Here is a 576716-nt window from a genome sequence, read left to right as displayed (position 1 = left end):
TATTCTTTGGTCATTGGAACGATAGTATTTCTGGGAATTTTGATGGAACAAATCTAAATAAATTTGAAAAACGAGTCCTAATGCCATTGGGATGTTCTCTCTTTGCAAATAGAAACAAACTCAATGTTGCTTCTATTAGGCCTTCTGATAGACTCTCTAGACCTTTCCAGTCACTGATGTCCTTCAAGATGTCTCCCGTAGGCAACCGGGATGCCATGCCTCCTTCCTATATTATTAATCATAGCCCCAACTCTGTTTCCTTCTGTTTACAAAGGGATGGTTCTCAGCCAATAGGTACATTCGAGGGTTGTAACAACATTGTGAATCTAACCAGTGAGGGCAGACCTTAGTATGTAGGAGACCCTGTTTACTTTGTTTGTAGTAATGCAGTTTATCCTTGGTTACTTGGGTATCTTGTTACCATGGATGTATGTGGCCAAATCTCTGAATTCTCAAGAGCTCGTCGAAGGCGGGATGAGAATGGTGATACTCCTTCACACGTCATGGGTGATGTAGCAAAATCCTATGTGCCATTTTGGGGACAGATAATGAACTCTGAGGATATCTGAAGACTAGCAAGGGTACTTGTGAAAACCATCAATAGAACCACTGATATGCTGTACAACATGACGCTAGAGCAAAAGGCCATTAGATTAGTGGCCCTCCAAAATAGGATGGTGTTAGACATCATCCTAGCTGAGCGTGGTGGGGTATGTAAATTGGTGGGATCTGCATGCTGTGTTTTCGTACCTGACTGCTCCCCTACCATATTGAAGGCAATACAAAATCTACATACCTTGAGTACGGAAGTACATGTCCCCGAGGGAAACTGGGATCTTAGTGCTTGGTTATGGGACTTACTATGCTCTTTGCAGTCCTAATGATAGTTCTTGGTGTTCTATTGTTTTGTTGTTGTTGTGTACAATGTCTTCCTGCCATATGTTCGATGTTAGGAGGATGTTGTGCACAAACAATAGGTACACTGGGAACAAAAGTATATGCGCCCAAGAAAACTGCCAATGCTTTTATAATGAAGGATACTACTATCAAGGAACTCATGGTAATTGATATTTCTCAAGAATGTGATTCAGGATGTATGGACATTGAGACGTGGGGTTTTGAGTAAAGCGAATGCTTGAGTAATGCTCTTGGCTTAGGCTAAAAGAAGGGTTTGTTAAACTGTATTCCTATAATACTGCCATGTTATGAATATTGGCTTAAGCCCATTCGCGTTGCACGGAAAACTGCATCTGAAATGTTTCGATTTTTGATCACCTTCGCCACCATTTTAAGAATCATCCGGCATTTTGATTTCAACTCGTGTTTTGTGTTCTAAAATGGTGGACTGTGTTTTCAACTTGCAGCCGAGCCAAACGACCTTTGAGTTGTGTCAACATTTAGGCTACCTGAGAGCAGACTGTTTGTTCTATACAAATAAACCTTGTGACTCGAATGAACTGCAATCCAAGTGTTGTCTGTGTTCACAAGCCTCATCCTCATATAAACAACGAGACAATGTAGAACAAACTGAGACCGTGTGTTTTTGCTGAACTGCATTGTAGCGATTCTTGAAACAAGGCTTACTATGGATCAGAGAACCAATGTCATCATTGTAACTTCATGGACATGCAAACTTGTTAAATCCATTGTACAATATTGTAATATTTGTTATCTGAACTGGGCACAAACCCTAGCATGTAATTTATTAGTTTGGAGAGGCGCTGGACAATGTTTGGAAAATTGTAAAAAACAACTGTCCGCATTAAGATGTCCAGCACTCTCACCACTCACTGTGTCTGCTGGTACACACTGTGAGGTGTTGGGAGCCAAATAGCTATCTGTTTGCTTTGAATTCTGTACAGAAATAAAAGATACATGTATCTTTTCGACCCGTGATTGGCGTATTTCATTTTGTGGTACTAAGCCTCGATATTTCTTTGGTTTTTCACATGATGATATTGAGTTTTCTTGACAAACTCATCCTGAATATACTGGCACCAGTTACTTACTGTCTTCTTCAATGTTAATGTTCAGAGCAGATTTTACTCCAAGTTAATGTAGAATCGTTAAGAGTTCTCTAGAATTTTATTTGGCAGCCATGAGTCTATCTGTATAATTGCCCTGCTTAGCTACAGAAATGATCTTCTTTTTATCCATATTTTACTTTCCGTCTCCTAACTCCTCCAGAAAACATCTTTGTTGCATTGGCCTGTGGCTCGTGCTCTCTTATTCCTCATTTTTTTTGTACAGTTGTATTGAAATATTTGTTAAGCGCTCTGGACAAAAGTGCCAATCAAGCATCTGCAAATGAAATAAAAATAATTATATTTGCATTCATAATCATGCAATCAAAATGTTAAAACAAACAGTATTCTGTAATGTTTTTAGAATGTTTTTTGTTATAGGATTATCAGAACTTAATAAGGACTTAACACGTTTTCATTCACTGAATTGGACTCTTCCTTCGGGATATAACAATACAATATTTCCTGTTGGCAAACAATGAAAAGAAAATGAAAATGTCTAATTCTCAATAAACTTTTACAATATCTAATATTGAAGTGTAGGATACCTGATAACTTTAAACTCCGGTATAAGTGCTGTCCTTTTCTAAAGTCTCTGGAAAATAAGGCCTGTAGGAGGTCAACAAATATTTGATCATTGTACGAGGACTAGATAACATGACAACAATACAGCAAACTATAAAAAGGTTGTAGCCTCAATCCATCAATCGCTTCCTGTAAGTGCTTTTCTCATGGAGGGCTATAGCAACAAAAAGTGTCAAATAACTGTGTATCAGACAGGATATAGTACACTGAGTAAGCGTTTAAGAACCTCCAAAGGTTTGCCAATGCTCAGGCACAGTTTTTACAGCATTAACTGTTTTCTTGAGCTTCCGAAAAATGTAAACATTTACATAGTTGCTTTTATAAACAGAGCATTAGCCACAGGCCATGAGCTGTGAGATGGGAAGTTTCCAGATGTACCAAATATGACGATCAGTCAGTCTTACAAGATGATATAGTGTTGTTTGAAATCACCTTACATCCATTTTAGAATATAACATTGTTGGGTTGTTCTTTAATCAGCCCAGTTATTATTGGCATGGGCACATAGTGCCATATGCTTCATGCAATTTCCATATGTTACCACTTTTGCAAATACACTTTGTGCTTTCTTCTATCCATGGTGGAACATTGAACCAAGGATCCATTACTAGCTAGAAGCGTTTTCGAAGTTCAGGATGAGAATATAATGCATTGGATTTCTAACTTCCAAGTATAGTACAACAGTATCACAAGGTCCACATTTCAACCATGTGTTATCAATTGCCAACAGTAACATTCACTGAAATGTGGTCCATCAAATTGATGCTGGATAATCTCCTTTAACTAAACCTGATGCCTGAACTTTGTTTCCAACTGTTTTTTACTCATTTTTAAAATTTGCTGAGTCCTGCTTGGTTTTAGGATTCTGCAAGGCGCCACGGGACTCGCCATGGAAACCACTCCGGCCAGCGAGACTTGACAGCAAGAAGAAGGATCTGGTCACTCAGCGAATTTAACCCAGTGCCAACAACGATTCTGATGGCCCAAAAGAAAAATAGCCAACCTTCTCAGGAGTGGGACCCACAATTCAGATGCAAAATAAGTGATGGATATGGCCAGGGTGGTACTGGGGCATAGAATTTTCTCAGGCATCAATGAAGAAGTGGCCCACAGTTGCTAATGGCATTTCATTCAGTTTATGACAAACTGTTTTAGTAGTACCCAAGGGAGAGGTTTTTGATAAAATGTGATGCAAATTGTGCATTTTTTTTCAAACTTTATTTGAAAAAACAGGCCCACACTAGGATTTTGTGTTTTCGTTTGGGCATTGCGCTATAGACCAGTCCGAGTCTGGATATGACTCAAGGCCAATGGATGACCCAGCACAAGGCATGCACTGCGAGCTCAACAGGCAAACAGGCAAAGGGCATTTCTTTGATTTACCGTGGAACATGGATTGCCATAAAGCTTTTCTTCTGCTCAAGGCTGTGTTGTGTTCAGCACCAGTTTTGGGCACACCAAATTACAACAAGACCTTTGTGTTGTATGTGCATGAATGTGATGGATGTGATTTGGCTATTTTAACACAGGAGCATGGAGGGAAGAATAGACTGTGCGGTTATTTTTTCTCCACACTTGACCCTTTTGCATGCGCTTTGCCGAGATGTTTGAGAGCTGTTGCTGCTGCCACTGCATCTGTAAAACAAACTGAGGGTATGGTTCTGGGTCACTCCTTAACCGTGATGCTACCTCACTCTGTAGATGTTCTATTAAACAGAATGCAAATGCAACATCTCACATCAGCACGATTAACAAGATACGAGCTGATTCTATTTGCACAGCATATCAAAATTAGAGATGGTGAGTAAACAATCTGGCCGACCTATTGCCTCTTCCGCAAGAAATTGCTTGCAGTGACAAGATGTCACATAACTGCCTCTATACCACAGAACAAGAGACTAAAGGCAGAATTGACTTAAGTGATACACCGCTAAAAGATCCACAAGGGGAGCTGTTTTGTGATGGCTACTGCTTCAAACTTCCAGATGGTACATCCACTGCTGCTTCCACAATCACTACATTAAGCACTATTGTGGAAACCAAAAGAATTCCGCATAACTCTGCGCAGGTCACAGAGATCATTGCATTGACTCGAGCTTGTGAACTTTCCAAAGGGCTTAGTGTGAATATATTTACAAACATTCAGTATGTCTTTGGGGTGGTTCACAACTTCGGTAGATTATGGACAGAGACAGGTTTCTTGACCTCACATGGAACTAAGATACAACATGGCACTTTGATAGTTTGGCTTCTTTCAGCACGTGCGCTTCCTACTCAGTTAGCCATAATGAAGTGCGCAGAACAGAAGAAAGTAACAGATGATGTGGGGAGAGGAAACGCTTTTGCTGACAGAACAGCCAAACAGACTGCCACCGATTTGCATTCCAAAATGTATATAACAAAAGAGGTCAATAACACTTGTGTGATAGACGTAGGAATTGGGTGCATAAGACATTCAGGCTGATGCACCTTCAGAAGAGTTTAAGCAATGAGCTGAGGGTTTAGCAAGTTTAGACGATGAAGGTTGTTGGGTAGATAATGGTAAGCAAAAATTGATGCTACCCGATGCTTATGTCACTGCTATGGTTACGATGGCTCATGGTCCAACTCATATATGTTCTAAAAAGATTTGTAAACTGTTAGAACCTGTCTAGGTGAATGTAAATATCTCGAAAACTGCTGAGCATTTGGTTCAAAATTCCAAGGTATGCTTACAGCATAATGTGGGGAAGGGCACATCCACACCGAGTGGTAGTTTTGCCCCCCCCCTCTGTGCCTTTTGAGGTTATTCACTACGCTTTCATTGAAATGGAGTGTTGTCAGAATTACAAATATGTTCTGGTAGTTATTTGTGCTTTCAGCAAATGGGTCAAAGCTTTCCCTTGCCACAGCAATGACAATGGAGAAAACCATGCTGAAGGAATATTTTCCTAGGTTTGGTTTGCCAAGGGTCATTTGGTCGGACAATGGTCCACATTTTATCGCTGCTGTTATCCTGTAAGTATGCGCAGGATAACAGATCGATAAACTGTTCCATTCGGCCAGACACGCTCAGAGTGCCGGACTTGTAGAGTGCCACAATGGTATATTGAAGAATAAATTGGCTAAAATGTGTGCAAGTAGCAATTCGAAATGGCCAGAAGCCTTACCGATAGCTCTATTGTCCATGAGGACTACCGCACAAATGAAGACTAGGCTCTCTCCCTATGAGATAATCATGGTGAGACCAGCCAATATTTGGAATGTACCTAAACCTAAAAGATGTAGAGCATTTGCTCATTTCTGAGTACTGTTACCAGTTAACTCAAAACTTGTATTTGATTTATCAACAAGTGCGAGAAGCCCTCCCAGTAAAATACAAGGGGCCAAGTCCTCGACTCCGACCTGGCATCTAAGTGCTCGTTAAATCGTTTCAAAGAGCCTCCTGTCTCGCACCTTGCTGGAAAGGACCATTTCAAGTCCTCCTTGCCACACAGACCACTGTATGAGTAGAACGGAAACGACACTGGATCAACGCAATGCACCTCAAGAAGATACCTTTTCCTCAGCCCCACGACAAAGGGGAAGAGAAGGAGATTGTTCACTCGGTTCCTCATCACAAGTCTGTTCTAACCGACACCAAGGGTGTCCCGGAAATCCTTCCTGAGCCCGTGGGACCTAGGGAGACAGCCGCTTTGCCTTCAAGTTCTTCTCCAGATCTCTCTTCACCAGTGAGCAATCTTGCTTCTACTTCATCACTTCCTTCAGGAAGCGAAAACACTATGTTCGCAGAGCACACCGTACCTGGAGTCTTGAGGTACGATCTGCATCTGAGGCACCAAACTTACAGCACATCATTGGCTTTGCCCACAAGGAATCATCGTTGAGCCATTCCCTTGTCACTCTTTCACTGAAAAATAAATAAGAGGCAGGGACCGGCAAAGTTACCTTCAAGGCCACGTGGTCAGGAGCCACCTACGGATGAACTAAAAGAGCCTAACGGAGAGGCTTCAAAACGGACTCTGATAAACAATGTCCTTTCCTAAATCTGCTTGTGCAGAACAAGCTATTGGTCTTGTGGCTGACAAAGAATCTGTGCATCAGATATCATGGTCCTTGAGGACCCATTGTTTTTTAATCACAGTACTGGTCCGTTTAATAATTGTATTTGTGCTTGGGTTCTGGTACTTGGAAGGGGTGCGTCCACTTGAGACTTTGTCACCCACTGAAATTATCTCCCACTGTGTCTCCACCTTTCATGCATCTGCACACTCTTCCTTCTCATGACTCCCAACATTGACAGGGCTATCACAATAACACCCTTTTAATGATCATGAATGCGACCCATGCAATTCTAAACAGAACAAATTGCTGGGTGTGTTCACACTTGCCACAACACGGGGAAAAGGGACTGGGCTGGTATATTCATCCTCTTCCTTTAACTACTGCATGCTACGCCTCGCTTATGGCACTATTCTTTGGTCATTGGAACGATAGTATTTCTGGGAATTTTGATGGAACAAATCTAAATAAATTTGAAAAACGAGTCCTAATGCCATTGGGATGTTCTCTCTTTGCAAATAGAAACAAACTCAATGTTGCTTCTATTAGGCCTTCTGATAGACTCTCTAGACCTTTCCAGTCACTGATGTCCTTCAAGATGTCTCCCGTAGGCAACCGGGATGCCATGCCTCCTTCCTATATTATTAATCATAGCCCCAACTCTGTTTCCTTCTGTTTACAAAGGGATGGTTCTCAGCCAATAGGTACATTCGAGGGTTGTAACAACATTGTGAATCTAACCAGTGAGGGCAGACCTTAGTATGTAGGAGACCCTGTTTACTTTGTTTGTAGTAATGCAGTTTATCCTTGGTTACTTGGGTATCTTGTTACCATGGATGTATGTGGCCAAATCTCTGAATTCTCAAGAGCTCGTCGAAGGCGGGATGAGAATGGTGATACTCCTTCACACGTCATGGGTGATGTAGCAAAATCCTATGTGCCATTTTGGGGACAGATAATGAACTCTGAGGATATCTGAAGACTAGCAAGGGTACTTGTGAAAACCATCAATAGAACCACTGATATGCTGTACAACATGACGCTAGAGCAAAAGGCCATTAGATTAGTGGCCCTCCAAAATAGGATGGTGTTAGACATCATCCTAGCTGAGCGTGGTGGGGTATGTAAATTGGTGGGATCTGCATGCTGTGTTTTCGTACCTGACTGCTCCCCTACCATATTGAAGGCAATACAAAATCTACATACCTTGAGTACGGAAGTACATGTCCCCGAGGGAAACTGGGATCTTAGTGCTTGGTTATGGGACTTACTATGCTCTTTGCAGTCCTAATGATAGTTCTTGGTGTTCTATTGTTTTGTTGTTGTTGTGTACAATGTCTTCCTGCCATATGTTCGATGTTAGGAGGATGTTGTGCACAAACAATAGGTACACTGGGAACAAAAGTATATGCGCCCAAGAAAACTGCCAATGCTTTTATAATGAAGGATACTACTATCAAGGAACTCATGGTAATTGATATTTCTCAAGAATGTGATTCAGGATGTATGGACATTGAGACGTGGGGTTTTGAGTAAAGCGAATGCTTGAGTAATGCTCTTGGCTTAGGCTAAAAGAAGGGTTTGTTAAACTGTATTCGTATAATACTGCCATGTTATGAATATTGGCTTAAGCCCATTCGCGTTGCACGGAAAACTGCATCTGAAATGTTTCGATTTTTGATCACCTTCGCCACCATTTTAAGAATCATCCGGCATTTTGATTTCAACTCGTGTTTTGTGTTCTAAAATGGTGGACTGTGTTTTCAACTTGCAGCCGAGCCAAACGACCTTTGAGTTGTGTCAACATTTAGGCTACCTGAGAGCAGACTGTTTGTTCTATACAAATAAACCTTGTGACTCGAATGAACTGCAATCCAAGTGTTGTCTGTGTTCACAAGCCTCATCCTCATATAAACAACGAGACAATGTAGAACAAACTGAGACCGTGTGTTTTTGCTGAACTGCATTGTAGCGATTCTTGAAACAAGGCTTACTATGGATCAGAGAACCAATGTCATCATTGTAACTTCATGGACATGCAAACTTGTTAAATCCATTGTACAATATTGTAATATTTGTTATCTGAACTGGGCACAAACCCTAGCATGTAATTTATTAGTTTGGAGAGGCGCTGGACAATGTTTGGAAAATTGTAGAAAACAACTGTCCGCATTAAGATGTCCAGCACTCTCACCACTCACTGTGTCTGCTGGTACACACTGTGAGGTGTTGGGAGCCAAATAGCTATCTGTTTGCTTTGAATTCTGTACAGAAATAAAAGATACATGTATCTTTTCGACCCGTGATTGGCGTATTTCATTTTGTGGTACTAAGCCTCGATATTTCTTTGGTTTTTCACATGATGATATTGAGTTTTCTTGACAAACTCATCCTGAATATACTGGCACCAGTTACTTACTGTCTTCTTCAATGTTAATGTTCAGAGCAGATTTTACTCCAAGTTAATGTAGAATCGTTAAGAGTTCTCTAGAATTTTATTTGGCAGCCATGAGTCTATCTGTATAATTGCCCTGCTTAGCTACAGAAATGATCTTCTTTTTATCCATATTTTACTTTCCGTCTCCTAACTCCTCCAGAAAACATCTTTGTTGCATTGGCCTGTGGCTCGTGCTCTCTTATTCCTCATTTTTTTTGTACAGTTGTATTGAAATATTTGTTAAGCGCTCTGGACAAAAGTGCCAATCAAGCATCTGCAAATGAAATAAAAATAATTATATTTGCATTCATAATCATGCAATCAAAATGTTAAAACAAACAGTATTCTGTAATGTTTTTAGAATGTTTTTTGTTATAGGATTATCAGAACTTAATAAGGACTTAACACGTTTTCATTCACTGAATTGGACTCTTCCTTCGGGATATAACAATACAATATTTCCTGTTGGCAAACAATGAAAAGAAAATGAAAATGTCTAATTCTCAATAAACTTTTACAATATCTAATATTGAAGTGTAGGATACCTGATAACTTTAAACTCCGGTATAAGTGCTGTCCTTTTCTAAAGTCTCTGGAAAATAAGGCCTGTAGGAGGTCAACAAATATTTGATCATTGTACGAGGACTAGATAACATGACAACAATACAGCAAACTATAAAAAGGTTGTAGCCTCAATCCATCAATCGCTTCCTGTAAGTGCTTTTCTCATGGAGGGCTATAGCAACAAAAAGTGTCAAATAACTGTGTATCAGACAGGATATAGTACACTGAGTAAGCGTTTAAGAACCTCCAAAGGTTTGCCAATGCTCAGGCACAGTTTTTACAGCATTAACTGTTTTCTTGAGCTTCCGAAAAATGTAAACATTTACATAGTTGCTTTTATAAACAGAGCATTAGCCACAGGCCATGAGCTGTGAGATGGGAAGTTTCCAGATGTACCAAATATGACGATCAGTCAGTCTTACAAGATGATATAGTGTTGTTTGAAATCACCTTACATCCATTTTAGAATATAACATTGTTGGGTTGTTCTTTAATCAGCCCAGTTATTATTGGCATGGGCACATAGTGCCATATGCTTCATGCAATTTCCATATGTTACCACTTTTGCAAATACACTTTGTGCTTTCTTCTATCCATGGTGGAACATTGAACCAAGGATCCATTACTAGCTAGAAGCGTTTTCGAAGTTCAGGATGAGAATATAATGCATTGGATTTCTAACTTCCAAGTATAGTACAACAGTATCACAAGGTCCACATTTCAACCATGTGTTATCAATTGCCAACAGTAACATTCACTGAAATGTGGTCCATCAAATTGATGCTGGATAATCTCCTTTAACTAAACCTGATGCCTGAACTTTGTTTCCAACTGTTTTTTACTCATTTTTAAAATTTGCTGAGTCCTGCTTGGTTTTAGGATTCTGCAAGGCGCCACGGGACTCGCCATGGAAACCACTCCGGCCAGCGAGACTTGACAGCAAGAAGAAGGATCTGGTCACTCAGCGAATTTAACCCAGTGCCAACAACGATTCTGATGGCCCAAAAGAAAAATAGCCAACCTTCTCAGGAGTGGGACCCACAATTCAGATGCAAAATAAGTGATGGATATGGCCAGGGTGGTACTGGGGCATAGAATTTTCTCAGGCATCAATGAAGAAGTGGCCCACAGTTGCTAATGGCATTTCATTCAGTTTATGACAAACTGTTTTAGTAGTACCCAAGGGAGAGGTTTTTGATAAAATGTGATGCAAATTGTGCATTTTTTTTCAAACTTTATTTGAAAAAACTGGCCCACACTAGGATTTTGTGTTTTCGTTTGGGCATTGCGCTATAGACCAGTCCGAGTCTGGATATGACTCAAGGCCAATGGATGACCCAGCACAAGGCATGCACTGCGAGCTCAACAGGCAAACAGTGTCAGCATGACAGAAAAAACAGTCCTTGCTAAGAACAATGGTGGGGATGACCCAGGATAGCCCAGAAAAACATATGGGATGCGGGTACCAAAACTCTTACATGTAATGCAGGTTCCAGCACAGCGGCTGGAGACTGAGGTGGTAAACATGAGCAGCAGCAATAAAACAGCTCAGTTAACAAACCCAGGATAGAAGGCCCAGAACTAGCAGACAAGTAGTACCAGTAAGAGGATGAGGAAGACCCAGGAAAGTCATTCATCAGCTGAAAACCAGGACATAAGCTTAGCCTAGGAACCAGGGTCCAGGCTGTATGGCCAAGCGTGTTCCTAAAATTGCAGCAGCCGCTCAAACAACAATACATCCTGCATAGGATAAGTAAGCCTGCTCGCCTTCCACAAATTGGAAGAACTGATTGTAGGAATAGGTTTCGATTATATCAGTGGTATGAAACATATGGTTCGCGATATGTGCTGGGTTACAACTCTCATCAGCCCTAGACAGCATAGTCAATAGTGAGGGGTCATACGATTCATACTCCAAAACATGTGGAGATCAGCAGGTTCCAAACCACCGCCTTTGCTTTAACCCATACTGACAGGGACTGGCCTAAGCAAGCCCACCAATCACACAAATGGATTTAAAACAAAGGTTTTGGCAGGCAGCGAATCAGGACCACCCCCACAGGAAGTGCAATGGCCTGCCTAGGGCTAGGAAATGGTCTAGACCAGCTCAAACCACTATAGAGGGTTGGTGGCTAACAATGAACCCACATAAACAAAAAGCTCATTTTGTGCCTGCCTTGTGGTTTACCAGAACCAAAATAATTCCCTAAAACAAAATGGCTGAGGGTAGGACTTAAAAGAAACATTAGTATCCAAATGGCTACCATAAAAATACATTGGGCTTCTAAAGTAGCAAATCTGCTTGCACCCCTGGTGAAGCTAGACCTACGTTTTAGTTGCCACCAGCATACTCCTTTAAACCACTGTTGGGTGGTAAATTCATCCTAGTGCCAAACTGGGAACTTAGAAAGTACCCCTGTCCTAGGCGCCCTATTGGCTAGCATAGGACGATAAACTAAAAAAGAGAGATAGTAGCAGGGGGAACTCAGCAGCATGTGGGGGTCTATCTGACACCCAGAATAGATCAGAAAACCTAAAAACCAAAGGAGAGAACATTAAGAAGTGTAGGGATGCCATAAAATGGGACTTGTCACTCTTTCACTGAAAAATAAATAAGAGGCAGGGACCGGCAAAGTTACCTTCAAGGCCACGTGGTCAGGAGCCACCTACGGATGAACTAAAAGAGCCTAACGGAGAGGCTTCTAAACGGACTCTGATAAACAATGTCCTTTCCTAAATCTGCTTGTGCAGAACAAGCTATTGGTCTTGTGGCTGACAAAGAATCTGTGCATCAGAGATCATGGTCCTTGAGGACCCATTGTTTTTTAATCACAGTACTGGTCCGTTTAATAATTGTATTTGTGCTTGGGTTCTGGTACTTGGAAGGGGTGCGTCCACTTGAGACTTTGTCACCCACTGAAATTATCTCCCACTGTGTCTCCACCTTTCATGCATCTGCACACTCTTCCTTCTCATGACTCCCAACATTGACAGGGCTATCACAATAACACCCTTTTAATGATCATGAATGCGACCCATGCAATTCTAAACAGAACAAATTGCTGGGTGTGTTCACACTTGCCACAACACGGGGAAAAGGGACTGGGCTGGTATATTCATCCTCTTCCTTTAACTACTGCATGCTACGCCTCGCTTATGGCACTATTCTTTGGTCATTGGAACAATAGTATTTCTGGGAATTTTGATGGAACAAATCTAAATAAATTTGAAAAACGAGTCCTAATGCCATTGGGATGTTCTCTCTTTGCAAATAGAAACAAACTCAATGTTGCTTCTATTAGGCCTTCTGATAGACTCTCTAGACCTTTCCAGTCACTGATGTCCTTCAAGATGTCTCCCGTAGGCAACCGGTATGCCATGCCTCCTTCCTATATTATTAATCATAGCCCCAACTCTGTTTCCTTCTGTATACAAAGGGATGGTTCTCAGCCAATAGGTACATTCGAGGGTTGTAACAACATTGTGAATCTAACCAGTGAGGGCAGACCTTAGTATGTAGGAGACCCTGTTTACTTTGTTTGTAGTAATGCAGCTTATCCTTGGTTACTTGGGTATCTTGTTACCATGGATGTATGTGGCCAAATCTCTGAATTCTCAAGAGCTCGTCGAAGGCAGGATGAGAATGGTGATACTCCTTCACACGTCATGGGTGATGTAGCAAAATCCTATGTGCCATTTTGGGGACAGATAATGAACTCTGAGGATATCTGAAGACTAGCAAGGGTACTTGTGAAAACCATCAATAGAACCACTGATATGGTGTACAACATGACGCTAGAGCAAAAGGCCATTAGATTAGTGGCCCTCCAAAATAGGATGGTGTTAGACATCATCCTAGCTGAGCGTGGTGGGGTATGTAAATTGGTGGGATCTGCATGCTGTGTTTTCGTACCTGACTGCTCCCCTACCATATTGAAGGCAATACAAAATCTACATACCTTGAGTACGGAAGTACATGTCCCCGAGGGAAACTGGGATCTTAGTGCTTGGTTATGGGACTTACTATGCTCTTTGCAGTCCTAATGATAGTTCTTGGTGTTCTATTGTTTTGTTGTTGTTGTGTACAATGTCTTCCTGCCATATGTTCGATGTTAGGAGGATGTTGTGCACAAACGATAGGTACACTGGGAACAAAAGTATATGCGCCCAAGAAAACTGCCAATGCTTTTATAATGAAGGATACTACTATCAAGGAACTCATGGTAATTGATATTTCTCAAGAATGTGATTCAGGATGTATGGACATTGAGACGTGGGGTTTTGAGTAAAGCGAATGCTTGAGTAATGCTCTTGGCTTAGGCTAAAAGAAGGGTTTGTTAAACTGTATTCGTATAATACTGCCATGTTATGAATATTGGCTTAAGCCCATTCGCGTTGCACGGAAAACTGCATCTGAAATGTTTCGATTTTTGATCACCTTCGCCACCATTTTAAGAATCATCCGGCATTTTGATTTCAACTCGTGTTTTGTGTTCTAAAATGGTGGACTGTGTTTTCAACTTGCAGCCGAGCCAAACGACCTTTGAGTTGTGTCAACATTTAGGCTACCTGAGAGCAGACTGTTTGTTCTATACAAATAAACCTTGTGACTCGAATGAACTGCAATCCAAGTGTTGTCTGTGTTCACAAGCCTCATCCTCATATAAACAACGAGACAATGTAGAACAAACTGAGACCGTGTGTTTTTGCTGAACTGCATTGTAGCGATTCTTGAAACAAGGCTTACTATGGATCAGAGAACCAATGTCATCATTGTAACTTCATGGACATGCAAACTTGTTAAATCCATTGTACAATATTGTAATATTTGTTATCTGAACTGGGCACAAACCCTAGCATGTAATTTATTAGTTTGGAGAGGCGCTGGACAATGTTTGGAAAATTGTAGAAAACAACTGTCCGCATTAAGATGTCCAGCACTCTCACCACTCACTGTGTCTGCTGGTACACACTGTGAGGTGTTGGGAGCCAAATAGCTATCTGTTTGCTTTGAATTCTGTACAGAAATAAAAGATACATGTATCTTTTCGACCCGTGATTGGCGTATTTCATTTTGTGGTACTAAGCCTCGATATTTCTTTGGTTTTTCACATGATGATATTGAGTTTTCTTGACAAACTCATCCTGAATATACTGGCACCAGTTACTTACTGTCTTCTTCAATGTTAATGTTCAGAGCAGATTTTACTCCAAGTTAATGTAGAATCGTTAAGAGTTCTCTAGAATTTTATTTGGCAGCCATGAGTCTATCTGTATAATTGCCCTGCTTAGCTACAAAAATGATCTTCTTTTTATCCATATTTTACTTTCCGTCTCCTAACTCCTCCAGAAAACATCTTTGTTGCATTGGCCTGTGGCTCGTGCTCTCTTATTCCTCATTTCTTTTGTACAGTTGTATTGAAATATTTGTTAAGCGCTCTGGACAAAAGTGCCAATCAAGCATCTCCAAATGAAATAAAAATAATTATATTTGCATTCATAATCATGCAATCAAAATGTTAAAACAAACAGTATTCTGTAATGTTTTTAGAATGTTTTTTGTTATAGGATTATCAGAACTTAATAAGGACTTAACACGTTTTCATTCACTGAATTGGACTCTTCCTTCGGGATATAACAATACAATATTTCCTGTTGGCAAACAATGAAAAGAAAATGAAAATGTCTAATTCTCAATAAACTTTTACAATATCTAATATTGAAGTGTAGGATACCTGATAACTTTAAACTCCGGTATAAGTGCTGTCCTTTTCTAAAGTCTCTGGAAAATAAGGCCTGTAGGAGGTCAACAAATATTTGATCATTGTACGAGGACTAGATAACATGACAACAATACAGCAAACTATAAAAAGGTTGTAGCCTCAATCCATCAATCGCTTCCTGTAAGTGCTTTTCTCATGGAGGGCTATAGCAACAAAAAGTGTCAAATAACTGTGTATCAGACAGGATATAGTACACTGAGTAAGCGTTTAAGAACCCCCAAAGGTTTGCCAATACTCAGGCACAGTTTTTACAGCATTAACTGTTTTCTTGAGCTTCCGAAAAATGTAAACATTTACATAGTTGCTTTTATAAACAGAGCATTAGCCACAGGCCATGAGCTGTGAGATGGGAAGTTTCCAGATGTACCAAATATGACGATCAGTCAGTCTTACAAGATGATATAGTGTTGTTTGAAATCACCTTACATCCATTTTAGAGTATAACATTGTTGGGTTGTTCTTTAATCAGCCCAGTTATTATTGGCATGGGTACATAGTGCCATATGCTTCATGCAATTTCCATATGTTACCACTTTTGCAAATACACTTTGTGCTTTCTTCTATCCATGGTGGAACATTGAACCAAGGATCCGTTACTAGCTAGAAGCGTTTTCGAAGTTCAGGATGAGAATATAATGCATTGGATTTCTAACTTCCAAGTATAGTACAACAGTATCACAAGGTCCACATTTCAACCATGTGTTATCAATTGCCAACAGTAACATTCACTGAAATGTGGTCCATCAAATTGATGCTGGATAATCTCCTTTAACTAAACCTGATGCCTGAACTTTGTTTCCAACTGTTTTTTACTCATTTTTAAAATTTGCTGAGTCCTGCTTGGTTTTAGGATTCTGTGAGGCGCCACGGGACTCGACATGGAAACCACTCCGGCCAGCGAGACTTGACAGCAAGAAGAAGGATCTGGTCACTCAGCGAATTTAACCCAGTGCCAACAACGATTCTGATGGCCCAAAAGAAAAATAGCCAACCTTCTCAGGAGTGGGACCCACAATTCAGATGCAAAATAAGTGATGGATATGGCCAGGGTGGTACTGGGGCATAGAATTGTCTCAGGCATCAATGAAGAAGTGGCCCACAGTTGCTAATGGCATTTCATTCAGTTTATGACAAACTGTTTTAGTAGTACCCAAGGGAGAGGTTTTTGATAAAATGTGATGCAAATTGTGCATTTTTTTTCAAACTTTATTTGAAAAAACTGGCCCACACTAGGATTTTGTGTTTTCGTTTGGGCATTGCGATATAGACCAGTCCGAGTCTGGATATGACTCAAGGCCAATGGATGACCCAGCACAAGGCATGCACTGCGAGCTCAACAGGCAAACAGTGTCAGCATGACAGAAAAAACAGTCCTTGCTAAGAACAATGGTGGGGATGACCCAGGATAGCCCAGAAAAACATATGGGATGCGGGTACCAAAACTCTTACATGTAATGCAGGTTCCAGCACAGCGGCTGGAGACTGAGGTGGTAAACATGAGCAGCAGCAATAAAACAGCTCAGTTAACAAACCCAGGATAGAAGGCCCAGAACTAGCAGACAAGTAGTACCAGTAAGAGGATGAGGAAGACCCAGGAAAGTCATTCATCAGCTGAAAACCAGGACATAAGCTTAGCCTAGGAACCAGGGTCCAGGCTGTATGGCCAAGCGTGTTCCTAAAATTGCAGCAGCCGCTCAAACAACAATACATCCTGCATAGGATAGGTAAGCCTGCTCGCCTTCTACAAATTGGAAGAACTGATTGTAGGAATAGGTTTCGATTATATCAGTGGTATGAAACATATGGTTCGCGATATGTGCTGGGTTACAACTCTCATCAGCCCTAGACAGCATAGTCAATAGTGAGGGGTCATACGATTCATACTCCAAAACATGTGGAGATCAGCAGGTTCCAAACCACCGCCTTTGCTTTAACCCATACTGACAGGGACTGGCCTAAGCAAGCCCACCAATCACACAAATGGATTTAAAACAAAGGTTTTGGCGGGCAGCGAATCAGGACCACCCCCACAGGAAGTGCAATGGCCTGCCTAGGGCTAGGAAATGGTCTAGACCAGCTCAAACCACTATAGAGGGTTGGTGGCTAACAATGAACCCACATAAACAAAAAGCTCATTTTGTGCCTGCCTTGTGGTTTACCAGAACCAAAATAATTCCCTAAAACAAAATGGCTGAGGGTAGGACTTAAAAGAAACATTAGTATCCAAATGGCTACCATAAAAATACATTGGGCTTCTAAAGTAGCAAATCTGCTTGCACCCCTGGTGAAGCTAGACCTACGTTTTAGTTGCCACCAGCATACTCCTTTAAACCACTGTTGGGTGGTAAATTCATCCTAGTGCCAAACTGGGAACTTAGAAAGTACCCCTGTCCTAGGCGCCCTATTGGCTAGCATAGGACGATAAACTAAAAAAGAGAGATAGTAGCAGGGGGAACTCAGCAGCATGTGGGGGTCTATCTGACACCCAGAATAGATCAGAAAACCTAAAAACCAAAGGAGAGAACATTAAGAAGTGTAGGGATGCCATCAAATGGGACTGTGCAACCCCCCCAAAATATAATTCTACCAAAACACATTTTTTAAGGGTTGATGTGAGCGAGTATCAATTTACATACCCACCACATATGAGGTTTACAACAGATCGTGTTAGTCCTGGAAAAGAAGGAAGTGCTAAGGGTCTGATCACAAGTTGGGCAGTCGCCTTTAAATGCGACAGTAACGTTGTTATCGCCACATTTAAGTGTCCATCCAATCTCGAGTCTGGTGTGTTTATCCACAGTTCAGAGCTAGGGGTAAACATGCTGGATAAGTTCCAATTTTTGGCGCAATTACCGCTGGCCATATTACAGCACAGTAATAGCACTGAAAATTAGCCATTGGTCCAATGGAGAATGGGGACTATCAGTTAGCGCCTAACCCATGATCCAACGGTAATACGGCCGTACGGGTGGGCGCTATCTCTAATCAAGTTGGGAAGTATCCCAGCCGGGATACCTCCCAGCTCTTGATCAGGCTCTATTTGTGAATTTAATTTGTTACGATTGGGAATAGGGTGTCAGAGTCACCTGTTGCATTCTCAAGCAACAGGGTGAAATTCCCTGCATTTTTGTACTGCATTATGAAAAGATATAATTGTATTGTCAGATGCAATTATTTGTTTATGATTGCTCTGATGATGACCTTATGATTGAATGATGAAAGGTATATACATTTAAAGGGAAGGACTTTGTGAGGGGATTTGATTTGGGGTTTACAGAAGAAGGGAATGTATGGTAGGTTTAACTTAAATTAAAGGTCACTAAAGTGGCATAGAAGGACAAAGAGATATGGTTAGGTTTAAGTTAGGCCTAAGAGAAGAAGGGTAAGGCAGAGAAGAAAAGCATGAAACAAAAGGAGAATGGGCTAAGAGTTCATATACATTGAAGGAGGAGGGAAGCATAGAGGAAAAAGTTGGGATGAGGTATACCTTCATTCTAACAAAGTGTGAAAGAAGAAAATAGCTTACAATACAGTTTTTTAAAAAGTCTACGTAATTTCTGAGACAGAAAACTGCACATTTACCAAAAGATTATGGTAAGGGCTGGATTCCCTTTTTGTGCACATTTATTTACGGCCAGAGCCTTGAGGGCGCACAAAAAACAAGACGAGACAAACAACAGGTGCCAGGCAGTAGGCCTGGCGGTCTGTAATCAGAGAAGAAGGGCGGCCGGAGAGCTAACCCTAGGGGGCGTTGAACAGGAGGATCTTCATCTTACTTTTAAATTCACTTGTCGTTTTTATTTTCCTTAGATCAAGAGGGAGCGTATTCCAGATAGCAGGGCCTTGGGCATCCAACCCGGCTCCTTCAAATTTAGTATTTATTTAAATGTAGCATTTATTCTCTGGTGGCAGACCATTGGCTTTGAAGAGCATCTTTATTATAGCAATAACTACCTTCTTGTAAGGTGGACATGGCTGGTAATGGCCCAGCAGCCTGAGTCAAGTACACCCAAGAAATGGCGCTTGAACCACTCAGAGGTTTTTGGCCTGGGATGCTAGTATTTCTTAAGGAAAAATACCCTGCTTATTTTGTGTGCCTGATTTCCCTTAAGAAGAAATACAAATTTAAAGGATAAGTCTGCAATGTAGAAAAAAGACATTGGGCCTCATTACAAGTGATATTACCAGCTATGAACTGACGGTAAATCTGCCACCTTTCTGCCAAATTTCAGTGGAATTACCGTGGCAGAATTACAGCTGCAATAATTCCTCCAAAAATCCTGCATGGAGTCCTATGGTCTCCAATTAATGGGGACTAACACCACCTACGAGCACTTGTAATCTGGCAGTAATAACGGACCAAAGGGCAGAAAAGGTAATACAGTTTTGAGGTATCTCAGCAGCTTTAGCACCGAGATACCACAAAGCCTATAATGAGGCCATTTGTCCCTTTTCTATATCAAGGAGAATGACTTTCCATTCAAGGAAGTGCAGCTACAGCAATGGGCCCAGGAGTGAGAGGGGATGGGTGAGAGGAGTGGAGGAGGGGGAAGCGTGGGCAGGGGGGAAAGGAGGCAGTTTGGACCCAGGGTAATGGCAGAAAAATAGCTGACCCCAGGGAGAGGACATGTGATATGGGACATTGGCAGTGCTTCCGGATGTGCAGTGCTCTACAGGTGGTAGGATTCTTCAAATGTTCTCAGCACCTGTCTGTCAATGCCACGTGTATCCCCATCTCCAGGAAACTGACCTAAGAGGGGTGTGTTGAGCAGAGAAGGAGAGCACTTTCAGGGGAATACATCAATACATAGCAGAGAAAGGACTGAAGGTGGTTGGGGGTTCAGTTGGTCTAGAAAAGCATCAGCCTGGCAAAGCAATGCCCACTGACAACTTGGAAGCTGATCATGGTAAACAGAACGGTATGAGAGGGGGGACACATGCTGGTTACTGCTAGTGAGGACAGAAATCTCGCCTGCCACCTGGGCCTGCCTCTATTCCACCGCCCCCTACCCCTAGGGGACGGTTGAGATGACAGACAGGACACATTCCGCCAACGGAAAATCTGTCTTAACATTGCACTAGAAAATGTATTGTTGAGCCCAAGCAGGCATCTGTCCAGAAGTGAGGATGACGTTCACTATGTTTCTGAATATCTGCTTTTAAACAAACAACACAGGGTTAAAGGACCTCTCCGGCCAAATGGGTGACCACGAATGGTCAGAGCAAGCACAAAGCAAGTTTACTTCAGTGGACAGTGCAGAGAAGGTGCGAGTCATGTGGCAACATCATGCACATTACCCTTATCAACTGTAGTGCAACACCTAGGGCCCTAGGTTAAACGACTACCATTCCACCTAATGGTTGAACATTCCAAAGAGGGAGATGGTGCAAATTAATCCATGGGAAAATTACATCACCATACCTTTTATAGAATGGCACAAATTGTTTTACTGCAGCATGACAAAGATGGGGGTTACTTTTCCAAACGAGACCTCATTTATACCAATGCTACAACGATCAGGGAACATTATTTAAATATATTTACAAAACTATTACAGACCAGAACATCACACTTGCAACCCTCTACAGCAGCATGTATAGAGAGTGGGACTCGGGAAACTAACTAAGCCATCTGCGTCTGGTTGAGGACCGACTTGCCTTGACCGAATGGAGTAACTGAAGTTACTTCCCTCAGGCTCACTCACTGGTCTACTATTGGCTCTGTAGTCTCACTGTAGTTTGCTCTCCTTGCGGGTGGCACCACTTGCATGTGGCATCTTACAGCAACCATGCCCTGTGTCCTTTGTTTGCGAAGCTGCGCTAAGTTACCCTCCCCACCTTATAGGTCATGTGATTGACAAGCTCTCTGGATGACATGATAACTTGGGGTGCAGTGACCCAGGGTTGTAATTTCACCAAAATGCCAGGGGTAGCGGAAGCGACATCACACGACCCTTAACCTCTGATGACATAACAGGAAGGGATGTAATTTGACACACCTCAAAGTGACATCACGGGAAGCAATGGAATATGACCTTTCACCCCTTGACAAAACAAGAATTGGCATCACATAGTATTGTTCCTAAGTACACTACGAAAAGTATGGTTACGGTATCACTGTATTGTGATATACATTTCTTACAAGAATAGATCACCATATGTATCATTAATATCAGTGTGTATATGCTCATATTACCAAATTACTGGGCCTGCAAGCAGACGTCTAAGGCCTAATGATGTGTTATTATATAGCACTTACGCTTAAGCATTTAATATAGAACAAATATAAATACAAAATTACCAAACCTGTGTTGGTACTCTGACTCAACCTGAGCAGGATGAAAGGTTGAATTGGCAGGATTTGAACCTGCAACCTGCAGATTGCAAACACATCACAGCAGCAAGAGCTTACCCACCGAGCTATCTTACCAGCTATAAGTATCCAGCTACAGTAAAATTAGCAATTGCATGTCTGAATGTTCTCAAAGTCCGAAAGCAAATTACACTCAATAGTGGATACCATTAAACTGGTAACTGAGATTTAACAGCAGGGCAGTTCATCTGCAGGTCTGGTAAAAAGTTGGCCACATTTCAACCTGAGTGAATCTACTTTTCATCTTCAAAATTTGCCAAAATACATACCATTGGCAGGGTTCATGAGTGCATTAAAGAATTTAGAGTAGCACAGAGAAACCAGCGCAATCACACAGCATACCGTACTCTGTACACTCGTTAACTCATACATGCAAACAAACATCCTGAACAGCATACCATGGAGATATGAAAGATAGACATATTACAACAAAGCATTCATTATGGCACAATGAAATCAAGGGTAAATTTATGTGCTATGGTCCAACATTTCTACACTGCACACAAGCTTTTGTGCACAAGGATTTTGTCAAGGGACCGAGGACACTGAGATGGAATTTCTTGTGATGATTGCAACAGAGAAAACGGCAGAAAAAAAAATGCTGTAACTGCAACTTGCAAAAAGCAAAATACATAGTCCGAGATGGATGCTTTTTGTACTCTACATGATTTTTGGAAGTTTTTTGTCTGCTTTTTGAATTTGAGGTGTTTAAGAACAGACTAAATCAGTGACTCACCCCCTGAAGTGTGCCTGAAATAAACCATGTATTAATCTAGCAATTATTGTATTCAATTCCAGAAAGACAAATTATTAGTTATTCCTTTTCTTTCTTATTTAGGGCCGCTGATCAAAACTTCTGGAACCCCCTGTTTTTTTAAGGTCCTGAACAAGAAAGAAGGCCATTTCAGAAAACAAAGAGCCATATGGCGCTGGCCAAAGCCCAGGAGCATCAATTTAAAAAAAAAAGAAAACAAAAAACATTTTTGTTTTAGGGGTAGCAAGGGAGACCACGGGGTTGCAAGGGTGACCTCAGGGGTTGCAGGTGCGACCCCTGGTGACTCCCAAATGAAGTCCCTGCAGTGACCCAGTGAGGCCTCTGATGCTCTCCTCGAAGTAGCATTCAAAGACTCGCTGACTGCAATCAATGCACACACATCTGGTCAGACTGGAGGGAATCAGTAAACAATAGGAAAAGCACCCAAACCTGGTAACTTCCCAAATAATACCGACGGGTGGGCAGTATGATTACTACTCTACATGAAGAAAAGCCTTTGATAGTGGTAAGCCTAGCCAAGCCAATTTCCAAGCAAAGTGAGCTTTGGAACTATGGTTATGAATAAGAGCGCGCATTGAAAAGCGCAAATGGAGACATCTTTAATGACATCATTGCAAACATTGCAATCATTCTGATTCTGGGATACCTCAGGTAAGGCTGCCAGGCCTTTGAATCGTGTATCTTATCATTTTGCATTTATTTCTGGAAAAGAGACTTTACGTTTATTTCCTTTTAGGCTCCGGTTCATAACACCGGGCAGTGGCGGTTCAATGGACGCCATAATATTTTAACTTGCACGATTATTATTTTAATTATTTATTTTAGTTTATTTTGCTTTCCTTGTACATCCTTAGTGCGGAGGGTGCCTGACCTCATTCGCCAGGCATAGTTGTGCTTGGCAGTGCAGTCTCTCGATTCAGACTTGCGCGCACTTATTGCTGCAGTGTTTCTTTACTGCTTACTCGCAGCGTCACAGGATTGGCCTCAGTAATCCAATGTTCCTATTTAAAGAGACCCAGGCCGCAAGCGTAGTGGAAGAGCACAGCGGGAATGCACTTGTTGCGCCGAAGTTGCACCCAAGTTAGGCCTGCCTGTGCTCGTCCATGCGCAGAACGGGCCATCGGCTAACCATATCGCTGATAACACCATTAGGAAATGGCCCTGTGAGGACCTTTTGTTTTTTAGTTCCTCAAGACACGTTCTCCCCCACTGTCCCAACACTATCCCCCACCCCCAAGTCACACCAAATACTACTGATATTTTAAAATGCCTCCTAGTCAACGTATGCTCCCTGGTCTCTCATGCAGCTTTTTGCCATGATATGGTCACAGAGAAACCTGCAAACCTGAGTGTACAGTTGTCTGATCTTTTGATCATTGAAGACTTGAACATCAAAGTCAATCTTCCAGTCACGTTGGCAGTCACTCCGTTTTTTGACACCATGCATGACATGAGTTTTGTGCAACTGGTCAACCGCCCCACCCATTCACTTGGAAACACCTTGGATTCAGTTTTTTCTGCTAAATCACGGGCCACTGTGTTCCCCTCCTTCCTGGTCCTCTGGTCTGACCACCAGGTCCCATTCCTTACTACCACCCAGCTTCCCTGCATTACTCCTGACCTGAGGAAACTACTTCTGAGTAGTTGGAACAGGGTAACTAAGGAAGACATAATCACTAATATCCAGGTAAAATGTAACACTGCCCATGAGGTGGATTTTTCCTTCCTGACCCAGGTATTTACCTTAGTGGACGATTCTTTAGCTAAGCAAACACTGCAGAGGGTCGTGGCTCATCCCACTGAATCCTGGTATAACATTAACCTGAAAGGGTTATGCTTAAAAAAACATCAGGAAGAGCGCAAATGGTAGCGGTCTTATCTAGAGACAAACAAGGCCAGTTTGGCACAAAGTTCTAAAATCTACGACCAGGTGATTCACCTCGCTGAAGTCACTGTTTTCTACTCAAAAATGTTGAAAGCGTCCTGAACCAGACTAAAGAACTATTTGCCCTGGTATGCTCGCTTTCCACAAAAACAGACACACGGGCTGGTGTGATTCCCACCCAGTCCCTCTGTGATGCCTTATCTGACTTTTTCGTAAATAAAGTCAAGGATATACGAAATTAAATTCATCTGACTAGCCAGAATACGTATTTATCCAAACAGCTGACTCCCTCCGTGCCTTCTGCTGAGCTGTGGTCTACTTTTCCTTCTTTCTCCCCGGGTACAATACCAGGACCTACCCAGCAGCTTGAATCTGAATCCCCTTTAGATGTGAGTCCCTTAGGGATCATTCAGGATATTATGCCACAAGTTGCCCCCATGGATCCCTCAGGCAGTTAATCTTTCTTGCACACAAGTACTTCTTCTGGTAGAAATAAAACAGTCCCTTGCTATCCCATTCCTAAGAAACCTTTGCTTGACCCTGCTATCCTTGCTAACTTTTACCCTAATTCTTTCCTCCCATTCTTTATTGGAATCTCTAATCTCTCCTTTGCTTACCTCTTTTCTGGAACACTCTTAATTTCTTGGCCCCTTCCAATCTGGCTTACGTCCGAGGAATGGAGACTGTATTTATCTCAGTACTGGATATTCCTACTCTGCTGGCGGACCAGGGTGGGATGGGGGCCCAGATCCTTTTGGACCTATCAGTGGTTTTTGACACATTAGACCACACTGTGATGCTGAAGCGCCTCACCCTGGCCGGCTGCTTAGGCCAGGTCCACTCCTGGTTCACATCCTTCTTGACCAACAGAAGCCAGTCGCTTCCTCCTGTGCTCAGCTTTCCTGTGGGGTTCCTCAGGGATCCGGCTTGTCTCCTTCTCTATTTAACATCCATATTCAGCCTCTTGCTCATCCACTCCCACAGCTTCTGCTGTTACTCCTATGCTGATGACAAATCATAGTCCAGCTATGTTTGGCCCAGCTGGATACAGCATCTCAGCTTTGGGGTTGTCTGACGGTAGTGGGGCGGTGGATGGGCAGCATTGACTGACGCTGAATGGGGACAAGATAAAGGTACTAGTGGTTAACCCCCTCACTCTGGCATTCTCTCTTCTCTCCCAGCCTGGTCTTCAGCTTATTGGCCCTCTAAACTCGGCCCTTGTCCATCACCTGTATCTGAGGTCAGGAAATTAGGTTTCAAACTCTTGTCATCTCGGTCCACAGCAGCTCAGGTTAGAGCTTTGCAAAGCTGGCTACTTACAGTTAAGAGCTCTTCGAAAGGTTCCACCGTTTCTTCGTATCCATCTGCGCCCTCTCGTGGTGGCCTCTCTTACTCTCAACTGCCTGGATTATTGCAACTCCTTATTTCTCACCCAACCATTATACTTATTCCACTGGTTGCAATTACTCCAGAGCCTGGCAGCTCGTATTGCCACTCACTCTGTATGGCTCCCATATCTCACCTGTACTTCGTACGCTTCATTGGTTGCCGGTCCAACAGCAGGTCTCTTTTAAATCCCTCTGTATTGTCCACCGGGCCTTCTATGGCCTGCGGGCAGAATATGTACAGGAAGAATGCCAGCCATACATCCAAATGCACTAACTGCACTCGCAGAACCCACATCTTCTCCCAGGTCCTCGTTTCCACCTGAATAAGACTGGGGGATCTTTTCGGGCCATAGAAGGTAATCTGCTCTTCTGGTGTGCTCAGAAAATACATCTGTTTTAAGCTTCCCTCCACCTCTGTCCATATCCCTCAGCACCAAGATTCCTCCGGCGGACACACGCCTTATAAAAACTAAAATCAATCAATCAATCAATCATGGCACACCTGCTCGTATTTTCTTTTGTCATGAAATATGTATTTTAGACTGATTTCTAGGTGCACAACCACATGGTAAAGGTCAACCACAGTGTCAGGATCTGTTCTCGCATGGGTCCTCTCCTGCCCGGCCTACTTTGGCAACCTATGTGGTCACTTAGGTACCAAGATGCTGTCCCTGTGCAAACCCAACCTTCCCCTATGGTCAGACAAGTTTCCCCACTGTTGTTACCAGTTGCCTAACAACTGCCCTAAGACCCTCTAGTACACTAAAGATGGCTGCCAAGTATCCCCTTACAGATTAGGAACGCTCTTCTAGTGTTTTCCAAGATGGCCACCATGGGACGTACTGACCTTCCATCCACACTCCATGCTTTGCAATAAAGCCGCTCTGGAAACACAGCAGCGGTGTCTCACAACTGCCTAGACTCCTGAGAATTCATGGCTCTCTATTACGTCTCCGAATTTGAGGATTAGCAAGTAAGTTGGGAAGGGAGCAGTTTCTTCAAATCCGTAGAAGAATAATGACTAAGCCCTGCATGTGTATTCAGGAACGCATCGGCTGTACTTATTGACTGCCAGGCTCGGTGAGGACATTTGGTCGTAGGGTTTAGAGTCAGTATTGAACCAATGACTAAACCATGCGTGGATAGAAGAGAATGCATGGGCTGTACTGTACTCAGCAGTTATTTAAAGGCAAGTCGTGGATAAAATGTCATTCCAAGAGGAGATGAAGATACACTGATAACAAATTTGCCTGGTTCACAATATATTGTTTTAAAAAAGGAGATGATTCCGTTTTGCATGGTTATCTTGGATGACTCAGGACACAGCGTCAAAACTGGGATTAGGCTTTACTTCAGAAGAGACTGGTTCGTACGCAAAGTGGTGGCATATTTTGGATGAGAGGCAGTTGGATAGAGTGAGCTGGATCTATCTGGAAGGGAAAAATCTGTACCAAGAAAGAAAAGGCAAGCACATATGCCATGGTGAAGGTGTTAATAATGCATATAGTAATGCTGCCGATAGAGTACTCTTAGGTGCTTATTGCAAAAGTAGTGTTTTGTGATGGTGAGTTACACCCTATCTACTTTTGTCATGCCTGTGGGATACCTACTTGGACAACTGCTTTGATGTTCTCTTGCTGTGCAGTACTTGATGCCACCTTTGCAATCTCAGCCAACAGCCAATGGCATCTTTGTGTGTGCTCCGATAACCTAAATCCCGGTGACGCACCTTAAAAACATGTATTATTTTGATCTTTAGCTATTCCCAACATATTGCATGCCTCTAGTCCTTCTCTCACATGACATGACCTCACTAAATGGGATTTGCTGTACTCACACAAAACTCTCACCCAAAATAGATTAAAAACACATCTGCATGGTTACATTAAGCTCCCTCTTAGGCTACCCCTTTACCTTTGACCCACTGAAGCACCTCATAGCAAATTATTATTATAAGTGTGTTTCGAATGAAGCATCACTTACATTTTTAAGAAATGATTACTTCGACCCACCCATGTCAACTACAACCATCTTTTTGTAAAATAAAAATTGATGTGGTCGCTTTAAGTTTGAATTATCTGGCAGCACAAACAAGAACAAACCCCTCTGCTGATGATGCAATGTCACAGTGCATTTATGCAATCATGTGTTGTCATGGAAATGCAGAAGGCTCTTCATTCTGCAATACATATCAACTAATTTTCAGGCTGCCCTCGGCCACCTCCTCTCCCTCTCTTACCTCTGATTGCTTAACTGCCATTCAAGATTGGTGTGCCACCAATGATCTTTGTCTGAATGCCAGCAAGACGGAGATCCTCCTGATCGGCACACCTTCTCCATTCGTTCCCATCTCTCTCTGGCCGTTCTCGCTTGGCCCTCCTCCCATCCCCATATGCGAGTCTAAGAACCTTGGGGTCATCTTTGACTCCACACTTTCCTTCTCCGCCCACATCTCTGAGGTTTCTAAAAAGTCAAACTTCCTACTGCACCTCCTCGGAGGTACTCTTCCTTTCCTCTCCTTCCCCTAGAATCTCACTGTCTCCCAATGTTACGCTCACCTGGACCCCACAGGGGTGTCGATCGGACCCAGACAGCTGCGGTCTCCTTCAACATGATGCTTAGTGCAGAGATGGCTGTCTGGACTGGCCCGCCTAGTCTTGTCTGCTGGACCCGAAGAAGTATTTTCCTGCAAGTGGAGACAGGGATTAACCACCTGTGGCTTTTAGTGATGGCCTCCCAACTGTTCTCGCTCTCCCCCACTAAACACCTCCGATAACCCCTTAGTAACCTCACCTTATGTTCGTAAAAGATGAGCTCTCCATCCTGCGTGTCTTGCAGGGGCGCGTAGATACCAGTTACTTCACTGGTTTGAAGGCGTTGGGAGAGTTCGGGTAAGTATTGACTCTGAAGTCCCTGGCGGGATTGGTAAGTATCAAGTTCAAAGAGTTCAATGTGCCCGATGTTCACTATTGTCCCCTTCCTTAAGTTGCAACTGAGTTCGTGAGAAGAAGGTCTCGTAGCTGCTGCTGGCGCTCAGGTAAGAGTCTGTGTTACCCAACGCTGTCCGGTAACTATGCATGCTTTAACGTGTTGTTTTTCTCCCTCTTTACACATGCGGCATATGAAAATGTGGAGAGTTATGGAATAATACGGCCGGCGGTAAATCAGGTAAGTCTATGGTGGTAAGAGGTTGTGTTTGTTGATTCCCTTGGCTCACCTTGTTTTTTCTTGTGTCCCCTAGGTGCCGGATTACGGCGAAGAAATGATGGAGACAGTGCCGGATCGAAAGATGCTGTGAGAACTGGTGAGTATGGCGCCGTGCTGGAGCTGGTGAAGCGACATGTGCAGGACTGATGTACTTTCCAGGTCCGGAAAAGAAATGGTTCCGGAATTAGGTGAGGAATTTGAAATAAGTTTGTTTTCTAACCTTGTCCTTTTCTTCTTCTTTATTCTAGGAGCTACGGATTCAAGGCGGGCGTGGCAGAAGACTGGATGCTGGCTGCAGGCACGCGGGCGTGGCAGAAGACTGGATGCTGGCTGCAGGCACGGTGAGCGTCACGCTGCTGGATGCAGAATAACGCGAAGCATGTGCTGCTGTTTGGGTGTGGTTTAAATAGCCTCCAAAGTAGTTCCAGGTAAGACGTTCCCTAGAGCCACGCCCGAGTAAAAAATAATCCCTGTAACAAAATAGTCCCATCCAGGCCTCATGTAGGCTTGGACTCTTTTGCAGCATGGTCTGCATCAGGTAAGTAAAATCTATGAGCCTGGTGCCTATGGCGCCAGGACTGATTTCTATGATGAGCCTGGCGCCTAAGGCGCCAGGACTGAACCCAGACAGCCCCTAGCCGGGGCTGCTGAAGTTTAAACAAATGTCTGGATGCCTGCTCCCGGAGCTGAGGGCCTTGGTCCTGATGCCTGGGGGTAGGCATCATGACAGCACTTCCCCCCCAAGGCCCCTCCTAAAGTTGTTCTTCCCCCTGGCCCCGGTTTGTCTGGGAAGTTCCGATGGAATCTTTTCACCAACCAAGGTGCATGAACGTGGTCGCTAGGCTCCCATGATCTTTCTTGTGGTCCGTACCCCTTCCAATCGATCAAATAAAAATGTTTTGATTTAATCATCTTGGAGTCCAGGATATTTTTTATCTCGAATTCAGGTTCTCCATCCATCAAGATGGGGTCAGGTGGTTTGGTTAATCTTGTCCCTGGCTGAACTGGTTTTAGAAGTGAAACATGAAAGACAGGATGAATTTGCATATTAGAGTGTAATTCCAATTTTACGGCCACCCGGTTGATAATGGCCTTAATGGTTTAAGGTCCCAAATATCTAGGATTAAAAGTCAGAGTTCCCTTCAGAGGTATATGTTTTGTAGCCAGCTAAATTTGAACACCAATCTGGTATTGTGGAGTTTCACTTCTATGTTGATCAGCATTTTTCTTGTATTTCTCTTTTGCTTGTTTCAAATGTTCTGTGGCTTCCTTAAAGGTTTGTGTAATAGTAGAGTGCAAATGACTAACTGCGGGCATTTCTAAGTGCTGAGGCAAATCGAGTTCTGAGGTTCGAGGGTGATGTCCATACATGGTATAAAAAGGGCTTTGTCCGGTTCCTGAATGTACAGAGTTATTGTATGCGTACTCGGAAATCCATAAAATATCTTTGCAATTGCTTTCGGTCTGGTGTAGCATGCAGCGTAGGTACTGTTCAAGGGTCTGATTGGTCCTTTCCGTCTGACCATCAGTCTGGGGATGGTGACTTGTTGATAGCCTCACGTCGATTTGTGCCAGTTGACAACATTTCTTCCAAAAATGCGAGATAAATTGACTACCTCGGTCAGAAACCAATACGGAAGGGTATCTGTGTAATCGAACAATGTTTTCGAGGAACTCCTTGGCCAGAATCGAAGCACAAGGTAACCCCTTTAAAGGAATAATGTGAGCCATCTTGGAAAAAGATCCACAATAACTAGGATGGTGTTCAATCCATTACATGGAGGTAGATCTGTAATAAAGTTTAAAGACAAGGTGTGCCATGGTGTAGGTGGGATATCCAAAGGTTGTAAAAGACCAGTGGGTTTTTTCTTCTGGCTTTTGTTTTGGGCGCAAATGCCACAAGACATCACAAATGACTTTACATCTTTTCGCCAAGTGGGCCACCAGAACTGTCTCTTAATTGTCGTTTCAGTTTTTGCGATACCTCGGTGCCCTTCCATCAGGGTGTCATGGTAATTGGAGATGACTAGTTCTTGTATTTCCTTGTGTGGTAGAAATAGTCGTCCTTGATAGTAAGGTAGGTCATTGACGACTGAGTAGGTTGGGCCTTTCTTTACCCAGTCCTGCAGGGTTGCTGGATTGAAAAGTTGTTGGATTTTTGAATGAATATCTTCTAGTGTCTGTAGAGTAGTTATGCCAAGAATTCTTTGCTCGGGAATTATGGGCACTGGTTCCGGGTTTGCATATGCTTCTCCCATCCCTATTCGGGATAAGGCATCTGCTTTGCCATTTTTGCAGCCTGGTCGATAAGTGATCACGAAATTGAATTCGGCAAAGAACAATGCCCATCGAAGTTGTTGCGATGATTGGGCTTTGGCTGTTTTTAAATACTGCAGGTTCTGGTGATCGGTGATTATGGTAATAGTATGCCTGGCACCAAGAAGATAGTGCCGCCAAACCTTAAAGGCGGATTTGATGTCTAATATCTCTTTATCGGTAACCGCATAGTTTAACTCAGGTGCTGAGAACTTTCTGGACCAAAACGCTACTGGGTGAAGTTGACCGGTTTCAGGATCCTTCTGGCACAGGACAGCTCCCATGGCTAAACTGGATGCATCAGTTTCTACTATGTATGGAAGCTCAGGGCGTGGATGCTTTAAAACAGGTGCTGATGTGAATTTCGCTTTCAGCACTTGGAAGGCCTTTTCAGCCTCTTCGGTCCACAAGAAGCGTTTGTTTTTTCGCAAAAGTGCTGTGATGAGGTGTACAGCATGGGAGAAGTCCGGAATTAATCTGCGGTAGACATTAGCAAATCCGAGCATGCTTTGTACCCCTTTGACTGAACTGGGTGATGGCCACTTGAGAATTGCATCCACCTTTCGAGAGTCCATTCGGACTCCTTTTGGAGTCAGGATAAATCCAAGAAATTCCACTTCCGTAGCATGAAAAACAAATTTTTCCAATTTTGCATATAACTTGTGCTGGCGTAGTTTCTCAAGGACTGCACGCACATGCTTAACATGGTCTGATTCTGAGGAGGAGTACAGTAGAATATCATCTATGTATACGACGACAGACGTCAATGAGTTCAGGAAGGACATTGTTCCTAAAATACTGGAAGGTTTCTGGTGCATTGCACAACCCGAAGGGCATCACCTGATATTCGAATAATCCGTACTTGGTGCGAAAGGCAGTCTTCCATTCGTCGCCTTTCTTGACACGTACCAGATGATATGCCCCTCGGAGATCTAACTTAGTGTAGATACAAGCATCCTTTACTTGGTCTAGTAATTCGGGGATCAGAGGCAATGGGTATCGGTTTTTTACCGTAATCTGATTTAATGTGCAGTAATCTATGCACGTTCTAAGGTCACCTTCCTTTTTTGGCACGAAGAATAAAGCTGAAGATGCAGGAGACTTGGAAGGGCGCATAAAGCCATTAGCAAGGTATTGGTCCAAGTATTGCTGTAGGTGACGATTTTCAGGTTCCGTGAGGGCGTAGATTCTACTGCATGGGGGTTGTGCACCGGGTAGGAGGTCGATTTGACAATCGTATGATCTGTGAGGAGGTAATGTATTGGCCTGTTGTTTTTGAAAAACATCCTGAAATTCTTGGTATTCCTGAGGTAACTGCACGATTGGGTTAACGACTGTAGCCAGGCCTTTGTTCAAAGTTTTCTCTGGGTAACAGGTGTGTGCACAATCCGGGAAGGTTATTCTCTTCTCTCGCCAATCTATACAAGGATTATGTGTTTCCAACCATGGCATCCCCAGTATTATCTGGAACTGTGGGGCTTTGATTAGAGAAAACACAATAGTCTCTCAATGCCCATCTTGACTCAACAGTGTAATCTCTGTAGTGGAATGAGTTACAGGCCCCGAGACAATCTCAGTTCCATCAACTGTGGTGATGACATCCGAAGTGGTCTTTTTGCAAAGAGGTAGATTCATCCTTGAGACCAATTTGTGGTCCATATAGTTTCTTACGGACCCGCTATCTATGTATGCCCTTACTGCGTGCATACGTGATGGCTGCCTGGGATCAAGTAGGACGATTGGGATGATCAGATGCAAGGTCTGAGTGTCCTTCTTTAAGCTCGGCAAGCGGACCTCTACGCTTTTCGGGCGTGGTCGTTTTCCGAATCAGGCTCTATGTGGCTTTTATCAGCAACTCCTACCACCTTCTTGGGTGGTTTTGTAGGGCAATCCCGTAGAAAATGTCCTGAGGTTCCACAGTACAGACACAACTACATCTGTCGTCTTCTTTCTCTTTCCTTTTGATTTAAGGATCCTTTAACCCCCCTGATCTGCATAGGTTCAGATGCATCTGTTCCTTTGGGGGCAACCTTGGGTTTAACCAATACCCGGTTCTCGAACTTAGCTCAATCAGTCTTTCGGTTCTGAAGTCGGTGGTCTAGCTGGACCCCTAAGTCTATAAATTCTGTGCAATCCTGAGGTGGGTTCACAACTTGAGCCAAGACATCTTTGAGTTCTCCCCGAAGTCCACGATGAAACAATGTAATTCGTTTTTCCTCCGGCCACCCGGTTTCCACCACCAACCTATTGAAGGTTGCCATATATGTTAGCAGATCCTGGTTACCTTGTCGTAAGGATAAAAGTTCGTGGTCCAGGGCTTGACTCTGTGAGTGTCTGGCGAATAGTTTTTCCATGCTCCTTTGAAAACCCTGAAAATCCCGGAGAAGAGGATTCTCCTGGTTGACTAATGGAATGGACCAATCTGCTGCGCTGCCACTAAGATATGACAATACAAAGGCTACTTTGGCTTGGTCATTTGGAAAGGCTCCCGGTCTGCATAAAAAGTGCAAGCGGCATTGGTTCATTAACACGGCAAACCTTTTGGGGTCCCCAGCAAAGCGTTCGGGTGGGGCCAACGGAATATTTCCTGGTAAAACCACTTGCACAGGATTGCTTGATGAAATGGGGGTTGGGTTTTCCCCATATCCAGGTAGGGGCATTTGCCCAGCTTGGTTTTGCAGTAGTTGCCTGGCCAGATCATCCGTGGGCTCGTTTGAGACAATCAGTTCTCTCCTGAGGGCATTAGTCTCTTGGCGAGCGGCATGTACTTCCGCCCTAAATTCCCCCAATAATTGGGCCAGTTGGTCGGTTTCCGAGGTTTCCATAACACCCGGGTGGGTATTTGTAGAGAGGCTTCGCGTTCTGTTACGCTCACTTGGACCCCACAGGGGTGTCGATCGGACCTGGACAGCTGCGGTCTCCTTCATCGTGATGCGTAGTGCAGAGATGGCTGTCTGGACTGGCCTGCCTAGTCTTGTCTGCTGGACCCGAAGAAGTATTTTCCTGCAACTGGAGACAGGGATTAACCACCTGTGGGTTTTAGTGATGGCCCCCCAACTGTTCTCGCTCTCCCCCACTAATCACCTCCGATATCCCCTTAGTAACCTCACCTTATGTTCGTAAAAGATGAGCTCTCCATCCTGCGTGTCTTGCAGGGGCGCATAGATACCAGTTACTTCACTGGTTTGAAGGCGTTGGGAGAGTTCCGGTAAGTATTGACTCTGAAGTCCCTGGTGGGATTGGTAAGTATCAAGTTCAAAGAGTTCAATGTGCCTGATGTTCACTCTTGTCCCCTTCCTTCCTTAAGTTGCAACTGAGTTCGTGAGAAGAAGGTCTCGTAGCTGCTGCTGGCGCTCAGGTAAGAGTCTGTCTTACCCAACGCTGTCCGGTAACTATTGCATGCGTTAACGTGTTGTTTTTCTCCCTCTTTACAGATGCGGCATATGAAAATGTGGAGAGTTATGGAATAATACCGCCGGTGGTAAATCAGGTAAGTCTATGGTGGTAAGAGGTTGTGTTTGTTGATTTCCTTGGCTCACCTTGTTTTTTCTTGTGTCCCCATTTGCCGGATTACGGCGAAGAAATGATGGAGATAGTGCCGGATCGAAAGATGCTGTGAGAACTGGTGAGTGTGGCGCCGTGCTGGAGCTGGTGAAGCGACGCGTGCAGGACTGATGTACTTTCCAGGTCCGGAGATGAAATGGTTCCGGAATTAGGTGAGGAATTTGAAATAAGTTTGTTTTCTAACCTTGTCCTTTTCTTCTTCTTTATTCTAGGAGCTCCGGATTCGAGGTGGGGGTGGCAGAAGACTGGATGCTGGCTGCAGGCATGCGGGCGTGGCAGCAGACTGGATGCTGGCTGCAGGCACGGTGAGCGACACGCTGCTGGATGCAGAATAACGCAAAGCATGTGCTGCTGTTCGGGTGTGGTTTAAATAGCCTCCAAAGTAGTTCCAGGTAAGAAGTTCCCTAGAGCCACGCCCGAGTAAAAAATAGTCCCTGTAACAAATTAGTCCCTTCCAGGCCTCATGTAGGCTTGGACTCTTTTGCAGCATGGTCTGCATCACGTAAGTCAAGTCTATGAGCCTGGCGCCTAAGGTGCCAGGACTGAACCCAGACAGCCCCTAGCCGGGGCTGCTGAGGTTTAAACAAATGTCTGGATGCCTGCTCCCGGAGCTGAGGGCCATGGTCCTGATGCCTGGGGGTAGTCATCATGACACCCAAGCTCTGGTTCTCTCTAGGTTGGACTATTGTAACAGCCTCTTTCTAAATCTACCTGCCTCTACTCTTCGCCCTCTGCAACTAATCCAGAACAGGACTGCAAGACTTGTCCTTGGCCTCAAGCCCTGTGATCGTATCTCTCTAGCTCTGAAATCTCTCCACTGGCTCCCAGTGGATGCAAAGATTACATTTAAAACCCTTTGCATTGTCCACAAGGCTTTCTGGGTCCTGGGTCCAAAATACCTTCAGCTATCCCTCTGCAAATACCTTCCCTCTCGAGCTCTTCGCTCCTCTACCTCTAACTCCCACAGGGTCAGTCGTTTATCAAAGAAACAAGCTGTGGGTCGATCTCTGTCTTTGCCTGGGGCCTTCGTCTGGAACAGCCTCCCTGCCACTCTAAAACGTGAGGAGAACCATCTCCAGTTCCGGAAGCACCTCAAGACCTTCCTCTTTGCATGTGCCTTTGCTCTCCCTCTCCCCTGCTGATCTGCTCTCTCTTGGCACTGTGCACCTGGCCACCCTCTGTCCCCTGGGTCCAGGTACCGGCCGTCCCTTGCACTGGGGACTGTATCTGTACCTAGACAGTCCCCCAGAACCCCATTTTCTTCTTTTTATGCACTTATCAGACTTACTTAGTTCTGCTGCCGTAAACACAGCACTTGCCACTTGCTGGCTGCACTACCCCTGTTTTTTGCTCCATTATCTATTTATTTATATGTATTATTATTTATCTATTCTCCTCTGCTCCGCACTTTACACTCTCCCCCTTCCATGCACTTTTCCACTTTCCCTTTTCCATGCACTTGCACGTTCTCAATGTCACTGGGCCTAGTAAGGTCGTTGTTTTGTTCCCCCCGTTCCCCTCCCTTGCCTTGTCGCTCTCGGAAACACTTGTGTACGAGCGCAATGCAAATCAAATATCATATCATATCATAACACAGCTTTTTTCCATTTGTGTTTTATTATCCAAACTTTTTGTTCATTGCTTTATGCTAATTTGTAGCTTTACCAAATAACTTTCTACATCTTGGTGAAACTACAACACACTGGAATATTTTGTACATCAGACAGTATAACATTATTTCTGTTACAGATTTAGCATGTTGTTTGTCAGAGGAATTCATGTACGCATCAATAGACATCTGTCATAACAATTTTGAACAATGAAAAGGTGTTCTGCTGTCGTGTCCGCATTTATATTAATATCTCGGTGCTAATCTGTTTTTTTACACCTGTATTCGACAGAGCATTATTAACTTCAGTAGTGTGAAAGCGTATGTTACACAATTGCTCCACATATCCCTCGCAACTACGTTTGCAAGCGGTTTGATTACCTTTGCTACATCATTTATAATACATTTTTGCAATACTTGTTTTAACTATAATTTTTACACTGTTGCATGTTTTAGCAATACTTGTTCAACCCATTCTCTGCTGTTGCCTGTCAGCAACATTTCAGCTTTTATCTACTGATCCCATTTCAAATTTACAATGGCCGGTCATCATGGATTTATCTTTGGACCTGAGTACACAAATGAAGAAATGGAAGCAAGTCAAAAGTCAAGAAAAGTGGAGCAAGGCAGTGAAAGTGAGGACACATTTCCAAATCTGAAACCTAGTCGAATGGAAGATTTCTCCACTTGATGTCAATGCCATCATTTGTGACTGATGCCCACATTTACTGAATGCATCTGTTGCCAATAGAATGACAGTTTTAGGGCCAATCTATTAAAAAAAAGATCCCCCTCAACAGTGCATTTCACAGGAGAAGGAATTTCAGGCAGCGTATCTAACCTGTTTGGTAAAAGAATTCAACACCACATTTTCAATACTAATCGCTAGACACATGGCTACTTAAATATTCAATTGCATTCCTTTATCATCTTGCTATTCTTCAACTCGCCCCTATTTTTATAAAGCATGACTTAAAGCTGAAACGTGTAAAGTAGGTAGATCAAAGTGAAAAAGATAATCAGGTGGCAAATGCACGAGGTTTATGGGCCAGGAATCATTTTCAATTAGTGGCTATGCTGTACTCAGACAAAAACACTGTGTACAAAAAAGATAAAAGCTGTGCCAATATGTTCCACCACTTTTCTATTCTACTGCTAAAGCAGTCAGTTATACACAGGATGTATGTGTGATTATCTGGTTGAAGTTTCAAAAACAAACACCAAAGTCTCAGTCTTTCATTTCACACTTGGTGTAGTAATCCATTAACAATGTATATCTGGTAGTGACACATTTGGCAAGCTACCTTCCCTCTTCTTTAGCTTTGCTAAACCACAGTGTACTTGTAGTGGCTTTCCAAAGCTTTAGGAGTGGTCACAGATCATGTATGTACACAGCATCAAGCGTGATTTGTACTTGACATTGGTGCAGAGTTCAAACACTGAGACACTGGATATGCCTCTAGCAAAGTGGTCCCCAAAATGTGGAACTATACCCACACCCCACCACCTACCTAGTGTGGGACTGTTAATGTCCATGGTGTGTACTGTGTGGCAGGGCTGGGAGGAGGATTATGCAAAGCAGAAGGAAAATACATACAAACACATCATTACACTGTATACGCCGTCTGGAATTTTGGGTATGCGTGTTGGAGGGCAGAACAGTTGTATGCACCAAAACACAACTTATCAAAAAGTAAAATGGCACTATTTCTTTAAAAAAACTACACAGAAATGTAATGGTAAGCAACGAATATAAGTAAGCAAGATTTTGGAGGCTTCGCATCATGCTGTGCACTATAACTGATCGACCCATATGCATGCAAGTACAGTAGCCGACCCTAACCCTCCCTGGATAAGAAGTTGGAAAACACCACTTTCAAGTGTTGGCAATAAATTGCTGTAGGATTTTATTGGTACAGATATGGTTATGAACAATAACAATAATCTCATATCACAATAATAATATCATACTTTTGGGCATCGGGTCCAGTGGTAACCGCCCCCCGGCCCGTGCTGCCTTCTTGTCCCATGACTTGTTGTGGTCACCAGAAAGTGTCCTGTTTGTCTCTTCCTTGTTTTTCTCCCTTCTTTTGTAGGGTGGGAGGGTTATGTGGAAAAGAAAGAAAAGTGTGGAAGACACTGAGTGAACAGCGAACCTCCTGACTGTTTGGGTCCCAGTTCAGGGTCCACAAACAGTTTGTGTTTCTCTGTGAGCTGGTCAGCACTTTTTATAAGACCCAGGGTTCCCCCTGGGTCTTTGATGTGTGTCTGTGGGGGCTGAGGCCCAGCCCACAGGCCAGCTGTAGCCGACTGTCTGGGCCCCCCGGGGGGGAGGGGCAGGTAATTGTGTCCTGCCTGCCTGACTGGTGGCTTCCTCTAGGTGCTTAGCACTCTGTTGTTTTGTGGAAGGGTGAGGTGATTGTTCACACCTCACCCTTCCCTTGTTTTGTAGTGGGAGAGACTGCGTGTCTCTGTGGTAAGTGGAGGAGAGTGGCAGGCTTTGAGGGAAGGGGCGCTGCCCCTCTCCTGGCCCTTGCTGGATGGTACCAGCAGTTATCCTGCCTCGCTTTGGGAGGCCTGCAGCATTGCCCATAACTGCTGGACCCGTATGCATGCAAGTACAGTAGCCGACCCTAACCCTCCCTGGATAAGAAGTTGGAACACACCACTTTCAAGTGTTGGCAATACATTTCTGTAGGATTTTATTGGTACAGATATGGTTATGAACAATAACAATAATCTCATATCACAATAATAATATCATACTTTTGCGCACCGGGTCCAGTGGTAACCCCCCCCGGCCCGTGCTGCCTTCTTGTCCCACGACTTGTTGTGGTCACCAGAAAGTGTCCTGTTTGTCTCTTCCTTGTTTTTCTCCCTTCTTTTGTAGGGTGGGAGGGTTATGTGGAAAAGAAAGAAAAGTGTGGAAGACACTGAGTGAACAGCAAACCTCCTGACTGTTTGGGTCCCAGTTCAGGGTCCACAAACAGTTTGTGTTTCTCTGTGAGCTGGTCAGCACTTTTTATAAGACCCAGGGTTGCCCCTGGGTCTTTGATGTGTGTCTGTGGGGGCTGAGGCCCAGCCCACAGGCCGGCTTTAGCCAACTGTCTGGGCCCCCCACCGGGGGGGAGGGGCAGGTCACTGTGTCCTGCCTGCCTGACTGGTGGCTTCCTCTAGGTGCTTAGCACTCTGTTGTTTTGAGGAAGGGTGAGGTGATTGTTCACACTTCACCCTTCCCTTGTTTTGTAGTGGGAGAGACTGCGTGTCTCTGTGGTAAGTGGAGGAGAGTGGCAGGCTTTGAGGGAAAGGGGGTTGCCCCTCTCCTGGGCCTTGCTGGATGGTACCAGCAGTTACCCTGCCTCACTTTGGCATAAAGAGAAAACCCAAGACAGCAGGACCACCTTGGCACGACACCTGTACCAGTACAAAGCCGAAATCCGGAAAGCAAAAAAGACCCACTACAACTCACGAATCCTAAACTGCAAAAACCCATGCAAAGAACTTCACAAAATTATCTCCGAATTCACCAAACCGGCATGTAACACAACCACCCCGACCGCGTCACAATCACTATGTGACTCACTCTCCCTCCACTTCTACTCCACGGCCATTGAAAGGACAAAAACTCTGACCACCAAACAGGCTCTCTTACAACCACCAGGCAATCCTCAGCCCGTACCGGCCAGCCCACCAACTGCGACCACTACGCAACCAACTTTCGAATCCTTCAGTCCAATATCACCAGAACAATTTCTCAAACTCCTATCCGACCGCAAACCATCTGGATCACCACTGGACCTTTGCCCAGCCATAACCCTTAAAGAAATCTTTGCCTCCACCTGCGCAGGAGAACACGCAAGATCTATCATAAACGCCTCCCTTTCTTCCGGTATCTTTCCAGATGCATTCAAATTAGTGCACGTCAAACCTCTGATTAAAAAACCCACACTCGACCCTCTCGAGCCAAAAAACTACCGCCCGATCTCTAACACCAGGTTCCTTGCCAAACTCATTGACCGAACAGCCTACTCCCAACAAAATGCCTTTGTTGAAGCCAACAATCTCCTAGATCCCGCCCAATCAGGATTCAGATCTTGCCACGGAACTGAAACCACCCTAACCTCGATCTGGGATGACCTAAAAATGACTGCTGACTCTGCAGGATGCGCCGCACTAATCCTTCTCGACCTGTCAGCCGCCTTTGACACGATCAATCACTCAATACTCCTTGACCGCCTCCACTCCCTAGGAATCCGTGGAACCGCCCTTAAATGGATAGCCTCATTCCTCAAAGACAGGCACCAAATAACGACACTCTCCAACTTTACATCACAAGCCCGACCAGTTGACACGAGTCCCACAAGGAGCATGTCTATCCGCCCTCCTGTTCAATCTCTACCTGATCACCCTCCCACCAATAATTCGTGCTCACAACATCCTGTGTTACAATTACGCAGATGACACTCAACTAATTCTAAAGTTCCTGAACACGAAACCCAACTCCCAACCTGACCTGACCTCTTGCCTCCTTAACATCGAACGCTGGATGACCCAAAGCCACCTCCTGTTAAACCCCTCCAAAACAGAAATCATGGTCTGCGGCGACTCAGATTTTCTTCCGCACCCACTACCCTGGCCACCCGCCATGGGCAACTCACCGACCCCCTCTAACAAAGTAAAAAATCTTGGGTGCACCCTGGACTCCGACCTAACACTCTCGCGCCAAGTCAACAATGTCTCAAAGTCCTGCCACTACCACCTCAAAAACCTTAGGCGCATCTTTCCTTATCTCTCATTCCCTAACAGAGTCGCCGCGGTCCAATCAATCGTCATATCCCGACTGGACTATGGTAACCCCCTGTACCTCGGAATTCATGCCTACCAACTGAATAAACTACAAAGAGCACAAAACGCAGCAGCCAAAGTGCTTCTTGCGCTCGGTCCAAGGGACCACGTATCCCCAGCCCTTAAGACACTGCACTGGCTTCCGGTAGCCCGTAGGGTGGCTTTCAAAACCCTATGCCTCACCCATCGAGCTCTACATAAAACTGGACCCCATTATCTTCAAAAAGCTAATACCTTATCACCCTACCCGCACCCTTAGATCAAGCTCAGCCAGCCTCCTAGTAATTCCTAAAACAAACTCAGTCAGGTTAGGCGGAGCATCATTCTCAGCCCTGGCCCCAACCCTGTGGAACTCGCTCCCACCCCACATCCGCCTAACTCAGGACTTAACGGCCTTCCGCAAACTACTGAAAACCTGGCTCTTTCCCTAAAACCAACCAGCCCCAAACCAGCATCATCACAATAACACCGACCTAACAAACCACCAAAAAGTAACCGAACCAGATTGTAACCTACATTGACAAACAGATCTAAAACGAATAAAGTAGATCTAAACAGGGAAATGATTAAATAGAAAAAGAATCACTGAATAATGGAAAGAAGAGAGCGTGGAGAGCGGATGAACAAGGAGAGCGGGTGAGCATAGAGGGCACGACCGAATGAGTGGAAAGAACAAATGAGTATGGATGAGTATGGATGAATGTGAGGATAAATGCTGTTGGCACATGAGCCTGGAGAACGTGCAGAGCGCAAGATCGTGCAGAGCGGAAGAGCGCTGAGAACAGAGGCACATATAGAGCGGAGAAATGTGGGGAGCAACCAAGTGGGGGGAGAGACTGAGTGTGGGGAGCGTATGAGTGTATGGAACATATGAGTATGGGGAGTTATGAGTGTGAGTAGCGGATGAGTCTGGAGAGCCGATGGGTCTGGAGAGCCGATGGGTCTGGAGAGCCGATGGGTCTGGAGAGCGGATGAGTCTGGAGAGCGGATGAGTCTGGAGAGCGGATGAGTCTGCAAAGCGCATGTGTCTGGAGAGCGGATGAGTCTAGAGAGCAAATGATTGTAGAGCGCATGAGCACGTGGATTCAGATGAGTGTCGAGAGTGGATGAGTGTCGAGAGCTGATGAATGAAGAGGGCGGAAGTATATGGAGGATGAGAGGGCGGAGGAGAGAATAGCTGAGTGTGGGGAATGGCTGAGTGTGGGGAATGGCTGAGTGTGGGGAATGGCTGAGTGTGGGGAATGGCTGAGTGTGGGGAATGGCTGAGTGTGGGGAATGGCTGAGTGTGGCAATGGCTGAGTGTGGCAATGGCTGAGTGTGGGGAATAGCTGAGTGTGGGGAGCAGAGCGTACGAGTACGCAGAGCAGAAAAATATGTGGAACAGACGAACACGTAAATCAGAGCAAATGAATAGGTAGAACGGCTGAACTAATGGATCGGACGAGCACGATGAGGAGAGCGGTGTACATAGAACGGACGAGTATGTAGAGCGGACAAATATGTGGAACTGATGAGTAGGTGGAACAAATGAGTGTATGGAATGGATGAGTCTATGGTGCCGATAAATATCTGGAATGGTGCCGACAAGTGTGTGGAGCGGGTCAATACGTAGAACGGATAAATTTGCAGAACAGATGTGTATGTGTCTGTGTGTGGAGCGGACGAATGGGTGAAACGGACAAATGGGTGGAACGGACGAATGGGAAGAACGGACGAGTAAGTGGAGCGGACGAATACATGGAGCAGATCAATACGTTGAGCGGATGAATTCATAGAACGGATGAACGAGTGGAGCGGACGAATGTATGAAACCAAATACGTAGAGCGGTCGAGTAATATGAACGCATAGGCAGACTGGAGTGCATGCGCGGGGAGGACAGGAGTGCATGCATATGGAATACATGAGAGCATGCATGAAGCACACTGAAAATGAGGGATAGACTAGAGCACGCAAGACGAACTATGAACGCGCGAGTGTGTTCCTGATCGCATAAATTGCGTGACGTACATAATATGCATTGGTATGCGGGAACATTTGAATGAACATTTACCATACCACACGCCACGCCTACTCTCCTCTTTACACCACCACTCAAATAGAACACAGGGATACTATGACACCATTCGGTATAACTGTTCTCATATCAACATCTCACGCTCACTCCCCATCACTCTAAGTAACCACCGCTGGTTTAACACCCCCAGCCAGGCGTTTCTCCTCAGGCCTAACGCAGCCACTCTCGAGCTGGATAAATTCCGCCAGAGCGTACACATTCTCCTGACCTCTCAACCACCACACCTACCGCTATGAAGCAGCTACCACATTAACCCCGCACCAGCTGCACACATGCTTTGTGCGCACACGCACCTTTTGACTCTCTTCACCCTCTCTACTGACTCGAACCTCGGTTCCCAAGGGCGTTCAACCTACCAGCGCCTTCAGACCATACCAATGGTATATAAGGCGCTATATAAATGCAAAATAACAATAACAATAACAATAACTTTGGGAGGCCCTGCAGCATTGCCCAGGATCAATGTGTGGTTTGTCGCAAGCTTCTCTTGACAATCACCATGGAACATCATGTAAACATTTTGCATTTATCCAAAACATGATTAACGTGGCTGAGAAAACAAGGCACTTTAAAGAAGGTTTAAAATGTTACACATGGCAAGACTTCCATTGGTCATACCATACCACGATGACAGTCAATTTCAATTAAATAAAACAATCCCTAATTAAATAGATGGCCCTCCTCTGAGTTCCCTCAATTTTACTCTGATGTTTCTGGTGCTGTTGTTTCTGCCACTGTCTAGACAAAGAAGATAATTTGCCTGTGCTCTTTTTCTGTTATCGGCTAGTGCTTGTTGTTGTCACAGTATTGGACTCAAAATTGAAAATCGCCCAGGGTGCTCCACCTAGATGAAGACATTTCTCCCTAGACGGTTCTACATCCCTTCAGGCACCATGCAAGCGTGATGTGGTAATGTCATTATTTACTAGCATTGTGGTTTTGTTTCTGTTTGCTTTTTAAAGTTATAAAGTTTTCAGAGTCATTCCTCAATCTGCTAGACCACATCACTATACTATACTAAAGACACTGACCTTACAGCCTCTGCCTACATGTTTGATAACTGTATCAACAGACCACTCAACTAAAGAGAACTTGCTTCCTTAATTAAGCAGTATGTCCCTCCGGTGCAGTACATGTTTTAGAAGAGGGCCTGATAGTCCTCTCTTCACTGTAAACTGTATGTGTGACAAGGATGCAAGTTTCAATGGCAGGCCACTCTCTGTCCGCCCACACTCCAAGATATCTTCACACATGGTGTGTGTTGCTGGTCAAAATACACAGACTAAGGAAACATACCATACACACTAACGGTTTCCTCGTTACATCAAGAAATCACTGCAAACACTAAACAGCACTAGCAGATTGAATGCAACAATGCATTTAATGTGGTGTTGTGCATGTCTTAGAAGTTGGCACAACAGTCCTTTTGTCACAGCGTGTTTACTTCTTAAAGGCATTCAATGGGGGTCATTCCGAGCATGGAGGTAAGGTAAAAACCATGCCGGTAATGATTTACCAGCATGGTTTACCGCTCCATGCTATTCTGACCCCTCAGAACGCTAATTACGGCACCGTAAACTACAATGCCGTAATTATCGGTCTTGGGTCTTGCGCGTGGCCGACCATGCCAAAATTAGCGGCATGGCGTAAACGGGAGCTGATCGCAAGTGAGGAGCACACGTAAATAACGGCCTCCCCAATTCCGTAAAGTACCTTACTTGCATGGAGTACATACAGGCATCTCAGAGAAGGAGTAAAAACCCTGAGCAGTGGTTCCCAGAGCCACAGGTGCACACATTCATCACAGATGGAGGCTATGAAGTCTGCCACAGCAGAAAAGGAACACACCCACACACCACCCCCCCCTCCCACACCAAGATGACACCAATAGAACCAGAAAGGCCACAACCACAAAAACTTCTGCAACAACACCAGCCCCCCCCCTCTGAGTAGACACAGGGGTAGAAGGAGGGGGAGACAGGCCCTGCATGCAGCACCAGTGCAGCCTCTGTCACCACACCAGCAGCCCCCATGCACACGCAGCATGTCCGGCCACTCAAGGAAAACCCTTAGCAGATAGACACCCCTGACCACCTTGACTGTGACACCGTCACCACCATATTTCGCCAGAGACACAAAGAGATAAGCGAGCAGCATACAAATATACAGTGCTAACCTGGCACAAGTGACGGTGTTGCCTGTGCCCCACACCCATGCCACAGGCACCTACCAGCACACAGTGGCATGGGTGGCAGCGTCCATTAGACGGCCTCATAAACAAGTGCTGTTACACCTCCCCAAGCACACAAGGGCCTACCAATCCCCAACATGGACCACCCAGGATATTCACAACAGTAAAGCTGGACCTCATGCAAATGGAGGCATGCCAAATGACAATGGTGCCCCTGACAGCACCCACGGGTCGTATGTGGACCAGCATGTCATGCAGGCGGCGGATAGCAACTGCAAACAATACCACTCCCCCTACGTGCAGATGGAATGCAACGCAACCAAGAACCGCACACATGGGTGGGCCCGACACCAAAGAACTACACATGACTCAAAGGGCCAGCAGTTCACCACGCTACCGTGCCACATGGTCCAACATGCAGGATGACGTGCCTGGCTGGCTGTTGAGTCATCTGACTGTGTCATGCAAGTGCATTGGTGCCATGAGGTGGGTGCCTGCATGAACCAACTGGGTCGAAATGATGAAGCCATTGTACGGTGTTCACCCCAACAACAAACCTGCCACAGAACCAGTGCAACGGTACATACGAACAGATTCCCACTTTGATGGAATAAGGCACCCACAATGCAATACATGTCCACCATCTGACAAGGGCTAATAACACTACACTTGCACCACTCATTGGCGGCCACCACAACCGTAAGCACATATCGGAAGACACACTGCATATGCACAATGTGGCAGCCCCCAGCATGGCACCACATCGGAGACCCATCCCTGGGAGTGGATTGAACAGAGGGCAGCAGGGATATCACACCACGTCACTGCCATGGCACACCCATAGGAGTGTTGGGATTCACCATAGTATGTATTTGAGCTGGATGATGACCATGATCCATGGACTACAGCCATCACACCCAAATACGAAACTACACAGTACACAGCACCACATGGATCTAACATCAGGACAACAGCATGCAACAACGAAACATGTACCACGAGATGTCCATGCCATCGTTCACAGACCATCTTGAAGACGCAACCCCCTACAGCATTCCATTGTATTGGACACATATTGTGTCCATGATCGTGCGGAATGCATCCATGGACATGTGCATATGGCCATCAATGAAACCCTGCCATGACAGCCAAGTACTGTTCTCGACCATGACAGTCCAAACGCTCACCTTATTTGGCTAGACATGCAGCTGTTGGTGGCTGTCCCTTGACAACATGGTACATGACCCCTGTCAGTAACCTCCTGAACAGGCCCAGGGAGCACTCAAACAATGGCCATACCCGTGCATGCGTGTAGATGAAGCAGTCACCTGGCTTGCGTAAAGCACATATGAGTTGGCGAAGCAGGACTGGTGGGTGACCCATCCACTGATATCTGGTGTCCAATAAGCCCATGTAATATGTGTAGCTGAACAAAAAGTGCATCCCTAGATTAGCGTCTATCACCCCATACATGGTACTGTTACGACCACATGACGATGCGGTGAAGGTGGAGGGGAAAGTGGCAAGAAAGCATCATGGAGGCAGTGCACTTGAGGGACATGTAATGCGTCAAACTAACAGTGGACAAGATGTCCAGGACACAAGTCAGCAGAGGGTGGCATGACATGGGCACACATGGCACTGGACGTGTGTATACTTGTACATCATGCACTGGCAGACGTCAATAAACACATGCTCTATGATGAATGTCCACAACGGTTGAACTTTGCGACACCAATAGTGTATTGTGAAAAAAAAGATTTAGTGAAAACATCATCAGCAGCCCCCCCCCAAACTCAACAACAAACCATCACCCCCCTCTCCCCAACTCCACAGCAGTGGTCCCATGTAGGACATGAAGCCCACATGTGGCAGAAATGCCTATTGTTTCTTGCTCTCCTTGCCCGCGGGAGGCATATCCCTGCGACGCATGGAACGCCGAGTGCGTCTCTCTGGGCTGCCTTGTGTGGCCTCACTGGATGCGGCCGTGTCCGCCTGCTCTGGCTGGGTATTGGAAGGGCCTGCCTCAAGGGCATTCGCTATGCGGCCAAGGATATGACAGAGACGGGTCGTGCTGTCTGTCAGAGTGTCACACAACCGGTTGGTGCAGTTGGTGAGGGACTGCCGCATTTCTCTAACTCCATCATGCCATTGAACCGTGGCCTGGCGGTTGTCCTCCATGAATTCTGCAATGAGGTCTGCCAACTGATTCACTCGACGCATGCCAAATGATGGGAAACCATCGGCGAAACCACTTGCCCCAGCATGCTCGGGAGAGGGCTGTACAGGTGGACTGGAAGATCATCCTCATACCCCTGCGGGTCGAGTTGAGGACTGTGGACAGGTGTAGGTGCATCCCCACAGTCACTGCATGAGGCCAGGGGTACAATGCAGGGCCCCGGGGTGTGCACTGTGTTTTGGCCCTCCTCCTCAGACGCCCCACAGATGGGTGACAGGCTGTCCACACACTCATCAGGGCCGGTAGCAGCAGCCTCCCCAGAGATGCTCGACTGTGCCGAGTTAGGGGTTGGCATAGTGGCTGGCGCCGATGCTGGGATGGATTGTGGTTCGACAGCATCCAGTGGCCTTTCCAGAGCCGGCGGGGGGGCGGTTCTTTTAGGTGCTGGCATTCGCCTGACCCTGCCACTACCCATGGAGGTGCTTGCCTGGCTTGATTGGGGCTCTGCGCTGTCATGGTCAGTGCCTGTGGGGGTAGAAGAGAGGGACAACATGAGTGAATGTGCGATGTCCTATTTGCATACATGGCTGCATACACATTTTGGTCAATTAAGGTTTGTGGCATTTTGGGGGTAGCTATGGCAGTGGTACATGTGCATGGTTATGTCATGTATGCATGTTTGGGAGTGACTCATCGTGGCCTGGTTATGTGCAGTTTGGCTAGTAAAATGCCGAGCCGGCTGCACAGTGTGCATGATGGGCTGTGCAAGTTAATGCACTATGGTTGATGTGCGTTATGTACTCGCACTTGGACCTTCATTGCGTGGCACTTGCCTCAGCATTAGTTGGATGGGGAGATGCGTTGGATGGGGGGAGGGCAACACGAGAGGGTGCCTTCGATGGCCCTTGGGTCAGTTTGAATCATGCAATGGACATTGCCAGTGTACGCTGTGGACACTCACCTCCTTCGGCAGAAGTCGTTACCCCGCACTCCATGTTCCCCACGCCCTCGATAGATTCTGTGCAAATGAGAGCTGCACAGCTCTCCTCCCACGGCTCCAGTTGGACAGGGGTACTTGGTCCGCCTCCCGTCTGCATGGCCTGACTGCGGTTGCTGGAGAGGAGGCCCCGCACCCGCAGGTCATCCCACCGCTTGTGGCAGTCCCTGGGGGTGCGGGGGGTGTTGCCTACGGCGCTCACCCTCTGTGCAAGTTCGGCCCAGATGTTCTTCTTGCGGAGGATGGACTCCCTATACATGTCGTTGCTGAAAACGACATTGGCATGCTCAGCCAGGAAGTCAACCATGGCCTGGAGTTCCTTGGGGTAGAATCTCCTCTTACGGATGCGATCCGCAGCCTTCTTTGGTGCTTTGGGCATGTTGTGAGTTGTCTGGTCCTGTTCCCGACTTTAGTTAGCTCACAAGGGTGCTGGCGGATGAGGCTGGCAATGGATTGTGTTTTTAAAGATGGCCGCCGCTCTCCTTCCCGTTCCTGTGTGATGACGTAATTTCTAGTTCCTTTTTTTAGCGGTGGCCGTAATTTACGGTCTCCATAAATTACGGTCACCGTTATGTACTGACGTTACAGCTTCCAAGGCGGTGTTGTTATTTACGTGTCGCAGCATGCCGGCAGGGGTTTTTCGGGTCGTTTTGCAGCAGGACGCTCAGTTATTTTCCGGCATGGCGAAAAGCGCGTGTCCGCGAGCTCGGAATGGGCCGCAATTAGCGGTCTGATGCCAGCCCGTTGTTGTACTTTCCGCCATGCCGGAAAGTACCGGTACTTACCTCCTAGCTCGGAAAGAGGGCCAATGACATTCAAATACCTGCAAATAACAAGGGTGGTTCTGGTTGACTCTCTGCCAGACATTAGTCCTGGTTACAAGAGCCTTACCCAGAGTCTTTAGCTCATATCTTTCACAGAGGAGAAATATCCCAACCAACCACTCAAATTACACAAAAATAAGGAAACAAAACATCCTGGCCCCACCTAGAGGTTAACTGACTACAACAAGTATCAATTTAAAACACTAAACAATAGGACCAGCTGATTACATTCTGCAGGAGGTTTAGAAGATGACGCAGCAGTCCTCATCGCACAGTCAATTTACTTATCACCACAAACTTTGTTCAGCAAGAAAATACCATAAAAGCAACAAAATGCAAACATATACATCTGATTAAAAAACTGTGGCATGAAAGACAATATGATAGCAGACAAATATTTATTATTCAGCATCAATTATACTAAATTGGATTGATTTTAAGAAGTTTATAAACGCAATTAAGAAACGTTTAGGTGGATAGGGCCACAAGTCTATTCTTAACAACAGGGAGTACTTTCATATCAAATGACTGTTGTATAAATAGCATTGCTTTCATTGGTATTACAAACTTTCTTGAAAATGAACAGGGGTTTTAGATATTTAACTCTCAATGCCTTATAACCATTGCACAAAAGCAAAATGTTAACTGTTGTTTCGGACACATATCCACAAACTGGACACGAAGAGGCATTCCCCATTCCCCAACAGTTAGTCAAAGTGGCAACACTAAGAATATTGAGTCTCAGCTTTAGAAAAATTGCTTGTGCTATGGGGGGTCTGGCCACATGTAGGTATGTTTCTAGGCCTAATTCAGTTGTGCACACTAAGGGGCTGATTCATGGAAATATGTGCGCCGAAAAACGGGCTTTGTGCGCCATTCTGCCCGCAAATCCCTGTTTCACAAATGGGGATTTGCGAGCAGAATGGAGCACAAAGCCCATTTTTTGGCGCACATAATTCCATGAATAAGCCTCTAAATATTCAGTACCCATGTCAAGTAAATTACATGCGTCAAACTATTTCCTCAGAGCATAATCCACAGCAATCTTTTTTACATTTACCTAATGTGTTTTGTTAATGGTATGTGGACCTGTCCACAAAGATTCAGACTCAAATGTGAACAGGGTCGATTTTACATGGCAAAACCAAGGCAACGCTCTCCCTCACCCCTGGCCCATTACGTGAATAAGTGCTTCTCTATATTTGATTTGCGACAGTGTGCACCAAATCCTCAACCTAGACAAAACTGGTCTAAGACTAGCACCTATTGAAATCGGTTGAAGGCCCAGCGCCATATTGAGTGTTGCATTTGAGGCAACCAGGTGGAAGGGCAGGTAGTGTCTCCAAAAAAGAATGCTTGATAAAGCTAAGCCTCGCCAGGCCAACATTACCCCAGATTTCAGCACCATAAAGGGAGTCAGCACCTGCTTGAGTCCTATATAAAGTTACTGCTGGTGATACTGCCCCTCTCACGTGGATTTAAAGAACTTCAAGGTTGCTCCACTATGTTTAATAAGGGCAAGACAAGCCTTGTTGACTTAGGTGGACCAAAGGCCATTCTTGAATAATCTTACACTAATGTAATCATAAAATGTTACCTGTTTCAAAACACAGTTAAGTATGCTAACTGTGAGTTTGGAGATTATAGAAAATCTGGATCTAAACACCAGTGCCTTGGTCTTCCGAATATTTACTTCAAAATACAACTCCTTAAATATATCCAAAAAGGTGTTCAAGGGCGCCCTTAATCCCATCCACGAGGTAGAAAGTAGCACCGCGTTGTTCACGAAGAATAATCACGGGACTGATTCCTTGCCCAATCTTAGCTGATCCAAGCAATTTACACAAAGTTCTTCAATGACCTCATCAAGGTACACAGAGATAAGGAGGGGGCAAGGACACAGTCTTGCCACATCCCTTTCCCTACCAAAAAGGGTTTGATGGTACCACCCCCCAGGTCCCAACGCATAGTTGCCATATTTAATGTATACAACTGCTGGATGATAGTAAGCAGGTCATTAGGGACCCCTCTTTTTAACAACACCTGCCACAAAATACTTTGGGGATCCCCATCAAAAGCCATTTTGAGGTCTATGAAGATGGAATATAGTTTTAACCACCTAAAAATGACGTATTTTGTACTATGACTTGCAGTCTGAAACACTGATCGATTGTAATCCTATCCCCCTGGAATCCCGCCTGCAAGGAGTCAATAATATCACTGGTGCCTGCTCATGTCGGTAAGTGCTTCAAGATAACCTTTGCTAAATTTTACTTGCACTATCCAATAGGAATATGGGCCTATAATTTCCTGGGTCGTCCCTTCTGCCTTTTTTTATAAATGGGAGTGATAACAACATTCCTCCAGCAAGGAAGGACATTTTTTGGGCAGACAAGCACATTAAACAACTGCCATAAGATAGGACCCCATGCCACTGTTCCATCCTTGTGCAGGTCTATTGAGATATAGTCTGTGCCGGGGGCCTTCCTACTCCATTGTGACTGTCTCACATCCTTGACATCCCTCAAATTGACCGCAAAGCTGGGGTCAACAACTGGCCCCCTAGCCCCTTCCCCTTCAAGGGCAAAATAGCATCAGTTAGGTGCAGAATCACCTGGATCATCACCATAGAGCTGCATAAAATTGCATTCGCTGGATGGTGAAGCACTTGCATAAGATGGGCACGATGATCTCTGGGCTTCGAGATAAGGATATTGTTGCTTTGGGATATAAGAGCTGCAATGAGATAGAGAAATGGGTTAGAACTCTAACTTCAAAAATTGGCACAGGCAGTCAAACTCCACTGCTGGCATGTAGTAAACCCCAACAGGTATTTGATGTGGCTATACGTGATGCCAAGAGAGAAATTCGTAGAGTTACGCATGGCCCATAGACAGGGGCTTCCTTCTCCCGCACTCGCCTCACGCATAAGGTGTGATAAGAAAAATGATGGCTCACGAGATGGAGGCTATCCATTGTCAACTAACATTGGCAGAACATGATAGTGGCGCTTCGAAGTGAGAACACTTGGAAGATTTGGGGTATGTTGGCGGAGGCCAAGAGAGACCATAAGAAACAAATGCTTAATCCTATACAGGAATTGGAATGGTTGGGGCATGTTAAAAGATATAGTGGTAGTATTGTTGCCTCCCCCGGAATACATGATCCGGGGGGGCCCTTGACCTTTGACGAAGTTGCCATTCGAGTTGTAATCTTGAAGCTCAATAATTCAAAGGCCCCCGGTCCAAATGGCTTGACCAATGCGCTTTAAAACAGAACTCCAGTGGTCCGGCATATTAAAAATTCTATTTGTCAAAGTATGTGTGGCACAAAGTATCCGAGTATCTTGGCTGCAGTCTGTCCTTTTCCCGGTATATAAAAAAGAAGATTGTTTATTATCGGAGAATTACAGGCTGCTGTCATTATTAGATGTGACAGGGATCCCTCCTGAAGGCGCTTCAAACATGGGTGGAGGAGTCCCAAGTGCCGCAATTTATGCAGACGAGATTCCGCCCAGACTGTTTCATGTCACACAACCTAAGGGTCTTGGACATCCTGATAGGGGGGACGTTGGAGCCTGGTGGGCCCCGCTATACATTACCTTTGTCGATTTCAGATCAGCATTCAATGGGGTCAACCGTGAGAAACTGTGGGGTAAAATGTTATCCTGGGGGTGCCCCAAATGGCTTGACAATGTGTTAAAAGGCTTACATTTGAATACTCAAACTCGTCTTTGTTTGAATGAAGAGGAAGGTGTCTGCCCCGATTATGATTCTTAAAGTGATGAAGCAGGCTGCATGATTGTGCCACTGCTTTACAAAGTATACATGTCCGATCTCCTGGTTTTACACCAGGTATTGGTTTCTGCCCTAAAAGAGGTGGAAGGACCACCCACTGTAGGCTCTATGCCGATGACCTGGTTACGCTAAACTACACCTACAGCGGAGCCAAAACCATGGTTGATATTCTGGTCAAATACGCAGTGGAAAATGAGTTGAGAATAAACATGGGGAAGACAAAGATCTTGGTGGTTTCCTCTAAAAAAAATTGTGTGAAGTGCCCCAGTTCTATTACTAGCCTCGGGAAGGTGGACCATGTTGCATCAAACCCATACTTAGGCTTAGAGATGTGTGGTCGTGGAGCATATGCGTATATAGTGGCCGCTATGAAAGCCAAGGCTCTATACATGACCCATCTGATTGGTAATTTTGCAAGAAACACTGCTGGATTTTTTTATGGACAGAGTTATTACCTTATACAGCCAGTGTCTCTGCCCCATGGTCCTGTATGGTTTGGACGCTCTGGCCATGGGGGATTTACACTGGCTCAATTTAGTTGAGGGTTCTTTCTGTATGCAAATTTTAAGGCTGAGTTCCTTAGCTACAATTGAATTCCTTCAGCTTGAGTTGGGGCTGGTGTCGCTTAGGGGCCAGTTGCTTATCAGACGGGGACCACTACACTTGAAAATGTATACGAATCCAACATGTAAACTACTCCTGCTGCTATGGACAGAGGAGAATTTGTTTCATGGCCGCAGGGTAGAGGGATTTGAAATGCCAACTGCTAACCTATATAAGATCATTTCTTCAACCTCAGAGATATTTGAGACAGTGCACAAATCCATCAGTGCATCGATTTTGTCTCAGGCTGCGTATAAATCAACTGCCCCTATATGTTTTTCTTGGTGCGCATTTTGGGATCCCACTGAAAGATAGGTGCTGCCACATTTATAACATTCCCGGAAAATTGGAGATGGCAAAACATCTTTTTGTGCAGCTCTGGGCTCTGAATATATCACCATTCGGAGTGATATGGTACACTGCTATGAGTCTATAAGGGATGACACATTCTGTAATTACTGCCTTAACACTGAGACTGAACATGTACACATTGCATTTGTATGGGAGGGAAGGTCACCATGGCCCCCCTCCCCTCCATTCTCTCCAGGAGTTCAGACTATGACTTGTCCAGCAGCCACCCGTGTGCCTATGGCCAGTGATGCAGGAGGACTGCTGACTGACACATGTGGCTGCAATGCTCTCTCATCTGTTAGGATGGTGCCAGACTCCATTTTGTGAAACACTCAGACTCCATTGTGAACATAATAATGTAGGCCTCACTGGCACAAGCAGTCTGCAGGGCTGCAGCTCTCCCCTCCTGACCACGCACAGCTAGCCTGACGCTTCCCTCGCCCTCTTCCCCTGGTGGCTCTGTTGCAGGCCTAATATCACGGGAGAGTAGGCGCGAACAAGCTACATTACAAACACTGTATCTTTCACCTTCTGCAGTCCATCATTGACCTGCAGATGAGCGGGCTGAAGCTGGGGTTTGGAAAAATCAAGCTAGCTCCATAAAACGTGTCTTGTCCTCTTGCAGACCCCACATTCATGACATATGCTGTGGATAACCCCCAACCCTGTTCCCTGTTTGAAGTGCCAGACATGAATGCCAAGCCTGTGTGCCACCCGGTTTAACCCATGCAGCTAAGCCATCTGAAGGGACAATAAAAGTGCTTCGAGTCCATGAGATTGATTGTACATATTGAAATAAGATGGCCCTCAACCATCCCAGATCCCACACAAAACAATGAAGTGTATCATCAAGTCTTTCAGTACTAATCAAGGATTACTGTTGCTGCACAACACACAAAGTAATGTATGATATCAATATATATACACAATGATGTCCTAAAAATGTACGATTTCAAATGTATTCAATTAAGTATTACAAAATGTATGGTTTTTAATGAAATGGGTGCCGACTGTATAATAGAGTGTCCTTTGTAGCATCTGTTTACCCTCTGAGAAATGAGTTATGCACGTCATATTGTAAGCAGAACGTTGCAGACATTTCAATGTACCAATGCACACACTAACCTATCCTACCTCATTTTGAATGTAAGCTCCATGTGTGCCCCTCACAACGTAGGGAATGTACGGCCCAACATGCTACTGGACTGTTTCTCCCCTCCCCCCCTCAGATACCACCGCGTGCACAGCCCCTACCTACCCTCCCCCTCTGGCCGGGCCAGGATTCAAAGCCTCAGCCCTGTGAATGTTGTGATGCTACAAATACAACATCTCACACGTTTCATTGAGCCTGCACCAAGCATGCACCCTCCCCTCAGCCCCCGTAACTCACGATGCTACCATGAATCTGCCTGGCACCCCCGGACTCTGGTTAATGAAATATGGGCAGTAAGCGCCACATCTAAATCATAATGCTTTTTGAAGTAAGAGTGCATGCCCCTCCTGAAGTGTACCACTTCAGCTCACCCCTGACCCCCTGTGTGGCAATATATTCTTCTCACACAAACAAACAATAAATAATTGTCTTAGGAGATCTAACAGAATGATTGGTGAATGTGACACCATCATCCTATGAGTAATTTTGCTACTTGGACCCATGTGTTCTCACTTTTATTGTTCAGGTCAAACGTTTAAGAGTATGTATCTCATGTGTTAACTTAGATAGATGACGGTCAAAGTATGTGCGGCCACAATGGCACTGTTATGTAGCATAAATTGTAACAGCTCGGACTTCCTCGGACCCAGCGCTCCACCCAGATGAGCCCAGCTGACCCGAGCACCCCGCACTGGCACCCCGTGGATCTCTGCCAATCATGGACACCGCCCCTATACAATACTTAGTGTCCAGTCTTCGCCACCCAATCCCCACGACTATGTGCCCCCTATAGCTTACCTCACCAATGACATTAATTTGTAATAAATATTAATGTCTTTTTCTTGTCTGGCAGAGCGCTCTCAGAGTTTGCAGAGTTCTCTGCTTGCCCTATATTGGTTTAGATAAACGTTTACCTTTTTACTTCACCCGCACTTGGTCTTGGTCTCATTCCAATTTGGGGGGATGTCCATTATTGACTCTCACTGGGGAGTTTTAAATGCCTTTTGGGGAACGCTCACTTTCAAGTGGTGACCCCGAGGGCGTGATTTGTCCTTTAGTTCCTTTTGGCATGAGACGTCCCCGGCCACAGCGGAGACCACGGCGTGCCCCCTCAAGAGAGCTGCTCGCCTACGGCAACTGGTACGCTTAGATGTGCGCACACAGTAGGGCGATAGGGTTCGGGTCCCACTTCACTAAACCCATAGTACCGCTCGCCGGGGGTGGCCATTTAGCGTGGGGCAGCGCCTGGACAGACCGGGTCCAGAGGGTCTCGAATCAAGATGGACACGTAAGTATCAAATGCAAGCGACATTAAAAGGAGTTGGATGTAGAACGTAGTATACAAGGTCAATTGAGTTAAAGGGGCTCTTGGGCGTATAATAGATGCTATCTTATTCTTTTTTCTTTCTCTGCATATGGCCATTAGGATGAGTTAAGGAGATTACAAGGTGTAAAGGGAAGACGGGAACCTAGCTCTGCAAGGGCGTAGTAGGCGATGCAGCATAGTGCTATCTTGACTAGTACTGGGAATAAGTGGAAAATAGAAGAAATCATTGGGAGTCTTGCATAAAGGGAAGCCTCAGTGTACAACTTAGAAACACTCTATTTTTATTATTTTCTGATCTACGGGAAGATATTCAGATGGCCTAAGGGATAAGGGGTGTAAAGTGCTGGGGTAACAGAGATCCTTATTAATAAGAGCATTGAGAGAAGACAGGGAGGGTATGTGTTATGTGTTGTATGTGAACTGTCTATTGGTCAATGTCATGTACTGAATTTGTCATGTCTTTTGTGATCACTGCATTCTGATAATGGCTAAAATAACTCACTGATGTCCTATGAATAAGTGGTCATTGTAAGTGTGACACCTTTTTAAAACTCAGTGCATAAGGTGTTTAGAAGTGGTATATCAACGACAAAATACTGGTATAGTTAGTATTGTAACTACATAACACACACACCAGCCAGAGGTAGAAGGGGGGACGAGAACTTAACATGGGTGCGGAAACACCACTGGCCCATATTTGTCAGAATTTACCAGGTTATGCAGAGAGGATAACTAAGTACCATGATCAGTGGATCACGGAATTAAAAGGAGAAGGGCTACATCAGGTATGGCCCCAGGGAGGATCATTTGACAAAAATGTCTTGGATATGGTGGCTACTTGCCTATTTGTAAAATATAAAGGAAAATAATTGCAGAATAGACGAGAGATATTAGACCTAATGGAGAATATTTGCAGAGGTACCTCCAATAAAAAGGAAAGAGCAAATAAAGGAACAGGTTGCATCTTCCCTGGCAATCGAGACTAAAGGAAAGGAGGACAAAGAAAAGGAAGGGCCAGGAGAGGTTGTACGAATATACCCGCTCTTAAACAAACCAGTGCCAGCTGAGGGATACAGTGATCCAATGTATGTGTCAAAACCCACCTCCCCTACCACACCACAACCACAGCACCCCCGCCATATGAGTGCCCAAGAGCGAGTGGATAGTTGAGTAGCCCGGCAATAGATATCGGAAAGTTCACAGAAGATTTAGACTCAAGGTTATCGTTAGCCTGGAGTGAACTGTCCAGACTAAGGGATATATGTGAACAGAGTGGATCAGGTACTTCCAGGGTCGATCAGACACAGAGATCACGGACACCCGACAGATCCATAGAGGAAGGGTGGAAGAAGGGGGAGATACTGTTTCGAATAAATGATGAACCAACAAGGATAATAGAGCTAGAGCAACACACGCCTGAGGGGGGAAACAATGGGAGAGGGTATGGCATCGGGAGGAGCGGAAGAATTGTGGTGTGATATAGAGGAGGAGGAGTAAGAAGGAAGGAGAATAGGGATCGCAGCAGGGAGAGTACCAGTGAGACTAGACGAAATACCTCTGGAGCGGGCAATGGAAGAAGAATGGAATGGGAGGCTAAGAAACAGAGTGGGGAGGATGGCCGTGTTGGGAAAAGGAGGGACAAAGGTGAGTACAGGGAAGGGAACAAAAGGAAGGTTGCAGCTGCCCCTGATACATCGGGGAGGAGGGAGGCCAAATTATATACCCTGGGCACAGATGGATAATGACCAATTTGTTGAAATTACTGCCCCCACTGTCAGGAGGTGCAAGTAAATGGATATATGCATTCGAAAAAAACACTGCAGGGCTTCCTTTGGCAGTAGGTGATGTAAGTTTGCTGGTGTCTGCATTGGGTGATCAAGCTGATCGGGTTTGGCCAAAAGCAGGCTTCCCAGGAATAACATTAGATTGTGACCGACATAATGGTGCTTCTTTTAAAACAGTAAGATCAAGAATATGGGATGCATTGAGGGACGCATTCCCAGACACACCAGACTTACTACAGTCAGTAATGCAATGCACAATGGATGATGAGGAAGATGCAATGGCTTTCATTTTACGGTTGCAGGAGATGTGGAGAGCGGAGACGGGCACGGCCTAGGATCAGTAAACCTCCCTGTTTTACTTTATAATAAAGAGAGGGCTCCCGAAGGAAGTTCAGAAAATGCTAGATAAAATAGCTAGGATTGAAGCCAAAGGCTGGCCTGAGATACAAAGCATCATAGTACACCATTGCAAAAGGATCAAAGAAAGGGAGAAGGAGATATCACAGAGAAGATTGGCAGATGAGGAAAACTTAATTCAGACTAAACTAGTGAAGGTCACAGCAGCTGTTGCCGCACTCCCCACAGACAGGGACAGAGAGGAGGAGGAAGGGTCAGCAGTAGTACAAGCAAGAATGGCAGCCAATTGGGAAGGAAATGGACAGGAGCAGTGGAATGGTGAGGAGCAATACTGAGGGCCACAGTGGCAAGTGAGGAGCAGCTGTGGAGGAAGAGGTGGGTACAGAGGGCAAAGAGGGGGTGGTCCAGAGTATGGAGGGTATGGTGGGTACTGAGGACCAGGTCCAAGGGAAGGACAAAGGAATTGTTGGAATTGTGGGAGGTGTGGACATTTTTCAAGGGAGTGTAGAAGCAGACCCATGAATAATTATCAAGATGAACAGCAGTATGGCCACCCCCACCAAGGGAGCCCATATGGGCTGCCAATGCGAGGTGGAGGGAGAGAAGAACAGCAGGATCAGAGATACACAGATGAGCACAGAGCACAGCCGCGTAATGTTCAACAACACCCAAAATACCGCGAACACATGACACATGTACAAGGTAACCCTTTTGTCACAACGGCAAATGGTGCACCTACACCCTTTGGTGGAGTGGCAGTGGTATCAGGGAATGTTTTTGACAATGAGGGAACAACAAGGCAATCAGCATAGGACAGCCCACAGAGAGCACTTGCGTGTCCAGTGCTATCAACGACCCTCGATAAAGCAGAGGCACCATTGGTTGGGGCGGAGATAGGGAAGAAATTCATTTTTATGGTAGACTCGGGAGCCGAAAAATCATGCCTACTAGAAGGCAGGTTTCCGTTATCTCATCGTAAATTGGAAACACAAGGGTTCTCTGGGGCGGTGGTCGAAGTCCTTACACAGAAGATTTGGATGTAACAGTAGGAGGAAAGACAGTACGAGCACCTTTGCTGGACTATGAAGAATCACCAATTAACTTGCTGGGGAGGGACCTCCTCAGCAAGCTCAATATGACTATATCATTCACTGAAAGAGGGATAGTAAGCTCGATCCCGGGGATCTGCCCATTGCGAGTGATGTTGGTAGTACACACACGAGCCACAGTATCGGAGGTAAGCCGCATTCCAGTTGACCCAGACATGTTCATCCAGGGGCTAAAAACACTAGCACGATCATCCATAGACTACAAACCCTTTAAAACAATGCCTTGCGAGCTGCTATTGGCGTACCAAAAAAACTACACATATCGCATATTAGGTGCCAAAATAATTGGCTCTCCACTCTCAATAAAATCCACCTAAAATCGGCATCCTTGGTTCACAAAGCCTTGCATAATGCCGCTCCTAGCTATCTTACGGATAAATTCACTAAAAGATGCTCTACTTGACCAACAAGAACCTCCAATGTCAATAGCCTCACCATACCGAGATTCAGATTGTCCAAGGCCGGAGGAAGCAGCTTCCAGGTACAAGCAGCCCAACTCTGGAACTCACTGCCACCTACCTTACGTGAAGACCAGCCATTTCTGAAATTTAGATCGAATTATATCAATCTCCCGAAAGCCTCCGACATCTAGTTAACCTGCACCCACACAGTTCCTAAACCCCTAGTGCAGATTTGCTACTCACCACAAGCTTCCATGCCAGACCCCACCAGGATAGCACGCTTCTCCTCTTGCACCCCCCCGCTTAGTGTTAGTCAGCTTGCCAGGGTCTATCTACGCCAGTTCATCCTGCCCCTAGTTGACCCTATGGTCTATGTATACTTAGCCTGGCTGTAGCCGGCCATTACACTACCCCTCTCCGCACTCCATTGCACTACAGCATTACTCACACTCAGTCAGCTTGCCTTATGTAATTTTTGTGACTCGGTCAACTCATATCTTTTATATAATTGTATAGACATGCATATCCTTGTACATTATTTCTAACGTGTATATAACTCTATATTTATCTTCGTCACTGTACATTACCTGTAACCTGCAACCTAAGTCTTGCATTTTCTGTACTGCTGCGCCCGGTTATCTCTGGGACTGGTGCGATTACTAGTGATTAAAACAAACAAACAAAAAACAAACAAACAAGCGGTCACTGAGATGAAACACCAAGAGTGGAGAGTACCCGCAGAGTTTGTTTTCCGCCCTGTGGCACGCCCAGAAATAATGCCAGGAACAGTGATGTCCTTAGATTTGCATGCAGTACAGGTGTCAGCGCAAAGAATAGCAGTTATAGGAATGGACATACATGGGTGTCAGTGGCAAACAGCATTGTGTATTAATGCTACATTGCACTGCGAGATTTGTCCGATGAGGACCTTTTTACTGATTCAGACAACGATGGGGAGATAGTGATGGAGATTGCAATCCCCTGCGATATCATGATACAAACAAGGCAGGTGCCAGTACAGCTAATGGCAGTGGTAGGGGCGCCACCTTCCTTTTTTGATGATGACATACAATTGGTGCCACAAGAATTGTGGACCACAGGCCCCTACGATGTAGGATTGTTGTGCAAAGTGGCACCAGTAAAAATAAAACTCAAACCTGGGGTATTGTTGCCCAGGGTAAAGCAATACCCCCTTTCCCGAGAAGCAGAAGAAGGGATAAAAGTAACAATATATGCTCTGTTAGTGCAAGGAATAATAGTGCCTTCAAATTCACCATGTAATAATTGCATCTACCCCATCAAGAAAGCAAAGGGCGGGGCGTGGAGGATGATCCAGGACCTACGCCCCCTTAATGAAATCATACAAAAAGAATTTCCTTTGGTGCCAAATACTGCATCAATTTTATGTAGTATACCAAAAGATGCATCATACTTTACAGTGGTAGACTTGAAGAACGCATTCTTCTCAGTACCACTGGACCCTGAGTCACAATATTTGACAGCATTCACCCTGGGCGGGAAAAGATATGAGCGTTGTAGATTACCTCAGGGATACTGCGAGAGCCCAAGTATATTCAACAGAATTTTACATGAAGATCTAGGGAATATTATCACAAAAAGCACGATCATTCAATATATGGATGATCTCCTGATTTGCGGGAAAGATGAAGATGAGTGCAGGAAAGCTTCTATTACACTTTAGACATTATTGGCCCACAAAGGTTACATGGTGGACAAGGAGAAATTACAATACTGTCAGGAAGAAGTGTTATATCTGGGTCAGTTGATATCAAAGGATGGTAAAAGAATCATACCAGACAGACCGGCTGCAGTACGCGTTGTAAATGAGCCAAAAACGGTGAAAGAAATGCAGAAATTTCTCAGCATATGCAATTACTGGTTATCAGAATATTCAGGATACACAAAACCATTACTGCAGGGACTCAAAGAAGCACAAAGAGAAAGCACAGAAATACAATGGACAGCAGAAATACAGGATGCATTCAGCACATTAAAATAACTGATCTCAACAGCACCAGTGCTCGCGAATCCAGATTATGAGCGTGAGTTCTACTTATTTTCACATTGTAATGGGACACTCATGACAGCAGTGCTAACACAAAAAACATCTTTGGGTCACAAGCCTCTGGCGTACTATAGTGGCATGCTAGGTGCAGTAATGCAAGGACACTTCGCTTGCGAGCAGTCTCTCACAGTCGCAGGGTTCGCAATTGAGAAAAGTGCAGCAATTGTGATGGGGTGTTCTGTGCCACTGTTTGAGGAACATTCACTATTCGCAACATTAGAAAGATCAAAGAGCACAGTGACAACACAAAGAGCCACAGCCTACGAGATTATCCTATCCAGCGCTAACATACACATAGTGAGGTGTAAAATGGTTATCCCTGCAACATTTATCACAGAAGCGTGCACAGTGGAAGTCATGCAAACACACAATTGTGCTACATATAGAAGAGAAGATGCAGAAACACCCACAGCAAGCGAAAATGCACTATCTGAAGGAGAAATATATGTTATAGATGGGTCAGCATCAATAAATTCAGAGACAGGTGAGAAACATGTGGGAGTGGCTCTGGTACGACTAGAGGAAGGTGAATATGAAGAACTCGTCCAACAAAGATTACCTGCCCACAACTCAGCAACAGAGTTAGTAGCACTCATAGAAGTACTACATGCAGCAAAGGAATGTGCAGTAACAATCTATACTGACTCTGCATACATGACAACAACTGTACATGGGGGATTGGCTAGATGGGGAGAAGAGGATTCCACAGAGCAGACAGATCCCAGTGCAGCACGCTGAGCTACTAAAAGAGTTGATAGAGGCGCTAAAGGAACCTACAGTTGTGGCCATAGTGAAATGCCAGGCCCATACAAACAAAAATGACGTCATCTCTTTAGGAAAAACGGCAGCGGACGCTGCCGTGAAAGAAGCATCATATTAAGCCGAGGGAAAAACAGGTGAGTACATATTACAGAAACATGTGGAAGAAGATCACCCTGATGGGTATAATTCAATGCCCATTTCTCAGATATTAGAATTACAACAAGGGGCGGCTGTTGATGAAAAGGAGTTGTGGGAAAAAAGAGGGTGTAGCCAGTCATCCACGATCTCCTTTGCATCAAAACAATACAGGTAAAGTAGTAATGCCCCATAAGTTGCTAGAAATAGCGTTCCAACAGCTCCACTTGCCAGTTCACAATGCCAAACAACACATTGCCACAGAGATACAAGAACATTGGTTTGCACCAGGGCTGCAGGAGCAAATATCAAAAATGGCCAAGGAATCTACAACATGTCAGATATATAATTCAGGAATGACACTCAGAACACTGCGAGGAACATTGCCCAAACCAACCGGCCCATTTAGAGAGCTGCATATTGATTATGCCGACATGGGAGAAACATGCAATGGGTCACCCTACATGGTAGTGGTGGTTTGCCTGTTTTCAAGGTGGGTGGAGGCAGGGCCATGGGCCCATCCGGATGCAAAGTGCGCTGCAAAGTCCCTAGTGCAGGAAGTTTTCCTGCGCTGAGGAATCTGTGACATAATATGTTCAGATAATGGGACACATTTTGTCAATGATCTGTTCAAATAACAGCAATGCTGGGAATAACACATAAACTGTGCACTATTTATCACCCGCAATCGAATGGCGTGGTTGAGAAGATAAATGGCCTCCTGAAAGGGAGGTTGTCGAAATTGTGTTTCACGCTAAAAAAGAATTGGGTGTACTGCTTACCACTGGCCTTGTTCGGACTGAGAAATCAACCCAGCCAGGACCACCATTTGTCATCCTATGAAATTGTCACAGGAAGACGCATGCATACAGCCCACTCCCCACTCTGCAGACACTCAGATGCTCACAGAAGTGTGACAATACTAGGGGAAGAATTTAATGAATACTTGACTAAGCTCACAAAAGCGGTCTGTATGATCGCCAGGCAGCTAGCACCCACACAAGAAGCAACAAGGGACACAATAACACCAGTGGCAGACAGTCCAACAGGTCAGCTAATGCCAGGGGAGATGGTGATTGATTGATTGATTGATATTTTATTTCTATCGCGCTCGTACACAAGTGTTTCAGAGAGCGACAAGGCAAGGGAGGGGAACAAGAGATGCCCCATTGGAAAACAAAAAAAGAGAAAAAATCATTCCACTCCAATTCCTGGTTCACAGAGGAACTCCAGAATCTGTGCAAAGACAAACGCCAGGCCCTCAAAAACTGGCAGTGTAACCATTGTGATGCCACAAAAGGTAACTTCAAATCCATAGCCAAAAAATACAAAGACGCCATCTTCATTGCGAAATCTGAAGCCTACAACCACCACATCGCCACTGCCAACTCCCACTCTAAAGAACTCTTCAGCATCTTTAAAGAATTAACCATACCACCCACTTGCCCTGATGAGATCGTCAAAGACGAGGCATGGTGCACAGGCATACAATCAGCCATGCTTGCAATAATAAACCTCCTCCAGAACAAGATATCCCTAAACTTCAATACTTTACCTAAGCAAAGCACACACGCACAGACAAAACTAATTGTAAAAACAAGCAACACGCCCAAATTTGCATTCACCGAAATCTCTGAAGCCGAGGTCATTGACATCCTAAGACACCTCAGACCATCACAATGTAAGGGTGATGTATGCCCCCCTAAAATCATAAAAGACTGCGCAGAACCGCTCGCCCCTCTTCTCACGGCACTCATCAATGCATCTTTCAAAATGGGCATAGTCCCAGACAGGCTTAAAGAGGCCTGGGTGCGCCCTCTCTTAAAAAAATGACACTAGACCCTGCTAACCCCAACAACTACCGGCCTATAACTGCAGTTCCTTTCCTCCTGAAAATACTTGACAAGGCCGCCCACAAACAGATTCAACTTTACCTTGAATCGAACGCGATCCTAGGAAAAAGACAATCTGGGTTGCGCAAGGGACACAGAACTGAAACCGCCCTTCTAGACCTAAAAAAACAAATCACCAACATCCTAGACAAAGGCAAGCCTGTTCTCCTCCTTCTCCTTGACCTTTCAGCTGCGTTTGATCTGGTAGATTACACCACACTTACCAGTCACCTGACGCAGGCTGCACACTTCTCTAAGGACGCAGCATCCTGGGTAACCTCATTCCTAGAAGGCAGAGCTATGAACATATTCTCTAACATAGCTCATGCAGCACCCTCCATCATCCACTGTGGTGTCCCTCAAGGCTCTTCTACTGCCCCCACGCTCTATAATCTTTTTACCAAACCTCTCTTTGATAAACTAGACGCACTAGGGATCACTTACACAAATTACGCCGACGACACGCAGGTTCTCCTTCCCCTGACGGGGAATTATCATCAAGACCCCACTACCTTACAGCAAGTTTACTCCACCATACAAGCATGGATGGCTACTAACGGCCTCTGCTTGAATGGGGACAAGACCGAAATACTAATTCTAGGCCAGAAATCTACACTCCCCAACCTCAACCCGCTGTACCTCAACTTCAACATAGTTAACTGTATCATCCAAGTTTTACCTACAGTAAAAACACTGGGGGTTCACATAGACACTACCTTATCCATGGACAAACAAGTCCGCGCCATAGTCTCGGCCTCTGAACTGAGTACTAAACTCATTAATTCAATAAAACCATTCCTAACTAAGGATAACTGCCTCTCCATCGCCAGAGCAACCAAAGGAGCCAAACTAGGTTACTGTAATGCGCTCCTAGCTGGCACCTCCAAAAAAAACTTATCTAGGCTCCAAACAACTCAAAACAATGCTCTTAGAACAGCCCTCAGCATACCGAAAAGAGATCACATCACACAAGCCAGGAAGACAGCTCACTGGCTCCCAGTCAAGGACTGTATCTCCTTCAAAATTCTCACTACCACGCATAAATGCATCAACCTAGCAGCACCCTCTTACCTATCTGACACAGTATGTAGAACTCAATCCACTAGACCGATCAGAGCACAATACACTAATCAACTAACTATACCGCGCATCAACAGATCTAAAGCAGGAGGTATAGGCTTCCCCTTCCTCGCACCTAAGCTTTGAAACTCCCTGCCCACTGACCTCAGAGATGAAACATCTCTCTTCCCCTTCCGCAAAAAACTCAAAACCGCCCTCTTCAACTAACATTGTTCACCTGGTTCTCCTACTGCTCAATGAATGTATGTTACTAAATAAGAATATCGTCCTATGTAACTCCGACGGACATGAACTGTATGTAACTAAGTATAAGCAACACTGTAACAAGCGCCACGATGCCTTCGGTCTGCTGTACGCTCAACAAATGTGAATAAATAAATAAATAAATAAATAAATAAATAAATAAATAAATAAAACAGGGGAGAACAAAACAGCAATCTTACTAGGCCCAGTGACATTGAGAACTCGCAAGTGCATGGGAGAGGGGTGGGGGGGAAGTGCATGCAAGGAGGGAGAAGTGGAAAGTGCGAAGCAGAGGAGAAACAGATAAATAACAATAAGTAAATAATAAAGGCAACAAACAGCGGTAATGCAGCCAGCAAATTGCAAGTGCTAGGTTTAAGGCAGCAGACAGGGTAGGTCTGATAAGTGCAGGAAGAAAAAGTGGGGGCTGTATGGGTACAGATACAGACCCCATTGCAAGGGGTGGCCCGGAGGCAGTGCAGGAGGGTGGCAGGATGAGCAGGTACCTGGGCCCGGAGGACAGAGGGTGGCCAGGTGCACAGTGCCAAGAGAGAACAGATCAGCAGGAGAGAGGGGGAGCGAAGGCAGAAGAAAATAGGAAGGTCTTGAGGTGCTTCCGGAACCGGAGATGGTTCTCCTCAAGTTTTAGAGTGGCAGGGAGGCTGTTCCAGAGGGAGGCCCCAGCCGAAGACAGAGATCTACCCCCAGCTTGTTTCTTTGGAAAACGACTGACCCTGAGGGATTTAGAGGAAGAGGAGTGAAGAGCTCGAGAGGGGAGGTATTTGCGGAGGGATAGCTGAAGGTATTTTGGACCCAGGCCCCAGAAATCCTTGTGGACAATGCAGAGGGTTTTGAATTTAATCCTTGCATCCACTGGGAGCCAGTGGAGAGATTTCAGAGCTGGAGAGATACGATCCCAGGGCTTGAGGCCAAGGACAAGACTCGCAGTCCTGTTCTGGATTAGTTGCAGAGGGCGGAGAGTAGAGGCAGGTAGATTTAGAAAGAGGCAGTTACAATAGTCCAAGCTAGAGAGAACCAGAGCTTGGGATACAATGAGCTTCTGGGGGAAGGAGAGGAAAGGCAGAGTACCTCTGAGGAGGTGCAGTCGGAAATTTGACTTTTTAGAGACCCCAGAGATGTGGCCGGAAAAGGAAAGGGTGGAGTCAAAGATGACCCCGAGGTTCTTAGCCTCACAGGTGGGGGTAGGAGGAGGGCCAAGGGAGGCCAGCCAGAGAGTGAGGGGAAAGGATGGTGAAGGTGTGCCAATGAGGAGGATGGTGTAAGTGAGAAGTTTCGTACGTCGGCGGAACTCTCCAAGATTTCATGGCCCATATGAAGTGGTGAATTGCACACCCACTGCCGTAAAGGTGAAGCAGCTGAGATATTCCGCAGTCAATCATTGACCTGCAGATGACCGGGCTGAAGCCGAGCTTTGAAAAAACAAGCTACCTCCATAAAACTTGTCTTGTCCTCTTGCAGACCCCAAATTCATGGCATATGCGGTGGATAACCCCCAACCCTGTTCCCTGTTTGAAGTGCCAGACATGAATGCTCAGCCTGTGTGCCACCCTGTTTCACCCATGCAGCTAAGCCATCCGAAGAGACAATATATTTGCTTCGAGTCCATGAGATTGATTGTACATATTGAAATAAGATGGCCCTCACCCATCCCAGATCCCACACGAAACAATGAAGTGTATGATCACGTCTTTCAGTACTAATCAAGGATTGCTGTTGCTGCACAACACACAACGTAATGTTTGATATCAATATATATACACAATGATGTCCTAAAAATGTACGATTTCAAATGAATTCAATTAAGTATTACAAAATGTATGGTTTTTAATCAAATGGGTGCCAACTGTATAATAGAGTGTCCTTTGTAGCATCTGTTTACCCTCTGAGCATTGAGTTATGCACATCATATTGTAAGCAGAATGTTGCAGACTTTTCTCCTGTACCAATGCACACACTAACCTATTTCTACCTCATGTTGAATTAAGCTCTATGTGTGCCCCTCACAACGTAGCGAATGTGCAGCCCAACATACTACTGGACCGTTTCTCCCCTCACCCCCCTCAGATACCACCACGTGCACAGCCCCCACCTACCCTCCCCCTCTGGCCGGGCCAGGATTTGATGCCTCAGCCCTGTGAATGATGTGATGCTACAAATACAACCTCTCACCCCTTTTGTTGAGCCTGCACCAAGCATGCACCCTCCCCTCAGCCCCCGTAATTCACGATGCTACCATGAATCTGCCTGGTAACCCCAGACTCTGGTTAATGAAATATGGACAGTAAGCCCCACATCTTAATCATAATGCTTTTTGAAGTAAGAGTGCATGCCCCTCCTGAAGTGTACCACCCCAGCTCACCCCTGACCCCCTGTGTGGCAATATATTCTTCTCACACAAACAAACAATACATAATTCTCTTAGGAGATCTAATAAATGTTTGCTACTTGGACCCATGTGTTCTCACTTTTATTGTTCAGGTCAAACGTTTAAGAGTATGTATCTCATGTGTTAACTTAGATAGATGACGGTCAAGTATGTGTGGCCACAAGGGCACTGTTATGTAGCATAAATTGTTACAGCTCAGACTTCCTCTGACCCAGCGCTCCACCCAGATGAGCCCAGCTGACCAGAGCACCCCGCAATGGCACTACGCGGATCTCTGCCAATCATTGAGCACCGCCCCTATACAATACTTAGTGTCCAGTCTTCCCCACCCAATCCCCACAACTACGTGCCCCCTATAGCTTACCTCACTGATGATGTTATTTTGTAATAAATATGAATGTCTTTCTATTTTCCGGCAGAGCACTCTGCTTGCCCTATATTGGTTTAGATAAACTTTTACCTTTTTACTTCACCTGCACTTGGTCCAATGTTTTATATTTATAAATGTGTATAACATGTAAAATAGAATTTTACTAATACTTAACATGATTGGTTTAATATGATTGATTTTAGCTGATTTTAGCTGATCGCTTTTAAAAGACACACAGATTTAGTTACTAATGCTGTGAGATTTTAAATGTAGTATTATGATCAACTGGGCATGGGTAAATTTAACACAAAGTCTGATGTTAGACATGTGTATGAATGTATGCGTTAAGGTCCGCAAAGTTTATGATTTCCCTTAGGCGTCTGCCATTTTGTTTTATATATAAATTGGGAAGTCTAATATGTAATTTTGTAAAAGTTCTTCTGCAACTGAATATAAATAAATAAATAATAATGCTAATAATAATGCTAATAATAATGCTAATAATAATAACATTATTAATAATAATAATAATAAAAATAATAACATATGTCCTCCAGGCTGTTGGGGTGATGCTATAAGTCAATTCCCTCCTTTAACACCGTTGTCACTGATCAGTTTCCAAAAACACTGCATATCTCCTTGGTCTGCGGCCTGTTGTAGAACAGCCCATCTTAACCTAACTAAAGCCTCCTTTTTCGATTTAATGAGCAGTTTATAGGCACCCCTTTTTCCACGCACAGTAGTTGGGTCGACATTGGGTACTGCTCTCAAACGTTCCATGAGCTCTAATTTCGCTAACCTACATTCTAAGTCAAACCATACTTACCTTTTAATATTATTTTTCTTTATGCTAACCATGGGACACGTTAAAAGTGATACGCAGGTATTCACCACTTTTTTAAATTCGACGTGGATTGCATTGTTCCCTAGATCCACTAAGGACAAGACTTACAGGCTTGCTAGACCAGTTGCATAAAATGTTGGTTTAAACGAGGGAGTAAGAAACTTGGCCCATTTAATGTTGTGTTTTACATGGGCTGTGACATCAATTGCCACTGGCATTGTGCTACCTGTTTCCAGGCTTTTAAGTTCAATAGGAGTTTTAAAGATGAATTGGTCTGTGATCGCTTTCAAAGCGTGCAAGGACTTCACAATGGACAATCAACTCCCAGTGTTTGACCAGTAGCAGAACAAAATATACTATAGATGTTTCCAAAGTAAGTGTTCTTCGCTGGTGTCCCAGCCCCACTTAATGGTTGCACAAACACACCAACAGACCTCTCTAAACACTAAACAAAAACACTAATTGATTGAATTCAGCAGAAATGTCCACCATGCTGTGGACTACCAGGGTGTGGTTCAGTTCTTTGAAGTAGGCACACCCTTCCTTTGCTCAGCATGTTCTCTTGATCATTTTACGTGACTTTTTGATGCCATTGAACATCTGGGTCCATCTGTTTAAATAGCTTTAAAGATATTCCACAATCAGCCCAGTTTACAGCTGACGTCATCTTTTTGGATCATGTGTCTGGCATCTAGAAGTCCATCCAGTAAAAATCAAAAGCCAAAGCACTGCCCATCTGATCTCCGTCCATATTTGTCATATATACTCACAGAGAAATAGGTATAAAACAGGGTTTGACTCAAAACCGCCATCCGTACTGAAGAATCCTTTGGGCACACACTGCTAGCCATGCCAGGAATTTCCCACAACACCAAGCACCAAAGGTAAGCTAGTGTTTTAATACTTTATTTATGTGTTAAAGATGATCCCATGGACTTATTTTCTTCCTCTTTGTCTTTTAAGTACATGGAAAAAAAAAGACTTCTTTGAAGTGTGTTTCAATGTGGATTCGAATTTTTTTAAATGTTTATTTGATATTTGCAATAGCGTTTCAAGATTTGGACCATTTTTATATCTGGAGATTTTCGTTTGTTCAATTGCATTCTGTAGTCAAAGGTACACACGTTCTATCATTTCAGAAATGTTTCTTATTAAAATGCCAAAACAATGAACACCAAGAAGCATGAGAAGGCACTACACATTTCACAAAAGATATTCAGCTGATCTAGCAACAGTTATTCAAAAGTGGCATGCAATCAAATGACATAGATATAGATATATTAGCCAATGATGTCTTGGGAGACGTAGGTAGAAAATGATTGCAACTTTTCAGAGTGGAAATGTACGATCATCCCAGACTAACCAGGAGATTACTTGCAACAGCTATACCTACAATCTTTCCCCATCAACGTGGGTCAGTGAATATGATAAAGACTTGTGACGTAAAGCCATAAGTGTTGCACTTTTGCACGTGTATTTCCACTTTGCCTCTTGGCCGATTGCATTTCATGACCGATGGATGAAACATAGCCGACCATTTCTGTTTCTGTTCCCTCCAAAGGATTACATTCAAAGCATGCAGACCAGCCATGGTTGCTTTGTGCATTAGAGTGAATTATTTAGGTGAGTTATATTTGACAGAGGAAATAGCACTGATATATCTCTGTGTAGTGTCATGATCCAGTGGAAAGTATGGCCCTATTACCGTTGCTCATGTCATAACTGTATCTTTGTTCTCTTAGCTCATTTAAAGTCTGTCCCACAGGAAGAGACCTGGATGGGCAGTGATTTCACAGCACCATCCGACACAACTCATGGAGCGCAAGTATGCCACTCTGGGGCTCCTTGTGCATTACGGAGGTCCATCTCAGGTATTACAAATGAGAGCAGGCATGTCAGTAATATATTTCTGGGTAGTGTTGAGGTTGTATGGAAAATATTGACCCATCAAATTTGCTTGTGTCAAAAATGTGCCTTTGACTCATGGCTGAATCTGTTCCTTTTCAACAGGAGAAAAGCAGGAAATCCAGTACTTTCACCGCAAAACCGACACATTGCAGGGAACGCAGGTATGCCACTCACGGTTGCTGTGTGCATTAGGTAGAACAGTCTTTTGTCTTACTATTAATAACATTTATTTACGTATAATCTGCCTGTGTATTGTCCAGCTTCTGCGCAGTGCATTTCCTCATTCAATTGGCTCTGTGATTAACAGTTGCTTTGCCACATGGCTCACTTAATTTCTTGTATTCAAGAAAATAAGTCTTTGGCCAGTGCTGTTGAGTTAACCTCCAACAAATGGCACACAAGGCATATATGTCAGCCATATTTGTTTTGTATATTACTGTTAATTCTTCTAGTGATTTGCAATTGAGAGCAAGGAAATTGCTAATGTTCGCCTTGGTAGTGTGTAGTCCTCATCAAAAGTATTGCCCCATCACATTTGGTCTTGTTTTAACTGTGTCTTTTCTCATAGCACCTTTATTTTCTTTGTCAAAGGAGGAGACTGAGGTGTCAAGTGCGTTTACAGCACCCTCAGACACATCTCATGGAGCATAAGTATGCTACTCTGGGTCACTTTGTACATTAGGGAGGTCCATGTCTGGGGTTACAATTGAGAGCATGAATGTCAATAATATCGGTTAGTGTAGTGTCTAGGCAGAGTTGGAATGTATTGGCCCATCACATTTTCTTGTGTGCCTTTTCCACATGGCTCATTTATTTTCTGGAAAAGATAGGTTCGAAAAGTGCTTAACTATTGCCCTCCAACACCTTGCACTCAATGCTTGTATGTGGATCATTGTTGCTTTGTTATTAGTGATAATATTTTTAGTGGCTTACAATGGCATGTCACTAATATTTGTGAGGTTAGTGTATGCCTAGGAGACGGTGTGACCACATCACGTTTGCTGTGTCATAACTGTGCCTTTTGCTCTTGGTCCATATCATTTCTTCGCATTGGGATAAGACCAGGATGGAGAATACTTTAACCCAAGCACGGCTAAACAAACTAGACCCCCGTTACGCGTCCTTCAACATAGACGGTAACCTAATCACAGTAGCCAAAGAAATTAAAACCCTTGGGGTTTATCTAGACTCTACTCTCTCACTCAAAAGACGAACGCAACCTGAACAAACTACAGGTGCTTCAAAATAATGCCATCAGAGCCGCCCTCAGTATCCCACGAAACGGCCACATCTCCAGCATCAGACAAGATGCTCACTGGCTCCCGGTACGAGACAGAATCACTCTCAGATCCCTCATCATCGTCCATAAATGCCGCTCCAATGATGCACCAAAATACCTGGCAGACAAGTTCCACAATCACACCTCAACTAGACCAACTAGAACGCCATACTCACATTGCCTTTCCGTTCCTAAATTCTCCCTAAAAAAAGCAGGTGGCGCCAGCTTCCCGGTCCTGGCCGCCAAACTATGGAACGCTTTGCCACCAAACCTTAGAGCAGAACCCTCATTTTGGACTTTTAGAGCCAAAACAAAAACATGGCTTTCCAACAAAAACGCTGCTTAATGTACTTCCTCTCCGCATGTCTCTGTTGACCACCTGTAACCCGGTCTGCTACACCTATTGTTGTTTTATCACAGTCTGTATTGTATATTTTTACCATGTTGTAACTGTTTCTAAGTCTCCGGCGCCCAGTTACCCCAGGGTTCGGCGCGCGGTACAAATAAATAAACTAAACTAAACTAAACAGCATTTTCGAACACATAGCATGAATCACGGCTATGTCAATCATCATGCCATTGGTGTGCCATTGCCACATGACTCATTTGATGGTGTGAGGGGTCAGAAATGCGAGGCAGACAACTTGATTAAGGTTTTTCACAAGTAGCCATTTTATTAACTGAAAAGCTTGTGATAAACGCCTTGCTATCCCTAACCTAAAGAGGGTATACACGCCTATTCAACTAAGACTAAAGGAAAGCACTCTCACAAACGGAATCTGTCCCCAACAATTATACATACATCAAACTCATAAAGGTATAATATTGCAATTCAGCTTTACCAAAATAACAGTTATGCTTAAACATAAACCGTATAACCAGATATCCCTGTAACCAGGGTCGAATCCCCTTCCCCAGGTTCAGCAGGAATTTCCAACTTAAAGTTCAAAATAAGAATGTTCCTTTTTACGGGCAGGTTCTGTTTTGAATACAACCACCAAATGAAAAGTCGTTATCTTCGTATTGATAGTTAACGTCTTAATATCAATTCTTCTCCTTGAAAACCAAACACTTCCACAATTCTTCTTCATCAACAACAAAATTTTGTCAGGATGATTCTGTCAAAGTTCATCAAACACATTAGTGGTCTTGCCACTTTCTTTCAATCACAACCTTCAACCACAATACATACAGTACTTCAATGTCTTCTTCCTGGTCTATTAACTTCTTGCCAGGATACCACCAATAATCCCATTCCTGGTGTACTTGTCTGCTATGATAAAAACTCCTACCTCTGCTATAGGTACTCCGTGGTGAGGTTTGTTTCACACTTTTAGCAAGGTCTTTGACTTTTTAAAAACATTGAGACTCACAACTTCCTCTGTGAGGACAAAATTCACATTTGTATTGTTTATTACACTGATTCATTTGCAGATGCAACAAAGCCTCTCCTTGTTGATACCCTTCACAAGTAGGGCTTCCCTCCTGCCACTTCTGATTTCCTACTTTCACATTAAGTAACGATCGACAAGGTTTCTTCATGCTTGTCCTTCCTTTGTCTTAGGCAATGCTTGTCATTGTCTTGCTTAACTATTGCCTCTTCTTTACGCTTGTCATAAGGGATACAATATTTCTGCAACATTGTCTATCTTTACTTTGCCACTATTGTTTAAAGTCTTTCTGAAGTATTGCCCCCCTCTTTACTTTGACAATGCAGGTTATAGTTTTCCTTCAGTATTGACACCTTTTTCCTTTGCCAATGCAGGTTTCTATCTTGGTTCAATAGTGTCCTCTTTCTGTTCTGGCAATACTCCTGGTTTTGGCAATAATAATTGTAACCTTTCTTTTCTTGTCCTCTCTCAAAGTTGTTATAATGCCATTTCGACTTTCTTACATTAGTTCGGTATTCAAAATAATGCTTAGCAGCCAGCGGTCAACTACAGAGCATTCCAGGATGACCTAATAAAGCTAAACTCACCGGTTTCTTCATACACGTCCACTCGATCTGCTTCTTCTAATGCTTCCTGAATGACTAACTGCTTCAGTAGCATTCCCTGGCCCGTGCAGATCAGGAAAGGTGCCTCCTTTGCTCCTCGTGCACTCCGGTGCTCACCAGCCACTGGGACAAGCTACGAAATAAGGAGAACCTCTCTCTCCATGGGCAAAACCTGTAGGAACACTGCTTCCCTCTGAGTGGCCTCTGCACTTCAGCTTTTCAATATGGAAGACCCTCTCAAGACTAACATCTGCTTCAAAGACAGCGTCGATTCCTGCATCTTGGTGCTTCCGCTGCTGCAAATGTGACTGGAAACTTCTTCCACTGCTCCACCTTCTAGTTCCAATGGCCTGCACCTGAAGGGGCTTTAAATATTCAAAAGTCCTGCTCAAGTGTAGGTAATTAGAACCACTAGGCTGCATACTGTAGTTTTGTACCTCTGAGTCCCTCTTCTTCATCACAGTACTTAGGACATTGTTGGGACTTGAAGTCTCCAATTTTCTCTTTGATTTTTACAACAAAGGCCTCAATTTTACAACAGGCCATCAAAGCTGTAGGATCGCTAGGGAAGTTATTTAGAGGGTTCTCCCAGTTTTCCCGTTGTGAGCCCCCCACGCCCCATGTGATCCACCCACAGAACACCACCCCCAGGTTTAGAGTCAGGAAGTGTCTGCCTTTCTCTGGCCACATGAGAAGGGTCCCAGAGCAGGGTATTTGGGATAATCACCCCTCATTAATCACAATGTCCTGTTCCCAGGAGAAGACTGTCACAGCCATTTTTTTCACAGGACCATCCCACATCTCTGCCACTTTGGGTTGATATGTGCATTCATGAGAATGTTCTCTTTGATGAAACCCGAACTGTGTTTAGTTTGAATTTGTAATAGTTCTAGACACTGTCTACAATAACTGAGGAAACCACATCTAAATACTGTGGGGTTCATGTTCATCAGGGGCGTAAAGTAAAAACATGTGTAAAAGCCTGGCGTAAGCCTTTTATGCATGTTTGTCATGTCCTGCCCCATTTTAAATCATTTGTATGGTGGAGAGGAGAGGGGGAATACAACTTGCATTTCCACCAACTTCCTTCCTCTATGCCATACAAATGCTCCAGCATTTGTGCCAGCATGGATTTTCATGCTGGCGCATATGCTGGAGATCCCTATGGGGTCAGCCTGCATTATGCATTTACAATTAAACCCTGCTCGAGAATATCGGGCAGGATTTCATTGAAATTGTGAGTGCTGCGTGCCTTAAGAGCATGACAAGTGGCCCTCACAATTAAAAGTAAACTCTGCCTGGCAAGTGAGCATGGCAGGCAGCATTTACTCACTTTGCTTTGAGGAGTGCAAAAGTGCAGGTCAAAAGACGATGTACGCATGTGTATAACATAACAACACATAACCCTTCCCCTCTGTCGAGTTATGATTTTGACAACAGATCTTTTGAGCCTGTTCTGTGTAGATGCACACAAAGTCATAGCAAGTCATTTACTGTTGGTAGTTGTCTAATTTTAATTTTTCTATTTTAATTGTTGCAGCCTGAGACACAGACGGAAGTTGAGTTGCACCAAAAAAACAAGTGTGAATACTAAGGAAACTGCACTGGAGCATTTTTTTATCACACCATGCAGGAAACATGCTCTTTTCGACGTGCTCACATTGCAGACTTACTTGTTTAGATTATTTTAAAGTATATCTACTAAGCTTAAAACAATTGTTAATCAGAAATGTACATTTGATTTTCCAATGTAAACAACTCCAGTTACAATTTTGAATTGTATTAATTTCAAATAGAGTCCTAGGAAAGGAAGGATGGGAAAATGCAGATGACCCAACACACAACTAATGCAGGCTGTCAAACAGTGATTTGGGAAGAATTGATGTTGCAGCAAACCAAAATCCAAACCATCACAAAATGTATTCATGAAGGATGCCTATGTTCAGTGGCCTGCATTCAAGTTAATACCAGTGCAGAGCCATTGTAGGTGATGAACGGCCATTGCTGCCCCTCAATGTATCCTCCTGAGCTGCCATCATCTACACAAGAAGTAACCAAATTTAAAGCTGAGGAATATCTTTCACAATCTACACCTTCAAAGTCAGATTTGCATGTTGCAGAGGATGATTTCCCAATATCACTGATTACATCACATGCACCAGAATTATACTTTCTGAAGCTTCAGACATTATAGATAATAAAGAACTTGACCCAGATTGCACTATATCTAGTGTAGAAGAAATGGATTGACGCTGAACAAAGTGAGTTGCCAGATAAAGGGTTACTCTGGGAACCTAAATGCATTGTGTTTGAGGGCTGGCTGCTGGATATTATTAAGTCGTTGACATGCATAACAGTATCTCACAGTACTACTTGTGGCAAAACATTGATTTATTTAAAAAAAAAATATGACACTAAACTTGCAAATTCAAGGTACTTGTGAGGATGAACACTACAGCCTTTCTTGGTCCACTCAACCACTTCTTAGGAATGTTGCAGCGGGACTTCTGCTAAGTTATTGAACACCTTTGCTTAGCAAATCGACATTTCCAAAAATCTTGATTTTTTAAATCTTTTTTTGGACTACAGTTTATGTCAAAGAACTCCTACTTCAGATATCAGAAAAGATATCAGAGAAAATACCTCTTCTCTGCAAGAGGTGAGGCATGGTGACAAATGAAGCTAGAATTGGACACTGTTCTCACAGGGAAAAGCTTTGGTTGGCAGGTGCTTCTCAGTGTGTCAGCCTTGGATTTAGTGCAAAGTATTGAACTTATCATTTCCAGGAGTTGCACACTAAAAAATATAAGCTATGTTATGGCCCAGATTACAAAATGCACTTCCTCTACTACGACAGAGCAAATTGGGTTTATACAATGTAATGAACTTCTTCAATCCAGAGGAAAGAAGTCCAACTGATAGCTAGCAACAGTCACGTGAGCATATCCAAAGATATGACTGAGAGGGATCCAGCGATACAGCTTCAATTTGACATTGGCCTTGTTTCAAAGCGTGTGGCCAACAAAATAAATGTTGCAGTTGTGGACATCTAATAAAATGTTCACAGCCAATAGGTAACTGCCTCGGGTGGAGTTCTTACAATTGTGAGCAATCAGAATTTGTACTGGTCAGAAAGTTGCAAACACATCTGCACCATACCACCAACAAACAAACATTCATGGGAAGAAAACACATACTATCCTCCCTGCATACATCTGCCACTGCGAGAGGAAGGAGTATGTTGATTGTATGTAACATGGGAATGATCAGAACTTTTGAATTCTTCATAGACGTTTTCCATAGAGGAGATTTAAAAGTGTTCCATACCATCTGTATCAAATATAGTCCCAAAAGGTTGCATTGCAGCATCAATGGCATGAAGGTGAGGACTGTAGTAATATATATAGCGCTTTATAAGAATATATAGCGCTTTACTAAATGTGATGGCATTTTCTTTATATATGGCATTTTTTTGTGTTGCCAGCAGTAATGTGGCACAAACATATAGTCATTTTTGTGTTGCCAATATAACATGTGAATATGTTGTTGGTGGCATGCAAGGAATAGAATGCATAATGCAGCAAAAGCCCAATGTGAAACTGCAGAGAGTAAAGTGCACCATTTTTATTTCTTCTCTTGAATACATCATACATAGAAGACCACATTATTTATATAACTGACTAACTTTAATTAACATTTCCTAAACACTAATTCTAACTCCTTAACATTATAATGTATTCTCATGTTTGAAATGAGGTGAAAATACATATATTGGAATTTGTTTTTTAAATGTGCAGTGGCATTTTTTTTCTTTTTCTCTTTCTGTGTTAGTGCAGAAAGCAGAGAGGAATGCAACAGGAAACCAAAGAGATACAGTTATTATGCTATGAAGCTCTCATTGTTTGGCACATGAGGGTGGTAACAGAACACATTTTCTGCTGACATGATTTGAAGAAAGTGTCTGAAGATGTGCCACATCAAATGTGGGAATGCTCTGAGCTTTTCTAATGGGAAAACTTACAGAGAGAAAGTAGTTTGTGTTGTCAGGGCTCTGAAGACAGAAGTGCCTGGTGTCACTGAGCGCTGGCTTGAGAATTTCTCCCCGCACATTCCAGACACCCAAGATTACAGAAGTAGTTTGTGCCGATTGTGCCTGCCTTTCTGAGGCGAGCAAAGCAAGGTCTTGTGGGAGAACTTCAAATAAATACTTCTGGTAAGCAGATAAGTTTAAGTGAGGTCACTGTCTACGGTCGTATGGATGACTGAATTAGAATGTCGTGTAGGCAGGATAGCAAAGGAAATCCCCTGCATTTTACTTCATCATGTTTAGAATTTTAAAAAGTAACTCATGTTTTTAAAAGGCTTGCTTGCTCTGTTTTTTTTCTTATGTTACAGATGATGGTGTAATGTTCATGGTAAGAACGGATAATTGTGAATTGTATTTGCACATAATATAATCAGAATATAAAAATGAATTGTTTAGTGTCATTTTTGCATTTGGGACTTTATATAAGGACACAGGGGAGATTCATTCTCTTTGGTAATACATTTGTCAATTTGCCCATGCAGATATAATAACAAACAGAATAAGCAGTGATAAACTGGTGTGTGCGGGTGTGCCCTCCTTGCATGTTGTTGGAGCGAATCTAATATAATATATAGATTGCTGGAGGTCCGTGGGTCAGCAATGCCTACAGGCGCATAGATCGCTGGTGAAGATAAGCCTGTGATACCGGCCACAAACTTTGGGTGGCGCTCTATATAAAATTGTTGGGTTTCATTGTATGCATATGTCCAAGGCTCTCTATATATCACTCAGAGTTATTCTAATAGAAAGGAAGGTTTTGTTTTATGATGGGGTCATAATATAGGGAAGAAAACTATACTCACCACTAAATACCGCAAACAACTTACCACCACAAAATACCGCAAATAATTTATATTACTAGATTCTCCAATATAATATAACAAGGGATGGTCACTAGAATGATATGAGGCCAAACCCAATCTAAATGCAAGGATAATTTACCACCAAACTACTGCTCATATTTTGGTGGTAAGAAAATACCACCAAACCCCAAATTTACATGAAATATCTTACATATATGGTGTGTTGGACGGGAAAGTGGCTGTAGAGCACCTACTGGGTGTGGCAAGCGTGCCTCACACTACCATACTTGCGTTAGAGTGAACCCATTTCATGATAGCAGGGTGACACTAAAAGTGAATTTCAGAATGCCTCAAATTGAGGCCACATTCTCAGAGCTAGTGCAATATCTGGAGGCAAAGCTATATGCACATGGGACATGGTAATCAAATAATGCCACAGAATGGCATGACCGCATATATGGTGAAGTACAAAAAGAACCATTAGACAGTTTCTTTGAAGAAGGCAGCATAATTCAGGTCTATCTTTTGAGACTATTAAATGCAGCTGATAAACATGCAGAGAAAGATTGTCTGATGCGGCTATGTGCCAAGACATGGTTTATACTAATGCAAATGCATTAGTCCCTGCAAATGCAAGAAAATGATACCAAGCTGATTAGTAGGGTAAGAGCTGATCTGGATGGAGCTAATGAACAAGAGGAAAAGTTAAGAGCAGAACTGGAGGTATGTCAAAGGGACATGCAGTCAAAATGTCAAGGCCTCGACACTCAATTGTCTCAAAGAAAGAAACTGTTTGAGGATAGTGAGCAAGAATTGAAACACTTGAAAGCATTGGTAGATCATATTAGACAAGATGAAGATTAAGTTGTTTTGGAAATGTAGGTTTTACAAAAAGAACATTTTGAGAAAGAAAGTGATCTTCAAAATGCCGAACAGGAAATAGTTAAAATGTTTCAAGAAAGAGACAAGAGAGACAAAGAATTAAATGAATACCAAATGCAAATGAGCGATATGCAAGAGGTAATTAATAAAATGAGTGATTAAAACAACTATTTGCGTAAGGAGGCAGCTAGGCTCCTTAAAAAGTGCAAGGATTTGGAACAGCAAATATGCATTTCCAGGTCCCAGGATAGACGACAGGGCACCACATCCAATGGAGTTGAGGTGAATTCTATTTCTACACAGAGAACTAGTGCCCTAGTGGCTGGGCCAGTGAACGAACTTGTTTGCAGTGCTCTTGGGAGATTTTATGCACCCATTGGGGGCCGCCACCAATCCCATACACCTGAAACCAGGGTTGAATCACAAAGTACTGCAATTCCATGCATAGCAACAAGTAGCCCCATAAAAAGAACGAAATCAATCAAGGCTCTGATCAAACCATTTAAAAAAGGAGGAGAGTGCTGTATAGAGGACCACTTAGAAGCGGTGCATGATATATTTAAAGCCCTCCAGATACCTAAGGAGCAATACAGGCAATACTTTCACTTAACTTTGGATGCTCCCACAGCCAGTATCATTACAGGGTTAAATGAACAGCAGAACATGACATGGGCAGAGTTTGAAAAAGAGATTAGACGTCATTTTTCTCCTTTCCAATCATTACAAGAGGCAAAAAAGGTTGCTTACACGATTACGACTGGGCCTAACACGTCACCTCGCAAATTTTGGCAATACTTAAAAAGAGCTTTTTCTTGCTTTGATGTATCTTTTGACCCCAATTCCACTGAGTTTAAAACTGCCTACTTCTATGGGCTACAGAAAGACATCATATCACAGTTAGTCCGTGAATTTGACCGTGACAGTCCCTTGAATGGATTGTACACCAAAGTACCAAATTATATGAGGTGCTATATTGTCAGGGTAGAGAGAATGATAAAATGAAAGACACTAGACCAAAATATAAAGAACCCTCAGCAACGGTGATGGAGATCAGATCAGCCAAAATGTCTCTTGAGTCAGTTCAAAGTCCAGGTAAAAATAATTTGACACCTGAACAAAGGGGTAATCAACAGAAGTTGTCACTCCCTGCACCGATGTTTCAATCACATGATCCTAGTCATAGGGAGAGCTACATTAGCCCTAAGTAATTAGGAGACAGGCCCCGAGCAGGATATCGGCCTGATATGTCAGGTATGAACAATAAGCAGAGACAAAGCCAGGATCAAAGAAATAATGGTACCTACCAGGCATTGGGGACACAAAGTAGATTTGATCCTAACACCATGATATATGGTAATCAGAATAGACCCTGATACGTGGATCGATTTTCTGAAAATGGAAATCAGCATAGGGGACAATACTCACAAAATGAGAGACAGGACATGAGGCAGAATATGAATTATGCCCCACGTCAATACAAGGAATCACCACCACCAGGGGACTACAACCAAAGGATGGGTGCACCTCGCTCCCCTCCACATATGAATCAAGAGTTCAGAAACAACCCCAATAGAAATCATTCTCCTGAGAGATATCAGAATAGATTCAATCAGGGGGAAAACAACCAATATCGATCTAGGCCGCAGAGAGAAGATTCTAGAGAAATGGAAGGATTGCAGTGTCTCGAGGCCCAAGTGAAAATGTTGACTGAACAAATAGGAAAACTATGTACGGTTCAAAAACAGTAATCAAATGAGGAGGCAGAAGGCCATAGCAATGACCGGGTGGTTTCCGATAATAAGTGACCAAAAATTAATGATACCTGCAATGCTAAAAAGACAGATTGCCCTGATTTAGTTTTGCACAATGACTATGAGGTGCTCAATGATTTAAAAAGGAAAATGCCGACAAATGAACATGTGACAGAATTTGCAAATACACCTAAAAAAAAAGTTCGGTTTGACCTAGAGTTAAATCAAACGGAGATTTGTACAAATGAAAAAGGAAAACCTGAAATCTCAAAAGAACAAAGGGACAGATTTAAGAACGATAACTCATGCATGGGTAATACAATTGAACATGGAGTAAGTGGGGATGATAGAACGCTTTCCCTAGACAATCAAAACACTAACCAAATACAGGCAGAAAGAATAAATACTCAGAAGGAGGGTACAGATCAATCACCTGAAGAGTTCTTTGAGCCACATATTTTTGAGGAAGTTGAAAAGATTGGTATTATGCCAAATATCCATAAATGCCTAGAATTAGAAAATGACAAATCACCAAGTAATGTTTCTACGCATATTCAGTTGGAGGATTGTAGTGTGAACTCTGATGATCACCGGATGGAAGGGCGAACAGTGGCCACACTCCAAAGGACATGTGAATATGGAGAAATGAGTAAGATTTCTCATACAGAAACGGACAGAAAGGAGGGAAAAGTGTCCTTCCATTTACCATTGTGCTTAGCCAAAAGTGAAAAAGGTCTGAGAAAGGTGAGTCCTGAAATCAGTAAGAATTCACACTTTTTGTGTGTGTTAGAGGAAGTTGAAGACAAGTATTATGCTCCCATTACTGTGGAAGAGAAATGCAATACATTTGCGATGATTGATACCGGCGCACAGGCCACAATTATGTCCAAAGAATTGGTAAAAAGTATCAATGAAGGGAGAGCACCACAGAATCGGATCACAATGCGGCAGAGTGAAGGCCCAGTGCATAATTTTAACGGTGAGGAGGTGCCTATTATAGATATTACCGAAGTTGACATAAAGATAGGAAAACACAGAATGAAACAACAGGAAGTATTGATCACATCTATTTGTGAAATTCCATTTCTGATGGGGACAGACTGCCTGAAAAGATAGTCGCCTCTCATAGAAGGGGTGAATGGAGTACTGTGGTCCTTAACCAAAAAACCATTAAGATCTAAGAAAATAAAATCACAAAACAGCAGTATAAATGAATGCCACACTGTTGCCAAAACAAATGATGCAATGGAGGTATACCTCCAGAATAGCTGTGTACCTAGCGTCACTGTCATTTTGATGTGTCAGGATAAAATGCAAAGTGAAAAATAAAAAAAACAATCTGTGCAGATTTATTTGGATCCTAGGAAGAAATGGCAAACTGAAATAGATGAGCACACATTGGGCTTCTATTTAAAAGAGAAGAAATGCAAACAGAATACTATTCCTAAAACAGACACAGAAAAACACATTACCACTCTTGCTGAAATAGACATGAAAGATGAGCAACCATGGGTTCACATTGGTATAAAAGACCATTCTAAGGTGATAAAAGCTAGAACAGGAAAGGAGCTTTATTATTGAGAAATTACTGCAGAAAATAATAGAGAGGGAGGAGAGCCCAAAATTTAGAATTAAAAACCAATATGTCTCTGGTTTGGACAATCCAGACTTTGAAAACCGAATTACAGGAAGATGCATGCTGAAGATGAATATTGGGCAGAAAACCATCTACCATAATGTGTGGATAGTGAGTGGAACACAAAATGATGTTTTACATGGGCAATGATATCATGCACAGAATGTGTATGGTGTTAGAATTCCTTAATCAAAAAATATCGTCCCGGCTAGGGGGGCCTGCACCTGAATTTGAAGACAAAAGAAAGGCTTATCATTGCGCACAACTGGTCCCATATGCAATTGAATTACAGGTGAGGAAGGATACTACTATTCCTGCATTCACCAAGCAGGTTGCAATAACGCTGAAGTGCAAGAATGGACAGCAAATGAAAGATTCTGATGCATTTGTGTGCTTAAATGAGTCTATGAAGCAACAAGGCCTGGATTATGAATACACCCCATTGATAGATGTTGGAGAAGGATCTGTCAAAATCATGGTGAATAATAAAGGACATCAGGATATTCATTTAGAGGAAAATTCTTCATTAGGAATGGCCATACAAAAATCCCATTATACTGCAGATTTCAATAACATGGTAATTGGAAATATTCCTGAGAGATATGTAGATGCACAGGCCGTGTTGCCAGAATACATGGATTCTCAGCCCAAAGGGATCTTTAAAATTCAATCTGTGTACCCTTATGATTCAAATGAGACAGTGTGCTGTCACCAAGAGAATTGTATAGTATTTGACTTAAATGAAAATGAAATAGAAAATCAGCACATTCAAATGGAGGCTGATATGCCAAAATATTTAAAAGTAGCAGCTTTACAGAAAGACACAGCCACACAGTTGGAAGAAAGCACAGAGATTCCTCCACTGGAGGATTTCCCAGAATTCCCAAAAATGGTAGAGGAGCAGATTTTATTAGCAGATGCATGTGATAGCGACGAGGATAAAAATGAATTGAGGAAAATATTTATGGAATTTAAAGATGTTTTTGCTAAAGATGCATATCATTGCGGCCTATCTAATTTACATGTTGCCACATTACAGGAGGGGTGTGGTAGAAATCCAGTATTTGTGCATCAATATAGATTACCACTGGCATGTTTAGAATAATTGGCAGAAATGATTAAAAACCTGAGTCCCAGGGAATTATTAGGCCCATTCATAGTACATCCAACACTCCTATTTTGGGTGTGTTAAAGCCAAATGGTCAATGGCGGCTGTGTGCAGACTTGAGAGAGTTAAATAAAAGAGTGCCAGTGTCCAGATGGCCACTGCCATTCATTGATCAAGGCCTTGCTCAGGTATTTACTACATTAGGTCTCACATCTGGAGATTGGTGTGGAGGGAAATGATAAAGCAGATAATTTGGCCAAAATTGGGGCTGTGATGGGAGAGTTGCTACCTATTGAACATTTAATTGGTGAAATACAGATTGATGCAGTTACACGCTCTATGGCTCCAAAAGAGGTAGAACAACCAGTAGTGCAATGGAGTTATGATACACCAGATCAGGACCTGATTAAGGCACAAAAAGATGATCCAATTTTGGGAATCTATTATAATCATTTGATAAACTCTGATCAAAATCTTGTAACTGAGAATGATTGGTCAGGAAAAGAAGAGTTGAGGGTATTGTTAAAGAATAAAAAACGAATTAGACTACAGGATGGACTCATGATTAGGGAATCCATAACAGGCCAAATACAGTGGGTGGTACCCCTTTCATTCTGAGGGCTAATGCTACACCATGCACATGATGCAATAACTGCAGGACACAAAGGTTCACAAAAAACATTAGAGATACTGAAGGATTATGCTTACTGGCCACATATGTCCCAAGATGTAGAATTATATACTAGGGGATGTCTAGTATGTGCCCAATTTAAACCCACTTCACCAATGCATAGAGCCCCACTGATGAAAAGAGGCTTATCCCTTCCATGGTCAGATTGGCAAATAGACTACGTATGGCCTATAAGAAGGTCGAGTAGGGGGAACCGTTATATTTTGAGCGTGGTTTGTTTGATGTCAAAATGGATAGAGTGTATTCTTGCACCAGATTGTAGTGCGCAAACCGCAGCTACATTACTGGTAAATCATATATTTTCAAGATTTCGGTTACCACAAAGAATAGAATCAGATAGAGGAAGTCATTTTACAAGCGCTTTAATGAGTAAGGTGTGGCAGATACCGGGGGTGAAAAGAAAACTGCATATTGCATACAGACCCGCCTCTTCTGGGAATATTGAACGTTGCAACAGGTCTGTTGTGGAGATATTAAAGAAGTTTGTAGCAGAGGCAGGTTCCAGCTGGGATTTACGTTTACCCCTGATTTGATGGTAATCAGATCAACTCCTGCCAAAACAACAGGTATCAGTCCTCATGAGGTGTTAACAGGAAGGAAAATGGTACTTCCACAACATTTATTATACAGGACACATGAACAGACGCTTGTAAGCACATCTACAGTTCACGAATATGTGGAAGAACTGAGGAAGCATTTACAACATGCATTTGCTTTTGTGCAGCACAATTTGGAAAGTGCTGCTGACAGTGCAAATTCATATTATGATAGAAAGACATCCGTGAAAGAGTATAATGTAGGGGATCAGGTATATAAATTTCATTTTGGAAAAGGTAATCAGAAAAATTCTAAATTTCTGGCGGCCTGGCAAGGGCCTTTTCAAATTGTAGATAAGGTGACTTCAGTGGTGTACAAAATATTGAAGACAGAGCAGTTTGTTCATGTTAACCAAATTAAGCCCTGTCATCCCAAACATGAAGTCAAGAGACTTGAGCAAGTAGAAACAGCTTAAGTATCCTGCAGACATGGAAGGGAAGACACAGTGACTGTGTTCATAGTACCCCACATCATAAAAAAATTATACATAGTTATGGTATTATTAGAAATAAAAGTAGATGAAGATACCATATATGGTAAACATTGACAAAAGGGGGCTGAAACAGATTGAAGTATTTTAATACAATGTTGAAATATATTTAATGTATAATGATGTTTGTGTATATGTTTGTTTTTCTCTAACATGTGCTTAGTTTCAGAAACCAGAAGAAAAAGGGTGATATATATATTTATTTTTTTTGGTAAAAAGGGTGAAGTTGGTATTGTTCTATGTACTTAATTTGCCTCTTTTCTATTTGATTTAGAACGACTAATATACATTTTGGGTTGGAGGTCGCAGGACTGGAGGACACGAGAGATGATGGAGTCATGGAGTCCACGGGATGAAGATCAAGTAATGCCTCCGGACCGAAATATGGAGGTGAAGACAAAGTAAACGGGATGCCAAAAGAGACGACTTTGCTGGAAAACCATCCAGAGTGCCAGAATGAAAAAATTGCACTGAATGAACCAAATGATAAAAGCCAATGATCAGGACATCTTGACTCTGCGGCGTTCTGAGTGGAGAAGTTTATCCCCAATGTGACTGGAAGGATGGGCGATGGAGTATCACAACTTAATTATTTTATTTTATTATTTTAATTAATTTTGTTAGTTCTTTGTTTTATTTATTTGTTTTATTTTATTATTTTATTATTGACTTCAATTGTTGATTTTACAATTGAACAAAGACAATTGAATATATGAACACTTCAGTTGGAAAGAAATGTGTACAATATTGTATAAGAACTTATGGACTCATTTGAGATGATTTTTGATTTTATGGTGATTGAGCAGTGATTTATTATGAAAAATGTCAATGTTCATTTTATTGAGTTACTATGATGGAAAGAAAAGAGGAGCACAATTTGGGTTTCCTCCAATTGTGGATTTGAGTATTGCCAAATTGTGAGAAAAGGAGGGGATATGTAGTAATATATATAGTGTTTTATAAGAATATATAGCGCTTTACTAAATGTGATGCCATTTTTTTTATATATGGCATTTTATTTTGTGTTGCCAGCAGTAATGTGGCACACACATATAGTCATTTTTCTGTTGCCAATATAACATGTGAATATGTTGTTGGTGGCATGTCAGGTATAGAGTTCATAATGCAGCAAAAGCCCAATGTGAAACTGCAGAGAGTAAAGTGGACCACAGAAGACTCATTATTTATATAACTGACTAACTTTAATTAACATTTACTAAACACTAACTCTAACTCCTTAAAGGCATGGTCTAGTAAAAATGTTTATTGTCCCTACCGGTCGGCCATGTTTTTTTAAGCCTAAGTGGCTCGATTTTAGAAAACTTTCCTATGCACCTTACCCGAGTTTTCGTCCATTAAACGCACGCGAAAACAAACACCAGGGAGCCGCCATTTTCTGATAATCCTATCTTTTCCCCCATTGCCCTGGCTGACCTGCTTTTGCGGCACTAAATCAAATCCTCTCCCCAGAGCCTGTCATCAGCAGACTCGTACCGCCCATTTCCCAACGCCAAAGCACGTCTTGTGTCAACATTCGCTGCACTTCAGCTAATGACGTGTCGCCATGGAAATGGCAGGACGCCTCTTTCCTCAATAAGTATAAACAGACCGTTTCACAACACACAGCAGCAGATTTTCGATTCCATTCCTCTCTCTGTGTTACTTTGAGTATTCTGTGACTCGTTTCAGTGCTCTGGTCAGCTGCCTTCGCCGCTTGTAGCCCGTGTGAACAGATACCAGTACCACCGCTATAAATTATTTTAGTTTTTTTAACACACAATGGCTACAATAATGCCCTACATGTACGAGCCCGAGTATACCGAGGAGGAACTACTGGAAAGGGAAGCACGCAAAAACGATGGGGATTCGGACGGCAGTTGGCAGGACGAATCAACAGATGAAGAACCTGGGCCTAGTCGAATGGACGGCGTCTCCACCTGGTGCACATGCAATCGGTGCGAGCTAATGCCAACTGAGGACGAGAACTGCTGCTGCCGAGAAAACTCGGGATGCATTGCCTACATTTCGGAAGGCGAGCCACGACCGCAATGCATCACCGAGCTGCCAGACTTCAGGGCAGCCTGCCTCACACGGGCCGTGTTGAGAATAATGATGGTGCTTATGCACGAACTTCGCGCAACTGTTCATCCTCGTAATCAGAGTAACGAGTAGGTATACTCTGCTTGTCATGCCACTCCTATTTCATGTTCTTCTACTATATCCAAAATTACATCTACATGTCATTGTAACGCATGTAAGTCGTTCAATAGTGTGCATTGTCTAGATAGCATTTGTCCGTGCAGAATGCCATTAGTTACAAGAATTGTCATTGACAACAAACGTTTATTAAACTTATCTTGGTCATTTAAAAACAGTTTGTTTCATTCCTTTTCACAGGTGGTACAGGCTGGTGGCCTATCGTTCCTTTACATGGTGGTTTCACGGGAGGCTTGGCCACCGCGTTCGAAGAGTGATACCCGCCTGTGCCGTTCGTGCCATTAGAGAAACGTTCCCGAGTGACAGCGGTCAGTACAGGGGATTTTCTCTCGCTGTGCTGCAACCTGACCTCTATAATCTTTAAAGTATTTTTGTGTCATGAAAATAAGATACAAAATAAAACACCACATATATTTTAACAACGGTTGTTTCAATTTTTTAAATGAATCAAGTGTGTCTCCATTCAAGGATGGATGTCAGACATCTTTGCTCTGAATGGGTGAAGGTCTCGTCGCTGTGAAGCAGGGTGGTCACTATCTATCTAAGCTAACATAACATATTCTCGATAATGCATGCACTAAATAACACTTGTTCAAAGTCTTTCAGTAGGTTATGTCTCTATAAAAGTCACACATATATCTATACTAACAATTACCATTGGATTATACAGGCCTTAGGGTCTTGACCACTATAATACACCGGTTGAAGTGTGGGTCTGTGCTCACAAGAATCTCCGGTATGTGGCATTTGTTATTTATAAGCAACGATATACTATCATTGATATAAAGGCGATATACTATATATTGATATAAAGGCGGTTCGCGCCAGTGGATGCGCGCTGGCATGGGGGGCTGTCAGGGGCGCGAAAGGCCAAGGTGCCAAACTACATGTACACTTCAAAAGGTATCCCACGCCAAGGGGCCATCGGTCACATGGCCTCCTCAGACCCCGTGTCTCCAGCCAGGCCTCCCCTTCAAGCAGGCCGCCCCCCTGCAATCCACATAAGTGTGTCCCCATTCAGCAGTCTTCCTGTGCCTTATCTGCACGCCCCAGGCCCATCCATCCCACCCCCCTCTATCAAAGGCGGTTCGCACCCGGGGATGAGTGCTGGCATGGGGGGCTGTGATGGGCGCAAACGGCCAAGGTGCCAAACAGCATGTACACTTCAAAAGGTATCCCACGCCTAGGGGCCATTGCTCACATGGCCTCCTCAGACCCTGTGTCTCCAGCCAGGCCTCCCCTTCAAGCAGGCCGCCCCCCTGCAATCTACATAAGTCTGTCTCCATTCAGCAGTCTTCCTGTGCCTTATCTGCACGCCCCAGGCCCATCCATCCCACCCACCCTCTATCAAAGGTGGTGCGCGCCAGTGGATGCGTGCTGGCATGGGGGGCTGTCAGGGGCGCGAAAGGCCAAGGTGCCAAACTACATGTACACTTCAAAAGGTATCCCACGCCAAGGGGCCATCGGTCACATGGCCTCCTCAGACCCCGTGTCTCCAGCCAGGCCTCCCCTTCAAGCAGGCCGCCCCCCTGCAATCCACATAAGTGTGTCTCCATTCAGCAGTCTTCCTGTGCCTTATCTGCACGCCCCAGGCCCATCCATCCCACCCACCCTCTATCACAGGCGGTTCGCACCCGGGGATGAGCGCTGGCATGGGGGGCTGTGACGGGCGCAAACGGCCAAGGTGCCAAACAGCATGTACACTTCAAAAGGTATCCCACGCCCAGGGGCCATCACTCACATGGCCTCCTCAGACCCCGTGTCTCCAGCCAGGCCTCCCCTTCAAGCAGGCCGCCCCCCTAAGACCACGACATACATACGTCATTCATTCACAAACACACCCCTGTTTCTAATACTTTATAAACCACTTGATATGTCTCATGAGAACATCTTTGTGCTTTGCAAGTCAACTCCTGAACGTGTTACCTGGCAACCACTGAGATCTACGCTAATCTGCTCGTCGTCGTGCTATCCGTGAACTTGTGTGACCGCTTAGAGCAAACCCATCAGTGTGCTACCTTTGGCCACCCACCTATTCTCCTGCAACATACTGCTCTGCTTGCTGAATCCAACTGTTTGTTGGTCAAGGTAAGGCCATGTGTCCTAGTCATATTTCGCAGATTTTTAAATTTCTATCTATTTGCGAGTAGAGTACACAATAGTGCTATGTTCATTGGTCTCATTGCTATTGACTTGAGTTTCCATTGCTATGCTATCAATAGATCTATTTATTTTCATCTGTGTCTATTGTCATCGAATTGCATCCTTCGGGGGTCCAGTCTATAATGTAAGCATGTTTCCTTCTCGTGCAAGACAGAACATACAAGGGACGAGTCACATGTTCAGATTTTAGACACATCATTTATACATTTCTGCAACTTATGCAAATACTAAGCCGCACATAATGAACTGGTATAGTTCCTGCGACTAAAACAAACCTTGCATTGATCATTGTATGATTCATTTACTTTTGTATCAAATCTTTATTCTTGAAGATTGTATTATAATGTCGATATTTACTTTTCAGATTTATCAACAATGCCTGCCTGTTCGATTAGCGGTTGCCCTTCGAAGACCCATGCGAAATCTGAAGGCACTACAATGTATGTATTCCCGAAACCTGTTGATCGAATAAGAGAATGGGTCAGACATTGCGGATATCCACTGGATGAGCTGGAAAGTAGAGTCCAACAAGTCTTACAGGACAAGAGGGGTGATCGATACCGCATCTGCAGCCGGCACTTTTCCTTGGACATGTACACAACATCTTGGGTAACAAAGAAGAATAAACGGCGAACGACACGGAAATTGCTCGAAAACGCTATTCCCACTCTATTCGTCCACATTCCGCCACCGGTGAGTCAAGTGTCCGGATTTAGCTTTAGGCCTTGAGGTAGTGTGTAGGTAGCCGAACGGATTAATTGATATTGTAGGTGTTCTATCCCTTGTAATTATTTCGATATTGATATGAGTGTATATTTTTTTGAATAATGACATTTATCAATATATTCTTTTTCCATTCCATAACCCACAAACGCAATGTATATATATGGGAACAAGGAACTGTGCTGTATTGAGCATTTTTCAAGTATTCTGTCCCCTTACATGGCTATTTTTAATATTGGCATTTCATTATCAATCATTAATTTACCTTTACAACTTCTTGACTATCCCATGAATCTGAAGCAAGAACATTCTACATCCTTGACGTGGTCGCAGTTATCAACCACTTCTAGCGCGTACCAGGTAATCTTACTAGGCTAATCCGCTACAGACTTGTTTTATGCATGTCAAGTAATAGTTTTATTTTATCGTGTAATTATTTTACCGAATGTTTGGTTAGTGCTTTCCAATTGATATACACCTTAGTTATCGTCCACTGGTGTTTGTTTTCAGTTATAATTAGTGTTATCCATACTAATGCAAGTACTGTCGTTCAGGGAGATGCTGAAGCGTCTGCCACATCTACAACATTTCTAGATGTTCTTCACCAGCAGGAGGTATGGATACTGACAGCTCCATCGAGCGTCATCAGAGCTGGAATTCTTGTTGTTTGATTGTTCTACACAATGTTTCATTCGTGGTTAGCCCTTGATATGTACCTGTGCTGTCGACCCCAGGTGTGTGTTATGTTTTCACTATTGTAATCCTCACTAATGCAAGTACTATGTTTCAGGCAGTTGATGGAGCATCAACCCCTGCACTTGATGCAGAGCCTGACATTCAAGTAATTCCAGGGGAAGTGGAAGCGGGACCATGCGTATACGAATTGGCGCAACAGCTTTCGAAGTGCGCACTACATTTGCAACATCCATATTCTTCAGCAACACGAGGTATGGATAATGACAGCTCCATCATGCGTGATCATATAACGTGATTCCATTTGCTATACTTTCTTCCCTATTAACGCAAGTGCTGTGTTTCAGGGAAACGACGAAGCTTCCACCACAATCACAACATCCAATTTAGATGATGGAGAAATAAGTCGAAGAAATGTGATCATATTTAGATTTTCCTTGATTCTTTTGGACAATGCATCATTTGCGGTTATCTCTTTATATGTACCTGTGCGTTCAACCCCAAGTGTGTGTTATGTTTCCAATATTGAAAACCATACTAATCCAAGTACTGTGTTTCAGGGAGATGACGGAGCTTCCACCACAATCACAACATCTCATTTAGATGATGCAGATGTAAAGGAATCGGAGAAATAAGTCGATGAAATGTGATCATATTTAGATTTTCCTTGATTCTTTTGGACAATGCATCATTTGTGGTTTTCTCTTTATATGTACCTGTGCCATCGACCACAAGTGTGTGTTGTGTTTCCAATATTGAAAAGCATACTAATGCAAGTACTGTGTTTCAGGGAGATGCGGATGCCTCCTCTCCAATGCAACCATTCATGGCAGTCCATGCAGAGCCAGAGGTATGGATACTGACAGTTCCATCAAAATAGATCATCACTGGTCGAATACTTGTCGTTTGATTGTTGCACACAATGTTTAAATCTTGTTTGGCTATTGAGATGTACCTGTGTGTTCGTCCTCACGTGTGTTTTATGCTAACAATATTTTGATACATAGTAATGAAAGTACTATGTTTCAGGGAGACGATGGAGCCTCATTCCGTGCTGTCTACGCGGATACAGAAAATATAGTCTTTGCAGCGCAAGAGGAAGGGAGGACATGCGGAAACGAATCGGAGCTACAGCATGCAGATGTTGAAGGTCGAGTCAAAAAAGTTGCAAAGAAAAAAAAAAAGGAAAAGGTTAGTTACAAACAGTTCATAACTTTAAAAAAATGTTTGTGCTGGGGACTATTTTATGTTTTTTTCCAGTCAATTCTACTACACTCCATTTTGTGTTTAAACTGAACATCCCTTTTCCAATCTCTCCTCCAGTTACCCGTGGGTGTCAGAACTATACATACACAGACAGTGAAGCGAATGAGAGATGTGGCTTGCCAGACCGTGTACACTATGGAGGAACTATTAATTGAGGCGAGGCGTGTTCAGGCTCGAGATGCTCATGTCCAATGGCCAGAACATGAATTAACTGTGTTTGGAGACTACAGCAAAGTTGCATTGGACCATAGCTACAGTGCGACCGCACCACCACAAGAAGATGTTATTGAATGTATTGAAGATAGCTCTGAAGTAGTATATGCCGATCAATTCACACAATCTACACCCGCCAAAGATTTGCCACCAAAAAACCTGTCGACATTGTTGTGTTCTCCCATCAGTGTTGAAGTAATAGATGTTGAAATGACAGAGAATGAACCAGCCGCAGCATCCATAGACGCATCAGAATTTGATATCAGCGATATTACTTTCCAATGTGTTGAAATCTCCACAACGTCACAGGCCGAAACAAAGTTGACGCAGGATGCCAGTCTAATGAAAGAGAGCAAATACATTGTATTCGACAGTTGTTTGATGGAAATTATAAGTATGCTGAAATGTGTGCATTCCATTAGAGGGAAAGTATGTGGGAAGCCATTGATTAATGTGACTCGTCAAATAAAAGGCAGTAACGTCAAAATAAATGCCACCTGTAGATTAAATCATAGGTTCTCATGGTCTGCACAACCGATGCTGGGGAAACTGCCAGCAGGCAATCTACTGTGTGCAGCTGCATCACTTTTTAGTGGCTCCAGTTTTAGAAAGTTAGAGGCTTTCTTTCAGTTTGTGGGACTCCATTTCATTTCTAAAGCGCTGTACTACATATACCAACGTGATTATCTGTTTCCGGCCATTAGTGATGCTTGGAAAATTGAACAATTGTCTCTAGCAAGTACATTCGAAGGCAAACGATTCAGGCTAGCCGGCGATGGACAGTGCGACAGTCCTGGATTTTCTGCCAAATACTGCACCTACCACTTTCAGGACATGGATAGTAAGAAAATTGTGAGTTTGGTGGTCATGCAGGTAACACAATGTACATCGTCAGTGGCCATGGAGAAACTAGGATTTATAAAATCAGTGGAATATCTACAATCAAGGGGAATGCACATCGACCTCATAGACACGGATAGACACGTTTCAATTGCCAAGACAATGAGAGAGCAGTTCCCACATATTAAACATCAATTTGACGTATGGAATCTTGCTAAATCAATCAATAAGAAAATCTCGGCTGCAGGGAAAAAAAAAGGTTTTGAAAGTATTTTGCAGTGGTCACATTCTATCACCAACCATCTTTGGTGGAGCTCAAAAACTTGTGGAAGGTCAGTGGAAATACTACTTGAAAAATGGCGGTCACTGATGCACCACTGTACCAACGTTCATCGCTGGACAGAAAATTAACATTTCCACCAATGTGAACATGGCCCTTTGTCCCCAGAGGAGGCACGGAAGAAGAAGTGTTTGATTCCATCTTCACCGACACACAAAGCCATTGAGAAGATTGTTTTCGACAAAACTCTATCAAGAGATTTGAGAGGACTGACAGAATTCTGTCACACAGGAGATTTGGAGGTGTTCCACAATATGTGCCTAAAGTACAGGCCAAAGCACTTGCATTTTAGCTTTCGGGGCATGAAACATCGCACTCTACTAGCGGTCTTGGCCCATAACAGCAATGTTGGACGTGAACAATCTAGGACTAGGGGTAAAGTAAGGATGCCTCACTCCACTAAGGTGTTTTCAAAACGAAGTAAGCAATGGGTGATCAAACCAGTCTATGATGAAATGCAGTTCGACTTTGTGAAAGGCCTTATTGTTGCTGTGTTAGAGAAGCACAGATATGGAATTTTGGACGTTTCTGTGCAGAGCAGTGATCCATTGCCACCGAACATTGCGACTGTGCCATGCCCACCCGAAGCACAGCTGATTGTGAAGTACAAATTCCAGTTTAAATAATTGCAATACGATTGTCTTTTTGTAAATAAATGTTATTGTACAGTGTACCTGTAAACCTAACCCCTACCTTCACCATCATGGGTGGCGAACAAGCTGGGTGTCATCTTTGAATTTTCTATATTCACCTCATATATGTGTATGTATATATTTTTCTCATGTCTCATCTCATGTAAATGTAAATGCTGCGCACTGTTAACGGAGGGGAGGCTTGCGTATTGCAAATAATAAAACAAACAAACAAACAATAAATCTCACTTTTAACTCAACTCCTGTGGAACTTTATACTTTCCCTGACCTTCCGCCAAAAATTAAATGTCTCAATTTGGGCTGCAAAGCTCGCAGACAACGGGGACAAAATTGGGGCACTTAGAACGCGCCAGCCAAGCGGGCCGTGGCATTTGGGAGAGAAGCCAGTTCGCATTTGCACATTGAGGCGCACTACATAGACGGATTCTAAACTTCAAGTTCTCACAGATGCCTATACTACGTGATGTTGCAAATAAAGAATGCGAAGGACAGCGCCCAGATGAGGCCCACTAGTCGCACTGGAAGTATAAGGGTCTATTGTTTTTTGACCTTGAGACAGGGACCATGCCGAAAGAACTACATTTGAAGGGGGTTTGCAATAACGTAAGAGACGATAAGGCAGAAAATTCAGAAACTAGACCGAGTTTCATTTTAGTTCAGTATACGAAAAATCGTTGTCAAGAGCATGGTCCGTTTTACAGACTGCATTACGAAGAGACACAATGGAAATTTCAAATATAATGTAAGTAAATCTTTACACGCTTTTATACCGGAATGAATATTTAATGAATGGATGCATGAATAAATGAATGAATGAAGAGCTAGGAAAAGCAAGTAAAACGTGTTCGTAGTGGGCACATGGGCATGCAGGTCCACTGGTCTCACCGCTCTCAGTCCTTGGCCCAGCCACTTTTCCCTGCACTGCCTACCTGCACTACGGAACTGTCTCTGTATCCTTCAGCCCCTTCTCCCGGCATTTACCTTGCACTTGCTACCAGCTGGCCCTATTATTTAATTTGTATTCAACTAACCATGTACAGCCCTTCCCCATGCGCGATCAGAAAGACACCTGGCCTAGTAGGATCGTTGTCTGTCTGCCCTTGTTCCCCACCTGCCTCGTCATGCCTAGAAACACTTGAATATAGGCGCGCTACAAATATATCATACATCATATATCATATATCATACAAATATATCATATCATTCCTCACGCATGTAGACTAACTGTCGTTTATCATTGTGTGTTGGCCTCGATTTATTTTGTTACTTTTCGCATTGATTTTAGAGCCGAACATACTCCATTGAACTATCCTTGCAAGCAAATAGTTTCTGATCGGCTGTAATAAATAAAATAAGTAATATTAATGAAGATCGGCTGGCGAGACTAATTATAATTTTTTTTTTTTTCATAACAGGTATTTGCTCCCCTTCTGCTACTGCCATCGGTTTGAGACACCAGCAGATGGCTTTTACAGTAGACACCTGCAGCTTCGTGTGAACAACTGGAGCACACTAACAATTTTATGGGACGATCGCCAAGGGCCCACATGCCCTTACGCTGTACTAGTGGCTAGAAGCAACATATCAACCTTTACGATGGACTAGTGCCTAGTTGATGGAACAGCCTTGCGGTTCACCGTGCTTCCAAAGTGCTTCTTTTAACGAAAAGCAACAACCTGTGTACCATGGCGGATACAGATAAAATAAAATAAATGGCTTTCGGAGTTCACATGGCAATTGCTGAATATTCTCTAAACATTTAATGTAAAATAAATGTACTTTACCAAATGTACCGTGTTGCTGTTTGATTTTAAAGTACAGTTTCATATTCCGAATTGTGGCGCGCTGTGTTGTGAGATGGTCTGTGTTGGTTTCCGGGTTCTGTGTGGAGTCGCGTAGAAGACGACTGGGCGCGTTTGCCTACGCAGCACAGTAACGTCATGGAGAGAGGCGGGGAATATGTATGTTTTGATAATGTCAGGCTCAGGGGCGGGGGAATTGATTTAGTGCCGCAAAAGCAGGTCAGCCAGGGCGATGGGGGAAAAGATAGGATTATCAGAAAATGGCGGCTCCCTGGTGCTTGTTTTCGCGTGCGTTTAATGGACGAAAACTCGGGTAAGGTCCATAGGAAAGTTTTCTAAAATCGAGCCACGTATGCTTAAAAAAACATGGCCGACCCGTAGGGATAATAAAAAATTTTACTAGACCATGCCTTTAACATTATAATGTAGTCTCATGTTCAAAATGAGGTGAAAGTACATATTTTGGAATTTGTTTTTTAAATGTGCACTGGCACTTTTTTTTCTCTTTCTGTGTTAGTGCAGAAAGCAGAGAGGAAGGCAACAGGAAACCAAAGAGATACCGTTATTATGCTCTGAAGCTTTCACTGTTTGGAACATGAGGGTGGTAACAGAACACATTTTCTGATAATATAATTGGAAAAAAAGTGTCTGCAGATTTGCCACGCCAAATGTGGGAAGGCTCTGAGTTTTTCTAATGGGAAAACTTACAGAGAGAAAGTAGTTTGTGTTGTCTGGGCTCTGAAGACAGAAGTACCTGGTGTCACTGAGCGCTGGCTTGAGAATTTCTCGCCACGCATTCCTGACACCCAAGATTACAAAAGTAGTTTGTGCCGACTGGGTCTGTCTTTCTGAGGCGAGCAAAGCAAGGTCATGTGGGAGAACTTCAAACAAATACTTCTGGTAAGCAGATAAGTTTAAGTGAGGTCACTGTGTACGGTCGTATACATGACTGAATTAGAATGTCGTGTAGGCAGGATAGCAAAGGAAAGCCCCTGCATTTTACTTTGTCATGTTTAGAATGTTAAAAAGTAACTCATGTTTTTAAAAGGCTTGCTTGCTCTGTTTTTTTTTTCTTGTGTTACAGATGATGGTGTAATGTTCCTGGTAAGAACGGATAATTGTGAATTGTATTTGCACATAATATAATCAGAATATAAAAACGAATTGTTTAGTGTTATTTTTGCATTTGGGACTTTATATGAGGACACAGGGGAGATTCATTCTCTTTGTTAATACATCTATCAATTTGCCCATGCAGGTAGAATAACAACCCAGAACAAGCAGTGATAAACTGGTGTGTGCGGGTGTGCCCTCCTTGCATGTTGTTGGAGAGAATCTAATATAATTTATAGATTGCTGGAGGTCCATGAGTCAGCAATGCTTACGGGCGCATAGATCGCTGGTGTAGATAAGCCAGTGATAGCTGCCACAAACATTAGCTGGCGCTCTATATAACATTGTTGGGTTTCATTGTATTCATAGGTCGAAGGCTCTCTATATATCACTTAGAGGTATTCTAATAGAAAGGAAGGTTTTGTTTTATGATGGGGTCATAATATAGGGAAGAAAACTATGCTCACCAGTAAATACCGCAAACAACATACCACCCCAAAATACCACAAATAATATATATTACTAAATTCTCCAATATAATATAACAAGGGATGCTCACTGCAATGATATGAGGCCAAACCCAATCTAAATGCAAGGATAATTTACCACCAAACTACCGCTCATATTTTGACGGTAAGAAAAATACAGCCAAACCCGAAAATGTACACAAAATATCCTACAGGACTTGATTAGCAATGTGGACACACAGAATGAAAGCAAGATTAGGCAACAAGCAAGAATTGGCAGTGGCACAATTGGGTAACCAAGCCAACGTTTGAACAAATGAAATGTGAGTTCATGTTCGATTTTTTGATAATTCTCATGGCAATGGAGTGCCAAGGACTTAAAACAAAATGTTGGCCATATGCAGAAGCATTGCACCAAAACATGGCACAAATAGAAAGGCCTTCAAAATCTGCCATTGTTGCCCAAATTAGTAGCTGATTTAAATGAACATGTCGTGCAGTCTTCTTTATGTTTTTGACTATATTGTGGTGTCCATTAAAGGCATATTTCATTATCAATTACTCCAATGTGAAATGTGTTTTGTGTAAAAATTAGGTTTGTTCATTCAATAAAAAATGTATCTTTGGCCAACATAGTTCCCTTTTTAATGATAAGTGAATGTGAATGTCTTGTAGCAGACCGCTCTCCTGGTGAACCGCAGTACTGTCTTCAGTGATTAGTGCTCTTGTCCAAAAATGCTATTTTGTGCTCAGATTCTCTCAAATGTTTGGATCATAACCATTTACAGTAGCAGTTTGTTAAAACTGCATTGAATTCATTGGGCCTCATTACGAGTCCGGCGGTAACCGAGGCGGTAAAACCATCTGGTTACCACCAGACACGTATTACCATTCCGCCTCCGTGACTCCCGGAATTACCGGGGCATTACAACCCCAGTGTCCCGGGAATTCCGGAGATAGAATGGTGTTAATCCCCATTCCCATTGAGTCCCATAGGACTCAATGGGGATGGGGATCATGGAAACACTGGCACCATCTCGTAAAGCGGGTTTGACGCCTCCGCCTGCAGGAGTTGTGATCACCCGGTATGGAAACAACGGTGGCGGCGGGTTTACCGCCACCGTTGTTTCCATACCGGGCGAGTTATAATGAGGCACATTGTGTGAATGAAAAATTGGTATATGCACTATGGACACGCCTCGAGAGGGTCTGCTATATCTTTGCCTGTTTCAAAGCAGTGAGTGCCACACATTTATTTGACAAAATGTAGCACATGTCAAGATTAATTTCAAGGCACTGCTCAGGCTGGCTATCAGGTTTAATACTGCAGCACAACCAGTACATTTCGATCGTATCCATTTAACCTGTATTGTGTTCCACAGTATTATTGCTATCTTCTAGACATTCACTTTGTTAATATGAGAACCCACACAACACACATGAGGGGAGATTTTCTGAAATATAAACTGTGTACCAATGTTGTATACTGTGTGAATTATTGAGGTGGGATGCGATTTTTCTAGGCACAGGGAATTGCTAATTACAGTACTAAGTCATCAGTTGAACTTGTAAGGGTCAATCCACAGGCCAAAAAGCCAGAATCTTGCTTATTTGTACACATATCCATTTAAAATCCTATTTGGAAAACTATTGAATTCATGTCAAATATTTCTACTTGACCCAATCAGACACAATATTGGTAGGAGCAATTTTACAGCACACATTTATTGGGACACGAAAAAACCTGGATTACTTGACCGAAAGCAAAGTACATGATTTCTGTAAGCATTCACTGAGGCGGTGCAGTACATGGCCTCATTGAAAAAGATTTCCACGCACCTCTTTGGTTCAATGTCCAACACACCAGCAACACATAAAAAATCATAGTAACATGACATGGGTTTATTGCAGGGGGAGTTTTGTTACTCATTTGTATTGAACAATGAAATCGCAATACACAACATGGAACCTTATGAGTTTCATATTTATATAGCTTTCCAAACAGAAACATTTCAAATGTACTATGTGTTCTCTGAATCCCTCAGTGGTGAACAGCAGAAGTTGAAATTTGTGGTTGCGAGGAAGATGTGATCTTGGAGGAAAATGGGAGTTCCTCATATCACTGGTGTCTTGGTAAACGAAAGCTGCTGGGGAGTTTACAACGTTTTGATAACACATAAGTCATGTTGCAATTAGTGAGATCCACAATGTTCCCTTTTTAGGCACAGGTGTGTGAGAAAGCAAAAAAGGTTGATTGCAATGAATTACTGATATTCTTGAGAGCCAGCAGTGGCAGGGAGAAACTGCATAAAAAGGGCTTGATAAATGTGGTTTAAGTAGAGAAATGTCATTTCGTGTATGAATTCATAGCGCGGTCAGGGGGATTTTTTAAACTAAAGTTAGGTATACAAAGAATATGTTATAAAAACAGTTCATTATTCACTGCATAGCTATCATCCACTTAAATGTGTGCACCCTAGAACCAGTCCTGGTATTTACTACTGAAAGCTGGGCCCTATCATTTTGTTTTTTTTACATTAAGTGTTGGTGTACAAGTACTAGAATGGAATGGGAAAACCGGGACCGTCTTGAGGTTGACACAGGAACACTTATACTGCTAGTACATAAAGACCAGGGATGTATGTGTTTTGTTAAGCGGGGGCTGGGCAAGATGTTGTGTTATTGTCTTTGACAGACACTGCCTAAAGATTAGCGTGTGCCACAGTCTTCGTCCATTGCCTCACCAGTTCTTGCGACACTATTGGGAGACATTCCTTCTTAATTGCCAAATGCTGCTATTGATGACAATGGAACCTCAAATGTCTGTGTACCCCAATACATGATCTGCTCTTTTTAGCGGCCATCGATAGTAAAAAAGGTTGGCTAGAATTTCACACTGTGCTGTCAAAGTTGCAGTTGCAAAGAAGGAAATGTCTCTTCTTCCCTTGAATTTGCGGATAACAGAAACTTGATCTTGCTTCAAAAAGACATGAATCGTACCACCATGACTGACACATGGAACATTAAAGGACTTTAACTGATTCTGGGACATTGCCACAAAACACACCAAAGACTTTTTTTAGTCGAGCTGTGACCTGTGACACCAGGTGGCACGCCCCTCGGGATTCAAAGGACTGCAGGAAGCCGCGCAGTGGTGAAGCCTGTGCAAGTCAGAAGCCATGGTTGTTTAGCGCCACTTGGCTCCATTGTGGACCCATGGAGCGGTGACCAGTGACACCAGGAGGCACACCCTCAGGATTCAAAGGGCAGCGGGAAGCCGCTCAGGAGCGAAGAGCGCACAAGCCAAAGAGCGTGGCTGTTTACCACTGCTTGGCTCCGTTGTGGACCTGAGGAGCCTCTGGCACCAAAAGACACCCCATCAGGATTCAAAGTGCCGCAGGAACCGGGCAGCAGCAAAGCCCACACAGGGCAAAGGGTGCAGCTGTTTAGCACCGCTTGGCCTCGTTTTGGAACCGTGGAGGAGCTGTGACCTGTGAAAACAAGAGGCACGCCCCTCAGGATTCAAAGGGCAGCAGGAAGCTGTGCAGTGGTGTGCCCATGCAAGGCAAAGGGCATGGCTGTTTACTGCCGCTTGGCTGTTTGACGATGCAAGCTACCCACAGTAACCCAGTGCTTCATTTGGCTCCTACACAATAAACCATGACGCAGAACATAGGAGTTTGTCTTCTTTCTCTGCACCCCACTATCAGTGTGACTTACTGTGACTTACTGGGCTTGGCAAAGGGCCTTTGGTAATCCGAATCTGCGACCACACTTAACTATATATCTCTACTCGGTGTCCACTTGTTTACTCGCTAATTTGTTGCTTTTAGTGAAAGCCGCGCCGGGTTAGTGCGAAGCGGTTTTGATCTATTATACACAAGTGTCTGGTATCACTAGGAACAACTGAGCTTTGCGATCTTATTGGAAAAATGGCAACGAACAAGGGGAACCGTGATAGGAAGGGGGGAGACGGACTAAAGCAGCCATTCAAGCAGGCGAGTGTGCCTAGAGGTAATCCCCTCAAAACTCATGCTTGAATTAAATAAATAATAGGGTATCACTACATTTATCCCACCCAAAAATATCGCCGTATATATGGTCGTTTGGAACGGCCATAGGCAATATTTTTGGGGGGGATAATTTGGTTTTTTTTTTGGAGCAAATATGGCAATATTTTTGCGGGGATATTAACATATGGAACCAATAATAGTTTGCTGAGACGAACTTAATAGCGTGCTGTAATTTTATATTTTGCATTTACTTTTGGCAAGTTTTCGAATGTGTTATTGCCTTTTAGCTGCCTGCAATTGCATTTTCTAGTGCTTTCCTGGACTGTGTTTGCATATATTTTTAACAAGTTTTTGATCGTGGAATTATCGTCGGACGTCTTGTGCACTGTTTTTTTATTTTCTGCTGTACCCATCTTAATGAGTTGTGATTGTGGTATCTCTTGATGGTTTCAGCACCTGCACTGTTTTGTGCTAATTTGCATTGCTCTCTATCTCCTCATGTTTTATGCATTTGCACTTTTTAGTGTTTATTTTCACTGTCCTTTGTTTGCTACTTTTCAAAATTGGTGCTAGTTATTTTAAGAGTCCACATGACCAAGATCAGGGTGATGAATGTCTTGCTAACTGAGATAAAAGATCTCCTTCTCGAGATAGATGGTGGTAAAAGGGATCAAAGAAGAGGATTACAAAATCCATTTGTGTGGTAGAGGAGATTCCAGGTGGGATTGATATAGGCCCCACAGGAATAGTGGTAGTGGCAGAGGAGGCAGGGGTCTAGTAGAGAGGTGGAAGTCTCCAGCACTCCCACATTAACCACTAGAGAGAAGAGCAAGTGAAATCACAATGAGCAATCAGATATGAAAGAAATAGAGAAAGTAGCCGGACCCAGCGGAGGGAAAAGTTACAACATTTCAGCAAATGTGCCAGGGTGAAAGGGCCCAATTACTAATAGTGTTTTCGAACTGCGCATTGCAGCTGGGGAAGATCGGGAGAGAGGTCCTAATGAAACAGCAGAAAAAGCGCATGCAGGTATTCCCAGAAAGCCAACCTCAAACAGATTTGCCGTCCTAGGAGGAAATAATGAAGGTAACACAGACAACTGTGCTACTCACTTGGAAAAGGATCTGGGCAGGGAGACCTAGTAATTATGCAATACACAACAAGAACCCAGTGTGGTTGAAAAGCGTGGAAGGTTTTCTTCCCACAGGTTTCAATTGCCATCACAGGGATAATAATCAAGAAATATTAGAAGAATTTAAAAAAAACGTACAGATTTATTAGGTACCCTTCTTAAGCTTGTGATACAGTTAAATGACCATAGATCCCCTGACACTGTTCTTCAGAACATAGATTCCCATCTAAAGGATTTTAGAATTAAGACAGACAACCACAGCAATCAATGGAGTCAACAGATGTCAGCTGCCCAAAGGAGTAATAATAGAACCAACCACCAGATCAAATGCACAAAGAGATATGAGTCGAGTTACCTAGGAGGCCAATTGTGCAAAATAAAAATAAAAACACATTGGAGTAAGGCTATAACAGAGGCCATAAATAATCATGCAAATACAAATCCACCAAGGAGACATGGGAGATAACATCATAATATGGGGTTCAAGACTTACAAAGATGTATATGGTATAGAGAGTCCCTATAAGGAGAATGGGGCCACCCTAGGGGTAAGAATTTCAGTGTGATGCATAATGTACCTAGCCTTGATCCTAGTTGTTTTGAGAACAATGAATCGTTAGTTAATAAATGTATCCATTGGATTCAGCACGTGAAAGGGTGCCTTTCGGTGATCAGAGAAGACATTGAGTATTTTGTTTGGAGGTGAATGCCGAATGGAGCAGGCAATTATATTGCGATCTTTTTGAAGAACAGGGGGTTGGTGGAGAGGCTCTTAGCTATAGACTATAGGGCGTATCCACTGCAGGGCTCAAGGATCACTCTTAGATCTTATATCTCACTCCCTATTAACAATGATAAAGTAAACGTATCTAATGGATCCACTGCGAATGCACCAGATGCAGTCCCAATAGTTACACATTTTAAGAGAGCTGAAATGGGACCATCATGCAATTTAGGGGGTAATGATGATAGAAGTAAGGAGGTACTTGATGATGTATATTGACCATTACCAAAGGGTGCAAAGGGAACGGATAGACCCCCCCCTCCTTAGTACTAAAATGGTTTTATGGAACATTTCTGGGGTGCATAAACATTTGGTGGATAATACCTGGTGTTGTTTTATTCAGGGGAATAGGTTATTCTGCATGCAAGAAACATGGGCTATGGAGCAAGTTGATTTGCAGTAATAATAGACCTTTAAGGTACCAGCTTGGAAGGGCCGCCAGTGAGGGAGGCCTAGTCGTGGACTCCTAACTTGGGTAGACGCTGATCTTAACTGGGTCATAGGGATATGTGAAACAGACTCTCCTGACCTTCAGCAGTTGGTTATACATACACCAACAGGCCCTTTGTGTTTTCTGTTTAACATCTACAATATGCCAAACTGTAAAAACAAGGAAATATCGAGGCTGAGTACCACACATTGAAATACACCAAACACAGGCTATAAAGATTCACAGATCTTTATTCTACTGTACAGTTTACAAAGAAACATAGAAACAGATAGCTAGCTGGCTCTCAACACCCCGCAATGAGTACCAGCCCATCAAAGAGAGGAGAGAGAGTGCTGGACATCTGTACATTCATGTTTTTTATACATTTCAACAATATTGTCCAGCCCCTCTATATGTTAATAATCTGTGGTCTAGAGTTTGTGCTTAATTCACATACAGCTTATACAATAATATGCATATGGATTACATGAGTTTGTATTTCCACGGTGATACAATGACAACGTATGCTCTCAAATCCTACAACAAGCATCTTTTACAACTATGTTACAATTGAGTTCGGCCTGTGTCCATGCTTGGCGTTTACTCTGCATTGTCCCAGACGTGTATTCGTGGATTAGTCTTGCGAGCACAATGTTGGGACAACAGTTTGTGCTCAGTACAAGGACTCATTACCTAGTCCAAACAGTCGGCTCTTGGTCAGCCTAAACATTAACAGAACTCAAAGGTCAATAGGAATGGTTGCGAGTTGAAAACACAGTCCACCATTTTAGAACAGAGAATATACAAACATAAATGAAAATGGCGGATGGTTCTAAAATGGCGGCAAAGTCGATCCAAAATCGGAACATTGCAATGCGGTTTTCTTCACAGAGCGACTAGGCTTAGGCCAATATAAATCAAAAGGAGGCATAATATTATTTCCCGTTTAACAAAACAGCAACACTAATCCAAAGGTTTTAGATTCAATGCAGGGATGTGTTGGCAACTGGTCTCTTCAAGATCCTAAAAGAACACATATTATAGTGGCTGGTGATTTTAACCTCCAATTTGGGAAGAGCAAGATATTGCATGGGATATACCACTTTTAGTAGCTGAATATCCGACCACACTACACAGTCAGGCAATAGATACAGCCCGTAAGGTGTTTGAATTAGAATTAAGGGCATGTAAAGGATGTTTTATCTTAGATCAGCCAGCGAAATAATACCTTTAATGGAAATACTAGCTAATCCCGGATAGATTTTATTTTAAACCTAGCTCATGATAGGGGAATTTCAAAGAGTTTTTAGGTAGCCGATCGCTACGAAAGTGCCCATAAACCACTTTCTCTTACATTTAGGAATATTGATGGACAAGAAGAGAGTCCTCATTGTAGCAGCTGGACCACAGCTATACCCCTATCTGGACAATCTTGGTGCTCAATAAATTGTTTCTGCGTAAAGGTGAATAATAGTGTTCCGGACATTTACCAGGCAGGTATTGGACATATAGAAATGCTATGAGGAGATAACTGCCCAGATCAGCTAGTGGCCCAAGAGTTTGAGACACTCACTGGGCCCTCATCAGGACGTATACATTTTCAAAAGGGTGTTACTCCACAACCCCTTTCTCACTATACAAATTCCTGTAGGATAAAAATCGAAACATTTGTGAGGCTAGGACAGAAAGCACAAAATATAGTGCCTTATAATGCCTATCCATGTTAACACACTAACGTTAGTTTGAAAATGTATATTTCCTGATGAAGGCCCATTGAACCATTTGAAGAAAGGGTTTGGATGACTGCATCCATCACAAGGGCCAAAACACAGAGTGTCAACTATATTTCGAAAGTGACCAAGTTTATAGAGTCATCATCCTTCTTTTGTTGATATTTATTGTAGTCAAGTACACTAAATATAGGGAGTCCTACTTAAGCAATATGCCCCAACCGGCGGTGGCATTACTGAGTCAGGTAATGCCCTCGCCGCAAGGGGCATATACCTATTAGTACCCTGGCCCGCAAGATCTGCGAGACCGGGGTACTAAAATCTTTTTTTTTCTGTCCCGAAACACTGCTGCGTTTCGGAAAAGATATTAAAAAAAAAAAATTACTGAGAAAATGGCTGCAGGGAAGGGAAAACAGAGTCCGTTTTCCCTTTCAATGGTAGCCATTGGGAGCGGACACGCTGGGAACACTTCTGTTCCCAGAACGTCCGCTCACAAAAAAATAAAGAGAAGAAGGTAAGTGGGGTTGGAAGGGCAGAAGGGGAAAAGAAAAAAACAGAAAAAAATTTACCTGGGTCCCCGGCGGGGCACAATGTAAGACTCCAGCCGTGTGGAGACTCAGAGCGGGGATGGCCCCACTCCGAGTCTCCACACGGCTGGAGGCTGCCATTGTCCCCCACCGGGGACAAATCAGGCTGAAAGTAAGTGGGGTTCGGAGGGCGGGGAGGGGTAGGAGGGAGGACGAAAAAAATCGGAATCCCTGGCAGGGGACGAAGACGGCCTCCAGCCTTGTGGAGGCTCGGAGTGGGGATGGCCCGCTTTAAGCCTCCTCATTGGTTGAGGGGCTGTCACGCCCCGGCGGGGGACGAAGGCATGGAATCCGAGGGATTCCCAGCCGGGTAATGCCCTGGCGAGGGCCAATCAGAATGGTTCTTTCATTCTGATTCTCCCTCGCCGGGTACTAATTCTGTATATAGCATCATTGTCTCACCATACATGTGGATTTTAACCAGTAAACCAGTGTTATTCAGATGTATATCCACTTTAGTAGAGACACCCTCATTGTCCTATGCAAAATAGACTTGACCAATGTTTTGTGGTGTTGATCATGTAACAGTTTTTTGCTCTTGATTTTGGGCTCCTTTTTAATAACCCCTAATCACTATTGTTTATAGATCGTGGTATGTCTACACAATGTCGATGGGTTTTTATCTTTATGTATTAAGATACAAGCAGAATTAAATACAATTCTGATTGATGATATGACACGAGTGCTTGGATGTATGCATTTACAATGAATGTGTGCATTTCTGTTCCCCGTCCATGTTGTGAATAAAACAGTGCAATAAAGGGAGGGGTAGCCGGTTTCTACCTCTTTATTCTTAGTTATCGTTTCCCCGTCTGTGTAGAAACTGCCCCCCCGTCCCCCGAAGAAAAAAAAGTGGTGAGGATCCTTTGTGGAATATTACCAGGGGAGTTAGATCCACTGCTATTTTCTGCATACATCAATGATGTCATCAATGAAATATCAGTGAATAGCCTGGATTCACCTAGACTGGGCCAAGACAGTATACCTGCCTCGTTCTTAGCTGATGATTCTGTATTATTGGCAACAACTCCAGTGGGGCATAGGAAAACCTTAGAACGTTGTAGTAGTACATTTAAAACCATGGGGCTAGAGATTAATGTAGGCACAACTAAGGTGATCATCTTTCACCCCAAACATTCTAAAAAACACATTAGTGATAATGGGAAAATGCTGGAACAAGTATCAATGTATGATTATCTGGGTACTTGCTGGGGTACCCAGCGTTGCCCGTGTCTTGATCGAGTGGTGTCTGATGTACCCTGGGATGTTGCTTGTGTCCTTAAGTCAGCAAGTCTTGCTTCAGTTTGCTCTGGCATCTCATTTGCCCTGGAGAAAGTTGCTCTTGTCCTCTGGTTGGCAAGTTGTGCTGCTGTTTGTTGATGTGTTTCAGAAGCTCTTAATATTGATGTTTGCTTTGCATCAGATGGATCTTTTCCAAGTGATGTTCGTTTTATGTGCAGAATGTTTAAGTCACTCAATGGCTTCAGCACATTTGAGAACATTTCCAAGAAAGCTTGATTGATTGTGCTCCCCGCTCATGAATGAACTTAAGTAAACTGTAACCTTGCCATTTCCCAAATTTGGAGTGGCGTCATAAACAAATGTTTATTTTTTATTTTTTTTATTCCCTTTAAAATGCTTTAATAAACACTTTGGAACTGTATACAGTAGTAATACATTTCAAAGGAATAACCAACACATTGTAACATTTAGCTTCAGACACTTTTCCAAATGTTGCCTCCTTCTAGTACATACTTTAGTGAATTGGGGTGAGGATCAGTAAATTATGGTGTTTAGAGAGTGATTTTTTTGCATCCAAACATAGTCTACATTCTTGCCCCAGACAAAAAAGGAATCCTTGCAAAATCTGGTAGACATGGGTTCAACAGTGTGGATTTTTATAGCCGGACAAACATACCACACACATACATACATTCAGCTTTATATATTAGATTACATTTGCAGAAAATGTCCACTGGGCTGCACAAATTGATAAAACAAATATTACTCTGGTGAGGAATAGTGGGGCTGTGAGGAAATGTGTGCAAAAACATTGTGGTGGGGCCTTAACACCAGCTATAGAGATATATATAATCCAGTCCAAATCTTCAGCATTGTATGGGGCAGATATTTGCGGGGTACTCAAAAGCTCAGGTTTTAGCTAGAACTGAAAAAAAATATATATATATATATATATATATATATATTTAACTGCTCTGGCTCCCCCAAAGCTGCCCTAATGCTTTGCTGAACATGGAAATCAATATTAGACCCATTGTGGAAGAGATAGAAATCAGGCCTGTGTTATATTGGTTTCGGCTTTGGTCTGCTACATATTTGACCAAGTACAAGGAATCCTTCAACACTTAATGGCACTGGAAAGGGTACTCAATACCATGACTGCAGCATATTAAGATTTTATTGGTGTATCTTGGTCTTGGCTCCTATTGATATGATCCGTTATCTATTAATGTAGAATTTAAGATCATAGTGAAAGATGCAGCTGTGATTTTGTCACATACTAGGATGGAGGCCTCTTCTTTAGACTTATCAGCGGGGCCTTCATATCTCTTTGAGAATGTGGGAATCACGAAATTAGCACCCCTACAACTGCCACTTTGTGATGAATCTATCCTGGAGCCAGGCCACCTTTTTTTTCACTTGTCATTGTAAAGCTGCTCCTTTAGCAGCACTGAATTGGCCATTGCTTCCCCTTTGCAGTAAAAGCATTTAAAAATGGCTACCACATCCTTGTGAGGAGAGAACATCAGACTGTGAGGTTGCTGCCTCTTTTATTGGTCAGCCCTTCATATTTCACCCAATCCAGAGCACTTGAGGGGGATGCCGGCACACACCACAAACGCCCACCCATTAAAGCTCCTGTCTGTGCCTGAATCCCCCCCACTCCTGCACAAGAAGCAAGACAGCAACAATGTGTTTTATAACATAGAGCGAGCACCTTTGGAAGCTGCAGGAGCAGCATTCCCCCTCCTAACTGAAGGTAAGTACTGATGGGCTTTTGGGAATCTCATTCCAAAAATCTGGAACAATGTTTTAAAAATACGCGAATTGTGAAACAAGCCCCGCTACACCTACCACTTTTGTGATGAATCCCTCCTGGAGGCCTGCCACCTTTTTATTCACTCATTGGAACATGTCATTGTAAAGGTGCTTCTTTAGGAACACTGAATTGGCAATTTCTTCCCCTACAGCAAAATCATTTAAAAATGGCTGCCACCTCCTCATGGGGAGAGAACAGGAGACTGTGAGTTTGCTGCCTCTGATTGGACAGCCCTTTGCTATTTCACCCAATCCAGAGCACTGTAGGCGGTAGCCGGCCCACACAACAAAGGCCCACCCAGTAAGGCTTCTGTCTGTGGCTGAACGCCCCCTCCCCCCACTGCAGGACAAGAATCAAGACAGCAAAAATGTGAGCTATAACATAGAGTGAGCACCCTTGGAAGCTACAGGAGCAGTGTTTCATCTCCACACTGAAGGTAAGCCCTGATAGGCTTTTGGGAAGCTCATTCTGAAAATCCAGACAAATTCTTTGAAAATGTGCAAAGCATGAAACGAGCACCCCTACACCTGCCACTTTGTGATTAATCCATTCTGGAGCCCTGACACCTTTTTATTCACTTTTTGAAACATGTCATTGTAAAGGTGCTTCTTTAGCAGCACTGAATTGACCATTGCTTCGCCTTTGCAGTAAGGCCATTTAAAAGAACATCAGACTGTGAGGTTGCTGCCTCTTTCATTGCTTTACTTTACTTTACTTTACTTTACTTTACTTTACTTTACTTTACTTTACTTTATTAATTTATATTGCTCACCACTGACCCAGAGGCTTAAAGGAGCTAACAGGGAACACAGACTAAGACAATACATAGAGGTATACCGTCAATTAGGCAAGACATTAGCGATGATAAAGAGAGCAGAGACAGGAGATAAAAAGAGATATAGCTATACAGGTATGTCTTTAATTTCTTCCTGAAAGCAAATGCAGACATTTCCCCTGTAAGGTTTGCAGGAATTGTGTTCCACACAGAGGGGGCTGCCGCAAAGAAAGCGCCTTTCTTCACTTGAGACAATCTGCAAGCCAGGATTTTTAATTGCATGGTGTTGTTTGATCTCAAATTGTGTGAATTAGATTTCACTTCCAGGACTTCTTTCAAATAGACTGGTGCTATGCTTTTCAGGCATTTATGAGTGATAAGATGAAGTCAAAAAGTGATTCTGGCTTTAATGGGAGCCAGTGTAGGCCCCTTCTCGCATCAGAAAAATGGTCCTTTCTGTTGAGATCCTTTATAATTCTAACAGAGTTGTTATGCAAAACTTGTAGCCGATTAACTTGTGTTATGGGTAAGCCCACTAGCAAGCTACTCAATAATTAAGTCTGGGTCCAATTAGGGTCCTGGCAAGTACCTCTCTATTTTTTTCTGGAGATATAAGGATGAACATATGCCAGTAGCTTGCTATAATATGAAGCAGATGAAACCAGGCTACTGACCTGTGCTTTCATGTCCAGGTTATGGTCAAAATAGCCCCCAAGGATCTTTACCTTATCTTTTCTTTGGTCTCATAGCCATCAATTTGGAATTGAGCATATTCCCTCTCCATCTTATAGGTTTTAGTTATTACATCTACCAGCATCAACTCAATTTTGCTTGTGTTGAGTGCAAGCCCATTACTGCACATCGAGCATTGAATCAAGGCATATATCCAATTCATTGTAATCTCATCCTCCGAAGAGTTGCCAGAGAGGGGGACAACACATTGTGTGCTGTCGGCATAGTTAGCAAACTCAATTTTGTTTTCTTCCAGGAAATTAAAGAATGGGATGGTAAAAATATTATAGAATACTGGAGACAGGCAAGCGCCTTGTTCAACCCCCTGCATGAGTTCCATAGGTGTTGCATCCGCAACTTTACTGCTTACCCGGCATTGACGATTGCTGAGGAAAGACTCATCCCAACATGCTGCCGACCTTGAGAACCTTGCCACCTTCTCTAACCTGGTGACCATCAAAGCATGGTCCACCTGATCGAAGGGGCCAGAAAGGTCCAGAAGCATGAATATGACCATCTGTCCAATGTCCATATAACGCAAAAATCTGGACTTAAGATCCAGCAGTGCTGCCTCTGTGCCGTGGCTTTCTCTAAACCCCGACTGCCATTTGTTCTTAATATTGAAAATCTTGAGCAGATATGGAGAGTTGGATATAGGATGATAGTTAAGTAGCTTTAATGGACATAGGCCAGTTTTTTTAATAGGGATGTGATGCTCTTAATGGTATTAGGAACTCAACCTTCTCTAAATGAAGCATTAAGAAATTAACACAGAGCGGGATAAGTATCGGAGAGCAGGTTTTGATGACCAGGGCGGGACAGACATCCCCTTTCCAATTAGTGGGTGTAAGTTTTTCCAGTATTAGTGTTAGTTCGGATTCACTCACTGAGTTAAAAGAGAGCTATTCCTCAGGTTTCCATATTCTACTGATGAGGCTCACAATTCTAGTGTCAATAGGAGTTATCACCTTCTTGGTGGTTTCAATCTTGTTTTTAATACTGTTTAGTTTATCGAACATGGCGTCTTAAATTGAGATACACCAATCAGCGTTTTTAACGACATCACTTATATTATCTTGGTTGGGATGTTCCAGTTCCTTCAAAATTTTAAAAAGCTCTCTCGGTTGAGAATGAGCTTTAGTAATCCGATCATTCAGGCGGGTTCTTTTGGCCTGGATGATGGCTGCCTTATACATTTTTGCTATTATTTTTATAAGACCCCATAAGTGATTTTTTCCATTTATACAATGGCCCTCATTACAACACCGGCGCTAAACCAGGGCGCTATTAGCACCATGGTTGATGCCGGTGTTGTAACATGTCCGCCATGGTGAAATGGGGAAATACCACCCCATTCCAAGGTTGGTGGGGCGGTATTTCCCCATTTCACCATGGCCCTTCCCCATTCCCATTTTTGCCCCATAGGGCTCAATGGGAATGGGGAAGGCGGCAATTACGGTACTGCAAATTGCGATACCGTAATTGCCTACGAGGTCTCTTTGCGGGTCCCTACTTTAACGGCTGGTCCAGACCAGCCATTCAGGTCGCGTCCCGCAAAGGGACCTCGTAGTAAGGCGCTAAGTGGTTAACGGCGCTGCAGCCTTTTACGGCACCGTTAACCACTTAGAGCCTGGGTCGTAATGAGGCCCAATGTTTTAATTGCAACTCCGGGATGAACCACAGATTATTCTCCCTCTGGATAGCTTTCTTCTCTCTTAAGGGATTGGGCAGCCCTTTGCTATTTCACCCAATCCAGAGCACCAGAGGAGGCAGCCAGCCCACACCACAAAGGCCCACCCAGTAAGGCTCCGGTCTGTACCTGTCCATGGCTGATGGATCTGCAAGCTCGAGGGAATGGTCTGCTCCACATCTCCTTGAAAATCAGTAGGAAGAACTTCCACAGGTAAGACCTCCTTGCCTAATCCTGCCTCCATCATTTAATACAAACCTAAACATGCCCTGCTGTGTGGACTTCAGTATACTCCCCCTCAGGATGTCGCAGTCCACATGAGGTCTCCCTGGCAGTCAGCCCCCATCTGTAGGCACAAGCCGGTCTCGGGCTTATGAGAATGACCAAGACATACACCTGGACTTTACTCCAGTTCCACCCATTGTCCTATATTAAAAGCAAATCTGAGATGCCTGTTAGGCCCAGCCTGGCCAGAGAACACTGCACCCACTGTGCACCATTTGAAATTTGCATTGTTTTGTGCCCCTTTGGATTAACTGCAGCAAGAAGTGCCCCCTATTGAATTGCATTGTGCTGTGCCCCGTGATGAACTGCATTTTGCTGTGCCCCTTTGGATCAACTGCATCTAGAAGTACCCCCTGTTGAATTGCATTCTGCTGTGACCCCTGATGAACTGCATTTTGTTGTTCCCCTTCGGATCAACTGCATCTAGAAGTGCCCCCTGTTGAATAGCATTTTACTGTGCCCCCTGATGAACTGCACGTTGTTGTGCCCCCTTGATGAACTGCATTTAGAAGTGCCCTATAGATGTACTTCATTTTAGAAGTGCCCCTCTGGATCAACTGCATTTGGTGTGCCCCCTTGACTAGATGCTGAACTTAGATGTGTGCCATTGATCAATTGCATTCAGAAGTGTCTCCTTAACTAATTGCAGCCACATGTGTTCCGACGATGAACTTTAAACTTAGTTGTGTACCCTTGATCAACTGCAGCTAAACTGGCATCCAAAACTTCTTACTACACATAGCTATCCATCCAGTTGCACTTAAAAGTCACACCCAGTTGCCATCTCAGGCTACTGCCTAATTGCACCAACACATAACTAGGCCTAGACTTACCCTTGCCTTAAACAACCAAGGCATGGACAACCTGAAGCCAACAACGTGCCTCACTATCCATCCTTAATAGGGCACTCGCAACCTCAAACATACATTCACCTAGAAAATGTCAATCAACCTCCCAGACTCTCACATTATCCCACTAACATGTTTCCTGCCCTATGCACGCCAACCTAACTCCTCAACTTTCCCTTTGGCCATGGAATGTAAGCACTATCCTTGTCCCTGCCACCCTAGCCCCTGGTCCCTCAGCTCATGATATTCAAATTCACGCCTAGCCCTAGTCAACCCTGCCCATTGGTCACATGGAATTCTAGACTAATGTCTTGACTAGCTACAGGCCAGCAACATCTGATAACAACATCCCCATCAATCACCTGGAGGAATGCACACCTCAACTCAAGAGCCACCTTACCCACCACCATGAGATCACATCAACTACCTTTGCCAGTCACCCATCTCAACTCGAAGGACACCACCAATGATTTAACTGCAACTAGATGCAACCTATATAATACTACACATGACTCGATGCTACCAATGATCTGAACACCAATCCAGTGCCCACACTACTTCTCTGCCAAAACCCACCACCCGGTTTCAACATCGACCTCAAGCACATCGATCCCACTAGCTCTGGTGCACCCTTCAAGCAGAGAGGTCAATCTAGGTCCAACAGACAGCACCAACGTGGAAGCAGCCATGCTCAAGGGCACACTCATTAAGTACGGTCACTCCTGGCACATGCTCTAGATATTGCAGACCTTATCAACACGAACAATCTACACTTCCTAGCCATCACCGAAACATGGCTCCATGCAGCAGCTCACCCAGCACTCTCCCTTGCCATCCCTGAAAGCTACACTATCTTCAGGACAGATAGACAATTCTCCAAAGGAGGAGGAGTAGCACTAATTGCTAACAGCCAACTCCTCATAAGGGAAATCCCTAACCAATCATTCCATTCAGGTACACTTCTATCTATCATAATGTCCTTAACCTCCTCGGTCACCAAGACCCTCCACCTTAATTATTGACCCCCGGGTCCAGTGCTTTCCTTCGAGGAAGATGTTGACACAACTCCTTTCAGTGCACACTAAGCCATGCTCACAAATCATACAGCTGGGAGATTTAAATCTGGGACTCAACAACCCTAACGATGACAATGTCCTCATCCTTGCCAATATTATTGGAGTGTTAGGCTTCTCACACTGTATTATTAACACCACACATATCAATGGTCGAACCCTCAACTGGCTGGCAGACCTTAACTGCAACACTAACATCCTCTCCAATATCCCATGTCCTTGGTCTGACCATCGCGTAATCTCCTTCACCATCCCGAAGAACTTCTCTGTAGATACCTCCCCTCCCCAAGCACCAGCCACCCTGTCTAGAAATATGTGAAACATCGCAGCAGAGAAACTACTATTTTTGATGCACCCCATTACTGAATACCCAGACAACACTGTCAATGACCCTTCCATCATGGTAGAGGTATATAATCAAACTCTCCCAGATGCCATTAACAAAGTAGTACCACTGAGCATGCACAAAGCCAAACCACTAGCCCACCCAAAGTCCTGGTACACCGGAAACCTCAAAACTATGCGCAGCACCCAGAGAACAGCTGAGACCAACTGGAAGAAATACCCTACTGAATCCACCAAAGAAAGCTTTACTGTCGCCTCCAAACTATAGACAGGCCATCCTCCAAACCAAAAAGCACCACATATAACAAGAGAATTACCAATGCGAACTCCGGCACTAAGGAGCTCTTCACCATTCTACGACAACTCAAATCGGCAGTGCCACCACAAAAATTGTGTCTTAAACACACTGGGCCTCATTACGAGTTTGGAGGTAGCCATGCCATTTTTAGCGGCATGGCTACCCCCAAACTCGGGTCCGGGTCCCACAAAAGGGGATTTACCGGGCCATTCCGACCTTGGAGGTGCTCGGTAATTCCCTTTCGCGGACCCAGACCCGGTACGTCCCTATTTCCATTTGAGCCCCCATAGGGCTCAATGGGAATGGGGAGGATGAAACAAAGGTCCCTGTTAATGACAGGCCCATTGTTAGCATCCTGGACTGCTAGCAGGTCCCGCTCTGCATGTCTGGTCTGGGCAGGTGTCCAGAGCGGGACTGCTGCAGACCTTGTTATGTGGCAGCCCGGAATGAGCGGTGCCGCTCCCTTACCGGCACCGTTCATTCTGCATCGGCCAGCCTCGTAATGAGGCCCACTGTCTGGTGGACAGATATACAAAAAGCCCTCCTTGACAAAGTCACCCTACTACAATACAAAACCGAATTAAAAAAGAATAACTTAACACCATGCCAAACCCAGCAGATTCCTATACATACACTCCAGAACTCCATTACAGAATTTGAATTCGCCCCAGTCTCAACAACAGAAGTCTTGAAAATGATCACAAGCCTCAAACCTTCCAGGTGTCAAAGTGACATCTGCCCGCCCTCGCTCATTAAAGACTGCACTGCCAAACCCTAATCAATGCCTCTTTTGAAACGAGTACTGTCCCAACTCACAACTCACCACAAATATGCGTGGGTCCTCCCTTTACTGAAGAAACCTACCTTACACCCTAAAATCCCTACCAACTTCTGCCCCATAACAACAGTACCTTTCCTCCTCAAAATATTGGCCAGTACAGCTGATCTGCAAATCCACAACCATCTGGAAGTCAACAACCTCCTAAGCCTTTATGAATCAGGCTTCCATCAAGGGAATGGCACTGAATCAGCCCTCATGGATCTAAAAATGCAAATGGACGAGATCAAAGATAACAGCAATTTAGCACTCCTCCTCCTGTTAGATCTCTCAGCAGCCTTTGATTTAGTCAACCATAATATACTCTGCAAACACCTCTCCTCGGCGGCCCACTTTTCATCCAAAGCCATTCAGTGTATACAGTTCTTCCTAACCAACATAACTATGAGGGTCTTCTCACCTACTGGAGCAGCATTGCCAGCCCCAGTCACCTTTGGAATTCCTCATGGATCCTGCATCTCCCTTACGCTCTACAATATTTTCACCAAACCACCTATTCGACCTTCTTGATGACCTACACTAACTATGCAGACGATACCCAAATCCTCATACCTCATACCCATTACAGGCACATATGATTCAAAATCACTAAACAAATCTTACCAAACCATCCAGGCTTGGATGGCTCAACATGGCCCAAGACGGCCTTTGTTTAAATGATGAAAAAAGAGAATTACTTCTTATAGCCTCACAAAATCATCTAAACAAACTATGCGACTCCTTCAAATCCTTCGCCATTGATGGCATTACCATCAATGTCTCCAAGGAAGTAAAAACCTTGGACATTTACCTTGATTCAGCTCTCACATTAACCAGACAAGTCAACACCACAGCATCTGCAGCAGTTTACATTTCAAAGCTCATCAATGCCTGTAGACCTTTCTTGTCATCAGACAGCTGTATTACATTGGCTAGAGCTCTTGTCTTATCCAGACTAGACTATTACAACGCCCTCTATGCAGGTACTAACAACCGCAACATAAAAAAAACTCAGGTGATTCTAAACAATGCTCTAAGACCAGCCCTTAATATCCCAAAAAATTAACACATTACCATGGTGAGATGGAATGCCCTCTGTTTGCCGTTCCACGATCGAATCCTATTCAAAACCCTCTCCTTGACACACAAATGTCTGTCCAACTCAGCTCCTAAGCACTTGTCCAACAAATTCGCCAAAAACCCATCCAACAGACCCACGCGCTCAGCCCCTTCACATTTACTCACTACACCCAGATTCAAATTACAGAAAGCAGCGGGCATCAGCTTCCCAGTGGTAGCTGCCAAACGCTGGAACGCTCTACCCTCATCACTAAGATCTGAAACTTTCTTTTGGTCCTTCCATAAAAGCCTGAAAACCGGGCTTTTCACGCAAGAACGGCTAAAGTAATGCTCGCTCACAATTCCGCCGGAATATCTATTCTCCTAGAACCGTTTAACCGTACACACTACTCTGAACAGAACTGTTAACTATACCTTACTTCGCATGTATGTATGCACTTTCTTTTTACTGTATTTTAAAAGAAAACAGCGCCTAGATGCCTCAAGGTTAGGTGTGCTTTATGAGTGTCAAATAAATAAGTAAGCTGGATTTTGGATGGAGTCAGGGAATATCTGGATAATGCCTTGCCACCTTATGCACGTGAACTTTACTTGAAGTTTAGAATGGGTATCTTGAGCAAGGCTCAGATTATGCACTCATGGAATCGGTCAAATAACAGCAATTGCCCTGTATGTGGAGAGGAGGAAGAGACGTTGAACCATTTTATGTTTTTGTGTGAGTCGTTCAGAGATTTTAGGGCAATATAGTTTAAGCCACTTCTCAATTTTCAGACCAAGCAATGACCATATGCAAATCAAGTAAAGATCCTAAGTAGTGTATTATGTGGTGAAATACATTCAAAGTGCGTGGTTGAGAAGATGCTTTTTGATAAAGCAAACAACACAGAATTAGAGGCTATTGTGATGTAAGGAGCCCTCGCTTTATTTCTATTTTATTGTCTTTTCAATGTGAATAGTGTTCATAACTTGATTTAGATTATTCTTTGTTAAATGTTTGTAAGATATTAATATATTATGTCAATTAAAGGTATTTTTGACTGACTAATGTTACTTTTTGCTGAAATGCGGTTGCTAAATCGATCATACTCACACGTTGATATGTTTTTTAATTGTGCATAACGGTCACTGTCTGGACTGCTTTTTAATAACAGTAGTGTACTTCTACAATGACATGTTAAAACAAATCCTTCAATCACATTACTGTGTCAATTGATTCAATTATTTTAGAAATTATATTTTTGAAAGCAGGATTCAGAGATGAACAGAGAAAGGCAATGTTGATGTACATTACTTGGCAGAGCATCTTTCACAGTTGCATGGCGACATGGGATGGCAAAAAAAAGTTTAGAGAGCGTTCTTCTCTGGTGACTGCTGCCATCACTAGCAGGAGCATTTGCTCTGATGTGTGCCACTGGAGAAGAAAATGTAAGCGCGCCCATGTGTGACTGTCCTTTAGCACAAGATGGCCACAGTGAACTCGGGTGGATCGCAGTGATAAGTGCATTGAAATATAAGGCTTCATGGAAAACACACTTCTATTACATTTCCATGATGTGTGGAGCAGGTGTTCTGATGATTCATGGCCAAAAAGTATGGTGAGTGTCCATTCTTTTAAGAATTCGAACCTATCATGATAATTTATTGAAGAAATGGTGCAGTATGTTGATGCTTTCCTTGGGTGCTGAAAGGCTTAAACTCACAGTACAAGGTGGATTGAGAGGTTATGTTTTAAGGGAGGTCAGATTGGTGGAGCTGACGCTGATGCTGACATGCTGACATGCTGACTCCATGCATGTGCCATGGTGATGTCATCTCATATGGCCATCCACCGTGAGCACGAAGTGAAATAAAGAAGCAAGAACCGATGTGCGTCCTGGTTAGTGTCACTTGTTGACTGCTGTTGCGAGCCAATAATTGCGAAAGGTGCAATGAGAGGGGTCAGAGAGATGATGAGATGCCTTCTGCCTCTTCCAGATCACTGAAAAGAAAGAGAAAAAGCTGCCACTTGCCCGAGAAAAGATGACAGGGAGCAGAAATTCCTGCATGATTTACCAGGGGCAGGATCGGACCAGGCATCTCTCCAGGAACAAAATAATACTCCAGGAGTAGACAACAATTTAGTGACTACAATTCCCAGAAGAGGGCAGCATTGAGTATCCACATAGGCCTAGATTGGCTGAGAGGAGTCACATTTATGAAATGCCCACCTCCCAAGTGTCTAACCTACAGCTAGGGATTCAGAAGGGATTCGCCTTGACTCTCAAGGAGGAAAAGAAAGAGAAGGGGATGGCTGGATGGAACCAGGGGAAGAAATGGAGAAGGAGTATAAAAGAGAAAACCCTGATCTACTGTCAGTGGCCGAGCCGGGGGGTGGAAAGGGGGCAGAGCCCCCCCTGTGTCTCCCATGGTGCCCACTGCACCTCCCAGGCTCCCGCTGGTGACCTATTATCCCCGCCTGGCACCAAAAACTGCCTCTGCCACTGTCTGCTGTCACATTCATATTGATATTGATATTTTATTTCTATCACGTTCGTACACAAGTGTTTCAGAGCGCGACCAGGCAAGGGAGGGAAACAGGGGAGAACAAAACAACGATCTTACTAGGCCCAGTGACATTGAGAATGGCAAGTGCGTGGGAGAGGGAGAGGGGAAAAGTGCATGGAGGCAGTAGAAGGAGAGGGGACAAGTGCATGTAAGAGGGGGAGAAGTGGCAAGTGTGCTGCAAATGAGAAGCAGATATATAATAGATAAATAAATAAGGCAAAAACCAGTGGTCGTGCAGGCTGCAAGTGGCAAGTGCTGGGTTTAAGGCAGCAGACAGGGTATGTCCGATAAGTGCAGGAAGAAAAGAGAGGGGGTCTGTATGGGTACAGATGAGCGGGGTCATCTTAATTTTCCTTATCGAATCGGAGAAGAGGTAGAAGATTCTTTAAAATGCTTTTATTCAGCCATCACTAGGAACCTACCTGTGTTAAAATCTGTTCAGAAAGCAATTGTCATGAAGGTCAAGATCCAGAGACGGTGCTACTTTTCAAGTTTCTCAGAACAGGGTTCAAACCCCAGCCTGATGGAGAATGCACACATGGAATCCATGATACCTAATTTGACTGCCAAGGTATTGATGGCTGCTGTGACAGGACCATGGATATGACCCTGTCAGGGGCCAACAGGGATAGGCGGACTATCAAGGTACAGCCAGAGGCAGTCGTACCCCAAGGTTGAATTGGGGTAGTTGTGAGGGAACCTAGTCCAAGACTCCCCAGAGTGCATGAATATGTCCAGGGATATTGAGAATACTGTCCCACCCTCAATGCCTTTCAGCCTCTGTCCTGGCCACGTCTCTTTTTCTTCCTTTTCAGAAAACACAAGGACCTGTGACCATCTAATCCCTGTGCAGTCTGACAGGAATAGCAGAGTCAAGGCAACAAGACAAAACAGCAGGAGATCAGAATCACCACTCCCAGAATGCACCTAGATGCCACCTAGAAACACTGTCACAGAGCAAGGGGAATGCATTCGTGACAATGAATGGAATGGACTGAACACCCAGCACACCAACCCAAACAAACCCGAGGGGAATAGCAGGGGAATAGCAAAAGGACTGGGAATGGAAAGTGACTGCAGAGAACAGAGGTGTGGGGGTCAGAAATCCCTCCCAACTCCAGTTAGAAGCAAAACTCACCAAAGCTTGGAAAGAAGCCCTGGAAAAATGACTTGTCTGAGCACATGGCTGCCTGTTAAAGAATGGAGATTTAAATGGGAGAAGGCCAGAAGCTTTCTTATAGACTTCTAGGTGAATTCCCCGCCTGCAGACGAATAGCTCAGCTAGCAGTTGGCTAAGGGGAACACCTGACATAAAGGGCCAGCATGAGCCAGGAGGAACTCCACAAAAGGGTAGGCTGGTCTATAAAAAGCTATAAGGTGTAGAGTAGGATGGCAGGTGTTCGGGTGAGGTCAGGAACAGAGGAGGAGGACCAAGACACCAGGGAGGAGGGGTACCAGGTGGAGAAGCATTGCAAGGAGACTGTTGTATGGGGTGTGAGAGAGTGAAGGTAAGGTATTGAGTCTTAGAGGGTGTGGTATCATTTGAGTTGATTGAGCAAGTGTGAGATTTACTGGAGGAAGCATAGAGAGAGGGGGAGTTCAATGAAGTGTGAGACAGGGTGTGTGTGTGTGTGTGTGTGTGTGTGTGTGTGTGTGTGTGTGTGTGTGTGTGTGTGTGTGTGTGTGTGTGTGTGTGTGTGTGTGTGTGTGTGTGTGTGTGTGTGTGTGTGTGTGTGTGTGTGTGTGTGTGTGTGTGTGTGTGTGTGTGTGTGTGTGTGTGTGTGTGTGTGTGTGTGTGTGTGTGTGTGTGTGTGTGTGTGTGTGTGTGTGTGTGTGTGTGTGTGTGTGTGTGTGTATCTGTGTGTCTGTGCAAGAGCGATGCATGGATGGGCTTTTCAGAGCATGGCCACGTCATGAAAGTTACTTATAGTAACAATGGTGCCGTATATTGTTTGTGCAACATCATCAAAGTCCTGTATTGGGAATTCTGGTATATATTGTGGCTGAGGCTTCATACATGTGATTTACAGTGACCCATTTGTACATAGATTGTGGCTGCACTTTCATGATAGTGATTCACAGTGCCCATACAGGAAGAGATTATGGACATTGCCTTGAGAAAGCGATTTACATTGATCATACTGCCATAGATTGTAGCCACAGCTTCTTTAAAGGGATTCACACTGAAAAAGTAGAATACATAATTTGCGCAGTTCATGAAAGTTGCCTAAAGTAACGATGCTGGCATTTTTGTGGACCCAGTCATAATTAAAATGTTGTACTGTTGGTCGTATGGCATCTACTCCTAGATCTGTGCGTTATGCTACCATGCAGCAGTGCAGCAGCATTACATGTGAATTGCGCATGCGTGATTGTCCAAGTCGGGTGGTGAGTCTGTGGCACAGCCTGCACTTCTTCGAGAGGGGGCTTCCTCAGCAGGGCTTGCATAGGAGTCGCTGTGTTTTGTTACTGCTGTCTTGCATATACACGACCTGATTTGTGGAATTTTGTGCAGAGATCCCGCAAACCCGGTGCGCCGAGAACGACTCTGCACAAACCTGTACGCAGACTTTTTTGTGCAAGCTCTGCGTATCCATGGAATTGTTTGTGCGAAGTAACCGTATACGCAAGTCACGGCTGACACACCCTCAACGCGCCCCCATGCATAGCAAAAACAGCCAGAAAAAGTTATCTTTGCGTTCTCCATGGGCACGAATACATGCACCATGAAAACAGAGTGTGGGGTCCCGCGCAAGCAGGCCTACATCTTGGGGACCCTGCGTGGGGTTCCTCGTAACTGTTACCAGCACCTTGACAACATGCGCATTATTTTTCGTAACTCGGGTAAAACTCAGTAAATCTGCATTTGAACCCCCATAAACTGTCCCTGCACCTCACTACACTGCATACCTGCACCCCTAACTCTGGTCGAAAGACCCGCTGAGTACATGCACCCCGAAATCCATCACCAATCATACCTCTGTGCAGTGAATCCTATGCGCAAGTGTCTATATGCATGCCTTTAGGTGGCAGATCTAATGATCTTCTCCTCTTCTTTCTGTCTCCCTCTACCCTGCTAACCTAGTTCTCTGTTCTTACCCTCTCTCCCTCCTATTCCTTCAGCATGCTGACTGGCCACCTGGTGTACCTCAGAGTCTCAATGGGCCCCGGCACCCCGGCCAGTCCACTCTGGCACTTGCCTCAAGCCCCTACACCCCACCCACACTCAATGGGTTCATAGTGACTGTTTCGACAGTCAAAGTTTTGAATGCCAAAAGTTCCGACATAAAAGTGTTTAAAAAAAGTTTCACTTTTTTTTATGGGGGGTCCCCCCCAATGCTCTAAATACTTATTTTACAATACGAAATTAAAATAAACCCTGTAATATAAAAAAATATATTCAAAACTTTTTTTTTTGAAACTATTGTTTCGAAACTTTGACTGGACAGCCACTCAATGCACTGAGAAATTAACCCAAGAGTGTGGCTCTCTCTGCACTTACCAATAACACGGAAGGAGGTAAAAGGGAAGAAAAGCCTGTAATAGACCACCCTCAAAAGGTCAACAACCTTTAGTACTATACATTAGGGTCCAACAGGCATCTTGTTTATGTTCCACATCGGTAACCTTGGGTCAACAAAGTGATTGAAGAAAAGAAATCTGCCCTTTTATCATTAAATCAACAGGCAATTTCTAGAAAAATATATAAATTTTATTGATAAGCACAAAGGTCAATCATAAAAATATATACAGGGACAATGCATACATTGAAGAACAAAGCAGTACATCTGTACAGATTGTACTGGCATTAAGTAATTCGAAGAAGAGGAACAATATAATTTACTTATGTTCAAATTGACCTCCCATGTTCTTCAATTTCAACAGCAATAAAACAAGAAAGAGACATCAGTGCAACGCCATAGAAAAAACAGTCAGTCTCAGGGTGTGTAGGGCAGGGCAAGGTAACTGTCCCCCAGGTTTGAGGTATTCAGCACATAAAGTGTCTTCGTGCAAGTGCAATTACACAATGGTTTTAGCAAAGTTTAACAGGATTTTCTCAAACAGTATAACATTCTCATTCAACATATCTCATACACACCCTTCTCAACATACATTCATCCAACATGTTTCTTTCCATCAACCACACAATCAAAAAAAAGGGGGGGCATAAAAAAATGAAGGGAAATTCGTCAGGGAACTGTTGCGTCTATGTCTATAATTTTGTGCACTGTATAATGCTCAAGGCGCTGTAATAGATAAAACACAAGAACCCACACGTCAATTGGGTCTCTCACAACTCAGTCCTATAATGGCGTATATATATAGTATACATCCACAGCAAACAACTTTGTTGAATCCACTTGTTACCATCAATTAGATGGTTCGGGAAGCCCAGCAAACTAATCCCCAACGGGGGTGACTCCAAGGGCGGTAAATGCATTGGGCATAGACATCCTTGCTATGGGATATTAACCCACCAGAGGGCACATTTCCTGGTACACCTCGTTCATTCTTCCGAGGGAGGATTCTCATTCGTAGTGGGTGGGAATTCCCAACACACGAGATCCAACGGAGAACGGGAAGCCCTGGTGCATGTGACTGTTCCTACACCGTGCTCGCTGCTGCACAACTTCATGCAGTTAATCTCCTTCCCGTGTGGTGCCATCTTCCGGGCAGGGACATGGACGTGGCTGAATATGCTCTGCACTTACCCCAGTCTCAACGGACCGGGTGCACTTGATCCTCCCCTCCCTGTGTCCCTCTGTGCACTTGCTCGATCCTTACGCACCATGCCTGATGATCGTCTGTCTGTTTCTCCCTTGTCTTCATCCCTCATTGCAATGTTAAAATTGCAGAATCGCCATCAGGCCTTTTTGCTATATCCCATACTGTTAAATGTATTTCTTACGCACTTACTCTGCCTGTGCAGACTATTAACGTCTCTGATTTTCAAGGGCTCTGAGCGACTGTTGTTTTTACCCCATGTTCCCACCCTCATTGAGCGCTTTTAGACACTTTCCTGTGTATCAGCGCTATTTAAATAAACAATACCATACCATGAGAGATTTGTGTGGCCATTTCCCTGCCGAGAGGTTGCGCGGGTGGGTCGATGAATACGTGTCGTTCAGCGTATTTGTGGGAATACGATGCTGCATGCGGGCCGTCCCTCATAACGCCCACTTCCTAGCCCTCTGCGCAAGCCATGCCCACGCCCTCTGTGGTGTCTCGTACAAGGCACTTGGCTGCTCACAGAGACATGCAGGGCCAGCGCCAACTCCACACAAGTCCCTGGAAAGTACTGCGCAGTCGATTCCATGAATCGACAAACAGGATTTTGCACGCAGCTTGGCATGCAAATTCTCTATTTCCTCCGCAAAATAATTCCTTGAATCGGGCAAACAGAGTAGAGCCTTCACCTGTAATGTAGTCCAAAGGTCTTGGGCCCGGGTTGAGGCAGTAAAATCTGGGGAGCTTGTTTGGACGCATCATGTCCAGAGTAAATCCTTGCAGCACGACATAGTGAACTGCACGAGAATGCTGACTATGTTATTGTATCACTTCAGAAAAGTGTTGGATGCAAATCTTTATTTTGATCGAAACATCAGTCGTTTATTTTTCGATTGCGGATTAAGGATTAACCAATTACAAACCACCAAGCGCAGAAATATTGACAAGCAGCTGCAAATGAAAGCAGCATCTGACAAGGACGTCGAAAGATGCGTGCGACTGTGCGCATTTTCCTCAGAGCTCCCTACCGTGGTGACCAAGGAGTGGACACAAAGGGTGAAGAGCAGGCGCGGCATTATGGCTCCTTGATGGACTCGGCGGGAGACCGGAATGAAAAGAGATGAAACCAATCCCTTAATAACATTTTGCTGCTTGTCTGTCAAAAAAGACAGGAACCAGTCAAGTGTAATTTCTTTTTATTAAAGCGTTCTGCATTCTGTTTATTGCCTTGAATTACAAGCAGGTACAGATTCGCAGCGTGTAGCATCACTCAATTCCTTCATGTAAATCAATGAATAATTCTAAGCCCAAGTAATGAAGGCTTGATGCAAAGAAGGGCTCAACTTTGGATTCAGATGCCATCTTTACAGCTCTCCTAATATTTTTGTCATCGCTGCAGATGTGCCCACCGTCGGCACTCTTTACGAAGCGTCTGATATTATTTTGCAAATTTGGCACATTTTTAAAGTTGTCAAACCCAGTCTCAAATCAGAAAGTTTTTTTTTGCGAGATCGAAAATATGCAAAAATGCCTGTGCACCTGTTTTTGTCGCTGTATTATATACTTGCATTTAGAAATGCATCTTTATTTGTTTATTTATTGTTTGCTTGTGATGCCATTATACAATAAGATAATACTGTTTCAAAGCGCCCACAGGTCAAGGGCGGGAGCAGGGGTGGGATGTACACTGCAATACATAAAAACACAACATTAAGAGCAGAGGGGGGAAAAGGAAAAAAAGGACGAACCTACTGTGCCTTGTGAGTATTACGAACGTGCAAGTGCAGCAAGGAAGAGGGCAGGGGATAAGTGCTGGGGAGTCTGAGCTCGTGGGCGAGCCACAGATGAAGTGCCCGGGTTGCAGCGTGGAACACGGCCAGGAGCTGCGAGCGGTGTAAGTGTGTGTCTCCAGGCAGAGTGTGTAAGTGCATGTGCAGTGGATAGACAGAAGCTGGGACAATTGGGCAGTGAGGTCAAGGCCCCGAGGATGCATAAAGACCCAGAACACCAATCACAGCAACTGTTGGATTAGCAGAGGAGAGAAGAAGGGAAGAAGGAGGTAAAGGGGAGAGTCTTAATGAGCATCCAGAATTTAAGAAGATCCTGCTCACGGTGCAGAGGGGGGAGGGGCTGTTCCATAGGAGGGAGCCAGTTTAGGAAAGCACACTACTTTGCACCCCACACAGAAGCATATATAGTATTCCTAAACAATCTCATAAGAGCAGGATAGAATCAGCTTTAAAAATGTGTTAATACATTCATTAAATTTCTCGAACTTCATCAGCCATGGTCACAAGAACAACATATGAGCTTAATTCAGTTAAAAAACAGGTTGGTTCATGGATCACTCATTCTTAATATTCTTCATTAATAAATGTATTTTGTATTTGTTTGTATTTGTTTATTATTTATATCGCGCACCGAACCCTGAGGTAACCGGGCGCAGGAAAGGCTTAGTTACATACATGGAGAGGAACAGATACAAGAAAACAGTCTGGAGACCTGGTTACAGAGGGTCTCTCGTACATGCAATGACAATAGCGAGAAAACATTGTGTAAGACCTGGCGGTTACAGTTAGGTCTAACAGTCGACATTTGTGCAAAAACATGAGCGCAGGTGCATTAGGTATATATAGGATTGAGAGAGGGTGAAGAAATCGCCTGAGGGTATTCAGGGGAATGATTTGGTGCTGAGCCATTTTTTTAATCCAGATTTGAATTTCGGGAAGGAGGGCTCTTGTCTGTATGTAGGGGGAATGCAGTTCCAGAGTTTGGCTGCTTGGACTGGCAAACTGGCGCCACCTGCAGTTATTAGGTTGAACCTAGGTACTGTGAGGAGATGAGAATGGGCAGATCTGGTGGTGCGAGAGGGAAGGTGCTTGTTAAATTTGTCAGACAGGTATTTAGGGGCTGTATTGGCGAGGCACTTGTGTGTGATTACCAGTGTGCGGAGCATGATTCTATCTCGAACTGATAGCTAATTGGAATTGCGTCTATATAACGAGATGTGGCTAGCTCTGGGTAAGTTAAGTGCTGCTCTCAAGGAGTTGTTTTGGAGGACCTGAAGCCTATTTAGATTGAGTTCAGAGCAGCCTAGAAAGAGAGTCTTACAGTAGTCAATTTTTGAGAGAGCTAGTGCTCTGGCTAATGTAAGGCAGCTATTAGAGGACAGGTATGATTTGCAGCTGTAGATAAGCTTATTGGTGTAGGTTGTGGAGGACGCCACAAAGCTGACTTGTTTCTTTAGGGATAGTTTTTAATCAAGGTAGACTCCTAAAGTTTTTATTTCTTTAGAGACCTTGATTGTGTTGCCGCCAATACTGAAGGATGTTCACCTATGATCGAGCTTGTTCAGACGTGCCTGAGTGCCGAGAATTAGGAGCTCCGTCTTATCGTCATTGAGGCAAATGCTTTCGGAAGCCATCCAAGTCTGGATTTCTAGGTAGACGTTGTTCAATAATTTAGAGTCTTGGTCATAGCAACCAGAGAGTGGGATAAGGACTTGGGTGTCATCTGCGTAATTGGTGTAATTGACACCCAAGTTGTCCAGTCAATCGAAGAGGAGCTATGTAAAAATGTTGTAGAGTGTGGTTGACACACAAGAGCCTTGAGGATGGGGCTGGGGTCTGCTGAGGCTAAAGGGGAAAAAACACTCATGGTCCGATTGGAAAGAAAGGAGTTGATCCAGTCAGAAGCATTGGTAGAGAAGGCTGCAGCAGTGGTGAGGTGGCTGGTTAAGATTCGGTGGTCAACGAGGTCGAAGGCCTCTGACAGGTCTAGGAGCAGGAGGATCGCTAGCTTGCCTTTGTCATTCGCCTCGTCTATCTGAATTTTTAGGTCTAAAAGGGCGGTCTCTATTCTGTGTCTTGATCTGAATCCAGACTGTGGGAGGCATAAGAGGTTGTTGTCTTCTAAGTGCTTCTGAATATGCAGATAAGCGACTCTGTCAAGGATTTTTAGAAGGAAACGGACAGTCGTAATGGGTCTAAAGTTAGTTGGAATGTTGGGATCAAGATTTGTTTTTTTTTGGAGCGGCATAACCCAGGATTCCTTGATATTGTTAGGGACTTGGTTGAATTTGAATGAGGAATTTATCAAAGTGGTGATGAATGGGACTAGGTCTTTGGCTCCTTCCATAATGATGGAGGCAGGACAGACGTCACCCTGACAATGGGAGGGTTTCAGCGTTTTGATGATGTCTTCCACTTCCTTCGGGGTTACTTGGAAGAATGTGAAAGGTGTGCATTGCGGATGAGTATTCGCAGACTCTGGTTTAGGGCAGTGGCAGATTGAGAGGCTGATTTTTTTGGATTCGATCTTACTTTGTAGTAGGGTGATTTTGTCGGCTAATCTTTGTTGAATTTTTGTGCACCAGGCAGCATCCTTGGTACAATCCTGGGATGGAGGTGCTGGGGATCAAGCTCCTTTAGGATACTAAAGAGCTCTTTGGTACTTGATTTGGCATTGTGGATTCTGGTATTATAAGCTTCTTTTTTGGTGGCTAAAATAGCCGCTTTACAGGTTGCAGCGACTGAGGTGAATGTAGTTTTGTTCTGGCTGGTGGTTGATTTGCACCAGAAAGATTTTGCTGTCCTTTTGGAGTTTCTTAAGATTTTTAATTCAGGAGTAAATCACTTGTTGAGATGGGCAGTGGGTTTAGCTTTTCTTAGTTTGAGGGGTGCAGTGATGTCTAACGCTGATTTCAGTGTGGCATTGTATATATCGACCAGCTTGTTCGAGTCAAGGTCTTTAAACTTGGATGTGTCAAGGATATTGTTGATGAGTGGGTGAATACTATTGGTTGAGATGTTGCAGCAGTTTCTGGAAAGTGTGGGTGGGGCACAAGAAGTGTTAGTAGTGATGTTTCCTTGGATGGAGAAATAGATGAAGTGATGGTCTGACCAGTCCACTGGATCATTTTGGAGAATCGTGACGCATCAGTTAAGGTCAGGCACCCAATCCAAAATTCGACCTTTGGAAAGAGTGGGTTTGGTGACTCTGTGTTTAAAGCCAAATTGGGTGATGGAGTTTTCCACGGCTAGTACTTGTGGATAGTTAGGGTCTTGAAACCCTAGGTTTAGGTCTCCCAGGAGGATGGTTTGGGATCCAAGTTTGGTGTTGGAGGATAAAAGGTTGGTGATGTCTTCGTCAAAGGAGGAGGTCGGCCCGCATGGCGATAAATGAGATGCATGAGTAGGGTTTGGGTGGGTGAGATTGCTAGTTTTGCTGATAGGAGTTCTGCAGAAGGAAGACTGGCTAGGGTGGTGGCTCTGAGACCTAGATGGGTTTTAGAAATAAAATCCACTCCACCTCCTTTGCCTAGGTTTCTGTCAGTTCTGATGATGGTTAATCCTTCTGGCAAAGCTAGTGAGAGAGCTTGGCCTGCCAGCGGGGTGGAGCCATGTTTCAGTGATGACCAGGATGTCTAGGTTGTTGGCTACAATAAGGTCAGAGATCTCAGTGGCGTGGGCAACTAGTGACCAAGCATTGATGAGTGACCCTGTGATTGTAGAGGGCAGAGGACTGGGTGCGGGTTTTCCTAAACTTGGGTTAGCTAGGTGTAGTGGGGTGGTGGATAGTGGGAGGGGGTTGGCAGCTGGATTTTAGGCGATATAGGGGGAGGGGGTGGTTGGTGACCTTTGGGTACTGTTGCTACGCAGGTGGATAGGTTGTGTTTATAGTGTGTGGGCTGGATGTCTTGACTGCTCAATCTTAGTGTTATTTTATGGTTAATAAAGCGAGAGCCCAGTCTCATGTTTCTGATGTGGATAGGCAGTGGGATAAGTGGCGCGGGTGCAGTTGCGAAGCACTGTATCCATTCAATGGGGCTGAGAGGTGAGCTGGTTGCAGGTCTCGAGGGGGGATCAACTGATGGCCAGCTGTTGTTGGCCAGGAATGGTGGTAGGAAGTTGGTTGGGGAGATGGTGTGGTCTAACGATAGAAGGGAGGCCATTGCGAGTGTGACACTGTGGAATGAGGCCATGATTCTAGGAGGGATTGGCCCTAGGTTAATACAGTGGTGCAATGGGTAGATTGTATCAAGCAAATGATGTAGCAGATAGGCGTTGTGGTCAATAAACACTTGGAAAGGGGCACTGCAGGGCGGGTATCTCAGAACTAGGATTAGTTAACAATGTCTGATACTGTGCGACCGGTAGGTGTTACGAGATCGATGTGAGCATGAGTCGGGCAGACTTGCGGTGTGGGAGGTCTAGAAGCTAGTGCTTGGATGCCAGTAGGATTTACCACATGAGGGCAGTGGACAGGCTAGCTATGCGGCACAATGATGGCGGGCTGAGGTTAAGCATCGGCGGTGCAAGCGACGCCAATACTGAAGCATACTTGACGGGTTAGATCAGATACAAAATTTGGAAACAGAATGAGCAGGCAAGCGGAGCAAATAGAAGTGCCGGCTTGGTAGGTTAGGTCAAACACAAATTCAGGAACACTGCGGGCCGGGCAAGCGACACAAGTAGTGGTGCCGGTTTTGTGAAAAAGATTAAAAACAGTTCCTCAAACAAAGCGGACGGGGCAAATGATGCGAGTGGTAAAGCAGGCTTTGTAAAACAGATCAAATACAGTTCTGCAAACAATGCGGGCGGGGCGAACGATGCAAATAATAAAGCGGGCTTCGTAAAACAGATGAAATACAGTTTCGCAAGCAATTCGGGCAGGTAAACGGAGCGAGTAGTAAGGCCTGGCACGGGTACAGTGATCACTACAATGAATGAAGCAAGAAGGTTGGTGGATCTGCGGATTTATCAGGCTGATTTAGTCACCCTGATGAAAGCTCTGCAATATAGGAGCAGGTGTAAGGTGTGGCAGTGCAGTGGAAGCGGTAATGGGCTACACAACGAGGTGGGGCCCAGAGTAAGAGAGTAGGCGCTGGAATCACGTGGGTCATTCAACTGGGGTAGTGGCAGTAGGGTAATGTTAGCATTGAACAATATCCCCTGATGTGAGATCAAGCATTGCTAGCAGTATGCAAGGGAGGCTGCTTTACAGGTATGAGCATTAGTTAAGTGCAAGGTAGGCATATGCTGTTGACCACCTGGGGGCATCAATGATGGGTTGGGTTATTTAGGTCCTGTTTATGCGGGCAGGTAATGCTCGGAACTTCAGCACTATGTGCCCTATGCAGAGAAAGGCAGTTGCGGGAGCCTGCGCTGTACATGCATGGGCAGAACTGTTGCTGGAGACTGCCGTGTGCCTAGTAGGCAGTGGCAGGATTAATCACAGAGGATAGGCGCTAGTGACATACTGTAGCGGCTGTTAAACTTCGAAAAGCTAGTAGGTGACGTTTCAGACAAACAGTGGAAGCGTCATATACAGACATCAGCAAGGCAAACAGTACAGCGGTGCATCTACTTATAGAATAGGGAGTAAAAATGCAAGTTGGTGCTGAGGGGTGTCACCTTCCGAATATGGGCAGTGCGGCCTTAGTTGGCAAGCAGGGAGGTCAACGGTAGGTACATATGATGGCTCTGTACTCACAGTGTTTGGTCTGTAGAATGGCGGCTGTCGGCGAGCATCATGGACAGGCACAGACAGGCCTGGCCCTTATACTGGCCCTTATAGCGCAGTCCTTATAGCACAGTCCTTATAGTATGGTCCTTATAGCGTGGTCCTTATAGCACAGTCCTTATAGCGAGGTCATTATAGTGCGGTCCTTGCAACAAAGGTCCGGTGTGGTACCTTCAGAGATTTGAAGCACAGTGTTCGTTGATGGCACATTCTGGCGGTGATCCTGTGCTCCTGGGCCTGTAGGTCGAGGGAGAGGGGGGGCTCCTGCCCTCCGCACGCAGGTAGAAGTGAAGACTGAGACGAAGGGCACAGACAGGCCTGGCCCTTATAGTGCGGTCCTTGCAGCAAAGGTCCGCTGCCGGCTCGCGCCTTCCGGTCGAGCTGGCTGTGTGTTCTAGGAGACTGTGGCCAATCAGGTGGCTGTTTGCCTCGATGTTGATTGGGTTACTTAGCAACCAGCCGATAACACGGGAGTGGCCATCTTAGATATGCACAGTGATTCTCGTCGGAGAAGTGAAGAAATGGCCACAAATATGGCTAAGAGGATCTGGAACACAATGGGGGCTACACGGTTGGTGTCTCAGGTGTGGTACCTCCAAAGATTTGAAGCACAGTGTTCGTCAATGGCGAATTCTGGCAGTGATCCCCTGCTCCTGTACACATGTAAACTAATGATAACACCGATTTACATAACTGATGAAACCCAGTCATTTAAAACAAACGTTTCATATTGAAAACAAATCATTTTATATAAACGTAGATTTTAATTTAGCCCTCCATCCCTTTGCTTCCTTAAGGAACATTGGCACAGCGCACATAACAGGAAATTAAGCAAGCACCTACTTATACCGTAGCAGCAGTAAAAACGACTCTTTTGTATATCCTTATTTGTAAGATAGCGTTTTGACAAAAAAAACTCTGTAGAAAGCGCATAGGAGAGCAGAGCAATCCTGAGAAAGGGTGCCCTTCAATGTTACAGGGTAAAGTTTGAGGGAACAAAATCCAGTTCTAGTGGGAAGGGCACCAACTGGAAGGGGAGTGTCCTCTGATGTAATACCAATCCAGTATATTGATAAGGAGAGACCAGACTTGTAGCAGACAATCTAGGCAATACATAGATAAGCAAAGGTGCAGAGGAGATACCAGTGGTCAGCAGTGTCAAAAGCCACAGAGAGGTCAGGAAGGATTAGAATAGAGGAGAGTTTGGAGAGGTGGGCAGCGGTGGGAACGTTGGAGACATGGCAAAGAGCTGTTTCTGTGGAGTTGCAGCTATGAAGCCAAACTGGAAGCAGTCATTGAACCTGTAAGATTTGTTATATGGCATGATTTGAAGGAAGACCACAGCTTCAATTATCTGGGAATAGCGAGGGAGAAGAGAGACAGGGCAGTAGTTGGCAAGGTTGTGAGAATCAACCATAGATTTCTTGAGAAGTGGAAGCGCAGTGACTACTTTGCAGCAGGTTGGTAAGATCCCAGAAGGGAGGGAGGGATTGAAGATAGAGGAGTGGTGGTAATTGACACCAATTTGTTCCGTCTTTAGTCAAGCCAAAGGGATGGGCACTTTCACCGAAAATAAGGACATTGGATTTCCTTGATGTATACCTGATTCCAGAGGGATATCTCAGACAGAACCATCTCCAAGTCCATGCCAAATATTGCTTGCGGTTCAGCATGCACATTTCTTTTAAACCTCACTTCTCAAACTCTAATTGTGATAAAAAAATAACCACTTTCATATTTGGCTACTACTTCAGCTGGCCTAGTCTGAAGATCTGAGATGTCCTTCCATAAATTGAAGTAAACATCCCAAAAAGGAAACAACTACCGACATAATTTTTCTGAATTTGGCATAACAGAACTTGATATTTATGTATGCCACCTATATCAGGCAGGAGTGCATCACCCAGACCGACCCCAGCCTTATCACAGTCATCATGGGTGCAAGAACCACAGCCATGGGACTCACAATCAGTGACCTTCTACTCTATTTAATAACAATTGTTCCATGTTACTCAAATTGTGCATCAATGTTTAAGACTGGAATACACGTAGCCTCATAGGGAAGTCTTTGAGGTCCCTTCATGCTCCCACCAAACCTGAAATGTAATTCATTCAGAGCCATTTTGATGTTCAGTGCACTTGCCGCCCCATTGCCATTCAAGTTAAAGTATGGCACAATACATTTCCAGATTTCACATGTCTTGTGACTATATTCAGGACTTTACTGCTAACGCACAATTCTATATATACACCCTCTACTTCTCTTCCTATTTTTATTTGATTGATTAACTCTTCTAAGATTTTTTTTTTTTAGTTAATATATATATTTATTTTAAATAGTGCTTCACGACATTCTTTCTTTGGTGAGCTATTACCAGGTTACCAGTGTACATCAAGCATCCACCCTCATTGTTAAGAGACTACAGGGATCGCTATATTTTTAGACAAAAAAAAGGTCCCTGTACAACGTTGATTCTTAATGGGTATCACACATTTCCCTTTTTAGTGTACCATCTGATCACCCACAGCAGTCTTGTTTATTTCATTTAGTTGACAACAATTGGTGAACATTCTAATAGAGTTCATACAAAGTATTCATAAATAAAGGCTAGTGATAAAAACAAATCTAGATAAACAGAAACTCTTTTCGGTTCATTTATACTCTCATGTATAAAACTAAATATTACTGGTGGCGATGTCAATGGAAGTTTGATATGAAAGAAGGTGTTATTGTCAGTTTGGTGTTACATCTAATTATGAATCTTGGCACTGTGAGTCATTCCGGAATACGCGACTGCCGACTGATCCAGCACTGATTCAGCACTGCAGCGTTCCACTCTTCCCACCAGCGAGCCATCCACCTTCGTGGATACCCATCCGTATTCAATACGCCTGCCTTATTCAATAGGCCACCCATAGGAATGGCCACACCAAGGACCCGGAAATCCTTCCAGTGTACTTAGACATTGCTACTCTCCGAGCCACTGCGCTCCCCAGATCCGACCGCTTAGGATACTTCTACCCTATCTCGTCCTGATGAAGGCCACACCACCCGAGCTCATTTAGCTCACTCTTTGGCCGAAACACTGTCGTGTTGACCTATTGTATTGTTTGTGTTGTTGTTGTTGAACCCTACTTTGTTTTGAAGCATTAGTGCTGCTCATTATTATCCTCTAGTCTCCTTCCCAAGGATACTTTAGAGGATGTAGAAGCACTCAAATGATGCTACAAATATTTAACATTTGTTTTATGAAAACTGGGTAATATACCATGAAAAGGCACAAAAATTGGAGAATCTTTTGTCTCGCTCAGTAAAGTGTACCTAAAACACTCACTGCTAATAAATCAAATCCAAATTGCAGTGCACCGAATTGTCCTGTCAAATAATTGTGAGAAACTATTTGCACTAGTTTGTGTCCACCCCGTGAAGGTGAGACCCCCCCAGGAGTTTGTTCATTCCTCTTTCAGCAGTGAGGTTCTCATGACCTTGCTCAATCTTGTTCTATATACGTTACTACCCGCCTGGGCAGAGCAAGGTATTAACCAAGTGCCCTTTTTTGATAATAGAAGCTAATTCCAACACAGTTTCCTGTTAATGGAATGTAATGCTTTATTAGTCCTACAGTCAAATCTCTCCAACCACCCAGGCAGATTAAGTAGAGAAATACGTCAATCTGCCTGGGTTATCCCATGAAAGTGGCGGCGAAGCATGCCAGACTGCTGGCATCATAGGAATACAGTGCACTGTGGGTTATACTAGCCATTCTATGGGCTTTATTGCGGCTTCACTCAGACCCTTAACATGGGCAGTGGGCAGTTACTGATACTGAGTTACTGAGCCTGTAGCCGCGATTAACAACACCATTATCACTAGCAAATATAAGACACAGGAGCTACTGGCTTTTGAAAAGGGAAAAAAGAACTCATTCCTGTCAGCCGAAGTCTGTTTTCATTGTTAGTTGTAACCAAAACTGAAAAGGAACCTCCTCTGACACGACCAGGTTCTCTAAATTGTGTTTCTTTCTTTCACATTTTAAAAGAATGCAGCACTCGAGTCTTATACAACTCCAGTGTGCCAATGGTTCTAAAAGTGCACAGATTGTTCAACGAGATCACTAAGTGAACAATCAAAGGGTTATAATTAAGCCTTATAGACCCAACAAAAGGGCCACATTGGGAGTTATGGGCCCTGAAGATTGAGTTAAAGGCTGTAGCAAAGTAAGCGCATGGGTCCATAATGCCCTGTACATCCTTAGTGGAGGTCTAGAAAGATATTATGACCCCTGTCAGGAGGGGTTTAGGAAGTTTAAATAAAGGAGACATTCTGCCTGTTGTGATTTGTGGTAGCTGACTGATTCCCTTTTTTCCAAATGAACATGCAGAAACATGCTGAGGGAAGAGGCAAGGTGAGGCCCGACATTGAAATGGAGTCGCATTCTGGGAGACACAGTTAAGGCCGAGCTGCATTTCCCCTGAGAAGATTGTCTGTAGTACCTTGGGGGCAGAGCCATCCACCCGGGTTTTGTATAACAGGAGCAACCAGGGTTTGAGGTAAGGAGCAGGGCAGGGGGTGGATTTGGCCCAGGTGAGGAGGGGAGCGCTGCCAAACAGAGAGCCCTGCCCATGGCTGACAACCTGTAAGACCAGGGCCCCCTCATTGGCTAATTTCCAGGCTGTATATCAGATTTCAGAGCCATATCGCTTCTTATAGCCCCGAAAAAGGCCAAAGGGGAAGTGCCACATCACTCCCCCAGATATACACAATCGAATTGTTCCTATAGGACAATCCTTTTTTCTCAAGAAAAAAAAGAAGGCAGATATTTTATATAATGATTTTCTTTATCTAAAACTTGAAAATATCTTACATTAAACATAATGCTATGCAGTACAGAATACGTATGCCCACTTTACTTCATACAGTCTCTTCATAGACAATTAGTTAGAGATGTATCGTACAAATGGTTCAATTAGTACAAAAGTGTGAAACATAACCAATAAGAAAGGATAGCAAAATGTGAAATTAATTAATGTATAGTAAATATATATCCAGAGTTGTAAGTTCATTTACACAAAATGTCAGGTCAGTACTGCAGGATCAATGGATCATCCTGCTTTACTAGTGAACCCTGTGCATCAGCTGAGGGTCCTGCCTGGAAAAAGAAGATTCCTGGGCCGACAACACCCGGGACACTGCCTGCAAGTGTGGAAGCACCTGGAGTACTGTGATTGGCCTCCAGTGGGACATATGAACGGCTGAAGGGTCGGTTGCAATATTTGTTTTCTTCGTCACATCCTGCTTTCCCAGAGGACCATGTGCACCATTTTAGGGTCCTGGCAGATCTAAGATGTTTTCGAACAGGCAGTTTTCATCGACGCCTGGTTTCCAGAGCCCAGCTTTGCTGCAGGGAGACATCATTTTCTCTGAGTGACCTCTTTCTTTCCCTCTTCTAACGAGGAAGATACCCCACATCCTCCAGACTCCTGGCCTGTTCCCCGCATATAAAAGATACATACACACATCACAAACATACATACACATATACCCACACATCCCTCTCTACCTCCAAACCTCCATCTTGCCTGTTCTGTGAAGGGGGTCTGTCAGGGAAATGTTACGATTAAAGTGGCAGGAATGGTCCTGCTTGCCAAATGAAGCTCCCTGAGCATACAATAAACAGGACTCTGCCTGCCATTGTGGAATCATCTGTAGCACTGTGATGATGGCAAGAGGAACATGTGACATAATGCCTTGCTTGTTCAGTCTCCCCTGGGCATCCATCCCAGGTGTCTGCAGCCAAAGGCTAAAACCAGAAAAGGGCAGCTCTCTGTTTCGGCCTGTTGGGGCCGCAAAGGGCCTAGGGCCGGAATCCCTGCTCAAGCCGGGACATCATTGAGCTCACCTTTTACTTGGCTTCTCCTCCAGTTTCTTCCACTCATTGACTATCTATTCACTGTGGAGCTACTGAGGACCAAGGAACATTGCTGTTTTGGGCCTGTTAACTGTCTAATAATTACATATTGTTCCATTATAGCTGAATTCAGAACTTACACCTTCTTCTCCTTGGCCAAACATCCACCCTTCACTTTCCGCTCACCCCTCTACCCTCTCTCTCTTGGGCTGCACATTTCTTCATCGTCTTCACTCGTCTATTTCTTCTACTCTTCATCATGCATCTCGACTTAGTCCTCACTCACTCTTCTCCTTCCCTTCTCTCATAGCCCTCATCCCTAACTTGATGTAACTTCTGCATCACTCTCCATCCTCATCTTCTTCCTTTTCCCCTGCACACCTCACATAAAATGCTCCTGTGCTCCCAGTATCTCGAAGATCATCAATCCCTTTGCCTACCAAGCAACACTGGCTGCTCTCCTACAAAAGGTTGCTTGCTACCCAAACCTCTGCACTGGACTCTGTCCAATCCTCCTAGTTCACAAACTAAATCTCCTCTCTTTACAATGACCTCTATAAACAACCAAGTCAATATTCAATACCTCGCTCCCTTTCTGCTAATGAATTTGCTCACCACTTTCCCCATAAAACATCTAAAATTCATGACACTGCCACAGCCCTCCTCTCTTTTCCTTTCCAACACTCTTTCTGTCCTCTGCATCTCCCCATCTAAGATACTCTTAACTACTTCTTCCCAACTTCTCCTATTGAATTAGCACCCATCCTTAGTAGTGCTAACCCATCTTGCACTCCTATTGACCCTTTTGCTCCCGAAATGGTCAAATAATTAGTCTCAATCAATTGCCCTCATCTCTTTGAGCTTTTTTACTCTCTCTCCCATGGGCTGTTCCCTGTCTCCTTCAAATCTGCAAATGGTTTACGCATATTGAAGAAACCTTCTGCTGACCCAAATGTCCAGGCAAACTATTGTCCAGTTTCTCGCCTTCACCCTTATTCAAAAGTCCTTGAGCAGGTGTTCTTTGACCAGATCACTAAGTACCTTATGTTAAATGGCATAGGAGATCCACTTTAATTTGGCTTCCATAGTACACCTTCCACTGAGAGTGCAGTCATTCAAGTCTCCAACTTTTTCTCTAGTGCTCATAACATCAAACTCTCTTATACACTTATTATTTTAGATGTATCTACCACTTTCGACACTGTCAACCACTCCTCTGTCCTCCTCACTCTCCAGGAACATGGGTTTCGCAAATATGCTCTTGGCCTGAATGCCTCCTCCCTGGAAGCCCCCTCCTATAAAATCTCTTGTATCGTACAAACCTATGACCCCAACCCTCACCCTGTCAGCTTCTGTTGACCTCTGCTCTTCACCCTTTATGAAGCTGCTTTAAGAAGCCTTATCTGATCTGTTGGCATTTTAGTATCACCTTTTTGCTGAAGACACTGAAATATCTTTTGCCTTTCCCTCTTTCACCCCAGCCGCTTTGGAATGAATTACAAACTGTCTTACTGTCTTACTGCAATTCATCACTGAATGGCTCTCCACTGCCTCATGCTGAACTCTTTAAAAACAGAAGCCATCTTTCTCTTGACCTCCAATGCCGCCCCTACATTCCACTCCCCTATCTTCTTCCCACCTGAACTTCTTGCTCCCTAAACCAAGGCTCACAATCTTGCAGTCCTCATTTATATTTACCTATGAATGTAATAATTCATCATGACCAATGCATCTGCTGCTCATAGTAACATTCCAAAAATGTGTCCTTCTCTTTCTAACCACTTTACAAAAACTCTAATCTCCACTCTCATGCTCAGCAAACTTCACTACTACTCAAACATACTCCTTGGCTTTCCTCTCTACTTTTCTACCTCTAGACAAAGTACTCACTTTAATACCCGCATTCTCCACAACCTACCCAAATCCACCCCCACTTCTATGTACCAACAATATGCTGGTTGGCTCTCGACACACAACTTCTGTCTTTTCAGGTTCCATCTCCTGGTCTATGAAGCTACCAATGGTCTTGATCCTCAGCACACATGTGATTGCATCTCACTTTACTCACCATCTCTTTCCTTTTGATCCTCCTCTGCACTCCACATCGCCATCCCATACCCTACCTGTGCCTCCTTTCGCTTCCGCTCTTTTTCCCTTTTCAATCCACTGGAACGAACTGCCCAACTGTGGATCGCGTCAAAGCTTGGCTTAAACTTCAACTGCTTGTGAAAGAGGGAGCTCCACCTAACCTCTCCCTCAACCTCTCTCTCTACCGGACCCCACCAACACCTCCATTGATGCATAATAACGTCATTTTGTATATTTAAATAGTACTCCTTTTTAGTTTGAAACACTTCCCCCCTTAGGTTAATGTTATCTTTGTAAGTCACCTGTTGTTATTTATTTGTTTCCTGTTGTTTTATTTTGTCCCTGGTATATGTCCCACTTTTTTCACACCCTCATATACTGGCACACAACTTGTTGTCATCTTTGTGCTATTATGGCATTAAGCACCGGTTCCAAGGATTGGAACAGTGGTTAATGGCCCGTAAACCAAGTTATCGGGCCGAGCAAAAAAAGGGTGGATAACAAGGGCTAAGGGCCGTTAACCCCTGTTCCAGTCCTGTTGCCCCAGTCTCCTGCTGCTCTTCTGATGACTTTTTTTCTTTTCTGTCTGCCCGCTAGTGAACGTTTATGATGGCTGTTTTCTTCTTGCCATTTACATCCTCCTTTTTATTCACTGTTATACAAAAATGTTTTTTGTCTTGCACGTCTCATCAATTTGCAAGACTTTTATATTGACTGCTTGAATGGATCATATTGACTTTTTTCTGTTTCTATGGTTGCTTTTGTTTTGTTCTTTTTCTTCTTTTTTCTTTACAGAAACGGGGTTTTCCACAATATCTTTATTGTACCATCTCATTCATTTTTTACAGCGCTTAGGATTAATCGCTTTAGATACAAACATGCCAGACAGATGGGAATAAAGAGAGTAAAATGGGGCCCTTCCATTATTGGTAACATTCTCTGATACATTAGAAGGTTACTCCTTAGGCGAGAATTATGTATTCAAGATAATGAAAACTCTGACTGACAAAATCGTGACCAACTTCATATTGTTAAGTTGATGACAGTCGTCAGGTAGGTATCTTGTTTTGCCCAGGGTGCAGTAATCAGACACCACTGCATTGCCTATCAAAAATAATTGAACCATTCACACATGGCATTCCAGTTGCTGGCTTTCCCTTTATGGGTCCAACCACCTCAAGGCCTTTTCCATCATGAGAAACAAATAACATTGTGGGAAGATACCAGCACACCCAAGGCCCTGTTTTGCGGCTCAAGCTATGACGGTAGTACTTAAGACATTCGTATTATTCTGACCCCTGTGTGAGGAACCAGGAATGAGATGCAGGAACAGAGACAACAGAGGACTCATGCTATTGGTTAAAGACATTTATTAAACAATAAAGGGGTTGGGAAATGCCTTGTTGTCGCTAATCTATGAGGTATTTCCCTACCTCAACCAAAAGTAAGGGTCTGTCCTGGGTCAAGATGTCCAAAGCAAAACATGTCCTGTGTCTGAAATCCTATCCTAACCCTCACATCGAAAACTAAATTTAAAGTGCTAAGAGAATTGTCTCTGGCTTGAAAAATGCACAACTTTTCAAGTTCAACGAAAAGATATAATCCAACACAAGTTCCAAAGAGATAATGTTGGCAGTTTTTGGGAATGGCTCCCTTCCCTGGAATTCTCTTCACGAAAACAAAAGCTCCAAAGAATAACCCAGCTCCTTAAGGCCCAAGAGGATGCCTCTCTCCTCTTGGTGTTGCAATCCACTCCATGGGAAATAACTCCCTTCCCAAGCATTTTTCACAAACACTGTACTTCAAAACCCCAAGGGCATGACTCTACCTCCTGATTCTCTTTTTAAAGTAACACAATGTGGGTGCGAGTCCCAGCCTCGCAAGACTCCTGGTATACTCTCCTGCCAGACTCTCTTATGTAGCTACTTTACACAATTTGGGTGTGAATCCCAGAATGGCCAAACACCTGGTATACTCTCCTGCAAGGTTCTCTCTTAATTCCTGTATTTCTTGCATTCACACAGTTCCAAAATTCAGTATTGTTTTCACAAAAACACAGGGTCTCAAACCCAATTTTATTTACTTCCTTTTTGAAATGATCAAACACCTGGTATACTCCCCTGCTAGGTTCTATGTTTATTAGTGTATTTCTCATATTCACATAGTTTCAAAATGTTATATTGTTTTCACCAAAATGGCAGGTTTCAAACCCACTTTCATTCACTTTCTTCCTTAAATGTCCCGGTGACCCAACCTCCTTGCTATGTCTCACTCAACAATTGCACCTGGCACTTCCTGGTACTTGGTGGAGCTGCCAAAGTGCCCCAGTGACCCAGATTCCCTTACCAGGGCTCAGCGGCTTTCTCTGGCATTCTTCAGACCTCACACAGAAAACTCACATGGTGCCCCGGCATCTCGCCTCCACCTCACCGGTTGAACTGCTTTGTCTAGTGGGTTCCACGTCCTTCGTGGCTTCCAACTCACTCCTGAGTCCTTCTCTGTGTTTAGGCAGTGTAGGTACTTCTTTCGGTTCCCGCGGTCACCAGGAAGGTTCCTCTTCTCTTCCTGATGTGATCCCAGCATGGAGAAACAGCTCCTGCAGTTCTTCTTCTCCCGCTGTCCTGTCTCCCCGTTCGTCTGTGGGCTTCTCAGGCAGGTTTCACCAGCAGTAACTAGACGGTTGCAACTCCCCATTACCTTCAACTATTCATCTTTAAACTCCACTTCCAGGAAGGGAGTTGCTTAGAGCCAATCGTCTTCCTCCAAACACTAGACTGCTCCTTATGATTCAGCTGAGTATTTGGCATTACTCGGCCCCTCTCTGTGATGCTGCAAATGCATCAGAGGGAGAGGGCCTCCGTATCCTTGTCCTTTACTGCCTTTTATCATTTGTTCTGTCGTGTTTTCCATGCAGGGATTCATGTGGGACTCCTGGTGGTGCAGCTCTCTCTTTTGGTTTGGTGCACAGACCCATGGGATACCCTAATGGCACCAATGGGTGGGGGTACAACCCTGTGCCCCTAGTGAATGTTTTTGGGCACCTGTGTGTGGCCCACAGATCAGGGTATGGGCTGGTGGTAGTTCCATGCTGAATTTGACAGGTGCTCTGAGTATCCTCCATTTTGGGATACCCAGGCCCTGCCATTGGAATCAGTTGATTCCTGATAGGAAACAAGATGGCCCCTGTGGCCTCTTGCTTTATATTGCCTGTTACCTTGTTTTCCCAAAGTCCTGGGAAGCCCTGACTCTGTCCCTTCCCCCTGAATGGCTGTTGGGTGGAAGTTCCATATGTGGGGTTGTTGCAAAGTCCAGGCCAGACTGGCTGGAGCCTTACCAGTGACTGTATGTTGTGGGTTAACCCTGTGGGTGGGTCCTGGGTGAATGGAGTGTGTGACGAATATCCATTCTGTGTTGTGGATGTCTAGTATCTGGTGTTTGACACAATGAGCTGCCCGAAACTGGTATGAATGCAGTGTGGAGTGTTGAATGGCTGGGTACTTGTCCCAATACGCATACATTGTTGTGTGTCACGACCCTCAGCCCTGATCCCCACTGGCAAGCCCGTTGACCAGGTGGAATCAGAGCTCGGATCGCTGATAAGGCCTGGCATCCACTTCTCAGGCCCTCTTGGGGCCAGGCTCATAAGAAAGGAAAGACATCTGCTTGAGGAACTACTTTATTTAGGCTTTCAGCCAACATGGAGACATCCACATAGCTTGATTCCTAGAACCAAGCTATGCGGTCTAGTGTTTTGGGTGTGGTGGCCTAGGGACTACTTTACCTGGACTACTTTACAGTGGCTATTTAAACCACACCTGAACAAGACAACAAGCTTCGCGTTACTTTGCTTCTAGCAACGTGATGCTCACCATGTCCAGCTTTCTCACAAGCCTGGCGAATTTCAGACCTGCAGAAAAACCAAGAACATCGTTAGCAGCAGAATCTTACCTGCAGTCATCATCCTTCACTGCTCGCAGCTCCTGGGCAGCTCTGTTGGAGGAGTTCACCGCCCGGATCGAAGGACCTGAGAAAAGGAGAAAGACATCATTAAAGGAGGTAGTGGAGACATTACAACCACAAAGCGCTTAAAGACTTACCTGGTTGGTTGCTTTTCAGCCGGCGCTAGAAACACACTGCAACCTACGAAAAAGAGAAAAGCACAGGTCAGTGAGGACAAAACATCGATGCGCTACGCAAAGTGCCTCCTTACCGCATCATAGCGCTATAGCGTGGCATCATCTATCGGTGACAACCAGCCTACCCAGTTCTCCAAGCGGACACTCTGTGCTCCTAGTGAGATAAAAAAGAGACATTTAGAACAGAGAAAAGGCATGTAAGAATAACAACGCCATCAATCGCAATAAGACTGCCTGAAAGACACTACAAGGGCCGCAGTCAGTGAAGTAACTGGACTGCCCGCGCCCACAAAAGACAACGCTCCAAATGCCCAGAGAGCAGGACGGAGAGCCCACCGATTCCGACAACCAGGTGAGAAGAGAACCTGGAGGGGCTGGAAACACAAGGTAGGTGGCGGAAAACTTACCTTGGTCGCCCAGTCTTAATATAGTCTTCATTTCCAGGCGGAATCCCATCAACACTGAGAACCACACCAGGGAATCATTGAGAAGGGAACCAATGACCAACTGGCTGGGTGGCGTCCCTGTGGATACCAGGTGAGCGTAACATTGTGAGTGTCTGGAGAGAACTGAATGGCCTGAATGCACTATGCACATGATTGGATGCCTACCTGCATGAATGCCCTTCTGACCGATTGGTTGCCTGAGTGTGACCCATCAGAATGAATGGGAGATCAACTAGTATATCTGGGGGCTTCTCACTGCTAGAATTTGTGTTCAGAAGCTGAAGAGAAACTGGAGTTGAAACTGAAGCTTAACCTTGAAGCCCTGCTGGAGGAGAAGTCTTGCTGTTGCTCTACTTCATCAATCTGAAAGCTGCTGTGTCTCCAAGGACTGACCCAGAGAGGACCTGGTAAGGCGTCCTCTTCCCGAGCTACGAGGGACCATCGTGCACCAGCTGATCTTTGCCAAAGCTCCCTTGTAGACAGACCTACGACAGGCTGTCGACCGGAGACGGGGACTGCTGCGGAATCCCAAAGAGAAGCGCCCGAACTGTTGTCCACCACCGTCGACGACCGCCGTCACCAACCGGAGCCGCCATGCTCCTGTTGCCTAAGAACCTTTGATTCACGGATGCGCTCGTCCACACCGCAGCCCGCCTTATCCCACCAGAGAAGGCCAGGCCATCGACTCACTGAGCATCTGCCGGTGGGTTTCCTGCCACCCAAAGACCACAGAGACGCCGACGACTCGACACCCTTGCTGGGCCACAGTTCTTCAAACTCTTTGCGGTCCACAACTATCGACATCGAGGTGCCCTGCATGCCTCTTTCTTGCAGGACGTTTACGCTTCCCCGTCAACGAGCACTGCTAGGAATGAAGCTGCCACTTCACCGCCGTAGTTCACTGTGTTCATTGCTGGACGTTCAACGACCCGTGGCTCCTGCCTTAAAGGGTGTGCACTCAAGAAGGGCCGTTGATTTCCCGACGAGGACCTCTACAACACCAGGTACTTTGGGGTTGCTGAACTATTGGAAAGATTCTTGTGAACAATATATGGACTGGGCTTGTGATATATCTTTATTCTACAGGTTGCCCAGGTGGGGGGATCTCCATACAGAACTGTGTCTAATGGTAGAGGCCAGTATTCTGCCTATTGTTCTCATCATCTTGCTTTCCTCCTATATCTATTGTTGATTTCCTTTATGAACTGATTTGTGTGACATTTAACCATACAGTTGATGCACTTTAATGAGATCTAATAGTAATAGTGGTACCACGTAGAACTGTATATTTGCCATTGTAGATAACCGCGCACAAAGTGAGTTATTGCGATATTGTACATAACCTTGAACATTAATTATATAAAGACTGTGTTTTAACTAATACAGTGTGTGGACATTCCTTTGTGGGTGCTTGGGGACTACACTGTACTTAAGAACCAGCCTGCATCATGTCCTGAGAAGCTAGGCCTTGATTGCTCAACCATTGCTATCACAATAGAGAATCTTGGCTGGGGTCCTCTGTGCCTCTCCTCTACCATATAGAGAGCAGAGGTACAGACATCCTGTCATGATCTCTGCTTCCAAAAGGTCAGGGTTTTCCCAACTCCCTTGGAAGCAGATCCATAACCCAGGTTCCGAGTGCCAACCAGTCCCAATTGGGACCTTTTGGACCCAGTCCTGGCGCCAGTGGCACCAGGCTCATAAATATGCCCAGTCCCAGCGCTGGAAGCGCCGGGCTCATAATGCTTGGGTGGACTTACCTGCAGCAGACCATGCTGCTTACTTGCCTGCCAGTTGAGCCTCTGATCCTCTTCTGTTTGGAACTACTTTTCCTGTTGGGTGGGGCAGGAGCCACTCCCTAGATTCAGAACACTGGAACTCTTCTGGAAAGCAGGAACTCTTTTCTTACCTAGGCGTGGCTGTGGAAGGAGACACCTAAGCACTACAGGAGGCTATTTAAACCACACCCGATGGATGAATCTTGCTTTGCGTTATTCTGCATCCTCTGCAGCAGAACGCTCATCGTGTCTTCTGCATCTGATCCTGGGCCTAAGGAAAAAGGCTTACCATCCTGAATCCAGTCTTCAGCAACACCTATAAAGACAAGAAAGAACAGGTTAGCATTACGGTCTTCAGTGACAGCTCTTCACTTACCTGGTCCATCGGCTGTCACCAACGCCTCGCGCTGCATTCCGGCATCTGAAAGACAAAGGCTTACCTACTCTTCGTGCGCTCCGGAGGTCTTCACACTGCATTCCGGCAACTGAAAGACAAAAGCTTACCAACTCTTTGCACGCTCTGGAGGCCTTCGGCGCTGCATCCCGCATCTGAAAGACAAAACAAGGTGCGTTTAAAGACATTGGGGAACTTTAATACTCACGTGCCATTACTCCTTTCCACATCTAACCCAGTGGGTATTCCGGCACCCTGCAGCCGCTCCGAACTTGTACCTGCAAAATAAAAAGACAGTTAGAGCGCATCGTGAAGCAGGCAACAAGCGCTTACTTACGTGCTTCCAGGCGCTTCTATTCATCACACGGGCTCCATCTTCAACTCACTTCAGCCCGTCATCCGCCATCGCCGGAACCCTGCAAAACAAGAGACATCATTACTAAAGACTTTAAAGACATTAGAATTACTCGAAACTTACCGTTCGTGCAGTAAACGACGGACAGCAGTCCTCTGAAGTCAAGAGGCCTGCTCCCCTTATCCAGTGAAGAAACTAGTTACAGCACCCTGCCCCGAGGCAGATGGAGAGCACGGCGTTCACTTACCTAAGGTGAGAGCGTTAACCTTTGGGGTTCTACAGGAGAAGAGAAAGGGAAGAAGAGAGAGACATTCAATAACCCAGTTCCTTAATCCCATATTTTCTATCTGCAGACATCTTACCCTTCGAGTCAGACATACAGTGCACAGAGGTCCAGCCCAAAGAGCCAGCCGTGTGTTACACATCACCTTTGAAGATACGGTATACGCTCAGTCAAGACCGGCGCCTCTACGGGAATCAGGTGAGCGTTACACATCCCCCTCCGGTCTTTACACTCTCCCTCGTCTCAGTCTTTACCATTATGTTGGTTACAGAATATTGAGGGACACTATCAGCAGGCTTTAAGGGTTGGTGAAGGGTGCAATCACAGTATTCCATTAAGGCATGTGAAATGAAAGGGGTATACCTAAAAGAGATAGGGGGATACCATGTCTCATCTGATGATGCCGAGCTTTCCTCCTGAGGGTCACCTCCCCCCATGTGATCCGCCCTGAAATAGCCACCCCTAGGGCTACGATCAGATAGCGGCTGCTGTCGAATGGCCACATGAGGAGAGGTTACCTCCGGGAAAGGAGTGATAACATCATCAGATTCATCACACACCGGTCCCATAATGCTGTTGGTTCTTTAGGCATCTATTGGGAAACGGGACAGAAGATCTACATTTCCCTGATCGCCTCCTTTTTGATGTTCTACTGTGAAGCAAAAGGGCTTCACATCTAGGAGCCAGCGAATAATTCGCACATTGGTGTCTTTACAAAAGCTAATCCAAGTTAAAGGAGAATGATCGGGGACTAGCCTAAACTTTCTGCATGTGAGGTAGTACTTTAAGTATGAAAGTACTGCCCGTTGTATGGCTAAGGCTTCAAGCTCAATTCTTTTCCCTTTTCCGGATGTTCGATGCCATTATGATTTTAGGAAAGAACAATCCCTAACCCAACATGGGAGGAGTCTGTTTGTAAGATAAATTCTTTGTTAAAATTAGTCTCCTTTAATACTGGCTCAATGCAAAAAACGTGTTACAGTTTGTCAACACAGTGCTGGTCTTCCCGAGTGCATTTTTCCTTTTCCTTTTGTGGTTCTGCATTTTTAAGCTTATCAGTGAGGCAATAGGTAATAGAGGAATAATTGGGAATGTATTGTCTATAATACCCAACCAACCCTAGAAAAACTCTCAAATCTTCCTTTTTTTTAGTACCAGAGTCTCTTGCACAGCCTTCACCTTTTCACTTTTGAGTTGAACAAGTCAATTTCCCACAAAGAAACCGAGATACTTGACTGCTGACAGTGGTAAGTGAACTTTTTCCGGGTTTGCGGCGTGGCCGTCTTTTCTCAGGGCTCTCATGACTAAAAAGAGATGGTGCATATATTCGTCCCACATCCTACTACGAATGATTATATCATAAAGATGACCCCACAAAAAGAGGAATATGGCCGCAAGACTTGGTCCATTAACCTTTGAAATTTGTGTGTTGTCCTATGAAGGCCAAAGGGGTGGAGAAGGTTGTTTTCTCCTTTTCCTACGTGTTAACGGGGACTTGCCAGTAAACGTTTGTCAGATCAATTGTGGAGAGGAAAACAGCGACTCTCAATTGATCCATCAGATCGTCTATTCTTGGCATAGGATAACTGTTGAATTGGGATACCACGTTCACCTTCCTGAAATCAATACAGAATCTCCACGATTGATCTGGCTTGGCAACAAGTACTATTGGGGAGGACCAAGGACTCTGGGATGGTTCAACAATGTCAGAGTTCAACATCTTCCCCACTTCCACCCTAACTATCCCTTGTCTTGCATCAGGTATCCAATATAGTTTTACAAAGGTAGCGGGCGCCCCTCTCTCGCAAGAACAGACATGATAACCTGTTCAGTGGTTATTAACCACTTGAGAGTTCGCAGCCACTGCTTTTACTCACTGTGCCTTTCACAGATGGGAAATATCCATTTGCATATCAGTCTTTGTCCTGCCCAGGGGCAGTCCAGCACCGAAATACAATGGCAATTCCAATCTGAACGAGAGTACCACCAGCAACCCCATACACATGTTTCACCCTTGTTGGGGATCATCAGTGAGGTGAAGCTGATGCCTCTCTAAGCACAGTGAGAGGGAGACCACGTCTGGTTGCCCCCAGGAGACCTAGGGTTACCAATCCCAGGTTCCTTAACAAATAGTTTTACAAAGGTAGCGGGCGCCCCTCTCTCGCAAGAACAGACATGATAACCTGTTCAGTGGTTATTAACCACTTGAGAGTTCGCAGCCACTGCTTTTACTCACTGTGCCTTTCACAGATGGGAAATATCCATTTGCATATCAGTCTTTGTCCTGCCCAGGGGCAGTCCAGCACCGAAATACAATGGCAATTCCAATCTGAACGAGAGTACCACCAGCAACCCCATACACATGTTTCACCCTTGTTGGGGATCATCAGTGAGGTGAAGCTGATGCCTCTCTAAGCACAGTGAGAGGGAGACCACGTCTGGTTGCCCCCAGGAGACCTAGGGTTACCAATCCCAGGTTCCTTAACAAATAGTTTTACAAAGGTAGCGGGCGCCCCTCTCTCGCAAGAACAGACATGATAACCTGTTCAGTGGTTATTAACCACTTGAGAGTTCGCAGCCACTGCTTTTACTCACTGTGCCTTTCACAGATGGGAAATATCCATTTGCATATCAGTCTTTGTCCTGCCCAGGGGCAGTCCAGCACCGAAATACAATGGCAATTCCAATCTGAACGAGAGTACCACCAGCAACCCCATACACATGTTTCACCCTTGTTGGGGATCATCAGTGAGGTGAAGCTGATGCCTCTCTAAGCACAGTGAGAGGGAGACCACGTCTGGTTGCCCCCAGGAGACCTAGGGTTACCAATCCCAGGTTCCTTAACAAATAGTTTTACAAAGGTAGCGGGCGCCCCTCTCTCGCAAGAACAGACATGATAACCTGTTCAGTGGTTATTAACCACTTGAGAGTTCGCAGCCACTGCTTTTACTCACTGTGCCTTTCACAGATGGGAAATATCCATTTGCATATCAGTCTTTGTCCTGCCCAGGGGCAGTCCAGCACCAAAATACAATGGCAATTCCAATCTGAACGAGAGTACCACCAGCAACCCCATACACATGTTTCACCCTTGTTGGGGATCATCAGTGAGGTGAAGCTGATGCCTCTCTAAGCACAGTGAGAGGGAGACCACGTCTGGTTGCCCCCAGGAGACCTAGGGTTACCAATCCCAGGTTCCTTAACAAATAGTTTTACAAAGGTAGCGGGCGCCCCTCTCTCGCAAGAACAGACATGATAACCTGTTCAGTGGTTATTAACCACTTGAGAGTTCGCAGCCACTGCTTTTACTCACTGTGCCTTTCACAGATGGGAAATATCCATTTGGAACCTGGGATTGGTAACCCTAGGTCTCCTGGGGGCAACCAGACGTGGTCTCCCTCTCACTGTGCTTAGAGAGGCATCAGCTTCACCTCACTGATGATCCCCAACAAGGGTGAAACACGTGTATGGGGTTGCTGGTGGTACTCTCGTTCAGGGGGGAATTGCCATTGCATTTCGGTGCTGGACTGCCCCTGGGCAGGACAAAGACTGATATGCAAATGGATATTTCCCATCTGTGAAAGGCATAGTGAGTAAAAGCAGTGGCTGCGAACTCTCAAGTGGTTAATAACCACTGAACAGGTTATCAAGCCTTGTTCTTTCGAGAGAGGGGCGCCCGCTACCTTTGTAAACTATTTTCAAGGAACCTGGGATTGGTAACCCTAGGTCTCCTGGGGGCAACCAGACGTGGTCTCCCTCTCACTGTGCTTAGAGAGGCATCAGCTTCACCTCACTGATGATCCCCAACAAGGGTGAAACACGTGTATGGGGTTGCTGGTGGTACTCTCGTTCAGGGGGGAATTGCCATTGCATTTCGGTGCTGGACTGCCCCTGGGCAGGACAAAGACTGATATGCAAATGGATATTTCCCATCTGTGAAAGGCATAGTGAGTAAAAGCAGTGGCTGCGAACTCTCAAGTGGTTAATAACCACTGAACAGGTTATCAAGCCTTGTTCTTTCGAGAGAGGGGCGCCCGCTACCTTTGTAAACTATTTTCAAGGAACCTGGGATTGGTAACCCTAGGTCTCCTGGGGGCAACCAGACGTGGTCTCCCTCTCACTGTGCTTAGAGAGGCATCAGCTTCACCTCACTGATGATCCCCAACAAGGGTGAAACACGTGTATGGGGTTGCTGGTGGTACTCTCGTTCAGGGGGGAATTGCCATTGCATTTCGGTGCTGGACTGCCCCTGGGCAGGACAAAGACTGATATGCAAATGGATATTTCCCATCTGTGAAAGGCATAGTGAGTAAAAGCAGTGGCTGCGAACTCTCAAGTGGTTAATAACCACTGAACAGGTTATCAAGCCTTGTTCTTTCGAGAGAGGGGCGCCCGCTACCTTTGTAAACAGGTATCCAATATAGTTTTAAATGGAAAAACTTCCCTGGTGGTGTACAGATGTAGTGGAAAAACCCATTTCACTCGACCTAGTTAATTTTTAAAGACATCTGGAAACTGTTCCAATAAGTCTTGTAGAGATTGTCTCTGATTCTGGAATAGATGGGAAGGAATCAAAGTGCCTTTCTCTGACTCCTCTCGTAAGAGACTAGTCGTGTCTACGGGGTCCTCTCTCCATTCCTTAAGGAGGTTTATGTGATAGATATGATAGATATGAGTTTTGATTCGCTGGGAGATCTGATAGTTGTATGGCCCTGTTTGTTAAATTACCTCATATGGTCTGTGCCATTCAGACAACATCTCCTCAGATGTTGGCAGAAGAACAAGAACTTTCTGCACAATAGTAAAAAACCTAAGTCGTTTTTTTTGTCATACGAGCTCTTTTGGATTTCTTGGGCTTTAGCCAGGTGGGCTTGCACTATCGCTATTACAGTGGCCATGTGTTCTTTAAATCGTTGGGTCATTTGTGAGTGTGATAAAAGGACTTCCCCCTCTTATCCCAGGTCTCCCTTAACATGTCAAGGACATCCTATGACACCCTACCAAACAGTAATTCAAATGGTGCAAACCCATGCTTCCCTTCCCAGTACTGTCAGGAATACCCAGAGGAAGGCTCTCCATTATCCTATACGTAAGGTCAAAAAGTCCCCACAACGCCAATACCATCGCAAAGCTTCAGCATCCACGTTACCATGGAGTCTTTGGCTGCCACTCCAAAACAACACTATCCATGGGGGAGGAGTCGCGCGCTCGTACGGACACCCGTTAAAACACTTCCGGTTGACCGCACTCGCCGCTTCTGATTGTTTCAATCTTAGCGCTATCTGGTTTGCTCCAACTCTTGTTCTTGTTTTGTCCTTTGTCCTTGGCTTGTGTTCCTCTGATCTGCCCTACCTTGCTCCCCCTCCTTTCCCAATCCTCCTAGTATCCTCGATCCTTCATTGAAAGCCTCCTGCGAATTGCCGACTCGGAACGCTACCTTACCTGCATCTGCCCGCTGATTTGGATACTTCACTGCTCACACGCTGCCGACTCAGAACGCAACCTTACCTGCATCTGCCCGCTGATTTGGATACTTCAGTGCTCACACGCTGCCGACTCGGAATGCTATCTTACCTGCTACTGCCTGCCGAATCTGTACTTCGCTGTTCGCACGTTACCAACTCGGAACACCATCTGGACTTGCCCCGCCTCTCGAATTGGTTACCTCTGTGTCCGCACATCAATGACTCAGACTTCGTTTCTACACTGCAACCGAAAAATCCCGCAACTGGTCATACGGTTGTCAAGCTTTCTGATACAGAACCTGGAGAGAGGCTGCATTGCCCAATACCGTGCACCCGGACTGGAGACTTCCACTTGGCGCTTAGTTCGAGAGACGTCCTCGTTTTGGCGGGACAGGTACGGATTAGAGACTGCCTATTTTACCGTTTAGTCATCCTCGTGCCATCGGGTATAGGGTAGATTGGGTATTGCACAGCTCCTCCATAACGTCTCATCAGAGAGCTGCTGTTAAGTGTCCAAACCCATTCAGTTAAAGTCCTTTGATGTATAGTCATGTTCTTTCCTAGCTAGTTCTAGTCCATACGTTGATTGTATTTTGTTCTTACTCTTGTGAAGTTGCATCTGTGAAATTAAGGAACCACCTTTTGGCTCCTGCTTATCGGCTGCTGCAGCGACCCTGTCTTTCGGCTGACTGCTACCTTTGTAGTTATCCTTTTGGAATACAAAGGGAGACATTGGCAGGGAGAATTCTACGGCTACATGACTTTGGATTGGCAAACCTGATAGAATCAGAAGCCTTATAATAACCGAGAGATGGATGTCAATGACACACTGGTTAATCTTATGCAGCTCATGGCAGAGTTGCGAACCGATATGACGGCTACGCATACTGCCACCCAAGACAGCATTGATGAGTTAGAGGCCCGGCCTTCGTCTAGTCCAGCCACCCCCCCTCCTGCGACTCCCTCTGGGTCAACCGGCGCGACCTCCTCAGGCTCAGCTCAGCCTTCATTGGTCATGGCCTTGCCTCATCCTTTGGCGCCTCCGGAAAGGAGGGCTAAAGCCCAAGAAATCCAAAAGAGCTCCTATGACAAAAAAAAACGACTTAGGTTTTTTACTATTGTGCAGAAAGTTCTTGTTCTTCTGCCAACATCTGAGGAGATGTTGTCTGAATGGCACAGACCATATGAGGTAATTTAACAAACAGGGCCATACAACTATCAGATCTCCCAGCGAATCAAAACTCATATCTATCATATCTATCACATAAACCTCCTTAAGGAATGGAGAGAGGACCCCGTAGACACGACTAGTCTCTTACGAGAGGGATGCCAAGTTCTACCACACCTTCTTGAATCAGTGCCGCCTGCACTTTCTGTGTAGGGCATCTGCCTTTCCCGATTAAGCCACCATGGCGGCCTTTGTCCTGTCCCATTTGGCGGGTAACGCTGCCACATGGGCAAATCCCTTACTAGAAGCCGGTAGCCCTCTGCTATTCGATTGCGATGCCTTGTTGGAAGCAATGGGACGTGTTTTTGATACCCGTTATCGAACTCAAGCTACCAAGTTAGAATTATTGGGGATTAAACAAGGTGATTGATCTCTTTTGTCATATATAGCTTAGTTCAACCAGTTGATAGCTGAAACGGCCTGGCCAGAGGATAAGAAGTCCTCTCTGTTTTATAGAGGACTCTCAGAGAATCTGAAGGATGTTCTAGCCACGGTTCTGGTGGTACTGACAGATTTTCATGAACTATTGGATTTGGTTCTCCAAATAGATGCCTGACGGGAGGAAAGGAAGGGCGAAAAGAGGGAATCAATGCCTGTCTTGGTAACCACCCCCCACGGTCTCGTCTAACGCACCCGAGCCCATGCAAATCGGAGCCATTAAGGGCCCATTAACGCCTAGTGAAAGAGAGAGGAGGCGACTGCATAACCTCTGTTTCTATTGTGGGTCTCCGGACCACCTCCTCAAGGCTTGCCCTGAGAAACCCAAGAAATAGGGAAACGCCATGACTCAGTAGTAGATTGGGTTCCTCTACTGAGTCCAACATACCTAGAGCCCCTCGGCGTTTCTCCAGTCACGGTTACGGCAGTCTTTCAACCAGTTTCTGGCAAGACTTGGATTGGGGAGCCCATTCTGGATTCTGGAGCTACTGGAAATTACATAGACCTTTCTTACGCTCACGAGAAAAGGGTTGTGTTCAATGCTAAGAGTACCCCGGAAATGGTTAGTGCGGTGGATGGCTCATCGCTTTTGTCAGGGTTGGTTACCGAACAAACCGAACCGCTTTCCATGACGACAGATACGGGCCATACTGAAATCATTGTTTTTGACGTCATTGCTGCACCCCAGTTTAAGCTCATTCTGGGTTTGCCATGGCTAAAGAAACATAATCCAAGTGTCGATTGGGCCAAGAGTACTGTGTTGTTCCCATCAGAGTACTGCACAAAACATTGTTACTCCAACCGCACGCCTGAGGCGACTCCATGTCAAGCCCTTCTTGGGATCACACCAACGGTGGGAGTGGTGGAGACTACGACATTGCCCTCAGTGTACGCCTCGTACCAAGATGTTTTCAATGCCAGGAGTGCCGATGCGTTGCCACCTCATCGCCCATATGACTGCCCGATAGACCTAATTCCGGGTGCTAAGATACCTAATGGCAGGGTGTATTCTTTAACTACCAAAGAGGATGCCATCTTGAAGGAATATATCGACAAAGCTCTTCATATGGGTTTCATTCGCCCTTCTCGGTCCCCGGCGGCATCACCCATTTTCTTTGTTCCAAAAAAGGAAGGGGACCTCCGCCCCTGTATTGACTATCGGGAACTGAACGCAGTCACGATACGAAACCAATATCCTATACCTTTGATCACTATGCTCTTGGATCAGTTAGGCTCGGCCAAGATCTTCACGAAATTGGAACTAAGGGGTGCCTATAATCTCATCAGGATGCGTCCAGGGGATGAGTGGAAGACGGCTTTCAAGACAAAATACAGTCTCTATGAGTATTGTGTCATGCCGTTCGGCCTTTGTAATGCCCCTGCCACATTTCAGCATTTTATCAACGATGTATTTCGAGATGTTTTGGATACATATGTGGTGGTCTACCCAGACGATATCCTCATATATTCCCCATCCTATGAGACCCATGTTGATCACGTCTCCTCTGTCCTTCAACGACTCAGGGAAAATCATTTGTACGCCAAATTAGAGAAATGCGTATTCCATGTGACATCTGTTGAATTCTTGGGGTACAACATTACGGACAAAGGAATACAAATGAACAATGCTAAAGTCAAGGCAGTCCTAGAATGGCCAACACCCTCAAACCTGAAACAACTTCAATCCTTTTTGGGTTTCACCAATTACTACAGACGGCTCATTCAAGCCTTTTCTAGTATTGTGGCACCTCTCACCACGCTCACCAGTTCAAAGTCTCGTTTTTCTTGGAATCCAATGGCCCAGGCAGCCTTTGAACATCTCAAATCCTCATTCACAACCGCCCCTGTGTTGATGCACCCGAGCCCTGACCTCCCGTTTATGGTGGAGGCAGATGCCTCTGATGTGGCTATTGGTGCTAAATTATCACAGGAGTACAAGAAGAGCGGGGAGTTACATCCAGTAGCTTTCCATTCTAGAAAACTCACGGCCTATGAAACCAACTATACCATTACGGAAAAGGAGCTTCTGGCCATTCGGGATGCATTCCTAGTATGGCGCCATCACCTATTGGGAACCACAATTCTGGTCCGTGTTTACACCGACCATCGAAATTTATTGGCCTTGCAGTCGGTGAAGTGCACCACCGCCAGACATGCTCGCTGGCACGAGTTTTTTTCCATGTTCCACTTTCAGGTAGCATACCGACCGGGTTCTCGGCACTTCAAAGCCGATGCTCTTTCCAGGATGCATAGTGCTTCACCACCCTCTCTGAACGACCCAGCCATTCTGCTTCTTTCACAGGTGGTCTGTGCATGAGGAATACAAAACCCTCTACGCTCTGTCCTTATCAAGTGGGCGAAGGAGAACACCACCACGATTCAGGACCTGAGTCTGACTTTGTCTCAGGGTATTCCGTATCACAATGGTTTAGTTTACCTACCCGATTCAGGAATGCGATCTGCAGCCAGGCACTGGTGTCATGACACCAAGTTCACCGCTCATCCTGGTGGTAGGAAAACATTAGAGCTCTTGCGTTGTTGGTCATGGTGGCCACAAATGTCCAAAGATGTCTTGGAATTTGTAGCCTCTTGTGCCATCTGTGCTCAGTGCAAGGTTCCCTCGGCCAAACCTGTTGGCTTTTTGCAACCCCTACCTTTACCCAGTGAACCATGCTTAATGATATCCATGGATTTCATAGTTGATTTACCCTGCATCCATGGACACGATACTATATGGGTGGTAGTAGATTACTTTTCCAAGTTAGCGCTTTTTGTCCCATGTAAAGGACTTCCGACGGCTCCAGCACTAGCTAAGCTCTTCCTACACCATGTACTCAGGCATTATGGTTTACCTCACATTATCATCTCTGATCGTGGATCGCAATTCACTTCCCGTTTTTGGTGCGCTCTGACTGCCTCCCTGGGTAAACAAGACCGTTTTTCCACCGCTTACCATACCCAGACGGATGGGCAAACAGAGAGGGTAAACACCAAACTGGAACAATATCTGCGATGTCTTACGATACAGTATCAGGAGTCCTGGTTCTCTCTCCTAGGCATGGCAGAGTTTGCGTATAACAATTAAGTCCACACTTCAACCGGGACCTCGCCATTCTATGCTATGTACGGACGGCACAAACGCATGCTTCCATTGCAACCACTGTCCTCACCATTTAACCCAGCTTTTACTGCTTGTGTAAGAGATCTGATCAAGATTCGGGACGGGGTGTCTGCGCAACTCCAAAAGGCCAAGTTGCAACATAAAGTCCATGCAGACATTCATAGGGCCTCGGCACCCGCGTACCATGTAGGTTCCAAGGTCTGGTTGGCCACTCGGAATCTACACATACCAGGCCGCAGATTCCTCGTACCACGCTTTGTTGGACCTTACCGGGTGTCTGCCGTCATTAATCATGTCACTGTACGTTTGGAGTTGCCTGCGGATTGGCGCATTCATCCGGTTTTCCATGTTTCCTTACTGAAGCCATGCCTGCCTACCACAAGGTTGCCTTGTCGCCCTTTACCTGTCAACGTGGAGGGTTCGGAGGAATATGAGGTATCACGCATTGTGGACACTAAGGTTCGTTATCGGAACCGTTTATATCTGGTGGACTGGAAAGGGTACGGGCCGGAGGACAGAACCTGGGAGCCAGCTGGGAACGTCCATGCCCCACTACTTCTTGCTGCCTTTTGGGTGGCGAGGCGGAAGCCTTCTTTGAGGTGGGGAACTGTCAGGAATACCCCGAGGAAGGCTCTCCATTATCCTACACGTAAGGTCAAAAAGTCCCCACAACGCCAATACCATCGCAAAGCTTCAGCATCCACGTTACCATGGCGTCTTTGGCTGCCGCTCCACAAACAACACTATTGCTCATACGGCCACCCGTTAAAACACTTCAGGGGGACCGCACTCGCCGCTTCTGATTGTTTCAATCTTAGCGCTAGCTGGTTTTCTCCAACTCTTGTTCTTGTTTTGTCCTTTGTCCTTGGCCCGTGTTCCTCTGATCTGCCCTACCTTGCTCCCCATCCTTTCCCAATCCTCCTAGTATCCTCGATCCTTCATTGAAAGCCTCCTGCAAATTGCCGACTCGGAACGCTACCTTACCTACATCTGCCCGCTGATTTGGATACTTCAGGGCTCACACGCTGCTGACTCGGAACGCTACCGTACCTGCATCTGCCCGCTGATTTGGATACTTCACTGCTCACAGGCTGCCGACTCGGAATGCTATCTTACCTGCTACTGCCTTCCGAATCTGTACTTTGCTGTTCGCACGTTACCAACTCAGAACACCATCTGGACTTGCCCCGCCTCTCGAATTGGTAACCTCTGTGTCCGCACATCAATGACTCAGACTTCGTTTCTACACTGCAACCGGAAAATCCCACAACTGGTCATACGGTTGTCAAGCTTTCTGATACAGAACCTGGAGAGAGTCTGCATTGCCCAATACTGTGCGCCCAGACTAGAGACTTCCACTTGGTGCTTAGTTCGTGAGGCGTCCTTGTTTCGGCGGGACAGGTACAGACTAGAGACTGCCCATTTTACCATTAGGCGTCCTCGTGCCATCGGGTATAGGGTAGATTGGGTATTGCAGAGCTCCTCCATAACGTCTCATCGGAGAGGTGTTGGTAAGTGTCCAAAACCATTCAGTTAATGTCCTTTGATGTATAGTCATGTTCTATCCTAGCTAGTTCTAGTCCATACGTTGATTGTATCTGTGAAATTGTGTCTGAAGCCCGGCTCCTGAGTTCCATTCGGGGGGTCTTCATCTGTCATCCATCGGGTGTCCGAGAAACATCTGTCATGCATCGGGTGTCCAAGGAACCACCTTTCGGCTCCTGCTTATCGGCTGCTGCAGCGACCCTGTCTTTCGGCTGACTGCTACCTTTGTAGTTATCCTTTTGAAATACAAAGGGAGACGTTGGCAGGGAGAATTCTACGGCTACACGACGAGAGTTTCCTGACTTCGGATTGGCAAACCTGATAAGTACTCACCGGTTTTCTCTGGGGTTCTCTGGTGGAAGTGCACCGGTATACCGCCTCTGCTTCTCAGGTTTACCGGTTCCGTCTAGTGGCTTTCAAATCCTTTGTGGGTCCCGCCTCTCTCCTGAGCCCTTTTCCGTGTTCGGGTGCCATAGGCACTGCTTTGCAGTTTGTGTGGACACCAAGTTGTGTCTTCTTCTCTTCCTACGGTGATCCCAGCATGGCAAACCAGCTCCTGCATTCCTTCTTCTCTCGCCGTCTCCTCGCTCGTCTGTAGGCGTTTCAGGCATGCTTCCCCGGCAGTAACTAGTCAGTTGCAACTCGCCGTTACTGTTAGGCAGAAACCTGTGCAGTTCCCTCTAGGACCACTGCAAAAAGTTTAAGTCTACAGGAGTTAGCAGTAAACCCAATTGGTAGCAGTCTGTACCACCCAGATTTACCTGGTAGCTGTGGCTGAGCAGTCAGACTTCTCTCAAGATGAGTTAGGCCGTATTTGGAGTATACAGGATAGGGCAATTTACACAGTAGAACAAGCAGACACTGATCAGAGCTTGGGTGTAAAGATATGTAATTATTTATTTAAAAACACATCTATGGAAAACACACTGGCACTAATGTGGCAAACAACTTCAATCACAGTTACTATAAGTATATATCAATCCCATAACAATATTTCGACAAGTCTAGGTTCAACGGCACCACTTTTTTGCAGACAGAGGTGAATGCTTTAACCTAGATGGCACTCTAGTATTCGTTAGAAAGGGAGAGAAAAAGGCAGGGTATGAAACCAACTCAGTACCAACACTTTTACGAAACAAATGTAAGGCGAGCAAGGCAGGGTTGACTGTAAATTACAAAGTTCAGAGGCCAGGCCCACTCGAAGAGAGGCAAGGCGATATGTTCCAAAAGTATCACAGTGGAAATGCACTTCAAGTCTTTGTAGCACAATGTCACAGAAAGGTTGGACCAGTTTAGAACAAACGTTTAAGAAAGTCTGGAGGCGACCCAATGGAAAGGTAAGGATTTAAGACACCTCATGCTAACCGTTTCAAGGGAAGCCAGGCGGACACAGTACCTTGAAAGTGAAGTGAGGAGACAGCTCCAGCGGGGGCAGTTGTTCCTGGTGGTGGATGCAAGTCAGGGCTTTGCCAGAAGATGAGGGGATCTCGTCGTCGAGGAAAGTTGAAGATCGTAGAACCACCAGGGAAGAGACCAGCCGCGGAGTGCTCAGTCACAAGGCACCACCTTTTGGTCGCGGTACAGTGGCCAGTGGCTATCCGGTTGCCGGGGTGCTCAGCACGGGCAATTCGACCACTAGACGTCCTGGAAGTGAAGAAAAAGCAAGGGACTGGTTGTTCCCACCAGTCAGGGGAAGAAGACTCTCCAGCCGGGAGATCTCCTCTGTCGTTGGGAAGTGGTGAGTCGGTTCAGCAGGGCTCCACCGGAGGTGTCGTCGTTGCAGGTCGGCTCAGCTCGTCCGATTCTTAGGTCCTGTGGCGACTTCTCAAGATCCAGTCCCAAAAGCCCTGCTTTTATGCAGAAAACCCCCATTCATTCAGCCTAGCTGTCAATCAAACACGCTAAAAGGTGAGCGGGGCGGCTCACCAATCGGGCCAATCACACAAGAGTGTGACTTGAGTTGGCAAGGCAACTCAGTCCAGGGTGCCTCAACCCCCTCCCACACCCCCTGTGGTACCCAGGCAGAATGGCACCACTCTGGAGGGCTTCTGTGCAGAAGCCCGCCAAAAGTGGAACAAAGGGCACAACCTTTGGTTCGGAGTTTACAGAGGCGAACACATACGCCATTTTAAAAACCGAGTTCTGGCAGAAAATACCAACCGGTGGATTTATTTAAGACAAATAAACTGGCGGTATGTTAGAGACTAATGTGAAAAAGTATTAGCCTCCAACAATGGGAAGAATCCCATAGGAATATATTTGCGGTCGAATATAAAAAGTAGTATCCACTGCCACCAGCCAAAACTCGACGAGGGGGACGGGACAGTGCCCCCTCGAACAACAGACCCAGGGGTAATCGAATGACCCCTACCAGTATGTCCACAATAGGATGGTTTGTACTAGTTCTGTTAGTAAATTTAGGTCTAGTAAAGCCAATGGTGACTTTACATGCCCTGGGAGACAGTAGTCAGTCCCAGGGTATGGAGTCTATGGTGGGGATCCTCTAGGACACCCCAGTGTTACGGCACGGAGGTTGCGGTGTAACACACATAGCAAAACACATGAGGCCCTATGGAGTAAAAGACCCCATAGCCCATAGAACACATTGACATTCAAAGAAATCAACCACAATCATGTCCAAGAGTGGGAGAAAAAGAGTCTCACTCTTGGCAGGATGAAAAAAACAAACTCCAGAAATCCAGCAAAGCTGCTGGGGGACTCACTAGGTTAGGAAATTCAGCCTAAACAGAGAATTCTCCCTAACAGTTACCATCAGCTGTTCCATCTTTAAACACTCACTTCCAGGAAGGGAGATTCTTGGAACCAATCGACTTCCTCCAGACACCAAACTGCTCCTTCCGATTCTGCTGAGTGTTCAGCATTACTCGGCCCCTCTTCCTTATCTCAGTCTTTACCATCTGTTGGATACAGAAAGTAAAGGGATTCATCACACCTCTCTAAATGATTCCCCAAGAGATTAGAAGAGTATAAAAGCTCCCAGGGGAAATTATATTCCTATCATGAGCTACACAAAGTTCCTAACCAATCAATCAAAAGAATGTCTCTACATGCTTGAACTACTCTAGCCCCCAGGGAACAGAAACGTGTGTGCATTATATTTCCAGGGACTCCAAAATGAATATGCTTGTAAGAAAGGCAAATAGTTCAGCACAATATGGGAAAGCATTATGTTAGTCTCCCAAAGGTTGGAGCTGTGATACATTATAGTTGAGTAAAAATGTAATGCCCTGTGCATTAAGTTAATAATGATATTGAAGGTGGAACACACATTTTATATATGAACAAATGGAATGATCATGGTTGTTTTATCTTTGTATTTAATACACTGATGTGCTTTTTACGAGTGGTTATTGTGTATATGTGACAGTGATTATAGTAGTGCGAAATTTGGAAAGTACTTCTTGTGTGCCATTAGGGCGTACACCGTCTCATTTGTGACAACGACTAGGGAAATCGAAAACAGCACAGACCTTCGACATAGCTCTCAACTCACCCGCTTTTGGCGGGTGTTACCCGCCTTGCAAAGGGCTGACTCACCCGCCCGGCCTCCTGCACGCCCATTCATTCCAATGGGCGTCTCACCCGCCAGAAACAAAATCGGGTGATTTCACCCGCCTTTGCAAGACAATTGGTTGAGAGCTATGCCTTCGATCATGCTTCCACCACCAACCGACACTTCACACTTTGTGTTGTTGAGTTTTTATGCATGCATGCATTACAGATGAGCAAGGATATACATTTTCACACACGTAGCAGATACTCTTTCAGGATTTCTATTTGTCCTTAAGTTTCTCAGGAAGCCATTCAACGATCTTGAAGACAAAAGGAAGAGCGGTTATTAGTCCATACATTAATCTTCAGTTAGAAATCGAAATATTCTGCTCTGCCCTCGGCACTAGTCATTTTAAAAACCACTCAAATTTCTCCTCACGTCCCCCCCATTTTCTCTCAAAGAGCAGCCTACAGCCACGAGTTCTGCCGGAAGCTGGTAGAAACCTCTTGCTTGCCTCCTATCGATTTGCCGCCATTCTCTCTTTTCTTTGCTCCTCTTGTGAACTTTTATTTTCTTTCTCTTGAAAGAAGTACAGCCCTACTGTGCGTCCCCTTTCTCTATACACACAAGCAAGTTGGATAGCTCTGCTTGTGCTGACTTTCCGGCCAGAGGTGTCCCTTGCTGTGACAGCTCAGTGCAGCGTCCTGGAACAGTGCGGGTGGCCTGCAGGGCTTGTGGCCTTTTCCGCTTGACCCAGGTAAAAAGGAAGTTCTTGTCTCGAACTGGCGGCAAATTATTATTTTTTGTTGATGTGCTTTTGTCACCTCCACCTCCTCGATATTTCTTAGTAAGAACGTACAATGCACTCGGTGGCGTCTGCTGTTCACACATTGTGCTGTGCTCTCCTTTAGCACAGGAGTGGGAGATACGCTGGAAAAGGGAACACGTGCATACAGCCCGCCTGCTGATGTGTTTGGACCTTTGCAGCGCTTCACCCTGGACTCCGCAACGCTCTCCCTTGGCAGAATGAATAGGTAAACGTCTGTTTCTAATTCCTTTCTAAGCATTGCAATTCTTTTCCCTGCTTATCGGCATGGACTAGCAAACACACCAGGAGCAGAGACCAGGAAACATGTATGGGGATTATGAAAGATAGCTTGCACATGTACATGAATGCATAGGTTTAGTGTTGTGTTTCTGCCACCGCCTTCACGTCTCATGAATTATCAGTTTTCGTAATGCCCGCTTCTGGCAATATATTCAGAATGTTTGCTCACAGTGAATTCTTTGGATAGTGTTCTTGTTCTCATTCTGGGTATGGTTGTATGTGTTTATAGGGCACAAACCTAGGTGACAAGCAGGAGAGTCCTTCTGTTCTTTCTAAAGCACACATGTTATTGTCAGTTAGCCTCTGGGAGGGGACGTTTTCAGGGCTCTGGCCGAATACATGTGCTTGGAATGCTTTACCTTCTTGTGCTGACGCACATCCAGATCACGGATGTTCCTGATAGCTCCATATTTTCTCCCGGGGATCTCCTAGACCTTGCGGAACTCCAAACACACTCAATCTAGCCCTAATGAACATGCCTACATCCCCACATCACGCACTTGCCTCTTTGCAATCCTTACCCATGCACGCCACAACTAAGGGCCTCCTTGGCACACCCTGCCCACCAACAGCCTCCCATCCCCATGGCTGCCATTGAAAGGGAGAAGGGACTAGGAGTAGTTCCCTTATCCCATTTCATTCAGTGGCCACTTTAAAACTGGACCGTTTCACAATTTAAAAGAAAACTCACTTGGCACCCTGGAAGCATATCAGGTTACTGATAACTATGCCCCCCATGGTTCAGGCCTTTTCCACAAAGTAATGACTCTGGGATCCGCATTAAGCAGCTCACTTTTCTCAGGTCTCTAAAATAGGCCCTCAGCCAATATCCTTGGCTCACACTCAAAATGCCATCTCTGTTCTCTGGTATAGAACTCATTTGAAACATCATCACTAGAGCAGCAACCTGAAAAGCATCATACAACCAGCTGTGTTTTTACGTGTGAAGGTGAAGAGGAGTGTGTGCAGTTCAATTTCTCAGTCTAACGAACAGCAATGAAGCACAGAACATGTAATATTTATTGTTACTAATTCCATGTACATTACATTAACATTACAAGTTACATGTGTGTGCTCAGTTTCCTTTTAGATTGCGCAACTCCATGTGCTAATAGCCTTATATACCACCAGACATGTCATTATCGCTTGGGATAGTGAGACTTCCCTAACTTACAAACCTCAGCTGCGCCTCAAGCAATAACTTGGGGCGATTCCATAGCCTGTGATGATGAACCCTGCATTGGTATAGAAAGTGCAATTGGAGCAGTTTGCTACATCAAAAAGCAGAAGCAAATTAACATCTAGCACAGAGGGCCTATAGGGCATAAGGCCCCACATGTTGCCCATTACAAATAAATGCATATAGACACTAGGTTCTCCCTTTCCTCTGCTAAGTCACAAAGCACTTAATGGGGTTGTGGGAATGAAGCACAAAGAAGCCTATGAAAAGTGTATACTACTTCCTGTAGCATTAGCACCTCCCCTTTCCTTCCAGTTACTTCCCTTTCGTGTGTCAGTACCAAATTGGATACACATTTTCTCGAGAAAGCTTTCACGAGTAGCCAAGAGACAGTAAAATAGTTGCACTGTTGACTCATTATTGGTCCTGCAAGCTGGCTCATTTTTCCCCACTGCTTGGTAAAGAAGCTCTTGCAGCCAGCATAGCGCTACTCGTTGATGATTGCCGAGACTTCTGGTATGGACCTAAGGTGCGAGAAGGACCATCAGGTGTGACTCAGAACTCTTTGGCCCTATTTCACCGTCAATACTTACTTGCGAGTATCCAACTTCCAAAAGATATTACTTGTTATGGTATGGAAGAGGATTTGTAAAGCGCAACTCAACTCCTCAGAGGAGGCATCGAGGTGCTTACAACATCAACAATGACACCAGCTGGCTAACCACGGTGAGGCCAGTGATCAGGCCCCTATCTTGGGAATAACAATTTCTTCAGATTGCGTCGAAACTCCATGTATGCAGGGCAGGCAATCGTTCCATAGCTTAGGAGCAAGAAAGCCAGAAGATGTACTGCCCCATCACTGATATTTGATCTTCGGCCCTGTGATGGGCGCCCCCGTGCCAGAACCATGCCTGGAGACGAAGAGGGAGTGGTGCCGCGGCAGTAGGCGGCTGCACGCAGGTGATCTGGGTGGCGATCTCCCAGCCGGGACTGTGCCCCGGAGACGGGGCTGGGCGGGCCAGTGCTCAGAGCTGAGTGGTACGCTGATGCTGCTTCATTCAGGATCCTCAGAAAACCCCATGCATCTTTATTTTGCCAGACCTACAATCCTCACAATCTCCTGTGTCCTGATCAGGCGAGCAGACAATATCACTGGGGGAGAAAAGGTTCCTACAAATGAGCCCCTAAGAGGAGAGAAATTTAGGGGCTTCTGATATCCGACAGCCACTCTCTGGAGGAAGAGGATACTTGCCTGTATCGGAATTGCAATGGGTGCATATACTGCATGCTAAAAGGACTGCGTGGAGAGGAGGGATTCTCCAGGTACCTGATGAATCATTTTGGGACATACTGTTACTTTGTGCAGAGGGAAGAAGATCCTCACCTTATCTCTGGCCACTGGTCCTCCTGAGATCAGCTCCAACATGAAGAAGAGAGACAAACAGCACCAAAAGCTCCTCTTTGAGGTTGAGGCAATAAGAAAAAAACAAAGTTTGGTTGCGGCTCTGACGCCGGAGCCTGAAGGGGAAATGGCGACCACACATGTGGGTGCAGACGCCTTCAGTGACATAAAGGACATAATGGGACAGCTCAGAGCTGGTGTGAGGACAAGATGGATGCTCTTACTTAGAAGGTTGACCTCTTGCAAATGGGGATAGACAAACATGGCACCAGATTCGAAGACAGTGAAAACAGAATTTCCGAAATGGAAGACACAACCTCATCCACCGCCTCCAAAATGAATGCAGTTGAAGCCACCCAGAAAATGGTGGTGACCAAGAATGAGGACTTGGAAAACCAAGCTCGGACGAATAATGTGTGAGAATGGTTGGGGTTAGGGAAAATCAACTGCCGGGGTCAATGGACAATTTAATTGAAAATATGTTTAAGGAACTGTTTGATCAAAATGAACTGTCACTGTTATTCATCATGGAACGATCCCACCAGGTTCCAACATCTAGACCAATTTGTGGTGCCCAGCCAAAGTCCTTCATTGCAAAATCCTGAACTACCATGACTGCAACACCATACTGTGCTTATGTAGGCTGAGAGATGCCTTGACTTATGATGGTGAATGCATCCACATCTTCCCAGATTTTCTGCGGCAGTACAGACCACATGAAAGTCATTCTTTGGAGTCAAGCATATGCTTTGAGAGAAAAACATCAAATATGTAAAGCTATTTCCTGCTAAACAGCATGTGTTGTATGAGGGCAACATCCACTTCTTTCAGACCCCTGAGCCAGCTGGAGTGTTTGCTGAAAAGGTACAACCTCAAAGAACCAAGTGTCTCGACTGGTCTGGGAGGTGGCAACACCTGAGACATACCAGGGGGATGGACATATTGCTAGGTCCTAGAGTCAATAATTGGTTCAAACAAGTGACCAATGTCACAAGTTATGGCAGGATATAGTTATGATGAAGATGGTTATTAACTGTTATCCTGAATGTAGTGGTTTGTTCTCTGGCCAATCGAGTGACCCCTTGGCGTGGTCCGCAACAGATAATTCTGTAGTGGGAGTTTTATGTTTCTCTATAGTTTTTCAAAGTTGAGCAAGGGAGACAGTCCATAGCGATGAAGCACAGCCAATGGCTATGGGATTTACATGTGATAACGGGGTGGGTTGAGTAGGAGGTGAATGAAAGGGAACTGTACACAGTTAAAAGGAGTTTATGGAAGTCCACATGGTCACCCATAGAAGAAGAGAGGGCCAAGATAAGGACTAAGCAGTAATTAAATTAGCAATATGGAACATCAGGGGAGCAATCAGCCGCATAAGGCCAGCCAACTGTTGTTATATATAAGAAGGCACAACGTCAATATAGCATTAATTCAAGAAACGCATTTGACCAATAGTACAAAATCAGGGTTTGTGGGTCAGTGGGGTTGTGCCAGATATTACTCATCCAGTTACTCTTACACACGATTTTAGCAATCTTGATACACATCTCTCTTCGATTCAGACTCAGAGAAGTGATAAAACACACTGACCAGGGGAGACCACCAGGGGGCGCAGATGTGATGGTTGCCTAAGCCACCGTCTCCCTCTTCAGGCCCGCAAAATGCTATACTTTCGGACAGTGCAAGGAAAGCTTAAAGCAGCAAAATCAGCAGAAAAGTGAAATAAAGCGATTTGGCAACCGCACAAGCGAAACCCGGTGGAAAAGATTGTGGGGAAAGGCAGATATCAGCCTTTTACCAGGAGCCCCCAAGCGTGTAGAGGGCCCGGACTCAAAGAAGGGGAAAAATGGCGGCCGCCATCTGAACTACGCGCCGTGCGCGTTAGAGGAGAGTTTGCGCCGGAAGGAATTGGATTATCAGCAGCGACCTGTGCCCGGCATACAAAGGGCATCCCGGGCCCCCGGCGAGGCGCTACAGTGACGAAGATGCCGTCTGCGGGGTGCATCTGTCAGCCGTCGCACCCAGCTCGCCGGCGGACGTTAAGGGACCAGACAGGCAGTGGACGGAGCGGGCGGCCCGGTGGGGTTAAGCAGCAGCCCTGTGCGAGTGTTCCGCTCCCGCCCCACACCCCCCCTCTGCCGGAGCCCGTTCCTCGGCCCCCTCGTTGCCGACACTATACTATGCTCCCTCCAGGAGCGAGCCGCGAGCGGGGGCCTTACCCCCCCTCACCTCAGCATACGCGAGAGCTCTCCTGCTACACAGCTCCTGTCCCCGCGGCAGGCAAGCCCCCGCGGGCATCAAGACACGGCCATCTGACGTCAGGGGAGGCGCTGCTGCCCCCCCCCCCTAGCAGGCCTCACGCCGCGGTCAAGCCTGGTCTGAGACTCTCTTTCCGCAGCTCTCTTTATGAATATTCAGCTCCTGCCATACACGGGGACAAGAGGCTTACAGCCCTCCAAGCGGCAACTCACGCCCCTCTCCCCATTCCAGGCATCTCACCTCAGCAGCAATAGCTCTTTACCGCTGCCCCCCCTTTCAAGCACAAGGGGCACAATACAGCCATATCCAGGGTCCTGGACTTGCAGTGAGCACTGGGATCAGTCCAACGGGCTGGTTTCAGGCCTGGTAGCTCGATGCGGCTCCCACACCACGGGACCCTTTGTGCAAGTAGCACTGCGGAGGCCCACTACCACCAACAGAGCCTTGTGGCTGTCCCCAGGACCACCAACGGCCCTCCACAAACTAAGCACCCCTACACAACGCCAGGGAAGCTGCGCAGCAGAGCATTAGACCTACTTGAGAGGCGCCTGGGGGGGAGGCGAGGAGACTCGGAGCGTACTAAGGCGAACAAACAAGCAGAGGGCCACAAAGTCCGGGGCAGTTAACCGCTGAGCCGCGAAAGGCACTAACCGAAGAATTGAGCACAGCAATGCGACCAAGGGAGAGAGCCCCCCTTCACCCAGCTATCCCCTCCCACAGCTACAGACACCCAGGGGCTCCATTGGTGATAAGGCTGGATCCACAGACTCTGGCGACCCTGAGGAGGTTTAGACGCATTGACACAATCATGGAAGCAGAGGAAGCCCAAAGCACTTCGGATATCCCTGGCAACGGCTGCGACAGTGCGACTAAGTCCGACATCCGCCTGCTGCTCGGAGAAATTAGATCAATGAAAAACCACCTCACCGAAACAGTATCTGATCTACAAACGAAAGTGGCCAAAGTGGAAGACCGCTTGGAAGCGGTTGAGAACAACCAACAATCTGGAGACATCGTGACTATGCAATACGAAGCTAGACTTTTAGACCTTGAGCGGAAGGAACGAGACATGGAATCAAAGGTGGACGACCTCGAAAATCGGGAGCGACGATCCAACATCCGCATAATCGGACTGGAGGAGGAGCGAGGAGACCACAGTCAAGCCTGGAGAGCAAAGTAAAGTCCCTAATTCTGTCTCTCTACGATGAAACAAACCCCCCGAAGCTCGAGTTCGACAGAGTGCACAGGGCGGGTGGCTCAATGAGAGGCCCTCGCTCGGTCCTAGTTAAATGTCATTACTATCCGCACAGGCAGGACATCCTACAAAAAGCAAGAATAAAAGACACGATTGAATTCCGTGGCTCGAAAGTGAAGCTATACCAGGATCTCTCGGCGATGACCCTGGCAAAGAGGAGAGGGTTCCGTCCCCTCACCATCTGGCCCCAAGAAAAGGGCGTGAGGTACCGATGGGGCCACCCATTCTCTCTCATATTTGAGTACAACAGCGAGGAGTATAGGTTCACCTCAGTGGAAGAAGCGGAGCAAGCTCGCCGCCATCTACAGGGCCCAGCCAAGGACTCAGAAGCGGAGGGCCAAAGGGAACCAAAGGGCCCGTGCCGAGAACTAGCCGATAAACCCCCAAGAAGAGGTCGTGCGCAACAAAAATGGAAATATAAACGATTGAATACTCCTTGAACTGCTCACATTGTACCTCCTGAGCGCGCTATGTTATTGTGCTCTAACTCCTGCTGAAATGGCTATCGCAATGTTCCGCTGAAGTTTTGTTTTTGATAATTGTTTGTCCGGGTTGTAACCCACGGGTTGAGTTAAGTTCGTGGGGCTCACTATACCCTAGTCCACTCTTGTGGACGCACTGTTTTTTCTTGCACAATGGTTAAGGTCATAATTAGGGCTTGAAGAGGGGTCCTCTCAGAGTGGCCCTTTCTGAACGAGAGCGTCTCTTTTCTTTTTTCTTTCCGTTTTTCCCAGTGAAAATGCACCTAGCAGTACTCCACACAAGGGAGGGGCTAGGGGGCGGGAGGGTCCACTTATCCATTCAGGACACCAAGTTCACAGCACATATAGAATCTACTCACACACAGGAAGAAACATGGCAATTGTTTTTTAACCTTATCACAGGACAAAGGGGTCAGGCAAGCGATGGTACAGAGAACGCTACCTTTACTTCAGAATATGGCTAGCTCTGATGGCATAGTCGTTGGCTCCCTCAACATTAAGGGCTTGAACTCACCGCAAAAGAGGTCAATGTTAGCGAGAGAGTTTGTACAATCCAAACTAGATGTCCTCATCATACAGGAATCAAAATATATTAAGGGCAAAAAGAGAAGGATCTTCGGGAAGGACATAGGGGACACAATCTGGGCATCCGGCCCGCAGAAGAAGGGGGGCGTGGGTATTCTATTATGTAAATCCCTGGGAATGCAGGTGAACCATATACATAGGGACATGCTTGGGAGATATGTTGCGCTCAAGGGTGAACTAATAATGCGTCCCATCACACTGTGTGCTGCCTATGCCCCCAACCAAGGGAAGTCGAGTTTCATTGAACCCCTATTTGATTTCATTGAAAAATGGAGGGAGGGCACACTGATTTGCGGGGGAGATTTTAATGTGGTTATAGAATGAGAATGCGATTGGCACTCAGCACGACAAAACGCCTTACCACCAAGCACACTCCAAGGCGACAGATTCTCGAATCAATTTAGGGAACACCACTTGATAGATACCTGGCGTGTAACTCACCCAGGAGAAAAATCTTTTACCTTTTTTTCACCACCACATCACTCTTTCTCCAGAATTGACTACCTGCTACTGGTAGCTGAAAATGAGAGTGATATCCTGGGAACAACCATCAAATAGTAGCTTGGTCAGATCACGACCTATGCACCTTAGAATTAGACCTGGGACATCTCTCTACCCCGGACTGCCGGTGGCGGTGTAATGACCTGCTATGCAGGGACCCAATTTTTAAGGAAACCCTTTCCGAGGCCATCACAGAATATTTTCAAATTAATGACACAGATGGTATGCCGCTGAACACAATCTGGGAAGCGGGGAAGGCCACTATAAGGGGCATCCTAATGTCAGAAGGAGCAGCCAAAAAAGGCTCCGGCTGTTCAAAGAGAGGGAACTGAAAGGTGACATTGCTCTCTTGGAACGCACCCTTAGGGAGCACTCCGTAAGCGACAATGACACCATAATGAAAATTAGGAAAATGAGAGAAGAACTAGAAGACATATGGAATGGCAAGGCCCTCACTCAACTTAAATACCTCAAACAGAAGTTCTTCGAAAAAGGAGACAAAGCACACACCATGCTAGCAAATAGACTCCGTAAACAGAGGGCGGACAGAGCAGTCTACAAAGTCAATGACAAACTGGGCGAGCCACTCATAAATCCCCAAGACATAGTAAATCGCTTCTCCGATTTGTACTCGGAACTATACACGGCCGAGACCAGTGGCACCCGCCTCGATACTGAGGAATACTTAACCGGCCTGCCATGCCCCCCTATCGCTGAAGAACACCTAGAAATGCCCCAATCACTGCGACAGAGGTGCAGGGAGCAATTTCAGCTCTTAAGGCAGGCTCAGCTACGGGGCAGGATGGATTCACGCCAGCCTTTTACAAAAGAAACTCTAACACACTCGCCCCATTCCTCGCCAAACTATTCACTTCTATCTTAGAATCTGGACAAGCTTCCGACTCCTTCACCGAATCCATCATTATTGTAATCCCCAAAGAAGGTAAAGACCCCACAGAATGCGCATCATACCGGCCAATCTCCCTAATAAACGGAGATGCTAAAATCTACTCCAGCATATTAGCCACCCGCCTCGCTCAGGTTCTTCCGCAACAAGTCCACACTGACCAAGTAGGGTATGTAAGAGGCCGGCAAGGGGCAGACAACGTTAGAAAAACCCTAGACCTCATGGCAACACTTCGAGAAGCGGGTGAAGACCCCTTCTTATTGTCAGTGGACGCCGAGAAGGCTTTTGATCGGGTAGAGTGGCCTTTTTTGAGGGCTGTCCTGGAGTGGGTGGGGTTGGGAGCTGCGTGGATACAGGGGGCGGAAGCATTATATCATTCTGCCCATGCAAAGGTTTCAATTAATGGTGTCTTACCGTTTCCTCAACCTTACTCGAGGTACGAGGCAAGGTTGCCCACTCTCCCCTCTTATTTTTGCACTGGTTGTTGAACCCTTCGCCCAGGCCATTCAGTCAAACCCAAGGATTAGAGAGATCCCGCGGGGGGCAGGGAGTACAAGCTGGCAATGTTCGCCGATGACATTCTCTTATACCTGACCGAGCCTTCTAACTCCATCCCCGCTTTTTTCCAGGAGCTGTCACGAGACGGGACCCTTTCGGGCTTCCGGGTCAACCTACAGAAAACCATAGCCGTCCCCTTAAAAGACAACACCGATCTGGCACTACGTTTAAAGTCTAACTGGAACTTCAAGGTGCAAACTGACTGAGTCTGTTACTTAGGGGTCAATATAACAGTCTCCCTGCCTGACCTCTTTGAAGCCAACTCCACTCCACTGTGGGTAGCTATCCAAAACGACATCTCTAGATGGCGCAAACTTCCCATGTCATAGGCGGCGCGCTACACTGCCATCAAAATGAATGTTGTCTCACGATTCCTATTTTTATTCCAATCTCTCCCGGTTTTGATCCCAGAGTCCTTCCTAGCAGAGGTGCAGTGCATACTATTGAGATTTCTATGGGCCGACAAAAGAGCAAGGATCCCATACTCCACACTGATCCAACCCAAAGAAGAGGGAGGTATGAGTTTCCCAGACCTAGGGGAATATTACAGAGCAGCACAACTTTGTGTACTCCCGGACCACCTGTAGAAAACCCCTGAAAAACAATGGGTGGCAATAGAAAACGACATTTTCGCTCCGGTCACCCTGGGAGAGTAGTTATGGGTCCCGATGTCAGCCATGACACAGAGGATTAAAAAACACCCCATTCTTAAGGTTTTGTGGTCTCTGTGGCACCCATCCCGGGCCATGCAGGGTATCACAACTTGGCCCTCACCCCTGAGTTGCATTTGGTCCCCACCCATTCAAAACTCGTTGAGTGCTATCCAGTAATCCCAGTCATGGTACGAGGCAGGTCTTAGCCGGGCGGGACAGTTGTGGAACAATGAAGTGTTTACTACCAGAGAGAAACTGCAGGCTGACCTACAGGGAATGGATGTCTCCCCATTGTCCTTTCTCCAGTTGAGAAGCGCCCTGCATGATGCTAGGTGGGGCAACTCCCTAAAGCGCTCCTTGACACCGTTTGAGCAAATCTTGAGTTCTCCCTAGGCGTCGAGAGGCCTCGTATCGAAGATGTACAAATCATTAATAACAAGGGGACATTGTCATCGCCCACCGTCAGAGGTGAAATGGGAAGCTGACTTAGCCATAGAAGCCCAAACGGAGGTATGGAAGGGTATATATAGAGCAGTATGGTCATCATCGGTCTCCATGCAATACCAGATGCACAACGTACGACTACTGATGAGATGGCATTACACACCCCTTAGATTATCCAAAATGTTCCCTTGGACATCTCCCTACTGCTGGAGGGGGTGCGGTGAACAATGCGATTACTGGCATCAATGGTGGGGATGTGATAAGGTTCAGGTATATTGGCGGGAAGTGCTGGGCTGGATCCGAGGAATAGATGGGGTCCACAGGGACCCAACGCCCATACTGGTTTTGTTCGGAGTGGAATCAGAAGTAGATGAAACATATGAATCACTATTGTATCTGCCGCACAACCTCTTACTAGCAGCTACAGTGTGCCTAACCATTAAATGGAAATCAATAGCACTACCCTCAAAGAGGGATTGGTTAATAAAAGCTCACGCTATATACGAGATGGAAAGCCTTACGGCAGCTGTTAATGAATCGCGCAGAAATATTGAAATTATATGGTTGCCCTTCCTAGAATATTACACCATGTACTGGGAGTCCACAGACTAATTAGACTTATTTACCATCCTGGCCAACCAGTGGAGCTGGGGGCAGTGCCCCATGCTACCAGTCAATTGTTTACCCCAGGCTCTGTACTGTTTTTCTTTGTGTGGTAACTTGCAGAGCAAAAGCAACACGGTAATGCCAATTGTCGATTCGCACTCCAATCCTGAGTCTTGTCCAAAGAGAATGTGATGAGTAGAAAGGGGGGAGGTTGGGGAGGGATGGGTATCAAAAGCGCAAGACTTGAGTTTAACACTGCTTCACACTTCTTTCTTCTTTATAGTTGCTATATGATTGTTTTATGAACATATTACGAAGGAATACTGTGAATGTAACAAGTATTGAAAATGTCTTGTGGTTAAAATTGTTAATAAAAACACATTTTAAAAAAAAAAGACACTGACGGGAGGTTTCTGAAGGATCAGAGGGTCTATAGAGGATAACCCACGTATGCTAGTCAAATGTTAGAGACCTAATACTGATACACCAGAATTTTGCAATTGGGTGGTAGACCTGTCGGTAACAGAGGACTCCATGATTTATTATGATTATGTCGGGGGAGACATTAATATGGTTTTTCACACCCTTGAGGGACAGGTCAGCCACCAGGATTAAACAACTATGTGAATTATATGACTTGGTAGATATATGTTGGGCACAACACCCAGAAAGCTGGGATTACACATTGCACTCATAGGTACACAATACTGCTTAACTTATTGACTATATATTAGTCATCTAAGCTGCAGCACAAAATATTGAGTGTTGTGATATACTCTGTCGTAAGCTATCAGATCACTCGTCGTTGTAGGCTGAAATGTATCTACCAGGGTTGCACCAAACCGGGGCAGGGTGGCAATTTACTGTTGAAGTCTTACAAGACGGGGCATTAACAAAAAATGTCAGGGTGAAATGGACCTCTTTTTCTCCCAAAGCACAGGGTCGGTTGAGTCACATGGCACATTGTGGGAAGCCTTTAAGCGTTATGTGAGAGGAGTGTGCATCTCAGCTGAGTACAATTCGAGCAGACCTAAAGGCTAGTGAACAAAAACTCAGGTAACTGGGGGAAGACTACAATAGTAGAGAGGACAGGGGAACTCTGGCCATGATACAACAGAAGGTTGAGAAATTTAGAGAGCCCGCAGCTAGAGAAGTGAAATATCTAGGCAGGAAGCATCGGGTCCAGCAGTATGGAGAGGGCCAGAAACCTGGTACACTGCTGGCTAAATTACTTAAATCGAGGAGAAAAAGAGAATACATTGAAACTATTAAGGACCAGGCCAGCACCCATGAGTATAAAACAGATGATATTGCCAAGACCTTTGTGAAGTTCTATACTCCACCCAAATCTACAGGTCCTTGCCCAAAATACAGCAATATCTAGACAATGTTGAATTATTCTGGCTGAATCAATAAGTGAGAGAGTATCTCAATAGGGAGATAACAATAGAGGAAATAATTCAGACCATCAAGTGCCTGCGAGGTTCCTTTGCATTTGGAAATATGCTGGCCCCGCATTTGGAAACACGCTGGCCCTGCATTTGGAAATACGCTGGCCCCGCATTTGTTGTGGGTGTACCAGGAGGACATTGAGCCTTGTCCCCACCTACTGCACTGAGGGACGCCACAATCACCCTGTTACTCAAACTGGGCAAGGATTCTAAGTGATGTAACTGCTATTGACCCATTTCAGTTATTAATGTGGACAATAATATGTATGCAAAGATACTAGCACATAGGTTACTACCATGTATGTGAAACTGTGTAGTATCAGATCAATCAGGGGTCATGCAGGGCTCAAATACGTCCCACTGTTTGCAAAAGAAAGCATTTGATTCAATTGAATTGCCAATTTTATTTGCTGTGTTGCATAAGTTACATTTGGGTGCACGGTTCAATTCAATGGTATCTGTCCTGTACAACCTGCCAATGTCCACCATCAACATAAACGGGCAATTTATACAATCGTTTGCTCTGGAAAGGGGCACAAGACATGATGCCCCTTTCACCAATGTTATTCACAATAGCTATTGAGCCACTGACGGTCCTGTTTAGAGAGCACCATATGCACAAAGTTACACAACTCTACAATCACAGACTCATTGGCCCTCATAACGACCCTGGCGTGAAGGGGTTAACGGCGCCGTAAAAGGATGCGGTGCCGTTAACCCCTAATGCCTTACTACGAGGTCCCTCTGCGGCTCCCGACCTTAATGGCTGGTCTGGACCAGCCGTTAAGCTAGGGACCCGCAAAGGGACCTTGAAGGTAATTACGGTACCGCAATTTGCGGTACCGTAATTACTGCCTTCCCCTTTCCCATTGAGCCCTGTGGGGCAAAAATGGGAATGGGGAAGGGCCAATGGTAAAATGGGAATTAGCTCCCCGCCAACCTTGGAATGGGGTTGTAATGAGGGCCATTATATCTCTATACGTGGTCGATATGATGCTATTCGTTAAAAACCTGCAGGAGAACCTGGTGCCAGTAGTTCAACAGGTAGCGAGATTAGGCTACCATTCTGGTCTGCTTATACATCTCGTGAAATCTGTGATATTTCCCCTAACTAATGGAACTCTGAGATATCCAGATAAATGTGGTTTCAGGTGGGAAGTATATGGCACTAGATACATGGGGATAGAAATTAGCAGAGACCCCAAACTGCTATTTAGGGAACATTTCGGGAGAGCCATAGATAAACTTAAAACACAAGTACAGATGTGCAGGGGATTGCCATTATCATTGGCAGGTAGGATCACCCTGATTAAGATGATTATACTTCTGTGGTTCCTGTATCTATTTTTGAATATCTCTCTGAGTTTACTAAAGCGCTTCTTCTCACACCTCAAATGCATTTAGCAGAACACATTTGGGCGGGTAAACAGGCTAGAGTGAGCTGAGACAAGTTATCTGCACCCCTCAATAAATGTGGCCTTACTCTCTCAGATCATAAGGAATACTAATTGACGTCATAAACCCATTATCTATCATTCTGGTACGCGAGTAGGCCGGACAGCCCGCATGTGCAGATAGAGCAATAGCAGCGCCGGTGCTACTATGTTCGGTCTCTGGGGCGAATGGGAGAATACATTGATAAATGTAGCAGCCTGCAACTGGTCAGCTTGGATGTAACTGGAATAGAATGAACACTAGAGAAAACGTACACCAACCTGGTAAATAAACTGGGATTCACTTCATTCGGGGGCCTCTTTCCACATGGGATTTTCATGTCACTGGATGACTTCAAGGGGAAGGGTGAACATCATCATTGGAAATATATTCATGTACTGTAGATTAAGGAACACACTGAAGGACAGGTTTACGTCATTTCCAGATGAGCCCCCAACATGTGCGCTGTTACACGTTGCCCAGGGCGATGGACGCCTGGTCTCTTGGCTATATGGGAAGATCCTTCAGCCAGTCCTGGACAGCGGATACCCTCGAGACAAAAATGGGAAAGTAGCATGGGTCGGGATTTGCAAGATGGGGAATGGGCATGCTCAACTGGCCAAACCAAAGCGGTTTTGCTGAACACCAGATATAAATTAATTAATTTAAACTCTATTCATCAGACCTGCTACACAGATCCCACTTGCGTACTTCACATGAATGTGCAGGATGTAGATCGGGGCATGCTGATTTTTTTCACCTGTCATGGTTGTGTCCTATGATAGTGGATTTTTGGGTGGGGTATTCTCTTCTATGAGTCGCATGATTGGTGAAAACCTATCGACAACACTTGAAATGGCCATGCCGGGACTCACTCGGTCCATTCCCCGAGGCGTTCAGAAATTGGCTGGTTTCATGCTGGTCCTAGCCCCAAGAAGCGTGGAGATGGCATGGTGGAAAGCCCCCACCCCTAGAATTAAACAATGTCTAAAAGACAATGCTTACTGCAATGACATGAAAGTTGCAAATGTGCGTACGTTACCGGCCAATGCGTAACCTACTAACATATGAGGCCCATATCAAGGTTGCATGCTGAATACCCGTTGCACTGTTGTGGGTTAATTCCCACACTTGAATATTCCTGTACGTATACTTACGGACAATGGGCTTCATTACATGTTTGGCGGTCCGCAAATAAAGGTGCTGATAGCAATGTACCGGCACCCTTTACGGACTGTCAAACTACGAGTCTGCAGGCGGGGGGCCGGAACTCCAGGCAGGCCTGACCTGCCGGGAGTTCAGGCCCCTACCGGCAGTGTTTTCACTGAAGCAACGGCACCATTAGCAACAGTGCCGGTGTTTCAGCACCCCATTCCCGTGGGACTCCATCGGAGTGGGGATTTATCGTTCTGCCGCCTGCCATGATATCCCGGTGGTGGAAACGGTGTTGTGGGGTCAGCGGTAGACCGCCACTTACCGGCAGGTTCTACCGCTAACCCCATAATCAGGCCCAATGTTTGAATGTTCTGGAATATTATATTACTGCACCGTGATGTGGGTTGCTGACTCTCTCACTTGTCTGTTGTAATGAGTTGGTATAATAAAAAGTTAAATACAAATTAAACGTTTTAAAAACACCCTGGAACACAGTAAAAGCAACACCAGGCATGAGTTTGAATCACATTACAGCTCATCAGATGAGTATAACTACATGCAGACATAAGGTGGACACACAGTTCCAGTGGCACCACAACGCTTCGCAGCACGGGGCGATATACACATTCTCCAGAACTAGCGTAGGAACTCTTAAATTCATTACCATTTTAAATGGAAAGCAGCCCAAATAAACTGCATCTATCCTTCCATTCTGTCATAGGTATTTTCACACTATCATACCAAGGTTATTTTCTTCGCTTGACCCTGTCCTCTTTGATTGTGTTCTGGTGTGTTCATTCTGTCAGTCGGCTTTCGTTTCTGACTGCATTTCTGACTAAGCTCTGGCACTCTGGCTCTTCAGTTTCCATTGCTACTTCCACCTCCACACTGGTCCTCCATTCTTCTCCTGAATAGAGCAGAGCACTGTTTCACACAGGTTCTTTGCTCGTCATGGTCATGTACAGCGTGGCACCTGCCTCCCATTTGATGCATGAGTACATGTATTGCCATCAAATGATATCACTATGTAGCATTAACTTAGAGTTATATGTCAACGTGTTGTGTGATTTACTGGGAATCAGAACCATGTTAACTACTTCTGGCAACACAGTACATATATTGCGATCTATTTAAAATAAACATAATTCTCTTTAGTGCCCAGCACAATATTGTTTTTTTTCATTCATCCCATCAAATGTGGGCTTAGCTCTCTGTTAGAAAAAGAAAATCTCTCTGGCTCTGCCTGCCAGAGAATGTCAATAAGCAAAATAGCTGAAGTCTTTGAAATCTTTTAGGTCTGGGTCAAGCTTTTTACCGTGTTCCCAATAATCCCTTAAGCAAAGCCTGCCAATGTTGGCTGCAAAAACTGGAGTTGTGCACTTTGACTTGGTTATTATTAGCGTGTCATCGAAAAAGAGTGTCGTTATTTTATTGGTAGGTAATTCACTTTTGCTCTCTGATTATACAGATGTAAGAGATCCAAGTTTACATTGGCTTCTGATATTTCCAAGGAGAGCTTTAAATATCAGGATTCCATCTGATCCACATACGACACGGCCAATGGATTTACCCCGGGTAGTTATCAACCCACAGGAGAGTCGGGTTGGATGTCGTGGGGAGGGAAGGTTGCACAATAACCGTAAAAACTTGGAGAAACCTTTGAGCTAAAATAAATCATTTTTGGACCAGATTTACTTTTTAAACTGACAAGGCACTCAGCTGGTACCTACCGTGTGTGGTCATGAAGAAAGCAATCCAGCCTATATTCCTCAGTACCTCTGGTACCTCAATGTCCAAAGAGCCACCAGTGTATAATCATGGTCTGTCATACATCTACAAGCCTTCTCCAAGACAGCCAAGATCTACGGACGTTCATTAAGATTCCATTGGGCTCTTGGTTTGTTTTACTTTTTCAGAACATTTATTTGTTGTCTTTGCTGCCCTCACAGAAGGCATAATATAATACTTATTTATTTACTTGATTTATTTGTTCTGCACCCATACAAGAGTGTAAAGGATGAGATTGCAGATGTACGTCAGCTGGACAAGGGAGAGGAGGAAAAGAAATTAGAAGCAAGCTGGAATATCAGGAGTTCCTCAAGAGTTTGTGAACATGTGTGACTTTACGGACCTTCGAAATGTTGACAGGTTATCTTCTGCGTAAAGATGGCCAGGTGTTACAATTGTAAGAGCTTAAGAGTGGAACTGTTTGAGTAGGGAGGTTAATCAAAGCATGGGTGGTGTAACATTGACAATCACGAGTCTACATTTTCAACACTCCCCAGTGGCGGAGCCAAGGGGAGCCAAAAGGGCGGATTGCCCCTTTGGCTCCACCCTTGCACCCGCTGTGCCTCCCTCGTAGCTCCCGCAGCGCGTTCCACTCGGAGCGCTGCCGTCCAAAATGCATTTTAAAATAAAATAAACTGGGTCCACCGTCCAACGTGTGCAGTGTGCTGCAACCCTGCTGCGGGCGAGACATGCCTTGCCGGGGTTGGTGCCAGTGACGGGCCAGGCTGGCAAGCTGATTCCGTCCATTTTGGTACAGTTACTGTGGCGTTGGCCCTTTAAGGGTGCGCACGCGATGGGGTGACGTTCACTCCGTTGCGTGCGCAGTTAAATAAACGGGGCATGTCCGGTAACATCACAACCACCGGGGAGCCCACACGAGAAAGATCGCTGTCTCCGTGTCTCTGTATCACGGGGGGTGTGGGGCTCACGGACGGCGGAGTCCGGACACCGCCAACAGTGGCGACGAGTGCCGGGATCACTCCCTGGAACAGGCGGAGACATTTGCTCGTAGCGTAGATGATCCTACGTGAGCGCTTCAGCGAATTCTGACCGCGGAGAGGGGAGAGACGCACGCGGCCGGCGGCCATTTTGATGAATAGGCCTAGGATACTCACGGCTTCATAACGAAGCGCCGGTGAGCCATCCGGACATAATTTTTGGACATTCCAGCGGCGGACAGCCACTGGAAACAGCATGTGTCAATTTTAAAATGAATCATTGACATTTTCACTGTTTTTCACCGAGTAGATGGGTGAGACTCCATTGGAAGCCTGCTGAATGCACTCGGGGTCTCCCCCCCTGCTCAATTTTTGGACGCTTCATTGTCCTGCCTGCTGGCTGGAGCGGTACATCCACGAGGGGCGCATCTGGAGAGAGGCAGAATTTAGACCGTATCAGGAGGCTGCCTGCTGGTGGTGAGTTGCGGCCCCATTAATCATATCATCTGGGGTGCCTGTGCGCTATCCACCATGAGTCAAGCTGCTGCTGCTGCTGCTGCTGCTGCTCCTGCTGCTCAGCCTCCGCCCGCCCTCCCCCTGAAACCACCTGGGTCCCTACAGCCAATGCCTGAGTTTGATATCACGGGCACTCCATCAAGCCTGGGACAGAGGTGGAAGATGTGGATGGATAGACTCGAGATGTACTTCAGGGCCACGATGGAGACGAGCGACGACAGTAAGCTGGCCACTCTCGCGTACTCTGCTGGCCCGGCAGTGCATGAGATTTTTCTGTCCCTGCAGCCAGCGGATGGGTCGTTTGCGGCGGCAAAGGATGCACTCCATAATCATTTTCTGCCAATGGCCAATGCAGATTATGAATGTTTTCTCATGGGGACGGCTCTACAGAAGGATGACGAAACTCTAGATGTGTTCTACGGGCGGCTGCGGAGACTGGCGGCGCCATGTGCGTGGAACGACCCTGAAGTCATGATTCGCAATCAACTCATTCAGGGGTGCGCCTCTGGGAAACTGCGGGGCCAGATATTGCGTGAGCCGGGTATCACCCTTCCCCGCATCTTAGAACTGGGAAGATGCCACGAAGTGTCTGAACTGCGGGTGACCAGAATGGAAGCTAGTGCCCGCCCAGGAAAGGTGGAGGAAGTCTGCGCGGTCGGAAGAGGCCGTGGAGCGAGCGCCCCATGAACACCCAGGGCCCAGGCCTGCCTGGGACAATCCTCCTCGTGCCCAAAGTGTGGGTACGACCTCCCGCACCCGGCTGAATGCCCTGTGACTGGGGTGAAGTGTGGTAGGTGCGGAGGCGTGGACCATTTCGCCAGGATGTGCCGATCTGCAGCTCCTAAGGTAGTGCCTAGGGGGCCTGTTCGAGCCGGTTTCTTCCGACCTCAAAGGGCGTCCAACGTTGCTCAAGTGGACCAGGGTGACGAAGGGGCCCCTCAGGAGGGGGAGGAGGAGGAAGAGGATGATGAAAACATTTTCTTTGTGTCCAGTGTGAGCATGCTGAAATCCCGCTCCAAGAGGCAGCCCAGATGCAATGTGCTGGTCAATGGGGACTCTATACCAATGTTAGTAGACACCGGTGCGTCCGTGAATGTAATGGCCAGACAGCACTATGACACCATGCAGAGCCCGCCCACGCTGACCGTGCCAAGGGCACGCATTTTTGCTTTCGGCGGCGACCAGCCCATTCCCTTGGACGGCGTGTTCGTGGCCGAAGTTCAATATGGCGACTCACATATACGGGCCAGGTTCTATGTCACGCCGGTGAGCGACAACACACTGCTGTGCTGTGCTGCAGCCGAAGCTCTGGGAATTGTAACATTCGCCTATTCAGTGTACCTAGATGACATTCAGGTGCTCCTGGCCAAACACAGCTCCCTGTTCGAAGGCATTGGACAGTTGGTGGGTGAGCCGGTCCGGCTCCACATCGATGAGTCGATCTAACCAGTGGCGCTGAAGCACCGGCGAGTTCCTTTTCATCTCAGGGATCTGGTGGATCGAGAGCTGGACAATCTCGTAGGGCTGGACATTATTGAAAAGGTTGAAGGCCCCACCCCATGGGTGTCTCCCATTGTCATCGCACGCAAGCCCAAACAGCTCGACACGGTGAGGATCTGCGTGGACATGCGACTCCCCAATAAGGCCATAAAGAGGGAACGGCACTTGACCCCTACCATCGATGATATTATAGCGGAACTGCAAGGGGCGAGGTTCTTTTCCAAACTGGATCTGAGAGCATGCTATCACCAGTTGGTCCTGCACCCCGAGTCCCGCTACATCACAACGTTTACCACTCATTGAGGTCTTTACCGATATAAGAGTTTTGGGGTGTCTTACGCGGCAGAGGTGTTCCAAAACATCATAAGAGGAGCACTGGCTGATCTGGATGGAGTCCTTAACATCAGCGTCGACATCCTGGTGTATGCCAGGTCAGAGACGGAGCATCTGGCATGCCTGGCCAAGACCTTTGAGCGCCTTCGCTCGCTGGGACTCACCCTGCACAAGGACAAGTGCGAGTTCCTGAAACAACGATCGAGTTTTTTGGATTCATATTTAAGGCGGATGGGGTGTCGCCGGACCCCCGCAAAGTGAGGGACATAAAGGAGGCGCGTCCGCCAGAAAATGTTGCGGAGGTGAGGAGCTTTTTGGGCATGGTCACTTACTGTGGCCGTTTCACCAGGGCCACCAAGGGGCGCCCAAAACAAAAGCTCGCCTCCGCCAGAAGGTGTGGTTCCCGGAGCTCGAGCGGAAGGTGGAAGCATTTGTGGCATCTTGCGTATGGTGCCAGGCTGCGGCACCGGCCCAGCGGGAACCGTCCATTGAAACAATGCCAAGAGAGACTAGGCCATGGGAAGTAGTGCACGCAGACTCCGGGTCCACATCGAGAGGCACTCACTTCCTAGTTGTGGTGGACGAGTGGTCTCGATACCCGGAGGTCGAGTTCATAGAGTCTGTCGCATTTGAGAACGTGGTGGTGGCGCTGGAGAAGATTTTTGCCACCCATGGCCTGCCCTCTGTGCTGTGCTCCGACAACGGGGCACCATTCCAAGGCGAGAGTTTTGCTGAGCTCATGAAGGAGTATGGCATTCAGCACCGGCGGGTAACCCCACTTTGGCCCCGGGCCAACGGTGAAGCAGAGCGCATGATGCGCACCCTTAACAAAGTCTTCAGGATTGCCCACGGAAAAGGCGAGTGCTTGCAGAGGGCACTGTATGTCTTCCTGCGGGGATATCGGACCACACCCCACTCCTCAACGGGTGTAGCACCGGCGGAGGCTCTCTTCCAAAGATGCCCGAGAGACGTCATACCGGAGCTGGGGACAGGGACCCCGCCGTCATTGACAATGAACAGGTCGAGGAGGACAGACGAACAAGGACGCAGATGGAAAACATCCGGAGAGGCCTGAGACCCCCACACATCGCGCTGAGGGATGAGGTGCTGGTGAGGAATCGCCACCCACAAGGCAAGTTATCCCTCACGTATGAACCCGCCCCCCTGGATGTCGTGGCGGTGAAGGGCTCTATGGTGACAGCCTCTGATGGGACGTCGTCCGTGACTAGTAATGCCTCCTTCTTCAGGAGAATCGGCGACCCGAGAGTGGACAGCCCGGACAACTGAGAGGGTGAGGATGCCTTGGATGAAGGTGGGGGTGAAAGCCCCGCCGTGGACTCTCCTGCTCGGGGCAGACCAGGTCAAGAGACACCGGCCAGATACGTTGGCAGGAGGTACCCCCTGAGAACAGGGCGTGGGAAACCTGCCCGTCTAACAGACTATATAACGGACTGAGCTGGGGAGGCTGACCTGGGGACAATGGTCAGGCCGTGACAGGCACCCTCAGGGATCCAGGGTGGCTGTTAATAAATGGGGGTTTTGGTGTGTGCATAGTTGCGTGCTTTATAAATGTGTGATAGTTAGTCCCTCCTGTTTCCAATTTGTTGTTATGGAAAAGGAGGAGTGTGGCGTTGGCCCTTTAAGGGCGTGCACACGACGGGGTGATGTTCACTCCGTCGCGTGCGCAGTTAAATAAACGGGGCGTGTCTTCTGACATCACAACCACCGGGGAGCCCACACAAGAAAGATCGCAGTCTCCGTGTCTCTGTATCACGGGGGGTGGGGGGCTCACGGACGGCGGAGTTCGGACACCGCCAACAGTTACTAGATTGGTGCCACCGCAGCCGGGTGCTGAAAATCGCACTCTAAGCCCAGTAGTGCAGGCACAGACTATCTGGAGACTGCCGTTAGCTCACTGGTGCCCTGACAACAAGAGGCAGGCAACAAGCTGTGGGCCTGCAGTATGGGGGCAATTATCTGCCCAAAAACAAGCTGCGGCCTGGTTACGGTGCGTGCTGTGCAGCGTGTGCACGCAGCCAGTTACCCAAGGCCACAGCAGCATCATCAACACCTCAGTTATTCCTGCTGCAGGCCTGCCCGGCGCACATGCCCGCCGCAACTCGTGCCACTGCTGCGACCAGTCCAGTGAGACAATCGACGACAAGTTGGGGAAGATCATGCGTGCTTTGCATGACTGACACAAACAGGTGAGGTCATAAACCCCACTCCTCTAGCTCATGGATGGGTTTGCCCCCGAGTTATCTGTGGCCGCACAGCTTTTCGGTGATTGGAAGCATGGTAAAACAACTCAGAGGGCTAATGCTCCTGCTGAAAATCACCTTCCCTCCCACCCCTTCACCGCTTGATTTCTAGGTGGAAAGACTGAATGCTGTTGCGTTGAACGTTTTGTATTTTAGTTCAAGGAGCACGGCTGTTATTTACAAAAACAGGTTATTATCACCCCCTCAATCTGCAAGCCTGCAAGGAAGGGGAGTCCGGAATTTTAATGGCGGACCCCATTGAATATTATGGCGATACCTTTTTTATGGCGATGACATTTTCATGGAAGGGTGATGCCATTGAAGTATACGGGAGGTGTGTGGTTTGCTGAAGGGTGATACTGAATCCAAATAGGGCTAGGCTGGGTAGCTCGCTCCCAGAGTGGTATGCACCATTATTTGAGACCTAGAACGTCGATACATTGAGGCAAGGGTAGAGCAGAGCTGCTCTCAGACTATTTGGGTTTAGACGTGGTGTCTAGCATTTCAGCGTAATCAGATTTTAGCATCCTGTGATCCAAAATATACTTTTTTGCTCTAGGATAGTTAAACTGTCGGTGACCTCCGGCGCCCACTGTACTTTGCCCTCAGAGTCTCTTGGCCTTCGTGATGAGATGGCTGTTGGCGCCTGAATTTGAACTGGCCGGTGTTTGCACAGGTACTGATACACTGCACTGTATAGGTGCTTCTACAGCCTCCACAACCTTCCTCCTCCCACTGTGTCCCAGGCAGCTTGACACTCGACTCGAGCAGGCAAAGGCCGCGGAGGACAGCTGATCAGCTGCCAGCATTACTTCTCCTGATGTCATCGCTCTCCCGCTCTGAGACAAAGTTAGGGCACAGAACCGACTCCACAGGCTGGCAGCTGCCCTCTGCATGATGCTGACCTGTGAAATTAATGGTGCAACAACATTGCTTTCATTTTTCTCACTACATCACTTCTCCTGCAAGCTCCTGCAATCGGCACCTACTTGAGAGTAATGCGCTCGACAAGAAAGATGCAGTGCCTGGCACTGCAATCTCACACCACCCCCCACTCCCTCCCACCCTCCCACACCCTCTCACACCCTCTCTCTCACACATCAGCCCCGACAGAGCCTGGTCCTGCTAAGAGACAGGCAGTGAGTCCTAGTCATTTTCAGAACAATTGTGTTTTCAACCTGTTTCCTACCTCCCCATTTTCAGTCTTTATAGAGGTAATGTTGATGAGTAATACATGTGGGCTGTATCCTTCCCAGCCTTCGATTCTTTGAGTCCCACCAGTAGTTAACTCTGATTGCTTATCCGTGCATTCCCAGGATCCATTTTAAGCCTGGAGTTGGGCTCATCGCTGCCTAAAGAGGTGAGCTAAGAGGACTTTAATGAGGCATTCTCCTCCTCACACTTGCATCACATGTTTTGCTTTTCAATAAGCGCCACAGGTACGCAATGAGGGTTCAATCGCGGAGGTGTAGCGCCTGTACCCGCCAAAATGCCAGGGGTAGCGGAAGTGACATCACAATGCCACGCTCCCACGAGTGACATCACAAGAAGTGATGCCATTTGAGCCTGCCCCCATGTGACATCAACGGAAGTGATGTCATTTGCCCACGCCCCCAAGTGACATAACAGGAAGTGGCATCATAAAGCATTATCCCTCAGTACACTAAGAAAAATATGGTTACGATATCACTGTATTGTGACATTTCATACAAGAATGGATCATCATATGTAGCAGTGTGTCAAGGCCCATGCTGCCATGGGAAGTGTATGAACCCAAATCCCCTCTTTATGTGGATCTGCCAGTTATTTCAACAGGACTACAGAGAGAAATCACATATTCTGTGGGGAAAGGGGCGGGTAAACGGGTATAGGGATAGGGGAAAGCCAGTATAAAAGGGGAAAGGGAGAATATTTCACCAGAGAACATGTATTCTTCTAGTCGATGGCATCCACAGTCTTCAATGATTTTGGCACTTACCCCATTTTCTTCTGATTCGACAAGTTACCTTCAGTGTTGTGTTGTACTTATGTATTATGGTGCGGTTCCGTAACAACGACACGCATGCTTTACAGATGCCTCACAGTTCTGATGGTAAGGTCGGCATTGAAGGTAAACGGGGAGCACACAGAGAGATGGGGATAAACATGCAACCCTGACAACCAAATCAGCATGGGGTATTGTTAGAGCCCCATGCTGTACAGTAGAGAGATTCCGAAATAGGGTGCAATTACACAGAGGGGGAGTACGCATTTTGAAAATTCTTTGCTACACAAATACCTAAAGGCCAGTGCTGTGCCAACAATCTTCAGTGGAAATAGCTTCGGCAGGTACGGGCTAGGAGTCCTGCCACAGCCGCCCGCCGCCAAAGACGAGTGGTGAGCATGAGCAGCAGCACACACCTCAACATGGGCCTGCAGTGAAGCTGCATGGCCAGTCAGTTGGTATACGCACCGCAGCATTGCAACTCGGCAAGCATAGCTGCCCCGTCCCCCAACCCAGCAGCACTCACCTCCGACCTCAGACAGCCACTCACTTACCTACCGTGTTTTAGCACTTTCATGCCGAGGACAGCAGGGGACAGGACTCAGAAGCGCCGCGCCGGGAGAAACCACACGTGCTGCTGCTCTCACACTGCTTGGTAGCTAGCTGTGGCCACGCCCCCTCCTCTGATTGGAGTAATGCCAGAGGTCACAAGAGATTGACAGACGTCACTGCCCAATCAGCAGCAGTCGCTCTTGGCGACCCCTTAATGAGGTCCCTGGTACCCACTTGGGCACTGTGAACGAGAGATGCATGGCAGCATTTCTTTTTGACTTCTGGAAATAAACACAGTCGCGTCCAGTGACGCTTGGCCTGCCTTACATGAGTGACAGTGGCATGTCTGCGGCCTAGTGCTGCTGGACTCAGAGAGGCACAGAACCGCAGTGAATGCTCCTCATGTCCGATACACTAGCAGTGCACCCCTACCTGGAGGCTTTCCTGTGCTGTGGCGTAGCTCCAACCTCCAGTCTTCTTATAGACCAGTCAGAGACGGCCGCACATTGTATCACGTTCTTTGTATTCTCATTTTAGCACAGCAGGCAGTGTATGAGCCCTAGCAGTGCATAGCTGGCTTGGCCCCAGGAGCAGCAGCAATAGCTTCCCTTATTGTGGCACACGTTTAGATTTTGCAGTGCACAGCCCTTAGCGAGGCTAAAGTGTGAAGCCGAATTGCTATGGGGTCACTAAGAATCAAGAAGTCAGCGGCGCAGCACTGTAATGTGTGGATTTCAAACACTTACATTTGCAGATTAACTCTGGTTGAGAAAATGACTGCTTTTTATTTTTAGGGTCAGATTTTGAAAGCATTTTCTTTGTGTGAGATGGTGAGTGTGAGATAAACCGAGTAAGGTAGTACATTGCACCGTGAGATCTTCATCGGGGAGAAAGGGCGAATCCCTTCAGGAGTACGTTTATCTGACAAGTGCATTACATCTTTACACATCGTACAGAACACAAGCTTAACTTGTTTTCAGAAGTGCATAAGAAGGACTGTTATGAAAGACATAGGAGTGTGGGCATTACAAATGTTTTTGAAAATCCAGTTTTAAAGAACAGGGATATTTGCAATCATTGTCAAATACATTCCCCACATACATTTGCACAGGTTGTGGGAGTATTTACCAATTATATGTTTCATTTCTGCATATAAGACATTAGTTTGTCCAGTCTTTATTTACAATTAGCTTAATATAATAGTTGTGTAAATTGCACTTGTAAATCCTTAACTTCGTGAATCAGACACTTACAATTTTACTTCCTTACAGTTATTTATTTTAACATTTGTGTAACGCCCAGACCCAAAGGTATCACTGCATTTGAACAGGGTAGTAACAGAGTACAAACTTTACAGATTATTTAGCCAAGATATTAACTTGTAATGTGACTGCAGTATTGGTTTATCACCCTGTAAATTATAGTTTTGTTATTTTATAATTGTATAGTGCCTGCTGCCATTGTTATGGCTTAAAAACACTTAGATAGATGAAAGCCCTTCGGAAGACTGTAGTATGTGCAAACGTGAAAATAAAAAGAGCATAACATTGATTGCATGCGAATAGTCCTTAGAATTTGGTGACTATTCAATTACTAGCAGTCATAGATGACTAGTTTAAAACATTTTTAAAATCATGCAGCACACTGTGTTCAGGTGCAGTTATGACTGCTATGTCAGGGGCTATGTTACACACGGACCAAACTTTTCCTTGGACTCAGCTGTAATTCTAGGGGTATATATTGTGTAGAAAACCCTGCGAGTTTTGCCTTGACTATTAAGCATCCCAATTAGCAGTTTGCAGAGAGTGAAGGGGAAAAATAATGCTGAAACATACAAATTATAGCAATTTTAATTTATAATTGAACACCAAACAAATGCTGCAACATACAGACATAATGCACGAAAAAGTATGCCTCCCTATCAACAGTTCCTAGTTATGCCTGCAAAAAGTAAGGCAATGGCATTGACCCAACTGACCCTCTCGGATCCGACCAATGCAGTGCCCCCAGAGGAGCACTACGTCCCCCCTGATGTCCAAACCTGGCTCCGCCCCTCCATTGTTACCAGTTGAAGCATGGGAAACGAGGACTTCCTTACAAGCTCCTTGATGGAGGATGGAATGGGAGGGACAAGATTACACGTAGCCATGATAATGCCTGCAGAATATTTTTTAATCACTGAGGCAATGTAATGCATACCACAAATGCTGAAAACATCCATTCAATGCACACACGTATGTGATAACAGCTGCACTGCAGGCAGCAGCACTGAAAGACATAAGCACATTTACACCTTCAAGAATGGTGCTGCAGGATAACCTGTGGCACCCCCTTCTGTGGTGTGGTATCATATGAACAGTACTGGCTCTTGTGACATCATCAAACAGATAACGGCTTGAAATTCACGATAAAGGAAGTGAACATCGTAATATCTTCTCTCGCTCAAATGATTGATTTCATTTTTACACTGAATACTTATTGGGAACAAACGTAACCCATTCTATGCATTTTCTGTCTCGTCATCTTGGAAACAGAAAATACATTTGCCCACTTCTCATCCCTAATATCAGTAAATTAACATGGCATTTCATTGTGTATCCCCCGAAATACTACCAAATTCAACTTGTGTTGTCCTCCTTTTTCCATTTATAAACATTATATAATGTAGGCATTAGAATCCACCCTGCTCTACCATTATAAAAAGACAAAAGGACTAGCAATACGAATACATCAGCAAATTCTATCAAATTTTGCAATCCTGTAGTTTTGAGAAATGTTACTTAAGTCCTTAAGTCAATGTAGTCATTCCCAAGAGGTCATTAAATGTGAGAGATCTGAAGAGCTCCAGTCATGTATTAATGTTTCTAGTTAGGTGCCTAAAACATTTGAAACTCTATTACCACATCCAACTCTTCCTTGACTCACTTAAGAATTTAAACGTAGCTTAAATCTCTTTTGCCTATGTTTAGGATTCCTTATCTTCCCTCAGTGAATGTAGTGTATGTTTGAGCTCCAAACAACAAATGTTGCCTTTTTGCCTCCCTTTAGTGGTTTAAAGCCTGAGATATGGATGTGGTGATTTTCCTGAGTCCCCCACCTCAGTAATTTGAATATGGGGCTCTGTGAGAACTGGTTCAGGCTTTGAAAATACCAGAGGCATGTTTTGCTGAGAATATGACTGCCCAAAGAGGTAGACTAGTGATGAAAGACACTACGTTCTGTGTATAGTAGCATTTTTAAAGGTCCATTAGCTATGTATTAGTGAAAAGGGAATGTGCTGCTGTTTATCTGTTAAAGAATGCAGACCTTTCATTAAAAAAAAACATGTCATAAAAACTCACAGTGAGTTCACAGTGTAAAAGTATATTTTGCATGAATACCGCCTGATAGCAAACGATTGACCTAAGCAAATTTACACCGCACTATAAATTGCATTGAATGAACCTGAAACAGGCTGACTGTGCCCCTATTTTGAGTTATCCGCCATTTTGATCGCCTCTTGCTTTCTGTCCCATTTTTAGAATTTTGTTTTTGGCTCCAGCAGAGCAAAATGAACTTTGTACTGTTTCCATGATGTCAACATAGATGAGAATGTTGAAGCTGCTAATGTGGATTGTTTGTCCTACACTGAGAAACCTTGGAGTTAAACAAAAGTCGTACTAATCAGTAATTTAGATACCATCTGTTCCAATAGTTCCTTCTCCGTTCAAACAGCAAAGTAGAATGATAAATAGTTGAACGTGCTCTTCTTGCAGTAATCTTTGTTTTCGCTCCTTGAAACTAAGCTCACTTTAAACTCAAGAACAAATGATAGACAAATATAAGCAAGCAAAATAAGGAATGTTACCTTTGTGTCTTATATTTGGAAAACATGTGAAATGTTTAAGGGAAAACAACAAACTATTCAAAGATGTTTAAGCATGACTTAGTTATGTGGATAGGCCATGAACCCTAGGTAAATGTATTACAAGAAGTGGGGCTGGACGATGTGTCCGGGATTGGGGAAAACTTGTAAAAATACTGGTGTTTTTGAAATGTCCAGCACTCTCTCATCTCACGGTGACTGCTTGCACCCATTGCGGGGTGTTGAGAGCCAGACAGCTGCCTGTTAATAAATGTACATTATACTTTGACCTTGTGACTGGCGTATTTCTATTATGTGGTATTAAACCTCGATATTCTTTAATCTTTCAACAGACGCCTAGCAAGAGCGCAGTAATTCTGGATCTCTTTATTTATTTTCATATCTGTAAAGTGATATATGCCATGAGTAACATCAGAACGTGTTTGCAAGATGGCAGGAAAACAAATAAATGGTTAGAGGAAGGAAAGTTTAGTTTGGAAAGAGCCACACGTTGAACTCCTTTCTGAATTTGAGGTGGGATTGTTTAATTCAGAGAATGGCCACGAAGGTGTTCCACCGTTTGGCGCTTACAGATGCAGAGTCTTGGAATTGGTTGAATGTGCTGGAAGCCTCCTCCAGATAGGAGTGCCCATCCCACAATTATATGAGGAAAGCAAACAATGATCAGTATAATCCAGACTAAGAACAGTGGGCCTTTTTGAACAGTCCAATAGGTGTTCTAGAAGCTATTCATAGAGAAAATGAAGGTCAACATAACAATGGACCTTTGACCCCCAGGCATCCGGTAAGAAGCCAGAATAGAATATAGTGTCAGGCCAAAGACTCCTCATCATGAGTTTGGCGGTAACCTGTAAATGCAGCAGTAATGCTATTACCGCCACATTTAAGGGTCTGCCAAATCATGGGGGCAAATCAGCAGCGATTTCATCAATTTTTGGCACTATTACTGCTGCGCTAATACAGCCGGCGGTAGCAGCACGAAAATTCCCCATTGGGTCGAATGGGGAATGGGGAATTCCCGTATGGGCCCAATGGGGAATGGGGACTTACCATTCTGCCAAACCCGTGATCCGGCGCTAATAGCGCCAGGGGGGTTGGCAGTAACGCTAATAGCCTCGGCGGTAATACCGCCGGGGAAACCACCCAACTCGTGATGAGGCCTGTGTCTAAATGGGGTGGTATCACTCACCCATGAATACTTTATGCTGTGGTGTTCTTTAATGCCATGGGGGGAGGGAAGTGAGGACGTGATAACAATATGATTGATCACATGCAACATGTTATAACACAGTTTACATGCATGCAAGCACTCCAACAAATAGGGGCACTATGAAGTGTAATGACTCTTCCACTCTCGGGCGAGAGAAGACTACGCAATACTAGCTCCAGAAATTTAAGTTTGCAAAGTGTGTTTACACCAGGGTATAATTCAGGAGCCTCCTTTGAAAGATCCCTCAGCCCGATCTCTCCTGACACCTTCTCAGGTTCATCAACAACTTGAAACTTGAAGCAGATGTCATGCGGATGATGCAATCCTTGATCTCCTTTGGAGTTCATCAAGGTGGTCAAGGTGCCCAGCAGAGTTAAGGTTCTGGTTTCAGGCAGTTGGCCACCCCCAGTGGTTTGTGAACTGGAGATAAGGGGAGATCTGCTTGATAACGTTTCTGTCTAGCCAAAGTAGGATCAGGGTTTCTTTAGCATGCATGTAACAGATGAATCCCAAGGTGCAAAAGATGCTGGCACTTGGTCAGAGGCAGTAGCTGAAGTTTTCTGATGATAACGCTCAGACATATGGGATGCCAAAGGTGACAAGAACAGGAGCAGAGAGGAATAAGAATCGCAAGATATTTTGCTTTCTGAGGTGTGGGAGAGAGGCAGGCAAATGCAATGCAGTGACCTGGAGATTAGTCACTGACTGAATACCTACCACCTGAATCAGTTGGAAGTCAGTTTCAAAGGCTGCTGCTAAATCCAGGAGTATCCAGGAGTATCCAGGAGTATCGGGCATGGATGCCTTATGCTCTGAAGTTATTCACAGATACACCTGCAAAGGGCGAAGGGCGAATAATTGATTGTTTTTCATGAGCCTGAAATCAGCCTGGTGGGAGCTAACTAACTATGACATTGTTCTTCATGCATGAATGCAGAAAGCTGCAGACGGCCCTCTCAAGCATGGTAGAGAAATGCCAGTTAGCAGTAGCCATGCAATTAGAGGGATCAATGTGATACTTGTCATATTTCTTCAAAAAGATGGAATTACACCCAAGAAGCGTGAATATCAAGGTTCAGTGTGCAGTCAGAGCTAGCAGACTTCCAATATTCTGGCAGGACATCTATCAATGGGTGATGCAGAGCCTTTGCATTTGGTAAAACGTGATTCAAATTCAGAGTGAGTCAGTGGAAGAAACAAAAGAAAAAGGGACGCTGCATAGTCCTATAAGCTTCCATGCAACTTGGGGCACTACCTGCCATAGCTGGTACATTTTGTCTGGAGCAATTCAGTCAAGCAGTAGGAACCTGTGATTGGATGAAGAGTGCAGGGTCATCACAGAGAGTATGGGTAGTGGAGTGGGTTTTATCAAAGGCCATTGGTTTCAGAGTTAGAAAAGCACCTGGATGAGGTCTGCCTGAGGTTTCTTGGCATTTTAGTTACTTTTGTGTGGCAGACTGCAGAGCTGTAAAATCATAGGTAGTTTAGGTATATGGTTGTCGTGGGGCGGAGGGATGTATTGCAGCACCTCTCGAGTGCAATGTATTTTCTCCATACATCTGTAAGAAAAAGATTGAATCATTTTATTGAAAGGAAGTTGTGACTTGGACTTTTGGTCTTGGTTGGGGAAAGGTAATGAAAAGCAGAGGTCAGTCAGGAATGGAGAGACTACATTGAAGCAGGCTGAATGCTTTCATTGGAGGGAGGATCTGCTTCCCGGAGAGGGTTGGATAGAGTTTAAAGGCTGTTTCCATGGAGTGAATTTGAATGAAGGCAGCTTGAATGGAATTTTGGAGGTAATCTGGTGGACAGGAGTGTGAAAGGGATTGGGGTTTATCAGACCAGGCAATAGTTAGAGGTTTGGCAACAGTAATCATGCATTCTTGTGCGAATATGCGGTCATAGGTGTGGCAAAGATGATCTGAGTGCTGGGCAAGATGTTGGTCTAATCTACGAGATTCCTTGCTGAGTTTCACACTGTGATAGGTGGTGATATGAGGTTGGCTCCACCATGCATGCATGTCACTATGACTTATATTTTTGTCAGTGAAAGATGATGGTTTGCTGTGAGGTCTTCTAGGCAATTAGAGAGGCGAAGGTGAGATTGGGCTTCAGAGCGGATGTTGTAGCAATCATTGTTGTTGAGGTGGTACTGACAAATTGGTGAATTGAATGCCAGCTCAATTGTTTGTCATCTCTTGATGGCAAAAGTATCCGATAATAAAAAAGACGAGGTGAATACCATTGTGTTTGACAGAAAAGGGCCATTTTCCCCCAGCAGGTAAACAACATAGCTATACTTCAATTTGATAGACTATTGGGGGGCTTCTTTGTCTGATCCACAGAAATGCACAAAGCGGTTTCATTGGTTACCTAGAGGGCACTTATGTTACATTTTCCAGGGCATTGTATGATATGAAATAGTCTAAAAAATTGTGAAGGCTCATCAAGTTGACCAGAGAATATTGATACTTACACAGAATTTCTTCATGTAAAGTAGAGTTATTGACTTATTTCTCAATTTAATTTGATTGAACACATCTAGGGGGCATTATTGAGGCAATATATGCTTTGCTAGCAGGCTCACCCTGCTGGTAATTGCCTCCAAGACTGTGGTAATGGGTGCAAACTATCGGCCCACTATCAGCAGGAATACAGCCTGCCAGTGCCAGATGTATCAACATTAGCACACTGGGGCTACCAACATGTGGCGCTAATGACACATTTGTGAGAGGAAAATGGGCTGCGGGGAGCGAACCAACCATTTTTAATGTAAATAGAAGACTATGTTTAACATGGCTGCCGTGATAATGGAAGTGGGAGCCTCTCTTGCAGTGTCATGGTGTCTAAATGTGGGAATGGAGAGGCAGGGGCTGAGATGAGGCAGAGGTGGTAGCCCCTGGTGAGCAAGTGCTAATGAGGGCTTAGTTGGATGCGAGAGACAGGCAATCGCAAACAAGAGCAGTCTTCAGAAATAGGTGTCGGGTTTCAGGATTTTGTGGCTCACCGACATTTGGATCTTAGGTGCTGCAGCAGCATTACAGACATCTGGACGGCTTCTGGTGACCTATACTCGGTCTTCTGACTGGACAACAGACGCTTAATAAGGCTGGACACTCAGTACATCTACTTCATATTTTGGTAGCTGGAAACCCAAAAGCAGATGTTCCTCTGCACAACTGGGATCTTCTTGGTTGGGAAAAAGTGGTCAGCTGTCATGGCAAGGATGTCCGTTGAAGGATTCTCAAGAGATTTGAAACGTTTGAAGCTCCAGGTGTCAAGCAGAACTATGCAAGGACAACCCCTCTTCAGGGTAGTAGACAGCAATCTGGCTTCCAGCGGTCACAAAAAACACTCTGGATCCTGGGCGACACTACTGGACTTATTCAACTCAAAATGTCGAATCACTCCTCTTCTGGATTCACAATGACCCATTATCCCGATGGCAGGCACACAGGACTGGCTTCCAGGGTACTTTTGATGAAGAGTAGCAGGTGCACAATGGTCCCTCATAGCTCGGGAGGAGGTCTTCTATCCAGGTTCACTCTTGGATCAGTCCTTGCGAGAACATAGCAGCTTTCAGATTACATGAAGAAAAATGCAACAGCAGACTTCTTCCTCCAGCTGTGCTCCAGGGAACAGCTTCTTCTTGCTTCTCTTTGACTTCAGCTTCAGAACAAATTGGTGAGTGAGAGGGCCCCTGATATACACATTTGATCCCCATTCACTCAGGATGAGCCAGGCTCAGCAGCCTATCATTCTCGGTTGCATTCATGCAGGCAGCCAATCAGGCTCAGGAGGAAAGGCATTCAGGCCATTCACTCCACCCAGACACCCATAACACAGAATGTGGATTGGAGTAAGCACCCAGCCTTTCAGAACACTACACTGCAGTCACTCCAGTTTCAGTCAGAGCTGGCTCAGGCATTGTGTCATACATACCAAAACCAGACACCCACAACACAGAATGTGAGTTCACTTCAAACTCCATTCATTCAGGTTCCACCCCAAGGGTGTACCCACAACACACCTCCCCTGGGAAGGCTCCAGTCAGTCTGACAGAAGGCAGCCCCAGAGCATATATGGTATTTCCACCCTACAGCCATTCAGGAGGAAAGGGACAGGGGCAGGGCTTCCAATTACTTTGGGAAACAAGGTAAAAGGCAGTAGAAACCAAAAGGCTAGAGTGACCATCTTGCCTTTGTTCAGGAATCCTTTGATTCCTATGGCAGGGGCTGGGTGCCCAAAATGGAGGACACTCAGAGCCACTGCCAAGTCAGCATGTAGCTGCTACCAGCCATTACCCTGCACTGTGGGCAACACACAGGTGCCCAAAACCAAGCACAAGGGGCACAAGGGTGTACCCCAACACAGGGGTGCCATAAGAGTACCCCATTTGTGTTGTTCCCCAAAAGGAAAACATGAAGAGCTGCACTGCCAGAGGTCCAGGCCGGACCTCATTGGCAGTAAACATAGAGAAAACACACACAGAGAAGTGGTAGGACATGGAATAGGAGGCCCTGTCCCTCCAATAGGCATTTATAGCATCACAGCTGATCACCCCACTTTTGGACTAGGTTCACCTCCACATTCAAGCACCTTTTGATTTTCACTAATGGCATCTTCCAGGTCCTGTTTACTGGTTATGTTGACCATTTGACGTATACCCAGCTCATTCCATGAAACATCCTGCCATCCTGCAATCTGAGCATTTTGAGTTTCTTGACAAATAGAGGCTCATGTTCCTAAAATGAGTAGTTTGGCAGCTTAGATCTGTTACGTTGCGCAAAAATGTAACCGGCTTACCATCACCAAATATGCACCATTTGCACTGCGGGATGGAAATATAAAGGACAAAAGGCAGCATACAAGCGTGTATGCTGCTTTTTGCCCTTCGCATTGGCACTCTGCAAAGTGAGTAAATGCTGCCTGGCATGCTGAGGTGTCAGACAGCATTTACCTTTCATTATGTGCGCCGCTTGCCATGGTTGCATGGCGAGCAGTGCTCACAATTACACCCTTCCTGACATGTGTTAGGCAGGGTTTGATTGTAGTTGTACACGCTCCCTGCCAATGTGATCATGGCAGGGAGCATGTAGAATGGATCCCAATGGAGCCCTCCTGCTTAATGCTGGTGCATAAAGCAGCAGGACCCCATAGGGATCTCCAGCATTTGCACTTGCATGTAAATCTATGCCAGTGCAGATGTTGGAGCCTTTGTATGGTGGAGAGGAAGGTAGAGGCGGAAGATCAAGTTGCCTTCCACCCCTCCTCTCCGCCATACAAATGATTGAAAATGAGCCGTGGCGTCAAACAAGGCGTTAAAACTTCACACTGGCTTAAACACCTTGCATTCACATTGCGGCCCAATGGAAAATGATCCCCACAATATATTCTGCTTCATATTATCCCTTTCGTTGGGGGACTGATATTGGGGTTCACTCAAATGACAAATTAACCTTACCTCACAAGTGGTTGTTTTTCAACAATCCCTGCTTCCCAGTGCTAAAAATGGTCTCAGAGGTCATCCTTCTGCTCATGAATGTGGTGTTTCTCTTTGTTCTCCTTACGAATGTGGGCAGGTCAGTATTGGCCAGTTTCTATTTGGCATGCACAGGAACTGTGGAGGTAATGCTGTGGCCATGGAGGAGGAAAACCTAGGCGCAACCAATTGATGAGTGTAGAGTTATTTTGTAGTTGGACAGAAACTTGTAAATCTCCACTTCAAGTCCCTGATAATGCATTCCTGGTTGTCTTTTTGAGAGTCCTCAAACCCCTCAGCATCTCCTATTGACCGAGGAAAGAACAAGTGCTCCATTTCACTATTTCGAAAAGGATGTTATACAATTTCAAGCCTAAAAGTAGAAGACATTCCAGTTATTTAAAAGACAAAATATGTTCATACTTAAACGTTTCAAAGCATTTATTTATTTATTTGCATTTATGAAGCCCTTTCCATAAACTATTATTCTGTGGAATTAAATGGTAATTCATATTATGATAGTATGTGACAATCAAAAGCATAAGTTTGCAAGGTGAGATTCCAGAGAAGTGCATAAGGAAGCATAAGAGGGGATTCGAGCAGAAACAGGTAAACCAGGGAAAGAAAGAACGAAATAGAAAATAGAATGATCCACCATGTCCAAAGCCACAGACAGTGCCAACAGAAGAAGAAGAGAGCAGTGCTTTCAATGACAGGAAAAGTGACAAAATGAGTAACATTCAGAAGAGCCGTTTGTGTTGAGTGGGCAGGGTAGAAGCCATATTAAAAAGAAGTTGGCGTTGTATTCAAATGAAGAGCTTTTACTACCTTGCCAATTTGTTTTAGATGTAATTAGTTTATCAAGGGCTTCTCTCCAGTACCTAAGAATGGACGGCAGCTCCACTTTTGCCCCATTATGTGTAGCATACAGAGTGGAGTACTAGTTAACCAATTCTGCCACATTCTCTTGCTCCATACGCACCAAGAAATCATCATTTTTCCTAATCATCGTTATCAACACTTTATTCGTTTTAACATGTAGTTGTATGGCAATTAGAGTCCCCATTATGATAGAACTTAACGCAACGACAGTTCAGTTTAATGCAATTCTCGCAAGCAAAGTAGTAAGTACACATCTTCTGTCCAAAGGAAAGCTTTCCTTTGGATGGGAGTTGTATACTTACCACTTTGCTTGCGAGAATTGCATTGAGCTGAACCGTCATCGCTTTAAGTTCTATCATAATGGTCAAAGATAGAGCAGCCTTATGTTTGGACTCCAAGGCAGAAAACCGCGTTCTCAAGATCATATGCCTCAACGTCTCCTAGCCTGTGCCGTTAATGTAATGAATTTCCCCCTCAACAATGTTTTTAGTGTATCCCAATTAGTGAAATATCAGGTGCCTTCTGCTTTAGTAATTTCAAAATAATGATGGTGCTCTCAGTTTCTTTTCCGATTGTCAGCTCTCTCAATAGATTATAATTATGATTTGTAATTGTTCTTTTATTTCGAAAATAATTTTTCGTCTTATTCCCCTACTCCTGCTCTTGCCCTCCATGATTGTCCGTGCCCAACTCTGGGTATGTATACCCGTTTGTTTAAATATCTATTTCGTATATACTGTTTATCAATTTTATATACATTTCTTTGATTCTTTTCTATTACACAATATTTGTGGCATCACTAGTGTTTTGAAGTTGATATTTCATTTGACACCAACAACTGTACATGATCCCATGCATCTTATTCTTGACAAATGATGGAATTGTTGTATCTGTATCAATAACAGCGTTGAGAACGGCCTAATGGTCGAAACACGTGTCGGCTGTCCTGAAGAATAAATCACCTCACACATACCCATGGCTTCATTTATATATGTTGTTATGGACTGTGCAATACAATTTTAAGTATTGTTTACTGTAATTTAGGTCTATTTGCGCAGTTTAGGTACACTCCTCCACTTTTCTGTTTGAGGTAAGGACATGAGTTCCATTTTTTCCACAGGGATGACGGTTAGGGACTTTGACTCTGGCACATACTGTGCATGAAAAGACATGTTCCTTAACATCAATGATCAATGTGGGCCAAAGAAGGACAAAAAGAAGGTCTTGTATAGTACCAAGATTATACAGATTATTTTTCTCCAGTTCTTGATTGTATGGAGACATTTACATATCCAAACGTAGCTTGGCAAGCAATGAAGAAACATGGGCTATGGCACGAGAAGGGGGTATTACGTATTCTGGGTTTTCTACGAGTTCAGGCTCAGAATATTGATGAGATAGTGCATCTGCAACCACGTTGTTTGTTCCTGGAATATAGCTGATCCAAAAATTGTATTAGATGAAAGAATATGCCCAATGGGCCTGTCGCCTCTTAGCATTCCATCTTTTGTAATAACTTAAGGTTGCGATGGTCTGTTTGTACTTCCACTTTTGACAGGGCTCCCAGTAGTAGGTGTCTCCATTCCAGGAATGCTTGCTTCATAGCTAAGAGTTTCTTCTCAAGAACTGAGTAGTTCCATTCATAAAAGGTTAACTTGCAAGACAAGTAATCCAGTAGGTGCGCTTCTACTTTGCCTCGTTAAAGAAGGACTGAACTGACAGCATCGTTCTCAACGATAAAGGGTCTTCTGGTATCAGGATGACGGAGGATGGGAGCAGAAACAAAAATCTGTTCAAAGAGTCAAATGCCAGTTGAGCATGTGTAGTCCAAACAAAGATTTTCTTACCCTATAGGGTATCCATAATTGGGCCTGCAATGGATGAACACTGTGGAATACATTTTCGTTAGAAGTTAGACAGTCCCAGAAAATTGCGGGCTTCCTTTAAGCATTGAGGTGTAGGCCAAGCAGTGATTGCAGATATCTTCCTTGGGTTCATCAAAACCCCCTCCTGGGATACAACATATCTCTGATTTGGTTAGCAGTTGTTGTTCCCGTAGCCTTCAATAGACTTCCTGTGCATTTTCTGTTTTTTTCCGTTGCGTTAGACGAATGTAGCAGTATATCAACACGATAGACAATCATGTTGTGGTAGAGGAGATCACCAAAAATGCGGTGCATGTATCTCTGAAATACAGCATGGGCATATGTCAGGTCAAAGGACATTACTCACAAGTAAGAAAACCAGTCTACCATTTGTCACAATTGCATATGCGGATCACATCACGTTTGGTAAAGACATTGGATCTCTGCAAGGCCTCTAAGATGTCAGGGATTAGAGGTAGGGGAGACTTAACCTTGATCTTTGACCATGCTGTTGTTTAGGCCTGTGTAGTCCAAGCAGGAGTGGAGCTCAATAATATCTTCCTTGGGGACAAAAAGAGCTGCCATCTCAGGGTATTATATTCTGGGATGAGCCCATTCTTTAGGTTAAGATTAAGTATTTCTTCAGCACCTTTTTATCCATCTGCAAAAGGATAAAAATACAACCAAAAGAAACTACGGCTTGAGATTTGAGACTATAGTTCAATGGTACAGTCATAAGGACGGTGAGAGGAAGACTTGATATTTCTTGGGCATGAACTTCAATTGTGAGACCAGAGCAACAGACAAAGATTCTTGCAGCAGGTTCCAGAAATCTTCAGCTGGTCTCACCTCCAATAGACAGTGAGCAACAAAATACTCAAATACACAGATCCCAAGAACAACATGTCGGCTGCCCTATTGATATAGGGATTATGGGTTGTAACCAGGGTACATCCAAAGTAACTGGGAAATTAGCTGTACGGATATGATCAAAGGGTTCCATGTGATTACATCGCCTGCTTTTACATCGCCAGGCTTTTAAATGTGCACATTCCATCGAATGTGCTCATCGTTTTTTTTTTGTTTTTTTGGAGGCGGGGGTTCCCTCCAAGCCCCCACCCGCACTTATTTTTTACTATTCACCACCCACCCAAACCCTTATTTGCCCTTTCCTACCCCCCCTAAAGAATTCGATGAGCACATGCATGTTTAAAAGCCTGGCGATGTAAAAGCAGGCGATGAAACGACGTTGTACCGATCAAAGGTAATGATTTCGACATGTTCATCAATCCTCAGCTTCAATGTGCGGTGCTTTCAGTAACCGGTTCGGAAATTAAGGGGGTCCATCCATACCTTCTATCGGTACTTGTACAGTCTTATTCATCCTAGGAATGACATGCAATTGGGCCCATGCACTTTCCATGAAATGCCCAGCTGCTCCAGAATCAATTTAGGCAGGAACTAAGCCAATTTCTTTGGAATCCCAGTACAAGTGGGTGTCTTTCACCGATAATGTAGTCTGGAAAAAGGCTTCCCCTTAAGATTTTCCAGGAGCATTGATTATTTGGAAAGGTCTTGAAACTCCACAAGCACAGTACCCACGATGACAGGGGAGTGGCTTTTCCTAATCTTCTTTTTGGTCCTAGAGGGCATTCATGGACCAGGTGTCCTGTGGCTCCACAGTCATAGACAAACCCAATGATCGACGCTGAATCCCCTCTTCCAGTGATAAAGGGACCCTCGCTGCTCCCAGTTGCATAGGTTCAGGAAAGTCATCTTTGCCACTGATCAATACATGTGGTCTAAGAGGAGAATTGGAGGACATTGGTTTAGAATGCCTTTTCTTAAGTCAACATTACAAAAGGTGGAAATCTAATGGTTGATCTTGCAAGGATGCTGCGCATCAACCAACACTTCTCTGAGTTCCTCTCATGGCCCATGATGCAAAAGCGTCAATCAGACCTCATGTGGTCAATTCATTTCCTCGGCTAGTTGTTTGAAGCTGGTGATGTAATCCAAAAGGAATGAGGTACCCTGTTGACAATCAAGAAGATGTTACACGGCAGATTAAGTCAAGTTGGGTCTTCCAAACATAACCCTCATAGCAGTCAAAAAGACATCATATTGGTCTAGCAGGGGACTAGCGGTTGTCACCAAGGAAGTAGCACAAGCCACGGTGCTTCCATACTAATAAAAAAAAAAACACTTTAGCCCTGTCGGTACCAAAGAACAAAGGCATACATGGAATTTCCCACTGGAGAGCTCCCCCAGAGTCTCTCGCGCAGTAATCATCTGTCTCAATAGTATGTTCTCCTGTCTAAGAGCTTGTACCTCAGCTGTACCTCAGCTGTGAGATTCTGAACGGCTCCCATGACCTGATCTTACTCGGCACTCACTGCTGGGACTTCAAGTTGATTACGTTGGTGCCTTATTCTGTCAATGGTGGGACTAACTCGGCTTCGCTGGCGCTTGGATTTGGAGAAGATTGGTCGGCCATCTGAGGAAGCCTTCTGAGTAAGCCACGCTGTCCTCTAATGAGTCAGACAGGTGACCCCAAAAGACAAAGAACAGAACCCCACCAACTGAGAGCATCAAGAGCTTAAAATGTAGCATGGAAACGAGCAAGAATTCTGAATTGAAGAAGGATCCAACCATCGGCAAATGCAGAAGGAGGCAGTACAGAGCCCAAAGAATTCAGGAAGAGGAATTTCAAAAGCACAAATAAAGGGAGGAGGGCCCAATGGAGAATCGAAGACAGAGAGGAATGGGGCAAGGAAGGAGTAAGACTAAGGAAGGAATTCTAGAAAACACATTAAGAATATCCAATAACAGGATTTATGCAATAATGTGCATCGCTGTCTTCTTCTGACAGTGTAAAGTAGCCATCAGTTATTGTGAAAACTGACGTACTAGAAAGCAAAGCAACGTTCCGTCAGTTCAGGCGCCATCTTGGAAGGGTCTCCCATGACCCAACATCCATGCCATCTGGTGGTACTTGCGGCTCTGTAGAAAACGTCATAGGAACAGTACGAGCCACAACATCAGCGGACGTAAAAGCTGAAGCAATTAATGCACCTAGATAAATATTTGTTTGACATATCAACATCCTAGCAACATAGATCATTGGTTCAGCAACGTTTCAAGTTGTCCCTTTATTATTACAGAACTCTGCCCCATCCATACCCTGCAAGCTTACCAACAGTACAACATCCCAACAATCCCCCATATCCCACAATTCTGTAACCTCTTTATCCCTCTTAAATCAGGTCTGAGTTCTGTTGGTTCTGTCAGCATGATCCATGTTCCCCATTTTGCTTCCACACTACCCACCAACAACCAACACCTGCCCACTTCCCACTGTACACCAAACCTCAGCTCAACTGACATCTGACATGTATCATCATTCTGTCATTATCCTTTTCCCACCCAAGACTACATCTTCCAAGGACAGATGACAGTTTCAGTTCGCTCTCAGCTTTCACAAAAAAGTCTTGGTTTTGACCAATTATTCTGGAATGCTATGTTCGTCTCCTTCCCGCCAGCAGCATCTCCCACCACCATCACCAGCCCCCACCCCCGCCCTCTTATGGGTCTCCTTCTTGATCTGAGCCAGGCTCCAAGATGGTGACACCCTCTTCCACACTGGTTAGCATAACAGTTTAATTTTGATGCATGAATTGCAAACCAAGTGGGAAGGTCCAGCAATATTTTCCTTGTCTCATTCTCAATGTCTCAGTAAGCTTTCTCATTTTCCTTCTCCGGGCTATTGTCTATAGCACAAGATCCTGATAAATCTGAATTTCACTATCTAAGACGGATATTCCTCTCTTACATCTGGCCGATCCCATGTTTTGTTTTCTTTGACTATGAAGCTTCACCGAGATATTGCAAGGCCATTCCCGTCACAGTATTTTCTAGTAGGCCTACTCTGTGTGCTGTATCTATGCCATAGACTGCGTCCACAGAGTCACCCAATGGAGACACAAACTTGCAAAAACCCTTTAATGGCAGCACCCTCAGACACTCCTTTCAGCGTTTGGATTAAAATGTTTGCCCTGCTTGACCAATTTTTGAAGTCGTCAGATTTAGCGTGGAGCACTTCTGCTGTTTCCCGTAGGTCTCCTAACACTCCTTTCATTTGCTTATATGAATTTTGAAGGGTAGCAGAAATCTGCTTCACAATCTCCTTTGCGTTCTCTTGTATGGCCTTTGTTTGATGACTTTTAGCAGTATCGTTTAGTCTTTTAAAATGTCTTTGAGAACATTTGGAAGCCCTAAGAGTCCCGGTGATCTTTTGTTAGCAATGTTAGCGATTCCTCCATGTCTCTACCTCATGGAGGAGCCTCTGACAAAGTCAAACCCGACAGAGCAGGGAACTGATTCTTCGACTGACTTAGTGTGTTTTATGACACTGACTCAAAATACTTTGATATGCCTTGCCCCACCTCTTATTCTGTTTCTTGGAAGACATTCAGGGAGATCTCCCTGCCTTAAGTGTTACACCTGCAGCACGGCTTCCCCCATACAGAAGCCTGATGCTCCAGCTAGTTTTGCAGTTGTTTATTCATTAGTATTAGTGGAATCTGGGTGCAGGTATACACTGCTTTTCTAATTATCATTTTCCCCTTCTAGGTGGATCAGACAGTATTGCTGGATGAGCACCTAGGCTAATGCTGCAGGCTAATGCTTCTGAGTCTGCTGCAGGTCATCTATGCTCTGTGGACCATTGCATTTCTCACTCACCTTTTCTTTGACGAATGAAGCGTATCAGTCCTTTTGCTGTTGGTTCCTAAACACAATGGCGATCTCCCCTGTTCCACTTTTGCTCTTGTTGCCATTTAGGAAGATAATTTCAAGACACGGGTTTAAAATCCGGGTTGTCTCACTTCATTTGTGTATCTGCCATTTGAAAAGCTCCAGCTGCAGGGCATGATGCCAGGCTTCCAAGGCCGCAGGACTCCACTGCTTTCTACATCTGCAATGTTGCATCTGTCTGGCATCACCAGTGCCACGGACCCGTTGTTGTGAGCTGATTACATATTATATTCTGAGGATCGATGGGCAGTGAAGGACAGACCAGTTCCTGATCTCAGAATTGCATGTCAAGTTCTGCCCCCATCTTGGACATTAACCCAACAGTAGGATACTTAACACTGAGTCGCAGTGTTATAAGGCACAAGGTGAATGTAAGATAGAGCTGGAATCAAGATAGAGAGATAGTTTAAAGTAGACAGCATGCTCAAGACGTTTACAGAGGAAGAAGGAAGACGCAAAGGACGCTCATTAGATTTTTTAAGAACTGGAAGAATGATAGCATTCTTAAAGGAAAGATATCATTGGTGAGACAAGGGATAAAGGCATATGCCAGATAGATAAGACAATTAGGATATACTGTTTAAATGAGGGCAGATGGAAGGGGGTTCAGTGTGGCTGTAACAGCACAGGACTGAATAAGACTTCAGAATGAGGAGTAAAGAAGATGACTGAGAGGAAGACAAAGAGGGAAACGAGGCTGGAGAGTCAGGAATAAATGTAGAGATCAGATCATCAACATGAGGGGGAAAGTGAGAGGTAAAGCCAAAGAGCAAAAGTAGGGATCTCAGATTTCGGTTACTAGGTAAGAAGCAAGGAGATTAAGGCAGAAATAGCGGCAATCATGAGGCGAAAGAGAAAATCTGAAGAGAGGGAAGTGCAGCTAGATCTGAGGGGGAGTGTGACTTCGTCCAGCACTGCTCTAATTTGCATAAAGAGTTACAGGTGAACTCCTATAAGCAACAGGTTATCCAAGGGTTGAGGAGGCTTATAGGAAGAAACCAAGGAAGAGAGAGAGTAAATTGCTTTCATGACAAAATAAATCAATGTAAATTGATGGGTAAAAAAGAGCTTGAATTCCTCTACACTCTTGTATTCAAGCCTGAGAATAAACAAGAAGGCAAAGTATCAGGTGGCACTGAAAAAAGTTCAAAACATACCAGAGGGTGTGGAGGGATGGGCTGCGTGAGACGTTGAAAGAAAATACAAATATTATCTTGTTTAAAATATTTCTGACACTGCAAACTGGAAGCCGTAACCACTGTGAAATTTATATAGGTCTTTGACATCCTGACATCATTTCTTGGAGGATCATTTAGATTGTGTTTGGATCAATACATATCCACCAAGAGCTTAACTAAAGCAGTGGCCGCAGCAATGCTGTTCAGGTGTGCTTGGTGCCTAGTCTGTTCAACTATGACTGCACATTTGATTATATTCCATGACTCCATATATTCTATCAGTCACAAACACATTTGCCATTTCAGGCAATCGAATCTCAACGCTTGAACTTTCGAAAATATGGAAGAATAGTCGAAAAACATCAGTAGAGGAAAGCCACCCTAAATCTTCCTGGTCCAGTATACTCACATTGGGGTGCAGACACAACCATGCATTCACCACCACTATTCATGTGAATATGAGGCAAGTGTTGACAATGTTATTCACCATTTTGTCTCTCACTGAAAAGCTAAACTTTGTATGAAGCATTGACTTGCTGTTTCCTGATCCCTGGTGCCCCCCACATTACAGATGAGCCACTTTGCCCCTTAAGGGAAGGGCCCAATGAGCCAGTTCCCCCTTTGCATCCGTTTATTAGGGGCCATGATCTCACCTCATACACACTGGGACCATATAGAAGCATTGAGGTTGTATCAGAGACCTCCATTGGCCAGACTAAAGTGTTTGCACACTAGCCTGAGGACACTCGTCCTGTTGGTTCACAGCTAACATACCTGCAGTTACAGTGCTTTTGGATTTGGCATCTCAGTGATCATCCTTGCATGGACCTCATGTGTTTCTTTTGTTAGGTGGTTTTCCTATGGTGCCTTCAGTGGAAGTCTGTAGGGTTGTACATAAAGCATATGACAAAGTGCACTTTCCACTTCTTGATCATCTCTAATGAGTGCGGTGCAAAGCCCGGGACTTAATTTGGCAACTTTTGAGACATGCTCATAGATGTACGGTGCTTAATGCCTCACAAACATACAATTGCCTGTTTTTCAGTGTGTGATTACCTCTTTTCAGTGCATGTCAGTTGCCATCTGGATTTACGCGATGTCCTGATCCTACCTTGTTCTTCAGTCTGGGCCATTAATGATCTCTGGCAGCCATGACCTCTGTCTCCCACAATTTCGGTCCAATAGATGCGAAATGAGGCCACTGTTGTGTTCTCATGTAGTGCTGGTTACAACTACAAAAAGGTTGACTGGTCCTTCTCAAATCATATTCAAAGTGTTGATGTTGGTTACGTTTCAAACAGATCTGTCAGGTTTGCCAGACTGAAATTGAACCAGATTCAGTAGCTGACACTTTTGAGAAAGTGTCTCTGCTTGGACATGGGCAGAGGTGGTACAACCACCTTCTGTGGCTCACTTTATTCAGGTTTGTCGTTATTCTCTTGAAAGGAACTCCAACTGGTTCTTGAGTATTGCATTTCTTTGGAGAATAAGCCAACAGCAAGTGAGTATTTGGAGTGATGCTCTTACTAGCCAAAGAAATTGTTTTTTTGTTGTTGAAGTTCCCCAGTATAACATTGCTGACCATTCTGACCAGCATCCCCTGTTATTGTTCTGAAATATTTCTGTATCAGGCACTACTCCAAAATTGAGCAGTTTGTTCCTCCAAATGACAACATGTATTAAGAAGGGTATTATTGACCTTGCTTATTTTCTCAGTTTAACATGATGGTGTCTGGATTTTAGTTCAAGATATGGGACAAGGCCAGTATCCTGTCCAGGAGGGGATGGGAGGGGAGGGCTAAGCAGAGTCAGTCCTACCCCTGAGGAAAATGGTGGCAATAGAGAGGGCCCCAATTCTTGTTCGCCATTACTATGCCTGAATGCTAGTGTGCACTTGCCATGCCTCTAGTATCAGTTGCTAGACAGTATTTCTCTTCTATTACAGAGACCTGGAGGGATGAGCTGATTCTTGTAACCTGTGGCAGAGACCCAGCAGAACCAGCAGAAAATACATCACCCACCATGTGGAGTCTCCAGTGGTACCAAGTGACTGCAGAGTACGGAAGAACCATCAGAGAGCTGCTCGGTGCAAGAGAGAGAGAGACAGAGGAGCGAACCACAAGCCTGCGCAACATCCCCGAAAGCAACGCTCTCCCACTAGGAAGTGCCAGGGGAGGACCGCTGTTGGAAATCGAACCACTAAAACACCAGTGACAATTGCAACAACTTGCCAACGACATCATGGAGCCAGATCCCTAAAAACTGAACAATATCATTCAACTCTGTATTGTGCCATTACATCGCAAACAGCTGCAGAGCCAGAGGGCTGGGCTGAAGCCCCTTTTGACAGCTTAAATGGACACATACGCTTCCTGAGACGTGAAAAGATATTCAGGTTGGATGGGAAAAGAGCAATAAACAGGAGACAGGAAGGGAGATTAGGGAAGACAGGAAGCAGGAAATTGTGTACCGTTTGAGGACAGCAGTGGAGGTGGACCAAAAAACCAGCAGGAGGGAGGAAGGAGCAGCAAATCGATGAAGAGAGTGTTGGAAAAGGTGAAGTATTGGTTCAGGAGTGTAAGTGGTTCTGCAGTGTGAACATGCGTGAATGTGAGACAAGTATGTAGTGAGGATAGAGTAAGAAGTGATTGTTAGAAAACTGGCGCTGGGTGAAAGTAGGGATTATGAGTAGTTTTAGAGTGAGGAGAGTAGTAGTGGTTGGAGGGGAGTTGTAGTGGCTGGAGGAGAGCATTAGTGGCTTAAGGGAGGTGGTAGTGGTTGGAGGAGAGTGTTAGTAATAGTTGGAGGAGAGTAGTATCATTGAAAAGAGTAATAGTTGAGTTGTAGTGGTAGTAGTTCTGGAGAAGTGGTAGTGGAAAGGGGAAGGAGAAGGAGTTAGGAGAGGGGAACGTCAAATGGTGGAGGCAGGAGACAGGAGACAGAAGGAGTGAAACATCATAGGGAAAGTAGACCAAGGGGAAGAAGAGAAGGGAGAAGGAGCAAGTAGAGGAGAAGGGAAAGGTGAAATTGAATTTGATTGGTACCGAATATTCCTACATTGGAAGTGCAGGCACTGTTCCCAATACAAAAACGAACACATGCTAAGAGTTTGGAAAGTTATCGGGTCTCTGAGGGAGCCTTTGAACCTGCAATTTGGGAAACAGCCCTCTAGCTAAGGTTTTTCCCTCGCCTCAAACCTGTCTCTGTTCCTAACTTCCTCTGCCTCCACTCTAGAACTTCACCCATTATTGTCACATACTGAGCACAGCTAGCAGTACCACCTGCGTACCGCCTGCCTGCTTGTACAAATATCCAATGTTCATAGTCCTTAATCTATGTATGTCTACTTATATATTGTCCCTGTTGTCTGTTCCATTTACTCTCTTCCACAACCTGGTCAGAATGTGCCTCAAACTTCCCCCATCGTAGGAAGCTCACTGCTTCCCTTCAAATCTGATTTCTTATCTATTGCATGTTCTTTTGTGATTAATATTATTATAAGGGTATTTATTGAGCACAGACCTAACTTTGCGAAACAAGGGGCGCTGCTGTTGATTGCTCTTCCTGTATATAAATTAATTAATAAATACTAACTAGGGGTTCTGGGTGCCAGTGCTAGGATGGGAAATCCAGGGGAGACCCAAAATGTTTTCGGTACTATCTGTGACAGATAGGAGAAAAAGTACCAGTCAACTCAGCAATCAAGTTGCTGATAATAGGTGTCATGCTTGGTGGAGCAGATGCATGTGTACCTACATGTAAACCTTCTTAACTGCTTGGATTGGCTTTAAGCGAAAGTACAATGGAAGAACCCCATTTAGTAGGGCCATTCATCCTGCTAGCACCTCTTGCACATTTGCTTGCATGTGGAATGTTGCTGTTTGTAACATCCGATTTTGGGCTGTATCTTCCTGCACTTGTGTAACTTGTTGCACTTCCCTTTCAAGCAAGAACATCACTATTATTAAGTCATCTAGGCCTGACGCATGGAGAATGAAAGTGCATGTGAAACCTGCTTTGGTCACCAATACCCTTTCACACATGCTATGAATAAAACTGCATAGCTTCTGGATATGCCCGATGTTTTGGTGGCAACTGCATCCATGGCCTGCCCCGTAGCAGTAACCCATGTGTCACCTAACTCATAATGTCTGTACATTTCCCTGAACTTAACCAGTAGTATTCTTGGTTACCTTAGGATGTGCCTCATCATGTTGATCACCTCATGCGCTTGATTTACAATTACCAAGATGTCATTCTCCACGATTCCAGTTTTCTAGATATTGGGAAAGTTATCACTCATGCTTGGTACAAGACCATGAACCATGTTTTTAACTGACTGGCACAAACAAGCTGAAGTGTTCAAAGCCAGGGCTCATTTGTCAGTGGAAAATCAGCACCAACATTTGTTTGCTGTGGCTTCATGCTAGTCATCATTGTTGCCAGTGTTGAAAAGGCATTTAAATAGTAGCTGTACCTCATCACCAAACTGGTGCAACACAACAGATGGCTATGCATTGTGTTCAACTTCCTGGATTATCAAAAAGTAATTGTTCAGCCTATAAACCCGCTGAACCCAATTTGGGTTTCATTCGGATGCTATCACATGCTGTGCTTGTAGGGTAGTTAGAGTTCCATGTCTACCATCACTGTATTGATCACCAATGCATCTACATATCTGCATACATGCCCACATGACAGTGCATCACTTTTGGATGCAGGCTTCCTCATCGGCACACCTGCTCTCTCCTTTCCTGTCACTCTGGCCAGCCTCTCTTGGCCCTCTTCCTTCTCCCACCTGCAAGGCTATAAACCTTAGGTTCATTTTTTCGACTCCACACTTTCCTTCTCTCCTCACATCTCTGATGTCTCTAAGATGTCACACTACCAACCAGCTACACCTCCTCAGAGGTATTCTTCCTTTTCTCTCCTTCTCTCAGAAGCTCACTGTCTCCGGAGCTCTGGTTCTCGCTAGGCTGGACAACTGCAACAGCCTCTCTCTAAATCTGCCTGCCTCTAATCTCCGCCCTCTGCAACTCATCCAAAACAGGACTGTGAGACTTGTCCTTGGCCTCAAGCCCAGGGATCGTATCTCTCCAGAACTGAAATCTCTGCACTGTCTCCCAGTGACAGCAAGGATTAAGTTCAAACCCCTCTGCATTGTCCACAAGGCCTTCTGGGGCCTGGGGCCTTAATAGCTTCAACTCTCTCTTCCTAAATATCTTCCTTCCCGAGCTCTTCGCTCATCCGCCTCCAACTCCCTCAGAGTTAGTCGCTTCTCCAAGCAGCGAGTTGGTGGTAGATCTCTTTCTACTGTGGCGCCTCCCTCTCGAACAGCCTCCCTGCCTCTCAGAAACTTGAGGAGAACCATTTCCGGGTCCGTATTGCACCTCAAGACCTTCCTCTTTGCTTCTGCTTTCTCTCCTCCTCTCCCTTGCTGATCTCCTGGCTGAATCTGAAACTGCACTGGTTACCTGGCTACCCTCTGATCTCGGGCCCAGGTCCCCTCACCACCAGTTGCACACATTCACTGCCCCCTGACAACCCTTGCACTCAGGTACTGTTTCTGTATCCCTACAGCCCTTGCTAGCACTTCACACCTGATGTCTGCACTTACCCTTGCACTTGCCACCAGCTGGCCGCACTTCTATTTATTATTTATTTAGTTTACTGTTATCCTATATACTGCACTGCCCCCGCCCCTTTCCCCCTGCACTTTTCCCCTTCGCCCCTCCCCTTCACTTGCACAATCTCAATGTCACCTGGTCTAGTAGGATCGCTGTCTTTGTCTTCCCTCTGTTTCCCATCCCTTTTCTTGTCACGCCTTGAAACACTTGTGTATAGCGGCCTTATAAATGCCATATCATATCATTTATATTGTGTAACTGAGGTGATTGCGAAACCAGGTAATCACAAATCACAGCAATGGTCTCCTCAAACTGTGGATTTCCTTCTTGTTTCCCAACATCCATACATTTGGTGCCATTTCATTTTCTCTCCATTAATAGATACTGGGCCTCATTACGACCCTGGCGGAAATCGTGGCGCCAAATGCACCATGGAGCACGGCGGAAAGCTGCCGATAGCGCCATGGTGGTTGGCGTATTTACCGCCCCATTCCGACCTTGGCGGGGCGGTAAATCCCTATTCCCCATTTTACCCTTCCCCATTCCCATTTTTGCCCCATAGGGTATAATGGGAGTGGGGAAGGCGTTAATTACGCCACCGTAAAATACGGTGGCGTAATTAACAACAAGGTCCCGTAGCGCCATGGATTTCTCCGCCCGGAAAAACCAGGCGGAAAACGCTCCATGGCGCTACGGGAACTCGTAGTAGGGCGGACGGGTCCGCCGCGAATACCGCTGGCGTAAACCCACTCCGCCAGGGTCGTAATGAGGCCCACTGTCATCATGCATGTTCTATGTATGGGGCCTGGGCCATGTCAGTTGCTGTTTTTCTAAAAGGATAATATGGAGTGCAAAGAAATTACAGGAAACAAATCTTGCTATAAGAACTTCCTGTTCTGGACTTCCACCCAAATTGTGCGGGTAATTCCCTTATTATCAGAATAGAATGAAATACTGTCACTGTCTATGTGTGCGTGTGTGTGAATGTGTAAAATGTGTTCATTTGTGAAGTGTTTTACAGAATAATGCAGAGTCTAGTAGTCCTCTAGGGGTGTAAGTAATGAGTGGGTTCGCGTGTTTCCGGCATGTGCCTTTAGGAATTTGCAGCCCTCTGAAGGCCTCTCCCCTTTAAGCGCCACAGTGTATTCTGTGAAACACAACCCTATTGTGCAACGATGTAGAATGATATACTGAGTGAGACAGGGTGTATGCATGGGGATGTTCATTGAGAGGTACAACGCAGGCCATTTTAAAAGCTGTGGAGTGCAAACGTAAAATGTAAAAGCAAAGCATTATCCTTTTATGGCTTAATTCTAACTTACAGATCATTATCCTGCCACTTGGAGTTAGAGAAGCAGCACGAAACAGAAGTAACAATTCCGCTGTGCATTCCTACTCCCACTTCAAAGGGCACATGCACTTATGTCCGCATAAGGTTTTCATGGAATCCAGCTGTTTATAGCACATGCTAAAAGGGGGTGGGTTCCAGGCGAATCTATTATATATGCCGCCTGCAAAGCATACTTTGCAGGCGGCATTGACATTTCTGCAAGTAAAATTAAAGACTAAAGGTTATTTTGCCTGTTTTTACTCTTTCAGCTGCAACTTCATTTTGTAAAAGTTTAAACTGCATGCAGCTGACCAATGGCACTTTAGTGCTAACATTAATTGTCTGCACTGGCACCCGGTGTCCGCGAGGATCAATATCAAGTCCCTCTGCAACATCCATAAGGCTTTCTGGGGCCTGGGACCATGCTATCTCCAACTTTACCTCCCTAAATACTTCCCGGCTAGAGCTCGCCACTCTTCTAACTCCACCTCCCTGTGAAACGCTTGTAGAGGAGCAGCTGTATACATCTGCAGGAGACACCGCTGCCTACCTCCCCTGTATTGGAGACATGAGACCGTGCAATACCTAACACCAGCTATCGTACCAATACCACAGCTAGTAATTGGTAGGAGATACCCATTGAGACAACCCTATCGAATGTACCCCCGATCTGATGACAAGCTGCAGGAGTAACTCCCCGAAGAAATATGATTAAGAGCTAAGCACATGAACTGATGACATCATAAGAAAGTGTGCACAACGTCCCGAGATACTGTCTAAAGATAAAGTATAGACCCTAAAGGATGAATGATGAAGTAAGGAATCGAGTGAACTATCAACGTGGAAAAGAAGTAGATTGCTCGTTAACCAAAGTGCTGCAGAAAACAAAAGTTCAATTAATATACAGATGCTGAAATGCAAGGTAGATCAAGTCATCATAGAGGCTAGCTATGAGTAGTAAATAGAATGCAGGAGAAGCCGCCATTTTACAGAAACATGACATTGGTATCATTAATTAAATAAGTCAGAAACCCATTGAAACAACCCTATTGAATGCATCCCCGAAGTGATGACAACCTGCAGGAGAAACTCCCAGAAGGAATATGAGAAAGAGCTAAGCACATGAACTAATGACATCATAAGAAAGTGTGCACAACGTCCCAAGATACTGACTAAAGATAAAGTATAGACCCTAAAGGATGAATGATGAAGTAAGTAAGTAACGCAAGGTAGATCAAGTCATCATAGAGGCTAGCTATGAGTAGTAAATAGAATGCAGGTCGAAGCCGCCATTGTACAGAAACTGGACATTGGTATCATTAATTAAATAATCCAGAAACCATGAAGGGGGAATGGAAAAGCTGTGTAGCAGCACAATAGCAGACTCATGGTGCTGCGTGGTTGAGGCTGTCTGGCCTGAAGTCAAGATTGTAGAAATCGAGGTCAGCTATTTACTCTGAAGAAGAACGAGTGTGCAGAGGATGAATCTTCTCACGGTAAGGTGCAAGAAAGAACACAAGGGATGCCAAGTTTGAATTCATTTAGAGCATTTAAAAGCTGTGAAACAGACCAGATCGTGGTCTCCAGTCACGTGAGCAAAGGATGGAAATAGGGCTTGAACTTGGAGCTCCAGACACGATAGTGAGTGCCCTCCCTCCTGTGCATTCCCAAAGATTAGAATACTCTACAAGGCCAAGTAGAAAGAAAATGTCAGGACTGAATGCATGGGAGATGAGAGATGCTGGGCTAATTGGGTGGTGAGGTAGCGTCATGTCCTATCTCCCTGCACCTGGAACAAGCATGCCAACCAATTGTATTAGTCCATATAACGAAGGGCCTTATAGCTTGTAAGGCCAATGAGAAACTATGTACCTAGTGTTTCTGAAATGACATGTTTAAAGAGGTAGGCATACGTTGTCCACCTGATAAAGGACAGCCAATAACAATCTTTGCTCCTATATTAGTGTATATCTAGATGTTTCCCTTAACCAATCCCGACCCTTGATAGGTTTTTCACTATTGCCACGCAGTATGACGTCACTCTGATACATTATTAAGTATAGAATTGTATTTTTTGTGGATATCATGGAGAGACTGAGCGTACATCCATTGCTGTTCGTTGTAACCTCCCTGTTTAAGATGATTGTTAATGAAACAGTAACTTGCCGTCTTCTTGAGTTTGTCCGGTTATTTGGATTCAGAATTATTCTGGTGTAATCCCAACCATTACATATGCATGTTCCAAAGGGCCAAAGGCTCACGCTTCTCCAAGCAGAGAGTAAGGGGCAGGTCTCTCTCCTTGGCTGGTGCCTTTCTTTGTAACAACCTTCCTGCCACTCTCAGACTTTAGTCAGAGCTCATACTTGAGTCAGACCTCCTAAAGGTCTGAAAACATCTAAAAACTCTGCTTTTTAACCCCTTCCCTGTTAATCACCCCACTGCTGCTGAGACTGGAGGCCTGGCCCTTCATGATTCACACAGGTTACAAGATCTTCTACCCAGTTGACACCAGCACCCTACCCCTTCTCAGCACTGCCCTTGCAGGCCCCTGACTGGCAGCTGTGCATCCCACCCATGGGATTCCTCCGCCCTAGCACTTAGCCAGTGGCCTCCTCCCTTGGCTCCCCTTGCACTTCCCTGCGGGCTCCCACCAGCACTAGTCCTTACCCTGATCCCTCCCACGCCCCCTCCTTTCCCTATACACCACACTTGTCCTCACTGCACGTGCAAGTACAAATGTCACAAGGCCTAGTACGACCACGATTGTATATTTACTGCTATTGCCTTTTTCCCAGTGTTTTTTACTCCCCTGTTCCCTCCCCCACTTTGCCTTGTGGTGCCTCAAAAAAACTATTCTGTTGTATAGGTACCTAACAAATGCTCAATAAATAAATAAATGGTTGCCTGCATTCAATTGACACTTATAATAAAATGACTCCCACTCTGTATTCTCAGACAAGTATCCTGTATGGGGGGCTCTGTGATTACTATATTCTTATTATGGCAGATTGTGTTCTGTGTTTGGGAGTAAAGCAGTATGAAGGAGATAGAACATCCTCAACCTTTTCATAAATAGTTTACCCATAGATATTATGAAGCAATTAACTTTCTTGGAAAAGTCCCTGATAAAGTATGTTATGATATGCTATGATAGGTTATTTATAAAGTACAATCTATGCATATATAAAACGCTTAGGTATGTTTCCGTACTCAGCTGATGCAATTTAACAGTACTAGGTTGCCGTCTGCTGTCTAAATAGCAAAGTATACCCACTTCAACAACAGCTAACAGTTCAACATACAGATACAATTTATCAGTGTTAGGTTGCCCTCTGCTGTTCAAATGGCAAAAGAGCACCCACTTCAATAACAGCTACCATTTCAACAAACAGAATAAGCATGGTGCTACGCAGTCATCTTCACTTCCTACTATCGCACACATTCGGAAGTTACTTCTTTCCACCCCCACTTCTCTTCACACAGGGCACGGCAGTTCCAGTGTCAATGAACAGTTAATTACTGGCTCAACGTTTCAGTCTCTAAAGAGTCAAACACTGTAATACGAATGCCTCCACACAAGCTAAAACTGAAAGTAGGTGCTGTAATTATACTAATACGCAATCTTATGCCATGACAGGGACTCTGCAGTGGAACAAGGTTGACAATTAGGCATCTACAAAGACACATCATAGAGGCCTGTTTGATAGATGGAACTTACATACTGTTCTTATACCATGATTACTTCTCATTCCGTCTGATACGCTTAGCCTTTTCAATTACCATTAATAAGTCACAGGGACCTGCGCTCCCTTCCTGATATGATATGACATGATATGGCATTTATAGCGTGCCTGTACACAAGTGTTTCTAGGCGCTATCAGTGGTAATTCTGATATTTAAGAAGGGGGGACAGAAGTGACCATATGAATTTCCAACCGATATTGACCTTTAAGATATGCTAGAACAGCATATGTTATTCTGGGAACAACAAGTACATTAATAATCTTCAATAAACAAAGTAAGTTATCTTTTAAATGTATTCTATTTGTTCGTACTCTACCTGACTAGTTTTGCTCCCATCTGAATGTTCAAATAAGACATGCAGCCTGCAGTATTTCTGATTAATTTGTTTTCTCTTCTGCAGCATATCTATACTGGTTTTCACTGATGAAGGAAGCATACGAGATACACATACTTGTTGTCCCACTTTTGTTCACAGGTTGTAATAACTGGACACACTTGCTTTCAGCAATCATCATGTTCTTAATTAGCAGTGCTAAATCTGCTGGAGTATTTGCCAGGGATGAGCTAGGGCCTTATTTCTGAACTCTGGCACTTACTGTCTCAGACGCAGTTCAATTTTGATGTGGTGTTTTCGCAACTATACTTTCACTGTCAGTCATTTGAAATTACACAGCAAGAAATAACAGTTGGTCTGGAAACATACCTTTGGCTGGCTAATTTTTACTACTAGTTAAACACCTGAAAGAACAACGCTGAGCCCGAAAGTGGCAACACTTTGTGCTCCTGCTGGCCACACGTGCATGCTGCTTCAGTCCGCCTGCATGCCATTTGTGCAGTTCTGCTACTGTAGTTACCGGAAGCACTACTACAGCAGGGTGGGTGTCTCAAATGTGTGATGCGGACAGCAGTCAGGCAGCTGAGGGGTGATGCTCAGCTAACTAGTTCTGTTGCCAAACATGAATGCGCATGTATATGTGCCAGGGTCAGTGGTATGCTTGGCATTTGACACATATAGCTCTGGTTCACCTCTGCAAGCACAGGCACTCTGCAGGCCCTTGCAGGGCTTGCCATTGGTGTTGCTAGGTCTGGAAAAGATCTGGGGCTACGCTAATGTCGGGACTGTCGGGACTCGGGCTAGCTAGTCTTTTGGTTGTAGCCCCTGAAATCCTACCTGGGGATAAAATCAAACGACCGGGGGCTATAGCCCCACAAGCCCCCTCTTGAAAGCCCAATGCCCATTGTTCTTTTTATGCACAGCCAGCATGGGGTCAACCTCACTGAGTCTTAAGCACATTCTGGTAAACTAATGGAATTAAGCAACAGCGTTGCCAATCACGTTACTTTGGGGCAACTAATACAGAGACGACAACAACAGGACAGTCACCAGCCAGCACCACCATCATAGAGGAAAGGTCTGATAAAAGCCCACTGTGTTGGAGTGCTGTGCAAAGTGCCAACCTATTTTAGAAGATCTTGCTGCAGTGTTTGACAAGAAGGTTCATCAATTCGGCAGTGAATATGACATAATTTGCTTAACACTTTACTATGGGAGAATAGAACTGTCACTCTATTGTCTGTGATTACATGGACATTGATAACGAGTATGATGTGTATGAAGAGCCAAATATGAGTTGTCTCATTTCCTAACACAGCTAGTATGTCATTTGGATCTATGTGATTATTGCGACCCCTAGAGGTCTGATGCCTGAAATGCAGACTTTTTTTCAACCCTTTCCCAACATCCATGACCCCCCACACCCTTCCATACTTGTATTATATCCCATACCCCTCCCATATATATTTGGTGTAAAGGGCGTCGGGGGGAGAAAAAAAACGGAATTTTCGGCAGTCGGAATTCTGGAGGAGACATTTTGGTTTATTTCCTGTTGTTTTATGTCATTGGCCCTCATCACGACCCTGGTGTTAAGGGATTACTGGTACCGGTAAGGGTACCGGTACCGGTAATCCCTTAACGCCTGATTACGAGGTCCCTTTGCACGTCCCTACCTTAAAGGCTGGTACAGACCCGCCGTTAAGGTAAGGGCCCGCAAAGGGACCTTGAAGGTGATTACGGTACCGCATTTTGCCTTCCCTATTCCCATTGAGCCCTATGGGGCAAAAATGGGAATGGGGAAGTGCCAATGGTAAAAATGGGCAATTACCGCCCCACCAACCTTGGAATGGGGCGGTAATTCCCCATGTCACCATGGCGGATCCGGTAAATTACCGGCGTTAACCATGGCGCTAATATCGCCATTGGTTAACGCTAGGGTCGTAATGAGGGCCATTGACTGGTATTTGTAACTTGCTTGTTGATTGGTATTTGCAAATTGCACATCTCTCATGGCTAGTCTATGGTTAGTCTATATATCACCCTAATGGCCTGGAGGGCAGTGGCAGCAATGGGTACTAAGCTGCTTCCCTGATATGATGCAGGTGTGCAACAAAATATGTATGACCTGCCACTTTTTCTTCAAATGAATCACTGTGATCCAGTCCACATTGCATTTGATAGGAGTAATGATTGTCTGGGAAATGCGGCCTGTGTGATAACCAAGCTGTTTTAACAAATGTATTCCCAGCTTGAAAATAAATAGCCATTTCCATATAGTAAAATGTGCAAATAATTGTGCAGAAAGTTAGTGCTGTGGGAGTGGTAGAATTAAGCTAAGAGGGAGAAAGAAGTCGTGAGGAGTTGATAATGGAAAGTCAATGCGTTTCTCATTTTCCTGGAGTAATTTTTGGATCTGGACGGAATGACGAGAACATTTCAGTTTCAAGTCAGACGGAGTTCTAGACTTCATCTTTTTGTGGGGAACCTGTCAGGTTTTAGAACTGTCTTTGAGCCTTTCTCTGAGAATCTTATTGGTCAGGAACCAGAAAACTCAGCGGGGATAGCCTGGGTAATTGGAAAGGACTTGAATCTGGTAAATGCATCTTTAATATGAATGGTAAAAAAGAAATGTGTATATATTTTTCAAATGGGCATAAGTTAGCACACCACAAATGCCTACTGGTCCACAATTGCTGAAAGTCACTTGTTAAAGACATTTGTCCCATTTGCATCATTGGCAATCATTTTCTTGGAATGAATACTGAACTCCTTTCCTATTACAGTCACTACTTACAAGTATCATGGTGCGGAATGAACGTGCCAGTAATTCCGTTTACCTGCATGTTTCCTCAATTATTTAGAGGTAAAATGGAGGAATTACCTATAGCAATTTACTGGGGGTAACTCCTCCAGTTCGCCTCTAAACTCAGAATGTAGAGGCGCAATTAAAACTGATGGTAAACCCTTTACCACCAAAAGAATGTACCACACTGCTAAACTTGTAATGAGGTACACTTGTTTCTATTAGTAAGGATGATGTGCAGGATGTTAAAAAATATAGTCAGTGAAGATACCTTCAGGGCTTTTACATCTGTTTTACAACAATTATTTCATTGTTAATAGTTTTAAAAGGGGTTGAGACAATAAAGTTATGGACTTTTTTTTAAAATAGAATGCTAACTAGGGAAGGATATTATTTTCACCCAATTACTACCAGCCCCTTGTCTGGAATACAATAATGTGAACACTCCATAGGCAAAAGAGGACTGTTTCGTCGGATGTCCTGAGCAAAATCAAAGGGTTACTAAGATGGACAAAGACCTCCTCACATTCAGTCTGAACTGTTTCAATTATGGCCTCTTGAATGAAAGAGTTTGTGCAGAAAGTGGGAATAGATGGCAGCACATCATCAACCATTCCATTAGGAATGTGCCCAAACTCATCTGATCTTGCAAACTATGGGTAACATTTTTTATTTTGTTGATTGACCATATTTTCTTGTATTGTTGACTCAAATTGCAATCCCTCCCTCCTCTCCGCCGCACAAATGCTTGAAAATGGGGCGTGCCGTAAATGAAAGACGTTAAAGCCTTATTCAAGGCTTGTAAGCCTTTCATTCACATTACGCCCCCCCCTCCCCAGAACATGAACTCCAGGGTGTGTTTGAATTGTGACTCTACGATATTATATGTCCTTGGGAACAGAATTATTTAATGTTGTAAATGGCATGCACTAGAGGTACTGTAACTTAATCAATGCACATATTATTTAAGATCCTACTAATTGTGCCATATTTTGTGTTCAATACTTTACATAAATCTTGACAGGTGTGTTCTTTTTTTAGAGATTGACTGGAGTGGAGCTTTCCATACATTCAAGAATTCAGGTTGTTGTCTTAAACAGATTAGTTTCAGGTTAGTAGTGCGCATTGAACCTCAATATAGTCACATGTTGTAAAAGTACATGGGAATGAAGATACCTTAATGGAACTCTTCACTCTTTAGACACAGAAGCAATGCACACTTTGGGGCAATCATTTATGGGAGAGGACGTGCAGAAGGTTTTATGTGAGATGGCCACAGGTGAATCCCCACAGGATCAGGGCTGGCCGTTAGAATGTTATCAATTCTGTGAAACATTGATATTACCTCTTTTAACGAAATTCTATTATGAGGCAGATAAAAAGGTCATGTTAGTGAAGGAGTTTAATAGTGGTCCTTCACAAACCAGGGAGGGACAAAACAAAAAAGAAACATTCAACCTATTTTGCTCCTAATTGTAGATAAAACAATCTTGCTACAGTCCTAGCCAATCGATTGCACCCACACCTTTCAACATGAATTGACCCCTCAAAGGTAGACGATCTGCCCAAGAGAATGGCCAGAGATAGCATGATAGGTATTCTACCTTTGCTGTTGGGGTTTCAGGCTCACCCACTCTATCCCTTTCATTGGATGCTGAAAAGGTTTTTGATATGGTGCAGTGGGGGTACATATTTAGAACCTTATCACATATTTAGAAGCTTATCACGTTCTGGCCTAGCAGAAGGCTTCATTCATAAACATTGCCAAATTACTTTAATTGTACCTTTGTCCAGAGTTTGCTGTAATGGATACATTTCTGATGCTATAGACATAAATAGGGAAACCAAACAGGCCTGCCCCCTATTGCAATTGCTGTTAATTTTGGCGCTAACATTTCTCTCTGTAGCCATATATCAAAATTCAATGGGTAGTATTACAAGGTGGGGAGATGAAACTAAAATGATATGCTGATATTTTCTTGACATTCACTGACCCAGAAAGGTCAGTACAGCTTTGATGCAGACATTTGATTTTTCCCACTTTAATATGTAAAAGTAATTGGCACAGGTGTGAAGCTACACCAATTTCACGCATCATAACTAAATCAGATAGACACCATTATACTTTCAAGTGAACGCGTAGAGGCATGAAATACTTAGGATTTCAACTGAATCCATGCCTGTACAATATTGTTATGGATAATCTCTACCCCTTATAGAATGATATTGTTGCCGACATTGAACATTGGAAAGGAGTGAACTTGTTTTATTGTAAGAGGATTTAAACAGTAAAAATGACAAGTATGCCCAACTCAAATCACGTGTTTAGCATGTTCCTGCTAAAACTTTAATATCTTGGCTGTTGTTGGTATTTGCAAAGATTTAGAATTTTGGTCAAACATTTACGCCATAATGTTTCATATAAATATGTAATGGAAAAAGCGGGGACTCAATGATGTTTTATGGGTGTGAGACAAGATAATGGAGTCCTTGAAACCAACACAAAAAACTGCTTTCATCACATCATCATGTATCTTGCTACAACTAAAGGTTATCCTAGGTGTAGCGTCATCTGATTTGTTTCTGAAATGTTACATTTGAGCAGGCTAGGCAGACAGTTGTCACCAAAGGGGTAAATAAATAAGGGATACATATGGAATCGAAGGCAGTAACAGAGCAGTAGAAAATAGAGATCTTTGCATTAACTAGAGTATAATTAATTCAACACAATAGTCACCTCGTTGTTGAGAACATTTAATGGAAAGTCTTTCAAGTCTTTGGAGGACTCGGTGCGTTGCTTTAGATACCTAGAATAGCATGGAAATAGAAGAAGGTAAGGGCTGTGGATCTTAAGGACTATTTACATCTAGGAAATGTAATATCTATACTCAGGAACTGTATGGCAGGATTAAGCAATAAAGCACTCTCCGCGGGCTGAATTGGTTGTAAATGCCCACTTTCCAAGATAATAAGCCAGAGCAAAGTGAGGGCTCTTACATGAGTCATTACCAGCCGATATGACCAGCTGAACATGGAAACAAAAAAAAAACTACAAATTGCAAGGCTGCCATGGAAACGACTGATGAAGCTCCAACCGGTGCCTCATATCCAATGCCATGGCTCTGGGCAACTGGAAGTGGCGGCAGCCGTTGTCGGCTTGCACAGAGATGAGATAAATGAAGAGCCATGGGGAAGCGAGTCCTGCAGTTCATTGGCCAGAGAGGGGAAGGTGACAAAATGGATAGCCAGTCAAATTGGCACCGGGCATAAGGTTTGGAACGCATGGCCTGGATCAGTACAGAAAGCCTGCTTTTTGTTCATCGTGATTGGCTGCCCCCAAACTCTCAACTGCGAAAGGGATTTAAAGAAGAGATACTATGTAGAAAAACATTATAAAACCAGTCATAGCCTGGACATTGCAGGATGGAATTAATAGAGAGGATTGGAAATAAAATCGAATCCTTAAAATCGGGAGCTATGGAGTGTGTTCGACAACAATACCGATACCATTACAAATAGAAGTGGTAACAAATCCAAGAGGTGGCATTTCAGTTTCGAAGAATACCCTCGAGATTGGTCTCAACCGCGTCCATTAGAGACTTGAGAATGTTTGTAAAGTACTGCCTTTTCAGAACGGCATGTATATAGTACACATGAAGAATAGTATAACAGGACGTTGGAAAAAGACAGTATTTAATTTTAGTATAAGAACCATAAAGAAATATGTGTCTTAATAAAAACCAGGTTGTGTGAGCAGATGACGTCATGCCACTTACAGAGTAATTGATGGGCACCTGATAAAGAGATAAAGATCTACTTATATGGCAAGGTTTGTGAGTAGATTCATTGCAAGTACATGCCCTTTGAATGGAGTTTTAGAAAAGGAGCATTTCTTGTATGTGTTGATATACAACCCTTGTCTTTTAATAATGTAAAGAAAAGGATTGATAGTACATCTGCACTCCAATCTTAAACAGTCAATGAACAGTCAATGCAGCTGGCCTGAGTTGGGTGCAATATTAACAGACACAAAGCAAAAGACTACAGTTTTAGCTTCACAAAACCCAACCCAGTCAGACCACACTATCCTAGAGCCCTTGCCATGCTAAATGACCAGTATATCCTTTCAGTTGGTATTCATGGAGCTAATAACAATAAGACATATTTTAGGAATGGTTTAAGTCACAGCCGGTGTTATGATTTTGGTGTGGATGGTTTCTGTGTGGAGAATGAACCTGTGTATCAGGTGCAGCTACTGTAGTAGGGGGAAACTGCTAGACAGCCTGTGAAGAAGGCATTGGCCCGAACAGATTTGATAACTCCCAACCATAACAATGAGGACTATGTTCCTGTGTTATCACAAGTCATCATCGTAAATGTGTCCCTCACACACTGCAGCCACTATGTCCTTCTCGCAGTGTGACCTCACCATACAAACCCGCACAAGACACAGAACAACAATCAGCATCAACCCTGGGCCTCTGGCTTTGAGTGGTCGCAGATATTAGGTACATCAGTAACAGTGTCTGGGAGCCAGGGACATGTTGCATATTATGTTATGCTGTGTTATGTTGTGTTGCAATGAATTGTAAAGCTCAATGGTCATCATAGCCAATGATTATTGGTGCGGATAATGGAAGACTGGATGGCTTACTTACGCATGGCACTGAGAAATTTGAGAGCTCTGTTGCTACCTCCAATGTCCATGATGGATTTAGGTGCTCAAGTAAGTGGTGCCGAAGGCCTCCATCCCTGCATCCCCTTAACCCACCTCCTTTTCCACATATTTGTCTCCCCCCTTCCCTGCCCCACTTACCTTCCACGGCCTGGTCCCTCTCCCCCATGGACACCGGGAACCGCAGTGTTTTTCGGCGCGTCCCTGCTGCCTCGCCAATGACCATCATTGAAAGGGACTGTGTTGTCCCTTTTTTGAATCCAGGTTTTACCAGATGTCCTTAGCGGGTCCTGTGAGCAGCCCAGCATGCTAACAACGGGCCCGTCATTAATGGGCCCGTTGTTAGCATGCTCCCCATTCCCATTGAGCCCTATCAGGGCTCAAATGGGAATGGGGATGGACTGGGTCCGGGCTCCTTTAATGGGAAAATACCGGGCCTTCAAAGTTCAGCATTGCCTGCTATTTCCCCATCCAGGGAACCCGGACACTGACCCGGGTTTGGGGGGAGCCATGCCCTCCAAACTCGTAATGAGGCCCCCCCATCTTTTATAAGTAAATGGCCACAGAGGATTGAATCAAAGCAACCGGCTTATAAGAGGTCAAATCCTGGTCCCTGAGCCAAATTACCGTTGTCTCCTGATGTCATACCCAGAGTACCTTGTTCTGGAGGAAGTGGAGGAGACAGGAAGGTGAGAAAAGCCCACAGAAAATCAAGATAGAGGAACCCACGCCAACTGTCGCAACTCTGTCCCTTTTTCAGGCTGCAGCTGTCTGGTGTGTAGCCTGCTAGTGTGAGACAGGCCTTTGCTAAGAAATTGCTGCTTTCAAGCCTGTCTCCCAGGAGACCTTTTCTTGTGAACTACTGGGCCAAGCAGAGAGGAGTAACTCATCCTCCCAGAGTGTAAACAGTGACAGTCAGGTACCTGGAATCCACTCAATCTTTCATAGCTGGTCTGAGCTCACAGGGTTGACAATGATAGGCTGCAAATCAGATGTGGCTTTAATAATTATGTGAACTAAAATCCACTATACCACAACCTAGTAATGGCTTACATTTCCAGATTAGCCTGCTGCTAGGTGACATTATTATGTTTTTGCAACAGAGGTGGAAACGTAAATGCAGCCTCTTGCTGCAGTGACTTTGCTGTCACAGCAGTTGTCAATCAGGGCACCTGTGACCTCTGAACCAGTCCTATGTCACTGGAGAGCAAGAACTGCAGATCAGGATACTGATACAGCAGGTCACATGTGTACAGTATGCTTTTCAAATGAGGTTTAATGAAAGAGGGGGTCTGCTTAGCAGACTACCCTTTCTGAGATTGAATTGTGTGCATCATGTTATTATTTAATAGAAACAAAAAACTAGCGCTTTTACATCCTTACCCAGATGCAATTTCTCACGTAATTATTTAGCGTTGATAAGAAATTAAAATAAAGCAATACATTGATATTGATATTGATATTGTATTTGTAACGCGCTCGTACACAAGTGTTTCAGAGGGCAATGAGGCAAGGGAGGGGTTACAAGTGAGAAACAAAACAACGATTTTACTAGGCCCTGTGACATTGAGAACGTGCAAGTGCAGGGAAAGGGGAAAGTCCATGGGATGGGGGAGAAGTGGAAAGTGCTGAGCACAGGAAAACAGATAAATAATAAATAATAAATAAATAATGAAGCAACAAACAGTGGTAGCCAGCATGTGGCAAGTGCTAGGTTTAAGGCAACAGACATGGTGTGTCTGATAAGTGCAGAGAAAAAAGGGGGGACTGTATGGTTACAGATACAGATCCCAGTACAAGGAATTGCCGGAGGCAGTGCGGGTGGGTGGCAGGGAGAGCAAGTACCTGTACCGAAAGTCAGAGGGTAAACCAGGTGCACTGTGCCAAGACAGAGCAGATCAGCAGGGGAGAGGAGGAGAGAAGGCAGAAGTAAAAAGGAAGTCTTGGGGTGCTTCCAGAACCGGAGATGGTTATCCTCAAGTTTCAGAGTGGCAGGGAGGCTGTTCCAGAGGGAGGCCCCATCTGAAGACAGAGATCTACCCCCACCTTGTTTCTTTGAATAGTGAATGACCATGAGGGAGTTAGAGGTGGAGGAGCGAAGAGCTCGGCAGGGAAGGTATTTACATAAAGAAGTAATTGTTCTGCATGCATAAGCGATTACACAAATTCAAAATTAATTGAACTGTGTGCGCAATCACTCACATATAGGGTCCGTGTCATGGTCAGTGTACTTGTAAATGACTGCTATTTAAAATTTGGAATGTTAACTTTATATCATGTTTTTTTCTTATGTCTTTGTGTATCCAAAAACGTAATAAGTAGAGACAGTGTACCTGTTAATAATATATTAATTCAGGATGAAGGTAACTAGGTTGAGGTTGATTCGTTGTGATTATCATATTTTAGAAGGTACGTCATTGACCCCAGAACAAATGGCTGGCCCTGCGGCTTCCAAAAATGAGATGTTTCCTTTAAGCTTGACTCTGAGTTCGGACCAATGGCTTACCAGAAACTAGCTATGGCTTCCCAGAATTGGCTGTTGCCACCAAGCTTGACTCTACTGACACAGATATGAACAGCTTCTCAGAAAACAATGATCGTCCTTGATGTTTGACAACTGCTTTACGGGCACAGTGAAGTATAGGCCGGTTTCAGCCAGGCTATACCCAATCATCCTCTTGTACAGGGTTGTTTTTTTTAAGAATCATGTGGGGATTTTAGCAACGGAGGCTAGTGTGTTGAGAGAGAGAGAAGTGTCCGCAACCAAGAGCAAATCCATATCCACCCATTTGATGGAGTCCATGCCCCTTCTCAACCTCTGTTGAGCACTGACATCTGGAAATATATGACAACTCTATCCTGTCACTATGCCAGACCTCTGATGAAAAGACCGGGAAAGAAGATGGCTAGTGGCCCTTTACTGAAGTAAGAACAGTGGCTAATTTGTCATATGCATTTAACAAAAATGTGAGATACTCTCTACTAAGACCTAAAAAGGTCAAAACATCTGTTCCTTCAGATGGCACTGAGGATGGTCCGTAATACTTTTGTAACTCACGGTGCATTATAACAGGTCAAATAAACCTCGATATTTCGGTCTGGTCTTGCCTACCATTGCAGTCCAGCAACAAACTGCTAAGCAGTTCTCCTTGAGCAAGAGGACCTGCAGCAACCGAGACGCCTGTTTCTGTCTTATTGAGCCTCCCCAGTGAGGTGTGGCTAAGGTGAAGCTACTCTCTATGCATAGACAATGGCATGACTTGCAAGTGCTATTATTTACAGGCCAGGTGTTTTGCCACTCAGGGTCGTTACCGTGCTGGAAACGGCAGCCTGGGCATGTAAGGAAAAGGAAAGGGGTTGAGAAGTGGGCGCAAGGAAATGAGGGGGAGTGGAAGGAGGCAGCGAATGGCCGGGAAGCAGCAGTGAGGAGGTCAGCACAGCTCAGAAATGATGCAACCGTGTGGTGAATGCATCAGGGGAGGTGGCCGTGGGAGGAGTGTGGCGGAAGGGAGGCGACATTGGAGTGAAGGAGGAAACTCCTCTTCAAAAGAGCATTGATAAAGGGTAGGTGGTGGATGAGGAGGGGAAACATCCTTTCCAGATACATAAAGGGAAAGGGGCACAGTGCACCAAAAGTGATTACGAGAAGGACCGCACAATTGTTTCATCTTGCATATTGAAGTGTGCCAAAGACATGGAACCACAGCGACACCATAGGGTCCTTGTCTGGATTACCATTAATAACATTGGGTGTTACTCTTAGCTTTTAAACATTTGCCAAAAAGGGGCGATGCCTTTTACTGATAAAGCTAAATTGCTAGTTAATGGGATGATGCTCACTCCAAGACCTAAGTATCTCAGTAGCCATCTTGCCCTCTACTATTTAAGAACATGCCCCACTGCGCACCATATTAGCATTACAGCACTCGTGTATGCCTCACTTATTTTGTCTGAACCCCTGATAACACCCCACAGTTGCTGCTATTGGACATCCACTCGGTCACTGAGACCATGAGACTACCTTTCAGTTGACCTGCCAAACCTAAAGAAAAAGAAAGACGAGAATGTTGTGACTTGCATAAAAGGAGCAGCATCCTGTATGCACAAAAACATGCATACTAGCATCTTGCATGAAGGTCATGCCATGATTACCTTCATCTAAGCGGTATACACTGCCTTATCATGCAAGCAATAGGCAAAAAATACTAATTTACTGATCTCGGCATAAGGCCATGTTGGGTTTAACAGTACACACTTACTACCCAAGGGTGATGGTAACCCTAAGACTCTGATATATTAAATTCCCAAAGATAACATTAAAACAGTTCTAAATTCGTGCATTGTATTACCGGTACTGCATGTGAAGGAACACTCAAGTATTAAGGAGCAACGACTTTGTCAAATCATTATGAACTTGGCATCAGAGTAAACTCTTGCTTCCCACATGTGATTTAAACACAGTCTGGTCACATCCTCCAGATGGAACCAGCCAATCAAACCATCATGCATACTAACTGCCTCTGCGGATGTATACGGTTTGGCCGTGGCACAATTGTTCGCAGACGAATTGACTGTGGTCAATTCAGCATTGACGCCAATTTTGCCGCTGCCAAATCCGCCCAAAATAGAAATCAACACCCACCCCCATAACCAAAATGATTGTTTACAAATGATCAAATTTTACTGGCCGAATTCAGCCAGTTTACCATACGATCGTTTGTAAACGATCAATTTGGGTAATACCGCCTCTGCATCTAGTCTCACAGAAAAACTTAGAAGAGCTAACACTGAAGGCACCACTTATCTCCTTGCACACATTAGGCCCACAGCCACACACACCAAAGGCAATGGCGAGGCATCAGAGTAATATGAGCAACTATCAAAGAGGGTCCATGTCCTCACTAGCCTCTCTCTGGGAACTATTCACCTGTGTTCATCAGTATCAGGAAAAGTCTGGAAAAGGTATTGTTAGCTTCACATCACACCCAGGAGCTTACAAGGTAAAGACCTACAGAACCCTGAGCTTACAAATCGTGGGTTCTAGGGTGCACACAGATGTCCTAGCACTGTGAGTGAATGCTATGTGTGATAACTTTCCTCATTACCTTCCAGGGATGCCTGCCCTCCGCCCGTTTAATTCTTCATGGAAGGTCATCACATCTCCCACAGCTCCCCTTCTAGTTCCAATTCAGGTTACCACACTAGCAAGCCTTTTTCCAGCCAAATATTAAAGTCTTCCAGTATGGCGAGGTGTTGTTGGTCAACTGAGAGATTAGCAACCACATTCACCAGCTCATCTATGAATCAGGGGTTGTGGGAAGGATGTTTGCTGTTTAGAAGGAAGCACAGAATGGAGGTGTTTGAGCTGGAGCAGAGTATGAACTGTGATCCACCGTCTGGAATGTGGTCCAATGGTGATATTTTAACAATGACAGCATCTTTATAAACCAATTCTATTCCACCTCCTCTCTTGCTCGTTCTGTTGGCGAGTCTGGTTGTTAAGTCCGGGTGGGTGGCATTGTCTTTAACGACAGAGCAATCCTATATAAAGCATGTTTCTGTGATTAGTGGTAGGCCCATTTCTCTCTTGAAGAGATGTTTGTAAATGTCTGTTGGATGATTCCATATGGTATGGACATTGGTGAAAAGTGATTTTGTTTCCAGGTTTTTGTTGCAACTCTCAAGTCTCATTACGTTTACTAGAGGTGTGTGTTTTCCTTGCAGTCTAGATATTGCATATTTCCAGGTGAGCTGAATTCATCTTGGAAGAGGCTAAAAAGGCTTGATTTTGGAGGTTGTCTTCTTAGAGCCAGCGAATGCCAATAGTAGGCCAATGCTTTCTGACAAAACGTATGATCTATGCTGACTCAAGGAGTGAGGATCATCTGGGTCTCCGTGTGTCACTGAACTTTCTAAATCCCATTCAGACCTATGATATGCACACAGATGGGTATTCTTGAGGGTGGTTGTTACATCACATGCTCTGACATGGTCTTCTCTGGGTTGAATGGTTAAAGAGATGGGGAGGTGGTGAAAAGACTTCTAAGTGGACATGACATTTCTGGATGATTAATTGAGCAGTCTCTCACATCATTACTCCTTTGATTTTCGGAGCATCTCTTCTATTTGTATACTACTATATTTCCGTCCTTGCCCATAGTGTTGGCCTTCTTGTGTAGAGCTCTGAAAGCAGTTTTGGTTGTCTTTCCCTTCACTGAGGTAATTCTTTTCTGAAGGAAGTTGGGGGGCTGATGCTGATTAGGTCTGGTTGTAGTCTGGTACAAAACATGGAGGGCATACAAAGTACATATTATCAAAAATACCTCGGAGCTTATAAACTGGGAATGCCTACACTCAATCACTGTGTTCAGAGAGATCAAAGGTTGGGGTACACCCTGAGGCACTATGATAGCAAGAGGTAACGAAGAACAGAACATAGTGTGGGCATGTAGGTGCAAATATACTAGCAGGCAAGCACTGCCTAATTGTCATGTCCTCCGTTTCTCCTCCCAGGTCCACATCTTACTCCCAGCCTCCCGCCTCTACACCACAAGCGCAGGGTAACACTCGAACATCCCGCAACCCACGCCAGTCTTCGTTCAGATTGCGACCATTCTTTTACTGGCACCTACCTTGGCGTTGCTATCCCAAACAACGTTGGTATACAGGATCACGAAACAACGCAGGGCGCGCGCCGCGTTGTGTTAACATAAGGAGAAAAACAAAGCGCCTCGAGTCACGTGCTTCTACATCGACGGCTGCTTCCTTCACTACGATGGTCACCTGATTCGACTCCACGCTCCCGGAGCAGAATCACGTGATCCCTGTATGCTGTTAAAAGAACGAAGGAAACAATCAACAAACGCTTCACAGCTGCCTCACTCCTTGAGTGCTGCATAGCGTTTAGTTGTCACGTTTGGAACTTTGGCTTACTCGACCACGGACCTCTCTTGGATTGAACTGCTTTACCCTGACACTTTGCTTGGAACTCTGGCTTACTCAACCACGGAACTCTCTTGGATTGAACTGCTTTACCCTGACACTTGCTTGGAACTCTGGCTTACTCGACCACGGAACTCTCTTGGATTGAACTGCTTTACCCTGACACTTGCTTGGAACTCTGGCTTACTCGACCACAGAACTCTTTTGGATTGAACTGCTTAAACCCTGACATTTGGCTTGGAACATTGGCTTACTCGACCACCGAACTCTTTTGGATTGCATTTTTCTTTTCCTGTTGTTAAGTTGGACGGAACACCCGGTGTCCTTGGAATTTCGATTGGACTTCGTGCCTCTGCCTGTGATATTCCTGCCGGCCCCAGATATCCTTCCTCCCCTATCCCTTCAAAGTGTCCGGCCCATCAGACTGGGGTAAGCTTACACACGTGGATTCGCCTTACTGGATTTTCATTCGTTTTCTGTTAACTGACCTAACCATTATTGCCTTACAGCGGTCAGGGGGTCCTTCCGGCGTTCCCGTTTCCGGCCTTCGACACTCTCACCTGTGGCCTCAAAGATTGCACTGATAGTAATACCTAAATCTATCAGTGTGGTACTTGGGGACGGAGGTCCTATTAATCTGCACGGCCATCAAGTACAACAGAACAGACTGTGAAGCCTACTTGGTCGTTCAGATTATGGACACCTCCGCCGGGGACCCTGTGACCGCTCTATTGCAAGCGATCGCTACCCTTAGATCCGACATGGCCGCGGCCACCACAGCGATCCACCACCGCCTAGACGCCCTACAGAGCACCCGACACCCTTTACCTGATAACGCTGAATTTGGGGATGCCACGCCTCAGGTTCCGACTACCCCTGCTGCCCCTCCAGTGCCAACTCCTGTGTTACTCCCAAGTCCTTTCCCCTTAGCAGCCCCGGAAAGGTATCAGGGAGACCCTAGTAGGTATCGAACATTTCTAAATCAGTGTAAGCTTCATTTCTTATGCCGACCACATGCCTTCCCTGACTCTATATCAAAGGCCGCCTTTCTCCTTTCCCATCTTTCGGGTGTGGCTGCGACTTGGGCAAACCCTTTGTTAGAAAACAACCATCCTGCTCTATACGACTTCGATCTTTTGGTCAATGAGATGGCGAAAGTCTTTGACACTCGACACAAAGCGCAGTCTCGGGATCTAGAACTGCTAGACCTAGCACAAGAAAAACAGACTCTCATAGAGTACATAACCCGCTTTAATCAGCTATCCGCAGAAACCTCATGGCCAGAAGACAAGAAGGCGGTTGTATTTTATCGGGGTTTGTGTGGGGGCATGAAGGACGCCCTGGCAGTCGTACCATCGCTTCCCCCCATCTACTCAGACTTGGTAGACCTAACGTTACAGGTGGATGCCCGGAGAACCGAGCGTAGGGCAGAGGGGGGGGTTTTCTGGTCACCGGACATCTTCCTCGATAGACCCAACCCCAGAGTCCATGCAAGTAGGAGGGATTCGCAGCCCCATAACCCAAGCTGAACGAGAACGTAGACGTTCTGGCAATGCCTGTTTCTATTGCGGTACGAATGGTCACTACGTAAAGGAGTGTCCCCATCGCCCAAAGAATAAGAACCCGGGTTTTCGGAAGGCTCGTCCCTGAGATCGGGGGTAAGGGCGAGCACTTCAACGATCACCTCCGACCTTGCTTTTGGTCCCATCCAACCCATAGTGGTCCAGGCTGTGTTGATCCCTAGCAGAGATCAGGGGCACCCAGTCCAGATCGTCATAGATTCCGGAGCAACTGGTTGCTTTATTGATATTGCATTAGCCCATCGACTCAACCTACCACTCATAGAGAAAGACCGCCCGGAACAAGTACAGGCCGTGGACGGTACCTCTCTCGCTTCCGGGCCTATTAAACAACAGACCACCCCTTTGGAAGTAATAATTCAGGGTAATCACAGAGAAACCATATCCTTCAATCTAATCACAACTCAGCAGTTTGGGGTCATTCTGGGCATACCATGGCTAAAACAACACAACCCCTTCATCAATTGGGGTACCGGACAAGTGTCCTTCGAGTCAGAAATCTGCCAACACTACTGCTTAGTTGAGTCCGCCGTCCCACCCACTCCTGCCAGTATCCTGGGAGTCGTGGCTTCTCTTACCATGGAAGATAACTCTTCCCTAACACATACGGTCGGGGTGGTGTCAGCCGGTATACCCACGGTGTATCAAGATTACCACGTGGTATTCGATAAAGTCTCAGCAGAAGGCCTGCCACCCCACAGGTCGTATGATTGCCCCATTGATCTGTTACCAAACGCTCCAGTACCAAGAGGCTGTATCTATTCTTTGTCTCAGTCCGAAGAACGAGCACTGAAAGAATACATCCAACAGGCCCTGCGACTTGGTCACATCCGCCCTTCCTCTTCCCCAGCTGCGAGTCCCATATTCTTCGTTCCTAAGAAGGAGGGGGACCTACGTCCCTGTGTTGATTACCGTCGGTTGAACACAATCACCATAAAGAACCGGTACCCGATTCCCCTTATCTCCACGCTGTTGGACAAACTAACACACGCTACCGTTTACACCAAGTTAGATTTACGTGGGGCTTATAACCTGATCCGCATACGCAAGGGGGATGAGTGGAAGACGGCCTTTTGCACTAAACAGGGTCTTTTCGAATATCTGGTGATGCCTTTTGGGCTTTGTAACGCCCCCGCTACGTTTCAGCATTTTATGAACGACGTGTTCAGTGACATCCTGGATGTTTATGTCGTGATCTATCTGGATGACATTTTGATCTTTTCCCCTTCATTGGAGGAACACGTCATGCACGTCAAGGAAGTTCTGTCCCGTCTGCAGGCGAATGCTCTGTTCGCAAAACCCGAGAAATGTTTGTTCCATACCCATGAGGTGGATTTCCTTGGTTTCCACATAACACCCGGGGGTCTCGCTATGAATCAGTCCAAGGTACGCGCAGTCACGGAGTGGCCTGTCCCAGTTAATCTCAAACAACTGCAGTCCTTCCTTGGTTTCGCGAATTTTTATCGGCGTTTCATCACTGGGTTTTCCTCCATCACTGCCCCGTTAACCGCTCTTACCAGTCCCCTGGTCCCTTACCTTTGGACTCCGGAACACCAAGAGGCATTTGATGCTCTCAAAGCTAGATTTACCACAGCCCCAGTACTCCAACACCCGGACCCAGAACTCCCTTTTGTCTTAGAAGCAGACGCCTCCTCGTTTGCATTGGGTGCAGTACTTTCCCAGCCCTGTTCAACCACAGGTCGGTTACACCCCGTGGCATACCACTCTCGGAAATTCAACTCGTCTGAGGTGCATTATACCGTTACAGAAAAAGAGCTCTTGGCCATCAAGGATGCCATGCAGACTTGGAGACGCCATCTCCTGGGGGCCAAGCACCAGACGATAGTATATTCAGATCATAAGAATCTCCAAGACCTGGCTACACTCAAATGCCTGAACAGCCGCCAGGTGCGATGGCATTTGTTTTTTGCCGCTTACGATTTTATGATCAAACACCGACCAGGTATTGGTCACGGGAAGGCCGATGCCCTGTCTCGTTCACCTGGGGGGGACTCTCTTCCTGTATTTCCTGAAACGTTGTTAGACAAGAACCACGTCATTTGTGTTTGCACGCCTACCCTGCCAATGATAGCCACCATACGCCAATGGGTAACACAGAATCAACATAGGTTAACAGAGTGGGACTTGTTCCTCCAGGATGGGCTGCCTTACATACACGGGAAATTATTCCTGCCCACTACCGACACACGCAACCAGGCCCTAGACTGGTCACATGATACAGCTATCAATGGTCATCCAGGACAAATCCGTACACTAGACCTATTGAGGCGTTGGTGTTGGTGGCCTTCTATGAGACATGACGTCGAGGTATATGTAAAGTCCTGCTCCATCTGTGCACAAAGTAAATCCCGCAGGGGTCGCCCCTTAGGCTTGCTCCGACCTCTACCGATTCCCCCTAAACCATGGCACACGATCTCTATGGATGTAATCACCGATCTACCATGTGTACAAAGCCATGACACCGTGTGGGTGATCGTGGATTCATACACCAAAATGGCACGATTCATACATTGTACGGGGATACCTTCGGCCCCCACGTTAGCGCGCCTGTTTTTCAGATCGGTCTTTTGCCTCTTTGGATTACCTCAAGTAATAGTATCCGATCGAGGTACTCAATTCACCTCTCGTTTTTGGCAGGCGTTGGCCAAGCTACTGGGCATCGATGTTCGGTTTTCCTCTGCCTATCATCCAGAGAGTGACGGACAGACGGAGAGGGTAAACCAGTCGGTGGAGCAGTATCTATGTTGCCTTACCCTCCAACATCAGGACACATGGCTTAACCTTTTACATCTTGCGGAATTCGCATATAATAACACTCTTCACTCCTCCACTGGTTTCTCCCCGTTCTATTCACTATACGGCCAACACCCCCGCACCCTGCCACTTCCTGATTTCCCACCTACGAACACCCCTGCTGCTGATGCGTGTGCCCGCGACCTCGTCACGGTCCACGCCCAGACCCTCGTCCATCTGCGGGAATCCCAGGCCTCCATGAAGGCAGTGGCTGATAGGAAGAGATCGCCAGCACCCGAATACAAGATCGGGGATCGTGTTTGGCTGTCTACACGTCACCTCCGTATCCCTGGTTGTCGCAAGCTGCTTCCTCGTTTTGTGGGGCCCTATAAGATCGTCAAGGTCATCAACCCTGATGCCTTGCGCCTTGCGGTTCCAACTGCTTGGCGGGTCCATCCGGTGTTCCATGCCTCTCTGCTCAAGCCCTGCCCTGATACTACCCGTATCTGTGCCCCTCCTGCTCCTGTTTCGGTTTCTGCGCCCGATATATATGAGGTCAATGCCATTCTGGGATCTCTTCTCTGAAGACCGCTCATGGGTTCCATCTCGTGACGTCCATGCCCCGCGGTTGCTTGCCCGATTCCATCGTGAACATCCGTCAAGCCCACGAGGTTGTGGGCCTTTGGGGGGGGGTTCTGTCATGTCCTCCGTTTCTCCTCCCAGGTCCACATCTTACTCCCAGCCTCCCGCCTCTACACCACAAGCGCAGGGTAACACTCGAACATCCCGCAACCCACGCCAGTCTTCGTTCAGACTGCGACCATTCTTTTACTGGCACCTACCTTGGCGTTGCTATCCCAAACAACGTTGGTATACAGGATCACGAAACAACGCAGGGCGCGCGCCGCGTTGTGTTAACATAAGGAGAAAAACAAAGCGCCTCGAGTCACGTGCTTCTACATCGACGGCTGCTTCCTTCACTACGATGGTCACCTGATTCAACTCCACGCTCCCGGAGCAGAATCACGTGATCCCTGTATGCTGTTAAAAGAACGAAGGAAACAATCAACAAACGCTTCACAGCTGCCTCACTCCTTGAGTGCTGCATAGTGTTTAGTTGTCACGTTTGGAACTTTGGCTTACTCGACCACGGACCTCTCTTGGATTGAACTGCTTTACCCTGACACTTTGCTTGGAACTCTGGCTTACTCGACCACGGAACTCTCTTGGATTGAACTGCTTTACCCTGACACTTGCTTGGAACTCTGGCTTACTCGACCACGGAACTCTCTTGGATTGAACTGCTTTACCCTGACACTTGCTTGGAACTCTGGCTTACTCGACCACGGAACTCTTTTGGATTGAACTGCTTAAACCCTGACATTTGGCTTGGAACATTGGCTTACTCGACCACGGAACTCTTTTGGATTGCATTTTTCTTTTCCCGTTGTTAAGTTGGACGGAACACCCGGTGTCCTTGGAATTTCGATTGGACTTCGTGCCTCTGCCTGTGATATTCCTGCCGGCCCCAGATATCCTTCCTCCCCTATCCCTTCAAAGTGTCCGGCCCATCAGACTGGGGTAAGCTTACACACGTTAATTCGCCTTACTGCATTTTCATTCGTTTTCTGTTAACTGACCTAACCATTATTGCCTCACAGCGGTCAGGGGGTCCTTCCGGCGTTCCCGTTTCCGGCCTTCGACACTCTCACCTGTGGCCTCAAAGATTGCACTGATAGTAATACCTAAATCTATCAGTGTGGTACTTGGGGACGGAGGTTCTATTAATCTGCACGACCATCAAGTACAACAGAACACTAATGTGTTCAGAAATGTTTATCAAAATGCCAATTTGTGTTCATTTTTTTAAAACCAATATTTCAATAACTTCAGGTTCTCATGAGTCAGGCCCTTGGGTCCCCAGTCCTGTTAGTAATAAGAGAAAATAAATGCCCATTGTAGCTAATGTAGACCCCAATGGCACTCCAACCGGATTAACCTTCCAGATACTTCAAATATATTTAGATAAAATCTTCAATAAAATGATCTTGACAACAAATTATATATTATATATTCTTCAATACATTTGTCAATTTCACATACATTATAAAATAATTTTTTACAAAACATGATTTTTTCAAATAATTCATCAATTTTTTGACATCTTATAGTAAAATTAATGAAGCTCATCAACTTCTTCAATAATTTATATCAACATTTTTTTCTTTTGGTAGAAAGTCAGATTTTGATAGCTCTCTTGCTTTTTTCTGATACGTTTCACTTATAAATCATATTCTTTGGAGAATATACAAAACTGTCTTCCTACATAGTAATCACAAAAGGTCACCATTACTAACTGTAAAATGAACCATTCTATAACAAAACAGTAGATACTAACCTTTATTTTCAAAGTCCTTTTTCGATGTTGACACAGAGTTACTTCCTATACCTGCAAATAAACACTGGGTGAGTATTTACTCAAGAAATTAATCATTTAGGAAATAGATCATTCAAAAGAAACGAGAATATGTTTTACTCTACTTTGGGGGAATTAACAAGATATTTAGAGATGTTATCTTGCAAAGTTTCATTAAACAGCTAAACAGGCTTGCATCCTGTTGAATAAGGAGCATGTGTTATTCTATGCAATCCCTTCAATTCATTATTAGTATCTGCACATTCACCAATATTTCCTACCTTAGCAGAAAATCAGGAAACCGTGTTCTTTTCCTTGTATGACGATCTTCATTAGAAAAGCAGCACTGTAATGCCTGTGCATTTGTATGCAAAAATGTCTGCACACAACGTGTCACATGATGTCACGCTCCGTGTCGACGCACTCCTACATTGATCAGCAATTTTGTAATACCTACAAGTAGCTAGCGACACGCTACTTCAACAACCATTGTCAGAAAGAGGATAAGGTAATCTAGCCTATCAGTTCTAGCATAAACATCAACAAACAGATAACATATGGTTGTACCCAAAATGCATGTCAGTGTGCAATATGAATATATTCATAACAAATCCATGTTGTGACATTAAAATATCAAGGAATATTCATCCTATTTAAATATTTTAACCGAATACAATGTAAACTTCACAGATCTTTATACATATTACAAATAAGATTGTAAACCTCAGTATTTCACTACAGTCAAAAAGTCAATCAGTGCATATATAATTACATAGTTCATCAAAAAGTCAGTAAATTGCCAGCTGCATTAGTGAAAAATTACCACAAACATTAAAAGGTCCCACTCAATAGTCACCTCTTTAGGTTTCAATCCATCTAACCTGTCAATCCAGTATATTTATCTTTGCAATAACATTAAATTAATAGTGCCTGCTCTTTTCAGAGTAGTAATTTGTTCCCGAATAATACTTTGCATTTGGGTAATATTTTGTTTAGCTTTATGAAAATGTAAAGCCACTGGAGATTTTGTGCTTTTTAACCTAACATTGGACTATTGTTTTGTCCATCTTGTTTTTGCTTTACTACTTGTCATACCAACGTAGAAGATGCCATAAGGACATTTTAATCCGTAAACTAGTTATGCATTCACACTTAGGCGAATGATTCAATACAATCTTGTCACCTGTATCGCGATGGCTTACATAGTTACCTCTTATGATGTTACCAGAATGCTGGCAATTATTGCGTGTCTCATTCCATTTTTTGTAACCAACTGTGAGGAATTGCAATCTGGCAAGGGTGCAAAGCCCTGGCTTTTTTAATTGATATTCACATATAGAGTGATGCAGGTAATTCCGTCTCAAGAAAGGGTACTCTGGCAACCAAATTCCTACTCGTGCCCAGCTGCATATGTAGCCAGATCTGCGGCAACCATTCTACTCATGGTTGAGAGCAGGTTTGAAGGTCGCGAGATGCCCATTTGAGAGCCTCAGAGAGCAGACAAGTCCATGCATTGCAGATTCTGCATTTAAGATATGCCGACCTGTACCCAAATCTATGATGATCATAAGTCACCCATGCAGGTGGCAGGGTAAACTCTAAGTAAAGGTTATGCCAATGGTTAGGCATAGTGCATAGTGCTACTTATGATCACAACCACCACATTCCAATTGATATTGCATGTGTGTCAGCTCCTATGAGACTGCTTAACTGTGGAAGGTGATGTGTATTCTGCCAGGTGGAGACTGCCAAATGGCAGGCTGAGAAGCTGAAGGACTGGGCTTTGTTAGGCAGAATTATATGCAATACCCTTTGGGAACACCACACACAATTAGCAGTACAAATTCACCTTTGGTACAAGCCTGTACTACACAGTAAAGTGGTAGCGATGGCTGAGGAGCCAGACTTATCTCAAGAGTAAAGTGAGCAGTATCAATAGTTACACAAAGGATAGCAATTACTATGATTCAAACAAAAACTGACTCAAGGTTTCGGAGTAAAAGAATGTACATTTATTTACACATCAGTTATAAAATATTTCACTTTTATCAAGCAGTTGTAAAATCACGATTCTAATACACTACACCAAACCCAATAGATTCTGGACAAGTTAGTCTCAAAATGAAGTGTGAGCAAAATGGCACTTCAGTAATAAAAAGGGAGGGAAAGACAAAAGTTAGACAGAAGTTGAGCAGCACCAACAAGTAAGTAAGCAGGGCAATGTAGAAAAAAAGGAACTACAGTGAGCAAATCAAATCAAGAGGCCTTAGCCAAAGTCAATGGACAAAAGTCTTTGCAGAGGATCACACAGTTCAGGGTAGTTCGCGGTAAAGTCTTTGCCAAGAGTTCAGAACAAAGTTGGTCGGACGAAAATGTTACTTTAAAGAACAGAGAAGGACAAGCCCTCGGATTGGCGAAAGATTTCACACACTTTCACCGCAGTCGGACGGCACGAACAACCGGGATAGCACAGTACCTTTAGAGCAGAAGAATGCTGTAGCCGAGGCAGACGTTCCTGGCAGATCCTGCAGGCTCACGGTTCCTGAAGTGACTGTCGGACTGACAAGAAGGAGGAACACTGGAGGGTCCTGCACTGCCCAGGGAAGAAACCAGCAGCAGGGCAAAGCAACAAATAAACGGTGCGCTCCTTAAAACCCAAGCAGGGTCTGTTCCTCCTGGCTATCAATATTCACTGTAGCTCTGTACAGCAAATTCGACCAGAGGAGGGAGGCCTGGCTTGCAGTTTGGCGAACTGGTTGTTCCCACCAACTCAAGGGGAGAAGATTCCTTGCAGATCTTCTGAAGATTCAGACCCGCAGCAGGGCTTCACCGGGAGGTTCAGTCGTGGTAGAGGTCCTTTTCTGTCAGCTTCTCTTTGGTTCTCTCGATCCAGTGGCGACTCTGCCTTTCCAGCCCCAGAGACCTGTTTTTTATGCAGTTTTCCCCCATTCACACAGCCTGGCTGTCAATCACACAGAAGGGTGGCTGTCTCTCCGGGACAGTCACCACAGCGAATCATACCAGAGTGCGACATAGGTCTCCAAGGAGACCCTGTGCAGGGAGTCTAAAACCCCTACCTCACAGCCTGTCCCGCTCAGACATTCAGGCGCCTAAGGAAGGCTTCTGTGAAGAAGCCCGCAAAAAGGCGGTGAACAAAAGAATCAAACCTGGTTTGGCACGCAGAGTAAAACAGGAGAAAGACTTTTACAAAAAGAAATGGCGAATAAACCCTGCCAGAACCGCTTAAAAACATATATGGTCCAGCCTAAAACAATACCAAGGCTATTTAAAATAACCGCGGTAGGAAAAATAGGGTAGTTACCACTGCCAGCAGCCAAATCTTAATGAAAAGGGAACGAAACAAAGTTCCATGAGAAACAGACAAAAAGGGATAAGTATTAACCCTTTCCAGAACTCTATGTAACATTGTTTGTACTGGGTCTGTGAGTTTAAAAAGACTAATAAAGTCAATGGCAACTTGGGAGACAGTGGTCATTCCCAGAAAATGGAGTCTGAGTTGGGAAGTCTGAAAAAGACAACCCTGTGTCACTGCACTGAAGGTGAAGTAAAAAGATGATGCCTATGGAGTAGGTGAAGCTCCACAGTCTATGAACACAAGAAAATGTTAAACACGCAGCAAAACACATGTAAGAGTGGGAAAGAAAGGCTCACACTCCTACCAGGTGAAACAAATAAATCCTAGAAATCCAGCAAAGCTGCTGGGGGACTCAGTAGGTAAGGGAAATTAGCCATTTTGGAGAATTCTCTCTAACAGGCTTCCCTTTGATCGATTTGTGGGGGCAGGTAACACCCTCCGCTTAATGCAGCCGCACAGCAGGAAGCTGTCCTGGGCCTGGGAATCAAGGAGCACAGCCATTCAAAAGGAATAGCCTCACACCATGGTGCAGCATCTCTAAAGAGATTTGTTCTCAGTGAGAAGGGAAGAGGGTGTGATTAGTATAGGTAGGAGGGCTCTGGTCAAGGGAAGGAGGCTTCCACCATCTTGATTTTCACTGGTACTCTATCTTTTAACAGTCTCCTCCAAATAAACTTGAGCGAAGCACTTTCGGAGTTCAAGCGCAGGGATAGGACCACTAAAGCAGGCTAGCTTAAACCCATTCACCTGAGGACTTTTGCCCATTAAAAAAGGGGTCTTCCATGCCTTCAACAGATTTGCTCAGTTCCTCTTGGATACTTTAAGGCTGCAGTTTTGTTCTGATGTTCTCACTGGACTGGACTTCCTTTGGGAGAGTTGCAATCTCTAAAGCCCTCAACCTGAGATGAAGAAGGAATCATCCAAGACAGAAGCAAGATCTGTTCCGTACTGTGCCCAGGGTGCATAGGGAGAACCCTCTGCTCTTCAGTTTGGGAATCTGCTGAGCTGGGAGTGCAGACCCCGAACGGAACATTCCGATCCCAGAGTCCCCCTGAAAGGGCCTCACAACAACAGGAGGACCAGAACAGCCAAATCTACCTGTTTGTTGCACCAAACTGGTCACTCCATCTTCACCATCCATGGAACAAGAGGGAAGTCTCTGGCACTGGTTGCTGTGCTCCTCCACCAGTAGAACATTGCTTTCACCTTAGACCAGCTCGACACCGCATTATGGCCCAGCCAACGCTCATCACCTGGTAGGCCCAAATCACTGGAGAGTCACTCACTGACTCTAACCAAAGGTTACAACCATGGGTCAGCCCAGCTGGCCCTTGAACTGCTGCCTCATCAATTACACATTGACGTACCCAAGATCACCACTTTCATGACAGTTGGCATCCTACTCAAACCGCTGGAGCATCCGTCACTGACCCTTTCCAGTGACTAAAAGCCAGACTCAGCCTGGCCAACTGCAAAGCGTCCCTGCGACCGCCCCAATTTGCATCCTTGAAGAGCCGCCGCTGTTCTACTGCACTGAGCACCCAAATTCACCCCTACTCAACACCTGCTTGCCGCTGGGTCCTCAACGATCCTACGTGCCCGAACTGAGCCTGATCAGTTCGCTTTGACTTACAACCCCGGGTCTGACTGCGTCAGCCCACCAAGAACTGAATCCAGATACTTTTGCCTCTGAACTGCCCCCTCGTGCCACTTGGACCCTAGAGACTGGTAGGTCCCGATCACTCCTGTATTCTCCCAAGATATCATTTTTGTGGTAAGTACTTCACCTACTGTCCCTGGAAACATACTCAGAATGCTACATTCTTCAGTCCAACGCATCTTCTCTGTTCTTCCTTTGGGGTGGGTTTTTGTACAGTATTCTCTATTTGGTGTATAAAGTGTTCAGATTTTTACAGAACCTTGATTGGACATTCCCTTTATTTTGGACTGTGATACTGTGTTGTTTGAGTCACTACTGGTTCACATGCACACCCTTCTTGAGAGCATAGCCTTCCCTCAGCCCACTTTACCACAAAAGGCGAAGGAGGTATATCTCTTAACTGTCCCTGTTTTACCTTCACTATTGCATTGTGTTTTGGTTTGTGGAAGTGTGAGTGCTGAGGAGGCCAGTTTACCCCTATGCATCCTTGTGTTCTTGTGAATCAGAATCCAATTACTGGTCTCAGCAGTAGGTGTAGAAATAGACTGTGCCTACAGCCCAGCCAGCCAATATAAAAGTGTGCAGTTAACGTTAAGGTAATATCATGTGTAGGTCAAACGTGGCTGAGTGCCAATGGCGAATCGGTCGGGCGCAGCTGGGGCGTGCCTTCCATGCCAAAGTTGCACTAAAGTCAAGCCTGTCGGATCGGGCAGGTGGGCTGACTCTCTGCTTCTTCCTTGGGCTGGCTCAGTTTCAGAGAACTTTGATCATGTAGGGAGGTTGCTGACAGCCAAGGCTGTTATGGTAAGCCCCCATCTACACTTGGTACCTTTTAATACAAGGTCGCTGACAGCCCATGCAGCCTTTGTACACAAGCTATTTTCCAGTCGGGCACCTGATATTTTAAACCTAACTGAAACATTGCTTTGCGAGGACTCTGCCTCTACATTGAATTCGACACTCCTGGATAAATACAGTCTTGTACATCTGGATAGAATAGCTTGTTTACGGGAGGATGGGTGGCTATTGTTGCTAAGTCACATCTGGTTCGTACACAAATTTCCATCTCCTACTCCATTAAGGTGGAAGCTCTTTTGGTTAGTGCTGAGGGTCCGGATCATTTTGTGCTACTTCTTCTTATAGTATATTGACCTCCTGGTTCCTATTATGGCTGCGCTCCAATTGAAATTTCCCAGTATTCTGATTGTGGGTGACTTTAACATCAGACTTAACCCCCCTCTTTGCATTGGTCCTGCTCCGTTATGTGATTCGATGGTGATTCTGTGGCCATCTTACATGGCAGGATTCTTGAACTTATCTTTACAGCTGACCTTAATATACAAATTGACTTGCGAAGAGTAGGAAGGATAGCTCGAAAGGACAGCTCAGGGGCCACAAGCTCGCCTTGGAAGCAAGACGACACGGAGCAACACAGGTTCGATACCCGGGTTCACGCTTAGAAACCTGAGGGTATTAAATGGGTTAATAACCCATTACAATGTACCCCCCATGCGCGTTGATCTGGTTGCATCACCATCTTCTATCTTTTCGCGTTATAAAGGTTCCAGACTTCTCTACTATATGTCCTGTAGCCGTCCCCTGCCATAATTAGCGTGAGGTTGACCGTAGGACATTGGCCGCCTTGACGGCCGAATAGTGCGATTTGGATTCCATACCAGATTTGCCTTCTTTTTCTCTGATTCAGGAAGTGGCAGATATAGTGGATCTTCCTAATCTCATTCATCCTCGGAAACACCCCTCTGCACTCTGGTTCTCGGCAGAGCTGAAAACTGCCCGCCTAGAGCTAAGGCAGGCAGAGCAGAAATGGCATTGAAATTATGATTTGCTGGAGAAGGCCTGTTGTTATGGGCTGAGTTGTGACAGCTTTAATCAGTTAAAGGAGCTATTTTCAGTCGTCAAATCATTTACTTCTAGTATGGCTGCCATTACACCTAGGATAGCTCCCTCACAGTCTCATTGACTCTCTAGCAGAATCTTTCATTACTAAGGCTACAGGTATATGTGATCTTATCCAGGAATTGCTCTGGGAGAGTATGCATTGATACAAGTAAGCCTAATAACAGACCCCTTCATTACTGGTCTGACTTCTAATTTTTTTCAACTGAGGATGTGCTTAAGGCGATTACTAAACTGAAATCTGCATCTCTGTCAGATCCTATGTTGGTGGCAGTCTTACAGGCAATTCTTCCAGAGGTTATCACTCTGGTTACTACTATGATTAATTGCTCATTTCAACAGGCTATTATTCCCTCTGAGCTGAAACAGGCCATTGTTCTACCACTGTTAAAAAAACCTTTGCTCGATCCTTTGGTTCTGACCAACTATCGTCCTATCTCACTTCTTCCCTTTTTTATGAAAGTGTTAGAGTCTTTGGTGTTTCCTCTTTTATCCTCTTATCTTGAACACTCTAATGGCCTGGACTGATTTCAATCTGGATTCCAACCGGGTCGGGGTACTGTGAGTGTCCTAGTATCGGTATTGGATGATCTGGCTATGTTAGCAGAACAAGATGGAGTGGGGGCTCTGATATTACTTGACCTGTCAGCCGCGTTTGATATGGTGGTCCATTCCATCGTGCTGTCCCGCCTGGCCACAGCATTACTCTCGGGAACTGTCCTGGCCTTATTTTCTTCTTTTTTGTCGGGCATGGCCAGTCACTTTCCGTCCCACCTTTTCTGTCTCTCGTTCTATTTTGTGGTGTCCCTCAGGGCTCCGCCGTGTTCCCTATGTTATTTAACATCTACGTTCAGTCTCTAGTTGCCCTCATCTGCTCTCACAGCTTCAGATGCTATGCTTATGCCGAAGACACCCAGATTTCGGTGCGTTAAGATCTTGACCAATCTGGGTGTCATTGAGGCTGTGCGAGTGTCTGTCGGCTGTGAAAGGCTGGATGGATGGCACCTGACTTAAAATCAATGGGGATAAGACGGATGTGATGGTGGTGGGTTCCACTCCTAGGACTTCTCTGTGGACATCTTCATTCTGGCAATCAGCTCTGCGGGTTATTCCCTTACGGTTGCATCAGTCAAAAACGTAGGAGTTGTATTGTCATCCATGCTATCAATGGCTGGACAAGTTAGCACTGTCTGTAAAACGGGCTTCTCTCTGTTAAAGCTTCTTTGCAGGAATATGCCGTTCTTACCGGAGGCCTTACGCCCTCAGGTGGTGGCTTCTCTAATATCTAGCCACATTGATTACTGCAATGCCCTTTAACTGGCTCAAAAAAGGGGTTGATCCAGCGGCTCTAGCACCTGCAGAATATGGCAGCCAGGGTGGCCACAGGATCGCCATATGGTGCCCATATTAGTCCAGTGATACATGCTTTACACTGGCTTCCAGTAGCGAAGAGGAATAAGTTAAAGGCCTTATGCCTAGTACACTGGGCATACTATGGGCTGGGCACTGAATTCTTGCAGGACTAATTTAGGCCCTACATCCCCGCCACGTCCCTACGCGCAGAGCCAGCCAACTTCTGACATTTCGGAGAGCTTGTTTAGGTGGCCGAGCATTTTCGGAATGAGTTACCCACAGCAATACGGAATTTATCGAATCATCTGCAATTTCGACGATCTTTGAAATTTCTCCTTTTTTAGGACAGCTGCTGACTGCTTTGGTTTAGTGCGATCGCGCCAACGTGCCCTTGTGCTGGATGTGCGCTTTATAAATAGTGTTAACATAACATAACATTAAAGTTAGTTTTCAATGCCAAGGCATTTTTACAACCATGGAACTCGACTTGAGCATTGTGCAGACCTTGACAGCAAGTGACTTGCGCAATCTCTGTGGAGAGAGGTGTCTCTCTCATGGCAGTAAAGTTAAGAAAGCTGAACAGCTAATGAGCCTCTAAGCTTTTGAGTAAGCTCAGGGGATAGAGAGAAATACGGGGACAAGCAAGAGCTGGATCCTGTAGCCCTATTGTCCATGCACCTGTGGGGCGTGGAAACCACTGAGGAGATTGACAGCAATAGTGCTTCTCAGCATTCTTCCCACCTAGCAGGCACTGTGGTCTATCAAAGGTCACAAGCCTTCTGCCAGTAGCAGGCAACCAGTGTTTACCGCTCTGCGGCCAGGCACCTAGGGCATCTTACTGTGCTCAACTCCAACAGGCTTTATCTCCTGGGAGAAAGGAGAGTGTCCTTGGTGTAAAAGAAGCAGAGGGACTTTGTGATGCTGCACAAGAAGGAGCTCGAGGTCCAGAAGTAGACCGCCAAGACTTCCAAAGGGGACGGAAGTGTCTCCAGCAGTGGCACCAAGGAAAGCTTAGGTGCCTCCTCCCCAACTACTTATACCAGCCATTTGAAGATGGGAAGGACATGTTCAGCGGTTCAAAAAACTGGAGTTAGCTTTCTGCATCCATAAGGTGGAAGAGGAGTTGTGGGGTGCAGCCCTTATGTGTCGTCTACCGATGGTTGGAACTGATGTAATCATTCAATTGACTCCTGAAGAGAGGCCTATCTATTCCAAGGTGAAGGCCACCATCCACAGGAAGTTCTAGAAGAACCCAGAACAATACCTCAAGAGATTCAGATATCTAAACAAAAACCTGTGAGGCATTTACACACACCACCAAGGTCCCCATAATTCCACTATGCGCGGTTGGGCGACCTTTCAAAAGGATAGGTATGGACATTGTGGGTCTTTCGAATGTGCTAACCTCCTCAGGAAACCAGTATATCTCGGTCGTGGTTGATCATGCCACCAGATACCGCAAGGCTGTCCCTCCTGAGCAGCATCAAAGCCCCTGTGGTTGCAAAGGCTCTCATCGGGATATTCTCCTGTGTGGGATTCCCTAAAGAAGTCCAGTCTGACAGGGGATCCAACATCATGCCAGCATATATAAAGGAGATGTGGGATGAATTTTGTTAATGTATTTATTTTATTTATTTGGTATTTGTAATGCACCTATAAACAATGTTATTGTTATTGTTATTTTGCACTTATAAAGCGCCTTATATACCATTTGTATGGTTGAAGGCGCTGGTAGGTCGAACGCCCTTGGGAACCGAAGTTCAGATCAGTAGAGCGGGTAGAGAGAGTCAAAGGTGCGTGTGAGCACCGGGTATGTGTGCAGCACGTGCAGGATCCGTGTAATAGCTGCTTCTTAGCGGTAGGTGTGGTGGTCGAGAGATCAGGAGCATGGGTTCGCTCTGGCAGGATATATCCAGATCAGTTGTGGCTGCGTTAGGCCTGAGGAGAACGCCTGGTTGGGGGGTGTGTAACCAGCAGTGTTTACTTAGAATGATATAGAGTGAGCGGCAGATGTTGGTATGAGAACAGTTATACCGAATGGTGTCATTGTGTCTCTGTGTTCTAGTTGAGTGGTGATGTAAAGGAGAGAGTAAGCATGGTGGTGAGATATGATGGGACATATGCTCTTTCAGATGTCTACGCATTCACTCCCTCTAGGCACTCACCCCGTCTATCCGCACATCCCCTCTACCCACACACCCTTCTACACACACACCCCTTCTACCGTCTCGCCCCCTCTACGCACTTGCCCCTCTACGCACTCGTCCCCTTTACGCACTCGCCCCCTCTACGCACTCGCCCTCTCTACGTACTCATCCCCTCTACGCACTCATGTGCTCCCCGCACTCATCGTCTTTAAGCAATCGCGTTTTTTCACGCAATCAGCAGCAATATCAAGTTCTATATATTCTTCTGTTCACTCCTCTGTTCTATACTTTCATCCGTTCTATACACTTATCCACTCCTCTGCTATATGCACTCATCTGCTCTATCCACTCATCAACTCATTCGCTCTAAGCACTCATCCGCTCTATCTACTCCTCCGCTCTATCCACTTAACCGCTCTATCCATACATCCGTTCTATCCACTCTGTACACTCATCTGCTCTATCTACTCGTCCGCTCAATCTACTCATCCTCTCTATCCCCTCTATCCACTCATCCGCTCAATCCACTCGTCCACTCATCCACTCATCCATACACTTATCCACCCTCCGCTCTATCCACTCATCCGCTTTATTCACTCATCATCTCGTCCGCTCTATGCATACATCTGTTATATCCATTACATCCAGTCATCCACTCTATCTACTCATCCGCTCTATCTACTCATCCGCTCTATCTATTCATCCACTCTATCTACTCATCTGCTCTATCTACTGATCCGCACTATTTACTCATCTGCTCTACCTACTCATCCGCTCTACCTACTCATCTGCTCTACCTACTCATCCGCTCTATTTACTCATCTGCTCTATCTACTTTTGAAGTGCAACAAGATAAGTGGGGGGGCATGGAGGACAGAAACAATCGGTCCTACCTCGACCTTGTGACATTCATATCATGTAAGTTCAATTACAGGAAGAGCAGGGGAGAGGGAAAGGGGGGAATGCCGTACAGGGTGGAAGGGCCCGTTGAGAAAAAAGAAGCGAGTGCCAGGGGAGGCCAGGTGGAAAGGGCCAGGAGGAAGCAGAGAAGGCAGGGGAGGCAGGTTCCACAAGTTAAGTGTGAGGTAGAGGCTAAGGCTGAAGGGATAAATGCCGAACCGGGCTAGTGCGGGGAGACCAGGAGGGCAAGAGCAGGATGAGGGGGTGAGGGTCAGGGGAGACCAAGTGCATAGGTAGACGGGACTAGGGGGACCTGGTACCATGTAGGAATCTGAAGGAAACAGGTGACCAGTCAAGAGAACAAACAGATACATTAGTAGGGTGGGGTTGAGAGGGAAAGAAGAAGAGAGCAGAAAGGTCTTGAAAAACTTTTGGAACTTAAGGAGATCTGGCTCAAGACTAAGAGGGGCAGGGAGGCCATTTCAGAGAGAGGCACCTGCAAAGGAGAGGGATTTACCCCCTACTCTCAGCTTGGAAAAACATCTGAACTGCAGAGAATTAGAGCTATAAGACCTCTAGCAGGAAGGTATTTAGGGAGAGAGAGTTGGATGTAGTGGGTCCCAGGCCCCTGAAAGTCTTCTGGATGATGCAGAGGGTCTTGAACTTGATCCTTTCAGCAATAAGGAGCCAGTGGAGTGATTTTTCGGGCTGGAGAGATGCAGTCCCTGGGCTTGAGGCCAAGGATTAGTTGATTGGGCAAATGGAGGAATTAGGCAGATTGAAGAAGAGACTGTTGCAGAAGTCCAGCCTGGAGAGAACCAGGGCTCTGGAGACATTGAGTTTCTGGAAGAAGGTGAGGAAAGGGATAATGCTCCGCTGGAGGTGCAGCTGGAAGTGGGCTTCTTGGCAAGAACCGTGATGTGAGGAGAGAAGGAGAGAGAGGAGATTACACCAAGGTTTTTTGCCTCACAGGAGGGTGAGGGGAGGAAGCCCATGTAGGGCAGCCAGAGTGTGGGAGGGAAAGATGGAGCAGGGGTCTCAATGATCTCTGTCTTACTGGCATTGAGGCAGAGAGTGTTAGTAGAGCCCCTGACAGTCATAGGAATAGCAGACAGGCAGTTAGGAATGAGAGAGGAAGAGGAAGGGGCAGGGGAGGGAAGCTTGAAGGAGAGCTGTGTGTCATCCACATAACACTAGAAGTTGGGAGAGAAGGAGGGGATCAAGTGGGCTAGTGGAGCCAGGTAGATGTTGAGAAGCCAAGGCGAGAAGATAGAGCCCTGAGGGACTCCACAGGTGGAGATTGAGATGGTGGAGATGAAAGGACCCAGTTTAACCTGGGAGGGATGCTCCGAGAGGAAGAAGGTCAACTCGTCCAGAGCCAGGTCCGTGATGCCAAGAGTAGCCGATTTATCAGGGTGGCATGATTGACCAGGTCGAGAAGGATGAAAATGGAAGAAGCGCCAAAATCGAGATTAGAGAGCAAGTCTTCACAGGTTTTAAGGAGAGCAGTTTCTGTGCCTCTGCAGCTATGAAGCCAGACTGGTGGTCGTGGAGAGAACCAAACACTTAAGTGTGGTGGATAAGCTGGGAGATGCCCAGCTCCTTCAAGAGTTTGCCCAGGAAGGGGGTAATGGAGATAGGACGGTGGTTAGATGGGCAGGAAGGGTCGACAGAAGGCTTTCTGAGGAGGGGTGAAGGAACCAGTGGCAAAGGAGTGATTACATAAATTGAGCAAGGGAGACAATGTTGTCCTATGTAGTTCTGGAAGAGCAGGGGAGTACCTGATTGGATGAGACTTTCATAGATCAGACTTGTCTAGAAATCTCATCAGGTGTTATGGGAGAGAAAGAAGGGAGTAGGAGGGAGCACAAGAGGCCAAAGGAGGCCTGGGAGTCAGAGAGGGAGAAGGATGTGGAGTAGAGGAGAGTGAGGACTTCAGGTCATGAGCTTCAGAACTGAAGTGAGAGGCTGGAGAGGTGCAGAGGGCTAGGGAAGGCATACGAGAAGTGAAGACTGCAGTAGGGTTGGTGAGTTCCTTGCATATTTTGAAACATTCTGCTGTGTTGTTTGAGGCCACAGAGATTGAATGTGGACGAACCTACAAGTCCACCATGGCCTCTCATCCACAAACCAACAGGCTTGTTGAGTGGTTCAAAAAGATCCTCAAGGGCAAGATAGGTGGCTTGGAAAAGCCCCTCAGGAGAAAGTGGGATGTTCGCCTGCCATGCCTCCTGTTCTCCTACTATGAGGTGTCACAGAATGGTGTTAAGTTCAGTCTCTTCGAGCTACGGTTTGGCCACTGTGCTAGAGGTATGCTAAGTCTGGTGAAGGAAGGATGGGAGGGCCATCCCTGAACTCCTTCCCACTATGTACTTGGTCTTCAATCCAAGATGGCTAAGTACAGGGAACAAAGCAACCAGAACCTGAAGGCAAGCGAGGAGCACATGAAGCACTAGCATGATGGGCTGGATCATGGAACCCATCAAGCCCGGTGATTTTCACAGCAAGTGAACTGGGCCCTATGTGGTCCTGGAAAAGATCAGTGAGTTGAACTACCTCATTTATATGAAGACCCTGAGGCAGACACATCGGGCCTTCCATGTCAATCGGCTTGAACTCCTTTACAGCAGGGGCAGCTTAGTGATGGCGCTGGTCATAGATAACAAGACTGAGGTGGAAAAGGATCCTCTCCCCAGCTTGTTGCATGCCGACAAGTATCTCCAGGTAGTTCAAATCTTTCCAGACCTTACCAAACAGCAATGGCAGGGCTTCCAGCCGCTTCAGGATCAGTTAACTGGACTATTCTCGCTGACTCCTGTGGAGATTGATTGGTGTGTCCATGATATTGACACAGGAGACAGTAAACAGGTGAAGAGTAGGATTCACCAGATGTCTGACAAAGTCAAAGAGACCATCAAGGAGAAAGCCTCCAAGACGTTGACCTTGGGGATAATCGAGCCGTCCTACAGCCCCTGTGCTAGCCCAGTGCTACTGGTCCCTAAATTTACCATTAGCAAGAAAACCAAGGTCTGCTTTTGTGTGGTTTGTTGGGGGCTCAACTCTTTTACGAGGACAGACGCGCACCCCATTCCTCGGGCAGATGAACTCATTGACCAGTGAGGAGCTGCCAAGTACTTGAGTTCCTTTGACCTCACGGCAGGGTACTGGCAGGTCAGCGTAACTGTTCATTCAAAAGAGAAGACTGCATTCTCCACTCTGGACGGGCACTATCAGTTCATGGTTATGCCTTCCGAATTAAAGAATTCCCCTGCCACCTCCCAGTAGATGGTGAACCAGGTCTTTACAGGGCAGGAAGACTTGAGCATCACTTACCTAGATGGAATAGCGGTATTGAGAACACCTGGGAGGCCATGTATTCCACCAGTGACAGGTGCTTCAAGACATCTGTAAGTGTTCTAACTTGATGGGTCCGACTTGATCCAGTCTTGCTCCACCAGGTGCTTTCAGGAGTGTTAAGACAGAGCCCCCCCTCAAAGGCCCACGACCGCGTGGGCTGGAAGGATGCTCCCGGTGAAACCGGGCCACCAGGCGGGGAGCGTGAACATCCCGGGAAGCAACCCAGGAGCGGTCCTCAGGGCCGTACCCCCTCCAGTCCACGAGATACTGTAATCCGCCCCTGTGAATACGGGAACCCAGAATAGCCCGCACCTCAAATACATCGGGGGACAAGACAGAGACCGGGGCAGGAGGGGTAGCCAACCGGGTAGGACCAGAGCACGGTTTAAGCAGGGAGACGTGAAAAACCGGATGGATCCGCCAGGCGGGGGGCAACGCCAGGCGCATAGCCACCGGGTTCAGGACTTTGACCACCTCATATGGACCCACAAACCGAGGGAGAAGTTTGTGACAGCCAGGGATGTGTAAATGGCGGGTAGAGAGCCAAACCCGGTCCCCCACCTTGTATGCAGGTGCAACCGCCCTCTTCCTGTCAGCGGTGGTTTTCATGGAGGATTGGGCCTCACGCAGGTGGACCAATGTTTGGGCATGGACCGAGACCAAATCCCGAGCGCAGGCTGAAGCGGCGGGGGTATCAGAAGAGGAGAAATCCGGAATGGGAAGAGTACGGGGATGTTGGCCATAGAGGGCGAAGAAAGGAGAGAACCCAGTAGCAGAGTGCAGTGTACTGTTGTAAGCAAACTCGGCGAGATGCAAGAGGTTAAGCCAAGTGTCCTGATACTGTAACGTCAGGCAGCGTAGATACTGCTCCAATGACTGATTGACCCTCTCGGTTTGCCCGTCGCTCTCAGGATGGTAAGCAGAGGAATAATGAGCATCAATACCCAACAGAGAGGTGAGGGCCCGCCAGAATCGGGAGGTGAACTGTGTACCTCGATCGGACACCAAAACATGGGGCAGGCCAAAGAGACAGAAGACAGACCTAAAGAAATGCTTGGCTAAGACTGGGGCTGAGGGTACCCCCTTGCATGGTACGAAACGGGCCAGTTTGGTGTAGGAGTCGACAACGACCCAAATAGTATTGAAACCCTGTGTACGTGGCAGGTCGGTAATCAGGTCCATTGAGACCGTATGCCAAGGACGTGGAGGAACCGGGAGAGGAAGAAGAAGACCCAAAGGTCGGCCCCTGCGTGACTTGCCCTGGGCACAGACTGAGCAGGTGTTGACGTAATTTTGTACGTCGCGTTTCATAGTCGGCCACCAACACCAGCGTTTGAGTAATTCCAAAGTACGATGGTGCCCGGGGTGACCATTAATGGCAGCATCATGAGACCACTCCAACGCCAGGTTCCTGGTCTCGCTTGTGGGAAGGAAGAGCTTCCCGTGTACAAAGGGCAGCCCATCCTGCATGACCGGATCCCATTCTGTTAGTGACTGTGGATAGCGGGAGACCCACTGTCGTATGGCGGACTGTAATGAAGGTGATGGTGTGCAGACACAAACTACATGAGTCGCACTCAACAAGGTTTCAGGGAAGGATGGGAGAACCTCCCCCCCAGGGGAACGAGACAGAGCGTCTGCTTTCCCATGCCCGACACCAGGTCTATGTTTGACCACGAAGTCGAACGCGGCAAAGAAGAGATGCCAACGTACTTGTCGGCTGTTTGTACATTTCAGGGAGGCAAGGTCTTGGAGATTCTTATGATCGGAGAACACCACCGTCTGGTGTTTTGCGCCCAGGAGGTGGTGTCTCCAGGTCTGTAGGGCGTCCTTAATGGCCAATAGTTCTTTTTCTGTGACTGTGTAGTGTAATTCGCTTGCCGTGAACTTACGAGAGTGAAATGCAACCGGATGCAAACGACCAGTGGTAGGACATGGTTGGGACAGTACAGCTCCTAGTGCATAAGAGGATGCGTCTGCCTCGAGGACAAACGGGAGTTCAGGGTCAGGATGTTGTAACACCGGGGCAGTGGTGAACATAGTTTTCAGGGAGTCAAAGGCGTTTTGTTGTTTCACGGACCAGACATAGGGGACTGAAGGGCTAGTGAGCGCAGTGAGTGGTGCTACAATAGAGGAGAACCCAGCTATGAATCGTCGGTAAAAGTTGGCGAAACCCAAAAATGATTGCAGTTGCTTGAGCGTGGTCAGAATTGGCCATTCGTTAATTGCCCGGACTTTGGACTGATTCATAGAGAGACCCCCAGGAGAGATATGGAACCCCAAGAACTCAACCTGACTGGTGTGGAAAATGCACTTCTCGGGTTTAGCAAATAGTGTGTTGGTTTGAAGACGCAACAACACTTCCTTGACATGCGTGATGTGTTCGTCAAGGGAGGAAGAGAAAACCAATATGTCATCCAAGTACACTACTACGTAAGCGTTCAGGATATCGCAAAATATGTCATCCATGAAGCGCTGAAACGTAGCAGGAGCATTACAGAGGCCAAATGGCATAACTGTATACTCAAACAACCCTTGACGTGAGCAGAAGGCCGTCTTCCATTCGTCTCCCTCTCGCATGCGTATGAGATTGTATGCTCCCCGCAGATCCAGTTTAGTGTAGATTGTGGCATGAGTGAGTTTGTCTAACAACGGGGTAATGAGAGGTATAGGATAGCGGTTTTTTACCGTGATGGCGTTCAAACGCCTGTAATCAATCCAAGGACGGAGATCCCCTTCCTTCTTTGGCACAAAGAAGATAGGACTTGCAGCTGGGGATGTTGATGGGCGAATGTGACCCAGACGCAGGGCCTGCTGTATGTATTCTTGCAGGACTCGTTCTTCTGTCTGGGTTAGGGAGTAGATCCGCCCCTTTGGGATGGGGGCGTCTGGGACTAAATCAATGGGGCAATCGTAGGATCGATGCGGAGGAAGACCTTCCGCAGAGCCTTTGTCAAAAACAGCCCGAAATTCAGAATACTCAGCAGGTATGTTGTACATGACAGCCCCTATCATGTGAGTGTCCTGGGCGTCAGATCCATCTTCTATGGTTAAAGAAGCGACTACCCCGAGAATGTCTCCGGGACTAGAAACCCGAGGTGTCTCGAGCAGACAGTAATATTGGCACGTTTCTGATTCAAAGGAGACCTGACCCGTGCCCCAGTTTATCAGGGGGTTGTGCCTCTTTAGCCAAGGAATGCCCAGGATAACACCGAACTGAGGCGTGTCTATGAGATCAAATGACATGGTCTCTCTATGGACTTCCTGTATGACTAATTCCATGGGGGCTGTCTGTTGAAAGATTGGTCCAGAGGCTAGGGACGTCCCGTCTACTGCATGAACCGGTTCGGGGTGTTCCTTTTTTATCAGAGGTAAGTTTAGCGAACTGGCTAGAGCTATATCAATGAAGCAGCCTGTTGCTCCAGAGTCGATCACTATTTGTACTGCATGGGAGACCCCTGCGGCTGGGTTTAAGGTAGCTTGTACCACCACAGGTCGGACGGGACCAAAAGCTGGATCAGAGGTATTTTGTATAGGACTCGCCCCAACCCCTGATCTCAAGGGCGAGTCTTCGGAAAACCCGGAGCTTTGTTCCTTGGCCGGCGGGGACACTCCTTTACAAAGTGTCCGTTGAGACCGCAGAAGAAGCAAGCATTGTCCGCCCTTCTGCGCTCTTGTTCGGCATGAGTAATAGGACTGCGTACCCCGCCGATCTGCATGGGTTCAGGTAGGGTGCCAGATGAGGATGAAGGTCTGGGATAACCCTGCTACCCCCTTACGTTCTGCCCGTCTGGCAGCAATTTGCAAGGTCAAATCGACTAGATCGATATATAGTGAGGGAAGAGAAGGCACCACAGATAAAGCGTCCTTCATGGACCCACACAATCCCCTATAATAGACCACTGCTTTCTTGTTCTCTGGCCATGAAGTCTCAGTAGCGAGTTGGTTGAACTTGGTGATATATTCAATGAGAGTGGATCGGCCTTGAGTAAGATCTAAGAGTTCCATGTCTCTGGATTGGGCTTTATATCTAGTGTCAAAAACCTTGGCCATTTCTTGGGTCAATAACTCAAAATCATACAGAGCAGGGTGGTTGCTCTCCAACAATGGATTAGCCCATGTGGCTGCCACACCCGACAAATGGGATAAAAGAAAAGCCGCTTTAGAGACAGGATCAGAGAAGGCCTGGGGTCGGCATAAGAAATGCAGTTTGCACTGATTTATGAAGGTGCGATATTTCAAGGGATCCCCCTGATACCTCTCAGGGGCTGCTAGAGGAAATGCGGTCTGAACCACCACAGACGGGGTTGGCGGAATAGGTGGTGTGACGGGAATCGGATTTTGGGATGGGGCAGCATCGCCGAACTCGGCGTCAACAGGTAATGGATGTCGTGTGCTTTGCATGGCGTCAAGACGGTGGTTCAGTGCAGTGGTGGCAGATGCCAGGTCAGTGCGGAGGGCAGTGGTAGCAGCTGCCATATCTGTCCTAAGCAATGTCACTGCTTGCATTAAAGCGGTCACAGGATCCCCAGCAGAAACATCCATAACTGGACGACCATAAGGCTTCACAGTCTGTTCTAACTTGATGGGTCCGACTTGATGGTCGTGCAGTTATGTAATGCCTCCGTCCCCAAGTACCGCTCGAGCAGAAAGTAAATTACTGCCCAAGCAATCTTTGAGGCCACAGGTGGGAGTGTTGTCGTCAGCCTGGTATCGGGAACGCCGGAAGGACCCCTGAGTACTGTAAGGCAAAGGGTTATAATCAAGGAAAGCACTCAAAAAGGCAATTGGCAATGGACAGAAGGAATAAACAAGATGCAGTGACACCAGCTTACCTAACAGGGGTGGAGTGTAGGTAAGGAACCTATGCAGGGGAACCCACAGCAGGCTGGAATGATGTAGTTAACACTCCTGAAAGCACCTGGTGGAGCAAGACTGGATCCGTGGCAAAGCGTGAAGCAATCCGAGGGTTGCAAAACAGAAGGGGCAATCCAAAAGCAATTCCAGAGTACAAATAGATGTCAGAAGTCCGGGAAATCCGAGAGCATGCCAGAGTCCAAGGGTAATCCAAGAGCAGTTCCAAAAATCGTTCCGAGGTCGAAGCAAGGAGAGAAGACAAGAAGCAAAGGTAACGCCTGGCAGTCCTCCGTAGAAGTAGCTGTGAAGTGAAGAGTCTTGTTTGCCGGCTTCTTTTGAAGAGGCGAGCGGTATCACGTGACGCATCACGTGACTGCTCGCGCACGTCGCGTGGAGCGCAACGTGGCCAGCGATTGGGGCTGTCGGTACGTCCTGGTATCCTGGCGTTGCCGGCTGTGCTGGAGCCGCCATGGCAACCGCCAACGCGGAAAAGGGCGAAAAGAGACAGGTCCGCCCAACATGGTATTCCGCCTGCCGTGTTTCCCCCGCTGGTGTGAATGGGAAATACGACGGCGAGAAGCGCCTGATGAAGGAGACAGGTGTGAGGGGGGAAGTGAGAGATGGGTTGCGTGAGAGGGCGTGACAGTAAGGCTGGTTTGACTATAACGTTCACGTGCCAGATTGCACAGGGTACTGTGACTTATCTCAGTCACCAAGTTGGTTGCAGTAAGAAACAGCCTCTCGAGGCCAACGTCCAGTCATTGAACGATTGGGACATCCCACCACTGAGACACAAGTGAGGGCCTTCGCAGCCTCACAGTTTATTGCCGGCCATTTATTGAAAGGGTATGGGGTGCCGAAGACACTGCCAAAAAAGGTCACCTGGGCCCCTCCCTGTCAGTAGTCCTTCCAGAGCTTGAAGGATAACCTGTGCCGGGAACCAGTTATAAAGATCCTGGATTTTGTGCAAGAGTTTATCATCCGGACAGACACTCATGAATTTGGCACCGGTGCAGTATTGGGGCAACTGAACTCTGAAGTGGTAGAACAACCATGTGCGTACCTAAATAGGTGCATGACCAAGCAACAGCACCACTGGGCCACCATCGTGAAGGAGGCATTTGCAGTAGTTTGAGCAGCAGCCAAGTTGAAATCCTATATATTTGGGTCTCACTTCGTGGTCCAAACTGACCAAAGAACTATGAGGTAGTGTAATGAGGTGGTGTATGGCAATGTGGGGAGAGAATCCCAAGTTACTGCATTGTGCCATATCCATACAGGGATTGGACATGGACTTCCAACACAAACCTGGGTAGTAGTACTCCAATGCAGATGGCCTCAGTTGGTACTTTCGCCAGGATGATGAGCCAGATCCTTAGAAGGGTGAGTCTCAACCTTTGCGGCTGGGGGACATGTGAAGAATTGCCATCTGACAAAGGTGCAAAGTCCTGGCTTTTTTTATTTTCATCAACAAATTGAATGATGAGGAGAATTCCATCTCAAAAACCTGCCAACCAGATTGCGCTTTTACTGTCTACTCCATGCCAAAAGCATAATGCACTTGAGCCCTGTTGTATCAGTTGCATGATCTGTGGCAGCCACTCTGCTTGTGGCAAGAGCAGCTTACAAGGTCACTAGATGCACACTTGACAGCCGCAGAGAGAGACAAGTCCTTGTGGTACTGAATTGGCATTTAAGATATGCCCCCTGTGCCTGCCACTATGATGATTATAAATTGTCCATGCTAATGGCAGGGTAAACTCTAAATACAAGCTATGCCTACGGTTAGGCATAGTGCATGGTGCTACTTATGATCTTATGAGGACAAGAACCTGGAGGACTGGGCTTCCTCTTTGATCACTTTGTGGGGGCAGGTAACACCCTCTGCCCAAGACAGCCACATAGTAGGCAGCTTTTCTGGACCCAGTGGAGCAAACCCGTTTAAAAGGAACAGCCTCACATGAGGTTGCTACATCTCGAAAGGCCTTTGTTCTCAGTGAGAAGGCAAGGAGGCAGGATTAGGATAGCCAGGAAGGATCTGGTCAAGAGCAGGAGGCTTCCATCATCTTGATGATTTTCAGTTTCTCTCTTTCTTTCCTGTCCCCTCCAATTCATCTGGAGCAAAGCACCTCCGGTGTGACATCAGAAGGGCAAAGTCCACTCTGCTCTAGAACAGAGATTTGACCGCTAAAGCAGGCTATCTTTATCCCAATCACTGAGGACTTTTGCCATTAAAAGAAGGGGTCTTCTACCCCTTTCAACAGATTTCCTCAGTTCCTCTTAGATCCTTTAAGGTTGCAGATTTGCTCTGAAGATCTCACTGGACTTCTGCAGCCAGAGGTGAAGAAGGAATAATCCAAGACAGAAGCAGGTTCTATCCCCTACCACTCCCAGGGCACATCAGGAGTAACCTCTGCTGTGGATCTTGACCTGCCACTTTGCACCAAAATCTCCTGAGATGGGCGAGCAGACCCTGAACAGAACCAAGTGTTATTAAAAGGGAAGTTATTTTTATTGGAAAATAAAGCTTCATTAAGCGTGCTATCTCAAAAACATTTACGCCAACATTGTATTAACCAAATGTAGTAGCAGGGATTCACAGCTTAACATGTTTAGAAAACTTAATCAACATTTCCTTTTTTATTTTTTTAAACAAATATTTCAATAACTTCAGGTGCTCATTGGTCAGGTCCTTGGCACCTATACCTGTTAGAAATCTGAGAAAATGCCCATTATCGCTAATGCAGACCCCAATTGCACTTCAACCGCATTAACCTTCCAGATAGTTCAAAATATATTCAGATGCAATCTTCAATAAACAGATCTTAACAAAAAATTATAGGTTATATATTCTTTAATGCATTTCTCAATTTCCCATAAAAATACTTATAGTATTGTTTCCAAAATATGATTTCAAACAATTCATCCAATGTATTGACACCTTATCTAATAGACAAAGCTGAATGTATGTGTGTGTGTTTATTTGTCCGTCTATACAAATCCACACAGTTGATTCCACGTCTACCAAATTTTGCATGGATTCCTCTTTTGTCTGGGGCATGATCATAGTCTATGTTTGGATGCAGAAAGCTATATGCAAAACATTTTTTGGATGTGTGTGTATGTTTGTCCTGCTATACAAATCCACAATGTTGAACCCAGTGCTACCGTATTTTGCATGGATTCCTCATTTGTCTGCGGCAAGATTGTAGTCCATGTTTGGATGCAAAGAAATTCACTCCGTAGACACCCTCATTTACTGATGCTCAGCCCGATTCACTACAGTAGGTACTAGAAGGAGGCGAAATTTGGAAAAGTGTCTGAAACCAGCAAAATGTTCAATGTGTTGGTTATTCCTTTGAAATGTATTACTACGGTATACAGTTCGAAAGTGTTTACAAAAGGAATTTTAAAGGGAATAAACAACAATAAAACATTGTTATCACGCTACTCCAAATATGGGAAATGGAAAGGTTACAGTTTACTTAAGTTCATTCACGAGAAGAGAGCGCAATCAATCAAAGTTTCTTAGACATTTTCTCAAATGTGCTGAAGCCATTGAGTGACTGAAACATGTCGCAAAACAAAACAAACATCACTTGGAAAAGCTCCATCTGATGCAAAGCAAAAATCAATATCAAGAGCTTCTGAAACACATCAACAAACAGAAGCATGACTTGCCAACCAGAGGACAAGAGCAACTTTCTCCAGGGCAAATGAGATGCCAGAGCAAACTGAAGCAAGACTTTCTGACATGAGGACAAGAGCAACATCCTTCAGGGCACATGAGACACCTGAGAAAATTGAAACAAGACTTACAGACAAGAGGAAAAGAGCAACATCCTCCAGGGCACATGAGACACCACTTGATAAGGACACGGCAACGTTGGGTACCCCAGCTAGTAATAACATAAATTTAAATCATCAACTTCATCATTAATTTACATGAACGTTTTTTTTCTTTTGGGAGCAAATCAACATTTTGATAGATCTTCTCTTGCTCTTTTCTGACGCGTTTCAGGAGCAAAGTCATGCCATGGAATAAAATCACACTGGGGACATCTGGGGGCAAAGGACAACAAGGACACTTGGGAGCAAAAGATAATGGGAACAGCTAGGAGCAAGAAATAGTATGGCATAGCATTAAAGTGTGGTCAGATGCTAGTGGATATACATCGGACACAGTATGAAAGCAGAACCTAAGAGAAAAACATAGAATGGATTAAAGTCACTCACAGTGGGGGCAGATAGGAGTATATGTAATTGGGACATGAGAAGAAAAACATTATGGAATAGAATCACAATGGAAAAAGCTAGGATCAAAACAAAATATAGAAAGAAATAACTGGGGACACCTAGAACAAAACACAGTATCCAATTCAATCTTACTTTATTTTGGTGAAAACAATGCCATAAAAGATACTCAGAAGTCCGCAAAAACATACAGTAATGCAGTTAAAGAATAACAAGTCAGAGATAAAATCAATTAAAAGTACCATAACTCATAAATAGCATAATAACGTAGAAACAATGCATATCACATTAAAAGGCTTCGTACTTAATCCTCAAGTAGTGTTTTTAGTTGCAATACATGTCCCAGGTGATCAGTTACAGTGTGGGAGATAAAGTGCAGTTACCAAGGTATTTTGATTGCAGTCATAGATACAACACAGTGCACAAGGTCGCATGCCCATTTATTAATTAAAGATATGTAAATGCAAAGCAGTTCTAGATGTAATTATAAATCTGTCCATCAGAAGACGCCAATGGTGAGGTGACATAAACCTAAGGTACTTTCGCCAAAGTAACAGAAATTGACCTATTTCTTATAGGTGATACTCAACTTGAATATGAACCCAGAGCAAATGTTACTCTCACATCTGAGCACATAAATAGTTAGGCAAGAGCAGGTCTGAAATGCCTTATGCTGCTTTCCCTGAGAATGCTTGTCAGCCAATGTTTCCTGATGTCCCCATAAATAAGGCAGAACAGAATCAAGTGTGCCAAATCGTCTAAGGACCCACAGACACATCTCTGGATTGGTCCATACTCCCACATGTGCATCCAAACTGCCAAGGGTAGAACATTTACCCTTGTTCTGGTTAACACGTTCTTGTGTTGTGAATTAGATATGAAAGTGAGGTACCCCAGCAGCCCATTCCTGGTGCAAAAGGGAGATAAGCTCTGATTTGTGAGACAAGAACCAGTTTGTCTTCTCTGTTGTCTGCCAAGTACTGCATGACCCTGAATTTTAAACTCCTTTTTGGAATCCCCAAAAAGGACTCATGATCATTCAAACAAGTTCTCAGGCCTATTTTATATAGAGTTAACATAAGTAAGGCAACCCACCGTACACCAACCATTTAGTGACAGTAAATCTGTAAATGTGTTACCAAGGCCTTAGTTGGGTTCTCCCCATTCTCTAACTAGAGTCTGGAACAGAATAAAATAGGCCTAGCACTGATATATGATATGATATGGCATTTATAACATGCCTATACACAAGTGTTTCAAGGCGCAACAAGGCAAGGGAGGGGAAACAGGCGTAGGAAAAAATACAATAATCTTACTAGGCCTAGTGACATTGAGATCGTGCAAGTGCAGGGGATCGGGCAGGGGAGAAGTGCCAGGGGAGGAAGAATCAACAGAACAAGTAGTTTAGGCAACAAGTGGCAAGTACAGGTGTTAGAAGTTCAGAGAACAGGTGTCTAATAAGTGCAGGAAAGGGGACTGTGGGCTCGCAGATACAGACCACAAGTTCAGGGTGTGCCAGGAGGCAGTGAGGGTATGCAGCTGGATGGCAGGGGACCTGGGCCCGAATTCAGAGGGTAGCCAGGTGACTAGTGCATGTATCAGACAAAAGATCAGAGGGAGGCACCAGCCAAAGAAAGAGATGTGCCCCCAATTTGTTGCTTGGAGAAGCGACTGACCCTCAAGGAGTTGGAGGTGGAGGAGCGAAGAGCTCGAGTAGGAAGATATTTCCGTAGAGAGAGCTGGAGCTATTGAGGGCCCAGGCCACAGAAAGCATTGTGGACAATGCAGAGGGTCTTGAACTTGATCCTTGCTGCCACTGGGAGCCAATAGAGATTTCAGGGCTGAAGAGATACGATTGCAGGGCTTGAGGCCAAGGACAAGTCTCCCAGTCCTGTTCTGTATGATTTGCAGAGGATGGAGTGTAGAGGCAGGCAGATTTAGAAAGAGGCTGTTGCAGTAGTCCAGCCTACAGATAATATCCATTATCTACATTGTTCCAGTCACCAGCTGGGTAGTATAAACCGAAGTAGACATACATCCATACCTCCCAGCCCCTATGGCTTTACTTTTGTAAACGGTCAACATATGCTCGGTGGAGTGGTGCCTGATGTTAGATGCAAATCTAAATATTCCCCCAAAGACCTGTCAGATTTTCTATTCATATTTAAGTGTGTGGTCCTCCCAGGTCAAGTTGTTGTTAAAGCTTAAACCTAGGTACATTTTTTACAGACTCCTAATTTATGCCCATTGAGGCATATTCCCAATTGCATTGTCCCTTTCCCTGAAACACACATTGCAAAACAATTCTTATGATTAACTTTGAGCCCTCTGGCTGACATATAAAATAGTATACCCATCATCCAAATGTTTAAGTGATTTTGGTGATGTTGCCATTATTACCACATCGTCTGCGTAGGTTAACACAGGGCGTTTCCTGCGGCCACACCTCTGGGTATCTGCATTTAGAGCAACCAAATGCTCCTCCAAAGGGTTTGTGTACAGGTTGAACAGTAAGGTGGCCAGCACGCACCCCTGATGAAACCCCTTGCCCACAGCTGTAATGTTTCTGAGTTTGCCTCCAGTTCCAAATCAAACCCGCACCCTGGAATCACTGTGTAGAGCCATAACTGTTCGCAAGAGTGGCCCTGGCACGCCCAGTTCACTCAGCGTACTCCACAAGCAGTTCCTGTCCACGTCCACATGGTCAAAGCCTGATCTCAAATCCTTAAAGGCTGCGTAAACAGAAACTCCCTGAATCTTAACATATTTGGCTAGGTTTATAGTCATAATGTAGAAACCAATAATGTCGAAAGTCATTTTTTCAAGAAAAAAAATGTCGAAAAAAAAAATGTTGAATTTTTTTTTTAATGCATTTTTTTTTCGAAATGGGGGGGTTCCCTCCCCCAACCCTCCTTTTTTTTTTTTTTTTTTGTTTTACCCATTTTTTTTAATCCTGTACCCCAAAATAAATATATAATAAAAAAAAACAGAATTCGACATTTTTTTTTCAACATTATTTTTTCGAAAAAATTGTCATTCGACATTATTTTTTCGAAAAAATGACCGACCACCATTTGGCTAAACTTAAGTAAAGATTCAGGCCCTGATAAATAGTGCAAGTCCCTGGCCTGAATGTCAATTGCATATCAGACAGGACATTATTGTTCTCCTGTGCCCAGATCTCCAGTCTCTTTAGCAGGACACCTGCAAACCATTTCGATGAACTGTCCAAAGGGGTGATGTGCCAATAGGCCCATGCATCTGCTGGGTCTCCCTCTGCAAATGTTGGGGCAATTATCCCTGTATGCCAGTTCGCTGGGATCATATTTAAAGTGATAAGTCTGCTGAAGAATTGAGCAAAAACGGGTGTCCAGAGTTCAGGTTGGCTATAAAAAATATTGTCAGGGACGCCATCTACCCCTGGTGCTTTGTAAGCCTTTTGCCTCAGAATTACGTGATTCACCTCATCTGCCATAAAGGAGGCAAGGGGTTCCCCCATCGGCAATTGGTCCACCGCTTCTAGATCCTATATGTCTCTTGTGTACATGTAGAGAGCCTGAAAGTGCTCCCGTTACACCCTTTCAGCAATATGGGCTAGAGGGAGCTCCTTAACGCCAATGTCCAAAATGTCTGTATTCTTAGGGAATATAAGCAAGAAATGTTTACTATTTTTCTGACCAGCTGCAAAGCAAAATCTATCCCAGCAGGCACGTCTCCTTTCTCTTTTGCAATGGATATCAAGAGGCCGACATTTAATGCTCCCCCATCAGAAATGTCCTTTTTTCCTTACATGCGTGGGAGAGCCAGGAACCCCTTATGCTTTTAGGGAGCTTGGTGTCAGAGCGCGGTAACCTAAGAATCCTCCCGCATTTCAAAATTATGCAGGAAAAAGCAGCTATCATATCTTCTGGGTCGATGTGTTATTCCAGGCAGGCCAATATCTCCTCTCTGGAGATCCAAAAATCCACTCCTGCAAGAAGGCCTCTTTTTCCGATGTCCACCAGATTACCTTAAATCCTTTCATCGTTGTGTTGCTAGGAAAAACAGAGATATTTACTAATAAGAGATCACTACATTTCAGACCCCAAGTGAGAACAAGAGAATTGCGGTCACTTTCGATCCTGTCTACAATATCAAAGCTTCTAATGTAAGCCCACCATTGTACGGTATCAGTATGCAATCAATTATGTTCTGGTAGCGTCTTTTACGAAGGTGAAATGTTATCAATGAAGCAGAGTCAGTCCTCCTGCCTGCTGCTGTAAAGCCTGTCTCAAGCAATAGCTCCCACAGAATTAGTGCATTGTCTGAGGTCATCGGATCCTTGAGCTTAGCTTTGGATAGACACAAGGAAAATTCCTCCTGACACACTTGGAGAAAGTCATTTTGTGCCTAGACTTAAATTGAACCCCCGCCCCACCCAATAATGGTGGGATAATTTGTCACTTTATCAGAATTTAGATCCATGTTCTCTCTAAGTGAAGTACATAAACTGGGCAACACCTTGTGTTGTTATAGAGGTTCACCAGGCCTAACTCCTTACCACCTCTTAAGTTCAGGTGAATAAAGAGAAAATTTGGGGAGGACCTCATAAAATGGATATTAGACACAGCTATGGTCATGGATAAGTAGATTGCAAGTCTGCCTGATGGCCTACCTTTAGCGTTCAGCTTAACAGCTCTGACTGAATAAAGGGTGTACCCTTGTATGTGAATCAGGTTAATCACCATGTTTCTAAGAATGTGGTGCTTAATAATAAAATTCCACCAGTCAGGATTGTGGTTCTATTTTACAAACCCCCAATGTTCCAAACCATCACTTTTACGATAAACAATACATTTTTCTCAGAACGCACTCTTTCGAGACCACTGATCTCACCCTCCAGCGTTCTGACCAGAGTTGGAACTACACAATTATCAGGAGTAAATGGCACTGGCTTAACTGCGAGGGGAGTCTACAATGGCGTTTCTGTAGATAAACGCGCCAGTCAGTCTACCTCTTTTAGTGTTTCCAAGGGCACGTCTCTGTTCTTATGCAGAAAATGTATGTGACCGTTTGGCATCACAGTACCAGTTTTCATCTGGCCTGCAGGCAATACATGTGGGTGCAGTTGGAGTCGTGCTTGTTTCCTTTCACCAAGCTATCAGGGCTTGTAAAAAAGGGAAGTTGAAAAAAGCCAATGTCAGATCTCCCTTGGTGTTTGTGACTGCACTTTCAGAGTAGATTATGGACAAATACAGGATTTTTTAAAGTTAAAGTGACACAGTCCCCCGGGCAGGTTTACTTATTTATACCTCCCCAATTTGACTTTATGGCCTTAAGGAGCTCTGTCCCCCTTTGCACACTCACCCCATAGATAGGTTTAATAAAATGGGCTGCTTTATTCAATTCAATTCAGCTTTATTTCGGCTAGCCTGCCATAAAATCACAACAAATAATACAATAGCAAACATATTAAAATACAAACATTCTAAAAGTCTCATTTATGTAGGGATAACACCAAAAAGTGCTTTGTGCATTAAGTGCAGCTACCCCTAAGAAGATTAACTGCAAAAAGGCTCCCAAACAGTAAGGGAGCACATGCAAATAAAACACTACAATTAATATGCTGCACTTCTCAATCACAAGGTAAGTTCCGAAAAACCCTACAAAAAAACACCATAATGTAAAACAGACATCAGTCACAGTCCTACTATGCAGACTTTAAAGATCAGAAAGTGATGATGTAACTAGGTAGGACACGGGCGGAATAGGAGAGAATACATCATGTTCAATGTGAAAATGCTTTACAGTGTACAAATAGGTTCCCCTACCCTTCACCAGCTATGCCCCACATTCAAAACAAGCAAAGGTCACAAGCAAACGAGGTAGCCCACTTCTGGGTTACATTAACTTAAATGTTACGTTCTCCACCTCCATGCTCTGGGCGGGTAATTTCCCACGGAAAGCATCGCTAAGCTGTCAGTCGAATCATGCAACAATATCATAGCCTGGTCCGTGGTGCGAATTAACCTCACCAAAAACAATGGTTTCAAGTAGGTTTTTCTAATGTCTAAGTACCCTGGGCAAAGTACCATAAAATGGATAATACTTTCTGGTGTGTTTCCGCAAAGTGGGCATGCATCCGCTCCACCATTGCTCCAGTTGCTACTCCTTTGCCTCACTGGCCCCTAGTCACAATTTGATATACAATGTTCTTAACCATTTGGGCAGTGCGACATCCAGGTATTCCTTGTATCCAATAGTTAATTTACAATGCCAATAATTGTTCAACCTGGGTTTCTGATTAACCAAACTCACAATATCTGATTTTACTTTTGCTTTGAGAGCTCTTTTAGTCACGAGCTTGTACAAAGTACTCATCAACTCTGGTTGGGCCCAGAATGCACTTAGCCCAATGGCTGCAAGTTCATTCCTTAAATGCGAAACTCATGGGAGAGCGGTCTCTGCCAGCTAAAACATGAGGTCCTTCACCGCCTCCCTACATTTGTGCAGCTTAGCTGTAGTCCAAATTCTCACCCACAAATATTTGGGTTTGGACCTGCATAATAAATCTACTTCTGCAGATGCAACTCCAGATGAGCAGGCAGGTTTGGAGCACTAGTTGGCAGACCCAAGATATTCTTGATAAAATGATTTTCAATTATAGACAGTAAGCCACAATTAACATGCCCCCATAATTTTGCCCCATACATGGCAGCCTGTCTAGCCTGCAACATATAAGCTTGAATGGATACTCTTGCTGCACCTTTAAACTACTCATGGGTAAACCAAGCAATCGCGCCACTATATTTTGTTAGGGTCAATCCTTCTTTGGCTGTTTGGTTGGTCCATCTGCAGTCCACTCTTATTCGCAACCCGAGATAGTCAAAAGTGACCACCGGTTCAATAGGCACCACATTTAATTCCAATTTTATTCTTGCTTCAAGCTTAGCCCTGTTGCCTGTCAATACAAGGATTTTGGGTTTGCCTATATTGATGGTTAACCCATTGACCATGCAGAATTTTGTACATTTTGTTAACTGCAGCTTAAGTCCACTCGGGGAAAGTAGACATAAGTACTGCAGCATAGGCAAACAGGAGAATGGGGATTTTACCAGCCCCTAGCGATGGGACGTCCGAAGAGAACTCTAGCAAACTATTAATGACAACTTGATGAACAAGCAAAACAATGTAGGCACCAGAATACAACCTTGGAGCACTAACATCTCAATCCCTTTCATCTTTGTAGTGCTCTCGTCCAACTTCCACCTGACTATGGCCCCATTGTTTAGCCATAATCCTTGAATAGCCCTTAATAATGGTGAAGACATAGTCATACCTGTTAAAACCTCCCATAGTTTTGTCATCAGAACTCTTTCGAAGGCAGTTTTAAAATCTATGAAAACAGAATACAGGAAATGTTCCACAAAGTCACATAGTTGTTGCACAAACCGAAGGCAAAGGCTTTGATCAATTGCGCTAGTGCTGGACTGGAACCCTTCTTGTAGATGATCAATCGCATTATGTTCATCTATACAACTCTCTAACTGCCCTAATACAGCTGTGGCAAAAATGTCGCAGCTCTCATCAAGCAAAGAGATGAGCATGTTATTACATGGTTGATCCCACACCCTTCTAATATATAAGGACAAGCTCGGCCTTTGTCCAGGACATGGAATAGTGTTAGATTTTAGGACTGCATTAAACAATCTGGTTAAATGTGGTATCCAGATCGCAGGTTCAGAGATCTAGAAGTCAACAGGAATTTTAAACTGCCTGGGAGCTTTACCTGTTTTCTGACTCATAAGAGCTGTTCTTCCGTTCTCATGCTAAGAATTAATAGTGCATGTTCTAAATGCAGGGGATTGTGTTTGTTAACAACCTTGGGCAGCTGGTAGTATTCAAATGATCTGTGCTCACAATACAAATCTCTAAAGCATTCGAACCACACTCGCTCTGGAATACAACCAGCAAGTAATTATGGTCTACAGTGCTTTCAACCCCCATCAATTACCAGAACCTCTGGGTTCTCTATTGGTAATAGCTGTTAACAGTTGACACCACAACTCCTTTTCATAGGCCTCTCTTTTACTCTTGATTACATTTGTATACTTTTTCATAGCCTCCTGTAACTGGGCTACGTCTACCATTGTGACCTCCTTTCCACTTTTAACCAGTAAACATTTAGCAGCCCTGCAGTCCCTGTCATATCAGCAATTTACTTTAAGGCATGTTTTCTCTAAAAGCCTTGTACTGGTTGTACAAAAGTCACCAAAGATTCAGTATCTTCTACATAGGCCTTGACAATAGCCACATGTTACAACGCAAGTTGAGGAGTTGCAATGATGAGCCAGGAGACCAGGTTGGTTTAAGAGACTTTAGTGGGTTCGTGGTACATAAGTCACAGGTAATAAGTTACAGGCAGGATAAGTACATAAGGGAGGGAAGCATCCACCGGTCACCCCTCTGTTCAGCTCATTTTCCAACTGAACAGGGCGAACCTTAGCACTCACACCAAAACATTCTAGATGGAACACTATAATACAAGCATTCCAGGCACAGGCTCACATATACTTAGGAAACAGCTAATGAACCAGGATTGGTAAGACATAACACATCTCCCCCCTTACATGACAATACAATGAAGGAAGGAAACAGAAGGAAAAGTCATAAATGGACAATATATCTAAAAAAAAACTATCCTTCCATATCCCATCCAGCAAACCACTAATAGTCATATGCTATTCCCTTCCAATTCCATGATATAGCTAAAAATAGCTAATCCACTACAAGACACTCGCCAGAACCATAATGGCCATTTATGGAACTCAGCTACAGGGAACCAGCCCACAATCTAATAGACAAACCTGACCACCTACATCATATCATTAACCCTGTTACAACATTCTCCAACATCAAAAGCCTCTTGAAAGAAACTACAGGGTTAATACCCTCTATCTGCCTAATGCATATCATTTAGAGACACAAATTGCCTCCACATAACATCCTGCTGAGCACCAACCACATTAACGGTGACAAATAGCACCAATGTTGATACCCAACCAAATGATCAATCATTAACTAACTAACACATTGAGACAAAAATGTGCCAACATAAAACCAGGTCTGTAACCTAGCTACTAACCTTGAAACACCAATGCTCACCACTGAGCACATTAACATTTGAACCTATGTAAGTTCACTACCTGAACAAGAGAATGCTTGCCACAACTAAGCATATTAAACATAGGCATGCTTAAAGGTCAAGGAACTAACCTATTACTAGACAATGAGCAAACCATGCTATCATACTGGCAAACAGACGTTCACACAACCACAATCACACAGCTGACTTATTAATAACCTACACAGTTTGTTAAATAAACTAATGAACGAATTCAGCTTGAAAAATTTGGGAATATAAAACGTTTTAAGTTACACCACCATAGCGAGTCCCAAAAATCATGCTTGCAAAGTTCAGTTTTGACATATACCTGTGGAAAAATTGTTAGGTTAATAAAAACATTGTCAAAGTGAACATATCAAAGAAATGCAGTAGTTCTATGGCACTCACAATATCCACACAAAAACAACAAGATGAATTCAGCATAACAAATTTTGATAATCCGAAAATTAGGTGCGCCGCAATAAAAGTTCAAAATGTTATGCCTGCAGAGTCTTTGTTGATATGTAACTGTGGGTTAGTTACTGCAAACTACACTATACATTTTATTACCTGCCATTTCTTTTGGTTGCATTAATTCCATTCCATTACCACTTAAAACCTGCTAAAAACATTGGTGCCATAGCCATTTCCAATTAAAGCTTGCCAATAACCAACATTGGCACCATAACTTTAGGTCCAATGCAATTACTAAAACACTTGCCAAACAAAACACATTAGCACCATAATAAAACACTGCTTATTGGCACATATCCACCATATGGCTCCAAAAAATAATTCAATTGCCCACCCTAGGGTAACACTCATGCTTACAGTTTGGCACACACCAATAACTATATTCACACCAATAAAGAGACCCACAGCACATGGCCACTGTAAATCAACACTCCTGCCAACGCTATTGGCACAAAAAACAGGAAACTCCTTTCCCAAAGGCATGTTATAGAATGCCATATAACAAACCATAAAAACTACACCACAATGCCTGCAAAATGTGACCCATGTTTTCATATATCACATTCCCAAAGTGATGCATTGCCTTCATTTTCATTTTCCAAACATGTGATGGCCTTTGCATTTACAATATAAAGAAACGTTGCATGGGTACATTGCATGTTGCTTTCAACTCTTAAATATCAGCTCAATAAAATGGCAATGTCACAAAAAAAAATTGCAATGTACATAAGGCAAAACATTTTGAGTTCGCACATTACACTTTCAAGAAAATCGAAAGGCAGAAACACTTTCCTGAAGATCCGATCAGACAAAATGGAAATGCTAATAGAAAATAAATGCCTGCCGCATTCATTTTGATAGCCTTGAAATGCATCCTCCAGTCATTGCAGTACATGTAACGTTCCAGTAATGCTGAAGGTAATGAACAGTCAATCCAGCTGCGCCTTTAACTCCTACTCAGTGTTAATATGACTTGCAGCTGCTCCTTTTTACAGCATGTTCAAACGCAGCTTGTAAAAGTCTTATGAAAGTGGGCGTGATGTCAAATGCCCGGCTACTTCTATGCGCATTATCGCTGGAGCCACTTGCACTGTTGATAAGAAGAGTCTCTCTTTTGTTCCCCCGACCCCTTGCTCTGCCAATAACACGCCATTGACTTCTTGTGAAGCGCCAAACTAAAAATGCGCCTATGCCTTCATATATTAAGAAGCCCTTGCTGTGGCAGATGCAGAACAAATGAAAGTGAGCAGCGCTGCCCCCCAAAATCACTATAAATGTCCCTCACTAATCAGTCATGCTGGACATGGGGCGCGCTCACCTTGGGTCAGGGGCGGTGGATGCTTCTTGTTCCTCACTCCTTTTTGGTGGGTAACTTCCTGTGCACCATATTCCTTCTGGCACAGGTTTGCTTCTCTTCTGTCCTTTCTTGCTGCTTTTCAGCCCCAGGTACACCTCAATCACCAAAATCCTCGTCGCCAGTGTTACAACGCAAGTTGAGGAGTTGCAATGATGAGCCAGGAGACCAGGTTGGGTTAAGAGACTTTAGTGGGTTCGTGGTACATAAGTCACAGGTAATAAGTTACAGGCAGGATAAGTACATAAGGGAGGGAAGCATCCACCGGTCCCCCCTCTGCTCAGCTCATTTTCCAACTGAACAGGGAGAACCTTGTCACTCACACCAAAACATTCTAGATGGAACACTATAATACAAGCATTCCAGGCTCAGGCTCACATATACTTAGGAAACAGCTAATGAACCAGGATGGGTAAGACATAACACCACACTTGTTCATGACTCCTCCAGCAAGAGCACTTCTAATCTCAATAGGGTACTATTATAAGTCTCTGGGAGTAACTGTGCTGTGACGAGCTTGGCCCATTTAATGACTCGTCTAGCATGCCCTCCAATTGCGATTCCTACACTTGGGTATGAAACCCTCTCTTGTGGTTTTCCAAACATAGCGCTACCAACAGTGAGTACCAAAAGGTGGTGATCACTCTCTGCCCTGGGAAATACTACAAAATTCTTTTTGTGGGCCCATGATTAAATATTGACCAATATTTAGCCAATTAGACTACTCCTCAAAGGTGAGATGGTATTCCTGCATTTGGGGGTCACGGAGTTTCAGTATAGTATAGAATAAAATCACATTGGGGACACCAAGGAACAAAGACAGTTGTGGCACGTATGATCAAAACCGTATGCAATACAATCTCAGTGGGGACACCTTGGAGCAAAGCTGTATGGAATACAATCACACTAGGGACACATAGGAGCAAAATGTAGCAGGGAATAAAATCATAGTGTGGCACCTATGAGCAAAGACTGCAGGAACACAAAGGATAAAAACGCAGTATGGCATAAAATCTCAGAGGGGCACCTAGGAGAAAAGACTGTGGGCACACAAGGGAACAAACAACCTCATTATAAATCATCTTGTCCAGTATTAAAGTGCTGGAATTTACATATACCGGCCCTTTATTGGACCGGCCAACTACAGGTTTGCCGGTGGGGCACCTGTGTTACCACCAGCTAAGAGCTGGAAGTGAGGCAAGTGTCCTACCGGCAAACAACACAGTAATTACTGGCACCAGTATTGCCAGTGCCGGTAATGATGGGAAATCCCCTCATGGAGTCCTAATGGACTCCATGAATGGGGATTAACATCGTCACTCTGTCACGCTCAATCTGGTGTTAATGCTGCTGGACCGAGTGCCGGAAACAGTGATTACATTTGTTGGTATCCTGGTGGATTTACCACGAGGATACCAGCCACCTTATAATTAGGCCCAAAAAAGCACTGGATGGAATAAAGTCACAGTGAGGATACCTTAGATAATGATCAGAGTGTGGTATAGTCCATTACCTGGAAGATGAGTGGTCAGCCATCTGGCTTGGAGGGGCTGAAACATATTTCAGTGACAAGGCAAACAGGCAAACATCTCTGCCTTTGCTCTTCACTGGTTGGCTGGGCATCCTGCAGTGAGTAAGCTAACAATAGGGTTGAACTAAAATCACATGACTTCTTCTGCCTGTAGAAGATAAGAGAATCTCCTAGTGGCTTTAGGTGTGGGGTGGAACGGTGGATGCCTGGGCAGCAGCTGATCCAGGTCCAATGGAATTGCACAAGCTAGTTAAAAATTAAGTACATCACCTCAAAATGCAGCAAAGCTACTCTCCCCGCAGATACTACTCAGTGTACCAAACATGCCCAGGAGTCCCCTGGAGAAAGCCTGCAGAAGTCTTGTCAGGATTTGATTCAATATGGGTGCTGAAATATTGGGATGTTACGGTTTAGTAAAAAGCCATGTCTTAAATGTGTTTTCCTATTTCAGCCCATTTCTGCCCTGAACCATGCCCCTTTCGAAATTGGGGGCCCACATCATCACTGGAAATGTTACAATATGTGCTTAACTGACCTGCTGCCAGGGCAGAGCATGGCCTCACTTCCAACTCTAAAATCATGGTGCTGGCTCTTTAGCTGAGCACAAAGTGCCTTGGACTACCCAAATGGAGCTAAACCTTGTCTCTGATTCAGCCGCTATCTCTATTGGTGTGCCCAATGACCACATGGCCAGGCCCCTTGCACTCTTAAAGAGTACTTGTCTGGCAAGCTGTACGTATTGAGGTTGGCTAATGGTAAATCCTCTTTATCGCCCTTTCCCTGCACTCTATTAAATCCCATTCATTTGTGCCACCATTAACCAGCCTGTTAACATTTCTCTAGCTCCCTGTCCTGCTTACTGTCTGATTGCAAGGTGTCTTTTTGCTATTTGTGGATACCTCAGTGGTGACCGTTAGCACCCAGTCCCCCTGTCTTCTCTCATACTTAATGTAAACAGGTCTCCTCACCCCACCTTCCCCATCCACTGCTACACCCCCTTCCAACTTCCATACCAATGCAGGTGCAACCCTGATAATTAAAGCATTACTTTGCATCAATACCTGTTTAAAATAGCTACTGCTAAATCAAGGCTGGGAGTGCTTGCCCAATTGGCACCATCTTCTATGAAGCCAACTCTGGTCTCTCCAATTGCTTGCACTCCCCTCCACTTCCTATGTTGCCTACCAGGACCTCAACACCAATCTGCAAATGTCCTCAATGCATACTCCTCTGTGACCTGATCTTGTGAAAAAGGGAATGTAGTGGGGCTTGCCCTTCAGGCCTGTGTGGCATAACATTTGTTCGGAATTCCTCCATTGGTAAACCTGGCTCATTTGCCCCATCATGCAAATGATCATCTAATATAGTACCCCCTCCTCTAAACTGCCCCAAATCATATGCCCTCCCTCACATGCCTTAGCTGGGTCCTGCCTGCCCTCACACTTGAGACCGCAATATCTTGACAGTCACAATTCACTATTGTATGTCCTTTAACAAGATACTTTGTGAATTACTGACTAATTAGAGTGTATATTTCTCTGGGCCTTGACACCAGACATCTCCTACATGTTTCACAGCCATGGGTGACACAACACCCAACAGTGTATAGTCCTAAACTGCTATTGAACACACTTGTCTATGTTTTTGGAGTGTTCACAGACCTAGAGCCATGCAGTGAAGATTATTTGAATAGACCTATTATTGAATTTTTTCTGTATTTCATGATGCTTCATAGATCTTAGTACATACACGATAATACCTCCTTCCTCAACTTTTTGGTCCATTCTCATGCCTGACTTTTCCCTACCTCATGTTGCTTAGATATGTCTCCACCAGTGGTACCGGAGACTCCCTTCTTAGTAAAGTTTTTTTAACCATCTACTTCCAAGATTGTTTCTAGGTCTACCTTCAATAGCCAAGAGACCTCCCAGATCACTCCCACTCTATCCTGTCCCTTATCAGTCCCTCACAATAGAAAACAGCTTCACCACTAGCACACTAGCAATTGCAGGGAAAAAATACAAAAGTACAGGCCCTTCAAGAGAACCCAAATACTCCTTGCTTAGAAAGGTACTGGTCCTCTAATGCCAGAGAATGGGTTACTAACGTTCTCATCAACATACATTAACTTAGTGAAATGATCTTAACACTGAAAACTGTTTCCTTAGCCCATGACTGAATACTCATATGTAGACAATTTTGATAGAAAATGAATATCCTGTATGTAAAAACGAGCAGAGCATGATTAATGTTTCTAATAGTAGAGCAATTATGTTCCAAGCAAACATGCCAGTCTGCTTGCATCAATATCAAATCTCCCAGACCTACTGAAGATCATGATTTACCTACTCACACCTATCATTCCTCCCCTAGATGACAGTCATTGTTCTACCAGTGGCATTCTCCGATCAAGATGCTCTCTAGTTAGAATACTGTCAAAACAAAAAGTGATAACATTAATAAACCCGGCACTCAATCTGTCTTTAATCCTATTTTCCCAATCATCAGTTGCCAGATGAGGGATTAGGCAGACATGCCTGCTGATTTCAACAACAAAAGAGAATATTGCATAGAAAAATAAAAACCAACACACTTTCTAACCTTCAAAAGAATGCAGACATTAATATTGTCCCAGTGGTCCCACGTGTAAAGCTACACTCCACCACAACTTACTTTTTCGAAGGTTTAAATGCCATACCTACCATTACAAATGAATGGAATAGCTACAATCTTATGAGGAATACCTGATCAACATCGTAAGTGTCACTGAGACCTTGTATCCAGGCATCTTTACCACATCTCTGGATATCTTGCTTCCTGAAATTGAATAAGTGGAAGAGACCTGGAGAGGGAGTCGACCTTACTCAACCTGATACATTCCAAGTCACCACCCTCTCCACTATTCAAAACACGCTGCTTGAAGTGTTGGTTTGCCATCAACCAAAATCAAACCAAAAACAGCAAAGAAGTGTATATTGATATAACATCCACACCCCAGTTACAAATCTAACTTTCTCCAGGAATGCTCTGACCTATTAACCAGCAAACTAGCAACCTCCCCGAAAATTCCTGCACAGATTATCATCAACGATACCCAACAGGACCTTGTTGACAAACTTGGCCAGGCCTGTGTGAAGAAGAATCCAAAATAAACTGACCAATAGCTATGGCCAACCAACATCCAAAATCAACTACAATAGAAATGCAGATTGTACACCCTACCTTAATTCAAACAGACATCCCTGGTGTTCAACAATTACCTTGCCCACTAGATTACTTCTATATTCCATCACCACCTTGGCCCCTCGTTGAAATATTCATGATTCCACAATTATAATCCATTGTTCTTTCATAGAAGCTGGCATTACCCCCTGGCATTAACCCTCAACTTAAAAAACATATGCTAGTTGTGAAGAATCCTGACAACTATTGATAATGTTCTAGTATTCTGTTCATGGAGATTATCATTATCATGATTCAACTGGATGGAATGCAGCAAGTAACTTCACTTTTTCATGCCAAACAATCAGGTTTCAGGCTCTTTAGAAGCACAGAAACCTCCCTAGTATTCAGCAGAGAACACTTTCTAAAAGTGCTTGCCACAAACAAATCCTCAATTCCAATTTTCATGGAATTTACAGTACAATTCACCATTACCTCCTCATCCAAATACTGCACACACGCATGAAAGTCAGAAATTGGGCATTGAGATGGCTTGGCTTGTTTCTTAGTGTGTTCAACGCTTGCTCAACAGAAGGAGCAAAGACACATTTTTACCTGCCATGGGGCTTTCTCTCTCGGGCAGCGGTAGTGATGGTGGCATCCCCCGGACAAGGAGCGGTGCATCAAAAGTATAATCCTGGCATGCAACAGTGATAGCCAGTACCAGTGACATGGCACACAATGGAGCTCGGGAAGTGCATGTGTCAACCCCTGGGGCCAGAAAAGGAGGGCAAAAGTGCTAATAGATAAATGAGAGAATGCAGAGGACAGTTTATGGGCTCAAAATGATGTAGATATTGGCTGACTGCAGCAGCCATTTGTAAATAATTGTAGCATACATGTGTATGTCTGTTGTGTGTTGGTATAGTGTGTTATCACTCATTAAAGAGTATATTTATTAGCAGTGGTCAGAAGGCAGCTAGTGAGGAAGTACCAGAGCATCGGAAAGACAGGTAGCACTTGGGCTAGCCTGACTGGAGAGGAAAATTAGGTAAAATGTGTGACCTGGTAAAGGTCATCTGTTGAGAGGGTTCACACTAGGGACTATCTTTTAGCGCTATTTGTAAGTGGGTGGCAGTGGAGTGTGAAGAAAGTGACTGCCCTGGATGCCCACCCCAGGAGTCCTCTTTGTGACTCTCTTTACACCAGGTTGTCAGAGGGACTATGCTAAGGTTAGGGATATTAGGAAGGCTGTTAAATAAATAGTAACAAGTTCATTGATGGCCATGTTATGGTTTGAAAACAAAGAGAGATCTCTGTTGGGATTCAAAACGCATTCAAGTGTTGTGCATATCTAGTATGTCTTTCTATGGTATGGGATATTAAATGAACTCAGAACAGTAACATATCTCCTGTGAGATACCGGTAAAGATGACACCATGACTCAGGATGGCTAACTCCTGCTCATCTTGCAGCTGGACTGTGGGGACAGGAGGGTGCTTAGTAGTGGCCTCACCCTGGTCTGGAGGCACAAACACCAGTGCAAGATGATCTGCAAGGGTCTGCTTTGTCCCCTTGTGTTTAACACTTTGATCAAGCCTTCGGCTTCACAACTAAATCAATTCTCACGTAAATTCCATACTTATGAAAATGATGGCAAGATGCCTTGAATTTGGACATGAACCATTCCTCCCACAAAAACATTGCCAGTGGTCATTGGGCTGTACAAGAGTGTATAACAAACAATAATGTGTGACTCATTTCCATAAAACAGAAATCCTCCTTTGTGGCTCCTCTTCGCTCATACTGTGCCTTTCAAGTGGCCAGATTACCTAAACCCCCATACTCTCAGTCAAAGAACCTTCAAATTCATGGCATAGTGTTGGACTTACACTAAATAAGTCTGTTTAAGGGATACCACATTCGTAAAAGAAATAATCCAAAAATGAAATTGCTTTGTAGGGTCATTCATTTCGAAACAAAGTTTGTAATTTGTTTAGAATAAAATAGAATATTAATTATGTATCATATAGTTTGAAAAGGCGATTTGTAACTACTACATTCAAAAGTGTATCAAAAGTGTATCAATTTAGTACACATTTATGCAAAGGAAAATCATTTTATATGTGTTCTGCATGTTTAAAATCGTGACAATAACTTTAAATATCTCAACAATTTGACGTAACCACCACATAGATATTCACAATACTCAAAATGTTTTGTGCTTTTCCCTTCCTCAGGAATAAGATATTGTGATCCCCTTCAATAATTTTAGAGAATACACATTAAAAATAATGACTTCACAAATATTAAGGAAATAGAGGATATATGTAATTACCAATCAGTTTGAACCTTTAATGTCAGCTAAACAAATATGTTGGTCCTTAGCATACAGGACCAATGATGTTCATCACAGAAAATTAGTGATGTATCAGTAATAGATAAGGATACACTAGTCTCTGTATTTTTTCAATCCTTTATTGTTAGTGTACAATTATTAAAAAGACACTCACCATTCTGATATTCAAAAAGTAACAGAGCAGAATACTGCTCCCTCTCCTGCTTAACTCCAACAAGCAATTTAGTGGAGACAGGGCGAATTTGCATTCTCTATAAAAGCAATGCACTTCCAACAATATAGAATTTGGATTAGTAATAAGTAACAATAACCTTAAATATAGCTCTCTATTTCTATAACTTAAGTTAATGGTATCAAACAATTAAAACAACACCTACCATTACAATGTGCTTTCAATATGTTGTGGTTGACTCCCTCTCCTGCTCAGCTCCAGCATAAGATTTAGTGAACATTGAACAAACACTGTTTCTTCCATGTATGGTAATGGGGTTAAACATCAAGACAGACAGAATAGCTTTCCTGAATGGAAACAGAAGGTCACCATATTGAAATGCCTGCGATATAGATTGAGTCCTTGGTAACTCAATGATCCACTATAAATATGGCTAAAGAAGGTTGAAATCTTTGCTGAAAGTATGTAGGTATATAAAGTATTATTTTGAATATAGTTTCTGTGATATATTAGGTATATTAGGTCCATAAAAAAGGCTAGTGTCACATAAGTCCCAATCCTATATATAATTGAATAGATCCAATTTTGAGGTTAAATGAAGTAGAATATTTAATTATAGTTGTTAACTTATAGGACACATAACATAAAATGTAGTGTGATCACAATAACACTATAATGTTGAATTAGTCTAGATCCATTATACAATTCATGGATGTATAATAAGTGCAGTATATTGACAACCCAGGTCCCAACCCATGTTAAGACCTCTTGGGAATAACGTAGCTAACTTAGGATCCAAAACATTTCTTTTTGTTACATGACAACAGTTTGGTAAGATTACTGCCATGTTTAGACCTTTTCACATGTTCAAGGATTGTACATTGCACCTGTGTCACTAAGTGACCCTTTTCTCTATTATGTACAGAATACAAGGGATCTCAAGTTATGTGTGCATATGTTTGACTTATGTTCTGACCAACGTGTCTTAGCCTTACGTGTGATCAGTCCTACATAGTATAGACCACAGGGGCATCTGACTGCATATACTACATTACTAAAGATGCATGTGACATAGTCTCTGAGGTAAATAGCTTTACCAGTGTATGGATGACTGATCTTGTTCCCTTTGACGACATTATTACAATGTTGACATTGTAAACATGGGAATGTAGCCTATTCTATTAATGTTGTTTTATGGTCCGCTCTTTCCAGTATGTTTCGCAATGATTTTATTTTCTTATATGCAAATATTGGTATATTTGAGAACTGTTTTTTGGGGGTTTTATCAAGTTGCAGAATTTTCCAATTACATTTTAAGAATATTTTTTATCTTAATTCTCAGTCGGGAAAAAGTGGTAACATGAACCAATATCGATTCAGTAGAACGTTGACGTCTCTGAAGTAAATCTCTCTGATTGATTTTTGATGTTTTGTTCATATATTTTAATATCAAATCATGAGTGTGACCCCTTGCTAGAAATTTCTCTTTAAATATATCAAACAGTTTTGTAAAATTGTGTTATTCCGATACAGTTCGGTTGGCACATAGAAATTGTCCAAATGGAAGATTGTCTATGATAATGTTAGGGTGAACACTTACTTAAAGCCTGTTATGTTATGTTATCTTATTGGGCATTTGTATAGTGCCTTTTTTACCATTGACATGATCACAAAATCGCTGTCAGTTGAACGCCCTCAGGAACGATAGTCCAGGTCAGTGGAGAGAGTAGGGTAGTAGATAGTGCTTGGATGCACTCAGTATGTGTGCAGCCAGTGCGGGTTATGTGGTGTGTGTCTGCATTCTAATTGTAGGTGTGGTGCGTTGGTTGTGTGAGATCAGTAGAATGTGTGCAGAAAGGCCAAATTGACTGTGGTATCTGCATTATGGCGGTGGTGGAGATTGTGTATGAGATTATGTGTGCAGGTAGGCCGATTTTTCATGAGGTGTAGCTGCATTCTAAAGATTGTTGAGGTGTTCCTTTTGGTGTATCAGTATGTGTGCAGCTAGGCTGAATTGATCGAGGGGTATAGCTGCATTCTATTGTTTGTTGGTGCAAAGGAGAGAGTGAGCACTTTGGTATGTGTGAGTGTCTGTGCGGATTGGAGGGAGACCCCTGTTCCTGATTACCTTCCAGTGCCTGCTGGGGTGACTGTATCTATTTTAGAGGTTTAGAGCCTTAGTTCTCTGAGACATTCTTGGTCTAGTGTGATGTTTTTTCTGATTACCAGGCTAGAGCATATCTTTCCCTGCTTGGCAGTGTCATCAGTGTTCAGTCCTCAGATTCCAAAACATTACTGGGCTAAGCGATTGCAGGTTTATGGTAATCTCTATGTCTCGTTGGGTCTGTAATTGTTTATTGGATGACATCTTCCCATTGGGCAGTTACGTCTAGTTCTGTTATATTGAATTTACGAGTACAGCCTAAACATGATGACTGGTACTCAGTGAGCCTGAAGGTCCAGCAACAGACCAGGCTGTGCTATTGTGGTGTGCCTGGCTGACAGTGTCACGTGCAGCGGAGGTTGGAGTGTTCTGGGTGAGGTGAGTGGTTTGAATATTGATCTCAGGCAGCAGTACATGCAGGGACGTCATTTCACCAAAATGCCAGGGGTAGCGGATGTGACATCGCACGACCCTTGATCCCTGATGATATCACAGGAAGGGATGTCATTTGACCCCACCCCAAAGTGATATCGCGGGAAGCGATGGAACACGACATTTCACGCGTTGACAAAACAGGAAGTGGCACCACATAGCATTGTACACTCGAAAAATATGGTTACGATATCACTATAATGTGATGAACAATTCATACGAGAATGGATCGCCATATCGTTAAGATCAGTGTGTATATGCCCATGTTACCAAATTACTGTGAATGCAAGCAGACGTCCATGACCAAATGATAATGATGTGTTAATGTATAGCACTTACGCTTAAGCGCTTATTATAGAAAACATATACACCCAATATCACCCAACCTGTTTTGGTACTCATTTATCGACCTCAGAAGGATGACAGGCTGAGTTGAGGCATTTAAGAACATACTAAATCAGTGACTCACCCCCTGAAGTGTGCCTTAAATAAACCTTTAATTAGTCTAGCAATTATTGTATAGAATTCCAGAAAGACACATTATTTGGTATTCCTATTGTTTCTTATTTATGCTCAGTACTGAAAGTGTTAGCCTTTTTGCACTCTGTTCTTATTTTTATTCTTTTTTTAAGGGGCCTGAACAAGAAAGCCAGTCACTCCAGAAGTAAAGAGTCACATGGTGCTGGCCACAGCCCAGGAGCTTGCATTACAAAATAAAAAAAACTGAGACCTCAGAGGTCGCAGCTGCAACCTCTGGCAACCCCTAAATGATGTCCCTGAGTACATGGATGTCACTTGCAGGAGGTTATCATGCCAGATTCCATGCCTGATGGGGGAGCTTATTCCCTTGAAGATCAAATAAAGTCAGTCCATTTCTAATGCTGGAGTGTAAGTGCTAGTGAGCCCATTTTCTGGGTCTGGGGTATTTGTTTACAAAGAGTGGATGGGTAATCCATAGTAGTTTATGGTTTGAATGGTAAAATTATGCTGCATCATTGTCCCTTGCGAGAGCTGTGAGTGATAGCGAGGTCATATGATAGGAAAGCGCACTGCATTTCTGCAAGAGATAAAAGAGCAAGCCCAAACAAAGCTTCAGAGCATAGGTGACACTGGGTGCCAGGAAAAGGAGTACAGGATATTAATTCCCATACATATCATGGTAAGCATCGGAGACTACATTGCTTATCCGGTAGATGACAAGATCAGGCCCAATCATATTGATTGATCATAAATGCTACTAGGCCGTAGGTTTGTAGTTGTGTGCATTAATTCCCAAATAAGTAAGATAAACAGAGATTGACACCTCCTTGACTGATAAAATAGTGCATACCTGGAGGAAGATAATGAACAAGCTCAGTCATGGCGTAAGAGCATAAGTGCTGCTTGGACTTGGCTATGGAATCTTGGGTATTAGTTTCTAGATAGATAGAGATAGACATTTTCTGGTCTGAGCATGAAGTGCATACCTGATGGAGGACAATGAGCTAGCCCAACCACAGCTTTCGAGCACATGTGCTACTATGTCTCGGGGTTGGAGACTTTGGCATTACATTTGTAGACTGCTTTACGGTGGTACATTCAGCGTGTTGGTGCATGTGAGCAGCTAGGCATTTATCGACGAGGCAGTAGGGTGCCTGCAGGTTTCCCAGCATTGAAAATGAATTGATAAATAGAACAAGCTTCCTTGTCACGTTTGTTGGTACATCCCAGTATTGATGGGGTCCCAAGCCATTTCTGGCCATTGGTGGTTGTTCAAGTGGCCAAAATGATTCCTTACAGGATTTTAGGAAACAGCCAGGTTTTGAGTGCTTTTCAGGAAACCATGTAGTCTTGTCATGACCCCCCACAATACAATTTTACAGTTTCATTCCGCCCTGGAGTATGAAATGGGAAGGTCGACACTCTCACTCGCAAAGGCTGGTATGCTGAAGGGCAAGATGTCTACTCTGCCCCCGTGCCAGTCCCAATAATTCCAGAAGACAAATTGTTTGGGAGCTACAAACAGTAACCCATCTCCTTTGGAATCTCTGCAGGATGAGATCAGACAGTCCATAAAACTTGGCCAACTACAGACCTGGGTTTCTCAGGATCCCCAGCGAGTAGAAGACAATGGACTTCTTTACTTCCAGAAACTCTTGTATTTACCAAGTTCTGCCATGCAAACCAAGGTCCTCCATGCATATCACGACACTCTCACAGCGGACCACCCAGGTATCACAAAAACCGTTGCAAAGATCCAACAGTATTTCTGGTGGTCTACATGGCGAAAAGATGCCATACAGTATGTCAATACCTGCAATATCTGTGCAAGAAACAAAACATAAAAAATCAAGCCGCAAGGCCTACTCTGTCCATTACCCATACCACCTGCCCCTTGGCATACAATATATTTGGATGTTATCACAGAATTCCCTCCATGTAATGGTTACAACTCTATCCTAGTTGTAGTTGACCTCATGACCAAGATGGTGCATTTCATTGCTCTGAAGGGTTTGCCCAATGCTGGGACACCGATGCAAGTATTTCTAGTAAATATAGTCAGGTTGCATGGTTTTCCATCTGTGGTTGTATCCGATCGAGGAAGTCCATTCATCTCAAGGTTTTGGAAGAGCTGCTGTGCCAATGTCAAAATTGAGATCGCTTATCAACCAGTCATCACCCACAGACCGACGGTCAAACTGAGAGAACCAATCAAACCCTTGAACAATACCTACATTGTATGTTTGCACACGCAGACAACAGTTGGTTTGATCTTCTATAGTTGGCAGAACATATGTATAATAATACTATCCATAGCTCCACTGGCTTTTCACCCTTCCTTTTCCTGCATGGGAGGCATCCACGCACCACTGCTTTTGATCCACCCACACTGTTAGAAATGCCTGCCATTACCTCCCTGCACAAGAGCATCAAAGAAACCCTGAAACAGGCCAATATGACACTTCATGCACAAAGGCGGCTCAAAAACGATTCTCAGACAAATGGAGAATGGAAGCACTCACTTACCACATAAGGAATAGGATATGGTTAGCAACAAAACATATCCTGTTGAACGGCCCAAAATCAATTCCATCCAAAATATATTGGCCCATATACCATTGTTTCCAGCATCAACCCCGTCGCAGTTAAGCTAGATTGTCCTTTACGAATACATACGTTTTTTTATGTATCACTACTAAAGCCTGTTCAACCCGGTACTCGGAACTCCACAAGTAGACCCCTTCAGTGGAAACGCAAGGGGAGGAGGTCGAGTATGAGGTCCAAGATATCTTAGATTGCAAGATTTTAAGGAAGAAACTTTATTACCACATTGATTGGAAGAGGTACAGTGTATTAGACAGGACCTGGGAACCAGCGGCTAACATACATGCACCCCATCTATTGGCTCGCTACCACCGTAATCACCCGGGTCAGTGTTACTCACCGAGGTGGAAGGTATTCTGAAGTCCCAACCCGGAGGTATTAGAATAGGCATAGGGTGTCCAGATAACCAGGTCCCCTGATTACAAAGAATCAGGCTTCCTCTTAGTGAGGGGCTCTTCTTCACAATGTACCCCTCTGTTGTTTTGTAAGAACAGACAGAGCTGTCTATTGCGCAGAAGAGCAGAAGTGGGCGCACCTCTAGACCAAGGCTGCAAGAAAATACAGAAATGGTTAGGAAGGATATCTTACAGGTATTTATCTTCCGTTAGGAGTAAGAGAAAGAGATGAACAGCCAGTACCTGAGGGAGTAGATGTAGGTAGACCAAGGTGGAAAGTGAAGAATACAATTACTGGAGGAACTGATGACAACGACAGGAGAAAATAACAAATGGGTAGGTTAGTATAGGAATGTCAACCGGATCGGCACGAGGGACGCACTAGAGTCGAGTTGGTGCATAATCTGGAGAGCGTCCGTTTATGCACTTTCATGAATGGAAGATCAGTTCATCACTTTTTGGTACAGTAGTTGGCAGTTCTTAGGTAGTTGGTACAGTTCCTAGGTAATTGGTGCAGTTCTTTGATAGTTGGTACAGTTCCTAGGTTGGTGGTAGAGTGCTCAGCTAATCAGGTGATTGACATGAAGATAAGGCGGCACCATACCAAGCAAGAAATGGGAGGAGAGACAGGAGTCTCCTAGTCTTGAAAGACTTGCAGGATAATGGAAGAGGAGCAAAGTAACTTACTGTAGTTATGTTTGGGAAGGAACCCCACGTAATGATGGACGGTTCCTAGGTTCCTGGTCGCGGCACTAGGAGCGCTTCTGATTCTGTCTGGAGAATTGAAGAGGGTGTCTGCAGGGACCCGGGAGAGGAAGTAAGGCCAAAGGCGGGCCGCATGAAAAGACGTGATAAGTTTAATTAGCAGCAGCGAGCTTCCTGCGACTGCAGGATTTAATGAACAAGGGGGCATGGCATGTAGTACGTCCACGTCGGGTCAGCTGAGCGGAACATGGACGTAGCTGCAGGAGTTTCCAAGGCAACTTGTAACGCTGCCAGAACAACTTCCATGATCGTGGTGTTTTCTTCAAACTCGCCCCTGCCTGCCGTAGCGTAACAGCCAGTCAGGGCCAGGTATAGTTTTCCTTGTGGGGGGCTTTGGAGGGGAGTGTTGTCATGACCCTTAGGAGAACACAGTACATATCCTCACATGATAGTAGGGGAGAGCATAACAACATGGGAAAGGTGTGGACACAGAGGGTTTCTGGCTGGCACAGACACCTAATGGCAAGCACTGGTACCCTCTGCCAAGATGGCCGCCAGGTTTGGACTCAGTATGTAATCCAAGATGGCCCCCAGGCAGCCCATGCCTCAGTTTCTCTGGTGGTCTAGTGCTAGAGGGTGCAGCCCAGGACTATAAAACCACACCCTGGGCCACACCCGGTGCTTAGTGTTTTTTCTTATGACTTTGGAAGCGGTGCAACGCTCACTGCTATGCCTGATTTCTATGCTCAAGTCAGACTTTGGAACGGAGCATTCTTCGGTTGCTGCATCTCAGTGCCGCTGCACTACTGGAACAGCAAACACACAGTAAGGAAGGTGTTTACCCAGGGAACCACTCGCAATCTGAGTTCCCCTAAGAAACCTGCTTACCTGTTACTGCGGCTTCACGATCCTCTGCAATCCTCCTGCTAGTTTTCCAGAGACTCTCAGCTGGACTCCCGCATCAGCTGCCATCAGGACACGGCACCTGCAGAGAAAAGCAAATAGGTAAGAACATTATTATTGCGCAACCCCTGTGGCGCGCAGCACCAGCCATAGGACTTGGAACACGCTGCCTCATGCCTCGCAGCACAGAAAAAGACACTTGCAGCGCAGCATAGACACTTACCTTGCAAAAAGCAACACATGTGTCACAGATGGACTGGACCACAACTCACCAGTGACAGAACTGGACCTGATGCTTAGCTATCACTTTGGGTGCACGTCTTCAATACAAAACGCGATCCAGTCTCCTTGCCAGCCAGCCGACCTTGGGGTGCAGAAGGGAGGGGTGGGAGAAATGGTTAGACAGACACTAATGCCCCTCAATTGTTTGTCCATAGGTTTGCACTCTGACTACGCCATAATCATCCCAACCAGTGCTTAGGATCCTTACCAAACCACTCCCAACTGCACCATGCACTGGGCAATAAAGCCATTCAGTGGAACAATGGGGAGGGAGTGGTTTGGATTATGCATCCTATCTCAGAGGGTCACGCATCCGGCAGCCGAACACCAGGCGCTCCGGCAGGGCACCAGAGGTAAACATTACAGTCTTGGCTGTGTCGAATGTGGAAAGGCACTGAGTTCCACAATTTTGGCACCAGGGTTGAGTTGGCGGACCCTCCCATCCTGTCTGAATTGGAGGTGGGAACCACTATGCGGAGGGCTGTGCTTGACCTTAGGGTGTATGTTGTGAGGTGAGGCATAATCTTTCCTTGTAGTTATTTGGGGTTGGCTTTGTGCACCGCTTAGTGAGTAATGCACAGGATTGTGTAGGTGGTCCTTTGTCCAATTGGGAGCCAGTGTAGGGTACTGAGAGCAGGGGAGGTGTGATCCCTTTGTCCCCAGCGCACAAATCAGTCTGGCAGCCACGTTTTGGACTCTTTTGAGTTTGTTTAGTTGGTAGGCAGTGCACCCAGGTAGAGGGAGTTCACATAGTCCAGTCTGGACATGACAATGGACATAATTGCTGTCAGTCTATTGGGGTGGGTGAGGTAAGAGAAGATGCGCTTCAGAAGCCTAAGGTGGAAGTGACAGGATTTGGATACATTATTGATGTGGTGAGACAGGGTTAGGTCAGAGCCCATTGCGCATCCCCGGTTTTTGATGGTGGTGGAGGTAGGGATTGCAGAGGGAGAGAGGGTGGCCAGGGAGACGTTTGCTGGAATAGAGATGTATTGGCACACACCTATATCTCCATTTTGCCTGGGTTCAGAAGGATATGGTTATTCGTCCTCCAGAGGTCAATGTCTCTGAGACATGCTGCTAGGTCAGGGCAAGGATTGGAGGTCAATTTGGGAATCCTCAGGATTTGTGTGTCACCGGCATGGTTATAGAAGGGGAGGTTGTGAGAGCAGATGATCCATGGCAGGGGGGTCATGTAAAGGTTGAAGAGATGGGGTGAGTGGCAGGCGCCTTCGGGTACTCAGGTGCTCACTGGGGATTCGGTGGAGGGGAAAGGGGGGAGATTTGCTGTCTGTTAGTGAGGAATGCGGAGATCCAGTTGAGTGCTGTATCTCATCTTCCTAGGGAGTGTAGTCTGTCAAGGAGGCTCATGTGGTTAACCGAATCAAATACTTCTGAGAGGTCAAGAAAAATAAGTTCTTCACATTCGTCTGAGTCTGCCGAGACTTTGAGGTCATCCCAGATAGGAATCACTGTGGTTTTTTGTTCCATGGTGTGGATGGAAGCCTGATTGAGTGGGGTTTAGGGATTTGTTAGATTCCACGAAACAGTTGAGCAGTGAGTATGCAGTGTGTTCGATGAACTTGGCAAGAATCGGGTGTTGGAGATGGGCCTGTAGTTGATTGGTTGGAAAGGGTTGAGGGATGCTTTCTTTTGCATAATTTTGAAGGGTTCTGGGAAATTGCCTGAGGAAAGGGAGTCATTAATACATTTTTTCTGTCAGTACTTTTCATAAACAGAGTAGTGGTAATCTTATCATGTGACATATTAACTTGTACATCGAGAACATGTAGACTTACTTCGTTAAAGTTCATGATAAACATAAAAAGTTATTGAGTCTAGAAAATTAATTATGCAAATCATCTTTGGTTCCTGTCCAAACTATGAAGATATCATCTATATATCACTTGGCATAAGTAGGTGCCATGACAGTTCCCATATCTGTCCCTGTTAGTAGTGACCATTTTTTAATTTAAAGAAGTTATTATTTAGGATAAGTTTCATGAGCGTTATTAGGAACGTTTTGATTACTCCTATGTCGTTGTGTTGTACTAAGAACCCCACAAGGGCTTCTAAACCCTCTTCATGTGGAATGCAAGTGTACGAGCTAGCAACATCTATGGTTCCTATATAGTCATAATCATCATTATCTGTATTGTTTCTAATTGATTTTAAAAATGTCCTGTATCCTCAAGGCAAGTGTGTGTCTGCTGGAGTAATGGTTACAGAATAGCATCAAGGTAAAGTGCTAAAGGTTCCATTATACTGTTGGTTGCTGCAATTATAGGTCTACCAGGTGTTTCACTAAGGGATTTGTGGCTTTTTGGAAGAATGTATAGTACTAGCATCACACAGTGTTGATTAGTTAAGAATAGTTTAGTGGTTTCCGAAATCCATCCATTTACATCTGTGATTATGAGAACCTCTTCAATTAAGTTAATTCCCTTTTTGGTCAGAGCAGAATCTAATATGAGGTATGTTTTTGTGTCACTCAACTGATGATAGCACTCTTGTTCGCATTTTTCTGTATCCATTATTGTGATTGCTCTGCCACCATCAGCTGGTTTGAAGGTAATAATTATTAGAAAGATATTTAAGTATTTTTCTTTGGTTACTAGATAAGTTCAAGAATGTTTTAAATTTCAATTTCTCTACGTCAGGAATAACTCCCTTCTCAAATGTGTCTACAGTGTTTTGTTGTACCGGGGAACAAAAGGTACTTTCAGGTCCATATTCTTTGTATTCATTTTCTGATTGGATGACAAATTCTAGGGTTTCCAACATTTCAGAGAATATCTTCAATTTCATGTATCTAATCAGTCATCCATTGTAGTACCGTGTTGACTGTTCAGCTTGTAGGAGTGTTTTGCTTCTTGAGTTGTATCTCATTGTGTCAACTGCTGAAGAGATGTCTGTGAGTATATGCGGTGAAGGGTTGTTGGCATCCATGTTGGTCTTTCAGTGGTCGTTTACGGATAATGACCCTGATTCTGTGCCTCTTAGTGGTCTGGAGTCTCCCTCAGCATGTTGCAGGATGCCGTTTGACTCAACGTGATCCGTGTTTTCATTGTAAATTTACTTATCCATATGTTATGTTTCCAGGAATTATATGTTGGAGATTCAGGAGTGGTATGTTTGTGCCAGATTCAGGACTGAAAAATGTATATGTGGTGGTGTGAGGGTTGTGTGGCAAAGGGTGGGGGTTATTTGCACTGAGTGCAAGTGCCTGATGATATTCAATGAGAGGAGGGAGAAGAAAGGTGCTAGTGGAAGAAACTGTTATGAAAAGAAAAGAAATACCCCACCATAAAGCAGGATATGTTTCAGAATGCACTCTGCATAACTCAGTACAGTATTTACCCTGAGATGTTTCACTAAATTACAGGATGCTCCGGTTCAATGAGACTGGAAAGTAAGCATTCATGTTCCAGGACTTACAGTAACACAGTACATCTGTGAGAAATATAGTTTTTCACTGCATGTTATTCTGCATCCTTGTCTCCAAAGAAGGTTAAAGAGTGAAGATATCCATTTCAAAGCTTCCAGTAGAGCAACACTGTGTCTTGTGGGAAATAGTGCCGAAATGAGCATTTTCCTTTTCCAGGTGTTCCAGTAGCCTAACACAGTGCTGTGGATGTAATGATGACAATTGTAGATCTAAATTCTGGCTTTTCCGTGAGACCAGAACAGTGCATTATGGTGGTTGTATTGATGAAAAGTACATACTATTATTCCAGGTCTTCACTCGACCCATATCAAGTATTGTTGGAAACTCAGTGTTCTTGTCTTGAGCTTGTGAAATAAAACAGGACATTGATGAAGGCTTCTTGCATGAAATTAAATGACATTTCCAGGGACGTCATTTAAGGGTCGCCAGAGGTCGCAACGTTTTTTTGTTGTAATGCAAGCTCCTGGGCTGTGGCCCAGCACAATGTGGCTCTTTACTTCTGGAGTGTCTGGCTTTCTTGTTCAGGCCCCTTAAAAAAGAAGGAAAATAAGAACAGCAGGGCCATAAGTCTAACACTTTCAGCACTGACCCTAAATAAGAAAGAATAGGAATACCAAATGATGTGTATTTCTGGAATTCTATACAATAATTGCTAGACTCATTAAATGTTTATTTCAGGCACATTTTAGGGTGTGAGTCACTGATTTAGTTTGTTCTTAAACACCTCAACTCAGGCTTTCATCCTTCTGAGGCTGATAAATGAGTACCAACATAGGTTGGGTGATATTGGGTGTATATTTTTTCTATATAAAGCGCTTAAGCGTAAGTGTTATATAATAACACATCATTATAATTTGGTCATGGATGTTTGCTTGCATTCACAGTAATTTCGTAATATGGGCCTATACACACTGATCTTAACGATACATATGGCGATCCATTCTTGTATAAAATATACATCACATTATAGTGATATCATAACCATATTTTTCATAGTGTACAATGCTATGTGATGCCAATTCCTGTTTTGTCAATGGGTGAAAGGTTGTGTTCGATTGCTTCCCATGATATCACTTATGAGTGGGGTCAAATTATATCACTTCCTGTGATGTCATTAGGGGTCAAGGGTTGTGTGATGTGTCTTCTGCTACCCCTGGCATTTTTGCTGGTTCAGTGTGTAGGATTGCTGAATTTTAGTCAAAACAGTGACTTCTCCACTGAAGCCCTCGTTGTGCTAGCCATAAACCCACCCACCTGCACTCTTCTGGGTGGGACATTTTGATGAGCTGATAGTGGAGGGATGTGATAGCTGCAGAGAAGCAGAGTCAAGAAGGGCAAAAGGAAGTGGTCAGTCTTGGAGAGGGGAATGTCTTGCTTTAGCTGTGGCTTTTCCACCTTGTTAAAGGTACTCCGTCATGCAAGAATGCACTTAAGGAATCAAATAAATTACACAAAAGTGTAACTTATTGGGGGGCGTGGCTAACCGCCATGTGAAGAGGACGTGCTCTGGGTGCGCTCCGTCCGATGCGACCAACATAAGCTGTTTTTCCTACTTAAATGTGAACCCCTGAAGCCTGCACTCCTTCTCATCGAACGCTGCTACCATCCTGCACCCGCTGGCTGTTTTTCCAAGCCCGGAGGCACCCTATGAAGTAAGAGCTGCCGCACGGAAAATCGCCGCCCACCAAAGCCAAAATGGCGGCTCCCTCGCGCTGAGATACGCGGCAGCCCTTACACCAGAGCCGCGCCCGGACCGCGGCGCCGCGCTAGCTGAGCTGATCGGATACGGTGCCTACGATCCTGCCTGACCTGGATGCCCGGCCGAGAGAGGAAGCCCTTCAGCCGCGTGCATTGCCTCCAGTGCCGCTGACGGAGTCCCGAGCGGCCTACCCGCCCTGCTCCTCCTCATCAACCCGTGCGGGGCCCGGAGCCCCGATACTGCACCTGACCAGCGGAGGGCACACGCGACTCGACACGCGAGCGGAGATCGAAGGGCGGCGCGGCCTGGGTGCTGCACGCAGCCTGCCGAGAGCGGAGCCCCTGGAGTGGTGGCCGGAGAGAAGAACGGAAGGCCCGGGCGTCGCTGAGCCCACGAGGTGAGCCGGGGGAAGACCTGCATTCCCCCACCCCCTTTGCCCACCATATCCTCTGGAACCCCGAGGCGTAACACCCCGAACGGCTCCATCCGCCCCGGGCCCACGCTAGCGTAGACAAGATCCGCCAGGCCCTCCGCCATGTCCACCAAAGGAGCCAGGTCCAAACAGCGCCAAACCACCATAGATACCTTCACTGCTGGGGGCCCCATCGCTTCCGAAACCTCTAGCGGCACAACCTTGGACGCACAACCCGACCTCCCGGGAACGGCCACTGAACCTAGCAATGCCCAAATCCTCGAGGCCATTAAATTGTTCCAGACCACCATGGAGCAAAAAATTGACGCGGTGGCCATAGATCTGGGCCTCCTACGCCAGGACGTCCGCTCCTTAGCCGACAGGACTGATACACTTGAGGCTCAAGTGCGCGAAAATACAGAAACCAAAGTGGAGCTCCTCAGAGATGTTGACGAACTGCGGCAAAGAGTGAAGAACTTGGAGGAAAGGGCCGAAGAGGCAGAAGGGAGGGCACGCCGAAATAACATCCGCCTCCTGGGCCTGCCGGAGGGCATTGAGGGATCCGACCCCACGAACTTCGTGGAGAACCTTATGCTACAGGAGATTGGCGCCGAGAAACTGTCCCAAGGCTTTTCGATCGAGAGGGCCCATAGATCCCTCACCAAAAGACCCCCTCCTGGCACCCCACCCAGACCAGTAATAGCGAAGGTTCTTAATTACAGAGACCGGGAGACCATCCTGGCCTACTCGCGGTCGGGCGGCCAGATCCTCAGAGACTCGGCCAAAATATCCATCTACCCCGACTACACCTTCCAGGTCCAACTGAAGAGGGCTCAATTCATACATACCAAAGCTAGATTGAAGGCCGCCGGACTGCGCTACATGCTCCTCTATCCCTCTAGATTGAAAGTAATACGCAACAACAAAGCCCACCTATTCGACACTCCGTCTGAGGCCCGCGACTGGATGGATAGGGAACAGATCCCCGACATAGAGGCGAAGGGGCGACGACCGCGCTGAGCCACACCACGCTGGCGGCGCTGGGCCCGAGGACCCCCATGGTCCCCTCCACGCAGGTGCCAGCTTGTCACAGCTGAACAGATCCTTAGCAGCGAGGCACCAGAGTCGAACACTCTTCCACCCCCGGAATCTTTTCCTGTTTTTTTTTTTGGGTATACCCATACCCGCCCGTAGGGCACCAGGCGACCAATGCACGGTCTAATGGAGCAGAAACGGGATAGTCATGACGGGGGATACCTCGCTCGACTTGTTATTAGTTTGAGTTGTTTAAAGTTACGGGGGGGAGGGAATATGGGAGTTGGCACGAAGGTTAGGTGCCGGGGAAGGGAAACCACTAGACCACTGACGTCCAGAATACATAACCCGAGGACCACTCAGCCCCTAAGCCAGGCGACACCCAAGCCACTGAGTGGGGGAACAAGAGGCAGTTGCTTCACAGTTATGTACCCTTATCTAAGAGCGCTTAGACCACTGACATCCCCTACATGCTTCTTGCCGCTGACACGGCCCCTACCTGCACCCCCAAACAGACGCTATACCCCCTATTACCCATGGCTGCCACGATAAAAATCATCACGTGGAACGTCAGGGGCATGAATAGCTATGTGAAACAACGTCGCGTCCACGCATACTTGAAAAGGTGCAAAGCCGGGATTGCCATGCTTCAGGAAACCCATCTCTCTGCTGATAAACTTAAAGCATTGGCCAAAACTTGGCGAGGAACCTTGATAGGATCCTCCTACTCCTCCTATGCAAGGGGAGTCTTGATATGGGTTGACCCAACCACCCCCTTCAGACTAATAAGCACAAAGACTGATGATGAAGGTAGGATGGCACTAGCGTATGGCACCATCGAAGGCAGAGAGGTATGCCTAATTAGCACCTATGCACCCAACCACGACGCTACCGCTTTCTTCCACTCCCTATACCCAAGGCTCAGCCCCTACAGGGACGGCGTCATGATTTGGGGAGGTGACCACAATTGCACCCTAGACCCTCTAAAAGATAGATCTGATGATAAACATACCCGCCCATCCCCCCCGGCCAAGATTCTGTCCAAACTGACTAACCAGCTGTTACTCCGAGACTTGTGGAGAGAACTGCACCCTGATCAGCGAGTTTTTTCCTTTTACTCCCCTCCCCATGCTGTCCACACGAGGCTGGACTACTTGTTTGTAAGCCAAGAACAGCAAGCTATGTTTAGCGACGCCCTCTACCTGCCCAGGGTCCTGTCTGACCATTCCCCGCTGCTGGCCACCTGGGAAGTGTTCCCGCCTAGACCCCCGATCCCCACTTGGAGGCTTAGAGCCGAAGCCCTCCATGACGCGACCCTTCGGGAACACGTAAGCGACTACACCGAGGAGTACTGGGAACGAAATTTGAATAGCGTCAGATACATGGGCACTGCATGGGAGGCATACAAGGTAGTCATAAGAGGGGAGATGATTGCGTCCATAGGAGGGGCCCGTAGATCCATCACATCCTCCCTGGAACGCTCGGAAGCGGAGCTGGGTGAATTGGAAAACAGGGCTGATTTAACCCCTGAACTCCTACAAAAAATAACCGACCTGAAGCAAACCTGTTTAACACACTGGGAATCCCTGGGTAAATTGAGTTATACTAAACACATTGAAAGAACCCACGCCCTAGGAGACAAACCCGGGAAACTCCTGGCTTGGTTGTATAAAAGTGAGACCCCCCGAGCTCCCATTTGCCAAATTCTTAAGCCGGATGGCACCACGGCACATACCCAAATTGAAATCAACTCAGTTTTTTCAGATTTCTATCATAATCTTTACTCCGAGACCCCGCCCGAGGCTGATACCAGCATTGAAGACATCTTAGACATCATTGAGCTGCCTAAATTAGACTCACAGATGGCCGAAACACTAGACGAGCCCATCACTCCCGACGAAGTAAAAGCAATCATTAGATCCCTCCCCTCTGGAAAAGCCCCTGGTACTGATGGCCTCCCCGGTGAGTTTTACAAAACTTACGAGGAAACTCTGGCTCCTCTGCTGACCCAAGTGTATAACGAAGCTTATGAGCGCGGCACCCTCCCCGACACCATGAGGGAAGCCGTTATCATCCCCCTTCTCAAGCCTGGCAAGGAAGGTACGGACTGCGGCTCCTATAGGCCCCTCTCCATGTTAAACGTTGACGGTAAAATCCTCACCTCTCTCCTAGCGAACAGATTGCGTAGGGTAATACCACACTTAATCCACCAGGACCAAACGGGCTATGTGCCCGGGCGCTCCATAACCGAGAACCTGCGGAGATTGCACCACGTTATATACAGCACGGAACTGAGGCCCCAGAAATACGCGGTCGCGTCATTAGACGCCACCAAAGCTTTCGATTCTGTGCGCTGGGAGTGGCTATATGCCACCATGATAAAAATGGGAATAGGACCTGTTTTCTTAAATTGGACTAAATTGATTTACACCAACCCATCTGCCAGGGTGCGGACCAACAAGACATACTCTGACTCGTGGTCTCTCCACAGGGGCACTCGCCAGGGATGTCCTCTCTCCCCGATGCTTTATATCATCGCCGGTGAACCCGTGGCCGCATACCTCAGACAGGAGTATGGCGATGGGGGCATTGAGATCGACGGGATAACTCATCTGGTCTCCATGTATGCTGACGATACCCTGCTATACTTACACAACCCCGAACACCTCTTGCCCTACATTCTTGAAACCCTAGAATGCTTCCAAATTCACACAGGAATCCGTATTAACAAAAGCAAGTCCTGCCTCTACCCGCTTGCTGCACTATACAGAGAAAACTTCAGATCCCTGCCCTCCTTAGATCTGCAATGGCAGTCGACCTCCTTCAAATACCTTGGAATCACTATACACCGTAACCCCCACACAGAACACATCCTCAACACAGTCAGAGCTAAAGATGCCCTAGCAAATTCCATGGACTTTTGGGGGAAGCTTCCGCTTTCCGTGGCCGGGAGAGCAGGTCTCCTCAAAATGGTAGCACTTCCACGCCTATTACACAACTTCACCAACGTGCCCTTCAACATCCCCCCTTCCTTCTTTAGAGACATCAATAAACTATGCAGGCAGTTCCTCTGGCAGGGGGGCAGGCACAGGGTAGCACTGGAAACACTTCAAAGACCCTACGAAAGAGGGGGTCTGAAAGTCCCCAATTTCGAACTATACTACCTTGCAAGCCAGCTAAGACATGTGATGCGATGGATGGCCGATGAGATCACCACAGATACCAGACTTCTCCAACCAGCTCTGACAGGCTTCCTACTCAGGGACCTACTCTGGGTCAAGGAGGACGCCCTAAGGCAGTACCCTTATCTGGTACAGCTCGGAACTCGGCTCTGGAGAAGGGCTTGCAGAACGTTGGGGTCCCCTGATCCGTACTCCCCACAGATCCCCATAGCAGCAGTCATGACCCATCGCCCGTGGGGGCAACTGGAAACGCGAGCACAGTGGGAGCCCTGCGGGGTGGCCACCCTCGGAGACCTGGTTCAGGATCGGGTAATCCTAACATTCTCCGACCTGAGCGAGTCCTCGGAGCTACCTACAGGACAATTTCTGCTCCACAGAGCAGTGATCCAGGCCATGAAAGACAGATGGCCGGTGGCGACCATTCTTGCAGCGGAGGACGAGATTATTGAGACTATGTTGAACACCGCCGAGGGGGGCCACGAGACCTCACGGCTCTACGAAGCCTTAATGTTAGGCACGACCAGGAATGAGCTCAGGAGCAGAGGGAAGTGGGAGCACGAACTGGGCCGGGAATTTGACGACAAGGAATGGGAAGGAGTAACCCTTTATCACAAGAAAATCTCCAGAAACGCCCGTCTGCAACTTATCCAACTATACATTACCAACAGGGCTTACCTAACTCCGGAAACTATATCGTCTTTCAAGGGCGCAGCCATCCAGCTATGCCCTAAATGCAATGAGCCGAAGGCGGGAATGACTCACATGTTCTGGGGTTGCCCAGCGATACGCTCCTTTTGGATGCAGGTGCGGGGAAGGGTGGCAAAAGCAGACATTGAACTGGACGTACATAGCCCTGTGGCCTGCATCCTGGGCAGGTGCAGCCGTGATCGCAAAAACAAACCCCTAAATAGACTCAAAGACTTAATTTATATCACGGCTAAAAGACGCATAGCCATGTGTTGGAAGAGCCCCAGAGGCCCGATTGAAGCACAATGGTGGAACGACCTCACTAAGTGGTTGGCAGCCGAGACCGGAGCGTGGGAAACCGCTATCCACGAACAGAGGCTGGACTCCAGTGAGGAATTACATCGCTGGGTGTCGCTGACCGTGCCATTACTCCACCTTGGAGCGGTGGATGACCCCTCAGTTGATCAGCCAGCCCTGACCTCTGAACTGGCTCGATATTGAACAGTGGAGTTGATCGGAGTCTTGGGGGGTGGGGTGGGGGTGGAGGGTGGTATGGGGGAAGTTATGGACGTGTAATGTATATGCAGTACCCGATATGTTCGTGGTCTATCAATCTGTTGAAAATCAATAAAGAAAGTTTTAAAAAAAAAAAAAAAAAAAAAAAAAAAAAAAAGTGTAACTTATTGTTTGAGAGCCACAATATTGCCCACCATGATTGTAGCTCGAGCAAAGCGCAATGCCTCTCTATTATAATCGGCATCTAGCCTAGCACTGCCTCCCACCTAGCCTATCCGAGTAAGGTTTCTCATCATAATATTCACTGTAACCTAATTGCATATTTTGCCTACCTTGTATACACGTGATGAAACTGTATTTTGTTGAACATTTGGCAAACCACATTTAGCCCTTCTGCTAGACTGCCTCCCAGTATTCTGCTAGCCAAACTATATGACTTGCCTACTGTGCTGAAACTGCTGTATCCTGTAGTACATTTGGCAAAACCGCATCTAGCCCGCCTTCTAGAACTGCTTTTCTGCACTCACACAGCTGAACTATATGATATGCCTATGTTGCTCTGTCCCAGGCCACATCTGCCATTTTGAGTGTACCTACGGTCGCTTATAGTCCACATTTGCCCTCTTGACCGTGCCTCTTGCTGTTCGTAAGCCACATTTTACCATGCTCCTTACTAGGCTTACTTACCACTGTGAAATTTTGCGTGTTAACACATTGTATTGCCCGCTACGATCTGCGACTACAGCGCTTGACTCTGACAATTGCCTAGCCTATTGTCTAGACTATTGACTAGCCCAGTAGCGAAGTTAGAACCTCTGAATAGTTGTTTTAGCCTTATCCTAGTCCACTGTGCCCTAATCGAGTGACTGCCTACTGTGCCAGCCTTAGGATCCTGTGCTCTCAACCCCTTTATCTATATGACACATTATATAGTACTATATCCTCAACTCTAGTAGAATGCATCTTAGCACAACCCTATTAACATACGCCCCACTGCTGTTATTACAGTTTATACTGGCAACTATGGACCAATTTAAACATGCACCCTGCCCTACTCTCCACAGAATCTGTAGGCTTCGCGCTAGACTCTCCACCCTCTACGAACCGGAGTTACCTAACAACACCTATTTGAACTGTCGTACCATACCCAAAAACCAGACTAGGAGCTCAACGCAACCTAAACCACAATTATCTGCTAGCACCTTAATGAAAGTACCCATCCCAGTTACTTCTAACAACAACTGTCTACCTAAAACAACCTCCATAACAGGAGCACTGATCAATGCTAGATCAGTCGTGGCCCACCCCACTGAAATTACCTTAGATAACCTTGACCTCCTAGCAGTCACATAAACCTGGCTACATGACGCAGCAGGTCCAGCCCTCTCCCTAGCAATGCCCAAAGAGTATCAACTACTAAGACTAGACCGCCCTAATGCCAGAGGTGGTGGCTTAGCCATCATCGCCAAATCCAACCTGAATGTAAGGTTAACAACACTGCCCACCTTAAAATCCTTTGAACTCCTAGCTGCTAAATTACCGATATCCCCATGCAAAACCCTAACTATTTATCTCATTTACAGGCCACCATGGCCCTTAGGCCTTTTCGAACAGGAATTATCCAGCCTCTTAGCGGGCAACACAAAAAGTCATTCCAGACAATGATCCTTGACGACCTTAACCTAGGTCTTAATGACCCAAAAGACAAACAAGCACAAGCCATCGCTACCATTCTTGAAGGCCATGGCCTCACTCAAAAAGTCCTCACCCCCACCCACGACAAAGGGAGAATACTAGACTGGGTAGCCACTTCCAACTGCCCTACTACTATCACTAAAATTACACCCCAGCCTTGAACTGACCACTTCCTCATCAATTTCTACTTAACACTTAACAAGATGCCCAGAATTGAAAAAACAATGGCACCATCTGTTCCTACTAGATCCAGAAAAAAACATCACACCAGACAATATCCTACCCCTGCTCCTCCCAATCATCAATGCCTTGCCATTTGATTCTGACCCAGACACCATGGTTAAAATATACAACGACACCATGTCCATAGCCATGGACACCATCGCCCCACTGAGAAACTGTAAAAGTAAACAACAATGCCACCTTAATACTTGGTTCACCCCCCATCTAAAAGAACTGAGATTGGATAAAAGGAAGCTTGAAACAGTATGGCAACACTCCTCTACAGCTGAAAATAAACTTAAACTCAAACTGTGCGCTACGAATTATAAGAAAGCAATCCTCCAAGCTAAAAAAGAAGTCTATAACGACTGAATTTCCAAAGCATGCTCCAATACAAAGGAACTATTCGCAATCTTGCTAGAACTCAAATCCCCCATATCACCACCTGATAGCGTACCCAAAGACAAGCAATGGTGTACCAATATCCAAAATGCCCTTGCAAATAACACTACAATCAAAAATTGCTATAAAAAAGCCTTGCTCCCTGTTAGTGAAATTCCAAGCACGCCCACGCCCATGCCCACGCCCACGCTCAAACCTAGCCTAACACCCTTCAAATTCTCTAATGTTTCCACTGATGAAACTGAAAAAATCATTGCCTCACTAAAACCATCCAATTGCAAAGACGATTACTGCCTAGCCCAGATAATTAAGGGATGCCGCCAGAGACCTTGCCCCCTTTGTCACTAAACTCATCAATGCCTCCTTCTCAACTAGCACTGTCCCAAGTAGCTTAAAAGAATCCTGGGTTCCCCCCTGCTTAAAAAACAAACCTTAGACCCCTCCATCCCCACCAACTATAGGCCCATCACTACTGTTCCTTTCCTCCTGAAGATAATTGACAGAGTGGCCTATCTCCAAATCCAAAATTACCTGGAGACCAACCAACTCCTTGGCACTCGTCAATCGGGCTTCAGACCGCAACACGGCACTGAGACCACCCTTATAGATCTCAAAGCCCAAATTGACAAGCTCAACGATAAAGGAAACACAGCTATGCTACTCCTCTTTGATCTTTCGGCGGCTTTTGACCTAGTGGACCACGCAGTACTCTGCAAGCACCTAGCGTCAGCCGCCCACTTCTCAAGTGAAGCCACAGCCTGGATCCAATCCTTTCTCGACAACAGAAGCATGCGAGTCTTCTCCACCTTAGACTCTGCAGACCCTATCCAGACAACATGTGGAGTCCCAGAGGGCTCTTGTGTCTCGCCAATGATGTATAATATCTTTACTAAACCTCTATTCGACAAATTGGACAGACTGAGTGTCACCTACACAAATTATGCAGACGACACCCAGATCCTCATCCCCCTTTCGGGCAATTTCACTACGGATACAGCTTTAGCAAAAAAAATGTACACCCTCATTCAGGCATGGATGGCAACCCATGTCCTCTGCCTGAATGACGAAAAAACAGAGATCCTCATTCTAGGCTCACCCAACAACCTAAAAAATCTCGATTCCAACTACAGCTCCTTCAATATTGATGGCAATATAATCCACCTCACCAAAGAGGTGAAAACCCTTGGTTTCTATTTGGACTCCAGTTTGTCCCTAAGGAAACAAGTGAACTCCCTGGCCTCATCCACAGCCTATACCGGTAAACTTATTAAAGCATGCAGACCCCTCCTCTCACCAGCTAGCTGCATTATCCTAGCCAATGCACTAATCCTCTCAAAACTGGATTTCTGCAATGCATTTTATGCAGGCACAAATAAATACATCATCAATAAACTTCAAACCCTACAAAACAACACGCTCAGAACGGCCCTGAACCTCCCAGCTAGAAAGCATATCTCAAATGTGCGGAGAAAATACAACTTGCTAAAAATTAGCGATAGGATCACCTTCAAAATTGTCACACTAACATTCAAATGTCTGAAAAATGCAACCCCCCCATACCTTAGGGATAGAATAATAAGAAAAACCACTGCACGACCAACCAGAACAGCCAACTCTTTCTGCCTCCAAACCCCTAGATTCTGACTAAAAAAAACAGGAGGTAATAGCTTCCTTGTGCAAGCAGCCCAGTACTGGAACGCCCTACCAGCTGAACTAAGAAGGGACCAGCCCTACAACAGCTTCAGGCACCATACCCGCACCTGGCTTCGACGCAACAACCTTTGAAACCGGTGACCCTGAGCATTGTGATCTGATGACACACGTACCCCTCCACTCTTACATGTAAAATGTACATAATGTATTTACTGTATATAATTTGTTACCTTTCCACCCTTATATGTATAGAATGTACATAATGTAATTACTGTATACAATTTATGTTACCAACAACCTGTAATATGCAACCTGTAACCAAGTTCTAAGCATTCTTGTTATTCTGTGCGCCCAGCTACCCAAGGGTTTTATGGTGCCCTATAAATAAACAAACAAACAAACAAACAAATCAAAACCAGTAGACCTTCTGTTGTCATCCAGTGACTGTTTCTCGAAATTCCACAGCCCATTTAATAAATAATGTTATTTCTTTTCGTTTTCCTAATACAACAGCTCTGGCTAACTTCAGCCAGACCTTACATCTCCTTTTACTCACCTCTCTTCATGGGTAATAAGGCATTGTGCTGAAGGAAACCCCATTTAGTGCAGATTAGCAGAGATTTTGCACCCACAAAGTATCCTCGCCAGGGATCTGCAACTTGCGGCTTGCCAGGTGTTGTGTACTACAACTCCCATGATGCTTAGCCAGCATAGTCAATGGTGAGAGTTCATGGGAGTCATAGGCTAAAACATCTGAAGAGCTGCAGTTTACAGACCCGTGCAACCATTCCTACTGCAGAGGCGTGTAATGGCAGCCTCTTGAAAAATAGGTGATTGACACATGGACCAAATCAGGGCATTGTGGGCGGCTCATAAAAACAGCGCCTGGGACCAACTATTGTTTTAGTCAGTCCTTTAAGAGAGAAAGATAGACGTGTGAGGAATGCATGCATGTGCTTTTAAATGAACTTTCTTAAAACACCCTGGAAAACGATGCATGTATAGTTGTCTGGGTCTGGAAAGTGTACAAAAACAACATGTGCAGTCGAGTTGTTTGTTTCTAGGAGAGTGCACATGTTATTTCTGGATGTGCCCTCTCTTTAAAAAAAGACCTATACCATTTGATTGCAGTGCATTCTGATACATTTTTTGTTTTGGCAAATTGGTGGTGTAAGTCACCTAATCGCTAAAACATTGTCAGGGTAATTCATAGAATCCAGCGCACAAGTAGCGCACGCGGCTGGCGCACAGCGTGCGCCTGCGATAGTCTGCGCCAGGCACGTGCGCTAAAACTGATTTCCGCGCACAGCGTATTCATGGATTTCATGCTCCCAAACCAGCCGTGGCGCAGAGAATCGCAGCGAGCCTGCAGCAGCGCCAGTAACGCCCCCAAGAACGCCCTCGCGCAAGGAAAAGCCATCAAAATCGCTAAATCATCGCTAAGGGCTGCGCTAACCCTGGACCACTTCACAGGGCAGGCAAACAAGGAAAGCAAAGCGGGCAATCTTCAAATCAGGAGTACGCGGGAAGTTCTACACGCGACTAGGCAGGGAACGTGAATTACAGGGGTACGCGGGAATTATCACACGCGAACAGCCAGGGAACGCGTATTACAGAGGTACGCGTGAAGTAGAACACGCGATAGGCCAGGGAACGTGTATTACAGGGGTACGCGTGAAGTAGAACACGCGATAGGCCAGGGAACGTGTATTACAGGGGTACGCGGGAATCATCACACGCGAACAGCCAGGGTGCGTGTATTACAGGGGTAGCGGGAAGTTCAACACGCGATTGGCCAGGGTACGTGTATTACAGGGGTACGCGTGAAGTAGAACACGCGATAGGCCAGGGAACGTGTATTACAGGGGTACGCGGGAATTATCACACGCGAACAGCCAGGGTGCGTGTATTACAGGGGTAGCGGGAAGTTCAACACGCGATTGGCCAGGGAACGTGTATTACAGGGGTACGCGTGAAGTAGAACACGCGATAGGCCAGGGAACGTGTATCACAGGGGTACGCGGGAATTATCACACGCGAACAGCCAGGGTGCGTGTATTACAGGGGTAGCGGGAAGTTCAACACGCGATTGGCCAGGGTACGTGTATTACAGGGGTGCGTGGGAATTATCACACGCGAATAGGCTGGGTGGGCCCTCACAGGTGTACCCTGTACACCCTCCACGGCCCCTGCAGGCAGCCCACAAAACAGGGGACTACCCTGCACACCTGATCATGTCCCCCTGCACCCCCATCCACCAGGGGCACCCTCCACCAGGCCCCCACCCATGTCTCCCACCACCCCCACCCCCCAGCAGTGCAGGGGCACCTGCCATCAGGCCCCCACCCATGTCTCCCACCACCCCCACCCCCCATCCACCAGGGGCATCCTCCACCAGGCCCCCACCCATGTCTCCCACCACCCCCACCCACCAGCACTGTGGGGCACGTGGCCAGCAGGCAGTCAGGCAGCAGCAGATGGCAGGTGGGAGCGTGCTCAGGGCTCTGGGGGACTGTAATTTGGCCTCCTGGCCAGGAGCGTGGTCTTTCGTGTTTGAACGCGTGGACAGCCTGATAGGGAGTGATTTTGCACGTGAAAACCCCACACTCAGCGAATCGCGCGAAAACCCGTCACCAGCATATGTGCGTCTATAGTTACCTGCACGTGCAGTGTCAAAGCGTGTGATTGGTGAAAATGGATCTACACGCAGGAGTGACAAAGCGTGTGATTGGTGAAAATGGATCTACACGCAGGAGTGACAAAGCGTGTGATTGGTGAAAAGTGAGCTACACGCAGGACTGTCAAAGCGTGTGATTGGTGAAAAAGGATCCACACGCAGAAGTGACAAAGCGTGTGATTGGTGAACATGGGCCAAGCACGTACACGCCGTAAGTGACGCTGTACGTGTGGGCCTGTATATAAGGTAGTGTAGAACACCATTTCCTTGTACGTGCTTTTCGTGGAGAGCGAGTGGGTGAATTCTGTACTTCTTGTCGTTTCACACGCGATTTACTTCACAGCGTTTCCAGTCCGTACTCCCTGTTACCTCTGACAGCTTTTTCTCTTTTTCCTCTTGTACTGGTTTACCTGGGCCTGTTCCCTCAAACAGTGTCCCCTTCTACTGTTGTCCTGTCTCCTAAGACAGCGTACACATCTTCTTTTGGCGGGGGTGTTGCCAACCAAACGCGCTCATTTTTCACGCTCTTTTACCTGGCAGACGGTGAGTCACGCACGTATCTAACTTCTGTGCTTGCCCCGTGTGTAGCCTACCCCTTCAGAGGTCATTCTAGGCTGCGTGTGACACGCATACGTTCATTGTGTTACTGGATGCCACAGCGTAGTGCAGGGTTTTCCATCAGCACACGTGGTCTAGGAGGGGTATTGTGCACGTTCCTTAACTTTTCTGGGGTGCCTGTGCGTTGCGTGACCCGTCATCTTTCCCCAGGGGTGTCATATAGCCTTGCCACTGCACTAGGGTACGAATACCATCTGGTACCCAACCCCTTTGACACCCAATTGCCCAGGACAATTGTGCACACCAACTCCCATACGCACAATAACATCAGTGCCATGGTTGGGAGGCGTGCAAGCCGTAAGGGTGGCAAAGGTGGCCGAGCCACACGTGGTGGCCGTGGAGGATCCACTAGGGGACGTGGTTGTGACTTGCAGGGTGTCCCTGTCCCCCCCAGTCTGGAGGACCAGTCAGGGACACCCATGCCCCCCCCCCCCAGTTGAGGGTCATGTGGCTGATACCAACCCTGATCAGCCCTTGTCGGACCAGCCCATTGTGGCAGCAGACCTGTCCGAGGGTGATCCCATCGCTGACATCCAGGTCAGCAGGTCCACTGCACGTGCACCGGTGCACATTGGTGTCATCAGGGCACGCGCATCTATGCCAGATAGGTCATCTGCTGGCCCCCGTAGCCAGGGTGTGGCTCCATCCACCCCACCTCTCATACACCCTGCCAAGACTGTGTCGGTCCTAGTTCATGCACCTCAGATCAGGCCTGACCCCATCCCACTACCCCCAATGCCTGCACCTACTCCCATGCTGAGTGTGCAATCCCACACACCCAGTACTGAGTCCACCACGGCTCCTGCCCCTAGTGTCCACAGCGGCGTAGGACACTCTGGATCCCCACCCCCTTCCAAGCGCAAGAGGAAGAGTGCACGTCCGGCACAGGCTGATTCCCCAGGCACGGCTGCACAGTCCGGCCCATCAAGGAAGCCAAGCTTCACAGACGCCGAACTGAATGCACTTGTTCAGTATGTGTCAGATCATGATAGGGAAATGGTCATCGTTGCAGGGTCCAAGACCACACATGCCAGACGCCAGGCACACTGGCAGACCATTGCTGACAGAATAAGTGCCCTTGGAGTAGTGAGGCGCACAGCTAGTGATTGCCAGAAGCGCTGGAATGACCTTAAGCGCAGGGCAAAGGATAAGCTGGCCTCAAGTCATGCCGCAACCTTGGTGACTGGAGGTGGGTCCCCAGCACAGGAAATAGAACTCACACCACACGAGTCCGTAGCTGGATCCTACGTCACCGAGGGACAACTCCAAGGTGTGGGAGATCTCCCTGATTACGAGGCATCATCCGGTGAGTGCACATGCATGTGTGTATTATCCATGTGCATGGTGTGTGTGTGAAGCATTCATGTTGGGTGCCTGTCAAGGGGGTGTGTGGCAGAGTTGATAGTGGCACCCATGTGCCTCATCCAGTATGTTCAGTGCAACACCATCTGCCCACAGCACTATCCCAACTGGCAACAGTGCACATATGGCCCTACACCATGGAAGTTGCCCTTGAATTGTCATTTTGTCACTACATTGTTGCTCATACTCCCCTGTCTATTCATCTGATGTCTTACATACCATTCCTATACTTTCCCCCAGCCAATCAAGTTTCATCTTCACATGCCTGACATGCAATGATACCACATGCTAATGCGTCCTCTGTATATAAATGCCAACCAACATGCTGTCATACTGTGGATGTTGCCTTGACATCCACCTCCTACCTGTGTGCTTTGGTACCGTCTGGTTTCGAGCCCCATTCCCTCACACTCCATGCTGCTCTTCATGGTCTATCTTCCCTGACTTCTACAGTTCAGACCATCGTGCCCTACTCACGACACCTGCTTGCTAACAGTCAAATGAGGGCACCCTGCCCTCCAATGCGACCCACCCTATTGCTGACAAGTGCATCTGAGCCTACTCAAAGCCAACTCTCACTGACATCTGCTCATACATGCCTTTGCCTGTCCCATAGACCCTTCACATGGTCCCTGTCCTCTCTCCTTGCTCCTCTTCCACCATCAATGGTGGACCCCGTTGGGGTGTACTCCTGGCCTCCTTCCAATCCTCAGAGGCCACAATTGATGTGCATGGTAATGGGAGCATCTCAGTCCAAGGCCCTTAGGCCAACCTCATTCTCCTTGAGAAATGCTAGCCACATCTCATCAACTTCCTTTCCTCTCCTGCTGTCCCCCCTCCTCTCTCCTCATCAATCCTGCACTGCCTCCCTGCACCCTCCCATGATCCTTCTCCGCCTCCCACTCCAACTCCTACACATGCTGCACCTCTGATCTCTAGCACTCCCCGTAAGTCCTCCAAGGCTGTCAACCTCCTCCACAATTACACTCCTTTCACTGTGGCTGCATCAGGCATTCCTCCGATATCTGTCACTTACATGAGGTTATGCACCTTGACATCCTTGGTCTCATGGAAACATGTCTGACGGCCAGCTCTGTCTGCATCCTTCACACACTCCTACCTGATGTTCAGGAGACCCTCTCCTTGGCCCGCCACTACTGTGCAGGGGGGGTGTGCCCTTGGCTTCCCTGAGGGTATTCCTGCCACTGTCACTCCTACTTAGACCTACTCCACTCTGGAATGGCTTGTGTGACGTCTCTCTCTACCACACCTTGACATTCACAAACTGTGCGTACTGTGTCTGGGAAAACTGGTCAAATGTACTACTTCCTTTCTGAGTGTCCTCACCTCTCCTCCTCACTCATGTCCCCAGACACAGAAATCCTCTTCCTTGGTGCTGTACGCATCCACCTGCATGCTTGTTGACCCCCCCACGTGACCTTTCTGTGACCTCAGCAACTCCCTCTCACCCTCTAGACTCCCGTCTGTCCCTACTCATTCTGCAGGGCACACTCTTGATGCTCTGATCTCATCTGACTTTCCCCTCTCCGTCCATCTCTGCACTCCTCTCTCCTGGAGTGATCACATTCTCCTCTCCTCCCAGCTCACCCTCACCACCCCACAGGCAAAGCCACCCTCACCACTGTCACACACCTTCTTGGTATTCCAACCCATGAAGTGTGTGTCAGTCGAGGCTCATGCTGCCAAAATCTCCCCCCCATCCAGCTCCCCCTTAGGCTCACTCCCATCCTGACAGGGCCCACTCCATGCTCCACTCTATGTCAGGTACACTGGATGTCTTTGCCACGGTCATGACCACCTGTCTGAAGCCCCATGCCAATGCAGAGTCCTGGCATGACTCGGATCTTGTGAACCCAGACCACAGGTGCCGGGTGGCAGAGAGGGAATGTCCTGCATCATGCTCATCCTCTGGCAAACTGGCCTGCCACATGCTCCAAAGGCAATAGCGCCTCACCCTTTTCACCAAGATGAGATCCCCAATCCAAGGGCACATATCTGCGGCATGTGACAACTCTGCAGGACACATAGAAATCTGCAAGGACCTTGCCGAGCCAGATGCAGTGTGTACCTCCCCTGTCCCCTCCGAGCCCACAGCACTGCATGATTGTCTCTGTACCCCTATAGGCCACCCCCCCAGCACTTGTCTGCGCCTAACACCATCTGCCCTTGACGTTAAGTCCTACTTACCTTGTACAGCACTTCCAGCCGCCACTTCCCCTTGCACTTCATTGTGCCACCCACCCCTGCACTTGCGTGACATGAATGACACCAGCACCAGTAGGATTGTTGACTGGCATCCCCTACTGCCCCACCACCCCTCAGTGCTCCGCTGTACCTTCATACATTTCTGGACCGGTGCTTCACGAATGCTATATGATTCCTTTACAGGTGATGGGGAGGTGGAATCTCATTGTTTACTGCATTTTGTTGATGTAGACAAGGCACTGTGCATCGTGGCCAATTTGGACTAGCAGATCCATGTACAACATGTCAACTTATTGATGTGATGATGCAATGTCAGGACCAGAGTGGTAGAAATCCAAAAAAGTTGCCCTCCTCTCCCTCTTCACTTGGTGGCTATGTCACATGCCATGTGTGTGATGGCATGTGCCTTTGACATGGCAATCACCGGCCAATGTGTGATGGCAGTGCTAGGCAGCATGGTGAGCAGGCGTTGCTCTCCAATCTGTACATTGTATGCCCTGAGCCTCCCCTACAGACCCAGTGATGGTGAATGCATAGGAGGTCTCCCAGTCATGTGGGACATGTGTCGTAGAACTACTGCCTCTGTTGTTCATCAGCCCTTGTTGCATGCCATGGTGCTAATGCCTGTTTCCATTTTTCTCTTTCATGTCTTTGCAGGGGACGAAGCACTTGTTGATGCTGGGGATGTGGTGGTTGAGCCGTCCCAGGAGGGCAACCCGGGCCGACCTTCCACAAGTGAGGGACGTGGTGTGTTTGTGGGTGAAAACCCACAAGTGCTGCAGGTCGTGCTGTCGAGGGGTGTCTCTGGGGGTTCCTCCTCCGAGCAGTATTCAGGTGTAGACTCGGAGGATGACACCTATGTGCAGTCGCAGGTGAGTGTTCTTGGGAGAGAATCTCCTCTGTCCGACCCACCTGCAGCCGGGCCATTGCCCTCAATGGGGATGTCAGTGTCGGCAGCTCAGCCTCCGGTGGTTACGGATGCAGGGCCACACCACACAATCTCTGATCCTGTTCCTGGGGCTGCAGATCAGAGAGGGAATGCAGTCCTGCAGCCTGAGGCCTTGCCGGCACAGCAAGGCGCAGTCCGCCTTGCCCCAGGCAGGTGTGGTGCCCGTCAACGTGGTGGCCGTATGCCACCTGGCAATACCGCTTGGGAGCAATCCATCTACGGTATGGCCAACCAACAGGCAGCATCATCCGAGATGATTGCACAGGCCATGGATAGGGTGGCCACTTCCATTGTCCCCCCAGAAAGGCTGATGGAGCGACTGGAGCAGGCTACAGAGTCCATCTGCCAGGCACACAGGGAGGATATGTTGGCGTCCAACAAGGACAGGCGGGCGGCACTGGCGACTCTGCGGGAATCACTTTCCATGGAGTCCCAGCGCCACAGGGAAGGCCTGAGGGAAGAATTCCATCACCTCAGGCTTCATCCCATAGAAGGACAGAGGAGCAGCTGGAGCGTCTGACACGGACGCTCTCGGCCGAGATGCAGGCAACTCGTGCGGAGGTCAGGTCATCCCGGGAGTTACTGCATGGGGACCTCCGCATGATTATAACCCAGAACCAGAACTACCAGACCCGCCTGCTTGCAGCCATGGAGGAGCAAACTCGTGCTTTGCGTGGGCTGCCTCCCATTGTCACACCATCTTCTGAGGCAGCTCCCCCACCTCCTGAGTCAGCTGCAGGGTCTGGCCAGAGCGATAGCGACTCATCTCCCACAACAGAGTAGCCGTGTGGGCCACGAGCCTATGGGGTGTTTTAGTTTCCCATGATCCACACAGGTGGATTGTGGCGTGCATCCTGTCCTCGGACCTCATAGGTGGCCCCGCCGGCCCTTTCATGGCCATTTTTTCTCAATTTTCTTTTTTCTTTTCCAAGAGTGTTGCCTTGTGTGGGTACCTGGGCATACACTGTATTGTGGCTGGGCACATGCAGGCTTGTCCTGAGTTTGGTTTAGATGCTTGGGTAGCAGACATCCACACCCCTCCTGCTTCCGTTTCCATGGGCTTGCAAAGGGTGTGCCCAAGTGACAGCAAATTACACGGTGACATTGGACTCCCATGAGCTGTTGGCCAGTCCATAGTCAATACTGTGTAGACATTCATAGTGTACATTGTTGTTGCACCTAACTATGCATGATGGTTTGATATGTGCCTCTACTTACATATGTTGCTCATGTTTTGCAGGTATTTCACACAGTTCTTCACACGGGCATACTCTCTGGAGTCAGACTACATGTCGGTAGATGTGCACTGACACTTTTGCGTGGCGCCATCACTGTACACCTGGACGGTGAGGACATACCAGCAGAATCAGGTAATGAGACTACCATTGATTACATGCATTGTGTCTTGTTTGGGTGGGCTTCAGGGTGGGTTGGTGTGTAATTTGATTGAAATTACTCTTACACAGGTGTGTAGTAGTGGCTCCAGCGCGGTTAGCTGTTCAAGTGCGGCTATGTTCCATTTGGGGCACTGCTATTTGTGACACCGGTGTCATGTTGTGATGGCCAGTTTGTTTGCTCTCACATACCATGACATGGTGTCCTCAGTGGCGGGACTGTGAAGGGAATGGGTGACATGGCAATGTTGTCATGTAGTGAATCGCCTGTGGCAATGCATATTTGATTGATGGAGTTGTGTCTTCTCGTTGTGATGCATTGCTGGTGTATGTGTAGGTAGGGGTGCACACATAGTGACACTTCCATGTTAACAATCTCAGGCTGATGTGTATCTGACAGTTTATTGTCAAGTAATTTTGTGACATTGTCAGGTAGTGTCATCATTGATTGTCAGATGGTATGTGCCAGAGCAGTGTGCACTAGCCAGCACTGTGATTCCTAGGTGAAGAAGTTGGCCACCAGTTGCGTACGGGCTGCCACCCCCCGTGCCCTTTCCCCTCCCATGCGCAGCGGGCGTGCATGTGGTTGTGGATGTGGGGGCACCACCATGTCCACGGGCAGGCCCCGGCGTGTTGCAACGTTGTGCAGGACACATGCTGCCACTATGATCCTGCACACTATTCGGGGAGCATATAACAGCTGCCCGCCAGAACGGTCAAACGGTCAAGGGAACGAAAGCGTGACTTCAGCACTCCGAATGTGCGCTCCACTATGCCCCGTGTTGCAATGTGGGCTGTGTTGTACCTTACCTCAGGTGGCGTGGTGGGGTTCCGGATTGGGGTCATCATGTGGGGGCTGATAGGGTAGGCACTGTCCCCTGCGGAGGTGGTGATGGGTATCATTAGTGGTGTTGTGTCATGACCCAGTATCTGACATGCATGCATGTGCAGTGGCATTCATGCTCACCAAGCAGCCATGTATCTCCATGCTGGCCAGCCTCCAGGTCCCGGCATAGTGTAGACATTCTGTAGATGAAGCTGTCGTGGGTGGACCCGGGATAGTTGGCATATACTGATGTGATTATTCCCTTGGCATTGCATACAACTTGCACGTTGATGGAATGCCAGTGCTTGCGGTTTCTATAGATGTGCTCTGTTGCCCTGGGTGGACGTAGAGCCACATGTGTGCAGTCAATTGCACCAAGCACTTTGGGGAATTGAGCCACACCATAGAATTCCTGGATGCACGTCCGCCTTTCTGTATGAGTCCTGGGGAGATATATGTGCCTGCGGACTGATGGCCGTGCAGTGATGATGTTCAAGACCTGGTGTAGGCAGCGTGACTGCGTGGCCTGTGACACACCACCCACTATGGCACTTGTCCGCTGAAAGGATCCAGTCACCAAGAAGTGCAGTACATTCAGGACCTTCTGCAGGGGGCTGAGTGCTTGGGAGCACAGGGTGGGTGATGTGAGGTCATCCTCCCACTCACTGACCAGGTCCAGTATGATGTGTGCTGGAAACCTGTACCTCCCATACACCTGGTCATCAGGCATCCCGAATAGGCTGGTTCTGGGTGTGAATATTCTGGCCCTGACTCTCCTCCTCCTCCTCCTTTGGTAGCCCACTGCCACTGCTGCTAGGAACGGTATGTTCATCCTGGCATCTGGCTTGTTTATTGATAAGTGCGCAAATTAATGCCTTGCGCGTGTTCTAGGCGAGCGTGTGACCCTCGCACCCCTGGAATCTAGTTCCCACTCCAATAGCGTGTGGAAATTCCCACGCAGCAGGCATACAGGTGCGCTGACGTACTTGCGTGTGTAAGTGCCCGCGCACCCCTGTAATACACGTACATAGGCCAATGGCGTGTACGCGCACTTTTGGCCAATTACACGCGATGTAATACACGTACATTGGCCAATCGCGTGTACGCGCACTTTTGGCCAATTACACGCGATGTAATACACGTACATTGGCCAATCGCGTGTACGCGCACTTTTGGCCAATTACACGCGATGACACTCTGACGTGCAGTATTTCCACGTGTGCTCCGTCATCACGTGCTGAGTGGGGAACGCCCGTGCGGATCACGTCAGACGCGCTTACGCGGTGAGGGACTCTGGTCCAATAGAATCGCGTATGCGTGCTGATGCACTTACGCGCTAAGGCCCTTTCCTCGGATTTCACGCTGACGTGCAGGAATTTCACGTGCCAAATCACTCCGTATCAAGCTGGCCACCCGAAAACACACGGAACACCACGCTCCTGCCCAGAAGGCCGAGTTACTGCCCCCCCAGTGCCCTGAGCAGCCTCCCACGTGCTATCTGCTGCTGCCTGCCTGCCTGCCTGCCTGCTGCCACCGTGCCCTGCCATTTGGTGCCTGCACATCAGCCATCTGCAGGGGTCCAGTTGCTGTGTCCACCCCTGCTGGAACTGAAGACTCCCAACTGGGATTACATCGCTCCACAGCCCAGCCCCAGGACCCAGTTGCCCACCCACACCTGCCTCTGGGGTTGCCATGTCGGGCACTTCAACATCTGGCACCAGTGGCAACCCCAGGCCAGAGGGGCAGAGGGGCACCAGCTTCACTGCCACCGAAGTTGGTGTCCTGGTGGAGCATGTCCTGGGGCAGTATGATGCCCTCTTTGGATCGTCCCGCGCCAGCAAGGAAGGACGGGAGAGGATCTGGGCCGACTGTGTGGTTGCCATCAACGCGGAGGGGGTGGCAACCCGCAACGTCCAGAAGATCAAGAAGCGCTGGGAGGACTTGAGGTCCAGGACCCTTGTGAAGGCCCGGCGCCTCGTGGAGGGGGGCCGGGCCCGCATGAGTTCCATCCAGAAGAGGGTCCTGGAACGCGTACGCCCAGCGCTCCACGCCCAGGTCCTTGAGAGGGAGGCCCGTCTGGAGTTGAGCGGTAAGTGTGCAAGCATTACTGTGTGAGACAGGGCATGTTGCGGTGTGCTGGTTCTATGATACTTGCCTGTATGTGTGCCATGGGCCATGTATGCATGTATGTGTGCAGGGACATCATGGTAATGCATGTGCGACCAGTGATGTGTGACCCACATGGTTGTTGCATGTGTTGAAATGTGGCATGGGGAGCCCTATGCAGATTTAGGACATGAGAGCATGCCAGTCTCTGTACCTGGACATGGATGGGGGTGAAGGATGGGTGCTGATGCCAGGTACATATATGGTAGCCATGTCTGTGTGCCTGACCTGCGTGTCTGTGACTTGTGCATGCCATGGATGCATGACACATGTGTGTGACAATGCACAGATTCTGTGACGCACCCAACTAACCCTTGTTTCGCCTGTGTTCGTTGTGTTTGGGGCCAGATGGATGTGACTGAGGTGAAGTGTGTGCATGTGATATGCATGAGCCATGATGCATGTGAGTCACATATCATTGAATGTTTCAAGAGTCAATTGGACATGCATGGAAATGTGCATGGCATGCACCATGCCTGTTACTGTGTGTGTTTTGCCTGGACTGACCCATGTGTTGTGGAGGGACATGATGGAAGTGTACTTTGACAGGGGTGCTCATCTGCTATTGCTTCCTGTCTAGGGGACCATTTTACAGTAGCCTGATGCTTGTGTCCTTTGTCTCCCTCTACGCAGCGGCTAGTGAAGAAGAGGGCGGAGACGGCGCTGTGGAGCAAGGCGGCGGGGATGCCCCCACGGCTGCAGCGGAAGGGGTGGGTGAGCCCCCACAGGGGCCTGCTACGGCGGGAGACGGTGAGGAGCCATCCAGGTTGGTGGTTTGCACAGAGGAGGAGGAGGCCGACACTGGTGCACACATGGGGCCTGGTGGGAGCATCCCTGCTGGTGCAAGTGGTGCAGTCCAGGGCCAGGGGCAGGAGGCAGCACAGGTCACCGTGGAGGTGCCTGTGCATGTCGCTGTCCCTGACCCTGTGAGTGCACCACCATGCACCAGCAGGGATGCCCCGTCCCAGGCCCGTCCGCAGGTAGTGGGGATGTCCATGTCAACTGACTCCCCTCCACCTGCGGCCGTGGGAACCCCTGGCCGCGTGGAGCAGGTCCTGATTGGGGTCGCGATGCGCACGGCTGTGATTCGTGATGACGTGCGTGCTTCCCGGGAGGAGCACGCACGTCATCACGAAGTGCACCGTGCCGACGTGGCCCAATTGGGATCGCCCATGTTCGGGGGGTTCCTGCATGTGTTGGCCAATCTGACGGCCCTCTCCTCCTCTGTGCAGGCTATCCACCGGTCGTTCTCCTTGCCGTCTTCCGGCCCAGATGCCACCATGGCCCCCTGTGGACCTGCCCCGACCAATGCAGCCAGCTCGGTGGGGATCCCATCCCTGCCACAGTTGGGAGTCGGAGGTCCAGCAGGGGTGGACGACATAGCAAGTGGACCCCAGCAGATGGAAGATGTGCCGGCATCATCGGGCAGGGCACGTGCACGACGGCGTCGGTGGTTACCATCAGCCTGGATGCCGTCGTGCTGGCAGAGGCAGTGGCGTCGGAGGCAGCAGCGGGCTCGACGTGGGAGGCATCATGGCTCAGGGCCATCAAGATCAGAGGGGCAGGCATCGGCCGGAGGGCAGGGCAACCCTGACATGGCGGTGTGTTCCGTGTGGGAGGAGTTTGGCCAGCGGATAGGTGCGGAGCGGCAGCGGGCGGAAGAGGAGCGGCTCGCCATGGCCAGGGCGGAGATCTCCATGCATCGGGCATTGAGGCGGGCTGAGTGCCTCGAGGAGGCTCGCAGGGATTTTGGTGAGCACATGGGGTTGTCCCTGCGAGACCTCGGGGCCAGGACAGAGTCCCGCCTCCAGGACATTGACATGGAGTTCGAGGATGCCCTGGCCAGCATCACCAAGTGAGCCGCAGGACTAGCCCGCTGCCTTTGTATATAGTTTTTTAGTTAGTTAGTGCTAGGTTTCCTTTATTTATTTTTATTATTTTGGACCGCTCGGACAATGGCCACTTTTTTGTACATATTTATTTTATTAGTTAGTATTAGGTTTCATTTGTGCTGTTGGGCTCATGGACCCTGGAACATTCCTGTATATATTGTTATATTTTGGGAGATACATTTTTTAATTTTTTTATTGTTTACACCATGACGTAATGGTTTTTCTTTGATTTCCTACTACATGGTTTTGCTTTGGACAAATTATATTGATTTTTTAATCCTTTGTTTTTTGGTTTATCATTTTTGTTCTCGGACATGGACCTTTTATTTACTTTGCCACATAGTTGTATGTTTTATTGGTTTACTTGATTTGTGTTTTTAATACATTTTTATATTATCTTACACTTGTGTTATTTTCTCTTTGGTTTCTTACATGTCATGATATGGGTTTTGACATTCACTTGCACCCATTGTGTATGTGTGTGTGACGGACATGTGTTCTTTTGCATACTTGCCTTTGGGGTTGTGTCATGTGATTGCATTCACTATGTGGGTGCATGCAATCCTTGCCTGGGTGTTTGTGCTGGGTATGCTGGCCATTACTGCCATGATTGTGTATCGTCAGGACCTGGGGCCAGGGGGACATGGGTGGGGGCCTGCTGGCAGGTTCCCCACAGTGCTGGGGGTGGGGGTGGTGGGAGACATGGGTTGGACATGGGTGGGGGCCTGCTGGCAGGTTCCCCACAGTGCTGGGGGTGGGGGTGGTGGGAGACATGGGTTGGACATGGGTGGGGGCCTGCTGGCAGGTTCCCCACAGTGCTGGGGGTGGTGGGAGACATGGGTGGGGGCCTGGTGGAGGGTGTCCCTGGTGGATGGGGGGTGGGGGTGGTGGGAGACATGGGTTGGACATGGGTGGGGGCCTGCTGGCAGGTTCCCCACAGTGCTGGGGGTGGTGGGAGACATGGGCGGGGGCCTGGTGGAGGGTGTCCCTGGTGGATGGGGGGTGGGGGTGGTGGGAGACATGGGTTGGACATGGGTGGGGGCCTGCTGGCAGGTTCCCCACAGTGCTGGGGGTGGTGGGAGACATGGGTGGGGGCCTGGTGGAGGGTGTCCCTGGTGGATGGGGGGTGGGGGTGGTGGGAGACATGGGTGGGGGCCTGGTGGAGGGTGTCCCTGGTGGATGGGGGGTGGGGGTGGTGGGAGACATGAGCAGGTGTGCAGGGTAGTTCCCTGTGGTGTGTGCTGCCTGCAGGGGCCGTGGAGGGTGTACAGGTAAGGCCTGGGAGCACACAGCCATATCGCGTGTGGAACTTCCCGCGCACCCCTGAAATCCACGTACCCGGCCATATCGCGTGTGGGACTTCCCGCGCACCCCTGAAATCCACGTACCCTGCCATATCGCGTGTGGAACTTCCCGCGCACCCCTGAAATCCACGTACCCTGACTAATCGCGTGTGGAACTTCCCGCGCACCCCTGCAATCCACGTACCCGGCCATATCGCGTGTGGAACTTCCCGCGCACCCCTGAAATCCACGTACCCTGCCATATCGCGTGTGGAACTTCCCGCGCACCCCTGAAATCCACGTACCCGGCCATATCGCATGTGGGACTTCCCGCGCACCCCTGCAATCCACGTACCCTGCCATATCGCGTGTGGAACTTCCCGCGCACCCCTGAAATCCACGTACCCGGCCATATCGCGTGTGGGACTTCCCGCGCACCCCTGCAATCCACGTACCCTGACTAATCGCGTGTGGAACTTCCCGCGCACCCCTGCAATCCACGTACCCGGCCATATCGCGTGTGGAACTTCCCGCGAACCCCTGAAATCCACGTACCCTGCCATATCGCGTGTGGAACTTCCCGCGCACCCCTGAAATCCACGTACCCGGCCATATCGCGTGTGGGACTTCCCGCGCACCCCTGCAATCCACGTACCCTGACTAATCGTGTGTGGAACTTCCCGCGCACCCCTGCAATCCACGTACCCGGCGATATCGCGTGTGGAACTTCCCGCGCACCCCTGAAATCCACGTACCCGGCCATATCGCGTCTGGGACTTCCCGCGCACCCCTGAAATCCACGTACCCGGCCATATCGCGTGTGGGACTTCCCGCGCACCCCTGAAATCCACGTACCCTGCCATATCGCGTGTGGAACTTCCCGCGCACCCCTGAAATCCACGTACCCTGACTAATCGCGTGTGGAACTTCCCGCGCACCCCTGCAATCCACGTACCCGGCCATATCGCGTGTGGAACTTCCCGCGCACCCCTGAAATCCACTTACCCGGCCATATCGCGTGTGGGACTTCCCGCGCACCCCTGAAATCCACGTACACGGCCATATCGCGTGTGGAACTTCCCGCGCACCCCTGCAATCCACGTACCCGGCCATATCGCGTGTGGAACTTCCCGCGCACCCCTGAAATCCACGTACCCGGCCATATCGCGTGTGGGACTTCCCGCGCACCCCTGAAATCCACGTACCCTGACTAATCGCGTGTGGAACTTCCCGCGCACCCCTGCAATCCACGTACCCGGCCATATCGCGTGTGGAACTTCCCGCGCACCCCTGAAATCCACGTACCCGGCCATATCGCGTGTGGAACTTCCCGCGCACCCCTGCAATCCACGTACCCTGACTAATCGCGTGTGGAACTTCCCGCGCACCCCTGCAATCGACGTACCCTGACTAATCGCGAGTGGAACTTCCCGCGCACCCCTGCAATCCACGTACCCGGCCATATCGCGTGTGCAACTTCCCGCGCACCCCTGAAATCCACGTACCCGGCCATATCGCGTGTGGAACTTCCCGCGCACCCCTGCAATCCACGTACCCTGACTAATCGCGTGTGGAACTTCCCGCGCACCCCTGAAATCCACGTACCCGGCCATGTCGCGTGTGCAACTTCCCGCGCACCCCTGCAATCCACATACCCTGACTAATCGCGTGTGGAACTTCCCGCGCACCCCTGAAATCCACGTACCCGGCCATGTCGCGTGTGCAACTTCCCGCGCACCCCTGCAATCCACGTACCCTGACTAATCGCGTGTGGAACTTCCCGCGCACCCCTGAAATCCACGTACCCGGCCATATCGCGTGTGCAACTTCCCGCGCACCCCTGCAATCCACGTACCCTGCCATATCGCGTGTGGAACTTCCCGCGCACCCCTGAAATCCACGTACCCTGACTAATCGCGTGTGGGACTTCCCGCGCACCCCTGCAATCCACGTACCCGGCCATATCGCGTGTGCAACTTCCCGCGCACCCCGGTATGCACGCACACGTTTATTTTTTCTCTCAGCGCGTGTCTGTGTTTGTGGGTACCCCTTTGTACGTCATTTGTCCTGGAGGGCCACAGTATTGGACATTGATCATGTCTGTATATAGGTGCTATTTGTTGGCGCACCTTTTAGCGCACATTTCTTGCAGGCGCAGAGACGCTACCGCCTGCTTTCTTGTGGCGGTCGTGTTTGTGCCTGTTTGTGCCTGTGCGCTGCTTTGAGCGTGCGCTTTTTTGCCCTATTCTATTCCATGAATACGTGTTGTATGCGAGCGTGTGGGCGTTCCGCGCACTTGCCTCCTATACTTTCCCCGTGCCGCCCACATTCTTCCCCATTCCGAGTGTTGTGCCCCATTTTATTCCCCATTCCGAGTGTCCCGCCCTGTGTTCCGCCTACTTTAGAGCTGTGCGCTGTGCTCGGAGTGATAGCGCAGTGGCCGTGGCGCACGACGTTGGTTGACCTGTGCGCCGGCCTGCGCCGCGCGCTTTTTCAGCGCACGTCCTCTGCTTTTCTTGCGCACGGACTTCCATGAATCGACGTGCGCTGGTTTCCCTGCGCTTTTCGCTAATTTGCGGCGCAGCGCACGTATTGGCCCCTCTGCGCCGGGATTTTCGGCGCACATTTATTCCATGAATCGGCCTGTGTATTGGAAAAGTTAAAAAAAAAAGATGAAAAGGGAGCAGTGTATGGTGTTGTCATGGCAACCTACAGTCTGTGGAGATGAAATGGCCGAAGCACCATTTGAGCCAACACCCTCTCACTCCCATCTGGCAGCCGGATGTTGTTGTTGTGGAAGCTGTGCAAGCTCCAAAGTAGGAGCAACATTACTGCACTTAGCTATACGGCCTTTGTTATTTTCATTTGTTTGCAGCAATGCTTTTTGTCACTTAAACTCCGGTCGGACTTTGTTTAAAGTCTACGAGGGGGGATCTGTTTTCGAGCCGACTTTTTCTTGTGTTCCTGATCCTGCACTCAAACGACTTCATTACATTTCAATTTTGCACTGGGACTGTATAAGTTAAGGTCGGGCCTAGAAACACTTTTGTACAGGTGCGTTATAAATGACTTATCATATCATATCATAAGCACACATCCAACAATAAAAATGCATCTTAATGCAACCTAAGATGAGTCTTACACCTGAATGTTTTGCTTTGGGGCTTGTTTTCTGTCACAGCTTTTCCATGAATCAAAACCAGTCCATCTGAACGACTGAGTAAAACCGAACGTCAACATGAACACACATGGTTTCAAGGTGCTTCTGTTACTGAAATAAGGAGTGTTGGGTTCATTCCATAATGAGAGGACGCCACAAAGCACCACTGAGAGGAGATCCAGAGAAAAAAGCAGCCAATGCCACTCGACCCGCACAGGAGGATGGTGACATCTATAGGTACTTATGTAAACACAGCAGTGAACAGCCTCACTAAGAGGGTCCTATCGCAGACAGTGGCTGCACAAATAACTTTACAGAATTAACTCGTAGGAACTTCTTCAACTTCTTCAACTTTTATTAGTGCCTGTGTTACTCTGTACCCACATTACAAATTTGCAGATCTTTTGGTAGATATCTTTTCTTTTGAAAAAAACAAATTCTGTGATATAGAAGCTTAATTGTACAGCAATTCTACCTTTTGCAGTGTAACAGAAATGAATTAAGGAGAGGTGGGACATAAAGAGAGGTGGGACACGATGTAGATAGTTGAGCAAGTGATGCTGCAGCTTAGTTGGTTAAAGCTCCTGTCTAGTAAACAGGAGATCCAGAGTTCGAATTTCAGCAGTGCCTGCTCCTTTTAAAGCACTCTTATGCGCACACACAGAAGAAATTACAGTTTGCAACTAAGCATGATCGCTGCTAGTCAAAGACCCATTACTCCTTTTAGTTAAATGCTTTTATTAAGAGGTGTAGCTATACCCAAAAATGGCAATGCATGTTGTTTACTGTTGGCTTTCGGACATACTGTGTGAGTTTACTCCATTGACATTTGTGAACCAGAATTTGCACTCAAAGTGCCTGCAAGTGTTGTTTTAAAGCTACCCACTCTACCCCCACTCTCTCTTAAACCCACTCACCCGCCCCACTCTCTAACCCCTCCCCTCCTTCATCTCACACACTTGCTTTATTTCTTACCCTCTCATTCTCGGCCTCGTGGGAGATTAATTGGAGGAATGCCTAAAGCTGCATGCAGTGTAAAAAACTAAGAGGAGGAGGCAACCTAATTATGAATTTCTTTACCACTGTTCGATTTTTTCTCCATAGGACTGCTGTAAAGCCAAGAGGCATTGCTTGGGCTTGTTACTTTTGCATGCTGGTAATTGTAGGATTCCTTTCAGGGCGGGAAAGCAAACACAAGTCATTATTTTTGCTTAAAATGTCCCCCTAATGGTTTTGCATACTGTCATGTTTTTAATGTGATTTGTGGAAGATTCAACTTATTTTGCCAATTTGTTTACCTTTCTTTATAGGCCTTTCACTTCCTTTCCATGAATCCACCCCCTTGCCTTCCTCCCCCACAGGAAGCGGATTACCTTAGTAAATTCCACCATTTCCAGCACTGCCTGTGTTATAGATCACCCCTGACTCCTTCAGCTTTACCCGGATATATCTGACCTGAAAGCCAAGCAGCACTCTCTGATCCTCAGCGCTATCAGACTAGCAATAGCAGATCAGGGCTTTAGACCTACACATACCTAGGCCTGCACTGCCTGAAAGCTTCTAGGAGTTTAGTTCCTCCTTAAGAGCCCCGTGTTAGTTTCAGCCATCCCCACTCATATTTCCTCTTGCTCATCATGGATGGCACCCTCTATCAATGGCTTCCTCACTTGCTCTATCCCCCTTCTCATTCTGCACCACTTATGGCATCCTCCTTTAAAACTTCACTCTCTTCCTTGCACCCTGGTGCCTATGAATGCAACATGCAAAGAACATCAGTAAACGCCCAAACTATTGGCATTGCCAATGCTTTTTTTATGTAGGTGCCGGCTAAATAGACTACATATCAGAGGGTACTTTACAGTCTTAGGTAGGGTTAATCTATAAATATCACTCACCATGCAACCTTATTCTGCAACGAACGTACATATTGTGCAGAAACGATGAACAATCATTGCTGTGCATGTTCATGCTTCTAGTTTTACCGTCTAGTGATATCCCAGACACACCACGTAATGCAGCCGTAATCGATTTTAGCACAAAAACAATTATTTTGTTTTTCTCTATTTTTTCTCTGTCTACAGCAGCTATCATTTTGAAATATAATAGTCATCAGAGAGTCCAATACTATTGGATTGGCTTTCCACTCGCGGAGTGGCTCTGAAACTCCTGAAGCGAACTAATCCCATTTACAGTCAGTTTTTGTTTCTGAGAGATCAGGAGCGCGCTCACTGCTCAGTCAAGTGAAGTGCAGCTCGTCAGTTCATCACGCTCCATTTACCATGTTCCTATCAATGATGTGTTCCTTGCAGACATACAGATATGAATGACACCCTTTAAAGAACATGGGAGATCATCGCAACAGGGAGGTTGTTCGTTTACCCCACGAGTGAATCATGATATCAAATATTGTAATTTGATCAGGTTTCCAAAAAACAAACAGACTCTCTGGTCACGTTTATCAGGGGGCGCCGTTTTCCTGCTCCATGTTCATTTTAGCAGAAATACATATTTAGTAAATCGTGAATCAGTAAAAGACCGAATGAGGGTTTTTTGAAAGTCAGTCAATAAGTGAGTGAGTGTTGTGGTGGAAAATGCACACGCTACCATTTCTTGAATGTCTTCTATGCCCTGTTTGCAAAGCCAAGCTGCACTATTTCTTGCCATATATAATTATAATGTACTGATCCAACCTGCCTAACCCTAGGTCGCTAAACCCATGTCTTAACCGAATGTACACCAGGTAGGCTGCAAGAAGCAGCCCGTTTTATATCCTGTCCGCTTCTTACGAATTTCCACTTTTGGCAAAGAGGAGCGAGATCTAGAACCACACTCGCCTGGCGAGACGATTCACTGTGTAGAATTAGGGATACATTATGGGGTCCAAGCAGTGCCTAAATCCTGTGAGAACCGCAGTGCCCCAGAATACGCTGATCTGGTAAACATGTATCTGAATAAGTCTGCTCCATCTTGCAAAGTGCCCTCACCCAGGCGGGCAAAGGTCGTTGATGTGCGTGTACCGTATGCTTGGGAGGTAGTTGATGTGTGTGTACAGTATTATGAGAACCCTATAAGAAAGGTTGGAGATACCCTGATACATTGTACAATGTGTCCATTGAAAGTTGTTTGGGGCGCCCCTTCAACTGAAGACCATGTAATGTGGACGTAGGTCCATGTAAACTCGGGAAGGGGGTTGCTGTATCGTGCTCCATAAGGATAGTTGGATGGTGTGTTTTGTGTTCTTTCCTGTTCTGTGGATGCCTGCCGGTTGCTTTGCCAATCGCTGTTACCAACCTAACCTTGGATTAGGTTATTTGCTGAGTGGTGAATATTTCCATGACAGTGGGGGAGTAGGCGAAAGAACGAGCAATTGAGTGAGTTATTGAGTATGTGGATGAGTCTGTCATTGAGAAAGGGAGCGCATAAGTGAGAGAGTTACCTTCTCATTGAGCAGGCAAGTATGCAAGCGAGTGAAATGTTGTGCAAGGGAGGGGGTAAGTACGTAAGGGAAGAAGGACAGATTTGCCTCCTGGGGCAGAATGTGTATACATGTGCATATGCACAAAGACATGTGAGAACAATACTTCAACGCAAGTGTTTTTTCATTCATGTAAATGTCATGTCTTAATAGTATTTGTGCACGACCGAATGTCTAGTGTTTCCTCCCCGGGTTCTTAAAGACAACATCTTCACCTACTACACAAGATGACAGGGACGTCATTTAGGGGTCGCCAAAGGTCTCAAATGTGACCTCTGTGGTCTCCCTTGCGACCTCTATAAAAGAATAAAACTTATTATTATTATTATTATTTTTGTAATGCAAGCTCATATGCTGTGGCCAGCACCAAGGGGCTCTTTAGTTCTGGAGTGGCTGGCTTTCTTGCTCAAGCCCCTGTAAAAAACAGAAGAAAAATAAGAACAGGAGTGCCACAAGTCTAACACTTTCAGCACTCACACTAAATAAGAAAGAATAGGAATACCAAATAATGTGTCTTTCTGGAATTCTATACAATAATTGGTAGACTCATTAAAGGTTTATTTCAGGCACACTTCAGGGCGTAAGTCACTGATTTAGTCTGTTCTTAAACGCCTCAACTCAGCCTTTCATCCTTCTGAGGTCGATAAATGAGTACCAACACAGGTTGGGTGAAATCCGGTGTATATTTTTTCTGTATAAAGCGCTTAAGCGTAAGTGCTATATAATAACACATCATTATCATTTGGTCATGGATGTCTGCTTGCATTCACAGTAATTTGGTAATATGGGCCTATACACACTGATCTTAACAATACATATGGCGGTGCATTTCTGTATGAAATGTACATCACATTATAGTGATATCGTAACCATATTTTTCATACTGTACAATGCTATGTGATGCCACTTACTGTTTTGTCAAGGGGTGAAAGGTCATGTTCCATCGCTTCCTGCGATATCACTTAGGTGTGGGGTCAAATGACATCACTTCCTGTGATGTCATCAGGGGGTCAAGGATCGTGTGATGTCACTTCCACTAACCCTGGCATTTTGGTGAAATGACGCCCCAGCCATATGATTGAGCAATGTGGGAGTAATCTAACTATCAACTAATTTGGGTGTTGCTAAAACAAAGGTTATTTATCAGTTTACTTACAAGACAGACAGCATCCCACACATTAACCTACTGCGGCCGAATAACCCAACCCTCCCTCCAGACCCGCAGTTTTCATAGGTGTTTGGCTACCTGTCCATAGAATGGTCTGGCAGGTGTAGATTAAACCTGCCAGCATGCTAGCCTTGCCTTCCACCTTGCAAAAAGAGACCATTGAGGGGAGGTATTAGATCTACTTCATAACTAGCAGTGCAAAATGATGTATGATCATAATATTTCTGGTTCAACATGGTCATCCTGAAGGTGTGACAGTCTTGCCCCCTCACTATAGGGATGAAGGGCACCCACCCCATGACCTCTTCTGGTCTTACTAAATGGCTCATTGTTCAATCCAGCTTGCGCCGGTGAGAGCCATTCTCCTTAGTTCCAGTGACATTGTCCCAGTGACCTGGGATGGTCCGGCATGCTCATAGTAAGCGGTTCTGGCACATATGTGCAGTCCAGTTCTTGTCTGCTGCAAAAAAGGGAAAAGGCTTTCATCGAACCACTAAAGAGAAGAAAAGGTTTTTTAAAAATAAGAATGGGAGGTGACTGACATCATAGGAAAAATAGAACTGTATACTCCACAGGAGATATTCCTGAAACAAGAAAAAAACCTGCCCCTCCATCAGCAGCCCAGTTGTTCACTTCATTATTTATTTGTTAGTGTAGCCTGGGTACTGCGCAGTTCCCCCTTTTTCACTTCTAGTGCGGCATCATATTTCAGTTAATTATCTAACAACATAAACAAAACACATTTGTTTTCATCATTCACCATCATTTTTTCTCACAGGATTGTAGGGTTTTGAGAGTTGGGCCAATTTGCCTATTCTTTCTCCTCGGAATACAATTTAATGTTTGCGCATTTATTCAACCTTTATTGCCATTGGGTGCTGCAATTCTTGCGAAAGCTCGCAGGACTGCTCATGCACTTCACAGAGTACAAATATTGGGAATAGTCATTTTTGGCATCTGTATTTACCCCTATCTTCCCTTGCTTGCTACAACATCTACAACAGCACACAAGGATACCTGCCAGGCGAACAAAGAACAGCATTACACATACAGATGTGGTAAGAGAAGACGGTTCAGTAACTTCATTCTTAGCAAAATATAATGCATCAGTGGAGGTACACAACATGGCTGTATGTTGGGCAAATTGAGACACCTTTTTCTGCTTTTTAAACACTACCTCTAGAAACGGAAGATTCTGTTCTATGTACATCGAAGTATGGAGTCGCTGTCTGTAATATGAAATGTATGTCATCAGCTGGGGTAGACATTAGTTCTATGCACTTATTCTCTCCTTGACACAAGAACATTCAAATGAATGCAGTTCCCGCAACTCTTCCATCCCATCATATCCTGTTTCCCAGACAAACACCACCTGTCCTCTCGTTAACTTACTGATACATTTCAACTAAGGTGTTTGTAAGGGCCATAACTTTGTTGTGGAACCACACCTAACCATAGATCCAAATTTATCCCTAGCAACTGGATCTTGCATCACTCAGTCCCAATCAGATATAGCCCACGGGCCTGGCACAATTGTGTCTATTAGGGCCCATATACCTTTCAGTGGCCCTTTTGCTTTAAATGTGCACTCTCAGCTTCCACAGCTCCATCCAGTTTTTTGCAAGAGGTCTCTTCATGATCATAACTCTTCTGGTACACCTGAATAATTTCCTAGGATTCTTTTCCAGCTCTAGTGCAGCATATCTTCATGGATGCTGAGGAGCTCAGAGTTCCGAGAGACTTGTACTTCTTCACAGGCAATGTCCCACTGAAGGTTCGACTCGGAGGATACCACTCCTTTTATCAACCTATTATGACATCTTGTGTCATTGTAATGAGAGTCCCAATAACCTGTAGCTCAGTAATATTGGTATCTATGTTGGTGAGCTGTGCCCCAGAGATAAGTCCTGTCAACCTTTCTAATCAGCCGAAACGACCATCTGAAGATTGGTCCTGATAAATACCCCAAGCAGCAAGAGCAGTATTCACCCCATTCTAAACCTGATCCGCTACTTTCCTTTTCCTTCTTCTCCTGAGGAACTTCCCCTTCAGCTGCTGAACCTCAATGGTGGCACCCAATTGGTGTAATCTAATTGTGGCCCCTTCAGTACAGTTAGGAAATTGCATTGTGACCTGAAATGCAGACAAAGCGAAGGTAAAAAACAAAGTTGAAAAGGAGGCATTCAAGACAACATACTGAAAGTGTGAACTATCTGCCTCAATTGCTGTGTCACACAAGAAGACCGATGAGACACCTTTGTGTTACTGTGAAACTTGTCAACCTCTAAGGTCTGAGATGCCATAAGCTGCATTAACATGCATGCTTGATTCTCTTGCTGGGTATCATACTGTGATATGCAGCATACATCACATTAGAGCACACTCTTACCACTTCAATTTCATTTCGTTAAGTCATTTCTGTTATCAAGAAACAATACAATTCAGTGGAAGTATTATAATCCTTTCCAGGAACTACACCTTGGTCGTCTATGTTGCCCAGCACAGCCACTCTATGAAAGCTCAATGGTAAGTCTATTATAGCAACAATGTCACTCTCATTTGAGTTCGGTAGCCTCACTCTCACCACAGCAACTGAAGGTGAGTCATATCAAGGCCATATGATGGTCTTCAATATATGTTAAATATATGTTCTTTGCATCTCCTAGAGTCAAAACAGAATAAAAATAGTATATAATATCAGAAACATGAGAGGGCTCAGCAAAGATTTCAGTGAGTTCAACAGTATCAGTATAAGTTAAAGCATTTCCACTTGGGGCTTAGGGACTGGGTCTGTAGTTCCTGGTTTCATGGTAAGCCATCCGAAAGTAGTCATCCAACATACAATTTGGGAGAGCTTCACTAAGATAAAGGGACTGACATGGTGCACACTCAAGTGGTTTTGGAAAAAATCCAATAGTAAATCCATGCAGCACTCCCTGGTGCCCAAACAAAACGCCACAATGGTCCCCCTGACAGCTCACAATATATCTCCTGTGATACCTGAGCCAACTCTGGATCTCAGAAGTGGTTATCACCTGCGAGAGGTTAAACCCTTTTCCTGGTCCAAATTGGGTGGTGGAAATAATTTTGTAAACCATCTAGAAGGGAGAAAATAGGACAATTTTCCCAAAGATACAGAGAAACAAGCAGAAACCCAAACTCAGTGCGGACTTCCTTTTTAATGTATACTGAAGAAACTGTTTCCATACACTGGGTGGCTTGAACCTAGGTGGGTCACTTCATCACTTTAGCTGGAGCGTTGGTTGTCAGGATGATGTGGAAGGGCCCACACCACTGTGGGGCTAAGGCTGACTCAAAATCCCACGGCTGTAAGGCGTGACAGAATTCTGTCGGCTGCTTTGGCGAAGCGACTGTTACATGGTTATGGCTAAAAATGACAGAACGTTTTAAGGACCTCACAGAATCAATACATTTTTCATCACTGAGATACAAGATTCTATCAACAGACCTAACAGGTGGGGTTGAAGGGAGCCTCATGGTGTGTCCATACAAAATGTTGCGTGGTCTAAGCCCTGTCTTCCTATTTGGGCTGATTAAAATACTAAGCAACACAAGGAGAAGGAACCCTGGCTACTTCAGCCCTGTCTCTTGACATAGCTTTGCCAATTTGTGTTGTATTACCCCCATTCCTCATTTCTACTCCTGCTAATTGCGGGTGATGAGGACAGTGTACGTTGTATTGTACATTAAAGGCAGTCAAACGTTATTTTACCACATTGTTGTCAAAATGTGAGCCCTGATCACTACTAATGCTAACAGGAATTCCAAACATTGGCACAAAATCCCTGACCAGACATGTTACAACAGTAATGGCATCAGCTCTTCTGCAAGGGTAGCCTCCACCCAACCAGAGAACACATCCATTATCACCACGCCATATTGCCTATTATTGCAATGGAGAGAAGGCAGGAAATGATTCTGGAAGTTTACAAACAGACCAGAAAGAAGTGGATGAGCCCCCTGGCTGGTGGAAACTGTATTTCTCACATTATTTTGTAGTCACACAATGCACCTCTGACAATATTCTTGAGCCAATTTTGCAAACTCATGTGTGAACCAGGGTTATTATCATTTCACTTTTCTCCACATGTTCTTGACCAGAATACATCCTTACAAGGTGTAGAAGTACTATCTTTGGGGCAACCAACTGACCCTTGTCATCTCTCCACAAAGAGTCCTCATGCCAGCAGCATCCCTTTCTTAACCATTCATCCCTTTCTTTTGGAGGTGTGTTTTCCTGCATCTGGGCCAATTGTTCTAGTTTTCTTTTAGGGTAATGGTTCTGAAGTAAACTTTACAGGAAGGCTATACTCATTCTACTATTCTGCCACTGCCGCTAGCTTTGCCTTTGAGTCTGCAAAACAATTGCCACCATGTATCTCACTATCCAGTAGCTGGTGATCAACACATTTATTTATGGCAATTTTTTTTCTGTGAGTAGTATGGCATCTAAGCGTGCTCTCGTGTACTGACTGTCCTTGATAGCTGAACTATTGGATGTTGAAAAACCTCTCTGTTTCCAGAGTTGACCAAAGTCACAGGCCACCGCAAATGATTAGCTAGAATCAGTGTAATTGTGACAGATTGCTGAGCAGCAAGCTCACAGGCCCGAGTAAGTGCCATCAGCTCTGCGACTTGCACAGAGAGACGTAAATGCTGAGGCATCCCCCGCCCTCTACCACTTCACTAGGTGTACACACTGCATACCCTGACACCTGTTTCTTATTTTGGTCCCGATAACATGATCCACCCATGAAATAAATCAAGTGAGCATCAGAAAGTGGGGTGTCGGACAGGTCACTTTGAGGTGTCAATAGAAAATCAGTAAGAGCAATGAAATCATAGGGTGCCATGTCATGCGGTTCACCATCCTAGAGAGTGGATAGTACTTGAAGTGATGCTGGAAGAATTCACCAACACGATCACGCATGTACTGGCACATGACAGAGACATCTTTGTTTTTTAGCAATAAGCACAATACCGGGTGCGGTACTGCAAACTCCAAAGGGAAACCCATAAATGTGTTCTTGCACTGTTGGCTGCTAGCCAGGCAACAGTAACTGACCTCAAACAAGATGACAACCCTGCAGCAAATGAATCTAATTCCTTACTATAATAGGTTACAGGTGTATGGTGAAACCCATGCTTTTGAGTTGGGACAGACAGAGCAAATCCATTTGTTTCCATGGAGGTATTGGAAAAATTCCTTTTCATAACCAGGCAAGGCCAAGGCTGGCTCTTCCTTCTGCCAAGTCCTTGTTTATATTTGAATGCTTCCTTTCCTTTGAGAGTCCATCTTAATGGCTCTCATTGTTGACTTTGGTGTAATGTTGTACAGATGTAACAATCTCAGAATAACCCAGAATCCACTGATGGCAATACCCTACCATATGATATGATATGATATGATATGATATGGCATTTATAACATACCTTTACACAAGTGTTTCAAGGTGCGACGAGGCAAGGGAGGGGGAACAGAGGGGAGACAGAAAACGATCTTACTAGGCCAGGTGTCATTCAGATTGCGCAAGTGCATGGGAAGGGGTAAGGGGAAAGTGCGTGGGGGACCAAACCCTCAACCATGGCTAAAAATGCTCTAATTGGGTAACAGTCTGAAGTCTTGGGATATTGTAGACGATCTCTTTACGAGAGGGTGCTATATTTTGATGCCCCAGTGTAATTTTGTGCCCCAACTAGAGTACTCTTCCCTGTGTTCACAGTTGTAATTTCTGATTAGCTGTCGTGTGACCTTTGTGAGATAGGGCTGTTAATAGTACCTGCATATCCTGTTTACTTTCAGGCTTCATAGGAACAGGAGGAAATTAATACATTGCCAAGATATTGAACCAGTACTTCATCTCTCTCCGCAGCAGGGTCCTCCCTCTGGAACAGCCTTCCTGCCTCCCTGAAACTCGAGGAGAACCATCTCCGGTTCCGGAAGCACCTCAAAACCTTCCTCTTCGCTTCTGCCTTCTCTCTCCCTCTCCCCTGCTAAACCTGCTTAACTCCCCACTGAAGTCTGCACTAAACCTGCATCTGGGCCACTCTCAGTGACCTCGGTCCAGGGCCCAGCCACTCTCCACTTGCACTGCCTCCCTGGCTCCCCCTGCACTGTGGGACTGTCACTGTATCCCTACAGCCCCCTTCCCAGCACTTGCTCTGCACTTACCTCGCACTTGCCACCAGCTGGCCCTTTTATTTATTATTTATTATTTTATTACGCTACTTACCTTGTACTGCACTTCCCCCCCTCCTCCTCCCCCTGCACTTTCTCCTTTTCCCCTTACCTCTGCACTTGCGCGATCTGAATGACACCTGGCCTAGTAGGATCGTTTGTCTGTCTTCCCCTTGTTTCCCTCCCTCCCTGCCTCGTCGCGCCTTGAAACACTTGTGTATAGGCGCGTTACAAATACCATATCATATCATATCATATCATATCTGCTAGAAAATCAGGGTAGGGAATCTAGTATAACGCTGAGGCTGCTTCACCTAGGTGTGGTGAACTCTATGTGAACATTTCAATAGATTAATGACTGTCCTCATAAATGGAAACAGAAAATAACAGGGGGCATAAATCACTACAGTGAAGTGTGTTGCATTAAGAGAGCTACACAACACTATAGTAGAGGGTGTGGCGCAACTGGAAAACAAGGGATGACTATTGCATTAACAGGTTTCAGATCATGGACAAAGCAATACGTATTTAATTTGACAGGCCGTAACAAAGTGTTACAAGGGCTAATAGATGGGAACATTTTAACTTGCTTGGCTAATGAATTAAAAACAGAGGCCATCCCTTGTCCTGCTTCAGGTTTCAGAGGGTAGCAGGGAATGTGAGGAAATTTCATGAAAGGATCCACTGTGATTCTAACAGGTGCAGCAGTGTGCATGTGCCCACCTCATTGTCATGCACGGACCACAGAGAAGCTGGCATGGAGTCAATCAATTCCTTTAGATCTCCTGTCCATTCTCCCTCTCCCAACAATGTTTCTTCCGATCTCTAGAACAGCCTCAGCATTATTATGAGGCACACTCAAAAACAACCCCATCGGTTGTGCAATATATGGTTCATCAAAGCCTACACACTAAATCACTCCCTACCAAATTGTCAGGAACTGAGGGACTAAGAAATAAGGCATGTGTGTCACTTATTAGGCCTTACATGACTGTAAGCGGTTGAGTAACTGTCTGCACTACTGGGACGATTTCAACCGCTCTCATTGTGTCCATGGACAATGGAGTTTATAGAAAAATGCCTGCTATAGTTAAGGTGAGTCGGACTCCCATAGGAAACCCTCAAAATTCTATTGTTAGTAACATTTGAATCGAGTAACGGATTTGACCGAAATCCCGAGAGTGATTAGGGACTTGTGGGCCCCCCCAGACTGCAAAGTTCATTAAAAAATAAAAAAGGTATTAGGAAGACAAGCATTTTTTTCCCATAAGTGTGGCCTACTTCCCATTAATTTTCCCATAGACAAACAAGGTCAATTTTTGCCAAAGTGCACAGCCCAAACCACTAGATGCATTTGGACCTGGTCCGAAACAACTTGGGCACAAAGCGTTGACTTGCTATCCATGCATGGTTTGGGGTTATTCCATGCAGTATGGTTTTCAATATTTGACGGTGCCCCTTCTCAAAAATAAATAGCTGTATCTTGGGGATTTACCCAAAACCTGGGATTTTTAGAAATGAAATGACTGCCATCTTGTTTTTCTCTCGATGCGAGAGATATCCGCAGCCATAGCCAAGGATGCAGGAAAATGAAACGCAGGAAAAGGGCTATATGCAGATAAAAAAACATGCACATGCCTTCAGTCTAGAGGTGGAGGAGGGTGGCTGAGAGGAAACCAAGTGAAACTTGGGAGTTGGAGGGGGTCTAGGGACCAAGTTTGCAACATGAAGCTTTCTTTAGCCTTGGCTATAGACTTCGAATAGTCGACATCTCAAAACAAACTGTGTCACATAAACAGCATGTGTTGTGGGGATAGAGAAAGGGGAGGGCAGGTGAGGAAGCCATCTGGGGGTTGGGGGAGCTGGCACAGATGAGTGGGGCACTTGGTGAGGGCCTTGGGGGGCAGCAAAGCATTTTTTTCCAAATGTGTTTCCAATATTCGCGGCTATATCTGAGGCTATGAAGGACTACATGTACCCGGGGTTTAAAGTAGTTCTGTGCCCGCAGCTATACATTTTGGGGTGTCTATGTTTCATTTATTTTTAAAAGTTATTTTAAAGGTATACTGATGTTGGGGGTGAAAAAATCATTGGCCTTGGCCAAAAGCCATGGTCAGTGACACGGTAGGTATTTGGGAGTCTTATCTATTTTGGCTGTGTGTTTTCAGACTTTCTTACATGTGAGACTGTGGAGAAAAAAAGAAGAACATTGTTTAAAAGAAATTATACAAAAAAGAGCCACCCTACTCTAGTTTTAGATGATCCATACATTGTATTTTAGCTTGTGTATTCTCACCCATAGTATTATATCTTGTCTAACTGTAGCTATTAAATGTATCCCCACCTAGTTTACTGTCTATATTATACTCTGCTTTCTTTATCTTCATCTACCTTACATAACTACATGGGCAGTATTTTACTGAATTGATCTTTTAACTTCTATTGTATTATAAATCCTGAAGTGAGCCTACCCTTCAACTAATAATTTGTAACCGGGGTTATAACAAAAGTCAATGAACTCTAACCGCGGTTATATTAAACAAGAAGTGCTGGGTATTATTTTATTGTATTTGTGTATTTATATGTGATAGGTAGTCCTTAAAAGGATTGTTTTGGGGTACAGTGAGCGTAGTATTTTACCACATGTGGAGTATTATTATTATTATTATTATTATTATTATTATTATTATTATTATTATTATTATTATTATCACGCTCTCTGCAGTACTGTTTTGATGTTATGAAGGAACACTGTATTTCCTTCATTGGTTCGGTGTACTCCATCATGTCTATAGAAATTGGCCATGTAGAAGTGTATGTTGTTGTTTTAAATTCATAATCGGTTGTGGTCTCTCATGAATGCGGAAACTACTTTATTAACATTTCTCTGTGATTTTTCAATTTTCCCATTAAATTTGTTGGTCCATCTCCATTTTCGCCTCTGAGTCAGATTGGAAAAGATAAAGACGGTGTGAGGAAAAAACTCCATTAGTTTTTCTAAGTCTTGTTTCATCATTAAAGTAAGGGCCACACCTTGTGCATTCCCTAATTCTCCACAATGAATTAGTATGATGTCTGGCTGCCCTGTACTTTTAATAATGAACAATTTTGGAAAAACATGGAACCAATGCATTTCCCGCAATCTAAACCATTAAATTGTAAAATCTCTCAAACTAAGGTCCATGTTAATATTTTGTTTCTCACAAAAAGCCAGTAACCAAAACAGCCAACTGTATCCAATCAGCCACACAGTTTTCAAACCAGCCATGATATCGGGAGTCTTTCACAGTTTCCAGGAAAATGATTCCTAGTTCGATTTTCTGGTGATTTCTATTAATAGGGTATGTATGATGTGCGTGTTTTGGTGTTTGTAATTCGTTGATGTTACTGTTGTAATTCTGTGTTTGTCTGTGACAGGTTACACTCAAAATGTGTCTAATTGATTAGTAAATATAGTCCTCTTTTTGTGATTTTGATTTTGGAAATCATGAAAGATAACAGTATGTAGTTTTGTTCTTATGATTGTAGAACTCTCTATGCACTGTACTCTCACTGTTTATGTCCAACCCATGTTTGACCTGTTTTTGAACTTTATCCACCCTACCTAACCCCAATCTTGTAAATCCTAACTAATAAGTATACTTTATCATCATCTACTTTAAATAACTTCATGAGCAGTCATGTATTTTATTGACACCTTTTAAGGACCATTGTATCACTACTGTCTCTTTTGTCATTTATATTGCCTATTCAGATAAAAAAAAGAATTCTTATAGCTGGGATAATACCAAAAAGGGGAGTGATTGGTGTATTGAGAATCCCGCCTAGCAACAGCAACAGCTGGGTTTTCTACCCATGGCAATTCAGCACTCACTCTTTGCGCAGCATTGCTACCTGCAGTTCAAAGTGGTACCCTGTGCAGCTGCAACTATATACAGGCAAATGGCACATTGAGTGTGATATCCATGGCTATGAGAGGGGTTTACTATGAGAATACCGTGGCTACAGGGAAAAGGGGAGTGATTGGTCTTTTGAGGATCGTGCCTAGACACACCGATGGGCTGGCGTTGCCACCCGTGGTTCAAAGTTGTACCCTGTGCAGCCTCGGCTATATACCAGCAAATAGCACGTCAAGTGTTTGTGAATGTGTCTTTGGGGCAGGTAACAACAGCTGAATCAGCGATGTTTATCTATAAACTATTTTTCACTTTTTCTTTTGTTGTTCTAATAGACGCCGCTACTGTTATAGCCGCGTCTATTGGACCATACATTTTCTGTGAAATAATCATATTTTATGTGAATGAGACAGGTCAGATTTGTATCTGTGTGTGTTATTATGTGTGCAGTGGTGTTCCCTAGTCTTATTTGAAGTTTGGAAGGTTGGTTTACTTTGGTTTTCAGTTTGTAGAGAATTTACATGTAGACGCGGCTACAAGAAAGATTTGTAGCCGCGTTCAGTAGCTGCCACTACTAGAGATGCTGAGAAGGGGTTTCTATATTTTTCGGTGTTTCTAATTGGCTAGTATTAATGTTGTAAATGTGCACTTCTTTGTGATAGGTTGCAGTGATTATGTGTCAGCCATTTTTCTATTTTTACTGCAGAACTCACACTGTGCAGTTCATGTTACCTGTAACAAAATATGATTGCATTAATCAGTTGTTATTGGTTTCTTGAAAGCTTTATCTAATAATATTTTAATAATGGGGCGTTGTGATTTTTTTTGTATCTTACTGTACTTGTTAGCGATGACGTGGTCCTGCTGTAGATGTAGAAAATGAGTGGTAACAATTGTTGGAAGTTGTTTATTAGGAAATAAAATGTATTTCAGTGAGGTGCATGATATAGAATGACTAATTATTCTTCCTGCATTCAAAAGAAAAGAATGATCGCAGATCAGTAGAAATGTGATTTTATTTTACAATGCTTTTATAATCAGTTATGGTGTGTATTAAAGTGCTTTGTGTGGTGATCTGAAAATGTGTGTACTTTAAAAAGATATGTTTTGCTGGAATGTGTTACTGTGTGGTTATCTATAAGAGAAAATACATTGTCTTCATGTGTTTGTTGTTTTGTGAAACCTAGTGTTGAATTTCATGAAAAATATGTTTGATTGGTTTTATTTTTAAATATACACTCATGAAGAATATAGGAATGGTATTAGTTGTGCAAACCCCTATTATGTAAAAAAGAAATGGAATGTTTTTCCTGGTCAAAATTGCCCCAATAAATGCAGACACACAATTGGTTCAGCAATGCAATTTCAGTCCACAAATAATATTTGATTATGGGTTTGTTGTGCCTAATATTTCCATGTGTTTTTTTCTGTTTTTGTTTTTGTAAAATAATGGGATAAAAAAAATGGCCACTGATTTTCTTTTATATATTTGTAGTTGCAGCAGTTGCTTTGGTCTTGTAAAATAGATCTTGTGTAACTATGTAGGGCATGATTTCACACCATGATTCAGTTCTCATATTTCAAACACATTATTTTGCAGTTGTGCAGATTGGCTATAGGTAGGATGGGAGGAGGTTGGGTGAAGGTTGCTGGAACAGAGGAAGCAATAGAAGTGGAAGAGAATGACGCATACATGCTTTTCTACAGCAGATTCCTGTGCGCAGATTGAAGGCCATGGGTTTGTACATTTTGATAGAAATTTGGCTCCATAAAGGGTTCCTCCACATTGTTGTAATACAACTGGATGAGGTGTTGAATCAAATAAGAGGTTGCAAAAGTTTGGGCTGCTTTATTGGAAGCTTCCATCTGCAGTAGCTTACAATAGGAAACACACAATTTCTGTGATAAGGTTTTGCAGAGGGGACCTTCAAACAAGCCATCGCAAAGTTTGGGATCCTCAATGTTAATTCAACATCTTGTCTGCGTACACTGGGATGACGTGGATGAATTGTATAGGAAGGCTCATGTGAAAGATAAGGTGAAAGCGCATGGAGCAAGATTATTGCAGCAGTATTTATCATCTGTGCCATAGAGTTCCAACACGATTACTAGTTATTTTCCACTGACACTGAACCTCAGTCCATTCTGCCTGCACCTGATCTTTCAAACTTTGTGGTGATGTGCAAAACCTGGCCAGGAATATTTTTAAGTAACATTTTCTTTACTCCATTCTTTAGAAACAAAATATTTGAAAATTTACAAAATACAAAAATTTACCTTTATTATATGTATGTATTCTAGTGATTTTTCTTTCCCAGTTTGTACCTCTTTTTTTCCCTATTTGTGCCTATATTCATTGGTGCCAGCTATGGGGTCAAAAGTACCTGGGCATATGTTATTCTTGCAGTTGGTCATTTTCTACCTTTTTCAGTGCTGCTTAAATCAGATTAGTTGGGGTTGTTCAGTGTAGCACAACAGTCGGCCATAAAACAAGGGACTTGTAGCACCGTGTTTAACTAAAGTGAGATATACTCAGGAGAAAAATGTAATCTCACTGTGCCTTGCCTAAAACAATGTGAGTTCACAAAGTCTGTCATATTTTATATATAACAATACCACTGTCAAAACAGGTCAAAATTAGTTTGCGATTGATTAAAATCTTTGAGTGATGGGTTGCAAGTGTTTTAAAATATTAAGTGGCCATGCCCATCAGACATGGATGAAGGGCATGGCTAGTGGTCTGGTAGAGTTCTAAAATGGAAAGGGCCGTGCGCACCAAACATGGCTGAAGGCCATGGTTAGAGGTCTGGTAGTGTTCTAAATATATAGTGGGCACGGCCGTAGGGCATGGCCAGTGGCAATGCGTGGAAAGAATCTCTGTAATAACAAAAGCCTTGAAATTCAAGGAAAACAACTTTACTTGCAGGGACGTCAAGGTAATAAATACATTGTAACAAAACATTTGAATACAAGGAAAACACTTTAGATGCAAGTACATTAAGGTGAGAACTTAACGCAACAGAACCCCTGAAATTTAGCGAAAGCCACCTTAACTTTGCACCCCCTGTTGGGCAGCCTATGAACTCAATGATGACATCACAGATCACATCACTAATTACATGTTGTATGAGTACACTGATGACATCACAAATTACATAACTGATGCCATCACTGGTGACAATACTAATTTTATTGTTTATAAATGATTACAAGAAAAATGAAATTAGACATAACATCATTTATAAATTAGCTCATAAAAACTTTGATTTTGTTTTGAAATATACAGTGTGCAATGTTGAAAGCTGTAGTCAGTGGCCATACCTAAAGACCATAGCTACTGACCGTAGCCACTGGCTAGTGTTTTGTTGGAGACATCGTTAGTTGCCGATTAGTGTGTATAATATACAGTGGGTACATCTGAAGTCCATTGCTTATGGCATGTTAGTATTTTAAACTATACAGTGGACATTACCAAAAGATGTACAAACTGCTCATGGTCAAAGGCCATGGTTAGTGAGGCCCATTTATATGTTAGAATGTATAGTGGGCACAGCCAAAGATTGTGGCCACGGGCCAGTATTGTGCTAAAGCCCATGGCTACTGGCTGATTAGTGCATATAATATACAGTGGACACAACTGAAAGCTGGTGAAGGCCAAAGTGTATGGTTGGTGGCCTGTTAGTGTTTTAAAATATACAGTGCAAATGGGTTACGACTGTGGCAGTATGTGTTAAAATATATTTGGTCATGCACACTGACCATGGCTGGAGGCCATCCTTAATGCCGGTTACTGTTGTAATGTAATTAGTGATATTATCAGTGATGTGATATGTGATGTCATCATTGTGGTCATAGGCTGCGCAACAGGGGGCGCAAAGTTAAGGTGGTTTTAACTGAATATATAGGAAAATGTATTACTCTCGAGATTTTACAAATCTTTGGAGAAGTGTGGAACTAAAATCTAGATATGTTGTACAATGGTTTTTGCAAAAGAACAAAGTAGAAGTAATAATTAAAAAAGCTTTTCATATGAAAAGAAAATTGTTCATTTTTGTATTGAATAAAAATAAGAAATACTTAAAATGACTATACCATTCCATAGAAATATATAAACATTGCTATGAAATGCAAAACGGTGTGATTTCTTAAAAAGAAGAAATGCTAAGGCCTGATAATGCAGAAATTGAAAGTGTAGGTCAGTCTAGAATAAAACCTAACAATCAAAATGAGGTATGGACCTTCAATTTATTTGTGCAATATTGGTAAGTTTTCTTGCAAAGTCTGAAAGAGAGTTTTGCAAGTTTTGCACAAAAATAATAATGTTCAAAGACAGATCAAGCTGCTACAGAGAATGGATGACTGTGAAGTTAGTGAAAAAACAGGACTGTTGGGTCACTCTTTAGCTTGTATTGATAAAACTAGATGTAATAGTCAGTTTCATCCGATACGGATGCTGGCTTCACATCATACTAAAATGAGATACTTTTTAGTTAGACTATATGAGTGCAAAACACCAAGTATGTCTCTTGCACTTTTAAATCAAACACTTTTGACTGGAACTATAGAAAGTTTAGTTTCTACACTGCAAATGTTAAACATAATGAATTTAAAAGATCATGTGTATGTAGATGAAACACTTACAAGAAGTGGACATGATGCTCCTATGCTTTCAAAGGATCTAATTTTTTAACAGTATAAAAAAAGTATTGGCATGTTTGAGATGTCTTCTACTGAAAGACCCAACATTGTTTGCGTATCTTGTCGACAAGTGTCAAGTGCAACTAGTGTTCATTGAGGAGAAAATTAAACAGAGTGTACAGGAAGTTTGGAAAGAACTGTATCTGTATTTGTTTGCAGAAGAAGAATCTGACACAAGTGAGGCACTTTATGTTTTTATAATCAAACAATTATTCCTGCAAGAAGTGTTTTGAACGCCATGGTAGTGGCTGATAATCCTGATGTGCTTCAAAAATTGAACATGTTTGGAGTGAATGCATTGCAAACGGGTCATCCTTTCAAGTTATTGTTAGATTGCAAACAAATATGTCAAACTTGTTTAAAAAATCATTAATGCAAGGTGTTAGATGCAAAGTTGTGAATTTACCTCTCAATTTGGAAGAACATGTCAACAGTCCATGAGTGAAGTGTGACATTGCAGATTCTTTGTTTGTTTTAGTAAATTGTGTTGCCAAAAACAATAAGATCATTTGGCAACAGTTTATAGATATTGGAATGGTGAAAAACGCATTGATGTTTCTTCTGGTGCAGAATGATTTATACGAAGGCAGTGTGACTGTACCTGCCTTCTTTCAACCTCGACCTCAGTTATTTTCTGTTGCCACCTTCTGCTGCATACTAGAGGTTTGTGGCCATCATGTGCCCTCTGGGCTTGCGTTCCTCCCATTTTTTCTCTGCCAGGGTCCCCTGTACTTCTGATCTAGTCCATGTCTTCTCTGAAATGTAGCAAATTCTACATGAGGGATAGATGCTGTGAACTATGTCTCAAACTAGCACCTAACACCTTCTGGATTATCTGGCCCATACTGGGTGGTACCCCTTTTTGTCTTACATGTGGTCGTATGTCTTCACTGTAGCTGTGAGCGGTGGTTATGCAGAATTAATCTACACTCATTAAATGTGCTACCAGCAACAGCCAGAGTCTTGAAACACCTGCAGCACTGGAGGACTCTATTCAAAGAGTCATTAGAAATACTAGTGAGGTTCACAAAGGTGGCTTCATTTTTTGTGGCATTGTTAGAGTTGCCATTTTTGTTATTTTATATTTTCCTCACCAGTTGGACATTTCAACATATCTAACCATGAGAACAGCAGCAGCAGCAGCAAAGCTATTTTACAGTAGATACCTGTGCACAGATTATGGGTTTGTACATTTTGATGTGAATTAGCATGTGTATAGCGTTCCTCTACATTGTAATGGAAATGGATGAGGTGCTTAATCAAATTAGAGGTTGCAAATGTTTTGGATGGTTTATTGAAAACTTCCATCCGCAACAGCTTACAATAGAACACCCACTGAACTTTTGTAAGGTACGTCTTACTCCAATGCTACTAGACACAGAAATCCTGCCAGCTGTCTGTGAAAGTTTTCTGGGTATACTGATTGTTGCATGGAGTTAAGGTGAATATTTAGCATACCCATGCACATCTTGATAACTTTCTTTCATTGTTTTTTCTCTCTATGCTGAGCAGGTTTCCTTTAAGATTGGGCAAGTGATTCAAAAATTCTCCAAGAAAGTGATAATGTCCAATGCAGCTTAGACATATCCCTGGTGTTTACTTCATTTATATGTTGAATTATGTCAGCAGGATATGTAGTCAAAGATTTGAAAGCTAGTGATTTATATCAAAATCAAACAAAACAGAACAAGTAACAAATGTTTATTTTTCACCAAACCGGTGTTTCTTAAATAGGGAAAAGACAAAGGCCCTCATTACAACTGAGGTGCTAAGTGCACCAACTTTACCACCATGGTGTAAACTACGTTTACACCATGGTGGATGGCGGATTTACCGCCCCATTACAAGGTGAGTGGGACGGTAAATCCCCATTTCCCATTTTCCCTTCCCCATTCCCATTTTTGCCCCATAGGGCATAATGGGAGTGGGGAAGGGGCTAATTACGGCACCGTAAATTACGGTGCCGTAATTAGCACCAAGGTGCCTTAGCACCATGGAACTTAACGCCTGCAAAAAGCAGGCGTTAAGGTGGGAATCAGGCGTTAAGGGTTAACGGTGGCGTTAACCCTTAACGCCTGAGTTGTAATGAGGGCCCAAGTCTGAAAGAGTGAATAAAAATGAAAACATTTTTGTGAGGTTTTTCTGGATGAATGATTTGCCAAATAATTTGCCCTTGGCTGCTGCTGCCTTCAATGTTGCTAGCCCGCTCACAATAGGATAATTGTATACAATGATGGCCCTCTTCCTTTCTGTTTTGATTGACTTGTGGGCATTATGCAGTAGACATATGGCTTTCGGCCCCATTTTGTCAGTGTCATGCCTGCGCCATGGGCGCATCCATTTACGCTCAATTTGGACTATATGTTTATCATTTATTTACAACAGACTCTTGGATCCATCTATATTTACTTTGGGAACTTTATTTCCCATTTGCGAGACTTTGGTGTTTTATTATTATTTCCAACAAACTACGCATACCATAATGCACCTGGCTACAAGCATCGATTCCTGGCTGTTCCTATTGGTTATCAAAGGAACTACACCCCCCAGAAGCCCTAGGGACTTGCCCTGCTTCCACCAGCCCAGGAACAGAAAGGGAGGTGGCCGATTGCCTGCAGGTGTGCTTCGCCAGGTGCAACCAATTAGCCTGCCCCTGTGCTGGGCTAGGCAGTATAAAGGCTGCTGCCTGCAGTGGCTCAGCCTCTTGCAACTGAGAGTCCTTCCTCCACCTTTTGCTTCTTCCTACGGACCTTGTTTGCTGCTTACCTTCACTCCTGCTTGGACCCTGCCTTGTTGCTTGCTCCACCCTGCTGCCTCCAGCCATAGCCTGCCAGGCTCCCTGCCTCACAGCCCTGCTCCGCTGGGCTCTCCACACTGCAGCTGATCACGCTCTGCTGCCTTCCAGCCTTCGCCCTTGCCCTGCCGGGCTCTCCACATTGCAGCCGATCACGCTCTGCTGCTTTCCAGCCTTCGCCCTTGCCCTGCCGGGCTCTCCACACTGCAGCTGATCACGCTCTGCTGCCTTCCAGCCTTCGCCCTTGCCCTGCCGGGCTCTCCACATTGCAGCCGATCACGCTCTGCTGCTTTCCAGCCTTCGCCCTTGCCCTGCCGGGCTCTCCACATTGCAGCCGATCACGCTCTGCTGCCTTCCAGTCTCCGCCCTTGCCCTGCCGGGCTCTCCACATTGCAGCGGATCACGCTCTGCTGCCTTCCAGCCTTCACCCTTGCCCTGCCGGGCTATCCACATTGCAGCCGATCACGCTCTGCTGCCTTCCAGCCTCCGCCCTTGCCCTGCCGGGCTCTCCACATTGCAGCCGATCACGCTCTGCTGCCTTCCAGCCTCCGCCCTTGCCCTGCGGACCCTCTACATTGCAGCTGATCACGCTCTGCTGCTTCCCTGCCTCAGCCCTTGTCCTCTGGGCTCCCTGCCCTGCAGCCTGCCTCACTCCGGCTGCCTTCAGCCCTTGTTTTCTGGGCTCCCCTGCTCTGAAGCCTGTCTCACTCCGGCTGCCTTAGCCCTTGTCCTCTGGGGCTCCCTGCTCTGCAGCCTACCTCTCTCTGGCTGCCTTAGCCCTTGTCCTCTGGGCCTTCCTACTTTGCAGCTTATCACGCTCCGCTGCCTACTACCTACCTTTTCCGCTGGGTTCTCGGCCTAGCAGCCCTCTACAGTCCTCTGCTACCTTCTACGTTCAGCGGCCCTGTCCCTCAGGGTTCACTCCTTACTGCCCGGCCCTTACGGGATCCTTGCCGTGCAGTCTGCTTTACTCTGCTGCCCTAAGCCCTTTTTCCTCTGGACGTTCTACCTTACAGTCCTACTCCTGTGGGCTTACTCATTGCTTTCCTGCTCCTCTGAGCTCTCAACTTTGTTCCTTACTGTCCTCTGCTATCCTATCCTGTTACACGACTTTCCTTTCATTTCCTTCTGCTAGTTTGCTATCACCTCCTTTACTGGATTTGTCTGTAGTATCTTCTCTTGTACTGTTTGTAGACCCTTTTGTACAGAGCTTGTCTGTTGGTTCCCATCAGTCAACCTCTGCCCCTTCCCTTGTCCTGTTTCTACATTAAAGACACCCAGAGCTGCTGTTCCAAGTCATGAGCAGACAGCGTGGGCCTCTGTTATAGCAAACTGTGCAGAAGGCTAGAGTATTTCCAAGGTTCGTGGAATATTCTTTTCCTATATCTGCATACACCCCAAGAGGGTATTCATTCTGTATCTTTTCCCTTGCTACCCTTGCTTACTCTTCGTTCTCTTTCCTTTCCGCTGTGTGTGTTCTTATCTGTCCACTTTATTTGGCACAACCACCCAAACCCTTTCTGGGTGTCCTGTGCCACTCTTAATAGAGTGCCACTCCTGACAGTCAGACACATTGGGTATATGCTCCTCCATTTTCTCTTTACTTTATCAGCCAGGTGGAGTATCTTTGAAATTGGTTCCAAGACATCCAGTAATTTTCTTGGTATGATAACCAAGAAGCATCAAGGTGTTTCTTGATGTGCTTAGTATACTTGCCCATGAAGATGAACATTATTTTGTCTTTTACAGGTGTTTCAGCAATTGCTTTTGGCAGATGTGGTCTGGGACAATAATCTCATAGTTTGTTTATGGCTTTTTTGGCTAGTTGTGTTCTCAACGTCCGCCTCAGGTACACTGCTTTTTACGGTGGTGGCTCCGGTTTTGATGACCAGGGATGAATGAGAGTGTCTGGGTCGAAGTTGGCTCCAATTTCCTTCTGATTTTATTCAGTCTTTCTTTTCTTGAGAGCTCTATTGTCTTTATCTTCACTGGATGATGACAGCGGTTCTGCCTCCTCTTCACTGGACTGCTCCTGCCAGCTGTCATTTTCCTCTACTGAGCTGGTTGAGGATATGTTATACCATGCGCTTTCCTTGATCTTCAATCTCAATGCTTTTCTTTTGCCACGTTTCTCTTTTTGTACTGTGCTTGAAGGTGTGCAGCCAAATGTGCACTCTGGGCTTTCGTTCTTCCCCCTTTTTCTCTTCCATGCTAGCCTGTATTTCTGATCTTGTCCATGCTTTGGGAGAACTTTACCACATTCCACATGAGGGATAGATACTGTGAACTATGTCTAAAAGTAGCACCTAACGCTTTCTGGATGTTTTTTCTCATAGTGTGAGTGGTGGTTGTGCAAAATCAATCTCCACCCATTAAAGGTGCTACAGCAACAGCCAGAGGGTCTTATTATGAGTTTGGCGGTCCGGACATAAAGGTGCCGGTAGCAATGTATCTGTGCGTGTTCCAGACTGTTAAACCAAGAGTTTGCCAGTAGGGGCACGGAACTCCTGGCAGACCTGATCTGCCAGGAGTTTAGGCCCCTACCAGCAGTGTTTTCACTGAAGCACAAGTGCCATTAGAAATGGTGCCGGTACATCAGTGACTCCACAGGAATGGGTTATTTACCATATCCGCTGCCTGTCATAATATCCTGGTGGCACCTGGAAGTCATTTGGTGGAAATAGTGTTATGGGGTTGCTGGTAACTTGCCGCCTACCGGCAGGTTTTTCCAGCTACTCCGTAATGAGGCGTAGAGTCTTCAAACAACTGCAGCACTGAAGCACTCCATTTGAACAGTCATCAGTAATGCTAGAGAAGTTCAGAGAGGAGACTTTTCATGAAGTGTCTACAGATGTGCTACTCCTGTCTCCAGCAGTACCACTTGGATGAGCAAGAGGCCTTCCAATTCCCAAGGTAATAATTGTGGCTTTATTCAGTTGCAAGGCACTCTGGCATTTTGTAACTGAAAAAAGATATGCGCCATGGAAAGGGATATGAAGTCTGATTACCCTTTCGATGGCGGCCATTTAAAACAGTAAAAAAACTAAACAAATTAGATGACCACCATGGAATGGGAGAAGGGACGACATATAGTCTCTTCCCCCTTTCTATGACGCCTATTAAAAAGATTGAAGAAAAAAAGAAAGAAAATAGCTGCTATGGAAAGGCAGAAGGGAGTACATGAAGTCCCTTCTCTCTTTTCATGGCAGCCACTCGCAGAATGAACACCAAGGGACCTAGTAGTGGCTGGTGCCTTGTCTGGATGCTAAGGACCCCGGTGAGGGCCAATCAGATTGTTTGTAACAATCCAATTATCCCTTATTGCGAACTAATTGTACTTTAATCTGTCTACTAGGATAACGTTAGAAAAATGTACACATTCAATATGCAGTGGAAAAGCGAAAGTGTTATATGATCCGATTACCTGTCACAAACAGGCTTGAAGCCACGTGGCTGCGACAATGCATCTTTCAAAGTGATTGGGCCTTTCCTTGACACAGCTACCCAGATGCGTATTCTTGTTGATTTAGGCGATTTTTCAATAATTTAGGAGCAAACACGCCATTGCGCTTGCCGTACCCATGCACAAGGAAAACACATTCAGGGCTGCTATATTGATCAAACGCGGTTATGCTCCTCTCCAAAGCACCTCATTCCTGTTTTATGTCATCGCTTTTTGTCTCTTGGTAGGTGAACTTCTTTGTAAGCTTTCTGGAACTTTTAAAAGCAGCACCTTGATGTATCCATTCCTTTTTTACCTTTATTCTTCCTATACCTTTGTCCTTTCTCTTGTGCTTTGTACTTTGTTATTTTAGCTTGTTTTCTTATTAAGTGTCTTAGGGCCTCATTACGACCCAGGCGGTAAGGGGTTAACGGCAGCGTTAACAGCGCCGACCCTTACCGCCTGAGTACGAGGTCCCTTAGCGCCATGGCGCTTTTAACACCTGCTTTTAGCAGGTGTTAAAATCCATGGCGCTAAGGGACCATGGAGTTAATTACGCCACCGTAATTTACGGTGGCGTAATTAACGCCTTCCCCACTCCCATTATGCCCTATGGGGCAAAAATGGGAATGGGGAAGGGTAAATGGGGATTGGGGACTTACCGCCCCGCCAAGGTCGGAATGGGGCGGTAAATCCGCCAACCACCATGGCGTAAACGTAGTTTACGCCATGGTGGTAAAGTCACGGCCCAGGCGGTAACTTACCGCCTGGGTCGTAATGAGGCCCTTAATCTTTTTTGTGTTGTGTATTTTTACAGTATTTGTATTTCCTCCATGGTCCTGCATTTCAAAATGACTATGACCAGCAGTGATGATGAGGTGGTGTGGGTGGCTTCAGCTTTTCCACTGTGGAAGAAGCAATGTGCACACAAAAACATTTCAGATAGTTGGCAGTATTTCCATTTAAAGTACCAACACAGAAAAAAGGAGATGAAGAAGGTTATGTGCAATTTTTGTGGTAAAGTTTTTGGGGAGTGGACCTTCACACAAGCCGTCTCAAAGCATGGAAACATCCACGTTAATTCAACATTTTGTCTGCGTTCATTGGGATGAAGAGGATGAATCATATAGGAAGGGGCATGTGAAACATAAGATCAAAGCACATGGAGCAAGATCAGCACAGCATTATTTATCATCTGCGCCACCGACTTCCAAAATAATCACTAGCTATTTTCACCAACTAACACCGAACCTCAGTCCATTGTGCCTGCACCTGATCTTTCTTACTTTATTGTGATGTGCACAACCTGTCCCATATTGATCGTGTTGCGTGGTGGCACTCTAAAAGCTTTGTGCAAGGCTCTTTCAGATCATGCGGGCAATTGCCAACTCTAGGTATATTTAAAGGTAGTAAATATAAATACCTTTTGTTATATGTATGAATCCTAGTGTTTTTCCCTTCCCAGATCCTACTTCTTTTTTCTTTATCTACCAAAACAGTCCTTTTTAAGGCCTACTTTTTAGTTATAAAAATAGACAATAAATACAGATACTGTATCTATGGATCAAAGATCTTATAGTGTGTGTTCCTTATGTATCTCATTATAGCCAATATTATCCCATGTGGAAGCCACGGGTAAACGCTGCAGCTATTGAACTGTAAAAAAAAAAATATATATGTACATTTATATGTGGGCAGTAGTTTTGTAAAGGTTTATTTTGTGATATATTGGGCCTCATTACGAGTTTGGAGGCAGCCATGCCCTTAATAAGGGCATGGCTGCCTCCAAACTCGGGTCTGGGTCCGTGGTCCCTGAATGGGGAAATACTGGGCCATTCCGACTTAGGAGGGTCCGGTGTTTCCCCATTCATGGAACCCAGGCATCCCCATTCCCATTTGAGCCCCCATAGGGCTCAATGGGAATGGGGAGGATGCTAACAATGGGCCCGTTAATGACTGGCCTGTTGTTAGCATGCTGGTCCCCTTGTGGAACCCGCAAAGGATGTCTGGTCCGACCAGACGTCCAGACCGGGTGCCGCGAGGGGACCTTGTAATGAGGCGGTACGGGGTTAAGGGGTTAACGGCGCTGGCACCTTTACCGGCACCGTTAACCCCTTACCGCCTCACTTGTAATGAGGCCCATTGAGTCTAGTCTTTGTACACACTTTCATAACTTTCTATTCATCAACAGTACATATAAATGTAAACACTTTCAAAAGTTAAGTAAATATTCAAACAACGTTTTTTAAAAACAGGTTTATTTGGTGGGAATGTGGTTGCACAATTTATTTTTATTTTACTTTCTACACATGATACATCACTTTCATTAGCCCAGTTGTCTGTATTATTAATGTTAATTGAGAAACACTTGTGTCTAGGTGCCTTACAAATGCCATATCATATCATATCAATTATTTATGGAATAACAAAACCCTTGAAATTAAAGGAAACAACTTTAGTTGAAGGGACGGTAGCGGCCGTGTAGTTATAGTTAAGTTGCCCAACTCATAGGAAGAGCACTTTTTGGGTGGCTTATAATATTTGCGCTGTTTGGTGAATCCTCACCAAACTTTGCAAACAAAAGTGTATGTCCACACCCGAACGATTTTGCTAAGTTTGCTGCAATTTCACTATGGGGGATAAAGTTATTTGGGGGGTCCCAAAACGCTTGAAATCCTCATAGACATAATGGAAAAAAGAATTTGCTCACGCTTACAGCCCAAACCGCTGGACTAATTTGCACCAAAATTGTGGGTGGAATGGTGGCTTGTTCCCGAAAGCATGCTTTTGCAAATGTGGTGTAAATCTGTCCAGTATTTTTTTTTAAAATGTCCGAAAAGTAGTTAAAAAAAAATGAGTGATATCTGCGTCTGTTCCGCGGACTCAATTCCTGATGGACATCTCTGGACGAATCGGAGAGCCGTGTGAGGTTCGTGGACATCGTACGCCTCCGCTGATTGGTCAATAAAAAATGTGAGGTGGGTCAAAACCTTTGAAACGGACGCCATGTTAGATTCCCCATAGTTCGCGAACATCGCATTAAAAGATATTAAAAAACACAACATTACACTTGTCAAATTAATGAAACAATCTCTGAGGAGGTGAGGAGTGATAAGAATGGGATATGGCCATAAAAATCTGGTGTTTTTCTTCTATGACGTTTGTGAACATCTAAGAGGCTCAGGGACATTGTTGGGATGTTTGGGAACTTGGCATATTTCTGCATTATAGGGTCAGTTAAAAGCAGTTATTGGATGGCTTATAACTTTGGCACCATTGAATGAAACTGCAGGAAAGTGTGCACTTTCATTTTAGACCCAACTCTGGATGTGCCTGCAAATTCTGGTGCTGTTCCGCCAAGAGGGGGCAAAATCAGACAGGGGGTCCCTAAAGTTTGAATTGCTTGGGCTTATGCATCTCATGCAATTTGACAAATCTGTGTACAGGTTTGCTAAAAGCATTTAGACCCAACTTTGAATGTTTTAGCAAAGTTTGATGTGGTTTTGTCAAGAGGGAGCAAAATTAGAGGGGGCGTCGCAAAATGTTTAGATGGTTTATAACTTTGGTGCCATTTAATGAGTCTGCACAAAAGTTTACAGAAAGATTATAGACCCAACCTTGAATGTCTGTGCAATGTTTGAATACATTTTGTGAAGTGGGGACTGAGTTATATCACTATTTTTTCAATCTGTCCCTGGCTACAAGGGTCCAGTAATGGGGTTAAAATGGGGATGGCCACCAACGACTGGCTATGTGATAAAGGTTTTTTAAATCGGGATAGATTTGAATGGGAAAAGAATTTCTGTTTGTGGCTACAGCCCGAAGTGCTGGACGGGATTGCAGCAAACTTGCACAAGCAGAATCAGCAAGGAACTGAAAGCATGGTTTTGAAAATCTGTCCTACGTTTTTTTCCCCAAAGTGTCAAAATCTAAGTACAAAAAATAGTGATGTAAGTTTGGTGCCTGTGTATTTGGCCTGGCCCTTGGCAAGGACAAATGTCTACTCTAATTTGCTTGTTGGGGCATGCAGCATGGCCGAAGCCGTAGGTTTGAATGGGAAAACAAATTCTGCTCCTGGCTACAGCCCGAAGTGCTGTACGGAATAGCAGCAAACTTACATGTGGAGCATCAGCAAGGAATTAATCATGCTTTTGCTAACGGGTCCTGCATTTTATTTTGATCAAAGTGTCAAAATGTAAGTACAACAAATAGTGATGAAACTTTGGTGTCGGGACAGTAGTCATGGCCTTTGGCAAGGACAAATGCCTACTCTGATTTGCTTATTGGGGCATGCAGCATGGCCGAAGCCCATGCCCCCTAGACTTTGGAGACAGGGCATAGCTGGAAGCCATGAGCACTTGCCATTGGTCACATTATGCAGGTGTAGTGGACACTGAACTAGGATGTTGGGTAGGTACGATGGATAACGGGGTGGTATGGTGGGGCTGGGGTCATGGTCGAGCCTCATACCCTAGGTAATTCAACTATGGCTTGCATCCCCAGCATGCGCTTCAGTGCACATCAGTATGCGTTTGCAAAAATATGTTTGTTTTAAGGAGGTTTATAGGTCTTTCAGATATGTTAAAAGAGGAATTATTAATAACTTATATACAGTGATGTAACATCATGAAACATGCTCACTAATAAAAACCTATGAAATTCACTGAAGAAACTTTGTTAAAAGGGACATTATGATTAAGTTGCACTAATAAAAACCTATGAAATTCAGTGAAAAAATGTTGTTAAAGGGACGTTATTGATAAGTTGCACTAATAAAGACCTATCAAATGCATTGTTAAAGGGACGTTGGTTAGAGATGTGCAGGCCCCATCCAAACTGCAAAGTTTTGTAAAGATTTGTTAAAAAATATAAAAAAGTTATTAAGAAGACAAGAAAAATAAATTGCGCCCTACTTCCCATTCATTTTCCCTTTGACAAACAAGATCAGTTTTTGCCAGACCGTACAGCCCAAACCGCTGGATGGATTTGGACAAGGTCCGATACGACTTGGGCATGAAGCGTTTAAAAGAGGCCTTTTGTGGTTTGTGGTTATTCCGTACAGGTGTTTTTAAAATATTTGATGGAGAAGTGGTTGCCACCTCTCAAAAATAGTTAGCTATTTCTTCGGTAATTTGATAAGACTGGGGTTTTTTAGAAATGAAACAGCCGCCGTCTTTTTTTTTTTAATGCAATAGGTAGCTGCAGCTATAGCCGAGGATATCGGAAAATAAGAAGTAGGGAAAAATCTATCTTCAGGTAAGAAAATATGCCAATGCCATCAGTCTGGATGTGGAGGGGTGGCTAGGGGACACCAAGAGACATTTGGACGTTGGAGGGGGTCTAGGGACTGAGTTTGCAACACAAAGCTTTTCTGTAACCACAGCTATATCCGCGAATAGCTGACATCTCAAAGCAAACTGCGTCAAAGAAACAGTGTGTGTTGTGGGGGGGAAAGAGAGAGGTGAGGAGGCCATGTGGGGAGTGGAGGGAGCAGGCACAGATGATGGGGGCACTTGGTGCGGGCCTAAGAAAACACACGGCATCCGCATTATTATTTTTTAAAACATGCTATTGTCTGTCCCTGAAAGTATTGCACTTAGAGGCAATTGTTTGGCATTTGGCTGAATTGCATACTGGTATTTGTAGTTTCCCAGTCAAGATGGGGGGAATAATGCCACAATTGTACACTTTTTGCCTAACATAGTTGGATAATGATTTATATATATGAGTGACAATATGCTATGTGTACTTTTCAAGTTATCGTTATAAATCCGAGTATTGTTGAAAGCCAGATATGATGAGAGGACTAGTAAGCCATGAGTATTTGCGCACAATGTGGCAAAAGAGTTGGTAATCCTGGACCCTGGTGCAGTTATTCTCCCCTGATTGTGGCTTCTTTTCAGGGCACAAGTCAAGGACACATGTGGGTGAAGAGCGTAACCCCTGGTTTTGGTTACCAGGATTTTACTCAGGTTGTCATGTTCCCAGAAGACCACAAAGTACTAGTTTTGTATTGGGATTTCGTTTACCAGGGAATATTTCACTACAAATGTATGGGTTTAAAAGGTAAGCACTGTTTATACTTTGCCAGCATATTTATTGCAACGTTTCCACTGTCAGGTTATTTTTGTGGTATTCATTACTTTTTTTTAAAGTCCAATGTTATTTTGTCTTGCGCACTTTCTTCTAAGTGGAAGGTCAAATGAACTACATTTGAATATTTCACTTTAAGATATATGTTCACTTACTGTGTGTATATTCATGGGTGCTAGCATCTGATTTTCGCTGTGGCAGCAAAGGAACTTGGGCATATGTTATTCTTGCAGCTAGTCATTTTTCCCTTTTCCGTTCTGCTTAAATGTGGTCAGTTGGGGTTCAGCAATGTATCACAACAGTCACCAATAGGCCGGCCATAAAACAAGAGGCTTGTAGTACGCTGCTTAACCAAAGTGTTTGATCCTTAGCAAATCATTTTATTGCACAGCAAATTAACTAAAAACATTGTGAGTTCTCAAAACCTACAATCTTTCATACAGAACAATACCACTGTTAAAACAGGTCAGAATCAGTTTTTGATTGATGAACGTCTTTGAACGATGGGTTGCAAGTGTTTTAAAATATAGAGTGGTCGTGCCCACCAGCCATGGCCGAAGGCTAGTGTTCTTGTAGTGTTTTGGACAGTGGGTATGTATGGCATGCAATGTACTCATTGTTATACGTAGAGTGAATTTATGTCTGATGCCATTAGTTTAATTGATGTCATTTATGATGCTATTATCGATGTCACCAGTCATCCATCAGTGATGTCATCAGTGATGTCGCCTCTGATGTCATAATTTTGGTCATAGGCTGCGCTACAGGGGGCGTCAAGTTAAGGTGGCTTTACCTCAATTTCAGTGGTTTTTGATGTGTTCAGTACCTCACCTTAACGTCCCTGCAACTAAAGCTTTTTCCTTGAATATATTACGCAGCCCGCGGCAGCGGGCGTGTAGTTATGGTTAAATTGCTAAACTCATAGGAAGGGAACTTTTTCGGCAGTTTATAACTTTGCTTCCCGTGAACGAATCCTCACCAAACTTTGCAAAAAAAGTATATGGCCGGCTCTGAATATTTTCACCAAGTTGGGCGAGGTATCGTGCAGGGGGGCAAAGTTATAGGGGGGTCCCAAAAATGTTGTTTTTTCCATAGACTGAATGGGGAAAAAATGTGCGCATGGCTACAACCCGAAGGGCTGGACGGATTTTCACCAAATTTGCGACTGGAGTGGGAGCTTGGGTGAGAAAGCGTGCTTTTGTGTGTTTGGTGGAAATCCCACTAGTAATTTTTGTGTAAAATACTGAAATGTACGTCCCAAAAATGTTGTGATATCGGGGTCTGCTCCGTGGACACATTTCCCTGTTTGCTCCGTGGACAGGAGTGTCATTCGCTTGCGGTACAGCATGCTGTCGGAGAAGTTTCGACACGGCACGTGATTGGCTGGAAGGAAGCGTGGTGTGCGTCAACCTTTTTTGGGAAAGCTGCCATGGTGTATAGGAGGACAGTGCGGCGGCGGAAGGGTCTGGAAAATGTACCATACAGAATGCGTTGGTGGGGGAGTGAGAAGTGGTTCATGTGACATAGGTAGGTGAGTATTTTGTGTGGTGATTGGAGGCAGCGGTCATAACGGCCCCATAGTTTGTGCTGCAACCTGTTTGCGGCAACCTCTTTTCGTTGTGAGTGGTGACAGGTAAATTGCTGAAGGTGACTGAATTGCACATGACATAGGTTGGGTGGGAGTGCAGGTGGCTGTGTTCTGTGGATGGAATGCGGTAGTTGGGCACATGGTGGCATTCATGGGTGAATAAAGGTGCGTTGGGTCTGTGGAAGGATTAGACTATTGGGTGCATGGGCGAAGGCTGTAGGGTGTAGGGCATGCACTCAAGAGTGTAGGCCTGCAACGTACCCACTGCAGGAACACATGTTCTACTCTGCATTCGGTACAGGGTGGTGCTTGCATGGCGTGGTGTGTGCAGATTGCTTGCAGTAGGGGCAGTGTTGCGAACAGAATATGGGTAGGTTGGCAGGGGCACAGTACTAGTGAATGAAGTGGGTATGCCCATAGTAAGTGAATGAAAGTGCACATGGGTGCAGGAGAGAGTGTTTTCTGTGTACATTATGTTAACTGTTGCAATGTGTTGCTGCATACCTGTATGGCGGTGCACAGGTTGGGTAGGAGTGCTGGTGGCAGTGGTGTGTATGTGCATGGTCATAGTTGGCGACATGGTGACATGCACGGTGGCATTACGTTGCTGTGGGTGTGTTCAAGGCCTATGCTGTGTGCAGATTTGTTGAAGTAGGCCCAATGTTGTGAAAATGGTGTTAGTGACACAATACTTTATGAATGGCTGTGGGTAGAGGTGGTGGAGGTTGTGGTGTGTTTGTGAATTCTGGTAATTGCAACCAGTTTTCATGAATGGGTGTTTTATGGTGTGGGGGAGTTGGGATGAAGTACCGCTACCTACGTATGTTATCTTTGCAATTTCTTGCTGCATAGTGCCATGGCGTTGCACTGGTTGGGTAGGCGTGCTGGTGGCAGTGGTGTGTATGTCGATTGTCGTTGTTGTTGACATGGTGACATGCATGGTGGCATTACCTTGCTGTGGGTGTGTTCAAGGCCTAGACTATTGGGTGTATGGCCAAATGTGCGTCAGTTAGAGGGTGGTGACATGTACGGAATGGTTGTGGAGCACATTCAAGCCATTATAGGCTAGTGTTGCAAACAGAATGCGGGTGGGTTGTCAGTGGCACAATATTTTGAGGATGGAAGTGGGTACGCCCATAGTATGTGATTGAAAGTGCACAGGGATGCAGGAGAGAGTTGTAATTGGTGACATGGTGACATGCATGGTGCCATGAAATTGCTGTGGGTATGTTCAAGGTCTAGACTATTGGGTGCATGACCGTAGGACGTAGGCCATGCACTCAAGAGCCTAGGCCTTGAGGACACCCACGGGAGTAATGTATTTTTGAATGTGCATCAGTTAGAGGGTGGTGACATGTACTGAATGGTTGTGGAGCACATTCCAGCAATTATAGGCCAATGTTGCAAACAGAATGTGGGTAGGTTGGCAGTGGCACAATGCTTTATGGATGGAAGTGGGTATGCCCATAGTATGTGATTGAAAGTGCACAGGGATGCAGGAGAGAGCCATAGTTGGTGACATGGTCACATGAATGGTGGCATTCCGTGGCTGTGGGTGTGGTCAAGGCCTATGCTGTGTGCAGATTTGTTGGAGTAGGCCCAATGTTGTAAAAATGTTGTGGTTAGTGACACAATACTTAGTGAGAGGCTATGGGTAGGGGTGGTGGAGGCTGTGGTGTGTTTGTGGATTCTGGTAATTGCAACCTGTTTTTGTGAATGGATGTTTTATGGTGTGGGGGAGTTGGGGTGAAGTACCGCTAGCTACGTATGGTATGTTTGCAATTTGTTGCTGCATAGCGTCATTGCAGTGTACAGGTTGGGTAGGAGTGCTGGTAGCAGTGGTGTGTATGTCGATTGTCATAGTTGCTGACATGGTGACACGCACAGTGGCATTACGTTGCAGTGGGTATGTTCGAGGCCTAGCCATTTGGGTGCATGGCCTATGGCCATTGGCCATGCACTCAAGAGTCTAGGCCTTGAGGACACCCATGGCTTTGTATGCATTTTTGAATGTGCATCAGTTAGAGGGTGGTGACATGTGCAGAATGGTTGTGGAGCACATTTCAGCCGTTATAGGCCAGTGTTGCAGGCCAGTGTTGCAAACAGAATGTGGGTAGGTTGGCAGTGGCACAATACTTTGTGAATGGAAGTGGGTACGCCCATAGTATGTGATTGAAAGTGCACAGGGATGCAGGACAGAGTGTTTTGATTGTACATTATGGTAAATGGTGCAATTTATTGCTGCATAACTCCTTGGCCGTGCGCTGCGGTTGGCGATGCTGTAGTGAAATGTCACGCAGTGTGGGCACTGGGTGCAGTGTTTGCATACTGTCGGTATGGTATAGGGTATGGTTGAAGGGCAGTTTATATGTGCTTGCATAGTGTGCTGTGTGCACAATGCTTGCAGTATGGGCAATGTTGTAAACATTTTGTGGTTAAGTTGGCAGTGAGACCACAAAAGTGATGGGTGGAAGGTTTTGAATGAATCTGTACCACTGGCATTGCTCTGGGCAACCTTCAACACCATTGTTTTTTAGCCCGTCTGCGCCATTGCAAAAGGGGTCCAGCCATATGCAAATCAGTCAGGTACTGCTACCAATGGTAGCATCCCAGCCCGAACTGATAGGCCAGGTCCCCTCTGCACGGAAACACAAGCAACCCCAGACATGTTTCAGCCTTGTTGGCCTCCTCAGTGAGGTGCAGCTTGGTTCCCTATGGCGCAGCGAGCAAGGGACCCACGTCTGGGCATACCCTCTCTCACATAGTGAGACAAACTGTGACCACAAAAGTGATGGGTGGGAGGTTTTGAATGAATCTGTACCACTGGCATTGCTCTGGGCAACCTTCCACACCATCGTTATTTAGCCCATCTGCGCTATTGCAAAAGGGATCCAGCCATATGCAAATCAGTCAGGTACTGCCACCAATGGTAGCAGCCCAGCCCGAACTGCTAGGCCAGGTCCCCTCTGCACGGAAACACAAGCAACCCCAGACATGTGGTCTGGAGGGTGCCCAGAGCAATGCCAGTGGTTAAGATTCATTCTAAACCTTCCAGCCATCACCTCTTTGTTTTTGCTTTGTCACCCCGAGTGGGACGGGAATGCCCAGACGTGGGTCCCGTGCCTGCTGGGTCTAGAGACCCAAGCTACTCCTCACTGATGAGCCCCAACAAGGGCAAAACATTTTTGGGGATGCTTGTGGTCTCGTGCAGAAGGGATGTGGCCTAGCAGTCCGGGCTGGACTGCCCCTTTTGGGGTGGGGCCAAGCCTGATTTGCATATGGTCTTTCCCCTTCTGTAATGGCTTGGCAGGCGAAGAACGGTGGTCTGGAGGGTGCCCAGAGCAATGCCAGTGTTTAAGATTCATTCTAAACCTTCCAGCCATCACCTCTTTGTTTTTAAATTGGCAGTGAGACAATACCTTCTGAGTGGAATTCGGTAAGACAATAGTATGTGAATCAAAGGGCGTATGGGGTGCCAGAGACAGTGTAATGTTTATACATTATGGTAACTGTTGCATGTAACGCTGTGCATGCTCATTGCGGTGTGGAGGTTGGTAAGGAGTGCTGGTGCCAGTGGTGCATATGTGCATAGTGGTAGTTGATGACATGCTGACATGCATGATTGCATTATGGTGCAGGGAATGTGTGCAAGAACCACACCCACTGGAGCAATGCAGGTTTCACAGTGCATGAGGCACATGGTGTTGATCTTTGGAGAATGGGTGTGGAGCACATTGTCGACGTGCTATTGCACCACAAGTGAGTTGCAAAGCATGCATTGTGCATTCCATGGTTGTGGTGATAGTTGCAAAATGCTACTGTATTTGGTGTGCGGCTGGAGATGGTGCAGTGAGAAGTTGTGCAGTGTGACCACAGGGTGTACTCTGTATGTAATGTAGGTATGGAAGAGGGTATGGTTGAAGTGCATCTTATATGTGGTTGGTTACTCTGCTGTGTGCAGATTTATTGAAGTAGGCCCAATATTGTGAAGCTGTTGTGCATAGGTTGCCAGTGAGACAATACTTTGTGATTGGAAGTGCATAGGGGTGGTGCAGACTGTGGTATGTTTGTGGATTCCGCTAAGTGTGACACGTTTTCGTGCAAGGGTGTTTTATGGTGTGGGGGAGTTAAGTAGAAGTGCCGCTACATATGTTACGTTTGTGCATAATGCTAGTTGCCCACATAGTCACTTGCTTGGATGTATAGTGTTGTGGTGGGTGTGGAAAGGGCTGCAATGTTTTATGAATGGCCAAAGGTGTGCTGGGTGTGTTTTAGGATGTTTGTAGAAGCTGCAATTGTGCATTCTGTTGCAGAGGTTTCTGGTGGAGGTGCTTTGTAATAAAACAGAACGTGTACTAGGAGTGTTTAACGTTAAATATGGAGTGGTGTATAGAAATGAAATTGTGCAATGCAGAGATTTTGTATGTAATTGCAGCATGAGTGTTTGATAATTTGACTCCACCCAATGGGGGAGTGCTGCAAAAAGTGACCGTGCAAAGGGAAGACGTATTGTCTGAGCTAAACTGGGCCGTGGGCCTCACTGTAAAAGGGGAAGCGCACATGCACATCCTGCCATTATGAGCAGTGTGGGAAGGAAAATGGAATTTTGGAAAATAGTCAATTAGGAGTTTAGGTTGTGGTTAACAGGAAGGGGCGGTACCATTTTGTCCCAATACTGTGTCGTGAGGGTGGTGGAGATGGAGAGACGCACAGTGCTTATCGTCAGTGAAACCTTTGTGCACCATCTGCACAGGTGTTGTGTGGAAAGAGGCGTTGATGGTAATTTTCGGGTTGGAAGGAGTGGACACTTTCTGGGCCTGTCAGGGTGACTGCAGTTTTGGCAGGATGGTGCGCCTTTGCAGATATGTGGTGTCCGTCATGAACTTTGACTTTGTCGTGGTGCAATATGGAAGCCAACATTTGGGTTACATGTCGTGGGGACAATTAATCCGTTACCTGAAGAGGTTGCTGACTGTAGTGATGCGTATTTTTCCTACTGCCAAGGTCGTTTTCTCATGCATAACACCAAGAGGATTATGGGTCCATGACGGTGTAATTTGTCCCCAGCCAGAGGTCGGCAGGTGTGCTACAAACAGAATTATGCATGCGTTTATGCAGACTGCTGGCATGTTCTCCACTCACTATGAGATCATGAAGTCGCAAAATACGCAGTGGTTCCGTAGAAATGGCATTTATTTGAGTGCCATTGGCAATGCCATTTTCTTTTACACTGTGCAAGGAGCATTGACCAGAATGTGGTAAAAATGTGACGAGAGGCAAATAGAAATGCATATAAAGAGAAAATACAAGAAAAGTTGCTTGCCCACACGTTAAAAAAAAAAACCTTTATACATCTACGATGGAAGAATGAATCCCCTACACAGTTTGATATTGTTTACCCCCCGCCCCAACCATCACAAAAAGGTAATGCATCATGTCGTACTTTTAGGATTACACGTGCCACATCCTGGGTGGCTATGTGGATGTATGCTGATGGAGAAATCGTGCATACTCTCATTGAACTTTGTATTGGACATGCTTTAGATTGGCACGGCATTTGTACTGTAAATGTATAGTGGTACATTTCAAGTGATCTACATGACTGACAGTGTTGGATGATGACAGCTTCAATGCGATTGGTGGATGTGTGTGTGCCTATTTACGTGTTACCCAATGAAGTAGAGCTGCAGAGGGAAGAAGGACTGCTCCAGCTTTACAGGGGTGCGGCCCTCGTGCTACTTTGGGAGGTGCACGTGCCAAAATCTGCCCTTTACACCACTTTGCCCAATTGCCATGGCAGTGTGGGGATTAGCCAATTAGGTGGGTGGGTGTGGTTAAAAGGAAGGGGAGGTGAAACTTTTGTACATTATACTGTGCGTACTGAGGGTTGCTGACATGGCGAAACACATAGGGCCTCATTACAAGGTCGGCGGTAAGGGGTTAACGGCGCCTGTAAGGATGCCAGTGCCGTTAACCCCTTACCACCGCATTAAGAGGTCCCTTAGCGGGTCCCGCTAAGGGCGGCTGGTAAAACTAGCTGCCCTTAGCGGGAGCCGCTAAAGGACCAGGGAGCAAACAATGGGCCCGTTATTAACGGGCCCGTTGTTAGCTCCCTCCCCATTCCCATTGAGCCCTATGGGGCTCGAATGGGAATGGGGATGGGCTCCCTGAATGAGGAAATACCGGGTCCTCCAAGGTGGAATGACCCGGTAAGTCCCCATTTAGGGAACCCGGAACCAGTATGCAGTATGGGGGTAGCCATGGTGCTAATAGAACCATGGCTACCTCAATACTCGTAATGAGGCCCATTGTGTTGACTGTAGGTAATCCCTTTGTCATAGATCTGCACAAGTATGCCCTCCAAAGACACTTTGATGGCAAATTTGGTTTGGTGTATGAGTGCAATTTCGCTGATATGTATACACTTTGCAAAAACCTTGCCACTTTTCCAGTAGTAAATGTTCTCGTCATCCATTATGGCGGCATGCATATGGGTTACCTGACTTGCTTAGATTTGTTCCATAGACTGAGTAGATTGCTGAATGTCGTGAGGATGCTTTTTCCCACCAGCAAGGTGCTTTTCTCATCCATAATACCACAAAGAGCATGGCCTACTGCTTATGGATGTTGTTCCGACCCAGAAGCAGGAAGGTGTCTCATCAACAGAAGCATGTATACTTTTTTGTCTGCTCATGGAATATTCTTCTGCAACAATTACCTCATTAGTTGTGGAAATGCAGAGTTGTTGCAAAAAAATGGCATTTGGTTGTCACCCATTGGCAATGCAGTTTTGTTTTCTGCTGTACATGATGCAGTGAACAGTTTACTGTATTACTGTACTTATGTGAGCAGAAGAACACACAAAAACTAATAAAAACCGAAAAAAGGTGATTCCGTAGAAGCATCTAAACAACAAAAAAAACAACTAGCTCTTTTAAGAGTTGCCCCTTACCACAAACTCCCCGTACCCTGGTTGCAAGTAATTCCCCCATACCCGCACGCAGCACGAAAGCCACATCCAGGGATTTTGTGAGTGGTATCCACGACAATGGAACTGTGGGCATTGTCCAATCACATGCTTAGGGTGTGCTTCAATAGGAAGAGGGACTCCTGCTTCACTCAGGCCTGGCCCTCGACGTACTTGGGGACCCGCACGTGCCACATTCTGCGTTTCTCACCATGCTGCCCTATGGAAATGGGACTGCAGCGATTGTCCTATGAGGTGGTGCTCAGGGTGTGCGTCACAGGAAAGTGTGCCAATAGGAAGAAGTACTCCTCCTGATGTACTTGGAAAAAGGCACGTGCCACATTCTGCGCTTCTCAGCATGCTGGCCAATGGGAATGGGACTATGCCCTTAGGCAAATGAGGTGCTTAGGGTGTACGTCACAGGAAAGAGCACCAATAGGGAGGAGTCCCCCTGCTGCACTGGGGTGCAGCCCTCATGGCCATTGGGGAAAGGCGCGTGGCACATTTTGCGCTTCTCACCATGGTGGCCAATGGAAATGGGACTATGCCCTTTGGCCAATGAGGTGCTTAGGGTGTACGTCACAGGAAAGAGCACCAATAGGCAAGGATCCTCCTGCTGCAGCATGGCACGGCCTTCGCAGTCATTGGGGAAAGGCACGTGGCACATTTTGCGCTTCTCACCATGGTGGCCAATGGGAATGGGACTATGGATTTTGGCCAATCAGGTGCTCTGGGTGTGCGTCACAGGAAAGGGCGGCATTCACTTTTCACATTACTTTGTGTACTGTGGCTGGCAAACATGGCAAGAAGCACAGTTTTCTTCATGGGTGATGTCTTTGTGGAAGATCTGTGAGTGTATGCCCTCCAAGAAGACTTCTCTTCTGGCAATTTCGGTTTGGAGGGAGTGGACGCTTGGTGGTGTAGTGTCGAAGCGTGCTGTTTCAGTGGACTGCTTGTAGAATGTTGACGCGTGGCCTCTTCGGCTAAGCCTTCATTATGGGTTACATGCCTTGCTCCCATGTGTTAAGTCATCTGAAGATTATGATTAAAGCAGTGTAGCACATTTTTCCTAATGCCAAGGTGCTCTTCTCATGTATACCCCCGAGAATAGTGTGGCAGTATTCCAATGATTCCTGTCACCAGCCAGAGGTCAGAAGGGGTCTCATCAACAGAAGCATGTGTGACTTCTTGAGTGCTGCTGGGATGTTCTCCTGTGAGAATGAGAACATTGGTTCACGATACATATACCTTTTCAAGGCAAATGGCATATCTTTGTCGCACAGTGGCAATGAAATGGTGTTTAACAATCTACACACTGCACTGAAGACCCTATTGTAATAATGTGAACTGATGTTCAAAACACACATTTATGTATGAAAACTGCAAACAAAGTGTTTCTAGGGAGGCACCTTTAAAAAAAACAAAGGTTCTTTTAAGAGCCATCACACCTCACACCTAACAACATCCGCTCCCCTGGTTGAAAGTTATTCCCCCACTCCTGCACGTGCCCAGCAGTATAAGTCTTACTTGCCTTTACATGCACTAGTATGTGCGTGAGGAAGGTGCACCAGCTTTGCCATTTTGCACACTTAGTACAAAATGTCCCACCTGCAGTTATATGTTTTCTTCAACTGTACGACGGGCAGGCGACCTCTTGATACTTTCCTTTACACTTCTGAGTGCAGACACAATTTTTCTGTTTCGCGGTTCTTGGCAAGGCAAGCAGCAGATAAATCAAAGTAATGCGACATTTAACACACCCACGTGACACTTCAAGGTGCTGTTCCTTGTTTACCAGTGGCCGTTATACAGTTAGGAGTACTTTAGCCACACATCAGTAAGTTTGCAGAGAAACCCACGAAGTTGGCAGCAGTACTTTAAATGCGGTAGCCTACTACATGAATCCGTAGGGCTGGTGACAGGGGTGGTCTTACTAGCATACAGTGGATGCATGGGTCTAGTGTGGAACTGAAACACGTGTGCTTCCACAACCACTTACAAGTGCATTCGAAGATGCAGCCATGCGCCCACTAATGGAGTCCTATGGATACTTGCAGTGTGATTGCACATACGCCAACCAGGTGCAGTGTTCTTAGGAAATATCCATATTGCTCATTTGTAGTTATCTTGGAAAGTACTGTGTGGCACAGATTTATCATGCACTGTTAACACAAAAAGAGAGCCTACTGACACACTACACAACATTTACTATGTACATCTGTAATTGGTACGATACATGAAATCTCTTCGGAAAAGTAAGGGTAAGGTCAAATGGATACATACACCAGACAATGTGCTCTTTCCACACGTTGATAATGAGGGCAGCCAAGGAATCAGTAACAAACTTTTGTTAACAGGACGTTATAGTTATGTTGCTGTAACAAATACTTATCTTCATTACAGAAAACCCTATGCTAAAGCAACATTCTGCTTACAGTGCCCTACTAAAAACCTATGAAATTCACTCACAAAAACATTGTTAAAGGGACCTTATGGTAAGTTGCACTAGCAAAAACCTTTGAAATGCTATGGAAAACGTTTTTTATGGGGAGGTTATGGTTACAGGTAAAACCGGAAAAAAAAAACATTCCAGAGTTATGGTAAGCTAAGCAACCATAACTCATGCCACCAGTGTGCACTGCAAGGACTAACACCCATGACATCAAAGATGCCATCACAAATCTCATTGACATCACTGATGACATCACATGTGTGGCTCCCTGTGTTTTGTTCACTACCATAAGTAGGGCAGGAGCTTTTTTCACTAACAGTTAGGAACAAACAATTTAAAAGGTTGTATATTTGTGTGCGGCACCTTTCTCATATGCTCTTACACAACTTTCGTTACGGTTCACTCATATCATCATATGATACATACACATATATGGGAAGAGGAAAGCGTAAAATACAGCACTTGTTTCTGTGCATGAAGATAATCAGTTATGTTATGAACAGTTTCTGGGAATATTGCTCCTTTTTGGCTTACTTTAATTTCTGTGTAAATGGTCATGTTTGTGTGCATTGTGGTGTCTTTAGGGTTTCTGTGCAGTACTGTAATTATGTAGTTATAAAGGCAATGGTAGCTACTTCTTACATGCTTCACAGTACCAACACTCTAAAAAGAATGCATTAATGATTTCACTTTGTAACATGGAAACATTTTCTAGGCTACTGGCCTAGATATGGCCTAGATATGTCAGTAAAGGAAAAAAGAGGGAGCCAGACATGTGATGTCATCAGTGAGTCTTTAGTCTTCGCAGTGCACGGTGGTGGCGCGAGTTATGGTTGCTTAGCTTACCATAACTGGCAGATTTCAAGGGTTTTTCGCTTTTACTTGGAACCATAACGTCCCTTTAACAAAGTTTTTTTACTGAATTTCATAGGTTTTGAGTAGTGTACAGGACCACTCCCCGTCTAACACGTGCAATACCAATAAATGTGACACACCCCAATGGGGAATGAGACTAAGAGAACAGGCTGCAAGAGTTAAGTTTTGTTTATGTAAAATTGGCATCCAGACAACTCTGCTGCCCGAGAGCGCTCTGGCAAACAACACACTTACAATTGATTAAGAAGGCAGAAAACGTCATCAGTGATGTCAGATATGAATGTTACAAAAGTTCATTATGATTGGACACAAGACCATAATCTATAGGTGGATTTAGGCACCTGCTCCTCCATGGTTGGCTGCTTGGTTGGCGGGAGGGTGAGCGTCACAAGGTCCATCTGTCTGTGTCCAGGCGGGGTGAGGGTCAGGTCGTGGTGTGGTAGGTCGGGCCCTAACTAAGCTAACGTGAGAAACTAGCATTAGACATGCACTTAATAATGTTCACTACAGTTCCTTTGTGCATATCATCATAGATCTATAAATCGTGCACATATAATCACAGCATTATTCATTGGGACTTATATGAAGTACCGGGCTTAGGATGCTGGTTAGTAAGATAACATTGGCTGTGGGGTGGGTCCAAGTATATCAAAGGGGCTATAAGACATTCTGACATTTGTTAGTTCTAGGGTGCAATATACTGCGACAGAGGTCTGGTGTTAGTTGGGGGCACACTGGGGTGGGCTTCACAGTGGGGTCACATGTCTGGTACATCAAGAGAATACCTTGCAGGGACACAGGGTTGTGGTGGCAGTAATTTCCCAACAGCGGGGGTAAGAGGGCATGGGCAGGTTTGTGGAGATCAATGAGCTACAAGGCATGGTCCGAGCCGGTTCACACATAGGACAATGATCGCAGAAGAAGAGTGAGATGTTACATTGGTGTATTTGTTGCAATTATCTCCGGCTCATCATTGGTTCTTTGATGCCGCTCCCATATGCTTTTCTCCTGTCTCACTGTCTATTGATGCTGATCCGTCTACGAAGTATATTTCCGCCTCCTGTAGCGCATTTTCACTCACCTCGGGAATATCATCGTCCTCTCCCTCATATGTAGCACAATCATGCGCTTGCATATCCTCAACTGTACATGGTTCAGTAATTAATATAACTGGGTTTACTGTCTTGCATCTCACCACATGAATGTTTGGGCTGGATATTATAATTTCATAGGCTGTTGCCCTCTGTGTTGTTAATACAGATTTTGAATGTTCCAAAATCGCAAAGAGTGAGTGTTCTGCGTAAAGTGTCACTGAGCATCCCATCACGATGCAACATAACCATAACGTCCCTTTTACAAAGTTTTTTTCACTGAATGTCATAGATTTTTAGTAGCGCAACTTAACCATAACGTCCCTTTAACAAAGTTATTTTCACTGAATATAGATATAGATAATATAAATGTTATAAATGTTTGCTAATACTCCCTTAGCTTACATACATGTAACATAGAAAATACTGAACCCCCTGCTGCGCTTGTGATTTTGATGTCCGTGGACCGTGCGCATGTTCACGGACAGACGCGGTCACCATCAACACTATCCAAAAACACAAAGGGTATTTTATATTATTGTATCATACAATAAAAACACCAAACATGTTCAAAAAGCACCACATAAATACATTACATTTAATAATAAATAAGAAGTGGAAACGGTATATTTAAGACAACAAACATCCACTGAAATAGCATTTCCAATATAATGGAATATACCAAAACAAAATAAATATGCAGAATTACCTTACATAAACTGTGCAGCAAAAAGCAAGAGCATACCTACACAGCAGTAACACCAAAAGTTTGAAAGAAACTAGTAAGTACACTATATTTATTTCATATATTTATACATTTTCTGTATTACATACACTAAAACTGATATATGTTTTTTTTTACACAGAAATGTCCAGTACTTTGGAATGACTGGAAGAAACTTTCCCACGCGAGGAAATGTGTGAAGACAGTGATGATACTAATGGTAGACACAACATTTCTCTATATAAGCCAATTAATAACCTACTTTATGTGTAGTTAACATATTTTTTTTAACAGACCATACAGACAATAAGTATAATATACAAAGAGAGACATTAGAAGATTCTCTGAATCGAATGGAACTAAAGATGGATATGTTAATGAAAAATGTCAGTCTTCTAAAACAGTTTATTGAGGACCACATTAAAGAAAAGATTAAATATCACTGTCCCACATGTACCTGTTCCCCCTCTCCATGTCCCAGCCAACTATACCCAAACCCTCCCCAGCAAGAAAAACGGTAAAATGAGACTTCCATCCCTTCCTCCCCTCCCATACATCATGTCCAAACCCCTAATTCCCCTGTATTTGTTTCAGTTTCTGCTTCCCCCTCTCTTTTGTAATTTTTATAGTGTTAAACAATAATAACATTTTAAGTGTGTTTTTAGTATATGTCTGTGTCTTATTTTTTTTTAAAAAGGCAGTTAGGGTGTTCGCGAACAGCTCAGGTGTCCGTTATGTCCACAATTAACCATAATGGGGGTGTCCTAATGACACTATACCTGTCTGTACTGTCCGTAATTAAAATGGAGGTGTCCTTAGAACACACAAGATGTCCACCTGTCCATAATTAATCAAAATGGGGGTGTCCAAAGGACAATATACCTGTTCATACTGTTCGTAATTAAAATGGAGGTGTCCTTAGAACACACAAGATGTCCGCCTGTCCGCAATCACCCAAAATGGGGGTGTCCTAAGAACACCCCCCCTGTTCGTAATGTCCGCAACCAGAATGAATATATCCATAGAACACATATCCTGTCCGCCTGTCCGCAAAGTTTTGATGCACATTTATTTTATTCAAGGACTTCAAAACTGTTAGTAGAACACCCACGCACATGCGCATCACACACTTGGGTCCTACGAACATCGCGCATGTCCACAACTGTCCGCTGCACATGTTTTGCACTTTTAATTAGTTTGGGGACCCGAACACTGTCCGTAGAGCACCCGCGTCCATGCGCACAACCTTCCCTGCGCATTTAGTGTCCTGTGGACAGACGTCCCATTCGAGAACGTGTCCGAAATGTCATCATGTGACCTCACCCACGCTGAGAGTGTGTCCTTATTTGTGGACACTGTCCGGGCCCCCGAACATTTAAAAAGTGCTTTTTTAGCAATCCAAGGTATTTTACAGTAAATATTCACCATTGCACATGTCCCAGACAATGTCCCTGCCGATCTACATAATTTATTTGAACTTTTTGAGCCTTTTCTTGGTGTTAGATGTGTCTGCGAACAGCGTGGGTGTCCGCGTAGCGCGCACCTGCACCCCTATAAAAGGCCACACCCCAGAGCTGATCCTCTAGCAGCTTTTGGTTTTCCAAAATGTACAACAGGACAATTGTGCAGGTTGCTGTTCCTGGTTCCTGGTTATTAACCTTCCAGGTGGCATCCCAAATTGATTCTGCTGCTACTGCCTCGGCATCAGCACCCCCACCCCCTCCACCACCACCACGTCCCCAAATGCCTGCAGAGGGGAGCAGGCGTGAGTATGCAGAGGAGAGGGATGAAGAGGATGAAGAAGATGAGGCAGTGGAAGTCCCTACTACTAGCACTCATCATGAATCTTCGTTGTGGCGGTTATTTACCACCGTTGATGGAAAGGCAAAAGCTGATGCGAACAAGGTGATCTGCACTCAGTGACACATGGTGCTGTGTCATGGCAAGCCTGGTTCACATAGCTATGGTGCTACATCAATGAAGCGATACCTAAAGTCGTTCCACGATGGGGCTATTCGTAAGCTTGTACCTTGCGATAAACGTAGTAGGTTGAGTTCCTCTGCAGCATCCTTCGTTTCTGCTCCTGTCACCACAAAAGACACTCCTCTGTGGGACAGCGCATCCCTCCAGCTGCCTCGCAGGCCATCCATGATGCTGTTAACCCTTACCTTTCAAAGGTCACAATATTGTGCATGTACTGTGGCGCAGTACTCTGCAGGGGGGGAGAACCTTCAGAGTGCTTTTGAGACTGCGGTCAAGGAACATGAGAAGGTCTGCGACCTACCTCAATAAGGCCGACCCTACATCTTCCTCTCTCCACCTGCCCTTTCTTATCCCTGTGGTTGGTGTCCCTTCCATACCCTCGTTTCCCCTCCTTTCCTTGTGTGTCATGTTAAAAAAAACAAAAAAAAAATAAAACAACAAAAACCTCCCAAAAAAAGTCTCTTTTCAGAGCTGCCTTTCACAGTTTAAAAATATAAGTGACAAATAAATAGTGCTGGGCCCTGTACATTTTTTAGAAGTCTGCAGACAGTCCATGGACATTTATTTTTTGGGGGTGCTGCCCTATCAGAACCATTGTGCTTTTCTATGGGAGGGAGTGGCGGCTCTGAAAAGAGCCATTTTGTGGTGTTTTTTTGTGTTTCAAAAACTTCAAATGGTCAACACCTACTGCAAAATGGATTGCTGTAATTCCAAAAAAGGTCCCAATGAATTTTGTGTATTTTGCAGAAAAATCTGATTGCCGGCATAAGTTAAATGTACTCCATCTCTGCAAAAAATGTGTGTGCTACAAAACATAATGTTTTCATTCTGAAAAAAGGACATACCAGCATCTCTCAAAAAGGCACAAACAGCCTTGTTAACATTGCACCTTGCTTTCTCCATTTGTGGACCAAATGAAAAAGAACGCAACCACATTTGTCACTGCTCAATACAGGAAAAAAATACTCTAGAGTTTGGATACATATCCATGACTTTCCCAAGTCCTTCTTTCATTGCAAATTGCAAAGAGATTCCAGACACATGTCCTAAACTCTTCCCTCCACAATGAATAATAATAATGTCTGTATGATGCTGTATCACCAAAGAAGCACAGAGAGTTACCAAATCCAGCAACTTTATTCCACGCACTCCATGCCAGTGCACTTCCACATGCGTGAATCCAAGATGGGCAGCCACTCCACAGCGATCTGCATGCACCTCCAACCAATTTATCCACGAATCTCCCAAAATACAAACAATCTGCTTTCTGAAACACACAGTCATAGCTATCTACGCTCCTCTCAGGAAAAATACTTTCTGGCAAACTCTCTCCTTACACATCACACCCAGTAAACCTTATTGACCAATCCCTTGCTCTGCTCAGTCTCATTTGCATGCCTCTCAACCCCAAAATCCCCGTATGTAATACGTGTTGTCCGCACACAAATCAAAAGATCTGAACGTGGGGAAAGGAAATTTAAATAGTGTGCCCATTTCCCCTTTGAGGTTGGCTGTGAAAAGAGCCTTTTTTGGGGTTTTTTGCATATGCTTCAGAAACACCTTTTATTTTGTATTTTTTTTTCCTATTTTCCACCAATAATCTTCACATTAGCTTCTCCAAAACAACCCTTATGTTCCAAAACAGCATGGCATTTCCCATAATAGATAAAGAAATGGCATCTTCTTTAAAATAAACAACATTACCAGAATCAATGTTCTCATTATTACAAAAGAACATACCAGCTCTAAGCATGAAAGCAAACATGCCTCGGTTGATTGCACACCTAGCAATATTTTGCTGAGGACAAAAAACAAAACTATTGTCCCATATTGCCCTAGGTACTAAACCAGAAAAAATAACTTTGGCATTTGGAAGTATTTTCATTACTGCCTGAACCAAATGTTCCAAATCTGCCAACAAAGTAGGGGCACTAACATACCCCAAATACAAAAGACCACAGTGCAAAACAACTATGGGGCTGATTCATGGAATTATTTGCGCCGAAAAAAGGGGATTTGTGCGCCATTCTGCCCGCAAATCCCTGTTTAACAAATGGAGATTTGCGGGCAGGATGGCGCACAAATCCCTGTTTTCCGGTGCACAAATTCCATGTATCTACCCCTATATGTGGACTGTTCACCCTGCTCATATCTCCACAAACTTGTACAATTCCCTGCACATTGAAACAAGGCACAGTGCTCCACACCACCTCCACCCCTTTAGCATCAAAATTGTTTGCCACATTCCTGCATTTAGCATACTGCTCCAAACCATGCACAAACATATCTCCAACTACTAACACCCTGACTTTCTCCACCTCTGTCATTTTCACTACACACAGCCTCTTTCAACAAAAACCACAACCTCAACATCTGATTGGCTGATTCCTACAGTCCCTTTTCCATGCTGGATTTGCTAAGAAACCCCAGATGTGGCATGCCCTGTCCGTGGACAGCCGCAGTGACCGCGGAGTGCGTAACACTGGGGCAGCCCTTCTACCCTTTACACTTCACTCTCTGCACCATTTTCTGAATGCCTGCTGTTAAGCAGTCACACAATCATCCACAATCACATCAAAGAACTCTACATCTAACTCTTTCATCACAGATCAGCAATTTAGATGTACTATTGATCACACTCAGTACAATTGGGGTGTGACTGCAAAGGACCTACAGCAACAACTACTATAAAACTCCCCAAGATTTCTACTTGCAGATTCATGCACATCCACATGCATGAACACAGACTACAGATATGAATATTTTCTGCACAGTACATGTACAGCTCTTCTAGGACTACAATACACCCCGGGAAGATAGCTCAGCTCAGACGACACGAAGCAACACAGGTCCGATCCCCGGGTTCGCGCTTAGAAACCTCTGGGTGTTTAAGCAAGTTATAAATATGCAACTGAGACAAAATAATTACGCAACTAAAAAACAAACAATTCCTTTAACAGCGCCTCGATGGCCGATGCTGTGTGAGTGCTTTAAAAATGTAAAATAAAATAAATAAAAATATAAACAGAGTGACTGCCACTTACCCTGTATAAACTGTAAAATGAACCTACTGTAATTTCTTCCATCTGCTATGATGAAGTGTCAATTATAAAACCTGTCTGCTATCCAAATTTTTGTTTACATATACAGCTATCTAAATTTTTTTTATTTCATATTAAATGATTGGAGAAATAACAGTATGATTATGAAAAAGGATGTCCAGTGTGTTATAAAATTACACGCAGCCAGGATGAGCACATGCATCCTCATTCAAGCACACACACAGACAATATCATTAGATACAGCTCAAACAACACTGCTGCCTCTATATGAAATCCTTCTGCTTTATTTCCCACACCTTCACAAATGCATACATTGCATGCTTTTCTGTACAGTCTCTGCCATTTACCCTGTAAAAATAGCAAAAAATGCATATGATTATTTCTTCTATCTCTTAACATCCAATAACATAAAATTAAAAAAACAAGTGTGCTTTATACGTTTACTATTATACTCATTTGTAAAACATATTCAACTAACAGATTCTAAATATAATATACAGGATGCACATAGGCAAAGGAAAGTGCATGTGCATACTATGCTCAGTTGTAAGAAAACAGTACTACTACAAAAGCAAAAAATAAACAATGTCTACATTAACAAAAGTACTATAAACACACATATTCACTAGTTTCTTTCTTTTACAATTGCAGTGAAGACCACTCTACTGAAAAGCAGCAGCGTCTGAAGTACGAACAAGGACTTAGAAGAAACCTATTCTTTCCATACAGAAAAGTAAGCACAATACTAACATAATGTTCTAACTGTTACTCAATCACACTAGCATTTTAGTATTGTAGAACAAACAAGTTTTTTAACCTTATACCATTAGATGTAGTATTAGTGCTTACCCTTATCAGTTGCATACTTTATATTGTAATCTGAATCCCAGTATAGTAACACACAAATACAATAATAGCCTTCCCAAATTGATGTAGCTTCCCATTGCACAATCACACACCTCCACAATCATGCTTACCATCATACCCAGACACTCATGCACAAAGCACTCATACACTGCACAACAGCCCAATCCACACTTTATTTTTTTCTCCAACAGACCTCAAAGAATGCCTACCAAAAAGCAACTCCGTAGAAAGCAACGCAGAAGTAGAGCAAATCAAAATAAAAGTGTCCAAAATAAGCTTCCATCTCTAGCAGATTTTGTACAAAAAGTTCAAACAAAACAGCTAATACAGTCATTAAGAGAAACAAAACAAGCTTCCAGTACAGAAACTTTGCCTCCTCTATCAAAATGTAAAACGAAACAGAAAGTGATTAACAAGACTTCAGCTACCACTACAGGTAATGCTCCACCTATAAATCTTGATGTAGTAACCATACCAAAAAAAAATATTTTACAAAAAATTTCCACCACAGAGTCCTTCAGAACCTTATAAAATCAGGAGAGAAATCATGCACAACCCTTAAAACCTACCGTAGAAAATGTATCCTAGAAGCTCTCATAGACAGTGCAATCCTTCTCAAAAGGAAGTTATTTATTTTAGTTTTAAACAGAATGAAACCACTAACAAAACTAACTACTAAACTACAAATAAGACTTCTCAATAAACAGAATATCAACAAAAATAGCTTCTTAAACATCTGTGGAGGTGAATGGAGTCACACCATGAGCACAGAAACATATTGTAATGAGGAAGCATATAAACAAAACCAAACAAACCCAATTGCCATACATAGCAGTGGATGACGGTATGAAAAACCTAATAACACCATTATGGAACAAGAAACTCTGCTCACAAAAATATCCTCAGAAAACTCAGTATTACCAATTCAATCTACTGAACCAAAATGTCCAGTCTACAAATGGGCGTGCACATCAATGTGTAACATTGCCAAAAAAGACAAGACAAATTCAAAATGAAACTACTACAAAATATGGATGCTGTCCAGTCCAGTGCGCCTACTACAAAATATGGATGCCTGTCCAGTGCGCAAATACACAGGACTACAAGGACACTCATTAGCCTGTATTTCAGGACCTATTTGCAAAAGCACCTTTCATCATATCAAAATGATATCAACACATCATTCAACTATAAGAAATCTGGTCCATAAACTCTACTATGCTAAAAGTCCTGCTTTAGCACTAGCCATTTTAAATAACAATCTTCTACATGGTACAGCCAAACAACTACTCGAAGAAATAGAGCATATCCAGAGAAAATATGTTGGAAGTGAAAGCCACTTACAAAATGAAATAGCTTTACAACAAACGATCAGCTACTGTACAAATAGCAACCTTCTATTGAACGCATACAAAAAAGAAATACTAAAGTTTAAAAGTACCTCCGCTGAAGTACCAAACCATGTGTGTATGTGTTGCCGCAGGACTTTTTATAAAAGTAGCACAAAAACTGCAGACATAACCTACAAAATAGAAGACAATGAAGATTCCAAATGGTCCCAATTAGCTCTTTACCTTATATCAGAAAACAAATACGAAATTACTGACCCCTTAATACTTTGCAACTACTGCACTACAAAACTTGACAACAACCAAACACCTTCACGTACTATCACAAATAACTTGGAATTATTCCCACTACCAAAACCCCTGCAACAACTAAATGTATATGAGAGCATCATAATTCAATCAGTGCAGCCATTTCAAGCAATAATACGCCTTCGACCAAAAACAGCAAAATGACCTCCCTCTGAATTAGTGAAAGGCATTGCTGGCAAAGTAGTTTATTTACCATTAGATCTCAAAGAAAATGTACACACTCAAGGAGTGCAACGGCCAATAGATCAATCTTTAATTGTCTTAGTAAATGGTGTACCTACAAAAGACAAAAAAAATTGGCAACAACCCGTGGACTTACATTAAGTTAGACAAGTCCTGCAATATCTAAAAAACAGCAATGAATACTACAAAGAAATAAATATTCAAGAAAACCTGAGAGAAACCATTGAAATAATTCAAGAGTCACCAGTCAATTTCAACTTCTAAATCCTGCTACAGAGTCCAATATTTTAGACCATTATACAATTCATCCTTTACACTCTAAAGACACTATAGATGATGCACTGGAAACGTACCAAATGTGACAAGACAAAGGATCTCCAATCAGCATATGGGGAAAAAAGTATAGAAGCACGGGCCTTTCCTCTACTCTTTCCTACTGGAAAAGGAGGAAGGTGCGATGATAGACCCACACAGATAACTGCATCAGAATATCGCTCTTTACGAATGTATTCTGATGACCCCAGATTCAGACAAAATGTGGAATACATGTTCCTCCTTCTCTTTGAAAGTGAACTAGCAACTCTATGCTACGGAGTTGCACACACATTAAAATCAGGTACCCATTTTCAAAATATGTCAGCTACGCAATTATTACAAAAAGTGCAAGAAAAATATGAGGTTTTACAGTCAAGTATTACAAATCTTTTAGCAACGTGCATGGTACAAAAGAATACTGGTTCCGACATCACAGAGATCTACGTTGTATGTTAAGAAACCTTGGCCCACCCACTTGGTTTGTTACATTAAGTTGTGCAGAATATGCATGGGAAGATATACACGATTTCCTATGCATAGCAACTTTGCTCTCTAGATCCTGTAAATTTATCAAAATATTTCCATCATCGCTTCATTGCTATGCTACACTTTATTTGTAATAAGACTGTTCCTCCCTTCAGAGAAGTTCAACACTTCTTTTGGAGAAAATAATACCAAGCCAGGGGCGCACCACACATCCACATGCTATTATGGATTAAAGATGCTCCTAAATTTGGTCAGGACAGTAATGCCACTGTTTTGCAGTTCATCTAAAAATATGTCACTTGTGAAATCCGTTCACAAACAACACATAGTGACCTTCATGCAAACATTTTACAATGTCAAAGACACAAATGTGGGAAATATTGTCGTCGCAAATATTTAAAAAAGGGAAATACGAAACCAAATGCCGCTTTGGATTCCCTAGACCAGTTTCAGCAACAGGTCAAGTAAACAACTTCATGTCTTCAGTCAGACATAGTGTCAAAGGTAAATCACCTAAGAACACATATTACATAAAAAGAACAGAAGAAATAAAATATATCAATGATTACAATGCAATCATTGCCCTCCTATGGAATGCAAACATAGATGTGCAGTATATTGCAGACAATTCCTCTGCAGTTGCACGATATGTCAAAGCCTACTTAACCAAAGCAGAGAAAACAGAGCTTAAGGACCTCTGGGATGACATATCATCTGACAAAACACAATCACAGAAATTGTACAGCTCAGGCATAAAAATGCTCTCTCATAGAGAATGTGGCTGCTATGAAGCTGCAGACCGTTTAACCGATACTGCCTTGTATGGAAAATCTGACAATATAGTATGGCTAAGTCTTGGTCCTGCTAAATCTAGAAAAAGAGTTCTCAAATCATATGAGGACATATAAACAATAGCCAAAAATGATCCCAACAGCCAAGACATTTTGAAAAACAATTTACTAGACACATACTAACCAAACAGGAGTACCACTTTGGAAACCATGTATCTCTACCACATAGCCCAAAACTTCACATACAAAAGTAATATTAAACCAGATGAAAAGAAAGGTAAATACAGAGGTGTACATTGTGAAGGCAGCTTAGTAAAACTTACCAAACACAGCTTAATTAATCATATCACATTGTCATTAAAAACTCCTCAACATAAAGAACTGTATTACATGTCCCTGCTACACCTTTTTAAACCATGGAGAAAAGAAGAAGAGATACTGGTTTCATATGACTCCTATGAAGACGTAAACTTTACACAGTACCAAACAATGTTGCACAATGAACAGCAACACGAAGAAGAACTCCAGGCCCAATTACAAGTGGACACTCCTGACAGTAGTCAACCTTCTGTAACAGGAAGCCAAGAACCACTTGGAAAGCAACTGATAGCAAATGAGGCAGAATTAGCCATGCCAAAAGTAGAAAACACCATGTGTCGGCATGAACAAGCTACAGAACCCTTTGCTGTACTGAAAGCACAACTGAACAATGAGCAGCATAGCATTTTCCAAGAAATAACAAAACAAATTGAACATGGTGTGCAACATATAAATAAAAACTGTACCTGCCAAGACTACAAACCTATACTGCTATACATGAGTGGTCAAGCTGGTTCAGGCAAAACATTCTTAATCAAAATCATCAGCAAGTTCCTCCAACAATTGACACACAACAAACTGTCAGCTGTTGTAACTGCCCCCACAGGTTTAGCTGCCTACAACACAGGTGGTGTCACTTTGCACCGATTACTGCTCCTTCCAGTAGAACACCAAAACAAATTAGACTATTACAAACTTTCCACAGAAGCTGCAATAGAACTATGCAGAGTTTTCAAACAAATGTAAATGCTGCTAATAGATGAGGTGAGCCTGGTCTCCAACCTAATGTTGGCTTTGATTCACCTCAGATTACAAGAGGTCCTCAAAACAGACTACGAAGAGCTCTTTGGAGGAAAACACATTATTGTTTTTGGAGCTCTTCTTCAATTGACACCAGTGAAAGGTGAACCTATTTTTGAAAGGTTAGGGAATTTGCACTGTGCCGTAAAACTCTTGGCAGCGTAGGAAATGTCAACCTTTCTCAACATTTCCAATACAGAGAATTAACAGAAAACAATCACCAGTCTGCAGACTTCACATACGCCAACATTTTAAAAAGTATTAGAGTTGGTGTACTATCTCAGTAAGCACAATCAATATTAAAAACCAGGCACAACCATGCACTTTATGGCCATAACTCATGTGCTACTGATGTAATGGAACAATTAGCACACGTACATGTCAATTGTATTGTAGCTGAGGTCCCGAATAAAGCCTGTACTCCAATCATCCATTTTGAAGTTCCAGGAACATTCACACCGAGATATGTGACGTATGATGAGCAAATAAACCAGCAGAGAGCCGCAGTTAGGCTCTGCCCAGTACCTATTCGAAGAACAGCACCTATTGACGTACCAATACCAAGGAAACCATGGACAGTAAGGTACCCTTTGAGAAAACCATATAAAAAAATTAACCGAAATGAAGATTGTCTGTGTACAGTCCCCGAAGAAACCAAGAAGGCCTAAATAGAAGACGAATGGTGATGTCATGAGGGCCAAGACTGACTTGCAGATAGAAGAAATGACAACCAGAGAATGATGCAAAGAGACGAAACACCATGAATAAGGATATCATGAACTTAAAGTAAAAGAACGATGTCAAAATGTAAGAAGTTTAAGCTGTAAGCAGATGAAGATATTCGACCAGTGTACACCTGTAAAGATGCTTGGAACCACAAGAAAGCTAAGAAAACGGTGCGGCTTGCTATGCTTAGTAGAAGAATAGTGCGGCAAGCGCCACTATACATAATCTACCTCAAACGAAGCACCTTAGTATAAGTATCTCATTCACGGAGGAGGGCATAATATGTACGACTCCAGGAATGCACTATTCAAACGTATGCAAAATGATTAGCGCATACGCAGGACACATAGCTTTGAGGGCTAATGGCAGGGCTACCAGGCCTTGCAGACAAGATCATGAGGACCCCAGATTAATTTATATTCAGGCCAAGAATACCTATGCATGAGGAAAAGGGACAAGTATTGTTGATACATCCTTGATGATACATACAGCTGCAGTACAAGGGAAAATGGCTTTAATTGATGGTTATGGCGATGAAGGCCGGCAAATGTGCGCAGTAATCGCCATTGAAGAAGGATACCAATTGACTGACGTCACTGATGACGATCTGTTTGAAGAGAAAGCAGATATGGGAGATACAACAGTGGAGGTGAGTCTCACCTTTTGGGTGAGAATGATCAAAAGAGAAGTGCCTCAGAGAATGATGTTGGCACGAAACCGTCCTGAATATTTTGATGTCGACATGGCCCGAGTGCCTGTCTCAGTATGGAGTACAGGCTCCTATGACGTAGGCTTATTGAATGGAGTTGGAGAGGTGAGAATAAAACTGAAGCCAATAGCAATTCTTCAAAAAGTACGACAATACCCCATGTCCAGGGAGGCAGATGAAGGAATTTTTAAGACAATTTCGGCTATGATGGAACAGGGCATCTTAGTGACGTCAGAATCATCATGCAATACTGCGGTTTATACAATCAAGAAAGGTCAATGGTCAAGATCAGGGAGAGTCTTGGAGGCTAATTCAGGATTTACGCCCAATAAATGATATTGTTGAGGCCGAGTTCCCTTTAGTCCCGAACCCGGCTACAACTTTATGTAATATACCTGTTGAGGCAAAATATTTCACGGTGATTGACTTGAAAAATGCATTTTTTGCAATCCCGTTGCACAGCAACTTACAAGATCTGACGTCATTCACATTCAGACAGATGCGTCTGAAAAGCACCAGGATACCCCAGGGGTACTGTGAGTCTCCTTCTATTCTTAACAAAGTCCTGCAGATAAACCTAAGCAATATTGCATTAGAAAGCATTGTCCCGTAATATGTGGATGACATCTTAATTTGCAGCACGACAGAGGAGCAATGCAGACACAAATCTGTTCAGCTATTGACTATACTGGCTGAGAAAGGATATAAGGTTGACAAGGAAAAGCTACAATATTGTCAACAAGAAGTGCTGTACATAGGCTAGGTGATCTCGCATGAGGGAAAAAGAGTGACCCAGAAAGGGCTGAAGCCATACTAAACACGGCTAAACCACACACGATAAAACAGATGCAGAGCTTCTTAGGCCTGTGCAACTATGCCAGGGCATGGGTCTTCAACTACAGTTCTTACACCAAGCCTTTGCTTCAGGCCTTAAAAAAGGCCCAAGTGACGAAAGAAAAAAATGAATGGTCTGAGACCATGGAGGAAGGATTTGCTGTACTCAAAAAAGCTATTTGCATGGCACCAATTTTAGGGATTCCCAATTATGCAGAGGAATTTTACCTGTTTTCACACACGAATGGCAGCGTTATGACGGCAGTGCCCACACAGAGAACCACGTTGGGATACAAGCCACTGGCATACTATAGTGGGAATTTGGACCCAGTGATGAGAGGCCATTTCCTGTGCGAACAAACTCTAGCTGCTACAGCGTTCGCCATTGAGAAGGCTACAACCATTGCAATGGGATCCTCAATGACGTATGTCGAGCACTTGCTATTTGATATTCTAGAGAAACCGAAGGGCACCCTAACATCTCAGAGAGCTTCTGCTTATGAAGTGATCATATCGACCATATTGAATCCATCGATTAAAATAGTACGATGTAAGAAAGTGAACACAGCTATGTTTATAGCAGAGCCAGTCACTGAAGGAGAGCCAATACATGACTGTACAAATTATGAAGAATTCTATGATGAGATCCCCAGAGTAAAATAAAATGCTTTGGCAGAAGGAGAAAGTGTCTTTATTGACGGTTCTTCAAGAATCAATCAAAACGATGGGCAAAGATATGCAGGTGTCGCTGTAATGAAACACACTGCAAATGGAGAATTTCGAGTACTCCTTCCCATGGCACTGTATGAACTCAGAAACCAACCTGGTTCTGACCATCATCTCACGCTGCACAAAATAGCCACAGGAAGATGAATGCGCACTCCACCGAGACAGAGCTAGATTTGATGCCCAGTCAACAGGAGGAATCTTAGGGTCTGCAGTGACGTTGAAAAGGGTGCAGGGCAGCACAGAACACAGAAGGAGAAACTACTACAGGCACATCTCAAGGACTTTGTGTACCATCCATTTTCCCTGGAGATACCGTCCTGTTAAAGAACCATATGAGAAAAAGGTGGGACGAGCCAAGGTTTAACAGTCCCTTTACAGTGGAAGACTACACTCCTTCTGCAGTGAAACTACAAGGAAGAAGAGCTCGGATTTTTCTGGACAATATCAAACCCTACATCGGAGAAGGTCCCCTGCCTGCACCCCAGCACGAGGAGACTACGAGCAACGGGGAAGAACCACAGCACGTGCAGACGAGATCCATGACGAGGAAAACGGACGCAGGAGCAACAGCAGAGTAAAGACAAAGGAACTTTTGTGAGATAGTTGTGGTTTCACTTTGGACATTCCTCTGAGCAAAAAAGAGGATAAGGACATGTAAAACGGACACTCTGTGCTTCCTAGTTGCAGGGTGAAGAAGAAAATTGCATTTATAAACCACAACGTAGTCTGTTCACTTTGAACTTTGGACTAAGGCACACTAAAACTGCAACTAATATGCCAAAATAATATGCCAAATTTTGATCGAGGACACATAAATTGGAAGAAAATACAGTACCCCGATTCCTTTCACACAGGGACTTTGTTCGGAATTACCTATGGTGTCCCGCAGTAGCAGCATCACCAAAGACGTGGTGTCATACTTCGATCTAGTGCTAAGATCGTACCCATCACTGGTGGGAGGCTCACAAGTGTCATTGACTTTCTTCAAGATCCGGAAAATGAAAAGATCATAAAGAGACTGCTAACTGTGATCACCAAGCAATTCCTCCTACTTCCAGAGTACAGCAAGGAAAAGACAAATGTCCCAAAGAAAGAGGGATGTTGATGAGCTTGTTAACGTATTGTTCTTTTGCATAATCAAAGACTGTCCAAATCTTGTTGGGAGAACAACAGACGTACCCACGTTTCTTCGAGATCCAGCAAATACAGAACATCTGAGCATACTCCTAAATAACATTGTGATCTTAGTTTCACTCCACGCAAACGGAACGTGCAAACATTGTTCATAGTGAAGTGAAAACATACAATCCTGAATCTCGGCAAGACAGGACAAATGTCCCTGTCACCAGAAAACAGAAGGTTGGCCAGCAATGTTTTCTTTCGTTTAATCACTGATTTTCCAGAGCTATTGGGGAGACCTGTAGATGTTGATATCCTCACATTCATTAGAGACCCAGCTAATGCTACACAGATGGGCATGCTCCTGCATGTTATATTGATGCAAGTGGAACCTTCCAACCATCAGCAGAGCTATTTGAGGAGATTTTAGACTCTCCGCCGAGGGACAGATCGAGAGAACATTGACATAGATTTCCTTTCTTATTTTCTATTGACAAAGACACAATGGGCCTCATTAGGACCCAGGCGGTAAGGGGTTTACGCCGGCGTAAACCATGGCGCCCCTTACCGCCTGAGTACGAGTTCCCTTAGCGCCATGGTGATTTTAACGCCTGCTTTTAGCAGGCGTTAAAATCCATGGCGCTAAGGGACCTTGTTGTTAATTACGCCACCGTAATTTACGGTGGCGTAATTAACGCCTTCCCCACTCCCATTATGCCCTATGGGGCCAGAAATGGGAATGGGGAAGGGTAAATGGGGATTGGGGACTTACCGCCCCGCCAACCTCGGAATGGGGCGGTAAGTCCGCCAACCCCCATGGCGGAGTTGGCAGCTTAGCGCCATGGACCATGGTGCTAATAGCGCCATGGTCCTCCGCCAAGGTCCTAATGAGGGCCAATATGTCTTCGGGAATGAAGCAAATAAGAGACATAGGGCCTCATTACACGGATGGCGGTATTTTACCGGTACCGGTAAATCCTTACCGCCATCCGTGTAATGAGGCCCATAGACTAGGAGCTGACATATTTTGAACATGCACAATAAAGAGAATTGCTGAATAACTGCTTGATTTTGACACTTCCCATAGCTTAGTAAAAGAACTGTATCCTGAGATAATAGACAATTCATTGTTCACAAGAGGGGGGACAATTGTGTAACACAACTAGAACTCTGGAACTGGAACTCACAACACAGAATTTGAAAGACAATATTGTTTAAAGGAGTATAGTACAAGTTAACATTTTGGCGAATGATCAAGATGGGGATCCAGAGCAGCAACCTCGTCCTCCCAAAGTAGGAAAGAAGTCCACGTTTTTCTGGAAGTAAATGTGGCAGCCTGACCTACAGAGGCATAATGTATCTATGTATTATATTCATCATTGATGTATTATCATTGACAATCAGAACTGCATTTTTTATTGGTGCACAAAACGTTCCTATTCCCACCTAATGACGTGCGCATGAAACCTACAAAAATACCTAGACCTTACATAGTTATTCCAGTCCCTAGGAGATCTGAGGGTGAAGTGAGTGAACTTGAGATGGATGTGGTTATCAATGATACAAACATACTTGTGATGACCAACAAATCGAAAAGCCTCAGACAGGGTCAGCAAAGTATGAATGTGGCAAGGTTACTGACAACCACACGCATGCAAACATTAAATGCACATACACCAGGCCTAGTGTCAATGACTGCAGAACCACGATCTGAGAGACGACCTATCATGAGAAGTCCCACTGCAAGTGAGCTGAAGAGACACATGGGAAAAACTGAATTAGTGGAGAAACAAAAGAAAGTAGAAAAGAAGCAAGAATAACATGAATGGACATTCCTGATACAGCACTTACAGAAAGTGAAAGGGACAAGTACAAGCTCCACAATACAACCATATACAGGACCAATGCTAGTGTGGATATGGGCACTTCTAACCAGGAAGCAAAAGATATACGAGGACAAGAAAAAGCTGCCAAACTCTTGTCTACACAAATGGCGCAAATGAGAAGGCCTGCACCATGGACCGGGCTACCCAAGAATCCTCCAGTAAGAAAGAGCCATATAGATGCATTCAGGGATGTAGTTATAGCAAACTACAGGAAAACATTAAGATTCAAGAGAAGCATGCATGGAGATGACAGTGAACTAAACGATTATTTATACAGCACAGCACATTTGGGAAACAACATTTGGTACCAACACATGAAAGAAGTTGGAAGACGAAATTCAGAAGGGGAATGCTTTGTTTGTGCACTCCTACCATACAGCATGGGAAAGTCCAAGATCTTCGTAGCTGTAGAAATTGATGTGCAGACAGCACACTGTTTTTCACATGTAGCCATGTGCAAAACTAGAGACCAGTTCATGGGTACTGATGCCTCACTAAAATGGGCCACTGAAACAGCTTATCCTGATAAAGACGATAATGTACAAGACATTAAGACAAGAAATAGAACTCAGACTAGAAATCACGTGATCAGGTACGAGAAACCTGGAGTAAAAGGAGCTTAAATTAGATGGGAAGTACATCAGAATCTAAATGTCCAAGGAAAAACTCCAGAAGAGGGTCAAAGTAGGAAGAACAGAGGCCAAATGAAGATTTAGGGAACAGTGCTTTCACCAGATGGATGGGAAAAAGGAGTAGTGATTTGCAGGGCATGGATGGTCCTCAGAGCCTGCAAAGAAGCAATTAAGGCCAAAGCTTGCAAAACTGCTGACATGGGTCGAAGACAGAGGAGGACCTTTGCAGATAGTGCCACTGGAAAGCTCAAAATAGTGCTTCAGGAACCATGGCACAAGAAAGATGGGAGAGAATCAGAACTGTGTCCGAATCTTTGATGCCCCAGGCATGTAACACGGAACTGTAGTAATTAAGGATCACTACTGGGAATGTGGATCCAAAGCATACATCAGACTGCCGAGAAACTGGGGAGGTATATGCCCATTAGTGAATGTTCACGTTCCAGCGTTGGTGATCCCAAAAAGCGACTTGAATATTGACAGTTTCCCGAAAGGAGATGCTCAACTCAGAAAGAAGAGATCTGTGGAACTGATAACTCGACTGAGGAGGGAAAATTACCTCTCTGCCAAATCTGAAGAAACCTTTAATGCAATCCCGTATGAACACAGACTGTTTAGCCTCACCTCATCAGTGTTCACGACAATCTTCATGCCAAGATTTCAAGTTGGAGCAAATCCTTAATGGTTACAGATAACCAGATGGGAGTTACTGCAGACCATCAAAACGACAATAAAAGTGTTCAATGCATTCAAGGAAGAGTTAAAAGCCATCCAACTGATGACCCTCCAGAACAGATATGTACTTGACATGATCACAGCTATGGATGGAGGTGTTTGTGCAAAAATCAGAGAATCATGTTGCACATTTCTACCATCTCATGACGAGGAGAATGGAACCTTAACAGAAGCCCTAGGTATGCTGACAAAACTTCAAAATTAGATGATTGATGAAACCAACGAATTTGATGATGGCAGTTGGTTCGGATCACTGTTCTCATGGGTTCCACAATGGATGGCAGATGCATTCAAGTTCCTAGGAGCCATATTAGTGATAATATAGCTCAGATTCTGTGTTATCAAGATAATAATCTATCATTGCCAGAAAACTGCGAAGAAAGCCATAGGTATGAAAATCATGATTGACGTCAAGCCAGGATGGAAGCCCAAAGACCTGACTGATGAAGAAATAAGAGACTTTGTGAAATATAGCATTCTTGCACCTGAAGGAACAACATTTCTCTATCCCAGGAAGCATCGAAACTATGTGGGAAGATGGATCTACTGCAGCCGAAATGGACAATGTCAACTGATGACATGGAACAAAGACAAACAGGTAGGGAGAGCAGGAAGCCTGAAAAGAGTCATAAAGATATGAACTCCAAAGAGACACTTCTTCAGACCATCATGTATAGATCCAGAAGATGAAGAAGGAATGAACCCAGCCGATGAAGTGAAGGTGAATACAGAAGAACCGAGTAAAATGAATCCAAAGACGGAAGTGAAAGTGGTCAATGAATCGCCCAGAGGGGGGAGTGTAGAGGAGGTCCCGAATAAAGCCTGCACTACAATCGTCCATTTTGAAGTTCCAGGAACATTCACACTGAGCTAAGTGACGTATGATGAGCAAATAAACCAGCAGAGAGCCTCAGTAGGGCTCTGCCCAGTACCTATTAGAAGAACAGCACCTATTGATGTACCAATACCAAGGAAACCATGGACAGAAAGGTACCCTTTGAGAAAACTATATCAACAAATGAACTGAAATGAAGATCTGTGTACAGTCCCCGAAGAAACCAAGAAGGCCTTAATAGAAGATGAATGGTGACGTCACAAGGGCCCAAACTGACTTGCAGATAGAAGAAATGACAACCAGAGAATGATGTAAAGAGACAAAATGCCATGAATAAGGATATTGTAAACTTAAAGTAAAAGAACAATTTCAAAATGTAAGATGTTTAAGCTGTAAGCAGATGAAGATATTCAACCAGTGTACACCTGTAAATATTCTTGGAACCGCAAGAAAGCTAAGAAAACAGTGTGTCTTGCTATGCTTAGTAGAAGAATAGTGCGGCAAGCGCCACTATACATAATGTACCTCAAATGAAGCACCTTAGTATAAGTATATTTCTACTTTGCACGAGAAGCAGAATCGACCCAGGTTACTAAAGGCCATATGAGAAAAGCTTCACATTTAGCAAAAACGAGAAGAGACGGCTGAAACGAAACTCAGCAGAGGCAACACGTGCCTGGAGAGCCAAGGTCATACCAATAGAAGTTATGAACAGTAGCCACATTTAATTGAAACTAAGAACAGAATTTCCTGCCTCTGAAAGGTCGAGAAAAGAAGGCGAAAGCAGGTGGCGGGTGAAACAAAAATCAAATACACGAACTGATGGAAAAGAAGAAAATTCACAATGTCTGAATCACGTGACCAGCCGAGAGAAAAGAGACGAGAGTTCAAACCCACGCATGACACCAGGCCAGATGAAGATATCAGTACGTTTTCCAGACAGAAGATGCAGTCTCGAGGCCAACCGCAGAGAAATAATTGACACATGGCTACTAAAGTTATGATTGATTGTAGCAAGGACTGGGGAATGGCCGGGTAACTAAGGGGCACCTCACACGTGGTCGACCATTCTGCATGCTGCTAAGCAAAGTAGAAAAGTATGCATGGGATTGGTGTCAACCCAATCACAATGGACCAAATAATCTAGGGTCCTATAGTTAGTAGAACCAATGGAACATTGTACTTTTAGTGACATCTGCAGTAGTCATTTTGAAGGAAGGGATTAGATGCCCACTTGACAGTGTCTACCCAATCCCCTTACTCTGTTACTACATACAGATATAGTACCTATAGTAAGGTTACCTTTTCCTAACCAATGGAATTGCATGTTAGCTTTAGAGTGTTACACGTCAATGATGATGGGTCTTCAGTATAAATGTTACAACATGTATGAAGTTCGTTGGAGTTGAAGTGAGAAGGAAGATCACACCATTGCTTATATTCATAACTCCCCATTTTCTGTACTTGTCATTAAACGGACTCCCTTTGCCAAACCGTTTCAGTTGTCCTTATTGATTGGTGTTTGAGTAATAAATCTGCACCCCCATCCATCTCACGGGTGCTGCTATCTTGTATTAAAGTACTTCTGAGCAAACTCCGACTCTATGGGCCGGTCGGGGGTCTCAGACTACAGTATGTTCTTGATAACAACTCTTGCAAGCTGTTCAAAATTCAATGAAACAATGTTGAAAAAAGAAATGCGACCAATAATTGAAATTTTCTCCAAAGATAAACTGGACGTACATGGTATGACACTACCCATGTGTCAACAAGCCACAACAAGACTAAATACCTTAGAAAACTCTATCTCCAACACAGCTGGTTTGGAGAAAATATTAAAATTATCTTTAAACTGTAGAGTAAAGCTTAAACATAACCTTGACGTGGAGCAAGGACTGGTTAATGGAGCACTTGGTACAGTTGTTGGCTTTCAAACATACCCACGTGACAACAACATTCAATTTGTCAATATTCTCTTTGATAAATGTTGAAAGGATAGGACGCTCAACAGCCCACTTCCTTCTTATCAAAGACATGTATGTACGCAGAGAACAATTTTCACTAACTCTAGCATACGCAGTTACCATTTACAAATCACAATGTCTTACCCTAGATAAAGCATTGATAGATATTGGTAGCACAGTCTTTAAAAAAGGCATGAGCTATGTAGCACTATCACGCTTATGTACACTTGACAGGCTATTTCTAATCAACTTTGATGCAAGTAAAGTAAATGCAGATATTCCTTGCATTATAGCATACAATAGGCTGCATTCACTCTACACCCTGATCTAAAAACCTATCCTGTTCCACAAAAAGCAAAATGTTGTAAAAGAAAACTACTTCAAACTGAAATGATACAGGATCTCACTGCAATTCCTCCAAAGAAAAAAAATATACTAATATTTCATCAAGTACCACAACCAAAGAAGAATCTACTGGTCAAAGTAACTCAAAGAAGCAACACACACTCTGAACAAATGACCTTGACACAGAACTGTCAGGTCCATTCAAATTTTCAAATACAACTGCTTTAAATTGCTAAGCAAATGTAGCAATAACATTCTATTCCAATTGCCACCAATTATTGACAACATTTACTTACATAGTACAGACCGTTGTGTTTGCAAATGTTAGTCCATCATAGACAAGCAACCAACAATCCTGACAACACTTACAGTGTTCATGGAATAAGACAAGAATTGGACTACTGTGCTGGAATGGTCAAATTCACTATAAACTCACAAGAAGATCCACAAGAATGTCTAATATACTTACTACAAGTACTGGAAAACAAAAACATACCTATAAATGGAATCTTCCAGATTTCATACATGTGGAAACATACATGCACTCTCTGCGGCCATGTGGCACAAGAACAAGTCCCAAATGAACGCTTTGTGTATGTATCCATACCTAACTCTGAATCCATTCCATTTCAGCAACTTGTACAAAATGCAAACCATGGTAGATTATGTACTACCCACAATTCAGATAATCGCTCCACCTTACAAATACAGACACATAGTAAATACATAATAGTAATGCTTTTACGTTACAATGCAGATGGTACCAAAAACAACTGTAAACTGACTGGATTCCAGGAGAGTTGCTAGGTCTGGAAAAGACCCGGGGCTAAGCTGATGTCGGAACTGTTGGGACTGGGGGCTAGCTAGTCTTTTGGCTGTAGCCCCTGAGATTCTATCCAGGGCTACAACCAAAAGATCAGGGCTATAGCCCCTTTAGCCCCCCCTAGCAACGCCCCTGCTGGATTCACACATGGTCAAGTATCACTTGGTAAGAAAACCTTCACAACAATAGGTAGAATCTACCACACAGGAGCCACAACCAATGCAGGTCACTACACTGCATATATTAAAAAGAATTGTGGATGGTTCAAATGTAATGATAGTACCATTACTCTAAAGCAGAGATTACCAGCAAATCTTGTAAACGCTTACTTAATATTCTTAAAACCAAAATTGAATACGTAATCTGTGTATGAACATAAGCAAAACTTCAACTTCAGAACCGTGCACAGTTAGAATACGTCAATATGTATCTTACTGCCCCAAGATTCTGCAACAAGCAAACAGATAAATAAATACCACTAAAATCAAACAAGAAATACCCAGTTAGAATATGCCAACAGGTATCTAACTGCCCCAAAAAATATGCAACAACCCAACTGATAGAAGATTAGCAAGAAACATGAAATAAACAGTTTAACAATGAAAGAAATATATTGTACCACAACATAGAAGTTTTTTTTTTTAATCCAGCATGGATTTTTTTTCCCACAAACCCAATGATTTAGAAAACAAACAATTGCGCAGTACACTGGTTTGAACTATAGTACTTTAGTAGTATATGATCTTTTATTTTATCACAGAGATCAAAAAAGTATGTCTGGTCCAAGTACCCATGTCATGAAAAAATTGCATGCAACAACAAAAAACTCAAACAGTAAGTATAAAATAAATGGACTCACAAACACCCCTGCATAACACACCCATTCAAGCAAACATCTAACCATACACCACAATCCAAAATGTTTACTTCCAAGGGTATCTTATTTTTACAAACTCTACAATCTTAACTGCATAGCCTAGCCAAAACTTCACATACAAACTCTACAAATGAAACAGTACACAAACTTTTGGGTTGTGGATATTTGATGGGTGTTTGATTCTATAGGTGGGTTATGCTGCGGTGGCTGTGGCCAGGGCCTAGAGTCTTGGGTGCATGACCACTACAGCATAACACACCTATGCTACCAAACAATTTGGTATGTTGGCTGCTGATAGGGAATATTAATTACAATCAATGCTCCACTAACAACCCAAAACCAAGATCATACCAAAGTAAAATAGCTAGTAGTGCAGACAGCGGAAGACCGCGGACATGGTGAACACATCAGGGGCACCTGCCACCTAAACAAATACAGTATTTGATCCATCTCTTACTCCCCAACCCTCCCCAAGCACTCCTGCACACTAACACTCTCCCCAAAATTGCATTTTGCCTCTGTTCGCTGCCGCACTGTGATTCAAGATGGCGGGCGCATCGAAACAATGTGACGCACCTCACGCCTCACTCCAGCCAATCAGCGGACATGTTGCGTGTCCGTGGACCTGACGCAAGTCGATTAGCCAATCGGTGTCCTGTCCGTGGAGCGAACAGAGAAGTGTGTCTGCGGAGCAGACATAGATATCACACATTTTTTTGCCTTACGTTTTGGTAATTTAAAAAAAAAACGACTGGACGGATTGACACCAAATTAACAAAAGCACGCTTTCGGGACTAAGCCGCTGCTCCTGCCGCAAATTTGGTGGAAATCCGTCCAGCAGTTTGAGGTGTAGGCATGCATACAGTTTTTTCCCGTTATGTCAATGGGAAAAAAGACATTTTGGGACCCCCTTATAACTTTGCCCTCCCTGGACCAAACCTCACCAAAATGTGCAATGAAATTCAGAGTGGGCCAGGATTCGTACAGGGGGAGCAAAGTTATAAACCGCTTAAAAAGTGCTCTTCCTATGGGATTAGCGCAACTTAACCATAACTACACGGCCACTACCGTGGGCGGTGTAAAATATATATATATATATATATATATATATATATATATATATATATATATATATATATATATATATGTGTATGCTTTGCTTTGTCTGTCTGAAATTAGCTGTTCCTTCTGTGTATTTGTTTGTAAATTACATTATGGGCCTCATTATAAGTATGGCGGTCCTAACATGCGGGTAATTCCATTAACTGGCACGTTTTTGGACTGCCAAACTATAAACTCCATGGAATGGGGAATGGCCGCTGTTTCTGGCACATGTAATAGCCCGGTAATACCGGGATATCAGGCAATGGTAATGCTAGGTCCATTTACTGGTACAGTATCCTGCTAGAATTACCGCGCAATGGCATTACCAGCCCATTTACTAGTTTGGAAATGGCAGTAACACTGCTGTTTTTTGCCTGGAATACCGGCAAAAGCAAGGCAGAGATATCTACACCGGAAAAGAAGGCTGTAAATGTATACAGGTGATGAAATGAGGGCACAGATGCACCGAAATCACACAGGAAGAGACCAAAAGGGCTACACCTTCCCTACACCACCATGCTGTCACTGGTCTCTGTCAGCATTGACATGCAGCTGCTCCAGGCCAACGTAGAGCTGCAGGGGCTTGAGCACCACCACAGGGAACATGAGACAGAGGAGAGGAAGAGTATGATGGTGAGGAGGAGAAACCACGCAAGGCATGCCCCCATAAGCCAGGTAAGGGCCTCACCATAGACTCTCACTGACAGCCGGATCCACACCCTGTGCCACCTCAACAGGGAGAGTATTGCATATCTGCTGTACCAGATACAGGACGACATAGGGAGAAGGATTGGCATCAGCACATCCATACCACTGCTGGTAATGCTGGTTTCGGTCCTGCACCTCCTTGCCATCTGCACATGCCATGTGCACTCCTGCAGCAGTCTGGATGGCACTTTTTGCTTCCCACCACCCTGGCACAGGTGAATGCCACTAAGGCAAGATTGAACGGCATCCTCAAACTGGAAGCAGTTCCATTTGCTCAATGGTCAGGTCACCTGTGATGCAGACCTCACCATAGGCCACTGCTGTGCCAACATCCCAGGATCAACCCATGATGCCATTGTCCTGCAAAACAGCATGCTGCCGCCATACATAGAGTGCACAGAGGCCAACGGATCTGGATAGAGGTAAGTGCAGGTTCATCACACAAACCTTTCTACACAATGCAATGGGAGGAACCCCACACATAGAGATTACATGCCCTGACAAGACCCTGTACATGCAGTACCCACTCACACACCTCACAAATGCCAGACTGCAACCCACAGGAGTAGGACATGACTCACAATGCAGCAGTAGATGGCCAAGTCATGCTTCCCTTACAGGCCGGCCACACACACACTGGACTACAGGTACCAGAATGCAACATCACACATCTCACAACATGTGTGGGCTACAAACAGGGGGCTGGCCCACCTATGGTGCCCCAAGTATGCCCAACAGTGCCCCATGAGCCAGAGAAAAAAGGGTTACCATGACAGTTGGCTACAATACACAAGAAGAGTAGTTGCTTCAATGACACTCTGAAATTCTGAATAGCCTGCCCACACCCAGATACCCTTGGTGTGAGCTGAGGGGACGTGGGGAACAACTCGATGTAGGGCACAGAAACACCAATGGTGCTCATGGGGTGTCCATTACATAAAGGTCTGAATAACACTGCCATACCTGGAATGACATTCTTCTAAATGGCAACTGAGGGACGTGGTATGTACTCAGGTCACCATGTATATGAATCCATCATGGAATCTACACAGATGACCTGCACATGTAATCCAGACTCACATCAGGAACCATGCATAGGAGCAATGTACATGCCCAAACTACCCACCAAGGCATGCTGCCTTGTCAATCATCAACCATGAAAGCAACTTGTGTTGTGTGTGAGCTTTGCGCAAGATGGACCATGACAGACTGAACACCCCTGAGTAGTTGACTCCATTTGCAATGGCTGGAATGTGAAATAGCGTTGTGCAATTAGATATGGGACATGATATTCAGGCACAGACAGTTTATCGAGATGCTGCTGTTACAGGCAAAGCATCAACATATCATCATGATTTACACCTATGTCTCTTTTCCTTGCAGTTGACTCTGGATACCTACAGCTTCCATGGCCAGGGACTCCTCTGAGGAATCCCCAGATGCCATAGGTGGTGACATACAACTAGGCACACGGGTGTTCGTTGAACGCACCTTTGGCCTATGGAAGGCTCGCTTCCGATGTTTATACCGGTCTGGGGGTGCACTCATGTATGGGCCTGACGAGGAGGTACCGATTGTGTTTGCATGTGTAATACTTTTTGCCCTCGGATTTGGACATGACACCCCCTGAGAAGGATGACAAAGTGCCAACGGTTGCCATGCATGCACACACTGAGCAGGTAGAGGCCAATGGGTGGGCACCTGGTTCACCAGGAACTGATTTAAATGTTATAACACAAAATGTTACCCTTATGTGTTGCTCATGCGCCCAAGTTGTTTTTACTCCATACAGATGGAGAAAGAAATAAAGTACCACACAAGATTTGTGTTTTGATTCACCAATATTTATATAGAAAACTGTTGCCCTTTAGTGATGACACGTGTTTCAACGTAACCAACGTCTTTCTCAAATCAGGGCTGGTATCAACAAATGACAAGTAATATCAAAAACAGTGCATAATAAATTGATTTAAGTAAACACCAATGTGGTCCACAAGAACGTTTGCACATGCATGAATTAAGAAATAATTAACAAAATGATAATAACATGGCCATGTTTGGGGGGGGGGGAAAAAGGAAGGAGGTTTGTGGGAAAGCGAGAAGAGAAAAAAAATATAAAAACACATGATTGTTAAACAATATGTCAATAGTGTTAATCCTATTTTTTAATGAGTACATTGGTATATTTAAAATAATTTATTGTATGCTTATGTTCATTGTATTTCTTACCCAATGTAACCGTCCTCTTAAATGTTCTCAAAAGCTTGAATCCAGTCATGGGTTAAATCCCGTGTCCCTGTAGGGGAAGCATTTACATATGCTCGTTTAACTGCCTTGTATTATGGGCACAGATTGTGTCTCTATATAGAGTCTATCCAATGCTGTGTTCATGCTTTAAATACGTGCACACAGAAATTACAAGGATATGCTGTTCTCACCACGTTACATTGCATTCAAAAACTCTAGGGGAGGGTGTTTGTCCTTTTCTATTTTTCCTTTTCCTTTTGTTTGTTATATCTACAATCGTAAAACACGCAGGCCCACATGTCCGTGAACCTTGTTCCTTTCCCACCTGGTGGGCTTTCCTGCTTACCTCTATTTCCTCAAAGTCGTCCCTTTCAGTCCTTGTGTGATTGTGTCTCCCAATCTCGTCTTTTGTTTGATCACGTTACTAGGTTACCTGTGTCCTACTTCTGTTTCTATGTTGTCGGCCATATTTTGGGGCTGAAACCCTATGTCCTACTTCTGTTTCTACATTGTCCGCCATATTTTGGGCTAAAACTCTATATCAGTATTGTGTTTTGTGTTTGTTTGGACGCACGTTCACGTAATCGAAAATAGTTGCGCTCTTTTAAAGACAAAATGTTCTAATACTTTTTTAGTCTTAATGAAGCGGTGTGTAACACCAAACAGAGTTCATAACAAATGTTATTCTAAATATTATTACAACGACACTCCCTAAATTGTTGAAGACTCCTCCCCTTTTCTCCTTTTTTGACGCAAGTCATGTCAATGGGACACAAGTTACTGTATCTCCAAAAAATGTATTGGCATCTATAAAATTCTTACGTAATGTGACAAAATGTGTCTTAATCAGTCTTGTAATATTATAAGACACAATGTATCATGCCTCCGAATATCATTATGTTAATCTTTTTGATCAATGTTGATGCCTCTGCCTAAGTACATTTCGGTGTGTATGTTATGGGACATGTGTACCTTTTTGTATGTTGATGTTTCTGAGGTGATAATTCTTTCATGAAACCCACACAACAGGATACTACATTGATAATATTTTCAGAGAAAAGAATACATCTCATTGTCAGAGTTTAAACCTTTTTCAACAGTTCTAAATTTGCAAATCATTCTGGCTTCTTCTTGTCGTAATTTCAGCTCCAAATTTCCTCCTCTTGGTCCTAAGGTTATTCTTTTTAGACCCAAAAATTTTAAAAGTCTTTTTTCATCGCACTGATGCTCTTTTTGCCAATGCTGTGCTAATGGTGAGTTAGAATTAGGATTCCCTATTCCTGAAAGGTGTTCTCTTATTCTAATCCTTAATTCTCTTATCGTACTTCCTATGTACATTTTGTGACATAAACATATAATGACATATATAACATATTTACTTCTGCAATTAATATGTTCCAAAATTTGCTGCTTAATGCCATATGTATCCTGAAAACTTGCAGTATTGTCTATGGTGTATTTGCACATTGTGCAAGTTCCACATCTTCTGAAACCTTGTGTTTGTTTAGGTAACCAAGTATTCGAACTCCCAATTTCTAGTATAGGGAGCAGAGATGGACTCAATACATTTTTTATGGTTTTGGCTCGTTTGAAGATTATAGTCGGGTTGTCCTTAATGTAGTTCCTGACGTGTGGGTCCAATTGTAGCAAATGCCAATTCCTTTTTAGGATCTTCCTTAAAATTCCATTATTCTTACAGTAAGTCGTAATGAAAGTCACTTCCTCTGTTTGGTTGTTGATTCTGGTTTTCGTAGTTAGGGTGTCTGCTCTGTTAAGAGCTTTGGCTTTCCTTTGTGCTTTGGCAATAATCTTAGTTCCATATCCTCTGGCCTTAAATCTTCTCGAAAGCAGTTGACATTCTTGCTCAAAGGTTTTTTGTTCCGAACAGTTTCGCCGAGCTCTGATGTATTCTCCACTAGGGATGTTCCTTACAACCGAAGAATGATGACAGCTGGTTGCAAATAAAGTTGAATTAGCCTCTGTAGGCTTCCTGAAGGTCCTAGTCAACAGTTGATTATTTTTCACATAGATATTTAGATCCAGAAAATCTATTTGTTCTTTGCTGGTAATCCCAGTAAATTCAATCCCCATAAGGTTATTGTTGGCTCTAGTCTTGAATTGTTCTAACTCCTCTTGTTCACCTTTCCAGATAAGTAACACATCGTCGATATAGCGGGTCCAAAGAATCACATGATCCTGATATATTTCATCTCCATAGATGTGTTTGTCCTCATACATTGCCATTGTGAGGTTGGCGAGTGCGGGGGCAAATTTTACTCCCATCGCCACTCCTCTTGTTTGCTGATAAAATTCTCCATTGAAAATGAACACGTTATTTTGCAAAGTTAAAAGTATCATTTCCTTGAGCATGTTAACTGATTGAAATTTTGATGCAGTTTGATTGGAAAATATATAATCTATTGTCTCAAGTGCCGTGTCATGCCTGATGGATGTGTATAATGCCTTTACATCCCATGTGGCTAATATATAATCAAATTCCCATTTGATGGATGCCAATTTATTGATTACAGAAGTTGTGTCCTTCAAAAAAGCTTTGGTCTCAGTGACAATGGGGCTAAGTATATGGTCAATATACTGTGCCATGTTCATTGTTGCCCAATCAATTCCACTCAGGATAGGTCTTCCTTCTGGTACTTTTTCAAAAGCCTTGTGAATTTTTGGCAAAAAATATATTGTGGGTAATGTTGGTTGCTGCATATCTAAAAATGATCTTTCTTCATCTGTGATTAGCCCTTTTCTATGCCAGTTTGTTATGGATTCCCGCAACTCATTTAAGATCTTCTGTTTTGGGTTCCCTTCAAGTTTGTGATAACAAAAAGGAGTATTGAGATGGTTCTCGGCCATTGTTACATAGTCTGCCCTGTTCATAACCACAATTTTTCCTCCTTTATCAGCAGCTTTTATAGTCAAATTTTGATTCTGTTTCAATTCCACCAAAGCTTTTCTTTCTCCTTTGGTCAAATTATCATAATCTTGTTTACTTGGTCTTTTGTGTTTCTTTTTGTCTATGATGTCGTTCAGTTCTTTAGTTACTGCCTTGTAGAAGGTGTCGACCAGGTTGTCTGTGGTTAGTTGTGGAGTAAACTTAGATTTCAGTTTGAGATCCCTCGTTTGGAGACCAGTTTGTTGTATCTTGAGATTCTGTATGGTTTCATGAATCGGTCGATCTGTGGTATCTTGTAATGAACTTAAGAGGTGAATATTCCTTATATCTTTGATGGTATAGTCACTGTCCTCAATGTCGGGTTCTTTGGCATGAAACATCGGAACTTGTGTTGCAAAAAATTTCTTGAGTTTCAATTTTCTAACAAATTTAAACAAGTCTATGTGCACGTTAATTTGGTCAAAGTTGGTGGATGGAGCAAAAGAGAAACCTTTGTTTAGAAGTGCTATATCCTCTGTTTTTAAGTGATATTCTGACAGGTTCAAAATTAAGGTGTCTGTTTGTTCTTCTTGGCTGCTTCTCTTGCTCCTGCTCTTGTCAAACGTCTGAAATCTTCTAGAGCGTCTGGGTGGCCTGTATCCACTGCCCCCTCTCTTGCCCCTCCTCCTGTATTCTGTGTTTGTACATTGATCTGCTGAGGTAATAAAAAACGGACCTGTTTTTGCAAAAAGATTTTGTTGCTTTTCTTGTACCTTCTTATCTGATTTAGAAAACCTTGTCCATCAAGTGTTTTTTCTGATGTTTCTGTCGTTTCTGTTTCCTTAATATTATCTCCTTCTGATTCTGCATCTGAGCTGCCCGGAGATGTATTTGGTGTACTCTCTCTTGATATCGATTTATTGATTTGTCTATATTTCTCTTGAAAAGTGTAAACTCTATCATCCTGATAATCCCTATTATCACGATGGAATTTACGCATTTTTCTTAATTTGATTTCGTCTTGGTAGTCTTTCAAAATTTCAAACATTTTCTGATAGTTTTTTTCTTTTGTTGCTTCCAAGGCTTTAGTTTCTGAAATTTCTTTCTTAATTATTTCTATTTGGTCGGTGATTCTCTTATGTTCCCTTGATGCGTGTTCTATTAAAATTTCTAACATAATGTTGGAGCTTTGATTGAGGTTTTTTTCCCATGAGTCTGCTAAATCCTTGTCTTCATCTTTAGTAAGGTCCGGAAAAATTAAGATCCTTAGGCCTCTAGGTATTTGTTTTTTAGTTACATAATTTTTCAAAGAAATTATCTCCCAGTATTTGTCCACTTCTTTCTTAGAAGCTCGTTCCAATTTAACAAATTTGTAACGTAAATCCTCTCTGGGTTTGGGCAGGTTTGATGCGAAAGCATGCACATTACTGCCCTTCGGGGCAAAAAGATTAACAGCATCCTCTTCTCTTGTTTCTAAATATTCTGCCATTATGGCTAATAGCTGATTGTTCCTGGTCAGCAGGTTCTGAAGTACCTCGATACAAACAACAAAAAGGTGAGGAATCTATTTTTTGGTACTGTCGAAGAACTCTGCGCCCTTTTTATCTTTTGTGTTCATACAGTTAAGGTCGCATGTGTAATTAGGGTAACCGTGGAGTCCTATAATTCCTCTACTCCACTAGGAAAAGACCATAACACAAAATGTTACCCTTATGTGTTGCTCATGCGCCCAAGTTGTTTTTACTCCATACAGATGGAGAAAGAAATAAAGTACCACACAAGATTTGTGTTTTGATTCACCAATATTTATATAGAAAACTGTTGCCCTTTAGTGATGACACGTGTTTCAACGTAACCAACGTCTTTCTCAAATCAGGGCTGGTATCAACAAATGACAAGTAATATCAAAAACAGTGCATAATAAATTGATTTAAGTAAACACCAATGTGGTCCACAAGAACGTTTGCACATGCATGAATTAAGAAATAATTAACAAAATGATAATAACATGGCCATGTTTGGGGGGGGGGAAAAAGGAAGGAGGTTTGTGGGAAAGCGAGAAGAGAAAAAAAATATAAAAACACATGATTGTTAAACAATATGTCAATAGTGTTAATCCTATTTTTTAATGAGTACATTGGTATATTTAAAATAATTTATTGTATGCTTATGTTCATTGTATTTCTTACCCAATGTAACCGTCCTCTTAAATGTTCTCAAAAGCTTGAATCCAGTCATTTAAGAGGACGGTTACATTGGGTAAGAAATACAATGAACATAAGCATACAATAAATTATTTTAAATATACCAATGTACTCATTAAAAAATAGGATTAACACTATTGACATATTGTTTAACAATCATGTGTTTTTATATTTTTTTTCTCTTCTCGCTTTCCCACAAACCTCCTTCCTTTTTCCCCCCCCCCCAAACATGGCCATGTTATTATCATTTTGTTAATTATTTCTTAATTCATGCATGTGCAAACGTTCTTGTGGACCACATTGGTGTTTACTTAAATCAATTTATTATGCACTGTTTTTGATATTACTTGTCATTTGTTGATACCAGCCCTGATTTGAGAAAGACGTTGGTTACGTTGAAACACGTGTCATCACTAAAGGGCAACAGTTTTCTATATAAATATTGGTGAATCAAAACACAAATCTTGTGTGGTACTTTATTTCTTTCTCCATCTGTATGGAGTAAAAACAACTTGGGCGCATGAGCAACACATAAGGGTAACATTTTGTGTTATGGTCTTTTCCTAGTGGAGTAGAGGAATTATAGGACTCCACGGTTACCCTAATTACACATGCGACCTTAACTGTATGAACACAAAAGATAAAAAGGGCGCAGAGTTCTTCGACAGTACCAAAAAATAGATTCCTCACCTTTTTGTTGTTTGTATCGAGGTACTTCAGAACCTGCTGACCAGGAACAATCAGCTATTAGCCATAATGGCAGAATATTTAGAAACAAGAGAAGAGGATGCTGTTAATCTTTTTGCCCCGAAGGGCAGTAATGTGCATGCTTTCGCATCAAACCTGCCCAAACCCAGAGAGGATTTACGTTACAAATTTGTTAAATTGGAACGAGCTTCTAAGAAAGAAGTGGACAAATACTGGGAGATAATTTCTTTGAAAAATTATGTAACTAAAAAACAAATACCTAGAGGCCTAAGGATCTTAATTTTTCCGGACCTTACTAAAGATGAAGACAAGGATTTAGCAGACTCATGGGAAAAAAACCTCAATCAAAGCTCCAACATTATGTTAGAAATTTTAATAGAACACGCATCAAGGGAACATAAGAGAATCACCGACCAAATAGAAATAATTAAGAAAGAAATTTCAGAAACTAAAGCCTTGGAAGCAACAAAAGAAAAAAACTATCAGAAAATGTTTGAAATTTTGAAAGACTACCAAGACGAAATCAAATTAAGAAAAATGCGTAAATTCCATCGTGATAATAGGGATTATCAGGATGATAGAGTTTACACTTTTCAAGAGAAATATAGACAAATCAATAAATCGATATCAAGAGAGAGTACACCAAATACATCTCCGGGCAGCTCAGATGCAGAATCAGAAGGAGATAATATTAAGGAAACAGAAACGACAGAAACATCAGAAAAAACACTTGATGGACAAGGTTTTCTAAATCAGATAAGAAGGTACAAGAAAAGCAACAAAATCTTTTTGCAAAAACAGGTCCGTTTTTTATTACCTCAGCAGATCAATGTACAAACACAGAATACAGGAGGAGGGGCAAGAGAGGGGGCAGTGGATACAGGCCACCCAGACGCTCTAGAAGATTTCAGACGTTTGACAAGAGCAGGAGCAAGAGAAGCAGCCAAGAAGAACAAACAGACACCTTAATTTTGAACCTGTCAGAATATCACTTAAAAACAGAGGATATAGCACTTCTAAACAAAGGTTTCTCTTTTGCTCCATCCACCAACTTTGACCAAATTAACGTGCACATAGACTTGTTTAAATTTGTTAGAAAATTGAAACTCAAGAAATTTTTTGCAACACAAGTTCCGATGTTTCATGCCAAAGAACCCGACATTGAGGACAGTGACTATACCATCAAAGATATAAGGAATATTCACCTCTTAAGTTCATTACAAGATACCACAGATCGACCGATTCATGAAACCATACAGAATCTCAAGATACAACAAACTGGTCTCCAAACGAGGGATCTCAAACTGAAATCTAAGTTTACTCCACAACTAACCACAGACAACCTGGTCGACACCTTCTACAAGGCAGTAACTAAAGAACTGAACGACATCATAGACAAAAAGAAACACAAAAGACCAAGTAAACAAGATTATGATAATTTGACCAAAGGAGAAAGAAAAGCTTTGGTGGAATTGAAACAGAATCAAAATTTGACTATAAAAGCTGCTGATAAAGGAGGAAAAATTGTGGTTATGAACAGGGCAGACTATGTAACAATGGCCGAGAACCATCTCAATACTCCTTTTTGTTATCACAAACTTGAAGGGAACCCAAAACAGAAGATCTTAAATGAGTTGCGGGAATCCATAACAAACTGGCATAGAAAAGGGCTAATCACAGATGAAGAAAGATCATTTTTAGATATGCAGCAACCAACATTACCCACAATATATTTTTTGCCAAAAATTCACAAGGCTTTTGAAAAAGTACCAGAAGGAAGACCTATCCTGAGTGGAATTGATTGGGCAACAATGAACATGGCACAGTATATTGACCATATACTTAGCCCCATTGTCACTGAGACCAAAGCTTTTTTGAAGGACACAACTTCTGTAATCAATAAATTGGCATCCATCAAATGGGAATTTGATTATATATTAGCCACATGGGATGTAAAGGCATTATACACATCCATCAGGCATGACACGGCACTTGAGACAATAGATTATATATTTTCCAATCAAACTGCATCAAAATTTCAATCAGTTAACATGCTCAAGGAAATGATACTTTTAACTTTGCAAAATAACGTGTTCATTTTCAATGGAGAATTTTATCAGCAAACAAGAGGAGTGGCGATGGGAGTAAAATTTGCCCCCGCACTCGCCAACCTCACAATGGCAATGTATGAGGACAAACACATCTATGGAGATGAAATATATCAGGATCATGTGATTCTTTGGACCCGCTATATCGACGATGTGTTACTTATCTGGAAAGGTGAACAAGAGGAGTTAGAACAATTCAAGACTAGAGCCAACAATAACCTTATGGGGATTGAATTTACTGGGATTACCAGCAAAGAACAAATAGATTTTCTGGATCTAAATATCTATGTGAAAAATAATCAACTGTTGACTAGGACCTTCAGGAAGCCTACAGAGGCTAATTCAACTTTATTTGCAACCAGCTGTCATCATTCTTCGGTTGTAAGGAACATCCCTAGTGGAGAATACATCAGAGCTCGGCGAAACTGTTCGGAACAAAAAACCTTTGAGCAAGAATGTCAACTGCTTTCGAGAAGATTTAAGGCCAGAGGATATGGAACTAAGATTATTGCCAAAGCACAAAGGAAAGCCAAAGCTCTTAACAGAGCAGACACCCTAACTACGAAAACCAGAATCAACAACCAAACAGAGGAAGTGACTTTCATTACGACTTACTGTAAGAATAATGGAATTTTAAGGAAGATCCTAAAAAGGAATTGGCATTTGCTACAATTGGACCCACACGTCAGGAACTACATTAAGGACAACCCGACTATAATCTTCAAACGAGCCAAAACCATAAAAAATGTATTGAGTCCATCTCTGCTCCCTATACTAGAAATTGGGAGTTCGAATACTTGGTTACCTAAACAAACACAAGGTTTCAGAAGATGTGGAACTTGCACAATGTGCAAATACACCATAGACAATACTGCAAGTTTTCAGGATACATATGGCATTAAGCAGCAAATTTTGGAACATATTAATTGCAGAAGTAAATATGTTATATATGTCATTATATGTTTATGTCACAAAATGTACATAGGAAGTACGATAAGAGAATTAAGGATTAGAATAAGAGAACACCTTTCAGGAATAGGGAATCCTAATTCTAACTCACCATTAGCACAGCATTGGCAAAAAGAGCATCAGTGCGATGAAAAAAGACTTTTAAAATTTTTGGGTCTAAAAAGAATAACCTTAGGACCAAGAGGAGGAAATTTGGAGCTGAAATTACGACAAGAAGAAGCCAGAATGATTTGCAAATTTAGAACTGTTGAAAAAGGTTTAAACTCTGACAATGAGATGTATTCTTTTCTCTGAAAATATTATCAATGTAGTATCCTGTTGTGTGGGTTTCATGAAAGAATTATCACCTCAGAAACATCAACATACAAAAAGGTACACATGTCCCATAACATACACACCGAAATGTACTTAGGCAGAGGCATCAACATTGATCAAAAAGATTAACATAATGATATTCGGAGGCATGATACATTGTGTCTTATAATATTACAAGACTGATTAAGACACATTTTGTCACATTACGTAAGAATTTTATAGATGCCAATACATTTTTTGGAGATACAGTAACTTGTGTCCCATTGACATGACTTGCGTCAAAAAAGGAGAAAAGGGGAGGAGTCTTCAACAATTTAGGGAGTGTCGTTGTAATAATATTTAGAATAACATTTGTTATGAACTCTGTTTGGTGTTACACACCGCTTCATTAAGACTAAAAAAGTATTAGAACATTTTGTCTTTAAAAGAGCGCAACTATTTTCGATTACGTGAACGTGCGTCCAAACAAACACAAAACACAATACTGATATAGAGTTTTAGCCCAAAATATGGCGGACAATGTAGAAACAGAAGTAGGACATAGGGTTTCAGCCCCAAAATATGGCCGACAACATAGAAACAGAAGTAGGACACAGGTAACCTAGTAACGTGATCAAACAAAAGACGAGATTGGGAGACACAATCACACAAGGACTGAAAGGGACGACTTTGAGGAAATAGAGGTAAGCAGGAAAGCCCACCAGGTGGGAAAGGAACAAGGTTCACGGACATGTGGGCCTGCGTGTTTTACGATTGTAGATATAACAAACAAAAGGAAAAGGAAAAATAGAAAAGGACAAACACCCTCCCCTAGAGTTTTTGAATGCAATGTAACGTGGTGAGAACAGCATATCCTTGTAATTTCTGTGTGCACGTATTTAAAGCATGAACACAGCATTGGATAGACTCTATATAGAGACACAATCTGTGCCCATAATACAAGGCAGTTAAACGAGCATATGTAAATGCTTCCCCTACAGGGACACGGGATTTAACCCATGACTGGATTCAAGCTTTTGAGAACATTTAAGAGGACGGTTACATTGGGTAAGAAATACAATGAACATAAGCATACAATAAATTATTTTAAATATACCAATGTACTCATTAAAAAATAGGATTAACACTATTGACATATTGTTTAACAATCATGTGTTTTTATATTTTTTTTCTCTTCTCGCTTTCCCACAAACCTCCTTCCTTTTTCCCCCCCCCCCAAACATGGCCATGTTATTATCATTTTGTTAATTATTTCTTAATTCATGCATGTGCAAACGTTCTTGTGGACCACATTGGTGTTTACTTAAATCAATTTATTATGCACTGTTTTTGATATTACTTGTCATTTGTTGATACCAGCCCTGATTTGAGAAAGACGTTGGTTACGTTGAAACACGTGTCATCACTAAAGGGCAACAGTTTTCTATATAAATATTGGTGAATCAAAACACAAATCTTGTGTGGTACTTTATTTCTTTCTCCATCTGTATGGAGTAAAAACAACTTGGGCGCATGAGCAACACATAAGGGTAACATTTTGTGTTATGGTCTTTTCCTAGTGGAGTAGAGGAATTATAGGACTCCACGGTTACCCTAATTACACATGCGACCTTAACTGTATGAACACAAAAGATAAAAAGGGCGCAGAGTTCTTCGACAGTACCAAAAAATAGATTCCTCACCTTTTTGTGATTTAAATGTTACTTTGAAAAAGCAATCATGTTGCACTCCCCTTGTACCTTTGTAAAGAATGTTCTCTCACATTAAACATTTGTACACAATAAGGAATGTCCTGTGATTTCTTCAGGATGCAAATTATTTTTATGTAGCAACGTTGAACATGTAACAACCTTCACCAGAACATCATCCCCCTCCCCAGCACCCACCCTCACAACACCCTCCCCAAAAACCCCATAACCCACCCTCATAACACCATCCTCAAAACCCCATCCTCCTAAAACCGTCCTTAAATACACAGCGTTGTAAAACCATCCCCCAACACACACCGTCAAAACGCCCCATCAGTGTCCAACTGCCACTTTCAGTGCTCCTTGGGTATGGGGCTCTTCACTTGGTAATTGCCAGTGAAGGGGTGCTGTGAGCAATGCCTTGGGGTACCAGGTAGGGAGTCCTCAGTGGGTGTCACAGAGGCGGAGCCCTCTGACCCCTGGGCCTGCATGAACTGCAGGTTAAGCTGTATGCATTGGTGCAGGGTCTCGATGGAGACCGAGGTAGCGTCTGCATGCTCCTGCCCCCTCTTTCTCATTGCAGTGATGATGGCGGTGGCATGGCCGAGTGACTGAGCTATCCTGTAGCTGTAACCCTGCATGCACTCACACATGGCCCACATCTCCTGCAGCTGCTGGCCCAGCAGATCCTCGATGGAAGCCTGCCACTCCTGGATCGCACACAGGAGTGCACACATGGCTGACACACTGGGCACCAGCAGAGGTGGTGGGCTGTGTTGAGGGTCCGGGCTGAGGCATGGAGATGCACCTCCCACCACGTGCTCCACTTCATCCCCTGCATCCTCATCTGTGGTGTCCACATAGGCCGTGCCACAATGGGCTAGTGGATGCACTGCCTGTGAATGCGAGGAGAGAGTGCTGGAACCCTGGCATCAACTGGACACAGGCGGGACGGCAGCTCTGGCAAAGCAGTGGCAGCTTTAGCAAATGCTGTGTCACCTGCCTGGCCAGTGGAGGGGCCACTGAGCACTGCCATGGGGATTGTGTCATCCGCAGGACTTACTGGTGTGTCCACAGCAATGGTAGGTGGTGGTGGCCCAGCAGTCCTGCCCTGCTTCTGTTCCTGCAGGTAAGGGGTCTGACCTATGCAGGGCTGAGGGCAAATGTTGTGCCTGCATTGCAGGGACCGGCCTTGTCACTGTCCATGGACTGTCTTCCTGTTGGGAATAGAAAGACATTCTGTTAGTCATTTAGCAGAAATGTCTGTGAGCTTGCATTACACTCATGTGATATTGTGTGTGTGTCCCAGAGATGAACATTTCCTATAGTTGGCTTGGGTGGTATCGCTCTAATGATTGATGCTGCTACTTGGTGAAAGAAGTGCCTGCTGAAGTGTACATTATGCATGCATGTGCACATTGCCTGTTGGTCTGCCAAGGTGGCTTGCTGTTATGGGTGCGTTGGGGCTTCACTTTCTGACATTCACTATCTTGGCACACATGGGTGCTTCTCATGTGTCCATGGTTTGGCATGCGCGTCTCGACTACAGTGCATGTGCACTGCTATGTTTACCCGCCTCGCCTAACACATGTGTGTGTGCTCACTGTCCATTTGCTGTGAGTGCCGTGTGTTGAACCATTCCCATGGCCATTTTGTGCATCTCAGCTGGGGGATGAATGCTTTTAGTCACAACATTCACATGAACATGGTGTCAGACTTACTTACTGCCATTTCCGTGGGTCCCTGCTCCATCCTCTGTGCTCTCTATCCCCACCATGTGGAGGATGGAGCTTGCCATCTCCTCCTGGGTCATGAGGTGGATAGGTTCTACCCTGCCTCCCCCTGTTTCTGTGCTCTCCCTCCTGTGTCTTCCTATGAGGCTGCGGACCCTCGCATTTAGGTCATCACAGCACTTCCAACAGTACCTGACTCTATGGTGTACAGTTCCCACTGCCATCACCCTTGCCTGTATGCCGGCCTCTATGCCGGCCCTAGCAGCCCATTTGGCTGTCTTTCTATGGGCAAAGGTTTTTCTGAGGCTGCTGCTGAACAAGGCATCAGCATGCTCTATCACGGCATTGCAGTTAGCTCTGTCACTGTAAATGTTGGCTTCCTCAGCCGGAGATCAGGCAGATGGGTCTTTTTTTCCTGTGCCATTATGTTGCCACAACTTTGGGGACTGGATGCCAGAAGGAAAGGGGTGATTTGTGATTGATTTAGTTTTTAATGATGGCCACCGCCGAGCTTCCCGTCCTGGAGATGAAGCTATTTTTTCAGACACCGCTAATACCAATGCAGGTAATACCTGCTGGTATGGTGTCGGAAACGGTATTATTGGCATTATTTTTGCCTGTATACTGGCCGATGTCCGTTGATTCCGGTAATACCACCAGCCAGTATTATCGCTTCCAGCCGTGGGGTGTGCACGCACCCCACGACTCGTAATATGACAGTAATTCTGCTGATCACTTCGCTGGTAAGGGTAACACTGCTAGACTGTTATAACCACCATTTTACTGGTGAACTCATAATGAGCCCCAGTGCCTCTCAACTGGAAACAGGGGAAAGGGATTTTGTCTAACCAAAGCATGCTGAAGAGATGAAAAAAATGCTAGAGAATGGGCAGCGACTGATATTTTAGGGGAAATAGAACAGTACGGTCAATAGGAAATATTCCTGAAAGGAGAAAAAATAACTGCCAATCCTTCACCTGTCTTGTTGTTCGATTCTTTATTATTTGTTTATTTATTAGTGTAGCCTTGAGAGTGCGCTCTAACACAGCAGGCAGCCTCTTCTCTGCGGTCTTCGAAGAGCGCTGAGGACGTCAACGCTAAAAATATACTCAGTCTGGAAGTGTTGATTGTGTTAAATTTTAATAGGTCTCAGATTGAAGATATTTGCCCTGTATCAGTAAAATGAATGCAAGATCCTGCCTAAAAACCCTAGTCCTACTTCCACTTTAAAGGACTGCTTAGAGCAGTGTTGCCATTCATCACAACACAAATTATGTCAATCCATCTCTTGAATCAGGTGCAGTCCCCAATGATCTCAAACTAGTATAGATTGAGGAAGACATCTTTTGATCTAGACACTGTAACCTAGACCCATCGCTAATGCTTCATTTTCAGCGAAGATTCTTGACTGTGTTGTAACAAGACGCATGCAATTCCATGTTGAGCATCATTGCTACCTAAGCCCCTACATGATTTGTTACAGAAAATTAATTTGGTTCGATCATTGATATGCTGATGATTTTCAGTTGTTCTTCAAGCTCACTAATAAGGGCCCTCAGGACATTGCCAAATTAACATCTATTTTGTGCCATATCAGGTCCTGGATGGATGGAAAATGGCTAACCCTACACAGTACTAAGATAGAGCATGCTAATGCAGTAAAGGTGCAGCAATTATCAGTTACGGAGGGTAAAGGGAGAGGGCATCCCAGGAGGGGAGAACATCATTGACAGCTGCACCAGCTAATTTATGTGCCGTGTGTGCAGGTGCAGCTTGAGGAGTTCACTGGATAAAGTAGGGGTGGGGGCACCCCAGGGAGAGCTGTGGAGATAGAGGCCCTGAGGCAGTGGCAACAGGCAGAGCAGGGTAGTACTGTATAATATGACCCACACCATAGCCACCCTGACATTTATGCTGCCGGTAAGTAAGTCACTTTGGTTTTCAGATTGACGGACCCCGTATTTTGGGGCAGACATGAATTTCTCGGGTCCTAGCAGCATGCTGGAGGAATGTTGCAAACCGCCCATTGCCTGGAGACGGTAGTCACTGGGAGATGGATCCAGTCGATACTTTCGAGGCCAGCGAGCGGGGCTCCAGGGCATTCTCTGGGAAAGGAATATCTTCAATTAATAAATACTGGTAAATAGACGGAGCATCACAGTGGGATAAGCGGTTTCAAATCGCCCTTTGGCAGATGGGCCTGGGAAGAGGGCTGTAGGGTTAGGGGGGTGACCCATGAGTGGACCAATCAGGTGGACATTTTTGGTGTCCTGTGTGTTCAAGAGTGTTTTGTGTCCATGCCGATGTCAGCAGGGCACCTCATTGGTTAGATGCTATGTGAATGTTGCTTCATTGCCAAACCTAGGTTGGATTGCGTTTCTCATGAGAACTGGCCACTGGCAGACAAGTAAAGTTCTGGTGGTCAGCACAATTATGCCATGAAATGTTTGTCATTGTGGGGCAGTGTAGGAAGGTTTGTGACATCATGGAGGGTGGCCATGGGTAGAGGGGGTCTAGAGGATTTACTCCAATCATACTTGAGGAACATATGTCTGACTATAGGGGACTGACATAGTACCACCAATACGCTTTGTAGGATGATCTAACAGTGTTGACAACTTTGTTTTATGCTAATAATGTTTAGCTCTATAAAATGTTAGTCATAATGACAGCTTCCTTATATCAGTTCTGTTCCACTGTGCTGATTGAATTGTGCTCTCCCAGATGAGTATGGACCTGCAATAAACAGCATTACTTCTTGCTTGGTGTTCACTTTGTACTATTTTTGGTATTTCTGGCACTACCTACCAGACAAGAACCCCTAATACATTTTGGTGGCCCCAACGATATATTCAGTTTATTTGGCCTGATGAGGGTTGTGTGGTTGCCCTAAAGGGGGGTGTGGGTCAGGAGAGAGCAGACCAGTCTCTTGTGCAACACTGAGGCAGACGCCAAGTTCACAAAGGTCTGCCTGGTCCCAAGCACCACCCGTGCTCAGGTGGAAGGGCGAGCGACAAGGAAGGCTGTGTGCCGGGAGGACTCAAGGAACTTTAGGGCACATGAGTGTTCCCTCGCATGAATGAGTGACATCAGGCTTGCATGCCCATGGAGTGGGGAGGGGTTGTTTTTATGGTGTCTATGATGCATCCTACAGAGGGGGTAGGACGATCTGTCCTAGTAGTCTTAGATTTTAAATCCATCCACCCATCTGTGTTAGAGCAGAAGAGTGCAAAGAAAGTGCCGGACCCCGTTAGATGGGAGTTTCCCGTATTGCAGGTGATTATAAAGTTGCATTACTTTTTGGGAATGGGGTGTTTATGCTTTGTTGATCTATTGGACAAGGGCGCACGGTAGAGTATTGTATGTTGGATTTGTTTGGTTGTCAGACTTTAGGGGTTTTGTTTTCATCATAGCAGGTAGAGTAGTTGTTGACTGATGTGGAATCGGTCGAGGTGGAATGGTCAGCACAAGAGATTTCTTGTTTTTTATAGGCGCTTAGCTTAGTAGCAGCAGACATGTGCCTGGAGGCAGGGTGTGACCTGGCTTCTTGCATGCTAACATAGAAGAAGGTGGGCCTGTGCAGAGGGCTATTGTTGAACTAATAATGAGTGAGTGGGTTTGGCAGTATTGTGCGATTGGTGTGAGTGGGCGTGCCTGTGAAGAGGGCCATTGAATGTGGTTAGAGTGTGGGCTGAAGAAGCGGTAAGTATAAGTGTGTGCTGGGGAATACAAGGAGGTGTGTGAATGAAGAGAGTGAAATAGGGAAATTTGAAGAACATTTAAATGGAGAAGGGAGAGAATTATTTAGAGGATAAAATAGAGCCAAGATCCAAAGGGAAGGGATGGCTTTTAGGGATATGCCCCAGGGTCACATGTATAATAAGTTGTTCCAATATCGCGATCAAATCGTAAAATACCACTTTTAGTGGGTTTGGTACACTGCGAGACAGTGCTTACATGAATGGCCTGGGGAGGGAACTTTTGATAGCAGAATACTAGAACACATGTTCTTGTACCTGCTAACAACGTAGAAAGGATCAAAACTCAAATGCAGGCAAAATATTTTAGGGCTTTTGGAGCTCTATGAAGAGACGAAAGAGCCCAGGTAGAAGGGTGGGCAAGACAGTGATATGACAGAACCACCTATCGCTCTGCCCCCTACCTATGGGCTGTATCCAACAATAAAGCCTGCTGCAGGGTACACCAACCCACGACACATGTCCCAGAGTAGGGGGGGGGCTCAGGGAAGGGGAAAAGAAGGAGAAGAGGGGTAATAATCAAGGTGGGGGTGGGGATGGAGAACTTAAGGAAAAGGCTGACCACAAGCACCTGGCAGACATTGAAAAGAGCATGTGGTGGTAGTTGGATAGTATGTTCAAAGAAGCAGAGAGGGTGAAAGAAAATTAGGTGAAGAAGAAAGGAGAAGGAGTAGGGGACCACCAGGGTTGGTGATGGATGGACATTGGGAAAGATAGAGTTTAAACTGGACAATCAGGAGTCCAACAAGGGGGAGGAAGGAATGGATTTATCCGATGAAGACCAAGAGCACTTGGCGGAGAAGGAGGAGACAGAAATAAGTACAGTGAACGAAGATCCCTGGTCAATGGGTAAGGAGAAAGAGAGGGGACAGAAGCAAAGAAAGAAGGGGGACAATGGGGAAACAAGTAGAGAGTAGTCAATGATCCTCTGCCGTAGAAAGGCAAAGATCGGGATGGCCAAGGTCACAAGAAGGAGGCCAGAGATAGGGCCCTGCACAATCCAAATGCCCCTGTTACAGAAGGGAAGGGGGGATGCACATTATGTGCTATGCAGACTATGGATAGAGAAAATTTGATATACAGCTTGCCCTCCCTCATGGCAGGGGTGAGCAAATGAATATACACTATCGAAAAAGAGACAGCAGGGGTTACCCTTGCGATCAGGGATATGAAAAGCTTGTTTGCAGCAATAATAAGGGGGTGAGGGGACAAAATATGGGTGGAGGCGGGATACAACTGGGTAAAGATCAGTAGCAATATACACGATGGGGTGCCCTTTAATAACTGCCACGCACACATGTGGAATGTATTCAGAAATATGTATCCCAATACATCGGATCTGGTGGCTGTAATGGCCCGCAAGATGAAACAAGACGAAGACCCTGCAGAATATATATGACATATACAGGAGCTATGGACACTAGAGACACAAAATTCCTGGGATGAATACGTACCCCTTTTTTGTCACATATTGGTCAAAGGGCTCGCCTCAAATCTACAGACCACTTTCAACAAGGTAGTGGGGATCGAAGCGAAGGGGTGGCCAGAGATACAGGCAGCTATTGTACATTACTGCAGCGGGAACCAAGAAAGGGAGAGGGAATCTGCAGCAAATGCCGTAGAGGTAGAGAGCAAGCTAGTGCAAAAGAAGCTAGCAAAGCTCTCCATGGAAGGGGCGCTACTCACTGCAGGCCCTGTAGAAGTGACTCCCGCCCAATAGGGAGTTCCCAGTAGGGAGTAGACCACAGCAAGCGAGGTACACAAAGCAACAATATACACCACAGTGGGGCATCCAACAGCCCCGGTTTTACGCACATGAGGGCACATACTAGCAAATCGGATACTACCCACAAAGAAGAGGATACCAGCAAAGATTACAGGGCGGATACAGTGGGGCAGGGTACCGGTTAATTGGGCCATGTTTTATCTGTGGCCACCAGGGCCACTTTGCCACTTCGCACAAATGTATCCTTTCGCGCAGCAAGCATGTTGCAATCCCGTGGGTCCAGGTAAGCGACTGACACAGCAGCAGGCATCTCCACCACAGCAAGTAATACTCACAAATGCGCAGCCCTAGCAGCCCACATCCCAGCAAGCGCAGACATTTTCCCAAGCAGGAACAGTAGGGATCCCACGGACACCCACACAAGCATTGCAAGCACCCACGCAGAACCATACACAAGAGGACAGTACATTGTTGGGCCAGAATTTAATACCTCAATACACAGGAGTAACTGTTCTGAGAGGGAACCCTATCCCATTCCACGGAAAGTGTGTGTGTGTCTGGTTTTGCAGGAACTGAAGACCCCGATGAGGAACCTGAGGTAGCAATGAAGATGGGACAGAAATATTTCTCCTTCTTGATAGATACTGGGGCCACCAAATCTTGCATAAGGGAGGATGGGTTTCCACTGTCAAACAAAGTTATGGACACACAGGGCTTTTCTGGGGCTATTGTCATGGTTTCAGTTACAAAGGATGCACCCTTGATAATAGGGACACAACACCTCTTAGCTCATCTACTGTATTCAAAAGACACCCCCATAAACATCTTGGGGAGGGATTTTTTGAGCAAACTGAATGCTACTATCTCAATTAAAGAAAAAGGTATGGTGTGTTCCACTCCTGGCGTGCATCCAGCGAGGGTGGCGGTCATCTTACAGGCCCACTATGCCCGCAGTACCTTAAAAGGGCAACCTCTGCACACTGGGCTGTTCTAATACGGGGTCCAGATACTACTGGAGTGGGTGCCAGGATAAAGAGAAAGACATTCCAACTATCTTTAGAAATTCTGTTCAGCCCCTCGTGGCACAAGGGCATTACCCCAGGCACACAAATGCTGTTGTACTTAGAGGAAGTGATCACACGAAAAGACATTTGATATTATATGGGACGGATAAGGACGACATGGAATGGCGATCAGTACTCTGTATATGAGCTGATGTAGATCTTTTTGCAGATGGGGAAGAGGAAGAGGAGAGAAAAGTGGTGTTCCAACTAAACATCCCATGCCCCATACAAGTGGTAGAAAGGTTAGTACCACAACTGACACAACTCAGTAGAAAGTGGAGCAATTGAATAATCCTCCAGAGTCACCAAATATCATTCCGGAACAGCTATTTCAAGGGACTATGCAAGCACAAGCTTTAAATAATTAACGTTTTGATTGATTCTGACACCATTTTTCTACAGACATTCTCCAGGCTTGGACCACTTCAGGGAACAGCCAAACAATACATAATACCTCATACATTTACCCACAACAGATCTACTAGTTGGAGCGTTGCTAGAGCACTTTTAAGAAATCCTTTTTAATTGTTTTAACTATTTACCATTGTATAGAATTGAATTAATTGAAACTGCTAAAAGCCTAGGGTAGCTTGCAAACAGAGCATTTAGGGAAAGTAGAAGTTACCTACTACTGTTTAGTTGATAGCCTTCTTGTTGCCTCGCTGCGTGTTGCTTTTAAGTTCCTCAGCATTCACGAGGAAAAGCGGGTGAAAACTACATTACCCAGAAGTACTGTAGTCCCGCGCACATTTTTCTCATCCCCAGGTGCGAACGCGCCGGCGCGAATGAGACAAGCAGGTCTGTGCGGGTATATCTGCCAGTCCTTGCTTCCCTTTCTCTAAAGATAGCTAGTTGGTGCGTTGCTAGAACACTTTTAAGAAATCTTTTTTAATTGCTTTAACTATTTACCATTGTAAAGAATTGAATTAATTGAAACTGCTAACAGCCTAGGGTAGCTTGCAAACGGAGCATTTAGGGAAAGCAGAAGTTACCTACTACTGTTTAGTTGATAGCCTTCTTGTTGCCTCGCTGTGTGTTGCTTTTAAGTTCCTCGGCATTCACGAGGAAAAGCGGGTGAAAACTACATTACCCAGCAGTACTGTAGTCCCGCGCACATTTTTCTCGTCCCCAGGCGCGAACGCACCGGCGCGACGAGACAAGCAGGTCTGTGTGGGTATATCTGCCAGTCCTCGCTTCCCTTTCTCTAAAGATAGCTAGTTGGTGCGTTGCTAGAGCACTTTTAAGAAATCCTTTTTAATTGTTTCAACTATTTACCATTGTATAGAATTGAATTAATTGAAACTGCTAACAGCATAGGGTAGCTTGCAAACAGAGCATTTAGGGAAAGCAGAAGTTACCTACTACTGTTTAGTTGATAGCCTTCTTGTTGCCTCGCTGCGTGTTGCTTTTAAGTTCCTCGGCATTCACGAGGAAAAGTGGGTGAAAACTACATTACCCAGCAGTACTGTAGTCCCGCGCACATTTTTCTCGTCCCCAGGTGCGAACGCGCCGGCGTGAACGAGACAAGCAGGTCTGTGCAGGTCTGTGCGCGTATGGGCGGTTCGGCGGACCACTTTAACGCTCTAAGGCGATCTCTCACTTCATTTAGGTAGGTGGTTGATCGGTCATAACACCTACTTATGGAGGAACATATTGTTTTATCTGATGGGGTTCTTTTCAATGTGGGGAGTAATAACACGGACAACATTACGTCGATCGTTGCACCTCATGACCATAAACAAGATAGCAATGTTGATACTAGGAGATGTGCTCAGACTCTTACCAAATTAAACATTGCCCTTTTAAACACCCGTTCACTGGTAAAACATGGTATCGAGATACATGACTATATAAAGGAACATAAACCAGATGTTATGTGTCTCACAGAGACATGGCTCACTGAAGCACATGGGCCCACTATAGAGCAGGTGACCCCAACGGGGTACATGTTTTTGGGGAAACATAGAGAAAATAATATTGGGGGTGGAGTAGCCCTAATCGGTAAAAAGGATCTAGGATTCTATGAGGTCAAAATTCAGTGCATGGGTTGTGATATTATCCATGTAAAGCTAACCTCAAATCCTAACTTTAGCCTGAACATTGTTTTACTCTACCGCCCACCAGGAGATGGAGGTAACTTTAATGATGACCTAGTCAACTTAGTTACGCCTATGTTGACTACAAATTCCGGCCTAGTTATTTTGGGTGATTTTAACCTTTGGAAAAATGACAAAACAGATAAAAAAGCATTACAATTAGAGAAGGTGATGAAAACTCATCGAATTATCTACCATAATACCGAACCCACACATATCAGGGGACATATTTTGGACTGGATTGGTGGAGGAAATGTCCAATTCAGACTTATTTCTACTACCCTTGTATCTGGTCTGACCATTACCTCTTGACATGTTGTTTGGAGCTCCCTGCTAAACCATTAATTAAAGTTTTAATGAATGGGGCTAATGTGTCTGCACATTCTTTGAACAGTTTACCTGGGCAGGTGTTGCCTTTGCAGTTGTAGGGTCTGATTTTACATAATGTATCCAGTACCTCAGTTTCGGTTAACTCCCTGAATGAGAATAGTGTTTTTTCTTTTGTGTCATAGGTCGTTGTCTGCGGTGCCTACATGTTGTATTTGGAGAGGTCCTTGTGATGTTAATTAATGTCTGTAACAGTTCAACTTTGTTGATTATTGCTGTTTGCACACTGTTCCACCAGGCTTGGTTTTTAATGACATCTTGTGATTTAGTAACTGGCATGGACAGTTCCTTAAAGATATCAAAGAGTTATTTGGATTCAGAGGTAGCATTAGTGATCCTATTGTTGAAAGATGAGGCTTTAGCTAACATTATGTATGTTTTGGGATTGGGTGGCTAAGGTTTACATTTTGTTTTATTTTATTATATTATTATATATGGTTTATAAACAAACCTTTACAAAGTTAAAAAACATAGAGTCGAAACATACATTAAACATAATTAGTTGATTAACAGAATAGTGAAAAAATAAAAACATCAAATCCATAAGAGAAGCAAGAGATTACCAATAATTACATTCAACATATGAGAAAAGAAAAAGGAAAAAAGCATTCACCTTTTTAAAAGTTTGTAACTACTCTACAAATTCATACTTTTAATAAAAGCAGATATACCAAACCATCCCTGGCATTCCGAATATTTAGACATTGATGCCATATAATTTCATCAGACCAGATAGAGTTAAACACCAATAGTCTCCTCAGAAATGTCAACCTAAAATGGCCTGGGCTTTTACAATGTAGCATCAGGTGTTTAATGGTTTCCAAATTAGAATTACAGAATCTAGAGTTGGTATTCTGTTCAGTGATTATCTTTCTCCTAAGTTGAATTTCTCCAGTCGGGAGTAAATTCCAACGTAGTCTCATAAGTATATCTCTGAAGTATTGATTTGGGAACATAATAAAAAATGTGTGAAAGCATCCCTCTTTTTTATGTTCATACATGAGATGGTTCATTAAAGGGTAAGAGTGGAATAAGTCAACTGTGGCAATCCAATCCAGATCAAGCATTGATTTTTTAACTTTGTTCGGGTTACTCAATAGACTTTCAATATCGCGTGAGATATTAGATAGAATTGCTTCACAGCTTTTACCAAATTTGGCAATATAGTTTGCTGGTTCAGTATTAGTCACACTCTTAAAAGCAAAACCCATAGCCTCATATATCGTACCCGGTACTGGTGCATTCAATTTTGCATATGGAGAAAAAGCATACCCCATTCAACTCTAGCTCTTAAGGTTGTGGTGCCCAGTTATATCTAATGGCCGCTAAGGGAATCCCGTTAGGGACCTTCAATATCTTCTGCCACAGCCTTGCCTCAATTCAGTCATAAATTAGCTTGGGGATGATTTTACCCTAAAAAAACAAAAAAGCAGGTTTAATAGAGAATCACCCATATTTACGCTCAACTCCTTTTATTTGGCTTTGCAGAACAGTTAATTTTTGGAGTAAAATCTCATACACATTCCCAAGGCCTGGTTTTGCGCTGAGGTTGAAACCCAAATAAGTAAAACTGGAGAGGTCTTAATCAGAGTATCTTCGAGGATCCAGGACGAGCAACACTTCTTATTTCCCCCCCCTTGTGTAGGCCAGTATCCTTGTTTTATCAGGACTGATTACAAGACCATTCTCATTAGCATATGCTGAAAAAGAATTAAACAGTCTTTGAAGACCAACCTTGGACTTATCAAGAAGCAGGAAATCGCCAGCATATGCCAACCATGCAATTTTGAATTGGCCTTCTCTTGGAATAATCAATCCGGCTTTTTCAAGGTGTTCACCCACATCCGACATATACTGGCCCATGGGGCCAGGAGGCATCCCTTACTCAAGCCCACATGGATGCTAATTTTCCCAGTTAAGTCTCCCTCCTTATTTATGCATATCTGAATATTTGAGTTCTCATATAATGCCATCAGAAGGCGCAATAGTCCATTAGGCAACCCCCAACTGGCCAATTTGGCCCTACATCTGTTCCGATCTACGTGATCGAATGCCACTGAGATGTCGATTGACGCCATATAGGTACACCCATCACCTTCTGACCATGCCGCTTCCTAAAGCAATTTCAGGGTAAACCCATTGATGTTATTCAAGTGACCTCTGCGAAAACCTGTCTGTAGTTTATTAAGGACATACATTTTAGTTGCCCAATTTTCCAAATGAATCAGAAGGAAGGAAGTGAACATTTTGTAATAACTTTATAACTGTCAATAGTCCTGATGCAAATCAATTAAAATAGATATATTGAGCAAACTTAAAAGGGGTAATCAACCACTAAGATCAGCTGGCATGAAAAGACTCAACAGCAATTCACGCAAGAGTTTGAAGGGCAAGCGAATGACCAAAGAGAAAGGAGAAAGGAGCTGAGAAAAGATGTCAGCGGTCCTGATAAGTTACACATAAATAATTCCTGTCCACCAATTACGGTTGTAAGTAAATTTAGGAAACCTAGTAACATGCTCTTTCTTGCTTCAGTGATGATGCAGGTTCTAAACCGGAGCCTCACCAGCTGTGACATCAGCCAATTGGAATTGCAAATTATCAAAAGGCCTGAACAAAGACCTACCATTTTATGCCATGTTAATAAAATCACTAGGCATATGACATCCTTGCTTATAACTATAGCAGAAAGGCTATACTATAGAAGAAATACTCAAAGAATCATGGAAAACCGCCACGCTTTCCCAGTCCAGAAAAGATGATGAAGCTTCATCAAATGATTGTCAAGAGATTCAGCCACAGCCCATAAATCACACATTGATCACACAGGATATCCACCTGATGCTACAATAAAATAAAGTCTCCAAGTCTCCAAGGGCCTCCCAAAACCAAGAACAATAACTGAAAGAAACGCGACCCATCATCCTTCTTTAGCCACACCACGGCTTAATGAAATGCCTGCTGTTTTGCAGCCTGTAGAGCAGAAATCTCAATGGAAAAATGCTTCATCGGTCGAGAGCCATTTTAACTTTATTCCGGGGAGTGCAAGACTTGATCTGCCTCTGGTGGCAACACTGTCAACTGTTATAATAGTATAAATGCCTAATGGAAGGAAGAGGACTCAGAGACAACAATTTCCTTTATTAATTAATCTACACAGTAGATCAACACAACTTTAAAAGTTTTGCCTATTTATCCCCAGCCTTAATGATCAGACGGGCAACCGGGATAGGTATGACAAAGAAAATGATGAGTGACGATCGCATCATTGCAATCCTCAAGAACCCATGGGTGTGAAGTTATTTGTTAGAGTCTAATTGGATTAATTTTACCATTCATTACTTTTACCCCCAAGTGCTTTCTGAAAAGGTGGCTCACCTGTGCTCTTAGAGTCAATCAACTCACTCTAACACTCGTTTTTTCATCATAATCATTATGACTTATGAAACATCTTGGATAACATTGATTGACAACAAGCTAGTATGTGAAGGAAGAGCTGAATGAGAAACAGTGTAATTGACTCTGACTCTTACCATTCCAGAGTTTGTAATAGGAGACCTTCAATTTAGTATTTGAAAGAGGGGTTACGTTTAGACAGGAATCAAGCAGGCTCATTAGCAAATGTGAACCATGTAGTATTTTGGTTTGGAATGCTGTGGGCCTTTTAGCAAAGGAGTCTGGTTATGCGTTCTTGGAATTAATTGATGAACATGATATTATACTTTATGTACAAATTTAGAAACCAATGATGGAGGTATAGTTGATAAATCTCATTAAACCTATGTATGTCAGTGGGATCCTTGCTTATTCCTGATTTTGTCCAGGTTGTTAAAATTAAAAATCGAGGGAAACATTCATTTTGGATAATATATTGTTAGAATGGTCACTGAAGAGGAGATGACTGTGACTTCCTAAGGAAATTCAAAACTTATAATAATGACATAATGACCCAAAACATTAGATGTAATCAATTAATTTTACTGGTGGACAATTGTAACTTAAAGCTTGTCAGTGGCCTGCCAGATACACTTCTGGAGGTGAATGAAGACTTATCGCTAAATGTCCTTCAAATTAGTAAAAAATCATATTGGATGATGCTGACTTAAGATTTCAAAAGATTGGTAAATGGCAGCATCGCCGCTGCTACCCTCTATGGAGGTGGATTGTGGGGCCAATGGATATTAAACATTTAGTTGTGACAAATGATGTTTTTTAAAGAACATTTTGGGGCTCCCTATCTTCACTCTAACAATGCCACTGTTAACAGATATTAACCGGCACAGCATTTCCCAATTAGTACCAATTACACCATTACTCTACTGGATAAGGATGTGGAGTGCATCCACATTAGTTAAATACAGGGATGCAGACAAAGAGGTCTTGTCTCAAGAGGGAGCGACAACTATAACATGGTTTATGCACATTAGAAAACTCACAACCGTCTTGGGGCACCCAGAATTCTGATTAAATCCAGACAGCATTCATATAACAGCTAAAGCCTTAATCAAATCCAAATAGCATCAGTATGATGATGGAATATTAGTCATTAAAATACAATCTCTGGAATCTCTGTGCGTCTGTTAGGCTCAAAAATCCTCTCTGGGGTATGAGAAATGTCTGAACATCCAAAATTGCTGATATTTCTCTTCGAGCAATTCAGACTTGGTAGCTTGCCTCCAGCTGTACAACTACACATTGCATCTACACGTCTGGGATAATAGCATCTCCAACAGATGTTGTTATTGCAAATCTAAAAGAGAATGCAAAACAAACTTCTTCTTAATCTGGCCCCTTTATTTTAATCTCAGGAGACTTTCTTTGAAATCTAGATTTGTAGCCTATGGCATTAGTGGGATTCAGCTAGCTTTGCTTTTTTTTGCTTGAGCAGATGATCCGACAGCCACTTTTCTTGTAGCCAAGTATCTTTACAGAGCCTGGCTACGAAGATCCACGTTTCGGAAGATATCAAAATGAAGTTATTGACTAGCCCAGTTTTAGCTTTCTTTGATTTTATTGGGGATGTGTGTGCTCTTATGAAATATTGTATGTGATTTAATTTATTATCTTGTTTTGTATGAATTATAAGACAATATAGTTGTTGTTATCTGTACCAGCAGTAGTCAGTAGGATTAACCCCTTAAGTGCCAAGGACGAGTATGCTCGTCTATTTAAATATTTTTATTTGGACACTACCTTGACCTCTCAACAGGGCTGCTCTTCAGTAGCAGCACTCCTCGGAAAACTGAAGTGCTGAAGAAGGGGATTACCAGCACTGTCCAGCAAGACTACTGTATTTTATTTGGTCATTACCAGAAGTAACAATTAGGTCAGACATTTTAATAGGGCATAGCAGGCACTGCACAGTGGGGCCGTAATACCTCTGATAGGGCAGACAGGCACTGCTCACCAGGGCTGTAGTCATTTTATTGGGCAAACCAAGACTACTCAGGGTTGCATTGATTTAAATGAGACAATGCTTTACTTCTGAGCATGACTGCTTTACATTAAATGGGACAGTGCCCACATTCATCAGCAGGTCTGCTAAAACTTAAATGGAACTATCCAAGATCTCTTCAGATGGATTGCTATACTTTGCTTGTTATAGTATAGCAATCCACCTCTTACTCCTCTTACTCTGCTTCCCTCAATCATCCTCCAACCTTAACTCTGTTTAGCAAACTTCCCTCCTGAATCTACAACTTCCGCACTCCAGCAAATACCTTCCATCCCTCCCCTCTAACGTCTTCAATCAATCCCTTCCTCCTTCTCTCTTGTTTACCTTGCCCACCCCTTCCACATACCACTCAGTTTTTCACATCCACTACAACTACTCCCACTTTTGCCTCAATCCCCTCACCCATAACCACTACTGCCCACTGTCCTACACCCATCCTTCTACATACATTACCTCCCTCCCAATCCATTGCCACCTCACTGCCATTACCCTCATCCCTACCTCTACCCTTTTGTCTCTAACTCACCTACCCCTACCCAACACTTTGCCCTCACCCACCTTAGCACCCTCTCTTTCCTAATCATACTCCCCATGAACCCGCTAATGCTACCGCTACCTCTGCCTCCTTAATTCCTCACCCACTTCTACCCCCACATGTCACCATCCTTCCCACCCCAACCTCAGTCTCTCACGTTTACCCTTACCATCCCTCTTCAACAATACTTGAGTTCCTTACCCGATCCTCAACTACCTCTGCTCTGACATCCTCTCTACAGCCCCTCTCTTATGGACTTATCTACTGTGGATATGAGAAAGATCAACTATTTTAATACAATAATGAATACCATTTTAAGCGTTTTTTAAGCCTATGAGTGTGGGTGCTCTGTGCATTAATCGGCCGGTTGCTGTATCCTTTCAGGTACATGGCTCACCTTTATTTCCAAGTTTAATTTATGACTTTACAACCACCTTTTCCTATTAACCAGACAGCAACCGGATGTTTCGTTCCTTTGTACAGGCGTTCTCTTCCTACACGCTTTTAAATTCAGCTCTGTTGATTTAGTCACCTTAATGCCATGTCCTCGTCACACTCCTAATTTAGGCAAGTTTACTAGTGGATTTACTCCACTTGTGTGGATTTACACACTTTACTCCATCACCTATTGTCACATCTTATTATTACATAGTTTGTAAAAGACAGCTTTTTCAATTTTTTTGGTAATTTTCAGACCGACCCACGTCATGTCACTAATAACAACCAATCGAAATTGGGTGAAGTATCCATAGGGAAGTATTTTGACCCAACAGGCTTTCACAGAGTTCCTTAACAAATCTGTTTTCCTTCACCAAATGTTTTTAGAGAGCTCAGAACCTTTTGATTGACAACCTAGTCTTGGTTTCATTTAGAATAGCTCCAAATATTTTCATTTAAGCCACTAACAGTGTTCCTGAATTTTCCTTCCGTCCTGATGAAAGCTGGGCTTTCTGAACTTTTTCTTCCCCATTGGCTTTAATTCAAGCACTTCAGTCGGTATTCACATCCACTTCACACAATAACATTTTATACTTTATAATTATGGTGACTTCTCTTCATAAATGTGTGGAACTGTGCTCTTTACAGTGATCCTTATGAATCAACAGGTGTATGTCTATTATGGTTATTTTGTTTGCATTTTGTTTAGACTACATTATGCTTTTTGTACTATGGATTTTAAGTAATTTGTGTTTAATTTCTTCTATTTCTATGACTAGGAATGTTTCGTCGAATTAATATATTTTATATTTGCGCAGTTTTTTCGATCGACGTTTCTAGTGGAACTTCTTTTACAGCATGTGTGTATTCTGCAACATCGGTGCTTGAATATAGGGATGTCCTTTGTAGTTTAGTGTTGCTTGCTCTCTGCCCCTTTTGTTGTGCATATTTCTGAGAGGTTTCAGCAGTGCATCTCTATTGTTCTTACATTCCTTGTATAATCAGTTGTAGGTGTTATGCCGTGATTTTATTGATTTGGTTGTAGATATTGCATTTTTTAAATGTCTACATTGGCTACTATAATAATACCGAATATCATCTAAATGTGCTTATTTGCAGTAATGACTCCACCTATATTTGGGGTGGCTTGACAATCATTGGTATTATATATTTAAAAACAGATTTTCATAGAATAGAATAGAAAACATGTTCAGACACAAAAAAGAATGATCACTAAACTCACCACGGTCCAGGTTAAAATCCACAGTCAAAGACAAGAAAACACTTGGTAACATTATGTAATCTGTAGTTGATGTTCCCCAGACAGCTTGGCAGGTTTGCAACTGATAGGCCTCAATGGACACTTTCGGAACCCTCCCACAGTAACAACTGGAAAATTTGGCAAAATCCCGACTCTATCTTTTTAGGACTACATTTGGCTTTTTATAGGTGGTCAAGTCAAGACCGTTTTGATGTCACTTGGAGCCCAAGGTAATTATAAGATTCAACTTCTTCAATTGTTACACCATTTAGAAAAATGTGAACACTAGGTTTATGCTTCTTTTTCCTTGATATTACCATCAGCGTAGTTGTAGATGCATTGATTTCCAGCCCATTTTCTTAGCAAAATTCTTCAAAAACCAGAAACTGTTTTTCCAGATCTTTCTAAGTCAGGGAGACCAACCAGTATCACTGGCAAACATCTAGGTAAGATATTATCACCACCTAGAGACGGAGTAACCTTGGGAATAGAAGGTCATCTCATAATCACCTGATTGACGAAGAGGCAAAACAACTTGGGAGTAAGGATACATCCCTGATGCACCCCCTTCGAAATTGGAAACTGCAGGAAGTCTCTACACCAACACCCCTTCTCACAGTAACCTTATTCTCATTATATAAGAGTTGGATGGCCAGTAGAATGGCGGCAGGGGCTTCCAGTTTAAACAAACATTCCCACAATCTGCTGCAGGGGGCACAATGAAATGCAGTTCTCAGGTCAATTAGAATTTTCCTGAGAACCACTTATATTTGAATAACTAGGTACAACCTAAGGCACTGATCAATGGTGCTTAATCCATGCTGCCTGCATGAAGATGGTTAATAGGCTTTTCCTCCTCAATCCATTGTTACAGGTGGGACAACACAACTTTGACAAACAATTTACCCCCTGAGTCCAGTGGGGAATTGTGCGAAAGTTTGCTCGATTCTCATTACACCCTTTTTTGTGTATGGGCACGATCGCTGCACTCGTCCAAGAGCTAGGAACATGTTAGTTAGTGTGATAGCATTAAAAATCTTGGTCAGCTAAGGTGCCCCTATACAAGGTTCTCATTTGATAGATCCATTTGAACTAATCTCGTAGATGGTCATTGTTTTCTTTTACCTTATATAAAAGTAGGAAAAAAAAGACTACAAACAAATACATAATAACATACTTCTGCACTAGTGTGCTGGCAAAGTACCGTTCAAAGTTTCACAGGTCTGTTGTGAAGTGCTGGCAGAGTTTCACACTTCCCACCATGGTACATTCTAAATAATTAGGAAGGGTAAACGGGGTAACCACACTGCATGCCTTCCCTATCAGTCACTGCTCTGCAGAGACTACCAACAAATGTCAACAACCTCTTCACATAATCTCAGAAAGCCACAAACACACTCACACGGTGATCTGACTGAGGGCTTTAATTGAGTGGATCACATTATATTGGAAGTGAACTTTTTAAGTTCCTGAAAGCCTATATCTGTTTATATATAGGATCTCTGAATAGATCAGGTCCACTGTGGCTACTTGCATTGTCTGATGCTGCACGAGGGTGACAAGTGCCAGATGTGATATTAGGGTACTACTTAAGCAATAAGCCCCAAGCAGGGGAGGCATTGCCGGTTTGGGTAATGCCCCCCCTTTGAGTGGCTTATTAGTACCTGCTCCCTTTCCATGGAGGCCACTCCCAGAAGGAAACCGGGGCCGCGGCAGTGAGCAGAGCCTTGTCGGCCAGGTAAGAAGCCGGCGAGGGCCAATCAGATTGTGTGAAATAATCTGATTGTCCCTACCCTGGTACTAATCCTGCATGTTATGATTATCGGGCAGCCATTGACGTTGTGATTCTGCTAGACATGCCACTCATTGTGAATATACATTTTAGTAATATGTACAGGAAAAGACACGGCATTGTTGTTACTGACTAATCATCTTCTCCATCAAAGCAAAAGAAGAGAGTTCAGCAAAAGTCAGCAAGACAGCATTTACTGGCGCTGCCTTAACAGACCCTGCTTTACTAAACTTCAGATCTCGGCGGCCGTTTTATAACACGTGTGAAATTATTCCATGAGGAAACGCATAATATGCAAACATTTTCCAAACGCTTTTAAAAATGTATGCGCAAAAGCAACCAAACCCCTTTTAATAGAAAGCCTCTGGGGACTTAAATGAATGACAACTGTGCAGCAAGGAAATAATGGGTCACCGGAGGATGTCTGATAAAAGGTATCTGCTTGCTTTGCATGTGGCTGTATTACATTCATTATGGCGCAGCTGATGCCGTCTCTGCATTCATTGTATGGGCCTGCCATTCAAGCCTGCGTGCCTCTTTCCTGACTGCCTTTTTAATGGCCGCCAAGCATTTTCTTTCCTTTAGCTATTTGAAATAGCTTCTGTTTTGTTCATTTCCTTAAAGCCCTATGCTTTGAGATAAATGCAATTCTCAGCGAATGAGAAGCAGTCATTATTCACATGGAATAAAGTGTGCTGAAAATTACAGAAAATTATGGTTTCTATCAGTCAGGCTGAAACATTCCAGAGGGTTCTAGTTGTATGCTAATCAGGTGCATTACCGCCACGTCCCTCTTCCTCATCCCAACACCTACATATGATGTATGCACCTCCATTACACGGACTGCTTTTTTTTTTGTCCTGTATCTACTATAAACCTGCAGTATCCCACAATCCCACAGTTAAAACAGGGTTCGAAATGAAGATGTGATTAGCAGGAGCTAAAACCCGCTCCTAGGTATCCAGCATTAACCAGTAACCAGGGCCTACCAATGGGGAACCAGGAACTAGTAGATAGCGTTCCACAAATCTAACTTCCCCATAAGATGTAGGCTTATCACTGTATCCGTTATTTATGACTCCTTATGCTTAAAATGTTGTATAGATGTGTCCTAATGCTTATTTATAGATTGTCCCAAATGCACACAGTTAAATTCACATAGGTGTGTTTGCCCGGCATCAGTTGGCCTGGGGAGCCAAGCGTAGCTTTTGGTAGCTGTTTACCAGGCTCTTCTAGACCACAAGCAGGGGCTAAATAGCTCCCAGCTCTCCTCAATTTCTAACGCTGTTAAAATATATCCTCTTCTCCAGAAAGCAAGATGGAAGCAGCAGGGCTGCAAACCAATAATCGCCATATTTCTTAGCTTATAGAGCAACAATAACAGGCCCTGTGGAATGGGGACGTTTTGAGAAGGTTGGAACAACGGCTCACTGAAGACCTGCAGGGTGAGGCCTTGGGGGGACAAAGTAATGAACAAGTAGTGGACAAACCGCCTACTCAGCCCTCAAACTTCTACAAAATAAGAGTGATCCCAATCATAAAAGTGAAACGGGCACAGTGTGCCAAGGGCAGGCCATACTTTCAAGAGGGGTGTGAATGTGAAAGAGTAGCAACCCTAACAGAAAAGTACAGCAGCACAAAACAAAGGAATGTCAAATCAAGGTGATAAATATATTTTAGTTATTCATACCATATGAAGAAATAACTAAATAGAACACTGCAAAAAACCTACCTCTGTAAAAAGAATTTAGAGCATTCAAGAAAAAGAAAAGTAGAAAGATGTACAACCACAATGATTGTAAGAGGATATGTTTAAGGGATCAAAGGTGACCTAACCAGTTCTCAGGGCCCAAAGTTGAACCTGGGGAGCAGGTAGGAGTGAATAATACCTTCTTACTGTTGTTGACGATGGATCAGTGTCAAAACAGGATTCTTGGTGCTGTGCGGGTGGCTCGAAAATTAAGAAAGCATCAAAAGCAGCACCAGTGGGTCCTGGTGGTCAGAATGTGTTCAACAGGCTGGAAACGCTGCTGAAAGCAGTTCAACTGCGACAAACTGGGATTATGTCTGATATGTCTCTCAAATTGCTGCAAGCTCCAATCCAGGGAAAAGATAAATCCTTGTTCTTGTTCTACCAAACACGGGGAGGCTGGCAAATGCCCACCCGCAGGGATCCTTCACCTCCAGTGAGCTCCTGGCTACCGGTGTAGCTGACAGAGGGACAGGTCTTCTTGCTCCAGCAGCATGTCATCCCCAATGTGCCCTGCTGATGGTTAGGGAACAAAGTCTGTCTCTTGCTAGGAGCACCTGCCTTCTCCCCATAACTGGAGGACCCTGGAAAGGACCACTCTCCGAACAGGGTTGAAATCCATTCTTTTAGAAGTCTTAAAGTCGCAAGATGAATAGCATGGGTAGTATAGCTCACTGGCAATGCGCTCATCTTGGAAGCAAGACGATGCAAAGCAACACAAGTTGGAATCCCTGGTCCGCACATAGAAACCTTTTTGGTATTAAGCATATTATAAATAACCAATTATAAAGAAGGAGTGGGAGGCACACTTGTATATACTCCAAAGTTCACAGATAATTGGACAAAAGCAAGCCTGCTTTAAGGGGTCCAAACCCTATTCTGGTGACAAGTGATCTTTGACTTCTAGCATCATATTGAAAGTGATTTGAGCTAAAGGAAGTGAAGGAGAGAGGAAGGAATGAGAGATACAGAGAGAATCAAGATGGTGGAAACTTTCCAAAACTCTATTGCACTGCTTCTGAACCACAGCATTAAAAGCCCTTTGGTTTGCAACACCCATGTGTGAGGTTAGTCCTTTTGTTTAGGGTGTGACCTTTGATTCCTGTTTCCCAGGACAACACCTGCTGAGGGCCTGTCTTGCTGGAGAGAGGTGATACCCGACCCCACAAAGTATCAAAGAGAGGCAGACCCTCTCGCTACAATCCTACTGAAACATGTTTGGTGATGCTTGTGGTCTTGTGCAGAAGGGATGTGACCAAGCAATTCAGGCTGGACTGTCCCTTTTGGGGTGGGACCAATCCTGATTTGCATATGGTCTTTCCCCCTTTGTAATGGCTTGGCAGGTGAAGAATGATGGTGTGGAGGTGGGTCAGGATTGGCCAGACGTGGGTCCCGTGCCTGCTCGGTGTAGAGAACCAAGCTACTCCTCACTGAACCATGAGGCCTCAAGCCCTGGGACCGCATCTTTCTGGTGGTGAAATCCCTCCACTGGCTCCCCGTCGCTGCAAGGATTAAGTTCAAGACCCTCTGCATAGTCCACAAGGCTTTCTGGGACTGGGGCCCGCACTATCTACAACTCTCTCTCCCTAAATACTCTCCTTCTGGAGCCCTCCACTCATCCTCTTCCAACTCTCTGCGGGTGAGCCATTTTTCCAAACAGAGATTTGGGAGTTTATCTTTATCCTCAGCAGGTGCTTCACTCTGTAACAAACCCCCTGCCCCTCTGCGTCCTGAGCTTGTTCTCCTTAATTTCCCAGAAACTCCTTAAGACTTTCCTCTTCCTCTTTCTGTCTCCCTCGCCCTTGCTAACCTTTTCTCCAATCCCTCCTCCTTCTCTTCCCAAACTCTGCTCTGTTTATGCTGACTGGTCACCTTGTGCACCTACAGAGGCTCACAGGTCCCAGGCTCCCCTTTCCGTCTTTGCACTTGCCCCCGGCCTCTGCACTTCTGCTCACCACTACTGCACTTGTTGAATTTGCTCCATGAGAAGGGTAATCTCTGTGCACTTAACCCAGTCTGCGGCCATTTTGAACAAATACAGTCTTTATATGCTTGGCATATGTTTGCAACTATAGATTGTTTTGTATACTTAAATCATGACCGCCCATTCACATTTGACGCTTGGGCTCATTGTAGACATGTTGTAGGCTTTATGGTCCTACACATTTTAATGTGCCTTTACAAGATTGTTACACAACTAAAATATGGCACATTATGTTTGGCCTTGATATGCTACTTGTACTTCAGTAAATATTCTTGTTCAAAATATTTGCTTGCATTTTGGCCTTTTCCAAAAGGCTCTACATCATGCTTTATTTCTAAAAGGACGCTTGAGTTTGGCGCCCACACTCCCTACATTCTACAGAATGTGATGGGACACGCAATTAAGATTGGATTCGTTCTCCAATAGATTAATGGAGGTTTGTTGAGCCGGCGATTGGTCTTTCATTTTGTGTCTTTGCCTCTCAGGTTTTCAGCCGAGTCGGGGGAACTAGGGATGTTTCTAATCCCAGTCCCTATGTTATGTCTCTGCAGATTAATCTATTCAGTGTCTGCCCGAGTTCCGTGGAGTTTGGATTGAACATTTATTCGTCAAACCTCCACTGGATGTTACAAGGTCATTTGACTTGACTTCTGTTACTTTGAATAAGACTTCCTGTTGATATGAGTAATAATAATTGTTCAAGCTTTATTTTGAGACATGGGGCTGCTAGGCTCGGTCAGTTCTTTTAACACTTTGTTGTTTTCTGTTATTCTTGAATGTTTTAGTGAACAAGATTGATTGAAAAATTATCTGAGATGAAGATTACCGCATCATCTATGAAAAATGAGCAAACTGAGATGTTAATTTATTTTTACACATGTTTTTGTCCATTATTTGTATAAAATGTAGCATGTTGAGTGTTTGTCCTGATGAAGACGAATGTCTGTTCACTCCTCCCTTGTGCGATTGGTTTGAGTTAGACACAAGTATTTGTTGAAACTACAGAATAATCGGATACCTTGGGACAGGTATAAAAATGTAAATGAAATAATACAAGGTACTAATAGTTGACACTTAGCACTTTTTGGTGATGTGCTTTTCAGCACTAATATAGCACTTAATGACGATTTGCACAAAACTCCTTTGGCACTATTTATGCTTATTTAGATAGCATAAAATCTATGAGTAGAAAGGAAAATGCTCATTAACCCTGACTATAGCAGAGGCACATGCAATTAGGCTAAATTAGCAATTCAACCTACTTTATATTTATATTCTCCCTTCATAGAGATCAATTCCCTTAGTTTTAGGAAGTATCAATATTTGCATGTCTTTTATAATGTAGTATCACTAGTTTTATGATCTATTATGTGTTGCCATTTTTATATTATTGTATGTATTTGATGAATAAAATATGAATATGTAATTTTGTACTGACCGAGTCTATCCCCCTTTTTTGTTTGCATATTGAAGTCGAAGGTATTTACACATTTTCTTTATACTATAATTAGTCAGTGCGACCACCCCCTTTTGGTGTCTTGATTTCTCATGTTCACCAGGTCCACGATGAAGGGGAAACCCATCCTTTGGTTTCAACTATGTTATGTTTTTGCCATGAAAAGGGGGACTGATTAGCAGCCCCCCCTTTCTGAGATGGAATTACCTTAATGATTTTATTAATTAAGAAAAATTAAAAAAGACAGAGCTTCTACTACGTTGCCATATGGCAATTCCTCACAGACAAGCTTTCATTCGCAGTTCAAGGTTCAAGGATGGAACTGTGAGAAGGTTCAGTATTGTTGGACCTAAAACAGAGAACTGTTCTGCATTTGGGTAACTGGTAATTGGAGGACAACGTTACCGGCAGAATAGGAATATACTGTCTGATAATTGACTGACAGATACAATAAGTGTCTCAGAGCCATACTATCACTAACAGCGATTAGAGCAATACCTCGGCAAAGTTGTCAACGCAGCTTCTGATACATAGCTCGAGAACGCCAATTTAGGAGTGAATAATATGTGCAGTATACAAGCAATGCACTTTCGCCGCTGTCACAGGGGGACATGTTTGCTTGCAGGGTCGGACTGGGACAAGAAATAGGCCCGGACACCCAAAAAAAGTGGCCCACCCCTCGCCTCAAAAAAGTGGCCCTCAGAACCATCATCCGTGAATTGCGTCAATTCACGACTATACAGAAAATGCTACTTATGGAGGGTTAATATCTCTGTTGCACGTTATGTTTTGTGTAAACGCTTGAGAAAGTGATAACATTCCTTTTTGTTCTTGTTTTTAAAAACATCATCACATAGTTAAATACTTATTTTGCAGAACCAGATTCAAGGCATGTCTATTCGTTGCCACAAGTAATGAAAATAGAGTTGCATTTAATAAGCAGTACAGCCAAATGATGACACCGGAAAGTACCTTGCCAGTTGCATGTATGCTCAAATATTACATTTCAACACAACTCATAAAATGGCATATCTTTGCATACAGTTCTGTGACGGGTCCACAGCTTCGAGGCGCAGGAGTGGCATGAACCAACCACCCCACTGTGGTTTTGGGACCTGCTGAGAGTCGATGCTTATACAGGGCTCCGCAACCCAGCAGCGAAGGAGGGTTAGGGTGACGATGGTTGGCTAGCAAGGGGGAAGTGGGGAAACCGGAATGAGTTTTAGGGAGAGGTTATTGATAGGTTGGGGATGTTAGGGTAAGGTTTTGAGTACTGCGCACGCTTGCAGCGAGCTGTTACACTCATCGAAACCCATGTCCCTGCTTCTGACTCTACACACACATACAATATCACTATAGCAGTGTACAAAGGCACAGCAACATAATAAACACACATGAGGTAGTGCAACACTTAGCTTAGGTTGTCACCAGAGTGTCCCTTGTTGTCGCCAGCTATTTGTTGTGCCAGAATGTGTCGTAGTAGCTGTTCAAATGGTGCAAGAGAGTGCTACAATTAGTGCACATATCAAACACTGCCACATGTGGCTGTTCAGATACGGCTAGTAGTTTTGACCATTGTTGTTGAATCAATATTCTTTAAATTGCACAATTTGCATTACGTTTCATCATAAAATCCCCCCCTTGGGTACTAGTTAAACAGTCTGTCACAAAAGGAATGAATTGCTATTTGCAACTGGTCCACTTTTTCGTTGGTGCCTGAGCGAATTGTATGCCCAGCCAGCCCAGTCCGACCCTAGACCCTGTTTTGTCATAGTGTGTCTAGTAGTCTAGAAGCAAAGGCACGTTCTTGCCATGTAATTTTGATGTCTTGCAGGTGGGTAGCCCAGGTGTCAGTGACGTAGAGGGTGCATGGCATGGCTTTGTATTATTGAACAAGTTTCTAATTTGAAATTTGTCAGTAAAGAGAACCAATGCTTGGCCTGATGCATGAGGGAACATGACAAACAAAGTGGATCCAAAATAATGGGCATAATGAAAACTATCTCAGTTGTGAGGTTACTTGCTCTGATGAAATATATAGCTGCCGACCTACCTCACGTAAGTATGTGGTTAGTTGAACTGACAAGACATTTATTAGTGGCAAGAAATTAGGTTTCAAGAGGTGTTGCAGGGAGATTGGACTATAACTAATTCCGTTGTATCTGTAGTGCTAATGGTACTATAATAAAGTGGACTGGATCGACTGCTCACCCATGACATCGAACACCTTTGCCGGTAGCATTTACGGAGAAATTTGTGTAATTATGGTATGCACTGGTTTTGTTTCGCCATTACAAATATGGTGCTGAAAGTGACAGAAAACAGGTCAAGTAGGCACGGCTGAATGGACTACTGCAACATGTATGGTGTAAGTTTATCACTGTTGGAAACATAGATGCAGTTTATTACTGTGCTTTATGCAAAGAAAATGTGCCGGATGTAAAAAATAAATTAAAAAAAATAAGCAGACCACTTTATAAGTAACGAGGGACTTGAAATGCACACACATAAACAGAACAGTATCACGTCATTAATATGCAGATGTTTTTGGGGGATTACTGAAGAGGACCTTGCCCTCGCAACCCATTTGTCATGAATTGCTGTGTGCTGGGCAAACCTTAACTAACAATAGGGGTAAAGCAACGAAAATGCTATTTGTGCACCAGCGCTCTGATGCACACTGCCAGACTTGACAAGAGTTCTGCACTAGCACCTTGGCAAGCATGCGGGGGGGGGGAGAAACACCCTGATGCTATGCTGCTGTGGAGCAAACTGTCACACATTCTGGCACACCAATACATGTCGCGCTAACATGCCTGTCAAGTGTTCAGTGCTTGAAGCACACACTGCTCATGCAGTGTGTGCTTCAAGCACTGAAGCTTTGCAAAGTTCAGAGCTATGCGAAGTCCCACCAGAATAACTGCTTTTGTTTAAACCATCAATAGTTGAGGTGGGTGTTACTAATATAAAGGGTAATATTAAGTGGCGTACACCCCCCCCTCCACCCACACACACACAAACATATCTTGCTTGACTCACTCACCAAACGGGTAGCTCTTGCTGGATGGGATTACAGATGGGATGAGCATCCCCGGTTTAAGTTTTAAATCCTAAAACAACTGCAATCCTGGTGCGTGTGTCCGAGGATATGTGACATTCCTGGAATTCCAGAGTAGGAGGTTGAGGGGAGAATAGAAAGGAGAGGCATAGAGGCTACCCACGAAGCTACAATCTGAAGCCACGGGCCGGGGGAGAGACTTCTCCTTCTTTGGCCACCAAGGGCAATCCGGGAATGCAAAAGACTGCCCCTCCATGTGACCTTGGGCATGCCCTCCCGCCTCTTCTGTGTCCAGGGCTAGGTAAAGTCATCAATCCAGTGTTGTTTCCCGGACATCAAAGGTCCCTGCCATATGCCCTTTTTGCATGGCGACTGCTCACCGTGGAGAAGTAAGCGAGTTTACAATGTGCCTGGTGGTGGACTCGGCGGGCCGTATAGCGGTGTGTGCGTTTGGGCCAGGGCTAGCCAGGAGTCCACACCAGCTGCCCCGGGGGCCAGCCCGGCAGTGGCACAGTCTGCAGGCAGGCACTGCAGCCGCCGGCGCCAGGCACCTGCTAAGCCACGCTGAAAGCGAAGTCCAACAAAGTCAAGTGACGGTGATGTACTGCCTCCGGGACCGTGTGTGCGCCCAAATTAAAATGCCCAGGCATCACCTGACCCCACCCCCACTGACTAGAGAGGTGTCGCTGAACCAGCTCTCTCTCCCCTCAGTTCTCCTCCTCCCTGAATTTAACTGTAGCTGCGTGCTGCCTGGCAATTTACGGCTCCACCCCCCAGGGCATTGAGACAGCAAAGTTGATTTCAACTTTGCAAGTGTGTGCAACAACAATTTGTTGTTGGCACGGTGCACCTGCAAAGTTGAAAGCAACTTGCAGCACAGTGTCTGTGCAGTGTGCGAGGTCCGGCCCAGCCCATACTAGTAGCCCAGGGTGCCGGCTGCAGTGTTAGAATTCACAGCCTAGAGCCGCCTGACTGGCGCCAGCCAGGCCGGCAGCGGCGGCGGTAGATTCCTTTACCAGGCCACTGAGAGAGGCCAGCGAGCACAGCCCCTCCTTTATAATTCATCACAGCAAGGTAACCAACGTGCGTATTACCTTGCTTTGATGAATGCTGCAGGTCTGCAGCCAATCAATCCCAATTCGCTGCTACTGCGAGCTGGCTCGGGCCCGGCAGCAAAAGAAACTTACGTTACTTAAAGTAACGTAAGTTACAAAACCAATAAAAAACAGGATTGCACACCAAAATAAACGGCCCAAGGAGGCTTGTTATAAAATCGGCCCCCTGGTGGACAAAAGCCATCGGCCACGGGCCGATTGGCCGGTAGGCCAGTCCAGCCCTGTTTGCTTGGGAAGACCCTCTAGGAATGTGGATAGACACGTTGCTTCCCATTAGCCCAGTGGTGTTAAATAAGTTGTTGTTGTTTATCTGGCTTCTATAGAGTTTCACACGGAAGTGCTTTAGGAAAAATAATTGAAATGGTACAATTTATAGATATGATGACACAATTTTACTGAAAAGGAGGATACAAAGAAGCAATACGAGAGACCATCAATAAATACATGCAAGGTTGAACCAAATAACAGAATAAATGAAGTCCAGTAATAAGACAGCAATTGTTGGACAAAAAAATCAAACCACCTCCCTTAAGCTTCAAAAATACCTAGGGGAGGTAAAGCCTAAAAAATACAGAGTCATTATTCCCTTTGAAATGTAACCCCACAAAGGAGCTGCTGCAGTCCTGTGTGTAAGTGCAAAAACACAGATCGGGATGAACTTCATCATACAGTTCTTCCCCCTCAGCAGGGCCCATCTTGAGCCTGGACAAAGGGGTTCCTCAACCCGCTCCCCATCCAGCCAGAGCCGTCTCCCAAAGTCCTTCATGTTCTTCAGTCATTCAAAATGGAACCCACGGCATGTGTCCAGACCCTGCAGCCCCCTCCCCGCAACTCAAACCACGCTAGTCCAGGCAGGAGAGACCCTAAGCATGGTTGGGAAAGAAGTTTGCCAGGGAGCTACTGGCAACAGCCTGCATGCAGAGGAGGTGCCAAAAGAAAGACCAAAGGCACCAAAGCCCCACCATGGGTAGCTGGCAACACACAGCTGTGCCCGCATATCCATCAATGTCCCTGGGTGCCTCCGATGCGGAGGAGTGCAGAAGCATTTAGGCGAGCGGCTGCGGTCAGGGTGGCACTCACGAAATCAGCTTCTGCAGTCGATGTACTTGGAGAAGGAGCAGCTTTGATCACGACAGCGCTCCCAGGACACATAGCAGCTTTGGCGGCCATCCCAATGGGGAAAGGGGGAACAGCTCTGCAAGACCATCCTATGCTCAACCGGATCCAGAAATATGGTAAGCACTATCTTGGAGTTATATTGTATCTCAGAGGGGAATCTGCAGGCACAATGGGCTCCAATGGCAAAGTGAGAGGAAAGAGAAAGCACATCATCATTCAAACTACTGACACAAAGTCTAATTTAAAATCATTCTCCTCCTCTAGAAAAAGGAGCAAGATGGTAAAGCGACCTAGAAAATCCACCAAATCAAAGAGGGCAGTACAGATGATCCAGGAAGATATGAAAGAAAATCCCAAATAGGGGCAGCATAAGAGAAAGTTCCCACCTATTTCATCCACCTACATGTCCTCTACATATGATTCTGTATCTTCATCTTCCTCATCATCCAGTGAAAAGAAATCATCCCGGGACAGCAACCAAAAATCAAAGTAATTAGACAGGGAAGCAGTTGTTAGTGTAATGAAACAAGTAGACAAAAGAATGGGGATTAATACACTAGATTCCCAAGGCCTTCAGGAGACCCAAAAATAAAGCAATTAAAGTGTACGATAAAGAGCAGTATCCCAGGAACATCTGGCATAAAGAGGAAGAGTCTCAGGAAATGGATGCTCCTGGAAAAACAGCCATGCTAAGATTTATATCAATATTCATATAATAGGGGAAGGCTATGTCAGTTAACATTGAGACTTCTTCAATCATGGCAAGTTTTAGGTGGCTTTTCTCAATAGCAATGGAGGTGGTAACTGGGGACTATGTAGATAGGAAATTAGACTCCCTGATGGTTAGAACCCATGCATCATACACATCCCAGGTTAAGCTCAATGGGTTTCAGAAACTGAATAAGTCCCTTGATGAAGGGATGGATGGTGCATTGGTACTCTTAGACATACAATGATGGGTAGAATTAGAAATAAAAACAAAGCCAGATGTTAAATCCAGGCCTGCAGAATATAAGAAACATTACCACCGTGGAAAGGGAGGCACCCAACCAGGTTGCTGTGATCACCGGCTAAATTCCTTCATCCAAGCCCACACTCCAAGCTACCTGATGGCTGCTCCTCTGCCCCACCATTGCTGCCTCTGGGACTATAATTGGGTCTCAAACCATTCCCACCCAGCTGGATTGGGTGTTCTTGCTATTACGTGACTAATGTGTTAAGGAGAAGCTAGTTTCAACAAAAGCAGAGAAACATGTCAGTGAATTTCTATTCCCCAACGAAGCAGCAGACATTCTGATGCCGTAAAATCCCTGTTGGGGGCTCAGATATTTAATTTCAAAGGTACATGGGCACACATAACAGATGATCTATGGTGGGTAAAAATACTGATACTAGCTTACTGTCACAGATGGCAGTACAAAATCTTCAGACTCTGAAAGATGGTTCAATCACCTTTATTTTCAATTGATAAAAATAGCCCAGGCATCACTAAACCCAAGAATTTCAGGAAGCGATCAGTAACACCTACAATCTAGGGCTAGCTATAGGAGAGGGCCAAAAGGCAAAAATCCTTATTCATCAATAGGGGATTTTCTAGGGGTGCCCTACCCTAACACTCCCCAGGTTTCTCAATAGGAAATGATGGGCCGGATGTGCCAATATCAGACATTCTGGTTCTGATATTCTGGTTCACTCTCTTCCTCAGTCGCTCCCTTGCTCTCCTCTCCCTGATCTGTACTAATCACATTATTCTACTTTACATCTCTCTCCTTCTCCTATCCCATCTCACCGCCTGCAGTCCTCTTTTCGCTCCCTCCTGTGCCTCCAATTTTAACACTGTTTCTCCACGTTTCTTTCCTCACGCCTCTTTTCTCTTCTTTACTTACCACTTTATTCTCCTCTTACTACTTCACGTGCCTCTCTCTACATTAATGTATTCGCCTTTCCACTAGCTACTTACTCCCCTCTTCCCTATGCTCCCCTCTCCTCTCTACTCTGCTCTCCTCCCTACTTTCCTCTCTACTCTCCTCGGCTCCCCCCTATTTTCTCATACACGCCTTTCGCTCAGTCACCCCTCTCGTTCTCACTCACTCAGTCTTTTACTCTATACCTATCCCCTCTCACACTGTCTACCAAACACTCACTCATGCTCAGTCTCACTCACTCTCCCAATCAGGCAAAACCTAGCCTGCAACATGCTCCAACACAATCTTTGTAATGCTCCGCTCTGCCTCCCTTCCATCTATCCTTCCATCCATCCACCTGGTCTCTCGGTCGGTCTACTTCCACTCTACTTGACCTCACCCGAACACCTATTATTCACTCTGGCTCTGGCAGGGATTTTTTTACCCCTGACTTTCTTTTCCTCTCCCCCTCCCTTCCATTGGTGACCTAGTCCATCTGACTCCTCCGACCGATCAAACTAAGCTTGCTCTTCCCCCATAGATTTGAGCTGTAACGCCTGAAAGTTCTAAAATCCTCCACTAGCCCCGCTCACATTTTGCACATTACAGTTAAATTAGTCCCTCTGGAGCAGGGTTTGTTTGCTGTGTTAATTTATTTATTTATTTATTTTTTACATTTGTAGTGTGCTCTAAGCCCGGAGGCATCAAGGAGCTGAATACATAACCAGTTACTCGTAAGGACAGGACATGTACAGTGCAACAAAGAGTCACGTTGCAGAGTTACAAGGCGTCATTCAGGCAAATAGAAAGGTTTTTACAGATTTGCAGAATGTCCAATAGGAAGTTTGGACTCGCAGAGCGGTTGGGAGCAGGTTCCAATCTTTAGCGGCGAAGGCTGGGAAGTTCGTACCTCCTTCTTTAACCCGTTTAAATTTAGGTTGGGAGAGACGATGGACTTATGCTGACCTCTTGGGTCTGGAGGAGCTTGCCTTGGTTATCTTTTGTGAATGATAGAGGGGGACCTCGTTGGGAAGGCACCTGGGGATGATTTATAATGATTTAAATAGAATCCACTCACAAATGGGGAGCCAATGGCCATTTCTCCTTGCTGCATTGATATGTTCCTGTTTAGGGATGTTCGAAGAAGATTGTAGTGCATTGTTTTTAATAGTCTGCATTTTTTTTTGTTTTGTTCCAACATGCCTGCAAAGAGCATATTAAAATAGTCAAGCCTTCAACCAATGGTTGCTCTGGAGATGGTCAAGCAGCTGTCCAGGGATAAGAAGGGTGTGGACGCATTTATTAGTTTAGTGGTGTAGGCGGCTGAGGAGGCAATGGCATTTACTTGCCGAGAGAGAGAAAGTGTAGCGTCCAGGTTGACACCTAATGTCTTCACTGACGGTGATACTGAAATTGAGGTACCATCAATGTTAAAGGCTGAGTATTGTGGCTCAAGCATTTTTATAACTGATGAGGGACCCACCAGGAGCCTCTCAGTCTTTTCATCGTTTAAGCCAAGAATGTGTGTGGCCATCCAGGCCTGTATCGTTGTGTAGACAGATTTTAGGGAAGATGAGTCTTCATGATAGTTGCCAGATAAAGGGAGTAGATTTTGAGCGTCATCGTCATAGATTGTGTAGGAAATGCTAATGGTGTCTAGAAGGACAGACAGTGGTTTTGAAAAGATACTGTATAGTGTTGGGGATACACAAGACCCTTGCGGTTTTCCGCCGAAGTTGATTGGGCACTGGGGGGTGGGAGGGGAGAGGGGGGACACAGTCATTCTCAGTGAAAACTTTGATGGATCTTTCACCCAGCAAGGATTTGATTCTGTTTGTGGCTTCTGGTGAAAAAATTAGCTGAGGGGATTAGGTGGCAAAGGATTTGTGGTCCACCATATCATATCAAATGCAGCTGATAGATGAAGTAGCAGCAGTAAGGCAGGCTTGCCCTCATCCCTGATTTCATCAAGATGGTTCTTAAGGTACAAAAGGGCTGATTCTGTTCCGTTGCCAGGGCGGAATCCTGATTGATGCATACCTAGTATGTGATTGGCCTCCAGGTAGTGCAGAATTTGCAGATAGTCTGCTCTGTCAAGAATGTTAAGTATGAAGGGGACTGTTGTGATGAGGCGATAGTTAATTGGAATCGGGTGATCGAGTGTGGGCTTATGAGCGGGAGCACCCAGGCTTCCTTGAGGCTAGTGGGGAACTGTGCTCGTGGTAAAGGAGACATTGATAAAGGATGTCATGAGGGGCATCAGGACCTCAAAGCAGTCTTTGACAAGGGACGCAGGGCAAATGTCTCCTTTACATTTTGAAAGCTTAAAGCATTTTAGGATAGATATGAAATCGACTTCTGAGACAGTAGTGAAGCGGAATATAGGTAGACTTAGCTTATCGGCCCTGTGGGACGAGGAGTTAGTTGGTGGCTGGCTAGGGGTTGAAAGCAGGATTTGCTTTAGGACGATTTTGCTTTAAAGGGTGATGATGTTGGCAAGCATTGCCTTTTGTATGTTGCACCATGCTTCGACTTTGATGATGGTGATAGAGGGTAGGTATGGGGTTTCTAGTTCCCTAAGGATGGTGAAGATTTCTCTGGTGCTGGATTAGGCATTAGCGATGCATGTGTTATACATGGTTGACTTTGTCAGGATAATGGCTTGTTTGTAGTGAATGGCTGTTGTGGTGAAAGCTAGCTTCATGAGAAGAGTGAGTGATTTTCCTCATCTTTGCCCGAAGCTCTTGGAGATCTGGTGTAAACCATGACATTTTATGTGCTGATGGTTTGGATTTCCGAGGGATTAGTGGGGCGAAAGTGTTGATTGCAGGTGTTAGTGTCGCAGACTGCTGGTGGTCTTTTGAATGCGGTGGTTGGGGTAAGATTGTGCTGAGCAGGGGTGCCATGCGTTCTTTGGTGAGGTTTCTAGAGCTGCTGGCCAATGTAGTGGGCAGAGAGAGCGAGGGAGGTGAGGAGTGCCTTGTGGGGGAGGCCGTAAAATGAAGTATATGGTGGTCAGACCATGGGCATGGGTTGTTGGAGTTATTTTTGATCTTGCAATTGAGGTCAGCAATCCAGTCAAGGATACAACCTTTTGAATGGATGGGAGAGTTGATGCAATGTAGGAAGCCTAAATCACTGAGCATGTTGGCTGTTGAATGTAATTGTAATTGGTTATTTATTTCGCGCTTAATACCCTGAGGTTTCTAAGCGTGGACCCGGGGATCGTACCTGTGTTGCTCTGCATCATCTTGCTTCCAAGGCAAGCGTGGTGCCCCTGAGTTATCCTCCCAAGATGAGGCAATTGAATCGGTCATGTCATTGTATCCTACGTTGAAGTCTTCAAGGATAATTGATTTAGAGGTGGGCTTGATGAGAGCACCTATGGTGTGAAGAAGGTCTTCTTCGAAGGAGGGAGCTGGGCCTGCGGGGCGATAGATGGTGTGAAGAGTAATAGTGTCGGAGGCTGTGATGGTCAGTTTGACTGAGAGGATATTGCAGTTATCATTGAGGGTACTATTGGGTTTTCTAATGGGTAGAGTTCTTCGCTATTAGGGCCACTCCTCTGCTCCTTCCATTGGGTCTATCGCACCGGAAGATGGTGAAACCCAGGATGGCAAATATGGAGAGGGCAGGGCCTGATGCAGCGTGTTACTATTTTTTTGTGACAGCTACAATATCTAGATTAAGTGTTGAGATGAGGTCACTGATGTCAAGTGCATGGGCAGGGATATGTCTTGCATTGACTAGCACGCATTGTAGTGGTGGCATGGGGGGGTTCTCTTTCTGGCACTCATAGAGGATTTAGTTACTTAGGGGCAGGTAGTACTTGATTGTTGTTAGTGTTACTAGCAAGGGGGCTAAGGGTGACTCAATTAGTCTGCTGTGAGAGGGGGGTGCGCTCACCAGGGCGGTCATTTCTAATCACTGAAGGTATTGGGTAGGTACACTGATGGCAGTGGGTGTTGCCGGATTGGCGTTTAGGAATCCTTATGTCTGCGTGGGGACAGGTATAGGCAGGTTCATTGCCTTTCAGGCTAGGTAGGTTGTGGGTTTTCTGACTCAAATGGGCATTTCTTACTTTAGGCGCAGGACGCTGAGAGGGGCAGGGCAGGCAGTGTGGCAGTACAGGCTCATTGATTTTCTGGCTAGGTAGGTTTTGGGTTCACTGACTCAAATGGGCGTTACTTACTTTAGGTGCAGGAGGCCGAGAGGGGCAGGGCATGCAGTGCGGTAGCCGGCAGGTGGTAGTTTCTCTTTTAGTGAACATTAGGTTGGGTGCAAAGATGTCCTTTTTCACATAGGATCCGGTATGTCGTAGGGGAGTCGTGGTCTAGGCACTGTACCATAAGGGGGTGACTATGGCAGAGTGGCAGGTGGGCAAAGGTCTGGATCTGGCGCCGAGCGGGTGGAGAGCACAGGCAAGGCAGCTGCAATTCTCAATACAGTTGAAGGCAGTGTTAGTGGAAACAGGTCCTCCTGGTCCATGGCGGCTGCCTCAGCTAGACAGGGCAGACAGGGGTGATCACCATGGGCCTTGTTAATGAGCCTTTGGAGGGGGCTGGCATCAGCAGCCGGCTCCCAGGGCCATCCTGATGATGAGGTGGGACCTGCAAATTGCGTGGGGTCGGAGGCAGGCCTTGGGCCTAGGATAAGCCTGCAGCCTCCAGAACACTAGTGGTTCGGCCATTTTTAAATGGCCATCTGGCATCGTATCTAGGCACACATCTGATGAAGTTAAAAGCATTTCACACGGCCCGACAAGTCTTTTCACTGCAAAGTGGTCAGGCTGCTATGAACGATGTTCTATTCTAATTTGCACTTCGGTGTTGCATAAATCAGCATTTCTCACCCTGCATAGTGGGTTTGGTGCAGTGAAGGCACTTGTAGATTTCATGGAGCTGATGTGAGCCATCTTTTGTTGTTTCGATGTGCCATTTGACCGGCTATGCCATTCTTGAATCATTCGTCAAGCTGCTGGCTTTATTCTACATGATGCAGTGACTTTTAGTTGCTCCATGGACTTTGGGGACTGGCAGCCATGTAAAGAAACCAAAAGAACTCTGGCCAGAATAGGGTTTGGCTGGCATTCGGTGATCAAAAGTGGTACCTTTTTAACAGGCCTGGCACATATAGGAGGGGCAGAGACCGTGAAGGTTGAGAGGGGTCCCAGTTTTCCTGTGATGGGGTCTTTGCCATGACCCTGTCACACTTGCAAAAAAGAATTCCAAATATCCTCCAAGCCTAACCAAATCCATCTTTACTTCCTTCCAAGATCAAGAGGGGAGACTCTTACAGGGGATACAAGATATCCAGGAAAAGGAAGTTATCTCCCTAGTTGCCAAAGCATTGGAAGGGGAAGGTTTCTTCTGCCTTATTTTCTTTGTTCCCCAAATTGTAGGAAAATATAGAAAGGCACTAGCCCTCAAAAACTATTTGTGAAATAATGTATCTTTAAGATGGACACAGTACTGAGGAGTTTTCTGATAATCACAGCGCGAGTCTTCCTGGTATCAAGTAATCTGCAGAATGCTTATTTCCAATCACGCATTCAGAACCGTCATCTGAAATACCTTACCTTTATTATAGCTGCTTGTCATTATCAGTTCCCAGCACTAACATTTAGCCTGAAGGCAATGTAATGGATGATCACACCGTTGTGGTGCTGCGGCAAGCACCATTGCACCCAAAAGGTTTGCAGGTGTTCGCTTATCTGATTGACTTTCTGATCAGACCTATAGTGGAAGACCAAATGAAGGGTAACTTACAGATAACTTCCAATCTCCTGAAATCATTAGGACTGATAATATACAGGGACAAATCACAGATACATCCTGCACAGGACCTGTAAGGTATGGCGCACACAGAACAAACTGTTTCAAGTTATGATTTCCACATGACAGGGCAGTGATACTCCAGACCGTGCTGTCTGAAATCCATACACAATGGAAACCACAACAGCAAGACGTGTTCTACAGCTACAGGAACACATGGCATCCTGTGTCTTTATGGTTCCCTAAGCAAGTCCCCGCTATTCTACTGGTTTTCCATTTATGCTAATGTTGGATTTCATTGTCTCAGGGTTGTAGGAAAGGATTCCAGTGAACACGAAATTCAGGGAAGGTCTGAACTGCCAATTGCTGGTCACACTTAACGCATATGTGAGGGACATGTGTTGGGGAGAATGAGCTGAGATTTCCAGAGCTCTGCAGTGGTTTAGGGCAGGATTGTCTATAAGTACAACTCTAACACAATGTTGTATGTGAACAGTCAGGGAGGACCCAGTGGGACTTCGGAATAAGAATGTTGAGTACTGACTGAGGATTTCTTTCCCTCACAAAAGAATGCAATACTGCTAAAGATCTCTATCAAGTTTTGGCGCCAAGGATTTGGGGCAGCACTAGCTAACCTTGACAAGACCGTCAGCACTGTTATATGCCTTCCCCCTAATTCCTCTGACCCCCAGATTTTTGCTAAATATTGGGGTCTGGAGCCATTCTACTTGCACCATATTGGCCTAAGAGATCATGGTTTCTGATGGAAATGGCCATAGCTCAGTTGTGGATTTTAACACCGGCCTTTCATCCCCGCAGTTCTGGTTGCATTTGGCAGGCCACGCGGGCAACGGCTAGAGTGGAGCAGTGTGGAAGTTGAGAGGTAGAGCCTGCCGTGTCAGAGCCTCTCTTTTTACCTAGTTTTATTTGTCCAAAACTCACAACATCCAGCAGCCCTTAAGGTATAGAAACAAAATCGGAAAAACATTGTCACTTGAGGAATTTGGAATCGCATACAGTCCTTCTCATATTACATCCCAGCTGTGAAAAAATTCCAGGATGGGTTCTTTTAGACTTTAGACATCTCTACCCTAAGGGTGCAGTGGGAAGTTGTGATGGCATTCCAGTCAAATAAAGAGATTTGCAAGATATTTTTGCTCCCACACTCTGATCCTCACTCAGGTCTTAATTCCTAGGACATGCTCTTAGTGCTAAGAATGTGTCAGTCCCCCCCTTTTGAGTCATTAGAATCCATCAAGATAAAACACTAGATCAAACAATTGTATTTTTGGTTGTTATTACATTGGCCTGCAATATAGGGGAAATGGGTGGCCTGAGAGTTAAACCCCCTTTCCTAACAGTTCTTCCAAAAGCACTAGCATTAAAGTGTGACCCTTGATTTCTCCCAAAGGTTTTATCTATGGTTGACAGTCTCAAGGTATACTGCTCCGTGCCTTTTGTTCAGGTGGCCGCATCACCTGAGGAAGAAATAGTGAACCACTTATAAATGAGGAGAGCAGGTCTAATTTACCTATAGAGAAGTGCAACTATAAGAAAGTCGGTAGGTCATGTTCAGGACAGCTAGAGCAGGAATAAAGGTAATTGGTCATCTCCATCAGCAGATTAATTTGATGGATCATTGCTCTGGCCTGCAAAGTAGCAGTTGTTCCTCTCACTGCAAGTGTACAGGTTTGCTCCATGAAGGTATCGCCATCTTGGGCAGAGCTTATCAGGTCCCACTTCTTGATTCTTTCTAGGTAGCCACTTGGTCAGGCCCGAACACTGGCATTTAGTCAAAATGTTTAGTGTCAGGCAACATACTCAATTGGCTTATACCTCCAAAAGGAACAGATCACGTGAATAACAAGATTAAAATGTGGTTCTTGCAGTAGAGGTGGGCACATCATACATACATACTGTGACCAGGAAGAGTAGGGCAAAGAGTAATGGAGATTACTTGTGTGTAATTGATGAAAGAATATAGGTTTCAGTCGGGATAGTAGGCAATATCATGTTTGTGCCTAAAATGTTTACGTGACGTATGAGACTATTGTTTGTTTTTTATTTTAGTGCAAACACTGAATAATAGCTCTCACTAGAAATGTACAAAGAGGTTTAGATTTTAGACACGACACACAGGTAACTATAATGCATTTATTTCTGCTGAAAGTCGCTAGCAAATAGCAAAATGTTTTTAACTAAGTTAAATTAATGTAATCTAGTTTTTAACATGGCATTATCCCATCTTGGAGCTTGTGGTACAAGCTAAAATAGCTTCATGATCAATTATATTATAACATGGAATGACTTCTTCTGAGGTTTGCCTTTATAAATGGGGAGTCCTGCTTCTCGATTTCCTCTGCACAAATGGTATCAGGTTTTCCACAGACCTCAAAAATCACACGTTTGAAAGTAACAACTTCAGTTTTTGAGATTGTTGGCGTAGACTTAATGTTTACCTACAACTATTGCATGCACAAACATTTCGAAAATTGGGCGATTCACTTAATATGAGGCATATGAAATCCATCCTCTCTTCTCTTCCCTCCTTTGATGCTATGCCTGGAGTTGTGTCACCCTTCCCCTTCCCGCTATCCCTGCATTTTCTTTGTTATGTTATGTTATTTTGCATTTATACAGCGCCTTATATACCATTGGTATGATCTGAAGGCGCTGGTAGGTTGAACGCCCTTGAGAACCGAAGTTCAGATCAGTAAAGAGAGTAGACGGAGTCAAAAGGTGCGTGTGAGCACCGGGTATGTGTGCAGCTTGTGCGGTATTCGTGTAATAGCTGCTTCTTAGCGGTAGGTGTGGTGGTTCAGAGATCAGGAGTATGTGTTCGTTCTGGCAGGATTTATCCAGACCGGATATGGCTGTGTTAGGCCTGAGTAGGACACCTGGCTGGGGGGGGTGTAACCAGCAGTCTTTAGTTAGAATGATGTGGAGTGAGCGGCTGATGTTGGTATGAGAACAGTTATACCAAATGGTGTCATAGTATCTCTGTGTTCTAGTTGAGTGTTGATGTAAAGGAGAGAGTAAGCGTGGTGATGTGATATGATGGGTTATATGCTCTTTCAAATGTTCTTTGCATTCCAAACCATACTATATACGTCAAGCAATTGTATGCGCTCCAGTCCGTTCCATGAACTCCTATCCACTCCATGTACCCCAGTCTGCTCCATACACTCATGCATTCTAGCCCGCCCGCATGCTCCAGTCCACCCCCGCGAGCTCCAGTTCGCCCTGCGTACTTCAGTCTGCCCCACGCATGCATTCTTGTCTGCTCCACACATGTATTCTTGTTTGCCCCATGCGTGCACTCTTGTCTGCCCCGCGCATTCACTCCTGTCAGCCCCATGCTCTATGCATTCAGCACTTCTACATATTCATCTATTCTACGTACTCATCATTACTGGATGCAATCTGTGCTCATTCGTTCTACTCGTCCGCTCTACGCAACACGTCCGTTCACTCTGGGCACTCGTTTGCTCCAGGAACTCGCTCGCTCCAGGCACTCATCCGCTTTATGCACTCACCCCTTCTACACACTCACCCCCTCTAAGCACTCATCCCCTCTATGCACTCATCCCCTCTACGCACTCATCCCCTCTACGCACTCATCCCCTCTATGTACTCGTCCGCTATACGCACTCGTCCGCTCTAGCCACTCGTCCGCTCTATCCACTCGTCCGCTCTATACACTCGTCCGCTCTATCCACTCATCCGCTCTATACACTCATCCGTTCTATACACTCATCCGCTCTATACATTCGCCCGGTCTGTACATTCATCTGCCCCAGCGATCTACAAACTCTCTGCACTTCCGTATTCATCCGCTATCCACACTCATCCGCTTTACTTGCTTCTCCGGCAGTTACCTGCAGATACGACCTGGAGCTGTAGCATGCTCTACATACTCATCCGCTCCATATGGTGATCTGTTCTACACACTCACCCGGTTTACGCTCATCCATTCTGCACACTCATCTGTTTTACGCCCTCCTGCGTTCTACTCGCTTCTCTGTATTTACACACTCATCCGTGCTACACGCCCAGCCGCTCTACACACTCATCCGCTCAACATGTTCATCCATTCTATACACTCATCCGATCTACTTATTCATTCGATTTCCACACTCATTCGAACTATACAATTATCTGTTCTTCCACTCATGCATTCTTCCACTCAGCGCATTCATCTGTTCCACCTGCTTCATCCATTCTAACTATTTCATCCATGCCATTCACTTCGTTCACTCCTCATGCATTCTGTCCATTTCAGCACGTTAACTCTCTTTACTGTTTCCGTATGATTTACTCCTATTAACCATTTCACTGCTTTGATCTACTTTATTCGTTTAATTATGTTTGTCCTTCTAGTTTATATTAGGATTAGGGGTTATTAGCTGTCAATTTCTCGCATCAGGGAGTTTGTTGGATTGGTGTCATGGAGTTGCTGTTAGTCTGTTTGGGTTAGTTTGGTACGGGTTGGTTTTAGGTTAAGAGCCAGGTTTTCAGCAGTTTGCGGAAAGACGTTAAATCCTCAGTTAGGCGGATGTGGGGTGGGAGTGAGTTCCATAGCGTGGGGGCCAAGGCTGAGAATGATGATCCGCCTAACCTGACTGAGTTTGTCTTCGGTATGACTAGGAGGCTGGCTGATCTTGAACTTAGGGTGCGTGGGGGGGGTGATATGGTTTTAGCTCGTCTTGAAGATATTGAGGTCCGGTTTTATGCAGTGCTCGATGGGAGATGCATAAGGTTTTGAAAGTCACCCTTCGGGCTACTGGAAGCCAGTGCAGCTTCTTAAGGGCTGGGGAAATGTGGTCTCTTGGGCCAAGCGCAAGTAGCAATTTGGCTGCAGCGTTTTGTGCCCTTTGGAGTTTATTCAGTTGGTACACGTGGATTCCGAGGTAGAGGGGGTTAGCTTAGTCCAGTCTCGATATAACGATTGATTGGACCGCGGAGAGTCTGTTGGGAAAGGAGAGGTATGGAAAAATGCGCCTAAGAATTTTGAGGTGGTAGTGGCAGGACTTTGAGACATTGTTGACTTGGCGCGAGAGTGTTAGGTCAGAGTCAATGGTGCATCCAAGATTTTTCACTGATTTGGAGGGGGTCGGTGAGTTGTCCATGGGGGATGCCCATGGTAGTGGGTGCGGAAGAAGTTCGGAGTTGCCACATACCATGATTTCCGTTTTGGAGGGATTTAACAGGAGGCGGATTTGGGTCATCCAGAGTTCTATGTCAAGGAGGCAGGAGGCCAGGTCAGGTCGGGAGTTGGGTTTTGAGTTCAGGAGTTTTAGAATTAGTTGAGTGTCATTGGCGTAGTTGTAGCACAGGATGTTGTGTGAGTGAATTATTGGTGGGAGTGTGATCAAGTAGACATTGAACAGGAGGGCAGATAGGCATGCTCCTTGTGGGACTCCCGTGTCTACTGGTCGGGCTTGGGAGGTATAGGTGGAGAGTATCGTTATTTGGTACCTTTCTTTGAGGAATGAAACTATCCATTTAAGAGCTGTTCCACAAATTCCTAGGGAGTGGAGGCGGTCTAGGAGGATTGAGTGATTGATTGTGTCAAAGGCGGCGGATAAGTCGAGAAGGATTAGTGCGGCGCATCCCACGGAGTCTGCCGTCATTTTAAGGTCATCGCAGATTGAGGTTAGGGTGGTTTCAGTTCCGTGATGGGCTCTAAAACCTGAGTGGGCGGGGTCTAGGAGATTGTTGGCTTCGACAAAGGCATTTAGTTGTGAGTAGGCGGTTCTGTCAATGAGTTTGGAAAGGAACCTGGTGTTTGAGATGGGGCGGTAGTTTTTTGGCTGGAGAGGGTCGAGCGAAGGTTTTTTAATTAGAGGTTTGACATGAACCGTTTTGAATGCGTCAGGAAAGATACCTGAGGAAAGGGAGGCATTTATGATGGATCTTGCGTGTTCTCCTGCGCAAGTGGAAGCAAACATTTCTTGGAGGGTTGCGGCTGGGCAAGGGTCCAGCGGCGAGCCAGATGGTTTACGGGCAGATAGAAGTTTGAGAAATTGCTCTGGTGATATTGGACTAAAGGATTCAAACGTTGGTTGCGTAGTGGTCGCAGCTGGTGGGCTGGCCGGTACGGGCAGAGAATTGCCTGGTGGATGTAAGAGAGCCAGTTTGGTGGTTAGAGTATTTGTTCTTTCGAGGGCCGTGGTGTAAAAGTGGAGGGAGAGTGAGTTGCACAGTGATTGTGAGGGGGTCGGGACGGTCGTGGTGCAAGCCGGATTGGTGAATCCGGACATGATTTTGTGGAGTTCTTTGCTTGGGTTTTTGCAGTTTAGGATTCGGGAGTTGTAGTGGGCTTTTTTTGCTTTCCGGATTTCGGCCTTGTACTGATAAAGGTGTTGGGCGAAGGTGGCCCTGCTCTTCTGGGTTTTGTCGTTCTGCCATTTGCGTTATAGGTATTTATATAGTTGTTTACTGATCTTCAACTCAGGGGTGAACCAACTGGGGAAGAGGCCACGGCGGGTTGATGGTTTGCAAGGGGGTGTGAGTCGCATCAGAGATGCGTTCAGCCATGAGTCAAAGGCGTCAGGGGTTAGTTGTTTGTTGAGATGGCAGGTAGTTGATGGAGACTGGAGGAGTGTGTCTGCTAGGTCTGGGGCGATTATTAGTTTTTTCCAGCATTTGCGTATATTCGGAGGTTCAGATTCGAGTAAAGGGAGGGGGTCGGGTGAGCGAATGGCGAATGAGAGAATGAAGTGATCGGACCAGATGATAGGGGTGGGGGGCTTTAAATGAATCAGGGTGTTGGAGCTAAAAATGGCATCAAGAGTGTGTCCTTTATAGTGAGTCAGGCCATTTATGTTGGGTTGGAGGTTAATTGCGTCTAAACCGTCAACCAGAGCGTGTGTCATAGGGTTGGTGGCGATGTCGAGCCATATGTTGAAGTCTCCAAGAAGGGTGAGGTTGGGATGGTTTAGTTGAAGAGTGGCAATAGAGTTGCAGAGGTTGTTTGCAAATTGTCTATCGTAGCCAGGGGGCCTGAAGATTAATAGGAAGCTGTGTGAGAGTGACGGGGAGAGGGATAATTTAACAAGGAGAGATTTGCAGGAAGGAATGGAAGGTTGGTTGTTGATGATTGAGGCGTGGAAGCGAGACTTGAAGACTAATGCTACTCCCCCTCCTCTGGAGGGACGGTTCAGTGGCATGAGGGAGTAGTCAGGGGGGAAGGCTTCATAAGCGATTGGGGTGAAGTCGTCAGAGAACCAAGTTTCAGTGATGAAAACTAGGTCTGGTTTGTCAGAGGCGAGGAGATCAAAGATGCAGTGTCTGTTTTATGCAACAGATTGGGCATTAAATAGGATGCAGTTCACATTGGCAGGCGAGGTTGGTCTCGGAGCTGGAGCGGAAGGGGGTAGTGGCAGAGAGAGTGGATGAAGAGGGGTAGAGTGGATGATGCTCGATGGGAATAGTGGGCGAGCAGAAAGATTGGTGGGCTTCGGGCGGGATTGGGTGGCTGCGTGTGTTAGGATGATCGGGTTTGGTTTGGGGGATTTGAAGGTGGGGTGTGGGCGGTTTGGAGTTTCAGTTGCAGTTGATGAGAAATCGAGGGAGAGGGGTTTCAGGAAAGGTGAAGCTATGGGGGAAGGATGTGATTGCGGGAATGAGGTGGTGGGTCGAGACAGGGGAGGCGAAGAGTGCTGAGAGATTGAGGGGGACCAGTTACGTTTCCTCTTTAGTTTCTTTGTTGCGATTGGTGTGTGAGAGAGGGTAGGGGGGTCAGAGGGGGAGAGGGATACAGCTTCGGTTCTTGTTAGGGCTAGGCATGCAGTTTTTAGGGAGGGGAAAGGGTGCGGTCGGGGGGAAGGTGGCGGGGGTTTGTGGGCAAAGCGGGGGGTGGATGATTGCAGGGCGGGGTGTGCCTGTTATGATAGTGAGGGGAGCGGGCATGGTTAACATGGGCTGGTCGGTGGTGGGGTTCGGGGGAGGAGTGGTTTTAGGGTGGTTGGCTCGCCATCGTGCCCCTCTGGCTTGGTGTTTGGAGAGGGGAATGGTAGGGAATGCGAAGGGGGTGGGATGATTTGGGCAGGGGGGATGGGAGGGAAGGCAGATCGGGGAGTGGAGGCGGTCCACGGTGGTCATTTGCGACAAACTCTGGTGGAGTGGGTGTACTCATACTCTATGCCAAAACCTCCAGCGCCAAGAGGCAACTTAGAATACGAGGCAATTCTCTGCTGAACAAGAGTAACAACAGGAACTCCAGACATGTATTTTGGCCTTCTTGGGTCTCCCCAGTAAGTCAATGCTGTGCCTCTCTGAGCGCAGTGAGCAAGGGGAGCTTAGTGAGGCACAGCTTCACCTCGCTGAGGAGGCCCAACAAGGCCGAAACACATATCTTGCTGTTGTTACTCTTGTTCAGAGGTGAATTGCCAAGATCTCAGTGCTGGATTGCCCTGATGGGTGGGACCAGACTCATATGCAAATGGATATTTCTCCTCTGTGAACGGTACAGTGAGCTAAAACGTGGTTGTAGACCTTCTTGAGTGAGAAACCTGCCACAGAACAGGTTATTTGTACTGCATTCGTTCTCAGTAGAGGGGCTTCCACAATTATGTATAATTCTGTAATGCCTGGGTTTTAACTCTAAACTACACTGGGTAATCCAGACGTGGGCCCCTTGGTCACTGTGCTTAGAGAGGCACAGATTCACCTCACTGAGAAGGCCAACAAGTCTGAATGTATTTGGGGCTGCTGTTGGTACTCTTGTTGAGAGCAGAATTGCCTAGCATTTTGGTGCTGGCTATACTGGTGTGTTTGACCGGACTGATATGCAAATGGTTATTTTGTCCTCTGTGAAAGGTTCAGTGAGCTAAAGCGTGGTTGTAGACCTTCCATAGAACAGATTATTTGAACTGTGTACGTTCTAACTAGTGGGGCTCCCACAATTATGTACAATGTTTTAATGCTTGAGGTTTAACCCTTCATTACCCAGGACAATCCAGCTGTGGACCCCTTGCTCACTGTGCTTAGGCACAGCCTCACCTTACTGAAGAGACCCAACAAGGCCAAAACACGTGTCTTGAGAAGCTTTTGGTACTCTTGTTCAGAGGAGAATTGCCAAGCATTTCAATGCTGGACTGTTGTGGTGGGTGGGACTAGACAGATATGCAAATGGTTATTTCTCCTCTGTGAAAGGTATAGTGAAATTAGAACTTGGTTGTAGACCTTCCTGAGGAGGAAACCTCCCACAGAACAGGTTATTTGAGCCGTGTTTGTTCTCAGTAGAATGGCTCCCACAATTATGTATAATATTGTAATGCCTGGGGTTTAACCCTAAACTACCTAGGATAATCCAGACGTAGACCCTTTGCTCACTGTGCTTAGAGAGACTTAGCTTCAATTCATTGAGGAGGCCCGAGGCCAACACACGTGTCTGGGGTGCTGTTGGTAATCTTGTTCAGAAGAGAATTGCTTAGCATTTCTGTGCCAGGCTGCCCTGGTGGGTGGGACCAGACTGATATGCTAATGGGTGTTTCTCTTCTGTGAAAAGTACAGTGAGCTAAAACGTGGTTGTAGGCCTTAACGAGTGGTAAACCTCCCGTAAAACAGGTTATTTGAGCCGTGTATGTTCTCTGTAGATGTGCTCCCACAACTATGTATACTTTTGTAATGCTTGAGCTTTAACCCTAAAATACCCAGGGTAATCCAGACATGGACCCCTTGCTCACTGTGCTTAGAGACGCACAGCTTCACCTGACTGATCATCTTATCTAAGAGTTGTATATTTACAACACAGAACCTTTATCCTGTGGACAAGCAGATAGAAACAGTGCACTGTGTAATGAGATGCTTGCATTCACATAATTAAATGAGTCCAATCTTTTGTGCTTACCCACGCTTTTTTGGAAAGAATGGAGGCCTGGATAACTTGAAAAAAATGTGTATTTCAATTCATATTAACAATGTCTCAGAGCGCTGGTTTCAAAAAGGCAGACAAAACAGGTTTTACAGTTCATTTATTTTACTGGTCATGTTGATTTGTTGAAAAAATCCCAAACCTAACGTTTTCAGATCCAGACTGCTTGCTCTGAAGGCTCAATACTGGATGGATGCATTGGTTGCAAAATGTAATAATATTATAAAAAAGGATTTTACAATGTGATGCCTATTGTTTGACCAGTTATTTTAGGTATGGACAAACACTTTGTGAACTCCATGTCTTGGCAAGGAGGTATCATTTCTAACAACTACATTTGTTTTATCTTTTTCTGTATTTCTTTATTTGTGACACCGTTTTTTTCTCCAACATTTACAGATTCTAGAAACCAAAACAATCATTTAGCACAAACAACAGCCAATTTCATCACCTAAAATCACAAGTACACAACATTAAAATCCATATAAAATTATTGACTTAGGAGGCAAAACATTGTTACAAACACTTGTCTGCCTACAACCCAAGTCAAACTCACATTCAAATGTAAAAATGTTAGACACTTTCCTCCATAATAGGGTTAAATAGATAATACAGCCTTTGTGTTCTCCGCTCATGAATAAAGTCCCTAAGTCTTCCATATTTAAGGACTCCCCAAGACCAGCCTCCAAAAGTGCTTGATCTCTCAAGATTTGCAGGGCTTCTCATTGCACCAAAAGATGTTTCACTGTCTCTGTGTTATTCTCACCACACAGATATCATACACACATTTCCCTTGGTATCTGAGTCCAATGTCCTTCAATTTTGCGAATTCGGACCATGTTGAATTTAAGTTTCAGGTAGTGAATTCCCGATAGAATGTTTAACATACAGAGGTGCCATCTCCCTTTCCTGAATATACCATATGAACTCTGTGGCATGACTATGAGTTGTCAGGCTGATGATAGATTGCTCCCTGCCCACATCAGCCAAAACATGTTTCATAGTGAGTTTAAATTGAGTAAGTGGAATACCCAAGGTGTCCCCTGGCACCATATGTACCCACCTGTTTGCCATTGCTGCATGTTGACTATATGGCTAGATGGTATAAACTGGCATCTAGTCATGAGCACATCATGAATTAGTCCCAGTAAGGTCATCCTTTGGGACCTACCCAGTTTCCAGAGGGTAATGGCAAAGCAGGATTGAATCCTTTGGATAATAAGCATGATGTTAAATTCTAAAAATACCATTTCATTAGAAGTATATGATGGCAATCTTAACAGTCTTTTTAAAATGAGACGTTCCAGTTTGATCACCACCTCCAGGTTTACTAAAGCCCAGATTACAGCCCCGTACATAATAATAGAGTTAATCTGAGTCTAATAATGTCTGCAAGTCAACACCCTCCTCCCTATTGGCAAAGGCCCCAATGCGTCTCACTGACAAAAGAACTTGAGTTCGAATATGCTCCACATGCATGCTTCCTCAGAGTTTAGATTCAAGATGAATCCCTAAATATTTATACAAATTGACTTCTTTGACAGAGACCCCTTCTAATTCCCAACATATTTATGGGATTGTTTTTTAGACAAGCTAAAGACCATGGCCTTTGTTTTGATGGTATTAACCACCAATGAGTTTAGGTCAGAATACCTCTTCAGGGTATTCAATGAAACTTGCAGACCACCAGGGGTAAGATCAAGAATGACCAAGTCATCCGCATAGCCAAGCCACTGCAATGCTGTGGTGCCCAGTTTGAGGTTTTGGGGGGCAGTGAGCAGTCATTAAGGGCATATCCCAAGTCGCAGAGATAGAGATTAAATAGCACTGGCGCTAAAATACATCCTTGTTTCAATCCCTTGTGAGTGTTGATCCAAGGAGACAAGCAATCCTGTTAGTCCAATCTGATCTTGACCCTATTACGGTCATGTAACAGAATTATCATCTTAAAGAGAGGGAATGCACCAATTTATTTAGCTTGCGTCAAAGGTATACCCAGTCTAACATGTCGAATGCAGCACTAAAGTCCACATAAGCCACGTAGACCAGGATCTCCCTAATCTGCCAGGCCTGTTGCACAGTGGTAATAAGGGCCAAACAATTGGTAGTGGTACAGTAGCCCTTCCGAAAGCCAGTTTAATTAAAAGTAATAATGTTAGAGGTCGCTGCTCAGCCTTCTAGCTCCTTCAACAAGACTCTAGTGAAGAGCTTCGCAGGCACATCCAACATGGTGTATGGGAGGACAGGTCCAAGGGACCCCCCCTCCCCTGCAGTCCCCTCCTTGTGATGTCATCTTTGATGTCCTGGGTGTTTCTTAGCAGTGCACGGTGGTGCCGCGAGTTATGGTTGCTTAGCTTACCATAACTGGCGAATTTCAGGGGTTTTTTGGTTTTACTTGGAACCATAACGTCCCTTTAACAAAGGTTTTTTACTGAATCTGATAGGTTTTTAGTAGCGCAACTGAACCATAACGTCCCTTTAACAAAGTGTTTTTACTGAATTTCATAGTTTTTTAGTAGCACAACTTAACAATAATAACTTTGAATTCATGTACATGTAATATGGAACATACTGAACCCTTTCTACTGAATTTGACTGTCCGCGGACATGTTCAGACAACAGCACCACCACCTAAAAACTCTGGGGGGGTATGTGTAATTGTTATATCATAACATAGGAACATTTAACAAATTCACAAAGCAGCACACATACAAAGTATATGTAGTAATAATTTAAGAAATGTAACCCATATATGTAACACACAAACCATTCATTTAAATACAATATGTTCGAAAATGGAATATACCAAAAGAAGATAAAGTGGCTTCCAACATAATTACCTCACAGACACTCCACAACTAAGAGCAAGACCAGACGTACAGACACTCATCACATATCTTACCTGAAATAGTAAGTGCACTTCATTTTACTCATATATTTATAAACTTTCTGTATTAGATAAAAAAAATATATTACTTTTTTGTTTTCTCACAGAAATGTGTAGTACTCTGGAGTGGCTAGAGGAGCATTTCCCACGAGAGGAAATGTCAGATGATAGTGCACCTAATGGTACACACTTTACTATATAAACCAATTAATGAATATTATTTTGTATACTTTTAACATTTACTTTTTTTTTTGTACAGACCATACAAAAATTGAAGCTACTACAGAAAAAGAAGCGGCGGATAACACTCTGGAACACATAAACGAAAAAATTGACCAACTTATGGCAAATTTTACCAATTTAAAAAACTTTGTGGAAGATCACTTAAAACTAACAACAAGATACCATTGTCTCACCTGTAATTGTCCCCCCTCACCATATCCCACTCATTTAACCCCAAACCATCTCCATGGACCAAAACGTTTTGATGACATTTCCATCCCTTCTTCACCTGATCCCAATTATGTTGAAATCCCTAATTCTCCTGTTTTTGTTTCCATTTCTTCCCCACCTTCTCAGTCATAAATTGTTAATATATGTCAAATAAAGTAACTTTTTTATATTGTGTTGTAATTAGTTTCAGTTCTTTTTGTTAAAACCAATTTAGGTGACCACGGACAGCACGGTTGTTCTGAAATGTTCGTAAATAGACGAAAATGTAAGTGTCCTGAGGACACTATATCTGTCCGTAATGTTCTCATGCAAGTTGAAACTGTTCTAAGAACACTCGCATTGTCCTGAAATGTTCGTAAATAAACAAAAATGGAGGTGTCCTTAAGAACACTATGCCTGTTCGTAGTGTTCGCTAGCAAGTTGAAACTGTTCTAAGAACACTCGTGGTGTCCTGAATTGTTCGTAAATAAACGAAAATGGAGGTGTGCTTGAGACGCTATGTCTGTCCGTATTGTGCACAAGTAAATTAAACTCTGCTAAGAACAAACGGCTGTCCGTAACTGTTCGTTTTACGTGTGACGCACTTTTAATTAGTTCAGGACCTGAACACTGTCCGTGGAACATCAACACACATGCGCAAAACAATGTCCGTACATTGGGTGTCCTGCGGACGGCTGCTACCTTAGCGAACATGCTCATGAAACAATCATGTGACCGCGCCCAAGCTGATCGCGTGTTCTGAATGTGGACACTGTTCGTGTCCCCGAACACTTTAAAAGTACATTTCCCAGTAATCCACAATATTTCTCATTAAAAACTCAATATACCACAAATCCCACATACTAATCCTAAGTTTCCACATGGTTTTTGTGACTTTTTTAACCTTTTTTGGTGTTCGATCTGTCTTTCGGACGGCGCGCATGTCCGCGAACCGCGCACAAGCACCCCTATAAAAGACCACGCCGGAGAGCTCATTCTCATTGTGTTTCTGGCTATTCCACAGAGCACGCTGCATTTTGCTGAATACTTTGCAGATTTTGAGATTTCCATCTCCAAGCCGATGACATCCATGGCTTCACTATTGCCACCTGGTGCTACATCTGCCTCAGCACCACCCCCACCCCCTTCACCACCACCATTTCCCCAAGGGCCTGAAGAGGGGAACAGGAGTGAGGATACAGAGGAGGAAGAAGAGGATGACGAGAATGAGGTAGAGGAAAACCCTACTGCCCGCCTTCGGCGTGATTCTTGGGTGTGGCGGTTGTTTACCGTTCATGGGAATGGTCCTAAGGCTCGTGCGAACCGTGTCACCTGCAATGAGTGCAAAATGGTACTCAGTCGCGGGAGGCATGGTTGGTATAGCTTTGGGACTACGACCATGAAACGACACCTGAACTCATTCCACACTGGGGCCATTCGCAAGGTTGTACCTTGCGAAGAGCATAGTAGGTTGATTGCCTCTACTTCATCCTCCGTTTCTGATCCTGTCACCACAAGGAACACCTTTGTGGGACAGCGTCTTCCTCAAGCTGCCTCACAGGCCATACAGAATTCTGATGACCCTTACCTTTCGAGGGTCACAGTTGTATGAATGTACTGTGACACAGTACTCTGCAGGGGGGAGCGACTTTGCAGTGCTTTTGAGACTATCGTCTCAGAGCACGAGAAGACCTGCTCACTACCCAAATAAAACCCAGTCTATATCTTCCTCCCTCAACTCGCCCTTTCTTATCACTGTGGTTGGTGTCCCCCCCTTTACCCTCCTTTCCCCTCCTCTCCTAGTGTGTCGTGTTTAAAAAAAACAAAAACAATACAAAATAACAAAAATCAAAAAAAATAAGGCTCTTTTCAGAGCCGCCTTTCACAGTTAAAAAACAGAAGTAAAGATAAATAACGCAGGGCCCTTTCTATTTCTTGAAAGTCCGCAGACAGTTCGCTAACATAAAAAAGTTGGGATGCTACCCTATTGTAACCATTGCATTTTTCTCTGGGAGGAAGTGGTGGCTCTGAAAAGAGCCTTTGGAAAGTGTTTGTATGTCAAAAATTATAAATACTTAACACCTACTTCAAAATGGATGCTGCATTTCTAAAAAAGGTTGCAATGCATTTTGTACATTTCTCAGAAAAATCTGATTGCCAGCATAGGTAAAATGGACTCCATCTCTGCGAAAAATGTATGTACTACGAAACATAATATTTTCATTGTGAAAAGAGGACATGCCAAAATCTCTTAGGAAGGCACAAACAGCCTTATTGACATTACGCCTTGCTTTCTCCATTTGTGGACCACATGAGAAAGAACGAAGCCACATTTGTCTCAGCGCAATCCGTGAAAAAATTACTTTGGAGTTTGGAAACATGTCCATGATCTTCTGAAGTCCTTCTTTCACTGCAAATTGCAAAGAAATTCCAGACACATGTCTTAAACTGTTCCCTCCACAATGAATTACAATTATGTCTGGATGTTCCTCTATCTTCAAAGTTGCACAGAGAGGTAGCAAGTCCAGCCACTTCATTCCACGCACTCCATGCCAGTGCACTTCCACATGTGGGAATCCAAGATCTATAGATACTCCACAGCTTTCTGCATGCACCTTCAACCAATGTATCCACGAGTCTCCCACAATCCACACAATCTGTTTTTTGAAACACTCAGCCATAGCTATCTGTTCTTCTCTCAGCAAAAAAAATATCTGAGAAAACCTCTCCAGCACAACACACTCACTAAACTTTAATGACCAATCCCTTACTACATTCAATCTCATTTGCATGCCTCCCCACCCCAAATTCCCCAGATGTAATATGCGGTGTCCTAGAACTACCGCCATGTCTGCGAACATATCGTAACATGGACAGCCCTTCTACCATTTCCACTTCACTCTCTGTGCCATTCCCTCATTGGATGTAGCTAAGAAATCACATGACCATCCACCAATCAAATCCAAGACTTCTACATGTAACTGCATCATCATAGATCAGCACTGCAAATGTACAGTGAATCTCTCGGACTACAAGTCTCATACCATTGGCAAGCATGATCTACGAGAAATACTAGACAAGTCTCCAAGATTTTGTACTTGCAGCTTCATCCATATCCATATGCATGAACACAAACTATAGGTATGCATATTTTCTATACAGTACATGAACACATTTTCTAACCGATTTTTACCTTGTATAATCTGTAAAATGAATCTACGATCATTTTTTCATTCTCCTAAAATGAACTGTGACTTACAAACCTTTATACCGTTTAATTTCTTCGTACACACACACACGCAAATAATGTTAAACTAACATTTTTTAAATAAAATACATAGACTACATATGATCAAACAAAATTACATGCACACTCTATCATCAAATCTCAAAGAATAATATTTGTACAAACACATACTTGGTTTTAATTTTTTTACTTTATATAATTACTTACATTTATATAAGACAAGCAGGCTATGACATTTACTCCCTCTTACGTGGAAAAGCAGGCTATCACATGGACTCACTATCACGTGGAAAAGCTTAGTTACAGGAATAGTGGTATACAGTGGTACATTATGATTTTGACAAGCCATAGTAAAGATATTTTCTTTCCTACAGTTAGTCATAAGATAGTTTTAATGGTTTTGAGGAAGGCGCTGAGCATTTCAATTAAAAAAATCTATGTCTAAATTAAAAACAGTGCTATATACAAACCGAATGACTAATTTCTTTCTTTTACAATTGCAGTGAAGACCATTCTCCTGAAAATAAGCAGCCAAATTTGAATTACAAAGAACAACTAAGAAGCAAACTGCTCATTTTAGAAAAAAAGTAAGTAGATTGTTACCATATATTTGAATTATTACTCAAACACACTCTAAGGTTAATTCATGCTACTTCTGTGCCTAAAAATAGAGATTCTGCCCCATTGTGAGCAAAAATCCTCCCGTCTGAAACAGTGATTTACTGGCAGAATGGCCCACAAATTCCTATTTTTCGCCACACAAATTAACCAACTCCGCCGCTAGAATTTAGATGTTGTAGAGGAAACAACGGTTTTATTTGTATAGCTTTAGATATACTATTTATACTTCTCCACACCACTGGCTTACTTTCTTTCTGTCATCTGAACCCCAGTTTAGTAACACATTAATTCAAGAATACCCATCCCTAGTAGTTGTACTTCCCAATGCACAATCACACACCATTACATACATCTTTATCATCTCACTCAAACACTCATGCACACAACACACATGCATTGCAGAACACCCCAACACATACCTTCTGTATTTTTTTCAACAGACCTTAAAGCATGCCTACCAAAAAGCAACTCCGTAGAAAGGAACGCAGAAGTAGAGCAAATGAAAAGAAAAATCTCCAACATAAACATCCATCTATAGCAGAATTTGTAAAAAAAAGTTGAAACACAACAGCGAATACAGTCATGTAGTGAAACAGAAGAAGTTTCTAGTACAAAAACTTTGCCTCTTCTATCAAAAAGTAAAACAACCCAAAAAACAATTAACAGAAAATCAACTATCACTACAAATAAAACTTCTTCTATAAATCTTGATATAGTACAAAGTAAGAAAAGCATTTTAGCCAAATGTTCCGTCACAAGGTCCTTCAAAATCTTATAAAAACAGGAGAGAAACCAGGTTCAACACTTCAAACGTATGTATGGAAAGTAATCTTAGAAGCGTTGATAGAAGTGCACTTCTTCTCAAAAGAAAGTTATTTATTTTAGTGTTAAACAGAATAAAACCACTAACAAAACTAATAACTAAATTACATAAAAGACTTCTCAATAAACGAAATGTCAACAGAAATACCTTCTTAAATATCTCTGGAGGTGAATGGAGTCACACTACAAGCACAGAACCATACTTTAATGAAAAAGCCTACAAACAAAAGCAAACAAATACAATTTCCATACATAGCAGTGGTCGAGGTTATGAAAAAGTTAATAATACCATAATGGAACAAGAAGTACTCCTTACAAAAATATGCCCTGAAAACATAGATTTACCCCTCCATTCAACTAAATCAGAACATCTAGTATACAAATGGCCATACACGTCAATGTGTAACATTCCCAAAAAAAGGTTCAAGTCTTTACGGCAATTCCTCAATCAATATGTGAAAAGCAAAGACAAAATCAAAATTAAACTACTGCAAAATATGGATGCTTGTCCAGTACGCAAGTACACATGACTACAAGAACATTCATTGGCCCTCATTACAGGACCTACTTGCAAAACACCCTTCCATGATATCAAAAGGATATCAACATATCATGCAAGTATAAGAAATCTAGTTTATAAACTGTACTATGCTAAAAGTCATGCTTTAGCACTAGCCAATTTAAATAACATTATTTTACATAGTACAGCAAAAGACCTACTAGAAGAAATTGATTATATCCAGACAAAATATTTTGGAAGTGAAACCCAATTACAAGATGAATTAGCTGTAAACCAACTTCGAAAGAAATCTACACATGGCAACCTTTCACTAAACACATACAAAAAAGAAATACTAAAATTTGAAAGTACTTCAGCTGAAGTACCAAACCACGTGTGTGTATGTTGCCGCAGAATTTTTTATAAAAGTAACACAAAAACTGTAGACCTATCATACAAAATAGAAGACAATGAAGATTCTAAATGGTTTGAATTAGCTCTCTACCTTATAGCAGAAAACAAATACGAAATAACTGACCCTATAATACTTTGCAGTTACTGCACTACAAAACTTGACAACAACCAAACTCCTTCACGTGCTATCACAAATAACTTGGAATTATATCCACTACCAAAACCCCGTCAACAACTTAATTTATATGAGAGCATCATAATTCAAACAGTGCACCCATTTCAAGCAATAATACCCCTTCAACCAAAAACTGCAAAATTACCTCCCTCTGAATTAGTAAAAGGTATTTGTGGAAAAGTAGTGTATTTACCATTAGATCTAAAAGAAAATGTGTACACTCTAGGAGTGCAACGTCCAATGCAGCAATCTTTAATTATCTTGTTAAATGGAGTACCCACAAAAGACAAAAAAAGTGTCAACAACTGGTAGATTTACATTAAGTTAGAGAAGCACTGCAATATCTTAAAGAGAATAATGAATATTACAAAGAAATTAATATTGAAGAAAACTTGAAAGATACAACTGAAATAATTCAAGAGACACAAGAAGCTGGTCAATTTGAGCTCCTAGATCCTGCAACAATATCAAACACTTTAGACCATTATACAATTCATCCATTGCACTCTAATGACAACATAGAAGATGCACTGGAAACGTACCAAATGCGTCAAACAAAAGGATCACCAATCAGCATATGGGAAAAAAGTATAGAAGCACGTGCTTTTCCTCTACTCTTTTCTACTGGCAAAGGAGGAAGATACGATGATAGACCTATTCAAATATCAGCATCAGAATATCGCTCATTACTAATGTATTCTGAAGATCCCAGATTTTGACAAAATGTGGAATACATATTCCACCTACTCTTTGAAAGTGAACTAGAAACTTTATGTTATGGAGTTGCACACATATTAAAATCAGGATCACACTTTCAAAATATGACAGCTACACAATTATTACAAAACGTTCAACAAAAATATGAGGTTTTACAAGCAAATATGTGTGGTACTAAAGAGTACTGGTTTCGACGTCATGGAGATGTACGTTGTATGATCAGAAACCTTGGCCCACCCACTTGGTTTGTTACATTAAGTTGTGCAGAATATGCATGGGAAGATTTACATGCTTTCCTACGCATATCAAACGAAAACAAAACAAACATAGATATACTAACACCTGGAGAACTTTGTTCACAGGATCCTATTAATGGTTCAAGATATTTTCACCATCGCTTCATTGCTATGCTACATTTTATTTGTAACAAAACTGTTCCTCCCCTTGGAGAAGTGAAACACTACTTTTGGAGAAAAGAATACCAAGTCAGAGGAGCACCACATATCCACATGCTTTTATGGATTAAAGATGCTCCTAAATTTGGTCAAGACAGTGATGCCACTGTTTTACAGTTTATTGAAAAATATGTCACTTGTGAAATTCCATCAGAATCTGCAAATAGTGATCTTCATGCAAACATTTTACAATTCCAAAGACACAAATGTGGCGAATATTGTCGTCGCAAATACAAAAACAAAGGGAAATACTACACCAAATGCCGATTTGGTTTCCCTAGACCAGTTACAAATACAGGTCACGTGAACAACCTCATGTCTTCAGTTTGACACAGTGTTAAAGGTAAGTCACCTAAAAATACATATTGCATAAAAAGAAAAGAAGAAGAAAAATATATCAATGATTACAATGCAACCATTGCCCACCTTTGGAATGCAAACATAGACGTGCAGTACATTGCAGACAATTCTACTGCAGTTGCATGATATGTAACAGCATACTTAACCAAATCAGAAAAGACAGAGCTCCAAGACCTCTGGAATTACCTGTCATCAGATAAAACAGTGTCTCAGAAATTATACAGCTTGGGCATAAAAATGCTGTCCCATGGAGAATGTGGATCCTATGAAGCAGCTGATCGATTAACTGGCACTGCATTGTATGGTAAATCTGCAAATATACTATGGCTAAGTCTTAGTCCAGCTAAATCTAGAAAAAGAGTTCTAAAATCATACGAAGATATAGAAACAATAGCCAAATATGATCCCAACAGCCAAGACATTTTAAAAAACAATTTATTTGACACATACTACCCAAACAGGAGTACCACTTTGGAAACCATGAGTCTATACCACATAGCCCAAAACTACAAATACAAAAATAATATAAAACCTGATGAACAAAACCGTAAATACAAAGTGACAAACTCTGAAGGCAGCTTAGTAAAACTCACCAAACCAAATTTAATTAATCATATCAAATTGTCATTAAAGACTCCTCAACATAAAGAAGTATATCACATGTCCCTGCTACAACTCTTTAAACCATGGAGAAAAGAAGAAGAAATACTAGATAACTATGACTCATATGAAGACGCTTTCAAAGCAAATGAAAGCAGTATAACTGATGTAAACTTTGCACAGTACAAAACAATGTTGCACATTGAACAGCAACACGAAGAAGAACTCCAGGCCCAACTAGATAAGGACACTCCTGACAGTAGACAACCTTCTGTCACAGGAAGCCAAGAACCACTGGGAGACCCACTAATAACAAATGAGGCAGAATTAGCTACGATAGAAGTAGAAAACACCATGTGTCAGTATGAAGAAAGAGAAGACTTAACTATTCTACAGTCAAAGTTAAATAATGAGCAACGTAGCATTTTTGAAGAAGTAACAAAAGAAATTGCACATTGTGTACAACATGAAAACAAAGAATGCACCTGTCAAAATTACAAACCTATACTATTGTATGTCAGTGGTGAAGCTGGTTCTGGCAAAACATTCCTAATCAAAATCATCAGTAAGTTCCTTCAACAATTGACAAACAACAAACTGTCAGCTGTTGTCACTGCCCCCAGAGGTTTAGCTGCCTACAACATAGGTGGTGTCACTTTACACCGATTACTACTCCTGCCAGTAGAACACCAAAACAAATTAGATTATTACAAACTTTCTGCAGAAGCTGCAATGGAACTACGCAGAGTATTGAAACAAATGAAAATGCTGCTAATAGATGAAGTGAGCATGGTGTCCAACCTAATGTTGGCCTTGATTCACCTCAGATTACAATAAGTACTCAAAACAAACTGTGAAGTGCTCTTTGCAGGAAAACATATTATTGTTTTCGGAGATCTTCTTCAATTGACACCAGTAAAATGTGACCCTATTTTTAAAACATTTGGACACAAACTCTGCCGTAAAACTGTTGGCAGCATTGGAAATGTCAACCTTTGGCAACATTTCCAATACAGAGAATTAACAGAAAACATGCGCCAATCTGCAGATCTCACTTATGCCAACATCTTAAAAAGTATCAGAGTTGGTATACTTTCTAAAGAAGCAGAAGCAATATTGAAAACCCGGCACATTCATGCACTTCATGGTGATAATGCATGTGCTACAGATGTTATGGAACAATTAGCCCACAAAAATGTCAATTGTATGGCCTTAATGCCAACTCTTGAAAGCTGTTTCAAATTCAATGAAATAATGTTAAGTAAAGAAATGAAACCAATAATGGAAATTAGCACCACAGACAAACTAGATGTACATGGAATGACACTATCCATGTGTGACCAAGCCACAACAAGACTAAATAGTTTAGAAAAATCAATCTCAAACAAAGCAGGCTTGGAAAAGATATTAAAATTATCCTTAAATTGCAGAGTAATGCTGAAACGTAACCTTGACGTGGACCAAGGACTAGTTAATGGAGCACTGGGTACAGTTGTTGGCTTTCAAACATACCCACGTGACAACAAAATTCAGTTTGTCAATATTCTCTTTGACAAACTTTCAGAAGTAAAAAGAATAGGATGCTCAACAGCTCGATTCCTTCTCTTCAAAGACATGTATGTACGCAGAGAACAATTTTCTCTAACTCTTGCATACGCAGTCACCATTCATAAATCACAAGGTCTTACCCTAGACAAAGCAATGATAGACATTGGTAACATAGTCTTTAAAGAAGGCATGAGCTACGTAGCACTATCACACTTATGTACACTTGACGGTCTATTTCTAATCAACTTTGATGCAAGTAAAATAAACAATGATATTCCTTGCATTTTAGAATACAATAGACTTCGTTCACTATACACTCCCCATCTAAACACATATTCTGTTCCACAAAAAGTAAAACATTATAAAAGAAAAATAAATCAAACAGAAAAGCAACAGGATGTCGCTGCAAATCCTCCAAAGAGATTAAAAGAAAGTAATACTTCATCAAGTGCCACAAGCAAAAAAGAATCAATTAGGGAAAGTAAACCAGGTACTTCTTCAAAGAAGGAAGACAAACTCCAAAAAAAGCAGTCAGATACAGAACTACCTGGTCCATTTAAACTCTCAAATATAGATGGTGCAAGTTGCTACGCAAATGTAGCAATGAATATTCTATTTCAATTACCACCAATTGTTGAGAACATTTACTTACACAGTACAGACCCATTGTGTTTGCAAATGTTAGTACTTCACAGAAATGCAGCAAACAATCCTGACAACACGTATAGTGTTTATGGAATAAGACAACAATTGGACTACTGTGCTGGAATGGTGAAATTCACTATAAACTCACAGGAAGATCCACAAGAATTTCTAATGTACTTACTATTAGTACTGGAAAACAAAAACATACCTATACATGAAATCTTCCAGATTCCATACATGTGGAAACATACATGCACTCTCTACAACAATGTGACACAAGAACAAATCCCCAATGAGCGCTTTGTGTATATATCAATACCTAATTGTGAATCCGTTCCATTTCAGCAACTTGTACAAAATGCAAACCACAGTAGATTATGTTCGACCTGCAATTCAGATAATCGCTCCACGTTAGTAATACAAACACATAGTAAATACGTAATACTGATGCTTCTACGTTACAATGCAGATGGTACCAAAAACAACTGCAAGCTGACTGGATTCACACATGGTCAAATATCACTTGGTAGGAAAACCTTTACAACAGTAGGTATAATCTACCACGCATGAGCCACAACCAACTCAGGGCACTACAGTGCATATATAAAAAAGAAATGTGGATGATTTGAATGTAATGATAGTACCGTTACTGTAAAGGAGAGATTACCAGCAAATCTTACAAACGCTTATTTAATGTTCTTAAAACCAAAATTTGATAACTAAACTCTTGTAGTAAAAAAATATAAACTGTCACAATATTTCAAAAGCTATCTAACTGCCCAAAGATGCTACAACAACTAATCAGATAAATTAATACCACTCAAATAGAGCAAAAACTAGACAGTTAGAATACGGCAATTGGTATCTAACTGTCCCAAAATTTAGAACTATCCAAATAGATAAAGCAATACCACAAAATTATATAAAAAAATAAACAGTTAGAATACGCGTACTGGTATCTAACTGCTCCAAAATTTTACAATATCCAAACAAATACCTAATATCTTACTGCTCCCAAAAACTGGAACAATCCAATGTATAAAGCATTAGCCAGAAACAACAAGTAAACACTGAAAACAAACAAACAAATAAACTGTAGCATAACAGAAAAAGGTTTTTTTTAATCCAACATGGATTTTTTTTCTCCCACAGACCCAATGATTTTAGCAGCAAACACAGAAACTGAGAAAATTGCACAGTACTCTGGTTTGTCATCTACTAAATATGAGGCTCAAAAAAAAGAAAAAATTGTGATTGTACAATGTAATAAGTGTTTATAAAATACTAATACTAACATGTTATTTTCTTTTATCACAGAAATGAACAAGAAAAACATGGACCCCCTTTACTAAACCAAATAGTAAGTATAACATGATAAATACAACCATCGCAGCATATCACACCCATACTGGCTTATAACATTGTTCCTTATAAATTTGTTTTTGACCCAAAGTTATAAGCCACTATGAGTGTGATGTGCTGCGGTGCTTGTGGCCAGGGCATAGACTCTTGGGTGCATGGCATATGAGTGTGATATGCTGTGGTGGTTGTGGCCAGGGCATAGAGTCTTGGGTTCATGGCCAAATGGCCATGCACCCAACATTCTATACCCTGGCCACAACCACCCCAGCATATCACACCCATAGATTCAAGCATTTCAACCATTTTAATGTCCGCGAACACAAGGAAGTTCCTAGAACACATTCAGCTTGCCAGAGGACGATACGGACAGCGTCATCAGGACACCCCCATTTTCTTTATGTACGAACATTTCAGGACACCACGAGTGTTCTTAGAACACTTTCAGCTTGACAACGAACAATACAGACAACGTCTTCAGGACACCCCCTGCGAACATTCCAGGACCCCACGCGTCTTCTTAGAACACTTTCAACTTGACACTGAATCCATTCTGTTTATATATGAACATTTCAGAACAGCCGTGTTGTCCGCAGACAAATCGAACACAACAAAAGCATCTAGCACATAAAAAAAATACAACATTGCTCCTATCTCATACTCCCCCACCCTCCCCAAACACTCTTACACACCAACACATTCCACTAAATACAATTTTTAAACCAAGTTTCACCTCGCTGTCCACGGTCGTCCGCGAATGCAAGATGTCGGGCGCCACCAAAAATCTGACGCGCTCCATGCCACGCACCGTCCAATCAGAGAACACGTCGGATGTCCGCGACATCACGCAAGCCGCTCGGCCAATCAGGGCACTGTCCGGGGAGCGAACCAGGAAGTCCGTCCGCGAAGCGAATGGAGATATCACTATTTTTTTTGCCTTACATTGTGTTCATTTTTTAAAACACTACTGGACGGATTTACACCAAATTTTCAAAAGCACGCTTTCGGGACCAAGCCCCCGCTCCTGCTGCAAATTTGGTGTAAATCCGTCCAGCGGTTTGGGCTGTAGGCGTGCGCAATTTTTTTCCCATTATGTCTATGGGAAAAAACACAAGTTTAATATAACTTTTCCCCCCCTGGACCAAACCTCATCAAACTTTGCAAAATAATTCAGAGTGTACTTTTTTTGTAAAGTTTGGTGAGGATTCGTCCAGAGTGACCGAAGTTATAAACCACCCAAAAAATGCTCTTCCTATGGAAACACCAACTTAACCATAACTACATGGACGCTACCGCGTCTATGTAATATATATATATGTATATATATATATATATATATATATATATATATATATATATATATATATATATATTGCATCACAATGATATTCCTTCTGCACGACCCCCTTGTCAAAATCTACAAACACTGTAAGAATAGAAGAATGTGTTATTATTTGACAATATGGTCAAGATACCCAAACCTCCTCAGTTATGTACAAACACCCAGTGCCCCTGGCCTCCTACGATGTGCTTCTCTAGGGGTAATGTAAAGAGAGTGATACCAAGTCCTTATGCCATGGCTAATGTGATGCTGCTAGAGTGCAAAGGAACACAAGCACGACAGTATTGTGAGCTCATGTAAATTGATTAAAGAGATACATAGAATGCAATCAAATGTGAATGTATGAGTTTAACATGTATTACTGCTGTAATCCATATTGGTCTGTTGTTCCTGCGTGCTCCACCAACCCTAATGCTACCTCACGTATCGTGTTTACCATATAATGCAAGAGCTGCTATTTTTGCAAATACTCACCCTGTAGTGATTAATAGAAACGTTGGTATAGTTAACATATTTGAAATGACTATGTAAAGGTGCAAAGAATGTAGATGTGTAACCCTTTAGAAAAGCAATAAGCATTATACATTATACAAATTCCTTTGTTTTCAATATAATTTGCAGCATACGAGAAGAGTATCATTGTGGGCATATCCAAGGTCACTTCCCCTCCCTTCCCATTGAAGCCTGCCAGAGAAAGCAAAGGCCCGAGCTACACCGCCTCACCTCCCCCAATTTAGCTGGAGCCGCTTCAAGCATTCATGTTCAGCCGCAGCCCACATGGCACGGCCAGCCACCTGAATTATTTACAGCCCAGAGTAAAACCTGGCCATAACCAAAGGCCAGAGGTGCACCCTCACAGGTCCCACGACCCACCAGTTCACCCCAGATTAATGGCGCTTGTAAAATAAGACACCTAATATTACGCCAACATTGTGTAAAAGCATCTGTCATTACTTCTAACGAGACCTAAAACTCGGACAGCTCAACCCGTGCCCTGAGACCCGACCCCATGACCCATGATACCTAGTCAACAGGAAAACAGTAACCATGTGTTGATGTATCGTCAAAGTATTTCACCAACTGTGCATTCCTCCTGTGTTGTATTAACCTGTAGAATAACCTATTGTAGGATTTACAGGACAACTGACATTGCAGTATTGAATGAATGGGGTGTACATGGCCATTAGGGCAGAAATCCAAGAAAGACTTCCATCAATGACACTGACCACGCCTGGCCTGGCAGCACCTCCCGGATGAGCCCAGCTGACCTGCCCACCCCACGTTGGCACCCGGCGTTGTCCACCAGCCATGAAGCGATGCATCATAGCTGCCCATATAGTTAGTCGACGCCACCCAATCCCCATGAACATGTGCTCCCTATAGTGTGTAGGTTCTTATGACACTTTTTGTAAATATAAACGCCTGTCTTTGCGATTGTCAGGTAGAGCACTCTCAGAGTTTGCATAGTTCTTTGCATGCCCTATTTGACTTAGATAAAACTTCCATTAAGCTCACCCGCACTTGGTCCTAGCCTTATTCCCATTTTCGGAGAGTACATTATTGCCTCTCATTGCGGGGAGGGTCGTGCTATTTGGGGACGCTCGTCTTCAATGGCAAAAAGCCGATACTTTTGTGGATCTTCATAGTTGCTTTTCTTCAAAACTGGCACTAATACGCTCTCATGCCAGGAAGTGAGGTTGTCTTGAGTAACTTCAATGGCAGAAAACAGCCAAAATAAGGCTTCTGACCAGCTATCCAGGTCCAACTTAATCAATAAGCCACATATACCATCTGTGCTGGCTACCCACGAGGATTTGCTAGCACCAGCAAGAGTATGAATATCCCCAATGCTATTCCTGAAGTGTCAATGGCCTGGGAAATCTTCCATGGACAGAGAATCTTCTCTAATGTCTGTGAGATTTTGTGAGATATGAGAAACCCTAGCAGTGTCAGAGACACCATTCATGTGTCTGGCTTTGCCCTTTGGCCCATTTATTAATTTCCAGAATTCCGTGGGGTCCTTGGTAATTAAAGGGTACACCAAGGACTTCCAACGTGAGCACTCCAATAAGTACCTATGTCTTTTTTAGCAATTTGGCATATTCATATTTAATCTCTTTCACTTTGTTGCTATGCTCAATAGAGCCTAAATTCATCCTGGCTAGCTTTTGAGGTGCCTGACGGAGAACCGTTTTCCTATTACTAAGTACTCTGTCAAATCCATGGGCATGCGATTTACCAGAAAAGGCGAACCTATGTTTCATGTTGTGCTTGATAAGGGAGCATTTGGAAAGCCCAAATTGCACAATTGATCGGGTGGCAGATTCAATTGTATATGTGCCCAATACAAAACAGCTTGACATATCCACAAAGGACCTCTCGAGACAGACTCAAGGCTCTCTCCAGAGATTTGTCAGACCAGGATATCTGACTGCCTGAAGGATTGACTGATAGTTTGCCAGTCATAATGGGCCCAGGAGGTATAATTACTAACAGCTACATGAAAAGTAGAGGTGCATTACCAGTCATCACATGGAATGTTGCCTGATAAGATCGACTTCAGAGTTCGCCATAGTGAGACATGAAACCCTTGTCTCTATTCAAGCCTCTGTTATTTCGGTCAAGCATCTTCAAATATGTGAGTTTCCATGTTCCTCACGGTCTTGTATTTGCATAATCTCTGTTCAATACCAACACTGAGAGGTCCTTTAGTGTATGTACATCTTGCGTGAAATGATGTTCTGTTTAATGGTTTGAGATAACATTCTGTTAATTTTAATTTTTTTTGCAGTTCCTGGCAGGTCTCACCTATGTACTTTCCGTGAAGGCATATCTTGCAGTGGATGAGATACACAATTGTAGACAATTTGCAGTTGTAAGGCCCTTAACTCTGTATTGTTCAGGTTGGTTGAGTTGTTATAGCAGAATCAGTGCAGATGAGTTGATAGGTTTTGCATCTCCTCACCTTGCATGGGTCATAACGATGGTATAGCCTGAAACAAGGAACATGTTCTTGCGTGATTTAAGGCATCAAACTCAGATTCTCCAAAGATAGCCACCAGCCCAATTCTCTAGTTGATGAACCATATTTAAATCGTTTTTCTATTTCTTAATCCAGTGCAATGGCCACTTTTTTACTTCCTAAACTGCTTAGATAATGAAGATATAGGCAAATCATGCCCATCGATTTGCGAACTGAGGGCCTTGGAGGAATTAGTAAAAGAAGTCTAGTGCAGAATGTTGTCTTCATTTTCTATATCCATGCCTATGTCAACAGAGTTTTCATCTTGTGATGCAGGTAAGTCTTCTAATAGTACAGAAAGCTCAGCGAGGCCAATGTAAGAAGAAATATGCTTTTTTATTTTTATTGCTGATCTCTTCTTCAGACACCTCTTTTCTTTCTAGTCTTTCTGACTTGAATACATTGAGGTTTGCGTAAACCACCTTCTTCTCCTGGAACAAGTGAGACGCAAGATTTCAATAGCCCCCCCTTACACGGTGTGGTAAAAGGCAGGGCCATTGGCCCTATGGGTCCTGTAGGGGAGGCAGATGAGGTGCACCATTTCTTGGGCATACTTGATGCTACCATACATTTGGACTCCTGCGTTGGTAAAGACAAAGGTAAAGTGATAATCAACAAGGCCAACAAGGAAGACAAAAGTAATGCTACAAGCCCTCTGCATCGGGTCACAGTTGCAAATGTGAAAGTCACAGGTGATGTCACTGATTGTCCATCAATGCCACTGTCAGGAGGGGGTCTGAACGGGAGCCTGTACACTTTCGGTTGGGTTTGTGCTTTCACAGGGAGGGAGGAGGCACTAAGGACAATGATGAACATGTCAATCTAATCTCACTACCCATATTGATTACCCCATTGTCTGATATGGCATTTCTAAGCCAGTGTGTGGCAGAGAGTCTTGATACCCCTGATACTGTTGAAATTTCGGAAATGAGTGCAAGGGGATACAGCTGTACCCATGATGGAAACTATGGATATGATATGAAAATTAATTTATAACGCGCCTGCACACATGTGTTTCTAGGCACGACAAGACAAGGGAGGGAAGACAGAGGGAGGACAAGTCAAATGATATTACTAGGCCTTGTGTCATTCAGATTGTGCAAGTGCGACAGAGCAAAGTGCAAGGGGGAGTGAAGGGGGAAGTGCCAGGGACAGGGGAAGTGCAATCAGGGCATCATAGCTCTGAGTAAGTGCAGCCAGGCCAGCACGCCTATGGGTAAGTGCAAGGAGGTAGGGGGCTGTAGAGGTTTTAGTTGCAGCCCCCTAAATGCGCGGTAGGCCCGTGGGCAGTGCAGGGGAGACTGATCATGGCAGATCCGGTACCCAGTCAGACTCTAAGGGTAGCCAATCAACCAGTCGGCGCAACTTACAGGTAGGTCAGCAGAGGAGGGAGAGAGAAAGTAGAGGAGAAAAGGAAGGTCTTGAGTTGCCTCCGGAATCTCAGGTGATCTGGCTCAAGTTTGAGAGGGGCAGGCAGGCCATTCCAGAGGGAAATGAGCATAGAGCCCTTTGGGTAATGTGCATGCAATGGATTGGAATGCAGAACACTCCGACACCAAATAATCGAACTAACTCAGGAAGATGGCAAAGTTTACTGTTTTAATGTCAATTGTCTAAAATGGGCAGTTACAAAGGACATCAACGGACAGTTGCTCGATCTCTCGGCTCATTTCACATAAAAACACATTTATACACTAAACATTTGTCGTAGGTGACGTCATACTACTTGGCAAATGAGAAAAACCTAAGAGAGGTTGTGATAGGCTCAAGGGGAACATCTAAATATACTTTCTATATGGGGTGGGATTGTGATTGGATATCTACTGTCAGGTGGACAATTTATGCCTACCTCTAAAACATGTCATCTTCAACACTATTAAGTAGACAGTATATCATTGGCTCTCATACTATAAGGCCCTTCATTATATGGCTCTCTATAAATGGTTGGCACGCCTGTGCCATGTCTGGAACATTCGGTTCACTTAGCAGTATGTAAGTGCATACCCAGGTGCCAGGAGGTGGATTTTACTTTACCTCCCCACCCAAATAGCCAAACGTCTCTCATCACCCATGCCTTCTGCCATGAAGATTGTTTCTGAACTAGGCCTTGCAGTGTATTCTTGTCTCTGGGAAAATAAAAGTTTGTGGGCACGCACTATCGGTGTTCAATGGACTCCAAGCTCAACTCTATTTTCATCCTTGGCTCACGTGACTGCAGACCACTATTTGGTCCATTTTGCAGCATTTAAATGTCTTAAATGAATAAAACCTGGCACTCTTGGTGTTCTTTCTTCGCACCTTAACAAGGGATTATTCAGCTTCTCAGGTTCACCGCCTTCAAGAATCGATAACAGAACTTGGCTGCTTCAGCTTTGATACCAGGCCAAACAGCTTTGCCATCCATTTCTGCAATCTCAGCATATTCATGCTACGACACAGTTCTCAGCCTTTCCTCTTCATGCGTCCGGGCTTACTAACACTGATGTCCAGCTTTGATACAATGGCGGCTTTGCCTGCAGTCTATTCACTGCATGTACCCAGCGTCTAAGATTACTTAATCTACTTGCGTTGCTGCATCTGTACAGTTATTGAACGGCTTAATTTTCTGCAGTGCGTCACACACATGCAATCTTCTTTTTGCATATTAAAGTTTACTTGGTTCTTAACTTTGTCAACAGTTTCTACGAAGTCCATACATTCTCTTCAGCGAGGATCTGCAGGGCGTCACGCTCATGGGTGTAGGACATGGGTGGGACCGGGGGGGTAAATCCCCCCCACTATTTTAAGTGGGGGGATACAATGGCCTTTATCCCCCCAGTTTGTGTGTCCAGTATGTGCACTGATGCGTGCAAACTTCAGACGGTCTGAAGTTTGCACGCAGCGCGGCCCGTGGATTAGATTCCCATGGGCCTGGAAGATGATGATTCACACACAACAACACTGTGGGGGAGGGGGAGGAGAACGAGGCAGGTCCATGAGCAGGAGTTGTTGACAACAACTCTTAGTCGTGCGTTCCCCTCCTCCCCCACCCCCAGGGAATATGGTACGTGCCAGCCTAGGCTGGGCAGGAGTGCGCAGTGCACTGCTGCGCAGCTTGCCAGCCTCCATCTTCAGAAGCCAAGCCAGCAGGCAGCAACGCGTGCTGTTGGCTTCCTGAGGCTCAGTGACGTGATGACAGTGTGAGACTAGAAGACTAATGCTTCCAGCCTCTGCGAGCATGCCAGCATTGTGACCCGTTCCAGTCAGAGACCGCCTTGCACTTTGTTGTCTGCAAAGTGCTTCCCGTGTCGCTTCGCTCCTGAGATTGCGTAAGTGGGTATTAATGTAGTTGTGAGCAGAGCAACATTCCAGTTCCAGATTCCCAAAATGAAAATGTCACCAAGCAGATCCACTGGGATCTGATTCTGACTGCAGATATTAGCGCTGGGAAGATCCCCGAGGGCCGACCGAGGCTGGGCGTTACTCGGCTGATCCAGGAGGATTTTGAAGTATGCCTCTGATAGAGTGTGGCAGCACCTGCCAGGCCAGACTAGGAAGGCTATACCGGGAGGCCTGGCCATCAGAAAGAAACGCGCACTACAGCAGCCAACACATGCAGATCTGCAACCTACAGGCCACACAAGCTGGAATCCTGTCAGAGACAGAGAGACAGAGCCCTTGCAGTCTGCCCTCCTTCTGAATTCACAAAGAGAGATTTAATGGAGTTGTGTAATCCACACGCCTGTGCATATTAGTAATAGTATTCAGATTATGTATGAGAAGACACAATGACGTTTCAAGATGCACTCGTAGGCGTGGCTTTTGTAAAGGTTCCGAAACTTTGTTATACGTAAACTATAAAAAAAAAAGTGGTCTTGCCCATATTTAAATTCAACTGGGATAGCATTCTGGATTTGTGCATTTTTCACTAATGCATCATAGTGACTGGGCTGTGTTTGTAGCGATAGTAAGCACCACCGAACAAGGCCGACCTTACACATGGGCAGTCTATTCTGTAGAGCAACATTTATTTGCCTTTCTTTAAAAGAAAAACTGACGCTGGAGTGTGTGGGGGTGGTGTTGGGGTGGTCAGTCAGCCCCTTTTAAACACAGCATCCTACGGAAAGCACTGTAGCCTTGCCAGTAAATAGGCATTGGCTTTGACACGAGCTTGTGCGTTTTCGATGGATATATGTGCAGAGCCCTGGGTGTTAGGCCAACCAAAATAAACCAGGAACGAGCGTGCCAGCTATAAAGTTGTTGCCACCTGCGCAGAATATCGTGGCTCGCGGATAATGCAGAAGTGTTGCTGCACTCTCCACCTAAGACATTGACAGGCCGATTCATGGAATAATTAGCGCGGCGCAAGTGGGCAAAAACGTGCGAATCGCAGTGGAATAGCGAAAATCGCAGTGAACGTGCGAAAATCGCACGAAAAGCAGCGCACGTCGATTCATGGAAGGCCGTGCGCGAGAAAACCAGCGGATGTGCGAAAAAAAAGTGCGCGGCGCACGTTGGCGCACAGGCCATCTAACAGCGTGCGCCAGGTCACAGCGAAAATCGCACAGGCCACAGCGAAATTCGCACATAGCGCGGCACGCAATAAAAGTAGGCGGAACACGGGCGTAACACTCGGAATGGGGAACAACTTGCCAAAACGTGGGCGTCACGGGGGAAGTACAGGGCACAAGTGCGCGGAACGCCCACACGCTCGCCTACAACACGTATTCATGGAATAGAATAGGGGAAAAAAGCGCACGCTCAAACCAGCGCACAGGCACAAACACGACCGCCACAAGAAAGGAGGCGGTAGCGTCTCTGCGGCTGTAAGAAATGTGCGCCAAAAGGTGCGCCAACAAATAGCACCTATATACTGCCATGATGAATGTCCCATACTGTGGCCCTCCAGGAAAAATGACGTGCAAAGGGGTACCCACAAACACGGACACCCGCTGACAAAAAATACGTGTGCATGTATACCGGGGTGCGCGGGAAGTGTCACACGCGATTTGCAGGGTACGTGCATCACAGGGGTTCGCGTGAAGTTATTCACACGATCGGGCCTGGGGGAGCGGGCTACGTGTATTACAGGGGTTCGCGTGAAGTTCCTCACGCGATCGGGCCTGGGGGAGCGGGCTACGTGTATTACAGGGGTTCGCGTGAAGTTCCTCACGCGATCGGGCCTGGGGGAGCGGGCTACGTGTATTACAGGGGTTCGCGTGAAGTTCCTCACGCGATCGGGCCTGGGGGAGCGGGCTACGTGTATTACAGGGGTTCGCGTGAAGTTCCTCACGCGATCGGGCCTGGGGGAGCGGGCTACGTGTATTTCAGGGGTTCGCGTGAAGTTCCACACGCGATCGGGCCTGGGGGAGCGGGCTACGTGTATTACAGGGGTTCGCGTGAAGTTCCACACGCGATCGGGCCTGGGGGAGTGGGCTACGTGTATTACAGGGGTTCGCGTGAAGTTCCTCACGCGATCGGGCCTGGGGGAGCGTGCTACGTGTATTTCAGGGGTTCGCGTGAAGTTTCACACGCGAATAGCCTGGGCGCGTGAATTTGAGGGGTGCGCGGGAAGTTCCACACGCGATCGGGCCTGGGGGAGCGGGCTACGTGTATTACAGGGGTTCGCGTGAAGTTCCTCACGCGATCGGGCCTGGGGGAGCGGGCTACGTGTATTTCAGGGGTTCGCGTGAAGTTTCACACGCGAATAGCCTGGGCGCGTGAATTTGAGGGGTGCGCGGGAAGTTCCTCACGCGATCGGGCCTGGGGGAGCGGGCTACGTGTATTACAGGGGTTCGCGGGAAGTTCCACACGCGAATAGCCTGGGCGCGTGTATTACAGGGGTTCGCGGGAAGTTCCACACGCGAATAGCCTGGGCGCGTGGATTTCAGGGGTTCGCGGGAAGTTCCACACGCGAATAGCCTGGGCGCGTGTATTTCAGGGGTGCGCGGGAAGTTCCACACGCGAATAGGCTGGGCGCGTGTATTTCAGGGGTGCGCGGGAAGTTCCACACGCGAATAGGCTGGGCGCGTGTATTTCAGGGGTTCGCGGGAAGTTCCACACGCGAATAGCCTGGGCGCGTGAATTTGAGGGGTGCGCGGGAAGTTCCACACGCGAATAGCCTGGGCGCGTGTATTTCAGGGGTGCGCGGGGAGTTCCACACGCGAATAGCCTGGGCCCGTGTATTTCAGGGGTGCGCGGGAAGTTCCACACGCGAATAGCCTGGGCGCGTGTATTTCAGGGGTTCGCGGGAAGTTTTACACGCGATCGGGCCTGGGGGAGCGGGCTACATGTATTACAGGGGTTCGCGTGAAGTTCCTCACGCGATCGGGCCTGGGGGAGCGGGCTACGTGTATTTCAGGGGTTCGCGTGAAGTTTCACACGCGAATAGCCTGGGCGCGTGAATTTGAGGGGTGCGCGGGAAGTTCCTCACGCGATCGGGCCTGGGGGAGCGGGCTACGTGTATTACAGGGGTTCGCGGGAAGTTCCACACGCGAATAGCCTGGGCGCGTGTATTACAGGGGTTCGCGGGAAGTTCCACACGCGAATAGCCTGGGCGCGTGTATTTCAGGGGTTCGCGGGAAGTTCCACACGCGAATAGCCTGGGCGCGTGTATTTCAGGGGTGCGCGGGAAGTTCCACACGCGAATAGGCTGGGCGCGTGTATTTCAGGGGTGCGCGGGAAGTTCCACACGCGAATAGGCTGGGCGCGTGTATTTCAGAGGTTCGCGGGAAGTTCCACACGCGAATAGCCTGGGCGCGTGAATTTGAGGGGTGCGCGGGAAGTTCCACACGCGAATAGCCTGGGCGCGTGTATTTCAGGGGTGCGCGGGGAGTTCCACACGCGAATAGCCTGGGCCCGTGTATTTCAGGGGTGCGCGGGAAGTTCCACACGCGAATAGCCTGGGCGCGTGTATTTCAGGGGTGCGCGGGAAGTTTTACACGCGAATAGCCTGGGCGCGTGTATTTCAGGGGTGCGCGGGAAGTTTTACACGCGAATAGCCTGGGCGCGTGTATTTCAGGGGTGCGCGGGAAGTTTTACACGCGAATAGCCTGGGCGCGTGTATTTCAGGGGTGCGCGGGAAGTTTTACACGCGATTTCTGCACGGTACGTGTATTTCAGGGGTGCCGGGGAGTCCCACATGTGATTTGACAGTGTGGGTCCTCCCAGGTGTACCCTGTACACCCTCCACGGCCCCTGCAGGCAGCCCACACCACAGGGGACTACCCTGCATCCCTGGTCATGTCCCGCAGGCAGCCCACCCAACATGGGCATGCCCCCCAGCAAAGGCACATGTCTCCTTGAACACCAACACATGTCCCCTTGCACCCCCACCCCCCAGCACTGTGGGGCACCTGCCAGTAGGCCCCCACCCATGTCCAACTCATGTCTCCCACCACCCCCACCCCCCAGCACTGTGGGGCACCTGCCAGTAGGCCCCCACCCATGTCCAACTCATGTCTCCCACCACCCCCACCCCCCAGCACTGTGGGGCACCTGCCAGCAGGCCCCCACCCATGTCCAACTCATGTCTCCCACCACCCCCACACCCCAGCACTGTGGGGCACCTGCCAGCAGGCCCCCACCCATGTCCAACTCATGTCTCCCACCACCCCCACCCCCCAGCCACCAGGGTCACCCTCCACCAGGGCCCCACTCATGTCTCCCACCACCCCCACCCCGCAGCACTGTGGGGCACCTGCCAGCAGGCCCCCACCCATGTCCAACTCATGTCTCCCACCACCCCCACCCCCCAGCCACCAGGGTCACCCTCCACCAGGGCCCCACTCATGTCTCCCACCACCCCCACCCCCCAGCACTGTGGGGCACCTGCCAGCAGGCCCCCACCCATGTCCAACTCATGTCTCCCACCACCCCCACCCCCCAGCACTGTGGGGCACCTGCCAGCAGTCCCCCACCCATGTCCAACTCATGTCTCCCACCACCCCCACCCCCCAGCACTGTGGGGCACCTGCCAGCAGGCCCCCACCCATGTCCAACTCATGTCTCCCACCACCCCCACACCCCAGCAGTGCAGGGTCACCCTCCACCAGGCCCCCACTCATGTCTGTCACCACCCCCACCCCCCAGCCACCAGGGTCACCCTCCACCAGGCCCCCACTCATGTCCCCTATCACCCCCACCCCCCAGCCACCAGGGTCACCCTCCACCAGGCCCCCACTCATGTCTCCCATCACCCCCACACCCCAGCAGTGCAGGGTCACCCTCCACCAGGCCCCCACTCATGTCTCCCACCACCCCCACCCCCCAGCAGTGCAGGGTCACCCTCCACCAGGCCCCCACTCATGTCCCCCTGCACCCCCACCCCCCTGCCACCATGTGCAGCCCCCACCAGGTCCTCACAATCCCCAATCATGTGCGTAATGGTCATCCTCCACAGCCAAAGAGACCTACCAAGTAACCCATTCACCCACATGGAAATGGAAATCACATGTTACACCCCCAATGTACATGAAGCAAATGAACCCATGTCCGTCACACACATATTTTCAAATTGAATGGGAAAACACACAACATGACATGCATGAAACCAATGAGATGAAACCACACAGTGAACAATGGAAAAAAAAATGTATTGAAAAAAATACAAATGCCAAAGAAAGAAAACTAACTACAATGTAAATGTGAAAAAATAAGCTGCATGTCCGCATAAAAACACAAAACTAGAAAATCAAATCCAAAAAATTATGTCCAAAGTGAAATGTAAAAACTCTCCATGCAACAAAGAACTATGTACAAAAATAACAAGGGTCCATCATCACAACTGAACTAAGGAAACCTCCTAAAAAACCTACCTAAATATCAACTATATACAAAAAGTGGAGCAGTGTCCGTCGACTCCAAATAATAATAAGAACGAAAGGAAACCTAAAACTAAAGAACTATATACAAAGGCGGCGGGCAAGTCCAGCGGCTCACTCTGTGGTGTTCCGGGCCAGGGCATCATCGAACTCCTGTTCGATGTCCCGGAGGCGGTCCAGTTCCATGGCCCCGAGGGTCCGCAGGGACGACGCCGTGTCCTCCTCCAACCCCCTGCGGATTGCCTCGAGGCACTCGGCCCGCCTCAGGGCCCTCTGCATGGAGTTCTCCGCCCTGACCATTGTGAGCCGCGCCTCTTCCGCCCGCCGCCGCTCCGCACCTATGGCGTGGCCCAACCGCTGCCACACGGAAGACACTCTCTGTCCTGGGTCCTCCTGCCCTCCGGCCGATGCCTGCCCCTCCGATGTCGAAGGCCCCGAGCCTTCATGGCTCCCACCATCTTGCTGCTGCTGCTGCTCTGCCTCTGCCCGTGCACTGCCTCCTGCTGCCTGCACATCCTCCGCCGGCTGGGGTGCACCTGTTGATGTGGCCACCCCTGCTGGACGTCCGACTCCCGACTGTGGCAGGGATGCCTCCTCCACCAGCCTGGCCGCACTGTCAGAGGCAGCTCCACAGGGCACCCAGGTGACTGATGGGTGGGAAGATGGCACAGAGGACGACTGGCGCGTAGGGGGTCCAGTTGAGGAGGGGGTCGGAGCAAGCCCCATCAGACAGCGGAATCCGGCCTGGGTGACCTGTCCCAGCAGGCTGACGTGGTCAACGAGCCATTCGAGATGACGTGCAGTCTCTCCATGAAAAGACTGCAGGTCACCTCGCATGGCCCGTTGACGCAACGCCACGCCAGCCAGGACAGGCTCAACCCGGTCCTGGATGGCCACGTCCGCAGGCAGAGGAAGGCCAGTTGACGTCAGCTCATCCCCTGCCTGAAAACGGGTCTGGACGTAGGCATCCCTGCTGGTGCAAGATGATGCAGGGACAGGATCGGGGACAGGATTGCACACAGGCACCTCCGCGGCCGCCTGTGCTGCCTCCTGTCCCTGGTCCTGCACTGCACCACTAGCACCAGTGGGATCCCCACCTCCAGACCCTGTCTCTGGTGCTTGCGCGGCCCCCTCCTCCACCAAACCCCCCACCAACCTGGATGACTCTGTGCCATCTTCCCCTGTTGGGCCCTGTGGGGTCCCAGCTGCCCCTTCTGCTGCCGAGGAGTCCAACTGCAACCTCCGCCTCTTGGACCTCCCCCCGGCAGCTGCGGCCTGGGACGCGGCACCGGACTCCTCACTCCCCGACGAGATGACAACACGGGAGGGGAGCCGGGCCTTGCGTCTCCGGCTGGCGGTCGGATCCCCGCCGCTGTGCTCCACAGCACCTTCTCCGCCCTCTTCATCAGTTGACGCTGCAGACAGGGAGAAACAAAACACAGGCATCAGGGCACTGTACAATGGACACATACACGCATGACAGTTGCACATGAGTGGCATTGGCAAACCTCAGACATGTCATCACAATCCCCAACACACATGTCATTGCAACTGGCACACATGAGCCATACCACAGCCATATCGCAACTGCCACCACCATCCCTACACATACAACAGCATCAGCAGCCAAAGGGGAGCCATACATCACATGCAACACAGGAAGTGCACCACACATGTACACACACCACCACACTTGCATGCATGTCTACACCTCTGCCAAGTGTCGCACTGTTCAGACGGGCATCCATGTCACATCTGCCAATCAGGCTTCCACATACCGCTGTCACATGCATCCATGTAGCATCACTGTTGCACCTTTGACAAATACACACACATGCACATGTACACAGTGCTCATACATGCAGCCGAAAACAACATACATGCCTGACATCACGGACATGTCTACTTACATACACATTCATCCAAACATGTGTGCACGCACAACTGCATTTGCCATGCAAGCCCACACACACAAGCACCATCCATGTCTCACACATTACAGCCCTCGCATGTGTCAGCCCCACGGCCCTGTACACCCCCACCCATACTCCACCCCATACAAACAGATGTGCAACCGGCACAATGGGGAATGATCACCACACGCCCTGCTCACAACCAGGATGCATGTACACTCACCGCTCGACTCCAGACGGCTCTGCTTCTCTAGGACCTGGACGTGGAGCGCTGGGGATATGCGTTCCAGGACCCCCATCTGTTCTTCCGACAAGTGGCCCCGGCGCCCCTTGGCATCCGCTGCCTTCAAGAGGCGCCGGGCCTTGTTCAGGGTCCTGGACCTGAAGTCCTCCCAGCGCTTCCTGACATGTTGTAAGTCCCGGACTGCCACCCCCTCCGCGTTGATGGCAGTCACGATGTCTGTCCAGATCCGAGTCCGTCCTTCCTTGTCGGCGCGGGAACTTCCAAAGAGGGCATCATACTGCCCCAGGACTTGCTCCACCAGGACACCAACTTCGGTGGCACTGAAGCTGGTGCCCCTCTGCCTCTCTGGCCGGGGGTTGTCAGTGGTCACAGATGGTGTTAGCCCCGACATGACAACCCCAGAGGCAGGAGTGGGTGGGCAACTGGGTCCTGGGGCTGGGCTGTGGAGCGATGGAATTCCAGTCGGGAGTCTTCTGTTCCAGCAGGGGTGGTCACAGCAACAGCACCCCTGGCTGATGTGCAGGCAGCAAATGGCAGTGCACGTGGGCAGCAGGCAGTCAGGCAGCAGCAGATAGCAGGTGGGAGCGTGCTCGGGGCTCTGGGGGGCAGTAATTCGGCCTTCTGGGCAGGAGCGTGGTCTCCCGTGTGCTCACGCGTGGCCAGCTTGGTACGGAGTGAATTGGCACGTGAAAATCCTGCACGTCAGCGTGAAAACCGAGGAAAGGCCCTTAGCGCGTAAGCGCGTCAGCACGCATACGCGATTCCATTGGACCAAAGGCCCTCAGCGCGTAAGCGCGTCTGTGACGTGACCCGCACGGGTGTTTCCCACACAGCACGTGATGACAGAGCACACGTGGAAAGACTGCACGTCAGAGTCTCATCGCGTGTAATTGGACAAAAGTGCGTCTACACGCGATTGGCCTATGTACGTGTATATGAGGTGTGCGCGGACACTTACACACGCAAGTACGTCAGCGCACCTGTATCCCGGTGTACGGCCATTTCCACCAATCACACGCAATGAGACTCTGACGTGCAGTCTTTCCACGTGTGCTCTGTCATCACGTGCTGTGTGGGAAACACCCGTGCGGGTCACGTCACAGACGCGCTTACGCGCTGAGGGCCTTTGGTCCAATGGAATCGCGTATGCGTGCTGACGCGCTTACGCGCTAAGGGCCTTTCCTCGGTTTTCACGCTGACGTGCAGGATTTTCACGTGCCAATTCACTCCGTACCAAGCTGGCCACGCGTGAGCACACGGGAGACCACGCTCCTGCCCAGAAGGCCGAATTACTGCCCCCCAGAGCCCCGAGCACGCTCCCACCTGCTATCTGCTGCTGCCTGACTGCCTGCTGCCCACGTGCACTGCCATTTGCTGCCTGCACATCAGCCAGGGGTGCTGTTGCTGTGACCACCCCTGCTGGAACAGAAGACTCCCGACTGGAATTCCATCGCTCCACAGCCCAGCCCCAGGACCCAGTTGCCCACCCACTCCTGCCTCTGGGGTTGTCATGTCGGGGCTAACACCATCTGTGACCACTGACAACCCCCGGCCAGAGAGGCAGAGGGGCACCAGCTTCAGTGCCACCGAAGTTGGTGTCCTGGTGGAGCAAGTCCTGGGGCAGTATGATGCCCTCTTTGGAAGTTCCCGCGCCGACAAGGAAGGACGGACTCGGATCTGGACAGACATCGTGACTGCCATCAACGCGGAGGGGGTGGCAGTCCGGGACTTACAACATGTCAGGAAGCGCTGGGAGGACTTCAGGTCCAGGACCCTGAACAAGGCCCGGCGCCTCTTGAAGGCAGCGGATGCCAAGGGGCGCCGGGGCCACTTGTCGGAAGAACAGATGGGGGTCCTGGAACGCATATCCCCAGCGCTCCACGTCCAGGTCCTAGAGAAGCAGAGCCGTCTGGAGTCGAGCGGTGAGTGTACATGCATCCTGGTTGTGAGCAGGGCGTGTGGTGATCATTCCCCATTGTGCCGGTTGCACATCTGTTTGTATGGGGTGGAGTATGGGTGGGGGTGTACAGGGCCGTGGGGCTGACACATGCGAGGGCTGTAATGTGTGAGACATGGATGGTGCTTGTGTGTGTGGGCTTGCATGGCAAATGCAGTTGTGCGTGCACACATGTTTGGATGAATGTGTATGTAAGTAGACATGTCCGTGATGTCAGGCATGTATGTTGTTTTCGGCTGCATGTATGAGCACTGTGTACATGTGCATGTGTGTGTATTTGTCAAAGGTGCAACAGTGATGCTACATGGATGCATGTGACAGCGGTATGTGGAAGCCTGATTGGCAGATGTGACATGGATGCCCGTCTGAACAGTGCGACACTTGGCAGAGGTGTAGACATGCATGCAAGTGTGGTGGTGTGTGTACATGTGTGGTGCACTTCCTGTGTTGCATGTGATGTATGGCTCCCCTTTGGCTGCTGATGCTGTTGTATGTGTAGGGATGGTGGTGGCAGTTGCGATATGGCTGTGGTATGGCTCATGTGTGCCAGTTGCAATGACATGTGTGTTGGGGATTGTGATGACATGTCTGAGGTTTGCCAATGCCACTCATGTGCAACTGTCATGCGTGTATGTGTCCATTGTACAGTGCCCTGATGCCTGTGTTTTGTTGATCCCTGTCTGCAGCGTCAACTGATGAAGAGGGCGGAGAAGGTGCTGTGGAGCACAGCGGCGGGGATCCGACCGCCAGCCGGAGACGCAAGGCCCGGCTCCCCTCCCGTGTTGTCATCTCGTCGGGGAGTGAGGAGTCCGGTGCCGCGTCCCAGGCCGCAGCTGCCGGGGGGAGGTCCAAGAGGCGGAGGTTGCAGTTGGACTCCTCGGCAGCAGAAGGGGCAGCTGGGACCCCACAGGGCCCAACAGGGGAAGATGGCACAGAGTCATCCAGGTTGGTGGGGGGTTTGGTGGAGGAGGGGGCCGCGCAAGCACCAGAGACGGGGTCTGGAGGTGGGGATCCCACTGGTGCTAGTGGTGCAGTCCAGGACCAGGGACAGGAGGCAGCACAGGCGGCCGCGGAGGTGCCTGTGTGCAATCCTGTCCCCGATCCTGTCCCTGCATCATCTTGCACCAGCAGGGATGCCTACGTCCAGACCCGTTTTCAGGCAGGGGATGAGCTGACGTCAACTGGCCTTCCTCTGCCTGCGGACGTGGCTATCCAGGTCCGGGTTGAGCCTGTCCTGGCTGGTGTGGCGTTGCGTCAACGGGCCATGCGAGGTGACCTGCAGTCTTTTCATGGAGAGACTGCACGTCATCTCGAATGGCTCGTTGACCACGTCAGCCTGCTGGGACAGGTCACCCAGACCGGATTCCTCCGTCTGATGGGGCTTGTTCCGACCCCCTCCTCAACTGGACCCCCTACGCGCCAGTCGTCCTCTGTGCCATCTTCCCACCCATCAGTCACCTGGGTGCCCTGTGGAGCTGCCTCTGACAGTGCGGCCAGGCTGGTGGAGGAGGCATCCCTGCCACAGTCGGGAGTCGGACGTCCAGCAGGGGTGGCCACATCAACAACTGCACCCCAGCCGGCGGAGGATGTGCAGGCAGCAGGAGGCAGTGCACGGGCAGAGGCAGAGCAGCAGCAGCAGCAAGATGGTGGGAGCCATGAAGGCTCGGGGCCTTCGACATCGGAGGGGCAGGCATCGGCCGGAGGGCAGGAGGACCCAGGACAGAGAGTGTCTTCCGTGTGGCAGCGGTTGGGCCACGCCATAGGTGCGGAGCGGCGGCGGGCGGAAGAGGCGCGGCTCACAATGGTCAGGGCGGAGAACTCCATGCGGAGGGCCCTGAGGCGGGCCGAGTGCCTCGAGGCAATCCGCAGGGGGTTGGAGGAGGACACGGCGTCGTCCCTGCGGACCCTCGGGGCCATGGAACTGGACCGCCTCCGGGACATCGAACAGGAGTTCGATGATGCCCTGGCCCGGAACACCACAGAGTGAGCCGCTGGACTTGCCCGCCGCCTTTGTATATAGTTCTTTAGTTTTAGGTTTCCTTTCGTTCTTATTATTATTTGGAGTCGACGGACACTGCTCCACTTTTTGTATATAGTTGATATTTAGGTAGGTTTTTTAGGAGGTTTCCTTAGTTCAGTTGTGATGATGGACCCTTGTTATTTTTGTACATAGTTCTTTGTTGCATGGAGAGTTTTTACATTTCACTTTGGACATAATTTTTTGGATTTGATTTTCTAGTTTTGTGTTTTTATGCGGACATGCAGCTTATTTTTTCACATTTACATTGTAGTTAGTTTTCTTTCTTTGGCATTTGTATTTTTTTCAATACATTTTTTTTTCCATTGTTCACTGTGTGGTTTCATCTCATTGGTTTCATGCATGTCATGTTGTGTGTTTTCCCATTCAATTTGAAAATATGTGTGTGACGGACATGGGTTCATTTGCTTCATGTACATTGGGGGTGTAACATGTGATTTCCATTTCCATGTGGGTGAATGGGTTACTTGGTAGGTCTTTTTGGCTGTGGAGGATGACCATTACGCACATGATTGGGGATTGTGAGGACCTGGTGGGGGCTGCACATGGTGGCAGGGGGGTGGGGGTGATAGGGGACATGAGTGGGGGCCTGGTGGAGGGTGCCCCTGCACTGCTGGGGGGTGGGGGTGGTGGGAGACATGAGTGGGGGCCTGGTGGAGGCTGCCCCTGCACTGCTGGGGGGTGGGGGTGGTGGGAGACATGAGTGGGGGCCTGGTGGAGGGTGCCCCTGGTGGCGGGGGGGTGGGGGTGATAGGGGACATGAGTGGGGGCCTGGTGGAGGCTGCCCCTGCACTGCTGGGGGGTGGGGGTGGTGGGAGACATGAGTGGGGGCCTGGTGGAGGCTGCCCCTGCACTGCTGGGGGGTGGGGGTGGTGGGAGACATGAGTGGGGGTCTGGTGGAGGCTGCCCCTGCACTGCTGGGGGGTGGGGGTGGTGGGAGACATGAGTGGGGGCCTGGTGGAGGGTGACCCTGGTGGCGGGGGGGTGGGGGTGATAGGGGACATGAGTGGGGGCCTGGTGGAGGCTGCCCCTGCACTGCTGGGGTGTGGGGGTGGTGGGAGACATGAGTTGGACATGGGTGGGGGCCTGCTGGCAGGTGCCCCACAGTGCTGGGGGGTGGGGGTGGTGGGAGACATGAGTGGGGGCCTGGTGGAGGGTGCCCCTGGTGGCGGGGGGGTGGGGGTGATAGGGGACATGAGTGGGGGCCTGGTGGAGGCTGCCCCTGCACTGCTGGGGGGTGGGGGTGGTGGGAGACATGAGTGGGGGCCTGGTGGAGGGTGCCCCTGCACTGCTGGGGGGTGGGGGTGGTGGGAGACATGAGTGGGGGCCTGGTGGAGGGTGACCCTGGTGGCGGGGGGGTGGGGGTGATAGGGGACATGAGTGGGGGCCTGGTGGAGGCTGCCCCTGCACTGCTGGGGGGTGGGGGTGGTGGGAGACATGAGTGGGGGCCTGGTGGAGGGTGCCCCTGGTGGCTGGGGGGTGGGGGTGGTGGGAGACATGAGTGGGGGCCTGGTGGAGGGTGCCCCTACACTGCTGGGGGGTGGGGGTGGTGGGAGACATGAGTGGGGGCCTGGTGGAGGGTGCCCCTGGTGGCTGGGGGGTGGGGGTGGTGGGAGACATGAGTGGGGGCCGGGTGGAGGGTGCCCCTGCACTGCTGGGGGGTGGGGGTGGTGGGAGACATGAGTGGGGGCCTGGTGGAGGGTGCCCCTGGTGGCGGGGGGTGGGGGTGATAGGGGACATGAGTGGGGGCCTGGTGGAGGCTGCCCCTGCACTGCTGGGGGGTGGGGGTGGTGGGAGACATGAGTGGGGGCCTGGTGGAGGCTGCCCCTGCACTGCTGGGGGGTGGGGGTGCTGGGAGACATGAGTGGGGGCCTGGTGGAGGGTGCCCCTGGTGGCGGGGGGGTGGGGGTGATAGGGGACATGAGTGGGGGCCTGGTGGAGGCTGCCCCTGCACTGCTGGGGGGTGGGGGTGGTGGGAGACATGAGTTGGACATCGGTGTGGGCCTACTGGCAGGTGCCCCACAGTGCTGGGGGGTGGGGGTGGTGGGGGAAATGAGTTGGACATGGGTGGGGGCCTGCTGGCAGGTGCCCCACAGTGCTGCGGGGTGGGGGTGTGGGAGACATGAGTGGGGCCCTGGTGGAGGGTGACCCTGCACTGCTGGGGGGTGGGGGTGGTGGGAGACATGAGTGGGGCCCTGGTGGAGGGTGACCCTGGTGGCTGGGGGGTGGGGGTGGTGGGAGACATGAGTGGGGGCCTGGTGGAGGGTGCCCCTGCACTGCTGGGGGGTGGGGGTGGTGGGAGACATGAGTGGGGGCCTGGTGGAGGCTGCCCCTGCACTGCTGGGGGGTGGGGGTGGTGGGAGACATGAGTGGGGGCCTGGTGGAGGGTGCCCCTGGTGGCTGGGGGGTGGGGGTGGTGGGAGACATGAGTGGGGGCCTGGTGGAGGGTGCCCCTGCACTGCTGGGGGGTGGGGGTGGTGGGAGACATGAGTGGGGGCCTGGTGGAGGGTGCCCCTGGTGGCTGGGGGGTGGGGGTGGTGGGAGACATGAGTGGGGGCCTGGTGGAGGGTGCCCCTGCACTGCTGGGGGGTGGGGGTGGTGGGAGACATGAGTGGGGGCCTGGTGGAGGGTGCCCCTGGTGGCGGGGGGTGGGGGTGATAGGGGACATGAGTGGGGGCCTGGTGGAGGCTGCCCCTGCACTGCTGGGGGGTGGGGGTGGTGGGAGACATGAGTGGGGGCCTGGTGGAGGCTGCCCCTGCACTGCTGGGGGGTGGGGGTGGTGGGAGACATGAGTGGGGGCCTGGTGGAGGGTGCCCCTGGTGGCGGGGGGGTGGGGGTGATAGGGGACATGAGTGGGGGCCTGGTGGAGGCTGCCCCTGCACTGCTGGGGGGTGGGGGTGGTGGGAGACATGAGTGGGGGCCTGGTGGAGGCTGCCCCTGCACTGCTGGGGGGTGGGGGTGGTGGGAGACATGAGTGGGGGTCTGGTGGAGGCTGCCCCTGCACTGCTGGGGGGTGGGGGTGGTGGGAGACATGAGTGGGGGCCTGGTGGAGGGTGACCCTGGTGGCGGGGGGGTGGGGGTGATAGGGGACATGAGTGGGGGCCTGGTGGAGGCTGCCCCTGCACTGCTGGGGGGTGGGGGTGGTGGGAGACATGAGTGGGGGCCTGGTGGAGGGTGACCCTGGTGGCTGGGGGGTGGGGGTGGTGGGAGACATGAGTGGGGGCCTGGTGGAGGGTGCCCCTGCACTGCTGGGGGGTGGGGGTGCAGGGGGACATGAGCAGGTGTGCAGGGTAGTCCCCTGTTTTGTGGGCTGCCTGCAGGGGCTGTGGAGGGTGTACAGGGAACACCTGTGAGGACCCACCCAGCCTAATTGCGTGTGATAATTCCCGCACACCCCTGTAATACACGTACCAAGCCAAATCGCGTGTGATAATTCCCACGCACCCCTGTAATACACGTACCTGGCCAAATCGCATGTGAAACTTCCCGCGTACCCCTGTAATACACGTACCCTGGCCAATCGCGTGTTGAACTTCCCGCGTACCCCTGTAATACACGTACCCTGGCCAATCGCGTGTTAAACTTCCCGCGTACCCCTGTAATACACGTACCCTGGCTAATCGCGTGTATAACTTCACGCGTACCCCTGTAATACACGTACCCTGGCCAATCGCGTGTTAAACTTCCCGCGTACCCCTGTAATACATGTACCCTGGCCAATCGCGTGTTAAACTTCCCGCGTACCCCTGTAATACACGTACCCTGGCTAATCGCGTGTTAAACTTCCCGCGTACCCCTGTAATACACTTACACTGGCTAATCGCGTGTTAAACTTCCCGCGTACCCCTGTGATACACGTACCCTGGCCAATCGCGTGTTAAACTTCCCGCGTACCCCTGTAATACACGTACCCTGGCCAATCGCGTGTTAAACTTCCCGCGTACCCCTGTAATACACGTACCCTGGCCAATCGCGTGTTAAACTTCCCGCGTACCCCTGTAATACACGTACCCTGCCTAATCGCGTGTATGACTTCACGTGTACCCCTGTAATACACTTACCCTGGCTAATCGCGTGTTAAACTTCCCGCGTACCCCTGTAATACACGTACCCTGGCCAATCGCGTGTTAAACTTCCCGCGTACCCCTGTAATACACATACCCTGGCCAATCGCGTGTTAAACTTCCCGCGTACCCCTGTAATACACGTACCCTGGCTAATCGCGTGTATGACTTCACGTGTACCCCTGTAATACACTTACCCTGGCTAATCGCGTGTATGACTTCACGTGTACCCCTGATATGCACGTTACCCGCTTTGCGTTCCTTGTTTGGCTGCCCTGTAAACTGGTCCAGGGTTAGCGCAGCCCTTTGCGATGATTTAGCGATTTTGCTGGCTTTTCCTTGCGCGAGGGCGTTCTTGGGGGCGTTACTGGCGCTGCTGCAGGGTCGCTACGATACTCTGCGCCACGGCTGGTTTGGGAGCATGAAATCCATGAATACGCTGTGCGCGGAAATCGGTTTTAGCGCACGTGCCTGGCGCAGTCAATCGCACGCGGACACTCTGCGCCAGCCGCTTGCGACACTTTTCTGCGAAATTCTATGAATTACCCTCTGAATGTTTCCATTCGGTGTAAGGTGGTTTGCTGTGGTTGGGCTGGGCAGCTTGATAACAGTGCATCAGTGCAAGGCACTGACAGGCAGGCCTCCTGCAAGGCACATTTCTATGGTTTTTTATGCAGGAGCAGCAGTGTTCGCTTTCCCGAGGATGAGAGGCAGAAAGGACAGCAGTGGAAGCAAACACGGAAAGGGTGGGAAATGCCTGTTTCCTGAGGCCTGATGGGTGTTCTCCGTTGCCAGTATACACTGGCCGCATGCTAGGATACAAGAGCACCCCCAAGTCCCAGACACTGATGGAAACCGTTTCAGGGCAAACTTGGCACCTAAAATCCTACTCGGGGCTTCAGGTGACTGGCGAGTGTGTGGGGTGCACTATCCTGCGCTCGACCCATTGTTCTTCTCGTCGCGGGGATTGACTCGTGGGGGTCGGTGGACTGGGTTGATGCCTGAAGGATGCTGCTCAGCGTCGAGGACTTGGGCATGCCGATATGTGGGACCCAAAATCAAATGGGGAGCAACCGCTATTCGAAAAGATTGGCCCCTGATCCGGGTCTCGTCGAGTAGAGCAATCATGCTCATTCCTCACAGGCACAGCTCTCCTATGCCACTCTAAGGGTGGGAGAAATGGCAACGCCAAGCCACTGCCACCTAGTAACCTTTGTGAACCCAGTACGACCCGAAATAAGGGTGCCTTGGCCACAGGGACCCCTGAAGCACCAAGAGCCTAACACAAGAGCCCTTTAGGACCATTTTGGCAACGTGACCAGAAAACCCCATTATAATTTGCCTGTGGATTTAAAAATGGGAACTTTTGGGAGTGGGACTGTGGTTCAAGAACTATTTCTTTCTCATTGGATCTCACAGTTGTCTACATCTTAGCCAAAAAGTTAAACTTGTTCATACTATGAGGATAATTCATAGAATTTTGGGCACAAGTGGCGCACGCGGCTGGTGCACAGTGTGCGCGTGCGAATGTCTGCGCCAGCCGCGTGCGCTAAAATCGATTTCCGCGCACAGCGTATTCATGGATCTTAGCCTCCAAAACCAGCCGTGGCGCAGAGTGGCGCAGCGACCCTGCAGCAGCACCAGTTACGCCCCCAAGAACGCCCTTGCGCAAGGAAAAGCCATCAAAATCCCCAATCCAGCGCAAAGGGCTGCGCTAACCCTGGACCAGTTTACAGGGCTACAAAAGAGCAAACGCCAAGTGGGGAACGTGTATTACTGGGTTTCGCGTGAAGTTTCACACGCGAAAGGGCCTGTGCGAGTGGGGTATGTGTATAACTGGGGTTCGCGGGGAGTTTCACACGCGATTGGAGCAGGGTACGTGTATTACGGGGGTTCGCGGGAAGTCTCACACGCGATTGGAGCAGGGTACGTGTATTACGGGGGTTCACGGGAAGTCTCACACACGTTTGGATCCGGGTACGTGTATTTTGGGGGTGCGCGGGAAGTTTCACTCGCGAAAGGGCCTGTACGAGTGGGGTATGTGTATTACTGGAGTTTGCGGGAAGTTTCACACGTGATTGGAGCAGGGTACATGTATTACGGGGTTCGCGGGAAGTTTCGCACGCGAAAGGGCCCTGTGCAAGTGGAGTACGTGTGTTCCTGGGGTTCGCATGAAGGTTTACACGCGAAAGGGCAACGCCCGTGCGCTGTACGTCACAGATGCGCTTACGTGTTAAGGGCCTTTGGTCCAATGAAATCGCGTACATGTGCTGACCCGCTTACACGCTAAGGGCCTTTCCTCGAATTGCACGCTGACGTGCAATTTTTTCACATGCCAAATCACTCCGTATCAAGCTGGCCACGCATACACACACGGAAGACCACGCTCCTGCCCTGAAGGCCATTTTCCTGCCCCCCAGAACCTGAGCACGCTCCCATCTGCCATCTGCTGCTGCCTGACTGTCTGCTCCCCACGTGCCCTGCTATTTGGTGCCTGCACATCAGCCATCTGCAGGGGTCCAGTTGCTGTGTCCACCCCTGCTGGAACAGAAGACTCCCGACTGGGATACCATCGCTCCACAGCCCAGCCCCAGGACCCAGTTGCCCACCCACTCCTGCCTCTGGGGTTGCCATGTCGGGCACATCTCCATCTGGCACCACTGGCAACCCCCAGCCAGAGAGGCAGAGGGCCACCAGCTTCACTGCCACCGAAGTTGGTGTCCTGGTGGAGCATGCCCTGGGGCATTATGATGCCCTCTTCGAAAACTTCACGCGCCAACAAGGAAGGACGGGACAGGATCTGGGACGACGTAGTGGTTGCCATCAACACGGAGGGGGTGGCAACCCGCGACATCAAGCATGTCAAGAAGCGCTGGGAGGACTTCAGGTCCAGGACCCTCCACAAGGCCCGGCGCCTCGCGGAGGGGGGCCGGGCACACATGAGTAACATCCAGATGAGGGTCCTGGAACACGTAGGCCCAGCGCTCCACGCCCAGATCCTTCGGAGGCAGACCTGTCTGGAGTTGAGCGCTAAGTGGCCAAGCATTGCTGTGTGAGACAGGGCATGTTGCAGTGTGCTGGCAGTCTGATGCTTGCCTGTATGTGTGACAAAGGCCATGTATGGATGTGTGTGTGCAGGGACATCATGGTCATGCATGTGAGACCAGTTATGTGTGAACCACATGGTTGGTGCATGTGTTTTAATGCAACATGGGGAGCTCCATGCGGAATGCACACATGAAAGCATGGCTGTCTCTGTTCCTGGACATGAAGGGGGGGTGAGGAATGGGTGCTGATGTCGTGTACATGTATGGTACACATGTGTGTGTGTGTGCCTGAGAAGTGTGTGTGTGACTTTGAAACGCAATGGATGCATGTGACTTTGAAGGCAACATCTTGGTTTTCAGGGGCCCTTCTACATGGATGTTGATGTTGATTGCAGGCGCCAGGACTGTTTCTGCATGTGTGTTGTGTGCATTCACCCATGTGTTGTGGAATGACAGGATGGAAGTGACATTTGACAGTGCCACTCATGTGTTATTGCTTCCTGTCTAGGGTATTTTGTACTGTACCCTGATGCTTGTGTTCTATGTCTCCCTCTACGCAGCGTCAAGTGAAGAAGAGGGTGGAGACGGCGCTGTGGAGCCAAGCGGCGGGGATGCCTCCACTGGGCGGCGATGCAAGGCCCAGCCACCCTCCCAGGAATTACCATCATCCGGGACCGAGGGGGCTGGTGCTGCGTCTGCCACAACGGCTGTGGCGGAAGGGCCGGGTGAGCCCCCACAGGGGCTTCCAATGGTGGAAGACGGTGTGAAGATATCCAGGTTGGTGGTCTCCACAGAGGAGGAGGAGCCCGCTACTGAGCCGCACATGGGGCCTGGTGGGGGTAGTACCACTGGTGCAAGTGGTGCAGTCCAGGGCCAGGGTCAGGAGGCAGCACAGGTCACCGCGGAGGGGCCTGTGCATGTCGCTGTCCCCGACCCTGTGACTGCACCACCATGCACCAGCAGGGAGGCCCCGTCCCAGGCCCGTCTGCAGGTAGGGGAGAGTGCCATGTCATCTGCCTCTCCACTACCTGTGGATGAGGGGTCCCACGAAGGTATGGGCTCCGTCCTGGTTGGTGGGTTCCTACATGTGTCGCGCACTCTGGCGGACCTCTCCTCCTCTGTGGAGACTATGCGCCAGTCGTTCTCCACACCGTCTTCCTGCCCAGATTCCACCAGGGCCCTCTGTGGACCTGGCCCGACCAACACAGCTAGCTTGGTGGAGCTCACATCCTTCCACAGTTGGGAGTCGGTGGCTCAGCAGGGGTGGACACCACAACTGGAGACCAGCTGATGGAGGATGTGCAGGCACTATCAGACACGGCACATGGACAGCAGCAGCAGGAGCAGGCTCTAGGTGGGAGCAATGATGGCTCGGGTCCATCAACATCGGAGGGGCAGGCATCGGGCAAAGGGCAGGAGGACCCAGGAATGGGAGTGTCTTCCGTGTGGCACCTATCGGGCCAGCAGATAAGTACGGAGTGGCGGCGGGCGGCAGAGGCGCGGCTCACCATGGTCAGGGCGGACTTCTCCATGTGTCGGGCTCTGAGGCGGAGAGAGTGCCTCGAAGCAACTTGCAGGGAGTTGGAACAGGCCATGAGTGCCTCCCTGCGAGACCTCGGGGCCAGGACAGAGGCCCGCTCCGGCAAAAAGACATGGAGTTCGATGATGCCCTGGCCCGGGACACCACAGAGTGAGCCGCTGGACTTGCCCGCCGCCATTGTATATAGTTAGATAGTGTTAGGTTTCCTTTCGTTTTTTTCTTCATTTTGGTTGCGCTTGGACAATGCACCACGTTTTTGTATATAGTTTGTTATTAGGTAGTATTTTTGATAGGTTTCATTTCATCAGTTGAGCTCATGGACCATGGATTGTTTATCTGTACATAGTTCACCATTGGATTGTTCTATTTTTTTTTATTTTCACCATGGAGCAATGGTTTTCACTTTCTTTTTTCCCTTGGATGTGCTTTGTTGGACTGTGACTTTGGACACCATTTCTTTTGGATTTCTTTGGATTATGATTTCTTGTTTTTTATTCTTTTACGGACATGCAGCTTTTCTTTTGTTATTCCCATTGTTGTGTGTTGGATTTAGATTACATTCATGTTGTGTTTAATACATTTTTTTCTTCATACTTCGATGTGTGGTATTATCTCATTGGTTTCATGCATTTCATGATATGGGTTTTCACATTCAGTTGCACCCATTGTGTGTGTGTGACGGACATGTGTTCATTTACATACTTGCCATTGGGGTGTATCATGTAATTGCCTTTTCTATGTGGGTGGATGCAATACTTGGTTGGGTCTTTGGGCTGGAGAGGCTGGCCATAAGGGCCATGATTGAGGATCATCATGACCCGGGGGCAGGGGGACATGAGTGGGGGCCCGCTGGCAGATGCCCTGCACTGCTGGGGGTGGGGGTGCAAGGGGACATGAGTGGGGGCCTGCTGGCAGGTGCCCTGCACTGCTGGGGAGTGGGGGTGCAGGGGGACATGAGTGGGGGCCTGCTGGCAGGTGCCCTGCACTGCGGGGGTGGAGGTGCAGGGGGACATGAGTGGGACATGAGTGGGGGCCTTCAGTAGGGGGGTAGGGGTTTCAGGTGAGGAGGGGGTCGCAACGAGGTCCAGCACACAGAGGAATCCAGCACTGGTGACCCATCAGGTCAACGCGGTCAAAGAGGCACCCAAGATGACATGCAGTCTCTTCACGAAAAGACTGCACGTCACCTCGCATGCCCCGTTGATGCAACGGTATCCCGGCCAGGACAGGCTCAACACGGTCCCGGATAGCCACGTCCGCAGGGAGAGGAAGGCCAGTTGTTGTGCGCTCATCCCCTCCCTGAAAACAGGTCTGGACGTAGGCATCCCAGCTGGTGCCAGATGATGCAGTGACAGGATCAGGGACAGGATTGCACACAGGCACCTCCACGGCGGCCTGTGCTGCCTCCTGTCCCTGGTCGTGCACTGCACCACTAGCACCAGAGTAATCCCCACCTCCAGACCCCGTGTGTGTCCCTTCCGTGGCCTTCTCCTCCACCAAACACCCCACCAACCTGGATGACTCCATGCCATCTTCCTCCGTCGGACCCTGTGGGGTCTCAGCTGCCCCTTCTGCTGCCGAGGAGTCCACCTCCAACCTCTGCCTATTGGACCTACCCTCGGCAGCTGCGGCCTGAGACGCGGCATCAGACTCTTCACTCCCCAACGAGATGACAATCTGGGAGGGGCGCCGGGCCTTGCGTCTCTGTCTGGCGGGACGATCCCTGCTGCTGTGCTCCACAGCACCCTCTCTGCCCTCTTCTTCAGTAGGGGGCAGTAATTCGGCCTTCTGGGCAGGAGCGTGGTCTTCCGTGTATTTTCACGTGTATTTTCACGTGGCCAGCTTGATACGGAGTGATTGGCATGTGAAAAAATTGCACGTCAGCGTGTAATTCAAGGAAAGGGCATGTCAGCACACACATGCGATTTCATTGGACCAAAGGCCCTTAGCGCGTAAGCGCATAAGTTACATTACACGCGCGGGCGTTTCCCTCATAGCACGTGATGACAGAGCACACGTGGAAAAACTGCACGTCCGAGTGTCATTGCGTGTAATTGGAGGAAAGCGCCCACGTACACACATATCTGACGTGTACGTGTGGGCCGGTTTAAAAGCTACGTGTAGGACGCCATTTCCTTCTATGTGCTTTTCGTGGAGAGTGGGTGAAATCTGTACTTCTTGTCGGTTCACACGCGATTACACAGCGTTTCTAGTTCGTACTCCCTGTTACCTCTGACAGCTCTTTTTTGGAATTTTTGTTGGGCCTGTTTCCTCAAACAGAGTTCACTTCTCCTTTTGTCCTGTCTCCTCAGACAGCGTACAATTCTTCTTTTGGCGGGGGTGTTGCCAACGCGCACACGCGTGTATTTTTCACATTCTTTTTCCAGGCAGACGGTGAGTTTCGCACGTACTTAGCAACTGTGCTTGCCCCGTGTGTCGCGTTCATTTTTTCATGCACGTGGTCTACGAGTGGTTGCGTGCACTTTAATTTTTGATTTTGGGCTGCCTGTGCATTGCGTGACCCATCATCTTCCCCCAGGGGTCACAGACAGCCTTGCTAGAGCACTAGGGTACAAAGTCCATCTAGTATCCTATCCCTTTGACCCCCAATTGTCCAGGACAATATTTCACTGCAACTCTCATACGCACAACAACATCAGTGCCATGGTTGGGAGGTGACCAAGCGGTAAAGGAGGCAAAGGTGGCTGACCTTCAAAAGGTGGGCGTGGTGGGCGCGGTAGGGGACGTGGCCAGGATTTGCAGGGTGCCCCTATACCCCCATGTGTGGAGCAACAATCAGGGACACCCATGCCCCCCCCCATGGTTGAGGGAAACGTGGCTGACACCATCCCAGCACAGCCCCTGTTGAACCAGCCCATTGTGGCACCTGACCTGGCACAGGATGACTCCCTGGCTGACTTCCAGGTCAGCAAGTCTAGGCCACGTGTGGCATGCAAGTTGTTGTCACCAAGCCACGTGGATCTGGGGCAGCTATGTCATCTGCTGCCCCAAGTATGCAAGGTGGGGAGGCTGCAGGGGCAGCTGCAGCTCCATCCGCCTCAGCTCTGACTCTCCCAGCCAGGACAGTGTCAGTCCAGGTCCATCAAACTGACGTTCCCCCTGCCAACATTACCCTGCAACCAATGCCAGCATCAAGACCTATGGTCATTGTGCATTCCAACACTCCTACCCATCCAGTCCACCGGTGATTCTGCCCCTACTGACCAGAGCGGCGTAAGCCATTCTGGCTCTGCTCCACCTTTAAAGAAGAGGAAGAAGGGTGCTCTGGCACGACAGGCTGAAACCCCAGACACGGCTAGACACTCAGGTACCTCAAGGAAGCCTAGCTTTAATGATCCGGAACTTGATGCACTTGTGGCCTATGTGTCAGCACATAGCCGCGAAATGGTGGTGACTGCAGGGTGCAAGACCACACCTGGTCAACGTAGGGCACACTGGCAGACCATCGCAGACCGCATAAGTGCCCTTGGATTTGTGAGGCGCACAGCTGATGATTGCTACAAGCTGTGGAATGACCTGAAACGCAGAGCAAAGAACAAGCTGGCCTCAAATCATGCCGCTACTCTGGCGACTGGCGGTGGATCTCCACAAGAGGTCAACAAACTCACTGAACATGAGTCTGTTGCTGGGGCCTTCGTCACAGAGGAACAGATCCAAGGTGTGGGAGAACTACCTGATTATGATGCATTGTCCGGTGAGTGCCCATGCATGTGTGTGTAATGCATGTGTATGTTGTTTGGGTGACAGGTTCTGATTGAGTGCCAGGTGAGGGTGTGTGTGCCTGAGTGGTATGGGTCAACCATGTACTTCATCCAAAACATTCAGCGGCCTTGGATTTGGGTGTGACAGTATCCCTTCTGCCCACAGTAGTAATTTAGCGCAACATTACGGCAGTTGCCCTTGAAGTGGCATCTTGCAACAACATTGTTTGTATTTTTCAGTGTTCGGTCAGGCTGATTGTTTCAATTCTCCCACTTTTGCTGCTCATTCCTCAGCCCTATTGTCACATTTGTGACATGCTTCTGTCATTGATGAACCCCACACTGGCCCACATGTGTTACCTTTTTAGGTGAATGATTTGACCATTCAGGCTGATTGAGTATTGGCCTGATCACATTTGTGGGGCCTGTTTGAATGTGGAACATGATAGTTGTTTCCTGTCATGTTGAAGTGCACAACCATTGATGTGTACATCGGCCTGCAATCACTGTATTTTTGTACACTGGATGTGTTGCAGTGTGTGGCACATGCCTATTTTGTCACACTATGTAGCATTTTTCATCTCATCATGTCCATCTCACATGGATGGCTGACAGTATTCATTCACTGACATATGGATGTACTTGTGGAATGTACCATGGCTATGGTGCATGCCATCTGTGTGCTGGCATGTGTCATGTATGTGTATTGGACATGCCACTCACAGGCCAATGTGTGATGGCAGTGCTACCGAGCATGCAGCAAATGCGCTGCTCTTCCATCTTGGTATCATCAGTGTCTGCCTTTTGCGTCCCCTTCCAACTCATTGACAGTGCATGCATGGGAGGGTTATAGTCATGTGGGACTTGTGTAAATCATGTACTGGTTCTGTAGCTTGTCAGGCCTATTTGTGTGCTATGGTGCTAATGCCTGTTTCCATTTTTTGTCTGTCATGTTTTTGCAGGGGATGACGCACTTGATGCTGTTGAGGTTGAGGAGATGGTGCAGACCCAGGAGGGATCTCAGGCACGACCGGGCACCAGTGGGGGACGTGGTGTGGTGGTGGGTGAGAACCCAATCTTGCTGCAGACCATTTGGTCCAGGGGTGTCTCTGGGTGCACCTCCCCAGACCTCTATTCAGGTGCTGATTCGGATGATGAGACCTATGTGCCGTCACAGATAAGTGTTTCTAGCAGGGATTCTGTTCTGTCCAACCCACCTGCACCAGGGGTAGAACCCTCTATGGGGATGTCAGTGTTGGTAAGTCCGCCTTTGGTTTTACTGATGATGGGCACACTCCACAACATCTGATCCTGTTCCTGGGCCAGCAGATCAGAGGTGGAATGCAGTCCTGCAGCCTCAGGCAGTGCCGGCACAGCAAGGCGCAGATCGCCTTGCCCCAAACAGGTGTGGTGCCCGCCGGCACGGTGGCCGTACGCCCCCAGGCAATACCGCGTGGGAACAATCCATGTACGGTATGGCAACCCAACAGGCAGCATCAGTTGTGATGATGGCTCAAGCAAATGAGAGGGTGGCCACTTCCATTGTCCACCGTGAAAGGTAAATGGAGCAACTACAGCAGGCAACAGACTCCATTTGCCAATCACACAGGGAGGACATGTTGGTGTCCAACAGGGACAGACGGGCGGCACTGGAGACTCTATGCCAATCGATATCAGTAGAGTCCCAGGGCCACAGGGAAGCCCTGAGGGTAGAACTCCATCACCTCAGGGAGACTCTTGTTGACCTTGAGGTTTCCACTAACTTGAGGACAGAAGAGCAGCTGGAGCGGCTCACACGTTCGCGCTCAGCTGAGATGCAGGCAACTCAGGAGGAGATCCGGGCATCACGTCAGGTGGTGCGTGGGGATCGCTGCACTATAATCCTCCAGAACGAGACCTTCCACACCCGCATGCTTGCTGCCATGGAGGACCATACCAGGGCTTTGCAGGGGCTGCCTCCCATAGCACCACCACCTCCTGTGGCAGCAGCAGAGGGTGATGAGAGCGACAGCAGCAGTTCTCCCACATTGGCATAGCCGTGCAGGCCATGAGCCCATGGAGGTGTTTTTTTTTCCCAACATCCACACAGGTGGCTGTTGGTGCGCACCCTATCCTCGGACATCCTGGGTGGCCTCCCCCCCCAGCCCCCACATGACCATTTTTGATTTTAATTTTTGATTTTTGATTTTTTATTACAGTGTGTTGCCTTGTGTGGCTCCCGTAGCCATCCACTGTATTCCGGCTGGGCACATGCAGGCTTGTCCTGAGTTTGGGTTAGATGCTTGGGTTTGTGAGACACACACCCCTCCTACTTCCCGTTTCATGGGCTTGCAAAGGGTGTTCCCAAGTGACAGTGACTTACACAGTGAAGTTGGACTCCCATGAGCTGTGTGGGCAGTCTGTAGTCAATTCTGTGTATACATTCCTAGTGGATATTGTTGTTGTATTGTACACTGCATGGTGTATTGATATGTGCTTGTGCATTCATGTCTTCCTCCTAATTTGCAGGGTCATTCCTCATGTCTTCACAGGGCCGTCTACTTTGGAGATGGAGTTCATGTTGTAAGCAGTGCACTTAAACATTTGCGTGGCAGCAGCACTGTACAGTTGGAAGTGGTCGATGTGCTGGCATAATCAGGTTGTAAGACTACCACTACTTTAACTTAGTACTGTCATGTTTATGCTGTGTTTGAGGTTGTGTAGCTGCATTGTATTGTTGGTAAGTATTTGGCCATGTGTGTTGTTAGTTCTACATTACTAGGAGCATATTGTGTGTGGCCAGTTTCCAATAGGGACACTGTACTTTGTGACACTTGTGTCATGTTTTGGGGATTGCTTTGTTTGCTCTCACATAGCATGACATGCCATGGTGTGTTGGGTTGCGGTGCTGGGGAGGGGGTGGGTGACATGGCACTGTTGTCAAGTTGTATTTTGCAAGGGGGTAATGAATTTAGCAGCATAGAAGTGTGTCTTTTGATGACACAGCATTGGTGGTGTTTGTTTAGGTAGGGATGCACACAATGTAACACTTCCAGGTGGCCAATCTCAGGTTGGTATGGTTGTGACAGTTGACTGTCCCTTATGTCATCATCATTGATTGTCAGATGGTATGTGCCAGGGCTGTGTGCACTCCACAGGGGTGTGATTTTAGGTGAAGTAATTAGCCACCAGTTGCGTACGGGCTGCCTCACCCCGTGCCCTTTCCCCTCCCATGCGCAGCGGCCGTGCATGTGGTTGGGGATGTGGGGGCACCACCATGTCCACGGGCAGGCCCCGTCGTGTTGCAACGTTGTGCAGGACACATGCTGCCACTATGATCCTGCACACTACTGGGGGAGCGTATAACAGCTGCCCGCCAGAACGGTCAAGGGAGCGAAAGCGTGACTTAAGCACTCCGAATGTGCGCTCCACTATGCCCCGGGTTGCAATGTGGGCTGTGTTGCATCTTACCTCGGGTGGCGTGGTGGGGTTCCAAATTGGCGTCATCATGTGGGTGCACAGAGGATAGGCACTGTCCCCTGGGGAGGTGGTGATGGGTATCATTAGTGGGGTTGTGACATTACTCAGTATCCGACATGAATGAATGTGCTGTGGCATTTATACTCACCGAGCAGCCATGTATCGCCATGCCGCCTAGCTTCTAGGTCCTGGTTTAGGGTTGACATTCTGTAAATAAAACTGTCGTGGGTGGACCCTGGATAGTTGGCATATACTGAGGTGATGATTCCCTTGGCATCACATACTACCTGGACGTTGATGGAATGCCAGTGCTTGCGGTTTCTATAGATGTGCTCTGATGCCCTGGCGGGACATAGAGCCACATGGGTGCAATCAATGGCACCTAGGACTTTGGGGAATTGTGCCACCCCGTAGAAATCCTGGACGTCAGCCTGACTGTCTGCAGGTGTTCTGGGCAAGTATATGTGCCTGCGGACTGATGGGCGTGCAGTCATGATGGCCAAGACCTAGTGTAGGCAGCGTGACTGCGTGGCCTGTGACACCCCCGCCACTATAGCACTTGTCCGCTGAAATTATCTAGTGGCCAAGAAGTGCAGTACATTAAGGACCTTCTCCAGGGGGCTGAGTGCTTGGGAGCACAGGGTGGGTGATGTGAGGTCATCCTCCCACTCACTCACCAGGTCGAGTATTATGTGAGGTGGAAATCTGTACCTCCCATACACCTGGTCATCAGGCATCCCAAAAAGGCTGGTTCTGGGTGTGAAAATTCTGGGCCTGACTATCCTCCTCCTCCTGCGGTATCCCACGACCACTGCTGCTAGGAATGGTATATTCATCCTGGCGTCTGAGCTTGTTTGTTGTTTGCGCGAACTTTTATGCTGCGCGGGTCCATGTATGCCTGCTTCCTGCTGGCGTACGTGTTTCCTGATTTGCGCGTCTTTTTTGGCGCACGCGTTAGCCCCGTTCGAATCCATGAATACGTGTTTTGAACGTGCATGTGGGCGTTCCGCGCATTTGCCTCCTGTACTTCCCCCGTGACGGCCACATTTTCACGCGTTGTTCCCCATTCCGCGTGTCACGCCCTCTGTTCCTCCTACTTTTGTTGTGTGCGCCACGCTATGTGCGATTTCGCTGTGCGCGCGGCGCACGCTGTTTGGAGACGTGTGCGCCAGCTTGCGCCACGCAGAATTTTGGCGCACATCCTGGGATTTGTTGCGCCGCCCCGTGTGGGACGTGCACGCGGCGGCGTGACATTGCACGTTGTCGCGTGCAAGTTAAATAAACGGGGCGTTCCCGGATGCGACAGAGCGACCGGGGAGCCCGAACCAGATGGACGTGTGTAGTGTGTGGTCTGTCTGGTGTGGGGGCTCACGGGCACGCATGGGGGCCAGGACTCACCCCCAATAGTGGCGACGAGTGCAGATGGATGCCGGGCCCGGCGGTGAAAGGCATTCCGAAATTTTTCTCCATGACATGGAACGTTCGTGGGTGTTTCGTTTCACGCCGTGGCTGTGAACCGTACACGCGGCTGGCGGCCATTTTGTTTATGAGGCCGTGGAGTTTCACCAGGCTCCGGTTTGGAGGGTCAAAGCGATCCAGGCCCAATTTTTGGATATTATGATTGCAGGCAGCATAACCTGCATGCCCATGCCTGATTTGTGTATTTTACTCCAGTTTTGGGATTCCTACGTCGAGTGAAAGCTAGGGGGAGGACTAATATGGCTGGGCCGAATTAGTCCACTCCACCATCTCCGCTTAATTTTTGGGACATCCACACCACTGTGGCCTGCAGCAAGGTGGAGGCACGGCTCTTCTTTGTTCCCTTCATCACCAGGACGCGGTGGCTTCTTCTTTGTCTCCTTCATCATCACGAGGTTGGCTGCAGTGGATGCTCTTCTTCTCGTCTGGTGCATCGTCACAGATCCCCTAGTTTGGACTGCCATTGTGCTTGGAGAGGGGGAGAAGGTCTGTTGGTGTGGTGCTGAGGGGCAATTGAGTTGCGGCCCCCAGGACACAAGGTGGGGGCGCCTGTGCGCTCAGGCCCATGAGTGACTCTGATGATCATGAGGGTGGTGACCAGGTGGCACAGCCTCAGCAGGCCCTACAGCCTCCAGTGCTTCCAGGACAGCGGCCAGCGCTACAACCTCAGCAGGTTTTCCCCGGAGCACAGCTAGGTGCTCCTCGAGTACCTCCCATCATGGCTCAGGCTAGAGCCCAGGCTGCCCAAGCTGCCCTGCAGCCCATCCCTGAATTCGATTCATCGGGCCCACCTTCAAGCATGGGGCCTCAGTGGAGGAGGTGGGTTGCTCGCCTGGACATGTACTTCAGAGCTGCTCAGGTGACAGACAATGACAGCATGGTGGCCGCAATGTTGTATTCGGCGGTGCCTGCGGTCCAGGAGATCTTCAAATCGCTCACCCCGGTGGACCAGTCTTATGATGCGGCCAAGGCAGTCCTGCTTGCTCACTTTCTGCCCCTTGCCAATGTGGACTACGAAAGGTTTGTCATGTTGTCGGCCAAGCAAAAGGACGATGAGACTCTGGATACCTTTTATGGCCGCCTGCGCCACCTCTCCCAAGGATGCGTGTGGGGGGACACGGAGGACATGATGCGCACAATGCTGATTCAGGCATGCTCCTCTGGCAAACTCAGGAGGCAGGTCCTGAGAGAGCCAGGCCTCACCCTACCCTGCATATTGGAACTAGGCCGGTGTAATGAAGTGGCCGAGGCTCGCGCCAATAAGATGGAGGCAGGGTCACGCTCGATGAAGTCGGAGGAGGTGTGTGCGGTCTGGCGGGGTGGCAGAGGAACAAGAAGACCTGGTGGAGGACCCCGGGACAAGGCAGGAAGACCAGGGGAGTCGTGCCAGAAATGTGGCTATGACCTCCCCCACCCGACAGAGTGCCCGGCAGCGGGGAAGGTCTGTGGCCGGTGCGGCCTGCCAGACCACTTCTCAAGAGTGTGCAGAGCGGCTCTGCCGGTGCTGGTACCGAGGGGGGCTGCCCGGACGTGGACTCCGCGCCAGAGCCGACCACCAAATGTGGCCCAGGTGGACCAAGGTGAGGAGGAGGCCCAGCTGGATGAGGCAGAGGAAGACGAGGAAGAGAACATTTTCTTTGTTTCGAGCGTGGGGATCCTGAAAGGGAAGAGCAGGAGGCAGCCAAGGTGTGTGGTGGAGGTGAACCACTCGCCGGTTCCGGTGCTGGTGGACACGGGGGCCTCAGTCAATGTCATGGCGAGGGGACACTACAATACCATGTGCCCGCCACCAGACTTGGCCACACCGAGAGCCCGCATATTTGCCTTTGGAGGGCTGGAGCCTATACCGCTGGACGGCGCATTTGTGGCAAAGGTGGAGCATGAGGGCTTGACGATCAAGGCTCGGTTCTATGTCACCCCGGTGAGCAACAACACGCTCCTGAGTTGTGCCGCTGCAGAGGCCCTGGGGATTGTCACTTTCGCGTACTCGGTGTACTTGGAGGACATCAATGACCTGCTCGACAAGTACACTGCCCTCTTCAACGGCATCGGGATGATGACTGGTGACCCGGTCAGGCTGCATATCGACGAGTCTGTACAACCCATTGCCCTAAAGCACCGGAGGGTGCCGTTTCATCTGAGGGAGCAGGCTGACAAAGAGCTAGACAACCTGGTGAATCTGGATATTATTGAGAAAGTCGAGGGCCCGACGCCGTGGGTATCTCCCATTGTTGTGGCAAGGAAACCGAAACAACCATACTCTGTTCGTATTTGTGTGGACATGAGGCTGCCCAACAAGGCCATCAAGAGAGAGCGGCACCTCACCCCGACCATCGATGACATTATCGCCGAGGTGCAAGGTGCCCGATTCTCCAAGCTAGATCTGCGATCAGGATACCATCAGGTTGTCCTCCACCCTGAATCCCGGTACATAACCACGTTCACCACCCACCGGGGGCTGTACAGGTACAAGAGGTTGAGCTTTGGGGTGTCATCGGCTGTGGAAGTATTTCAAAACACCATACGGGGCGCCCTCGCTGATCTGGAGGGTGTCCTCAACATTAGCGATGACATTCTGGTATTTGCCAAGACGGAGGTGGACCATCTGAGGAGGCTGGCAAAGACCTTTGAGAGGCTGAAGTTGCTGGGCCTCACCCTTCACAGGGACAAGTGTGAATTCCTGCGCCCCTCCATTGAGTTCTTCGGGTTTGTGTTCAAGGAGGGGGGGGTGTCACCAGATCCAAGGAAGGTCCAGGACATTAAGAAGGCGCGGCCCCCGGAGTCGGTGACGTGAGAAGCTTCCTCGGTATGGTGACCTACTGCGGGCGCTTCATCCAAAACCTGGCCTCGAGGTCCGAGCCGCTCAGGGCACTGACGAAGAAGGAGACAGTCTGGCATTGGGGCCCACTGGAGCAGTCAGCCTTTGAGGACATCAAGAGTGCACTAACAGCGGAAGACACCATAGCGTTCTTCGACCCAGCGCTGCCGTCGGAGATCACTATGGACGCGAGTCCATTTGGCTTGGGGGCTGTTCTAACTCAGGTGGACCGAGATGGGAGCGTTTGCCCAGTGGCGTATGCCAGCAAGGCGCTCTCGGACACAGAGCAAAGATACTCCCAAATTGAGCGGGAGGCCCTGGCGGTCCTCTGGGGATGCAGACATTTTCGACTCTATGTCTTGGGGCGCCCGGTGACCGTGGTCACTGACCACAAGCCCCTGCTCCCGATTTTGGCTGGGTCGTCCTCGAAGCCCCCGGCCAGGATTGAGAGATGGATGCTCGCCCTGCTCGAATATGGAGTCACCCTGGTGTACCGGCCGGGGGCCAACAATGCAGCGGACTACCTCTCCCGACATCCCGGAGTGCGCGGGAGAGAGGAGTATGACACCTGTGCAGAGGAGGCCGATGATCACGTCCGGATGGTGGTGGAAGGGGCCACGCCAAATGCAATGCCCCTGTCGGAGCTGGACGCTGCAGCGGCAGTGGATGAGTGTTTTCAGATCCTAAAGAACTCGATGCAACACGGCTCCTGGAAATCCATCTTGGAGGCTCTGGCGGGGCGGACCCAGGAGGCCAGGACTGGACTCGAGCAGCTGTGGAAGGTGAAGGACGAGTTGTCCTTCTCAGAGTCTGGTTTGCTGCTCCGGGGCGATCGCATCGTGGTCCCCCAATGCAAGGTACAGGAGGTGATCACTCTGGCCCACCAGGGGCACCAGGGTGCCGCCAAGACCAAGGCGAGGCTGCGGCGGAAAGTCTGGTTCCCGGACTTGGAAAGAAGGGTGGATGAGTTTGTGGCGGCTTGTGTGTGGTGCCAGGAGGCCTCCCCCGTGCAGCGAGAGCCGACCATCGAGGCGATGCCCAGGGGAACCCGCCCATGGGAGGTCGTCCATGCAGACTTTGGGTCCATGGCCGTGGGAACCCACTTCATCGCAATTGTTGATGAGTACTCCCGGTACCCGGAGGTGGAGTTTGTGGAGTCCGTGGCTTTTCAGCATGTGGTCGGAGCAGTGGAAAAGATATTTGCGGCCCATGGGTTCCCTGTGGCTCTGTGTTCGGACAATGGGTCGCCATTTCAAAGTGAGTGGTTCTCTGAGTTCATGGAGAGCTGCGGAATCAAGCAAAGGAAGATATCCCCGTTGTGGCCTCGTGCTAATGGAGACGCTGAAAGGCTGATGCGGACCCAGAATAAGACCTTCAGGATTGCTCAGGGACAAGGGCAGCCCCTCCAATGCGCCCTTTATCAATTCCTACGGGTGTACCGCACCACTCCACATGCCTCCACCGGAGTCGCCCCTGCGGAGGCCCTGTTTAAGGGATGCCCCCGGGGTCTACTGCCTGAGGTCCGGGAGAAGGAGCCCGGGGTGATCGACACTCAGCAGGTTGAGGCCGATAGGAGGACCAGGATTGACCAGGAGAACCTGCGAAGGGGTCTTCGCCCCCAGCGGTTGGAACCAGGGAACGAGGTGCTCATTCGAAACAGACACCCCCATGGCAAGCTCTCGCTCCCCTACGAACCTGAGCCACTGGACGTGGTGGCTGTGAAAGGGTCTATGGTGACGGCCTCAGATGGACGATCTGCTGTCACCCGAAACGTCAGCTTCTTCAAGAAGCTGGGGGACTCCCGAATTGAACCACCCCTGGACCCTGACGTGGCCAAGGTGCCTGAGGACGTTGGAATACCTGTGAGTGCCCAGAGCTCTCCAGTCCGGGGAGCTGTGACTGGTGGACTTCCCGTGCCGGAGGTAAGTGGGAGGTACCCCCAGAGAGCTGGGCGAGGGAAACCCACTTATCTCAGCGAATACGTGTTGGGACATGTGGAGGAGCAACCGGAGTGAGGGGATCCGGGTGGCTGACATTAAAGGGGCATGGGCTCATTATGTTGATGTTATTTGTATGTGTGGTTTGCAGTGTTTAATAATAGCAATTGTGTTTCCTCCCGAAAAAGGAGGAGTGTGGCGCCGCCCCGTGTGGGACGCGCAAGCGGCGGCGTGACGTTGCCGCGTGCAAGTTAAATAAACGGGGCGTTCCCAGACGCGACAGAGCTACCGGGGAGCCCGAACCAGATGGACGTGTGTAGTTTGTGGTCTGTCAGGTGTGGGGGCTCACGGGCACGCATGGGGGCCAGGACTCACCCCCAACAGGATTTACACGCGCACGGACTTCCATGAATCTCTGTGCACAGGTTTCGCTGCGATTTTCGCACTGGCACTGCGATTCGCACGCTTTCTCACGCTTGCGCTGAAAATTTCAGCGCACATTAATTCCATGAATCGGCCTGTAAATATCTATTTAAGTTTATATATAGCACCAAGACTTCCCTGAACACCCACTTCGGAGTGCTTTAGAGAGAAACACTGGAGACCAACCCATATCCTACCTGGGGGAGGCCTCTCTAGCCGTGCCTATGCACCCTGTCAAAGTGCCACCAGTAGAGGAATTTCACACTTTATGGCTTCTGCCTAGTAGGCCTACCCCTAACAGTGTAACTACATTTTCTTGAGGTCATCTTTAAGTCTTGCTCTCAGAAGCTTTAGCCCTCTGCCACAGATCTTGTAGAGGGGCTCTGAGGCCAGGAAGCTGCCCTGTGAGGGAGAGCGAGTGCATCCGGGCGAAAACTTTGTTTTCGAAGTGGCCATATTTTAGGAGCAAGTGGAGCTGAACAGATTTGTGAATGTTGTTTTTAAACATGTGTTTTGTTCTTTTGACTCGCTGCTTCTTAGTACATTGATGTGCGTTTCATTTTTCAAACGCATTATATTTATATTTTTCCTTTTGTTGTTCTTTTTAAAACCTTTTCTCGAGTAACGGTGCAAGACTGATTTGCATTTGGCGGGTCTCTTTCTGTAATGGCACAGAGAAAGTATAAAGGATGGAATGATACCTGGTGCTATTGAAGCACTGACTTAAATGTATTCTCAGAACTAGTCCAACGTGCACGAGGGTCCTTTGAAAGTTTCCACCGATCATCACTATCAGCGCACACATCTCATGAGTGACCCCAAAACCCACCTTCAGCGACCAATGAGACCATAAGATTTCAATTCAGCCACCCCCTTGGTTTCTAACCCCAGCAGAAGGAGACAGGAAGACGCCTTTGTGTCCCACCTCAAAAGCAAGGCTTTTCCTTTGGCACTGTGTGAGGAATTCCACCATCACATGGGAAGAGTGGGATCTGAAGGAAAACCCACTCACCAGTCCCGAGAGAGTTACCGGGTCCTTGAACGTTACAGAGCCTCCAAAAACCTCCTATGCCACTCTTTGCTCAGACATGAATACCCAGAACTCGGCTAGGTGGGAGTCTATTAGAGCCATTAGAGAGCCTGTTGATCTTGATAGAGTATTATCTGGTAACGGGCTCTTTGGCCCAAATAGTAGGGGCCCTCCTGGAAACATTACAAGTATTCAGCACCCTTTACCACTGATTCCCAAGGCACCCCTAACTGGGCGTGTAGATGGCACATCTAGTGCCACCTTTAAAACAAGGAATATGCTCACTAAAGTTGGGAATGTGACTCCCAACTATACCAACAAAACCTTTAAAACCAGTAAGTCGGTGGTGGTTAGTACGGAGGGGGTTATTATACCTTCATATGGTCCCCAAGCTGATGCCGTCTCACCATGATCCCTGGGAAGCCCTGTTGAATAAATGCACTCACTGGCTCCAAGTTTTTTGGGGTTTGGGGGGGCGTTTGTACATTGGGGGGATATCTCAAGATGTACTAGGCTGCGCCACCTGGGGAAAGGAGCCCATGACTCCATTTGAATAGAACTCAAGGACCCAAAATTGGTTATCATCACATTGGGCTTTGATAAAAGATGCCAACCGCAAAAGCGGCATAGAAATCAGTGCCCACCGCCCTAATATTGTTAGATCTCCCCAGACCAAATGACTTGATGGCCTGTGCTTTCTGGTGCTAACATAATGCCCCTGGAGGGAAAGGCTCCTGGGTAAACCCAATTGGCTGAAATACCAGTGTCAAAATGCACAACCGATGAATTAGCTGCTCTCGTGAATTTGTTAGGGTAACGAGAATTAAGTTTGCTGAAATATAGTTGGACATCCTGGACATTGCTGCTGATTTAGCTAATATGGATGTAATGTACCTTTTATCAATTTATTTCTCCCAGTTCACTGATACTTGTCACGATGAATTTGTTTATTTGTGTCATGATGTCCTTTTATGGCCGCTGGAGGAAATAAAGCTATTGATTTATTGAGTTGGCTTACACAATTACATGGTTCTGATGAAGAGTTTATAATGAAGCTCAGGTTTAATCTCCTGCCCATTGCTACTCTTTTGGGCAGGTGCCAGGGAAGGCCATTATGGCACCGGCACCTCGTTGGGCGATGCTTTGGCCCCAATCTATCGGCGATGCTAGCCGTATACTACCTCATACAACCTTACATGATACGAATTCTCATTTCACCACTGGGTTGCTCCTTGCCATTTAATGGTGCCTGAGCACCCATGCCTTGATGGGCCGATCAAAGGGGCAGTGTGAGTGAGAAAAGAGTGTGATGAGATCATCCATTCAAGCACATAGGTGTTCAGACGGCCAGTGCTCTGTGTTGGCGGTGGTAGCAGATCGGAGTTGTTCCGTGCAATATGTTTGTGAGGAATGGGTGATGCTGCTACTCACCATTCAGTTTTAGGTGAGCGCCTCATGAACTCGATGACCCAGATCAAGTAGTCGCAGTTCTCGATACCCGAGAGCTTTCACTTTTTTATGTTATGTTTACGTCCCTTTTATGGATCATTCGCACAGCAGGTCATGACATCAGAAGGATCCATTATTGTACAGAAGTTATTAGTATATGGATCCATAGCTCTCAACCGTTTGTGTTGCAAAGGAGGGTGAAATCACCCGATTTTGTTTTTGGCGGGTGAGACGCCCATTGGAATGAATGGGCGTGCAGAAGGCTTGGCGGGTGAGTCAGCCCTTTACAAGGCGGGTGACACGCCCCAAAAGCGTGTGACTTGAGAGCTATGTAGGTGTAGTCAGCAGCATACTTACTTCTGTGTGAGTTACAGGATGTTCAAGGGGCAGGCCTGGTCGCCATATAAGAGGAGCGATACTGCATATTGCGCTTACCGGACAGAATCCTTTTAGGCACTTTACTGTAAACATCTGTACTGTATTGTGGTACTGCCCACTCCCCATTGAACTTTGAATACATACTGTATTGCATAGATCCCTGCACATCTCTACCTGTTCCAAAAGGACAACTACTGTACAGCACATGTATCAGAGAGCAAGATGATGTTTGCAAAAGTGCCACTGAATTGGCAAAGTGTCTGAGCCAGTATCCCCTGCCCCCACATGCATTCAACTTTCGTCCTCAACAATGCAGCCAGACTCCCAATGCCCACCCCCAACTGTTTCAGTTCACACCTGATTTTCTGGGTAAGCCACGAGGAGACAGTGAAGGGGAGGAGAGTATAATGTATGTGTCCATTCAAGCACACAGCTGTTCAGAAGTCCAGCGTTCTGCATGGTGATGGTGGGGGCAGCTGAGAGTGCTGGCGGCCTGATCTCTGCAATAGATATTTGAGCCAGGGTTCGAAGCTGCTGCACTACAGTTGATTGGGTGGGTGCCTCATTCATAGGCTAACCAGATCAAAGGGTTCACGGAACTCAATGTCCCTCACGTTTTGAATTTATTTTTTGTAATTGTAATTTGACGTACTTTTATGAATAATGTACACAGCAGACTCGCTTTTGTACAGTGTATACACATGTAGTCACATGCTTACTTTTGTTTGGAGCCAGAATTAGGAGGTGCCATCCTAGTCTCCGTAAAATAAGGGGAATACTGTATACTGTATTGCACTTCCGGAACTGCAGGTATTTTAGGCAGTTTAAGGTAACCCATTCTAAAAATACTGCTTCAGTGCAGCACATGTACCAGAGAACAATATGGTGCTTGCAAAAGTGTCCCACTGCATTGTCCATGTGTCTGAGCCAGCACCCTTCAGCCCTGCAGGAATTCTATTTGTGGTTAGCCTCCCATTTCCAAGCACCCTTATTTCTGAGTTTACACCCTATCTTCGCAAAGGTGCCCCAAGATAAAAACCTGGGGGTGGGGTAGGGAGAAGCTGCGCTCATCACGGCAGTTATTTATTTATTTATTTTTGTAGTTTTTGAAAGTGCGAGCCAGTCCCAGCCAGGCCCCGTATGAAATGCATAAAAACGGCACAGCAGCTGAGCACAAGATATTCATCAGGGTTTTTATAATGATGTTTTATGACAGGAACATTACACAATGTAAGACAGTGCTACACCATAGTAGCCACGGCTCATTTAATGAGACTGTATTGTGTGCTGCATCAGATGCTGTAGTGCAGGTGATGATATGGCCGCATAGCAGTATTGGTCATTACAACACATATAGTTTCTGGACAGGCTAGGTTTCCACCATCAGCGGAAAGAAATATCACACCGGCTCCTATTGGCATCTAAAGCATTGCCACATGCAGGAAACACACTTCCGGTTCGAAATTTGGATATTACTCATCCGCACAAGGGAACCTACAGTCTGATTGGAAGAAATCATGTGACAGTATTAGCCTTCAATGGATACTGGATGGAGGTGTCCATTTGATTTCAATATCTTTACAGTAATACCCACATTCACTTACTGTCACTTCTCCAACTCAGACGAGCACACTGGGCCTCCCTGCACCGCCATACATGAAGGTACCTAATAGCCATCCTACTACAGTACAATACTGTAGGCCAGTGCAGGGGAGTTGCTAGGTCTGGAAAAGACCCGGGGCTAAGCTGATGTCGGAACTGTTGGGACTGGGGGCTAACTAGTCTTTTGGCTGTAGCTCCTGAGATTCTATCCGGGGCTACAACCAAAAGATCAGGGGCTATAGCCCCTTTAGCCCCCCCTAGCAACGCCCCTGGGCCAGTGCAATGGATTGTGATGCGTTAATTGGTGCTCTAGTGGCCTATCAACTGACTTGGCTGCATTAACGATACACTTCCCCAACCCTTGTCATCCATAAAAATTGTTGGCGAGAGCACAGTAAACTTGGTGTCAAGCCCCATCACAGTGTATCATGTTGTGCACTTGCATGATGTAGAAACCATCTTCCAAGCATTCTGTTGTTCACAAGTTATTCATTTTAGTGGCCAGGCTGTGCAGTAGTGCATGTGTACTATTAATTATTGCTGTTCATCAATGTCCAACCTTTATGCAACAAGTGAATTGTGAGATGTTAACATAAAAAGTGCTTTCGTCTGGCGAAGGTCGCACAGCCGGCCGGGTGTGAGCCAGGACAGCAGGAAAACCAAGTTGCTTGGGGGTAAAAGGTTATTCACATCTCCCCTCCCTACTGATTACAGTACATACCGCTTTCAGGACACAGAAGCCCTTTGTTATCCAATGAATTATCATGAATGTGGCCCCCGACATGAGTTGCATATCCTGATTCAGGACTAGATCAATATTGGTGGGCTCAAAATATAAGGGGCTACTTTTAGAAATAATGCTAAATTGGGTGCCTCAAGAGGAGAGGGCAGGCAATTGATTACCATGGGATATATTAAAAAAATATACTGCAGCCTGCTGTTGTATGTACTGGGCACTAATTAATGATGTCGTAAACATGGCAGGTAATACATTCGTACAGAAAACAAGAGATCAGAATGAATACCGTTGGCCCAAGATCACATGTTTCTACTGCATTGCAATTCTTCCACCAGCCCCTTAATACTGTAACTGCTGTCCGACACATCCTGTTCTTTGTGAAAACACTGGCACTGCTGGGCTCACCCACTGCAATTTGATGTTTGCAAAAGTGCCCCCTTTGCCCTCTCATAAAGACATCCCTGCTGCTGCTGTTTGCGCACAGTGATGCATTTTGCCATATAATTTGCATCTTATCTTTCTTCTGAATCCCTCAAGTTCCTCCTTGGGCAGCACCATGCAATGGGAGTCTGCCCAGAGGCGATATGAAGATGGAGGACAAGCTCTAGAGTATGCTGTGCCATATGACCACCTCAGGAATTCTGCTGGGGGTGGAGTACAATGCTGGTGTGCACTTCACAGCAGTTTATCTGAAGCCAAAAAGAGCGGAAGACGTCGGTAAAGAATAATGTATGTGATGTTGGAAAGATGATACAAGAAGGGAGTAAAGACAGAATTATGAGAAATGATGGGGATGTACATGGATTGAAGCAAATAATGGCAGAAAGTAGAGGAAACATATTGTATCCAGAAAGGTTGATGGAATTGACAACATTGGTAATGGTATTTAGTTATAAATTGATGATGTTGTAACATCTATAGTATGGCTGCTTTCTTCTAGGACAAGAGGTGAGTTCTTTCTATGTGAATTAAAACATGGCATGTCAAAGAAAAAACGATTGATGATTGCTAAAACTGTTTTACTCATATGATTGTATAAATACTAAGGCAATATTTGATGTAATAATTTTCGGGAAAAAGAAGGTAGTTATAACCATAACATATTAATAAATATGTATATCTACTGTATTTAGAGTGTGCAGTTTCTCGGACCTCTCTGCTTGTACTGTACATTAGTGTTGCATGCCGCTTTGCCTTGGTTTCCTTCATATCATCGGAATGGAACAACGCTTCGACTTCACCACCTCAGCTGCTGGCATGCCCAGCCCCAAAGCATGCATCAGCTGGCTTCACAGGTGAAGGAGTTCTGCAGGATGTTCAGAATTCTGTGACGTCAAGTATCCACAATGTAGGACTATCTAGAAATGATTGTGGAAAACACTGGGGGCCTGTAACCACCCTAGAGTTGCATGTAGTCAAGGAGAATCATGGATGTAATGTTGACTGTAACCCTGACCCCACCTTTGAGGTTCCCTCTTTCCAACCCTTCTCAAAAGAACTCAGCTCTCCCTTGCTCACCACGGTACCCACAAATTGTTTGACATTCAACCCCAAATTGTGGTCGCCCCAGGGTGAAAGTGCTTCAAACTAACTAGGACTCCCGTATACATATAAAAAATTACAGATGCTCTCTGTTAAAACCACAACGCTGCATGCCTGGCAGAGACTACACATCCGAGCATGCATTGCATTAAGGGTAGAAAACTCACTCTGGAAGCATATCGGTCAGTGACTACATGTTCCAGCAAGCACAGTGTTAAGAGCACAAAACTAACTGTGGGCACATGTTTGACAGACACTTCACGGTTAAGAACACACTTTCTTAAGAGCACAAAAGTCTCTGCACAAAAATGCAAAAGTACACATGCACTGCATTAATAAAATAAAACTCACTGTGTACACATCTCTGGCAGTGACCACATGTCCCTGCAAGCACTGTGTGAAGGGCACACAACGAACTGTGAGTGCATACCTGGAAGAGACCACACATCCGAGCATGTACTGTGTGAAGACTACAAATGCCTGTGCAGAAAATCACACATGCTCTATGTAAATTGCACAAAACTCCCTATGGACACATATCTGACAGTGATTACATGCCCAGTATGCATTGCGTTAAGAGAGCAAAACTCGATGTGGGCGCATATCTGGGAGTGACAATACATCTAAGGATGCTCTGTGTTAAGCGCTCAAACTTAAAGGAATAGTGCGCTCAGAAATATTATTGTCCCGAGGGTTCGGGCATGTGTTTTCAAGCATACGTTGATCGATCACACCTTACCATAGTTTTCCTCTTTTGTACACATGCAAAATCAGGCAGCAGGGCACGGCCATCGTGTGATAATCTTATCCTTTGCCGCATCGCCCAAGCAGGATTGCCCTTGCGGCACTAAATCATATCCCCTGAGCCTGACATCACCAAACCTAGTGATATTCTCCACCTTTCTCTGTGAAGTTACTGGGCAGTGTAGCCAAACGCGCCCAGTCATCACCTACGTGACGTGACACAGAACCCGGAAATCAACACACATCTTCTCACACATCTTCTCACAACACAGAGCGTCACAATTCGGAATATAAAACTGTACTTTAAAAGGAAACAGCAAGACTCCTCAGCTCGCAAGCAAAAATTCAAAGCAGGTGACCTTCACTCAGAATGAAGATACATTCTTAGTTTGCAACATCTTGGCTCACTGCATCCATGAAAACTGGAATTGTGATGCACGGGCATAGGAGGAAAAATGTGGGGGCTGTCTTTGCTCGATAATCGTGGCGCTGCTGAGGAGATGGGGAAACTTGGCAATGACAGAATGTGCCCTACTCCAAAATTGGAGTCGAGGGTACACAAGAAGGAGTCAAAGTGTTTCTAGAAACAGCCCCACCTCTGCTTATGTCATGGCCTCCTTCCCTTATGTAGCCTAGGTCCCATCCCTTTTGTGGGACAAGCAGTTATTCAGCTATTTGGGCAACTGTATGGTAATGCAACTTCTGAACCGCAAAGTTTCTTTCATACTATTATCCATCTGGCCCTCCCACGATCAGTGAAGGTTCCACAGTAGCTTGACGAAACTGTGAACTGTGAAAGCACAGCGTTACATTGTAAGGCAATTGTAAAAAATGCACTATTTGAAAAAAAAATAATTAACAAAGAGGATACATTTTAACAGACAAATTGGATGCTTTATTTGGATACTTCCTAAAAACATTGTTGATCAAAAAAACAAATGGTAATCATTTGTACCTGGATTTGAACTTTTCCACAAGCTCTGCTTTAGGTCGACAGGGCACATTGGCAATGTTTTGTGGCAATGTATGTGTACTCGGAACAAAATCGCACGCAATTCCATGATTATGCATCTCCAAAACATTAATAATAAGATCTTTCACAAAATCAAATTCCATTTCCTCATATACTGTCTTGACCACCCATTTTTTGCTTCTTTTTGTAAAGGCCATAGTGTAGCGAAGCATCCCAAGGTTTCCCGCAGTCCTCGATTGTTCACGGCCTAGATTCTTGTTATGCGCTAATACCGCTAGTAATAGCCTATATTTCATCCCTTGAATGTAGAAATGCAATCTCTTTCGCCTGTACTTCAGGCACATATTGTGGAACACCTCCAAATCTCCCGTGTGACAGAATGCTGTGAGTCTCTTCAGATCTCTTGATAGAGTTTTATCAAACACAATCTTCTCAAGGGCTTTGTGTGGAGGCGAAGATGGAAACAACCACTTCTTCTTCCGTTCCTGCTCCGGCGACAAAGGGCCATGTTCACATTGATGGAAATGTTGGTTTTCTGTCCAACAGTGAACGTTGGAACAGTGGTGCATCAACGACCGCCATTTTTCTAGTAGAATTTCCACAGACCCATCACAAGTTTTGGAGCTCCACCAAAGATGGTGGCTGAAAGATTGGGACCACTGTGAAATATTTTCGGGACCTTTTTTTTCCCTGCAGCTGAGATTATTTTATTGATGGATTTGGCAACGTGCCATACATCAAATTGATGGCGAATATTTGGAAACTGGTCTCTCATTGTCTTGGCTATTGACACGTGTCTATCCGTGGCTATGAGGTCGATTTGCATTCCCTTCGATTGTAGATCTTCCAGTGATTTCTGAAAACCAAGTTTCTCCATGCCTTCTGAGGATTTACATTCGGACACCTGCACGACCACCAAAATCAATTTTATTTTACTTTCCATGTCCTGAAAGTGGTATGTGCAGTACTTTGCTGAAAATCCGGGGCTGTCACACTGTCCATCACCAGCTAGCCTGAACCGTTTTTCGGAGAATGAACTTTGAATAGACAATAGTTAATATTCCAAGCTTCACTAATGGCAGGGAATAGATATTGACGTTGATATTGGTAGTACTGCGTTTTAGAAATGAAATGGAGTCCCACAAATTGACAGAAACTGGACAACTTATTGAAATTAGAGCCACTGAAAAGTAAAGCTGCTGCACACAGTAGATTGCCAGTTGGCAGTTTCCCCAGTATTGGTTGAGCGGACCATGAACGTTTTTCATGGAACATTTCACAGGTGGCATGTATTTTGAGGTTACTGCCTTTTGCGCACGAGTCACATTCACCAATGGCTTCCCACATATTTCCCCTCTCAATGAATGTACACATTTTAGCATCTTTATAATCTCCATCAAGCTGCTGTCGAATACTATGTATTTGGCCTCCTTTATTAGACTGTCATCCGGCATTAATGTTGTTTCTGACTGAACTGTGGTTGACATATCAGCCAAACTGGACATACTGTAGTCGAGATATTTGTCTAGTTCCTCGGTCAACTGTATTGATGCTTCAGTCTCTGTCATTTCAGCGTCTGTTGCTTGAACCTGAATTGGAGAAAACATCAATGTCGACTGGTTTTAGGGTGGCCCTTTTTTGGCGGGTGTGGATTGTGTCAAGTGGTCTGCGACTAATTCAAAAGCATCTTCAATACATTCAGTTTCATCTTCATCTGGTGGAGCAGACGCATTGTAGCAATGGTCCAAAAACACTTTGCTGGCTTCGCCAGTTACATTAAATTCATTTACTGGCAATTGGGCAAATGCATCTCGAGACAATATTGAACAACTATTATACGAATATTACTAGAGAATTGCAAGACTAAATTGGTTTGACAATGATATATTGAAGTTACAACAATATAGGAGACAACCTTGAAATAGTAGTGGCCCAAGTGACATCACAACCAGAGTATACTTACTCGTTGCTTGGATTCCAAGGGCGAACGGTTGCTTAAAGTTCATGCATAAGCACCATCAATATCCTCAACACGGAACGTGTGAGAGCAGGCTGCCCTGAAGTTTGGCAGCTCGGTAATGCATTGCGCCCATGGCTCGCCTTGCGATATGTAGGACAAGCATCCAGAGTTTTCTCGACAGCAGCAGTTCTCCTCCTCGGTTGGCATTAGCGCACACCAATTTATTTATTTATATTTATATGGAGCGCGAGTAACCCATGGGCATTGAGGCGCTGTTACTTGCAAGAGCTTAGTTACAGGCATAGAGTCAATTGCAGGTACACCAGGTGGAAAGGCCATCCATGCGACTAGGACCAGGCTCTTCATCTGTTGAATCGTCCTCCCAACTGTCGTCCGAAGCCTCATCGTTTCCACATCTTTCTTTTTCAAGTAATTCCGCCTCGGAATGAGGCGGCTCGTACTGGTATGGTGGTATTGTTGTCTTTGTGGGGGAAACAAATGAAAATAATTTATAGTAATGGTACTGGTGTCTGTTTGCACGGGCTACAAACAATGAAGGTAGCCAACCAGAGCACAGAAATGAGGCACAGAATACTCAAAGTGTGTAGAGGATACATGTCCAAACATGCACTACGTTAGGGGCAAAAATGTTGCTGTACAAATATACAAAATTAAACATGCACTGCGTTAATAGCACAAACCTCACACTAGGCACATATATGGCAGTGACTTCATGTCATAGCATGTACAGCGTTAATAGCACCAAACTAACTCTGGGCGCATACTCTGACAGTGACTACAGACCATGTCCCAGTATACTGTCTCTTGCTGTACCCCAAACCAGAGATAGCCCACCCATACATAACAAACCCCACATTGGTAGTGTCGGGGTGATTTCCCGGGGGCCGGAAGAGCCGTCCGCGGACCTCCGGGGCTGGGGAGGCCCCAACTCCTTCCGCGTCCCAAAAGGAGTATGAGGCACACACAAGAGCAAAGTAATTACTGCTGTTTATTATAGTAATGGCAGGGATAGTTCTCAGCTCGTATGCATCCGGAGAGACTCTCAGCATTAGTGGGGCTTGCAGGCCCTTTTTACCGTAGTATGACGCGCTACTTGCGTCACCTGGGAAAATTGTCACAAAACCTAACGCCACTTTGGATTGGCTCCCCGAGTGGTAAGGTCAGTATAGCTCCTTATGGCAGAGAGGGTTATTGGTAAGGACAGGTCAGGTGGTGCACTTGGGTTGTCCCTAAAAGTTGCTACACCAAAATTGTTACAGGGGACACTTGGTGATTGGCTAACTAAAATGGCATCAATGGTGAGCCCCTCGTATTCTGTTTGGTTCCCTCGTGAGCCCCCAAGCCTGGGACCATCGCTGTTCCCAGCTCGCGATGTATCTGGTTCTGGCAACAATGTGCAACTGTATGTTAGTGGCGGACAATGAACAGGTCTGGCTAGTGGCTGATGTGCATGTCTTTCCCATCGCTGTAGGTGTCCAACTTGTCGCTTCGTTGTTGCAGCCTGTGTCCCAGATGTGGGACTCCGGCGTCTTTCTGTCTCGTAAGCTTGGCATCTTGTCAGTTCGGCTTGGTCACGTGTGGAGAGACCGTGGCTGGAGCAGAATTATGAGCATTTTATTTGTATTTCGGCTCTAAGGAGCAATTGGCGGTGGCAGGTGTAACCTTGGCGCTGAGAGCCCGGCATGTGGGTTGCAACATCGCGGCCTTGGCTGTGGGCTCTCGTTGGGGTTCATTCTGCGTGGTCAGCGCTTTGCTTTTTCATTCTGTGATGATTTTCGTCTGAGCAGCTCCTGCCTGGGGACTCTTGCATTGCGGCCTACTTTGGGCCTAGCTTCTGGGTGCCAGTACACAATCCATAATATGGGGTCGTGAGGGGCGACAGAGTGTCATAAGCCTCTGTAAATACATAAGGTGGGGTCTTCATAGGGATAGGTAGCAAGAATGCATCTGCAAGCATGTATACACGAGCTCTTCAGGCGTCTTGTGTTTCTGCGGTGCTGTTGGAGGCCTATGTGAAAAATAACAACAATGCGTGTCCGTGGGTGTGTCAGTCTGCTACGTCATAGCACTGAATATGTTCTTTGTGTGGGTTGGTGTGTGAGTGACCAGTGTGCATGGTGGCACATGTGTTCTTGTCTGTTGGCTATGTCGTCATAGCATCTCTAACGATGATGGTGTTTGTGGCTGTTGTCTAATCGAGTTGGTCCATGAGGCTGACGTCGGCTTGACCAGGACGTGGTAGGGGGCAGGCTCCCCGGGTGTGTGGGCCATGGACACAGGGGACCTGGGCATCTGGTGAGGAGGTGAATTGGTCGAACTCCTCTCGCGGGGGGTGCTTGGGTCTTGATGTCCTGGGCCATGGTCTGGATGAGACTGGGGGGAGGGTAAATTCCAATTTTCCCACTTCAGCAGGAATTTGCATCTTGTTTTTTTCCCATTTCCACCAAATTGCCCTACAGGCACAGTAGGTTACTCTTGCAGTTAGCTTCATTCCGTACAGTCTTAATATTTGCAGGAGACTGTGCTGCCTGTCTCTAAGCGGGGGTGTGTCCCCTGCTATATTTTTTTTTTTGTATTTTCAAATCTTATCCCTTTGGGCGCTGTAAAATGCCCATAGCACAGTAATCAGAGGCCAGAGCAGCGTTGGAAGGTCATCCCTGCTTCCTCTCATTGCACTACTAGCATAGAACCACACTGATCAATAGGAGAGGAGTCCTCTCCTCTTCTATCAGCCAGTGCACTCTCATGGGGCAGGCTTTGCGATTGGTGTCATGGACAGTGTCGCCATGTTGAAGGTGCGAGGTAAGTGAAAATGTGCTGTGTATTTTGTGTAATTTGTTTGTATTCATGCGTGCATGCATGTGGGGTTGTCTGAGTGTACATGAGGGAATATGTCAGAGTGTGCATATGTAAATGTTTGTTTTTACCCATACATGACTGCTGTATGAATGCCTCGGTGAATGAGGAAATGTATGTGTGATCGTATGAATGCCTGGGTTAATGAGAAAGTGTATGTTGTGTGAATACATGAAAACACGGGTCAGCGAGAGAGTGTATGTTGTGTGAATGATGGAATGCCTGGCTGAATGAGTGAGCATATTTTGTGTGAAGATATGAATGCAGGGGTAAATGAGAGAGTATATATTGTGTGAATTTATGAATGCCTGCGTGAATTTGAGAGTATATGTTGTGTGAATGGTTGAATGCCTGGGTGAATGAGAGATTGTATGATGTCAGAATGATTGAAAATCTGGCTGAATGAGAGAGTGTATGTTGTGTGAATGTATGAATGCCTGGTTGAATTAGAGAGTCTTTGTATGTGCAAATGTATGAATGCTTGGTTGAATGAGAGAGTATATTCTGTGTGACTGTATGAATGCCTGGGTGAATGAGAGAGTATATGTTCTACATGCTGTGTGAATGTATGAATTCCTAGGTGAATGAAAGATAATATGTTGTGTGACTGTATGAATGCCTAGGTGAATGAGAGAGTGTGTGTTGTGTATGTTGTGTGAATGAGTGCAATGTATGTGCCTGCCCTGTGCATAGTATACAAGGGAGAGTGTTTCTCTGATTTGGGGGTGGTGAGGTTGCTAATGGCGGCATTGGCACTTTATGGCATAGCTAGACTGCAGTCAGTCTAGCTATACTTTCTTATTGTGGCATGTTTTTTATTGGGCTTCAAGGGTAAAGAAAAATGATGAGTTCTAGCTATGCATTCTTACTGTGGCATTTTTTTTTTGCCATCAAGTTTAGAGTATAAATGATGACTGGTATTACGTAGCTAGACTGGCATACTTCGGTACAGCCATTCTAGCTATATTTTATTATGTGGGATGGTATTTTTGCTGAACATCAAGGGGAAAGCAAACATGAGTGTTATTATGCTGTTATACATAACATAGGCTCTGAGTTAAGAAGCCATTTTGGATGCATGTTCTTACTGTGGCGTGCCATTTTTACTGGAAAAAAAGCCAGAGTCAGTTCTTATATAGTAATAATGCATGGATATGTATGGTCGCAACCATCATGAAAATTCTGTTTCTACTTGGATAAATTGTGGCTAAAGGCATCATGAAAATGGACTTGCATGGATTGGATTTTTTCATGTGCTCAATGAAATGGTTGCAAACTTTGTGGCCTTTTACCCAAGTGTGCACAAAAATGCTCAATTTTCATGGATTATTCATAAAAATGTTCGAGGCAAACATTCAAAAGATTCATCAGCCGACACTGCAGCACAATATACTGTATAGAGAACTTCAGCTCACCCAACTGCACCACAATGTTCATACAAGTAGTGCAAACATTCCTTAATAATGAAACGTGATGAATTGTAACGTTATTGCAGCTAAATGCCCTAGATTTTTTTAGACAGATTATGGGCCAAAAGAGGTATAGGCAAGGAAAGAAGAATATATCATTTCTGTGGGCTTCCAAATGATATTAACACCCTGAAACACATCAATGTGGAATGCCTTGCCATGACGGTGGTTCAGATAAGGCATTTTTCCTTGTTTTATCAATGCAACAATGGAATCAAGAAAAGATGAGTTCAGATGCAGAATACTAAGTAGTGAACAAATCTTGGTTGTATATTTGGAAACTTGTGAAAGCATTTAGAGTTAATGAGTCGGGTCAGCCAGTGATTTGGGTTTTACTGACCAGATCGGAATAATATATTTTAAAGGATGGATTGTTATGTTCATATGTAGATACTGTTTGCACTATTCTCTTAATTTAGTAGAATCATGAAATTGAATGCATAACTGTATTGTAAAATACCCTGTTGAATATGGAATGATCTATTTAGTTTATAATATGCATTAACTGTTGTTCTTAATCGTAGTGAAGGTTTAATGCAAACCATAACATGCATATCATAAAATTAATTTACAAAAAGAATATCTACTCGTCCAAATGCTTAATAATTCTCGGCTGCGTCATACTGCCCAACAATGGTGCGCGAAAGAGCAGCGCGCGCACTATTTAAGGGGCCAGAGTCACATAGATTTGCCCTGGAGTAAATAAGAAGGTGAGCATCTCAGATTTCTTCCCGCTACCTTGTACCTGATTCACTGAGCCCAGAAGCAGAGCAAATCTGGAGAGGCTTAGAGCATTTTTTAGATGGCCTTGTCTAATTATAATGCACCCAGATTTGCTAAAGAGCACCTAAGGCAATGCTCCAGGCATCACGTGGTTTGTTCCAACTCATGTATTTGTGACTGAAACCCAAAGGGGCAGATTGTCAGAATCGCTGCAGGTAAAACAAGCTCAGGTGACGTACTGTTTTTACTTGCATCTTTTTTGTACATGTGCAGGTCACATTATTCGCAAAGGTGACCTGCACAGTTCGGGGGTGGAGGATGTACCAGCTAAATGATGTGATGGGTAGCCCCCTTGCGCGCACCAGTGTCCGGTGCGCTTTAATGACATAAATGTATGACAGACTCCCTGCACCCACTTGGCTACAGGGAGCCCATTTCACAACGACAAGCCCTTAAAGTGCCCTTTATTATGAAATGTAAAAAATGGAAAAACATACTTTTATATTACTGTTTGGGGGATAGAAGTGCAAGTGTGATAGCAGTGGCTCTTAGCGCAGTGGCTGTTACACTTTAATATATGCATGGCTGGGTCAGAAATGAGGTGCGCCTGTATTTTTCATGACCTTTGTTCCTGCAATGCATTTGTTTTCTATGCATTTTAAAGTGCATCCCATTTTTAGTTTGGGCTGTTAGATGGCAGAGCCCCGTATAAGGCGAAACTATTGCATTAGTGTACAGGTAGGGAGACATGGCATATGAGAAGAGACACAAAGCTTGTAGGTGTTATTTAGTTATTAGCCCACCCATTGTATTGTATTGAAAATTGCTAGAGCGCGAACAAGACCAGTGAAGGCATCAAGGCGCCATTGACTGCCAATGGTCATGTTAACCCCTATGTTAATTCCCACCCGTTCCTGCCCCTCTGAACCCAAAACACCTCCTCATGGGAACTGGTTCAGCTCACTTTAACTAAGCCTTACCATCAAACTTTGCACTCAAAGTGCCTGCCAGTGTTTTTTCAAAGCAGTCTTCTGAGAGTTAATGACTTAATTGGAGTTATAAACACACTACGTCTGTAATATAGAAAGTCTGAACCAGGTCTGCCTTCAGCCACTCGATTTATAAGCACCATGCGTGTCCTTCAGTGAAGTCCTGTTAAAAACAAGAATTGCCAACAAACAGTTTTGGCTTGTGTAGAAGTATTAGGGATTTGTCCAGCACTGCTATTAAATGCCCAGGTACTCGCACCATTTTGCACCTGCTACCATAGATGGCCAGTTAATATGGCAGTGCCTGGCAAGTGCCTTTGCCATGCCTGCGCAAAAGCCCATACTGTTGGCATTGCCAATGCGTGTTGAATTTTCTAATGCCCCCTCATTTGCGCAAATGAACAAAGATGGTAAAACTGGCCATCCGCATATATTCAGATGCCCTTCATGGACAGGGCACAACTTTCCTTGCCACAAGTGGGGGTGATGGATCCTAGCACTTGCATACTTGCCAACCCTACCGATTTAGGCGGTAGGATACCGCTTTTTAAGCAGTCCTACCGCCTACCACTTTATTGGCAACAAATACCGATTTAAAAAAATATATATATATCATGTTTTTTTTTACATTTTATATTTGCCCACGCCAGCTCGGGGGAGTCTTTCAAGGGCTCCCCTGAGCTGGCGTAGCGGGAGACGACGCAGCATGCAGGCTTTTGATGTCAAATGACAATGGGCTGCTGACACACCCTATTCCTATCATTACCTCCTTTCCTATTTTTGAAACTTTAAGATTCCTACAGATTTTTGGTCACAGAATGTTGGCATGTATGCACTTGTGCCCAGAAGATTTTGAGAATTGGCCACAGGATGTTTTAGGAATATTGCAAGGATGTTTTAGGAATATTGCAACGGCTATTGCAACCATAATATTTAGGGATTGGAGTTTATAAGACTGAAATGAACAGCTAGAACAGCATATGTCTTTTGATTTTTGTTAAACATTTTGAATTTCCTAGAAGCTGATGAGAAACCAAATTGCATCCACCACATGTCAGCCATGCTGCTAAACAATGCAAATACAGCACACACCTTTAAAACAAGTCTAGATTGATACCTGTTTTGCAATCCTCTAAAACACTCTTAGAACACGCACTTACGGTTTAGAAATTACTACCTTTAAAAATCCCACCTTTCCTTGGTGAGCAAATATAAACGACCCTTTCGCTTTTCTCTTGCCCGCCCAGAAAGGGTGGAAGTGCTTTCTTTCACGAGGCTGGTCATGCTCCAAGGGCACGGTGACCCGGAGCTCGACGCTCCCAGAGAAGGTCAGGCAACGCTTTCAGCCCCCACCAACCAGCATTAGACAAACAACCAACAAATGCCCCATTCTCGAGCCCATGTAAGCAAACGTCAGTTCATTAGTCAGTTCCATGAAGAAACGAAGGAAAGCATTTCATGAAATTAACACGCAAGGCAAGCATACTTGTATGACGTGCATGCAAATCTGTAGATGAGGCGTACAAATCTGTTAAATATTTACATAAACAAGTACAGTGTGCCTGCTAGCACATTTCCTAAATATGTCAAACAAGCATTATGTGTGCGTACCAATGGATTATTAATGCAAAACAGAGTACTGTGGATGCATACCAAACATCATGCACGTGAACTGGGCGCCATAACTGAAATAGGTATTGTGTGCACATTAACCCATAGGCTATGCATGGACGTCGATGCACATTATACATACTATCCAGGATATTATAAGGGAAAACCAGAATTATTACATTATCAGGGGAAATATGTTGTGAATGCACACCATATTGTTATAGAAGCAGACCACAAAATAGTTGACATAAACCATCCACTGAGTAAAAATATTGCTGTACTGTGTATGTAAAGAAAAATATTGGACTCAGATACCAATGTGTTGTGCTTACAAACTGAGTGCCACAAACTATTTGGTCTCTTGCGCAAACCCGTGTCCTTGATGTATGTATGAAAACTTTACATATGGCTTAAGACATACATTGAAATCATACATACATATTGAATCAGCCATTTAGCCTAACATTTAGCCTACCATATTGGAGTTGGGTTTGCACATCAGTTACAATATGCTAACTCATACACTCCCCATACACTCCCCATCTCTCGCAACTTGCATTATTGAAATACCAGGAGGATAGGCTAGGGGCAACATGTTCATCTTGGAAGCAAGACAGTGCAGAGCTGCACAGGTTTGAATCCTGGTCCCGTGCTTAGAGACGGGTCTCTGGTATTTGGCATGTATAGAGTAACCGTGCATGTATGGCTCTTTTAGGGTAAGCTTCACTTCTTTCTTCCCTGTTCCCTTTCTTCCATTGTGGTTCCCCAACTACCTTTGTATACGCCTCTTCTTAGCATTCCCAGATCATACACGTGGGGTTTGGAGTAGACACCTAAAATACACTACCTGACAATTCTAACATTCACACTTCAGCGGCTGCCAAGCACTTCTCGGACAACCAATCATGCACTTATTCAGAGATATCCGAAACCCCCATGACTGGAAGATGCTTAATAGCACAAGTGTTCCTATTTCCCTCTTTCTAGATGAGCATTCCATCTGCTCCAATGCCTACCGTTACATGCACAACCTTACCTACACAATCATAGACCCTCTTACTCAGTCCCATCATATTTTCCTAGAGCATCCGTTCTGTGTGTCCCTACCCCATTCCTGCTTCTCCCCAAGCACTTTTTCCCTGCTTTGCTTTGTTCGGCATCCAGACACTATGGCCTGGTCACCCAGGCAGGGGCAAAATACACTGGGCCTCATTACACGGATGGCGCTAAGGGATTACCGGCACCGGTAAGGGCACCGGTGCCGGTAATCCCTTTGCGCCATACTACGAGGTCCCTCAGCGGGTCCCGTCCTTAACGTGTGGCCAGACCACACGTTAAGGAAGGGACCTGCTGAGGGACTTCAGGGCAAATAACGGTACCGCTAATGGCAGTACCATTATTTGCTCCTTCCCCATTCCCATTGAGCCCTGTGGGGGCTCAAATGGGAATGGGGAAGGGCCTTGGTGAATGGGGAATTACCGCCCCGCCAACCTTGGAATGGGGCGGTAATTCCCCCATTCACCAAGGCGGACTCAGTAAAATACCGGCGGCAACCATGGCGCTAATAGCGCCATGGTTAGCGCCGTCCGTGTAATGAGGCCCACTGTGTTTTCTGACTGGTACTGCCATCATATGGCTGCTGTAGTGGTGAATGGATCAGTGTAAATCTCGTATGGAGCGAAAAAATATTTTTAAAGATTTAGAAAGACTGCTCGGAGACTGCTCGGAGCAGTCTTACTAAATCAAACTGACATGTCCCTGTCACAAACAAGAGTGGGCGCAGGTGAAGGAAGTCGTGGGAGCGAGTAAGTGTTATTGTGTGTGTGTATCTGTAGGTGTGGAAGAGGAGGGGGAATGTTTGTAGCGGAGGAGAGGGTAAAAGTGTGCTTGCGTGTGTAAGTTTTGGAAAGTGATTGGGGAATGTTTTGGGCCGGAAGGGGGGTGACAGGGGCGAAAGAGAGGGTCTGGGTGGTGAAACCCCCACATTAATTGAATTCCAGCCAGAGAGGGTGGGAGTGGGGGTTTTGAGGGTATTACCTTTCCAAGGGTTGGGGGGTTCGGAGTGTGCTATTTTAGCATTTTAGATGCCATACAAAATTGACCAAATTTTGTGTTCTGCCTTCAAAATGCAGAAATATCACATAGAACCTAAAAGCTTTATAATATAACATGAATTAATGTCATTATATGAAAATAAGCTTAATGGCCGCAATCCTATGTAAGTTACAGCACTTGTAATTGATATCTGTTGAACGTTGAGAGTATAAGCGTCCTCCATGAGGTGACTCAGCTAAGAATGTCTTTCTCTCTTCAGTCCCGGGCACAGTAACAAGAGGTGTTTGATGGTTTCCACCTGATTGGGCATCTCGCAAAAGCGACAGGAAGTAGACTTCGCAAGGCCTCTTATAGCTCGGATTTCATTGGTGTTCATTAAATTCAATCGGATCCTTAAAAAACTTTCCCAGAGGTGTTGGTTAGGAAATTTCAATAAGTAGGATGGGATTTCATTAAGTTTTTTGTGTCTGGGGTGGACGTATTTGGTGATCTTGTATCCTGCTGCCTCCTCCAAGGTTTCAATGCAGTCCAGTTCGAGTATCTTTTTATTCACCTTGTTTGGGTTCTGTATTAGTTCTTCCTCCATGCTACCAATTCACTCTAGGATGGTCCTGTTTTTTAGTCTCCATCCAATGAGCATTATGTTGTTTTTGTCCTCCATTTCAGTATTGATGAGATTGAAGAGAAATTTACAGGGCACCTCTATGGTTTTCCTGCATAACATCAGGCCATTCCTTTAGACAATTGCTTTGACGGAAGTTGTACCCAGTTCTCTATGAATTAGCGCCATTGGTGTTCATTGAGGCAGGGTCAGAACACGTCTCCAGAACTGTCCTTCCAATTTCTTCCAAATTGTATCGGGAAGGAGGGGCATGGCTTCAGCTCCATAAATTAGACTAGGTAGTATTTTAGCTTTGAAGAAGTCAATTGCAGGTTTTAAACAGAAGCAACCAAACTTCTGATTGACACATTTAGACTGTGCTACCAGGGAAGGAATTCCTGCATTGGGTATTCACTCTTGCTATTATTTAGCATTATTCCTAGGTATTGGAAGCTTTTTACCATCTCCAGTTGGCATCCTTCGGTGTAAAGTTTTAAAAACTTCTGTACGGGTGCACACTTACTGAGCGTCATGCGTTTTGTTTTAGCCTTGTTTAGTTCCAAGTTGTTGTCCTTTAAATAGGTGATAAGATTGGACAATTGCCTTTCCGATGTATGGTCAATAAGAATGATATCATCAGCATAGAGGAGTCTAGGTATTGTACGATGGGTTTTTCTTCCAAGACCTTAGACATAAAGGCGCTAAACAGCAGGATATTGGCTGTGGTACCCATACCCTTCACAAAGCTAGCCTGTAAAGGATCAAAATAGTTCGATTTTGCATCCATTTTTGAAAATTTTCCAAGGCAAAAGAGCCAAAGACTTTTCCTAGAGTATCCAACAGCGTTATGGGCCGATAATGTCATGGATTATCTCTTGCCCCTTTCTTGTAAATTGGGACCACGCAGGCTTTTGTCCAAGATGTTGGAATCTCACTCGCGTCAATGCATTTCTCAAACACTCCTCTAGCAAATTCTGCCCAGGCTTCCAGATGTTTTTTTAATTCCAAGTTCGTAATGCCATCTGGAATTGTTTAATTTCTTGATCTTGTAAGTGATGGTTGCAATATCAGTAGGAACCTCCCATCTACCTTCCTTTTTGTTCTGGATCGGGGAAGACCTTCCCGTTGGTTTTTTGTATAAGTCTGTGAAGTTAGTGACCCATGCGTGATCTGCCACGTTATTCTGCAAGCTTGTGTTAGCTTCTTTGGCACATGTTCTAATCATTGCCCAAAAATCCTATGACCTCTTCCCACTCAGGGTCCGAAGTATCTCTTCAGCATCGGCTTGGTATATTTGGTGCCGTCGGTGACAAAGCCAAGTTTTATACGATTTCTCGTTCGCCTTCGCCTCTTTTATTAACATTGGATCTGATGACCACTTAGCCTGTCTCTTGGCCTTTCTTATCTCTTTTCTTTTTTCCACCATGGTCTTGTTATACGTGTAGGTTACTCTTAAGCGGGGGGGGGGGCTTGAAGTAATTTCAATGGTTTATTCACCATCAATAAAGGGCTGTAGTCAAGATCTTCCTGCCTCCCCAGTGCCTTGGGGTTGGAAGCCGCAAGGACTTTTTCTGTGAGTTTCTTAATTGCCTTCTCATTAAGTCTCACCCTGGTGTTGCCATTGCAAGTTTCGAGGTCAGTTGACATGAACACTGCTTCTGGACAACATGTTTTCCAGGTGATGGTCTGGATGTTGCGATCACTGTTCATTGTTTTGGTTACCCCGAAGCTTTCTATTTGAGGCAACAGTTCTCGGGAGGCAAAGGTGTGGTCCAGGGTTAGGCCAAGTCCATTTCTTTCCCATGTCAGGCATAGGGGCTTTGTGGAGTCTCTTATCCAATGTAAATTATCTAGATCATTAGAGTCCATTAGGGAGTTCCATTTCGAGCCTCTAGTTCGTGCTCTTAACATAGATCTACTTGGGCCTCTTTTGTCTCTTCTAGAAGGTTCTCCATCATTTTGAGATAGGCTAAAGTTGATAAAGTAGCTGGATTCCAGGATGTGTTGACCAGTAAAATAAGTTCCTGTTGTAAGTTTTTGTTCGTGCTAAACTCCGTCTCTTTTGACGTAGGATGGCTTGGATCCACTCTGAGCATAGTATTGACTTCCTCAACTGGAGGCCACTTCCTGAGTGAATGGCGATCAAGATGCCTGCTGAGGGTCTACCTTTCTTGCCTTTCTTGGCCGGTACAAACGCAAGTTCATATCCGTCAAGGCTTGGTTCGTGTTGTAGCCAAGTCTCTTGGAGACATAGTACATCGAAGTTTCCCAGATTCACATCAGATGAGGTTGTTAGATGGGAGAAACCTTGTGTATTCCAAGACCCAAGTATAAGTGGCCCTGTGATGGTAATCATCTTTGAATGAGATCTCGTATGTCCTTTCCCTTTCTTTGAGCCAACATTTAGTGGCTAAATCTCTTTACGATTCTCTATGGCTCTTGAAGTCCATGTCCACTTCTTTATTTGCGCCTGTTCGTTTCTTGTAATTTGGTTTCTTTGGTGCCCATGGACTTGGTCTCTTTTGCATTTAGTTTCCTCGATGTCGTGGTCAAAAGTTATCTCAATGTGGGCTAGCGGCCCTTTAGGGTATCTGGCGCTCTTGATGTCTTCCTCCTTCAACTCCTCATTGTCTTTTGAGTGGTGACTATAGATGGGCCCAGTTTTGCATTGATGAGATCTCCTAAAAGGGGTGTTTATTAGTGACTTCTTAGGAACCTTCTCAACTCTCCCGTTATATTTTACCACTCGTCTCACGTCTTCCTTTGCCCCTCTTTCCATTTTTGTAGGCGGGAGATAGTGATTGGCGGACTCACACCTATCTGTACTTTCCCACTTATATTTGGTCTTGTCCTGGTAGTTCTGCGTGTTTTTAGAAACCGTCCTACTCAAGTCGGTGAGTTCATACCCCAGTGATTGAAAATGATCTGCGGCTCTCAGGATTAGTTGCTTCATTTTTGATGAAGCAATGTGAATATATGATGCATCTTTACGCTCTTCATATACTGGTTCGACAATTTTTAAGTCTTCAGAATGGAGATGTCAGCGTGGGTATGTGATCACAAATTCTTAGCAGAGTTCTCCGATTAAGGATTAAGTTGTCTTTTTTCGGGATTGTTCTTTCCAATTTAAGAGTCCTGGTATCTATAATAGATGCTCCCAAACCATCATTCTTATGACGTGCTTGGTTATGGTTGTCCCTCTTTCTTAAATTCTTTGAGATGGAAGGAGATCTGCTCCTCTTGCTCATTTGAGCAACCGGGTCTCGAGCCCTTGAAGATCGTCTTCGCTCCTCTTGTCTTGGTCTTGCCATCCTACTCCGTTCACTACATTTATTGTGTATTGATCTCCATTTTTTGTCCATTGTGTGGAAGAGGAGGGATGGTTGTGTTGCTTCAGGAGTCTCCGTTGCGGGGACTATGATTGTTGGATCTTCTTTTCTTTTATTCTGGGGCCGCACCATCAGCTCTGACTCTGAATCCTCAATGGTGTACAGGCTCATGTCCATTAGGTCGATTGATTCCACTTCACTAGTCGTCAACAGTGAGTCTGGCTCATCCTCAGAACTCTGCTTGTCTTTAGGTGTGTGTTATGTTTATATTATATTTAAAGTAAGTGGCCACCTGCCAAGTGGCTACAGTTATCTTAGGTGTCTTTGCACATTCACGGCATCAATATATTGCTTTAACAAAGACAATTATCCTGGATGGTAAGGTCTGCCCACGCACTGCTCTTCTTTCCCTCTACCACAACATAAAATTAATTGATATCAATACAGAGGGAAATTTAAAAAAAACAAATGGATAATAGCAAAAAACACAAAAGCAAAAGTGGGGACCAAACTGAGGTATTCATTGTGAATGATGGCATAATTTCCTGTGGAACTCCCTGAGGCAGTTCTCCTCAGCAGCCAATGCCAAGGGGTGCAATTAAGAATTGTTATTACTAATAGGAAAAAAGAATAATGTTAAACAATTGAAATGCAAAATATCAATATAGTCAGATCATTTTGCTATTCCTTTTAAATAGTGCCATGCCAACATACACTCAGATTCAATCCTAATTCATTAACATGGAATGATAAATGGTTTCACCACAACATGGGTTCCATAGTAATAACATTAGTTTATTAACCAAAATTCATAAAAGAGTCCAAACGTCAACAGGCATTCTCTATGCACTTAACATTTAATGGGTTATATACTCTTTAGATGTTATTAAATCTCCCAGTGTTTAAAGATAGGCCTTGGTTGGTGAAGTTCAGGTCTAACTCCAAACCTTCTCACTAAAGATTAGGGAGGAGTGTAATTCTCGCATTTTAAGAATCAATCCACACAGTCCCAGGTTACAATCTAAACCTCACTAAATCTCAACAAATGAGCATACTGCTTTGGCAAAGTTACTTCCTTGTCCATGAGCAACATTGGTTCAGAATATTCCTGTCTCATTGTAGCCTGGGCTAGACTCTTGGGCATCCAAAGGCATTTAACATATAGTGCTTCACCGCAATGGAGTCCATATTTTATCTCATCTAATAACTGAATTACTGTGAGGAATTGCCATCTGGCAAGGGTGTAAACCCCTGTTTTTGTATTTTATTAAATATAGAATGATGCTGGTAATTCAATCTCAGAAAGGTGATGCAATTTAATCTGAATCTCTGCACCAAAACCATGAAAAGTATCAAGTTTCAAGTTTATTAGATATCCTTATAGCCAAGCTGGCTTTGTATAACTCAAGACATACACACATATTATAGCCAAGCTGGCTTTGTATAACTCAAGACATACACACATATTATAGCCAAGCTGGCTTTGTATAACTCAAGACATACACACATATCATATAATACACAGCCATTAACAATTTAAAACATCTGATACATACATTATTCGCACTATTCAGTACATCTTAACATCTCCACAATTTTTAGATAAAATGATACAATAAAATAAATGAGATTAATATCATTGCCCCTCATAAATGTTCTCCATAGATCCATTAGTCCATTCAGATCAATTGCATTATTATAAGATTTAAAATACTTATGGTGCAATTCTTTCATACTTTCACAGTCCATAATCAGATGGTACAGCGACTCAATGGTTTCATTGCCACATAAGAGACACTTCCACCACTCATAGGGTAATCCCAGCCTATCACCCTTAGTATCTAGCACTTCTGAGGTATTGAATTTCATCAGTAAATATGTACGATACATTCTTACACGTGGGTAAGCTTTGATATACTTTGGAGTATTACACCGGGTTAACCGTTCTTGACAGAAAGACCCACTATGTACCCTTGTTGCCAGATTTATCATATTTTCCTCAAAGCCGAATTCATTCAGTTTCCTTTTTAGCCAATATTCACTCCCTGCATGTCTATGTGAATTTGATTATTTAACTCATTCGTCCATTTCATGTGCAAAGTTTTCAAGATTCCCATGGTTCCAACTAACACATTGGACCTCATTACAAGTATGGCAGTAAGGTAACAACGGTGCCGGTAGCACTACCAGCACCGTTGCTACCATACCGCCATACTACGAACTGTGCTCACGGGTGCCTGTCAGCCCACCAGGTCAGCCCTCGTGGGCAGAGCGGCACCCGCGAGCACCGCAATTCGGATGCACCGGCACCATTGTGAACGGTGTCGGTGCATCCGATGTCCCCATTCCCATTGAGCCCTATGGGGTTGAAATGGGAATGGGGATGTACCGGTTCTGGCACCTGTGAAAGAACAATAACCGAGTCCGGTGGGTCGGAATACCCCGATAATTGCCCATTCGCAGGTGCAGGACCCGGTTGCGAGTTTGGGGGTAGCCTTGCCGGTTTTACCGGCAAGGCTACCTCCAACCTCGTAATAAGGCCCATTACCTTCTAACCTCAGAAACGCCTTTATATAGGGTACTATTATCGTGTCAGTTTTCAATTTACATATGTTTTCAAAACACATTACACATTAGCTTGTATAAGCATATATTATTCCCTTTATGTCTAACTCCAAGTAGAGGTATTCCACACTCACACTTTGAGGTAGCCGCAGCTATTTACGGAGCATTTTGGCATCAAATACCACTAAACTTTTGCCAGATTTATGACCCCATATTGCAATGGCATACAATAAGATCGCCCTTATTTTTGCAGTGTAAATAGTCAAGACAGCAGAGACAGAGTTACCACTATTACTCCCTATGGAAATGCTTAGTGCATTTACCGATGTGAGGCACTGCGCTTTCAATGAAGACCAGTGGGATTCCCAGTGCAACTTCTCATCAATCACAATTCCAAGGTATTTATAGATAGTAACTTGTTCAATTATTTTATACTCAGTGTCCATGCATATTTCTCAGGTCTTCATATTTTCGAGGAGACCATCACTTGGCTTTAGTCTATATTGATGGTTAGACCATTAGCATTAGAGTATACCACTAGGGAATCAGCATACGCTGAAGGCCTGCAGGATAGAATCTAAAATTAGCAGGTTGTCAGCGTATGCAAGCCATCCAATAACAGCAGTATTGATCTTCACAGGGTTGGCATTAGGTAAACTAAAAGCTTCCTTCATATCTGCCAAATAAAGATTGAATAGGATGGTGGCTACCATGCGCTCTTGCTTTATGCCGCTACAGGCGACCATAGATGCTGAGAGTCTACCCATTGCGTTCAGTTGAAAACAGACATTGGTATCAGTGTATAATAGCATGAGCATTCTTAATAAACCCTTCGGGATATCCCACAAACTGAGTTTCCACCATAAACGATTTCTCAGCACTGTATCGAATGCGGCGGAGAAATCGCTATATGTACAATAAACATCTAAGTTACGTTTTTCCCACAAATGCTCCACTGCAGATGTTAACATCAACAGATTATGTATGGTACTAGATTCCTCTCTAAACCCTATTTGGTTGGGTGGCAAGATTTTCTTCAGGGCTATCCAGTCATTAAATTCTCGCAGTGAGACACGAGAGAAAATCTTGGATGAAATGTCGAGTATCGCTAACATGCGGACATTTTCAGGTCTGTCCCAGGCCCCTTTTTTGTGTACAGTTAGTATATGACTAGTTTTGCATGAGTTAGGAATTGCTCCAAGTTTACCTATTTGTATGAAAAGAAGATGGAGGGCGGCTGCCCAAAGCTCAGGTTGCCTTTTAATAAGAAGGTTGCAGACCCCATCGGGACCAGGAGCATGTGATTTTTTTAGATTTTCAATTATCACAATAATATCTAAAACAGATGCTTTGCAATCCCAGATCTCATTAGGGATAGGGAATATGTCCTCCATAGGTTCACCTCTGCCCAATGTGGCATGAATGTATTTACTCCATTGGTCTTCAGTAATACAAATAATCGTCAATTCCCTTTTTTTGGGGGTATTTCGTAATAGCTGCCATATCTCAATGGATTTATTAGCAAGTGCTAGGTTTGCAATCTTTTTCCATAGCTTAGCCTCACATTCCATCTTGTGAGTTTTTAACCATCTTCTATAATTCTTTTTCGTAGATTTAATGAGACTGGCTACTGAATTCTCTATACACCTTATATTTTGCGGTGTTATTATACTCCTAATTTCTTTACACAGGTTCTTTTTAGCTTCATTTATCAACTTGTTGTAACCTTTCCGTGGGCATATAGTTGTATTCAATCTTTCTGCTGCTGATTTATATGGTCTTATATTAGCTACCTGGATTTGTATAGTTTGCATTATTTTTGTGAAATTTATCAGCATAAATTCATTAGTGTTCCCACCATTCGTTCCCTCATGTATAAAACCAGGTAATAATGCTGTAGCTAATATGTTGGCACACTCTATATTACGCTGGTGCCATAATGTGCGATTATGACCCTCATTTAAATGTACTAGCCCAATTCCGTCATATTCAATGCTTTCAATTGTTGATGTTGGAAATGCCAGTAGGAGGCATAGCGGGAGATGCTCACTCTCCTTGCGTTCGACTATGCTCATATCTCTGATATATTGCATCCCCATAATATTCGAAAAAACATAATCTAGTGTCGCCACCGATCTACCTTCAATTCTGGTGAATGCCTTATTAGCATCACCAGGTGTGAATCCGTTTAATTTCACTAATTTATGCACGGCTGGGAGGGTATGCCATTTTTGCTCTTGCCTGTTAGAATTCTTATTATTATTAACTGTTGATAGTAAGCCAGATGTACAATCATCATTCAAAGGGAGATCCCCAATCATCGTGTTGAAGTCACCCATCAGCCATACAGGGTGGCGGTGGTTAAACAGCTGTAGAATGGTATCAACAACCTTCATATTATCTTTCGTTGTTACCATATTTGGAGGATCATACACATTTATCACATTATTATGAGTGTCAGACACGAGATCTTAGTGACCAATACATTCTGTGTTGATTGAACCAATTTCTGAATATTCCATGGCGATTGAACTGAAACTAACAGACCCCCCCTTAGGTCTCCCAAGAGGGCCTCGAGTTGCAGCTTGGTGTAGAGTAAATCTACCATCAAGCTGTAAATTGGCTGTCAACCATGTTTTTTGGAGCACCACTATCTTAAACATCTCAATGTTATCCACCAAACCCTCCTCTTCGAACAATTGAGAATGCCCTCTAGTATTCCATGAGTATAGCATTTCCATACTATCATATCAATGCCGTTCGGCAGAAAAATGTGACTTGAATGACATTGGTAACCACTGCCAGTACCCTTCAGTCAATTCACTAGTACTTCCATTATTTGTGTTGTGTACCTGTGTGCTCTCTACCCTCTCATTTACCAATGCCTCTGCTCTTTTCCCGATGTTAGGGGTATTCTTGATAGACTTACTAGGTATAATCTGTCTAGTTGGACGGGTATTGCTGCCACCTACAGCTACATTAGATGTTGTTATATCACTTTGTATTGATAGATCCATACCCACCTTAACTAACAGCATCTCAGCTCTTGAGGCATTATAACCTAATCGGAGAAGGTCTACTTCAAATGCCATTATGTAATGTAAAGTTGTCTCTGCTTCAAAACATATATTCGTTATGTATTGGATCAGGAGTTCTCACTGATCTACTAAGCATATGTCATTAGTAGTGATTACTCTCAGTGGCACAATGGATTGAAAAATACACAACACTGACTTCCGATTGAGGGTAAGTGGAGGGTTCTCCTGATGTAATTGAACAGGTTGGAGGGCTGACATGACTTTAGTAGTCACTACCCCGTTAGGAGTTATTTGTGATTTCTTATTTACTTCTGCGCTGTGGCTTTGTGTCGCTGATACCACAGGAAGAGTCATTTGTGCTTTTCCTTTAGTGCTATCAGCCAATTGATTTGGCCCATCATGTAATTCTGTTTGTCCAACCTTGGGTAGCTTCTTGGAATGGATCAATTTAGCCTCTTCTACAGCAGGAACCCTAACATTTGCTACCACACTCTCATCATTTATACTCATCTTAGATGGATGATTTACCTCTATAGATACGATGTCAACGGTCTGACCAGGGTAAGATTCTCCAATGAAACCACTTACATTGTTAGTAACTGTTTTTACTTTTGCCAGTACATGTTGTCTCTATTTCCGATTTAATGTTGTATTACTGTACATAAACGCATGGTCTACTGGCACCGATTTCAGTTTCACATATCTCACTAATTTCTCTTGATGATTGCTTACCACTTTTTTTACTCTTTTCATTCCCATGTGTACCTCCTACACTCTTCTCTGGGGATGTGCAGGTCTCCCTTGTACATACTTCTCGACATCTCCCCCTCATACTAGTGTGAATTAACAAGGATTGAATATCAATCTTTTATTCTAAGTGATCACATTTTGCTAACAACATGGTCAACAGATTTTCTAATGCATAAAACATGTCATCTGAGTTCATACTATTATCATTTTCACTCTCACATTAAACTTCACTAGGATCATTAATTGCTTTGGTTGTGGGTAACTTATGGTAATTCCTTTCCACCATACATGTTGATTTGAAAGTGAAATTGGGGACTGCTGATGTATCATGTTCGTGCTTGATATTCTTCGTGAACTCAAATTTGGGGAGGTGTAAAGAATCCCTAGCTGTTGTCATACTCATCTTGTTGAGGAGTGAAGTACTTAGGGGTAGAGGCTACCTCCGTGAGTGACAGTTCTGGATCTGTCCCCATATAGTCAACATCCAACTCCTCTAACTTAGACACTGATAGATCAATGTTACTTGTTTCAGTACTTGATTGCTTAGCATGCATTGTTATTTCCGTATGCACGATTGCTTTAGTATGTCCCTCAAGTACATTCCCTTGCTTAGAGGGGACCATCCCACTTCAGGTAAGAATGTGGTTGCAGTTGGATCAAGTTTACTTATTACCATGTTCTCTGCAACATGTACGATAGTGTGTTTGTTCACTACATTCACTTCACATTCCACACTCTGTTTTTTAGTTTGGCCACATATCACGTCATTCAGCAGTTTAGCGCTCACACATTCTAAATCATTAGCAAGTTCAGCGATTAGACCTTCTGTCGCGGAAGTGAGCGTGGTTGTGGTATTTACTGCGGTAGAAGACGTCACAGATGGAATTTTGCCGTAATATTCTGTTATCTGTTTACAAATGGTAGGCTCTTTTTTAGGATTGGTTATTACTTTCGTAATACAGATACATCTGTTCTGCAAGTTCTTATGAAGGGCGATTTCTTTATCGTAAGCATCCATGGTCTTACCAGGCTATTGTGAACTGCCCCCTAGTGTCAAGCAATAATGAATGCAGTCGCTACATAGAAATTACTGCAGCTGGAGCCCCAGATTAAAATACAATATTCAGTTTATACCATAAAAAATAAAAAATAATACACAAGGCTGCGGGGCAACACAGTACACACAATTAACTACTGGCTTCCCACTTCGCACTTCCCACTTCCCACTTCCAGCTTTGATGGAATCCCTCCTGTCACTCACTCTGACTCAAACAGAATAAACAAATGTAGCTAAAAGATGGCAAACCAGGAAAGCAAAGGGAGGAGGGGGAGGAGTCATATATTGTTAAGAGCTACTATCTGCCGTATCTCCGCACTACGTTTCTCTTCAGCAATCACTAAGATCTACTAAGAACAGTTACGGGTGGCTTAACGGCCGGACATTAGCCACAAGACAAATCAAAATCTAATTACACGGCAATGGTCCCATTCACTGTCGCACCGCTGCTCAGTAAATAAGGCTAGCACACTTACTATTACACTGATGCCGCGCTCCTGAGATGTGTTGTCGAAAGGATTATTGAAAGGAAATGCATGTATTGTGCGCGGCTTTGCTTGTGTGCTGCGCTGCGAGCAGCAAACAGCCGAAGGAGCGTGAGTGCATGGCTGATTATAATGGATCCTGGGCAAGTGGGAGGGGCTAATACCTAAAAATGAAATAAGTACATATATCAGTACTATATTAATACTGGATACTGAATAAATAATTTAAAAGTCCACTCGGTATTTCCAGGGCTTGCGGCGTGCCAATACACAGAAGTCTCCAGTGCGCAAGATCATGGCTCCAGAAAAGTATCATAAAGTACCAACCTGGCGGCAGGATCATTTGGAAACATAAGCCACACATAGGTTTGGTATGGTGGATGGTAGTTCACATAATTATTAAAGCCATATCTTATTTCTAGCATACCCGTGTCATCCCTGTGAGCTCAAACCAGCCATGGGAAGCTATGTATATTTCAGGTACCTGCTTGTCTGCATTCCAGTGAACCAGACGAAAGGGGAGGAAGCAAGCCTCTGTTGACTCATTGGGAGGAAAGGTAACTCCTCCCTTGCTAGGCTTTGGATATCTCAGCTGAAGACACCCTGAGAGCCTGACTTAAAATATCCAATTCCATAACCATTGTCTGTCTCTAACTAGGGAGCTGCACACCGTAGAGCCTTTAAAGCTGCAGGCTGGTAAATGGGCACAATTGGACAATCAGAGAGAACAAGTAGGCTTGAGACAGGATTCCAGCAGAAATAGAGACAGTGGTAGAGAGAAACACAATTATTGTTAACTTATAATAGTCAAACTGACAATAACACATATACAATAATATATCCACATGCATAATGTTTTTAGAATTGTCACATAATGCTATCAAAGTCTTTCGATATTGGCAAAAATATAAGGAGCAATGGAAAAAACATTAGGAAGAAAAAAGAAGAGAAAAGATATATTTGAAATAAAAATAGGAAATCTACTGCAATAGAAAGAGTTAGCACAGAGAGGGATGAGAACAAGTGAGGCAGGGGGACAAAACAGAAAGAATAATTATTTACCAAAAATGTTACATTTTACAGTAATGCTAAGTTAGCAGTGAGAAGGTTAATGCATCGAATAGTGACTTGTGATTCGTTTAAATTCCACCTTTGAGTGACCTAACCACCGCTTGTGATAGATACCCTATGATTCATTCCACTCTAACAGGTGCACACCATTTTCATGATCATAGTGACGTCAGATTAAGTTGTTATTATGATCCATACAGCCTCTGCATTGGTGAAGCCACCAATGACAGAGAAAAAGTTATTATCATGCGTGTCATACTGGCAAATGTAGTGCCCTTGTATGCTCAGCTACGCTGCGCCTTAATTGTATTAATAGCTCAACATCTGATTATTCAATTTGTGATTAGTTAATGTATTCTTTTTGAATATTATTTACCACTCTGCTGCTCACCTTATGTCAAAATCAACCTTCTAAATAAGTAGTTCTCCCTAAAGAATGTGTTTATGTGGTGATAACCTGTCCCTGCAATACAAAGTATATAGCATACCTCCATCAGATTAGTTGACCTGTTTGGCTGTTAGTCATCAACCGTACTATATAGGGTATGAATCAACTACTTAGATTTACATTATATTATCACTGGCAATAGTTTTACCAACCCAGGTACATCTGGTTAACCAAATAAGGTACTCATGATAGAACTGTAATTATATTTGTATTGTGTGCTTAAAAATCAATTGATCACAATGATTGCAAATGTTATATTGATTTCTTAACCTGTAACGGTTTTTAGAACGCTAATGCCTAGATATGGCATGCAAACCTCTCCAAATATAAGTCCCGGTGTTACCGAAGGACTTCTGACCAATTCAGCGTCCCGCATGCTATTGGCTGTGGGCGCCATTTTGGATTTGTTAATTTATACATGTAAACATTCTGACATCATGCACAAATTGTGTGATATCACAAGTTATCCCTTTTCACTACGGGACAGCCTAGTGTTATGCATGCTCAGTGGGGTTATCTTTAGTTGCACAAGGCCTAATTAAATGTATTAGTAAGTTTCAAAACCCTCATAGTCTTTATGTGTATGTCAATGTGACAATATGTTATATAAGAACCTGCAAATTGGATGAAAAATCTGATAAGTGGTCAGCAACCTATTTCTTATTATATTACTAATAGATGTCCTGCAAAACATGATTGTAAAGGTTATGCCTTCTTGTCCCTTGTACAATGCGCATAGACATGAGTGTGGAGGTAGGTATTCGTCCCTTCCTTGCTTTGAGTTCTCGTTTCTTCCATAGTACCTGGCTCATGTACTATATGTTTCCTGAAGACAGATATTTCCTTCTTGCTCCTATCTCAGGGACGATATTAGCAGACAGAAGCATTCTTCTTCAATGTTTTAAAGGACTGTATGAGAAAAAGCCAATAGAGAAAGAAATAGAAATAATTCTGGGTGAAAACCTTAGTGGAATGGTTGAGACAAAAATGATTGGAACTTGGTTACATATCCAACCCATTTCTCCATATGCCATGTCAAATTGAAAAATGAGAGGAATAAAAGCAGAAGTAATACATTCAAAAGTATACAATATTGCAGATACAGTTTGACATAATGTATAGAATGACCCCCATTTAATGGTCACTGTTAAGACCGGATACAGTTATATACATTTTCCATATAAGCTTGGCTTCCATTTGCCTCAGTCTAAGCTCCCTGGCCCCTCCACTCTTGTGGAAGGTAACTTTTTGTGGACGTATGAACTTCAAGGCCCTCTTATCATCCATTTGTCACAAGTTTTCCAATGTACTGGCAGATCTTGGCTCTTGATGGTCGTCATATGCTCACAAATTCGAATTCTAAGTGCTCTTATTGTACTGCCTATATCATTCTTTGTGCAAGGAAATATGATTGCATATACCACAAATCTAGATCTACAATTAATCATGTCATTGATGCTTATTCTGATGCCCTGTGTATTGTGGAATTATTTAGTATTCAAATGTGCAAACCTGCACATTGTGCAAGTTCTGCACTTTGAGAACCCAGCTCTCGTTGGTTGTAACCAGCTGATGCCTGAGCTCATCTGTATGCTTGGTAAATATGGATGGCTCAATTTACTTCTCAATGTCATTGCCTTTGTGAGGATAATCGTGGATGCTGCATCCAGAAATGTATTCAGGTCCTAATCCTAAGTGCAATAGATGCCAGTGCCTACGTAAGATTTAAAAAATCTGATTATTCTCTTTACAATATTTTGTGATGAATTCGGTAGTGTTGAAGTAATTGTCAGCATGTTTTTCCGGTAATAGGGTTGCTTATCTTTCAATCCCCTGGGCTTTGTGAAAGGCTTTTGGAAACAGCCTTCTTTATAGGCGCTCTACAGAAATCTGTTGGTAATGAGGTTGCATTCCTTATCAAAAATATCTTGATCCTAGCAATTGCGCCATGCTCTCACAAATTCCCCCATGGGTATGTGTCGGGAGTTCCCTCGGGACACACCAATACACATGATAAAAGTAGTCAAAAAAGAAGTGAACGCAGGGAAGACGTAATGCAGGTTTATTCAGGGCCCAGACACAGCTTGGACAGCTATATTCAAACAGATTGTGGAACCGGACTGCATGAAAAGGCGCTTTCAAAGGAATGCCCCTAAATCTAAGATTTTTATATTAATTGAGCTAATTAACATTAGTTACTGTGCGACATGAAAAAACCTCCCCACACCGAGGTGATCGGTGCTTGCACATTATACCCTTATAGAAAAACATACATTATGTTCTGTAATTGGGTCCATAAACCTTTCCACACCTCCCTCAATTTTTATATGTGACATCACAATCCAACCCCCACTTCCCACATCATAATGACAATTGTTTGAAACATTTGAGATGACCAGCAGAACTTTATTCATCTGTCTCAGTCATCTCATCTAAGTCCCCGTGAGAAGCGCTCCCTACCATGACACTGTCAAAGCCTTGAATCACGGACATGCTGCTATACAAATGTTGCATGTTAAGAAATATTCAACATTTTTACCAGGCAAAATGTGCTAAGGGGCAATTTGAAACTGCTATGGTTCTCTTGACTCCTTCTTAAAATCATGTTTTGCTAATGATTTTGGATTACCAAAAGGTTATGCTCTCCATACCTCTTGGCAGGATCCCTGGGTTCTAATCTGTGACCTTGAAAAATAACAACTGTTGTTTTGCTTCTTACCATACCAACCTGGGATCATGGGACCAGCCTCTGCAGCTTCATTGCAGATTAATACAAATCAAATGCATGTTGGCTGCAAAGGCTGCAATCTTGTCGGTAGCCTTATTATCAAAACCTAAGGGTAACATCAACTGTCCTTTTTTCTTGCTAGAATATAATCTAAAATGTTATTAATGATGCAGAAGGTGACAAGAATGCAGGGACAGTCAATTGAAACCACCCAGAAAGTCAGGTGGGTACCCATGCGAAAATGATGTCCAACCAAACACTTGATTGCACCCCATTAGCTTTGCTGGTCATCTGTTCATGGAGTGTCTGTATCTCTGTTATGACTGCTTTTAATGTTCCATGTGAAGCACCTCCATCGAGTATCATTGTGCAGCAGCTGCTCCCAAGCTTTGGACATACCGCTCCCTCGATAGCCGTTAACAGATCAAGCAGGTACCTGTTCTGGAGCACCACCAAACGTAGCACCCTCACGTCCTCCTTAATTGCATTCAAACCTTTTGCTGTTGAACTTGCCAACTGTAGCAGCTCGTATCTGGTGAGCTGCAACCACTTTGCATTATGGCGGCTAGGACAGCTGGGAAGAGTAGTGAGGTAAAAAACATTGCCACCATGGAGAATAATCTGAACTTATCAGGGATAGTGGGCAGGTTTTTTGCACTTTTCTCTGCAAAATAATTGTTTGGCCATTTCTTCCTAGTTATTGATTTTTGTTCCCTCTCTTGTTGTGCCATTTTTCCCTGCAACGCAATCTTCAAGGTAGTGCTCTTTCAAGGCAACACCAGTGCAGGACTGTGCAAGGTGACAAGAGCACAAACGCCACTCCAGTCAGGCGAAAGCTGCATGTAAGCCTTCGATCCACAGGTCCATCAAACGTCCATCACAACAGCAGTCTCCTGCATCAATATAGACCCACTCGATTTGAAACAAAAAAAAGGAATCATGTAAAACTCTTCATGTTGTTGATGCTTTTCATGTAACGAAGTTAAAGCATATACATATTTTCCCCAGATTGCCCAGCAATTATTATTCACCACGACAGCCATGTTTTGCTCAAAACCTACCAATTCTTCAGCACAACATTGCATTATTCCCCCCTCCAATTGGTCCCCATACACACACACTGCTCCCTCTACCCTCATCAATGGCCATGTATGACACCAGGGTATGCTTTGCCCGTCCTTACTTGTGCACCATACTCACATGTGGTTGCTTATTTGTAATTCCCTTGTTTAGGACCCTCAGTGACATATTCCACTACCGTATGCCGTGTTTCCTTATCTTCAAACATTTTTGTTAATTTCACGAAATTGTCTTCATAAAGGTTTTCCCCTTCATCCACCCACTGGACTGTTACTGTGTTTCCCTGGAATAAACTTCTAATTCTGAAGAGTGGCAGATGCATTAGGCATCCTGCTTCCTCATAGGACTCAGCTTGTGATCGAAAAGGTTCGGGCATTCCTATAGTGTGGGATGAGAGAGCAGATGTAGCAAATGCCATTCACCCTTTCTCTCCCACACGTAACATCTCGTCATACCAAACATTTTCAGTTGATGAATCTGGCTCTCCTGCAGTGCCGTGATGAAAACTTGCCTCATTCATTGAACTCCTTTTTTCCCTATTTATTTTCTCATTCAATTGTGTTCCACTTTTTTCACTTGAAATCAAATATATCAAAAACATTAACCCGATACTAAAACATATTAATATCATCACACTCCAAAACACCGAAAACTTCATCATTAAAACATTTTCTTTAAAGACATTTTCATCGTTTTCTTTTGCTGGTTTATGAGAAAAAGTTTAAAGAAATCTCCCATGTACTTCCCATCATGTTGAGCTTGGGGAGATGGATCTCTTGTCTTTGCACACGTCGGTGATGTGGACCCATCCTCACTGTGCCTTTGATCTTTACTGTTGTGTGTGTTGAATAGATCATGGTATGTGGGCCAGTGAAGCACTCCTCCTTCCATTTGCGAATGTGATTCTTGATAAATATCTTCTCCCCCGGGTAAAGAAGTGCTGCTTGTGGAAATTGTCCTGATTGTCGGGTTTGAGTTTTTGGCCTTGTCTCCAAGGATATGTATCAAAGGGATTTTGTAAGTTCTTTATGTATCAATTCCCCCCAATGCAAAAAGAAGAATGTGCATCAGAGATTGTACATGACGGCGGAATAGGCACATTCATTCTCCGCCCTGTAATAATCTCGTGAGGAGTCAAGTGGTGATCTCCACCAGGCATATTGCTCAGTGCAAACAAAACAAGAGGCAAGCAGTGCACCCAGGATTTTCCAAGCGTTTGTGTTTTAAGCATTCCACTCATCTTCTCTACCAAATCGTTGGCTTGTGGATGATAAACTGTGAATAGTTTATGCTTTATCCCCAGGAGTATTGTTATCTCCTTTATTAAATCATTAGCAAAATGCTGACCATTGTCAGAACGGATTTCTACTGGAATCCCCCACCTTGGGAACCAATCGCACGCACATGTCCAGGGAACCACTGGAACAGCTTATCACGGCTATACAGGAACTGAAAATGTTCTGCTGATTCATTGGACTTAAAAAAATGATCAGGAGACAATCCTGTTAAAATTCACTTAAGAATTAGTGGTCATGACAGCAATCTACTATTTACCTGAAGCACTATTAGCTATTTGGATGAAAACAAATAGATGATTCAAACTGCATTACCATTAGGGATATTATCCTTTCTCCTGATAAACCATTGTTAGTTTCAATGGGGAAACACGTGTTGAGAGAGCCAAGGATTTAGAATTTGAAAAGTCACAAGGACCTGTGTATGTTATCTACTTTGAAGGTTACAAAGTGTGAAGTTAACACTGGACAAAAAATTATTTCTGTCTGCTTTATATTTTGACCATATCATGAGAATAAAAAAGGATTATAAGAATACTAGTATACGGCATGGAAAATCTTCTTTCTTGATTGAAAATTTGACTTTATTGGATGACTCACCGTTCACAATACTTGAATAAGGTTTCCCAAATTCTTTATCTAATTCCATTCCTCTTCTCTACCAAATCGTTGGCTTGTGGATGATAAACTGTGCATAGTTTATGCTTTATCCCCAGAGTGTTGTTATCGCCTTTATTAAATCATTAGCAAAATGCTGACCATTGTCAGAACAGATTTCTACTGGAATCCCCCACCTTGGTAACCAGTCGCTCACAAGGAATACAGCCGTAGAGTGGGTGTCATTATGGCCACAGGGACCAGCCTCAAGCCAGTGTGAGAATGGACACACAAGTAAAAGCAGGTGCCTATAAGAGGTACATCTCTCTTGCATAACAACATAGTCAATATGCAAGTGCCGGAAGGGGCCTCCCGGTCACTGCAATGTTCCCTGCACAACTCTCAATGTGTGACCTGGCAAATACTTTTGGCATGTCATGCAGTTATCACAAACTCCACAACATTCTCATGCACATTTTGTATGAACCAGTCTTCACTTATCATTGCAGCCACATTCTCTTTCGTTATGTGGCCAGGGTAATGAAGCTGATCCAAGGCCACCCGCAATAATTTCTCTGGCATGACCACTTTTCCTGGCTATCATGTTGCCATTCCAAATAAGTTGGGGATAAAAAGCATCCTATCCTCTTGCACATCTCTTTCTCGTCATTTGATGCTTCTCCCTGCAACTTGATTATCTGCATGATTGGAGTTGCATTAAAGATGTCTTTTAATGCATATTTTTCTTTGCTCACTTTTAATACTGCTAGTAGGGGTATTGTATTCCTTTTTGGCACTGAACAGCACATGCATTCTTTCTAGTAAACATGTTGCTTCTTTTGCTGCTCTGTCTGGTCTTTCGCTTTCTACTGAAATATAATCGTGCCCTCCTGTGTGGGCTTTACACTTTATTAAAGCTAGTTCTCCTGGAAGTGGTAATATTTCTAGTAATTTACCGAGTAACCCTGCATGCAAAACAGGTGTGCTAACACTTCTTTTGAACCCTCTCCTCTCCCATCTTGCTGGCCCTGAGTGCACTATGGAAGAAACATAGGACAAATCAGAAATGTTTTTTTACTAACTGACCCTCTGACAAATTCAGTGCCTCAATCAATGTCACCAGTTCTGCTGCCTTTCCAGAGTAGTGGTCTGGTAGTCGTGTCTGTGAGTCCACTATCAACTCCTCCCCTTTGTGTACTCCATATCTGTGCCCTACCACTGTGGAACCTAAATGCCTCAGTTTTGTGGTCTGAACAATAACGGAGCTTCTGCCAATCAAAACCATGTCTCCCCTTCGATCACCTCTTCTTTAACTATGGGGTTACCTTCGCTCCAGTCTATGCATGCTACACAGTGAGGTATGTAATCTCCACCCTCAATTCTTTTTGCAATGAATTCTGCTGGATTTATAGTCCTACATCTCACCACTTCTATTGCTGGGTTTGTCCAGTGCATGCTCCACATATAAAATTACGGGCACTCCATAGTTATTGTGGAAGTCTTCTCAATTCTAAATGTAGCAGCAGCAAGTGCCTGCTCACATGGGAAATGTCCCTGCATCACTGCATCTAGGGATCCACAGTAATATGCAAGTTGTTTATATCCCTGTCCTTATTTCTGTGTCAGCACAGCAGTCATTAGTTTTCCATCTAAGTGGGGAAAAAATTGGTGAAACTTCTCAGTGTAATCGAGTGTAGCCAGTACTGGTGCATGTGCTAACTCATGTTTTAATTTTTTATTTTTTATTTATTTTATTTATTTATTTACATTTTTAAAGTGCTCACACAGCCCAGGGGCATCGAGGCGCTGTTACAAGAATATGCCTCTTAGTTGCGTATTTATAACATGATTAAAACCCGAAGGTTCTTAAGCGTGGACCTGGGGATCGAACCTATGGTGCTTCGTGTCGTCTTGTTTCCAAGGTGAGCACGTTGCCGCTGTGCTAACTTCCCGGGAAAGCTCTCGCCCATTTCAGCTGTCCATTGTATGTGTGTTTTGTGCTTCTGAGCTTTTAATTCTTGCAGCAATGGCCTGGTGTAAGTGGAATAATCAAAACCCCTTTGCCCTGCAGTAGTTGCATAGGCCTAAGAACTGCTGCATTTCTTTCACTGTTTGTGGTCCTGGAGTTTTACGTATGGCCTCTACTCTGGTGTAATTGTTCTCCTGTCTGCTGACACAATCTGGCCCAGGTACACCACTTCTTTTTGGCAGTAGTGCAATTTCTCTTTGTCCACTCTAGATCCTTTGTCAGCTAGCAAAGTCAGTAGTGTCAGTGTGTCCTTTCTACACTCCTCTGCTCTGATGCTACATACTAATAAGTCATCAACAAACTGGATCACTGTGCTTGCAACCTGTAAGTTGCTCAAATCCATTTTTATAACTCTGTTAAAGATGCTAGGTCTCTCACAGTACTCTTGGGGAATTCTAGGGTGTTCAAATCTGGTCCTGTGATAAGTAAATGCAGTGAGATACCTGGAGTCTGGGTGTAGTGCAATGGAGAAATATGCATTCTTCAAATCTGCCATGGTGAGAAAGTGTTATTCTGCTGTAATGCTACAAAGGTTTGTCACAGTATTTGGGATCAATGGATACACTTTATCCATTGGTCCCAATCAATAATAATATTGTTGAGAGGGTGTAAATCCTGTATAAAATGCCACATCCCTCATTTTGCTTTCTTGATCGAATAGATAGCTGTGTTTCAAGGTGATGTGCATTCCTGTATTATGCCTTGTGGCCATAGGGCATGCATTATCTCATAAATGCCTTCATCTGCTTCTCACGAAAGGGGGTACTGTTTTACTTGTGGCAATAGTGCTCCTTCTTTTAATTTGATGTGCACTGCCCTGCCCCCTTTTAGTATGCCTATATGATGGGGTCCTGTTGTCTATAAGATCTTTGGAACTTTTTCCAAATCTTCCTACAACTATTTTGCATTCTTTTTTGTTATCTAGGTCATCTGGGAAACTGCCCTTTCTTTTATGGGTACTAAACAAGGTATGCACAGTTAAAACACTAACAACTAGAACTAACAGAGGAGGGATACTGTGGAATGAACAGAAATTTGTTGGACAGCAGAAACACCCTTCCGACAATTCCTGGTAACTATCCCAACAAAAATACCTCCATGTGGATTGGTATCCCTCTTATCGTGGGGAGTCCATAGTATGCCTGAATCAACACTGCCACCCTAGCTGGATACATTCTGGGTGTAGCACACACAATCCCTTTCAATGAAAATGAAATTGTGGTGTTCAATTTGCTGAGTAAGCCCCTTCCCAGAATGTTGATGGGAGTGTTTTTTGAATACAATAGTGGTGCTACAATATTCTGTTCCCTATTGTAAAAGGTAAATCTTTTGTCAAAGGAACTTTCAAAATTGTCCCTAAAGAGACTTGTGTGTCCAAACGTTTGTTAGATAATGGAAATCCTTCGTCCTTTATACATGATATGGTTGCTCCAGTATCTATAAGAAAGGAAAACCCCCTCTGTCCTATCTGAACTGCTACCTCCGGTTCCTCCTCAGGGTCCTCAGTTACTGCTAGAACAGGACACACTTGCACTCCCTGTGGTCACCCCTATTGGGAAAATGTATTGGCAGATGATGTAAACGGATTGCCGCCCACCACTGTCACTCCGGTGTATTGGGGCACAGTGTTCGGTCCCAGTAGCATGACCCCTTCTTGTACTTGTATCTGTACTGGTGCCTGCAGTATGCTTACTATACCTGGGGTTACTGGCACTGTCCACCCCTGCACTTGCACTTGTCCCTTGGTGGATATACCCTGTAGTTGTGTGGGCTGCAGCTGTAATTACTGTTGCAGCATCACCTGTACTTGCTGTGGTGCTGGAGTATAAGGTTGCTGTTTTTGCCTTGATTGTGCTATTAGTGGGCATGCCTGTGCAAAATGACCAACAGTTCCACATACACAACACTGTCCCCAAAACCGTGGCCCCATGCTCTGATGCCCGATTACCTGTCCTTTTGGGTAATATCCTCTCCCTGTTTGATATGATCACATGTAACCGTTTACTCCAACTGCCTGCACAGCCCCAGGTTATTGCTTCATGTGTACAAATGCAGGTTGTTGCTGAATCTGCACCATTCCCAACTGCTGATTTGGTGGTACTTGAGTGTACCCTCCTGGTTGCATTACCGTTGCCACTAGGAACTCCCCTGATGTGCCTGTGGAAAGATAACTGGTCCTGTGAGAACTGCTCCTTCCATGTTTATTTTAGCCAGTTTTTTTTCCTCATTTGTTTTCAGCTTTTGTTGCATTGACAGATGTTTCCTTATCCTTTCCTTGCTTTCTTTTGCAATAATGTACAATTGCGGCCTCACTGAGATGTGATAAAACAAAGGTTTTTCATCATCCAACTACTGTTTATTTTATTGTGTCCACATTTCTTGTATGGATCATATATATTCCACAGGGTCCTTATCAGGCTTAATTTTATGAGCCAATATTGAACCAATGTCTGACATATCTGGATAGAGCTCCCTTAGAGCCTTACAAACATGGGGCCTCATTATGAGGTGGGCAGTAAGGGATTACCGGCACCGGTAAGGGCACCGGTGCCGGTAATCCCTTACCGCCCTACTACGAGTTCCCTTTGCGGGTCCTTCCTTAACGCCTGTTTTTTCCAGGCTTTAAGGACAGGATCCGCAAAGGGACTTTAGAGCTAATACTGGTACCGCAATTTGCAGTACCGTTATTAGCGCCTTCCCCATTCTCATTGAGCCCCATGGGGTCTCAAATGGGAATGGAGAAGGGCCCTGGTGAATGAGGAATTACCGGTCCCGCCAACCGTGGAATGGACCGGTAATTGCTCCATTCACCAGGGCACACAATAGTGGTGCTACAATATTCTGTTCCCTATTGTCAAAGGTAAATCTTTTGTCAAAGGAACTTTCAAAATTGTCCCTAAAGAGACTTGTGTGTCCAAACGTTTGTTAGATAATGGAAATCCTTCTTCCTTTATACATGATATGGTTGCTCCAGTATCTATAAGAAAGGAAAACCCCCTCTGTCCTATCTGAACTGCTACCTCCGGCTCCTCCTCAGGGTCCTCAGTTACTGCTAGAACAGGACACACTTGCACTCCCTGTGGTCACCCCTATTGGGAAAATGTATTGGCAGATGATGTAAACGGATTGCCGCCCACCACTGTCACTCCGGTGTATTGGGGCACAGTGTTCACAATGTACAATTGCGGCCTCACTGAGATGTGATAAAACAAAGGTTTTTCATCATCCAACTACTGTTTATTTTATTGTGTCCACATTTCTTGTATGGATCATATATATTCCACAGGGTCCTTATCAGGCTTAATTTTATGAGCCAATATTGAACCAATGTCTGACATATCTGGATAGAGCTCCCTTAGAGCCTTACAAACATGGGGCCTCATTATGAGGTGGGCGGTAAGGGATTACCGGCACCGGTAAGGGCACCGGTGCCGGTAATCCCTTACCGCCCTACTACGAGTTCCCTTTGCGGGTCCTTCCTTAACACCTGGTTTTTCCAGGCATTAAGGACAGGACCCGCAAAGGGACTTTAGAGCTAATACCGGTACCGCAATTTGCGGTACCGTTATTAGCGCCTTCCCCATTCTCATTGAGCCCTATGGGGTCTCAAATGGGAATGGAGAAGGGCCCTGGTGAATGGGGAATTACCGGTCCCGCCAACCGTGGAATGGACCGGTAATTGCTCCATTCACCAGGGCGGAGTCGGTAAGGTTTTGGAGGCAGCCATGGCGCTAATAGCGCCATGGTTACCCCCAAACTCGTAATGAGGCCCATGGACTTGATATTTGTCATGTATGTTAGAGCTTAATTTTATCCGAGCGTATCCGGCTGTTGCCATATTTTGTGACTCCACTCTCCAACAAACACTTCCATTAAACTTTGTATATCTACTATAACCAATAGGATTCCTGCTGTCTCTTTCTCAAAAATATATATCCACTTGCTTGCCCCTGCCATTGATGAAGGTAGACTGTAAACCAAATTGTCCCTATGCATTGTCTGCCATGGTATGTAGTGACCCTTGCATCTCGCTTTCTGCAAAAGGGGCATCTGTGTCCAAGCTCTGCGTTTATTAGCACGTTGTGATCTTGCTGCGACTGCTATTCTCATTTTTTTCTACTCCAAATCCTATTTCCTCAATCTCCCAATGTATCCTCTCTTTCCTCCTCTTCCCTCTCATTTCGTGTCCTCTCCCGGCTCACGTCCATCAAATTGCATGTCTCTAACTTGTCATCCCCATGATCGTTGTCACCACTGTCCTCCCAATCTGATGCAGTGTGCACGCCTTCTGTTGTGTCATCTTCACCATTGTCTGAGTCCTGTACCCATTTGTCGATTGTAAATTGTTTGCGTCCTGCTGTACACCCCTGTTCTTCAGCTGCCTTTTCTTGTTCTTTTCCTTTTTTCTCTATTTTTTTTCATGGCTTTCTCAGCTTCCCTGAACACAGAGATAAGTTGTTGCTGGGTGCTGTTTTTAATGTCTATTAAATATTTATGCATCCTTTTCCCATCCTTACTACTGGCACTCTTTTCACCCTCATCTTTCCTTTTATGTGTTCCTTCCTTATCTTGAGATACTCTTTTAGGATTTGTGTATCCTTCAGCTGCTTTTAGTAATGGTATATCGAATATGGGGGGGTGGGGCACTACCCTGCTCTTCCTCCTCCTGCCCTTTTATCCTTTTCTTCGTACAACTTCCAAAGTCCTAAAATGTCCTGTCTGTTTTTAAGTTTTGCACCTTTTTGGGTAGCTGACAAATATGAATACATACTGTTGATAATGTTTTTATCGAACGTTCCCTCTCCATGCCATTCCTTGTAACATTTCCCCACTGTGTCATTAACCACTCAAGATGGTTCTTTGTTATCTTGTCACGATATTGGGGCAGTTTCCTAGACATGTGATTAAGTGGTGCATCCATCCAATAGGACGTCATTATCACATCTTAATCTGTATTGTCTCAATAGTCTTCCGTCCCTTCTTCCTCCCCTCCTTTATAATTTAAACCTTTAAAGTCTCAACCCTTATTCAATCAATCCCACTCACTCAATAGAATACTTACCATTTACTTGTTTGCCCTTTTTCATTCACTCTGGCCCTCACCACAGGCCCGCCCGTTCGTACCTCACACTCCCTATTTACATAGACTGGCCTTCTCCACAGGCCCATCTTGTTAGGTTGTATTAGTACACAAATGGCCTTCTGCACAGGACCAACACTTTAACAAAATGCCCCTATGTTAGTACGTTAAAAGAGCAGTTACTCCTCCCTTCAAACGACTGCACCTTTAACTCGTACTACGCAGCTCTCTAAATATTGACACGTTATTTCGGCTCTGGCCCTTCCGTCATCTTCATAGCCAAAATAAAATGACTACAATGACCACTTTCCACAACACTAATAAATAAACTGCTGTTACTCACAAAACATGTGCGTGCATGTCCCGCATAGAATTCTTCACCAAACAGAATAAAATGATGCAAGTATACCGATTGCCTGCACTATGTACATCTCTTGTCTAATAAGGTACGCCAATGACTACGCAACCCTCTGCTGTAACGCAGATGTGCCACCGTCCACTTGCTCCCTATTGGATTGACATACCTACAGTCTAAGACTACTACAGTCAATCGCCCTCCACCACTCTGAGGGTGCGTGACTATACACCAAAAGAAGTCCCTCCCCCACCTTGTGCCTTTCATGCATGAGTACACTCACATATGCTTTTAAGAGATTCTTCACTACTCTCGACCTCAGAGTCTCCCTTTAAAGGCCTGCACTTCAGTCAGAGTGAAGGCAGTGACAGACCCGGTGAACCCTTGGGAAATTGGTGTCCGCGGACCATCTCTAGCTCGAGCTCTCAGTACTGACCAATGGATGCTGTCCCCCACTCCGGAATCCCCATGCCTCGGTCAAAAGGCTGAGAGATCTCGCTGATGCCTCCAAAAAAGTGTCGGGAGTTGCCTCGGGACTCACCAATAAAGACTACAAATGGAGTAAAAAAAGGAGTGTACGCAGGCAGGTAACTGCAGGTTTATTCAGGAACCAAATGCAGCTGCGCCAGCTATATTCAAACAGATCGCAGAACAGAGCTGCATGAAATGGCGCTGTCAAAGAAACGCCCCTAAATCTAAGACTTTTATTGTAATCGAGCTAATTAACATTATTAACGTTGCAACAGGAAAGGATCACCCCCACACCAAGCAGATTGGTGCTTGCACATTAGACCCGTATAAAATAACATACATTATGTTCTGTAATTGGGTCCACAAACCTTCCCACACCGCCCTCAATTTTAATATGTGACATCACAATCCAACCCTGACTTCCCACATCATAATGACAACTCAGTGAAACATTTGAGATGATCCGGTCCTCTCATCTAATTATTTTTATTTTGGGCTTGATTTATGTAACCAATTGAAGGGTGTCCACTCCCCGTTTTACAGTGCTGCTCTCGCAATTGATACGTGCATGCCTTTTAACTGCACAGAACTTGCATTTTTATTACAGGTGTATTATTAAAAACTGACTTATAAAGGCAGCTGGTGGCGTATAATCTCATTTTGTCACAACTTCTGAACAAGAAAAATATGTTACAACCCAGACATGCCAACGCGACCCATTCTATTTCATAGGGCCTTGCCAACAACGAATAGTACTTCAGATTTGCCGGTAATAAATCTAGGACTACAATTCCTAGAATGGGTATTTTGTGTTGGTGACTAGCCCATGACCACTGGACTGTATATTAGGCATTTTACTGTGGTAACTCATGATAATACACAGAAAAGGATTACGAATAATTGTCAAAGAGACAGAGTTGCATACGTTCAATTTTGGGACTGGAATAATGGTGATTGCTGGTGAAACGGCTATTTTAGGAGAGAAAAAAGAGGGATTTGTCCAAATTTTCAAATGTAAACACATGTATGTTGCATATGAGGCAAAGACATTTTGGTATGTTTATCTCTTAAAATATGAATACAAATCAGCTAGGGCAGGCAATATGCCACGATTCTAAGACAGTTAGAAGTGGTATGATGAGAGAGCAGCTAGCTCATGATCTAAGCACTTGTCACGTGCAAAGGGCCAGACTGCATCACAAGATCAAAAACTGACATGATGGACAAACCACTTGATCCTTCTGAGGTTGAGTTTTGTTAAATTAGTGAGTAATAACAGATACAACTAGAACGCTCCCCACACTATTTTTAGAAAAGGGAATCAGTACCTCTTTGGCCAGCAGAGGGAAGAGTGGATGGAGTACTATTTAAGTGTGAACCAGGGAAGCTGAGCCCTTCAGCATGGTCACATGCTGGGCTGCAAATACGTGCTTTGTTTGTTAACTGTATATCTGCATCTGCCCACAATTGGTTGCTCAATTTTTACCTGCATTCAAGAAAAGATAAATGAATATGATGTTCAAAGCTGTCTCTTCAATGGAGACTACTTTTTTGACAGGTTTTTCTGTTTAACTGCAGATTTATTCTCACTCCAGAGGACAGCAATATGCATGCTTGTGTCAGAGAGTGACTAACATCAGCCGATATCACACAGGTTCCTATAGAGTGTATCTTTAAATCTTTAAAGGGGTAGTAAAGTTTACAGAAATCTCAAGTTGCCCCATGTCATGTGTGAGTTGTTCAGCTGGTCCTGCCTTAAAGCTCACATTGCTTTGCATTCTGGTACTTGCTACATTTGTGTAGGGAATATAATACCACACGTGAATTTCAAGAATTCCATAGAAGCCAAGACGTCCATAACATCACCATCGCTTCTACATAATTTTTTTTATTGTGTTAATGATCCAGGGGTGAGATTAGGGGAGAAAAGTGAGCAGTACTTTGCCAATATTGCTAGGGTTATTGCAATTTAGCATTGTCTCTATAGAAGTTACTTGCCATGCAGATTATACTACTATTATACTACTGTATATCAGAAATTATTAAATTCTCTACTTCCAACCACCTGAATATGTTGCAAGGGGGCCTGGCATACATGGCTGTTTCAACATGGGAGGAATTGGGCCGCAACAAGACCGAGCTGTGTTCATGGGAAACTTGTCTTGTGGGAGTGCCATCCCGTGTTGGCCCAAAATCCCTGTGTTTGTACCCGTCTCCAGGATCTGCTCCATGGGTTATTTCTTTCACCTGGCAAGCACAGAGTAGCCAAGGCTCTGTTGAAAACAGCCCACACTTAAAAACTGTAAGCAATTACTGTCCTAGTCGGTATATATGCCCTGTGCTATACAGCCATTTTTCTGTTAGGGTAAGTTTTGTGCCAAACTATATGAGCAGAGAGCCCGGTTTGCACTACTTGCTCCAAAGGATTTCATGCTTGAATCACTGTCACAGGCATATTTCAAATATAACATTTTGTGGTCGTTCTTACATTCCAAAATGTTCTTTTTTTATTTGTTTATTGTGCAAATTATAGAAAAAGAACAAAGTTGGTTTTAAACAAACCTTACACAATATAAAATCCACATTTCCCTATTTTAAATCATCAATAAAAATGCACCACACTTTCACGTTGAACAGTGCCTTTCCAGTCGTTGAGTTACTCCTAGTAGCTTTCATAAAGTGCAACAGTGCAATAATCAGAGTTACTGATACAGTACTAAAAAGATCACATACATTCATATTCAACAGTTCCTTTCAGATTCGTTCTATTACACCTATATCTTTCATAAAGTGCACAGTGCCATAATCATACCCACTAACGAAGTACTAAAAAAAATCCCACCGTACATCATTTAAAACAAAACTAATATTACCAATAAAAGCATCAAAACATAACATTATGTTCTCATCTAAACTACGGCAGTCCATAATCACATGTTTTAATGAGTCGGGTTCCGGCATGCAGAATCTGCAGCACAGCGGGGCTCCCGGATCCTTATCCCTGATCGACCAGTTGTCACTTGAACTGAATGTATTCAAACGGAAGCGCATATATAAGTCTTTTGTGCAACAGGGGAGGGAAAAAGCTGCAGGTATTGAGCTGGCTCCCCAAGTCTTTTATGTATTCTTGCCAAACTCCCCAAATGTTTATACCTAGCCATTGCACTGTTCTTATCGCACCGATCCTTTACAAATAGTTTATTCTTCAGTGCACTGAGGACGGAGATTCCCGCCATCAAATCCGGAGATTCCCGCCATCAAATCAATTCCCCTTTCAAACAATAACTTTACACAGACTTTGATGAATGGATTCTCCTCTCCCCCTGCTCTGTTCCCTATTAGTTCAAACAAGGATTGTGGTGGCGGATTGATACAGGCCTCACATAGCAGCATGGGTTTCCACAGAATGTATTAAAGAGGCAAAGCCCAATTTAAAACCGAGTGCTAGCATAGGGACACATCAGGAGTGATAGCGCTGTCTTCCAAACCAGTTGCTTTTATGCAAATCTCCAGGACTCATTCCCTCCTTCGGCCGTCACCAGCTGCACTTGTTTGAGATCCTTGAAGGGAGGGGTGTTGCTCAACCTGGGGTGGGCCTCTGCCACGCAACCCCGCCCATATCACTCTGATAACTTCGTCCCCTACACATGAGGGGAAGCAGGGGCTGTTCCCAGAGTGACGTAAATTGTGTCCATTTGCAGCACTGCCCTTCACTGAAAAGGACAGCCATTTTCGTTCTATGGCATGTCCTCTGGCCTCATTTCGTGTGGTGTTGCGCATTCCTTATGCTAATTCCCCCTCTCATTGTTTGGTTTTAAGGATGTGCGCCCTGGATATAGCTATTACTAAACCAGAGCCCATTGCAAACTGCGTGAACCAAAACATGTATTTCAAATAATTATTGTTGACTTGTTCCGAAAGGCATCCCGTGAACCTGTCGCACTCGTATTCCCGGGAACAGCCATCACCTGCGCAGCCTGGTATTTCGATGAGCTTAACAGAGTGGTGTCGGCCGTTGGAAGGCCTCACTCCATCAAGCCGCAGTTGTTTTTCCAAGTGTCAGAGATGGATGCAGATCCTTGGTGGCGGAACTGCAGACTGCCAGCTTGTGTCAGAGTGATGGATTGTGCAAAACCCGGTTTCCTGTTGTATTATTAATCACCACCAAATAAATGGAGGCATTGTAATTAATTGGTGATGATTTTTACCTGTAAGCTCCGAAGCAAGCCGCCCAGATTAAGAAGTGTCTTGCTCTCCTCCATTACAACATTTTGTTAAAAACGCTAATGAGGCGCTTCATTTCACTCCCTGCTTTTCCCCATTTAAAGCGACGTGCAATTTTACTGGGGGGGGGCGGGGGGGGGAGGGACAACATGTAGAAGCTGGGTGAAACCGTATAACTCAACCATAATTTGAATTTGTAAATCGTGAGAGCGTTGTACATTTAATTATGCATATATCGAGTCGTGGGTTATTGCAAATGTATTTGCACAGTGTGGGAAATGCTGTCATTATTCACAGCAGTGCTGCTGTTCGACTATGTCAGAAAATGGCGGAGTGCCACGTATGGGTTACAGCCACATTTGTGTAAGCCATGTATAGATTGATCTCTTATGATATGTTTTTACCAACGTTGCTCTTAGAGTAGCATCTTATAGAAGCTTCTCTGGCTCACAGACAAGAGCAGACACCATTTTATGAGCTTGAGCAAAACGGTCTGCTCTGTGAAAATGCCGTGCCTTGTGCTGCTTCTGTGGATGCGCGCACAGCTTGCGCTCTTGAAAGAGGCAGTATCCGGGCTTCTCTAGAGAACGGCGTGCTAGTGAGATTTTAATGGCCCACATGTACTAAAAGGCCCATTTGCATTGCAACAATGTGTTGCAGTGCTCCACCGCCTGAGGTATGAAACTGGCGCTGAGAAGAAACCTCCAACACAGCATGGTGCAGGAAGGCCAGCTTATGATTCTTTTGGATTTTTTTTGTTGAAACGGTTTTATTTAAAGTTATAGGAAACTATTGCAAGCTACAATAGAAAAGTGGTTATCAAGTGTTAACCAGGGCTGGACTGGCCTACAGGGAACTCTGGAGATTTCCCGGTAGGCCTCTGCACCCTGGGCCTCTTTTGTTTGTTATTTCCAAATGTTCTCATAGGAAAAGGCTTGGCCTTGCTGAAAATGTATAATATAGGGCCACTTTGAAAATTATTTCCTTGGCCTCGTTTGGTTACCAGTCCACACCTGGTGTTAACACAAATCATCCACATCAAAGGAAAAATAGACGCAACACAACATTTTGAGAAGATGGAGGGAAAGTGTGATCATCAGAAATGTTGATGAGTTATTTGCACCCAGTACAAAAGAGACCGCCACTCTGGGAACACCAAGTGAAAGCTCTTTGCCCAGGGGTGTTGCTAGGTCTGGAAAAGACCCGGGGCTACGCTGATGTCGGAACTGTCAGGAATGGGGGCTAGCTAGTCTTTCGGCTGTAGCTCCTGAGATTCTATCCAGGGCTACAACCAAAAGACCAGGGGCTATAGCCCCCTTAGCCCCCCTCTAGCAACGCCTCTGTCTTTGCCCCATTGCCATGTGCTCGGCTCTGACTGCTGTACCCCTTCCCACCATCTCTCTCCCACTGCCACCTGCTTTCCTCCACTTCCCCATCCTGCAGCCTCAATTACGCGATATGGCTCTCCTCCTGCATTTACTATCAGACTCCTAGAAGTTAAATAATTATATAAATGACTTAATTGCTGCAGGCAGTTCAAATCACTGTCTATTGTGTGCATAGTTAGATACTTCAAGGTAATAAATGCCTTATAGCATATCTGTTAGAGACCTGTCCTTGCCAGGCCACACACAACTGGCGATGAGTACGAGAGTTGACCAGTGGCCACGCAGACACCTTATAAAGGACGATGCAAGGAACAACAACACCCGCCATAGTTTCTACAGCCAACAGGTAGACCAGTGATTCCATAGCCACAGTGGACCCACTATTTACTAAGTGCGTGGACGCCTTAAAAGGGGCATATTATGCCCCAGGAAGAAAGGACATGCTGATGAATGCCATGGGGATGGAAAGGCAGAGAGATCATTTGCCAGACTGAAGCCTGAACGAGTCGGGGATGAGGAAGAAAATTATGTATACAGGGAAGCCAAAACGAGAATAGTTAAGTGATTTTCATGCAAAAAGAACACTGTACTACAAAGAATACGATTTTACACCAGGAAGCAGGAGCACGCAAAGACTGTAGACGACTTTGTCACACTTTGAGAAAAGACGGAATATGTGACTTTTGGAAAAACACATAAAACATGATATGCAACATGCTAATGGTACTCACCAACAGCAGTAATTTACAAGATAAGTACATTTTAGAAAAGGAGCTTCAGTTAGACAAAGCTATCCAGATTTTCAGAGCCGCAGAGGAGACTACACTCAGATGCAAAGAAATGGCAGGAAGCTCGCAAAGTGCTGAGGTGAATGCCATTCAATATTGAGGGAATAGAGATAGGCTGGTGAATGACGCCAGAGTAGAGAGAGACAAGCAGAGGGAACCTCTGAAATATCATAGATGGGCCAGCATGTGACACCTTCCAAATGCAAAAGCATGCTCAGCCAGAGGCAAAGAATGCACCAACTGTAAGAAAACTGGACATTTTGCCAGAGTGCGTCGGTGGCGCTAAAGGATAGTCACACCTGCGGAAGTAAAGGAAGAGACGCTGGAAGAAGACTTGTCAAAAGACGATCGACCCACTGTCCTCATGGTGAACAGTACGAAAGTCAGAAGAGAGACTCCTCATTGTATAATTAAAATAAATGGAGATGAAGCACGAATGATGGCAGATTCCGGGTCAGATCTAACCACACTTCTAATTCGTACCTACAAAGAAATGGTGGGAAGGCAAGAAGGGGAGGTTCGCAAGACCAAAAACCAATCCAAAGTATTTAGAGGTGCCACCAAACACCTGTCGGAGTACATAAAGAAAAAGAAGAGTTTAAGGGCAGGCAGACTGAAACTAGAACGTATTTCTCTGTAGAGGGTCCAGCAGTGTTCGGTTGGGATGACCAGGCGAAATTGAATATCAATCTGAATACCAGTATAGAAGATCAAGTCCTAGCTATAAAAACAGGAGGAGCATTGTTGTCCAGAGAAGAGTTGCTGAGATTGTTCTCAGAAGAACTGGAAAGAATAGAAAAATATGCAAATAAAGAACATTTGCGAGAAGGTGCTGTGCCAGTCAAATACAAAGTTATACCAGCCATAGCTACAGCGAAAGCTGTGATGCAAGAACCGCTCCTAAAGATGGTAAAGGAGGGCCCGATTGAGATAGTAAAGTCTTCAGAGTGGCTAAGTCCAGTTGTTCTGATCGAAAAGCAAAAATCACACGAATCAAGGAGTCAAGATCGCTAGCAAGTTTTATTACACCATTCAGCACTTACCGTTACATCAAAATGCTGTTTGGCCTACCCTCGGCCGTATCAGTGTTTCAGAGAATGATGGACTATTTACTGCGGAATATTGGAAATGCATCATACTTTCAGGGTGAAACCCTCCTTTATGCTGAAGATGAAGAGACCCATGACATAATACTGAGGTATGTGCTGAATAAATTGCAGGATGCAGGAGTGAAATTGCAGCATGAGAAGTGCATGATCAAGTCAAAGAAGGTAGAATACCTGGGGTACAAGATATCATTAGCCCAAGAAGATTTTACTGCAAGCCATTACAAATGCACCTGCACTAACCACCAAAGGAGAACTGGGGTCGTTCCTAGGCCATGCAGAATACTATGTGAAATGTATACCACGCTTTTGGAAATCACAGCACCTATGAGGGAAATACTGAAGAAAGGGATGGAGTACTCATGGAAAACAGAGCAGAAAGTGGCATTTGAAGAGGTAAAAAGGCTGATAGTGGAAGCGCCATGCCTACGTCTCTTTATGTGGAAGACTTACATCACCACAAATGCGAGTTTTTAAAGCCTAGGGGTGACTCTTAAATAGAAGAGAGGTGATGTGGCATATGCAACTAAGGCTCTGTCTGAGGTAGAGAGAAACGACTCAACTATTGAAAAAGAGATGTTTGTGTGTGCAAGAGCAGTAGAGTATTTCAGAGCATATGTGTGGGTAAGCAAGTTTCATCTGGTCACAGATCACAGGCCTTTGGTGCACATGCTGAACGTGGGGGACATCAAGACATCCACTCCATGGCTAGCATGCAGCACAGCCAAGCTACATGAATACACATATGGAATAATGCAAATTCCAGGATGGAAGAATTCTCAGGCTGACTGCATGTCTCTTAAACACACTTATAAGGACTCATGGTGGGTATTATCCCTAACAACACACCCAATATTTTTCACACAAACAGTGTTAGGTCACTGACTATTTTCTTTACCTTTTTAAAGTTACCTGCAGTGTAACTCAGAACTGCTTGCCCTCCAACAATCTCTATGTTCCCTAGTGTGGTGACTCGCCCTAGACAACGCTGATGAGCCACTTATTTAGGGTTTGGGGATAGAAAAGAGGCTTGCCCTATACCTATCTGGGCACAGTCACTACTGTTTGGATCATGACTAAAATGCACAACCTATGGCAATTTGCCCAAGTGCGTATGTTAAGCCGTGCAGGTGAAATACAATTATTTATTCTGGATTGGCTACTATCACAACAAATTTAAAAATGGAACAACTCTCGTTGATTTAAGAGTTCTGCTTCTTAATGCCCCAAAGAGCAAATTGCATGTGAAGGCATTAACAAGGATTCATATCTCTCACACAAGTGTTAACAATTTACGTGTGACCACCTCTGGACTGCACAACTTGTCCTTTGTTCTAAAGTTCTAAAGAGGTTTCAACAGGTTTACCGGTTTCAGTGGTGTGATGGATATACCACTTTCTTCAGGGCCTTCTTCACTCACATGGTGCTGTCAAAAAGACAAATGGAGAGTGTTGGCTGTTTGCTGCACCTGTACATTGAACAAGCAGGGTAAGGGAGGGTGGGTAAGAATGGGAGGGAGAAAAGAGAACACAATAGTTGTTCAATATCTCGTATCCTTTGTATCTGTTTATGGAGTAACCCATGGTGATTCCAGTCCACTCCTTACCCTGTTTAGGTGTCCAGCCAGAAAACGACAGATCAGAATTATTTCTTTTTAGGAGTGAAATATTGATATCGTCCTGTTGGCACCTGTAGGAATACACAACGTTTTTCTATCAGGTTTACTATGCGATGGATGGCCAGTTAATTCAAACATATATACTTTTATAGCAGTGTGTATCTTAAGCGGGCTGACAAAATGTCACGCAGCTCATGTCCGGGTATTCTCAAATTGGAGGCCCCTGTTATCTCGAGTAAAGGAGCAAAAAAATGATATCCTCTTTATGTCCATAAAAAGGAACGACTGACTCACCTAGTTTGCTGTGATGTCTCACCTGCCATAACCAAATGATTGACAATACATTCTCACAAGCCGAATGCCTAGAGGCAACAGTTAGAAATCTAAGGAACAAAGAGTTCCTGGCGATGAGTAAGCGACAGTGGTTGGAGGATTCATTCAAAGATGAGTCGATGTTGAAGTTAACGAAATGGTTCATTAATAGTTGGCTGGATGACAGGGTGATTCCAGAAGGCCTGTGACCATGCTGGAAAGTATTGGATGTAATGCATGAAGAGAACGGCCTACTCTTCACAGATGAGCGAGTGATACATTCCATGGCACTATGAAAAAGCATACTGTGCAGGGCCCGCTCAGGACACTTGGGGAGCAACATGACGAGACGCAGGATAAGGAAATCATATTCATGGCCTTGCATGGACCACGACATAAGGAACATGATGGGAAGATGTCACGAGTGTCTAAACAGTGACAAAGGGTTGAACATGAGGTGGGCATTTACTGAGATTCCGCAGGTTGAATGGCAGAAGTTGGGTTGGACTTCATAGGCACCTTGTAAGCCATGAATCCTGAGCATAAGTATGGAATAGTAATTGTAGATTACTTGTCAAAGTGGGTAGAGACTGAGGTTGTGCCATACATTACTATGAAGACAGTAATTGACATTCGCAAGTCATTGTTCCAAAGAGAAAGGTTACCTAAAGAAATAGCAACTGACAACAGAGTTCAACTGACATCAATTGAGATTACCAAATGTATGCATGACAACCTCATAAAGAAAATCAAGGTGGCCTTATATCGCCTGCAAGCCAATGGACTAGCAGAAATAACACATTGATTTGTTATAGCATCCAGCTAGCCATTGCATCAGGCATGGACCTGTACAAGACAGTAAAAGAGGTAGTTGTGACTCACAGACTGACTCCACAAGGATCCACTATTGTGTCACCCTTCCACATGTTGAGAGGGTGAAGGGCTACATCTACATTAGTACCCTCTTGGGTATCCAGCGTCAGGGAGGTTGACATAATAAATATGGAAGAGATAATGTAGAGGATCAAAAAAGGTAAGGATCTCATGAAGACGTGGCATGAAAACTGCAGGGTGGCTCAATGAACTGAAGTTGAAGAGGGAGTCCTTGTGAAGATCAGACGACCTCACAAGGACTGTGTAACAGGATTCGTCTACAGAAAACCGATCAATGTAATGAGGAAGGGCACAAATCATGTGTGCACACAATATGGAAAAAGATGGATTCTAGAGAGGGTAGCAGTGTTTGCCAAAAGTACTTAGAGACAAGGGGTCTCATTGCAGGTCCGGCGGTAACCCTGCTGGTGCTACCAGTGGGTTGTCGCCAGACCCCTAAAAATTTACCGCCGCCTACCTTCCCTGTGCCACTGGCTCATTATGAGTCCAGCTACCGGGAAGTCAGGCGGCAGTAAAATTGTTAATCTACATGGATGGAGTTGTGCTCTCCTATTCATGTCCTAGGCGACTTGCCACTGGTTATGACCCGCCTCCTCCTCTTACTCTTTGATGCCTCAATATAATCTCATCCATGGGGCATGCCCGCTCATTCGCTAGCAGTCAGATCCTCACTATTTTTTCTAAACCCCTCTTCAATACCACAACTCATGATCATACCTTCTCTCCTCCTCCAATGTATATTTTCACACATAGGGCTTAACTGACAATGCCCTCTCCAATCTATAAGGTAATCTTGGGTGGCTCTTGTCTCCTCATTGTTCTCCTCTTCACCTCCTTTGTGTGTTTCTTCTCCTCTCTTCCATTACGTTCACTCTATGCTTCCTTCTGCTGATGTCCTCTGCTTTTCTGCCTACATCCAACCTCTGCATCTTCTTCCTACACCTTTTGGTAATTTCTCTCCTTGTTGAAGTTTCCCTCCCTCGCCTAAATTTCCCCCTCATCTTCCTTGCTGTCACCGCCTCCTGAATCACCTCCACCTGGCTCTTCAACACCTCGGAAACAACTGAAACAATCAAACAGAAAATAAAAAAGAACAGGATGACAGAATCCATGACGGCACAGACAACACCTAGAACCGACTAAGGGAAACTCTGACAAGAACGAGAGAGCCAATGCTAGGTGGAACCGACCACGAGCGACAACCCTATCAGGAGAGAACAATAGCAAACAAGCCTAACACAAAAAGGCACAACTACCAAACTTACCCACTCAGACAAGGTGTTGGGTACGGGCGTAGGTCGCAAGTAGATTGATCCGAGAGGACTAGTTTGCACCAACCACAAACTGGGATGGAGGGGCTGGCCAAAAACGAAGATAGAAATGCAAAGACTAGCTAACTTAACATAATGACAGAGAGATGAGAGACAGCCCTATCATCTTGAAACTAGATCATTGAAAGGAAGACAACCTGGTCTAAATCCCGAAAAGACACAAAATAAGAGTGTGCATTTCTCGGGAGAGCAAGGCTATTAACCAACTCTACAAAAAACTTCACCCACCTCTCACTCCCTAACTAAACATAACCACACCTCTTAAACTGCAGCAACCCACACGCACTTCACCATACTGCAACAACAAACACACCATACAGACCCTCGCACAACAGCACACAACAGACTCGGACCGTATACCACACCAAAAAGCTCAGCGAACGGTGTTAACCGAACTGAAGCTGCCAACAGTATATCAACAGTATATCACAGCTCCCTGGCTCCTCTCCAAACTTGGTCCTACTGGCATGCCCTAACGTACCCCTCTTTTCTTTCAGATCCACCAGAGCGCCAGGGGACCACTCCGGTGGTGATAGTGCACAGTAAAAATATCCTTTAAGCTTAACATATGATGTATCACCATTTGCTCTTTTTTTACCATGTACACATGTAATGGCACCTGCAATTTCCCTTCTGAATAAGAACTAGATTTGGTCTCCAACCAGTAAACCCACATCAGCCACGGGCATTCACCCAAAAGCGAACCAAATCCTAACCTTCACCCATTTGTGGCTCAATGATGGAGCCACCCAAATGAGAAGGGAAGAAGGTATACACGCCAATCAATCCAGTCTGACTGTGTGGGTCAAAGGAGGAAGGAGGCTCACTTTCGGTGAAGGTTGGAAGCTGAATGACAGTGAAAGACGAGGAGACAGTGGAAGGGGTGGAGAATGGAAAGTAGGTATCAGAGGAGAACAGGAGCAAGTGGTGAGTGCTGAAGGGTTAAGAATAGAGGTGATACCATTAGAGGTGAAACAGGAGTAGGAAGGGAGGTGTGGAGAGCGAAAGAAAGCTGGTAACATCAGGAGTGGAGAAGGTGAAAAGGATGAGAACAGAAGTAATACCATCAGGTGCGGAGCATCAGCTGGTGGAGAAAGCTGGATGGGTGTGAGAAACGGTGTAAAGGCCTGGCTTTTTTTATTTGTATTAACAAATAAAATGCTGCAGGTAAATCCATCTTGAAAGAGTAATCTGCTGATCAGATTCCCCTTTCATAAGCTCCATACCTAAGCATAGTGTGTACCTGTGACCAGATGCATCTGTATCCGGATCTGCAGCACCTGCTCTACCATTGGCACAGAGCAGTTTCAGGGGTTATAGGTGCTTCAATGACAGCAGCAGTGACAGTACCATGTTACCCACTATGCATTCCGCATACTGTTGTCATTCAACTGTACTCATGCTAGCCTAAGTTATTACACTGGGACTCCCACATACCACTGCCTGTTAAACCCGGCTTGGACATCTACACCTAGCGTGCCTTATGGTTTACCTACTTGCCTGTACACTACTGAACAACCCTGCTTCCTGCATTGAATAGCAGCCATATGCTAGCTAACTGTAGACAGAGTACAATTGTGCCCATAACCCTGCACCAGCATAGAGCACCCTACTCACAGCTCCATTAGCCTTCCTTCTGACCTAATTAATGTGACAACTGTACCAGATGCCTGTACTGAGTACATCCTAGCTAGAGTGTCCTTGTATACCTGCACTAAAATCGAATTTAGCTGCCATAACATTTTAGGCTCAGCATGCTAGTATCCTCAATGTTTAGAGTGTTTTTGTAAACTTGCACCAAAACCGAATTTAGCTGCCATAACATTTTAGACTCAGCATGCTAGTATCCTCAATGTTTAGAGTTTCTGTAAACTTGCACCAAAATCGAATTTAGCTGCCATAACATTTTAGACTCAGCATGCTAGTATCCTCAATGTTTAGAGTTTTTGTAAACTTGCACCAAATCGAATTTAGCTGCCATAACATTTTAGGCTCAGCATGCTAGTAGCCTCAATGTTTAGAGTGTCTCTGCCACTCATCAACTACCAATTGTTGCTAGTCGCTGTACCCTCCCACTATCACTGTAGCCAGAACAGCCCTGCCATACAATAGTCGCACCACACTACTGTGATTATCCCTAATCAAATCGTACAATGTACCTAGGCAAGAGCCAAAGAACTACCCCACTGTACCTCGTCATATCTTTATTACACCTAGCCATTTATACTGCTGTCACAACCATGTACCCTGCTGAAAAAGCACCTTGTCCGACCACAGAAAGGAACATCAGGCTACGAGCCAGACTACCCCGCCTCTACGAGCCCATCTACCATAACAAGAGACACACCTCGCAACACCCTAACCAAACCCCACCACCCTGCCATAACAGCACCCAACCCAAACTCATACCTATAACAACCCAAAACACCCCCAACACTGCCACTATATCCAGAGCCTTAATCAACGCTAGATCGCTAGTGGCCCATGCCACATAAATTTCAGACACCTTATCCACAAACAACCTCGACCTCCTAGCAATCACCGAATCATGGCTGCACGAAGCAACAGGCCCAGCACTTTCAATAGCCATCCCAGAAAACTACCAAATAATCAGAATGGACAGGCCCAACAACAGAGGAGGTGGCCTAGCCATCATAGCTAAAACAAACCTCGAGCTTAGACCACTGCCTCAAGCACCTCTAAAGTCCTGCGAGCTCCTCACAGCCAAACTGCCCATCTCCAAATGCTGCACCCTAACCATTTATCTAATATACAGGCCACCTGGCCCCACTGGCTCATTCGAAGCAGACCTATCCAGCATCCTAGCCAACAACACAAAAGACACCTCCCAAATATTATTGCTAGGCGACCTGAACCTTGGGTTAAATGACCCCGATGACAAATCAGCATAAGCTATAGCCAATATGCTAGATGAACACGGCCTAATCCAAAGAGTGCTCACCCCTACCCACAACAAAGGTAGGACCTTGGACTGGATTGCCACCCTGAACTGCGACACCCTCATCACCAAAACCTCTCCCCAACACTGGAAAGACTATCACTTCATTGATTTCACACTATCACTCAACAAAGAAGTCATCAAAGAAAAAATCATGGCACCACCACTGCCCACTAGAGCCAAAAAAACATAACCCCTGACAACCTCCTACCACTACTACTGCCTACCCTCAATGCTCTTCCCGACAACCTAAATCCAGAATGTCTAGTAGAAAACTACAACAATGCCATAAAGATAGTACTAGACATCATTGCCCCTCTTAAACTGCAAAAGAGCAAACAGCAAGCCCACCTGAACTCCTGGTTCACCCCCCATCTGAAAGAACTTAGATTGCGCAAAAGGAAACTAGAAACACAATGGCGCAACTTCCCCACAGAAGAGAACAAATCACTACTTAAACTCTTTGCGACAAAATACAAAAAAGAATTCCTACTCACTAAAAAGAATCTCTTCAATGAAAGAATTGAAAAATCTAGCTCCAACACCAGGGAACTCTTTGCTATATATACTAAGGGAATTAGAATCTCCCATACCCCCACCAGACAACATAATCAAGGACAAAGCATGGTGCACCAGCATCCAAAACGCCCTAACTAACAAAATCAAAACTCTCCAACCCAAAATTGCACAAAAAAAAGACTCCCTCACCACTAACGAAGCACCTCCCAGCAACCAAGCTAAAGCAACTAACCCACTAGGCCCGAATCCCTTCAGGTTCACCAAAATATCTATCCCAGAAACAGAAAGAGTTATAGCCTCACTTAAACCATCAAACTGCAAAGGCGACAACTGCCCTCCCCAGATAATCAAGGATGCGGCCAGGGACCTAGCCCCTTTTATAACCAAATTGATGAACGCATCCTTCTCCTCC

The sequence above is a fragment of the Ambystoma mexicanum genome, chromosome 6p (genome assembly GCF_040938575.1).
Source record: "Ambystoma mexicanum isolate Mex_15411 chromosome 6p, UKY_AmexF1_1, whole genome shotgun sequence".
Classification (NCBI taxonomy): domain Eukaryota; kingdom Metazoa; phylum Chordata; class Amphibia; order Caudata; family Ambystomatidae; genus Ambystoma; species Ambystoma mexicanum.
Note: the sequence above shows the minus strand (reverse complement) of the source record.